Consider the following 439,048-nt stretch of genomic DNA (forward strand, 5'->3'; position numbering starts at 1 on the left):
CCTCTGTCTCTGTTCAGTAAAGACCTAAGTCAATGCCCCTTCCTTCCCGGTAAAAGATAACAACCAGCTGGTTGCTCAACTCTGCCCGAGGCCCCAGGGCCACTGCTGGTCATGGAGCCAGTGCTGCGTTTACTGCCAGCCGAGGACCAGGGCGGGATGACCCTGCCAGGGATGCTGTGTGATGGGGAAGAGGTGGGAGCCCCGGTCCCCAAGGCCAGGAGCAGGCTAGGCAGATGCAAGAGCAGCCCATAGTTGTAGAGGAGCAGCCCCACATCAGATGCTTTTGCTCCCACAGCAGCATGGGACAAGGTGGGGCTTGATAGAAACAAGGGGGCAATGGGGCACCCCCAGACAGGGCCCTTGGGTAGCACAGCATCAGTGTCCCCAAAGCCAAGGCTAGAATGTAGTGAGGCTCTTTTATTATCTCCCTCCCTCATCTCTCAAGGACAAAATAATCTAATGGTTGTAGAAACACATTTTGCACCAAGGGATTCTTCATTAGTGCTTGTTTCCTCTCCCAGCTCATTTCCTGGAAGCAGTTTGTGCTGACAGAGATGGGCAGAAGCCGGCCACAGCGTAGCTGCTGTGGGATGCACGGGCTGTGTGCGTGCATGTGTGTGCACACACATTCCTTCCACACTCAATGGCCTGGGGTTACAGCCACGCTGGGGACACACCGCATTGCTGCTGGCCACTGGTTCTCCATGCCTGGAAATCCCCAGTGATGGATCTTTGTTGGAACAAGACTTTTTTTTATGTTTATCATAAAGTGGAGGCCCAAGCACCTTGCAGACAGGTCCTGGTGTACATAGCCCAGAGCCCACCCAGCGTCAGAGCAGAGTGTGCCCTGGCACGGCATGGATAGCCAGCGGCTCCGGCTATAAAAGCCTTCCTCGCAGGCGTTTATAGGTCAGCTGTAAATATTTGCTCCTGGCTGCAGCTTTCCCAGGCAAGTTTTCAGCCCAAGAGTGATTGCTCACTGAGCTAGTTCTTCCCTGGTTGTTTACTTTTAGAGTTCCCCAGAGTTAAACACAGCTTTATTCGTAGAGCGACTGGAATGGCGATATCTATTATAACCAATTATTATAATAAACCAATTATGGATCTTGTGGCAACCAAATAACAAAAAATTACCCTGTAACTGGTGTCACTGACAGCCTAAGAGAGCTGAGGTCCTGCCCTCCTCTGTATGGCCTGAGGCTGTACACTCGGACAAGGGCTTCAGGGAGCATTTAGCTGCCTTCTGAATACCTTGCACGGAGTCTGGGCTTTGAGGTTTGTGGGTGCAAAGCAAAGCTCAGGTCTCCCAGGTTGGGAAGGCTGCAAAAACTGTCTGTACAGTTTGGTTTTGACTGACTTCAGGGTATTTGTGCAAATGCCTGTGAGCCCAAAGCAGATGCACACTGCACAGGACACACTGAATTAAATTATCCTCCTAAGAAACTCTTACTGAAAGTACTGCAGTTTGCATCTTTTGAAACCCTATCTGTGCGCTGAGTTAGCTGCCACCCAGCCAAGCCCAAGAGCGAATGTCCCTCACATCCACTAAAGTAACCCAAGTCCAGATGACCCAGGTGCAGACACAGGGCCCGGAGAAAGGCTGATGGAGGTGGTGGAAGCCCTACACCCTATGGGTGTAGGAGGGAGGACTCATATCACCCTGCACATCGCTTCCAGAATCAGCTCATGGACCTGTCCTTTCCCTGAGCAGAGCCCACCATTGGTTTTTGCCCCTCTGGGTTAAGCGAGGATGTCCCTGCATCCCCCCTCTGCCTTCAGTGGCAGCCAGCCTGCCCCAGCAAGGGAGTGAGCTGGCAGCAAGAGGAAAAGGATATGGTGCTTCTGGGAGCTGCGGCCGTTTGAAGGCTGCGAAGGGAAACAGGCCAGAGGGTTATCCAATCTCTCCGAGCAGACATTTCCGCCTGGCACGCCCCAGCGGCACAGTCACTCCGCTTCATTAATAAATCACTAATCCCGCCTGCTGCGGCTGCCTTGGGGAGGAAACTGGAGCCGGTGTGAGCGGGGCCGGGAGCGGGGCACGTGTGCGTGTGCCTGCGGTTGTGTGCACATGGGGAGGGGTACAGGTCACAACCAGGAGCCCCACAAAGGTCCCCCTGGGCAGGCACAGCTCTTTCTCGGCTTGCCTGGATCTGGCTGCATGCAAAGGATGCTAAGCCGGCACCTTGGCCATGGCTCCCTGTGGTCCAGATGACCCATGACCACAAGCATGTGTGACACAACCTGGAGATGAGCAGGAACCTTCCTTCTACCAGCTGTCACAAGCTCTATTCCCCCTTTCCAACTGCCTCTTTATATTTATAGAAAGCCAGAGCTTTCCAAGGACTCTGAGGCTCTCCAGGACACTATTTCGGCACTAAACAATGTCAGCAGCATTGCTTCCCCAAGAACACAAATACAGTTTATACAAGGGCTGCTTGGTAGTTTGGTGGATTATCAGCAGGCAGAGGCAGGGCTTTCCGGGCCTTGGGGCGGTGGCTGCCCAGCATCCCCAGAAAGGCCACAGCCCCTCTGTGTGAGCAGCGGGGCCAGTGCTGGGGTCCAGGGGGCTGCTTGGGCCCAGGCAGTTCCCTGAGTAGGCACTGCTCTCCCCGATGCAGTTTGACTGCTCTCCCCGAGCAGCCACAGGACAAGCTGACGCATCCACAGGTAGCAATTCAGAGCTGGGAACCAGAAATCCAGCCCTGGCACTGCCCACCACAGCAGCCTGGCAGCAGTGGGGATTTTAAGTGCCTGCCATGCAGGGAGGCATCCTGGAGCAAACCCCACGGCTGCCACGGCATGTCCTTACAAACTGAACACTGATGTAATGGCAAAGTACAGATAGTTGAACACAGATAACACAGGGCGTCCCACTGGACCCAGCCATGTGCTGCTCCCCATCACAGCACTGAGGCCACTGCCCATATGAATGGTCCCTGGCCCTTTCTCCTTTAGTACACACTGCAGGGAGCCACTCTGCACTGCATGGGGTGTCTGGACTAGCAAAGGTCTGGTTTGCAACCCCTCATCCCTGTGATGAGCTGGGGCATCCAGTGCTCCCCAGGCAGATGGGAGGCACAGCGTGGGGCAAGGGCTCACATTGTGCACCTACCCTGGAGCCAGCAGCAGCAGGACACATTCATATTGGAGCTGGAGGAGCAGCATGTGCAATGGGCATTGCTCTTTGCTTGGATACATCCTAACCCCTTCCCTGGTGGCATCCACAGAGCCCCGACCCCAGTGGACTTGGGGGGGCACGTACATCAGGGGTGATGGCAGACCCTGTGGCACCCAGTCCTACTTGGGATGCGATGACTGCCCACAAAGACACCTTACCTAGCGAAGGAGGGAGGACAAGGGCTACCTGGTGCGTAGCTGCTTGAGACCCAGCCTCCAGCAGCATGATGCAACGAGCCACACGTCCCCAGGACGTGAAACGCTAAACGAAAAAAATTCCTGCCACCAGCACTTGTTTCCTGTTTTCCTGCTAAAACAGATCATGCTTCCCTGCAGTCCTTGACCCGGGGGACCATGCTAGAAAGGATGCGACAAACTGCGCCCCCAGCCAGAGGCACGCAGGGCTGGCCTAGGGGCTGCCCCGTGCACCCCAAGCCTGTGGCCTGTTTGTTTGTCCATCTGTGCAGACACAATAGCCACACGATGCCTCCAGAGCGGGTGCAGCTGCCAGCATCCTCTGGGGAGAGGATCTGATAGCCGAGGGGGGAAAGCAGAGCCACAGAACAAAGCAAAGCCCAGCACAGGAAAGCAAAGCCGAGCCTTTGATTCAAACCCTTTTTTTCCCTCTCCAAGCAAGACAACAGGATTCTCTTCTCACTTGCACTTCCCCATGCTTGCAGCTAGATCTCCTGCTTGTCTCTAGCAGACAGAGCCAGGTCAACCAAAGCTCAGGGCTTGTTGCTTTCCCTGCACCTGGCTCCAAACTCCCTTTCTGGCATATATTTCCCCATTACACAGGCAAGGACACTTGGCTTCCCAAAATGCTGAGCAAAGGAAGGTGGGATTTCTGTGACAGCAGAGGAAAGTAGGTCTCCCCAGACTCCCGCCCCAGGCTCTGCAGACCTTCACAGACACACATGTTTAAGGAAACGTCTCAGCCAGGGCAGGTTGCTGCCTTTCACCTCCTTCAGAGAGGCACCACCTCCTGTCCCTGCTAGGAAATGATGCTATTGTAACTTTTCAGGATTTTAAAGTGTAAAGTAAATGTGAATCAACCCAGAATGATGGGTGTTTCACTCATTTTTTTATTGGGTTGACATGACATTTCAGCTCTGGTTTTGTTTCATTTTCCATCTGTTATGGGAGTGTCAGAAGTCACAAATCCCTCCACAGACAATTCAAACCCAGGTCTCCCCCAGATGGCTTCACAACAGGAAACTCCATACACATACATCACTGCAGTGAGGACAAGCCAGAGAGCAAGAAACATGATCAGGACTCTGGAGAGGGGGGAAACACAAGAGCAGTGGGTACCAGTCTTCAACCAGTATCGAGCAAACCCAACGCTTGTGACCATTCGTGCAAGGGGCACTGTGGCAACCATTTATTTCAGGGCTGAAGGCAGCTTTGCAAGCACAGATCTCCTTTTCACCCAACAGTGCTCAGCCAGACCACCCGGCAGCTCCAGGCTGTCCTTCAGAGGCATCATCAAAAGCTCTGCGAAAGGGCTCAGCTCCCACAAAGTAGACCTGAGGACACACTGCCCCACAAATGCTCCGGCCACGGAGACATCCTCTGACCACACATGGCTGAGCGCTTTGCAAAGCACAGGTTGGCAGAGCTCACCCCTGCTCCCACTTTGCAATCACAGCCAGATAAAAGTCTCCCCCTCCCATCGCGCCGGGCTCACGGCTCCTGTTACAACACACTTAATCCTTGAGCCAGTTTGACATTGCAGCTTCAGGCTGATTGCATGACCCAGTTGTGAGACAGCGAGGCCCCACTGAGCTCAGAAATGTTAAATACATTGTAATTGGACCCCCGGTGCCTCTACTTTTCTTTAGATGAAGAGGCCCTGGTAAGTGAATTTTCCAGAGCGTTCCTGTGCCAGCGTGACAGCCATGGCCCTGGAGTGCAGCTGATTCTCAAACTATCCCGCACGGAAGATTTGGAGGCTTTTCCCCATCTGCCTGTGGCAGCAGTGTGGCAGGGAGGTCTGGGTTGGCCACATCAATTGGATCAAAAGGAGACAAAATCCACCCATTCCTGGTTTATCCCAAAAGGAAACGGGAGTGGGGCTAGGTAAGGAGTGAACTCCCTGGGAAAGGGAGGGGAGAGCTGTGCACTCCCTGTTCCTACTTTTGCTCTTTACTTTTCTGTACCTTTAATATCAAATCTTCCGCGCAATGCTGCCAGTGTGCAGACCCCAGTGAGGGCATGCTGCACCACAGCCCAGGGAGCCTCCACCGGTAGCTAACTCTGCCTTCATGCAGTTTCAAGTGACTTGCCAATACACATCAACCAGCTGCTGTTGAATGTTACCATAAGCCACTTCTTGTTCATCTGGGGAATCAAGGAGAGCAGTTAAGTTGGTGAAACGTCGGCCCTGATGTGCAAGAGGCTGCATGAAGAGGCAACAAGGACACTTGTCCCTGCTGCACGCCTCTGTCTCTCAGGGTGAGCCATGACCTGCCTTTGCCTGGGAAGACTGGAGGCTCCTTGAGGCAAGGCTGTCTCCATGGCCATGGGCAACCCTCCCAGGTGCTATTTTGGTGTAAAGAGTAGCTCTTTCCCCAGCTCTGAAACCCTTTCGTTCTTTGCCAATGCACATGAATGCTCCTCTTGCAGCTGCCATCCTCTCCAGAGAGGCTTTGAAGGACATCATCACAACATCAGCAAACTGGAGCAAGAGACTGAAAGATACACAGGCACAGGAAACATGCAAAGGGAGCCCTGAAACGGCCTTATTTTGCTACCAAACATTGTGAGGACAAACCCAGTAGGAGTGTGAAACATCTCAGCCTCTTGGGGGCTTTAAAAAAAGCCAGTTTGTTCTCCTGAAGTTTCCAGACTTGTATGTCACAGCCAGTGGGTTGAGCTCTTTGGAAAAAGTGAGTCAGAAGCTGCTTGCTGGCATGGGGCTGCGTCTTGCTGGCTGTGCTAGGGCAGAGCTGGGGGGACAGCAGGTCCAGTGGGTGATGGGGAGCACCTGTGCAGGAAGCAGACAAGCTCCAGGCATGTTTCCAACATGGCTGTTGTGGGCTAGACCTCAGAATCAGTAGCCATCTGCACAGAAACAGTTTTGATGCTTCTGAAAATCCTGGAACTTCTTCCCTGGGCTGTAAGCCATGCGGGGCCCGAGCCAGCCACCACCCCACCCCCCTCCCCATCAACGCAAGAGCTCGTGGCTCCACTGTGGCTGTTTGTCTCTGGCCATGGGAGAGTAGGACGTGTCCCAGACCTGGGGTCAGCAGAGAAGGGCTGCCTTGACACGCTATGCAGAAGCACTTCAGGGAGGGAGATGCTCTCGTTGTTTGCCGTCCTTTGAAGTAAAATCCCTTGAAAAGGGAGGAACACCAGAGCCTTCTCCAAACGCACTTAATTAATTCAACTTGTCACATTAACAACATCAAAACAGGGCAACGGCAGCATAGTCTGGGCCTCATCTCACACCCACTGAGCCAAGAGCGATCCGCAGAGCTTCCCCGAGCTGGGTCGATTGCCTGCAGTGCAAAAACTTGGGCAGGATGCAAAGGATTCAAGGCGCAAGTTGTGCCTCAATGGCATTTGTACAGCATTGCGGACAATGGGGCCAGGTGCCCACTGAACCTGCTCGAAGTTCACTGGCAACATGGACTGCTCAGAGAACCTGCATTTTCTTTGCTGCCCTCCTTCCTCCAGCTGTTTCTGTATCCATGAATTTGTGTGTGCCCTTTCCCAGGTGGCTGTTGGGGAGCAATGTAAAGATGTCTGTTACGGTAACTGTACCCCAAGGTCACGCTGTTGTCTTGCTGTGCATCATTGCAGGCAGCAGCCAGGTTAGAGGGGTGGCTTTTGCTGAGTGGGGCTGAGCCCCTGCACTCAGCACACACAGCCGCCCTGGCGCCCCAGGCCCCCCAGCCTCCCATCACCTTCCCCCCAGCAGCTGACCCCAGCTGATAACCTTGGGAAGTTCCCTGTGACCCTGAGGAGCTGGGAGGGGGAAAGAGGTTGACTTTTAACTCCCTGCTGTGCTACATCCTCTCCTAAATGTGCTGAACTCTCCCTTGCTGCCTCCTCTCTACACCAAACCCATCCATCTCCCTGGTGCTGGAGCCGGAGGCCTTCAGGTCCTCCCACGAGCCCATCTTACAATGAGGATGAAAGAGCTTTGCTTACAGCCTTGCTGAACCCACAGTTCGCTCATCACCCTGGCCCGTCACCACAGGGCAATGGGACCCCAGCAGCAGGTCCCTGGCTGTCTGCCTGGTGAGGCTTGGTCACTCAAGGGGACCTGGGGGGCAGAGCAGTTACGACAGGGCTGCAGGCAGTGCTGCTCAGTGGTTAAACCACAGACTTCGGCCACATCACCCAGCGAGACAGACCCTGACCCCTTCTCCTCACAGTCTGTCTGAAAGGAGCTGGGGAGCAGCCCCACACCCAGCCAGGACCTGGCAATAAACACAGGGCTTTGATGTGGAGAGGAAAGGATGCTGTCCAGTGCAACCACTTATCTTGCTTTTCTTCTATCCCCGGTGTGAATGAGTGGTGTGGGAAAATGCACTTTCCAAAAGGCATTCCTGGAATGGATGGGTTGGATTACCCCAGGAGCCACGGGACAAGGGAGTAAGGGGTTGCAGCCCAAGCACACTGTAAGCCATGCATGGAGATACACTACATGACAGCTGAGAGCTGCTCGTCTGTCACGCCAGGCCAGCCACGTCCCCAGGGTCACTCAGGAGCTCAGACACAAAGCTGGGGGACACAGGCTGATCACAGGAGACACCAAGCAACTCAGCCAGGCCCTGATCCCCTTGCCTCCTTCTGCTCTCCTCCAGTGTCTGTGGTTTTTTTTTTTTTTTTTTTCCTTGGATCCTTCTCATCGGCTGTGCTGGCTAAACCCTGCTTGTTCATGTGGAAGCAGACCTTTAACGAAGCCCCCAGCATGGTAGGGATAATTATCGTGTGCTCCAGGAACTGCCCTCATTATTTGTTATTAATACTGGATGGGGTGTTCCCAGTCCAAAGAATTACCATAAGCAATCCCAGCCCTGATCCTGCCAGGCACACCACAGGAGTCATGCAAAGGGGTTTGCAGTGTCTGGGACTAAATATAGACTATGATGTGATGAGGAGGAGGAAGCAAGACCAAGAGTTGGGAAGAGGAGTGACACACGTGCAGTTCCTTGGGCGGAGTGAGGGTTGGCTGTGCATGCTGCCTGTGTATGCCTGTACTGCGCTCCCGCAGCAGGCTTAGGAAGGAAAAGCACACCCCACCGTGGCTGTTTGTGCACTCGTTAGGGCCGTTTGCATCGAAGATTTCCCTGATGGAAGAGCACCCAACTCAACCCTTGATGCCATCCACCAAGGGATGACTTTCCAGCAGGCAAACCCCAGAGTGAGGGAGCGTCGGGGCTGGGAGCAGCCCTTCACACACCACCACTCTCCTGGCAGGGAGGAAAGGAGATAGCTGCTAGCAGGAGGTTTTTCCTCCTTCAGCTGTCTGCTCAAGAGGGGCAAAAGACTCTGGAAATGGGGTGTTCTTTTGTGCAGAAAAATCAGTGTGTCCCCTTGCTCCTCTGGACAGTGTAGGCAGGAGATGGCTCTCCAGGGAATGGCCTGAGCTGCTGCAGGGCTGCTGGGCTCCTGCTGCCACTGCACAACTGAGTCCCCATCTCGGCATCGCACACCACAGCATCTGGTCTGCAAAAGGCAGCAAGAAGAGTGCTGGGGGTCCGGGGGCTTTTCTTAACATTGTTTTAAACCTCAGAAACACATTTCAGGAAACTTGAGGACAAAATATATAAAGCAAGGAGGAGCAGCATCTCCAGGCGACAGGAAGGTGGAGTGGGAGAGCCACACTAAGCAGGAGCTGAACAGTTCCAGAGCAGAGGTTTCTTTGGTTTTACAAATAAGAGATTTAAAGTTTGGAAATGAGTGAAGCTGTCTGCTTGCGTGGGTCACATTGAGAGAGCAGCTTCACAGAGAAAGGAGAAGGAGGATGGGTGCAATAAAAAGATTGAAGTACTTTGCACCACGGCTTGCCAATAAAAAGTTTAATTCTGGAGTTGCTAAATGTTTTGTTTCATCATTTTCAGATACGAAACGTGATTTTGGGCAGCAGCATTTTCCCTAAGAAATTGTTCCCAGCCTAAAAAGAAAGAGAAAAAGCCTTTAAAGGATATTAAATAGCCTCCAAGAAAGAAAGGAAGGTTTCAATTTAATGTGGAACACAACATTTGCACAATGAACCAGAAAAAGAAACATGGCAGAAACTCTCTTTTTGGGTCTGAGCCTGGCGCTGATTTTGTCCTTGCAGTTTTTGGTTCAGATACAGAGCAAAAACATCTGTTGGTTCCCCCCCCCCCGCCCCATTTCTTCCCCTGAGCCCTCAAATGCAGCCCTGCTGCAGGCATGGGCATGGGACCTCACAGCCTGGCAGTGCTGCTTGGAGTTGCAGTCGGGTGAGATTAATTCACTTTAGGTGTTGCTGGTCAAGAGCCTTCCACAAGCCCCAGATCTCAGCTGCAGCTGAGGTTATTGCTCTTCCGGGCTCAGCCATGTGTTTCTGTTTATTTGCTCTGTGTGCCAGCAGAGCCCCCGCATCCAGATACATTATGTTTGCATATAAGCTGCGAATTTGAGTTTGATTTGGTGGGCTGGAGCCTTGGGGGCCTCTTGGCTGCCTTTGAAATAGGCGCTGGGTCTGAAAGGTCTCTAAATGTCTGGAGCTGTGTGGTCCAGGAGAGGTGCTGGGAGGGTGAGTGGGGAGAAGACCAGGAGGAAAGGGAAAGGGAAAGGAAAAAGAGAGGAGAAGTATGCGGATAATAAAGGAGAAAATCCAGACTGGAGAAGGAGAAGCAGAGCCAGGCTCCTTGGGGCTGCACCCAGCACAGTGCGCTGTGGAGCCCATCTTATGGTGAGGACACGGGACCCTGCCTGTCCCACAGCGGCACAGCCAGTGCCCCGGTCACAGCAGACACAGCCAGACCCCATCTTTCCACTTGCTTTGCCAAGGAATGTACACAGAGCTCATCTGTGCATCCCCACCCCAACAGTGAAACTCCCTTCCTCAAAGCAGCAGAGACAGAGCAGGCTCTGGCCACCCCAGCAAGGCAGCAACCTCCTTGTCTCACCCTCCAGTGCAATCTGATGGTGGCTGTCGCAGAGCCCAGCAGCTCCCATCCCCGTCCCCCTGCTCTCCCCCCAAGCCCACAGGACCGCCATGCCCTCACATCCTCCAGCACACCCGTCTGAAACACCCAGCGGGAGGCTGGGAACGTTTGGCTGCTCTCCCAAGGAGATTTTCCTTCATAAAACACAAGGCAGGCGGGGGCTTTTCACATGCAGTGGGCACGGATGAATCCCTTTTCTTGGCAGCCAGCGGGAGAAAAATGGAGGGGGGACAAGAGACAGGCCAGCCCGCACCCCCTCCTACAGCCAGCGGGATGGCCAGTGCCTTTGTTCAATTTTCAGAGCCAGAAAGAGGATGTTATGGGGGGTTTAAAGATACAGTGATGGTCCTGAATGTAGTGAAGGAGCAGCATGGGGTGGGAAGGCTTTGGGCTGCCAAGGCTGGGGCCAGGAGAGGTTTGGTTGTCAGTGCCGGTGGCTCTGGGCAGGCTGGGCACATGGACAGGGATGAGCCTCTCTCTTTGGGCATCTGTCCCCATCTTTGGGGTCTTCTTCTGGGCTTGTCCTGTTGTGTTCACGGGTGGTATTCAGGGGGCAGAAAATGTTCCCGGCCGGGTCCCCACACATGGGACACAGGGAGACACCCTGGCCAGCCCTGGGGAGAGCAGTGGTCCTGCAGCTGGTTTCTGCAGCCAACCCCTTGGACAGGGGTGGGTTTCCCTGAGGAAAAGAGCTTTTAAAAACAAACCAACCAAACAACCAAACAAATAAACCAACACTGTTTTGTGCTTCGGTGTTTCTGCACTGCCTCACCCCAAAGGGCACTTGGCATGGAGGGGAGCCCACCATGCTCCCGCACCCAGCTCTGCTTTGCCACCTCCAGCCCCTAGTTTCCCCCTGAGGAGCTGGGGTGGTGGTGGTGACAGTGACAGGGACAGCGACAGGGACAGGGCCATGACCCACTGTGGGAACCCACCAGGAGCACGGGGCCAGCCTGGCTGCCATGTCACTAGATGGCGGCGCCACCTCAGAAATGGCCGCTGGGGCCTGGTGGGGGCCAGCCTGGGGGTCCCCTGTCCTCACAGGGTGGCCCGGGGGACCCCCAGTTGCACAGGGCTGCTGGAAGGGCCCAGTGCAGCCCCCGTGCCCCCCTGGCACCCCATGTCCCCACAGACACCAGTGGAGGCCGCCATGGATCCAGGCCGTGGAGCCAGCTCCCTCTCCCGCCATGGGGGAAGAATCCTGTGGTAAAACAGCCGGCATGAGGCCAGGACACGCATCCTGCAGAGACCACAGGCACCCTGAGGAGGAGGAGAACGCAGGGGGCCATCCTGCCCACCCAGCCCCTGATTCCCGGTGCGGCTTGGGTGCCCAAGTGGCACCAGAGAAGGAGGCCTTCGCAGGAGGCCATGGCGGGAGGCACCAGGCCAGCAGCACCGTGGCAGGCGGCAGCATGGAGGAGCCTGCTTCTCCTCGCCAGATCAAAGGACAAAGCCAGGAGCGAGGGGGTCTCGCTGGCACTGTCTTGCCAGGGAGACACAGGGGTGGCTGTGGCTGGGCTGAGGCCTCACTGCTGCCATTGTCCTCACTGGGAAGGGCTGGGGCAGGCTGAGCTGGCACGGGTCCCGTGGCCCCCACAGCCCCCGGCAGATGAAGTGGGGTGCTCGTGGGAGCCGGTGGTCTGGCATGGCTCATCTGCCACTGCGAGACCCCACCCGTGGGTATTTACCCAGGTACGGGGTGTTACTGCCATCGCCCAGGGCAGCAGATGGCAGGCAGGGATGGGGAAGAGGGGCCCATGTTGCAATCACCCATGAGTAAACAGAGACATGATAAATCTCACCTAGTAAATTGAAGGTTTTTCTTTTTCTGCTCACTGCAGCCTCACCTTACGGGACCGTTCCTGCTGGTCCTCAGCAGCCACTTTGTCTCCAGGACAGCTCCAGCACACTCCTCACATGCACGCAGTCACCTTACCTCCTGTAAGCTTTGCTTTCTGCCTCTTTTTTTTACCCTTGAATATGACTCTATTGCAGCCTGAAGGGCTACTTCTGCTCCCAGGTAAGAAGCAGCGCGAATTTATTAAATGAATCCCGGGGAATTTCTCTAATCTGACTTACCATCACAGGCCATGCTCACCTGCCAGCCGCTGAGTTGCCCATGACATACATTAAAGTTGCAAGCAAAATATACTCAGCTAGAGAGACACAGGAAGACAGGCTTTGAGTTAGAAGGCACAAGAAAGATTTTCCAGAGGGAGCCCTAAAGCAGAAAGCCGGTATCTTCTGGGTCATGAGCAGACTCACATTGCAAGATAAAATACCTCCCTCCCATTGCCAGACTGGTATTTTTTAATTCACTAAAGTTTAAACAAGCAAAATGTGGTGGAAAGTGAAGTCAGCCTGCCTCAGGAAGCCAGTGGGTATATAATATAACCCTAAAGAGTGGTATGGGGTTGTCCCACAGCTGCCAAGCTGATCCCAAATGAGTCAGGGCTAAACTGGTCTCTCCCTTGAGGTCTCCTTCCCCTTTTACCAGGTGTTGAGTCAATTCCTGTCCTCAGGCTTTCACACCCCCTTAAACAGGTCACTTTGGCACGTTTCTGACCTCTGCTGCTCTGGGTTCACAGGTCGAGACATTCCCTCCTGCATTAATTCCTGATGAGAGCAGGCTCCACATCACTTAACCAGGATCATGTCTTCCATGCATTTCCCTCTGCACCTTCCGCTCCTTCTGGAAGCCTTTCTGAGCTGCCTGATGCAATGCAGCAGCGACAGTGAGACAGCTCACACCCTCCTGGGAGTGGGGTGGGCATGGAAGCCTGCCAGCAGGATGTTCGGCATGTGTCCTATGGCCATCAGCCCCTCAAAGCCCATCCAGGAATCCTTCTGCACCCAGGAATGACCTTCTGCATCCAGGAATGACCTTCCTGCAGGGCTGCTCTTGAGCCACGGCTGAGAGCAGACAGGAGGTCAGAGAACTGCATCCCTCTTTTTCCCCCCCAAGGAAACCCAGATGGAGAAATGGAAAAGATCTCATTTCATGCCTAAACCACCCTGAGGCTGAAGGGTGTGAACCTCCCACTGTGGTCTCAAATACCCTGTGGCACAAGAGAGGAAAGCCCTTCACAGTGCTGAACCCCCAAACCCGGGCAGATGCAGGCGGGGAGTGTGGATGTGCACCCCACCAGGGCAGGGTCCAGAGTCCCCATCCACCCCAAAATCATCAGTCATCCCCTAGGAGGTACAGAAGCATCAAAAATGGAAAGCAAACACCTCTCAGCAGCACACATCTCCAGTATGGCCCGTGCCGAACTCCTGTGCTGCTCCACGGTCAGACCCATGCTGTGGTGTTCACGTTCCCGGTATGGCCCGTTCCCTCCAGCACTGTGGCCTGTTACTGGACAGATCTGCAGCTTTAAGGCACGGCCAGGCCGTGGAGCAGGTTGCTCTTCCCAGCCTCCAGTGACCTGCCAGAGTCAACTTAGCTGAGAGTAATTAGTGTGGTTATCAAGGGAAGAGGTGGATTAATGTGGGAAAGTCATTGATGAAGGCAGAGAAGGGCAGATGCTTTCCTGGAGTCCCCAATCAATACAGACCTTGGAGGATGAATGAGGGCTTCAAAGAAAAGCATCAGTGAACAATTGAATGCTTTTAGCTCCCGGATGGCTGCTCTGCCTGAAGCAATGAGTGAAATATGGCACAAGGCACCCTGCACACTCTAGCAATTATCCCTCGCTTGTGCCTCTGAAGGAGCCTCTGCCCACCAGGCACCCATGCAAAGGAGGAGGATGTTGGCGGGGTGGGATGAAGAAGGGCACCAAGGATGCGGAGGTCGCTGTGAATTTGTGAGTTGGAGGGGCTGAGAGCTCCCTGCAAACTCCTGTCCTCTCTCAGCCCTTCAGCTCTGCCTCACATCTTCCTTTCCTGGGAGGGTGAGTGGACACCGGCAATGTGAGTGGGGCTGTCAGTGACCACTGGTGTGCAGGGCTCTCTGGGGCAGCCACAGCCTCGAACGTGGCCCACAGAGGGCAGCCCCAGGTCCTCTCTCGGAGCCTGAGCAGCATCCAGCACTACCCATTTTCCTGCCCCATGGCCATGCCCTGCTCCATGCCAGGCAGCAGCTGCTGGAGGGCTGTGCTGCCAGTCACCACACTATGTGCCGGTGGCCTTGCCAGTGTCCCCTCTCCCTGCTCCCATTTGCTTTTGCTCTAATTGTGCAATGTAGAGATATAGACAGAGTCAGGAAGAGCTGGGAGGAGCTGCTGGGAGGGGAGGGAGGGTGCTGCAAGGTCCCAGGCTGTGCTGCAGCCCCTCAGCAGCACCTGCAGAGGACATGCTCCCTGGACAGCAGTGATGCCAGGTTGGTAGCCACCATGGCTCCTGCGTGCCAGCACTCCTGCTTGCACTGCCCTGTGGTGGACATGGGACGTAGAGGGACACGTCCCTGTGCCCAAAGCTGACTCTTTCCAAGGCAAAGCCTTGTTGGTCTCCAAGGTGCAGAGATGTGGATTTTTCATTGCACGGAAGGAGAAGCTGAGGCACAGAGCAGGGAAACAGCTTGCCCAAAGCTTTGGTAGGAGCTGAACATGCTAGTGCTGCCTCACCTGCTGATGGATGGGTGCTGAGCCACGTGGGTGGCTCCAGGCACATGGGTGATTTGCCATGGCCCTTAGCGTCGTCTGGTTAGCTGTTGGTGCCAGAAGAGTATGGCCACATGCAGTTGGTGGAGCCAAGTGGATCCTGGTCACAGTGAGCCCGGTTGAGGCGTGGGAGGGGAAGGCAAAGCTGCCCGTGACCCCCGTGCTGGCAGGTCCCCACCAGCAGCAGGGCAGCGCCGTGCCCAGCCAGGGCTCATTGCATCCCAGCTCCTTGCTGTGCCACCCGCTTGCAGCACCCAGCAGCTTTACTCGAAAGCCAAGCAGGGTGTGACAGCTCTGCAGAGAGGGAGAAAAACCAAAACAAATCGGAGCATGTTTTTTTTGCACTCCCAGCCCAGCTGCCGGCCCCTCCTCTGTCATCCCTGCTGGAATGTGCCTCCGAATTCCTCGCTGGCTCGCTGCGTGCTGCTGCCGGCTTTGCCTCTGATTGTTTGCAGCGATTGTGCTTTTCCCACACTCCAGATCATGGCTAGGAATCACCCGTGGCTCCATGCCGGCTCCATATCACCCCCAGCACAATGTGCAAGCGCAGACTTAGGCAAAGCGGCAATTGAAGAGAGCTGGCGGGGTGAAGTGGGTGCTGCGTGACTTGGCCCTGAGTCACGCTGCGCCAGCTCAGCCTCCCCTCTGATCCCGGTTCAACACCTGCGCCCAGCACAAGGCAGGCGGGCAGCTGCCTCCTACCCCTTCGCCCCCACGTCGGACACCGCTGCAGGGCTCACGGGGGCTTGACCAAGAGGGATCTGGCCAGATGCTGGATGAGCAGGGCAGAAGGCAGAGATGTTAGTGCTGCCCTTTCACATCTTCCTCATCACTTTGGCCTCAGTGTCTGTTTCAGAGTCCTGACACAACTCTAGAAGCACGGTCACAATTTTAGGTCATCTTCCCTGGTGCAGAGGTTGCAAACACTGGGATTTCTTCACTTGCCAGCAAAGCTCTGGGGATACTTTTCCATCTGAATGTCTGCACTTCTGCTCTCTGCAGCCCTTGAAGAGGGAGGTGGGTGGCTGCAGGGATATATTTGCCTCCTGCACTTTGTTTTTTCTGGCTGGGGCCACATCCCCCTGCCTGATGCTGCTTCCCTGCTCCACATACAAAGAGCAGCTGCCATTTCCATCATTCTGGACACACTAAGGAGATACCCATGCTCCAGTGCTGGGACATCACTAGCAGCAGGATGGCCCAAAAATGGCTGAGACCAGCTGTGGTCACACAGATCCCATGTCTATCCCCACTTTGAGCATCTGACGCCTCTAAGCTTGAATCCACCTACTCTCACCATTGTATGAGCAGAGCACCTGGCAGTCATTTCTCCTGCCAGCACCCCAAAAAGACCTTATCTGCATCACAAAGTTGGGAAGAAGTCCTAGGGAGAAGTGTTATCACCTGTGGACATACAGGAGGTCAGGAACCATCTGCAAGTGAGTGGTCCGGATTGACAGGCTGAATCCAGGCTTCCCAAAGCCAAGGCAGCCTCTATTCACTGCCATTAATAGACTACACGGTGACTCCATAAAGTAGTTAATCCTTATCTGCAATTTATAAAAGGATAAACTGGACATGATTAAGACTGTACTGTGCAAGGCACCCAGCTCCAATAAAACAGCTTTGCATCCCTGCAGCCCTTCTGTGGTCAGCTCCCCTGAGGAACCAGCACCCCAATCCCAGGTCACTCAAGCCCTCCAGGACCAGACAGCAGGACTTTCCAGAGGTCACCCACATCCCTGAGCACCCTCCAGCCTCCTATCTCCCAGCCCACCTCTAATCTCAGGGCTCAGAGCTCTGAGTCTAAATAAACTCACCTGTTATTTGCAAACAATTCACCCAGAAGTACTCAACAAACAAAAGCCTGTAATTAAGCAAATAACACGAACCCTCTCCCCTATTATACAGTGCTGTAGACTGACTTCTGGGTGAATTGTTTTATTGCAAAGAGTTTTAAATCACTCTTTTTATTTGAGATGAGGTAAATGCTAAACATAGGGAAAAAAAATCAGGGAAAGAAGGTCTGGATGGGCGGCTGCCAGGGTTTAGCTCTATCGCTGCTTTTCTCATAGGAAACCCCCATAAAACCGCTGAGAACAGGACACCCACAGCATCGCCTTCTGTTCTGCTCCTATCACAAACCAAACATAGTGGAAGGTGAATGTAAACAGTTTCTTTAGCCCGATCAAATCACCAGATGTCAAATTAGCACACTCAGTTAAGCCTCAGCCCTAATTGTGCCGTTTGTCATGCTGGAGCAGGCGGTGGCACAGCATGCCGTTCCCCCCAGCCCTCGGAGGAGGGGGGGGGGGGGCAAGGACTCCCACCCTCCCTGCTCCCCCAGGGCTCTGAGCAAGTTCTGCTCCGCCCCAGCCAGCACTGCACCCTGTGGACCAGAGATGGGGCAGGGTCCCATGTGAAAGAAGCCCCCAGGGGGTGATTTCCCACCCTGTCCTGCCCGAGCACCCGCAGTCTGGGAACAGAGAAGAGACTGCAGACTTCTCTGGGAGCAGCTCCCCAAAGCAGCATCTTCCCCCCAGCTCTCCGGTTCTGACTCCTCCAGAGATGTCTGTTTTCTTTGGGTACCACATCTGCTTCTTGGGGCACTAGCCAGTCGGGAGCCCTTCTCCTCCAGCCCCTCTCCCTGCCATAGTCCTGCTGGCTCCAGCGCTGCCATCCCCAGCCACCCGCTGCCACAGCACCCGGAACTCGACGCTCTCCTGCTGCTGAGCACGGGCAAGCTCACTGCACGCGCTGGCACGCGCGGCTCGAAGCCGGTGTCGGTGTCAGCCCCAGGCGCTGCTGGCAATCCTTATCACGTTTTCTCAGTAGTTCCCTCCTTCCCCACACAATGAAGGTCAGGGTGCAGAGGGACATTTGATTTCTTGCCATCAAAACAGCCCGGTTTGGTGGTTGTTTTTTTCCTTCTTCCTGCCCATTAAATCCCAGCTACCTGTATCCAGCAGCCTCAAGGCAAAGTGGCCGACATGCCATGTGGATGCTGGGTTGGGGCAGCCCTGAGCCAGTGCCACCAGCCACCGCTTCACAGCAGAGCCCTGCGATCCGCCCTGTGCGGAAAGGATGCTGCTCACACAGACTTCCACTCGGGTGAGCCAGGAAATGACCAAAACTGGAAATTAATGTAGTCAACAAGCATTTGCAGCTTTGCCTATTTTTTTACCATTTAGAGGGGGTTTTTTTGAAAGGGTTCGGTTGTTTCCAAGGATGGGAAAGCCTGCCCCAAAGCTAACCCGCTGGGACATCCAGGCCTGGGGGAGCAAGAAGATTCTGGTGATTTTGAAATGAAACTATTCTTTCTGTTAGAAAAACAAGTACTTGGCTGACCAAAATCAAATATTCTGAGTGTTTGCTCTTAACGCTTTCAGCACCAGTCATCTGTGGCTTTTCATTTAACAAGACTCTCACTTTGCAACACTCCTTAAACACGGGGTTGCTAGTTTTTTAAATTAACTTGAAATCAAACCAAAAATAGTTTTGTTGGTCTCAAAAGAACACATTTTAATGTTTGGCTTTACAAAAAGCAGCTTTCTCAGGCTGTGTGGGTTTTGCACAAGCCAAACAAGCCTCCTTTTGCCCTACCAGCTTATGGGCACAGCCCCTTCTGCCACGCCACCAGCCCTTGAGCTGCCCCCGCCTCATGCCCAGTGCAGCTCCATCTGGGCCAGAGCACACACAGCCAAATCCAGCCTCTTCTGACCCAGGAGTAACAATCTCAAAGCTGTTTGCTGCCAGCAAGTTTCATGCATGTAGGCAGTGGAATAAGATGTCAAAGAGGTGCTATTGGTGTCACTGCTAGTGTCACCTTGCAGAAAGACACTGCATGGGGAGCTCAGCCTTCTTATTAGACAGCAGAGCACCCACACACAAGAAACCGCCTGAGTGATAAGTGTGTAGGAAACCAGGCTGGTTTCCTGTCTCAACTTTGCTGCTCCTGGCACTGCTTCACGCTGTGAGCCCCAAGCAAGCCCAAGCTCCATCCATGGCAGCTCCCATGCAGCATGGCACAGCTCTACCCTGCTGGGGTAGCACCAGCAGCCACCCCTGCCACGGTGCCCGTGGCTGTGCAGCTCCATCAGGAATTGTCACGGTATCACACAATGCTTTGCTGAACTCTTGCTTCCCACTAATGCTCTTGGCCAGTGCCCAGCGCCAGGTTTTCTGTGGAAAGGGGGATCCATCTGGCAGGCACCCCTTGCCATGAAGCTACCAGGCTCTGGATCCCAGGATGGAGGTACAAGATTCCCTGGGAACTAAGAGATGGGACATCTCCTTGCCTTGGGCATAGCAAGAGGTGGGAAGGAACAGATTCATGCGACTTGTGGTGCTGTTGGCAGCAAGCATCATGCTGTGATCTCCCTAGTGGCCATATGGCCCAGGCAGGGAACAAGCTCTGGGCACCGAATGCCTCAGACTGGTCTGTGCTGGCAAAGGCAAGCCCCAAGTGACCCCTGCCCTGGGGCTGCATTGCCCTTTCCCACACCAGAAGCTGGGTGGTGCCATGCCACGCCACGCCATGCTAAGCCATGCCACATCAAGCAGTACCATGCTGTGCTGTGCCACGCAGCCAGCCAAGCCACGCCATGCCACGCTGGCCAAGCCATGGTGCTGGTGAGGAGCCCAGAGGAGACGAAGTGCCGGGGTTCTGCAGGCCAGCGCTCGCCAGGGCTCGGAGGAGGAATCTCAGCTGTTTGTGTTCAAAGCCATCAGCGACTGGGGCCGGGAGCGCTGCAGCAGCAGGAGGGTGCGGAGCAGGCTGGCTGAGTGTTCAAACCCATTGGTTCATGGAGGAGCCAGCAAGGGAGGGGCAAGGGAGCAGCCTGCCTTGTAATTGCGTTAATTAACCAGGCTTGCTCCGAGCAGGATCCCACACTGAGCACACCATGTTAAGGGCTGTGCCGTCCACACCGAGGCAGGTGCTTCACCATCCCCTACCTGGGCAGCTGTGGCCCAGCACTGTCACCATCCCCTCCTGTTCCCACTGTCCCAGTGGGAGCATCCAGCAGGCCTGGGCCAAGTTCTACTCTGAAGGTGGCTCCAACCAGCTTCCCTGTCCACGTCTGCCAGCAAGGGTCCCATCTGGGATCACGCTGGGTGTGCAGCCCTTGGACATGATGACTTTTGGGAGAGGCACAGAGCAGTCACACACTGGTTTCTTGCAGGCTGTTGGGAAGGGAGTGCAAGGGAGGGTTCCCAGTGATGCTCATCAGGGTCCCCGTGTCCTGTCAATCAACGGGGTAGCACTGGGCTGCCAGGACACTGCTGTGCTTTGCAGGACCAGGCAAGGTGGTGTGTGTGGGATCTGGCCCTCGGGCGTTTGCTCAGCCCGTGTCAAAGTGACGCAATGGAAAGCGGCAAGCAGGAGCGTGCCTTGCCCTACTTGCAGCTCTTCCAGCTCTAGGGCTTGATGGTGGAGATAAACGGCCTTGATGGGACGGCAGGACAAGTTCCAACACCACTTCCCAGCGCATGCTGCCAGCTTTGGAGCGTGAGAAAATACCAGGCAGGGAGGGAAGGATCAGCATTGCACGGATGTTTAGAGATGATTGATATTTTTATGGTGAAGTTGGGATTTTTGGGTTCCTCCATCCCTCCACGTGGCAGGTTCCTAGGCTTGGGCTTGTATGCACATGTTCAGCACAGTGCCGCCCACAGGTGCTCAGCGACATGCCACAGGCTGATCTACACCCCAGCTTCTCTACTGCGTACTCACAGTTGGGTGCAGGTGCCCGCTGAGGCCACGCACAGCTCCACACATGGCTTCGCAGCCCTGGCCCCTTCCCCACACAGCACCAGCATCCATGGGGGAGCCCGCAGACTGGTTAGGATAGACCCTCAGAACTAGCAAGTTTGAAAGTAAACCAAGCAAAGCGCCAAAAGCACAAGTCACCCATGGGTCTCTATCCATCTCCATGGCCAGGGATGCCCAGCCCAAGTGCCTGCAGGGAGCAGGGAGCTGCCACCTCCCTGCCCACGGTGCAGCCAGCTCGGGACTGGTCACAGGAGAGGGCTCTGGGTAAAGAAGCAGCAGAGACGACTTGTGGCTTCTTAAACAGGCAGTGAAATAACCTTTCCACTCAGGTCTGGGTAATGATGCCATAGGGATCAGAGCGTCCCAGGGCAGCCCCACTCCCCCTCTTCACTTTCGCTGTCTGTGTTTACAGCAGCTCTAGCAGTGGCTGAGAGATTGAATCCCCAGGGACAGTGTCTCCCGGCTGGCTGGGGAGAACCAGACTTTTCTTGAGATGCTCTGGGACATGGCATTCGGCTCCTTTCACCAACACTCCCTTCGTACCGCTAAGAAGACAGAAACCAGCCGAGGGAGCACAGCCCTCATCTCCTAGCAGGTTGTGGGACATGTCCGGGCATAAGCCAGCTCCCCGCTGCAGATGATGAGCCACCGCATGCTCCAGGGATGCTGCCTTCTTGCAGGGGATTTGGGGTGGGCAGGAGCTCCACGACAGGTCCCCAGCAGGTCCCTATGCCCTTCCAGCTCCCTCGGGAGAGGGAAAAACACAAAAAGCAAGCTCTCTCTCTGGGAAATCCCCAGCCTGCTATTCAGTGCTGCATCCTTCAAGGTTGTCTAGAGGAATTCAGCCTGATTATCATTAGAATAAAGGCCAAAGGAGCCCAGCTCTCTCTCTTCCATCTTGTCTGCTCTCAGCTTCCCCTGGTGTCCCCCCACCAGGTCTGGCTTTCCTCCCCCCTGCTGTGTCCTGCTCTGGGCTGCTGCTGGGAGCTCTGCCCGATGCAGGAGCACGCTGCAGGGCAGGCAGCGCTGCAGTGAGAGGTCCTTGGCTGGTGTGAAATGGCTCATCCTGTCTGCAGGAGAAGGGCCATGCTTCCAGCAATCATGTGTTGACACTCCCCAGTGAGCACACAGTTATCAGGTCTCAGACTAGCCAAAACCAGCTGCTCTTCTGCTCTCTGTTACCAGCCTGCCTGATCATCACCACCCAAAATTCAGGAAGGGAGAAACGTTAAAAGGCATGTGCTCCAGAAGGATACAGGCTTGTTCCAAAGGCTAGACCTCCTGGAGCATCTTGTCAGTGCTTCCACTGGGACATGGGTCAGGAGCAGCTGTAGCTGACTGGAGCAGGGTCCCCTCCTTCCCAGACCTACGTGCCTTCACCAGGTGAGGCTGCAATGGCAAAAAGGGCGTTTTTCTTAAAGGAAGGTGAGGCCGAGCCACAGACAGCAGGAATCGAACTAAAAAGGGACATCCTGCTTCAGAACCAATGTCCTTGCAGAGCAGCTCCTTGGGGCAAGGAGAGCCTTCAGGCAGGCAGTCCCAACCCCAGCAGCACCTCTGGCAGTCCTTCCGCACCACACGCGGATGCTCCAGAAAAGAAGGAGGTAAATCTACCTGAGTAATTGAGTGCTCTATCAATTAATTGGGAACCTGCACATGGTTATTTACATGTGAGTGTGCAAAAGCAACAACCACGCATCTTGGAAGCAGGGCACACGCTTTTTGCCTCTAGCTCTCCCAGCGTGTTTCCGCTTGGGTCCCAAAGGTTTGCTCTTGCCTCCTTATCAGAGCCAGGACACGTGTGGTTTTTTGATGGGGAATTGTGCCCCCAGGTGCTCCACCTGCCAGCTCCCCTCCACCGCTCCCTGTGGAGGAGGAGGCTTTGCACCGTGGGATTTCTCATCCTTCAGAGCAGTGGCGCGGGGAAGCTGCCGTGCCCGGGCATGTCGCTGCAGCAGGCAGTGCTCAGCTCCCCCAGGCACTGGGGACGCACACCTCCGTGGCCGTCAGCTCACCCCAGCCACTGATCCCAGCTCAGTCCTTTCCTCTCGTCTTCCTCAAGCCGGGACCCTGAGGGGTGGGGGCTGTCTGTGTGGCAGTGGTGGAGGGGAGCCCAAAGAGTTGGGTTCTGCCCGGAGTTGAGGCTCAGAGCACAGGCAAGGCAGGCCAGTCCCTTATGCTGCCCTCAAACACCCGCACAGCCACAGTTTAGCCATGCTCTGGTCCTTCTCCAGTCCTTGGGCTGTTTTCTTGCAGGTCCAAAAGCTGTCCTACAGGGATATAACCCTGCAGAGACCCACAACAGGGCTGGAGCAGAGAAAAAATTTATACCCAATCTTTAAACCACCTGATTTTCAGAGAACTGCTCTGCAGGTACATGGGTGCAACAGCCTGTCCACATCCGCCTTGCGAGTGAGCGATGCCGGCAGCGCCCGGCCCTGCAGCTGGAGGGCTTGGCAGGTCCCTTCTGTCCCTGCCACCGCTGTGCTGGCCCAGGGCGAGGGTGCCCATCAGGCAGCACCTGACACATGAGTTCACCTGGAAAGCCCCAGCCAGCTGTGCCAGGACGAGCTGAGGGGACACTGAGAGCTGGCCTTGCGCACTAGCAGCCCACAGAGCCCCTGCCCGCCCCTGCCCTGCCCTGCTGAAAAGGGCTTGATGCTGCCCCGGCTGAAAGGGGGAGCAGTGTGGGGCTGATGTACCTGAGCCTGGGCGATGCTTTGGAACAAAAGGTTGGGAGTTTAATATTACACCAGGAAAACAACTCACTGGAAAGTTGCCACTGTTCATAAACAAATAGGGGACGAGCCCTGACAAGTCCGGCTCATAGCTCTGGTGACACATCTGCTCTCTCTTCTCTGTGCCCTTTAAAAAGCCCTGTAAGTGCAGACAGAGAGCATCCTCCCTCTTGGGCTCTCCACAGCCAGGGACTGCGCCTGGCAGGCAGCTGCTGCACTGGCCAGGAATGGAAGCCTTATCCCGGGGACTGGCCACTGCTCATCCCAGCAAAACCACAACACTTGTGGCCCAACACCCCAGCATGGCCACTTTGCCCATCCTGCTTCCCCCCCATGCTGGGCACTGAGCCCGTTGCTGCAAGTTGGGGAGCAGTACCCAGGAATGGTACGGAGTGACCCCTTCCCAGGGAATACCCTTACTAAAGCCACCAGAGAAGCTCAGGACAGGGAGAAGTCCAGTCTCCAGAACACACTCAGCCCCTACAAGTGGTGACTGGCAGCTGCCAATCAACAGATGACACAAAGGGGGCTGGGAATGGCGGTTTGGCTGCATCTGGCCTCGGATGGGGGCCCGGGCCAAACATCTGCCTGCCAGCCTACTGATAAAAAATGGTGTTTTCATAAAACTGAGATTTGGGAGGAGGGTGCGTGGGGGGTGACATTTCCAACAAAACTCTTCTCTAGTGCCGGAACAGCAATCATTTTTATCACTTTTTGGCAGCCAACCAGATTTACAATGGCCTTTCACTGAAGAAACAGAGCTTCTGTTTGTTTTCGGGGCATCCACATTCCCAGGGTTTGACAGAAATGACTATTTTCCCCCCTTTTCTTCCAAATGTTGACACAGGAGTGAAACACTGTCTTTGCTGCCAGGTCGACAGCCAAGCTGAGGAAGGGAAATGTGCTGCTTTGCCGGAGGAGAGGCCGGGACGTGCCTGGGTTTGCCTGTGCCCCTGGGATGCTCCACCCGGCCAGGACTGCTCCAAGCTGGGAGCGGCTGCTACGGCCCCGATGCACCAGCACCACGTCCTGCATGGTCCCAGGGGGCTGCTGCAGCCTGGGCACCATCATGGGGAAGAACAAACCCAGCAGGAGCAGCACTGTCATGCTCTCTCACACCACCATGTTGAGCAAGGTCATGGCTCTGTAAGGATCCTTACGGTCGTCACAGATTTGGAAGGACCCCCAAGGCAGTCACAGCTTTGCAGAGACCCCTGTAGCCATCTCAGTCCCCATGTCTGGTGGTACCACCAGTGCCCAGCATGGTACAGGTCACACATCCCTCTGCAAAGGTGGTTTCACTGCAGGACAGGGGATGAGGAAGGCATGGCCCAGGGCACCTGGTGTTTGAGGAGCCCAAGCCCTGAGCCATGCCCAGACCCATTTCTGCAGGGTGCCAGTCTGCAGACAACCTCAGCAAGATCCCAGGTGAAAGGCTCAGCTCTGGGGTTTAATGTACCCACTTTAGGCAGGGAACTCCATTTTATTCTCCAGTCTCTGTTCGTCCCTCCAGCTCTGCAGCAGCCTCTTTGCAGGGAGCCTTTGGGGCTGCTCATGGCCCTGACACACTGTCCCAGCCCAGCCTACCCTCCCAACCACGAGCTCATCCCTCACCGGCAGCAGCCCAGCCAGGGGGCCACGCTGGGTGGTGGGAAAGCAGAGGGGCATGCACCTGCCTGTGGCCCCGGGAAGGTGAGCGGCTGCATGGGGGGAAGGCAGGGGTGGGATGGGGGAGCAGCATCCTCTGGCTGGGAGGGAGGAGGCTGGAGCAAGGACAAGCTGGGTCCTTGGGCCAGGGCATGGGGAGGATGGGCCATTGTGAACCCCTCTGACACTGTCCCTGCACTGAGGCTGAATCCTACTGCGAGACAGGTGCCGGCGGGAGGCCCTGGGTTGCCCCGGCGTGCCCCTGCACGCCTGCCTGCATCGGTGTCTCCTTCTGCAAAAAATTGGGAGCTGCACCAGCCTCCCCATCTCCTGCCCGCTGCTGCCAGCACTGGGTGCTTGCATCCCCCGGGGATGGATGAAGCACATGTCCCACTGCCCACTGGCTGCCCACGGGCAGCAGTTTGCTCCTGCATTCCTGCCAGTGCCGTGTGTGGAGGTGCCTGATCCATGCAAGGATAAGCGTGCAGGGCTGCCAGCTGGCCCCAGCGAGGCTGTGGACTTGCACCTCGACTCTTGGGAGCTGATGGTTTGCTCTCAGCAGGTGCAGCAAACCCAGGCCTGAGCACTGGGGTGCTCCCAGCTCTCTGCCCTCCATGGCAAAGCCCCAGTGCTTGGGAAGCTGGAAGCACCCTTCCTCTGGGTAACACCAGTGCCAGATTCCCAGGGAACTTGAAACAAAGCAAATCCAGTCCAAGACACGGATCTCCAAGCTCTGTAGCTGGAGGGCACCAGGGGGAGCTCGGGGGGGGGGGGGGGGGGAAAGATGAGGGGAATCAAAACCTTTTTTTGCAGCCAAGTGTGCATTTTCCCAAATGCTTTGCAGCTCTTGCATCAGAGGCTGTAATTACCAAGACTTGCCCTCTCTGCACGATGCTGCCATGCTGGATGCTGCCCTGATACTTTGAAGTCGCTCTTTGCAGCAGGGTAAAAGTTCATTAGTTCTTTTGGGGTGAGCAAGGCAACCTCCATCGTCTCCTCGCTCCTGAGCAGGAAGAGCACTTGCAGCACTGTGGTCAGATCTTGGCCTCCACTGCCGCAGCCACAACTTGACACGCTGCACGTTGGTGCCATCCGCCTGGCTCTCCCGCTGCCGTGCCTCAGCAGAGCCGTTCCGCTGGCCGAAGTGACATCAACCCAGCGAGGGCGGCATCTGGCATCCCGCGCCTCGGCCATTTGCAGATGGTGACCAGCAGCATGGCAGGGTCCAAGGCTGCGTGCCCATACGTGTCAGCAGATGGCAATGTTTCTGTGCTCTGCATATCCCTGCAGATGTCTCCTTTTCATCCCACAGCCCACTACAAAACCCTGGCAGCATCAGCAGGACCCCCTTGTGGGGTCCAACCAGGATGAAAACCAGAAGGTCCAGAGCATCAAGGTCCAATGATGCTAACATGACCAAACATCTCCAGCACCCTGCTAGCAACATTCCCCAGTGTTTCTGCTCCATCCATGCCCAGGACATGGCTGTCTCATCCTCTCCATTGTGGCATTACTGTTTCTGATCTCAGTCCTGGCCAGGAAGGGCAGCGGCAACGACAAAAATAGCCAACAAACTCTTCAGTGAAGCCTTTTCAGACACTTGGGTGTGGTGTGACTCTTGGGCAAGAGATCAGGGGCTAGCTTTTTCCATCCGGTAAAATGGCTTGGCTTGGCTTGGCTCAGCTCGGCTTGGCTGCACCAGGGAGTTTGGGAGCATTGAGGCAAGCAGGCAGAGGCCGGGAACGGAGGAGGAGGTGGAAGAAGACTGTTCCGGCAGCAGACTTAGTAAAATGTCAGCCAAAACATCCCTGTGGGGAGCTCTGAAATGCCAGGTCTGAACTGCAGCACGTCAGGGTTCAGCACTTTCCATCCTTCTCACCCTCCTCCAGCAAAAGCAGTCCCTGCACGCGGCGCTGCGAGTGCCTGGCCGCAGCTCATCCCGCCTCCCTTGCAGGAGATTTCTGTTTCCCAGACTTCCTCTTTCGGGTGAGATTTATGAAGGTCTGATCATGGCAATTAGGAACTGGGAATGACCCAGTGAGTCTGCCCCAGGGTATAAAAATAGCCCCGGCTAGTGACTCAATGGCTTGTGGTGTACAGAGCCCCGAGGCTGTGGATGTACTCCAGGCTGGTGATGTTGCCACAGCTCTGTGTCACCCTTGCTGCATGGTCCTGTCCTGCAGACGTGTCAGGAACCTGCTCCATCCCACCGATTAGCCGTGTGGGAAGGTGCTGGGGGCAATAAGCTGTGCCGAGCTGGGGCAATTTGCATGACAGGGTGCTGTCACAGCCAGATGACTCTCTTGAGCTGATGCCCCATTGCAGGTTTCCACTTGCCTTGCAGGAGCTGGAGCGGGTGCTCAGCCCTAAGCATGGCCACTTCGCTGCATTTGGCTTTTGGCAGCTCCCGGCAGCCAGCAGAACCTGTGCAGGGGCACCCGTGGGATGGGGGCTGCTTCCCATGGAGTATCACACCCTGCTGGGGGAAGGCCCCATGGCACCAAGTGCCTGGGAGAAGCCAGGTGGGATGTTGGGAATGTTTACGTTTTACCTCCCAGTGTAAAAGCCAGCACCCCAGCAGCCCTGTCCCTCCCTGCCTGCAGGCTGGGACTGGAGAGGGGCCAGACCCTCCTGCCGGTGGAGCACCACAGCACATCCCTGCCATGTCCGGGTGCCATTCCCTTTCTCTCTCTAATCCCATCAGGTAACGACCTTCGCTGATGCGAAGCCCAGAGCAGGCAGACACACTTGACTAAGTTGTGTGTCAACTTTGCTGAGCAGGAGTGTCTGTTGAGGGTGGGTGGTTACCGAAGGGTAACATGTGCTTCCTCTGTGCAAGCTAAATATAGATGGCAGAGCACAAAGAAACAAGGTGCTGGGTGCACCTCTGCAGGCACAGGGCATGGGGGGAAGAGGATCTCAGCCCAGCTTCTGGGTAGATGTTGCAAGGACAGCTTAATTCCATGCAACATGTGCTCCAGTTTCAGGACTCCTTTTTGTTTTCACAGGAGATTTGCACTTGAAAAGCCGCTGTCAAATTTGCATGCACAAACATGTACGTAGTCAGTCCAGAAACAGAAATGATGCCCTCTGGTTTCCAGAGTAATCCTGGCTTCCTACTGCATACCTGGCTTGCACACCCACGGAGCAGCACCGGACAGGTCTCCCAAGCTGTCCCAGAGCGCTCAATGAAAGCAGTGTGGCAGATCCACTGTCAGCACGTGTGCTAACCCCATACCTCATCATGGAGCAGACAGCTCTGCCCTGCCTGGTGATTAATGACCCTCTGCTGAGTTTTCCCAGAAAAAGGCAAGTGTCTTTTCCAATGCAAGGAGCTCGTTTCTAATGGCGCGACCTTGACATCTCATGCCATCCATTGCAAAAGGGGCTTTGACCATGAACTCCTACTCTGGAGGCTGAGTTTGCATTCTTCCTTTGGGAAAAGCAGCGATTCCCCTGCGAGCCAGTTCCTCCAGCTCCTGGTCCTGGCCCGGGCCAGGCAAAGGAGCACAGTCCTGTAAACAGGAGCAGCTCAGTACGCATCACCCCAGAGCGCAGCAGAGCTGATCCCCAGCGCAGTCTTTTGCTCCTTTGATAACACCAGCCCTCCCGCACAGCAAGCTGTTCCCTCGCGTGGCTACACATCCCCAGCCGAGCCACCGAGCACACGCAGCAGCAGCAGCGCCGGTGCCAACTTGTATTTAAAGCCGAATCCTCGGCGGCTTAAGGGACCTGTGTGGTCTGAGCATCACTTCTATCCGCCCCCGCGGGGGCTCGCTCCCAGCACACTCAGCTGAGATGCTGCATAGGGTGAGCGGTGCCGTGCCAGAGCCCGTGGGGAGCGTTGCTGGCCGGGCTGGAGGTACAGAGAGGAACCAGCTTTAAAGCCCTCTGCCTGGCCAAGGGTCTCCCTCATGCAGGCACAGGGAAGAGCAAGGCCAGCTGCCCATCATCCCAGCACCATGCCAGAGGGGGAACAGGGGAAACCACAACCCTGGCTGGCCATGAAACATCCTGCTGCCCCCCGCTGGGCCAGCCACATCCAGCCTCATGCACAGGGAGCATTTGCTCCTTGGCCTTTTGGTCAAAGTGAGCACAGAAAGCTGGCCAAAGCCAGAGAGGATTCGTGCCAAGAGCTGCTCCTCTCCCAGTCACTGCTGGAAGGGTTATCAGCACAGGAGTGAAATCTGGAGCAGGGCCGAGGTGGGAGAGGTGTGGGAACGCAGACAAGGCAGGGTTATTTCCCCTGCACTGCAGAGAAGCAAGGCAGGAAAGACACACAAATAGACATAATTGAGGCTAAATGTCTTAGGTTTTTGAATCAACATGCACCACTGAGAGCACAATCAAAGGCTCTTTAGTAATTTATTGACTTACTCTGAAGGAAAATTATCTGCTCGTATTTATCACACCCACACCCACACCCACCCCTTCCTATTAGGTAACTGAGTCCTTCCAGACCACAGTGCCACGCGCTGGCGGGAGCATGGGACATGGGACAGGGAGCTCTGCACGAGAGCCAGCCTTGTGCTAGTGAGGTGCACGTCAATACCTATGAGGGTGCACGTTTGCTGCCTCCCCACCACTGCAGGTCAGCAGACATCACCAGATCCTGCTGGTCTGAAATTCAGATCAGACCCAAACACACCTCGAGAGGCATCCCCAGGGGGGTCGGTGGTTCTGCAAGAGCTGTGGCCATAGGGGATGGGAGATTCCCAGCTCCAGCTGCAAGCCAGAGAGGCTTGGATGGATCAGCAGCACCATCCATCACATCCATTATACCCTCCTGCCCAGTCCAGGAGCACAAAGAGCTCCCGCAGAGTGAGGGGAGACCATATAAAGCACTGGGGGTTTGCATTCACCACCCCATGACATCCCAGCTCCCTGTCATGCTGTTCCCAGGTGGGTGTGTTTCCCCTTCCCTCCTGAGCTCAGCTGAGCCCAAGCAAACTCATGGCAGGGGTGGTCTTTCCTACAACCAGGCCAGCCCGAGTGACACTTCAGCCTCAGCTTTCCAGGCGGAAAGGGGAAGGCAGCTGTGAGAGGCACAGTTACCAGGCCCCGAGGTCAGGCTTTGTTTCAAAAGGCACATGCAGGTTTTCTGTGCTTGCAAAACTTCCCCCTCCTTCCTCTTACAAAAAACCCTCAGCGAGCAAAATTGTGAGGGTTTTGGAACAGGCAAAAAAACCCCAAAACAATCTGTAAAGAAAAAAACCCACTTAGGGTATTAGGCTTGCAACCAGGGTGAACACCAGACTCTGATTCTGCACTATGCCAGCAGAGAGGACAGCCCGTGCCTCAGTTTCCCCTGCTGAGGAGCAGGGCAGGCACTGGGGGAGCAGCCAGAGCTGTGAGGCTCCCCCCCAGCAGGTTCCCGGCCGGCCACACTCCTGCTCCCATGCTGGCACCTGGCCCTCCCTCCCCATGCCACACTGCAGATTGAAAATGCTTATTTTTATTACTGACAAATGAGGCAGCGGGTCGGAGGAGGCCAGTCCTGACCCTGCATCTTTGGAAAGCACCAGTTGCCACTGCAGACACCTGGGAGCATCCTCAGCTCCCTTGGGATGCACGTGAGCCCATCGCCCCAGCTCAGCTCAGGGAGTCCGTCCCAACCTGCTGCAGGTGGGCAAACACCCCTTTCCCTGGCACAGCCACAGTCCTGCTCCTTGAGGATCCCCAAAAATATAGGAAAATCCTTGTGGTGGTCCCTGGGAGCCCAACTTACCACAGCAGGGAAGGTGAGGGGCTGCCCAGCCTGGAGAGAGCCTGCAGCACCCAACTCCGTGCTGCAGCCTTGGGGAGCTGGGAGAACCCTGCTTATAATTAGCTGCCGGCGAGAGCCCGGAGAGGAAACGCGTTTGTTTGTGCAATCCCGTGCACAGCAGACAGGGGAAAAAAGCTCCTACGCAAAGCCTTGCCCACGCTTCCTGGAGGACGCGGCTCAGCCGTGGCCGTCCCACGCAGGAGAGCTGCCATGGCTCGGCTGGGAATGGGGGTGCTGTGCCGGCACTGGGAGCACACGTCTATCCCCTGCTCAGTCACCTCTCCACATGCCAGGGACAGCCCAGGCTGCCCCGGCCCAGTGCCAGAAACAGACCTGGACTCTTCTGTTGCCGCTAAGGATGAGTTGCCACCATGGGGAATGGAAAATAATTGGGAGACACCAGCGCTGGGTGTCTCGGCTGCTCATCCAACTCATCTTCTGAAATAAACACCCTCCTGGTGCCTGCGAGGGGAAGGGAGCTTCTGCCACCACAGAAAACACACAGAGAACCCAAGCCACAACCCAACAGGAACACACAATATCAAAACGGGTCCGGATCCCACAGGAGGGAAGATGAATCATTGGGAGATGAATCTTCTCCAGTGGGAGACCCTGGGGCCGGGCACAGCCCTCCCATGGAGCATCATCGCACCCCAGGACGCTTATGGTGGGACACGAGCCAACACAAGAGGGCAGAAAGAGTTTTACAGCCCAAGGACTCATCCATGGGCACCCAGGACAAAATGTGGGCCAGAGCTGAGCCAGAGATATGCCCCAAAGGGAGCACAGAGGCCATGCAGCCCCCAGATGCTTCTAAGCACAGGGAGAGGTGCAGGATCCAGCCTGACACACAAGTGCAGGGGGCACCATGCACACACAGAGACCCCAGGCTGGGAAATGGGGTATTTTCCCCCTGGCTTGCTCCAGCCCTACTGCACAGAGCCAGCTGCTCTGCGCATTGGAAACTGTGAGCGCAAGAGAGAGATAGTGGACAAGGGGAGATATCACCCTCGCTTCCTGCGGGCAGCACACAGCCCTCCACCCTGCGCCAGCGAGGGAAAGCTGTGGTTCCCTGGCCCCAGAGCCCCTCTGGCGCACAGCTCATCTCCTTGCCTGGCACCAATTAGCCTGATTAGCACCAGGACTTTGCACAGCCATAGATCAAGAGAGCCCCAGCCTGCTGGAGCAAAGCCCGGTCACGGACAGGATGAGCCAATGCTTCTCCCCAGCTGGCGTTAGCCCCTATGGAAGAGGAGCGCTGGTGGCCCCAGCTCATTTCAGTTGCAGGTAGCCCTCAAGGCCAGCCCAGGATGGAGGGTGCCCATGAGCCAGCGCCATGGCACAGCTGGGCGTCAGGGCAGCCTTAGGGCTTCCCTTAAAACCCTGTTTAGATGTGCCCATAATCATGCTTCTCACGTGCACTGCAAAGCCAAACAATTCAGGAGCCAGCGAAGCCCAGCCAGAATTGTGCAGGTGCCTTGAGTCCCGATGGGAAGAGTTTGGCCCCAAAGTCACAAAAAACCCTCACAGTGCTGAGCACAGCGGTGACTGAATGCCCCCTGCTGCTGCCCAAGCCAGGAAGAGAGAAAATCAGCGTTGTGGGTGCACGTGTACAGGTGCGGAGGGTGTGCAAGAACAGGTGTGTGTGCACACCTTGGGACACGGCTCGCAGCAGGCAGGGGGTCAGTGCCTGGGTCGAGCCCTGTCTTGTGCAGGCTGTGAAGTCCAGAGGCCGGGAAGGGGCAGGGGACGGATGCTGGCGTTGTCCCCAGTGACAAACCCAGCCCTGGGAACAATCACCAGCAGCTCAGGTTGGGCTGCTGTGAATTACGGACATCTCCCCACGGCTGACGCGGCTGGTCCCCGTGGCAGAAGGCATTGCTTGGGTTCAGCCCCCACATCTGCCTCCCCGGGGCTCCTTGGGGACAGCCAGCCCTGGGAACTGGCACTTGGCAGGGGGGAGCGCAGCCATCCCAGGATGGGACCCGCATCCTCTGCTCTGCCGTGGCAGCCCCACTTTCACCTCTGCAGTGAAGCATGGTGGCTGTGCTGTGCTACAGAGCTGTCCCGGAGCTGCTCGTGCTCCCACTGGAGCCCGCGGGTGTCCTGCAGCTGGGAAAGGGCAATCCACCCTGTAAATCCATCAGCCTTTCCCTTTTTACTGGGAAAATGTCTGGGAAGGAGATGTCATTATTAAAAGTCACCCGAGTGCTGAGCTCAGCTGGGGGGAGGTGTGGGGTGAGATGAAAACAGAGCTTCATGAGGGCTCCCAAAACACCGACAGCAGAAGGGCACAGCCCCATCCCTGCACGCAGGATTCATCCCCATCGTCCAGGATTCAGCCCTATTGCAGTGCCAGGTTGGCCCATCGAGGTTTTCCTTGCTTGGTCCCGCAGGTCTGACCATGAATGTTCCTGTGCTGGATCCTTACAGCAGGATAAATCCTTGCCATCCCCAAGGATTGGCCTGGAGCCAGTGGAGAGCCCGGCTCGAGCCAGCTGGGGACAATCCCTGGACGAGGAAGATGTGTGGGGGCAGGAAAACACAAGGCAGGGAAATGTGGCAGCACTGGGAAAAAGTCTGCTTTTTTTTTTTTTTCTCTTTTATTATTGTTGGGGTTTTTTGTTCTGGGTTTTTTTTTTTGTTTTTTTTTTTTTTTTCTTTTTTTTTTTTTCAGAAGGTGCCTGGGAAAGGAAGCGATTGTTTGGAGCAGATCTTGATGGCTCCAGGCCCCTCGTTGGGGAGATAACCAGGCGCAGCCCCTCTGCGGCAGCGAGCCCCAGCCCAGCTCTGGTGGGAAATGTCCCGCTGCAGCCGGGCAGCTGGGGCGGGGGGGGCGGGGCAAGGGGCTTCGGCACTGAAACCCACCACCCCACCGCTCTCGGAGCTGGTGTGCCTTGGGGAGGGGGTGATTGAGGGTTTGGGGTGCCCTAGCAATGCCACCACAGTGTCCCCCGGCATTGCCACCCCAAGGGCTGCTGCCCCTGGGGCAGCTCCAGGCCACATCCCCACCTCAGCTGTGTCTGCTTGGGGCTATTTTGCGGGTAAGCAGGAATTAGGCAGCTTTAGCTCCTTTCTGATGCTGTTGCCAAAAATCTTGGCTAAGCATATGTAATTAGGGACTCCGTCATCTTTGGAGCCGTTACCCCCCTAACCTGGCGCTGATTTGCAATATCCACATCTTAAATACCACTGTCCTGGACCTTCCCTCCACCTCCCACCATCTCTCACGGCTTGAGCTGGAGATTAGGGAACCAGAGGGGGTTTGGGGCCTCTCTGTCAGTCGGGAGATAGGGCCGGGTTTGCTCTGAGGAGGGAATTATTCTGGGTATGAATTATGTCATTTTCCTTTCCGGAAACAGCGCATGCTCCCGGGTGTCACAGCTGGCGGGGCGGAGGGGGAAGCTCCCTCCCCAGCACGTCCCAGCTCCCCGACCTCTCCAGGTCTCCAGACCATGAGGAGAACAACAGGAGCAGCCAGAGGGAGAAAGAAAATGAGCAATGGCTCTTGCCCCTCTCCCCTCCACCCCAGCTGCTTGCTGCCCGGGAAGGATGCGGCCACAGTTGTGCCGTGGCCATGTCAGCACCCGCAGGCTCAGCTGTGCATGGGGCGCAGGCGAGCCGGGGTTGTAATCCAGGCTGGCAACCTGGGGGAGATGTGGGGTGGATCAAAGGCCTGCAAGCCCCTCTCCCAGCCCCCCCAGGGAGCGCCCGCCAGCATCCGGGCTCTGTGGCACGTGGAGCATCCCAAGAATCAGAGCAAATGGCGGGGGGCTGCGTCCCCCTGCCCTTGGCGGGGTGGTTAAAGATAGTAACGGGGAGAAAGAGCTCTTGGAGGGGATGGGAGCATCTGCCCTGAGATGGGCTCAGCAGTCGGTCAGCAGCAGAGCCAAGCTGGGGTGCAACACCCCGCACCCTCACCAGCACCCTGCAAAGCCCACCGTGGGGTACTCAGGAGCGCTGTGCGGCGAGCAGCCCTCAGCCCTGTGCCTCGTCCTGGCCCTTGGCAGATGCCGTGAAAGGGAGCATTTAGGGCCGTGCTGGCACCCTCGGCAGGCGTCGGGGCGGGCGGCCGGGCCAGCTGCTGCTGCTGGCGCCAGAGCCGGCGGCGCGGGCTGCAGGGCAGGTGGACAGCTGGCTCGGCCGCCTCGCTCCCCACAAAGGCACCCCTTTCTCCGGGGCAGAATCAGATCTGAATGGATCCAACTGATTTATTTGGCGTCGTTTCCTCAAATGGCTTGCCCTGTGAATGTGTCCATGCCGCCTCTCCCCTTCCCGCCACCGGCACAGCCCGGGTGCCCATGGAGCGGCAGCGCGTGAGGCTGCCTCCGGAGCAGTGCGCTCAGCTCTGCAGGATCCCCCCTGCACGTGCCTGGGGAAGGGGGCACCTGAGCATTTTTGGGTAGAGGCCCAGTGCAAGGGCAAATGGTTTGCCAGTGCCCAGAGAAGATGCTGGACACGGTGTATGTGCAAGGAGCAAACTGCTGCTGGGACCTGCTCCGGAGGCTCACGTTTACCCCTAAATACTTAAAAAATGTGCTGTGCAAACCTCCCCACATCCTCCCCTTATGCAATGCCAGGAGGGAGAAGCATGGCAAAGCCTGGCTCCACCCCTGCAGGGAGCAGGATCACACCCTGCCTGCCCCAGCACCCCCACCCTGGCAGCACCTGAAAGCCAGGTTCCCCCCAGGACCCAGGGCTCTGCAGGAGAGCTGGGGCCCAGACATGAAGCAGCCTCTACAGTTTTCCTTCCTCGTGTTATCCAAGCACAATATCAATTAAAAACCGCTCTGTTTAAAAATGCAAATGATCCCTGGCATGCCGATGCAGACAGAGGGAGTCGCCCCGTCTCTGTCAGTGAGAGCCCAGGTCTGTTCATTTCACTATCTCGCTCTGTCGGAAATCTTAATTAAATTCTCCCTTTGATTTGGGCATGCTCTCGCACCCCACACGGCTCCTGCTGGGGCGTGCAAGCCTCCCCAAGCACCCAGCTCCCTCCTCCTGCTCGGGGGAGCACCCACACCCGCAGACCTCGGGGGTGGCAGTAGGAGAAACCCCACTGAGGCGGTGGGTCCCTGTGCCTGTGCAAAACGTCGGGACAGGGCACAGTGCGTGGAGCAGGTGTGAGCCATGCCACGTCTGCTCACGTGTGGCAAAGCGGGGACCTGTGATGGGAAAATCTTTGTCTTCTTGGCTCTTGAGGGCTGGTGACTGGGAGGCTGGTTGGTGGTGCCTTTTCCTTCTGGGGTTTTCCACCTGGGTTGGCATCTACCTGGCCAGCCGTGCGCTTGGCTGCATGTCCGTGCCTCTGCTTAAAAAGGAAAAAAAAAAGAGAAGTATGAGTCCCAAGAAGACACCTTGGCTCGTTGCGGGCTATTTGCACGCTCTTATGACAGCTGAAAGGCCATCCACGCTTACCCGAGATGCCTTCCCTGAGCATCCCCGCAGACTGGCTGCCTTCTCCTGCGCGGAGCTCCCCCAGGGCAGCCCCCTCACTGCGACACGCAGCCTAGGGGGGGTTCCAGCCCCTCTGGAAAAGCAGCCGGAGGGCGAAGCCTGACAGCTCACAGATGGGGCAGAGCAGCAAAGTAGGACAGCTTGGGGAGGCAGCTCTGCCTCTCCGGCCCCATTGTCCCCTTGTCTTCGCCCAGCCCCAGCGCAGAGGACGCGCGGTGCTCAGCATCACGCCGGCGGGTTACCATGGCATTTCCCTGCCAACCCCCGCCAGCAGCTGCCCCGCTGCTCGGCCCCTCCGTGCCTGCTGCTGCCTGAGCACCGCTCGGCACAGCCAAGCTCCTGCCCACGCCGGGGGCTGCTTCCCTCCCCTCCTGCCTTTCTTCTGAGCTGGTGGACCAGCAGCCGTTGGGGAAGGAAGCGGCAGGGAGGAATACATTGACCTGGTGTCAGCCGTGCTGGCACCAGGTCAGCTGCTCCAAAAATGCATTTCACCTGCCCAGTGCAACGTTAAAGTGGGACTTTCCTACCCGGGTAACTTGGACCAAGCACAGAATCACCTCGTTTGCTGCTAATTTGCTATTTTGTTCCTGCTGCTATGGCAAATATTTGTGTGTGGTATATGTGGAGAAGTTCCTCCTTTGTTCCGCAACCTCTCCCTTTGCCAGTCCCTGCAGCAAAAGCAGTCTGGGCTGACTGTTGATGCAGAGTGGTTTGGCAAGAGAGATCCTGTCTCTCCCCAAAATCTCCATCAGTGATGGGCTCAGGACAGCACAAGGCTCCGCTTCCCACCTCTCCCCCTCCGCATGAGCCAAGGGAAGAGGGATTGAGCAGGGAAGCGAAAAGTCTGTTCCGTAGGAATTCACAGCCAAGTTTGCAAAAGATTTCAGGCATGCATTTCTGCAGACTTGTCTGTGGCAGATCCAGAGGAGCTCCTGCCTCCCAAGGCATGGAAGCAGATGGATCAAAGGCTGTGTGCTGGAAGCCTTGGTGACCTGAGAAACCTCTGAGTCCCAGGTCAGGGCACTTGGGCTTGCTGGAGACAATGCCCTGTCCTGAGGACCTGTCCCTCCTGAAGCCAGCACACTGGGAACAAAGACCTCATGGAAAATCAGGGGCTTTTGGTGGGTGCTGAGCAACCCTGCAGCCCTGCACAGCCTGACAGGGCTCACCTCCAGCCGCAGGCAGTGCCTGCTGTGGGGCAGGGAGGTGTCAGAGGGATGGCAGGGATGGATGGGAGTGTTTGCATACCCTGGTTCACCCCGTGCTCCTCATAGAGCTCCGAAACGAGGGCAAACATGATGCCAAATCCAACCCTGAAGATAGAAACTGAAATTCATTTGCTTTGTTAATTACCTAATTACACTGGAGATAAACAACGGAAAGCGTCTCTAGGGCCCTTTTGGTCTGTTGGATGTCAGATGCCAGATACTTCCAGACTCTGAGCCCAGTCGTACTGCAGCAGATTGATTTCGGGGTGCCTCGTGCAAGGGCTGCCTCCTGCTCCAGCCACTGCTGCTGAGCTGGGCTGCCCCTCGGCCCAACTCCCACCCAGCTCCCACCTGCCAGGGCCAAGAAAGGAATTTGGCCTCCAGGGCCGTGTTAATTACAATTGCTCCTCGCAGCAGCCAGATTCCCCTCATGGAGCAGCAGCTGTACACCCCCCTCCCCAGCATGGGGCCATGGGGACTGGGACATGCTGCCCCAGTGCCACAGGTGCTCCTGCATCCACCTGCCGCCACGTCCCGCAGCGCCGAGACATGGCACGGCAACGGGTGGCTGGGGAACGGTCCTTCTTCCCCACACCCTCCCACTGCGGGGATGTGCCCGGGCATATTCCCCATTGCTAAAATGCAGCCACCCAAAACTCGCTTGCCTGGAGTTCAAATGTGCAGAGGTGTCCCAGGGCGCACAGAGAGGGGACTGTGCTGCCTGTGCGGACACGTCACCCATGCAAGGGGTCCTTGCCCTTCCCTCGGGAGCACTAGGAATCCTCTTGAGCGGGAAAGGAAGGATCTTAGCTGGGCTAATCCCAGCCAGCCCCCCAGCACAGCCAGGCCTCCCCATCCTGCCAAAACCATCCCGCGCGTGGGCAGGGGGCGGGTCGGTGCCAGAGGCCCCTGAGCCGGGCTGACCACCGTGTTTCCGCGGACAGGCTGGTTGCATGATGTGGGCAGGTTTCCAGCTGGGGCCCAGCCAAAACCAACCCATTCGTTACAGTCCGGGTCTCGGACTGGGCTTTACAGCGACCGCCGTCCCCGGGCAGTGGGGAGAGTTGCCCAAGCCTGGCTGACCCACAGCTCCTGCCCTCCCCAGCCACCTACCACCCGTGTCCCACTGGTGCTGGCCAACGCCGCTCTGGTGGGAGAGCCCAGTGGGCACGGCCAGATGGACCCTGCTCAGCAAAGCACCAGCATCAGCAGTTTTGGGGCTACCAAGGCCCTCCCTTCCCAGATAGCACTCCTCACCCCATGGGACCTGCTCTCCCCAGGGGAATGTGTCTCTGGGGCATCCAGGCGACTGTGGTTCTGGCCCTGGGGTGATTTTGCTGGCACAGTCTTGGGCATGGTGGTGAATGGTTTAGCTGGTCTCTGCCATGCCTGCATGGCTGGCTGGGGTTGCATGGATTTAACCACGTGAGATGTTTCCCTGCTCCCAGGAAAGCTTCGTGGTGGAGGCACGGTGGGAATTCCTGTTCCCCTGGACACCCTAAGGAGCCAAACCCCAGCCAGGCATGGTGGCGGCAGGGAGAGATCAGAAAAGGTTCAGGCTGGAACTGGTGGTGTGAGCAGTAGGGAAAGACATCCCAAACCCTCCCTCCACTGGGATCCCTCTGGTTAAAACTGATCATCTTTGGCAGAGACATGCTGGTTGCTCAAGCAACTCCCCAGCTGTGAGGAGGCTCAGGGGGAGGCCAGCGGCAAGCTGTGGGTGTGCAGGAAACTGGCTTAAATTACCCCAATGGCCTCTCCATAGCCAAGACTTTGGAAAGACTCTCCAGAGCCCAGGAAAGGTCTCTGTTGAGCTTGACCTCAAGTCAGTGATGCTTTGAAGCACCGACATTCTCTATTTGGGGTTCCTGCAGAAGCACCGCTGCAGCCATCCCGGTGCAGGGTGAGGACATGGTGATGGGGGGCAGCAGAAGTGGCAGCAGCCGCACTGGCATGAGCGGTGCCCGGCTTGGTGCCCCAGTGCTGGGCTGGCTCCAGCTGGAGCGCGAGCGGCTCTACACCCCATCGCCACGCAGGCGTGCAGGCAGCCGGCCCCCACCAAGGGCAGTGCGCTCGGGCTGGGGGGTGCATGCAGCACAGCAGGGTGCAGCATCAGGGCTGGGGATGGAGGCACCAGCACCCCAGCCTCCATCCCACAACCTGTCCACAGAGTAAGGCTGCAGGGACAGCTCGCCTTCCCCCCCCTTTTCCTTACCGCAATTTTGGATTTTGTGCACGGAGAGGAAAGAAGCGGCCCCCAAAAGTTTAATTTCCTCCGCCCCGCTCCCCGACTCACAGCAGCACGAGTTGAATTTAATGTTGTTAGTCAGGCAGTGCCTGGCTGGCTGTGCTGCTCTGCAAGCTGATGGGGAAACCAATTGAGGGCAAAATTGCTGCAAACAATTGTCCTTTTGTCCCTTTCCCTGGGGTCTGTCTGCCAAGGTTAGCGGAGCTGAATAAAACTCACTTGAGCTGCAACTCACACAACATACCGAGGGCTCCTTTCGGGGCTCGGCGGGGTGGGAGGAGGGGGAGTGCAGAGGAAGGGAGAATGGGGAGCAGGAGGGGACAGCGAGGGGAGGATGCTCCAGCGTATGCCCAGCACCCACCCATCAGGCACTGGGATGCAGAGGTGGGCTGAGGAGCATCCCCCCAGCCCCGGCTCGGACCCGGTGGTCCATGGCCAAGCACCAGCAGTGATCAAGCCACAGGGAAATGGGGCTGCACCAGGGCTGGGCAGTGGCTTGGCTCCCCCCCTCAGCACCCCAAAACAGGTAGTGCTGCCTGCCCGGGGAGCCCAGTGGGGCCATGGCTCCTCTCCCGTGCACCCCCTGCCCAGTGCCAACCTAAGAGCAGTCTGGCCAGTCCCTCCTCGTGTGCTAAGCGGCTTCAGCAGGAACCGTCCCTCCATGCCCATGGGCTGCCCAGGCAAACCCCTGTAAAACACACGGAAATCGATGCCTCCTCCAAATAAATAATAGCACGCTTGTTTGATTTCCTGAGCACAATAATTAAAAGCCTGGGGGCATGAGGCATTGTCTGAACACCCCTGGGACCCAGCTCCCTCAGCTGACTCTTTACATTCCCCCAGTTATTCTCTGCATCCTTTTTTTAGCTTCTCCATTGGCGAATGAAAAATAAAAGCACTTTTTTTCCATCAATCTGGCTTTGTTACTGGAAGCTGATGCCTGAAAAGAACTTCTGTGGGTTTTTTTTCATGAGTAATGAGCACTTCTGTTCTCGCTGCCTGAACATGTATGTGTTTTCCCATGGGGATGCCCCTTGCTTCCTCTCTCCCCACTCCCCCAGGTTTGTCCCAGGAGATTTCTTCCCTTATCTGTGCAATGTGTCAGGGCATGGCTGGAGCCACTTCTCCCTTTCCCTGCTGTGTTGCTTGTCTTTAAGTATTTCCTTGCCTGGCAGGTGGTGCAGCACTGCCCTGGTGGGATGGGACCAGCAGGCTTGAGGCCCAGGTGATGGGCTGCTAAGCTTCTGGGCTAGTAGATCTGCCCCAGCCTTGCAGGATGCAGCCAGGCAGGAGGCAGCATCTCTGGGAGGGCAGGAGCAGAGGCTCAGCCTCGCTGGCACCAGACACATCTCTTCAGTGCTCCTCTGCAACAGGGAGCCCTGGTATGGAGATCCTTCTCTCTGCTCCTGCTCAGCGGTCAGAGGGGCTGTGGGTGATGCAGCCCCTCCAGCAGCCGCTGGGCTGTGGTGGAAAGCTGCAATGTGCAAGAAAAATAAAGCAAAAGGACACCAAAGCGGGGCTGGCTGCTTCACTGTTATTCCTGGATTTGTTTGCAAAGCTGCACTGGGCAAAATCCAATTTCTGGGACCTTCTGGGAGCTGGTTTTCTAGGAACCCAAGCAGCTGTGGGAAGGGCAAGGGACAGGCAGACTGGTGGCAGCTCTGCCACCCTGACAGGGAGTGTTTCCCTGCATTATGGGGTTTCCATAGTTTTAGTTCCTGCCTGAGGATGGCTGCTCCCAGCAGAGCAGGGCTGTTCCTGTTCCCTGGGCTGGGGTCCCGCGGCATGCAGAGGCTGGGCAGAGGAGTGGGGGGCAGGCAGGAGAGGGCAGCAGGGCTGCTCCAGCTCCTGGGATGAATGTTCCAAGAGGTGACACTCCTCCGGGTATTTTTATTCGCCCCCCTGGAGGCCCCACTTTGCCGATGGGTGTGAAACTTCTCGCCTGTCTGTGAAGAGCAGCTGGGACGGCTGCCCCTCCACTTTGTCCCCTGGGTGCCCTGGCACAGGCGGCGGTGCTGGCACAGCCCATGTGGACAACAGCTCTGGCCCCACCACCTCAGGGACACCCTGTCGGTGCTGAGACATGAGCAAGAGGAGACCAAGGCCCCGCACTAGGACTGTGCTCAGAGCTGCACCTCTGTCACCCCCCAAAAGCCTGCAGCATCCTCAGGGCAATTCTTCCCTGTGAGGGTGCTGAGGTGCTGGCACAGGCTGCCCAAAGCAGCTGGGGATGCCCCATCCCTGGAAGTGCTCCAGGCCAGGCTGGACGGGGCTGGGAGCAACCTGGGATAGTGGCAGGTGACCCTGCCCGTGGCAGGGGGTTTGAACTGGATGATCTTTAAGGTCCCTTCTGACCCAAACCATTCTACGATGACAAGCCACCAAGGAGGACCAGCAGTGAGTGGCAGGAGGGCATCAGGGCAGTACTGGGAAAGGTCAGGGTGTCCCATCACCTGGCCACCACTAGGAGACAATTTGCCTTTCCATTTTTAGCTTTGCTGATGAGGAAAACCAACAAACATCCCCAAAGGAGCTGTGGGGAGGGGGAAATGCCTGAAAATGAATCAACCAAACCCAGACACAGCAGCTTGTAGCTGGTAGTGCTGGTTAAGACCACAGTGAGCATTGCACTGCCAGCTCCAATATGGCAATTAGCTGCATCTGCAAAGCAAATCCCCCTGAAATGCCAGCTGAGTGCTGGTTAACCAGGCCCAAGGCTTGGCACTTGAGTTAGTGAGTTGAAAACCGGAGGGGCTTGTGGCAGCTGGCAGCAGAGAGGTGCCCGAGCAGGGGTCTGCCAGCATTGCCCTGCTTGGCTGGCTGCAGGCTCGGCTGGAGAGTCATGCTCCCGTCAGCTGAGATGTGATTCTGACCCAAAGTGGTTTTAGTTTACAATTGCCAAAGGCAAAAAAAAAAAAACAACAACCCAAACCCCAAACCCAAACCATTTTTTTTATCCCCTTTTTGGCAAGTCTTGCTCTGAGAAACCTCTGAGTGTCATAGTATTGTTGTCTTTTTCCAACCCGGAGGCTGCCTAGTGATTCGAACCATCAATGAAAGCTGCTGCCCCGGCCACAGCAAAATGAGGCGCTTTCAGCAGCCTGAACGTGTCATTGGGAGGTTGCCATCAAACGCTGGTTAAAAAAAACACAGCAGAAAAAAAACCAAAACAAAGGCAAGAGTACAAACAGACAAGGCTTGGGATCAGACTGAAGAAAAAAAAAAAAGAAATTATGAACTATATTTACTCTGCCCAAGATACTTCACTGCCTTCGCTTCTGTGTGTGGTTATTTACTTACCAAGGGCCAAATCACAGGAAACGCTCGCAGCGTGCAGCTCCCGGCGAGTCACCAGAGCCGCTGCAGCTGCTGCTGCAACCCTGCCCCCGTGCCCACCGCCAGCCCCGGTGATGCTGCCCCAGGGACCTTCTCCCGGCACGACCTGATGGCCACAGCAAGAGACTGGCAAGCGCCGTGCGAACGGGTCCCCACGGTCGTTCCCCCACCCTGGCGAGACACTGCGTTACCTCCAGGTGACAGTTTCCAGCTTTTCTAGATGCTTATTGACACCCCCAGCACAAAACCAGCATGGGCATCACAAGCTGCCACCGCCATCGGCATTTCAGCAGAGCAGGCTGGGGTTTAGTTAAGTGGGAGCGGCTCCCCCATGGTACCATGAGCCCAAATTTCACGTGCCCGATCAGAGGAGCTAGGGAGGGGCTGGCTGGGCACCCAAACCCACCCCAGATCCTGCCAGAGCTGAGCAAGGTGCATGGTCCTCGGCAGCTGGGGCAGGGGGCTGGGGCAGGACCCACAGCATGCAGAGCTGCCCTGTGCCCCCGAGGGAGCTGCAGAGTCAAGGTCACCCAACAGCACCCAACAGCAGGAGCTGGTTGCTAGTCCATGCTGTGATTTACCAGTGGGGTAAGGGATGTGTTAAAGATGTACATCTTGGAGAGACCACAAGGCCACCAGCGTATGGACTGTCAAAGCTCACTGGCCAATGACGTAATAAAAGTGGAAGAAGCTCTTCAAGCAGGTTTACTTTCCCAGCAGGAAGGAAAGGTGATGCTGGTTACCAACACCAGCTGTGGCAAGGACAGACATCACCAGGAGACCTCCAGGACACCCCTCCTCAAGCGTCACACCTTTCTGCCAGCCCCAAATCACACCCTGCACCCCAGAGCCAGCTGCCGAGCGGGCTGAGCCCTGAGTCGAGCTCACTTGAGTTTTGCAAGGCAAGAGGAGAGGAGCTCAGACCCACCACACCAACCCCAGATCTCTGCCCAACCAGCACGGCCAGGCTGCTCCCAAAAGCAAGATGAGAGCAAAGGCTGATGGCTGCCCCCAGGTTTTAGGGCTTTTTCTTTTTTTTTAATTTTTATTTTTCTGCTGAAATGCCTCCTACCCAGGCATGGGGGTTTCTTAGGGAGCCCCAGGCAGGTCCCTGGCAGTGCTCTCACCCCGCTTCAGGGGCAGAAGGTGGGCAATGACTTGAAATGCAAAATCTCCCTTGCTTTCAGATGCTCTTCACACATCAATCAGGCCGGCAGTGGAAGTGTGCTGCAGTCCTGCTGAGCACTTCACACCAAGGTGTGCAGCTCACCGCTACCACCTCCAGCACCACCAGCATCACCAGCAGCCTCGCAAAACCCTGCGGGTCTCTCCAGCCCAGGGCAGGGCAGCGGGGCCGGCCGGTGACTGCAGGAAGGTTTCCCTTCGACTTCTGCTGCTTTCCAGGAGCAGCAGCGTCAGCGAGGGGTTTCTGCCGGCTGGCAGCCCCGTGGCCGTCAGGGCTCAGCACTCCCACGTGCCTCCACGCAGGGTTATTTTTCTAGCATTTATTTTTGTTCTACTCATCCGGTACGGCTGTTGTGACACTGCAGTCAGCAAATATCATTAAACAGTAGGAAACGTGAGGTTTTACTGCTTCAGTGAGATTCAGATGATAAAAAGAGGAAGATAGAAACTCTCTGAGAGGGTACAAAGCCCTCACCTGCTGCCCCAGACCTCCCCACACCCCTCGACTGCTCGGACCCCCAGATCTGGGTCCGGCCCACAGCTGCAGACCCTCCTAGGATGGGGGGACTCGCTGGGTGCTGGGGGTCACCCACAAACCTGCTGGGGCATCACTGCCTGCCCCAGCCCTGGGGTGGAAGGCAGGGTATGACGCCCTCACCGCCTGCTGTCACAGGGTGCCTGCAGGACCCAGCCTGGGGTCTGTGCCCAGGACCCCCAAAGCCTGGTTACAACCCATGGGCTTGCTGTCGCCGGCGTTACTGGCCATGCAATACTCATCGCCAGCACAGCCCAAGGAGCCAATTTCAGCTCCTTTATCTGATGGGACATTTTGAGGGAACAATGTCCCCCACAGCAGAGCTGGGGCGAACAATGAGCGCGGGGCGGCAGGCGGCTCGGTGGCCGGGCTGCGGGACCCCGGGCGCCCTGGCCCGCAGGAAATCCTTTTATTTTTCACTTGTGAACTGAAACAAACACAAGCTCCTGTTTATTTCCTGGTCGATTGTATTTTGGAGGATGGAGGTGGCTTCCCCACTCCGAACAGCTTAACTCCTCCTGCGCTGGCTGTGACTGTCCCCCTTCCTGCGGTGAGATTGCTCCTCATGCGATGGTCACCATGCGGCAAGACCCCTGCTCCCCCACCCCCCACCTCCGCTAAGTTATGTTTAATTTGAAAACCTGGGGGTCATAAATAACACATGTTGGCGTGGGAAGTCTGGGGAGCGGGAAGCCGGCTCGTCCCCTCCCATGGCTGAGGCTGCAGAGTCCAGTGTGGTGGCTGGAGGGTTTAGGGCTGGAGCTGCTGCTGGAGGAGCGGTGCAGCATCCCTGGGGATGCTCCACACCAACAACCCAAAGCAGCCACCGTCACCGCCCCGTGGGATGCCCTGCTTAGAAGCAGGAGAGAAACAGGACCCCAGTGCAGTGCTGGCTCAGCACAGAGCTGCTGGGCAGGATTCATCCCACCTCTCCCCATCCCTCTGCATCTCTCCCTGCCATTCCTCAGCCCAGACTGCCACCATTCCAGGGCTGGCATCACCCCATGTCTCTCCTGCGAGGGAGAGCGGCTCCCATGGTGAGGCCGAAGGTTTGCCGACCTCAGGCTTTTCTCACAGCTTCCCCGTCACATCCTTTCTGGCTCCCACGTCTGCCGTTCACAGGCGCTGCTCTCTTGGCTCCCGGCCCCGGGGCCTGTGCCTGGGTGGAAACAGCATCCAGATGGAGCTATTTTTTCACATTTTTGGGGGGGAGGGGAGGAAGGTTTGGGAAAAATCCGCTGGGACCAGGAAAGCAGAGGGAAGGAGTGGATTTGCAAAGGAGGCTGGTTAGCACGGCCCCATTTCTGTGGGGTGCTCCTGGGAACAGGGGGGCTCAGCAGAGAAACTGAGGCACGGAGCATCCCACCCAGGGCAGTGTCCCGGCTGGCAGTGAAGTCTTTAATTCCTGCCCTGTCCCTGCATGGGTGCGATCAGGGGGGCAGCACAGCCCAGATCCCACCTCCATCAGTGGGGAGCAGCTGCCTGGACAGGGCATTTGGTGGCGCAGGCAGAGCCTGAGCTCATCTCTCACTCATCCAGAGGCTGATCCAGAGGGGGAGGAAAAGCCCCTCCACCCCTTCAACCTTAAATCGCTTCCATAGAAAACTTTTGAAACCCCACCATTGTGTTAGAGGATAAACATTTATTGAATATTTCCTGTTTGGCACAAATACTCTTTGACTCCTCTATGGTCTTTTTCTTCTCGTGTCTTTAAATGAGAATTATTTGAGCTGAATGTAAAGGAAAAGTATCCCCAGTGCGCGGAGCCCCTGGGAGCGTGGAGCGAAGGAAAGCCCACGTGTGTGCCATGCCTGCTTGCTGTTAGCTATTAATTTCTGTCTCCCGAGGTCTGACATGAGCAATGCATTATGCAAAGGTTGTGGGAATATTTCAGACGCTGCATCCCGGGAGAACTACAATTTCAGTTTTACAGGGTTTAGGGTATTTTTTTCTCCCCCTTTCTTTCAAATGTGTTATTTCACTGAGATTTAACAGCAGTTGCAACTTACACAGCACAGAGAAGGACGAGCTGGGTCTGGCTGGGGTGGTCAAAGGCTCACTGTCCCTGGGCACCCACGGTTCAGCCTGGCCCCTTGAGCCCCCAGAGTGCTCCGAGGTGGGCACCCATCAATGGAAGAGCAGCAGTCAGACCCCCGTTGCATGCTTGGGTGCAGGCAAACCCCATGGAGCTGGATGGGGGCCGAAAGTGGGGCTGTGAGCCGCTGGGCAGCCAGGGCTGGGGGCTTGTGGTGTGGCAGGGGAGGCAGCGCTGGGGGACACGCTAGGTTTTGGGTCAACACCTGGCATACTGCGGGCTGGGGAAAGCCTTGCAAAACACAAGTTTTTCCAGCAGTAAGTCTTGCCACAGACACTTTCCCACTCACCACTGCTCCTTGGCACGCGCCACCGCAGCACCTCTGGGGATGGAGCCAGGGAAGGTGCGGGGGGACACGGGGCAACCCTGTCCCACGCCACTGGGAACCCAGAGGGAGAGAGAGGGCTCATGCTGGGATGAGGCTGAGGGGTTTGGTCCAGAGCCGGTCTAATTCTGGCCCAGGCACAATCAGAAGGGATTTATTTTTAGGCTCTGGGCTATCGCTGCTTTGGGGAACTGAATGGAAAATGTATATTTAGCCTCTTTGGTGATTTGCTTAGAAAAATAATCTGCTGTCATTGCTGCGGGTGGTGATTTGTGCCAGCCCTGCCCTCACCAGTGCTGCTGGGCCCCCGGGCAGCCGAGCAAAGCCAGCAGGCATCGCCAAGCTGCATGGCTGGTGGCCGTGGCCCCAACTTGAGCAGTGCTGAGCCAGGAGCTGGCTTGCAGGCTCGCTTCTGTTTTGTTTCTCGAAAGGATCTTGCTGTCCCACAGACTTTGCCTTTGCTGTGCAAACACAGGTGTTGGAGGGCAGCGCTGAGCACCTCCCACACGCACTGCAACCACGGGGCATCCCACCCGGGACCAGCACCGTCCCTGTGCCTGGTGGCCAGTGCAGAGGGATGCGGTCACGCAGGTCCCACTGCAGGGACCCGATTTATGTAAAGCCTGTGGGAAGTGCCGAGGCCTCTCCGGTGTGAAAGACGCACACGAACGCAGGGGAGGGACACGGTATTTCCTCTCTGAAATGCAGGTGAAAGCCAGAAGGGCAGAGCCTTACAGAGCCATTCACACTATAAATACATGAGATACACAGGAACCCGGGGCCCGTAGCTATTTTTGCCTGCAGGAAGCTGGGATGAGAAGGAGAGCGTCCGTCCCTCCCTCCCCAGCACGTTGCTGGCAGTGGGACGTGCCCTGGGCCAGGGCTGCTGGGCTGGGCACGTCCTGCCCCACGCCGGGCTCCCAGTGCTTCGCTCACACATCACCAGCACCACCAGCAAAGGCAAGAATGGGTGCAGGGCCAGCGCTGCCCCATCACCTTCACCCTCACAGGGCAAAGAGCAGTTGCCAAAAAGCTGCCATCCCTCAGCTGGGGGTCTGAAAGAGGGTGCATGGCCCCTCTGCCAGGCTGCTGCGAGCATCTGGTCTCAGGGTGATGGAAGTGGCCCCGACAGGAGCCTGTGTCCTGGGTAACCCCGGAGCTGCTGGACCCTGCAGCGGCTCATGCTCCCCAGTGCCGGCTGGCCGGGCGGCTAAAGGAAAAGACGTGTCACCTTCTCCAGGACTGATATCAGCCCTGCATCCCACAGAGATCTTTACTGATTGATGATCTGCTTCCCTTGCACATGGGAAAGTGCATCAGCTACACTGGCGCTGGATCAGGCCCGTGAAGCGTGCACAGCCAGCATGGGAGTCAGCAAGGGCTGCTGCTGCGCTCCTCGCTGGCTGAGCTGAAGATGATTCCTGAGCAGCTTCAGCTCCTGAGCTGTTTCCTTACCCTTCTGGGTTTCTGGCAAGCAGATGTGCTGCACTGTCACGGAGTCACCAGGACTCCAGCGTGTCTGTGAAGTGGCACCGGTGAGACAAAATGCAGACTGCATGGAGGGGATTAAAAGCATTTGGCCCCGAGAGGGGAAGAGCTAAAACAGGACCAAGCTTGGGGCTGCCTCCTGCTCTGATTAGGTCTCAGACAGCACTCTCATCCACACTTATCTGTCCCGATTTCCTCGATGCGTGGCTATCTCTTGGCTGGCATCTCTTCTTTGGAAGAAGCCAAAGGCAATAATTGCACAAAACCAGCGATGGCAAATCACCAGCAGCAGCATCACTAATTGCACAGATGTTATCACCACCCTCAACAGTGCCTGTCTGTCCCTGCATCCTCTTCCCTCTAGAAAATGGAACCCAGCAACATTTCTTGCTCAAAAAAAACTTAAGGAAGAGTCCTGTCTCTCATGGATACTTGCTTGGTGTCTACATGCATTGTTTGTGTGTGTGTTGCATGTGTGCCTGCGGGTCTGAGTGTGTGTATTTGCTTGAGTGTGTGCACTTGTAGGGAAAGCATATTTTGCAACAGACAAAGGGGAATAAAATATTTCAAGAATGTCTCTTAAGTAAAGTAATCTTGGGGAATTTGACAGCCAAGGTCACTTCTACTTGTTTGCTCAGTGCAGAGCTGAGTCTGGGCTTCATGGGCAGGTCCCACAGATGAAGAAGGTGGCTGGTCCCCTGCTGTGTGTTCTGTGTGTTTGTTTTGGGTTCTAGCTCCAAGAGCAGCAATAGTTTCAGGCTGTGGGACTCGGAGCTCCCCCCTCACCCCCGCAGAAGGAACCCTGCCTGGGGAGCATCTCTCCTCTGAGTCCTGGCGTGACCTGCCAGGGCACGCTCCGTCTCCGGCATTCACCAAAAGAAAAGAAGCAGGAAGAAAAAAAAGTCAGCTCCTCGTGATGTAGCCTCATAATTACCTGTTATTCTCATATCGAGGTAATTAACAATTAGGCAGCTGTCTGAATCACATGCAGAGGAACAATTATTTCGTTATTAATGGAGCCTATTTAACAGGTCCTATTTTCCCAGATGTTTTTTTTTTTTTTTTTACCTTGTGCTCTCGTGAATTACCCTAGCAATTAAACTTGCACCAGAAAGAGGGAGGAGTAGTCCTAATATTTACTGAACCTTGCAAAGCATCACATTTCTCAGCTTATGAACCTGTCACAAGTCATCGGGGGGCTCTGGCAGTGATGGGGAGCCCGTAACCCAACACCCTCTGCTGTCACCTGCGCGGATCCGCTGGCGCTGCCGGGGAGCTTGTTCATTTCACGGGTACCGCTGCAGATAAAAGCTATTATTTACAGTCAGTTACATATTTCCGTTGGCAAACCTCCTCCCTTGAGTGCAGGTTTGAAAACATCCCGCTCAGCAAACCAAAGCCGCGCAGGCTAAAGCCAACCTGCTTTCGCGCGGGTGCCGTTCCCCCCCCCGTGCCCACCCCAATGCCCCAGTGGTGCTGTGCTGGGTGTCACCCCATGGTGCTGCAGTTTGGAGTGCAGGAACAGCCCCCCTGGACCCCTCACCTTCCCGTTCTCTAAAGGCACTTTGCAGGGGGCACCCCCAGCTCTCCCCAGGGCTGCTGCTGGCTGACCCTGGGGGTGCTGCGGGGTGGGGATGCGCTCCCCTTCCCCGGGCACCACGCTTTGCTCCCACACCCCCCTACCTGGGCAGACGCATTAATGACCCCAGAACACTTAGAGCCCGGCAGCTGGGACAGCCCGGGTCCGACGCTTTGAGTCAGCCCCCATGGGTGCAGAGGTGGCTTTGGCCGTGCAGGGATGGGGGGACCTGCTGGGCTGCGCTGGGCACCCGGGGTGGGCACCCGCGCTGGTGCATCAGGCAGCAGCGATGCCAGGGGGAGGGCAACAGGCACGTGGGGGCTAATCCCTGTGGAGGGAAACTTTTGTTTTGATTTTCCCACCTTTTGAGTTTGGCTCATGCTCTAAAGCAGGAGGGTTTGACTCCCTCCAAAACCCTTGAGTTTGGGAATTTTTTTTTTTTGGGGGGGGGGTTGTTTTGAGTTTGCTTTCCTTTGGTTTGTGAGTATGGACTGGTCCTGCTCTGGAGTTTGTGTTTTCAACAGCCAGCCAGGGCTGAGCCCTCACAGCCGCCCTGCACAGGGCCAGGCACCTGCTCCGGTCCCATTTGTTTTTTCCAGGCAGAGAGTTGGGGATTTCACTGGAAAACAGGAACTTTGCTGGACAGCAGCTGCTCCGAGGCAGTGAATCAGCTCGTCCCGCTGACGCCCAGCAGAACTGTGCCAGCACTGCACAGCACTCCCATGCCCAGTGCCCTGCACGCTCAGGGATCCCGGTGTGGCAGCACGTGCCACTGGCCCAGCGGGCAGCCCCTGCAGCATGGGGACCTGGCTGGTGGCTGTGACCACCCGCGTGGCAGCAGCAAGGGGTCTGCGGCTGGTGCCCCATCCCCACCACCTGCACAGAGGTCAGGGGGCCACGACCAGGCGCGGACGGCTAATGCCTTTTGTCCCAGCCTGACTTTTCCCCTCCCGGTGGGATTAGGATGGGATGACCGGGCAAGAGGCCCCTAATCCTATTACCAGACCCTGCCGCAGCCCCATCGGGCAGCCCTGGGAACCCGCCTCCCTGCAAGGCACCGGGAAGGCAGCGGGTGAGGAAGCAGCCTGCAACTCAGCCTTGTCTCCTCCAGTTTTCCCAAAACCACTTTGTTCCACGCTTGTGGAGCACTGAGCACGATGCCCCAGTATGTGTGGGTACCAGGAGACACACAGGCACCCCCGACCCCTGCAGCCCCCACCAGTGGGGCTCAGCCCCCTGCAGCCATGCACCTGGCAGCATTTGGAGTAGGTAGTCCCAAGCCCTTTTGGCTCATTTGGCTCATTTGGCTCATTTGCCACATTTCTCAGCAAACTTTCTCCCGCCTGGAGAGTGAGTTGTTTTTCTCCCCCGACAGTTGCAAGGAGCTGTGTTTGTCTTTCTCTCCCTTCCTGTTTACTCGTTGCCATCAGGACACGCTTTGATGTGTTTTTGCTGCTGGACATTCGTGGGAGCATCATCTGGTGGGTGCCCGCAGCTCCCTGCACGGTGCAGCAGAGACCGTGGCTCTGCCCACAGCAGCTCCAACTGCGCTGGGACCCCGACAGAGCCTACGTGCCACAGGGGCACGGCTTGGCAAGGTGCTGGAGCAGGAGGGAGCGAGCATGCCACTGCGCCTGGGCTGCTGCACAGCTCCTATGCTCCAAAGTCCAGGCAGCAGCAAGAGCCCTGCCCGGCTATGCCTGGGGCAGATGCTGCTCTGGCAGGCTGCGGGCTCCTGCCACGAGTGGGGAGCTGGCCATGGCATGGGGGTCCCACCAGGCAGCATCACCTTGTCCCCGCTTGCTGGGGCAGGGGGGGCAGGTCCATCCCTCCACTGGGCTCAGGGATGCACGGGTCCCCTCTTGCACTCCCTTTCCTCCCCAGCTGTGACTCTCACTGCCCCATGCAAGAGCTGCTGCATTTGAAAGGTCACCGGGCTTTGAAGTCGGCACCTTATAGAGGGGCAGGGGAGGGCTCACACTTTGCTGGCATCTCTTTGCTGGCCGCTTCCCAGCCTACCACCGGCCCGTGCCGTGGGGAGGGGTGCTGCCGGTGGGTGGTACGGCACCTGGGTGCTGCCAGTGGGTGGTAACGGCACCTGGGTGCTGCCGGTGGGTGTTATGGCACTTGACCTGGCCCATGCCACCAACCCTGTGCCTGCACCATGGCATGGGAGTAGTGGGACCATCCCTGTATGTGGAGATAGGGGGAAGCTCTATGGGCCAGCCAGGACCCCAAGGAGGCACCACTCAAGGGAGACCCCCATGCCACTGAGGGGGGCTGTGGGCAGCAGCCCTCACCAAGCAGGAGTGATCCCTCCCTGTGGGAGGGAACCCCACAGAGGGATGCAGGGTTATGGCATCACGGGGGGGGGGGTTGTTAATGTACTTTTCGGCCTGATTCTAAAGAAAATCCACAATGATTTTCCAGGAAATAAATCGCTCACCTACAGCTGCCAGCGGGCAGAGGTCAGAGGATGGGTTCTGGGGCTTCTCCAAACCATTTGGCACCAGCTGTGGCACCATGAAAGCCCCTGAGTGCAGCCAGCCCCATGGGAGCCACAGTGGCACAGGGCAGGGGACCCCCAGTGCCCTGGCACAAGGGATGCACAGGGCATGACGGGGGTTTTCCTGGGGCTCCTGGGTGCACCCAAGCATGGTTGGGGGGGGTCCTCCCTCCCTCCCTCCCTCCTTCCCAGGCATGGAGTCCGCTGTGATGGGGCACCCCACAATAAAGCAGGCGGCTCCGGGGAGGCAGCCAGTGCCCCGCAGCCCCTCCTCTCTAAGTGGAAACGGCATCTTTAGGCTGATTTCTCCTGGTTCCCGTCTTCGTGTGCCTGGCTTTGATTCGCGGCTGAGCCCTGTGATAATGTGGCTGCCTGGGAAGGAAGGGAGTAGAAGGAACTGGCTATTATGCTTGGCCCCTCTCCAGGAGGTGTTTTTGCTGGGAGGCACCAAGGTCAGAGCTGGGTGGGAAGCGTTCCCCAACAGCAGCCCTTGCACATGCATCCAGCCATGGTGAGTGGCAATGCAGGAGCCCCCACACCACCTCGGCAGAGGGGCTGCCATCCCGGCTGCCCAGAGCCCAAAATGCCCTTAATGGGCACAGAAGATGCTCGGTCCCCTCTGCATGTGTTTCAAGGGGGAAAGAGCTGCTTTGCAGCCGCTCTGCAAAATGAAACATCTCCAAATCTTCCTGTTTCCACACGGAAGGAAAGAGGGGGCGGTGGGTGGGAGTGCCCGCAAAAGGAGCAGGCAGCAAGGGCTGGGGTGTGGAAAGCACTTTTGCACCCTCTTTTTGTAATCGCTTAAGAATTTCAGCTGGCTTCAGCCTGGCACAGGAGCTCTCGAGTCCCGAATCCCATTGCTGTGAGAACAGAGCTGGCACTGAACTGCCCCCGAAACTACCTGCTGGCATCGGTGGCATCTCAGGACCCTGCAACCTGGTCCCCCCGAGGCCAGCCCAGCGAGAAGGGACATGCCCAGGTTTCTGGGAGCAACGTTTCCCAGAAAACCTGCCCGAAAACCTGCACGGAGCAAGTGTCCACACGGCATGACGTCTTTTTGAGTGCTTGCCCTGGGAGAGGCAAATCTCAACAGTACGGAGCTGGGTGAAACTATGGGGATGCCAGTGTAACTCAGATCTGCTTGGCATTGTGCGGCGGTCCAGAAATCCAGTATCAGGTTCATGCCTGGGCTTGTGCACAGAGAATCACGCTTGGGTTTTCACTGCTGCAAGCGATGGTTTTCAATTATTTAATGTAAATATCAGAAGAGGTCTGATCCTGGCCCCTCCATACACTCTGGTGAGCAATTTCTTTGCTGAGATGATGAAAAGTCCCACGTACCTCAGCAGGAAAAGGAGGAATGGAAGAAAAAGCACAGAAACAGATGGTTTTGAAAGAAGATGCACATGAAACACAGGGTGCAAACATGTCCCGCACGGTCCCAGGGCTGGGGGTAAGGCTGGGCTGGGGTCTGTGCTTCGAGAGAGCCAGGGTCACTGCCTGTGTGGGTGAGAACTGGTGGGTTCAGAGCCACCCCACCCCCCCTCCCACCCTGAGCTGGGTGATGTGACACCCCCAGGAATCACCCCAGTGAGGGAGAGGAGGGGACAGTGACAGCAGGGTCTGCAGCACCAGGGCGTGAGCAAGGACAAGAACGAGCGAGGGGGGACAGGGACACACACTGAGGGACAGGGGGCACCTGCATCTCGAGCCAGCCCATGCAGGTGGGTGCACCCACGCCCCAGCACCCACAAGGGATCGCCATGGGGATGGGACGAGCCTGGGGCTGGGCACATCATCACCCACAGCTCCATACCCCCCCCCTGGCCTCTGTTTACACACCAGTGAATGTTTCGGTTGTTTTATGGAGGCGGATAAGAGCAGCACAGGGGCCGGCGAGGCCGAGGCCAGGCTGAGAGGCTCCTGCCCAACACCTGCTCTCCCTTCACAGCTCATAAAGGCATTTTATTTTAAACGTGACACAGATTTTATAGTGCAATAGTGCAGCGGCACCTTTCACCCAGGTACAAACAGTGCAGGGAAATCGGCTCCTCCGGGACATCACCCCGCCTGTCCCTAATCCCGTGGGTGAGAGTTACTAAGCTGACTTTACACACCGAGAAATGATGGCCAGAAGCAACCCTGCAATTAAAACCAGTCTCAGCAGCCCACGAGGAGGAAAACCCCATGTGTGCCAAGCTCGGGCACAGCAGCCATGCCGGGGCAGGGACACACATGGCACCAACCCCTGTCCCTGGCAGTGAAGGCTGGCTGTCCTCTGTCCCATCCTGAGCCTGGACACGCAGGTGGGACCAATCCCCACAGCACTGCCAGGAGGAACGCCATCCTCCATAGGCACATGCTGCCAGAGGCACTGCCATCACTGCCAGGCCAGAGGGATGGCACGATCGGTGCGATTTATCCTATGGCAGTCCATTCACAATCCTCCACACAGCTATTAAAAAAAAAAAAAAAAGAAGAAAAATCAGGATTTAGACCATTCTTTCAAATCCAGCCTCATTTCTCCAGTGCCCCAGGGAATCACAGCTTAATCCCATTATGGGGCAGCTTTGCCTGGGATAGTTTTACATTGCAGACTCCATGACCGGCTGTATTTTTATCTGCTCAGACTTTCCAGGATGCTCTACCCACTTTGATTCACGCTTAATTGCTAAAAATTGCCTTTTTTGAGAGTGTGAGCGAGGGTGCGGGTGCATGTACCAGCGCGAGGAGGGCTAACCCTGTGCGCCGCTCTGAAAACCAGCTGGGCAGAGGAATGCCGAACCAAGCAGGGCAGGGAAAGCAGGAGACATCGAGTTTGATGTCTGCCTTATCGGTCCTATTTTTATTACACTGAATGTATAAGAGCAAAATATTGATTGTGATGATAAAGAGATGAAAGTGTCAAGAAGGAATAGGCACACTAGTTACTCAGGCGATTGGAAGCCGCGTTGGTTGTATTTAACAGGCATTTGCCATTAAAAAAACGCCTGTTTTTATTTAAATAGCCTAGGGCAAATTTCTCACTAAACCAACTTTCCCACGCCAGCCCAGTGCTCTAACTCTGGGTTTTGGCAAATTTTTTCCTGAGCTGTCAAGGCAAAATATATATAAGAATGCTGGTCTCACTTAGGTTTTTTTCCAGCCCCTGGAGACATGAAAATAATTTACAGATGTGCATTACCTGTTTATATTTGTATTAAGTTTTGCTTAACGGACATAATTTTCTTAGCTTGCAGTAACAAAAAAATATTCCCAGAGTTTCACTCATTTAATTTTAACTTATTAAAACTTTTAAACATGTGTGGAGGTTTTATGTTTTTAAATCACTAATCATATGGACAGTTGCCAAGGTTTCTATTAAAGCCTTTTATGAACGCTATTTTTAAAAGTACCTAAAATCCCATTATTTTTAACCCCTGAAGACCACTCAAAATAAAAAGTTTCTTTGGATTTATGTCATATTCACCTCTTATTGCAAAAAGATTTATGCTGAACGCTGACTTTTGCCTTCCTCTCTTTTTTTCTTTTCCTCGTAGGAGTCTCTGGAGGAGGCGTTTGGGAGAAGGAAACTCGAGGAGGTTCCCTGCAAGGATCTTGCACCAGATCCTCTCAGTACCAGGGGAAGGATGGCACCAGATTAAAGCGGGGCGCCTCGCAGCAGCACCCGGCTGGAGGGGTCATCCTCATGCCGAGACACTTGTGCCCCCGTCCTGCCCGTGAGAAACCACAGAGAAGCCTTTTACCTCCCCCACGGCAAAGCCTTCCCCGGTGCAGAGCCACCCCACCGCCGCGGGGTCACAGCAGCCCCTGGGTGATGGCAATAAATAGATGTATTTGACCTTTTGTGCTCAGGGGGGTGAGGCGGCACGGCTGCGCAGCTGCACGCATGGCTGTGTTTGCCTGTATCCACCGCCTTGCCCCCCGGCCGCCACCGGCAGACCCTCCCCAGCGCAGAGGAAAGCCGGGGCCAGGGCTGGCACATGGCTTCCCACATGCTCTTTCAGCCCCAGGCTCGTGGGTTTCCAGCACCCCGAGAGCAGGCGGTGCCAGTTATCCGCAGCGGCAGCGCCGGGGCAGCAGGCAGAGCTGGGTGATTCCACCACCTGGTTCTGCCACCGCATCCCCCACGCCGAGCGGCAGCCAACATCACCACCCCTCCATCCCCAGGTGACGTGGGCACCCCAACAGTACATGATGACCTGGCGGGGCTGGGGGGCTCTCTGCAGTTCCAGGGAGCAAGCCCCCAGTGCAGCTAAGCTAAACACATGGTGCTTTCGGCACGTGGAGAACAAGCCCGGGCAAAGTTACAGCCGGTATTTCCACCAGGTAGAGCCGAGATGCTGCCTGGGCTCTGATGGGGAGGGAGAACGGGAGGAGATGGAGAAAGAGAGCGGAATTCTCCATCTCCAAGGAAGCCCGAGCGGTGGAAGCCTCAGGCTGCCCTCGCAACTGCCTTCTGCCCGGCTGAGGCTGACGGTGGTGATGGTCACAGCGGTGCAGGGATGTTGCTCAGCCAGGGCAGCAGCAGGGGCCACATCCTGCTACTGCCACCCCCCTGGTGTTTGCAGGGAGGGCACAAGAGGGGGGGTGCCTGCTTCCCGGCCAGAATGGCGGTGCAGAGGCATTACAGCTGCGTGTCCTTTGGCATCTGTTATTTGCTCTTGAAACGTGTCAGTGGCCCAGCCTTGCCCCTACTCTGCTGTGACAGAGTGGGCCAAGCGGCATCTCCCCGGGACGCTTTAAGGTTTCATAGGGGACTGGAGTCCCCTGAAGCGTGAGCAGCACCCTGCTCCGCTCAGAGCCCCAGCTCCCCAGCTGGGGTCAGGGCACCATGTTAGAGCCCAAAGTGATGAACACTGGAGGTGCAGGGAAGGAGGGGAGAGCGGGGGAGCGAGGTACCGCTGCAGGGCTCCCTCCTTTGATCTGATGAGCAGACTCTGCCCTTCGGTTTGTTTAATTGTTTCACACTTGCTCTGGAAATAGTTTACAACAGGAAGCAGTGGGATAACACCCGGCTGGGCCTGGCATGGGATGGGATGAACCCAGGGCTGAAAGGTGCCCTGTGATGAGAGACACAGATGACAGCGGTGTCGCCTCCTTCCCATTAACCCATTGCAGACCCTCGCTCCTCTTCCTCTTTTCCGAGCTTTCAGCCAAAGGTCGGCAGCTGGCCCCGCACGTCCCCATCTTTGAGAGCTGTAGAAGAGCCGCCTGATGGCCTCCCACAGCCACAGCTCAGAGGGCCTCGGGGAGACCCTGGAGCCTGATGGGATTTAGGTGCCCCCATCCCCAGGGCAGTTAGCACCCCAAATTCGCTGTGCTCTGAGCTTTTGCCCCCCTCTCCCTTTACAGGCTCCACAGGCTTGCTGAGCAGGATTGACCCCCACAGCCCTGTGAGGAAGCATCCCTCATTAGCATCCTCACACGGCTGGTTCCATGCTCTGGGGGCGCAGCCGCTGAGCACCCCCCTGCAGGCACACCTGTTGGGTGACACCAGCAAACTCGAGTTTAAGTGCTTGGGCTTGGGCTCTGGCTGGGTGTCAGGTGGGACTTCCCCGTGCCCCCATCCCAAGGCTCCATGCAGCTCGGCGTGCTGGGCGTGCTGGGCTCGCCTGCAGCACAGAATGGCTGCAGGCTGGAGCGGGGCGCCGGGAACGCGGGTATGGGGGTGCGGGGACCCACAGGCAGAGCTGCACGCCTGGGAAGCCTGCGCACATCTGGGGGTTGTGGGGCTGCCTCCCGGGTTTGGCTTCCCCGCTTCCGCTAATTTATTTGTTTATTTGTTGATGTGGCGCATCGGGCTGGCCAGGGCTCTGCCTGCGAGTTCATCAGTTCACAGCACAAAACAAACACCACCGACCCCAGCTCCCGGGGCAGCCGCCTGCGCGGGCGGGGAAGGCGCTGGGAGATGGCTCCACGTACCTGCGCGCACCTGCGCCATGGTGCTGGTCACAGGGTGAATCCCACCACCCCCCCGAGCCCCCCCCCCCCAACACCCTGCACCCAGTGCTCCGGTGACCTCCTGGGATGCTCAGCCCTGGTCCACCGGTGCAACCAGCCATTTCCAGCTGCCCCTGTGCAGGGGCTGTGCAGGGGCTGGGGGGCTGCACTAGGGGGGCTGCGCAGGGGCTGTACTCAGGTTGCTTAAGGGGGCTGCACTGGGGTTGCACTGGGACTATGGGGGGAACCACACTGGGGTTATGCAGCATGTGTATGGGGGAGCCACAGCAAGGCTGGGGTAGGGGGCCGGCCCGGAGGTGTTTGGGGTTGCACTGGGGCTATGCAGGGGCTGCTTGGGGGGCTGCCTGGGAGGGTCCGGGGCTGTGCTGGGGCCCTGTGGTGGCTGCGTGGGATGGATGTGCTGGAGCTGCACTGGGGATGGGGGGGCTGCACTGCAGGGTTGTGGGGACTGCATGGGGGGTTGCTCCAGGGGTGCCTGGTGGCTGCATGGAGGGGCTGCACCGAGGGTGTCCGGGGGCTGCATGGGGGGGCTGCACCGGAGGTGTGCGGTGGCTGCATGAGGGGGGGATGCACCAGGGTGTCTGGTGGCTGTGTCGGGGTCCTGGGCTGCACCGGGGGTGTCTGGTGGCTGTGTCGGGGGGCTGCACCGGGGGTGTGCGCTGGCTGCATTAGGGGGGGATGCACCCGGGGTGTCTGGTGGCTGTGTTGGGGTCCTGGGCTGCACCGGGGGTGTCTGGTGGCTGCACCGGAGGTGTGCGGCGGCTGCATGACGGGGGGCTGCACCGGAGGTGTGCGGTGGCTGTGTGAGGGGGGGCTGCACCGGGGATGTCTGGTGGCTGGGGGGGGGGGGGGGGGGGGGGCTGCAGCGGGGGTGTCCGGTGGCCGCACGGGGGGCCCCACTGCCATCTCACGCAGGGTCCCTCCGTGGCGGGAAGGGGCTTCCCACCCGCGGCCCCCCGGGCTGGGCAGGGAGGAGCGTCCCGTCCCGTGCTGTGCCGCCCCATCCCGTGCCGTGCCGCGCCGTCCCGCCCCGCGCCGTCCCGCCCCCCCGCCCTCCCGCCCGGCCCGGCCCGGCCCGCCGGGGCTGAGCAGCCGCGGGAGGCGCCGGCGCTCGGAGTCGCTGCGCTCGGCGTGGGGCGCGCTGTGTCTGGGGCTCCCGGCGGGGCAGCGCCTACCGGCACCGGTACCGGCTCGGCTCGGCCGAGGCCCCGCGGATCTATGCGGCTGTGAGCGGCGGGAGCAGAGCGGGATGGAGCGGCTCCTGGCGCCCGGCCTCCTGGTGCTCCTGCTGCCCGCCCTGACGCGAGGTGAGGGCCGCCGCGACGGGTCCCGCACCGGCCGCCCCGGCCCGGCAGGAAGTTTGCCGAGAGCGGGGCCGGGCGCGGCGGGGGGCCCGAGTCCGGCTGGGCACGGTGGGTGCCGGAGCGCGGCGCCGTCGGGGCGGGGGGGTCCGTGGGAACCGGACTCGGTGCCTGGGGACGGAGCGCAGCTCCTCGGGGGGGACTGGAACTCGGCGCCGCCGCAGGGGGGACACCGGGTCTGGAGCCGTGGTGCGGAGCGGGGCTCAGCACGGCGGAGGGGCCGGGACTCGCTGCCCCGGAGGTGGCGGGGGAGCGGCGCTCGGGGCCGGCGGGAACCGGAGCTCGGTACCGGGGGGTGCCGCGGGGAGCTGCGCTCGCTGCCGACGGGCGGACCGGAGCTGGGGACGGGGGGGCGAGGGGCGCCGGAGCTCGGGACGGCGGGCGGGTGGGGGGCGTCGGAGCTGGGACCGGCGGGCGGCCGGAGTCGGGCACGGCGGGGAGCCGGGGGAGCCGGAGCTCGGGGCAGGCTCGGCCCCGCGGAGGGGCACGCAGGGCGGCCGCGCTCCTGCCTGTTGTTCCACGACAGCTTTTAACCGTTTTGCAAATGTTTCTCGGTTTCCTGTTTCTTGAAAGTCACCAGGGTCCCCCCGGCTCTACCCCCCAGCCCCCGCCGGCGCCGGCCCTGGGGCGGGCCCGGGCGCTTCGCCGCGCCGCGCTGCGCTCCCGTCGGGGGCGGCCGGTCGGGGCCGGGGCAAAGAGCCCTGAAAGTGGCCGGAGGTGCGGGGCGGAGCGGGGAGCAGCCCGCCCGCGGGGGGCCGGGGCCCTGCCATGCCCCCCCCCAGCCCCGGCCCCGAGCGAGCAACCATCCCTACAGCAGGAGTGTCCTGGGAGGGTTTTGGGAAGGGAAGGCAGCAGGGTTGCCGTCGGCCCGCTCCGTGCCGGGACCGCCCGGGCTAAGAGCCGTGCCTGGCGCCCAGCCCTCGCAGGCGAAGTTTGCAGAAAGTTGTGGCCGGCTGGAGCGGTCCCCAGCCCCCCTGCTCCATCCCCTGTGGGATGTGCTGGGGGGGGGGGGGGCGGGGCGCGGCCAGAGCCCCGAGGGTGTCCCTGGGGTGCGGGGGGCTCGGCAGCCGCCTGGCAGAGAAGTTTGGTTCTGGTCGTGGTGGTGCCAAGTTGTTCGATGTGAAACCACTCTGGCTGCACACGCGTGGCACGGAGCCGGTTACCGTGAAGAGCGAGTGGGGCAGAGAAGGGGAAGAGTGAGCCGGGGTGGAAATCGGAAGCGATTCTGGTACTTTCAGCAAGTTGCTGTGGTAACTGTGCAGAATTTGGCTCTGAGGGCCAGACAATGAAAACTTTACTCATAGCAAGTTGTGACGGGCAACTCATTTCGTTACCGAGTTAATGGTAACTCATGGGCCCTCGGGCGGATGGTTTTTCCCAAATGGCATTTGTCACTCAAGGGCCTGATCTGGGGTTTCTCTCTGTCAGCCCTCCCACTGGAGGAGAAGGCAGAGCCTGCCCTCGAGCCCACCCTGAGTTTATTTTTAGGTGAGCCTTTCGGCGCTGGGGCCATGTGGTCCCTGCCCGCCTCCATCACCCTGCGACTGGGGGCCACCGGGTGCCACAGCCCCCATCTCACCAGGCTGCGCAGGGGGTCTCGGCGAGCCTGTCCCCAGTCTGGGTGACTCTAGGGGATGCAGCCACTGCCACTGCCACCTAGAACCTGCACCATGGCTAACGCTCTCCTTCTGTTGCAGGTTTACGGTGCACACAGCTTGCCGAATCCTGCCTCAACGGGGGCAAGTGTGAAACTTTTCTCAACGGGACAGAGGTGTGCCAGTAAGTATGGAGGAGCCAGAGGATTTTCATCTCTCCTGACCAAAGTATTGACATGCATGTTGACTTTGCTTTGAAGGCTCTGGATTTAATAGGGCAAGATGCGTTCTCTTTCCTTGAGTGGCAAGAATAACCTGCTTGTGTAGGAGTCGCTGCGAGTTTGGCAGGATTGGGCTTTGTTCGTAGCTGGGTGGAAAAACATGGGCAAAGGGCCATGTTTTGCTGGTGTTAACCTATGCAGACTGCCCTGCTGATGGAGCAGGAGGTAGGGCCAGCCCGCGGCACTCGTTGGACCGTCAGGCAGGGAGGGAGGCTGTCTGTCTCTCTGTCTGTCTTCCAGCTACTCCCTCCTGGCCCCGAAGCGTTGCCTTTCACTCCCTTGCACCCTGGCAGTTCGTGGTGCGGTGCCCCAGTATATCTCCAATAAACGTTCAAGAGAGGTTTCATGGTGTGGCTCTGGCCTCTGGAGCTGCCCCGTTGATGTCCGTGGGTCTGCAGGGCATCGCCCAGGGCGGGCAGGGGAGCAGGGCCACCTCCTCCCGCAGTCCTGCCAGCGCCGGTGCCAAGCTGTGGTCCAGCCCGGCGTTCCTGGCAGGACCTGGCACCCGGGCCGGAGCTTTCTCCAAGCCGATTGTGGGGAAACGGATGTGTAAAGCGTTGGGACTCTTTGAAGGACCAACCGACCCACCGCAGCGATGGCCGATTCACTCCAGGCTCCCAGGGAACAATAATCAAGAGAAATGAATAAGACTCCAGCTCCCTTTTAAAAACGATTCCATAAAAGAAATGTGAATGGGCAAGACTCTGTTTTCCGGCCAGATTTCCCCTCTGCCTGTTGAACGTGGCCTGAGCCGAGAGCGGGCGGGGAGACGTTCCCACCCACCCCAAATTTCCAAATAGGAAGTCCTCGGCGGAGGAACCTGAAGGCATTTCCAATCCCAACCTGTTGAATGGCAGTTTCCCTTGACAATGTGTGTTGCTTTTTTGCAAATCTGCCTGGGTGCCGTTACTCTGCCCAGTAGCCAGGCACCTCCCGCCCCCTTCTCCAAGCTGAGCCCCCCAACCCTTTGGTGCAAATAAATCAGCAAATCAATCAGGCACATGAGCAATTTAATGGACAAAGGCTGGGTCTCTTTGTGAGCCACTAATGAATGCACGCCACTTTTTTTTGCACAGAAGCCCTTACCAACGCTTGACGCTCTAAATCTTGTTTTCTTTCATTCAAAGAGCGACAGCTGGGATTCGGTCGAAATTCGGCAGCTATTGTTAAGGGAGGCAGATTAATGCTGTGTGACTAATCATGTATGGCTTCCCAGAATGCCCAACCCTCCACCCCCTCCCCAACCTTACACCCCTCCTTTTCCTTGTGGTCATTCTTCCCTTTTTTTCTTAAGTCTCTGCAACTCCTGATTTACTTTTCATGTGCAGATGGTGATGGAATCTAATTAGATCTGATGTGTGCGAGCTCTATATGGAGGAGAAGCCTCCAAAGTAGGCTTGGGATGGGCTTTTTTTAAGAGAAAAAGTTTAAAGAACTTGTTCTTTAAACTTGCTAGCTGTGAATAACCACTCTCGCTTGGCGGCAGATGCTGGGATGGATTCACGAGTGTGTGCGAGTTATTTTTGCAGGAAACCAAAGTGTGTGTTCTCAGTGTGTTAAAGCGCTTGTCCCGCGCAGGGTACGCTCCGTGGGCGATCGGGGCAGATATCAGAGGTACTGCCAGACTGGAGGAGGTGCAGCTTTCTGAGGTATCTGAGAGCAGCTTGCAAAATCCTGGTTTTTTACTTGTTTGAATATCTCTTTACGAGGAGTTTTGCTTCCAAGCTTCTTAAACAAAGCAGAGCCAAGAACACAGATACCAGACGCAGAAAAGCTTGGCACTGCCCTTTGGCGCCTGCGTGAAATGCACCATTTTGGCTGCTGGCCACATCTCTGCTCGGCCTGGCACTTAACAAAGTTTGGCCATAAAGCCCCATTGTGCTGCCCCCACAAATCCAATTAGAAAGTGGAGTGAAATAAATAGCGTACGAGGGAGACGCTACTCCAGCGGACAAGCGTCCTGGCGTTTGTGGCAGGAGAGAGCTCGTTGGGTTACGTGAAGACGACTCTGATAACTCCGAAACCGAGTTATCGGCCCTGTTACGGAAAGGGAATCGCCGGTGCGAGGCGATGAGATTTCTCTGCCTTTATTATTTTACAGGGATAGTTTGTAAAACTCCAGGTGTCTTATCTTGTTTGTCCCTTTGCCAGGCAGTTCGGGGCACGCAGGGCTTTAATTGAATGGAGAGGACTGAGCATTTGATCGGCTGGAGGGCTCGCGACAGAAGCGGCCTAATTAAGCCGCCTTTGGAGCTGCTTTCCATCTTGGCAGGGGTAGCTGGGTCTTTCAGTGCTGGAGGAGCAGCCGCAGAGTTTGGCGCATCTTGCCCGGACCCCAGCTGGAGGCGCGGGGTGTTTCTGTCCCACGCACAGCGCTCGGACCAGATCCGGAGCTTTAGACGGTCCTGCCTGCAGACGATGGCTGCTGCGGTGCTTGACGTGTGGTTTCGTGGTGCTGGATAGCTGTGGCTTTCCAGAAAAAGCACTTGCCTTTGACTAAGGCATTTTCCCAGACAAAATGAGAAGGTTTTCCAAAAAGATCGTTTTGACTTCTAGTGATAGCTCCTAATTAGACTGTTGGACAACCGTAGTTTTGACTGGCATCCCTGCAAAGGAGTAGGGCTGATTTTAGGTTGCTGCGCCATGTGATGTTTATTCCCAGGACCTCCCTTGCTCTGCTAGTTAAAAGCAGATGGCATGAAAGAAGGCTGCGTTTCAAACGCCACTCCACCAGCCTCGTGCCATTCAAGTCAGAGGAGCTGCGCCTGGGTTGTCATACCCTCGCCCAGAGAAGCAGAAGAGATGGCAGAGGAAAAGAATAAGTTAAATTAATCTCTAGGCTTGCGCTGAAAAGGGGGAAAAGTCAGTTTGCTAAAGTACTTCCTCTGTTTATGAATCAGCGTGGCGTTGTAGTTCAGCTGGGGCGATGGCTCCGGAGCCGGTGCCTGTTGCCACCACCAGCTTCTACGGGCAGTGGGCCAGAAACATTGGAAGAAACGTTCAGAGGGGGGACTGTAGTGGGAAGAGATGGTTATTTTAACTCCAGACTCTTCCAGGAGACAACCAGGAAGACGAGAGGAGTGATCTGAGCCCTGCAGCTCTCTGTGCCCTTCAAGTTATTCAACTGCTCAGTCATTGTTATCTCATTGTAAAGGGCGGAAGTTTCCTTCTGGTTTGGTTTTTCTCATGTGCTTTAACCCAACGTTATTTCCATGAAATAATAACAAAGAAAAAATGCAGTCTCCATGCTGGAGAGGAAGAGGGTGGAGTGTTGAACAATCAACCAGAGGAAGCTCTTAAAGCAGTAGACGAGCGGTGATTCAGCCATGTTGAGAACTCTTGATGGCTCTTTCGAGTCTGATCTCATTCTCGGAAAGAACAAGGTGGAAATGGGTAAAAGGGTAGATTAAAAATACAAAAGCGTCACCTGTTGCAGATTCCAGCTGAAGAGAAACTTAGCTGAGAAGCCCAGCTGGTGAGGTCACTGGGACAGCAGCGGAATTTTTTAGCTCTTTTCTAGAAGAATCTCTGTTTACATCTCTCCTCTCTGCCAGGTGTCTTGATGGTTATCAGTTGTCTCAGGTGGTCCCACGGACTCCTGCTTACTTGCCTTGGGATTTTATTGATTGGGCTGAGGGGTTTTGCTTGCTTTTTCTCATGGCTCGGATACTTGTGACGTCCAAAGGGTTGTACTGCATTTGGACAGGGGCAAGTGTGGGTCATGTTCAAGAAGAAATATCTCAGTAGGTCCCTCAGCAGTACGTGTGGCACAGAGATGAGCAGGAGGGATGGCGTGGTGCGTGCCGAGATGAATTTGCTCAGAGGCTCCCCAGGATGCAGAGGGGATGGGGTGTTCACAGCGGCCATCATCACCCGAGACCAGAGGGGCTATTCCTCGCCAGGTATTTGCAGCTGTTAAATGTGTGGTGATGCGGTGCATGGGGCTCCGTGGGCAGCTTCTGGAGGTCACTCGCTTTGACCTGTGGGGTACCTTTTACTCCACCAAAATCTCTTCCATCTCAACAAACTGACTCGCTGTCTTCCCACCTGCTGGAAGCCACGATATGTCAGTTTGTTCCAGCTAATACTGCATACCCTGCTCTCACCTCCAAGGCTGTTCCAGTTTATTGTGTGTAGGGCGAGGGAGACACGTATAAGTCACTGCAAGACCAAGCTATTCACCAATTAAGGGCTTGGTTAACATAATCAGGGGGCAGTTAGCAAGTTTTAAAATAACATTGTTTGGAAATTAACCTGCTCTTTCCAGGCCTGGAGGTGTAGTGACCCTCGTTTTGCTCATGTTGGTAGGCGTCCCAGATGGTAACGGCATGTGTACATGAGTGGAATGTGAAATTTATAGAGCATCAGTGTGTTTAACGAGGGGGTAGCCTCGGGGTGCACTTACTGAGAGCTGGTAAGCTCTGTATCTGAATGGAGACTCTGGTTAACATGTCGCCAAACTCCAGGTGAAGGTTTTAGACCATGTATTGAGGCTGTGGAGTGGAAGAGCTTCTGGGATACAACTTAAACCCTCCTGGGAAAGCAGACCAGCAGCGGGGTCTCGGTTGAGTCCAGCCTCCTTCCCAGGGGCCAAAAAGGTGTTCAGGGTCTTGTCTGCTCTGCTCAGGGATGCAGGTGTGTGTGGTTTCATGTCCAGCCATCCCTGAGGACTGCCTGGCTCCTGCTGCCGCCTGGGATGGGGCAGCACCGCGGGGCACTTGGGCTGCTCACTCACTGCTCCCCGAGCTGGCCTTGGGCTGACCTCCCGCAGCTCTTTGCTTGGGGGCCCAAGGTTAAAAAGACCATCAGGCCAGAGGTGTGATGGTTTGGGGTGATTCCAGATGCTTTCCAAATAGTGTTTTCATCTCATTACGTGCCTTGGCACATGGCGCTGAGCCCCAGTGCCTGGAAGGATGGTGCTTCAGCCACCCAGCCTCGCAGCTGTGCCAAAATCCTGCCAGTCCCTGATGCTGCCTTGCTGCATGGTACCTTTGTGAGCCGGATTTGTTGCGGGGAGGACACATCCCAGCTTTCCCAGTCCATCTGTTCACAGAAGGGCTCCATCCTGTGGTGCTGGGCTCCTTCAGGTTGGCCTTGAGAGCTATCAGCAGCAGCAGGTTTGTGTTACCCCTGCTATCATGAGCACTGCTGGCCATGGGTGTTGTGCTGGGTGCTCACCAGCCCAGGGCTGTGCTCGCGCTTTGGTCTGGGGTAAAACTGCAGCTACTCACATCAGCCAGAGATCTGGAATAAGCATAGAAACGTTACTCTGGTGCTGAGTGGGGTGCTGCGCTTTTGCTTCTTGGGTATCTGAATGTGGAGGCATCCAGGAGCAGGAGTGGTGACATGTGAGGGGCAGGGCCCTGCTTTGGCACTGCTGGCATCGGCAGGGTCTGACCAGGGCTGCAGCGCCAGGGCTCGGGGGGCTGAGGAAGCACCCTCTGGACATATTAGCACAACTCTCTTTGCACGTGTGGTGTTGGAAAGTCTTTGCAGCACTCCGCTAGATCTTGCTGACAGCAGGCTATGGCAGCTCCCATCCGCCTGCTTGGAGACCCCAGGACAGTTAGAGATGCCCACCTGGGGACACCCCAGTCTTTACTTTTGACACCTGGATCTTGCTGGTGGAGCAGCTCAGGGTGCTTCCCGATGGTGTGACGGTGCCCATTCAGGCTTGCACACCTTTGGCTGGACTCTGCCTTCCTCGGTGCGCGGCAGCACCAAGACCCGTTGCAGTGCCCCAGTTTACAGCTCTAGTGCATGTCCAGCAGGTCAAGTCCCCCCCGTCACCTCCCCGTGTTGGCAGGTGCCCCATGGGCAGGGGTCTGCAGTACGGGATGATGTTGAGGTTTCCACATATGTCAAGTGAGGTCTGCTGAGTGCCTCAGTTCCCCTTCTGTCTGCTGCTGTATCTGAACATCAAAACCTGTCTTGGTGCGAGAGGGAGGACACAGCCTGCTGGGCGCATCCTGGCTCGTGGTGACGGAGGTGCCCGTTGGTAAATGCGGTGCTCAGTGCTCGGGGTGCAGGATCAGGACCACAACTAAAGCCCACGTGATGGATTGGGGAGGGGGGAAGACATTGAACTGGGCCATGTGGGGACCTCTGCCTCAGAACAGAATATAATATTTTTAGTTCACGGCCGCTGATGCCCACGTCTGTGTCTGCCAAGGGCTGTTGGGAGCACGATGCCGGTGAGATGCGAGTGGTGCGCGCTCTGGTTGTGCTTCCCTCGCGCAGCAGTAATTAATGTCTGCTTTAAGCTTGCACCCGTCACGTCCTCCCCTTCCCCCATGGCAGTCTGGAGTTAATATTGGAAAAGTCAGTTAAACGGTTAATGTTTAGGCCCTGGTTGTTAGGCTCTTGCACATTTCCAGCAAAGGGAGCGAAGTTGCATTTTAATGGGAAACTTTCACGCTCAGTCAAGTTGCAAAAATTTATTTGCGCAGTAGTCATTTTCTTTTAACAACTTTTCACCCTAATTCCCTTCCCCAAAATCTGAATTTAATGGTATTTATATGGGAAATGGATTTATTAAGTTTTAATGATGCTATAACGTTGCCCTTATTTATATAGAAGGGACACCCTGCAGGCAAGCAGCCTTGTGGTGGTGGGCTGGGTGCCGGGGGGAGCACCGCCGGGCTGGGAGCCTGTTGCTTTGGGCTCCATCTGAAGTTGGCGTAGCTGAGAGTGGTGGTGCCAGGCTGTGCAGGTTCAGTCCCAGGGCTGTGCAGGATCAGTCCCAGGCCGCTGCAAGGGCTGATGCTGTAGGGCTGAGCTTCCTGTCCTGCTGCTGATTCCTCCTCATCCTCCTTTATGGCTCTTTGGAGCGATGTGACACTACCTGTGTCCACCACAACTGTCCCCAAGAGGAGCAAGGAAAGGAGCCTTTGGCCCTGGGGGTCTTCACTTTGCCAGCTGCTCTGTCCCGTGTCCCCTGGCTGAGAGAGCTGGCGCTGGTGGGGCGATGGGGACCCCAAGTACCATGTGCTCCCTGCTGGCATCGCTGCCTGGGGGGTGAGTGTGAGTGTGCCGTGGTTTATTTTAAGATGGAAATTACCCGCTGTCTATGAGCAGCCATGGAGGAGAGCATGTTCCCAGTGCTCCTGCCCCACCAGCGCGTCCTTGGGGGGGGGGGGGGGATCAGAAGAAGACCCTCCCGAAGGCTCTCGCGGCCAGGTAACCCATCGAGTAGCTCCTCTTGGAGCAGGTGGAGGAATGTGGCTGTCGAGGGCAGGATGTGCAGTGCCACCAGCACCCACAGCCCATCGGCGGCCGGAGCCCCGTGCGCCGGCTTCGGGGTGGGCTGGGAGAGTGACCCCGCTGGGGAGCAGCCTGGGACAAGGCGGGGGGGGGGGCTCTCCCCAGCCCCCAGCCCCTATTAAAATGTTAGACACAGATCCTCCAAGTCAAAAGGCAGGGCGACAGACGGCCCTTTCACAGGGCCTGCTGCTCCCCACAAAAGGGGGGTTTCCAGGGGAGGGGGGCAGGAATGCGGGCTGCGGCCGGAGGGCAGAGCCGCCACCATTGTCCCCGCTCCCTCAGCGAGGGCGTCATGTTGACACAGGGATTTCTGCCGGCAAAAGGTGTCGGAGGCAGAACCTTCCCTCCCTCCCTTGCCGTTTCCTTGGATAAACTCAGCAGCAACAGAAATCCCGGGATGCAGATCCCAGGAGCAGATAGATACCCGTCTGCTTGGAGGTGCTTTACGTCCCTCAGGCCATAGTATCCAAGGAGGCGAGGTTTTTGTTGCTGATAACTGTTTTGGGGAGCTTTGCTTGCGAAGAGAAACCAGCAGCTTCATGGCTGTGGCTGGGGGGAACTGGATCCATCACTGGCCATCTGTGCCCTCCCATCCTTTCACCAAAAAAGCCTCGGAGCAAATTGCTCTGGCTTTAGGGTTTGTGCTGCAGGGGCACCCATGTGCTCTGCAACCCCCCCCCCCTCCTGTTTATAAATATCGGAGCTAAATATAGCTTGTTTAAACTCTTGGTGGCTGTTCAGATCCTAATCTCAGGTTTTATGTTCAGGATTAGAAGAGGGGATGGTGGGGTCATGCGTGTCCCGGGTGGGAGTTTTCCATATTTGGCTCTCAGGCAGCACGGTGTGTAGCCAAAACTTCGTTTAAGGGGATAAGGAAAAAAAAATAAGAGTTCATCATCGCTTAGGGAGGTGGTGACACCGGCACTGTGTGCGTGCCAGAGCAAGGCAGCGTGGATTTGCCCTGCACAGGCAGCAGGTGTGGGCAGCACTGTGTCCAGAGCGGGTGGAAATGGGCATGTACCCCGAAAGGGACGGGGAAGGGAGGGTGGCCTCAGGAGGAGGAAATTCCACATCTCCCCCCAATTCCAACTTTTCTTTCAGCTGGCTTAAAGGATAGAATGTTTTTAAAGGGAAAATGTTTACATCTGAAAAATCAAAGCAGGGAGCAGTTGCAGTGGGTGCTCTCGAACGCCACAGCACTGCGGAGGGAGAGGAGAGCTGGGTAACAGCGGTTGGGCACCCCGGTCACCCTGGTCACCCGTGTGGGCACTTCTTGAGGACCTGCCTCAGGATGCTCGCCCCTGCCCGGCAAGGGGACAGTGGATCGCTCACCGGCCTCAGCCCAGGCCGTGTTCCCTAGGGAAGCACATCCTTCATGGTGGCCCCATAAATGGGCTCCTCCAAGAGAAGGTTGAGCAGGGACTGGGATGAGCAGAGAGGGCAGCGCTCAGCTCAGGGCAGCCCACTCCCATGAACAATAGGGCTGTGCAGATTCATGCCGGCAGAGGATATAAAAAACATCAACTGGGGAAAAAAAATCCATAGCAGCCATTGTTGAGGGTGGGAATGAGGCGAGTTTTGTCTTGGTCTCTTCCTTCGACATCTTTCATGTTTATTGTGAATGAAGCTCCATTGAAGGGCTGCTCCTTCCCAGGTAGCCGGTTACCACCCGGTGAATAGCCTGGCCACTTTGCTTAGTAATGGGATTATATTGTTTTTCATTACAATGGGAACTTTGATTCCCAAAATGTCCTGACTAATGTCTACTTAAGAAACAAAGCCATTTTTTTTCCCTCTCCCCATCGAACTGGTAGGAGGAAGAGGGCTCTAGCACGTTTTTCCCCACTCCTGTCCATGAGTACATACAGCTTTGGGAATTCCTTTAGTTTCTCTCCAGATGAAAGTCTGGATCTTAAAATCTCAATTAGATGGCTTGGGCTAGGTCAAAAATGAAATGGAACGAAGAAAAAAAAAAAAACAAAAAACACATCAAAGACTTTGGAATTGCAGTTTGCTTTTTTTAATTAAACAAGACTGGAGATCTGCTCTTGCTTTATTAACCTGATGTCACTCGGAGTAACCTGCTGCTTTGCCAACCGCCCTCCCTGTGTGAAACTCTCTTTTTTTCCCAGGCTGGTGTCCCAGAGTGTTTAATAAAGCAGGTCCTGGATGGGACTTCATAAAAAAAACCACCGGTTTGGTTTAGCACTGGGTTTTGGTGCTGGGAGCCGTGTTGCGGCTGCTGGAGGTGTTTGTGGGGCTGTGCTGGCGCCGGGGGAGCGCAGCAGGGCCGGTGGGAGCTCTGGGGTGCATCGCCCAGCCGGGGTGCCCCATGTGGGTGAGGGGGGAGCTGGGCAGCTCTGCCTCTTCTGCCTTGGCTCTCCTGGGAGCCGTGGCAAAGCCTTTGGTTTCTTAACGGACGGCTGTGCCAGAAACCACAGAGCAAAGCTGCAGGTGAGGCGCGGTGAGCCTGGCTGTGCCCGCGGCTGGGAGGGGGCTCAAGCGGCCCCCACCAGCCTCAGGCGGGCAGGGCAGGAGGGAGCAGCCACAGCCCCACATACCCCAGGGAGCTCAGGGCAGCGTCCAAAATTGTTTCTCATCTCCCTGCACCCATCTCTCTTCTGCTGGCTCAAGGGGTGCCCTGCCACCCTGGGCAGGGTGGCAATGCCGGGGCAGGAGCTGAGCAGGACATGGGCTTAGACGCAGGGTGCTGAGTTCTGCTTTCCCAGCGGACCATTTCCCAGGCCTGTCTGCTTTCCCCTGGCTCCGGAGTGTTCTCCTGTGCTCATGGGGTACTTCTGGGGCAGGCTGATGCTGCGGGGAAGCCATCCTGTAGACAGTTGTGTGCACCTGCAGTCCCTGATGATGCTCCATGCAGGAGCACAGGAGGGGCTGGTGGGAAGGCAATGGATAAGGATGAATGGAATTAAGGTGGAATGGAAGATGGAGTAAGAAGCAAATCTCTCAGTGACATGGAGACGTATCCCTGAGCACCACCCCTTTCTCTGGTTGGATTGGAGCTGGGGGAGACCAGGATCCTCCGGGCTGGCACTGAGCAAGTGTGTCTTAGGGGGAAGGGTGTAACTCCAGGGGAAAGCTGGGGTGTTGCTTCCAGGCTGTGCCAGGCAGGAAGCCACTGGCACAACTGGAAAAGTGACTCTTGTGCATGAATGCCTGATGGAAAGCGAGCTTAACGCCCGGGGTCTGCAGCTGCTGGGGTGGCACAGGTGGAGGTGTGAAGGCAGGCAGCTGTGGCTCCAAGGACGGCGGTTACCCCAGGGGCGTGGGGGTGTGTGTGTGTGCGGTGGGGTAGGGCCCTGTCTCCACTCTGTGGCTGGCAGCAGTGGCAGTGGTCACTTAGTGCAGCTGAGGGGGACTCTCCTGCTGGTTATTTCTTCTTCCCTCAGCTGTTGCCAGCAAACACGTGAAATCCGAGCGTCCTGCTCACGTTTGGCCACTTGCTTCGCTCCGCAGGGTCCGCACTGGTGCAGGCATCCGCTCGGTCCTGCAGTGTTTGCTGGTGCAGAGGGCTGTGTGGGTGTGGTGGTCTGTCGGTGGAGACCCTCTGCGTCACGCAGGGTCACGGTTGTGGTTGCTGAACCGCCTCTGTGCTGGGGTGGCTCTGCCGGGGGCTCTGGGGCACAGAGAGGATGGCTTGTCTGGGATGGCTGCTCCAGGCCATGGGTACCGGGGGGCAGAAAGCAGCTTTGCCACCAGCCCAGCCTGCACCTGGGGGTGGGTAGCGGGATGGGGGCAGCTCCCTGTGGCGGGGGAGACCCCACACCTGGTGCCTAGGTTCACTGCTGCCCTAGAGACAACAGGGACTCTCCTGGCTCCGTTAGTCTCAAGACCCCCAAAATGGGGCTTGAGTAAAGACCTGAGCCTCCCCTCCTCAGCTTTCCCACGGTGCTCATACCTTGGGGAAAACAACCGTGGCCATTTATGCTTCCAGCAGATGAGGGTGAGGAAGAGGTTATGATAGCAGTGCAGATAAGAGGCAGCCTGGACACGGGGCCAGCGGTGGGGATGGGGCTCACTGCCAGCCCCCCCATCCCCTCCTGTGGCGTGGGTCTGCCCCCTGCCCTGCCATGTCTGGTGGCTGTGCTCCAGCTTACACTTGGTTTTCATTTTGCTTGTGGTTTATTTTGTGCGTTTTAAGCTTTTGTTTGTGGTCTATTTTGTGCGTTTTAAGCCCGGGGTGGGTTTTACCTCCAGCCCTGCCAAGGTCTCAGCCCTTGGGAGGATGCGCTGGCGCTGGGCAGGAGAGCAATGGGTGTCGTAAGTGTGGCTGTTCTCAGCTGTGGGGTGGTGCAGGCGCAGCCTCTGCTGAGCCCCCCAACATCCAGGGGATCCCCCATGCACCCAGCACCTCTGAAACACCCGCTGGCCCCTGGGCTGTGCTTGGGCAGAGCTGACACATCCCAAATTTGAACAAAGCCCCCATGCCGCCATGCGGGAGCCGTGCCGGGGTGGGCTGTGGGAGCTCCTGGGTGTCATCTGTGCCGGCCGTGGCAGATGGCAGCTTAGCACAGAAAGGAAAACATTAGTCTTGGGTCAGAGGTCACAGAAACATCTGCCTCGGGATGCTTTCAGTGCCCACATTGCTGCGGAGGGACAAAACCTGTTGCTGGTGGGTTGGAGGGAAGGCCTTGCGCACCGCAAGCAGGGAGGGAGCGAACAAAGGGCCGGCAGCGGGTGCAGAGCCGCACGCACAGAGCACCCAGTGCGGGACCTGAGGGCTGCTGGGGGCTGGGATGGGCACCCCAACTCTGCCGGCGCTGCTCCATGCCGCGGCGCCCGGCCAAGCACGTGCGTAATGCAAAGCTGGGGCGGCGGCAGCAGCAGAGTTTGTTGGCACACTGATGTTCCTACGGCTCATTCATGCTTTTGATTATATGATCAGCCGAGCTTTTCTGGATCCTTGCTGAAATAACTGCAGTGCTGGGCCGTTGTTTGTAACTCGTTAAGGATGTGCAGCAGACACAACAAATGCACGTGCCCACGCTGAGCAGATCCAGATTTGGCCCGGGCTCAGCGCTGGGAACGGGGTGGGAATTCAGGGCCACTGTTCCCATTCCCAGGCTGTCCCCCGGGACTCACAGTCTGACCTTGGACAAGGCCTTCTCCGTCACCCTTCACATCGCCCATGAATCGTGCTGGAGATTTATGGGTTGGGAGCGCGGTGCATTATTAATTGTGCCTCCCCCCTCACAGCAGTTTGTGCTCCAGGCGTGGGTGCTCGCTTGGGGCCAGCGTGGGGGGTGGGGGGGGAAGATGCGTTGCAGCCTGATGTGGGAATCCAGCCCCCAGCCTCTGCCTGACCCCCCCAGAACAAAAAGCCACTGGGATGGATGGCAGCCCCAGACGCTCAGGGGATGTAAATCAGCGTGTTCGCACCTGCGAGGAGCACATGCAGCATCCCCGTCCGCAGGGATGGGGACCAGCTGCTGCATCGCTGTCCCCTGTCCTGCCTGGTGCTTTGGTGACAGCCCCGGTCCCTTGGTTAGGTCACGTAAAAAATATCCTGGAAGTGAGGAGTTGTGAGACTGTCTGCCCAGGCTTGCTCCTTGCATTGGCATGGTGCTGGGAGAGGGAGCATCGTGCATTGGAGCAGGGCTCGGCCATCACCGGGGTTGGGATGTCGTCACCCTCTGTCACCATTTGAAACGGTGGGGTGGGTCGTGGCTGGAGTGTTTGCTGCCTCTTCAGCAGCTTAATGAGTTGACGGAAACGGTTCTCAGCTGCATGCTCCGGGGAGGGAGAGGCACCGGTATTTTTAGCCATTCCTGCCTGGGTCGGGAATGGAGTGTACATCGTTGCGTGGGGCTGGGAGCGTGGCCATGCTGGCCTCTCTGGAGATTTCTTGGAGGCTCCTCAGGACCCCAGGGAGCTCAGCTGCCTTTCACTGCCTCAAAGTTGCTTTCTAATGGCCCTTCTGAGCTGTTCTGATCCTGGAGCACCCGCCCTGTCCTCTGCCAACACATATATCTATAATTAAAGCGTAGCTTTAATGTCTCTTATGCTAATTTCCATAAGCTGCTTGGGGTTTGGTTTGGGTAGTCCTTGCTTGGGAAATGCCAAAGGAAAAACCACAGGGTGATCTTCACCCTGCTGAGCCTGCGGGGACATCGCATCCTCCGTGTCTGCTCACCTGGGAGCTGTGACACCACCACCCGCCGGTATGTTTTTACAGAAAATAAAGCTTAGCTCCCTGGGCTGAACTTTGGGAGAGCTTTTTAGCCCCTGGAGAAGTAGGTGGATGCATGATGAAGCTGCAGCACAGCTGGGAGCTGAACTTGGTTCTGCTGAATCCAGCCTTTCCAGACCTGGGAGAGCTGAAAAATAACTACATCTTGGGCTGGCCTTATTCTTCACCTGGTTTTTGATCTCTTGCTTTGCATGCAAGGCTTGTCTCCAGGCTTTCCTCTGCAGCCAGGGCTATAAAGCTGTTGCGGTTGTTGGGCTTTTAAATGCGGCTCCAGAGTCTCCGGCTGCGAGTGAGCCGTGGGACCCACACGGGGAGGTAACAGCAGGATTCATCCCCTGGCTTTGGTCCGCCGCCACGCTCTCCCCTGCCCTGTCTCAGACTTGTTGTTGCAAACCTGGTCAGAAATAGCATCGTTTCTGTGCAGAAGCATCTACAGATGATGAAGCTGCTGGGTGCAAGGCAGCCCATAGGCATGTCCCAGGTGCTGCTGTGTGCAAGTGGAGGAGCATCCAGTGTCCTCATTCCATGCTCTCGCTGAGCGACGATATCACTATTGTGACAGTGATATCTGGGCCATCAGAGACCTTTTGTTCTGAAACCTTGATAAGAAACTGAAATGGCTTAGAAAACTGTGGAAGGATTTGAGAGGGCTCCCTGCACTGGGAGTTGGTGCTGTGTGTGCCATGGGTATGCCAGGGCTGGACTGGGTATGCCGGGGCTGGACTGGGTATGCCAGCGCTGTCCCCATCCCTGCCACAGTTGTGGTTGTGGTTCAGGAGTTGCCAGACCTCCACCGTGGGTCTGTGTTGCACAGCCCCAGTCTGTGCGATGCAAACTCTTCCGTGGGTTACAGTAGTGGCTACTGGATTTTAAGGGTGCCTGTGTTGTATTGCTTTTTTTCTGGAAAATTGCGTCACTAGCACTTCTCTGTGGCTGGAAATACCCACCTTGCAGGGAGGGGAAATGTGATGCATGAGCGTACCCTGGTCGTATCCTGGTCCCACCTGCCGTGTGTGTCCATCACTCGGCTCAGCCCCTTCTGGCCTGGGCAGACCTGTGCCAAGCCCTTTCCCGTGTCTGCCGCACCCTCCTCTCTTCTCGAGCTGATTGCATCCATAAACCAGCTCTTAAAACAAACAAATAGAAAGCCATTTAAAACAAATCTGCAAACTCCATGAAACTTGAGGGATTTCCTGAAGCAAAAGCCTGGAAAGCACCAGGGCAGAGCGGCTGGGCATAGGGCAGCCCCCAGCCCAGGCACTGCCAATGGCCCCAGCCCCTCTGCGCCTTCGGGCAGGGGCTCAGGGGAGTTTCTCCAATCACTAATTAACCTCCTGGCTAATAACCATGCCCAGGCTCAGGCTGAGCTTCCCATCCGTGAGCTCAAACCGCCACTTGCCTGCACTGAAATTGGAAACGGTCCGAAAACTTAATTGGGTGGGAGGGCTTTCGGCTCTGCGCCCCTCGCACTGGCCTCATTTAAGCTCTGCGGTGCAGGACCCCCAATCCCAGCAGCAGCTGCACCGCCTGCCCGGCTCGGCCAGGGATGCAGAGCATCGCCTCCAGGTCCCGGCTGCCCACGGTGGCACCGCCGCAAGCCAAAGCCAGTGCCGTGCTGGTTCCCACGTGCTCAGCGATTCCCGCGCATTCTCCGGGGCTCTTTGTCCAGCATCATTTTTTTTTTTAATTATTATTCTTATTCCTTTTTTTTTTTTTTCTCCCCTTGGAGAACCTCGTGACGCTTCCCTGTCCGCCAGCCGCCGCGAGGGCCTGGCGGATTGTTTTAAGAAAAAAAGCGTGTGTGGTGCGGCGAGGCGGGGGAGAGCGGTGCTTTTACCAGATGACTGCACACTTGAGCGGTTCGCCGGCGGCGTGCCTGTGCCGGCCGCCTGGCCCCGCACAATGGCCCCTCTCAGGCGGCCGCGGCCCCAGCCCTTGCATTGCCCGCGCGGCCGTGGCGCAGCCACCCAGAAGCGCCGTTGCCCCGTGGCCATGGCGCCCTGGGCTCGGAGCCACCGTCGAGCCAGGCATCGCATCGGCCGCCGGCAGCTGCTCTGCCTCATTAGGATGCACACCTGCTCCCCGCCGCCCTTTGTGTGCCGAGCAGATGCCCTGATTTATTATTATACACATTTTCTTTTTCATTTGGCCTGGATAATGCCGTCTCATTAACTCAAAATGTCTCTGAATCCTGGCAAATTCTCACACAATCCCCAACAATGAAATCAGAATTGGGTTAAAAAAAAAAAAAAAAAAAAAAAGTAGGGGAAAAAGAGAGGGGGAGCAGGGCCAGAACGCGGTCCTGCCGCCAGCGTGGCGCGGCAAAGCGCGGCAGCTCCGGGTTGGGGCTGGCTGAGGGCGGGGGGTTGCTGGCTGTGCTTCCCTGGAGGAGCCCCACGTTCTTATTTTGGGGTTTGCAGGTGAGTGCTCTGCTCTACAGCCTTGGGGCTGCAGCGTTCCCTGGCCCGGCGCACCCCAGGGGTCTGCCTGCCATGGGAGCCTTGGATGCCACGCACGAGGCTTGGGGACGCAAGGTCCTGCTAGCTTGGGTGGCGATGGGTGTGGGCACGTGGGTACCCTGAGCTCTCTGACCTGCCAAAGCACAGCGGGCACCACAGTCCCCCTGTGCCCAGGTCCATCACCTCCAGCAGTGACTGCCTTATCCCAAGCTCACGGCAACACGTGCAGCCGCCCCCAGGTTTATTTCTGCTCTCAGGGTCTCTGATAGCAGCCAGCAGCCCGGCAGCAGCTGAGTGTGGCATGTCCTGCTCTGCTGCGGTGGCATTGCCATCGCGGTGTGGGACAGCAGCGTGCTGGTGGCGTCTCACTCCTCCCGTGCCCTTCTCGCGACGGCCGCTCGGCACAGCGCGGCCAGGGTGGTGGCCTTTGGAGGTGGTGTAATGTGAGCAGAGCTGCTAGGGGACAAGACGCGTGGCACCTCGTGTTACAGACATGCTAAAAGAGAAGCCGTGCAGGAGGGTTTGCGCTGGGGAGATGCTGAAGGGCCTCATCCCTGGGATATTCTCTTGATGTCAGGTGCCCTTGGTCTCTCTGTGCACAGCTTTGCTCTGTCCTCCCTTTCCTGGGGGGCGTCTCCCCAGTCCGTGGGGTCCTTTGCCGGCCCTGCATCCTGCCCAGCCTCGCCGGGATGACTGGTGGGATTTGCCCTTGGGGCATGTCCCCATCACCTGCCCTGTTCCTGCAGCAGGCAGTTGTTCCAGCCCTGTTGGCCAACGGTGACAGATGGTTGAGCTGGTGGCCGCATCGGGGAGCCTTTTCTCAGGGCCCCCCCACAGAGGGACGCGGCAGCCGGGGCTGCTCAGCCCTCCTTGTGCAGGGTTTGGCTTTGGGGAAGATCTCAGCTGGCTGCGGGGAGCAGGAATGTGTCCCACCTGCTACCAGCCAACACCGAGCCCATGTTTGAGTGATTTCTGAGGATGGAGGAGGGTTAGAAGTTGCCCTGGTGGAGAAGGGAATCCAGCGCCGGGAGGGATGGGCAGGAGCACAGGGCTGTCCCCGTGCTGCTTGGCCCTGGGGTTTCTGTTCCCTTGGGGTCTGTAGGTGCCCTGGGTTGGGTGCAGGTTTGGGGGTGCTCCTGGCTCCTTGTGCCTTGGTTTCCTTTCCAGCGACGGGGAGGGTGGGCCCGCAAAAAGCACATTGCGATGAGAAGCAGGAGCAGGACGCCAGCGCTGGAGGCTGCGGTTTTGCAAGTCAGTGCAGGCCCCTCGATGGGGGACGCCTTTGTTCCCGGCACCTCTTTCATCTTCCTCTTCTCAGCCCAGAGCGGCCAGGGCAGAGCCTTGCAATTGTCAAACCTGACATGCCGAGATGCGGTGTGGGGCTGGGCCTGGGGAGGTGTTCCTGGAGCCGGTCCCTGGGGCGTCCGGGTGTCCCCGCGGGGCTGATCCCACTGACGGCGTGTCTCGCCCCTGCCAGGTGTAGCAATGCCTACATGGGCGAGCGGTGCCAGCTGCCCAACCCCTGCCTGAGCTCCCCCTGCAAGAACGCCGGCACCTGCACCGCGGTGGTGCACGGCAGCACTGTGGACTACACCTGCGCCTGCCGCCTGGGCTTCACCGACGAGCTCTGCCTGACGCCCCGTGACAACGTCTGCCTCAGCAACCCCTGCCGCAACGGGGGGACCTGCGACCTGCTGACGCTTAGCGAGTACAAGTGCCGCTGCCCACCGGGGTGGTCAGGTGAGCTGGTGCCGCTGCACAGTGTGGGGACGCGGTGACCTGGCCGGGGGGCATATGCTCCTGGAAAACCCCTGTGGATGGAGAAGGGTGCTGCCTGTGATTGCAGCTTCTTCCGGTGCTGGGGGAGCGATGGGGTCTGCAAACCCATGTTGGGGCTTGGGGGGGGGTCCCTGGCTGGGTGAGCTGCGAACCTCCTGCATGCGTGAGGATTTTCGGGGGGCAGAGGTGGGGGGAGTTAGTTGTGATCGCTGTGAACACAGTCCCAGAGCTGGGTCTGCACCCCAGCGCAAGGATCGCTCCCACCAAGAGCCTGAGCGGCAGTTCGCATCCTCATCCTCCCTCCCTGCCCTCCCCAGGCAAAACCTGCCAGCAGGCCGACCCCTGTGCCTCCAACCCCTGCGCCAACGGGGGCCAGTGTGTCCCCTTCGAAGCCCACTACATCTGCCGGTGCACCGCCGGCTTCCACGGGGCCAACTGCAAGCAGGACATCAACGAGTGCAACATCTCGCCGCCCGTCTGCAAGAACGGTGGGAGCTGCACCAATGAGGTGGGCACCTACCAGTGCTCCTGCAAGCCAGCATACACTGGGCAGAACTGCGAGCATCTCTACGTACCCTGCAACCCCTCGCCCTGCCAGAACGGGGGGACGTGCCGCCAGATCGGAGACACCACCTATGACTGCACATGCCTGCCAGGTAGAGGCTGCCTCCGAGGGGGGGACAGGGCCAGGGGACCCTCTTGCAGCCTCTTTGCCCTCTGTAAACAAGGAGTGCTCTATCTTTCCTTGGGTGATGGCTCTGGGGGGGGGGGGACAAAATCGAGGGGCTGTGGGCTCACTGTGCCACGGGCATTTAGGAAGACGCTGGGCAGCAATGCCCGAAGATGAGAAGGTCATCTGGGGGCTTTTTATACTCGGTGATTCACCAAAATAGCTCTTCCAAAACAACTGTTTCAGCAGAGGCCCCTGTGCGGATGCTCATATTCCAGAATAAGAGTGCCTTTTTCCGCTTTAGCTTAATCCACTTCCAGAATGGAATAATTAGCCCGGAATAGCTGTTTTGGAAAGTTTCCGAGTGTGAATGGAGTTGGGGAAGGGAGACCCTCTCCATGCTCGCTGCTGCTCCCTCCGGCAAGCGCTGGAGCAGCCCAGCCAAAGCCCAGCGGCTGGAATGAAGGGTTCTTGCAGGAGGGGGCCCGGTGGGGGCTGTCCCAGGAGCTCAGCACCTTGCAAGGGAGCTTGCACCCTGCATGCCGCAGGAAAGAAAAGCAGCTGCGAAAGGGGCCCCTGACCCCGGCAAGCCCTTTCGGTTCTGCCTGGGGCAGCAGTCTGCAGTGCGGTCGGGGCAGGGAGCGGAAGGGGCTGCGTGTTCCCCCCCCCCGGCCCCGTGACAGCTGGAGAAATGAAATAGTGGAATTTTCTGCCGGCGGGTGGCACAGCCCAGAGCCCCAGTGCAGCCCCATGGTCAGACCAGGCTGTGCTTGCCAGGGGGCAAGTGCCATTGCTCACCCGGGCCAGCTACGCCGGCCGGCTGCGGCAGACGCGGGGGGGCGAATCCACCCTCTGCCTTGGAAGGAAGCTGTGGGCAGGGCTGAGCTGCCTGAGAAGTCTCTTGTGGGGCTGCTTTGGTCTCCTCTGGTTGCCTATAGCCCCGCTGGGGCAATACAAGGGGTAGGCGGCTTCTCTGCTGTGTGCCCTGGGCAGTGCTGGGCATTACTGCGGGGAGCCCCCGCCTCCCTCCGCGGCAGCTCCTGCCCCACCGCCACTGGGGATGTGGCATTGGGGTGGGAATGGGGTCTCTCAGGTGGCACAGATGTACCCGCATCCTGCTGGCAGCCCTGCCCGGTGCTGGGGGAAGAGGCGTGATCCCCACAGGGCAGCACGAGGGATCTCGTCTTGATCTCTGACACAGGCTCAGAGGTTTGATCCCCTTCCCAAAGCTTTTGGCTGCAGTGACTCAGGAGACTCGTTAACCATCCAAAATACATAGGGCCCTGCAGGATCTCCTGCTTCCCCTCCACGCCTGCTCACCCAGGCTGGAGCAAAGCTCCTGTCTTTAGGGGCAGCAAGGCGTTGGGGCTGACCAGGCGAGCAGTGCCGGGGAAGGAAGCCGTTCCTTCTGGGATGAGCCAGTGCCGCCGGGAGCTCCCAGGGGCGATGCTCTGCGGGAGCAGCTCCAAGCCCTGGCCCAGCAGAGCAGCGTTGCCACAGGGATGGGCAGGTGGAGGGGGCAGGAGGAGCGGCGCTGGCCCTGCCCTGCCGTTCTGCTGACGAGGCACTTTCTCCGGAGCAGCCCAGGCGTCGGGCATGTCGGGGTGAGGCATGGCCCTCGGGGAGCATCCCTGCTGCAGCGGGGATCGCTACTTTTCACGCCCAGCTGCAGCTTCGTGGGCCGCTTCTAGATTTGCATGCTGCACGAGCTGGTTTGCCTCCTGTGGGGTGGTGCAGCACAGCCCCTGCTCTGGAGGGGACAGGGGGCTTGCTCGGCACCTCTGCCATCCCACGTGGCTTGGTGCAGGAGCTGCATTGGCTTGGGTGGAGGCCGGAGGGACTGGAGGCTGTTTCTCATGATAAGAGGGTGATTGATACGCTGGTATGCAGCACAGCAAACCTGAAACAATGTCCCCTTTTCATTCCCGGAGAGGCCTGGCCATACCGGGTTTCTTCAAGTTAAACTAATCTGGGCTGTTTTATCATGCCATCGCTGTAGAATGTAACCCTGAGTTTAAAGTAATTGCAGTACTAATTACTCATTCCTCATTCGGATGGTTCAAAAGGAGTTAATCCTGGTGTCTAGGACATTGCCAGTTATTGCTGTTCAGTTTCAGCCCAGCTGCTTAAAACCGAGGTGCAAATCAACATTATCTGCTTTGGACTCCTACCAGGAATCGCAAATAACTGTTGCAGCTCCTCGTGCAATGGGGCTGAGGCTGTGGGGGAGAGGAAAACACGGCCCTTCGGAGAGAGCTGCCTCATTAGGAAAACCCCCAGCTGGGACAGGGTCTGGGGTCCCACAGGGGCTGAGCCTGGGCACACGGTCCCTTCCCCGTGGAGGCGGAGGTGATGCACTGAGCTGCCCGCACAGGGGAGCAGCCCGGTTTGGGCGTGCAGGACGCCTTGGGGAGTTTGGGGAGCTGCAGGGGCACGCCGGCACCGCGGGGAGCTGCCACGGGCTGGCATTGCTGTCCCGACCCTGTGTGTCTGGGCGGGCTGGGAATCCTGACGACGGCTGGTTGGGGCTTTGGGGGTCTTCGGTAAATGCAGCACTTAACCCAAGTGGCAGCTGGAGGGGGACGGGACAGCTTGGCAGATGCTCTGAGAGGGGCCTGGGTGTTTCATTTCTGCTGCAGAGGCCGCGGGGAGAGGCCCGGGGGCAGCGTGGTTTCCGTGTGTGCCATGCTGTCGGGTGGAGGTGATAACATAAACCCCGGCAGCCGGGCTCACCGCGAGAGAGGTGGGCTGGGATTAGCGCCGCGTGGGCGGTGGTTCACCCTGCCAGGGACATGGATCCCCCTCCGGGCCAAGCGCTGCTGCTGAGGCTCTTTAGATGTGAAATTAAAAGCCGGTGATTCAGCACCGGGTGCCGCAAGCCTTCGTGGGAGCAGCCCCAGTTCATCCCAGCTTTCCGTGGAGCCGGATCCTCCACCGCCCGAGGCAAGCGTCTCCGGAGCCGGGGGCTTTGGCAGGCAAGCCCTGTGCTGGGGACGCCCCGTCTGCCCTGTGCGGAGGAAGCTGCTGCTGCTTGCCAGGCTCCGGTGATGGTGTCCTGGCAGGGAAACCTGCATGGCAGAACCAAGCCCCAGCAGACGCGGGACGGGGCTGGGGATGAAACCAGGCGGCTGGCTTCAAAGCTGGGCTGGGAGCACCTGGTGCACGCTCGGCAGCCAGTAACGAGTAACCTGCCATCGGCGGGGGGCGAGGGGCTGAGGGAGTGGCATGGCCGATCGGTGGGCTGGCATCACGGCAGATGTCTCCTCTGCACAGGGTTCACGGGCCAGAACTGTGAGGAGAACATCAATGACTGTCCAGGCAACAACTGCAAGAATGGGGGCACCTGCGTGGACGGTGTCAACACCTACAACTGCCAGTGCCCACCCGAGTGGACAGGTAACACTGCTGCTGGCGGTGAGGGTGGCACGGGACTGGGCTGGAAGGACAAATCCTGCCCCAGGGAACACTGGGGACCAGATGGGGAGAGCTGTCCTGCTTCACAGCAATGCTCGTGGAGCCTGTGGGAGCTGGGCAGCGCCAGACTCATGCGTGTGCCCTGTCCCCTGGCAGGTCAGTACTGCACCGAGGATGTGGATGAGTGCCAGCTGATGCCCAATGCCTGCCAGAATGGGGGCACCTGCCATAACAACCACGGCGGCTACAACTGCGTCTGCGTCAATGGCTGGACAGGGGAGGACTGCAGCGAGAACATCGATGACTGTGCCATGGCTGCCTGCTTCCACGGGGCCACCTGCCACGACCGGGTAGCCTCCTTCTACTGCGAGTGTCCCCACGGCCGCACAGGTGAGGCCCCATCCCATCTTGCCCCCTGCTCGCGGTGCAGGGTGGCAGCTCCCCGCATGTCCCCTGGCTCCTAGCTTAGGTCTTGGTGCGCGATGACTTGTGCGCCCATCACCCTTGACATACGCCTGCCTTTTGCCGCCCAGGTTTGCTGTGCCACCTCGATGACGCCTGCATCAGCAACCCCTGCAACGAGGGCTCCAACTGCGACACCAACCCTGTCAACGGCAAAGCCATCTGCACGTGTCCTTCGGGGTACATGGGGCCAGCCTGCAACCAGGACGTGGACGAGTGCTCGCTGGGTGAGCACCGGGGCTGAGCTGTGCGGGCAGCAGAGGAGAAGCTGGGAAGAGTGCCGGTGCCACCGGGAGCTCACATACAGCTGGGAGCATGTCCTGTGAGCCATGCTTATGTGTTGCAGGAGCCAACCCTTGTGAGCACGCGGGGAAATGCATCAACACCCAGGGGTCCTTCCAGTGTCAGTGCCTGCAGGGCTACTCAGGCCCTCGCTGTGAGATCGATGTCAATGAGTGCCTCTCCAACCCCTGCCAGAATGATGCCACCTGCCTGGATCAGATTGGGGAGTTCCAGTGCATCTGCATGCCTGGTGGGTGGGCAGGGCAGCCTTGCGGACCCCTGCCCCGGTGCTGGGTGCGGGTGGTGGGAGGGACCTGGGTGCCCCTGAGCTTCAGCTCAGTGTTGGTTTGGGTGAGGAGCTGCGGGAGGCACGTGTTCGTGGAGACAGCACCAAAAAGAAAGAGCTCGGTAGAGGTGGCGCAGTCTCCCGCAGCAGTGTGGGGACAGGAGGTGAGAGTTGGGGACCATCAGCACTGCTCTGGGCTCCTCCTTTTGCTGAACTTGCTGGCTTGGATCAAGCCAAGGCCAGGGGGATCTGGAGTGGACAATCATGGAGCAGGTTGTGCATCAAGTCCCACCACCTGTAGCACAGCTCCTGAGCTGCCTTTGTAAAGACGGGGAGACCAAAGGTGCCCTGATGTAACCTGCCCATCCTGCGCGTTGTGCCGTCCCCGTGCCATGGTGTTGATGGTGTGCCGGGTCTCCCCGCAGGTTACGAGGGGGTTTACTGTGAGATCAACACAGATGAGTGTGCCAGCAGCCCCTGCCTGCACAACGGCAACTGCCTTGACAAGATCAACGAGTTCCACTGCGAGTGCCCCACTGGTACGTGGCATCCATCCCGCTGCCATCACGGCGGAGTCAAAGCCGTGGTGCAGCGCAGCTCGAGCTGGGAAGGAGCCGAAAATAGGATCCTTGAATTTAGAGCCTCTTGAAAGGGGGAGAGGGAGCTGAGCACTTCTTGGGAATTTTGATGGGGGGGTTCCCCCATGGCGGTGAGGGGCTGAGCCCCTTGCCGTGCAGGCGATGCTGCTCCAGGTCCGGCCCATGGGAGAGGGGAAGGAGGATTAAACCCCATGGCTTTGCACTTGAAAAGGCCCCTCTTTGGGAAGGAGGACTGGGGGCCGGGGGGGGCCGCACCAGCAGCTTTGAATGTGGTGTCAAAGTCACGGGGTGGAGCGGAGAATGGGGAGACGGTTAATCTGTGAAAGGAGGTTTTGAAGTTCAGAGACTTTGCTCCTCTAGAGATGTAAATAAGATGCTCTCAATGGTGGGTCGCAGCCCCGCATTCAGGGCCCCCAGCAGCCGTCCCCATGGAAACCCGGCGCCCCGGCCGGGACATGGGGGGCCGGCGGGATCTGCCTGGCGGCGGGGGGAGGCTGGCGGGTCCGGCCACTGCACGGGGAGGTGACCTCTCCCTCCATTCCAGGCTTCAACGGGCACCTCTGCCAGTTCGACATCGATGAGTGCGCCAGCACCCCCTGCAAGAACGGTGCCAAGTGCGTGGATGGCCCCAACACCTACAGCTGCGAGTGCACCGAAGGTGAGGGGTCCCGGTGTCCCTGGGGGGCTCCAGGGGTCCCGCGCTGCTGGGCAGGAACAAGCCACCTTCTACCCGGTGATGTGCCGTAAAACCCCGTTGCCAAATTATGAAGTGCCCACCTCCCCAAGCACCTGCCATGGCGGGTGTCCCCAAACCCCCCTGGCAGTGGGGTCAGTCCCCACTAGTGGGACTCCGTGGGGCAGGACTGTCCCTTTCCCTGGTGTCACCCTGCTGCCCGCTGGAGCCCCGTGCTCCCGAGGTGTGGCCCTGCAGCAGCCGTCCCGCCGTGCTCCCCGCCTCGGCGGCGGGCGGCAGCAAGGGGTAAGGCAGGAAGGAAGGAATAAAGCTGCCTCTATGAGGGCGCAAGGTGCAGGGCTGCGGGGGCTCGCCGACCGAAACCCAAGGAGCAGTTGCACAAAATGATGACTTGAGCCCTGGTGGCAAACAGTGGCTCTTTTGTGGAGCAGCTCCCGCCAGAAATCTTCCAGCTGAATGGCCTCTAATTAGTGTCTTGCTAATGCCAAGCCCCGATGAAAAGCTGCTATGTGGGCTTGGCGGGGTCTAGTCAAAGCTGTACTTTGTCCTCGGCTCTCCACCCCCAAACCCGGCGGGGAGGGAGCCGGCCAGGAGAATAGGATCTGCCGGGGGGGTTATTATTCGGGGGTGCCTGCGGCTGGCCCCCCCACGCGCTCCGGGACAAGCCGCAGGCAAACGCGGGGCCCCACTCCTGAGCTGAGGCGGCTTAATGCCGGTCATTGTGCGCCCCGGGACAAAGCCGTGAGCCGGGGTCTGACCAGCTCTGCTGCTGCACGCCAGGGTGCTCCCCCCCGCCTGCGCCCCGCTCCTGGGGGTCCTGGGTCGTGCGGCAGGGCAGGTGGGCACGTCGAGCCACCCCGGTGTGCTGCCTCATACCTGGCCAGGGTGGGAAGGAGCGTCCTCCACCCTGACCCTGCATACCCCGTCCTGACCCCGTGCCCCCCATCCTGACCCCGTGTCTCTCCCGCTGGTGGCAGGTTTCTCGGGTGCTCATTGCGAGATCGATATCGATGAGTGCAACCCAGACCCATGCCACTACGGGACCTGCAAGGACAGCATCGCCACCTTCACCTGCCTCTGCCAGCCCGGCTACACGGGCCATCGCTGCGACATCAACATCAATGAGTGCCAGAGCCAGCCCTGCAAAAATGGGGGGACCTGCCAGGACAGGAACAATGCCTACAACTGCCTCTGCCTCAAAGGGACCACAGGTGAGTGGGAGAGACCCTCCAGGGGCTCCGTGCAGGTTGGCCATGCCGACACAGCACCCCGCTCCCAGCCCCATCCCGGGGCGAGTTGGCCCTGGGCCGCCACCAGCAGCAGCACCCTCGGCTTAGGGTGAGTTGTCCCAGTTTGGTGCCTGGCTCTCATGGGAGCCATGCCCCAGCCAGGAGCCAGGGAGCTGCTTGTAGCAGCAGTTGGTGCCGGCGGGCTTCATTTTGCCTTGTCACCGGGGTTGGGGACCCCCTAATGGCACCACTCTCCTCACCAGGGCCCAACTGCGAGATCAACCTGGATGACTGCGCCAGCAGCCCCTGCGACTATGGCAAGTGCATCGACAAGATCAACGGCTATGAGTGCACCTGCGAGCCGGGGTACACAGGTGAGAGCAGGGCATGACAGCCACTGTGGCACCCTGGGGACATGATCTGGATCCAGCCTTGTGCCATGGAGCCCTGGGATGTCCCCTGTGCCAGTGCTGGGATGCCTGCAGCTTGTGGTACCCCACGCAGCCAGGGCGAAGGTGCAGCCAGGAGGGGAGGTGCTGCCGTCCCACTTGCCGGAGGTTTTGCACCCTCCAGCAGTCCTGCTTGTTCAGGAGGGTGACCCTGGCTCAGGCCGAAATCAAAGGGGTGTCTGGTGCCGCGAATTTGACTCCTGCTGCGCCCACTCCCATGGGTATCAGGTTGCTGCCTTTCCAACTGGTTTGTTTGATTGCTGCTGGAAACGGCAGAGGGCTTTGATGGGAGCAGCCCCTGCCTCTCCCCACTCACATGGCCCCCCGTCCTCCTGCCTGCCGGGAGCTGCAATAAAGCCTGGCTTTGTCAGCCGCGGCAGGTAGGGTTACAGGCTGAAACCTGCTCCCTTCGTTATTCCCTCCTGGACCAAACGAGCCCAGGACATGGCCTCTTCCCAGTCGTGTTTAATTAAGCCAGGTGGGCGATGCAGGGGTGTGAAGTCACCCTACCTGGAGGGCAGCCCGCTCCTGCATGGCTGGCACACGTGTGCCTGGAGATTAGAGCCTCGGGCATCCATTCCCCAGGTGGCTGGAGGGGGACCTGCCCTGTGGGTGCCCCCCAGGAAGCGGTGCGCACCCACCGTGCCATGCATCCTATGGGATAACGTTACCTCACACACCCCTTTCCCAGGGCGCATGTGCAACATCAACATTGACGAATGCTCCAGCAACCCCTGCCACAACGGGGGCACATGCAAGGATGGCATCAACGGATTCACCTGCCTCTGCCCCGAGGGCTTCCATGACCCCAAGTGCCTGTCAGAAGTGAATGAGTGCAACAGCAACCCCTGCATCCATGGGAAATGCCACGATGGGCTGAACGGGTAGGCTGGACAGTGTGGGTGCTGCTGTGGGGCTGCTGGGACCAGAGGGCTACCCAGCAGAGTTGGGGTTAGAGGCAAGGGCGAGCAGCAGTCCCCTGTGCCAGTACTTGTCCGTGCTCTGTGCTAGTGCCGGGGATGTTTCCCTGCAGGGGTACAATTAAGAGCTGGGGTTTGCTGGGTAGATGATGGCTGGTATAGCCAGGAGGGCCAGGTCAGAACAGATCCTGGGCTTTATGCCCCAATTTTTCCCCAAAGCTACAGGTGCGACTGTGACCCAGGCTGGAGTGGGACAAACTGCGACATTAACAATAACGAGTGCGAATCCAATCCCTGCATGAACGGTGGCACCTGCAAGGACATGACCAGTGGCTACATCTGCACCTGCAGAGAGGGCTTCAGTGGTAAGGGTGCAGCCAGGGCCACTGCCCCGTCCGCCCCACGCTGGGGCCTGGGTGGGAGCTGTGGGTGGGCGTCCCCATGACATTAGATGGGCTGGAGGCTTCGTTGCGAGGATGCTGGAGACTCCAGATCCGGTTGGGAGATGTGGCAGTGCAGCCAGCCTGGGGACCTTCAGCAGGGGTTTGGGCACCCATGGCTGGAGCTGAGAGCAAGAGGCTCTTCCAGGGCGATGGGTGGGCCATTGCCATTTGGCCAGTGCCAAAGACAACCACATCCCCACTGTACCCTCATCTCCCTGCCACCAGCACAGCTCCATCACAGCCACTTTTATCTATTTTTCTTAACACAGGACCCAACTGCCAGACCAATATCAACGAATGTGCTTCCAACCCCTGCCTGAACCAGGGCACATGCATCGATGACGTTGCCGGCTACACCTGCAACTGCCTCCTGCCCTACACAGGTGAGGGGGAGCTCCCTGTGCCCCCCAGGCCCTCACCGGGGCTCTGCAGGGCTGCTGCTTTGAGTGTGGCAGCAAATCGGTCCCTCTGTACGTGAGAGGAGCTGGCACCAAGCACGGAGGCTTCCCTCGCGCTGCCCTGCCATGGGGCTGCCCATGGCCGCGGCTCCACCTCCCCATGCCGCCGCGCAGCTGGAGGAAATTCAGAGGAGCTTTCGGAAGCAGCCAGCTAGAGCTTCCTCCCTCCTCCTCCTCCTCCTGGAGGGCACTGCGGTGGTGGCTTGGCCACAGCCTGCACCCAGGGCAGCAGCACCAGGTGGCCGCCCCATTCACACCCCACCGCCCTGGGGGGTCAGTGCTGCCGGTGGCCCAGTTCTCCTGCCATGATGCTCACGCTGGAAAAAGGGAGCCGAGGCCGAGGGGCTGGGGGATTCTGCTGAGACAATTCCTGTTTGCCGGCCTCCCTCTTCCGCTCTTGCAGAGCGGCAGCGGGTGCACAATTGCAGGAAGCCGTGAGCTGTTTCCTGCCCTCGGCAGTGGCCATAGAAACCCCTGGGGGGACCAGGACAGGGCAGGCGGGGAGGGGAAGGCTCTGGAAAATAGCAAAGGGGCCAGTTCGGGAGATACTGGCTGACAGAGAAGATAAGGGTTCGGAGGTAACATGTGCCTTGGCTGGATGTAAACAGGAAAAACGGCTGAGGGGGTTGGTGAGGGGGAGCACAAGGGGGGGAAGGACACCCCGAGCAGCGCTTCCCTGCCAAAGGAAGTGTGCAGCACTTTAACGCAGCCCAGATTGCCAGGGTATAAAGGATTCATGGGGGGCCTGGGGGTCACAGGGGACCAGGGATGGAAAAGATGAGACAGCCTCAGCTGCACTGCCCTGGGCTGGTGGGGAAGCCTAGAGCCTGTCCCAGGGCTGGCAGTGGCCCAAGGCAGGGGATGGGGTAGCGGGGTCTTGGGCCACCCATCATTTCGGGGCAGGTGTCAGTGGGTGCTTGTGCCTCTGCAGGAGCCACCTGTGAGGATGTGCTCGCCCCCTGCGCTGGCGCCCCCTGCAAGAATGGTGGCGAGTGCCGGGAGTCAGAAGACTACAAAAGCTTCTCCTGCAGTTGCCCCTCGGGCTGGCAAGGTAGGGACATGGCCCATCTGGAGGTTCAGCACACCCTGCTCTCCTCAGCTGCTCAGGGGGTGAGAGAGGGGAGGGATCATGGCCAGGGAGCAGTGGGCAGGTGGCTGCCTGCGTGCCCTGCCAAACAGGAGCAGCCCTGCACGGTGCCCAGCCTCGAGGGGGGTCCTGACCTGCCCCACGGCTCAGCTAGGTGGATGGGAGCAGCCATCACCTGTACCCCTTGGTGAGGGTGGTTTGCTCCAAGGGCTCCCACCCTGGTACAAGCAGTGCCCAAGGCATCATCGTCATCCTTGGGGCTTTTGCCAGCACCTGCAGCCCACGTGGTCTCTGTCCCACAGGTCAGACCTGCGAGATCGACATCAATGAGTGTGTGAAGAGCCCCTGCCGCAATGGGGCCACGTGCCAGAACACCAATGGGAGCTACCGCTGCGCCTGCAGAACCGGCTTCACTGGCCGCAACTGTGACACTGACATCGATGACTGCAAGCCCAGTAAGAGCAGGGGCTGCCCCGGCCACCGCCTGCACTCAGCCTGGCCCCTAGCAGTCAGCTTCACTGCCCTTCCTGGGGCTGGAACCCTCCTCCCCGTGCACGGGCGAGCCCCAGCCACTGCTTTGGCCGGGGCCATGCTGCCAGCCCTGCTCGGGCTTTTGGGCCACTTCAAACACATCCCGGTAGAGCTGCGTCAGTCCAAAGCCAGATGGGAGCTGGCAGGAAGGAGGCTGGAGGGGGGAGAGTGACGTGCAGGCAGTGAGCAAGTGTGTCCCTTGTGTCCAATGCTCTGGTGGGGCTGGCCCGGCTCCTGCCTGGTCCGTGGGCTCTGTCCTATCCCTCTGCGTGGCCAGGGGACATGTGGAGGGGCAGTGCTGTGGGACAGGTCCCAGGCAGGGCTGCTGCACCCGTTGCATCTTCACATGCACGTCCCTCCTCTCCAGATCCATGCCACAATGGTGGCTCCTGCTCCGATGGAGTTGGCACTTTCTTCTGTGAGTGCCTGGCTGGTTTTCGTGGGCCCAAGTGTGAGGAGGACATCAACGAGTGTGCCAGCAACCCCTGCAAGAACGGTGCCAACTGCACCGACTGTGTCAATAGCTACACCTGCACCTGCCCCTCCGGCTTCAGCGGCATCCACTGCGAGAACAACACGCCTGACTGCACGGAGAGGTACAGCCCAGTGCAGCTCCTGCCATGGGCATAACCTGCGTTGGGGCTGGAGCAAGGCGCTGCGGACCCCACGCTGCCCCATAGCTCTGGGCTCGTTTGTGGGGGCTTTGGCGTGGTGCATGACCAGTGGTGACTCACTGGGATGTGACCTCTTGTGTTCCCAGCTCCTGTTTCAACGGTGGGACCTGTGTGGATGGCATCAACACCTTCACCTGTGTCTGTCTGCCTGGCTTCACGGGCAGCTACTGCGAGCATGACATCAACGAGTGTGACTCCAAGCCATGCCTGAACGGGGGCACGTGTCAGGACAGCTACGGGACATACAAGTGCACTTGTCCCCAGGGATACACTGGGCTCAACTGCCAGGTAGAGAAGCCTTGGGCTGTCAGCCACGTGCCCCAGTCTGTGCATGCTGGCTGTGGAGATTTGGGGGGTCACTCCAATTTCCACTCCTGCAGAAGCCCTGCTGGGTCCCGACCCCCATCTCTTGCTCTGCTCTCCCCAGAACCTGGTGCGCTGGTGTGAGTCCTCTCCCTGCAAAAACGGAGGCAAGTGCTGGCAGACCAACAACCTGTACCGCTGCGAGTGCAACAGCGGATGGACAGGGGTCTACTGCGATGTCCCCAGTGTCTCCTGCGAGGTGGCTGCTAAGCAGCAAGGTAAGTCCCCGCCATGTGTATGGCCCTGCAGGGCCAGGGTGGGGTCCGCACATGCCCCCTGTGCTGGGCTCTGAGCAGGGTCATGCTGAGTTCTCTTGGTGGGGATCTTTGGCATAACCAGCACAATCTCAAGGATTGCTGTGATGTGCACCCCCCGAGGCTGCGGTCCCAGCTGTGATCCCCAGTGGGACGTGCGGCAGCCGGGACATGGCCCTGCGGCGCGTGGATGTCACCAAGGTCCCCGTGTCTCACTGTGCTCTCCCTGGCAGGTATCGATGTAGCACATCTCTGCAGGAATTCAGGGCTCTGTGTGGACACTGGCAACACTCACTTCTGTCGCTGCCAGGCCGGCTACACTGGCAGCTACTGCGAGGAGCAGGTGGACGAGTGCTCCCCCAACCCCTGTCAGAACGGAGCCACCTGCACAGACTACCTGGGAGGCTATTCCTGTGAGGTGGGTGCTGCGGAGGGCAGGGATGCACAGTTACTGCCTTCCTGCTGCCAGGGAGCTGCCCCAGCTGCAGGCTGGCTCAGTGCTCCTTGCCTGAGTTGAAGGCTGGGGTGCTGGCTGTGCTTCTGCAGCCACATGGGAATTGAGTGAACCTCTCTGACAGTTCCCCTCTTCCCTTTTTTTAGTGTGTGGCTGGTTATCATGGAGTTAACTGCTCAGAGGAGATCAATGAGTGCTTGTCCCACCCATGCCAGAATGGAGGAACCTGCATTGATCTCATCAATACCTACAAATGCTCCTGCCCCAGAGGAACTCAAGGTAAATTAATTCCCCAGGCTGGGGCATTAGCGGGCTGAGTGCAGATATCCTCGCTATCTGCTCATTAGCTGCTTGGGCTAGCAGAAGCAAATGCAAGGGTAGAGGTTTGTGTTTGCTTGCGAGCTTAGCCATCAAGGCCATGCAACCTTGGATGCGAGCTGCGTGGTGCTGCGCAGTGCTGCACGGTGCTGCGTGCCTCCTGCCAGAGCGGCGGCTCAGACTGCCATTGAATTGGTCAGGCTCAGCCCCTTCGCAGGGAAGGTTCACACAAGGGACCACCAAGCACCCCGATACTGTTTGATGAGCTGTGTGGGTTGTTCCCCCGTTTCTCTAGGGGTGCACTGTGAGATCAATGTGGATGACTGCAGCCCTTTCTTTGATCCTGTCACCCTGGGGCCCAAGTGCTTTAACAATGGCAAGTGCACGGATCGGGTAGGTGGCTACAGCTGCATCTGCCCCCCTGGCTTTGTAGGGGAGCGCTGCGAGGGAGACGTCAACGAGTGCCTGTCCAACCCCTGCGACGCCCGCGGCACCCAGAACTGCGTGCAGCGGGTCAATGACTACAAATGCGAGTGCCGACCTGGCTATGCAGGTGAGCGCTGCACCCCCTGCCACTCTCAGCACGCAGCCCTGCACCCCCCAGCCACCCCAAGTATCTCGCACGCCTTCCTCTGCTCCTCACGCGCTCCTCTTCCTCGGCAGGCCGTCGCTGTGACACCGTGGTGGATGGATGTAAAGGCAAACCCTGCAGAAACGGTGGAACGTGCGCAGTTGCCAGCAACACTGGCCGTGGCTTCATCTGCAAATGCCCCCCGGTAGGTACCTGCTCCTCTCCTGCTCTGAACGTGGGATGTTGCACATCAGCCCCTTGCGCAGAGGTGCAGTCAAGGGGCCCGTTTCGCCCCTGAGGCTGCCCTGGCTGGGATAGCTGGGGGTAAGTGCAGAGGGGAAGATGCTTTGCTGTGGGTGTTCACCGGAGGGAGGTGTATCCATCTATGCATACCCTCCTCACTTGCGAGGAGGCGGGGTTAGGGTCAGGGAGAAGGAGGTGGCGCAGCCAGTATGATACATGGCTCTGTAGGACAGACTCTTGTCGGGCTGACCATTATTTGCGCCACATAAAGGTGGAGCCAGGCAGCTATGGAGAACAGCTCACTTCAATTTTAGGGAGACGCTCTAAAGGGGTTTACATTCTAGATGATTCTTGCCCATCACTAGTTTCAGAGGACGTGCCAGAGCCATTGCCTGATTGATTCACTGGGTCTGTGCCGCGTTTCCCAGAACACACACGTGTGTTAGGCTGCTCGTAGGACAGCGTCAGTGATTTCTGACTCCCTCCTTGCTGTCACCTCCCCAGGGATTCGTGGGTGCCACCTGTGAGAACGACTCCCGCACCTGTGGGAACCTGCACTGCCTGAATGGTGGCACCTGCATCTCCATCCACAAGAGCTCCAAGTGCATGTGCATGCCAGCCTTCACGGGTCCCGAGTGCCAGTACCCGGCCAGCAGCCCCTGCACATCCAACCCCTGCTACAATGGGGGCACCTGCGAGTTCTTCAGTGATGCCTCCCCCTACTACCGGTGCAACTGCCCTGCCAACTTCAACGGCCTCAACTGCCACATCCTGGACTTCGATTTCCAAGGTGGGATTGGGCAGGATATCATCCCACCCAAAATTGAGGAGAAGTGCGAGATTGCAGTTTGCGCAGGGTATGCTGGCAACAAGATCTGCGATGGGAAATGCAACAACCATGCCTGCGGCTGGGACGGGGGCGACTGCTCCCTCAATTTTAACGACCCCTGGAAGAACTGCTCCCAGTCTCTGCAGTGCTGGAAGTACTTCAACGATGGCAAGTGCGACTCTCAGTGCAATAACGCTGGCTGCCTGTACGATGGATTTGACTGCCAGAAATACGAAGGGCAGTGCAAGTAAGTGACTTGCTCATTGACACTCTTGTTTTAAAGCCATGAGCTCTGTGCTGATCGTTGGGGTGTTTCCTGGTTGCATCTGCTAAAGCTCCTAGGTGCAGACCTGTTGTTCACTCTCTACATTCTGTTCTGCTGCCTATGGGGCTGCAGCTCAAGCAACCCCACTTCCCAGTGGTCTTACTGAATTTATAAACATTTGAGAGCTTTCTGGGTTTGGTTCATTCCAGATGTCTTCCCTGTCCTTGCCCGTATCATGCCACAGAAGTGAATTCTCCAATTCCCAGTAGTAAAACAGTGAGTTTCAGCATAGGGAAACCCCAGATGGAAGAGCAGCCAGAAAACATGATGATGTTAACATCCAGGCATTTACCGAACATTGCCTTTGGCAACAGCAGCAACTTGAATCCCAGATTCCTGGACCAGCTCTCAGTAATTATTCTGTGTCCCCATGTCTTCTCTGAGTCACAGTAATTTGTCCCTTTTCCTGGCATCTGTATTCCAACTTATAATTTAACAGTGCCTATCTTTCACCTGCAGAGGTGAATGCTTCAACAGCGCTGTGTGAAACAGTTGCCTTCTGTGTAAACTGGCTTAATGTCTATCAGGATGAAGAATATTTATACAAAAGAGAGGTCCTTGTGGACCACCACTTATTTTCTCAGCAGACAGGTAATGCACACAGTACTTAGTCTAATTCTTTCCTCTGCCTTTCTTTGCCTTCTGCCCAGCCCTCTGTATGATCAGTACTGCAAAGATCACTTCTCAGATGGTCACTGTGACCAGGGCTGCAATAACTTTGAGTGCGAATGGGATGGGCTGGACTGCGCAAACAACATGCCAGAGAAGCTTGCAGATGGCACGCTGGTGGTGGTGGTCCTGATCACTCCTGAGAACCTGAAGAACAACTCTTTCAACTTCCTGCGGGAGCTGAGCCGCGTGCTGCACACCAACGTGGTCTTCAAGAAGAACCCTAAGGGAGAGTATATGATCTTTCCATACTATGGCAATGAGGAGGAGCTGAAGAAGCACTACATCAAGAGGTCAACAGAGGACTGGTCAGATATGTCTAGTGCCATCATCAACAAAGTAAAGAGCAGCATCTACTCCAGGGCTGGCAGAAGGCAGAAGAGAGAGCTCGATCAGATGGACATCAGAGGGTAAGAGGGACCGATGGGTTCCTTTTTTACTGAGCAGCATTTGTTTTCTGTGTTGATAATAGTAACACGCAATAAAGGGAAGGATGTAGGCCAGATAATTGTATTTAGATGTTGCTTTCTGTGTGAATAGAAACCGGATTTTGCTCTCATGTGGGAAAGTCGAGTGATCGCTCAGGAATCCCTGATACAATGCTGCACCGACTCTCACGATTGAAGGAGTCCTGTGTATTGTTGGGAGCCAGGGCTGGGCTGGGTGGGACCTGGAAGCAGAGGTTGGCCTGACTGACTGTCTGACTTCAGGAAGTCATTAAGTTAAGCCTCAGTTTCTCCCTGGGAAATGCTTTCTAGAGCTTTGTTGTAAAACTCAATTACTGCAAACTGTGCGTGGAGATCTTTGATATAAACATACAGATCTAACCTTCTCCCTCTCTGTGGGCTCAATCAAAAGCCACCAAAAGGAAAGGAGTTAGAGCAGCAAAACTGATGTGAAAAGATCTGAAGGCTCCCAAACAGCATTATTTAAGATACTGTAGAGTTTGGGTGATTTTAAAACATTGTGAAGGAGAGACTCCCTTCCATTCCTGTAGATGGGGAGTTAGATTTCACAGCATTCATCGAGGCAAATCCAATAGACCATGAGGGTGAGCTGCAGGGCTTGGGCCACAGGGAAGCGAGGAGATGGGTTCCCCACTTTCTAATTCCCACTGATGGGGGGCTTAAAGAGGGAAGGGAGACAGGGCTCGACTGTCTTCGTGGTGTGGTCATTGGTCCACACAGATCCATCGTCTCATTGACTCTTCTCTCGCACAGATCCATCGTCTACTTGGAAATTGATAACCGCCAGTGCATCCAGTCGTCTTCACAGTGCTTCCAGAGTGCAACTGATGTGGCGGCGTTCCTGGGTGCCTTGGCCTCCCTTGGCAACCTGAACATACCCTACAAAATAGAAGCCGTTAAAAGTAAGTATGGTTGGTCAGCTGGGGAGGAGACAGCCAAAACTTCTCAGCTTTATCCATGTTTAGTTATCTGTCAGCTGGCTGCATTTGAGCACAGTCTGTTTTTTATAACCTTGCATCTTTTTTTGGTTCTTTAAGTCTGTTCTTAAAAAAAAAAACAACAAAAAGCAAAACAGTTTTATTATTTTTGCTTATTTCAGTTTTATTTCAAAATCATTATCACTATAAAAGTTATTAAAAAAAAAAAAAAAGAAAAGAAAAAGAAAACCCAACCAGCTCCAATCAATCAGTGACATGCAAGGAGTTGAAGTTTGTATCTTCAAAATCCCCCCTAAATCCTTTTGTCTTAACAGCTCAATGCAAGCGCAATGATTTGAAGTTTGTTAATCCTTTTCCTTAAAGGAGAAAAAAGTGAAGCTGTCTCCTGATGCAGGCTGGCTTGTGCAGCCGAGAATTTGCCGATAGTTTGCAATTCTGATTAATAGCGTATAAAATGACCTTATTTTGGGGGGGCTGATTTAGATCAGACTTAGGTACCTCTATTAACTAATTTTGCTTCATTTCCACTCTGTCACTGGTTTGCTATGCAGCTTAATGTCTCAGCATCTCTTTGTGCCCCACTGTTTTGTAGGTGAAACAGCTGAGCCCACGAAGAACTCCCAGCTGTATCCTATGTACGTGGTGGTGGCTGCGCTGGTCTTGCTTGCTTTCATTGGATTGGGAGTACTGGTGTCTCGTAAGCGGCGCAGGGAGCATGGGCAGCTTTGGTTCCCAGAAGGCTTCAAAGTGACAGAGTCGAGCAAGAAGAAGCGACGAGAACCACTTGGGGAGGATTCTGTTGGACTGAAGTGAGTAATTTGCTTGCTAACCCATTAAACACAGTGCAGCAGGGCTGCTCGGGGCTCTTCTGCAAGAGCCCATCGGAGTTCTGTTCTCCAGTGCATCGTACTGGTGTAGTGGGGAGGAGAAAAATGAGGTTTCTTAAAGTTCTGCATGGGGAAAACAGTGTTCCCATCTGGAGGAGGTTTTTAAATGCTTCGTGATCCGTTTGCATTTGGTAAAAAATGAAAGGCAACCTGAGGGGAACCTCCTGGAAATTTCCTGGTTGATTCTTCTTTCAGTTTGTGCGTGTAGATAAACACAGTCCATCACAGACTAGTTCCTGCAGAGGAGCTGATTTTTTGCTTTGTTTTTAAAGACCCCTCAAAAATGCTTCAGACGGTACGCTGATGGATGACAACCAAAATGAGTGGGGTGATGAGGAGACCTTGGACACCAAGAAGTTCAGGGTAAGCTCACTGCCGCATTCTCTTTCTGTGCTGCAAGTCCTCACTCGCTGGGTTTTGTCACAGAAGGAGCTGAGCGCTGTCGAAGGCAGCAGAGCAGCAGAGGGACCCTCGGAGGCCCGGTCTGCGCTACACATTGCTGCTGCTGCTGGCTCCTTTGCAAACCTGCGTGTGACAAACACACCTTTGAGACTTGCAGAGCTTTCCACGCTAGAGTTCACCCCCTCCTCCCACCCTGGTTTGTGCGCTTTGCTCAGTGCTCATTTCCCACCGTCATTCCTCAGTTCGAGGAGCAGGCGATGCTGCCTGACACGGACGATCAGACGGATCACAGGCAGTGGACCCAGCAGCACCTGGATGCTGCTGACCTGCGCATATCCTCCATGGCGCCTACTCCACCACAAGGTGAAATCGATGCAGACTGTATGGATGTCAACGTCAGAGGTCCTGGTAAGGTGGACTCCTTTCAATTCTGTGCTGCCTGTCAGCTAATCTGAAATCCTCCCTTATCCCCTGCAGATGAGCAGTCCCAGGCAGCCCTACCTGCCTCTATCGCTAGTATGGACTTGCTGCTAGATGTTCTGCATCGCATGGTTGCTGTTGTGTGTGATTTAGAGATGCACCCCACCACATTTTGCTTTCCATAGGATCTCTTTTGTTTAATCACTGAGATGAAAATGAGAGAATACAGAAACGGTGCCTATTAAATCATCCGATTTATCTCTCTTCCACTTCTAGATTCCTCTCCCCCTACCAAACAGCATGTTTCACAATCTCCTTTTCAGGTTTTTAACTAGTATTAATAGTTAATAGGCTTTTAAATTATTACAAACATTTGGTCTTCCCCATGACTGTGAAACTGTTCTCTGAAATAATGAAAATACTTAAGGCTGCACTGTACCATACTCAAGTTTGCTTTGAGCAACGTTCTTTATAAATTGCACCTTATATGTTACAGTGTGCACGCTAGCAGATGAAATAGGAAAAGCAGTGAGTGGTGAGATACCACTAAGGAATTTCAGATCCATATCAGAGGAAGGATATTCATGTTTGATGTTTAGAACCAGTCAGGAACTCAGTCTTGATGCACCCATGAGAATAAGCATCTAACGCAGACAGGGCATCTTGCTGAGCCGCCTGCATTACAGAAGAGTAAAAAGCCTTTTTTCACCGAGTTCCCCTGTGCTTTCCAGATGGCTTCACTCCCCTCATGATCGCCTCGTGCAGTGGAGGAGGGCTGGAGACCGGCAATAGTGAAGAGGAAGACGATGCTCCCGCCGTCATTTCAGATTTCATTTACCAAGGCGCCAGCTTACACAACCAGACTGACCGCACCGGCGAGACGGCGCTTCACCTGGCTGCCAGGTACTCCCGTTCAGACGCTGCCAAGCGCCTGCTGGAAGCTAGTGCTGATGCAAACATCCAAGATAACATGGGCAGGACGCCCCTCCATGCCGCCGTCTCTGCCGATGCCCAAGGCGTCTTCCAGGTAATTGATCCTTTTGCCACCAGTCTTGGGGTTTTCTGGGGGAAATACTGGTGCTGCGTGCAGAGTCAGCCACACAGCTGAGCTGATCGCAGGGTCTCCAGCTTGCCCTGGTGAGGTATGGGGTGGAAGTCTTGAAAACTGAAGTCCCTGTTGTCTCAGGGCAGGGCACAGCAAAGCAGCAACCCCATAGCCGCCCTCAGATGTGCACCCCCAGACTGGGAGCAGGGACTGGAGGGACCAGCCTCTGGAAAGGGGGTTGTAGGGCCTGAGACCTGGAGTGTCTGCTGTCTGTCCCTCCTAATGTTTGTGATTCTTGCACTTTGACCCTTGCTGTGGCAGATCCTGATTAGGAACAGGGCAACAGATCTTGATGCCCGAATGCATGACGGGACCACTCCTCTGATCTTGGCCGCTCGCTTGGCTGTGGAGGGCATGCTGGATGATCTCATCAACTGCCACGCAGACGTCAATGCCGTGGATGATCTAGGTACTGCAGGCAACTAAAATACAGGCTTCCTGAGAAGTGGAAGGGAAGGACTGCCTGCTGTTACTGTTACCACTCACTAACGTGTGTTGTATTTCACATTCTTCCTCTGTAGGCAAGTCGGCACTGCACTGGGCAGCTGCTGTGAATAATGTTGAAGCCGCAGTAGTTCTCCTGAAGAATGGTGCCAATAAGGATATGCAGAACAATAAGGTAAGAGTCTCCCGGGATGATGCAGGCAAAGAAAGAACCATTTGGGGAGTCTGTTAAAAGAGTAATTTTTGCTTAAAAAATAACAGTTTGGCATTGAGACTCCGTTCTGCTCTGAATGAAGCTGTTTGATTTAGCTCAAAGAAGCATTGTGGGATTTGGTCCTATGGGTGATACTGAGGGGATGTGCAGTGCTTGGTGAGCAGTATGATGCAGTGTTTGTGTGGCTATCACCTTGCATTGTTCTGGGTCACTCATAAGGTTCCTGATTTGATATCAGTACAAGGATGTCACTTAGCAGTGTAGGAAAAAGCAGCAGCAAAACCTCACCAAAGGAGAGACAGTTACTGTCTCTGCCACCCATCTGCATGGTGCTGGGTGTAGACCTCAGGATAGCGTTAGCCAGGAGAATCTGTGAACTCAAACCTAACCATCTTTGCTGGGTTTCCAGGAGGAGACCCCACTGTTCCTCGCAGCCAGAGAAGGGAGCTACGAAACCGCCAAGGTCCTGCTGGACCATTTTGCCAACCGTGACATCACGGACCACATGGACCGGCTCCCACGGGACATCGCCCAGGAGCGCATGCACCATGACATCGTGAGGCTGTTGGATGAGTACAACCTGGTGCGGAGCCCACCACTGCACAACGGCCCTTTGGGGGCACCTACGCTGTCCCCACCGCTCTGCTCTCCCAACAGCTACATTGGCAACCTGAAACCTGCCGTCCAGGGCAAGAAGGCCAGGAAGCCGAGTACCAAGGGCTTGAGCTGCAACGGCAAGGATGCCAAAGACCTCAAAGCCCGGAGGAAAAAGTCACAAGATGGAAAAGGATGTCTGCTGGACAATTCCAGTGTGTTGTCTCCAGTGGACTCCCTGGAGTCACCCCATGGGTACCTGTCAGATGTCGCCTCTCCTCCACTGATGACCTCTCCGTTTCAGCAGTCACCTTCCATGCCTCTGAATCATCTGCCAGGCATGCCTGATGCCCACATGAGCATCAACCACCTCAACATGGCGGGAAAGCAGGATATGGCCATGGGAAACTCCAGCAGGATGGCCTTCGATTCGGTGCCGCCGCGTCTCTCTCACCTCCCCGTCTCCAGCCCCAGCACAGTGATGAGCAATGCCCCGATGAATTTCTCTGTCGGCGGAGCGGCCGGTCTGAACGGGCAGTGTGACTGGCTCACCAGGCTGCAGAACGGCATGGTCCAGAATCAGTACAACCCCATGAGAGGCAACATGCAACCAGGGGCCCATCAGCAGACGCAAAACCTTCAACATGGTATGATGACCTCCCTGCACAATGGCTTGCCCCCCACAAGCTTGTCGCAGATGATGAGCTACCAGGCCATGCCCAACACTCGGCTGGCTTCCCAGCCTCACCTGATGCAGAGCCAGCAGCTACAGCAGATGCAGCAGCAACAGCTGCAGCAGCAAAACATGCAGCCGCAGCAGCAGCCACAGCAACCCCAGCAGCAACCACAGCAGCAGCAACCACAGCAGCATCACAACCCCAGTTCCAGTGCGAGCGGTCACATTGGCCAGAATTTCCTCGGTACCGAGCTGAGCCAGCCCGACATGCAGCCGGTGAGCAGCAGTACCATGGCAGTCCACACGATCCTGCCTCAAGATTCCCAGATGCTGCCCACGTCTCTGCCATCCTCCCTTGCCCAGCCCATGACCACCACGCAGTTTCTAACTCCACCTTCCCAGCACAGTTATTCCTCCCCCTTGGACAACACCCCCAGCCACCAGCTCCAGGTGCCCGACCACCCTTTCCTAACGCCATCTCCGGAGTCACCGGACCAGTGGTCCAGCTCATCTCCTCACTCCAACGTGTCCGACTGGTCCGAGGGCATCTCCAGCCCTCCCACGAGTATGCAGTCACAGATGGGACACATCCCTGAAGCCTTCAAGTAAAAGACAGTGTTTCATAGACACTGATGCTCAGTGGGAGTTAGAAGCTCGAGGAAATCTTTTTTAAAAGGACACTGGATGCTTTCATTAAAGGATCCTTTTTAAATATGTTTTTATAAAAAAATAAAAAGACAAATTAATTCCTTTTTTTTAGTATTTATTTATGTACTTTTTATTTTACATGAAAACACTGCCTTTTTATTTATATGTTCTATTGTTAAGAACTCGATGTGGGATACCAGTTGTGTTTCAAGAAATCAAAAAATTAGGTTTTTATAGGACATTCTTTTTTGTTTGGGGGGGTTCATTGTGTTTGATTTGAGAGGAAATGTTTATGTAAAGCTATAAGCAGTGATTTGTGATTCTGAAATGCCATTAATTTATTTTTTTATTCTTTCAACTCAGAAAGAGAGGTGAGAAAGAAAAGGGGAAGGAAAAATTGACTAAAAATACCACTCCTTAGGGGGAAAAAAATTAAGTGTGAACAGATTTTTGAAATGTACTTTAAAATGTTTCCTTTGTTATTATAACTGAGAGGACATTTTATGGTACCAGTCATGAATCTTTGTTTAAATTTCAGTATTATATAGTTGTACATTTGCCTTGATAATAAGAAGTTTTGTTCTCTCTTGGGTTTATATATATAAAAAAATATATATTTAAATGATTTTTATGATCTTAAAAAAAAGTAATCAGGATTATAGACCTGTAAGAACAGGATCTAAGCTAAAAAAGAACAAACAAACCTACAAAACATGAATACCGTCCCCCACCAAAAAGAAGTCTATTTGCCAAACTTTGAAGAGGGCAAGCCCATAACTATGGAGTATATACCAAACGCATAACTATACACAACGGAGACTTAATTTTACTTTGAATATCTTTACTGTTTTTTGTTTTTGTGTTTGCATTTGAGTAACTGTTTAAGAAATAAATGCCAATATAAACTTGTAAACCACATCCTTATTTTAAGGATGGCCTGCCTATTTTAAAGAAGGCGTGTCTATTAATGCAGACAACCTGAGTGAGATTACAAAGCATTATAACACTGCCACCACGAAGTACTCGCCCGTCTCCAGCTCCTCTGGCAGCGCAGTTGCTGGGTGCTCAGTGGAAAGTGCTGCCAGTTTTGGTTGGATGCTGAACTGGGTAAACAGGAGGGCGAAGGACAGCACAGTCGAGTCTGTGCTGTGAAACGTTAACATTTTGTTCTTGTTAGTCTGGAGTGATCATCTTTTTTTATATTGATGTACACTCTTTCTGTGTATCATGTAAAATATAGTATAAGCCTGTGGCAGATTTAATGTTTGTAAATATGTTTTTTTTAAGAAAAGGTGGATTTTGTTTCAAAAATCTAAATGAGCAAGTCTTAAATATAAATATATCACCTTATAGAGGTGTTGGAATATCACTCACTCGGGTGCAAAGGCAAGCAGACACGCTAAGTCTAGATATGTGTATGGGGCAGGCAAATAGCATTTAATCAGGAAAACCTGAAAAAAGGTTTCCTTTTCCTCATTCCTTTTTATTAGAACACCAAATAAAATGGATATTTCTCAAGGCACAGTGCCTTGCTGAGCACTCGTCTTAGTTAACATTTCAGACCATTGTTATTGTGACATGCCTGAGTGATAAAAACATCACGTGGTGTTGAATCTTCCTATGTTTTATAAACTAGAGTGTAGTTTAAGAAAAGATATCTTCTGTAATAAAGTTATCTACATGCAAAGTTGTAGTTTGCAAAAATGATGTATTTTTTTTGGTTAACTGATTTGCAATAAATGATGCTTCTGGGCATCTAGATTTTACTAAAACTGGAACTTCAGTGTTTTTGTTACAGAATGGTTGAAATCTGGGCTTGATACCTGCTGTCTCAGTACTGCAGGGCTGCCTCGACACTTCCCTAACATCTTGTTCTCTGTGTTAAAGCTCAGAGCAGAGCTTTGGACAGTGAAACTTTCTCCTTAACTTGTGCAAAACTCTCACCAAATTGAGACATCTGGATTGAGCAAGGTAGGAGGGGCTCTGCGAGGCTTTCGGCCAGGGTGGCCTTTGCCCAGGTAGCCCTTTACCTGTGCTGTGGATGCTCTGATGTCTTCTCGGGCCTCTGCCGTTCAGTCAGGACCTAAAAGGGGAAAAGTTTTTTAAAGAGTGTCACTCACGCATGTTCAAAGTACTGTATTCTGTCACTTTAAAACTTTGCTTTCTGATGGTTTTTTTAGGAGCGTTCTCTGCCTGATGAGACGGCCAAGGGTAAAAAAAGGCCATGTGCTTTTAATTCCATGGTGCCTATGGAAACAGCCCTCTACAAGTAGTGTTTTTACGAGTTATGTATGGAGCTTCCTACTTCACACGCAGCGCTGAGCATATGGCTGGGCTCTCAGATGTGGTGGCTTGCGCGGATAGGAACTGGGGAGCCATCTGACTACACCACCAAAGGGCAGCAGCACCCAAGGGAAGTTTCACTAATGCCACTCCAGGCACAGACACTGTACAGAAATGTGTGCTGTCTTTGCTGCGCTCAAGATTTTGAAAGGTAATTGAATTTAATTCTTTCTTCCCCACAGGGACTCTATAGTCCAAATGCAGCTGCAAAGTCCCCAAATAACTGGATATAAATAGCCAAGCTGTGGACCTCCTCCCAAATCAGATAAGCCTGGTAACTCATGGAATGCTGGTATTTTCCACTCTGTAGCTAGGGAGGGAGTGGGCATGTGCGTACATGTACCCAGTATCCAGCCCCAGACGGATTCGGGGCTGCCAGACAGGCTGTACAGCTGGCCAGAAGCTGGTGCTGCAGCAGTTGCATTTTACACGCCACCCAGCAGCAGTGAAATGCAGCACCTTCAGAGGTTAGGGAGCCGATGTGCCAGTGTGCACTCCCTGCAGACTCTGCAGAAAGGTGTATTTTAGCTGAGGACAAATCCCTCTTTCCCCTGCAAAATGCGATTCACCAGCGAGGATCTCGTTACCCCAAGGGACACCCTGGAGATGGGCTTCCTGAGACGTGCTCTTCCCCCCAAGTTGTGTCTTGCTGCATCCCATCTGGGATACGCTAGATGAAGTGTGTCTGCCTTCACCGCGATTCGCACATGTGCTGTCCATGAATCACGTCTGGGAACATCCAGCCATGTTCCCACGCAGCCCATCCTCCCAGGTGTCTCCCACACGTACACATCCCAGCACCCGTGCCCATGGCTGGCTGCAAGCACCGCATGGCCCCATGCTGCCAGTGAGACCGGGAGATGCTCATGCCAATGGGAGGCATTAGTAAGGTTCTCACACCTGGTCTAGTGTGCAACACTCCAGTCCCTCATGGTCAAACCAGGAATTTGGCCTGGAATGGATTAAGAAAAGGAAGTTATAAGGATGTGCAAAACAACACAACATTGCAAGAGGCAACAAAATACACGCAGCTCATTTAAAAAGTGAGGGGCTGCAAGGCACGTAATTTCCCATAAGGATGGGTCAGAGCCAGAATGAGGAAAGAGGGGACTAAATACCAGAGAAAGGTAAAACAAGGTCAGCATTGGCACATGAATAGATACTAATAAACTGGCCAAAAGGTGATTCAAACTACAAGTCAGAAAAGGTTTCCTAAGCAGCAGAGGAGCAAGGCCACACAGTTTAGTTTTTAAGCGTTTAGCCCCCAATGTCTCTTACATTTATGAAGACATCTGGTGACGCATGAACTCCTGCCAGTCCCTCACTCCTGCTTTCCTGGGCAAGTACACGAGATGATCATAGGGTCACAGATGCGCAGCTGGGATTGAGGCAAAGTTAAATGAGAAACAAGACATGGCCCCAGTTTCGCACCCTCCTTCTGCACTTGGGCTTTCCCACCAACTCTCTGAAGGATCTGCCTTCCCCCAGTCCCCTCCAGCCAACCTGCATGGCCCAACCACAAGCTCATCTTTACCTCGGGTTGGTAAAGGTGCTGGCAGCTGGATTTCAAGCTCTAGTGTCAACAGAAGATGCTGAGGAACCAACGGGTCATGGTAAGCGTGGTTGTTTTAGCACTCCAGGTGAAAAAGGCTGAGAAGCACTTAAATTACTTCCCACACCAAGGGAAGGGTTCAGAAATGTTTGCTTAAGACAAGATTAGCACCCAGCTATTCTGATGGCAAGTATGTTGATGCTATGAGGAATTGGTGCACCTGAACTATTTGTTTACATGCTGGAGGGCTTGGTTTTTTTTCTTCTTTGTTTTCATTATTCCTGCTCAATTAGATGGGACGTTTAGAAACTGCTACTCTGTATTGCTTTTACCTCCAGGCTGTTGGTGTTTGCTCAGAAAGTTGCTAACAGCTGCTGGAACCCTGATTGCCGAATTCTTGCTGCAGCTCCAATCACCCCCTTAAGAATGTACAAAAGAAGCCGAATTCATCTAAGGTGTAGCCTATCTCCAATTACACATGGGTTAATGTGGCTGGGATAGTTTGACTAATCACAGCAACTAAATGAGTAAATAAATAAAGCTCAGCTTGTTCGAGTTGGTTAGCCTGATACAGAATACCAATACTCATACTCTCCTTTAGCCATTTTCCTTGTTTCTAAACTCAGAGAATGATCCCTTTAATAGCGAGCTCCTAGGACAGGGATGTGTTTATGGTTGCCTGCAACCTGAAGGCTGAAGAAATTATCAGAATTTAATGGGAAAAGATCAGTATCATGTGTTGTACACCATGTAAGCTGATGAAGCAGGGGAGAAAGACACATGCTGTCCTCATCCTGCCAGCTTTTTTATTTGTAACTGGTCACTCTCAAGTCCAGAACTGGCTGCACTTGCTGAGTATGGCAAATCTGTTAGAAAGCTTCAGGGTAAAAAGGAATTTAATATTTTAATGTAGCAATTCTTTATAATCACATACTTATCAGAACAGCAAAGGTGAGATTCCATCATCAATGTTTATGTTGTGTATGTATGTATATAGGTGTATAAGAGGGTTAGATATGTAATATAAATATATAGCTATACAGATGTAAGCTGTTGATGATATTTACAGAATACATGCATATTTTTTAAAAGTCAATCAAGCTAATTAAAGTCATGTTTCCTCAGATTACACCTGTTGGGGGAAATACCAAGGGAGGACCAGGGCTTATATCTGCAATTCATGCCAGTGTAGGGAAATTGTATTTGACAAGCTGATTTATAAGAATGTTCCTACAAAAGAGGGAGATGAAAGGCACTGTAAAAATCACAGCGCTGCCTCTGGTTCCCACACCAGCATCAAAGTGCTGCTTCCCCTGCTTGGACTGGCCTTTGAGGATATCGCCCTGCTTTAATGATCCAGTTTGCAGAAACAGCTCTTGTGCTGATAATAACCCTTGATTAAGACATTTGGTAGGTCATTTGTATTTTCCTCTCCAAGGTTTGTTGTTAGGTGCAGAGTATGACAATATTGGCACAGTGGCCACCACCTGTAAAGGAGACATCGTTCTTTGGTTTGAACAGCGACTCACCCCTTAAAAGCTCCGTGTTTGTGTGAAATAGCCCCAACACACAGCAGAGTGGAGTAAAATCTTTAGACTAGCACATAACTATTTGAAATCATGCTATGATCTCGTCTTAAAAAAAAAAAACAACAAACACAACAGACCACCAAACATATGCTTCTCTGAAGTGCGTTTATAGGGCCTCTAAGTTAATGCATCCCAGGGACAGCTGTGTGCAGCAGGGATGAACCGAGCCGTCTGCCATGCTGCAGCTTTTGGATGCTTGTATGCCAGCCTTCCGAGCGCTCACGTGGTTCTTGTTCCCTCACACAGCTAACAGCCCCTCACACAGTTCATGTCCCCTGACACGGCTAACAGCCCCTCGCGTGGCTGATGGCCCCTGACATGGGTAACAGCCTCCTATGCGGTTCATGGTCCCCTCGCACGGTTCTTGTCCCCTCACATGGCTAACAGCCCCTCACACAGTTCGTGTCGCCTCACATGGCTGATGGCCCCTGACATGGCTGACAGCCCCCCAAGCAGTTCATGTCCCCTCTCACAGCTAACGGCCACTGACACGGTTCTTGTCCCCTGACATGGCGAACAGCCCCCCATGCAGTTCATGTCCCCTCACACGATTCTTGTCCCCTGACATGGATAACAGTCCCCCATGCGGTTCATGTCCCCTCACACGGTTCTTGTCCCCTGACATGGCTGACAGCCCCCCAGTACAGTTCGTGTCCCCTCACACGGTCCACAGCCTCTCACAAATTAAGCCCCCATGGACCTGCGAGACAGAGATCTCGCTTTGCAACTACTAACAGTTTCTTTAATTTTGCCTCTTCCTTCAAAAAAACCCGGTTTTCCTCGTTCTCAGGCTGAGCGGCCCGGAGCAGCGCGCTGACCCAGCTCCCCGCCGTCCCCCCGCCCGCAGCTCCCCCGTGACAGGCCGGGGCCGGCGCCGGCGCCGCAGCCAGTGCCCGGGCCGTGCCCCGCGGAGCTCTGTCCCGCCCTGGCGGCCTCCTGCGTCACTGCACCCGCCCCGGGAAACCCTGGCGCTCGGAAACGGGTGCCCGGGACTCCCACGGCGCCGCGCTCCGCCAAACCCCGACCGGCCAGGAGCGAGGCCTGCGGCGGACAGAGGCTTGGCAGCACAGCCCCACCCGCCACGCCGAGCGGACAACCGGGACCGCAGCGCCCAACGCGGGAGGCACGAAGACCGGCCGCCCCCGCAGCCACCCTAGCCGGGCCTCGAACCCGTGACACCCAGAGCGTGTCGCCACGGGGCGGGCACTATCGAGGCCGCTCCCGCCCTTAGGACTGCCTGTTGCTGGTTTGGGTGGGTTTTTTTGTTGTTGTTTGTTTTCCCCCCCCCCCCTCCGACACTCCTGCCGCCCCCTTTTCCCTTTAAGGAACGCGGGAGGGCGGGCGGAGCCGGCCGGAGAGAAACACAAACAAGCGCGCGGCGCCGGGCCCCGCGCGCTCTGTGGCGTCATCGCGCGACGCGGCATGACACGTCGGCGGCGGCGGAACTGAGGCGGATGTTCCAAGATGGCGGCGGAGGGGGCTGGTGCTGCGGCCGTGAAGGGGGGCGGCGCCGCCCGCTGCTGAGGGGTCTCCGTCGGCGGGGAGCTGCCAGGTACTACGGGGCAGGACCGGGCGCCGCCGCAGCGTGAGGGGCGGCTGAGGGAAGGGGCCGGCGGCAGCCCGGAGGGCTGGGAATCCCGGGCGGGCTGCGTGAGGAGCGCAGGGCCTGAGGTGCGGGCCCCGGGGGCTGGCGGCGGCCGGCGCTCCCCTCGGTGCGGCGGGGGCTGCCCTGTGCCGCCGTACTTCAGTGCGGGTGGGTCTCCGGGCGGCGGCTCCCGGGGCCGCCTGCCGCAGCGCAGGGAGGCGGCGGGTCGCTGGCGGCCCCGGGGCTCGGCCCCTGGCCCCGGTTGGGGCAGGTGGTAGTGCCGCAAGGAGGGGCGCGGCGGTGAGGGGCTGCGGCAGGCACCGGGCACTGCTGCCCAGGCGGCTTTCCCTGCAGGATTCGGGCAGGGTTTGGGATTTGGGTCGTTCTGGGTCGCCTCGGGTGCCACGGTGGGACAGGTGCACGAATAATATTTCATGGGGTGGGGGAAAGGGGGATCCTACAGTTATCATTATTACCTGGCACTCGTTATCGTGTATTTCTTCTGACAAGACACAATACTTGTCACAACTCAGGTTTTTTTCGAGTTGACAAGTGTCATAGGTCTGTGCTTTACTGGAGTAGCAACTGCTGCTGACTCAGTAGTGCAATTGCCTGGAAGTGTTGGGACCTGCTGGTGTAATGGACTGGTAGGCAGTCTCCTTTACAAAACAAATGGAAATGTTTTGTGCTGCTTCTGTCTGTGAATCATGTTAAGCTCTGTGCTTTTGATTTCCTAAAGAGCTCTTTTCATAGAGCCATAGAATCATGGAACTGTTTGGGTCAGAAGGGGCATTAAAGATCATCCAGTTCCACCCCCCTGCCACGGGCAGGGTCACCTGCCACTAGACCAGGTTGCTCCCAGCCCCGTCCAGCCTGGCCTGGAGCACTTCCAGGGATGGGGCATCCCCAGCTGCTCTGGGCAGCCTGTGCCAGCACCTCAGCACCCTCATGGTGGAGAATTTTGTCCTGATATCTAATCTAAATCTACCCTCTTTCAGTTTAAAGTCATTCCCCCTTGTCCTACAACTGTATTTTTACTGAATAACATTTGTAACTGTGGTTGCCATTTATGAGAAGGCCAGTAGGAAGCTATCAAGAGTACTAAAAATGTAGAATGTGTTCAACCTGAGTGTCATCCACATGTGTGCAGGTGTGCAACTGTCGACATAAAAAAAATCTGAAAAACTGGTGTCCCAGATACTGATTTATTTTTTTTTCCAAAGCTGCAAATCTCATTTGCTAGCTATTCTTGTCTTTGGGATTGCAGCAGGTTTTTTTTTATTCACTTTGTTCTCATTGTTCAGAATCTGTGTATGTGAACATGTTGTTTATTCTTCGGTATGCGCACATGTGTGTGCCAACGTGTGTGTATATATAGGCATACATGAGAATTAACATTAGTACTCTGTAACCTGCTTTGTGGGCATACTTTTTCTTGTTTAAGCGTAATTTATATAGTTTATGTCCCTTGGAGATAGGATTAAATTATTTTCCCCAAAATAAATTATTCCTTCGTGCAGATAAATTTTCACAGGGGAGTTTAAAACTAATCATGGCTGTAGAGCTCATCAGGTGAAATTTATTGATGCCTTTGTCTAGAGGGTACTTTTAATCTTTTCTTTCCCTCTTTGGTAACATTTTCTTGGCATGTCTGGAAACACCTTCTGCAATTGTTATTTCTGGTGACTAATGTTTAGCAGGCTGCTCTGCATTATCTGTTAATAAACCTGTTGAAAGTTAAGAATTTCTAGGCTAGATAAGTAGGGATGGATTGCTGTTAACTTACATAGTTATTTATCATTTATAAATTCCTTAAAATCAGCATTTCTGTTAATACTGGACTGGGGGCAGGGAGGGTTGGTATCACACAGTTGATATCTTCTGTTTAAATGACCTGATATGGGCATGTTCATTTTATTTGTACTTACTTTTTCAAATCGTGCATGCTTTTACTACTGTGTCCAGTCTGTTAATATTAACTTTCCTTCTGTAAGGGATCTGATACCCTCCTATTGAACTCCTGTAGTGCAACATTAGAGATCCTGCTATGGGAATGGCAAGCCAGTGCTTCGGAGTACAACTCTATGCTTATTTTAATTAGCTAATTACTTGTAGTTACAAAAATGTGTTAAAAGTCCTGGGATTTTTTTCTCTGCGTACATCTGATAAGACACTGTAAGGCGTGAAGGCCACATTAGAAATTTGGAAGTGCGTATTTAAGTTGTGAAAAGAGTTGGCTTTTGTACTCAACTGTATTTCAGAAACAGCTTTTCTATTAAGAACAGAACTATTGGGTAGGTATCAACACTTTCCAGGAGGTAACTGTCTTGGCAGACTTTTTAATTAGCATCTTTTCCTCCTCACTTAGCAGTATGTTGCCTAAACCTACTAGTTTATTTGGAAGGGAGAGAGGGGTTTTTACAGTTAGGTTAATACAGTAAAGAACATGATGAACAGTAAATGGGGAGGTCCAGAACAGCCTGAGATTTCCTAAGCATGTTGGAACTGAGGTGGGTGTTTTAGGCAGGGTTTCCTGGTGACATGGCTGGCAGTAAGCATGGCTGGCTAGAAAACTTTCACCTCTGTGTTGTAGTAGGAGAAAAGATTATGAAGCACTGAAACCTTTTTGTAAGCATTCCTTGATAGAAGTTCAACAGCAACTTGAGTTTTAAAAAGAATGTCGAAGACAAACGCAAGTAATGCATGAAACTAAGGAGGCTTTCTATTTAATGCTGTTCTATTGAATTCAGTTTCTGGTTTTCTTTCACATTTTAACAAAACACAAATTTTAACAAATTTACAAAGCCTTAGCTTAAGATATGGCTGTGAAATAAATGAATATGGGGGAGAAATTGAGAGGCGGTGTCTCTGTTGGCTGGTACCTCAGGCCCTCTAAACGTAGGACTGTTGAGTTCTGCAGTGATGAGTAGACAGGATTTTTCCCTAGGGTAAGTTGTACTGATGTCTGATAAAGTCTGTGTAGTTCATGCTGTCATACCAGTCAATTGGAATTTTTTAGTTCTAAATCTTTATGAAGTACATGTAGTCACACAGTGTTCACTCAATATGTATTTTTGCTAACCAGAAACCAGAAGTGTTTCTCATTTGAATTTCTGTATAGCTATTAAAATTTTGGCTTGATTACAAACATCTGAAACTTCTGGCTTCCCATTTTGTTACTCTTACTGACAAGATGCTGAATCTTGAAAAAAAAACCCAACCTACACAAAACACAACAAAAAAAACACCTTACAAATTGCTCAGCTTTTGTCTGTCTTTTATAAACAGAATTACATCTGGTATGAAACAATTTCTGTGGGTATTTAACTTTGCATTATATAAATGATATTTGTTGTGTATTATTAGAAACCAAGACTATCACGTTGTTGGTAAAGCTTCACTGAGCTGAACTGGGCAAGTACTGAAGAACTCCAGTTTTGCCAGCTTCCCTTCTCCCCAGATTGTTAAGGGGTGATAAAATTGAAAAAATAAGTGTTCCTGATTAATTTGCTGAACTTCGTGTGTATTCCTGTGTTTGGAGTTCTTGCTGGCAGAGTTGGAATACTTCTGTGCCTGTCATTTCCACCCTGAAATACAGCTATAACTCTGATATTGTGCCAAAGTCCCACTAGTGTTAAAGTGAGGAAAATGATTAATTGAAAGATAGGGTCAGTTGATTATCTTTTATATTCTCAAATGCAGTTTTACTATTGTGCAGCATTCATCTAGAGGAGAGAAAATTTGTGATGAAAACCCAGTTGCCTTTCTCAAAACAAATAACACTAATGTCCTACACAATGTTTTCTTTATTAAAACAAAAATGGACTGTGTTCTGTTCAGGGGAATAAGATCTCATGAATTCTTTTTTGAGGTGCTTCTCATCTTACCTGTAAAAAGGTCCATTCACACTGAGCAGCAGCGCAACAGAACTGAAGATCTTCTCTAGTAGAATTAGTTACGTAGTAATTTCTCAACTCCTTACAATTAGATTGAACTTGCCATAGTGTTTGCAGGTTCTGTTGCGGGCTGACTGCTGCTGTGCCTTGTCTATGATGCATGCTTCTGCTTAAAACAATTTTGGGGAAATATATCAGTATAATTCCGTCAGTGCTTTAATGGTCTGAGATTTTAACATTTGTGCAGGACTGAACTGGGTTTAATTACTCAGAGCTATTTGTTAATACGGTTGTTAAATAATGTGCATTGTTACCACACAGCATTAAGCTTCATTAATACTGGATTTGGATTTAGAAATACAATGTTATGTATAAGTTTTTTATACATTCTGGAGAAAAGAGATTTTCCACTTCAAATTCTTCGAGTAATTTTGTTTCTAAACTAAAAATTAAGTGCTGCATGTATTGTGAGAAAGGAAACTGACTTGTCATCTGTTTTGCCTTAACAGGTTGGGAGAAGGAATCTGTCTACTGCATCCACTACTAGTTTGTCGACTAGCATCTGACCCTGCTAGAAGGCCATCATGCAGCAGCCTCCACAGACTGTTCCAGCAGGAGCTGCAGCTCCACCTCCTGCAGGCATTGCTCGGAACATGTACTGGAGAAACAGCTCACTCAGTAAACGAGCAAATGCAACAGCTGCTCCAGTGCAGCCTGTGACAGACCCTTTTGCATTTGGCAGACAAACTCCACAGGGTTCCCCTTTAGATAATCCATCCAAGGGCAATGCATTGGTTATGCAAAGTTCTTCCCCAGCAGTGTTTCCGCAGCCAGCCATTATCCATACTTCACCATCACATGCAGGGGACAATCCTCATGGACCGCATACGTCTTTATCAGCTCCTGTATCTCAACCAGGAATAAATACCAGTACGTTTTCTAATGTTCCAATTCCTTCACTGTCCCCAGGATATATTATAAATAGTACCACAGAAGCGCATCCAAATGCAGATCTTGGACTCTGTGGGCCTGCAGTACCATTACATTATAATACAGGAGCAGCAGTTGAAAATTCTTTCAGTGTGCATCCTGGAATGGTGTCTGCGTCAAACAAACCTGGAGGTAGACAAGATGTTGGTAGAGATCCAAATGATGTTCCTTCAGGACCCAATGCAACAGCACTCTTCCCTCCACCTCCTCAGCAGCCTATGTCTCAGTGGAGGCCTGTTCAAAGTAACCTGCAGTCTCCAGTTCGAAATTTTGTGCCCTACCCTGAGCCGTCTTCTCAGATTGACGTTCATAACGTTTCTCAGTCCTCTGTTAGTACTTCTCATCCTCCTCTACAGGCAAATTTACAACAAGTTCCTGTACACCAAGGTATTCCACAAAATACCACGCAAGCGCCTTTATCCATTGGTTGTGAAAAGAATGGGAAAAATGGCTCTGCAAATAGCAGTCATCACATGAATAGCATCCAGCCTGGAAATGTGTTTAGGCAGAATACAGAAATGACTAACACTTGGTTAAGTCAACCATACCAGGAACAATTTTGCCCACAGCCACCATTGCAAGATTCCAGTTTTGTCATTCCCACAGCTCAGGAAAATAACCCCCAAAACCAGTCTCCAGATATGCCTGAAACATCGAATAGACCTGTTCCCGCAGATCGAGATTCAGGAACTCTTTCCATGTTTTTCAAAGGGGATGAGGCAGAAAATGAAGAAATACTTTCATCTGAAAAAAATTACGTAGTTGAGAAAACGGAGTTTGATGCTTGTCAGCCAAATTCGGCATCCTTGTATCACCAGCCAATGCATCCTCAGCGGGTTGCAACTAATGTTCTCTCTCAGGCGCAGATTGGTACAGGTTCAGCCAGTGAGATGGTGCAAAAAGGAATGGATGCCCAGTACTTTTCTAAAATTGTAAGTCAGCAGGAGACGCAGGCCGCTAAGCACTCTATGTTTGTTAGTGATGACAAGGCACGTATAGGTGACCCGTCTGGGAATGGTGGCTCACAGTATGAAAATGTTGAGAACCTGGAGTGCATTCAGAATCAAGAAGTGCTGCCAAGTGAACCACAAAATGCTTCATCCCCTGCTGCTGGTCCTGATCTGTACAGATATGGTTCCTTTCCAGGTCAGATGCTTCCAAAGAATGCTGTTGTGAGCCATGCTGAAGGAGGACCAAATTTGGAGGCACCCGATTCGTTACCTCATCCTGTCCGACCAGATAGTGTATCTTCAAACTATAGCAACATTAGCCATAGGAGCGCTTCAAGCTCAGCAAGACCTCAAGAGCAAGTCGGTACGTTTATTCAGCAAGAAAGTGGGAAGCCTGATGAAGAATCTTCTGCTGGCTTCTTTAAACAGATTGACTCTTCTCCGTTGGGAGGTGATTCAAGTGAGCTAAACCTGGGCAAGAGCTACCATGGTAATCTATCCCAGCCTCCAACTCCAAGTCCTCCTAAGCCCACAGGAGTATTTCAGACAAGTGCAAATAGTTCTTTTGAACCCGTGAGGTCCCATGGAGTTGGTATAAAACCTGCGGAGATCGACCAAGCAAAGATGGTGGTTGAATTAAGAGAGAACCACTCAAACCAAAAGAATATCAAGAAGAATACAGCTGTGCCGGCTGCATCCCCAGGCAATCTTGAACAGCCACCAGATAACCTGGAAACTATTTTCATGCCTCAGGTACACCCACTGCCACTTGCAGTCACTGGTGAAGCTGGAAATATGTTGCACTCGGGACCTGTTATGGAAAACATACAATCAATATCCGAGAGAAGGTCCTCAACAAGAGCTCAGGGAGCAGTTAAAAAGTGTGATAGCCCAGCAACAACTTTGTGGGCTCATAATGAGTTACCTAATTTTGGGGGAAATGTTCTTCTAGCTCCTGCTGCTCCTGCAGTGTATGTACCTGCCAAACAAACTGTAGAAGTCATTCAGCCACCAGAAGAAGGCCTGTCTAATCAGCAGCCAAGTAAACCAGGGACTATTGCTGTTCAGCTTTCCCAAGATAGACATATACCTTCTGAGAATCTTGAGAATCCTCCCAAAATGGGAGAAGAGGAGGCACTTCAGTCTCAGGCAAGTTCTGGTTATGCAAGTTTGTTGTCTTCTCCACCTACAGAGTCTTTGCAGAATCAACCTATCCTGATTGCTCAGCCTAATCAAAGCTATAACTTGGCTCAGCCAATTAATTTTTCTATTTCTCTGTCTAATCAGCTAAGCAGCAATGAAAACAATCAGCCAATGAAGGACTCTGGGGTTGGGGACAAGCCTGCGATGGGTCCTCAGACTTCACATGCTGGTGGGATCATTTCTGGGGAAAACGTGCCATTACCTGTCATGCAAGTTGGATCTCTGTTAGTTAATGCACTTCCAAATACTAATCTGTTAAAACATAATGTATTACAAAGCCCTGTTAATTCCTCTGATACTGCTTCTAATCAGCCAGCAAATTTGCTTATGAAAACTCCACTTAATTTGGCTCCAGAAGGGCAAAAGAATGTTAATATGGAAGGGTTTATTCCTGAATTTGCTAGCAAGCCGGCGTCTAGCTCATCCATTTCACCTGGGACAAGTATTGCTGGTGCAAGTCCACTAGTCCCCCCTGTTAATTCTGTAATACAGGCTAATAATTCTGCAAATCATTCAAATAGCAAAGAAGAAGTTGCTGGAGTGCTCGACTTCACAGTGTCACGGACGTTGGAGAAAAGCAGTGCAAGTAATTCTGTGCAGGTGCATAATCAGTCGCTTTCTGGCGGTCCAGTATATCCTCAACAGTCAGCTGGTAGTAGTGCTGGTCAGATGCATCCTGAGATGCATGACAAACAACATTTCTATCAACAGGTGACAAAAGATGTACAGCATCAAGCTGTATCAGACAGAGCTGTACAGGGAGCATTGCCATCTCAACCACAAATGCAAGCAGCTCAGATGCAGCAACCAGCATCTTCTGGGCAGTCCTCAGTTCCTTCAAACTACCAGGTGGCTGCAGGGACTAAAGCAGTGCAGGCATCACAGCAGCGTGAGAACCAGGTGCTGAGTAACCATCCCCAACCTGTGGGTCCCCAAGAGGCAGATTCAGTGCAGCTGACAACAAGATATGATCAGACAAGTCCTGATAAGCAGCCAGCATCTGGACAGCTGTCGGGTGCTCCAGCTTCCACAGACCCTTCTACCACCGTCAGTCAGTCAGTCATGCCAAATGTGCAACAAGACCTGCAGCGTCCATCCCTGCCTCAGACTCCTCAGGATGCCTTTGGTCCACCCCAGAACCCTTACTACTACTACAGACATCCTTACGACGCTTATCAGCCTCCATATCCGCCACCTTATCCTCCTGCAGACCCCAGAACAGCAGCTCATCTTTATTACATGGTAAATTTTTTTCTCCCTTCCTCCCCCCTCAGTATGTATTAGGAATTTTCATCTTTGAATTAAGAATGTAAACCATTGTGCCAGGATCACTTAGTATAGCGTTCACATTAAGTATTTAATTGTCAGGAAAATCCAGATAGGAATAACAAAACTTACATTACAAAGTTTATAAAAAGTTAAAGTAGTTGCTAATACCGATTCCAGTTGGCAAAGATATCAACTGACAGCAATTTATTTGGTTCTTTGGAAAAAGTTGGCAGTTATAACTGTCTTAGCTGCCCAGATGTTCAAATTTGATTCCCATCTGTTGCCTGAATTACTGACAGCATGGTTGCAGAGCGGTCAAACTGCTTTTAGTGCAGGCATAATTTTTTTTTTCTTAAGTTTAGGATATTAATAGACTTGAATATAACTTGTCACAACAGGTATCAAAAGCTATACTGTAGTCCATTGATCTGCATCTCTTCAGGTGTCACAGTTGCGTGTATGGTGATTTCTTTGTTTTTAAAGGTTTATTCCTGCAGGTGGGAAACCTCTTATCTTACATGCTAATCTCTTTTTCTAGGAGGATAGCTATGGACAGTATGACCCACGGTACAGCACTGGTTATATGGAACCTGGGAGCTACCGCTATTCTGAGCCTGAACGTCCTAGTTCCAGAGCCAGTCACTGCTCTGACAGGCCACCTTCTAGGTATGTAATTCTTAAATTGAGTAAAGATCTGGTACATCCTGAAGCAGTGAGTATAATGATGCCTGTTGCAGTTTTATAGCATAAGCTGCAGTGAGGAAGTTCAAAAACTCAGTGTGCTGCCATAGGAATGGACCATATCAAATGCCATGTCTAAAAGGATATGATTCCACAGTCTTTTCTGTTGCTAAGCCTTATTACCCCTTTCATTCAGATCTCTGGGTGGTTGTTGGCATTTCTGCCAGGCAGGAAGTCATCGCAATGGACTTGGTGCTGAGATTAGCTCTTTTTTATGTGTGCTGTGAAAGAGCAGTGTAGGCCATGGGTTTGTTAATACATGTTTAGTTTATGGCTAGCACTTAAAACAGTGGCCCTAGTTTGGTTAATAAATGGCACGTTGGTCTGTGATTTGCCTTGCAAGCCTAGCAGTACGAGTGGCCTGCTGATGTATGTTATGTGTATATATGATGTATATACGGTGTTTCAGGTGTTCAGAAGAGAGCGCTGGTGAATCAGGTGAAAACATCCTGGTGCTGTGTCAGATTATTTTGTCTGATGATTATTTCAGATGTGTGGATAAGCTTTCTCACAAAACTCCCAAACTGTGGTCCATGTAGCAGAGGTGCTGTGTGGGCATGTTTTGCCCGCTGACTTCACTACAGGTTTTGATGCAGGTGGCATGTGAATTAGGAAAACTTAAAAGCCCTGGTCTGGCTGGTTATATGAAATAATAAATTTGAGAGGAGAACAATACATTCAGATGCTACTTGCAAATGCTAAATAAAAAGCAGAAATGGAATCTCTAGTATTTCTCAAGCAAGAAGCAGCAAATTACCTTCCAGGGATTACTACTTTCTGATGATTATTGCATAACCGTTTTGTATGAACTCCAAATTAATGACAGAATGTTAATGTTGCATTATCTAGTGGGTGGGTTTTTGCAGGTTTCTGGGAGACAACTTTTCTGGAAATGAAGAAATCCTTTGTAGCATTTGTCTGGTTTTGTTGGTATCTTCAAATCTTTTGATTTCAAATCTTCAAATATTTTGATTACCACCTCCAGAAGATTATAGGTGTGTATTGGCCTTGGAGTGCACATGCAGCTACAGCCATTGTTTTGATAACTTTTATCATCATCTTAAGTAAATCTGTGCACTGTGAGATCTTGTAATGAGATAACAGCCTTTACTAGCACTTCCCCTGGTGTGTACTCTTCTTACGTACTATTTTTATAAGAGGCTGAAATTCCAGTAGGTGGTATTGGGCAGATCAAAGCCTGTTAGAAGTAGCTCTGTCAGTGTTTGTGTGCCATGACAGTGCAGTCAGATGTGGACTGTGGTATGGTATTGCAGGGCAACGGAGCCAAAGAGTGGCAAAGTCAGCGTGATAACGTGTCTGAAACTTGCCCTTAATGTACTAGTGTTGATGCTGCAGCTTTGTAAACTCTGTTTGGGGAGGGGAAGGGAACATCTTTCTGAAGGAGGCTGAGAAGACTGGTTGGGTGGATAAACCTGATGTGATAAGATCACATCTCTGCAGAGGTAGTTGCTGTGTTAACGAACTTCCCACAGGTTCCAGGGTGGAGCATCACTTGACTTGCTTGGCTACTTTGGAGTTTGCACTATCAGTTGTATGATCAGTTGTAGAGGAGCGTGAAGGTTCCCAGCATTCCACACTGGCATTAAACATCTTTATCTCCTGTAGGTGTATGTGTATATCTATGTGTGTTTGTGAGTGTATACACGTGTGTAGGTATAAATGTACATGTATATACATATATGCGTACATATGTATATGTAGACACGTACATTTTTCACCTAACATTCGTCTTCTGCCTTTTTTCAGAAATTGTGGGATGGTGTCCTAAAAATGGCATATAATAAAGGCTCATGACTTTTCAAGTGACGGCCACATCTTTCTTTTTCCATCAGACGTACTCTAAATATCTTTTGTATCTGCACTGACTCTTACTTTGATGTGTTGGTTTTAGTCAGGTTCTTGCACTTGTTCTGTTCATTTGGAGAATTGGTATTCTAATATGGGCTCTGTAAATTAGTATTTTCTTCTATTCAGTCCTCTCTATTTGCTCAAATAAAAAGCAAGGCTTTCCTACACGCTACTGTCTGTCCAAGCCTATTGAGAAGGCTAATAACCCAGAAGATGCCTGGAATTAGTTGTGTAGTGATGTGCTGTGTTACAATTACATCTCAATGCTCTCATTTATTTGTCAAAGTATTAAATGTATGGATGTGCTAACGCTACAAAACGTTGCTGAATCTACTGAAAAGCAAGATTGAGAAACAGACTGAGTGCAGAATGAAAATAAAACATTGGGATTATGGTAGTGCTAGCCATCATGTTAGTATTCTGTGTGCTTGCCAGCCACAGATTTGCATCAGCTCCAAGTCAAACAAGGTGGTGCGATACTGAGTTCTTTGGCCAGGTCGCCAAAGGAAAGTGTAGTCCATTTTGGTTCTGTTTCTTTTCCAACTGTATTTAATGCTGGTGACAGATGCCACAATGGCAGCCCTGGAGACTGAAACTTTCTGTTCAGAATTATCTGTGAGGGTGCTAGTTCATGTCCTGACCCATTTTCATGACCTCTTCTCCAGACTGTAGTCCTCTTTTCGTCACTGTAAGATGTATAGCAAAGCACCATTAAAGTTGAAGGAGCAATTATTTCATTACTTGCTAAGTTACTGACTTCTCTGTTGAGACAGTTCAAAGGATGCTAATTATAGCAGCGATTTTTGTGATTGTCTGTAAGTAATTAAAAAATTAAAAAAGCTGACAGCTTTTTATGGCCCACAACAATTTAGTGATATATTGGTTTTTGAAGTCTTTATGATTCCTTGATTTCCTGTAAATGCGTTATTTTAAATATGAAACTCTACCTAATCAGTTATGGCTTACAATTCTTCCTATCTCCTGTTGACTTTAGAAGAGATTGAAGGATGAATAATAACTTTTACCTGTGCGCTTTCTTTCAGACAAGGCTATACTGAAGATTATTATGCAAAAAGTGGATGGAGTGATTATTATCCAGGCTATTACTCAAACTCGTATGATTATGGAGGTAAGGTGTCAAAATGAACTCTGAATTTTTCTATAGAAAATTGCAGATTTAAACAAAAATTTATGGGGAGGGGAGACTTTAAGATAAGAGAATTATTACGTTTTTTCATATTAATAAAACTTTTATCCTTTCCACAACCAGCAAGAATAAAATTGCACTTGCTGAAAATTGATCTTTGGGCCTATTTCAGTTCATAATACCATTCTTGTATGTTTTTTATTTAGTAGCAGTAGTAAGTAGAAAATAGATTATTTTTTTTTCCTCACTACCAGCCTTCATTTTGCCTTTCCATTGTGAAAGCACACCATTGAAGTCTACAGAATAGTTTTCTTCAATGTGCTGCAAGCCTGTCACTCACTGGGGTGCATCCTTGGTGTGTAACTTGCAGGCAGACCTCTAAAGCAAATTTTAGGTGGATGTAAACAGAAATTGACTGATGAGTAGAGTGGTTTTGTCCATAATTATCTGAGTGCTCACAGAGACATACTGGTGTTTGTAATCTGAAGAAAATTGCTTGTATAGTGCCTGGGAGGATTTTAAGCAACATCTGTCCACATCCTGAGACATGACGCTCTGAAGACTGATCACAAAGATTCTGTTAATGTTTTTTGAGTTATTACCATGTTATGATCAAGTTTTAAAGTTGTTAGAAAAGATCTATCTGTCTGATGGTAAATACTGTCTCTTCAAGTGTATCTAGCTAGCTATAATAATGTTTCTCTGAAAAGTGTGAAATCTGTTTTTAGGGGCGGGTGTTTGTTTTGGTGTGTTTTTTTTTTAACTAAAAATGAGTGGACATATTTATGTAGCTTTAGGTACATTATTTTGGTTTTGCTATGTGCTTCAGGACCAAATCAGCATGTAGTTAAAGAGAAAGGAGTAGAAAAAGGTTATAGGCAACGGCTTCCAACACCTAAACCATTTCTTTCTGTTCTCCAAAGATCCAAGTCGCTGGGAACGTTACTCATCGGCTTATGACCCCAGATACAGAGATCCTAGAAGTTATGGTCAGAGGTATTGGTATGATGCTGAACACAACCCTTACCAGAAGAGAGAAGCATATCCGTATGGCAACAGGTTTGTCCATTCCATCCATATTCTCTCAGTGCCCATTCTAGACCTAGGGTAGCACACAGCCTAGGCACTGACGACAGTCAGAGAACTAGTGTGTATGTCTGAGTCAAGGTGGAGAATCTGGTATTCATTTCTTCAGGGCTGAGTCCCTCGTAGTTAAATGTGTCATCAGAAAATTAAGTTATGGCAGTAAGTGTGAAGGCAAAGGCTGAGGCTTTGCTTGTGCCCTAATAGAAATGCTCTATATTTGCTGAAGATCTGCCCCAAAGCCTTCAAAATATATGAACTGTTGTGACAGTTATATCAAGCATCAGAATTCCAGGGTATCACTCAGCTTTGTAAGTAAAATCCTCTCAATACTCTCTAGGAATGTAGGTGCATCCTGTAACAGACTACTGAAATGCAGTATTACACGTATTTCACAGATACATGTTGCTAGTCCTTTCTGTAGCTTTAATGTAGGTCATTGAGGAAAAATGGATAAACTGTCATGTCACTCGTAAGAAAAGGATTTAAGGTAGTAGGACTTGTTTTCAGAAGAGGTGAACATTCTGTGGGTTTTCCCAGAACAGTCTCTTGAGTATGATGTTGGTCTTGATCTTGAATATTCTGGATAAACTTCTTAGAGAAACATCAGTTTGTTTTCTGTAATGAAAATCTCAGTCTAGGGAATAATCTAAAAGCCCTTCTGAAGTTAGGTACAACTCTCTTCTTGACTGATAAGCAGTGAAGTCACTTTCCTCAGGGATATGGGTGGCTATGTTCATTTTTTCTTTGTATGTTTCTTTGTTCAGACATGACCAATATGAAGATAACTGGAGATATGATCCTCGTTTTACTGGAAGTTTTGATGATGAATCTGAGCCCCATAGAGACCCCTATGGTGATGAATTTGACAGGCGCAGTGTCCACAGTGAGCATTCTGGTCATAGTCTCCGTAGCTCCCGCAGTGTTCACAGTCACCAGAGTAGTTTCAGCTCTCGCTCTCAACAAGTGAGTTTCAAATGGTCACATCAAGTACTCTTTCAGTTGAGTTGGGTCTTTCTCGATTTTGGGGGGTGGGTGAAGCATTAGAAATACAGAAATATTTCTGGGTTTAGATTGAAAAACTTTTATTCTGTAAGTTAAGGCTGTTTTGTAATATAGTTTTGAACTTAATATTTATCACAGTTGTCAAGAGAACTTTAACCAAAATCAGCACTCAGCTGTGCAAGTTGCCACACACAGAGAAATGGAAAATTTCCTCTACTGAATCCATTTACTGTTTGTGAGAACTTTGCCCTTACTGTGCTTGGCTGTAGTTGATAATGTGTCTGGCTTTGTGTTATGTTGTTTTTCTCATCACACGCATGAATGCTATGACTGAACTTGGGATCTGTTAAAAGACTAACTCCATATTTGTATGATGCTATTTTGACTTTAAAAGCAAAACCCAAACCTAACTGATCACTCATCTATTTATGCCATAAGTACAAATACCCGAAGAATACAGAGAATATTTGAGCTATTTTTGAGGCACAGTCTTTGCTAGTGGAATGTGTCATTTTAGCTGTAGTGTCATGTGTTGGTTCATCATGTTACTTGGAAGTTTAGGTGTTTTTTCAGCCTGAATTCAGATTCATTTAGTAATATTGAAAGTAGTACTGGAGATTATTTAGGTATCCATCATTTTAATCAGTTGAGATTTTCTGTCAAAGTGTTACAGCAGAGGTGAATGTTGGTTCTGATCCATAGTTGCTGATACAGAACCTGCAGCGCATTCTGTGATGTTATTCTTCACACAGGCACGTAGACATTCTGTTGTGAGAGAACTGAACATACATGGATGTGAACAGGTCAAATGGTAGTAAAAACGCTAAGTGAGAATGCTGAGATACTAATTATCTTCTGTAGCCCATTGCTGCAGGTATCTTGCAGGGTAGCTTTTTCAAATGCAGTGGTGTAGTAAGCCTGGTTTACGAATGGTGTAAAGGATTTCAGCTGGGTGGGGGAATGCTTACGGTCTTGAGTCATGCTTGCAGTATTGCTTGCTTTGTGTAACTTCATGCTCTCTGCTAACAATTACTAATATGATCTATTTAGAGCCAGCTGTATAGAAGTAATCATGATCTAATGGCTAATACATATGAAACTACTGCGCAGGGAGTGTTGCTCCACACAGATTACCCATATGGCGGATATGCTGCTAACTTTGATGGACAACAGCCTTTTACAGGTTATGGCTACCCGACTGAAACTGGATGGTCAGCTGTAGAACAAGGTATTGGCACCCTTGGGGAAGGAGGAGGGAAGGCACTGTGCTTGTGAGGTTGTCCGCCAGTAGTAGTTTGCACTTATGTTAATATTTGTAGTGTATGAGTTGCCTTTCTTGTATTCATTGAGCATGTTAACAGGAAAAAAATGCTGGTTTACAGTGTGTGTGCACGTGAACAAAGTCTTGTTTCCTTTTCAATTAAGGATAACTTGCTTGCTGAAACCTGGGTATATCACAAAACAGTAGCAGCTAGACAGTGTTTGCTATGAAGTACTGCATTACTTCTATTTGTAAATGTCTTTTTAGGTAGATTTTTAACTGTGCTGCTTGTGCTTCAGGGGGAATGATTAAAGCTTAACTTAAACTTCAGATTTTTCCATAGTTTTTTTTTCTTGTCCTTGTTTCTCTGGAAAAAGTTTTTTCCGGAGTATGTTGAAGTAGATTAGCTCTTTGAAGATGTGCCATATATCTGTACAGAGATCACAGAAATGTGTCTTGATATGAGCAATCGAGGCCCCTGCATAGAAAAAATAAGTGGATTTTGAAGTTTTATAGTCTAGTTTTGTTCTTATCATTGCAAATCTTCAGAAAATCTTTGGGACTATAATGGAGCAGATCAATTGTAGCTTATAAAGTTTAGCTAAATTGAATGGCAGGGTTTTTTCTACTAGTACTTCAGGATTACTGAATTGGATAAATAACATCAGCAAGTTTACTTAGTTGCAAGACAGGGTACTTTTCTTACTTTAGCTTTTCTTCCCATTTCAGCACCTTTAAGGCCCTCAACACCTGAGAAATTTTCAGTGCCTCATATCTGCGCAAGGTTTGGTCCTGGGGGCTTCCTAATAAAAGTGCTGCCAAACCTGCCTTCAGAAGGACAGCCAGCTCTGGTTGAAATACACAGTATGGAGGTAAAGTTTAAAAGAAAAAAGGGAGGTGGTGGTGGAATACAGGTCTGCCTTTTGGAAAGGGAGTGGGGAACTTGGGTCTATAGCTTCCTGACTTTTTTTAGTATGTGAACACGTAGTTCTTTTATCTGTTTGGGCTGTAACCGTAAGAAAAACAGTAACTTGAAAAATTATTTTCCTCTGAGAGATGAAGTAATCATGATCAGATCATCCAGCTCCTTATTTGTTCAGGTAAAATCCTTACATCCTAGAAGAGCTGGGAGTTGTGCTGGTTTATTTCTCTGTATTGTGGGTCATAGGGACAACATTGTCCTCATACATTCTCTGCAGGGCTGAGGATTGTGTGTCATCTAGATGGACTGGGGATTAAATATCATGGGTATATTTTCATTCTTCTTGTGCAAAGAAATGCAATACTCAGTTAATGTAAAATATATGGAAGGATGGGTTTACATGATGAGGGTAGAATTCATTGTTAAAGTATCACTATAAGGGAGTAGAGTTGTACGAAAGTACTAGAACAGCATCATGAAAATTATTGGACTTGGCAGTGTTAGGTTTATGGTTGGACTCAATGTTCTTTAACGTCTTTTCCAGCCTAAGTGATTCTATGATTTGATTCTATGATTAAAGAGATATGAAGAAGATCTTTGTATTTTGCTACGGAATGACTTCCATGTAAAGGAGATTTCATAATTTATTATCCTTGTGCAAACTGCAAGTTACCATATGTATTTTAAGAGCAATAGGCTTGATTACACTATGGGTTATGTTCAGGTCTGGGGTTTTATTGTTAAAAAGAAAAATTCATAGTTATAAGAATTTCTTATGGATTCTATTTGTTTTTTAGACTATGTTACAACATTCCCCAGAGCAAGAAGAGATGAGAGCATTTCCCGGTCCTCTTGCTAAGTATGTTCTTACAGATTTCAGAAATAACTTCAATGCATTCAGAATCCATTTCATCATTGTCTGCAAATCACAGGATTTAAACTAATTGAAAATATTTGTGACTTTTCACATGCTTAAATAATACATAAGCTTTAAATTTGTTCATCATAGTAATCACAATAACGATCTGAATGTTAACATTTGTCTCATTAAAAACTTTCTTTTTTTTTTTTTTTTTCAGGGATGACACCCATAAAGTAGATGTTATTAATTTTGCACAAAATAAAGCTTCACAGTGCTTTAAGAATGATAATCTAATTGACAAAGAGTCTGCAAGTCTGCTTTGGGACTTTATTGTACTGTTGTGCAGGCAGAATGGGGTATGTCTCACTGCTTGAATGTTTATCTATCCTAAAATATTTTAGAGGCAAAGTGGTATTTATGTAAAAGACAGTAATAAAGTTACTTACCTTGGAACAGTGCACAGATTGATGGAACAGGTAAACTGGTCATTTGTCCTGAGGTGCTGAGAGGTGCTGATACTCACATGTTGTTGTTGAGGTGATAAATAAAATGAAGGAAATGTTGAAGTAAGAGTAATTTTTTTTCTTTTTTCTCTACGTGTGTAGACGGTTGTGGGAACAGACCTGGCTGAACTTTTACTCCGAGATCATAAAACAGTGTGGCTTCCTGGAAAGTCACCAAATGAAGCAAATTTGATTGATTTCACTAATGAAGCTTTGGAACAAGTGGAAGAGGAATCTGGTGAAGCCCAGCTCTCATTTCTCACCGATAGTCTTATAACCACAATTGACAGTCTTGAGAAAGAGACAGAGAGATTTAGGGAGTTACTGCTTTATGGCCGCAAGAAGGTGAGTGCTTATACTGTTGTTCCAAATACTGCATGCATCTTATTTTGTTTACTTACTTTTCACAAATCTTAAAGCTCTAGGTATCAGTTAAAATAATTTTTGCAGCTTGCAGTGCATATGATGTTTCATGGCACTGCCCTACAATGATATGGAAGAACGTTATGCCCTACAGTTTACAATATAAAACAAAATTATATTCATGTGTTAGCATTTGATCTAAACAAATACTTTTTCATTCAGTCACAAAGTACTACTGTAAAACAATCATTGTTGATCTGAATAGTATTTTAAGCTATTTCCAAGAAACTAATTTTTATATTAATTAGGATGCTTTGGAGTCTGCGATGAAGCATGGTTTATGGGGTCATGCTCTGCTACTTGCCAGCAAAATGGACAGCAGAACACATGCAAGAGTTATGACCAGGTACTGTTTTCCTTGTTGATTAGTACAATATGACTACCTATTCTGCTAGAGGTAGAGATTTGGTGCTCAGAAATCTTAATGTCAAAAGCCTGAGTTACCCTTAGTAGCTCATGCAAGAATTATGCTTTCATTTTACCTGTATATTCAGTTGTTCTCTGTTACTTTTTATTCTGGGGCCTTCTGGCCATAAATCTGAGAAGTTATTCTATGCCACTCATTCTGTTTAAGGGGTGTTTGAACAGTGTCATATGTGGCCTTGCTTGACAGGTGCTGTTAGTCAGGCTTTTAAAAAACTGTGCAAAAAACCAGCTGCCAACTTTGTTAAAGCCAGGTAGCTCTGTCGTACCCTTCATTCTCCTTGCCTTGAAGAAGTAGATGTGTTTGTGCACGCTTTGTCTGCAGACAGAAAAACTTTCAGCTTCCTGAGCTTGTGAAATCACGTACCAAGTCTACTTGGCTGGCTTGGGAAGAACCCTGAGATTTTTCCTGGCTTGGACTACCTTGTGTCAGAGTGGCAGATCCAGTTAACTAGTAACATTTTGCTTTTGAACATTATCCACTGGGCAATTGCTTAATTCAGTGTAGTATTTGCAAACAGCACTTCCTTCCCTTAAACTAAGCTAGATTAACTGCCACTGAGTGTTTGAGTACATCTTATCTGCTTACCCCATGTTTTTGCTTTGTTTTTCTGTATAATGTCTCCGTAGATTTGCCAACAGTCTCCCAATTAATGACCCTCTGCAGACTGTTTACCAGCTCATGTCTGGAAGGATGCCAGCTGCATCCACGGTAAGATGCGAGTGTGAGCTGCAGTTGAGACTAAAGAGGTACTGCAGTTGAGTAGTGTAGTTCACAACAGTAATATTTCCATGTGCTTTTCCTAGAATGTCAGATAAGTTGTTTTGGTCCTTTTTAGGTTGAAACACCCATGCAGAGCTCCAGTCACTGATTTGACTAAGTAATTCTTCTAATTTTAGTGCTGTGGAGATGAGAAATGGGGAGACTGGAGGCCTCATCTAGCAATGGTGTTATCCAACTTGACCAATAATGTGGACTTGGAATCCAGGACCATTGCTACCATGGGAGACACTCTTGGTAACTCTTGGGGAATGAACAGGGTGATGATGACTGAAGGAAAAGCTTTCTGAAAGTTTTAGTTACTCAGCCTTTTTTTTTTTTTTTTTTTTTTTTCTTCCAAACAAGCTATTGCTGTGTGAAATATAAAACTGTTCCACTTTACATGGCTGTGTCTCTATTGTGAAGGTGTTTGAATGCAAAGCCAAAACAATACGGGACACTGAATTACAGTGTGCACCCAAGAGGAAATATCCTGAGTTCTGTCACATATTTCTCTACAGCTTCTAAAGGCCTGCTGGATGCTGCTCACTTTTGTTACCTTATGGCCCAAGTTGGTTTTGGAGTTTACACAAGGAAGACAACAAAGCTTGTCCTAATTGGATCAAATCATAGGTTTGCCTCTTTTTTTTTTTTTTTTTTTTTAACACAACTTTTTAGATGAAAAAATGAAAGCTTAATGGCTTGACAGACTGTTGCACTGCTGCCCTTATCATCACTAGCCATAGCTGGTTTTGAGATAAATATTTGATGCCCTGTCCTTGTTTGAGGAGAAGTTACTGAGTGTCTTAAGAGTGATGTTTCTGAATTCATTTCTGATTGATGGATCTGTATTTATTGTCAGCATATATAATCTCAATGTTAAATAATTTTTTTCCTCTCCCGTTTCTGAATAGTTTGCCATTTTTTAAGTTTGCCACTAATGAAGCCATTCAAAGAACAGAAGCTTATGAATATGCACAGTCGCTAGGAAGTCAGCCTGGCTGTTTGCCCAATTTCCAGGTGAAGAGCTGTTTGTTTCAGGTTTGGGGGGGGGGGGGTTGGCAAGTTTTATGTGAGGCTTTCATCTCTCATGTTCTGTATTCAGCATAGCAAATATTTTATCCATTGTAACATGAAATATTAATGGATAATGTAGTGCAAGATAGCTTTTTTCCTCTTGTCAGTTAAATCTACTTTTCACATTTTTCATAGATGTATTCTAAACTTCTGAATTTTAAGTTTTGTTGTCATTGTAACTCTATATTCCTAAAGAAAAATCCAGGAGAATTTGCTGGTACTGGCTGTTAGACAAATAGATAACTTCCGTTGGATACACTGGGTGGAAGAGCAGAACTGAATGCTTTTTCCCTATTTTTCTTTTCCTGCCTGGTATAGATGTGATAATGGGATATCTGAGCTTTCAGCTGAAATGAGAGATTGCCTTTCATTTGATACTTCTACAAATGTTCTGATCACTTAGTTTATTTCACCTCCTTGCATTCCTTAGGTTTTCAAATTCATCTATGCTTGCCGACTAGCTGAAATGGGACTTGCTGCTCAGGCTTTCCATTATTGTGAAGTCATTTCTAGAACTGTCCTTAAAGATCCACATTACTATTCACCTGTACTTATTGGCCAGCTAATCCAGGTAACATAAGGAAGAGTGAAGTATTTGTGTCTTCATATTGTAAGTGATAACCTGTGGTTAAAGTTGCATTTTGTTGTCTGGTTAACCTAAACTTTACAATGATTCGTTTTTCTAGATGTCATCACAACTACGCCTGTTTGACCCACAGATAAAAGAAAAACCAGAACAGGAATCTTTTATTGAACCTTCATGGTTAATAACGCTTCGACATGTGGATGGACAGATCAAGGTACAGAATGTACTATTCAACATGAAATATTCTCTTTTAAGGATTAGTGTAAATCCAATTTTTTAAATGGTTTTGCTTATACTGCTAATCACAGAAACATATTAAGTGACCTTATGGATGTATTCATGTTGTGAAGTGCGAGTGTTATGATTTAAACCAAGTGGATTTACCACACTTTAGTGCCCTAAGATTTAATACCAAATAGTTAAAGGGTAGTGTACGTTATATGAGACAGGCGTTTCTTAGTACCATAATGCAAGGGGAATTGAAAGGCTTATTGGGTTGTAATAACTCCTGCTGTAAGCAGATGTTCTGCTTGCCAGGAAAAAAAACGTTGTGTTTGAATTAGTCTAACTAGTTCATAACAGAGTGGAAATAATTGCCATTTATTTAGAGATCTGTTAGAAATTTGAACCTTGAGCTAATTAACTAAGCTTCCATTTGAAAAACATCCAAACAAAACTTCCCAAGAAGACTTCAAATGATTTGTTGAACTTGGCCTGCAAATGGCTGATGGCTCCATTTTTTTTGACTAAACGCTAAAAAAACCCCTGTGTGCTGTTTTCACTCTTTAAGTTTTCCTTTGCTGTATGTTCCCTTGGTTATGAACTGAATGTCTGGTACAGTTAATAAGATCTTGCTTTTTTGTGCAGGAGGGTGCAATAGCTTATAACACAGACAGATCCACCCCACCACCATATGCATGTAGTACACCAAGCTCTGAATTAGACCATGCTAGTCAATGTGATGGAGCAGGAGTTGGCCGTGACATGGGTCCAGGTGCTGAAAATGCATTGTTAGCATCCTTATTACCCAATATGGCTCAACAGATGCAAAGTGTGCAGCTGATGCCTTCAGGTTAGTGTTTCATATCCTTCTTCATGACAGAGAGAAAATAAACTTTCCAGGTTTCTGGTATAAGAAGCTACTTAAGAGGGTGGTAGAAACAGTGAGATTTCACTTCTGCATTATATCATTTTATTTGTAGGGTAAAAGGTTCATATACTAGAACTTCTTTTTAGTTATAACTTCTAATTTATTTTTTTTTTTGTGCGCTGCAGTACCTCAGGCTGCCCTTGATGGGTCAGCTGCTATGATTCCTCCTGGTGACCAGGAAGCTGTCCGAAGTGTCCCTTTCTATTCAGTGGCTTCTCAGCCTATTGGTCCAGGACCTGGCTTTGCACCTCCAGGATTTTCAAATCCATATGGAAATGAACCATCACCCCTGTATTTAGGGTCAGCACTACCACCAGGAGGACCACCACAAGAAATTGAACCACGGTCAGAAGAGCAGATAAACCCAGAAACAGGTCTGGGATCTTAAACAGCTTTCCTTCCTTATAAGGGGAAAGAAGTATTTTGAGGGAAAATGCAAAATATCTCAATATTTAGCAAATAGTAAGTCAAGTCTTGGGTAATGAAATTTAAACCATGTAATGGCACAGAAACATCTGTGCAAAATTACAGTGTTTATCCTGCTTATTTGGCTTTAAATTAAAAGAGAGGTCAGACTTGGCAGTTCATGGTTTCGACCCTAACAGGTAATCGCTGAGTGCACAGGGGCTGGCAGTTCTGTTTGCAGGGTCTGTGATTGGAGCCTCTGAGCATCAGTGTCTGGGACGCAGTAAGTTCTGATTCTGTGACAGGAGAACCTAACACATGAGACAGCAGGCATACACAAGTTTGGCAGAGCTCTGTTAGAGATGTGAAGAACCTTTTAGTGCTCCATACAGATGGTTGCATCTCGCAGCCTGCTCTAACCTGTGTTTAGAACTAATGTAATACCCATGCAGAAGGGAAAAAAAGAATCCTAGAAACTGCAGTTCATGTTCTTTAAAAGACCAGGTTCTTTCTGTCACAAAACTCCTAACTAGTGAAAGCTCTTGTGTTGTGTTGTTGTGGGATTTGGGGACGCTTTGGTTTTGGTGGGTTTTTTTCATTGTTGTTGTGTGTCTGTCTCATCCCCTCCTCCTCACTAACATAATCTAATTTGTTTTTTAAGGAACACAGAGAATTGCCCGGGAGTCTCCTTCACAAAGCTCTTTCCCTGAACAGAGGGAAGAGGATTTCTATGGCAGAATGGCTAGCATGGTATCTTTATTTCATACATGTTTTGAGCAAGTGTCAGCTGCATGACAGACCTTTGCAAAGAGAGTATATTGGGGCTTTGCTCTTCAGAAAGACTTGAGGATTAGTTTTTCTTTCCCACTGATCTTCCTCTTCAGTAGAATAAATAATGAAGAGCTAGTAGAACAATTTTAGCCCTAATTTTATTCTCTTAAAAACAATTATTATTTTTTTTAAAAAGGGGGGAGGGGGGATATCAAGCTGTTGTCTGAAGAGTTTTTATCTCTGCCCTGCCTTCTTCTCCCACCTCCCAGAATGATTCTCTATACCCAGAAGAACTTGTAGCATACATCAGCAAGTGAGGCAAGCAGGGCCCAGTGAACAGTTCTGTGACTGAGTTTTAAAAGCCCAGCGTTAACTGCCACTTGATCATGACTGGAAATGTAGAAGGTGTTTATCAAAATCCCAACCCCCTTTTTAAAAATACGTTGTATTTTCACTGTTTAAGTATCACTGAAGTTGGCCTCTCCCTGAAAGTTAGTCTCCTGAAGTGACAATTGTTTGAAAGAATTAATATAAACATTTTTAATAGGGATACATTTGGCAACTGATTAAAGGATGAGGAGAGTTTTTAATTAGAAATTAACCATACTTCTAGAAGAAACAGTGAAATTTTTTTATGCTTGAGTTGCTGTACAAAATTTAGAAGAACAACCAAATGTTGGAGGGAGGAAAAAAATGCAGCGACCATTCCCTGGTGCAGCGTTTTTATCTTTCCTCTTGTTAGCTGGTTAGCCTGCATAGCAGTGCCCTGATTTAACACTTTTAGTTACATGATTGTGCGATTGCTTGGCCAGACTTCAGCTCTTTTTCTGTACCTCGTATATGTCAGAGGAAATAAAGTACCCAAATAACCAGCTTGAATATCTTTAATTGTGTGGGAATTCTTGATAAAAAGTGAATATTGTGTCAGATATTTAGCTGCTTGCTTATTATGCATGTCCTGGCTTTATATCTAACCAGGCACCAGGACGAAGATCCAGATCTGCATCTCAGTCTTCAGCACATATGGTATGCCATGAGCAGGCTGTTTCTTTCACTAAATCTTTGTTCTCATTTATGTTTATTTTTTACGTGCTTTTGTATCTCTTCCTCTTACTAACTTTTCAAAGAAGGAATTTGTTTAGCAAGATGAAACGTAATCCATCAGTCCAGCAGCAACAGCTTTGTACTTATGCATTTGTAATATAGGGCTATGGGCGAAGATCCCGAACAACTTCAGAGTCCTCTGCTCATTCTGTGGGACGAGAGAGATCCAGCTCTGCAGCAAAACAGCCCTCTCCTCCTCCCTCTGTTCCTGTAGGGAAAGAGAATAAAAAAGAAATAAAAAAGGAACCAGCACCTAGAAAGGTAAGCTTTCTAAGAAAAGTAGCTAGAGCTGGAGGAGATTTGTTAGTATATGTGGTAGCTCCTGGTCTGGCATACTGATTTAAGAGGTCCTGACTAAACTGTTTCTTTTTGTTAGGGGTGGCTCTGGACTCAGAGTTCAAGTCCCTAACAGAAAATGAATTGTTGCATGAATGTTTTTTTTTAATCTGCCTGTAAAGGCAGTGTTGAGAGAATTAATGCGATAGACTAATTTATTTTGTAGACTGGTGGAACCTGGTTTCGCTGGCTGATGGGAAAAGGAAAGAATGAAGCTCACCTGCCAGATGACAAGAACAAATCAGTAAGGCCCCTAAATCGAAAAAAACTTTATACATTTTCCTTCATTCAGAATGTTTGCCTAGATGGCAGAGAACATTGTTTTGACAAGTAAACGTGTGTAAAACTTTGAGATTATGCTTATTCCAAGACTGGCTTTTTAAAAAAAGTGTTACAAGTTTTGGTTTGGTTTGGTTTTTTTGGCTTAACAGCTTTGTTTGAACTCCTAATCTTTGACTGTGATTTTCTTGTAGATTGTTTGGGATGAACAGAAACAACGCTGGGTTAATCTGGATGAACCAGAAGAAGAGGTAAAAATATGAGTACTCATTATTTCTCCAAGTGGAAAACTAAAATCTGTACTGGCACACAGTTTTCTTTAATCTGTTATGGGCTCTTAAGAGCTGCCTTTTACTGAATTTGGATTAAAATGCACCAAATCTTGAAACTAATAAACAGGTTATATCTATTTATGGTCTACATCCTTATGGTACCAATTGTATCTTCAGTTGCTGGTGTGGATCCGGTAACTGCAATTGAATTTACAAGGGAATTTGCTCTAAACTTAGTCTGGTGTATCTCTTCATAGAGATTGGCAGCCTAGACAGTTGCTTGTTATTTTGCTGCAAACAGAATATAGGGGAAAAAAGGTAGGAGGAGTCTATAGTTTTGAAAATGTAATGCATCATATAGACATCCTGTCCATCCTTGTCATTCAAGGATCTGTCTCAAAACACAAATGATAACAACCATCATTGTAAATGCTTCCTTTTAGAGTGAATGTAGGTGGATTGCAGAAATGCCTTTACATTAGTTATTAGATGGAAGATGGGAAATACTGGTCTGCACTACAAGATGTATGCCTGTATACCCATTTTTATGTGCTCTGGAATAAGTAAGGAAAAAAAGTCAGAGGGATACTTGGTTTAAAACTCTCAGTCAACAATGTGGTTGGATTTTTTTTTTCTCCCTGCAGAGTAAGCCTCCACCGCCACCTCCGACAGGATTTCCTAAAGTTCCTCAGACTGTTCCACCTGGACCTGGAGGCCCACCTAGTGCCCCTGTCAACATGTTTTCCAGAAGAGCAGGTAACAGGCAACATTGATGCTTGAAGTATGGAAGATCTAAAGTTTTTTTTTGTCTTGCATAAAATGTGAAGGCAGAAGTCTTGGCTTTGCTGGAGCTGTTAGGGGAATGGTTGGCAACTTAGTGATATCATGGAGCTGCAACTATTGCTGGCTTAGCTCGTGCCTAGCTTCTGCACTGAGATTGCTGTCCCAACTGTACTTGAGTATTACTGTTTGTATCCCTGAAGTGTTATTTTCTGGTTTGGAAAGATGGCTTAACCAGCAAACAGTTTGAAATAGACGTGGGGATGACTAACACAAGGCTTATTTCTGTGATTTCTGGATTTTTCTGTTTTAGCTGGAAGCAGAGCCCGTTATGTTGATGTCCTGAATCCAGGTGGAACCAAGTCAAGCGGTGCTGTTCCTGCACCATCAGACCTATTTGCCCCCTTGGCACCAATGCCAATTCCTGCAAATGTGTTTGTTCCAAACTCAGGTGTGTCATGAGTGGATGAAATTGTAAGGAGGTTGTATGTCTAAGTCACTTTTGGCTGTGTGTGTATTATGTAGCCTTTAACGAACATTTAAGAATGTTCCATCTTATTAACTCCAATTTGTTCTAGAAGTAGAATCAGTCTGAGAACTGCAGTAAAACAAATGGGTTAGTAAAGCCCAGCTCTGCATGCTGCAAATAAAGGGGTTCTCTTTTTTTGCCCTCCCCCTGTCCTATTGCAGAATGGCTAGGCCATCCAAATAGCAAAATTTGAATGGTGTAGTATTCCTGTGTTGCTCAGTATCTTGTGCTCACTTCTGACACCAGTTCTTAGTTCCAAGACTTCTATTTGGCAGAAGAATGGGAGAGGTCTTGCCTGCACACCTGCTTACCATCTTTTTTTTATTTTCCTGCTTTCACTACGTGCTGTGGTGCACCGAGGTTATCTGTATGAACTGTATGCGTCTCCTGCTTGAACACTTGTAACAAGATTGGGGCATCTAGAGACACTGACACTGCCCTTTTTAAATTTCATTTTTCCTGCAAGAAGATTGGTGTTGCAGACATTCAGTTCTGCTGATGTCCCTCCTTCTCATTCCATGAAATCAAATGCCCTGATGTGGTGTGTTTGGCTGAATTCTGGTTTCTTTGTAGTTCCAGGGGAACCCCAGCCAATGGAAGGGAGTGGTGCAGCAGAGCACGCACCAGCTGCAAGTCAAACCAATGCAGATCCTGCTGCAGCTGTTGAGCCAGAGGTGGGTTAGAAAGAATGTCTTGTATATATAATTTAAACTTCTGATTAGAAAACCGTCATGATTCTGAACAATACTCTCATTGCCACAGTACATACAAAGTATGTTGTTGTAGGGATTATGTTTATAACATTTTAGTTAAAGAACTGGAGAAGGGAAACTGAAGTAGGAAGCCCCTGAGAAGATGTATTTGCTCATCTGGCAGAGCTGCAGGTTTTAGTGGGTGCAGTATGTGTCAGGAAAGGGACAAAGAACATAGGAAGAGCCACACACTGCATATTTCACCTGGCTTGATGTATTGTAACATTTTGCTTCAGTGGCATCAATATAGCAGAAATGTGAAATAGCATCATAGTAACAAAGATAAATAAAAGTGCGTTGTTTTTCTTCAGTATTTAAACCCTGCAATCCTTCCTCCTGGATCTGGACTTCCTGTTTCTAACCCTGATGGCTCCCAATCAGGCGAGGTAAGGCTTGATTCAAAGTAGTTAGCTAATGACTTTTGCAGCATATTTCAACCATGAATTTGTAGTGGACTTAACATGGGCCATCTAAAACAACAAGTAACTGATTGAGTTGCCGATGACTAGCCAAGATGGAAGCATGTGTCTGCCTCCAAAATTGTACTGAAAAGACCTCTAAGCCCATACACGAAGTTCCGTCTCCTACATTCTGTGGTGTGATCTCCTTTTTCTATCTAAGTAGACTTTTACAAGCCTTTTTCAGAATAAAATGTCCATAGCAGGGTGAAGATCTCTTTTCGCCTCCATGCATGCATATAATTTCACTAATATTAAGTGCAAGACACAACAAGGAGAATAGATTGCTATGTGCAGGCAGAGTAACATCGCCTTTGTTCCTACTAAATGTTTTCTATATCTACATAATTTTGTGCTTTAAGAAGTCCTTTTGATTTAAACTAACTTCTGGCTTTACATTTTTTTTAACTTGAAGTTGGTTTAACCTTTGGCAGTGAGACTTTTAAAGTTAAATAAAACAACTGAAAGCTTGGGGCAGTGACATGCATGACGACTTTTTTATTTGTGTTTTTTTGTATTTGTGTGTTCTTGCTGTTTTGTAGCTTTCGCGCTCTAGTTCAATGAGTTCATTATCACGTGAAGTAAGCCAGCATTTTAATCAGGTACATGTGGCTGGCCATTTTCATTTATGTTAACTTATTTTCCCCCCCTCTTCATTTTGCATTTGCTTAAATACTTACTAATGCTACTTTTAGTCATTTTCCCCACTTCTCATTTCACAGAAATAACATTAAAAGTAACTAATGATGTAGTGTTCCTTTTAACACTCAAACAGGGTCTTCAATTTTTTTGTATTCATAAGAATGCATGTAATCCAGGCATGCTTTTTGTTTATGTTCATGTTCCTGAGAGATTCACTTAATAATTTTGGTCAGCTCTTCCCTGCGACACCAGAGTAGTCAGTTGATTTTAAACAAACAAAAACAAACCAACCAACAAAACTCCTAAAAAAAATCATACAAGTAAAACCTTGTCATTCTATTGCTGCCTGTCTCAAATTGGTAATAATACCATAGCCTTTTTCATCTGCAAAAGTCCCTGTAGGAATTAAAGGAATGCTTCATCTCTGCTGTAAGTTCCAGTACTGTGGGGTCACCATAAAGGGGTGATACAAATTCTTTCTGATATTTCTTAGTAAAGCAAAGCTTGATGTAGAATGTTTATTTTGGGGCAAGTCCTAAGGTCTACTAACAAAAGCAGAAGGTACTAATTCAGTGAAGTCGCACCGGTGTCTTGTTTTGGTTTTGCATGCTTTGGATTTTCAGAGCTATTTACAGTTTATGCATGTGACATTGTTTTGCCAATTCCTACATTAAGCGAGTAATATTAAAGATATGGATGCAAACTGTACCGGCACTTCTGGCAGTTGTTACAATATGCTGCTCTGTCCATATTGTTGGCATTATTACTGTGAATATTTGCTCTGTATGACTAAGCAAACCACATTTGAGAGGCACTGAAGCTCTGCGGTTCTGTAACTGGAGGATTATCTACTTTCTAGCCTGCCACTGTACCACCTTCAGGGGGGCCTGCAGCAGGAACAGTACCGTTCTACAATCCTTCTCAATTTGCACAAGTGAGTAAAAGCCTCATCCTTACTTAGAACAAAACTATTGAACAAACCCATGATTTAATGTTTCACTAGCTTAATTGAGACTGTTGCATGTAGAGTGTTAGGCGTGCATATAGAGAAGTCTAGCACCGGTTTAAATGAACAGGTTTGCATTCAAAACTTTATTGGCAACTTTTTTTATCTTTGTCTCCAGTATGACACTTCCACAGAATGTTTTTTTTATTCCTGTTCTCCTTTTTCAGTCTCCTGCAGTCACTGGAAGTTCAAGACTGGGAAGAATTGGACAGAGGAAGTATCCGACATTGAAGTAGAATACAATGGCTTTGTATTTGGAATTCTCACTTGTGTTCTGAGTATGCGAAGAACTATTCAATCTTATGGCACATGGCATCAGTACTAGCTGCAGTTGACATGATGGAAATTTGATGACGGGTGATTTTTATCATGGGTCTCCCTGCTTGCACCTCATCTACGCAAATCATTACCAAACATGAAATATATGTAACTTTTTCCTTTTAAGAAACCTGGCTAGAAATAGCTTTGCTGTGATAAAGAATAGACACAAGGGAGGAAATAGTTGCTGTCTGTTACAAAAACTATTTGTAAATTGCATAGGCAATTTATTCCTTAAGTTTATTTTAAACCCACTAGTGTGACCTTCAAAGACATAGTTTCAGGGATTCCTTAATTTCTGAAGGATGCCCCCCTCCCAGCGGGGGAAAAACATGTCCACATTGTAACATAACACTCTGTGGCCTTAAGAGGACCATGCACAATTGTAATGCTTATCAAACAGGACTTGGTTTGTTGGTGTGTGAAATTGGAGATGTTCATCTGGGAAATGCCTCACACTGGTTTGTTTTTTGAAGGAGGGAGGGGGCCACAGCTCATCCAAATAAATTGACCTATATTGAACGAAAACTGTGACTGTAATCTAATACTAATTTGATTTGGATCTTACCTAGTATGTATGTAGTTTGTGGTTTAGACTACTTGTAAAGCAAATTGTATAGTCTGAAAGAAGCTCTCTGTATAATAGCCAATGCTGTACTATTTGACGAGTGAGTGTTCTTTTAAGTGCAATACGGTTACTTGCTTTCTCTCAAACCGCTGGCACTGTACAATTAAGGTGGTAACAGCTTGAAAGTTGTCTACATTTTTTCCTGTTGAGTGCCAGAATCAGCATAATACTCTGTTCTTGAATTTCCATTACTAAAATAACCAAGGTCTTAAATAGCTAACAGCTGAATTTCAAACATACTAAAAAGATTAGACCTCTGCCGATGGACTTTAAAATCTTTAGGTTTTAATATAGGAAATCTTGAAAACCATGATATGCAACATTCATATTCACTGAAGAATCTGAATTATCTGCAAAGAGAGAAATAAACTTTAAATATTTATTAAATCATTAGGCCATATTTTATTTAGAACTTGCCACCAAAATATTTGATTTTACTTGAATTTCTGCCCATGAGTAGAAATAATGTGAATGTGAAATTGCCAGTGTTGGTCCCCAATTGTTTTTGGTTTTGGTTTTTGTTTGTTTGTTTTCCTGAATAACTCCACCTTTCTGAGATCTCGATAGCCTTACGTATGTCCTAAAAGGTTTGTATGTAGCAGAAGTAAAACGCTGTTTGGGGGGATTAGAAACCTTTGCATAATGGTCCATGCTCAATTGCAGACGTGGTCAGCAGCAGTGTTGTTTACTTTTCTATAACTGAAACCTAGTCAGACACTTGGTTTTCCTCTAGTTCAGCCAGGCTGCTGCTGATTTTTCTCCTTTCAGTAGAGACTGCCAAACAACTGAATTCAAGAAGGCTTCCTTTGAGCTGGGAGCGGCTATCTTTCCTAAGTGTAAGATTTGACACTGTAAATTCTTAAATAAAATATTTTGCGCTCTGGAGCACTTTCACATTTTACTACTACTTGTGATTATTGCTTTAGCAGGCTGGGTGAGGGAACCTCTCCTCTATCTTTGGAAAGAATCTGGGGCCGTTTTGTGCTGTAACTGGCTTAAGAGTTTGTGCCTGTGCATCGGGCTCTTCACTGAAATGTTCCAAATTGAAGCTGTAGATTTCATATAAACAGCTGTTAATTTTAAGTGTAAAATGCTTTGCTTTAGGCTGCTTATTTAAATACTGCTTTAATCTAGGGTGGATCGTGACAGCCGTGGGCTGTGAGGTTGATTGATTGACGGCTCGCCCCCCGCAGGGAGGGGACGGAGGCGCGGTCCTCCGGCCGCCAGGGGGCGCTGCCGCTGCCCGGGCCCGTGCCCAGCGCCGCCGCCGTTGCTACGGGGCTGAGGCGGCCTCTCCCGCCGCCCGCTCGGCCTGCCCGCCCCCGGGCCGGGGCTGCCGCCCGCCCTGCCGCCGCCGGCCCCTGGGGGAGAGAAGGGCGGCTGGAGCCGGCGGGGCCCGGGCCGCGGCGGGTGAAGTGGAGCCGGCCTCTGCCGCGGCGGCGGCAGCGGGCCTCGAGGTCAGTGGTCTGCGAGCGGGGCCGCTCTCCCGGTGACCGGGGGTGGGGGGGCTCGTCCGGGGCTGGGGTCCCTGAGGGGGCAGGGGCTGGGGTGCTGTCCCGCCTGCCCGGGGGGGAGCGGCCCTGGGTGCGGGAGCAGCGTGCCGCCGCGGGCGGGCACCGCGGTTGACGGGAACCGCGCAATAACGGGGTGTCCCCCCAGGCCCGAGTGGGCCTCGTCCCCCCTTCCCTGTCCCGCAGCCCCCCCGTTCCCATCCCATGGCCCCCCGGGTGCTCTCCCGGTCCCAGCGGCGGCGCCCGGGTTTGGCGCAGAGCGAGGAGGCGGCAGCGACCTCCCCGCTGGGAGATCCCGGTGGGAGCTGAGGTGGCTGGAAAATTCCTGGCCTGTGGCCCCGGTGCTGCGGGCAGCCCAGGGCGGGTTGTGCCGGGGCCACCCCACAGCGAGCGGAGCCAGCAGTGGCTGAGGCGCAGGTTTCATTTCCTTCTGCACTCACAGGATACACAACCTTCTTTTGAAGCAGACCACGTGCAGCCGTGATGCCCGCAGCAGCGAGGGAGCCGCTTCACTGCTCTGCTCTGGAAAAAAACCAGAAAATAACATTCATTTTCTAACAAGGTCACGTTAAGTTTTGTATTGTTCCTGAAGGGAGGTCCTGTGAGGAGCTTGCTTTCTGATTAAGGAGCGGAGTTCGCAGCTCGTAACTTTTCATTCTTATGTGTTTCCCTTGGGGAAATCGGGTATCCCGCCTCGTGAAATTCGGCAGACAATGCATTTGCCTGCAAGAATACTTGCCCTTCATCTTCAACTAAAAATTGAGCTGTCTTTGATGTCCGTGTCTTTCTGGCTTAAAGCCCTGTCAACCAGCGGGGGTAAGCAAGGGAAGGAAACTATGCTCTGAGGAACTTTTCTTAAGGAGCAGCATCCATAGCCGGTTCCTGGGGGAGAATGAGTACTCCAAATGGATTTCCACAGCACTCGGGGGCATGTGTTACTCCGAGCACAGAAGGTGGAGCAGTACAGGACCTGCATGCGAAAAAAGCTGGCAAAGCAGCAAAGAAGGAGGCTGGTGGCAATGGGGTGCTTCCCTTTGAAGATCATTCAAGTGTAGGCAGCTCTTTAAATGAAAAGCTTCTAGCAGGTGAACTCAAAGCTAATGTGAAAATTAAATCGGTCACTCCAAGGCCTCCTCGGAAACCCCGGCTGGAGCGTGCTGCATCCCTGGATGAGAAAAGCTGGAGGAGGTGGAGGCGGTTTAGAACAAGTCAGGAAAGTCTGACTGATCCCAATGAGACAAGTTCCTCAAATGGTTCTCTGCAGGAACCATCCCTCAGCCCTCCCGTCAGGGGTAGGGCAAGCCCCTGCCATCAGTGCTGCCAGCAGAATTCCTTGCACAGTTCACCAAATGCCTCGGAAGCCAGTCCTGTGGGGAAGAGCAGAGGAGGCACCTCTGACCTGGGGAAACGAGCCTCTGAGATCTCCAGTGCCTTTGGTGGGCTTCTGCGGGGGAAGGCGTTTGCAGGCGGCAAACCCCGGCTGTCCCAAATAATGCCGGCTCGACCTCTGCCACCCATGGAGTTCAATGTGGCCTCTCACACACTGAGGACAGCTAATAGGATTGACTCAGATTGTCTGGATTATCGACATTATTCTCAGCCCAAGTTTGGGAGGGTAAGCAGCAGCTTGAGCGATACCAGGCTGCATGGCAATGGGACGGTCTATGATAATTGCTCTACAGACTCCATGAAATCTACGTTCAGCCTGCTCACTCCCATTCGCTCCAAGGATGTTCGAAGCAGGTATGTCCCCCAGCTTCTCGTGGCAAAGTTTGCGGTATGCCAGAAGGGAGGTGGCTGCCCTGCAGAATCCTGCTGGGCAGAGGCAGAGAACTTCCCACTGACTGGAAAGCACAGAAGTTGTTATGGGTGGTGGTTTAACCTGCTGTGGAGACTGGAAACAGTTTGAAGATGAAACAAGTAGTACAAATGCTCTCTATTTGCTCCTTTTAGCTGGGTATTTGTTTTCATAAATACAAGTTTGATTTGCTGTCCACTTGCTTGTACTATTTAAGTAATCTGTTTTGAAGATTAAGAAACAGTGGCTGTGCATGCTAACAGTTGGGGTTTTTTTCAAATCTAAAAGTACATGGGGCTTGAACTGAAATGTTAAATGGCAGGGAAACCCCCCAAATATTTTAGCTTGAAACTATTGTGCAGCACATGCAGTGCTGTCACAATCCTGTAGGATGCTGAGGGCCCTCTGCAGATGTTGAGCTTTTTTGGCTTCTGGCGGGATCAAATCATGTACTGTGAACTGCTTCAGTGTCCCACAGGAGCTCATCTGCTCCAGTTTTCCCAGAAATCTCTTGAGGAAGAGTGTGACTGCACTCGGATCTCAGCACTTTCTCCTAGTGGGGCCCTGATCTCTTGCTCTGGTTGCTCATTTGTCTTCATTCTTAGTTAAGTTTAGGTTGATGATTGGAGGGAACCAAGATGGGTGTATTAACCTGCTTGGTAGTGTATCGAATCCTTGTCTTCTGTTGGCTGCAGACCCTCTATTTGTGAAGACCTGCCAGCACACAAACACTGCAACTGGTATTATTGGTAATACTGCAGGTCAGGAAACATGTTAAAAGGTCAAGGATACCAAGTACTCAGCTAAGGGTACATGTTACAGACATACGACAGTCTGCAAGGCCTTAGAGGGATAAATCTGATCATTGATCCAAAGAGTGGGAGTTGGTGGTGCAGAGGAAAGTAATTCTGAGATAAAAAGGGTGATTTTTTCAAATCTAAAAGTACATGGGGCTTGAACTGAAATGTTAAATGGCAGGGAAAAAACCCAAATATTTTACCTTCTGGTAAAGAAGCCCCGAAGATAGGTTGTGACTTGTTTGCCATGAGGGGTTTTCTTTCACTTCCTTCTGCAAAGCTGTTAGAGTCAGGTCAGCAGCTGGGTAGACCAGTGGGTTGTACAGCATTCTCTGACATCATGCTGTCATGATTATTTGCAGAGCTTAAGCAAGATTAAAAATGCTTATTCGACTTGGAGCCCTTTTGCCAATACCCCTTGCTTTTGTAACCAGTGTGTTTGGAGAGGCAGGTGACGCAGGGCAGATCTACCCTCTTTAAATGTGATACTCTTTTAGACCTCAGACTCAATAACTCATTTACTTGAAAGCTAATTTGATGAGCTGAATTGAAGGAAGAATGTCAGTTTGAGTCCTTGATTAGGAGCAACTTAGTGCCAGAGCACTGGGAATGGTGGAGCTATTTTTCATGTTTCAAGTAAACTGGGCTGCTTCAAGATACTCAGAAATCAAACCAATCTCTTCGTTTTGTGTCTGTGGTAAGTACTAGAGGGATTTGAGGACTTTGGATGGCTTCAGTCTTCTCAGCACAGAACCTGTGCAGCATCAGTCTCACGTCATACTCTTGTCCTGATGTTGAAAATGCCAGTTTATGACAGTAGTTTTGTTTTCTTGCATGTGATCCATGAACTGTATAAGGGTTGGAACTTTATAAGGAACTTTAGGCAAGCAAATAATACAAATAATACTAAATGCCATTTTCTTGAATTAAAGGTATGTTCTTAATTAACTCAGGATTGAATCTTTACAACTCATTATTCCAACTGCCATGCCATTTCCTTAGATGCTTTTTTATGGGTCTTCTGTTGATAGAAGCTATTTGGAAGGCAGCCTTCTGGCAAATGGTGCCTTACTGGGAGCAGAAGAACTTAGCAGATATTTCCCTGATCGGAATATTGGAATTTTTGTGGCCACCTGGAACATGCAGGGCCAGAAGGTATGTGCATGTAAGTCTCCACAGGTCTTGGTGGCAGTGGTAAGGTTACCCCATCTTTACTGCAAGGACTGGTGCAATGGTTTTTTTTCTGTTTGTGACTATGTTCCTCATCAACCTGAGTTTGTCTTTATCAAATTACAAGGCCCTCTCGTGCATGTTCATCTTAGTGAGAGAGTCATTGTAAGGGGGTTCCTCAGACACTAGGTATGGAAACAGTGACCTCGCTAAGTGTCACTCTGGCTTTTTGTGGCAGCTCCTTCACGCTCTGTTGCAATTATAGAGCGTGAAGGGTCATTATAGAATTAAGGGTCATATGAAGTTGACAGTTCAGTGCTTGTGATGAGAACATGTCCGATAAAGAACACAGCCTCCTGCCTACATCTTTAGGTAGCCAAGGAATTCAAGATTGATTCTACCAGGTGACTGAGAAGCTGTGCTTGGAAGAGCACAAGCAACCCCTGGGCTGTTCAGTAAATAGCCTATGCGCTTCATAAAAAGTAAGCATTAGAGGAAATTAGAAACATCACATTGCTGGCCCACATGGCTGAACTGTGGAATCTTGGTGGCTGCTGGAGTGACAGCAGTTGAAGTGTGCCTTTGGGAAGGAGAATTTTTAATATTATCACTTAACCTGTTTTTTGAAGCCTGGATTGTTTGTGTATGTTGTGGAACTTGTAGCTTAGGCTGCACCTTTCTAGTGCTTTTCTAGCACATCCTTGCATAACTAATACTGCTGGTTTATCTCTTTTCTTTTCTTTTGGTTTTAATAATAGGAACTTCCAGTGAATCTGGATGACTTCTTATTACCAACAGATCCTGACTATGCCCAGGACATGTATGTCATTGGGGTTCAAGAAGGCTGTCCAGACAGGTAGCAAAAACAATGTAATGAACCATCCTTTTTTATTTTTAACTAATTACTTTGGTTTTAATTAGTCTGGAAAGAGTTTCCATCATATTCTTAATAGTTTCAGTAAACCCCCCATTTAATAAGACTCTTGAATTCCATTGCATGAGCACCAAGGGAAATGGGTTTTAGAGGAAAATGTCACAAAACTCTGTAAATATGGAACTTGGCCCTGTTGTTGGGACCGCTGAGAGCAAAACTGTCTGATTTCTGTGGGCATCTTACAGTAGATCTGGGCTGGCTGTGAGCTTGCCCATGGGTGGGCTGTTAGTGTTAGCAGCCACGTGCTCAGTAGCAGGACATTGCTGCAAATTTCTAGCCTGCCTGGGATTGACTGACCCTAGAAGAGCAGGTTGAAGCCTCATGTAGGACTCTGCTTTTTTAGGGTATCTTCCCAGTGGGACTCTGTTTTCCTCAGATTTGCAAGCTGCTCGGTGCAGTAGCTGTGGTACTCTCTCACCAACACGCAGAGCCTGCTGCATGGCATGTGTGGAGTTGCATGTTAGACTGACGAGCCTTCACTGCAGCATCGCTGTGGCCGTGGAAGTTTTGCCTATGCTTACTTGACATTCTTTATCAGAAGGATTTCTCTGTTTTCGCAGTGCTGATTTTCTTTCCTGGTTATTGTCTCTTGTACTGTCCTTGTGATCCAGCTGTTGTTCTTTCCTGCAGAAGAGAGTGGGAGATCCGCCTGCAAGAGACGCTGGGCCCCCACTACGTCATGCTCTACTCTGCAGCACATGGGGTGCTGTACATGTCGATCTTCATTCGGAGGGACCTGATCTGGTTCTGCTCAGGTGTGTGGTCCAGTAAGAGCTGGAGAGCAGGGAGGTGAAAGAACTGCTGCCATCCTCTTCCCAGGGCTGTCCCTCACCTAGCTTTCCTGTTCACTGCCTCTAGAGGCTTTTCAGTAAAAGCAGCTTCTCTTTCTCCTTCCAGAAGTGGAGTATGCCACAGTGACAACACGAATCGTATCTCAGATCAAAACCAAGGGAGCTCTGGGAATCAGCTTCACATTTTTTGGGACCTCCTTTCTCTTCATCACCTCCCACTTCACATGTGAGACATTTACAATCTTCTTAGAAGTGTCCTGATTGAGGGAAGAGGGGGGTTGCTTTACACAGGTAAAAAAGCTGCAGAGGACACAGGAGTAGGACAGACTGAAGTCAAAGCTCAGGATTGCTGAGCTGAAAACAATAAGGGGGGAGGATTTTTTGGTAGCAAACTTAGAAAAGAACTGTGTTTAGTAAACCAGAAATTAATTCTGCACAATTGTATCCCTTTTTCCACACCTTCTGTCATTATTTTTCAGAGTGTGTGCTCCCTGGGCCAGTGTGTTACATTTTACATGTGGAAAATGTCCAGTGTCCTTTGGAAGCTCCTGTTGTAACCAGAAATGGTAATTGAATGAAAATGATGCATTGTTGGCAGTAATGGGGTTTCTGTCTTTCAGCTGGGGACAGTAAGGTGAATGAGAGGAAACTGGACTACAATAAAACCATTCAAGCCCTTACACTTCCCAAGAATGTTCCGGACACAAATCCGTATCGATCCAGTTCCAGTAAGTGTAAAACCATTGTGGTATGGGAACCCAAATGGACAGTTTGTGCACTGTCTTTCAGTCTACACTAAGGAAGAGAGAATGAGAGTGCTAATTTCAGACAGTATAAAAAGAGACCATGGGATCTTTTGACTGAGGATGTTTGTTAGTCATTTTTTTTTTAGGTGGGGTATAATTTTGGAGGAAATTTCAGAGAAAAAGTTTAAATGGAGAGGGAGAGAGAAAGCTCAAAAGGAATTTTCATTGGTTTTTTCTCAGAACAGCAGTAAGATAATTTTGGTGTAATTTTTATCAGTGTTATGGATGTTCCACTTCCCAAGTGTTTTCTAGAACAAGTAGAAATTAGTTTATTTCAAAACTTAAGAGAAGGACTGTTGTTTCAGTTTGCATATACACAGGTCAGCACATTGTTTGCCTAATTCCCTTACCATTTCTTAATACTGTGCTGTTAACATGAAGTTTACATATATAGCTAAGCCCTTTTTCTAGAAAGATGAATTTACTCTTTATCTGCAGTGTAGCATTAGGTTTTTGTGTTCATACTGGTTTTAGGTCCTACAGATATTTTGGTCTCTTTTCATCTTTTTGTATGATTTTTTATATTTCTGTTCTATTTTCTACTGGTTGTTGATTACCACATTCTGTGGTGGTCACAGGCAGAAAACATGCTCGAGTGTTAAATCTCCTGGTAGTGAAAAAGAATTTTTGCCTTATGTTCTTTGAACTTACCTAGCAGCACTCTCAGTAAGCTATGCATCACACAGCTCTCACTTCAAAAGAATTAAGTGAGTTTTGTTTTAATGAGCATGTAGTATATCTTATACTTTAATATTCCTCAAAAGTCAAAAGGAGATTCAGGGAAGAAAAGTTTCGGAACTTTTCAGGATGTTTACCTTTATACTGGCACTTCTGGCTTGAATTTGCAGGTGATGTCACCACTCGGTTTGATGAAGTATTCTGGTTTGGTGACTTCAACTTCCGACTAAATAAGGACCGTGAGACTGTGGATTCCATCTTGAACCAAAACCTGGAAACAGACGTGTCCAAGCTACTGGCATATGACCAGCTCACTAGTGAAATGAGTAGGGGTGAGGGACAGCTGTTTTTCACCCTAGTCTCCAGGAACAAAGATATCTACACACAGAAATTATTACAGCCAAATCCCTATTTCCTAGCCAAATCCCTATTTCCTAGAGACCTTTCCTGCTTTCGCTTGTTAAGTTCCCTAAAAAAGAAAGTTAGTAGTTGTCAAATACAGTGGCAGCCTGTACAAGGGACTTTTTGCTATAGCACTTTGCTATATAGAGTGTAATCTCCCAAGCCATTTACTGTTTCATCTGACTCCTCTATAAATGGGACATCATTCTGTCACAGCATCTAGGGTGTTTAGATACGAACAGCTAGCATTTGCAAAGCATCATGAGCTTTCAGTGGAAGGAGAAGTGTGTGCACCAAGTGTTCTTTGTTTAAATAGCCACTGGCTGAGTAGCCACTGGCTATTTCTTAACCTCACTATGTAAGAAATTGAGCATGCTCCCTTTCTGGAGCCCAAGCCCTGTTTTTTCTAGTCACGCATGTACATGGCTGCTGTGTCTAGCCAGCATAGTTAAGCAGTGTTGAATAAATGCAGAAATGCATCAGGTTCTTAGGAAGGAGAAATCTGTTGTCCATGCTGTTCTCTCCTTCTCTTACAGGGTCTATTTTCAAAGGATTCCAAGAGGCTGACATTCATTTCCGTCCTTCGTACAAGTTTGACATAGGAAGGGACAGCTATGACACCACTTCCAAACAAAGGACTCCTTCCTACACGGTAAGGGATGATTTCAGAGCAGCATGCTTGGAAGGGCTGCTCAACCTCACATCTGCCTCCAAAAGGAATTCTCACCTGCAAGAAAAAGCTGCCTTCTGCAGTTGGTATGCATGAGATATGATTGTGCTGAGATTTGTTGCTTAAGGGCAACAGGGCAGGTGGAACTGGTTTGGAAGAAAGGATTATTGAATCTCTGCATACAGGGAGAGTTTGGCACAAGCTGCTAATTTTGTTTTCCCTGCCTTACATCCTGTTTGAGTGCATTCTCCCCTGCACTCCGAGCTGGGCACAGAACCGCTGTTGGGATCAGACACTCATTCTTCATGAATGTATCCCTGTCCGAGACACTGAGTGTGATAAGTGAATGGATTTGTCTCTTGTGTACTAGTGCTTCTTTCCAGGGTGGATGTGCAAAGGGAGTTACCATCAGTTTCCCCTCTCTCTCTGCCTCCCAGGATCGAGTTGTATACCGCAGTCGGTACAGAGATGACATCCATGCTGTCAAGTACTCATCTTGTCCTGTGATCAAAACTTCAGACCATCGGCCTGTATTTGCCTTGTTTCGTGTGAAAGTGAGGCCTGGCAGAGACAAGTTAGTACCTTCTTATGCCACTCTGTATGATTGCATGTGATTCCAGTGATCCTAAGGATATGCTCCTCTTCGGAGTTTGTCCTGCCAGGACAGTTCCTGGAATAGAGTTTATCCCATGTAGCGCTTTGCAACCTGTTTGTTTTTTGCGCAATGTAAGCAGTGGTCAGAGCAGTCAGAGCGCTTAAACCTTGCACTGACATTTGACATCCCTGCTGCCCGGGTGCCTTAATCCTCCTGAAGGAGATAAATGGAGTCTATTGCAATTGACTATAAATCTGTTTTATCTGAGATGCAGCTCTCTCTTTTTTCTGTCAGCATGGACAGGTTTCCTCATCTGTTCCTCTTTCCCTCTTTGGGATCAATGCTGTTTTCCCTCCCCAAAGGTGGCTGCATTTACACGTTTGTCAGTGGAGTATTTTGTGATCCTCTAAGTCCCTAATGTCCCACCATGGGCTGTTGCTAGTAGAACTCCTTATAAAATTTGGCTGAGTCACTGAAATGTAGTTAGTGTCTTTTCTGTGAGTAGCATGGTCAGGGATTTCAAGACCCAGGTATCTAGAAGATGGGGCTTTCTCAAAGCACTTTATCAGCAGTGCAATTAGAATTGGGATTTTTTTTATTTACGGGTATTAAATATCCACTAAACAGAAGTAGAGCAGAGTCTATGATGCTGGAGTTTCCTTCTGGTCTCTCTAGAGCAGACCAAGGTAAGAACTGTTGTGCATGAACCATACCAGCAGATACACCAAGTTAACAGTAAGAGAGTTTAGCTTTTCAAATGAGTGAGTTTTTTGGGTTAGGGTTATAAAGGATGTCCTCCATGTATGCCCTTTATGAATACAGGCATATTCATGCTTAAATTGAAAGTACATTTGCCTTTTTACAACTAGTATTTTCTTCATTCAAATGCATTGTGAAAAACCTTAACTTGTTGCTGTGGAAGAACAACTTTGTTTTACCCATTTTCTCCCACAGCAGCAGCTGAATGCCTTAAAGGAAAAACCAGGTTTCTGGCCTTTGTTGTGTGAACCAGTTGGGAAATGTTGGGCAAACAAGAAGAGTGTATTTGTGCCCTGATCTAATTGCTTGTGTTTATATTGTAGCATTCCACTTGCAGCAGGGCAGTTTGACAGAGAACTCTACTTAATCGGTATAAAGAGACGGATTACAAGGGAACTTCAGAAACGGCAAGAGCAAAAGGACCAAAAATCCAGCAGCATATGTAGCATTTCCTGAGCTGAAAACTCCGCAGTGCTTCTGTTAGAGGTGCCCAGAAAGAGGATTTCAGGCTACAGCAAACTGCAGGGAATTGTCTGCTTAAGCACCTCTGGTAGCTGCTGCGGATTGTGAAGAATGTCTTAAACCTCATCCTGGATTCATTTGCATGAGCTAATCCATGTAGCTCAAGTGCTTTCGCTGAAGAAAATGGAGTCAGTTATTTAGGACATCCATCCCAACAGATGTAACTGATTTATTTTTAACCACACTATCTATGGAAGTAACCAGGTGCAGTCTCTTGGTTCTAAGATGACTCCACGCAGCAGGCACAGCTTCTGGAATTGGCATCACCAAGGGCAGGGGACCCAAGAAAAGCCTGCAGAAAGGTGAACTTTTTTGTTTGTCGGTTTGATTTGATCTGGTTAGCTTACATATGTTGTGGGGTTGCTTTTTTTCTCCTCATCTGTAGCCAATCGTACGGTATTCTGTAAAATGTGTAACAGGGACCAGTTAGGGGACTTGGGCAGTTTTGTGTACGGATGGTGCTCCTGTGTTTGGCTTAGGCTTTTTTGGTCCTCTGCAGCAAGATCTGTGTGAATGTACTACTGTACATCTGAAGTGTAGAAACATTGCCTTTCAATATTTATTTTATAAGCCTTCTGTTACTAAGGGGGTAAATATCAATCTCACACCATAGATCTGGCTGTTGAGACTGCTTGAAACAATCCCTTCCTTAACTCACTTGCCCTCCTCAGGGGTGATAAAATATTACCTGCCTTCAGCAGCAGGATGCTTGAGTTGAAAATAATGGTCTAAGTACAGCTAATGTGTAATGCTTCACCAAAGTGATTATAACATCAAGTGAGTATACTAAGGAAGTACACAGAGGAACTGCAGCAAGTCAGATCAGCGCAGTTCCATTACCTCTGATTACAGTTAATTCCATTTGTTTTTATTTTTCCGATTCAGTGAACTGTGAATAACTCGCTATTTTTGAAGTAGTGTTAAGGCTAAACATACTACATGGACCAGTACAGCACTAGTGAAATGTTAAATACAGCTAATACTTAAAAACTTCATGGGCACAGATCAGCTGGATCATTAATCACCTTAGTACATAAAACACCCCGCAAACGACTTGAGGAAGTGCTGCTAACTATGCAACCTGTCCAAGACAGAGCTTCTGTTCTGCGGTACAAACATTTATGGCACTGACCTGTCTGTAGCCATCAGGTATTTGGATTTCCTTTCTTTTTAAAGGAATAAAAATAAATTAATGCAATACCTTAAATGAGAACCAGCTCTTATTGCAGGGTTGTCAGAACTAGAGTTCTTTGACTGTGTGTTGTTCGGGTGATCTGAGCCATTTGCCTTCAGCTGGAAGAGCAGGACAGATTTCTTCAGAATCATTTGCATTGAACAAAGCACATTTCACCTGCCAGTTCAAGAAACCCAGCCATTAGCTGATGAATTTCAGAACTCGTGACATTTAGAGATCTCTTTATTTTCTTACAAACATACACAACTGAATAGGACTTCCATACTGTGGGTTCCACAAGAAGCAAACAATGTTTTCTAGTTGTATGAGGACAGGTATAGGGATAAAGCTGGTAATAGCTGCCTCAGTGTTCTGCTCCCAGTTTGACTGCTCCTTACAATACACATCTAGCAAGTGAAGTGCTGCTGTGCAGCCATCTACATTTTTAAGCCACATATGTTAGGGGATTATGTAAATCGAATGTTTTATTCCTCTTTTTTGTGTCTCCATTTCTTTAGCGTGTCAAATGCATGGCACTTAGCTTCACATCATTCAGTAACATGGTATCACTTTCAAGATTGTAAGGTTTCTAAATATTGTCATTTTGTTGATCTTGACTGCTAGCTAAGTGACAATCTCTGCTGCGAGACCTACAATTATGTCTTCTTTTTGCAAGGCCTTAAGTTCATCTGAGTGACAATGAAGAAAGTAGGTATGAGTCTAAGGTGCAGCAACTCCTTTAATAACTTTGTTTGTATACCGACTCTGGAGTAAAAGAACTTTTATTCTTCAGTTCACTTGCAAGTGAAAAAAAAACTGAATAGGGTTGCTTTCATTCTAGAGTAAGTGTCCATGTAGCGTTATGCGTGGTATCTCTGCAGATGAACTCCACAGAAACTTAGCTATGCCGTAAGTCTACTCTCCTCTGAGCTCTAGCAAAATTATAAGTTATTTCCAGACATGTGACTTCTAGTATTACTACAGATGCTAAATTACACCCATGAAATGGATCGATGATGCTTGTAACTAAACCTGGGCAGCAAGAAACTTGTTGCCGAACTTTACATGGATAATAACTAGTATTTTCCTAATTCATTTTGACAAAGTCTTTGTTTACCTTGGTAACAGTTATAACTATTCTTTGAATTCAGATAGGTAAGTGGAGCTCTTTAACATGCCACCACATTCCTCAAAAGAAGGCCATGCACCAGGACCTCCAGTCCGACAGCCCCACTTCTACTGCTGATGTGATTAAGTGGTAACACGCAGCAGTGACTTACTTCTCAGATACATGCTTTCAGTTGTAGTGATGTATATTTTGGATTGCTGTGTTCTCCTCAGCACCAAGAGAAGGCTGCAGACATCCGTCTTCTCTTGTAACCTACTCAAAGGGTCAAAGTACTCATATCCAGAGCCAGGGTGGGCAGCCTTTAAGCCCAATGTAACGAGCAATTCACAGCTCAGTGTTCTGAAGCAGCTTTGTTCAGCTGTACTGTAGCTCCATGTTTGCACAGTATGTCTGGAAAGATTGGGGGTGGCGGTGCAACAATATTATAATCTCAAAAACATATTAAAAAAGAAGCAAGTCTGTCTGACATCCACAGAACACACTGCTTTATCGGAAGAGCCGGTACATCCGAGGGAGTCGCCCATCCTTACTGGAAAGTGCTGCCTGGATGTGTTCGTAAGTGGGCAAATCTGTTAAGTCACCCAGTGCAGCCACAGCTGGTTTTTTATGAAGCATCTTAGTAACCACTCTCTTAATATCTGTAGATTTCACCTGACCTGTGGAGAAAAACAAGCAAACAAAAAAAGCCAGAGCTGTGACAACTACATAGTAAATAGCATGCAGCAGCTTTACTATTGTGCCGAGTCAGACCCTGTGCTCAGAAATCGATCACCAAGACCTTCTCTACCATGCTTCTGTTTTGTCCTTCCTTCTGACAAAAATAAGCACTGTGCTAGCCTGCAAGCAATTGAGAAGATCGGTTTGAAATGCCTATCTGTCATGTTTATACCCCTAGGCTTTCTAAGACAATTCATCCGCGCTACCAGAATATGTTGTAAGTTGCCCTGCCCTGCCTGTACCTACAATTAATTCAAGGCAAGGAAAAGCACTGTGTACTCACTGATCAGGGCACAGAGCTCGTGAGGTAGCTTCCTTGTGTTTGTTGCCAACACCTGCCTTCCCACATCTTCAAAGATAACTGGCCGAGACTCAAGATTCATCATGAGCATGGACTTCAGCTGCGTCTTCGCTCGCTCAAGTTCTACCTGTAAATAAGCAGCAAGCACAAATAGATGTTCCAAGTTGTCTGGCCACTGCTCTCTTAATACACAATACCACATAGGAGTTCTGCAAACTCCTTCCTCTTTGTGAGGGTGTTGCTAAAGTTACTATATTCTTTTACAGAAATACATAACATATCTACAAAAATACATTCCAGCAAGGCTAGTCAGACCATCTGTGTAGTCTGGAAGTGAAGCTGCTGACCTCTCCTACTGCTCCTGCCATTAGAATGAATTCTCTTGTGATGATTTCCACCATTTCTCGAACCTAGGAAGAACCGATAATTGAAAGAAGATTAAAACAATGCTTATTCTGTTAACATTACTGTCTAGTAATAAGCAATGTAATTACTTTTTAAGGACACCTGTCTTTGAATACAGGGCTATATACCTGTTTTGGATCTGCACTGGCATGTATACACAGGAGACCTGTATCCTCGTAACTGTGGTGGTAAGAGGTTGCATTATACATCCAGTGGTGCCTGTGAGTATACAAATAGTATTGAGAAATTTAAAAACCAGAGTTTAAATGTAAAAATTAAACAAGCGTTGACAGTGAGTCCCCTCTTACTGCATTTTCAGGATTCTCAACAGTGTCAATGAGAACTGGCCTCTGACAGTTTCTGCGTGTGCCATCTACTTCCTTCTCTCCACTTGCACCCTTTGAGACCAAACCCAGAACAATACAGAGCACTATTACTGGTACCTACTGCCAATTCCGTTAATTAAAGCATGGATTGGACTAAGGCAGGAAGACAGGATTCCTGGTCACTTCTGCCTTTTACTTTCACCCTCTTAAAATGCCAACCCAACTGACAAATCAGTCCTGCATATTTCAAGTGGAATAACCTGATGTAAAACCTGGGGGTGTTGACTTTAGGCAGATGAAGCCTTCCATGTGAACCTGCTAGAGGAGACTGTTTCTGCTATCCCTTAAAGGGAAACAAACCTGTTGAGCACATTAAGATACAGTCGGGTGAACATGCCCTTGCCAGGCCCTCCAGCTGAAAAAGAGCCGCCACCTCCCATCATCATGTTTAACACCGCAAAGGGAATGAAATCTTCTTCCTGAAATGCAACAAGAAATTCAGTCAGCTAACAGCAGAGCTCTCAAGGGACTGGCATGAGTGAAGAGGCAGAAGAAGAGTCAGAAAGAAACATGGCACAAGAACAGCGTAAAGGTCAGTGCCTTCATCAAAATGTCCGTGAAAAAGCTGCTTGTCTGTACACAGCAGCAAGAGTGCCAACGTTTACATAATGAGATAGTATTCTGGGATTCTTCAAGTAGAGGGCACCCAAAACAAAGTATTTTAGGTTAATACTTACTAAAAATGAACAGCTTTCTAACCCAATCATGATGTGGGTAAGCTCTGGGATGGGAGTAGGGCCCAGACTCACATCGGACATATCTTTTTCAACCTGTGGGAAGGGCAGACAAATTATTAGGACAGATTTTCACCTCTGTTCTATCCAGCTTTATATATTCCCAGTAATTAACATGTCACCCAAATAATAGCTGTCATGGCCAGTTTTGGCTCATATTCATTAGCAGTGTGGAATTCTGTCGGGGGCTGGACTAGATGATCTCAGAAGGTCCCTTCCAACCCAAACCATTGTGTAATTTTAGAAAAGCAAAGAAAGAAATTTTAGAAAAGCCTATAAAGAAATCGGCTCAAATCCAAATCTGCACCTCCAACAGACAAGAAGAGGCTTGATGCCACCTCCACCTTCCTTTTACCTTGACAATGCCTCCTGTGTACTGAGCCACAGATCTGTCCACATCCTTGGTCTGCCCACTGCACCACACTGGCTCCACTCCAAGCAGATACTTCTTTGCGCACTCCACTAACTGCTCGTGCTCGATTCCCACCCCAGCCAGCACCATCCTGTCTGGTGTATAGTAGTTGCGCAGGTACGAATGCAGGACTTCTCGATCAATTTTGGCAGTATTTTCTGCTGGGCAGTACCTGTTCAATCCAACTGTATTGTCTCTGTAGGCTGCCTGAAAGGGAACAGGTAAGTTAAAGTACTTACCGCCCTTCATCCAAACCTTCTCTTTCTGTTTTAGAATTACACCTACCTGTTTGAGACATGTAAGAGAGGAAAAGCTGAGCATTATTTCACTAATGTCAGCATAACTCAACAACGTGTTGTCCCCCATGTCAACAAAGATAAGTTCTAGATATTTTAGTTAGGTTAACATCTTTCACGTGTGTAGAATGTCAGATTTAAATTAGAGAGACAGCAAAATTGTCCTTCCCACCACTGAAATATAATTGAGTAACAGAAAAATCTGTTTTCAGGAGGAAAAGAATGCAGCATGTCTCATCCAGGGGACTGCATACAAGATAGACTTTTCAGCGTTTTACCGCATGGATCATTTCTGTGAGGACAGGCTCTGGATCAGGTCTCATATTCAAGTCTTCAAGCTCAAACCGTATAGCTGTCCGAGTCATCTCAATTTCTTCATCTGTAATAAAAAAAGCAAGAGATCACCACCACCACACAAAATACCAAACTGCTACATAATAACTTCTTGATGAGCACAATCAAATGAAGAATTCTGAAATCTAATAACAAGTCTTGTATTGGAATTATTTTTTTTCAAGGCAGAGACTTAAGTTTCCAGACCTGATAACCTGGGCTGTAGCACCACATCAGCCAGCAAGTTGACCACTGTGTCCAGGCCTCTGGCATCAGCAGAAACAGCGTACATTATGGTGTCCCTGCAACATAAGCAGACAGGTTCTGCATCGAGAAGTCACTTCTATGATTGTTCCATAAAAGTGCATCAGGAAATCACAGATAAAGCTGCTTGATTACTCATTAAATGCTTTTGAAAGGAAACGACACATTTTCATAACCCTTTCAGGTTCATTTCTGTAGCTTCTTAGAAGTTGCCACAAATGGATTTCTGCTGCTTAGAAATAAAAAGCAGCTTTTACTGCCACATGCTAGAAAAAGCAACTCAAACTACTGTCAGCATTACAACCACTTAGGTGGCACAGCACAAAGAGCATCATACCTCGATGCCTGGCAGTCACAAATGCCCCCGTGCTTTTCTAAGGTGAGCAGAATTTCATCTTTACTGCCAAACTGAGCTGTGGACTAAGAAAGAAGATACCAGCATTATTAGTTAGTGAAGTAACTGTTTATAATCCTTCGTCGTAGCCCAGAACAGGCACCACCTTCTACATTATTTAAGTCAAAAGGTTTCCTAAATACTCACTGACCTTGGAGCTGAAAGCACAACAGACTTTCAAAATAGTTAACTAGGAATACTATCACTGTTTTAAATAGATCAAACCCACCGCATGGGCCCTGCCCTCGGCTGCTCTCTTCCAATCACTCACTGCTGTGCCCATTTACTACGCGGTTTGGCACTGACTCCAAGACCTGGCTATGATAAGCGTGCTACTCACGGAGAAGGCCAGCTTTTCCAAGAAGTGAGAGATGCCACTGAGGTATTTCGCTTCATGTCTCGATCCCGAATTTATAAGAACTAGCATTAAGAAAAGAAAACGTCAGCACGACATTTAACCTCCGCCAGCCCCGGTCCTTCCAGTCAGGGCAGGCAGCCGGCTCTTGGGGGAGGTGAGGCCCGTCCCGCGGCGGCCCGGTTCCCCTCCAGCCCCCCGCCGGGCGCCGGTACTCACGGCCCACGGTGCAGAACTGCCCGAACTTCTGTTGGGAGGCGACGCGCAGCCCGTTCTCCAGCACCGTCACCCGCGTCTCGAAACGCTCCCGTCCCTCGGCCGCCGCGAAGACCGCTTTGGGCACACCGGGCAGCGGGCAGCTCAGCGACACGCTGGGGTAGGCGCCGCCGCCGCTGTAGCTCCGGCCGGCCGCCAGCCCGCACCTGCGGCACAGCGGGAGCCACCGTCAGCGAGGCCGCCCGCCCGCCCCTGCCCCGCTACCGGGCACTGAACCTCCCGCGTCCCGCCGTACCCCCTCCCCTCCCCCGCGGGTGAGGGAGGGAGCGCTCACCGCCGGGCCGGGCCCCAGGCGCCCCGCCGCAGCCACGCCATGGCGACCGCCATCTTGCCGCCCACCGGAAGCCTCGCTGCCCCCGGCGCGGGGTCACGCGCGTGGGGGTCAGGCGGCGCTGCGCAGGCGCGCTGGCCCCGGGGAAAGGGCGGGGCTGGGCCGCTCAGGGAGGCGGGACTCGGGTGAGGCCGCCATTGAGCGAGGTTGCGGCGGCCGCCCGCTCATTGGTCTGTCTCAAAGGGAGGTGGGGCTCGCTCTGAGGCGAGGCCCCGCCCCGCGGTCGGGGGCTGCCCGGGGAGCGGGAAGGGGGCATGGCGGCGGGGGGGCTGCCGGCGGCGGGCCCGGCCGAGCCTAACCCTTTCTCCTTCCGCGAGTTCGTTCGCAGCAAGGCCCGGAGCGGCGAGACGGCGGGCGGCGCCCGCCAGGTAAGGCCTGGCTGGGGGCGCGGCTGGGCCCCGCCGCTCCCAGGCGCCTGCCTCAGCACCGCTCTCCCCTCCGCAGGCGGCGCGGCCCGGCCCCAGCCTCGGCCCCCTCTTGTTCCCGGATCTGGCGCCGCCCGGAGAGGCGGAAGACGAGGAGGAGGAATGGGACGGGAGCTACCAGCCCTCGGCGGTGGAGCAGGCCCACCTCGCCGCCACGGGCCCCGCCTCGGCCTCCGCCAGCTCTTTCTGCGAGGGCGCGGGGCTGGCGGGCAGCGAGGAGCCGAACGGGGCTTCCCTGGGCGCGCCCCCGGGGCCGTGCTGCCACTCGCCACGGCAGCCCAGCTACGCGGAGGTAAGCACGGCGGCCGGGCTCCCGGGGCGGACACGCACGCCCCGCCCGCTGGCAGGCCAGCTCCGGGCTGTGTGGCAGGTTGCTACAGGCGCAGGGGTGTCAGACCGTGCTGCCACCTAGGGCTACCGCGGTGTGTGGCAGCGCATTGGAGCGGCTTGAGGAAGAGAAATAGGTCTGAAAAACAGCTCTGCAGTATGAGGCAGATCCAGGACCTTGTCTGTCCTACTGCTTTTGGCATGACCCAGGTGTCTTCCTCGTGCTTTTGCCCCTTGAGGTCATGCTAATTTATAATTAACATTGTTTGATTAGCCCCATCTGCGCTGATTGTTTGGTGCTGCGTTTCTGTGCCCCACAGGGTTAGTGCTCTTAGATGGTTTCCAGATGGGAAAATAAGGTACAAAAGTAATCTTGAATGTAATGTAAAGTGCAGAACTTTCCATCACTAGAGTTAAAGCTCAACATTTTTTCTGGTACTGGTCTTGGAGCATTAGTAGCGTTATGAAACTATACCCTTGTTTCTAATGAGAATTTTAATTTTTTTTTTTAGCTAAAAGAAGAGAATGCCAGTTTGAGAAGCAAGATCAATAAGCTTCAGATTTTCTCTGAAAGTCAAGCAGACAAGTGCGTAAGCCACAGTATGGGGGAAAGTAACCACGTAAGCATGGAGTTGTCTTAGAAGAGGTGCTCACTGGAAACAGTCAACGTCTTTAAAGAAGAAAAATGTAGTTGAAATCTATGCTATTTACTAAAAAGCTGTAACAAACCTGGTTTTCTTATTGAAAAAGTCTTGGAAAGTAAGTAGAAAGATGACATTTCATGAGTGTGTTTGTGTGGCTTATGCTTCAATGCAGTTTAGGTGGTTAGTGAAAATGAGGGTAGGGCTTGCCAGGATGATTTCATAAAGCTTCAGATTAACAAAATAAGGAGTCTTAATCTCTTTCCTTTGAAGCAAGAAAAACGTTTTTATTTTTGCTGGTGAGCAACTTGATATTGGAAGACTTAAATTTTCTGAGGTTAAACAATCTGGTGACTGATCTAGTGTGGCAATTTCTTAAGTTCCCATGTGAAGCCTCTGCTCCTCACAGTGAGGCAGCTGGTATTTCCACGGTGATGGGGTAACCATTTGTTTCAGAATTAACCTTATCTAGGCTGATTGTGAATGGCAGTGTTTCCTCTGCAGCCTTTCTGCATTCTGCCATATAGTTTCCATTAATGCTATTGGATGTTGAATAAATAAATCCCCTCAGCCACAGCCTAGAAGTGTAGTTCTGTGGGAAGACATTTTTTTTCTTAAAACATGAAAGAATTAGTTTCTTGATCCTTCCATAGAATTTTCTTCCTTAAGTATTTAATGTTGCAGGCACTTACTGTACATTGTCTCTTGTTTATTAAGGATGAGGAAGCTTGAAAAAAAGCTTGAGGAAAACAAAATTAAAGAAGAAAAAGAAGCGCAGGATTTGGAAGCAATGGTGCAGCACGTGGAACAGAATCTCCAGCTGATGACTGTAAGTGTTGGCATTTGCCGTAGTATTAGAAGCTTGTTCGCAGTTGGAACTGAGTAGTTTCATTCCTTTTCCTTCCTCCTCTAGGAGAGTGAGGGAAGCTGAACCCATGTGAGCACTGAATGGCTCTGACATGGGTTCAGACTTTTCCCTTATAACAGGACTGCATCCCGCTCTAGAACTCCTTTCGTTACCTAGAATAAGGGAGGTCTTTGCATTAATACCATTTCTGGGTTCATCAATAACTTCAGCTGCTTTTTTGCAGCCTTCTGAAAACACCTATATGAGCTAAGAGCGGTTTTCTCTGCTTGCTTGTTTATACTGAGTAAGTTTTCCTCTTGTCCAAGAAAAAAAAAATAATGCCCAAAAGTGATTGATGGCACTTGAAGATACCAGAAATGAAGAATGAGGAGGGGAGGAGACAGCTTATCAGACGTAACTGGGGGCACTATCCCCGTCTTGTAAAGCATTCAGAAAATGAGGATTGTAACACAAACTGTATCACTTCCAAGTTAATGTGCTGGAATCATGTATTCCTGTGTAGCTCAAGCTGCCTGCTGTATCCTGAGCGCTGCTATGGTATAAATAATCTTCATTCCATTTCAGAAACGGGCTGTTAAAGCAGAAAACAGTGCTACAAAACTGAAACAGGAAAATGCACTACTTCAGGTATGAAGCAGCATTCTTAAGGTCTTGCTGAATGTACTGCAACTGAAAGCATACATCTTGAAATTGAGGCTGTAGAAAGGATATTGGAAAACTACGCCTCGCTTTTCCCAGTGAATGCTATAGAGGATGTTCTAGACTGGAACACTTCAGCTGTACGCAGACTGTTAATTTTGTCTCTGGGATGTGTGGTACTTCACTGATGATTTTGCTGAAGTTTCATGCGGTGCTCAGATGCCGTTTGATACTGGGGACCTGTGAATGCTGTAACACAACAGGGCAGATGGGTGTTTAGCTGCAGGAGGGTGCCTGACAGGAGGGAGAGAAGCTCGAGAGAGATTACAGGTAGCTCAGCAGAGCCTGTGTGCAGTTGGTCACAGGTTGGCATCAGGTAGCAGCGTCCATTGCCACCATTGGAATTGGAATGTGCCACTCGGCACTGGGTTGGTTCTGTGAAGCGAGCAGACCTGAGGGCTGCTGGCTGGCAGGCCATCGGGAAATGCTGCGTGCTGTTTTCAGTGTCAGGGAAGGCTTCCAAGTTGTTCTGTCAGACTGCTCTTTATTCATTAGTTGTACCTAATTAATTGCTGTGTGCATGTATTTGTTAATTGCTTTAGTTGTAAAGTATCTGTGGGAGTTTTGTGGTTGTCTTTCACATCAAGCTTTTGTTCCCTTCCTCCCTAGGTTCAGCTGAAGAATTACAAGATGGAGAATGAAGCCTTGAGGTTGGGCCAGTCAGCAAGTCTGGCCGTGGTGAAACAAAATGCAGATGTTGCCTTACAGAACCTTCTCACGGTCATAACCAACTCCCGGTCATCAATCAAGTGAGTTGTTCTAAGACAACTCTCCTAATGCTATCCCAGATCCTTGTCTAAATCCTGACATCACAGCTAAGCGTGGGGTTTTTTAGGATTGAAACTCAGGTTCTTGTATCCCGTATGCCAGATCAGCTAGTCCATATTCTTAGTTACATGCAATGTATTTTTCTCTAAGTTCAAGTAATAAAAATAACTAGTATCTGTAAGTCTTTTTACTTAATGTACGACTGTGATACTTCGTAAGTCTCTTGTACTTCACTTCTCTAAGACCCTTACACTTCTTGGAAGTGAAGTCTTCGTACAAACTGCTTCTTAGACAAATAACGCGGCATGGGTGGACACCACCAAAGCAGTGTCCAGCTACTTCATCCTCTCCCCTCAGCCTCATGCCGTGTCTCTCCCGTTGCAGGCAGCTGGTCTCTGGCGCAGAATCCCTGCAGCTCGTCGCTGATCTCCTTAAATCGATAGACAGAATTTCTGAAGTGTCAGAAGATGGACAGTGACTCAAACAGAACGTCACTTTCATGTGGAAACTGTGACTTCAAAGTTAATTTCTGATGTTCAGCCTCATCATGGTGAAGCTGTTCACGCTGCTGCAGAACCCCGGCTTTTCCACCGCTACCCTGTGCAGCCGCTGGATCACAAAACCCGGAACGGACAAAAGTATGCCCCTTCTGCTAGGCTGGGACCACGGCCCCGTTCCCGAGCACCCCAGGCTGCGGCCGGGTCCCCCCTTGCTCTCCCCCTTAGGACGTTCCTTGCCAGGGAGGGAAAAGGGCTTGTGGGGACTTCGCGCAGCGCGGCGGGGCTGGGCCTTCAGAGGCGGTTTCGGGCCCTCGCCCCGGCCTCCGTGTCACGGTTTTGCGAAGCCATTAAAGCGGCGGAGGCGGCGCAGCAGGTGTGCGGTCGGTCGCTGCGGCAGCCGCGGGGCGGGAGCGGGGACCCGGGAGCGCCCTCCCGCCTGCCGCGTGCGCTGGACCCGCCCAGCAACCCGCGGCGCGCTCGATTGGCTGGGTAGCGTCACATGCGGGGGTCAGCTGATAGGGTGCCCAGTAGTGATTGGGCGGAGGGGAGGGGGCGGGGCCAGCGGCCAGGCTGCGCGGCTGGGCCCGGGAGCCTGCGGCGTCGCCATGTCCCGCGGGCTGGGCCCGGCCGGGGCCTGCCGGCCCCCCGGCGTGGGGGTTGCGCTGTCCCCTGCGGCCCTTGACCTGGACGCGGAGCGGGAGAAGATCCGGCGGGAGATCGAGGAGCTGGAGCGGAGCCTGGAGCCCGGCGGGGCCAGCGCAGAAGTGACCGTGTCCGACTGCAGCCTCAGCTCTGGTACGGCGGGGCGCGGGCTCGCCTCTCTTCAGGCCCCCCCGGTGCTTCTGCTCCTGCCTCAGGTTGCTGCTCTGGCGCTTGAGATGCATGCCTGGCGTGACTGGAGACGAGCTGGCGTCGGTTTTGTGTTAACCCCACCATTTCTGCCAGGCGCTGCGCACAGACGGTGCTGGGGACGAATTTTGGAGGACTCGAGGCGAAACGCCTCCTCAGGGCTTGGCTTAGTAGGCCTGCTTGCGGGAGAAGCCTCGTACATCGTTGGGTTGCGTATTTTCATGATGAAACCCAGGGCAAGCTGGCAGAGGAGGTTGAGAGAGCCTTCACGCCTCCTGATGGAGGTTTCTAGTCACGGCAGGTGATAACCAGCTGACTCATGAAACCTTACAGCTCACCAGATATTGTCAATAGTTAAATCACAGCCATTTCCATGCCGTCAGAACAGACAACATAAACTCTGTTGTGTGAGCCACTCCATGTTGCAGCCTGTCACTCCAAAAATTCATTTTTCAAAGCAGGAAGAGGGTGATGATATTCGGGTATCTGTACCTATAGTGGTTGTCACAGTCACTTCATCCACCTGTGTTTTGATCATGCAAGTCTGAATAACGTATGTCAAAAGTCTGTAGCCACACTGAATACAAAACCAAATAATGCTGGAGTGTGGGAGGGCTGTGGGGTGCTCACAAAGTTTATGGGTCCTGTTGGGTTGGAATGTTCACTTGACTGCATGCTCTGGAGCCTGTAATTTCCCATGATGTTTAGGACCAAGGCGCAGCTTGATTGTTGCTGTAGTTATTAAGAGCTGCTCTTTTTTTTCTTACTCTAGAACAAAAAAAGTGCATACATGGAGTATAACTAAACGTCACTTTTACTTGACATTGTTGTTAGTATCCCAAAACTATAGTGGTCACATCTGAGGTACCACGCGGTGCTTTATTCTGTGTGCTTTAATTGAAAAGTCTTTGGTTTTGAAGCTTTCCTTTTTTTACCCCACTACAGTCAGCATTTTGATGTTTTTGTTGTCTAACAGATGATGGCGAAGATGACTCAGATTCTCATGCTGAAATGGTAACCATTTTCTCTGTAAGCATATTTGTCTATTGAAGGAAGCAAGAGTAAGGGAGATTTCACTCTGTTCTGAGGGAATCTAGGCAGCTGACTTAGCTCTGTTGCTCAGGAAGGATTAATAGATCTTGAGCTTTAGTTATTCCTGCCCAGGACTTTGTTGTTCAAATGTAATAGACTTCTTCGTGTGAAAACAAATGAGGGATCGGAGGCCTCACTGCTCTAGTGTTTGCTGATCTCTGTCACTGGAAACACACCCGCTTCTGGGGAGGTGACAGAGCAAGTGCATGTGAGAGAAATCCGCAGCTTGTGATCAAGAAATCTCTTACTGCTTTGTACCTGAAGAGTCCTGGGTTCGTACACGAGGGGATAATGACTTCTAAGGCATTTTACAGATCTGATTAGTTTTGATGTAATTTTAAACATAATATTTTCTCAGACTTCGTATAAAAACATTTAGCAGAGAAACATCTTAACACCTGTACAACACAGGAAAAGGAGAAGCTAGTTTGTGAAGATCAATCTGCACCTGAAATGGTCAGCCGTGCTTTGTGTCCAAAGTGTGTGGTAATAAATCATGTAAGGGAAGAATTGCCTCAGTAGAAGCACAAGTTAGGAGGAAGTTTAAAGGGGTGGTTCTGAGATTTAACAGGTAAAAAAGCTCCAGTGTAAAGTACTACTGTTTTGCAGTTTATTTACAGTTTTGCAGGTGATGGTACAAGACCAGCTGTTGGCAAGATTTGGAGTTGGGCATTGGTTCAAGCAGCAGGCTGAACTAGTGAACAGGGCGAAAGGGAGCTAGGTGAGGCTGGGAACTGCCTTCTGGGAATATTCAGGACAACTGCCAGGGACAGACAGTTATTTGCTTCCAACAGTTTTGTAACATAATAGATGAGTTACAAAATTATGTTCCATACCTGCTTTTAAAGCAAGTATTTCTCCCCTCCCTCCCTCCCCCATTTGCTTCAAGGAAATAGAAAGAGAAGATGACAGCGACGATGATATTGAAGGTAGTCTGCCACAGGATCCGGAAACATGTCTGCAGATGAACCGTGTGTATCAGGAAGTTATCCAGGAAAAGATCGAAGAAGTTGAGCGTCTCATCGCACAAAACAAAGAACAGCAGGTGAGCTAACAGGAATAAAATGTTAATTCTATGTGCTTTTCTGGGTTGTCATTTGCCAGCCTTCCCCTGCCCCTAAAGCCCAATAAAACTTCCCAGGATGTTCCTAATCCATCACAGGTACCAGTGGAATCGGCTGCAGCAATCATAGTCCCTTATTCATGTGCTGGTGCAGTGCTCCGCTTGCTTGGCCACAAACTAGGTTCATTTTCTTTGTCGCAATTCAAATCAATTTCATTTGAGTGGCCTTTCAGTTGGCTTATATGACTGATACTTCCATGATTTCTTACCACCAAAAATGCTACCACTAGGATATATTATATCTTATATTTTAGCTTCTTGTAGCAAGTTAGTATTTATTTTATTTAATCATCTGCAGTGTGCTATACAAACTTAGAAAGTTCCAGATCCTGTCTTCAACATGTACACTGATTCAGAGTCTGGTGCTTCCAATTTGAGCCCTGCCTGGGATGTTTGTGATGGCTTAGCCACTGCTCTCTGAAATTAGGAATTTGAAGGAAACACTGATACTGTTTAATTCTTGTGTTGCAGAAGGAAATTATGTGCGAGGTTGGTGGTCCAAAAGTAGCAAAGGCAGGAGATGGTAGAAGTCTACCAGCAAATATATTTTTGGGTCATTTTCTGAAGCCATATTTCAAGGATAAAACAACAGGAATTGTAAGTAAATATAACTAGGTTACGCACTGATATATCTTTCAATGATAGACTTAAATTGTAACAGCGTTAAAAATGTTATGTGTCAACTGTATAACTGTGGATGTCACTCCTCATTCTGAAACTTTTTTCACACTTGTTGCTTCTTTACCCTCTTTTGGAAACGTTTGTTCAACCTGTATTTGGCTGTGACATCTGAAAGTGAGTTCTGAGGAGTGGCATTCCAGCCATGGGGCACTTGAACATTCTTGTTTTCAATTGTTTGCCTTCATCTCCCCAATCCAATTCCATGCTGTTGTTTAAAGTACTACTTGAAATCTGATTGTTTTTGAAACTGAGTTTTCTGAGGGAAATGTCACTACTTTTTTCATTTTTTTTTTAAAGGGTCGCTAGCAAAAGGAGATCTTGCAGTTTTGTTGTAGCTAAGATGTCAACTGTCACCGTACATAGGTTAATAAAATGTTCAAGCAATAACTGGTGATTTTTATATTAAATCCTACCCAAGGTGATAGTGCATTCTTAAGTAGGTACAAACAGGTGTATTACATGTCTCCATGTTCAAAATGCTTCTTTAACCAACCGTCAGCTGATGCGAGCAGGCCTGGCTCTGAGCTGAGGATGTGCTGTGTAACCGTGGACAAACTTTTTAGCAGTATCTATTTGTATTTGTTTTCTTGTGTCTTCTGGTGTATCTGTGAGCTAGTGCTAATAGAGGTAACTTAGCCATTTGAATGTGACAGTTTGCACAAGTTTGAGTTACCAGTCTTTTTTGTAGCAGTTCATGCTAGAGTTCTGAGGAGAAAGGGTAATTTTTCTCTGTACCTCACTCTTACAATTCATTAGGGCCCTCCTCCCAATGAAGATGCCAAGGAAAGGGCAGCTCAGGGCATAAAATCCTTTGAACAACTGACTTCAACAAAATGTAAGTAACTCTATGTGCTGTTCAGTGTTCTATAAGAGCTATAAAAAATGTATATATTGATATTGTTAGTAGTGTCATCCCCCCTCTCGCCATTTGCAGTTAAACATCAACACTTCTGATATTTCATACTTCACAAAAAAAGTAATACTTAAAAGTAAATGGGATACTTTATAAATTGTTTCAGTGAGTGATTAGTGACTGTCGTCTTTCATTTGCATTTGTTTTGCTCCATCAACTCGTGTGAGTGCTCCAAAACCAAGTGAGGTTGTGCAAGGGTACTGCTCAGGTGAGAGGAGTTCAAGGGACACTTACAGCTCTGGATGGTTACAGACACCAGGGTGATGATCTGTACTGAGGTCTCCTTTCAGACATGACATTAGCAATTTAGGTGGGGAACTCTTTTTGAAGAGCTGGGGGATAATTTAACAGAGGCATTGAAAGCAGTGGATCTCTGTTTTTCTTGGCAGTGGTTTTGCACTAACGTCTGAATGTTCAATTACCTTGTTTGGTTTAGGGAAAAGCAGAGAGAAGACATTGTTGCAGAAATCAGTAGTAAGTGACAGCTTGCAGCGCCTGCTTCAGCCAAAGTTACTGAAGTAAGTACTGTGCAAATGTCATCTTTCTCCTGATGACAACGTTATATATGAAGATAGGAGAGTATATACGTGGAGATTCCACCTTCCTTCAGCAAGTTCTTGTATTAACTGCTTGCAGTTCAGTAAGGTTACAAAACACAGGAGAGACTTTGGGTATCGCTGTTAGGCCTGGGACAGCCACTGTGTGATTTACAGCAGTGGTCCTCAAACTCCTCTGTCCTGTGGGCACCAGTGCAGAGGAAAACACTGTTGTAGATAGCAGCATCTTTCCTTCTTTGTTAACATCTATATTACCTGGGTGTGCATGTGGTCCAAAGGGTCTTGGACTGCAGTGTTCTGACCGTAAGCAAGAGGTTACAGTGTGTGGGTTGGGTTCTAAATGCTTGGTGGTTGTTTTGCAGGTTATCTGGCAGGTGGAGAGGTTTTGGTTTGTATTGTGGCATTTTATAGCCATCTGTTTCTTTCCATTACACAGTGGTATAATATAAAATAGTCTACGGGGCTTGAAGCTGACATTATGATATGTAGCAAGTTATAATGATGCGTCCAGTGAGAGATTTCTGTGCCTGGAGCTTGTGGTCTTTGTTGCTGTTGCAGCAACCATTGGTTCTCTCTGTAAATACCAAAATCATTAATTTGAGAACTGTTCTGGTTCAGTGATTTGCATTGAAGGGGCAAAAATAGGACGAGTGTGCCATGTGGGAAAACCTAGAACAATGGTTTTGTGTAGTGTGGAAATAAACTTGAGGGAAAGAATTATACTGATGAGGAAATCATCTTTGCCGTATGTCTTCTGTTGCCATTGACCTCATTCCTATCTAGTCGTATTAAATAATGATAAAAATGTCTTTGAACAGGGTGAGTTACTGGAATCAGAAACTGGAGAAAGTCAAGACTGAAATGGAGAAACAGATCTTGGAAAAGCAAATCAAAGAAGTGGAGCGAGAAATAGAAGCAATTAAGTGAGAAGCATTCTTTTTATATTCTTGGTGAAAACAAAAGTCTGTTCTTGGAGTTCACCTCTTAAAAGTTTCCTCCTTCCCCGAACACTTCTAGATGTGACATTTGGAGAAACCTTTATTTGTGTTGGCTTGCAAAAGATTAAGTGCTGTTCAAACTCCGCAGAGCTGTCATCTCTACTAAGAATTGTGTTTTGGGTCTTGATACACAAACGTAGTATCTATACCCAATATAGAGGCACTGCTTTAAATAGTTCTTGACTTGGCAACAAAGAAGCAGAGAGTTCTGACATTTTTAGTAGTTCTGAGTTTTTGCTTCTTAGTATATCTAAAGCCATGTATTTTCATACTGCATTAATTGTTCCTCCTGCTAAACCAACATCTGTAGGGAACTCTTTCAAGAAGAAAAATTGTTTTGGGCAAAGTTACTATGTTAAAGAGCCTGATGCTTTTAGATAGTAAATGTTCAGTTCCTGTGGAAATCAGTAACAGGTGGAATATTTCCAGCAGTCAGGAACAGGAGGAATAAGGTGAAGTGAGATCAGGAAGACAAACTGTTAAATTAACCATTTAATGTGGTTCTTTCTTTCTCTTTGTATCTTCTGCTTTAGCCAACTCCCAGAAGGTGACTTGATAGGAAACAGATTCGATGAGCATGACTGGGAGAAAATTTCAAACATCCATGTAAGTTGGGAGTTTTATTATGTCTGATGTCTGTGTCCCTTCTCTTTGAGAATTACCTGACCTGGTCTAGTTTGCATCTGCTGTTCCTAACATGTATTGCTCAAAGCTGGCTGTTACGTGATCTCAACTTCTTAAATTTGATGATTTAATTCTGGAAAACTTAGCAATAAGATGTACCTGGAATGCAAAATATATTCCTGTCTGCCCAGGTGTTTCAGACTCCAGCTACAAGACAAAAGAGTCTTTTTTCTTTTTTTTTTTCCTTTTTTCCATTTCTTTTAGTTTGATGGACAACGTAGTTCTGAAGAACTGAAGAAGTTTTGGCAGAATTGGGAGCATCCAAGCATCAACAAAAAGGAATGGACTGAGGAGGAAATAGAGAGGCTAAAGAAGACAGCTGCTAAACATGGTTATCTGGACTGGCAGACTATAGCCCAGGAGTTGGGGGTAAGTTCTTCTGAGCTCAGAAACAAGAGGTGACAAGTTGGTTAATTCTGACTTAACTGTGCCTCATGTCAATTTTCAGAAAACATGTTAATGTTAATTCATTGCTTCTCAAAAAAACATTAATTAACATTCAAGAACAGTACCAAAAAAGTTCGGTACTTTAGCCTTTACCTCCTGCTTTTTGTCTTCATAAATAATCAGTTATCTGCATACCTGTTTTCTTTGTATTAAGACAAATAGGACACCTTTCCAGTGCTTGCAGAAGTATCAAATCTACAACAAAGATTTGAAAAGGAAAGAATGGACCAGACGTGAAGATCAGATGCTTTTAGAGCTTGTTCAGGAGATGAGAGTAGGAAATCATATCCCATACAAGAAAAGTAAGTGATGTACAAGTGAAAATGCCTTCCATTCACCTGAGGGGATTTTGTATGGTTTTTAATTTTTTTTCATCCTCTCATGCTTATGTCTGTTAATGTCTTTGAGAGTACCCAGCCTGCTCTGATTCAGGAAATTAATGAATGAATTTTATTTCCTATGAATGTTTCCATTGCCAGGATAGTCATAGTTCTGTGTTTTCGCCTTACTGTTGTAGACTGTGATGTAGGTGAGGCACAACAGTGCTTGTGGCTCATCTGAAACCACGGATGTACTGATTTCTAAAAGCCTTTACTGGTGAGATGAATGAAAGAGGATGAGTGCATTTTCCCTCTCTTTCCTTGGTGGGAGCAGTGTTACATGCCTTTCTTGTACCTACCTGGAATTTTCTTTGTATCAGCAAGAACTGTCTCTTGGAACCTTTATCCGTCTTTTGGTTGCAATTGGCTGAGAGTTGTTAACAAGTACTGCTGGTTGTGTGAACTCTTGTTTTTGTAGCAAAATCATCAGAGTTCTCCCCTAGAAAGCCAGTATTCATTTAGGGCCAGCTGTTTTGGCAGTTTTCAGTGCTGTGCCCAGAAGCCTTTTCTTAGGGGGTCGCTACTGCGCCTTTGCTCCTCAGGAGTGTTGAGAGGCAGTGTGGCTAGTGAGGAGTAGAGTTAAGAGTAGTAACCAAGTTGCTCTTTCAATTCTTGCTATGTAACATGTTTAAGTATTGAAGCTGAGATTAATATGCTGCTTCTGGCAAGCCACTGCTTGAAAATACTACAGTTACAATGTGAGTAAAGGAAGAAATGTTGTTTGCAACAGGCTTTAAAATACACCTTTGCATTTCTAGTTGCTTATTACATGGAAGGAAGAGATTCTGCTCAGCTGATTTACCGGTGGACAAAAAGCGTGGACCCCAGTTTGAGGAAAGGACCCTGGACACCAGAGGAAGATGCTGTAAGCTCTGTTCTCTGATGCCTAGAATTGCAGGGTACAAAAAGTGGGAAGGTTAGACTGTTGTAATGGTGCGTGGCTATATACATCTGAGCTTTAACAGTGGCGCAAAGGAATGTAAAACAGAGCAAGGCAGGCAGTTTACCAAGTCAAGAGGGCTTAGAAGCTCCTAAATGCTTCTGTTCAGAGATTTAGAATACAGTGGAAATGAGTACAACTGCTTCTGTCTCAGGCCTGTTTAAGGTTATTACTGATGAGGATTTCAGCTCTTTCTTTGTTTGATTACCATAGTTGCTGTTGGCTGCAGTTAAGAAGTATGGAGAGCGTGACTGGTATAAAATTCGGACAGAAGTGCCAGGGAGGAGCGATGCTCAGTGCAGAGATCGGTAAGTATGCTACATATAGTGGCTGTGCTTTCAAGTTTGTTACACAGAGCCAAGGTGCAACTTAGTTTACAAATACGTTTGCTTTGCTTAAAACAGTATCACCTTAAGGGCTGTTTTGCTGAAGGAGTTATGGTCTAAATATAGTCTCTAATATTGTCTCCACATATCTCCTGCATCTGTAGTTACATAAGTCAAAAAGTTGAAATTGAGTTTACCAGAGAGAACAGTACATTGTTGACTGTGGCACGCCACTCCCTCAGCCTGTGGATTAGCAGAAGTTGGGGAGGATGTTGTTCAAAATGAAGCAAAGGGGTCATCAGATGTGAATGAGGGCATGTAGGGATGAAAGGTGTCATCCATATATTGATCATTTTCACAGATACACAGACTAGGCAGTGACTTCCAGTAACTGAACAGCAATAATGAGGTGCTGAGCAATTTTCAGCCTTGGACTCAACTTCAGGAAACTCAGAGTACAGTATGTCCTAATTTCAGTGACCCGTTTTACAGCTGCTTGTTGTAATCCTTAATCATGTGGCCTGATATTTTTGAGAACAAAGAGATTGTAGCTGTGCTGTATTGAGGGAGTAGGGCTAGGCTCCCTTAGAAAAACGAAAGATCTGGTAAGGAATGCTGGTTTTGTTCAGCCTCGGAGTAGGCAGTGACGATCAGAACTACAAGCAGGATTGAACGTTCCTCACTTTAATGTTTTCATTTTGAAGGTACTTAAAAGCTTTGCACTGTGATGTAAAGAAAGGCAAGTGGAGTTTAGAGGAAGAGGAACAGCTAATTGAACTGGTTCAAAAGCATGGCCTGGGTAAGTGTTTCTGTGGCTTAACCTTCAGAAGTTCAGAGAAATGAATAGTAAAAAGGAATTTATCATTTAAGTTTTCTCCTCTTATTTTAAGCACCGTAGCTCATGCTAGCAGGCTCTGCTTCATACTCATGATTGAGTATCCCTTACATTGTGCAGTTACTGAGGGATTGTGTAGTAAAGAGTTCTGTTAGCAGTGTCAGCACTGTGTCAGAGCTAGGACAATTTGGAAGGGCGAGTTCCCTTCGAAACAGCCTGCGAAAGAGTGCACTTATTTTCTCTAAGACAACTTTTCTTAGCAAATGGAAGTTTTTTAGCATTCTGTTTAAGCTTTCTTCTAAGCAGTCCTTTACTGCTCCAAGGGAGTGTGGAGTTCTGCTGGAGTTTTCATTTTTGATTCATTTTTCTAGTAGTGTCTAACTTAAGCTGAGTGTATCATAGTGCAGAGTCTGATCGAAGACCACAAATGGGTATTAAGGTTTTGAGATCCATTTCTATAGTAACTTGTGTCTCTTATACAAGGAAATGTAGAATATGTGTATAATATTCTGCACTGAAAAGGCCTGTCGCTCAGTTTGTTGCATTAATAGGTATGTTCTACTCGGCATCATTTATAGGTCACTGGAGTAAAATAGCTTCTGAATTGCCACATCGGACTGGCTCCCAATGTCTGAGCAAGTGGAAACTTATGATTGGGTCTAAGGTATTGTGCAAAAATGCTGCTGTCATGGTTCCATCTCTTTAATTAGGATTCTCTAAACTAAAAGTGAGTTCCTGTGAAATCAATACAAAAATTGACACTGATTTCACAGAAGGTTTTTGTCATGGATGTTCGTGGTCTAATTTTTTGATGTGTTAAAGCAGCCTTTGTTCTGAAGGTCTGAAGTGAATTTGCTATATATTTGTAAATTATCCAGGATTTCTTTACTGCCTTGAAGTGCCTGTAAGGATGGGATGTACCTTCACGAATTGCCAGTTTTGGTACCAGGGACTCGGAGAAATTCTGGCTGCTTAAGACCGTGTTAAAGATAGTCTTGTTTCCATGGCAAAGCACCTGCTCAAGGGCAGGGTTCATGGAAACCCGAATGTGTCGAGATGAGGCACTGTACTTAGTTTGTACTTTCATGTCTACCACTTCTTAACACAAACTTATCTCTATCTGTAGCCTCTGTTTTTGCATACGGAATCTAAACCAGTAAAAATCTGTGTCCAAAGGCAATTGTCAGTTGTACTGCATTTAGTTAATCGTAGCAGAAGTAAAGCAGAACTATCCATTTGGAAGCCACACCTTACTTGATAGGAGACTGCCCCATAAAACTTCTTAACTTAATAATTTGAGAGATTTGCAAGTCAAGGGTGAACACTAGCTAAAACTTGTCTGTGCTTTTTTTCACTGAGAAGAAAAGATTTAGATCAAGAAAGCGCCGGCATGTGGAAGACAGTTCCAGCTCTTCAGAGAGTAGCAGTGAAGACATAGAACTGGACTTAGCAGACAGTTCAGAGGAGGAGGAGGCACCAAGCAAGGAGGAGTGTGCATTTCCCAGCATTGATTTGTGGATACCGACACGGACAAATACACAGGAATCGAACCAGGGAAGATACCAAGCCCTATCCCTTTTCTCTGCTGTGAGTGCTGGTGCAAAGACCAGTTGCAGTGAAGTTCCAAGCACAACACGTGATGGAGACAAGGACAGGGTTGCCGATGAACCGTCAGAGTTGAACACCCTCCTGAGGGGCATTGCACGTCCACATTCAACGGATGTCATTGTGAAGAATCCAGTAGAAGTAATGAACAAGGTGAGAATCCTGGGATTCTCAGTCTGTTCTTGGTAGGACTGGAGCTTAGATCAGAAGCAACTGGAAGGTGCAGTTGCTGCAGTAAAGGGATTATGTGATAAGTACATGGCAAATACCTTTTTTGCGCATCTGTTGGCTGTTTTCTCGCTGTGCCATTGGGGGGTGCTGTTGGAAACTGCACTGTGGGATTAAACAGAAATTTCTAGCACTGTTTCCCCATGCATTACCTAGAAAACAGCTGTATTCTTTCCACTTGGAATGTCACAGAAACAAAACTATTTTTAGATCTTCATAAAGCAGAATTGTACAGTGAACTGTGATGTCTCTGTGCTCTTGTGGCTAGGGTGTATTGGCTTACAGTTTGGAAGAGTTAAGTTGCTTATACATCTGTATCTGATTATGAGCTGGGTTTTCACCCCAGATCAGGTACTGAAACAGTACAAACCCTCCCAGCACATATTTGCAAAAAGATACTCCTTAGCAAAATATTGTAAGTCTAAATTGCTAGTTAAGTTCCTGTAAGCAAAATCGTTCTGTCTTTTGCATTAAGAATTGCCTGTGTGCCTTAGACTCCAGGACCGATTGCACCTATGGCAAGTTTGTTGGTAACAGAAGTGGTGTGTTCTGGGGGTTATGGTATGCAAGGGTTGTAAGTGCTTATCTGGTCTAATCAGTCTTTAATTTTGATTACAGGTAGAGCATTGTTTTACTAGTAGAAGTTGAGGGAAGAGTCAGTGGCTTTTCCAAACTGCCTCTTTTCCTTCCCTTGTACTATTAAGCCAAAAAGTGCAGAGAATCATCCAATAAATTATGACCTTCAGTGCAGGTTTTTCTAGATACTTCACCGAAAAGCTTTTATGAAATAAACATTTGGTATTGTGGTAATGCACAAGGGCTAAAAGATAAATGTGTGCATATCAGGGCTGATTTCCTTCAATAAGATGCTTTGAACAGCAGGACTGTTGAAAACTTTTGTACCTTCTGTGTATAATCAGTGAAAGTTCTGTGAGATACTTTCTCTTTTATCTTTTCTTGTATGCTTTTATGTTAAGGCTTCTAGATGTGGAAAGCAAGTGCTACGGGTTACCCTGGACAATGTGAGAAGAGTGTTAAGACATAACACATGCTTTCAGAGGAAGCTTGTAAGTGCCTCTTCTGTCTTGTCTGCTCTTGTGATGTAAGCACTTCCAGGCTGTATTTAGGAAATGTTATTTGATAGAATAGCGTATCTTCTTGCACTGTAGTCCCAAGAGGAAAAGCTCATAATTTTTTTTTCATAACTGCCCCACAAGTAGTCTTTTTCTGGGGCTAATTATGGTAGAGCCTTCCTAACTGGAACTTTTAATTACGTATTTGTTTGTGCACAGCAGTTGAAGTTTCTAAAACCTTCTGCCACTGCTTTAACAAAAATATCTGGAGTTAGTACATCTGTTGGCCAGAAGCTTGAGGGGCTGCAGAACATCACAGAGAAAACTTATCGTCAAGAGAGAGAGCGTTTGAGAAGAATGAACCTTGACAGAAAGCTTCTCATGGCAGTGACACCTTGGGTGGGCAATGTGCTACTGCCTTGCACCTTGCAAACTGGGAAGATGGCTTTTCATCAGACAAAAGGTAGTGGTGATCCATCAGGGATAGTACTGTCCTACCTTTTTTCCCTACCTCCTGACACCTTGTAAGTAAATCCCCAGCTGATTTTGATGTTGGACTTTTTTCTAGCTGATTCCATTAAAGAAAAGATTAAGTCAATCAGTCTCACGAGCACTCCCCTGTTCACGCTTTTCATTCAGGTAGGTTTTACTGTCTTAATAGCATTATCTGCTTTCAAACAGTGGTAATTTTTATTTCTGTATTTGATGCTTAAATAGATGGCTTATCTTTCTTTCTTTAAATAATCTAATTACTGAATTAATCTGACCTCATGGCTTGTATGATATTTTTCAAATAAATCCTTTTTCTGTAAGTGTGAAAACATCCCCAGAATCATGCATATGAAGCCTCTCCCATCCATCTTGTCATCAATCAAATTTTAATGAAATTCTCCTCTTGCAGCTCTTCCAGATTGATACCAATGGCTGTATGAAGATTATTCGTGAGAAGAGGCTAAGGCAGTCAGAGCTTCTTAGGGCTAATGCAGGAAGGCCTCAGCAGGTATTTTGCATGATCTGTTTCTAAGCTTTTCCTCCTGAAGGCTTGACTAAAGTAGAGATTCTTAATTTTGTGGCCACTGGTGTGCTGTTTGTACGTGTGTGTCACCAGTTTGTTTTGATTCAGAAGCATGATAAAATGCTGGCTGTGTGGCCACTTGTATGGGATGTTGGCAGATGTGGGTTTGATTCACATTTGCACTGTTCTGATTTTTTAATTTTTTAATTTTCAGATATCTCAGAAGTATAATTTAATATAATTTTTTTGGCAGGCTTCCCAAAATACGGAGACTTCTTCAGGTACCTACCAGAACATTAATTTTTATGATGTGCAAGATCTTTCACTTAATTCAACACTATTACATTAATGACCAATTTAACTGAAGGAGAACTTTTGGAACAAAACTACATTGTCATGCTCATTTTTGCTAGCTCTTGGATCGTTCAGTTATTGCCTAAATACGTTACCCTTTGGTAAGGACTGGAAAAAGTACTGAAGGGCTTGGGGACCAGTGGCACTGGGCCACCAGTTCTGTAGTCTGTCGGTGTTAATGCTCTTCTACAGCTATAGGTTGTAGTGAATGTGCTGGCACTGACCAAAACCCCAGTTCGTTGTTGTCGTCCTGGCTGGTGTGACATCCCCGTGTGGTACTGACCAGTACTGTTCCTCCTGTGCGGGTTAAGGTGCTTTCTTAGCCCATCTGTGATTTCCTGGGGGAAAATTATGTGATTACTGAGCAAGTAGTAAGCTTGCTACATCAGTTACCTGCAGGATGTCAGGATGGGGCTTGATTAAACCATGACTATGGTGTTGTAGGAACTCTTACAAACAAGCATTTTGCTACTTCCTGTGTGCAGGGTACTTGGTGCTTAATAGCTAAAGAATGACTTTTGAAAATACTGCTTGATCTTTTAATTTTTTCCTTTTTATTTTATTTCCCCTCCTCTATAGGCAATTCATCACAATCTTGTACTCAGAGGAACTCGCGAAGGGGCATACCAAGGAATGCTGTCAGCAGACCTGTAGCCTTAAAAGCAAGGGAGACTTCCACCGTTGCCTTTGAGAGCAGCACCCCTGCCACACAGGGAGCTCTCCCAGCCCAAGTGCAAAGGCAGAAGCCTAAAACCGTCTCAGAATTACTCAGAGAGAAGCGGCTAAGAGAATCTCGGGCTAAGAAAGCTATGCAGAGGACAGTATTTGTTGCCCCACAGATGCTGGTTTCAGGGCCTCTCATAATCCAGCACTCACCACAGCAAATCATTCCTTCTGTGCAAGCAGGGAGCAATCCTGCAGCGGTCGGTTGTACAAATAACCAAGTACAGTGTGCACCAGCTCCATTGTCAGCATTTACTTCTGTTGCAGGTTCAACTTCTACCGCTATTGTGCTTGAAAACCATTCCTCATCAGTGCCAGAAACTGGGGAAAGTCCTGGTTCCTCACAAGGGACAGAACTACAATCCAATAAGGAACTAAAAGAGCAAGCTTTGGAAAGTAGCCCTGAAGGAGGGTTTTCTCCAGGCCTGACTCCAGCTGCAGCAGAGAAGGCCCCAAATCAGGGAGCCTGCAACAGTCAGGTCCTAGCTGGCAGCTCAGCTTCAGTAGTGTTGCAACCCCAAACTTTTACGCCACATCAGATTACAGTGGTGCCTGTTGGCATTGAGTCTGGCTCCAACAAATTGTCTCTTTCCACACCAGTTACCTGTGAGCTGAATACCAGTGTGCCACAGCAGAGGCCAGTCAATCTATTGTCTGCTCTTGTAACTCCACAAACTGGTTCACATGTGATTCCCAACGGCATACTGCCTTTCACATGGGTCGTAACACCACAGGCTTTGCTCCCCACTGCTGTACAAACTGTGGTGGGTGTTCCCCGAGGACTGCCAGCTGCTGCTGTGAGAAATCAGTGTCAGACAACTGTGACTTCCAATGGCAACATCTCTAATTCAGGAGTGCCTCCTGTGCCAGCCGGAGCAAATCTGCCTCACCCCAGCAGTGCAGAGACAAAAGCACCAAGTGCCCAGTTAACAGAAGGAGTACCTTTGGGACGGACAGCTAACCATTCCACAATTCTCTTACCTGTCACCTCAGCAAATCCTGGTTGCACCACATCCAGCGTTTCTTCTGCAACACCTACGTGTTCAGATGGCTTCTCCAGGGCTTCTGACGACTCTGCCTCTCAGACTGCTCCTCCAGCTGATGGACCAACCCTGCATGGATTGCTCCTGCCCCAGACACTGCTACCTTCAAGCACTCAAGGGTCTGATTCCCAGAGTGTGTTGAGTCTCCCTACCTTGGGAAAGAGTCATGACTCCATCACAACAAACAAATCGTCTTCCAATCCAAGCATCACGAAAGAGGTTGCGCCCCAGCTGGGAGATCCAGTTCCTCGTAACAATGTCCCAGGGACCTCTGACTGCTTTGCTGCACAAGCATTGAAAAATAGACCTATTGCCTCGAAACCACTGGCTGCACAGCCTGCTGAAAGTCCACCCCAGCCAACCACTTCCAGTGCAGAAAAGAATCTACTTGACTTTAGCCTGATTTCCCTTGAAGATGAGGGGCTAGTGAAGGAGTGGCTGAATGGGAAAAAAGGTGTCCAGGTACCATTGCTCCAAACCAGATTGCCTTATTTGCCACCTTTTTTGTGCAACTTAAAAACCCTCTCGAAGCTACTTCTGCAGAAAGCAGCTCTAGAAGAGCAAGCGGCATGTCTTCTGCCTTCTGATGCCAGTCAGGGTGAGGGCACTGGGGTTGATTTGCGTGCTATTGGAGAACTGGTGCAGCAGAAACTCGGCAATAACCCTGCTTACCTCCTACTGAAAGCTAGATTCCTAGCAGCCTTTACACTCCCAGCTCTTCTAGCAACTCTGCCTCCTCCAAAAGTGACGACGACTCTGTCAGCCAGCAGGAAGCAATATGATGAGAGTGATGAAGAGGAGTGGCAGAGTGAGAAGGAAGTGTCTGAGGAAGAGAGTTGTGGGCATGAATTAACAGGGGTACCGTTGGATCAGGTGGTTGGTGATCAGCCTGGAGATAAAGATGCTGATTTACTAATTCAGGTAAAACAGAGGTGCTGAGAGCTAAAAGGAGGTTACTGCCAGCTAAATGTTGCGCTGGAATCCAGGGTGAAAACCACCACTGCTCTTAAGTGTAGCAGAAATTTGGTCCTTTGAATAAGCATAGTTTTGCAGCTGATAAAAGGAAAAGCTTTCTTGCTGAGCTGGGAGCCTTTATCCCCTCACAAGGGTGAAAGTGCGTATCGTGGAGCACATTGAACTTGACATGATACCTGCTTCTGGGCACTATCAAAGCTTCCTTCCTCTTAAAGTTTATAATCTGCTACACTGACTTTTGTATTTTTTTAAATTGGGTCCTTTTTTTTCATTGTGCATGCTTCCTTTAAACCCCATTAATATCAGGGGAATTGTGTATGTTGCCATTTGAGGTCTTCGTCTCAAATTTTTTTATGACTACAGGTTCTTAGAGTATGTAGATCGATGTAAGCCATAATGTCAACCTAAAATCAGGCTCTGATTTTTAAGCTAAATTCTTCACTGCCCAGCACTGTTTCTTACAGAACATGCTGGGAGTTGTGTAGCTCAAACTTGCATTTCAGTTCACGGTGGCTCCAAAATAAACAAAACACTAATGAAGATGAGTAAACAAGGTAAAGAGCTGTTTCTACAGAAATATGGCAAATCTGCCTAAAACTCAGAGCTTTCCCATAGTAAAAGCCAGCAATTATCTTCCTGTTCTGGCTCTGACTTTTGGGTCTGGGCCAAGTTCAGTGTAGTTTGAACTGTGAGCAGTCCAAAAGTCACCAGCAATTCTTCACTGCCTGATAGCCTTGCTGACAGCCTCTGTCCTGTGTCATCTTCCACCACACTCCTTCCTGTTATTTTTATTAACATTATAACCAGGTGGTTTGCCTGGTGTTTTTAATGAAAAGTTTATGGTAGGGGTATGTCTTACAAGGAATGAAAAGTTTGTGTTGATTATGTTGTTTGGGGCACTGTCTGGCTCCAGGAGAAAGCTAAAGCATCACTTGTGGCGGGTGTACAACCCTCTCTTAACAAATGTGCGTACAACCTCTGCAATGAACAGTTTTGCCCAGACACAAACTACAGCAGGAGTCGCTCGAGTTTGGTAGTGGTAGCAGAAGCAGAAAGAAATGCCAGTGTTGGCTGAAGGTTTTGCTCTGAAAATTTTGGGATGTTTTGTGCTTGTTGTGACATTGGTAATAGAATGTTGCTGTCCCATGCTTAGTTTTGAAGGTACATGGAAGACTATTTTGGAAATCTTGCTGAGCTCCCTGAAATACAAAGGTGACTGAAGGGCTTCTTTTGCAATTATGCTAGCTCTCATGGTACTGATGGTCTCTTCTGGTTATGTTGTAGGACATGGGATCTGAGGAGAATGCTGCACAATCTGTCTTGGACTCCTGCAGTGCTGCGGCTGATGCCAGTGCTCCTCAAATCAGGAGAAGTACCCGCTTCAGGAAAAGGAGGAGAATGTGAGGAGGAAATGTGTTAGTGGCTACTCAGTGAATCTTGTTATTTCTTGCCTGAGAAGAGAACCTGAGATGCATTTGTCTGTGGTACAGCTTAGACAATGAATTGTGACCCTAGGAAAGGACTGATATTATCTCTACTTTTGTTTCCTTAAGGCACTGAGTTCTACAATCACCCATTAATCATAGACTAAGGGGGAGGGAAAGTTGATGTCTCCATGATAAACTTATGTAAAAAAGTCATAAAGTTCAAACATCTGGCAGCCTTTTAGTCCATGCTACTGCCTGCTAGCATTATACCTAGTTGGTAGAATTTACGAGTTCTTGGCTTGGCTACTAAAATGAGACTAGTAGAGGGTCATAATTTGTGGGACAGGAAAGCCTGGGCAGCTACTGCTGAAGAGAGGGTTTGTGTGGGGGAATGTTAAACACGCAGCAGAAGCTGAAGTAAATCCTTGCTGCAGGTTCCAGCAAGCTGGTGGTAAGATGTCCTTGCTCGGAGTTGTCAGGCAATCCTCTAGATCCCGAGCAGGTAGTAGTGTAGTGTAGTCTTTGTGTAGTCCCCTCTGTAGCCTGGCTTGTGAGTCTTGAAGTCAAGAATAGTGTTAAAAGCTGGTGGGAAGCTGGGGCTTAAGACCAGCGGCTACTTCACTGGAGTTTGTCTTTAAGGCTACATCTTGGTATGATGTCTTAATACCTGTTGAGGCTTTTGATGAAATGGACTAAATGAACGTGAATGGGGTTTGATTTGTGTGGTTGTCAGATGAGACTGTTTGGGTTTTTCTTTAAAATTGTTTTTAGAAACTCCAGAAGGGCAGCTTTCCTATAAAAATGCTGTGACTAATAGGAGTTATTTGTGCTTTGTTACAGGAGTCACTAATGAGATCTGCCCTCCTACGCGGCAGTAGGAGATGCTCTTTGCACTATTCACTTTTAATACTTCCAACAAACTGATAGATGGACCTGGGGAAGAGAGGAAAATGGCTGAACTGGTTTTCCCATTGCCTGACAAAGTCTGCATCTTGAGACAAGGTGCAAGAACATAAAACAAAATGGCTGGAGGAAAGTCCTTCAGGCATAGACCAATTCTGTTCTCTTTCAAACTAGCACCTGCCATAGATGCTGAGGGGAAAGATTGCTGGAAGTCTGGGGAAACGAGCAACGATGGTTATTTATTTCCTTTTTACGTTAGCCCCTATTTATGTGAATGTTTATCCATGTTCAGAATATGTTGTTCATTGGGTGTTTTTTTAGTGCTGTGACAGTGGTTTTGCTTGATAGCTAACTGACTGAATACTGCTGAATAAGCAGCAGACCAATTTTGTATCAAAATGAGTCTTGACTATTTGTTGAAATACAGATGTTTTATTTTTCTCACTTAAAAATTACTGATGTATTCTGTGTGGTTTTTTTCTGGTAAATAGTGCTTTTAATAATGTGTGTATGAATGTGATTGCTAATGAGAAAAATGAAGTTTGCAAGCTGCATGAAAACCAGGGAGAATGTGGCAAATGAATATGCATGTGGCTAAAACTGCAGGAGTGAATTAGGCTTGGAGTCTTTCTTGATTCTTCCACAGCCTGCCCCATAGAGACGTTGGGAAATCACTTAACAAAAACTTGTTTCTTCATTCATAAAACAGCAATTTCTGTCTTAGAGAGGTGCAAGGCTAGCTGAGTCAAAGCTGATAAAATCTAGTGGGAAAGTGCTGCAGGAAGCTTCACTCCACTGCACTGGCTAAGCTTCCCGAGTGTAGCGGTGAGTTAAGAGCGCTGTGAGTTGCAGGTCTTCTGTGAGGGCAAGAAGAGTTCTTGTTAGGCAGAGCTGGGGTCAGGGAGATAGTGGGTACCAATGTTACTGTAATTCGGTGTCAAGACATTACGGAGCAAAGGGAATGATTTTGAAGTGGCTTTCCTCTTTCAGTGTACTCTGTTTTCCATAAGCCAGCATAGATAACATTTTTCCAAGAAATCCAGGTGTGGCAGAAGCTGTGCCATACAGTTCTGTGTGTGATTCACCACAAGGCTGTTACTGTGAGGCATTGGTAGTAAACGTGATCTGTGCTCTGAATGATTATTGTCCTTTGCAAGTGCTGCTCAAGAGATGCCCCTGTAATCTTACTGCTTGTGGAAAAACTTTGTATAGCTGTCTTTGTTCTTTTTCAGGATTAAACTGATCTTTTACCATAGAACAAAAACCCCTGAGGCTAGATTGGTCAATTAGCAGACATTCTGATTACCTTTAGCAAGGGCATAGCTAATAGAGGTACTGCATCTTTTTTTAGTGTAAAGCTAATTTAATGCCTAACAAGAAGCACAGGCTTAAAGAATCTCTGAGCATCTTTGCCCCACTCCTAATGATAACATGAAGAAACTCTCCAAAACTTAGAAAGCAGAACAAAGAGTAGAGTGGGAAGCTAATAGGAAAATGTGTCATGCTGCCATGGTATCAGAGCGTGTATGTTCTCAAGACTTTTAAAACAGACTGTTAGTGAGTTCTTGTTGCAGCTACAGTTCTAGGACTGTGGGAAGGTGGGGAGGCAGTCAAAGGTATGATGTTGATGCTTAACATCATTACAATGCTGCTTGCTGTGCTGCTTCTTTAATTACTGTTAGAGCCACAGCCTGTAATTTGAGAATCGTGGGTTATGTTCCTTGCCTTGCCAAGACTTGACTCCTTTTCCTTCAAAATACTGAATTGTCATAATCATGCTTGAAGCTTAAGGACATCCAAAATTAGAGGCATCGTTATAGAAATCATCCTTTTCAGCTGAACTCTAAACCAATAGAGTTCTTGCTGCCACCTGCTTTCTTGTGTAAAGATGTTAATGGCTGAAAGGCCATTTGAAGAGCCTTTTTCTTCTGTGTGGCTTTTGTCCCCTGAAATCAGTTGGACATACCTATGCCTCTGACCTTCACTCTTCTTAGTCTTTCTGACCACTACACAAAGAAACTTTCTGAACCCTAGCTGGTACTTCAGTGGTACAAAGTGAAAAACAAATCACTATATGTAATGCTACTGGCTGGCAATGTGACTCGTGTTTGTCTCATCCCCCATCACTTATTCTGGCTTCCCCTTTTATTTTTTTAATCCTTTCTGGGTTTTCTTCCCTTCCCTTTCCTGTCTCAGAGTATAGCTGAGTAGTTTCCCCTTTTTTCTTTTCTCAAAACCAGTTTTGCTCCTGGAATCATCATTGCTCTAGTCAGAATATAAAGGGAGGCTGCATCCAAGACAAGTCTTCTCAGAGACGGGACACAGATGAGTTTTGCTAGACCAGGAGAGGAAACAAGGAGGCTTTTGACTGCACAGGCTCAGGTTGGTCCATGTAATGCAGAATGCTTTATATTAATGGGAAAAAAGAAGTATTTTGCAGCTCTGAGATAAGGTGTGGTGTTTATCAACAGGGGAATGCATTTCTTGTAAGCTGCTGGGGCTGGTTTGATGTCAGGCAGAGTATTTTCTCTATGATAAGTAATGATTACTTTTATGTCAGTCCGGCTTATTAAAGGTTAACTGACAATGTAATGTGTAACACGTATGTGCTGAGGATGTTTGGAATCTTTCTCTGTGCTGGAGCAGAAAAACAGTGAAGGTTTGAGATGACCTGGGAGAGAAACACAGCAAGACATGTGTGAAATCCCAGCCCCTGTGTAGCTGCTGATGGTCAGAACTCTGTTCCCACTCTCCCTGCCCCTAAACAGGATGGCTAAAAATGTGAATTCTGAGGTTTCTGGCAGCCTTCCTGAGCCACTGGAAATGATAGTGGCTACTGCAGTCAACTCATATGTGTGATAGAAGGATGGGAATTAATGACTGGGATTTCAGAAGGTACTCATTATGGAACAGTCTGACCACGAAGGGGCAAAGAAATAAAAATAATGCCACTTTCGTATTCAAAAGGCAAAGAAGCCTGGGTATAGAAGCATTTGGGTTTTCTGCATCTGTTTACCTGCACGCTTCCAGGCTGAAAAGTAGTTTTTCTGACCCAGCGGTTAATAGCAGGCCCTTGTTGGGAAGCAAGTAACTAACAACCTCAGAGTATAGCTGCTGTAGGGGAGCACTGCAGCAGGCTCCCACCGAACACCCAGAAACACTTTGTCAATGGGAATGCTTCCACAGGCTCTTGGTGCGTCTGTGTGTTAGCCACACAGGTGGGGTTGTGAGCCTGAACTGCTGAAGCAGTGCAGGTGGGATCTGTGAGATCGTGAGAGGATCTGTGAGAGGCAGGTGGGATCTGTGAGGGGCGGCTGATCTTGTGGTTTCCTGGTGCATGATTTGTGCCTCTGTTTTCACAGTGAAAAACCTATACAGCTTTGTGTGCCCCTTTGCACATGGCTGAAGTACAGCACGCTGAAAAACAGCTTTTGTGATTACAGCTGAACACAGGTAAGGCTGTTGCCATTGGGAGTTTTGACAGAGCCTTTTGTGGGTGTTGGATTTAGTGACTGTGTAGTGAGACAGGAACACAGGGATCTCTGAAATGTTGGGAGGTGGAAAAGTGTGAGCTGTTCGTAAAGCAGAGGCAACAGGCAATTAGGAGAGTTGTAAACAAATTTTCACTTCTTCAGAGGGTGGTTAGCTTCAAATTGGAAAGTTGCAGTTTGCCATCAGCTTATCCTGCTTTGTGTTCCACTGTTTTTGTATAGTTAGTGGGGATTAAAGACTTAATTCTAAGCATAGCTGAGCATCTGGAGAACCCTTGGTGAAGTCAGTGAGATTTGACAGCATGTTCTTGGGGTATGTTGTTGGGAATATCGAGTTAGCTGATTTTCATCTGTTTGTGGGGCTCTTGATGACTTGTCTCTTGCCAATAGACCTGTTGCTAAATAGTTTCACTTTCTTCTTGCAGCGAGTTCTGGGAGATGTTCATCTGCTTGGAGGGAGATGATCAAGCTTTGGTGACTTTGGTTTTCTCAGAATTTCACACTAGCTCTCCTTCGTGTATGTGTCAGCAGCATTGGTGCTAGGCTCGCAGCTGCTGACATCTCCAGTCTGGGACTGCCCTGTTCTTTCAGGTATGACTGTAGTGTGTCACCGTGTTCTGCAGGTGATTTGCAAGCAGTGAGTTAAAGACCACATGGGAAATGTGTTCCTGTATCTAAGATGCTTTTCCACTACTCTAGAAGGCTTAAAGTCTGCTTGTTTGTTTTCTATTTTTGTTTTTCAAGACAGGGCAACACAGCTCACTGATACTTCTCGCTCACCAGCATGTTGGAAGAAGATAATGATGAGACGTGTTGGAATAACCTGGAGAACTTCCGAGTGAAGCTGATCTCTGTGATAGATCCTTCCCGTATAACACCCTACCTCCGCCAGTGCAAAGTGATCAGCCATGACGATGAGGAACAAGTTCTTAACGACCCGAGCCTGGTCATGCGCAAGCGGAAGGCAGGTGGGTGAAGTGCAGCCTTTGGCCCCGCAGATGCTCCCATGTTCTGTCGGCTCTTGGGAGCAAATTGGAACGGAGTGCTAATGACTGGGCCTGAAAACACGTTGCTTCTAGGTTACCATCTGCCTGTGCTTAGACACAAGTGTTGTAGGCAGTGCTGTGCAGCCCCTTCGCCATCCCCAGCACGTCATTGTGGGGAGAGGAGGAATGGAGGTAGCTCTATCGATGCGTTCCTGAGCTGGGGGAGGGTGATGGGAGCACAGAGGGTGCGCAGCCTTATGGCGCCTGGATCTCTAGATTAGCGTAAGGGAGGGAGTTGCTTGGGTTTGACCCACAAGGCTATTCTTGTGTAACAATTTTGCAGAGGGAGATTTCCAAGATTAATTCAGCATGTATTGTCCCTCGTTCCTATCTTCTAATGTTTGAGGAAACGCTGGCTACACATTAAGTAAATTCTTCGTGACTGTTCTATACTGTCTTGGTCTTGTTCCAACCAGAGAGAATGACATAATTCATTATGCTATTAGTCTATCTTTTGAATTGGATTAACTTTTATTAATAAATTACTGAGGGTCACTGAAAAAAAAATTATTTTCCCTGTTTTCCAGATTGGGGAACTGTAGAACACAGACAAGAAGTACCTTGGGCTTGATTTGGTATGGCATACTTCTAGACAAAGTAGGGAACTGAGCTCAAAGTGTTTCTAGTCCAGGGTTTCCTAGGCTTGTCCCTGCGACCTCTCTAGTTATGTGCAGCATTCTTATGCCAGTCATCCTTTTTTCCCATATTTGCCTCTGGTGTTCAGAAGCGAAGCCTTGAGCTGCGGAAACTCTTATGGTGCTTTAACTTACCTTTTCTGTAATTATCAGCAGGATAAGACAAAGTGCTCTTCTGAGATCTGCTTTTTGCACTCTACTATAGTAGGAGTGAGGTATAACGTTTAAATTTTAACTGTTCTTTCACAGTTTAAATACTTATATATAGTTACTGGGGAATTGGCTTAGGATTGACTGGGGGATTTGATCCCAGGGGCTGTAATCTGCATGTGGAGAAAGCGGAGCAATTTTTTCTTTTGTTAGAAATAGGTAGAGAGATAAATGAATAGAATATCCTGTTTCTATTATTTCAGGTGTTCTTCTGGACATTCTTCAGCGAACAGGACACAAGGGCTTTGAGGCATTTCTGGAGAGTCTTGAGCTTTATTATCCACAACTGTATAAGAAGATAACTGGCAAGGAGCCCAGCAGGGTTTTCTCTATGATTATAGGTAACGTTTGTGTTCTGAAAAACAGCTCTTCATTTGGTGTTGCGGTGCAAATTAAGCGGGGATTCACCTGCACTTTTGCCTCTCCCCAACTTTGCTGAGCAGTCAGGGGCCTTCCCTGGCTTGCTCTGTGTGCTTCGGAAGGGTTCTGGCAAGAATGGCTCTGCTGTCTGGTGTCACAGGCTGGATCTGGGAGGGTGGAGGAGGAAGCAGAAGGATCAGTTCTTCTGCCTGTTCTGTCAGTGACTCTGTGGTGTAGACTGGCACAGAACAGGGGGGAAACTGCGGAGATAATTTGGTCACACATGCCTGCAGGGTTTGCATGCTTGTTGGTGGCATGTGATGATCCCAGGCTGAAGGGATAGGTGGGAACCTGTGCTCTGTGTGTGCCTGGGGAACAGGCAGGGCAGCCGTGGCTGACGCCTGCCCACCACACAGACAGTGCTGGGGAATCTGGCCTGAGCCAGCTGCTGATGAACGAGATCATGAAGCTGCAGAGCACCGTGCAGGAGGAGCGGCGGAAGGCCCAGGAGCTCACCATGTGGCTGCACGCCAAAGAGAACACGATCAGGGAGATGTGGGTGAGGGACAGCCTGCTCCGCAAGCATCAAGAGCGGGCACAGAAGATGAAGGAGGAGAGGGACAGCCTGAGCAAGGAGCTGCGGAAGTGCAAGGATGAGAACTACAACCTGGCAATGTGCTATGCCAAACAGAGCGAGGAGAAGAGCGCTGCCCTCATGAAGAACCGGGACTTGATCCTAGAGGTCGGTCACCCTTTTCTCAAGGGTCACCTCTTTTTTTTCCCCATCTGAACTGATCCCTGGAAGGCTGTGCTGTGCACCAGACCTATCCTTCCTCAGGATGGTCTGGACCAGTCCAGCATAAAGTACTGTGCATATTCTCTAGCAGGTGGCATGCCTTGGTGGTCCCTAGCTCAGCCCTGTAGGTCCATGTATGACAACTTTTGCTGTGAAGAATTAGGTCTTTCCCTCATTCAAGACTGTCCTCTCTCACCCAGGCAGTACAGGAACATCATGTTGTATCTGTTAGCGCACAGTGGGACTGTGGTCCCTGGAGCACCAAACTTCCCGAGGGAAACAGCTAGGGAGAAGCTTGCCTCGTGTTTTTCTGGGGAATGGAGTGAGAACTGGTTTTGCAAGTCAGTTTTCTCCTTGTTACTGATGAGCTCTGAACCTTCTTGTAGATCGATCACCTGAAGCACAGCCTCATGAAGGCTGAGGATGACTGCAAACTGGAGCGTAAGCACACGATGAAACTGAAGCACGCCATAGAGCAGCGTCCAAGCCATGAGGTGATGTGGGAGATCCAGCAGGAGAAGGAGTTGCTTTTGGCCAAGAATCAGGAGCTGGAGAACACTCTCCAGGTTGGCAGGGGTTGTTGAATATGGACTCCCAAGAAGGGATTATTTGTAGCAGCCAGGGCAGTGATGGAGCTGCGCTGAAGATTGCGTGGGTTGGCTGTGGCCTTGTTCTGCCAAGTCAGAGTACTTAGGATCGTAGGGAGAGAGTTAATATGAAGTTAGATGGTTGCTGTATCTCAGTTTGTTTGTTTGTCCAGCAGGTTGCCAGGGAACAGAATCTGGAGAACAGCCTCTCCAAGGATGCTCTGGAGAATGACTGTAGCCAGATACTAGAAGAACGCCGGGAGCTGATGAACACCATTTACAGCCTTCGCAAGGAGCTGCGGCGAGCTGAGGTGCTCCAAGACAAAGTGCGTGATGCAGTACAGATTACTGCTGAGGGTCAGCGGGTAAGACAGGCAGACGAAGCACCTGCAGTGTCTTGCCTGTGAAGCAGAGGGGCTGCTCAGCAGCAATCCTCACTGGCCCTACTCTAGTATAACTGTGTTAGAGTGCCTTTTTTCAACAGACTATAGTATTTCAGCATTCTGTGTCTGTGGCATTAACTGTTACCTGTTAATGCCTTTGTTAATTAACAGTTCCTGCCTCAGCCTGGAGGGTGATGGGAGCTTTTTTCATGATTGGCAGTTCAGATACATGTAAATCCATCATGTTAGCAGTCCTCCTAGTCATGTTGACCAACCTTCTGGTTGGCCTGGCTCCAGCTGGACAGTCTGGCAGAACTTTGACGTTCCATGGAGGTCTGGCCATAGCAATCTGTGGCACAGAGCAGAAGTGGTGAGAGTCTAGCTCAGATTCTGCCCACAAGCAGGGTGGTTTTGACCTTGTCTCAACAGTATGCAGAGGAAAAAGAGATGCTTGAACTACAGTGTGTGTCTCTGAGGAAGGACTCCCAGATGTATAAAAAACGGATTGAAGCTGTCTTGCAGCAAATGGAGGAAGTGGCTTCAGAAAGAGACCAGGTGATAAAACATTCCTCTTGGAGCTGCTGCTAATCCTTGCTTTGCTGCTTGAAGTGGGCAGATACTGTAACACTGAATGTATTGTTGTGTGACATGCTGTGGCACGTGTTATCCCTTACACCAGGCACTCCTGACTCGAGAACAGTTCTATATGCAGTACTCCAAGAACCTGGTCGAGAGGGACGCTTACCGCAAGCAGGTTCGGGAGCTGGGGGAGCGATGTGATGAAATGCAACTGCAGCTTTTCCAAAAGGAGAGTCAGTTACTGGCTACTGAAGCCAAGCTGAAAAGGTTGCAGCTGGAGCTACCCACACCGGTATGCCTGTGGGGTTGTCATCTGTCTGATGGGTTGGGAAGCTGAGCGTGGGGCCAGAGTGTGGCTGTTTAAATTCAGCAGGCAGTGGCCAACTGCATGGATAACCATTTCCATGCAAGTTCTGAGTTGAGAGAAATGGAAGATGACAGTCCCTATTACCGCACCCTAGTTCCAGGCAGGGATAAGCTGGACTGATGCAAGCTGAGGCCTTCTGTTCGTGTTTGGAGCACATCCAAAGGTGATGAGGAGATCCTCAGCTGCCAGAGAGCGAACTCTTATTTAGAGACTGTGTAAGAGCCATTTGGATGAAATTAGGAGCGTAGGGGTGCTAAAGTTTCTGGAAGTAAATTAGGTATAAAGGGGTTTTTAATTAGTGTGGCATCTTGTGTACTTTCTCCAAGTGGTTAGACAGCAGTGTCAGAGGGAGGAATTCCACACTTCTATGTTTTCTGGAGCTTTTAGTGTCCGGTGTACTCCCTTACTGCCAATTCCTTGCTTATGAGAAATGACTAATTTATACTGATTTCATTTCAGACCTCTGACCTGGATGATACCTCCTCCAGAGATTCCCAGGAAGTGAGTAGGGTGCCTTGTTTACCTTTTACTTTCTTCTGGGATGGTTTCAGATTCCTCACTTGTGCTCAGTTCCCCAAGTAACAGCAGTTTTCAGTCCATGGCTCAGGCTCATTTCAGTGATAATCAGAAAGTCCAGAGGCAGCAAAACAGACCAGTGACAGAATCTGCTTGTGTCTTGAGATTTCTAAGTGTAGGACCCAGTTATGGCATTAGTCAGCGAGATTTGTTGAGTCTAAGCATATCAGGGGAATTGAATTATTTTGAGTTGCTTCTAATTGTCTCTCTTGTGGGAGAACAGGCAAAAATAAATCTTACTCAGGGGATGTTGGTAGTAAAGAGTTTTCACTTCTGTCATGGCTTAACCCCAGCCTGTAATTTAAGTACCACATAGCCACTCACTCACTCCCCCCGCCCCACAAAGGGATGGGGAGGAGAATCGGGAAGGAATATCAAACTTGAGGGTCGAGATAAGAACAATTCAATAATTGAAACAAAATGAAAGTAGCAATAATTATAACAATTATAATTAAAAGGAGGGAGAAGGGGAGAAGAACAAATCCAAAGGGAAGGGAGAAAAGAAAGTAAGTGATGCGCAGTACAGTTGCTCACCACCTGCTGACTGATGGCCAGCCAGTCGCCCAGCAGTGATCAGCAGGGCCTGGCCAACCCCCCCTATTTTCTATACTGAGCTTGACGTCCTATGGTATGGAATACCTCTTTGGCCAGTTCAGGTCAGCTGCCTTGGCCGCGTTGCCTCCCAATTTCTTGTGCCTTTCCACCCTTCTGACTGGCAGGGCCTGAGACAGTGAGAAGTCCTTGACTTCCTATAAACATTACCTAGCAATAACTAAAAACGTCAGTGTGTTATTAACATTGTTCTCACATCAAATCCAAAATGTAGCGCTGCACCAGCTACTAAGAAGAAAATTAATTCTATCCCAGCTGAAACCAGGACAACTTGGTTTATAACTTTAGTGTGGAAGCGATTGTCACATTGTCTAGAAGCAAAAAGTATAAATGAGGCCAAAGGAGCTGGATCTGTTAATGGAGGATAAATCCATCAGATCTGTAACTTCTGGTTCAGTCTGCTGTTTTGCTGACAGCAAGGTGAACTAGGGAAAGGTCGGTTCTACATGTCCTGTTCCTTACATTCCTCCATCTGTGCCTAGCTACTGTGTGAGACAGGATAAGGGATGGTTCTCATGTTCTTGCTTTGTTTCTGTCCCATAGCTTACTCTTCATGGTCATCTAGATGAAGATACACAGCCGACTAAAAGTAAGGCTTTTCCTGGGAAAACAGAGTAGAGTTCTTGAGAGCATGGTCCAGTGTTTCAAAGAGGCAGGAAAATACATTCCTGGGTTTTGTTTTTAGAGAATAATAGGTAGTCTGACTGGGGACTCAGTTTGTGAGAGGTGCTTCTCGGTGGGGTGTGCTTGGTGCTCTGAGTAAGACCTCTTTGGGGTGACCCAGAACAGGTACCCATACATCAAGGCATTCTGCCATACCACCACCTTCATTACCTATAAAAAGGAAAACGTGTCCCCACATGCTGGGAACAGTGAATGCTTGAAAGCCCTTTTGAGGTAAAAAGCTCCACAGACTGGTTTTTTTTACTGCATGGTCTCTGAAAGGGTCTTTCATATGGCTGAATGACCTGGGAAAAGTGATGTCGTTAGACCATCCTAGGACCTTGAGTAGTTTGGATTTTTTTTGTTTGTTTGGGGTTTTTTGGTTGGGTTTTTTTTTTTTTTTTGAGGTAATCTTGTCTACTGAATTTGTACAGGAAAAGTCACCTGGTACATTTGAGAAATAGCTCCTGGGTGCCTTTTTTCCTCCAACTCCTCTTGCATTTGTGGCAGAGCTGAGAACAGGAAAAAACATCCTTCCACTTCAGCTAGACCATGTGGCTTTCTCCAGGGATTTTTCCCTCCCCTCTTCCCTTTTATGTTGCAGGCTGTTTTCACCAAAGCAGAACCATGTAGTTAATGCTGTCACTGGTTCTGTTTCTGTGGCATCCCCAGTGGAAATGACTCAGCAGTGTGGAAAGGAATTGATAGGCTCCTCCAAGAACTTGAAATTCTCTTTCAAAACATGTTGAGAAAGGAAGTAAACCAGCACAGTAGAAAAAAAAAAAAATCTGTTTTGATCTCCTGGAAGATCCAAATGATCTTTTTGTTCTTTGAGATGGGAGATTTTTCACAAAAACTGAACAACACTGATCCAAAAAGCCTGTCATTATTCTACCTCAGTCAGTTCAAAACCGTGTGTCACATTACCTGATCACTACATATGGATTTTTACTAAAATGTGTGAAGTGCCTTGGTACGCACAGCTTAGTTGCTGGGGAACAGGGATGAATTGTGGTTAAAATAATGATAAACGTGATTTCTTGTGGTGAACTCTTAACATGATTATTTTTTAAAATGACGCTAAGCAGAGGTGCTACTTTGCAAAGGTTCATTTTGCTCCTGCATAAGCAGAAACTGGAAAGCTGCTGTCTCTTTCTGATGAGGAACTCTGTCATCATAAGCAAGATACAGGGTTCAAGTAAAATGAGAAGTAACTCTTGCATTGATCACAGGACTGAATCCTGAACATTTTGAGGCTTGGTTTCAGTTCTGCTGTTAACTCTGTGTAGTGCTGGGCAGCTGTTACGTTACAGCTATTGCTGTTTGATGAACTGGTGGAGGGAGAAGTTACTTCGCAATGGCATCTATGACTAAAGCAGTGATTTTTTCCTTCTTTTAGAAGATTTCCCTGAAGGACAAGACCAGCAATTTAGCACTCGAGAGAGCAGTCTGCCTCCAAAGTCACCAAGTGTAAGAGAATCTTTGTGAGCTCTTCTTTACTATGGCTGGGTTTGTGATCTTTAATGTTCTTCTTAATGATGGATTTACCAGGTTTGAGAAGCATGTAACCAGCTACTGCTTTTCCAAAATCTGAGCACTTTGTGCAAAATTCACCCTCCAAAAAGGGTGAGCTCTGAACAGCAGAACACTTACAGTGATTATTTCTCCATCTGTGCCTAGAAACTTCTAATTACTTTCTAGCCTTAATCTCTGGGTATGGATGGTCTCCAGTTTAATTGTCTGCAGTATTACTGTTGGTACAGGAAACAATCCCAGATTTACAAATGGGAGGGAATAAAGATGGTAAGAATATGCGAAACAGTATGTGTTACCATCCTGCACACACGATATTGGGCAGCCCAGAAATGAACTTGCTTTTTTCAGTCTGTAGGCCCAAGCAGATGTAGGAAGCCAGCTCTGTGCAGTAGACTGCTTTCCTGGAGGAGGGTTTTGGTAGTGAACAGCTGTTCTTGGTTATCTGAAAGCATAGGCTGCCATTCTTTTTTTCTCTTTCACGTAAATGTAAAATGATTCATTGCGCAAACAAGTCAGAGAGGAGAAGTGACCAAGCTTCGCTGGGTAGGGTGCAGTATCTTACTATGCAGAGGCTAGATGCAGTACATCAGCCCCCAAACTGGCCACCTTTGCAAACAGGTTTCACTACCTGGTGCTAATATTTGTTTGATTTTTTTTGCAGTTCAAGGAGTGTGGCTTAGCCAACGAGGAACTGGCAGAAAAGGAGCGGAGGAGGATGAAGGACTGCTTTGAGCGTTACCGAAGGTCTGGACTTCAGTAAGCAGGACTAATTCAGAGATACCCATGTAATCTAACTGATTAGCTTGTTGTATGTATTTCCTCTTTTCTGTCCATCCCCAGCCCCCAGGTTTGATTCATGGAGAGCACAAATTCATTACAGATCTTCTCTTCAGAGTCTCATGCTGAACTGGTTGAGACTCCTCTTTTAGTGCTAGAGGTAGCCAAGATAGCAATGATTGCATTTGCTCCGGACCTTGCACTCCCTTCCACAGCAGGGAGTGCAGGGCACTCCAAAGATCTGCTAGTTTAATAGGTTTGATAGATTTCTCCCCTGTGAGTGAAATCTGACATTCACTGCCTGTCTGCCACACTGCTGATATTCAAGATCAGGCTCCCACAACTGTGAATGGGAGCTGATTTCCACCCTTGATACTTGTTTGAAGGCCTCTCCTAATGCCTGGTGTCTTCACAGATAAGCACCTTTGTGGAGCCTGAAGCTAATGAAACCCTTGCGAAATAGGGACCTTAGTTCTAGAATTGGGTAGAAGTGCTCCTAATGGCGCAGTAAACTACTCTTTTAGACTGTTGACAATGTTTTTGTTAAAGAAAGGACTTTGGGTAGGATTTCTTGGCTTCTTCAACTGAACATCAACACACCACACTTCAGGGAATGTAAGAATATCTACATCAGTCTGGGGCAATTCTCTTTACCTTGTGCTTGCTGGTACTCACAGTGGTGTTGGGTGTGTGGGCAAACTGTCATGTTAATTAAACACTAAACGGGTTGATACGCACTAAACCTCCCCCCGTGAGCTCCCCAATGCCACTTGTTTGCAGAAAACACCTTCTAAAACTGAAACGTCTAGTCTTGTTTTCAGAAAGAGAGCAATGCGGAGGGTCCCGAAGGACCGACACCACGAGGCGGACTGGGAGAACACCACCGGCAGCGACAACACTGACACCGAGGGCTCCTGAGGGTTGGGAGCCCAGCTCCCTCGGCATGGCTCTCTCAAGGGCCTCTTTCATTTGAAAGCATCTAAACAACCAGTTATGATAGTCAGCGTTTGTAATGGGATGATATTTTTCAGCTCTGCTGTTCCCGCGTCTGTCGCTCTCTGAGAAAAGCAGTGAGGCTGGAGATGCATAAATAAAATAAACGGGATTAAATATTCGCTCCCTGCCCGCGGGTGGGCTGCTCGTTGCTTCAAGGCGGGTCCCCTTGGGCCCGGGGGCAGCCGTGCTCCAGCGGGGGGCTGGCGGGGCCCGGGGCCGCCCTCGAATTGGTGGCTGCCCGCCCCCGGCATGGCGGCCGCCGCCTCAGTGCCCGCCCCCGGCATGGCGGCCGCCGCTTCAGTGCCCGCCCCCGGCATGGCGGCCGCCGCTTCAGTGCCCGCCCCCGGCATGGCGGCCGCCGCTTCAGTGCCCGCCCCCGGCATGGCGGCCGCCGCTTCAGTGCCCGCCCCCGGCATGGCGGCCGCCGCTTCAGTGTCCGTCCCTGTCGCGCCTGCGCCAGCGCCATGCAGCGGGCGGCGCGGGCGGTGGTAGGGGCCCTGCTCCGCGCCCCGCTCCGCGCCCCGCCGCCATGGCGGCCCCACCGCCCCCCGGCCGCCCCGCTGCCCCGCCGCCTGGCCTGCAGCTCCGCCGGGGCGGGGCGGCCGCGGGCCGCGCAGTACTGCCTGGTGTACACCTGCAAGGTGGGCGGGGGGGCCGGGCTGAGGTAAAGGGCCCTCCCGGAGAGGGGGCCTGGCCGGGGGCGGCGGCCCGGCTGCCCGGGCCCGAGGCTGCCGTGGCGCGACCTGGGTGCTAGTTCCAGGCGGGATGTTGGGAGAAGCTCCCTCAGGGAACGGGCGGGCAGACGCTGGCCCCGGCTGCCGGCGCGGAGGAGTGTCACCCCCGCCGGGGCGGCGCGGAGGGGGCGGCCTGGGCCGGGGTTGACGGGGTCTGAGGCCTTTTCCAACCGAAACGCTTCCCTGACCCTACGATCCAGCCCCCTTGTAATAACTAGAGATGAGGGAGGGGGAAAGACACCTTTTCATCAGGTAAATAAAATGTTTTTTTGTCTCAAAAAGTCAAGAAGCTGCGGTTCCTGTGGTCACGAAGCCCATTTTGTTTGTTTTGTAGGTCTGCCAGACCCGGTCAGCAAAGACGATTTCCAAGCTGGCCTACCATAACGGGGTGGTGATCGTGAAGTGTCCCGGCTGCGGGAACCACCACGTCATAGCGGATAACCTGGGATGGTTCTCCGACCTGGAAGGAAAGAGGTAGGTGTGCCAGCCACACTCTCCTCCAGCCAGGGAAAGGGCTGCTCAGCTGGTACATTCTTTTTTTTAATGCTTTCAAAGCATGGTTCAGAGAAGACCAAAGTTTTTGTTGAGTATCGTTCTGTTTCATCCACTTTCTTAAATCACGCAAAGTGAGTTTTTTAATCTGTAATTTGACTGTTGCTACCTACGGCTGAAATAAATGGTGCAAAGCTGCAGCAGCAGCTGTGTGATACACAGGTATCCATGTTGGTGCCAGCAGGTGAATTGCTGTGTGTGGTTCTTCTCTTCTTCCTCAGGCTTTATCAGGCCACTGCCAGGTTTCCCTCAGCATTTCAAACGTGTAGGCTCATTGCTGCTGAATTTCAATTATTTCTAGCTCCCTGACATACCTTTAAACATTATTGTTTAGCCATAATTGCTAAAGTTATTGATCCTAATGGATGAAAGTACTCCCATAAGTTTTGGGTGGTTTTATCTGCTTTCCAAACTATGCAGAAATACTGCGGTGATGCTCGTGCGTGATTCACTGTGTGGTGTTAATCCTGAGAGCAAAGTGTGGAAGAGCGAGCCTGTGCTTGACTTTCATGTTCAGCCTTTGCTGTGGTGACACTGTTGGTTTTTGAATTGCTGTTAAGGAATATCGAGGAAATCCTGGCAGCCAAAGGGGAGAAGGTGAGACGTGTGGTTGGCAAGGAAGCCTTGGAACTGCTTCTGGAAAACTCAGCAGATACTGGGTCTCAGGGGCAGCCCACAGAGGGAGAAAGCGGGGAAGCTCCCCCAGAGACTGGCAGCAAGGGACAGACCTGACAAATAGGATTTGTGTCGATCTGCTGATGACAAGAGAGACTCTTTAACTTTTGTTCCCTTATTTCAGCTGTCTGTGTTTTAAAATAAACTTGGGCATTGGTCTTTCTCTGTTGTGTGTCGTTGTCTTGTGTAGTTTTGCCTTTGGTCAAGCTAATGTAGAGATGGAATGTAGATATTTTTCCTGATGCTTGTTTTGCTGACTTCGCTGAAGCACCAAGACTTGCCTTAGTGTCAGGAGCCCTGCTTTGTTCTCTGCTGAGGAGGCAGCCAGTAATTCTTTGTCCGTGTGTTCTGGCCTAGGGAGGTACAGCTGTAGCTGGAGTTTTAACGATGTCTGGCCTTGCCCAGGTGTTGCGTGGTAGCTGTTTGCAGAGCTGGTGGAGATGCATCCCACGGCAGAGCAGCTGAGCAGAAGGAGACAACTGATACGACCTGAGGAGATGGGGCCCTGACCCCATGTGAGTTTACAAAGCCAAAATGACCCTGCAGAAGGGTCAGATCACTAGCTCTTAGTGCGGTCATGTGTTGCTTTTTTTCTTTCCTTTGCCATTTTCCAGAGTTTTGCTTCTGTGCCCCTCATGCCAGGGCTGAAAGTCTCCTGGATTTGTGGGTTACAGAGTGAGCTGCCCTGTGGGAATCCCACTCGGGGTGGTGAGTCGGTGAGTGGCTTCCCAGCATTGGGGTTATGCAACTTGTTGGTGAGGGGGAGGATGGGCGTGAAGGCAAAATTAGTATTTGTGAAGCATGTTGGAGATAAGTAGAGCGCCTAGAAAAGTTGTCTTATAGTTACTTGACAGATATTGAGGTGCTCATTAATGCTACTGCTGCATGTTAAGAGCAGTTAGAAGAAAAAATAATAATTTAATAAGTGAAAAATGTAGGTGTTTACCAGCATATAACACTCGCGTAGTGATGAATCAGGCAGTGAGGTGATCGTACTGTGCTTTGTTAGGGCTTACTTCTGCCTGCATGAACATTTAACTTCTCTCGAGGTCTGTTAGCTTGAAGTACAGTGAAGTGTCAGCTTTCTTACAGTTTTAAACTCACAATCAAAGAATAATTCAGGTTGGAAGAGACCTTTGGAGGTTTCTAGTCCGGCTCCCTTGTTCAGAGGAGGATGCTCGGGGTCTTGTCTTGAGTATCTTTGAGGATGGAGATCCTACAACCTCTTTGGACCCCTGTTCTGGTCTTTGACTGATCCCATAGTAAGAAAACCCATCACCTAAGTGAGTGAAATTTCCTGTGTTTGAACTTGCACCCGTTACCTTCTTTTCAAATGCTGTGCACTTCTGAGGAGAGCCTGTCTCTGTTCTCTATGTCCCCTCATTAGCAAGCTATACAGAAAGCAGTAAAATGCCTCTTAGCCTTTGTGTCTCCAGGCTGAACAAACCCAGTTCTTTTAGCCAAACATGTCCAGGTGCTCGTTCGTGGGCCTTATCCAGCCAAGAATTCAGTGAGGGCATTGCTGTACTAATGAGGATTAATGAGTTTGATTAATCTGAAGCGTTCGTAGTGATTTTATGTGTGTTGCATTATAAGCATGGATCAGAGCAACAGGAAAGTAGTCATGTTTTCCTGTTGGTATATAAATTCAAAGTGATGAAACAGCATTGAGGGGCAGGAACTTCATCTGTCAGCCAGCTTGTGTGTGTTCAGATCCCAGTGAAATAACAGCTCCATCTGAAACAACTACATTCTGGAGCGATCCACGTGTTAGGAAACGGGGGTCTTGCATCTTCAACCACTGCTGTGTGCTCGCCCTGTTGTGAGTTGCTGGTGCATATTAGCACTCTGCTGGAAGAGTGGTTATTTTATTACCTTTTTACCTGACAATCAGTATTCTGCTTCCATTGTGCTCATACCTTTGATGGGGTGGAACAGAGCAGCTGTTGCAGGATCCACGTTGCCTTGGGAACAGTTCATTTACAACCTGACTCTTTTAATGCTGTTTTCCTTACCTTTCTTACCTGTTTCTGTGCCCTAGCTACAGAAAGGTGGTGCTAGTTTTTGCTGTGTTACAGTAAAAACTGTAGCAAAGTCTGTCCATGTTGGCTGTTAACTAGATTTTAGTGTTTCCTCGGCTCAGTGTCTGCTGGCCTTAGGTGCTTTCTGGAGGCAGGACAGAGCGCTGGTCCCTGTGCCTCGAGGCTTGGCACTGGTGCACCAGGCTGGCCTGCTGCTGCCTTCTGCAGCACCCAGAACTGAGGGTGGAGGGTGATGTATTTTTCCTGCTGCTCTGAAGGTTCAGGCCAACATCATGGACACAGTCTCGAGTTGCCCCAGGGGAGATTCAGGTTGGATATTAGGAAAAAGTTTCTTTACGGAAAGGGTGGTCAAGCACTGGAATGAACAGGCTGTCCAGGGAAGTGGTTGAGCCCAGTCTAAGTGATCCTATGAAAACAGGAGGCAGCAGATGACAGAGTGGGTGAGGTGCTGGCGTGGAGTGCAGGGAGCTCGCTGCTCACTGTTGCCTGTCAGAGGTCTGCAGCAGGCAGGGTGTGCAGGGAGTGCAGCCCCCAGGGGCACCAAGCACTGAGCCTGCAGTACGCAGCTGTGCAGGGGAGAATTTGTGCTTCTCATGACAAAACCTTACGGGGCTTTCAGCTGGAAGGGGAGAGGGTTGCAGCTGTGTGAGGCAATTTGCATATAATACAGAAAGATTTGCTGCTAATAGATCGCAGGGAAAAAAGGAATTTTCTGCTCCCTTTTGAAGTGGGTTTTTCTGAAAAATGTTGTGTCATGGGAAGTGTGTGTTCTTCTTTAAAGGGGACACAAGTGACCACGCTTTGTTTAAGGGGAGCCCACCAGACCTTGTTTTAGCCAAAGATGAGGGAGCAGGGAGAAGAGAAGGAGCCTTCCTCCTGAACTGGAGGTATGTCAAGATGGGGAAAAAGTGATGTGAAGGTCTGGTGCAGTGGAGCAGAGGAGGGTGACTGAAGGTGCAGGGTGAGTCTTTGCTGCACAGAGGAGAAGTAGTGATTTCAGGGGGGGTAAAGTAGCATTCGCAGGATGGGCTGCACACATGAAGCTGCTTGTACATTCCTTGAAGCATGCCACTGTGGCTGTTAAGGGATGGATCCAGTTCCCGAACCCTGTCCCACAAGGGCTTTTCTGCAAAATGGCAAATACTTTGCCTCTTTGTTTTCTGTGTCCGAGCAAATCCTTATGTAGTGCAGGGTTAATCTGGTCAGTGTGGGACTGAGGGGTTGCATCTGTCAGCTGCAGGGGTTACTGGTGTTCTGGCCCGTGCTCAGGAGACAGGCAGTGGTGTTGGTGAAGGTGAGATGGGTGCCCTGTGGGGCTGGGAAGTGAGCAGTGATGGGACTTGCTGAAGGAAGGCCTTTGCAGGCCTGAACAAGAGGGAGGCTGCAGTGCAGAAGCTCATTTGCTGGGGCTACCTGCCATGACCCCCTGATGCTTTTTGCTACTGGTGTGTGTGAACATGTGTGTGCTGCGTGGGACTCTGCTGCCTTACAGAGATGGTGATTCTAGACCCTGCCACGCTTGGGTGTGCTGTGGAAGGCTGAGCGGTACCAAGGAGCCACTTGGGAGCCCCTCTGGGGGAGATTTGCCTGCTTTGCTGAAGTGGTATTTGGGCAGGTATATTTCTTTTCCTGTAGCAGCAGTGCAGGTGGTGAGGAACGGCTGTGAAATGAATTGCTGCTGATTTGTGCTGCTTGCATAGGGCCTAACATAGGTGGGTTCTGGCCCTACTTAATGTAGGCAGAGAGGCACAGCGAGGGCGAGTCCTCTACTCAAACCCTGTGTGCCTGCGTCTGCGCCGTGTCCCCGGGCTGGGCTGTGCAGCACAGGGATGGCCCTGCCTTACTGCAAAGCTGCGCAGGAATTAACTGAGCCCACGGCTGTGTCCTGGCCTAGCGGGGTCCCAGGGGATTGCTAGGAGAGCTGCCGAAAGCTGTCCAACTCCAGACTGAAATTTACAGTGCTGGGTGCTCTGGGCCAGCGTAGCCCTTCCTGCAGGCTGAGAGCCTTTCCAGCCAAATGGAGATCAATGATGGCTGGAGCAGGAACAGCGTGAGGCTCTGGGGAGGGCTGAGGTAAGTGCAGAGACTCAGCCCTGACATGAGTTGGCAGATGAGCAATACAAAAATCCCCACAGGCCTGTGACATCAGCCCTGTCTTGCAAGCGCCTCTCAGGGCACGTGCACAGCTGAGTAGGAGAGATTAGTATCTTGCATTGCTGCTGGGTTTTTTTAGAGTTCCTCTTCACCCTCCAGACCTGCACCGGGGTCAGCACCCTGCTCTGTGGGGACTCGAGCTTTGCAGCTGTAGCAGCAGTGTTTTGCGAGACGGGGCCGCGTTAGCACGGCACGGGCCACGGCAATCCCGGCTCTATCCGGCGGGTGTCAGCAGCGGAGGGCTCTTCCCTGTGTGGGACCAAGCTCTGCGAGCCTGGGCTCCTTGGTGGCACGGGCGAGGGGAGGGCTGGCGTTCGGACGCTGGCACGCTGCTGTCTGCTGCTGCAAGGGGTTGCAGGCTGTGAGCTGCTCCGGAGATTCAGCTGTAGCCATTGCCTCCTGCTCTGGGGCAGGGAGCCTGAAAGAGAGAACGTTTACTGGAGAGCATGTGCTTCCTTCCCCAGCTGCTACGGACACAGACAGCAGGTGAGACCCCATCACTCACTCACAGGGATTTAATCTTTTCCTGGGAATCTAAGCCTCTGTCCTTTGCGTACCTGGGGGCATGGTTCTGTCCCCCAGTCTCACACAGAGACTTCTAGCACAGAGCTTCTTGTGTCCAGGCACCCAGAGGCGTGAGAATGCCCGATGAGAACAAGCTGGTGGCGCTTCATTAATCTTTGATCAGGACTGGCAGTGGCCAGCACAAGTTAGTGGGGCGTGGGAAGACCAGCTGTGACTTGGCTTTATCCTCACAGGGCTCAGGATCCAAAGTCAGCTGCTCTTAGGTCTACTTTCTAGCGAAGTCCTAATGGCTTGCTCATGCCTGCTGTGTTGGAATGAGCCAGCGCTGCTGCTTGCTGCTTTGTGAGTATCTTCACTCAGGGCTGGTGCCAGGGCTCTGCACAGCACTTGCTGCCCTTTTCCTCTAGTAGCTGCTGCTGGGCACACAAGATGCAGCTTTTGGGCCAGGCGCCGAGACAGGGCTGAGCTGGAGCCCCCAGGAGGGCCTGAAAGGAAGGGCTCGGCCACGGTCCTGGAGGAGAGCTTAAGCTGACAGAAAAGCAGTTTTTTTCCTGGCCACTGCAGGGCTGCTTTGTCTGCCCTGTTGTCCTGGTAACTTCTGGGCCTGGGTGGTTGCTCTGGGCAGGGAATGCCTAGGGCTCGGTGTGTTCCCTCTGCAGCCCATGGTCAGAGCGATGCTGTGCGTTGAAGGCAGGCAGAGCTGAGGACGGTGGTTGCTGCCTCAGAGCCCTATGTGCTTTTAATGTAAAGGGAGGTGTAGGTGGGTGCATACACCCTTCTAACACTTAAACCTGGTGGTCTCTGCCACAAGAGAGCACCACCCGCGCCCAACCCCCTTCCAAAGGGCCAGCGTCAGCCTTGCTGTTGGCAAAGCAGGCAGGCTGGCCAAGAAGTAACGGGAATGAATGAAATGAATTTCTGTCACTGAAGCTTAGACACAAATATTTATTAAGCACAACCCCCCTCCCCTTCCCCTTGAGCTGTATTCATTTCTAATATATTAATTCATTTGGCAGATTATTTTTGTTTTTAGAAAAAAAAAGTACCTGTGGGTCAGAAATTCCCCATTAAAATGACATTAGCAAATGCACATGTAAAAAATAAATAAGCTCATACATTCAAGTATATGGCAAATAATTAACACCTCAGAAAGCTTAATGGTCAGATTCCAGTTCACCACTTGGCTGAGAGCTGCACAAGCCCGAGCCTGCAGCTGGTCAAGTCACCTTCACCTTCAGTGTTTTCCTCCTCTTTCCAAATGCAAGCCAGGTCGGTATGCAGGTGGCTGGGCAGGTCCTGCCCCTTCTCCAGAGCTCTGACCAGCCCCAGGGAGGAGGCCGAGCCTCGGCCAAGCAGTCCATGCAGCAGCGTGGCAGGTGAGTGCTCCCTGGTAGCAGGTAAAATGCAGCTAACTCTCCACACGGTCAGTGCAGGCAGGTTAAATGCCCGATGAGCAGCATCACTGGTCTAAAAATCTTACTGCTGGTTGGAAATGTTTCCATCGAATGCATTTCAAAGAGAAAGTGCTGATTTGTTCTCTATAAGAACATATCTGCTTTGGCAGAACTCATTACTGGAGCTTCTGAAGTCCAAGATAGCCTAGCTGGTCAAGCAAATGAAAAATACTCCACCTCCTGAAGTTAGATCCCTGCTTCCCTCCTCTCTGGGCTGATTTTTCCAGCTGTTCCAAGAGGGGAAGGAACAAAAGTAAATGTAGACTCTTGCGCTTGTGTGGGGGGTGGAACTGACTTCCAGCCAGCACCCCGGTCTGGGGCTCTCGTGAGGCTCCATTCTTGGAGACAGATTGGGCAAAACCAGAGTGCCTTGCCGGGAGCAGCTGGGCCGGGGCCTGCAGGGACTGGGAAAAGCTCAGCACTGGTTTGGGAGGAAACAAGGGGAGGGAGAGGCTATTATTCCCAACTGCTGCTGGACACAAAAGGGAGGAGAGCAACTCCTGACAAGCTGTGGCCAGAAACCTCCTGGCTTTCAGAGCAGGTCATTGCCGAATGCAGGCCTGCCCACAGGACAATCCTGCAGGAGACTTCTGGCTCAGCAGCACCAGGAGCCACCAGCTGCCCACATGTGCCGAACAGGGACCTCCTTCCCCCTGTCCTGGGTCTGCAGATCGGGGCACACAGCTGGCGGTTACTGGTCAGGCTCCGTCCCAGGCTGGAGCTGGGCTTTGCTGCACGGCTGCCCTCTAGAGGTGAGCAGATCCCACTAAAGCTGACGGCGAGCAGGGCTTTGCTCCTGCTTAGGAGGTCCCGGTACAGGACTGGGGCTGGGGAGCCGGTGGGGGTGTCCTAGGGCTCACTGCTGAGTCCTCAGCAAACCTAAAATAAGGTGTGTGGGACCATGACCACAGCTGAGGCAGGGGTGGGGGTGAAAAGGACCGGTGTGGCCTCTGACTTGGGCTCATTTCCTCCTGTAGAAGGAACAAAGCTGAGCAAGACGTTCCAGGGAAGGAGCCAGAGCAATCTGTGTCACCTCACGATGCAGGCGAAACAGGACAACTTCAAAATGGAAAAGGTGCTCTTCCCTTCCCCCATGAAATTAAAACTGTTGTGGAAATAAAAGACATCAAGGCTGGAGTTAAATACCCACTCTGGGCTCCTCCTTTGGCTGACAGCACAAGTTCCTGGATTTTTAGGTGATAAGCAAAGGGGCTGCTAAAGTAGTCTTCCCTCGTGTTGTGCCTGGTGTTACAGCAGCCACAGGTCCTAAAAATACCCCTTGTTTAAAAACTGTCCCCTCCTCCAGCGGGCCTTCCTGTAACACTGCCTGCGCCGAGCGAGGAGGTACGGCTCCCCATGTCCCCGGGGCAGCTCCCTGGAGAAGTCTGTGGTGTAGCGCAGGAGTGCTGGGGTTTGTAACCACCTACGCTTTTTTCTTTTTTAAAAAAAACAAAACAAAATGAAACCGAAACCACCACCCCCCCAAACCAAACCCCTGTTCTTAGCTGGAACCAGGCCTCTGCGGCTCCTCTGCTGCCTCTTCCTGAGCGGAGGCCAAGTCTACCCGCTGCTCGTCCATGCGTTTGGCCTGGACACGCTGGATGAGGCTGAAAAAGTCTTCGTCTGGCATAGTGGGGCCACGGGGGATGGAGTCTGGTGGTGCACAGCGCTGGTCATCTATCCTGGAGGACTGCACGGGGAGGAGAGTGGGCGTTAGGACTGAGTCCTGACACAACAGTCCTGTCATGGAAGTAAAGGGCTGGGACCAGTGCCCAGAGCAGATGCTTCCTGTCCGGGGCGCAGGGCAGCAGGACCAGGCTAAGGGAGGAGCCGAGACCCAGCCCAGGGCTGCAGGCACTGCCTGGAGGGTGGGCTCTCAGCCACCGGCTTGTAGAGCGGTGACAAAGCACAGCCCTCAGTACAGGGTGAAAAAAAGGACCTGGAGGCAAAAAAAGAGTAGCTGCCTGGCTGCCCAGGGCTGTGGGTGGGCAACTGCTGGCCGCAGCCCCTCCCAGCAGGCCAGGTGGGGTCACAGGATGGCATTTGTCTGTGTGGGAGATACTAGTGTCCCCCCTGCAGCTTGGCAGCCCACCCAGTCCCATGCCGGTAGTACCTGACACTTCATGAGCATGTTGAAGAACTCGTCCCCAGGCTCCTGGGCATCCCCCTCCACACGCAGGTGCCCCAGGTTGTTGTGTGTTATCCGGAGGCCTGGCAGGTTGCCCACGTTGGCACGTTGGTCATCCAGTCGTCTGCTCTGGGAGCTGGCGATGAGATCGAAGAACTCCTCCGTCTGCGGAGACGCCATCAGGGAGGACTGTGCTGTGAGCGGGGAGAGGAGCACACAGCAGGGTCACAGCTCTGCCTGCCTGTGCCCGAGCTGCAGCTCTGCTCTGCGGGGCGCCCCAGCCCCCCACACGCCTTACGGCGAGGGCCAGGGGCTCGCTGTACAGCCAGGCCCCCTGCGGCTGAGCCGGCTGCTTGTGCCACCACCGACATCTTCCAGCCTGCGTGGGGTAGCGGGAACGATCCCCGTGCCAGCAATGCAAGCGAGCAAAAACCTACCATCAAAGCAACAAGTGTTATGGGGAGCAACACCCCCTGCCCCATGTCACAGCTGCTGAAGGCCGGTGCTACAGCACAGCCCTTGGTACCCACCTCGCCAAAACGCCCTGGGCTGCAGCCCCGGAGATGCACGAAGGGTGAGCAGGGCCGGCTGCGGGGAGCCTGCCTGCGCGCGGCTCCTGGCCCAGCCGCGGGACCCTCTGCCCTGCCTACCCTCTGGGAAGCAGAGAAGCTCCCAGCTGAGCAAAGCGGCGGTTTCCCCGTCCAGCTGGAGCGCAGCCCCCACAAGGGCCATGCACGCCGCCTCCAGCACGCTCCCTGGACAACAAGCCTTAACGAAGCCAGTGTGTGGGGCTGGGCAGAGCGTGCCTCCCGCACTAGCCTGCTGCGCACACAACCTGTTGGGCAGCAAAGGGGGAAAGCAGGTGCCCTGACAGGGTGGAGAGCAGAACCTCTCGTACACATCTGCTGCACCTCCCACGACAGGCTCCCTGCTATTTATTTATTGCTTCGGCCAGCTCCTGGAGGACACCAAAGATGCCACCTCGGCCCAGAAAGTCCAGTGTCCCGACGCAAAGTGCTGCCTGCGAGTGATCACTGTTGTTTCCAGCACAACACCTGGCAGCTTCTGCGGCTGCTTCCCCTCTGGTTTCCACCTGGAGCCAAGAGGCTGCGCCAGGGCCAGCCCGCACGGCGCTCGGGGCACGCTGGGCTGACACCAGCAATCGCAGGCGAACGCAGAGCTCTGCAGCGCTTGTGTGGCTCAGTGACGGGCACACTACACGGTCCCGAGGGCCGGGTATAATTACAGGCAGGTAATTGGCAAAGTGCAGGCCTGGCTAAGCCACACATCTGGTGGCACAACCTCCCCAGGCCCCCAAAGCTTGGCCTTTTTAGTCCAGCTCAAGTAGAGGCGCTGCCGGTGTGAGCCCAGCAGATGCTCCGGCTGCCATGAGCTGCAGCACCTGTACGGGAAACACTGATGGGGCCAGGCTCTTCCCATCACGAGTGGAGCAAAGCCACCCTGGGCTCTGCCTGCTGGGAGGGGGCTGGCACCAGGGGTCCCAGTCCAGGACCTATACATACAACCTATACTCCATAAACCCCGGGGGGGAGTATCCCACACAGCCCCCCGACATTGCCGGTGGTTTCCAGCCATCGGGGTGCAGCGCTGGAGGAGCCTTCGGGCCCTGCGCAGCTGGAACACGGCTGTGCCCCCCAGCTTTGGCACGCCTGCTCTGGGCAGCATCCCGTGGGCAGCACCGAGGGGCTTGCGTGGGCCAGGGAAACAACGGGACAAAGGAAGGATTTCCAAACAGCACACGAGCAGTACCAGGACCTTGGCAAAGTGAGTGAGTCAGCCCCCAGCCCAGGGAGCACCTCCTGGGTAGCACTGGATGGAAAGAGCCCGTTGGCTGCTGGCAGCTGCTCCCAAACAACAGACACTGCGCCCGGGACAGGGACAAGCAAAAGAAAACCGTAAGAAACCCAGCCCTGATGGTGTCACTGTCCCAGTGAGCACAAAGCACCCGAGCAGAGGGTGCCCCAAGCCTCCTGACACGATGTGCTTTCTTTTTAAAGCCCCAGCTTGTGGAGTTGCAGAAACACATAAAAAATCTCAGCATTGACACAAAGATGAATTTCTTCCCCTTCAGCTCGCAAAGAAACCTTGAAAATAACAAGTCCAAAAGGCTCAGATACCAAACGAGAGCCGAACAGAACACGTGCCTACTTGCACAGTCTTTATAACGCTTCATATTTTAAACTGTCTCCTAAATTACACAGCTGTTACAGCCAAATGCACTTCTGTATCAGAAATGCCTATCTTGAAAAAGTGATGCTCATTTCCACCCTATTTTTAGAAGATAAAAAACCTTCTCACCTCACAGCCAACCTGCCCTCCTGCTGCAGCCTGACCTTCTCTGCACTGCCCTGCTCTCGCTGCCGCTTCAGCCCCTGCCCCTGGTAACTCCTTCTCCGAGCAGCCTCGTGCTGCGGCTCTTGCCATTCCTGAAGGGATGTCAGGGGTCTCCTCCTCTCCTGTTTGTACTTTGTGTTCGTTTGGAAACTGATAAATCCATCAGTTCAAATGAAGTGTTTTGAGCCCTTTGTGATGGTGATTAAGCACACAAGTGCGACCTGCACACATTAGTCCTTCTCTCCAGCTTGGTTTAAACAAAAGCCCTCAACACCGTATCACAAAAAAAGGACACAAAACCGAAGTGCAAACACAGACCTGTCCTGCCTCTCCTGTCCCATCTATTTGTCAGATGGCTTCCTCAGTTTATCCCTGTTCTTCCTACGGGTGAGCTAGCTGTCTGCCTGCTGGAGCTTCCTCCTGTTTATCCATCCTTCTAGCTTCTCAGTTCTTACACAGCACCTATCACCACAGCATCCAAGAACTGTACAAAATCCAGAAGTTTTTCCTCCACGGCAACACTCTGAGAAAAACTGGCAATACTTTAACTTGCCTGTGAAAGCCCACCCCAGCCCTCTGCGTGCCCCAACCCTCCAGGCTCTTACACGGCTCCCTCAGTAATGACCATCAGCATCTTCCTCCCAGAGGTGCTGGCAGAGGCAGATGTCCTTGCATCAACCCCACTGTTCAGAAGGCGAGACATTCTAAAGATCCATACTGAAAAAACCCAAGTATATTTTTGCATTTCTCTTCCTGGTTTACTCTCCCAGCCTTAGTCCACATTCTCTGGCTTTTCCCTCAGCAACCATTAACATAAGAATGTTTCTTCCTTAAAATAACATCGGAGATTGCCAAAGAACTGCTAGGTTCAGAGAGCCGAGGCTTGGGGAAAACATCACAAGATTCACAGTAAAACCACAACGGCTCACCACACCATGGGAGTAGCATCACTCCCATAGTAATAGAGACTTAGAAACGCATCGGTGCTTACATATCCGTTCTCCCAGGGCAGGGACCGGTGTGGCAGCTGCCTCTGCCGCCTCCGATGGGCATTCTTCCAACGGGCAGCGCTGATCATCCATCCGGTTGCTCTGGAACTTGCTCAGCAGGTCAAAGAAGCATTCCTCATCCGAAGGGGTCCGGTTGATTTTCTGGAATGACAGTAACATACAGAAGAGAGTCAGAACACCCCAAACAACTTCCCCGTGTCCAACCGGTCTGCCTGACGTGGCTTGGCAACACGCCATGCCCTCTCCTGGGCCGTTCAGAGGCTGGCTACTGGCCGTGCCTGCAGCTTGCCAAGCCCCGCAGCCTGGAGCCTGCCGGGGGTCACTGCTACTTGTTCCCTCCGTTCTCCTGGCTCCGAAATAACCTCTCCCTGTTTCTCTTGCCACCCTTCAGCGTGGACAAACTAACACCATCCTCTCAGAGGAGACCACAGAACATCACAAAGTCCCCTCTCCTGCAGGGACCCCCGAGCAAGGGGCAGAGCTCCTCTGCGACGCGTGCTCTGCAGGATGGGCAGTTGTGGAGAGCAGCAGCCCCTCCAACAGGTCACCCGCACTGTGCCTCACCCCAGAGGCTCTGGGCACCTGTGCCACCCAAACCAGCGCCCAGCTCCTACCTGCAGAGCAGCCTCCATTGCTGCGGAGCATCTTGAGCGCTCAGAACAAACTGAAGGCTGAAAGGGAAAGAGGGGAGGAAAAGGGGACAGCATTCGTCCTGGCGCTGCTCCGCTGGGAAGAGGAGCTTCTGAGCTGGCAAAGGCGTGGGCTCAGAGAGGGACCACGGTCGGGAGGACGAGGGATGAGGGGGAGCTGTGTGGACACCCTGGCTGAAGTGCTGTGTGCCCAGCTAAGGCTCAGCTCGAGCTCAGGCATCCCAGCACTCAGCCGTCCTTTTTACTCAGCTAAATTTAACCTCTGCAGGCCACTGCCCCTCGCACCCCCAGCGCTTCCTTCCAGTGCTCCTGTGTCCTCAGTACACCGCCTGCTCCAACAGTCACCGAGCTGCCAATGCCACAAAATTATAGTTTTTCAGGAAAACAGTTCTTGCACGAAAATAAGCGTGCTCATAAAATCAGCCCCAAATAAGCACCTTACACTAGACAGCGATATATTTAAGTCATGCTGCAGAAGGGTTCACATTCAAGGCAGCCTCTCAAAAGCGCTGTGTTGTGTCTAGTTCCAGCACAGAGATGAGCCCCGTGTTGGGAGAGCGAACCCAGAGTCCTGCCCACCCTGGGGCGGCCAGTGCAGTCGGAGCAGCGGATCCTTCCAAGGAGCCACTCACAACGGAATATAAAATTAGACAGTGATAAGAAGGGCATCTGCCAGGCTCGGGAAGGGTCCCTGCATGCTGAGCTGGTGCCAACAGATGCTGGAAGAAATACCACAACAGAAACCAACCAGAAACTCTTACAACTGGGTTTGCCGGTGCTGAGCTATTTTCCAGAACGGGGCTGGGGAAGGCCACTCTGAGGGGGAGTTTTGGGTCCCCCCTGGAGAGCAGCACGCCCTGCCAGAGCAATGGAGAGGGCACAGAGAGAACTGGCCCAGAGCACCAGAGCTTTCAAGTGCAGAAAGGGATCTCCTTGGCTGTTCACAAAGCAAAGCCCCTCTCCTAGCTCTGCTGGTGGCCATTCTGGGCAGTTCAGGAGCCCTCCCTCTCCTACCAGCAGAGAGCTCTTCACCAGGGCAGAGGCACGCAAAGCCTTTCAAGGGAGATCTGCAATGAGGAGAGACTTGTGCTGACAGGGTTAAAGCTGCAAGTTGGATTCAGTAAATGAAGGAAAACAATTTTCCTGTATGCTAAGTGAAGCAGATGAGATGCACTCAGCTTCTATTTAGGGCAGCATCAAAATTAGCAGCGGGCCAGAGAGGAACATTAGCAATGTGGGAGCTGATCAGGGAGGGGAAAAACCCCTCTCACCTCCTTCCACGTGCCAATCTGCTAATGAAACAGCGGCTCAGGCGGACCCTCTGAACCGCTGGCAGTTGCACCTTGGAAATCAAAGCTTGCTTGGGCTTGAACTGAGGATGAACTACGCCTGTCCCAGCTCTGCTATGTTGGTTTGCGTGACCCAAATTTCAGGCTAGAGGAGGAAGCCGGCTCATTCACACCAAGCCTCCTGCTCGCTTCCCTGCGACTGCACAGAGTAAATCAGAGCAGCCGCAGGTCCGCAGGAGCAGTTTTGCCTTGCAGGGAGCAGCCTGTCGGTCAGAATCCCCGGCTCAGGGCTTCCCTGTCACAGAGACGAGATTCCCCTGGGTGCATCCTGCCAGGGATCCTGCAATTTTGTGTGTCGGGATCTCTGCTCAAAACGTGCCTGGGAGAGGAAAGGATGCTCTGAATCAGTAGGAAGAGCAGCCAGTGCATGCAAAGTGTGGGACGGGGCTGGCTGCGTGCCTGGGTACCTCCCAGTACGGTGGCACCCGGAGGGGCAGGAGGCCGGTGCCCACGGGCCAGTATTAGGGCTCGCACGTGCTGCGGCAGCCCGGGACGTGGGTGCCGCAGGGCCCCCGTCAGCACCTGCTGATGCCAGGCTCCCCCCAGCGCTGCCCCAGCCAACCCGCGCCCCAGGCCTGCGCCTCCCTAATTAAAATGCCCAGATATGACAAGGCACGGCGTGCTTGGCTCCCGCCGCTCAGGAGGCTGTTCCTAGCCCCGAGGAAGGAGCTGTGAGGGCAGATGGATGCGCAATCACACCCTGGGGCCCACCATCTGCTACCGAGCTGTGCTTGCCCAGGGCTTGGCACAGCCAGGGTGGTCAGGAGGCTTCCTGAGAGCCAGGGCATCCCCTAACAGGGCTGAGCAGCAGTCCTGCGATAGCAGACATACAAAAACCAGGCACCACAGGCCCAAGACCCAGACCCCTAAATGGTTCCCAGGCAGCTGCCTTGGCTTCCAGCCCTGAGACCACTTCTCGCCCCGTGGCTGGCATTCCTGCCTGCCCTTATCCCCCATCCTCTGCCTCTACACCACAACTGCCCCAATCCTGCCAACTGTTATTTTCCACTGGTCAGCCAGCCTCCATCATGGGCAAAGAGGCAAACCAGCCCCATTTGCACTGGGCAGAGGGACCATGGGCTTTTGCTGCACTCACAGCCTGGGGGCTGCTGATTGCGCCCAGGGCAGCTTTGGCTGCAAACACGCTTGCCCTTGGCACGGGCACAGAGATACACATGCCTCTCTCCACGCAGGGACAAGGACAGGCATGGAGCCTCTGCTCCTGTTCCTTGACTTCAGGCGAGACAGGGATGGCCACTGTCCCAGGCAGGCGGAGGTCTCGTACGTGGGGGTCAGAGCTTTGTCCCTGTTTTCTGTGAGTGGTATTTCCACCTGGACACTGCCAGCTCAGAGAGCTGAGCAACCTGCCCAAGGACAGCCTGAGAGCAGGACTCGCTCACCTGGATCAGGTCTCCCTCACTGGAAGGCATCCGGGCTTTTACATATATTTATTTGCTGGTGGATAAGCAGGCTGTTTAACCTGCCAGGCTGGATGTGGAATGTGTAAAACACAGCCGAGGTGTTGGAAAGACAGTGAAGAGCAGCTGTGGGGAGTGAGGGGGTGCCTGCTGCCGCTCACCCCTCTCCCTGCAGTGGTGTTGCCCCAGGGAGTCCCTCTGCTCGGCTGAAACTGGTGGCTCTTCAGGAGGGGTCAGGGGAGCCTGGTGCTGGGGCTGCCCAAAGCCCCTGCCCTGCAGAGCACAAATGCAACATATTTCCTCTCCAAAAACTCATGCTAAATAAAACCTTACACAGTCTCTGGCCGAGAAGGTCCTGGGCGACCCAGCTCTGCCCCCTGGGCACAGGAGTGCAGGGCACAGACCAGCATCTCGTGGGGAAATCCCTCAGACTGGCTGCTCCAGCTGCGCGGGTGAGACCAAGGCTGAAGTGATCCCCCAGGCAAAGCGAAACAAAGCCAGAACACACTCCTGCGCCCTTGGCCCTTTGGCCATTTTCACTCCGATTCAGGAAAGTCACTAAGCAAATGCAGAAGGGCTAACGGCAAGAACTAAACCACTTTCCAGTTCCCAACACCCGAAGCCACAGCACACAAATGCCCAGCAGGTTGCCTCTTGGAGGCCACTGCCCACCGGGGTCTCTGCAGAGAAGAGCCTTTCCCCGACACTCCTGCTCCCGAGCCACATCCCAGGATTGGCTGAAGATGCGTTAATTATCTCTGTGCTAGTTTCACATGGCATTCCCATGCCTGACGTCCACGAGGAGCAGGACACAGTGTGTTCTAGCAGGTAGATGAGGGGGATCCTCATGTCTGGGCCAGAAGCAGTAAGTCTTTGGTCACAGCAAGGCAGTGTCACTGCCCTCGTGGCTCAGGCTTTCTGCTACACAATGCTGCACCAGTTCCTGGGCAGCACCCCATCCCCAGTCTGGCTTTGGCATCCGAGCAGCCCACTCCCACTGCCGGCCCGGGCTGTGCTGTCCCACCACACACGGGCACCTGCTGTTACAAATACCCTCGACTGAACGGCTCTGGCCACAGTGGCTTCTCCCACAGCCTCCTGTGCCCCCACAGGGCTTGAAGCCAGCTGGGGCAGAGCCGGGGGGCTCCCTGGGAAGCAGCGGCAGCCAGGGTGGGACGCAGCTCTCTCCACATTTGCTGCCCAGCCCCACCAAAAGCCTGTCCGATCACAGCCATGCGACAGCACACTCCCAGATTGCTCCGAGAGGGCTCCAGGGGCCCCCAGGGACTACGGCAGATGATTTCTGCACTGGCAGAGCCACAGCACGTCCCCCAGTGATTCCTGCCGCTGCCATGTGCCAAAAGCACCTGCTGTACCATGGGTGAAACATCCCCTTTGAAGGGAGCTTCGCCCACCAAACTACAGATGCTCTCGTGAGCTACCCAAAGGGCCAAACCTTGTTCCTCCGTCAGGTCAGCATCTCCTCTCGCAGCTGGCGTTCCCACAGGGCACTGGCCTGCCTCTCCCCTGCTCCAGCCTCAACTTCTTGCAGAGCTGCCCTGATGCAGCAAGGACCCGCCAAGCTCAAAGTCCTCTCACTCCAGCTTCATCCAGCTCCCCGAGGGGATGGCACTGCCCTACCTGCGGGCAGGACCCGCTGCCCAGCGGCAGATGGACCCTGGTCGGTCTGGCACAGTGGATACAGCTCTGGACCTGCTGCTCACAGGCAGACTGGCTCTGGTATGTGGGCCAGGTCAGGGACGAGGTGTGGGCAGCAGCAAGTTCAGGGATAAAGCAGCAGTTTTCACCGTTGCTCCCTCAGAGAGCACTGCCTTGGCATTCAAATGTGTCCACCGCGATTCCTCCTCCTCACCTTATTTCAGGGAGGAAACAACCTGGAGATGAAGTGACTTGACCAAGTGACACAGCGGCAGAGCTGGGACAGGATCCAGCAATCTGTCCCCAGGGCCAAGCTCTCGACTGCAGATAGTTCTTGGAAAAATTGTGCCCCTTGTTCTAGCAGGCACTTATCTGCCCAGGGCCTGGCAGGTACTCGTTCCAACACATCGATGCCCGTGTGCCATGCCTTATCTGCCTCTCCCTCTATAAACCAGACACATCACAACTATTTTACCTCCTCTCTTTTCTTGGCAGTTGACCTCAAAATCACCAGGCAGGAGTGGGGCTGCCAGTGCTGGGAGTGCTTTATCCCACGCTACCCTACTACCTGCCAGTCCTCTGTATGTGGTTTTTCTTTATCCCCGTATCACCCTAACACCTCGCCCCAGAGGAACCCACCACGGGGGCCAGCACCACTGGCACAGCCATGACGCCAAACCCCCTCACCTCACGGGTACATCAGGCACTTTAATTTCCCCATCTCATTGCTTCACCTGGTGAAAGGCACCTGAGGGAGGTTTGTAGAGAGCCTCCTGGGGGGCACAGGGGGTGCTGGAGAAGGGGCATGGAAGCAAACCCCTGCCCAAAGGTGCAGCCTGCTTTACTGGGAGGTGACATGTCTGGGGCATTATCTCCAGGGTTGGGAGCAGGGCTCTCCCAGTCCCCAGCCACCAACACGGCTGGAGTCTCCACTCCTTGATGAGACTGTCATCTTCAGAGTCAGAAAAGCTGTTAAACTTGTCCCATCTTTGCTGAGAACAGCACTTCCCTTTCAATGCCAATCCTCAAGCACTGCCGCCACGCTCCCTCCAAAAGGCAGGGCTGGCAGACACCCCATCCTCCCCCAGCGAGTGTGGCCAGGCACAGAGAACCACCAACCACACTTGCCGCCCTCTGCTACGAGACATGGGCAGACACCCCAGCAGCCTGTGCACTGCTCGCATCCGTTTCCCAGAAAGTTGCAAAAATATTAATAATAAAAAGTTCAAGCTGAAGCTACCTGATAACTTAAAAAAAATAAGCATACATGGGCAATATGCAAGCCCTGGCCTGAGTAAATCTCTCTTCTGTATCTCTGTATCTACCTCCTCCTCTTATTCCCGATCTAGCCTCTCATTTCAGAGGACAGAAGGAAAACACAAACAAAAACCGAGTTTTACTTACTGACCTCAGCAGCCAGCTCTTCCCCAGGCTCCAGCTTTTACATGTCCACGAGTAAAAACGCCCTCACCTCGCAGGGCAGAGGCTGCTGATGCGGGGCTGCTGCTTCGATGCTCTTTAGCTACAGCTAGCAGCCGAGAGAACTCTCCCCAGCTCCGAGAGCTCTCCCCAGCTCCGCTCCGGCTGCCGGAGCAGAGATTTATGCAGAGCGCGCAGCCATGTGAAGAACGTCGCCAGCACCGATGACCCGCTGGGTGCGAGATGCAGCTTAAAGCGACAGCCCTGCTCGCCACACTCCTCCCGAGTCACTCCTGTGCCCTTGCACGAGGGGGTGGGCTCCAGCAAAGCGCTTCTCTCTCCCTCACCTCGCTGCCACAATCCTAGTGTTATTAGATGATGCTCTTAAACACACAGTGGAGCTACGTGAATATTTAGCTTTCCTTCCACCTCCTCACCTCCTACCCACCACACACACTTTACCTTAAAAATAGATTGGGATCAATTTTCCTAAACTACATCTGCAAACACACTCAGCTCTACAGGCACACACACCATGACGGCGAATGCAATGCGCACATACAGACACAAAATGATCACACAGATTTAAAGCACCAAAATATTGAAGGACCATTTTTAGCTCCTGATAGTCCTTCTGCTCCTCATATTATTAGATATGTGATTTTTTTTGTCTTATCGCAAGAGCCAAAGATGCTCAGCCATAAGTATCTCTTAATTTAGATGTACCACTGTTTAATAGAGGGAAATTTCTAATTGCAACAAGGTTTTAAACATGGAAAGATGAAAATGCTACGCAACAACCGAAGAGCTGTTCTTACCTCCCATTTGTGAAATGTGAATGCAAAATGTGGATTTCTGACAGTGAAATGGGTCACTGGGAAGAGAAGCAGCTTGTCAAAGGCCACCTGGCAGGGCAGTAGCAAAACAGGGACAGAGCCCCGTTGGCACTTCCAGCTCACTGTCCACACTGTCCTCTTACACTTCATTCTCATTTTTCATTGCAAAAGTAGGAAATTTCTTTATCCTGAACAAATGCAGCTTTTGGGGACTGCCCGTGCCTTTCCATACCAGTAAATTTACTTCCAGGAGTCACTCATAATAGAAACACGGGAACTGTGGAGCCTGAGGATCAGGACTCCTGGCTCGGTGCCTGGCCCTGGCCCCTGCCAGGCAGCACGCAGGGCACAGCAGCTCTCAGCCCTCAGCCCCCTTACATCCCCAAGAGGGGCTGTGAAGCCTCACTGAGCTTTGTAACGATCCTGGACCCAAGGGCAAGGCATCACGGATGCATAACGCATCTCCAGCAGGACAGCGGCAGAGCCGGGGCTGCCACCCTCCGGAACTGTGGATCCATCAGTGCCCACGAGGCTGATCTGGCTGATGGGAGGCGACCAGGCTGCGCTCGGGGCAGACACCAGCTCTGAAGCAACAAGTGGTAAGATGCCCCGTGCTGATGAGACACGGGCAGAACTGTCACGGTGGGGATGCTTCAGGCATGCAAGATGGATCCCCCCCGGGGCACCAGTGATGCTGGCCAGGATCTGTCCTGTGGTGGAGCCCCATCTGTCATGTGCCAGAAAAGGCCAACTTTCCGTCACACAGGTCCTTGCAAAATCCTGCTATCAGGACAAAGCAGGCAAAAAGGCAATTACTCTGCACCTATTTTGTTCTGGTGCCACAGGCTATGGAAGGCAAGAGACAACTGGGAATTGGCCTCAAACTGAGCTGCTGCCTGGGGAGCTCACATACTAAACTCCAATTGAGTTTGTGATTTAATTTTTAAAAATGCTACAGCAACTGAGCAGGGGAAGAAGGGGCAAGGAATGGCAAGGAGCAGGGCACAGCCGACCTGCCTGCTGTCACACTGAGCGCGGGGGCACAGACGCTGCAGGTACTGTCACCCTGCTGCTGCATTGCTGGGGGGCTGCGTTAAGGGGATACTTTGGTGGAGAGGGGGAAGAGGGGAGTGAACCAGAACTGAGACTCTGCCCCTTATCTGAATTGCCGAGTCGACTTGGGACAGTTATGAAAGGGGGCATCTGAAGCCGCTATTGAGGGCAAAATGCAGAAGATGGGTGTAACACAGAGCAGAGCCCACACACCAGAGGTCGGTGCTTGGAGCAGCAAAAGGAAACAACTTTTCGCATCTGGGTTTAGGATGCAGCAAAGAAGAGTGAGTGAGACGTCCGTGATCTGCAGACATCACCCGCAACTTCAGGTTCCAGTTCTCACGTCAGGGCGCTGCGAGTGTGTACCCGAGCGTGCCCTCAGCACACGTGTGCCCTTCGGTGTGCTTTGCAAACTGCACAGCCACAGCCCCTGCTGCAGACCATACACACACTGCTCAAACACAGGACGTGCACACCGCGCTTCCTTTGTAGGATGAAATTATAACCCTTACTTGGACTGTTTTCAAAGATTTTTTTTCCTTTAAACAACTCGCCCACTCATCCCTATAAAAGCCGGTGCTAAAAGCTGGTTCTGTTGTTAAGATCTCAAATAACTTGGGTTTTATTGTTTCAAACAAAACCAAAACAACACCCACGCTCCCTCTTTCCTTAATCGAGTAACTGCTGACCTGTTGGGAGCATGCCCTACTGCCACATGCAGCTTAAATCCACACCTTCGGATCAATAGCAGGTGACAGTATTGGTTTTGGTTTTATTTTGAGACAGAACGTGGCGTGCCTGAGTGGGTGTCTGGCTGAAGTGTTACTGAAACCTCTGCTACTTGCAGTGCCAATCTGACTGCCTGAAAGCCAGTGCCACTGTGCTCCGATTTTGGCCACCTTGTGCAACAACCTTATCCATACTGGATTTACACTCTTTCACCAGCTGGACAGTAATCTACGCTGAAATCGCAGGCCAGGTAACTAGCCCTCACTGGTGAGACCAGTGCACCCATGGCATGGGAATGACTTCTGGTTTCTCTTTAGGAAGCAATATATTAGTCAGCATATTCAAACATACTCTAACAGTTACAGCCATACTCTGTCGTTAATGTAGCAACTTTTCCACATAGGTTTTGACAGGATTTACCATGCCAGGCTGGGTTTCCCTGTCACCGTTTAACAGAAACACACAAGCCTAGATTTAGCACCTGAAGCTTAAATTACTAACCAAGGAGACAAGTTAGCAGCATTATCATTCCAGGACGGTCCCTCCAGTCTATGAAAGAAGATGGGCAGCTACAGAGGTCAATTTGGCCCATCAGAAACCTGGAGGATCCCTTCAACACCAAAACTGGGAGTGAACTGAACCCCTCGCTCAGAACAATTCAGGTTATAGGTAGATGCTGGCCAGCAGTAAATTCTTGGAGTGTAACTGATGCTCACCCTCACACAGAGCTGTGGTACCTGCCATGCACCCGAGCAGCAAAGCACAACGTTTCAGCTGAAACTAGTTGCAGCGATTTACTTTGCAGTTGGAGGGGGGTGGAACTAGGACCACGCTCAGCTGTTGAGTCTCAGCTGAGCAGCAGTAATTTGCAAAACCGAAATAACTCCATTGCTTTAAAGGATATAACCCATATTCTTGATTAATTAGCACAGAAGCCAAGGTTAATATAGAGTGCTCAACTCCCAGTCACCTACTCTATCCACTAGACCGCACCGCCACCTCCCCACTTCCAGCCCTACTGAGGAGTAGGAGGTGATGGAGGAGACAGGTGCCTATAAGCCCGCTGCCAGTGAAGGACACGCTCCTTTTCAGCGATGGAAATGATCCAAGGCTCCCCCAGCAGCAGATATGCCCTCCTCCCCACAATATACCGCGCTCGGTGCAGCTGAAATTGGAACCTGCTGACAATTTGCTTTGAAAATGCTTTGCAAAAAAAAGCCTGCTTGTCTCTGGATTGCCAAAACTGTGCTGCTTTCTTGAAACACACTTTTATTTAGACACCTACTTGCTCTTAGCGCAGCACTGTTTCAAAAAGCAGCTGAACAGATGCAGCACCTTTACCAGGGGTGGAAACGATCTGGTGAAGTTAGTCGGTGGAGCTGCACACACCCGTCTACATTAGGACCCATAACGCACACCTAACCTTCCTATAAACACCCTTCACTGCAAACGCCCGAATCTTAATTACTATTTACTCATATTCCAGTAATGCCTGAAGGCTGCACTCAAGATCAAGGCCTTGTTATGCAAGGCACCCTGCAAAACACGAAATCCTGGCTGTGCTGGGGGTGGGGAGGACCCTGGGGCCGGTACCTGTGGGTTTGCCATTTCAGCGATGGTCAGACACAGCCCTTCTCAGGAGAGCTTAAACAGGTAAGACATAAATCACATGTGAACACAGAAACAGCTTTTCCTATCAGCAAAAAGCAGCTCTTACTCTGGTACACGCTGTTGTAAAGGGCAAGATGAAACTATGCCCCATTTGGGAAAGGCAAAGACAGGGAGGCTGATTTGCTCTACGTGACAGGGCCCAGAGAATACTAGGATGCAAACGGCTTTAGATACAGGCAAAAAATCCTCCAGGGACTTTTTTGCACACCCCTGGGGAGCGGCACCTCCTGCACCCAAGCATATTCAGTGGTCTCACTGTTTGCTGGCTCTCAAAGGAGGACCGTACCTCTCTGGTTCCCCCTCTCCTCCAGCACAATGAGCACTGCAGGGAACTGCAACTCTCTCCGTGGCTCAGGTACCATGATCCAGGATAGAAAAGTGGATCCATGGGATTGTTCCGGGCCCTTTTCTGATTGCACACCTCCTCAAGCAGCTTCCCCAGCAGTCCCTGCACATGAAGCGCTTACCTGGGTTCAGCCCTCTGCCAGGTTCAGGCTGGAGTCTTCTGGGGCTGTATGGAGAACAGGAAAGAGCCGGGGGCTCTAAAAACCCATTATTTAGTCTTTTTTAGATTAATTGGTGTTAATTGCCTTGGGAGGCTCAAAAATAGCACTGCTAATGGGAAACACGGGTGCAGGCTGAAGGTGGTGTGAGCAGCAGCTCGTGGTTGCCACATCAACCCTGGATGCAGGTTGTGCCCAGCCCAGCGGGCAGCCAGCAACGACTGCCAAAAGCAGGGAGACCTTCTCCTGCCCAGCTGGGACATGCCTGCACCTCTAACCCTGACATCCCCCCTCAACAGCTGTGTTCACTGTCACACTCATACAGGGGCAGAGGGAGCTTTCCTGCTGCCCCAACTGTTTTTTTTTATCATCAGTTCCAAGAAACAGCACTTGAACCTTCCTCATTTCCTTTGATTTATGGATTCACATCCTTCTCTTTACTCCTGCAACCACAGAGGATGCCCAGCCAGCTCGCAGGGACCTCAGTTTCCTGCACTGAGTCCAAACACAGAAGCAAGGACAGCCCAGAGAAAGCCTGAAACCCTCACTCACCCCAAGACCATCCTAAATCCAAAAAAAGATGGCTGGTACTGGATGGGACCGCATCTTCCCCGTAAGCAGTGGGTTAGAGACCAACCTACTGCCAAAGGAGGTTACTGTCCCTCACCGAGGTCACTGAAATCTGCCTGACTGCAAACGAACGCTGGGGACAGAGCTGCCCTGGTGATGAACCAAGGCAGCGGGGTGACCAAGTGACCACACAGGACAAGCTGCTCACAGGCTGTGATCCAGCCTCCCCAAAGCTGGGCAATAACAGACAAAAGCCAAACTTGCCCCAAGGTCGTGCGTGTTTGCATCTTCTGGGAGAGCCTCCAGCGCCATAGCCCTGCCCAGCAGCTGGTAACAGCTGCTATCAAAGATAAGGTGCAGACAAAACTGCTCTGATTATATAGGCTCCCGCACCGCTGCAGGTCTGTCAAACGAAACCCAAACCCCGTATTAGTAGGGTGCATTTCCCTGGTTTTTAAATAGAGTTCCTAGAAAGAGAAACACAAGTTACTGGTACAGAAGCTATTGTCTATATAGACCCAGCAAGCAAGAGAAAAGCAGACAGCACGGCTCCAGCAAGCACAGCCAGACTACGCTCCCTCCCCAGCCTCAGTCCACACACACAGACCGGCTGGATCCTCAGGTGCTCCCTGACATGCCAGACCCCACCAGCCAGGGCTGGGAGCTCAGCCCCCGGTGCTGGCATGGACACAGGTGGCTGCTGGCACCCTGGTGAAACACAGGCACAGCCACGCTCTCGCACTCGTGTTTGACTGAGCAAGAGAGAGTCCTGCAAGAAAAGCAAACAAAATCCCCGGTCACCAGAGGCCCCCGTGTCATCTGGTGTCAGCATAGCTCCAGTGATTTAAGCAGAGTTATGCTGATTTACATCCAAAGAGAACCTAGACTATGATTTTCTTTTTTAAGCTCTTCTGGCATGTGCAGTTTATTAAATGAGAGAGGCCGGAACTGTGGGTGTACAGCGTGCCCCAGGCACAGCAGAGACCCTAGAAATGAATGAAGAGTTCCAGATTTTGAGAAAAGACAAACATTTAGTTTTATTGCTCTGGGTCTGGCTTTGATTCATCCCTCTTTTTAGTATTGTTCTCTTTAAAGTGACAGTTTCTAGGAAATGGTGATTGTAACATCTCTTTTACTGTCTCATACCACTTGATGGCTGACAATCTGCCAGGAGGAGAGGCTGTGCAAGGAGGAAAGCAGACCTCAATTATGGCTTCAAAGTGCCAATAACTGAAAATTCAGTTACAATGAGTCAAAGGAAGAAGAATGCATTTCAGTAGCTTGGCTGGTCAGCTCCAGCCTGGACCACTGGACTAGCTGCTCTGCAGACCTGTCGTAATCGCCAGCTGAGGTCTGCTGGGGGACCCTGGACACCACTTCAGTTTTCACCTCCTTCCCAGAGCAGTTTCCTCTGGTAAGAGGCTTGCTTTTACAGGTTTCTAGCTCCAAACCTGGCCTCCACACTTAGTCAGTTATGAAAGGAATATGGGGTCTCAGATGTGTTTTCATACATTCCCCTGATCCTCAGCCCAAGGGGTCTGAGAAGCACCCAGTCCCTGTGGATCCCTGGTGTAACTCCTGCAAAGCCGAGGGCTTGACAGCCATCCTGTACACCGGGCACCCTGAACGTTCTTTTTTCTGTATGTGGTTGATGCACAAGTACAGGCTTGCGTTAAATCCTGCCTCCTATCTCCTCTGCGCAGCGCAGCTTTGATTCAAAACAAACAAACAAGAACAAGGAAGAACAAGGGAAAGGGACAGGTGTAGTGGGAAAAAGCAGAAAGAGAGTGTCCAAGCAACAAGAATATCCTGTAGACAGGAAGATAAGGAATTCAGCCTTATCTCTTGGACCTTAAGTACTGAAGCCTCTCATCTAGGACAAGGCGTAGGGGCTGACACACAGGCACAGAGGCAGCAATACCTCTGCCTTGCTTGTGTTCAGAGCAAAATGCGGGCAGGATGCTGCAAGGGCAGCTCTAGGACCAGCCCTCAGAAAGCAGTCCGCAAGCCATCGCTGCCCTGGATAAAGGATACTGATCACCCTGCAGCTGGTACAGATACAATCCGCCCTGCCACACAGAGCGCGTGGGAGTTACCTGCCTCTTACAGGTGACAGGTTCTCTTTTTCTTCTCTGCTTTAGTCCTCTATATTGTCTGCAGGACAAAGAGGAGAGATTAGTTAACACTTGTCCTGTGCTGCACAGTGCACCTTGTAAGGTGCTGCTTCAGCACCCAAAAGTGTCAAATATTTGCAGGTGACCTGGAGGTTACTGTCTGGCTTTTTTTTGGCTGAAATGAAGAAATGACAAAACCATTCACAGCACCTTCAGGGGCTCCATAGCAGAGCAGTCACCTTCCCAAAAATGAAACTAGCATCAATTGAGTCTCCTGGGTACTGAAAAGCCGATTGCTGTGAGCAGACACCCCTGGAACTTGGCTGCAAAGGGTGGTTTAAGCATCCAGTGCCCATAACCTTCACATAAGCAAAAGCTGTGGGTAAAAGAGATGATCACTGCTTCTCCAACCAAGCCAGGCAGCAGTCTACATTGCACCCAAGGCACAGCAGATGGAGTCTCTGGACTCCCATTTTGGACTCTGCAGGGGCAATTTAAAGGAAGCTTCCTCTGGCCACCCAGGTTAGCAAGGCAGAGGATGCAAAGGCAAAGCCCTGGACTGGCACAACACGGACTGTTACTCAGCAGCGCAGCGCAGGGAGCTGTGCACAGCTCTTTGAAGACATCTGGTCTCTCACAAAACCAAACCTCACGTCACAGAGTTGTCTGAAACGTAGGTGCCATCCACAGTGAGGAGGGGGGTGCCCAGAGAGAAGCAAGCACAGCATTTGGCCCCAGGGCTCTGGAGGACCAGGACAACTCCTGCCTCACCTCTCCCTGCCAGGGATGCTGCTCCCTCCTCACTCACCCTCCCAAGCACACCTCATCAGGACCACCTTCACCTCCATGGGATGCAGAGGAGCCTGGCAGGAAATTCTGGCTTTTACTCCAACTGTCTATGCTAGCCTACCTTCCAAACCCACCCCTCTGCATGAGAAAAAAATAACTTAATGAAGGATCATAAAACCGTAAGCCTCACGTGGCTGCTTGTGCAGCCCCAGCCCCGCACGCTGGAGCTGCCCATGGGAAATGGTCGTGCCTGGGTTTGGTCCCTCAGGCACGACACTTGCCTGCAGCAGAGCCTGCAAGGCCCAGCTCTGCCATGCCTCCCTCTCACTCACACACTCTCATTGGATAATTACAGAGAAAACCAAGACAAATCCCAATTTTAGTGCCATTATAAAACAGAGAGGGGGAATTCATTACCTGGCAGCTGTTAATATTTAAGGAAGAAACTGATAATTTACCTTTGAGGCACTGAATGCAGCGGAGGCAGCACAAGCCAGAAAACGCTATTGCCTCCCCCCACCATCTCTGTGCAGTTGCTTTGCAGAGATTTTCTATCTAGCCATTTATTTCCCTGCCCCCCATGCTAGCACCGAAGTCCCTGTGAGGAGCAGTGTATGTCAGGGCTTTGCACTGCAAAACTCATGAGGATCTTGGCCCTGGCTTTGCTGTCTCCATTGCACTTCTAGATTTGGGAGAACATTTTTTAAATCTCTCCTGGCTCATGCAGCAACTGCGCAACCAGCCCACCTGAGTCAACGAAGAGCTAAAGAAAAGAAGACCCCTAGAGCTTAATAGAAAGACTCGTACAGACACATGGAAAGAAAGGTCAGACAATTTAAGATGGCTCTGCGGAAGCATCGAGATCACTGGCTGCTTCTCTAAACAGCCCAAATCCCTGGACAAGCCTCCCAGTACATGTCAAACTTGAGCCCTCCAGAAAGTCTTCTGGTGCATCCTGCCTCCAGCTAGGAAGCATCTCAGTGTAGCCCCTCTCCCAGGTCTGCCCCTGCCCAAAGCACTACAGAAAGTCCCACAAACTGAACAGGAGAATAAAGCATTACAAGAACGAGCCGTGGTTCAGTGTTTACCTGCTGAGTTCCAACAGGACTGACACCAGCACAGCACCCTCCAGGTATCATAGGAACAGTCTTAAATTTAGCAGCAGCTGTCTTCCTTCTCCCTGACTCTGTCTTCTCTCTTCCTCTCCATCCCCCTTGCTCTCAGATTCTCAGAGCACGTTTACACCAGAAAGTCTGACCAACAATAATGGCATAATTATACCCATGCAGTTAAGCAAAACATAAAGGCTGTGGGATAAAGGAGGGTGTGCATTTGCACTGCCTTTGCATTGCAGTAGTTTACACATCAATGAGACAAAGAGGCTACCCTCATCTTAAAATTGAGAGGGAAGATGCACTGACAGCCACCATCGAGCAGCAAAGGCTGCCTGGTGCAACCCCTCCATGTTCTAGCTCCTGAGGGACTGCAAGGAAGTATCAGTTTAATCTTCTCTCAAATAATATAAGAGAACCAGGGAAAAGATGCTTTGGGGCCACAGCGAAAGTGTCCAGGAGGAAACCCCTGAGGCTGTATTTATCCTTGCACCTCAGCATGCATCTGGCCAGTTCTGCACTCCACAGCGCAGTCACAGGGGATGGCCGGGGGCTCTGATCCTAGCACTGCCTGGACAACGTGCAATTCAGCAGGGACAGGCAGCACCCCCCTGCCTGGCTCTGCCACGGATGCCACACTGCCCTCCAGCTCTGTTCCCTGCCCAGTGACACCAGAAACTGAACTCTTGTACTTGCAGGCCAGGCAGAGGTTCAACCACAAGCATCTGCTCTGTACATAGCTCCTGCAACCTGACAATCCCCTAGTAAATCATGAGGAAACTATCAAAAGAGCTCTGGCAACCTGCTTTTGGGGTGGGAAGATTTTCCCTACAAAATTTTCCCTTCTTTTATGGTTGCTTCTCACTGTAATCATAAAAAAGGTCTTATAAAAACATCTGTCCTAGGGAATGTTTGGCGATGCAGCGTGCTTGCGAATTGTTCAGTGTCTAAATACATCAGCAACTCATCTCTGCAAGTCGTCACTGTAATCAAACATGGCTCCTCTTTCTCTTGACTATAAACGGTCTTTGCTGAGGACAGGGTGGGGGACGGGTCTGAAGGGTGAGGAAGCGCTCCCTCGAGCTGATGCGCTCCCCTGGGAAGAGGAGGGTCCAGAAGAAAGGACCATTTCTAGAGCACGGATCCCCAAGGAGGTGAGAGGGCTGGGTTTGATCCTTACCCCTTCCCATGGCTCTTGCTTCAACTGTCAGACCTCGACCCAATAAAGTGCTTTAGCACTTTATTGAACTCTGGCACGTGCACAGTCCCGTTGACCTCAGAGACTTGTGCTGACCTTCAACACAAGGCCCAGAACTGGGGCAGGTCCTCAGCCCCTCCTCCCCAGGCAGTCTTTTCAGGAATACACAGGCCCTTTCTTCCATGGACCCTCTCCTTTTTCCACAGCGGTTGCTCTCTCAGAAGGGGGGGATGAGGGACGCACAACCTCTGATATTTTCAAAGTCTTAGAAAGATCACATCCTACTAACCCTATAAATACAGCTGTTACCCAGGCAATCAAAAGCCAAAGCGTTATGACCTCCTCCACAGAGGAGCAGAGGGGTTAAATTTATGAGCAAGTCTTTGATGTCTGCAAGCTTCATGTGGTACAAAACCTTCTGCTTTGATGTTACTTTTAAAAGAGAGGAAACTCAGGTGTACGGTGCACGAGTTCCAGGGAGCTCGGATCTGGCTGCCTGCAACTGCAGGCACAGGGACCGAGCTCTAACGCGGCTACTTTTGCTGATGGCTCTGCTGCACCAGAGAGGAAATGTGACCAAGTATGTCTCACCCTCACCAGCTTCTCCCAGGCCAAACCCGCCTTTGCTCTGCCTGTGGAGAACCAGACGCTCACAGCACTGAGTATTCCCATGGGAGCTCCAGACCCAACCTCCAAGGTGAAAAGGACCCTGTCCTTGCCCATCCCTCAGAGCCTGGCAGTGCCAGTCCCTCTCCTCCCAGTGACCACCGGCCATGGCTGGCAAATTCCCCCATTCCACAGGGCCATGGGAGGGGTAAGGAAGCCCACCTCTGCCCCGCCAGCAAGGTGACCCTCCTGTGCGAGCTCTCCATCGCGTGCACCACCAGCATCTCGCACAGCACTGGCAGGAAGGTCTCGGCTGCAGGGAGGGACCTGCCGCAGCCCTGGCACGCTCTCCTACCTTATGCAGCGCCTGGGCCATGGCTTCTCCTATCCATCCCAGCATCCCCACGCTTTGCCAACAGGCTGAGCCCTTCTCCCACGGCCTGACAGAGCAGCCAGCAGGGACAGGCTCTTCTCCATCCCCAAGCTCACTTTGCCTCCCTTCACTTTTCCCTGCCTCCCCTCCCCTCTCCCGCCTCCTCCCATGGGGAGTTTCCCAGCAGCTCAGTAATTAGCATCATCATCACCAAAGTTAGTAACACCACCACAAGCTCCTGCCATCCGAAGCTCAAACAACTTTACAGCCATCATCACGCCTCTGTAACCTCCCGAGGGTAGGCAGGGAAGCAGCATTACCCCATCGCACAGAGGGAGAGATGGGCAGGGACCCAGCACCCAGCAAGCTCTGATTCAGGCACTGCACCCTGTCCCTGGGACCTGCCCACTGCAGCACGGCCCCTTTGGAAGGAGGTCAGTGGCTGTGTTGACAGTAGGGCTTATCCCGAGATTACACCACTCGGTTTGGGGCTTGGCAGTCCCGGGATGAGTTTTTTTTCCTGGGCATCCCTGCACACAGCCTCGGTTTCCCTCTGCAAAATGACCGTGGGAGAGCAGCACACAGGACCACGTGCACCGTCTGAACTCAAGCCTCCTGATGGGACAGCAGGTATTGTGGCATCCCATAAAAGCACCTTAGATCAACCATTAGAGCTCCCCTCTACTTAAGGACTTGCTGTTGACTGATGGATTAAAGAGGATTTTTGCTTTGAGTATTCACAAAATGAGGCATCTCAAGGGATTCTTGCCTAAACAGCCTGACCAGGGAAAGCTTCTCTTCCATCTTGGGTGGGGTTTGCTACATTTGATTAAAAAGGCTCCCATGGATAGAAATTACAGCTTTTCAGAAAAGCCCACCCACGCTCCCCTACACAGACTGACGCAGCCCCGGTAGCCTCCTGACAGACGGGGACAAAAGCAGAACACAAGGCAATGGGTTGCTTTGCTTTTGGCAACTACTTGCAAGATGACACTGACTTTAAATGTTCTGAGGTCTGGCCTATGCTACAAAGTCAGGCTAGCAGAACTGTCAGCTGGGAGCACCGACAGAAAACAAAATTCACCTGAAGTGACCCAGCCTTGTCCACCAGAACATGCTGCAGAGCCGTTCTCCTGGCAAAACAACCCTTTCTGAAGGGTCTCTCGTGTGGCCGGGCATGGTCTGATGACAACCAGCTGGCGTAAGCCATGTGCCGGCAGGGCTCTGTTGCCTGCAATAGGGGTGACAGACCATTGATTCCTGTGCCCGGACAAACGGCACGCACATGGCACCGCCAGGCACTGCAGGGATCAGGGCACCATTTCAAATGTCTCCTGAGCCTCTCCAGCTCTGGCTTCTGAAGAGCTCCTGGATTTCGGAGGGTGTTTCAGAAAAATTTTGGAAAGGGGATATAAAGTACACCTGCCTTCACTTTGTGGGTGCACCGGCAGCGGCAAAACCTAGTTGGGTGCTCTGGCCTTCCTGGCATGGAAGGATGGCAGGATGCCCTGCCAAGCGCGATGCTGGGAGGCTTCGGCATCCCACCTGCGTTTTGCTAAGCAAACTCCCCTCTGCCATTCAGAGCACCCGCCTGCCAAGACTGCAAGCTGATTGTGCTACGTAACTCTGTATAGCTACTGGCCTGAAGAAAAATCCAATAAAACACTTGTCATTGTCATTTTTATGGGATATGGACTATGGTCCATTAGATAACAAATAAGGGGCATTCTTTAAAACGTAAGACAGGTAGTCACTCTTCTCCTCCAGCCATGAGCACCGAAGAGTGCATTGATCTATTCTTTCAGGATAGAACGGGACATGTTCAGTGTCTGCAAGGAGGAAGATTTTTTTTCCCCCCACATCGCTGCCCTGCATGTCCTGTTGAATTCACTGTATGCTGTTCCACTACCACGTGCACCAGACGTGCCTGGGAACTGAACTCTGAACGGACTCTGGAGGCTCAGCTCGCAAATCTAGAGCAAGTGGGGAGCTAACACACAGGCTGCAAAGCCAGGGCACACAGGGAACTGGCCCTGGAAGAACAGCTGACACAAGAAGACCACTGCAGTAACCAAGCAGAGCCTCAGCCACCACTCTGCAAGTGCAAACCCTTTTGCATCCCTGCTGCATGGTCACCCAGCCCCTGAAGGATGGATGGGAGGAGCAGCGTGTCCCTCGCCTGCTCACACACTTCCGTCAGTCAGGAACAGCACAAAACAAAACCAGGTGTCTGAGAGCCACCTCCTGCAACTGGGGTATGCATGTCCATGTCTTCACTCGCTCTTTCACGGACATTCACCAAAACCCCATGTGTGCTGTCAAGAGGTCACCGGTGGTTGGCCAGTGTCCCATGGGGCCTTTTCTTAGACACAGCCTATGTACTCACAGCTACACTCCCGAGGAATGCTTTTGGCCTTGCTCTTGATGGAGCATGGCTTTGTTTGGTTTCTGGCTGAACGTCTGAGTTAAAAATACAAGGCTACTTTTAGCAGAAGCGTGTTTTTTTCTGCCTTTGTATTGCCTTGGATGCCCCCATGCTCCTGTCTCCTTTCTGGCTCAGAAGAGCTTTGTTTTCCTTCTCAATGATCGTGTTTGCACCGGTGAGCAGTAGGAAATGCTTTTCCTATTAGACCATTTCCATCAGCACTGTTGGGAGTGAAGAATGAGCTCAGAGAAGTCTAAAAAAAACCCAGTTGGTGCAAAGTTCCTGTCTCCAGTGGTCACAGAACTGGAAATTAGGAATGCCTGTGGTCAAAAAGGGATGTGTACATAGGCACACACACACAGGTACAGCAGGGTATGTTCTCCCCGTGATCCGCAGACCAGGAACAAAGGATTCAGTGCTAGAAACACTCTCAAGCACCCCCACTCTACAGACAGGCTTCATCCCAAGCTCTGCAGCTCAGACCCTTTCTTACCCAGCATGAAAATATTTTAATTTGCTTTTCTTAAATGCCAAGAAAAAATAGGCCTATCTTTCCTGGCTTGGATTTATTCCATCTGGAATCACTGCATGATCACAGGACTGTGATAGCATGTTACAGTCTCAATATAAAGCAAGAGCCCAAATACTTTCAAGCACCCGTGCAATCATTAAATCTTTGCTGTTATACTCCCTATCTCCTGGCAACAAAAAGCTGAGGACTTGGGGCTTCTCACTCGAGATTACTGAGTCCAAGTATCTCCAAGCCCCCTCCCAACAATGATCCAGAAAAATGCCATGGTTTGTGGGTGTGATCCCTGCCTCCAGGGCTGCGAGCAAAACCAACACAGCTGCAGGAAACCTCCCCAGTACACTGGATTTGCCATGTGTCACAACATCAACATCAACACAACCGGAAAACAACGGCCTAACAAACAGCTGAATTGTTCCAGGGTATGGATCTCCACCACCTACTGGGGAAGCAAGCACAGACTGAGGCAGAGCTCTTCAACCCTAACACAGGACCAGCTGCATGCCAGTAACCCATAAAGCACTGACATCAGGGCCAGCTCCTCTGGCCAGCTTCTGCTCTTTAGGAAATATGTTCCACCTAACCTGCTTCCAAAGAGAAGCTCTTAGACCATGATTTTTTATCTCTGCCTAACGGTTGAGGAATTCAAAGAGACCACCCTCTGCACATTGCCACTCTGAGGGCCACCAATGTGACCAGGAGGTAAGAGTGAACAATATCTAAGTTCCCAGGTTTGGCAAAAGCAACCAGCATTCCTGATTGTTCATCAAAAACCTGAAAGGGGCTCTGTTTCTTGAAGACAACAAGTCTACTCCTCATGAATCCCAGGAGACTGAGCAAGTAGGCTCCACAAAGCAAGGAGTCCAAATCGCTGTGCTCTTCTGGAATTCAAGGCATCACATTCTGACAGTCCCAAACTCGGGAAAGTTCAGGTCCAGACTCCCATCCCTCAAGAGGTTACAAATACCACCACTAAATACCAAGCTCTTAAAAACCAGTTCACGATGGCGGCTGGTACAATTCATCATTTAAACACACAGTTATGCTGAGGCTCAAAAAGACAAAATGATTTGACTTCAGCTGCCCAAACAGTCAACAGCAGAGCCAGATGCAGGCTCTGTTTTCCAGCCAAAAGACCACACTGTCATCCCCATACCAGGTTAGAAAAGAGGTAAGAACAGACATGCTATAAGAAACTCCTAGATCAGTATTTGAGGAAAAAAAAAATCATCTTCCTACCGACTGTGACACCTGGACTCGGACTTCACTGGTATCCAGTGGCGAGGTACTTGACCCCTGAGACTTTCTCTCTGAACTGGATTGATGCTCCCGGTATTTCTTTGACCTCGCAGGTAATGACAAGAACTCTTTTCCTGAGATCTTCAGGTCTCCCATGTGATGGCTGTCCCCATTCTGGTCCTTGGGAAAGCAAGAAACAGTCATTGCACAAATTGCCTCTCTCTGGTTTACATGGAGATCTGTTGGCAAGTAGCCACAGAACAGGAGACACACAGAAGCAAGAAGTTAATGTGGAGTTTAGATTGTGTGAGTTGCCACTTGTCATGTGCAGAGCTGAATGAGGACATGTTGGCCATCTCTGCCGTGTGTGATTTTAATGAGTGGAGAGGAAGCATCACCCAAACAACACACAGTCGTCAACTTCTCCACAGGGAGAAGTAGCATCCTCTTAAAAAAAAAAAAAAAGGGATGCAGGTAGAAGCATGGCTGGTTTATTTATAGGCATAAGGAATGATGGATGAAAGGTCCAGAAGAAGAAGAAATCTGCTGCTAGCGATTTCTGGCAACTACGCTCATAAAAAACCTCTTCCATCTTTCCCAGGATACAAACTCTTGGCCCCAGTCCCTCCACTTGCTGTTCCTCACTTCTCCCCAGCGCCAGCTGTGCAGCAGCCCACACTGCACCATGGATAACCCAACCATGCCCCAGGGGACATGGCTATGCTAGATGCTCCACAGCACTTCCCACCTCTAGGATCCAGCTCCCAGCACAAACATTGCATGGCCTGACACAGTGTCTCCCACTGTCTTCAGCAAGAAGGGCCCTTATCCAGCCGTTTCCTAATGAATGGTTGGGGTCCCATTCAGCTCTTCTGCCAACCCTCACGCCAGCAGAGCACATGGGGACCGCAGGGTGACGTGGCTAACTACAGCAGACGATCACAAGCAGCCCCCTGTCCTCTCACTGCTGTTCTCCTTTGCTCTCTTAAATGCTTGTGCTCCGTGCTCCCACAGATGTATAAAATACAGGATTATCATCCCTGTGTAAAGCACGGGGAAACTGAAGCGACAGTTTACATGTCTCAAAGTTTTTACCCTGCCCCGTGCCTGGCTCCCCCCTTGTCATCTCCATCCCTTACGACGCACGCAGCTCTATCCCTTCTCTGTCAGAAGACTGGAATTGAGCTAATGGCCCTGCCTGTATTATCATAACAGCCTCATTACTGCTGTCACACAGATGAGGCTCTCGTACAGAGGTACCAGAGGAGTATTCAGCATTTGGCTCCAAAGTCACTTATTAAAGGCACCAGGCACTTTATGTGTAACCTGTGGGAACCGAGTGCTTAAACCTGCTTGAAGCTTTGGGCTTCAGTGCTTCGGGGCTGCAAACCACCTCTTCATCATACATAAAGCGCTGAGGGGACTCCCCAGGGTATCCTCACTGCAGCAATTGCAATTACTTGCAGGTGAAAGAATCTCAAGTACAGCTCAGGAGATGACCCAAGGCTGGGATTTAAGGGCACACAGACTGAAAAGCCAAGGATACTGAACAGGATCCAAAGTCACTGCACAACAACAGCACAGTGGGATGCTGTAGCCAAAATGACTTTTCTACTCCTTGCAATACAAACAGGAACAGTGAGAACAAGTACAGAGAGATTCATTTCCCTAGATGCTATTGATGGGACCAACTGCAGCGAGGCTGGTGCCCACATTTTGAAAAGCAGCCACAAAAGTGGATTTCAGAACCGGAAAGAAACTGCCTTACAATGCCTTACTGCCTTAGTTAGAGCCCTCAAACTGTTTAGTTCATGACAAAAAGAATAGATGACTCAATTACAGCACGCAAGCACCTTCAGGCTAAAAAACAGCATGTGATGAAGAGATTTTTAGCCTGGTAGAGAGAGGAATAAACAAGAACCAATGGCTGGGAGCTAAAACCAGAGAAGCTCAGAACAAGGAGTAAGGCACAGGTTGGAGAGGGCAGTAAGATCAGGGAAGCACTGTTCACGCTGTATGCTAGGACATTCAGAACCGAGGAGGGTGCTTCTTGGAAGATACACTCTACCCAGACACATGACTCCATGCAGAGGCATTGGACAAGAGCTCCTGGCCTGTGCAGTGACAGAGGTCCCTGCTGACTTTGAAGGCTATCTCTAGCAGAGATGATGGGCAGAGAGGGTGAGACAATAACAGGAGGGTGCTGGAGAGATCACAGTTCAGTCCAGTGATGTATTTTTTATAATTTTATCACCCTCACCACAGCAAGCTTGAAGCAAACAACCCTCTCCCATGACTGTAATCATGGGAGCAGCAGCAAAGAGAAAGGGGAATTACATCCAAAACAGTCTTGCAAGGAGAGGTGAACTCACACACACCCCGCAGGACCATGGCAGGGAGAATGGGACTACTCATGCCTGACTCCACAGTTACAAACTACCCACAGCTCCTGTTTACTCCATCCGCCCTGTGAAATCCCACAACCCTGCCTGAACTATTGAATGAGGTTCAGTTTGTACAGCAAAGAGTAGGAAACAAACAGCATTAGCAGCACATCACACATCAAAACTCTCCCTGCCGACCCTCTGGGCTGTGGGTTGTGTATCCAATGAGGATACACAATCAAACGTCTCCCTGACGTCAGGCATCGCTGTCCCTGCTATCAACACCCCAGAGATGGAGTTGCACTGGTTAAAGCAGGCAGGAACCAAAATGGCCAACGGGCAGTTGAAAGAATTAATACAAGTATGTAAGTGTGTTTGGCATTTAACTCCCAGAGTTAATTCAGGGAGGAGCTTTTGTCTGAGCCCCCAGTGGTTACTGGGGTGTTTAGGCAAAGGCAGAGCACGGCTGCCCGCCTGGCCACCTCTTCTGCCAACAGACATGACCGAGCCTCATGGCAGCACCAGTGCCTGCTGCTGGGCACATCCAGCGATCCGGTGCAGGATTTTCTGAGAAACTTAGATGATCCTTGTAGGCAGAAAGGCTCAGTGCCTTCCCAGCTGACTAGAAACAGCCTTTGCCCTGGGGAGACTGAGAAAATACTGATCTGCTTGGATCTGACACTTCCAGCAGTGAAGCGGAGCAGAGGCAACCCTTAGAGCCACTTGGAACAAAACCTCTGCCTCCTGCCACGCACCATCTCCTGCTTCTGACCTCCCCTTCCCGACCTGTGCTGAACACAGCACTCTGCTGGGCTAATAAGGCACTGAGACTGGCCACCAGCCACCACAGAGGCTAAAATGCTAACGATTATCCTCTCAATACAGGTTTGCTGTTTGTGGCTTTGGTTTTTTGGTTTGGTGTTGTTTGGTTGTTTTTTTTTTTTTTTTTTTTAAAAAAAAAAGCATAAAGTGGATTTTTCAGCTTTCAGTTGTTAAGTGCCTTTTCAGTTAGACCAGCTGTTCCCCTCCTCCAAGCTCTCTAGAAGCCCTCTCTGGTTAATCCCATTGACTCCAACATATCTGCTAATTGCATACTTCCCTGCAAACGAAGCCAGTCAACAAGCCATTACAGATTCCTACTGATACTTAATCTTCGAGGCCAGACATGGTTGCTTACCTTTTCAGAAGGGAACTTCAGGAGGTCTAAGCTGTCCATGCTGTTCCTTTGGAGTCTCTTTGGCCTGGCTCCTGCAAAACAACGCACTCTTGCATCAGGAGCATGTCACTCACTGACAGCGCTAATGTCACACAGATAAAATTCAAACCATGGCAGATCCTCCGCTCCTGTTAACTACAAAGTCAAAAGGACGGGATGTTGCAGCTGTGCTGTCCTTGAGATTCCAATGTGGACTGGTTTTTTTTCCCTCTATTGTTTTGGGTCTTTTTCAAAACACTATCACAGCAGGGTCAGCAACAGCTAGGGCTGCATGAGGCTTTTGCTATCAAACCAGTAGCCGGGTCACACTATGACCCTGATTCTCAAATGGGATCTCTGGAATTCAGGAGTTACAAACCCCACACTAAACCACAAAGGTCATGGGACTGGCATTGAGAAAAATCATAACAAAAATACAGTTTAATACATCTGTGAATTTGTTACTTTATCTTCGTGTTTTTAAAGAATGTATCTGGGATGCAGCTTTGAGTTTTCTCTACAGTCACAAGGACGAAAAAACAAAGTGAAGGAGCAAATGTTTTCTAACTGCCATAGGCCCAGCCTTAAGGGGAGCAAAACCTCGCCCTGAACCTGACTGAGAAATCAAAATTTAGCAGAGTTTGTGGTATTCATATGAGATTTCATAAAATTCATTTCAATGTACTATTTCAGCAATAACGGTGGGTGAAACGTAGTTCAGCTCCGACTCCTCTTTCCAAATTCTCTTTACCTCCATTCTCCCTCCAGCCTGTTTCCAGCTGCTATTGCCTTGCTCACTAATAGCCAGGATTTGCAAAATGGCCCTGGGATGGCTTCCTCACACATCTGGGAAAACTTCTGCCCTCCTGCTCCTCCTTTCCTGAAGATTCAGTTTTGCTGAGCACCACATGACATCCCACACCAGCACCACCAAACAGGGCAGAAATGAAAGCTCTTGACTCGAGGTCCCATGACAGCTTCCAAGCTTCAGGGGAAATCCTGGGGGAGGGCGAATGAATGCATGTGAATTGCAACCCATCCCTGTGCTGAGCCCTGAGAACGGAAACGGCTGAGCTTTCTGTGGCTCTTGCAACAGCAAACCCACCAAACCTAAAGATTCCCCAGTTTCCCACCACCACCTAACAGCACCGTTGCTTACGTTACAGCAGCCCCCGTGGACCCTGTTTGAACCCAGGGTGCCACTGAGCTGCTCACTAGAGAAACTTCATGACAGAGAAGGCACAAAATTCATAAACCCATTCAAGACTAACTGTAAGCAGGACATGGGGATTAAATGGACAAAGCCAGCAGGTAGCAGGGATTCCTGCACTAACACACATCCAGCTCAGCCAGGGCTCCAGGTGTGACCATAGTTATATCTAAACTGCAGCAACTCCAAAGACACCACTGCTTTGAAAAGTTCAACCCCGCTCAGCTTCATGAGATGCAAAACAAGCTCAGACCAGCTGGGACTTCATTAAGGATCCTAGTGATAAGTCTGCCTATTAGTGGTAAGTGACCTGAAGGTAATTTCACTGCCCCTCGCTATCCTGAAGTGATTTACTTCTTGCGGCCATAAAGCCTCAAATCAACCAAGTATTTCTGCATGTTTCTGCCTCTCTACTCCCAAAAGCACATTAGCACCAGCTTCATTTTAAGGTGACTTCAGTACTGACTAGGCTTTGAGTTCAGCAGGGATTGACATCAGGGTTGGTGAATAGGTGCAGAACAGATATCGATGCGAATACGCAGAGAGCAAGGAAAACATGTCACAAGCAGCTGTCATTTCTACCAAACTCTGCCCCCTTCCACCTTGTAAAGGCAGTTAACTCACTCGGCAGCAGCTCAGTAACAACAGGATTTGATCCCGGAACGTCAGCAATTGCGGCTGGCACTGGCAACTGTTCAGACATGGGGTTGCCATCCCTTTGGAGCAGGCAGGAAAAAAGGACCCTGCTGCCCTCAACAAAGCAGGCAGAACTCTTGGTTTTACCATTTTTATTTCAGTCTGTGCTTATGTTTATTAAGATATATTATCCAAGGCACCTTACATTTACTAACATATCTTAAAACACCTCCTGTGAGCAGGCTCACAAAGGCTCGTGCTGTTGGATACCAACGGAATGATACGGTTATTTGGTAGCTGAACACAGGGATTACCACAAGCTGGATGGACACTCAGCCTGAAGACAGCAGAAATGACCAAGCCTGAGCCCTCTCCCACCATAAAACGGTGAGAGCGGCACCGCTCCCCGAGGGCAGGCACAACCCACCACTTCACCCCATGCAGGACTCCCACACACTAAATGCCACCCAACCTCACGCTCCCCCAGGGTAGTAGTGATACCAGCTGTCCGCTGACAGGACCCCGAGCTCTTAACCAAAGCCAAAGTCCCCGCACCACCTTAGTGGGAGACACAAGGCACCCCCTACCCAGCTCCCATGGCTCTGCCACGCTCCCACCAACAGCCTGTGGGCACCAGCACAGATGAGGTGGCTGTGGAGCAGCGGGGTGGCTGGTGCTGGCCCCAGGGCTCCCCCCATGCTGCCAAACAAGTGAAGGGCTTTTAGCTGCTGCCACTGTGTCAGGCAGGAGCTCAGCGAAGTACAGGCAGCGGTGGGTTGTGGCCAGTGGCTCCCCGTTGTGCAGGAGGACGTTCTGGATGTTGCTAGAGCTGCTCATGGCTCTCAGCTTCCCTCAGAATAACCTACAGTCTTATGTACGGAGCAGCAAAGTGGGTCTGGAATAAAAGCCACCTACAAACACTTAATGAGATAGTATATTTGGGTTTCAAAGCAATGCCCAAGAGGCGAGGCCAGCATCTGGAAGTGAGCGTGCGTCACAGCGGCTTTTAACGGCCACTTCCAGGAAAGCAAGAAAGAACCGAAGTGCGTCTGATTAGATAAACACACATCATTTCCAACAGTCTAAAGAGTCGTTAATTATACACCTCCATCCTCAGGTGCTTTTGTACATTTGCAGTAGCATTAAACCGCTGGCCAGAAACCATTTATCTCTGATCTGAGAAAACCTGCCTTCCTCTTTGTTAATTTAATATACGTAGTCAGCTGAGTCTAGCCCAGCATTGGGGCATGCAGAACAACTTGTCTTTTCCAGTTGTTTTGATGCTGGTGTTCAGCTGTTACCACGTGGATTTCGCATTCAGTTGAGCAGTTAGGAATTACAGTGAGGAAGCAGTTAGGAGTTACAAACTCAACTTCAGAGCCATCCAACTCAGCTGTTTTTTTTTCCAGAAGAAAACACAACCAGTGCCGGGGCCAAGCACTGGCCTCGTGAAAGCCTATGGTTCTGCCACCCCACTCACCACGAGCTGTCCCGCGGGTGGAACAAACAGCACCATTAAAACAAGCAGCTAGAAAAATTAAGAGGCTACTTATCAATCAAGGCTGTCGTAAACCAGATCGACACAGGCAGGTTTTTTCCTGCAAGCGCAGGAGCGTCTCCCCTTTGCTCCACAGCAGATGGGCGCGGGAGCCTGTGTATACTCATTTTCCAGGAAAGCAGAAAGATTTCCATACTCACAAGCAACCCAGGACAGGAGGAGTCCCATTAACTTTCCACCTCTGACCAGGACATTCCCTCAGATGGCTCCAGAAGTAACTTTCAGCCTCCTTCAAGTTATTTCTCCCAGAAATACCTGCAACACTGCCTAACACCCAGCAAAAGTTCAACTCTGCCTGTTTCTCCAGTGCCGATCAACAAAGTCAGCAGCAGCTGTGGATGCAAAAGATTGAGCAGCTGAAAACCTGAGTCTGTTCCTCTGGAAGGTTTTTTCCTCTCTCTCCAGTATTTATTGGCATGTTTACCAAGCTTACTGCAGAGTAACGGAAAACCTCAGGGGCATTTCTAAATGCTCTCTCTGTCTTTAAGGTTTACTGAGATCTCTAATAGAGCAAGTTGAAACCTTCTTGTGAACATCAGCTGAGCAACGGTACTGACTGGCTGCATTCATGCCTTGTTTTCCTGGAGCTCCTCGGATGCTGTTCTTTTCACTGCTCAGGCCCAGGGTGGTTGTTTCTTTTTAAAATATTTTTTTTCAAAATCTCTCCCTGCCCCTCACCCCAGCCTATGATCTCAACACCACCATGAAGCAAGGGGATTGTTTTTACTTTTTGCTTCTGCAATTTTGTTCCTGAGGTGAGTTTAACGGTTTTCACATTCTTGTATTTCAAAACTCGATGAAGCAGTCACCTCCCTCCTTCCTTGGAAGGCAGCAATGGACTCTGGGGAGGGGGCAGTTCACCGCAACAGAGCAGAGGGTGATGCCTCTGTGCTTGCCTGCATGCATACGAGACATCCTCGCTTCCCCCAGCTCCCTCACACACCCCACATCTCACAAGGACTCCCTATTCTTCTGCCTTTGGTTCACCAACCCAACGTATCCATGCCAGATACCCACTCAGACCCATCTTTTTTCTGCCTCACACACCTACCCTGCAGAAATGGGGGTGGGTCCCTCTGCACATCCTTGTGCCACCTGCAACAACATGGGTACAGGTACATTTATCTACAAACCTCACAGCCAGAAGCATGGTAGTGCACGCTCCCTGCTTTTCTTGGGCTTTTTAAGCTCATCATTGTAGATCTACATTGGCCCCTGCGCATCTGATGGAGAGGCTATGCCCCTGTCACCAGCTCCATGACACCTGGAAAGGCAGGACCAGTATGGTCTCCAGAGGGAAGGACATTCTTCCTTGCCACAGGCAGGTACTCCAACAGGCAAGTCCCCAGCTTTCAGGGTGCAGTTTTGAGGAGAAATGCTCACGCAGCAAAAATTCTCTAGCAGTACCTTGCTACAGTGAGATGCTGCTACAGAAAACACAAGGAAGTGTTTTATCATAGGATGGTGATGGGATCATCCCATGTAAATTTGCAGTAGGGCAAACCTGGGCAGACAGTGTGAGCAGAGTTCTGTTCCTCTATGGACAGTCTCCATATCCAACTGGTGCTCCTGAGATTTCAGAGTTGACAAGATTGAGCAGAACATGTGTAGCAGCAACGCAGGGAGTCCTGCCAGGAGCTCTCATCAAGTTGACATGTGCTTTGATAACTCCTAGGCTCTCCCCCATCTCCAGCAGCTTGGAGAGCTGCCTACTCCATCCCGCTTTGAGAGGAAGCAAACCCCCCCACCCCCCTGCGATGCAGATCGAGCGACAGTTCTATTTGCAGGCCGGGAACACGCTGTATCCCTCTGGGGTGGCTGTACCAGAGGAAACAGAATTAAACCTGACAGTGGACTCCACAGAAGACCAAGAGGGAAAGGTTGTATGGCCAACATCATCCCCCCCGCCTCCAGTGCCCCTGGCTGAGCAGCGCATACAGCTCGGTGGCAGCAGCTACCCCACAGAGCACAAGCTTTGCACCCCAAAGAACACGACAAATCTTGGCATAACCACTTGCCGTATTCTCATGAAAAGGTCATTTCTCTCTGTACCTCTGTTAACTGAGATACTGACTTGTCTTTTGGGTGAGGTCTTCCAGCCCAGGACAACATCTCCTCACATTTGTACAGACCAAAGCATTTCATAACCTTTATTTTGGCAGACAACTCTAAATATTGTTCAATATGATTAAATTAGACCAGCCAGCCAGTTGTTTGGGGTAGAAAACTGGTCTGTAAACCCTTCCAAGCTCAGAAGTGACAGTGGAGATACAGTCCAGCAATCCACATGCTCACAGAGCATCTCAAATCATAGGCTACTGACATCTAATCAGGAAAGCTCTGTCAAGCTAGTGCTTCGTTATTACAGCAAGCTCTCTAAAGAGGAAAAGGGGTGGGGTGGGGTGTGGAAAATCAAGCGGATCAGCGAGAAAAGCAGTGGGGGGACAACACAGGGGACAGGGAAGCATTACATTTAAAGCTTTAATTAGTCTTCAAACACATAATGGGTTCTGGCACTATAAATCCACTTGACCTCTATTATTGCCAGCACTTGCATGATAAATGCTGGCATTTGTTTTCCCAGTTGTTACCAGCATAGAACAATACTTTTCTCTAAATAAAGCAAGCAAATAGTACCAGTTATTTATGGCTGTGCCATAAAATTCTGGCACCAAGCTGTTGTGTGTCAGTCCATGGAAAGGACCATCTGCTTACCCCCCAAATCCTTTAGACAGGAAAGGACTCGGGGAATCCTGACAGCTCTGAACCCTTCTGTGTCTGAGGATAGGGCTAAATGGGCAAAACAACGTTTTTCTGCCTATCAGTTATTTGAGGGGTTTTCTGGCTGCAGGGTCTAGACAAAAGCCAAAAGTGGGCATGGCTGGTAACAGAAAGGATAGTACACATGAAAATAATGAAGTCAATCCATAACTAAGGGCTGGGGAAAGCTGTCAGGAGGTTGTTTTTCAATGTGGTGTCACATCAGACTTGCTCAGGAACGTTTTGGTCCCATGCAAGGCCCTCCATCCTCAGGTCTCCATTATCAGAACTGGGAGCCAAAAGGACAGGAGCAATGCCTCTTCTGCTGGGAAGATCAGGCTCCAGCATGTTTGCTCTGATGTGCTGTATTCATTGGCACACAGAGAGCACACAGCTGAGCAAATATCAGCCTTCCAGACAGATCCTGAGCACTACAAAAACCTTCTCTGGAATAACAATTTTGCAGGTTTTTTCTCCGTGGCAAAACTCTTCCTTTAAAAAAGAGAAGTATATACAATATGCAGTTAATAAAGAGAAATTACTTTGGAATCAAGATGCTCGTCTGCCTGATTTGGCAGAAGATGCTTTGTGTACATGTCACCAGAGTTTCACATCCTCCAGAATCCAGTCTGACAGCTGAACAACTGGCTGAAAGTAACAGCAGCACTGCACATCTATATGGCACCCAGGAGCCTCCTGACGTCTGGCTGCATCCAGGGTGAACAGCTAGCACAGGCTTCTCAGGCGGGGAGAAGAAATAGACACTCCAGACCCCACACCAGAACAGCCTTCACATACACATGGAAGAGGTAAGACTTTAAGCAGAAGTCCTCCTTGAAGATAGAGATGGGACAAGGCAGCAAAACCACATAGCTCAGGAAAGCTGCAGTCTTTGAGTACAAGTTGATTTTACATCTTGTAGCCTTACAACTACTATTAATTGCCATGAGGTTGGGCGCATCTTTGATTTCAGTATTCCCATACACATGCAATGGGCATTAGCTTTTCTCTAATTGAGCAAGGCTGGAATAATGCTTATTTGCAAATCAAGTGTTAGCAATCCAGGTCAAAGAACGAAGTATTTTGGCGTATTTGCAGCATCTAGAAAATGCAGAGTACCCAATCATGCAATACCTAACAGATACTAAATACAAGCCTTGGAGCTTGTGGGAAGCTTGGAGATGTATTAGAGGCAGCCTACTGTAACCGTAACCTCCCCCAGGCAATGGTCTGCTTACTAGATTAACAGTTGTGGGGACAGGAGGATTTTCTGGGCAATAAACTGAACTGGGTGGAGCAGGCTGGGAGGAGGCATGTAACCTCAGGGCTAATTCAAGAACAGCATGAAAGGCTTGGCAGGAACACCTGGGTTCCTCCTAAGAGCAAGATCTTCTCTGCCAGTATATAGCAGAGTCTCATGACCTCCCATCTTCCTTTATCAGCTTATGTTGAACAAGCAGAGATCAAAAAGAAACCGAGTTTGAACTAGAAAGTGACACACGGTAATTAACACAGGCAACACCTCCAGCAGCTAGACAAGCCCAGCTACGGCAGCAGAGTCCTACAGACTGACTCAGGGAGGGCAAAAGAGAGAGCACCACACGTCAGAGCTTTGCAGTGATCAAACACTCCCAGTAAAATCCTCTAAAGAGGGTCAATGTTCTTGATCCCTCCTCCTGGATGCTGTTGTGAATCAGTCAGCAGCTTGCAGCAGCCAGACACTTCCCAGCTACTGGAACATGGCTGGCCACACTGGACTCTGAATTTGTGAGCTCCGTCTCTAGAAGCTGCCAGGTCTCTGCTAAGCAAAGGTCTGTTGTCTGAGCGCTCGTCCCTGCCAGGCTAGGGGCCAGCCTTGCTGCTGAGTGAAGGAGTACGGTTCCTGAGGTCAGTCAAGAGATAACGGTGACTCATGCTGAGGGTCTGGCCTTGCCTTGCTCAGTCAAGCGCCAAAGCAGACCATGGTCATCCGTGTAAGAAGTTTCAGAGATAAAAATTAATTCTAGCTGGGTGAGCTCAGTCCCTTTCTTGCTCTTGTGCTGCAAGAAAATACAATCAGCAGAGGCATCTTGTTCCTCACAGTAATACTGTACCGTCAGACAGAAGATCATCATAAGCACAGGCGTTCCCTACTTGTTGGCTACCAAAGGAAACTGTCTGTGTAAAGCGCGTTTGGGAAGCAGACAGCACACACCAGAGCTGGGATGGCTGCAGGAGCCTGGAACAGCAGCCAAAGGGAACTTCAGGCTTCCCAGCTCAGAGCAGGAGCTTGTGCAAGGAACCGGCAATTTCCAAAAAGTTAGCTCTCCCCACAAGAGCCCCTTGATTTAATGGACAGCTTTGCCAAAAGCCACGTTGTACTTTCTCTGCCCCAGGCTTCAGGAACTGGCCTCTCATTCATCCTCCGTTCTAGCACTTGCAGTCTTCCCTGGCATCAAGATAAAACAAGCACCTGAGTTTCATTAGCTAATTATCTTCTCCTCCAGTCCTGGAGCATTTCCTCTGCTGTGAGCTGAGAAGTTTTGATGTACTTTACATCGATGCTGGGAAGGAGGCTCATGGATAGGGCAAGATGATAGAAGAAGATTTAATACTTCTTAACGCTTTGAGAAGAATATTTTAAAACTTCATAAAGCCAATACTGGGGCAGTCTGAACCGAGTGCTAAATTACTCGTTTTAAATCCAAATGACTCAGAGGTTCATCCCCCCCATCAGCACTGCTGGAATGATTTAACAGCTATAACAGCAGAGGTTACTCAGATTTAGAAGAAACTCATTACAAAGATAATGAAGAGGCATCCCTTAGAAATCCTTAATCTTCACCCAAGCAGCACTCCTGTCCTTCCCACCCTGCTCCCTTAAGCATCACAGTAAGGACCACCACAGATGCAGGTCTCTTTGGACACCTTCCTGCAGGTGCCTTACTGGGAGGCACACAGGATCATTTGCACTAGCACTCCACTGAGCATCTGTTAGAGCACAATAAAGCAACCAGACCACCTTGCATTTTGCCTTCCACTTGGCCAAAAGCTACTCCGCTTCATTCAACAACCTCATCCATCAAAACCCTGCATAAGCAGGTACAATTAACCAGCACGGCCTCAGGCTTTCATTTTCAGAATGAAAAAAGGCTGAGCTGCAGCCCATCAGCTCTCGGGGAAAATCAAATATAGCTGAGAATACTTAATATAAAGCCATTTTACTCGCTATGCTTACTCAGTCTGACCAGCAAGGACAGGGCAGGTTCCATGCTGAAGCTGTTAGTGGTGTGACTCTTGTACTCAAGTGCCAAGGAAGGCAAATGCTACCTGGACAGTGAAATCACAGCTCAGCGAGCAGGGCTGTCCCCCTGGTCTCAGAGGGTCACATCTCTCTGCTGTCACCCAGCAGAGTCTTTTGCGAGAGGGCTGGGCAAGCCACAGAGAAGGAACATCCCTATCCCTGGGCAGCATCCCAGCCCAAGGCATGGTCTGGCATGGGTTAGCAGCTCTGCCGCCTCTCTGCTTTGCGTCAATAGAGGGCTGGTCAAGCTAGCATATTTCAGCAGCCCTAAACACTTCTTAGATACTTCAAAGATATTTAAAGCAAGCAAACAAACAAAAACAAACAGACTGGGAAACATAAAAGCAGATTTCTTCTACTCCTGTCTAATTGATCCAAGGGTTCAAAGATTCCTGTGAAGAATGCAAGCTCAAAACTGCATTGAGGACGCAAAGACCCACATTCAAAGCCACAAAGAGCTTTGAATCACTGCTGACGATCACTAATCAGGAAGGACTGGGATTTCATGCCCACCCAGGCTCAGCTGCCCACTTCACCATTTGAGGAGACAACCTGAAGCATGGCTGCCTCTCACACAGGGATGTGCAGTACCCAGCGCAGAGGCTCCTGAACACCAAACAAGTGGAGCAGCCCTGTGCCTACCCCTTTTTCAGCAGAAGATGTGCAGAGAGCAGGGGAAGTCAGGCTCACAGCCGAGTCCTTTCCTGCCCTTAGAGCCTGTCGAGCGCAGCTGGGCAGCAGTGTCTGTGTACTGCAAACAGCACAGAAACCTTGCCAGGAACCAGCTGACAGTGCTCTGAAAGCTTCTAACATGCCAATGCCTTCTGGAACACCTGCATTCCGCCCCACCTACACCCAACTGCCAGGAGAAGTGTTGCTCAGTGTCTCCCATCACTACTGCTTCCATCAGAAATGATGACTGAGGCTGATGCACTGCTGAGAGTGGAAAAGCAGCCCAGAGTCAGTTTTCACTTTGGAGAAGCACTGAGGCTGGCCCGAGCTGATCTCTGCCCTCCATCCAGCACGCCCACCCCTTTGGTGGTGGACGAGCCCCTTCTCTGTGCTCCCCTCCCAGCTCATAAGCTGCCCTGGCCAGTGCCAGGCTCCAGTGGGGAGAGCTGGCCAAGAGGAACTGAAAAGGGGAAATGTGCAAGGCAGCACTGTTTCATACACACTGGAGACCCGAGTTACCCACCCAGGGACAGCCCAGGCAGGCGCTGCCACCAGGCTGGGTCCAGGAAGGGCTCAGCTCAGTGCTCCCAGCTCACAGTTACCTGCAGAGCGCTGGGCACAGCTGGCTCCTGGCTTGGCAGATGCAGAAACCTCAGCCCAAACCAAGTGATCTGGAAGAGGGCAGCTAGCGAGGGTAGCACAGGCAGTCAGTGCTCCCACCCCACGTTCAGCAGCGATGCCCAGGGCAGAGCTGGCTGCACCCTGGGACACCTCCCAGCACCAGGCAGCGCTTATTCATGGCTGCCTTCACCCCTGCAACTCCTTTATAACCTCAGCAAGTTCCCTTTCTTCTCCCCAAAAGCAAAAACCTACCAGTACTCAATTCCTACTTATCATGTGTGAAAGAGGGTACAACCGTTTTTCAGGGCCACATTTTTGGTTGTCTGAAGAAACAGACACAACCTCTGTTTATTTGCTTATGTTTTATCTACTTTCTATTTTTCAGTTTGTTGCCTTAAGCTATCTGTGTTTGCATCTCTTGACAAGGTCATTGCTTTCACAAGTCTTTTGCAGCACTGCCCCACTTCCCTGGCCTCCAGCTTTGTCTTCTGACATCCAGTTGCTCTCAGAATATTAATTAAAATCACAAAGAGCTCGGCAAGATGAGCCAAAACAGCAGAGGAAAACATCAGACACTCCTTCCACCCCCCAGGCCCTCGGCAGAGGGCAATGCCCAAGACTTAGAAGCAAAAGTAACCTGTGAAGGACATCACAGTCTGATGGTCTGGTTCAGGGTTTCTCAGCCAACGGTACAGATTTTCCTAGAACACAAGCTTGCTATGAAACTTTATTCTACCTGCTTGATGAAATGAATGTGGTTTATAACATCCCTGCCTTCTCAGATGACTTTAGCATCCTTATGAATATGCAGCCATTTTATAACCTTAAGCAGGGAAACAAATCCGAAAGGAAAAAAAATAATTGAAAGCTCTCCTCCCCACAAGATTTGTTGACATCAAAAGGCACGGCTGGTTCAGAAGTCAACTTGCATTTCAACTCTCTCACCTGCTTCCTATTACAGAAACAGATGTTCCTCTTGCTGTAAATTGCTGCTATTAATAATACAAATAATTATGTTTTTCTAATCATTTAATATGTGCACAGGAGGGTACCAACATTCCTAGAAGCCATTAAATACACCTCCCTTCTCAAGGGCTCAGAGGCACATTGGGGGCCTCTCTTAATCCTCCACTGAAGTTCAGAGTAAGAGAGCTGAAGCTAGAATAATCATTAAAGAGAAATCCAGGGAACCAGGGTCCTCTCCATGGGCTGTCCTGAAGACCCATCCTCTCTCCAAATCTCTTTGCAACAAAGACAGCACTTTTCCCACCAGAGATGCATGTGTAAAAGCACGCACATGGCTAAGCACTGCAACACTCACACTCCCTTCCTCCAGCAAGATGCTGCTGCACAGCCCTAGCCCACAAAACACAGGGGGCAACTGATTTTTACCTCCCCAGCAGGTTCCCAGGACCCGGTGAGGGGCAGCATCACCCATGTCCTGCCAGCTGGGGAAGCCCTACTCTGCAAGGGAACCTGCCCCAGGCCCTGAGGTCCTCTCCCTCTCCCACACTGCAAGCCCCAGTCATTCACTGGTTTTCCTCCAGAGAACACTTTGTCCTGTTGACAACAGCCCCAGCCTTGGAAACGTGAATAACAGCACCACACGTTAACAAGGTCACTGCAACCTCCAGTGGCTGCGAACACTGTCTCTGACTACAGCCCTTCTTCCCACTCTCCAGTATCTTACACACAGACTGGCATGGCTCTGGCTGTGTCACATGAGAGAAAAATCACTACTGGCTCCAAGACATTAACACATCACAGGTACATCTGGATCACTGAAGGGCAGGGAGCAGCCCACAGGCTGGCTCTGCCTTGCCCTGCCTCACCTTCCAAGTTCAGCTCAGTGACGGATCCGGCTTGCCACGTGCCTTGAGCAGAAATCCCGACCCTTTGGTGCCACGTCCCCTCCGAGTCTCATGCTGTGAGATGCAGTCAGTGGGGCCACATCATCAGCCGTGCGGGGGATACCGCCATGCACCAGGCTCAGCTCTCCCCAAGAAGGGCTCTGCTCAGACCAAGACATCCCTGACCCCCAAGGGACACTGCCTGCCTGCAGCAGGACACCAGACAAGTCCATAGCAGGCTGCATTCAAGCCCAGATTCAACAGGGAGCATGTTATGAGAGCAGAGCTCCCCGTGCTCTATTTTTCCAATTATTTCCAGCTAAGACAAGGCTGTGTGCTCCTGGCTATGCAATATGGTCAGAGCTGCAGAGCCCTTCTTCTAGATAAATCTGGCCCAACCCCTTCCATGGCAGCTCTTTTACGCAACATGCTCACACATCAGTCAAACGTGTCTCAGCATGCAATGCTCTCGTGCCCGTGCAGTCCTTGGCACTGCCCTCCTCCTGCACCCCCCATTCCCCAGCCTGAGGGACCTGGCACCCCATCAGCTCATTTCCTCCACGCTTCACACCGTCCCAGGAGCAGCAGCGACATCAAGGTTAATTTCCTGTTCTCCTTTCAGAGCAAAATCATTTGCCAGAAGGAAGCCCCTAACGAGATGCCAGGAATGAGCGCAAGGCCCTAGCTAAGTGGTTTCCCAGCAGTTACCAAGTGGAGATGATGTGCAGGAGGAGGCTGGGGCACCTGCTGTGGCCCACACGACCTTTGAGGAAAGAACTCAGCTCCTGATGGGGCATGGCAGGGCACACTGGCTCCCTTGCCCACAGCTCGATTTCTCAGGAAAAGCTTTAGCAGGCTACGCCTTCAAGATCAATACAGAGAGCAAACACGCACAGCCAGCCTTTCTCCCTCCCAGAACACTGCGCCTCAACCCAAGCATCATCTTCTCTGCGTCAGTTCTACCAACAGGAAAGAGAACATACTGCCTAAGAAATGTGTCTGCACTAACAAGGTCATTTTTAATCAGCCGACACCTCCCGGGATGCAGTTTCGTGTGTGTGAATTATTAAGTCTGTCCACAGCAACAGAGCAACCGGCTGGAAGTGCCCCATGCCAGGCACCCACACAAGTGCCTGCAGCGGGCAGTTCCAGGACAGGCAGACGGTCCCTGAGCTGGGGACACACGTCAGGCTGGCAGGCTGACAGCACCATGTGGCGAGGACTCGGACTCGGCTGTGCTCTCCTGCTCCCTGGGGAGCAGAGGGAGAACAACCCAGGGCCCAATGCGGTGAGTAAAGCCATTTTGTCTGCTGTAACCAAGTCTTGCCATGCGTTCATGTCCAAGCTGGGCATCATTGCAGCTGTTCTGGGGGTGAGACAGCACCCAGCGTGCTGATGCTCACAGCCTGCCTTCAACCCATGCTGCAGGCTTGTTCCTTGGGTGCTAATCAGAATGAGAGCAGCCAAAAATCCCTGCCAGTCACCTTTTGAAAGCTTGCTTTATCAGTCAAATCAGTTTTAAAAGGGCCCTGCAGAGCTTTAAGAGAGACAAAAGCAGATTTGCTGCTTGGAATTCCATGTCCAACAAAGATTAATTCCATTAACTCATTCTGTGCCCTTTTGGGGGCTTATCCTTCCCTGTCCTTGCAGCTTATGGGAAAACACAGAGCAAACAGACCACAGTCTTCTTTCTGGTAAAGGCACTTGATAGCCTCATCTTGCTCTGGCATTCATATTTCCTCCCATGTTGCCCACTTGCAAACAGCTCCCCCTCCCCACGCACCATATCACATCTTTCGTGAGACCTGTCAGTGTCAGCAAAAGCCCAGAAACTCACCTTGTGCTTCATAGCCAGAATAGTGATGAGCTGTACCCACGTCCTCATCCCCAGGGCCCAAGCCAAGGGCTGACTTGAGCTGGGCCATGTTCACCTGTGCTGTCAGCTCCCCATTCCGGTCCCCGATCTACAGGGTTGAAAACCAACAGGGCAGCTGGTTAAAAGGCAACGTGCTCTAAGCAAACAGCCCCTAGCAAAGGGTTTGTCAGTCCCATATCAAAGCAAACACACAGACATCGAAAAAAAGAGCTTGGAGACACCCTGAGAGACCATACAGCCCATCTTTCAACACTAAAGCAACTCTCCAAATCAGTTCCTTGGTGATAATTTGGGAGAGGGTCCATAGGTGCTGTGCACTGGGCTACACCTTGAAGCGCAATTGTATGGAGCTTGGTACAATGAACTGCGGGGGCACAGCTCGCCCACTGCTATAGAACTGGGACAGAGCTAAACGTGCACGTCTGGTCCGTCCTGCAACCACGTATGGCTTTGGCAGAGAGCCCTGAAGCGCTCAGCCCCCTTCCTCAAGTATTTCCATAGTTACTGAGCACCAGACAGCCACACTACTATCAGCCACGTGGGTGGTGTCACACTCCGGGCTCGGATGCTCCAAAAGCCCTTATCTCCTGGCTCAGATCCATACAGCTTTGAGTTGTTCCTAGTGATCTACCCACGCAAGACTCCAAAAATCTTTGGGAGTCCAGATTTTTCCACATTCCCATCTCTCACCAGCCTGAGGGCAAGGTAGCCAATGTTACATGTTCAGGAAGAGATCTGTCCAATGGCTTCTGCTACTTAAAATGGGGAGTCATAGGACACGCTGCTCGGCCCTCCTCAAAGTTTAACCAAACAAGAAAATTGCCGTGCTGCACATCACCAGCAAACACAGAGAGGGCACTCAGAAACAGCTCTAATCTGCAGAGGAACAGCAGCCTCTGTTACAGAAGACGACCTTGGCTGTTCCCTTGGAGAGGGCTGACTCCCTATTAAATGCCTTCCAGCAGCTCTTTTGTGGTCCTTCGAGATAGACTGCAGTGTGAGCCATCCTAGAACAAAATCATAAATCCTCACATTATTTATGACAAAGCCCCAAACACTAGTAAAGGGAGGCAGATCAAACAGCTTATTATCAGGCATAAATACCCTGCCAATTACAAGAGATTGGCTGCTGACATCATTTCCAGAGAAACTACTATGTCCTGCTTAGGTCTCACAGTCCTTGATGCTCTGTTAAATGCTTCTCTGACTTCCACTCATTCCAGATCATCTCCAAGGCCCTATTAACATCAGAGGAACACACTGGCAGGACAACGATGCTGGGCAGGACCTACAACACATACCCTAGCAGAGCCCTGTTTTCTGCCCTCAGCTCACATGTCTCAGTTCCCCAGGAGCCCTCTGCTGCATGCAGAAGTCAAAAAGGTACTCGGAGCAGCATCTGAGAGCTAGGGCAGCTTCCAAGGTTTTCAGGTACACACCCTTTATTCCAGCTGTCACTGAAAAATTTCCTCTGAAACCTCTGATCACCTTACAGCAGCTTCCAGTGTGGTTCCTCTGAACAGGCTTCATTTGGATTCAAATTTCACCATCAGCATTTTGTTGGGGGAGAAGGGGGAAAGGGTAATGGGAAACGAGCTGCAAACATCAGTGTGCAAAGGTCTAAAATCACTGGGTTTCTGCTAGGCAAAATGCTGGTGCTTGCCACAACAGCACAAGCCGTTCACTTGGCTCCCAAGGCTAAAATAAAACATGAGCTTTATAACAGAATCACTAGCTGCTAGAAGCTAATGCAGGCTCTCCTCAGAAATGGACAGTCTCTGCACTGCTCCATAATTAATGATGTAGGGGAGTTTATTAGCCATCTGCCATGAGTAACCTACTCCTCGTAACCTCCTGTAATCACAGCCATCACCCCAGAATGAGAACACTGTGAACCTCCACCCCAAACGGGTTTCCCCTCCACCCTCAGAAGTCACCAGGACCACTGCTGCTCCTGGCCTCCTGTCACCCCTCCTCTGCACTGCGACGAGCTGCCATCTGGCCCCGAGTAATCAGCCCCACGCTGCAACACAGCCCTAGCGGGCTATAGCTGCAGAAGTTACTTTGTCCTAAAGCGTACAGGGCCAAAGAACAGTATTTCTTCTGCATGTCTGATAAGCATAACTAAATACATAATTAGGCTGGTATGTCAACCCTACCCTAAGATTTAGCCAACCCAATAGACTGGCAGGAGAACACACAAAGCATTTACACATGGTGATTTCAATTAGTGCTTCATCTGGGGAAGACTAAAGAGGACACAGCTGAATGCCACACAACATACTGGAAAGAGCAAACCATGGGATTCTTGCTTTCCATACTTCTAAGCCACCTAAAAATGCTGTAGGTTCTTGTACCAGGAAAGCTGCAGCTAGCTGGGCAAGCATGGCTGTGAAAACGAGAGTAGCTGCATGCACGAAAGCCCGGACAGCACAGCAGCAGTACGGGGCCAGCTGCAGGCTGCGCTCGTCCAGCATCAGCAATCGATGGCACGAGGACAATGCTAGAGTTCACCCCCTCGCAGCTGGGACACCCTGCCAGCTCCACTGAGAAGAAATGACTTGTCAGACGTACACCCGCACCCTGTGCTGTCGCACAAAATACGGTAAGTTTAGAGCACCCAGCCACCAGGGAGAAACTAGCCTTTTTTTTCCTGCAGGTACTTAACTTGCCAGCAAATTGAGCCAGACCACAGCTAGAATCACCAGGTCCATCTCGGTCAGAATCTCACAAGCCTTGTGTTCAGGAAAGGGGGGGGTTGTACTACCAGACTGGACACCAAGTGGTATCAGTTCCTTCACACCAGCTGGGTGCACAACACCTTGGTCAGCAGACCAGACAGTGAGTCCCCAGATCCCTTCCCACCCAGGAACATCAGTTAAGAGCAATGTACAGCAAATTTATTAGCTGTAATTAAAAGGAAGGCTGGGAGCCTTCTATAAAAGGAGCATCTTCCAGCCAAGCTCTGCAGTTCCTAAAGACACCACTGAAACAGCACATACACAAGGGCTTCCCAGAGCAGTCATTGCAAGAGGGATACAGCTTACTGGCACAAAATAAAACCTTCCTCTCAACAGGGTGGACTGATTCCCTCCGATCTGAACCAGCTTTTCTTACCTCTTGGGAGATTTCAAGATGTTTCCTTGCAAAGTGCAAAGCTTGTTCATGGCTCCCCAGGGAGACATAGGCATTTCCTAGACTCCAGCAGGCTCTTCCTTCTCCCACCCTGCAAAACAGGAAACCGTCAACCACAGAAATGCTGGGCAAAACCCAGCAGCACGGCATCCCCTTCGGCGCCTCCTTCCCCAGAGCACTGGCAGCCAGGCCTCCCCAGCCACGTTTTCACCTACAGAAAGGTTCTACAAAGGAAAACGAAATGCACTGTGCACCTTAAACTCTTCTGGTGTCATCAGTAAGATCAGGGAACGAGCAATAGCCTCAGAAGTGGACCTCCACCCACAGCAGCAAAAAGCTAAGCAGCGCAGCAAAGACCCAGAACGGTTTGGCTTCTTTTGTGAGAGTCAGCCCAAAAGCACAAGCCAGAGCTCCTGTCCAGCTTCTGCCTCACACAGCAAGGATTCATCTCCAGAGGTGCACAATGCATCAAAAGGGCACATAACACCCAGGGATTTTGTTCAACAACAGCCCGGGATTAAACTAGCAAGAATATGGCAAGGAGAGACTGTTGCAGACACGCAACATTCTCCTGCTTAAATACCATCACTGTGTCACCCAAGATGCATGCAGTTTTAGTCTGTGCATGCAACAGTTGAGCAAATATTGACCTATTTCCACAAGGCTTTCAGGGCATTGCTTCTTGTTTTCAGAAGCCAGGGAGTGCAGGCAGGTGTGGAACAGGCAGCCCTCACCCCCAGCCCGAGCCAGACACCCAGGTGTCCCTGGAGCAGGTTTCAGCACCTGTTTGCACAAGCAGGCAGAGACCTACAGCTGATCAGAGCCTGCTCAGCTCTGCAAGCGAGCAGATGTGGGGGGTGACGGGATAAAAAAAGCATATGGGGGCGCAGGGGGAGGTTCAGCATGACTGCAACTCCCTTTTCAGAGGTTTGGGCGGGTTGATCAGCATTTAAACATTTTTCTTGTCACCCTGTTCAATACCTTCTGCTCATAGGGTGTGTTCCCAGAAATGCAGGAACCCACAGGCCTGCACCCCCACAGCATGATTCACCCTTGGGTGGGATCATACCTTCTCTGAGCAGATAGTGCCCGAAGTGCCACGGATCTCCCATTCTAATGTCTCTGCTCCATCTAGTGGAGGACACCCAGACTCCCAAGAGCCATCAGCAGCAACACCGAACGCGGTGGCTGCAGAGTCACTTCGGCTGCAAGGTGGCTCCAAGATCACAGAGAGAGTATCCAGGAGAAAGGAACCCACCTCTCAAAAAATGTATATATTAAAAAAAAAAAAAAAAAGCACCAGGCCTCCCAAAGAAGGCATGACAAGAAGCAAAATTTATCATCTCCATGTGCTCTATGTAACACTTGTTTCTACATGGAACTTTCCAGTACTATCGCAGAGCAACAAGACAAAGTGGCACATATGCATGCCCTAGCCACACAGTTTCTAGGAAGGAAGACACAATATTTTTGAACTTGGGGGAGCTTTAGAGGGGCCCTTCTGGGATAAAACAGCAGTAGATGCATGGCAAAGTGCTGAATACAATGCATTTTCTTGAAGTACTTATTAGAAATCTCACGCTGCCCACGCAGACGTAGCACTAAGGGCACAATCTCCAGGTTTGAGTGACATGATAAAGATGTCAATCACGTTATGTTTTTGCTGGCTGACTGGACTAAGACCTAGGTTCTATGAGATTTCTAACGACTTTCAAGAATACGCATCACTGCTGTTTAACCCCAGCAGTAGAGAACAGCAAGTCAACAGGGAAGGGTCAGTGCTCTGAACCCACCAGATCAGAGACACCACCTCCTGAGGCAGCCCTTTACCTGTCTCCCAGCTCCTGTGCTATCACCAGGTGTTTTAGATGGTACTCGATTGCTCTTTCATAGTCTTGAAGCAGTGTGTATGTGTTTCCAAGACTGTAGCAAGCCTGGGCTTCCACTGCTTGGTCTTTGAGTTGTCTGGAGAGCTGGAGTGTTTTCCTGCAGTGGAACAGATGGGAACAAAGAGACCTGGTCACTGCAGGGCACTCTGCAAGGTGACAGAAAAGTCACCACTCGGGTGTGCACTGTGTCGCAGTTGACGCCTGTAACACGGTGCAGGCTGTCAGGTGGCTGTATTACTCGCCGCTATTGAGCGCCACACATGCAACTGGCCTCCAGGTCTCCTGTGACATCCCTCTGAGCCTATGAATTCACTGCAGTAGGTCACAACTTCCAGGGAACAGGTACTCCGAGTCTGCTTTAACCCCTGGCACTTACTTGTAGTATTCGGCAGAGATGTCAAACCTCCCAAGGAAGATGTGTGCATTGCCCAGGTTGCTGTACGCCCTCCGCTCGGCTGCCTTGTCCCCAAACTCCTTCGCAATAGCAAGGCGCTGCAGCAAACACAGATTAGTGAGTACAGGCTGGCTGTTGCCAGGTTTCTGTTACACAGAAACTTTTCTGGGAGGTTAACTTCTTGGTTTGCAAAGCTCCTACCCAGCAAGGTAGTGGTGCACATGCCTAGCAGGGCTGGATGCAGCAGGAAATCTCTCCCTCTGTGCAATTCAGCATCAGGAAGGGCCTTTGTAACACTGGGAATAATGCTGCATCCTTCGCCAGCTCCTACTCCAGCCCTGTCAGTACACATGCCTCTAGCTAAAGTGCGAAATGAGTTACATATTCTCCTGAATAAAACAGGAGAACGGAGAGCTGTAGGTCAGGCTGTGAAGAGATGTGGTTGATCAGCAGACTGAAGTGCAGGAACAAGGCTGTCACTTTGCGCAGTGCTGTGGCACAGAACAAACATGCACGTGGGTGTACTCCATCTCACTGTGTTGCAGCTGTTCCCCATAACCTCTGCCCCTGCCTGCACCTCGGTCCTCCTCCTCCTCCTCTTACGTCCCCTCGCTCCCCCACCTCTCACTCTCACTTTGCAGTATCTGCTCCTGGTCCCAAACACTGCACAGCGTTTTTCTACCCCTTTTCAAGCCCCTTTTCCCAAAGCACTGCTGGCTGCTCTCCCCCAGCATTTAAAAGTCAGAAGAGCTGTGACAGAGCTGACTTTCCAAGGTGCTGAGCACCTTGCGCTGCAAGGAAACTGTTATATACTCTGAAATAGATGCTAGCTTGCATTCAAACTGGAGCAGGGAGTGTGTCACCTCAACCCTCTGTAAAGATTTACAGAGAGTTACTATGCTCTACAAGCAACACTTATTCCTGATCAACAGCTCTTTCAGCAGCTTAATTAAATTCATGGCTTGCATTTATTAAAATCTAGACCAACACAAATTAAGAGCAGAAAAGCCTTGCTAGCCCAGCTGCAATTTGCCCTTAGCAATCTCCTTTGGTTTCCAAGCCAGCAGCACCTTTCCCTCAAGCTGTTCATTAGGTTCTGATGGGGACTGCAGTAAGATGTTGCTCAGCATGAGTTAGTACAACAGGGCCAGACCCTGAGGGTACTCGCAGGAGGGAGAAAAACACAGCTGAGGGAAAACATCTCCCTGTACTTCCTGGGCTGTGGCGAGAAGAAAGGCTGCTCTCCAACAACCAGTCTCAGCCCCTGACCCCAGTAGAAGGTGCAGCGGTTTCCTACCTCCTTGTGGAAGGCTATAGCTTCACTGAAATTGCCAAGTAAGTAGTGGGTGTTGCCAAGGTTGCCATATGCACGGCCCTGTGCAGCTCTGTCCCCCAGCTCCTTCACCAGGGACAGGTTCCTCCTGAAAGAAATCAGAGTAGTACATCTGGTGAGACACAGCCCACACTCTGCAGGAGACACAGTGAAGAAACTTGCACCATAAAGAAAGGAGAGCTAATCCTGGAGAAGGATTTGCCCCTTCCCAACCGCCCATCCTGCAGGCGGTCACCCCTCGGCAGGTGGAAGTCTGGTGATCAATGCTAGCTGCAGCTCTGGGAGCCTGTGCAGATCCAGTGGTGTAAGTCCCTGTTGCTCTCTCAACCTCAAGGAATCTGTAGCCGTGTACAAGAACTGCACAAGTGCTCACACAACAATGGATCACACTGACAGGATCCCACATTAAACAAGAAATGGGCACCTTACTGTACAGGGGAGAATCAGGAGCATAGGAGAAAGGAGATTACCTGCCACAGGACAGGCACAAACCTAGGGAGAGGGGCAAGATCCACAGTCCCATGCCAAGACTCTGCTTATGGAGCTTCCCAGCACTTACCTTGGTTTTTCCCCTCTTTACATACACAGCACACATAAGGAAGCATAGAGCCCCCAGCTGGCACAAATTTACCCACTGGCTATGCTACATGCACCGTTCTCTGGAAAAAAGGGTGGTGAGCTACATATAGGCACTATCACATCCTCAGATATGAGATCTTGTCACTCTCTTCATTTAAAAAGGCTACTTAAAACCCTTGCATTACTGAAGCAAAACTTTGAAGCACAAGAGGAAAAGCATTAGCCCAAAAGTCCGGTGACAACCTTCCTGCGTGGGACATCAGAGTGATCTTTGAAACTATTTAGGAAAGGGGAGGACATTACAAGCAAGATAAACTACAGATCCACAAGAAGGACAAGCAGGACTTCCAAGTGAAAGTCTCTTCTCTGCGTGAAGGAGAGTCTCTTTCATGGCCCCAGTGATGGAGACACACAGGGATCCATTCTTAACAAGGCCAGCAGAGAGCAGCAGGGGCTGCAGGAGCTTCCAAATACAGCTCTGAGAAGGAGCAGACTACTGAACTTAACTGCATATTCATACTTTAAACCACAGTGAGTTTTACCAAGGCAATGCCAGGATGAATTTTAGCTCCAATTTTATAAAAGCTTGCAGTCCCTCTCTCACCTGCCTTGAGATTAATTTGCCATCGTAACTTGGCATCTCAGGAGAATATTCCTAATTCATTACAACATGCAAAAACTCACCCAGTGGCCAGATTTTCAAGAGCTCTGAGCTCACAGTCCCATTCTTTGTAACAAACGTCTTCCAGAGCTCCCACATCCTCAGTGGCCCAGGAAACAAACCCCCGCTATGAGAAATGCTTCCAACAGGACTCGGGAAAATCTGTCACTTTGCATCCCATGCAGTTGTCATTAGCCTAACAGTTACCAGAGCTCAGCTAACCTGCAGACCCTGAAAGCTGCCAGCAGACCAGAAACATCAAAAATGTAGATTACGATCTGAGCAGGACAAGCTCAAAGGCAAACCTGTGTGCATACTAGCAGTCACTGATGCCCCACGAGCCCCGATCCCTGCAGGGTTGGCCAAGCTTGAATACTTACTCGTAATATTCTGAAGCTTTCTGTAACGTCTCCTTGACTTCTTGAGGCACGTAGCCTGGGTCTTGAGCCATGTTCCAGGATAAGTGCTTTCCCTTTGCATGGTAAACGTTTCCTATATTATAGAGTGCTCTGGCTTCACCTACCTAAAGGGAGGAAGAACCAAGGTTTTACACTTCACATCCCGATACGGACCTTTTCATTGCTGGGCAGACACGGTCGAAGCCAGGAGGCCCACATTTTCCCTTCCCACCTTCACTATCGTGGCAGCTGTTACTGTCAGCAGCGTGGACCTGTGATGGCAGCCAGAAGGGAGAGCTTTACACGCCACCTCCTTCCAAAGCCTACCTTCACTACACCATATCACATTTACTGACTTGCAGACAGACTATTTGTAAAGTTAGGAAATACTTCCTGTTAGATGCCATGAACCAATTACCTTGTCTCCCTGCTCCTGAGAGATGTCCAAGTGTCTCTGGCAACAAACAACAGCTTCGTCAAACTGCCCAAGTATTTTCAATGTATTCCCGAGGTTGCCGCTTGCCTTGGCTTCTCCAATGCGGTCCCCGATGGTTCTACAAGATGACCAGAGGAAGGATGAGAGGTGTTAAAGAGCTCCCATGCTTTTATTCACCATCTGTTGGTGGCAGAATTCAAGCTGCAGCAAGTGCTGCATGGTATGTACAGCACATCCAGCAGCTCCCAGCACATCCAGCAGCTCCCAGCACACATGCCAAGCTCAAATGCTTCATACAAGCTCTCTCAATTTTGAAGACAGATCCTTGTTCCCTGTTTTGCTGTCTTGGGTGAACTGCTCTGATGACTTTGGGTGTACTTACAAGTACCTGGGGACAAGAGAACAGGATGCTGCCCTGCTCTTGCTACAAGCACTCTCCTCACATCCATATTCCTTTCTCCACCTCCCTGCTCTGAATGTGGCTGACCCATTCTTGTTGCCCCCAGAGTTCTCCAAAGCACACTCAACCCATGCCCCAGGGCTAGTTTTGGATGCTTATTTCTAGGGCAGATTCCCTCAGGCTGCTGCGTTCAGACCCCACAGAACTTGCCTTTGCTCAAGCCCTGAAAAGCTGAATCTGATCAGGATGAAGCACTGCTGACATGCTTACCTGGCCAGGGTAAGGTCATGTTTATGGTACTCCAGGGCCTTGGAGTACTCCTTTAGGTAGAAATAGGCGTTGCCCAGCTGACTGTAGATGGCACTGAGAGTCTTCAGATCCTCTGTCCCCACCTGCACCGCCGCTTCAAAGAAGGCTGCCCCAGCTTTAAAGTCCCCAGCCTTGCACAAGCGCTCTCCTTCCAGGGCCAGTTCCAGGCAGGATGCCTCCATTCTGCAAAAAGCAAGACAGTAATTTCTAGAGGAGTTAGACCACAGTGCATCCATGCTGCTATGCAATGGTTAAAAAGTTCACTTCATCACATATCTTTAATTACTCACAGCACCAGGAAAAAAAAATTCTATAAAAACACTCTGGAGGGAGCCACCTTCCAGGCAGCAGCTCCTTCTCTGCATTCAGCGCCAAGCACCAAGGCACCAGCCTCAGGTCAAACACTGTCTGGGCGATAATAACCTGGGGACACACAGCTAGCACACCTCAGCTGTGTGGACACCAGCTTCCAGTACACATGGTGGGCACTTAGCCCCTCCAGGAAACCAGCCTCCTAGGCATGAGACACAGGAGCATCCAGATGTACAGACCGCATCTGCAAGTGGCCAAAGGCACCCCTGGGTTCCCAGTAGGAATCTGAACAAGAAACTCGGGGCTCCTGGCTCTCAAGATGCACACTTATACCACAAGATTAACATGGCTTGTGTTTTTCTTCCAGGTGGTGCACATGACAGAAGCCACCTACCCAGACTATTCATGCCTGCACTCCTCTCCTTGGGGTAACAGAGAGGGTAGCCAAATTGTAACACATCTTCATTGCGTATCGGAGAAAGCCCTGGACTGTGCAGAAATTCTTGGCTGAGCAGCTTCCAGTGCTTGGTGTCTGCTTTTCATTAACTCCTCCACTGTCACTTTTTCCACAGGCGCTCTGCACATTAGCCTCCAGGCTAGCTCTCCTCCCTTGCATTTCTTGACACCTTTGGCAATGGCACACGCTATGCTGTCAGTGAGAGCACTCCGGGAGCCAGCAGAGAGGAGCAAGACCAGTGGTACTGCTTCAAGAGAAAGGAAACTTACTCCTTTGAGTGCTCTGCCAAATCCTTGCTAAAGTACAGCCATCCCTGTCAGGCTGTGTGTATCCAGAGTTCTCAGAAGGGACAGAGCACGCGTTTGAAAGCTTACATTTGGAAACATCTTGCCTGCTGCAAAGTCAGCCGCTTCATGAGGTGGACAGACACTGCATGTTCCTGCTCCTCTGTCAGATGCTTCTCTTCGGCTTTTTCGTTTCTGCTCAATGTATTTTTAAAAGTCAAAACTAACTAGGTCAAAGGTAGACATCCGCGCAGAAAAAAACATAGCTCACTTGTCCAGAGTCAGAAAAGCAAGGGTCAGACAAAAGACAATAAATGTTCAAAGCCAGTTTCTAGTCTGTTTTCAGGCAAAGAGCACTTGCAGGAAGTTTGATTGTAGCACCAAGACCAAAAGAACAACTTGCTCATCATCGCTGTGACAGCACCCACCCAGCTGACATCTCCTGTAGCAGCCTCCCGCTGAGCCCTGAACATGCTTCCCCCAAAGCCACCCTTACAACCCAAGGGCCAGGGTCTCTGCAGACCCAGGCTGAGGTGTGCTGGCCAAGCCGGGGCACTGTGCTGCTCTGCCTTCTCTCCCTGAGGGCACAACCCACCGCCCTGCACCCATGCTCCCACCACACTGACTTCAGGGCACAGTTCCTCCTGCTCCAGTACCTTCTGCCCACGCCTGCACCCAGCACTTGCCTCCCACTGCTGCGGAGGGGCACGGGGAGACGCACGTACAAAATACCAATCCTGATCTATTTTCCCTACAAACAGGCAGAATGGCGTTTTCTCAGCTGTCAGGAAACAAAGCCAGCTCCTCTATAAGCGGTGCATAAACTCTCCAAAATCCAGCCCTATTTGCCTGGCAATCTCCCTGCTGAGTCGGCTCCATATGGCTCCAAACACCCAACGTTTGGCAGCCCAACGGTATCTTCCAAAGCAGGACAACCCACAAGGGCTGTCCAAACAAACAGGAAAAAAACAACCACCAAAGAGCAAAAGACCTGGTTTCAGACTCTCCCTTCAAACACACTTGTGATCCTTCCTGTCTCATGGTTCATTTGTTCCCAAAACCACCAAGTAACAAGAGGGAGAACAGGATTGTGAAGCAGCTCATTTGAGCTTTCAAACTCCCACACAAATATTAGATTTCAAGCTCACTGCAAAGCCCACATTTCAGTGGCTATTTTACTTGTGCAAGAAGCCTGCTTACGGTGCCAATGCAGCATCAGTCCCTGCCTCAACTTATTTGATAGGGGGAAAAAAATAATAAGTGTTAATATTGAAAATATTTAAATTCTCTCTATGGATCCCCTTGCTAGACCACATGAAAGTTAGTAAGAATGAGCTTTTGCTACTGCACGTTGCATTAGAGGGACCCATTTGGGGATCATACCAAACCTCCATCAGTCCCAAGGCACATTCATGGTCTGTAGATCACCAGAGTGGTTATCTAGCATCAGGCTATTGACAAGTCTGCTGATACATCCCAAACAGTTGAAAGAAGGCTTGGGACTGAAGACAGACAAGAACACCTTATACTCAAGTCAGCAAGATTAAATTCAGGCAGCTTAGCAGAGATGAACCTTGAGAGGGCTTGAAATGCAGGAATGAGCCACTATCACAAGAATTAATGTTGGATTCCAGTTAGAAGACTGCAAAGACCGAGGCAAACCTCAAAATAATGTCACTTCAAGTTTCAGCACAAACAAAACTCTTCCCAATATCCAGGTTCTCTTTAAGAAACTGAGTTCACCAACTATAAACAGACTAGAAACTGAGCTGGAAATCAGTTGCCCTAATTCACAGCGTTGTAGTCTGGCTCAGACCAAACTTGTGTGATTTGAATAGCTTGAAGCGAGGGTTCCCACCCCTGCAACATGGAAAACCCTACAGCAACAAAACCCAACTACACACTCCCAAGGGCGGCATCTCACTCAGACCATATTTGCCAGTGGAAACATAACCAGAAGTGAAATTTGCACCTCAAGACCTGTGTTCTCGTAGTCACACACACACTCACACTTTCTGGGTGCTTTCCTGGTGTTCCCATAGTAACTGTTCAGGCACAATGCAGTGACATGACCTTCCAGTGCACACAGCCTTTAATTAAAATCTGTTTGTCCTTGAACAGGCTGTTTTGCAGAGTATCTGACTTATCTAATTAACATCACTGTTCAGTTTGGGACCTAAGCAAACGAGGGGAAGGGAGTGAAGGCTTTTTCTCTGCATCGCACTCTGCCAAGCTTTTGTTGCCACTTAAAAGGACAAGAGTCAAGGATAACAATTATTAATAGAAACACAACCCACTTCTAAAACCCACCTGCCCTTCCCACACCCTCCAGGATCCCCCGGACAGAGCTAGTTTTGGGAAGCAACTTTGCATGCAGTTCAGTCACTGCAGCCTTAAAAGCACTCAAACACGATGCCAAGGGCAGAGGAACCAACTAAAGGTCAATGAACAAACTCCAGCACACAAACACTCCACATACAACAGCTTCCAAAGGCCACAGCTCAACTGTCCATAAGAAAAACACAGAAGGGCAATTTTGGTAGGAGATGGGAATCTGCTGTTCAAGTGAGCCAACTTGAACAGCCTTGACAGACCGGCAAAGGTAAAACAGTCAACAACAACAGACTCATCACAGCCCCAGTTCCTCCCACAGCACATGCCCGAGACCTCCCCTACCTTCTCTTCTGCAGGTTGCGCATTGTCTCAACATAAAACCAGAGCTCCAAGCCCACCGGCAGAAGGGAGCAGCGGGGCTGAGGTCTACTTGGAACCATTTTGCAGAGAGGTCTCTCTATTAAGTTCATATGCAGGAACCGGGGGTTTTGAAGGTGCTGATGGCATCTTCATGTCCGTACAACATGCACTGCTCTCCAGCTCTTACTCCATCTGCATGGGCAGCATTACCATTCAGTTACTGAAATCTCAAACTGTGTTATTTGGGACACTTCTTTTTTTTTCTCCGTATGGTGCTCTTGAAAGGGAAGGGGAAAGGAGCATTGCTTTTGTTTCCAGAGACCTAAAGAAAGTCTTCTTTCCTCTAAGAAATACAACGTCCTTCACCCACTGTTGGTTTCAGGGAGCAGACAGGTGAGTTCAGAGCTGAAACCCAGGAACAAAACAGCATCTTGGTTCACTCGTATTTTCAGCGCTGCCCAAAGACAAAGGGCCCTAGAACATCCCACAGATGGTCAAAGGCAAGCAGCTTCCTCCTTTCTGAATCGGTCTCTTCCCACAGCACTTTGCCTCTGTGGTTGCATCAGCTACTCCTGTCGGTGCCTCTTTGCTGCAAGAGCAGAAGAACTGCTGCTGCTACAAACCTGTCCTTGTCAGGTAAGGAGCTCAGGGTTCCTCCAAAAAAGGGGTCACCTTTGGGCAGAACCACTCATTAGTCTGACAGGTTCCAAAGACACCTCATCCATCGGCCACCCAGAAAGCTTTGGAAGTTCCAGAAATGATATGAGCAGTTCTCAGACTGGGAAAAAGTAGGAGAAAGGGGATCCCATAGAGCGCATCCCTGCCCATTTAAATGGGCTCCAAACCATCACCCGAAAAGGCAGAGCCTTCTACCCCCCAGCCCCCAGGTATTAAGTTTCTCCTCTGCTGACACGCAGACAACATGCCTGGGCCTGTACCACCTTGGCAAGCACCTGCTATTCACGTCATAATACCAGAAAAGAAGATTCAGGCCCTCCTAAGCCAGCAAATCACTGCTGACAAACTGAAGGTGCTGGACTCGGCCATATGGTGTGGTTCAGAAGACAGACACACTGCAGAACATGAGCTGCTTTTCTACAGCTAAGGCGCTGGGGCTCGTTAATGCCATTCTCCCACCTTGCTCAACCTTCTAGCTAACAGCACAGTGCATCCCTGACTGTGGGCTGGAACAAAGACATAGGGAGGGGGCAGAAGCTCACTTGAAGCAGTCCTTGTTCGTAAGCCTTGCCTGAATCAGCACAAAGCACTCAGAGATTTGCATGTTCCTCCAGATAGGCAGGATTTCCAAGGAGTCACAGAAGTCACATCCCGGATTCCAGGCCCACCACAAGCAGCCAGGAAGGTCCAAAAACCTCCCCTGATCAGGTCCCAGACCAAAACAAAGACTACACCATGTACAGCAAGCCGTCTTCGTCTGAATGCATGGAGATGACAGACTATGTCAAGCCTGGCCAGATAATGAACCAAGTTTTGAAGGCACCAGTTGTAACCTAGAAATCAGAACAGTGCTGGTGTGTACAGCAACGAGTCCCAGCATCAGCTCCCAACTGGAGCACTAAGCAAGTCCTTCGGCTCCTCCTCACCTCTGCTTACATACCCATCTGTACAATGGCAATGGAGGTGGCTCCCAGAGCACTTTAAGATCCTCTGGTGAAACATACTTCAAAAAGGGCAATATATGCACTTAAGAAACAACAACAAAAAGAACAATTTCTTTAAAAGCAGTAAGAGGCCAAATATAAACCCAATGTTTGGCCACAAATGAATTAGGCAATCTGCACAGCATTCTGCCAGAGGAACGAATGAGTGGCATAACGCTGGCAGATCACTTGGCCCCCATCAATGTGACAGTTGTGAATTTCAAACCCAGGAATGGATGATGCTTCTGACACTCATAGGAGGAAGAATAAGGTGACCTTCCAGCATGCGGTGACAGAGATAAGGAAGTCTTTTTTCCAATCCAACAGAGGGCAGGGCCTCTCTCCCTCCTCCTTAACTTCTTCTTCAAAGAATAGCTGTTCTGAAGGCAGAAAGAGCAGTGAAGAGCAGGAAGAGCAGATATTGCCTTTAACAACAAGATTTCCCAGGGTCATTCATCCCTGTCAGATAGCAGCTAATGATGATGTTACATTGCCTTTTGGCTGGCTGGCAAGCCAGCTGAAACAATTAGAGTGAAAATGTTCCTTTACAAAAGGTGCACAGGCAAAACGCAAGGACTCTTACATATCAAATGTTTTCAAGCAACACAGCAATATGGAGAAGGCAGGGAGGGTCCTGGGAGCACTGGGGATGCTGAGAACACTGCCAAGTAAGAAACAATGCAACCAGCACAAGGTGTTATCAGTGCCGTCAACAATGATCATTACGACTGTTATCAAAACAGCACTATAATTAGGACTTGTGTGATGACAGAGGTCCCCAGAGGGGGAACACTACACATCACCCTGCTCTCCCCCAAATCTTGCGTCTCCCTTGCCAAATATTCCAAGAAAATAACACTGCATGGACAACATCACACTTGTCCTGCCCCCGCTGGGCTGGAAAACAACAGTACAGACTGCCTTTAGCCACAAGCTGTTTTGCAGATCAAGGGCTATGCGCTGACCCCAAGCTCTGGGCTGCCGCAGCTCCTACAGCCCAAGAGATAACAGCCGCAGAAGCCAGAGCAGAACACAGTGAAATCCCAGCTCTCAGGTCTGCACCTCAGCCCCATGGCCGCTCCAGGCAGGCGGAGAGGAGACCACAGTGTCCAGAAATTAGATGTGTCCCACCCCAGCCCTCCCTTTTACAAATCCAGGGCTGCCTTGTCTGGACTGTCTTGCTCACAGCACTTACCCTGCTGACAACAAATCCATCAAGCCACAAGACAGAGCTAGGAGGCAGTTGTCTGCTGCCTTAAATATTTTAAATCTCACAGGGCAAGAGAAGCTCTGCTACCTGCAAGGTGAAACTGCGTTTGAAGGGGGAAAAGAAATTAAAAAGGTATTTGATTCATATTAGTGGGGGTGATTGGAAAACTCATTCCCAGCCAGAGCTGCCGTAGTTCTAAAGTCAGGAGTAAAAACCCCAAACTTTTAGACACAAGGTAAGACAGAAAAAAAACCTCACCAGAAACACCAACAACAGTAAAACCTACTGTTGATTTTAGCATCTTACTTGCAAACTAATCGAATTTTATACAAAAAATAAATGTAACTTCAGAGCACTGATGACAGGGCTAATTAAACATTTTTCCCCAATCAAAAAAGGACCACATTTATCAGGTGCTTAGTGTAAATGTGTATTCACTGGTTTAACTAACTAAATATGCATTTAAATAATTGAATGGCAGCACATCCTTAAAGAAAGTCATCAAGCTGGGAAGTACTCACCTTTAATAATTTCCTTTCCCAGCCTTAGCACAGCTCCGGGACACAGAAAGCACCGTCCCGATGACTCCAAACCAGCAGGTAACACAGCCAGGTAGGAGCTGCTCCGAGTGCCCAGGGATGGTTCCTCTCCACTGCACAGGGACATGATGGAGGGAGCTCACATCCCACATGAACAAGCTCAATGAACTTCACCAGTGTGAAAGCCCATGCTGTGCTTCACAGAGTCTGACCATTTTCATGGGCTTCCCTACATGAGGAAAGCTATCCCAGATCCTCCTGACGCACAGCCCAGATTGATTTGTGGTGAATTTATACCTGTTTAGCCTTGGGCCAGCACTGCCAGCTGCCAGACTAGACTGCTGCTCTCTGCCTGGGACACTCACAACATGTTTCAGGCAGTTGCTCTCTGGCCACTCTGCCCCAGGCAACATCCTCACTCCTCATCAAGCAACTTTCCTCAAAACGAGCTGGGGCTCACATCATCATATCACCAGCACATGCACAGCTGCCTCTCTCTCTCTCTCACTTGCTCCCAAATGATGAGCTCCCACCACTGAGAAAAAAATATTACTAGCTCCTAAGTGCACGTGCTTGCAACTTCATACCATTAAAGATCATCACATTGCCATGACACCAGACCTATCAATCATTCAGTTCCTCCTATTCAAGGCTCATCCTCCTCTGTACTGCTCATACCTCCCTAACATCAACATGCTCATTAGCAACCTGCTCTGTTTTGCATGGAGGGCACTGATGAAAATACTCAATTAGATCACTTCTAAGACCAATTCTTGTGCAACATGGCCAGCAATGCCTCTCCACCCTGGCAACAGCTCTCCCTGCAGCACAACCCCTCGCTTCCCACTCACGTCACAACCCAAGCACTAATCCCCTCCTGACAAGCAGTTTCCTCACAAGGCACCATATCAAACACAGGCTGGCAGGGAAGGGTGACAAACAAATCAAGATATACGTGAAATTAGCCCGACTCAAACTACTTTTGGTGGTTTGAAACTCGCACGCAGAAGCTGGTTTCCCCCCAGTCAATGGAGGGCAGAACTTCTGGGGCACTGTGACCTACATGTCACCTTATTAGTAAGGGGAAGAAAACAAAACCTCTCGTTTTGTTTGGAGAGGAAAGGCCAACGATGAAACAATAAATGCTGCACCCAGGTTCTGAATTCTTTCCAAGCATCTGGTCCAGTTTCCTTCACGTCGCCTGAGGCATGCGAAGTGCTGCAGAGGCACCAACACACCTGGAGGGGAGAAGTTTTCTACTCCACACAGTTGCTTCACTGGCAACAGTATTGCAGTGAGTCCTTCCAGTGACCCCCAAACTTAAAATGCTAAGATTATATATATACACACACACACATATATATACACACGCACACACACACACACACTGCTGCTTGAGAAGTGTTTGTTCAAGCTGGAGCTCCAGGGAGTACCAAGATGAAGCGATTTTCACTGCAGGCTTTTTTTGATAAGGGCATGAAACAGAGAATCCAAAGGGGAAAACTACAGGGAGTTCTGGAAACTGCTGGGTCTGCGTGCTGGCTCCGTGTGCTGGCTCCAGATTTCCTCTTCCACGCACTGATGGTAGCATCAGTGCCCAACAGTAGTCATTTCAGTTAATTGCTATCCACCATTAGCTGCAGAGTACTTACAAGGGATTCAATTCCACCGCATATTTGCTAATAAATACCAAATGACAGTGAGGAAGACAGCTGTATTTAGTTGCATTTACCCTCTTATTAGCAGAGCTGAATAAGACCCCATTTCAATTCATAATGGTTCCAACAAGCTGTGTCATTGTCAGAAATTCAAATTCAAACTCCCCACTGCCTGCTTGAAAGCAAAAGTCATCCAGCACTCTCCTGCTTATACAACTACCCTGTGGCTGCATACAACTCTCCATGTGACCAAAGGCGATGCAGATTGACTACCTCTGTGGCTCTGATCCATCGGGACAGCGAGAACTAAAGGCAAACAGGAGTTATTTGCTGGTTTAGTAGCATTTTGCAAAGAAACTTATGATGCTGAACTGGTATGTGTAGAAACTTTTCAACCTAAGGACCACAAAATATTTTGCAAAGATACGAGGGTAGCTATGACCCCATTTTGCAAAAAGGAAGCTAAGACACTGTGGGCAAGTTATGCCTCGCTGTGCATCAGCTGTAGAGAATGGAAGGGAATCCAGGAGCCCTGGCTCCCAGCACCTCTGCCAGGTCCTTCTTTCCAAGCACCAAGTGAACCACTCAGACTAGAGCTGCTCTGTTAGGGATGAGGTGCAGCATTTTCCACCCAGGCAAGGGTGCTCACACAGCTCGTGCCATCAGCTTAACATAATGCCAAACAATCACTGAAGAGCTAACCCTGCCCAAAGAGATGTCCTCAATTCCAGGAGCTTAAGATACTCACAACCTCCAGAAACCTGCTCTACACCTGGAAGGATTAGGCTCTCAATAAATTATACACTGGTAATAATTATCTTGAATCCATGCTCCAAATCCTTCCCACAAATACAGCTTAACCCATAGCAAGAACAGAGAACACAATGAAATTTTTATGTGTCATCTGAGCAGTGAAACCTCTAAAAAGCAATGAGCACAAACTTAAGCCTTTATGCTCCAAAACTACTCAGATACCAAAGGATCATGATGGGATGTAATTACCCTGCAACACTTGAGAACGCTCAGGTGGGATTAAGGTGCAAATGTGAATTTCATCTCATCCTGTTCTCACTTGATGCCCAGTTTCAGAGCACTTAAATTATAAGATGCAAATACTTTCCAGAGTCTAAGGAAATTATCATTAAGGAGACACCAATTTGAAAATTAATTCATTAAAACATGTTCCGACTCCCAAATACTAATAATAAATCCACCAAACATAGGAACTGATTAAGATGGCTCTGAAGCGGGACTGTGCAGCAGAACTCACTTTCAAGAAGTGTGAGAATGAAACCTTCCAAGGAGCCTGGAACATAATCACTTCGCCTGGCTCAGCAGCAGCATATAAACCCCACCACCACTCGCTGTTTGAGCTAAAGGAAAATAAGCGTAGAGGCCAGCAGCACTAGCCTGCCAAATGCTCGTGAACTAATGATGCTTTGATCTGAGGATGCTCTTTCCTTCCTAGGAGGCACAAAGGAGGATGCTCGATCTGTGCTGTCACTAATTTGTCTCTCCCCTCTCACCTGCAGACCACGAAGGTAACAACTCTAACATCTGGAATCTGCCATACAGAGTACCAAGCCAGCCAGCACCTCCAACAGGATGGATTTTTACGCATTCTTATTTTATCACTGAGGGTGCTTGAAATGAACTCAGCACAATGAGGGAAACTTCCCGAGTTTTCCAAGAGCATTTTGCTTTCTTGTACGGTGCTAGTGCCTTCAATGAAATTAATCCATCACACTGCAATGAAACAACACTCCTGGGATGATTTCACCAGAAGTGAAGGGCTGTTTCCTTCAGTTACTTCCAGAAACCAGAGGGCAAGAGAGGACATGCAGTCTGAATGGTTTTTCATTATAACATTACTTCGGCAATTAGGTCAACACATCCTCTGACTAAAATATATGCTGTGATTTAAATCAGTATACTGCTCCTGCTACAAAATACACTGAGTTACAATGTATACATTATTTAAAGTATAATGATAGACATTAGAAAAGCAAATAGCTTATCAACAGCTATACAATGAAAACAGCTGATTTATTTATTACCCATTTTATTTATGCTATTCAACTTTCATTACCCCCCCAATATACAGGGATTCATTCATGCTAAAATTGTTACTGAAAATGGCTGGATACTGGTTTGGGGGATTATCTTTCCAAATTGAGAAGCACTGTAAATGAGAGATGTCCAGACTCAAGACACCTCTTCTCTACAACGGCCTGGCACCTGCCTCCCACAGACACACAGCAGCACTCAGCAGCCAGCCCCCATGGGGCCAGCCTGGACCCCAGCACCACTGCTCTCTTGGGAGGGGAGAGGAGAGGGGACACTTTGGCCCCTTCTGTCTTCTTCATCAGAGCCAGGGACAAGTCCTCATGGACCCTAACGGAGCTACAGCACAATGATGCCAGCTCAGGTTGGACAAAGCAAGCATGCAGCTCAGGACTCAAGCTATGAGACAGCTTTGACTGCAAGGTGTCACAGCCTCCCCCAACTCCTGCCACCCCTCCAGCTGCCAGCAGGGTCAAGCTCAGCTCCACAAGTGTAGCCCGGCACAATTGTTCCAGTTGTGCTGTGGAACTGCACAGGCTGAGGGGCCTCCTGAGACTTCCCTTCCTGCACACCCAGGCTGCTTTTCCGAAGCCAAGTGAAAGCAAGTCTTGTTTTCCCAGAAATGCGGAGGCCACAGGCCCAAGTCTTTTCTCAGTTCAAGCTGCCTGGAAATCCCTCCAACTACAGCCCCCACTTCTCCTTCCTCTCTCAACCTGCCAATTGCTCCTGCCTTGGAGCACAGACTCACAGCAGGAAAACAACTGCATATTGAGAAGATGCTGCCAAGTCCCAGCAACACCAGGGACTGTCTAATGGCTAAGCCCCACCAGACAAAGGAACCCACCGCTGCCTGTCCCAGGCACCCAGCCCCTTGCCCCCTCCACATCCCAACCCTCCCCAGCATCTGCCCAGCACCAGCAGTCGGCGGCTGCGCACGCCCCCCACACGCTGCCTCTTTCTTACCCACACACCCATGCAAACCACTGACCCGTGCTCAGTGCACTGCACGTGGACTGCTGTCACCATGCAGGGTAAAAGGCAACGACGGCAAAGTTCGCACCATAGTTTTTCCACTGGCTCCTCAGCAACCTACAGCCCATTTGGTTTTGTTCCCTTCCTGTCTCATCTGCTTCCCTTCAGCCCCAAGCCAAGTATTTTAGTCCAAGAGAGAGAGGCCTTTGGGATCTATCTGGAATCACACACCCTGATCCTGGGCCATCCAGGCTTTGAGCCAGGGAGATGCTGAACAATCACAACTCACCAAGAAACTGCTCAAGATGCTCTGCAACCCTCTAGCACCAACACTCACACTTGAAAGGGGTTTGGATATGACCTCAGCGACAGTAACAGCGCGAACCTGGCCCTCTTACCTTCTGCAGAACTCGCCGAAAAGCTTAGTTAGCAGAAACCAAGCAATCAAGTCCAGTGAAGCCAAACAACTCCTTTTTTCAGCCACTTGGTAAAGCCAGTGAAGAGGGTGACATCAAGCCAGAGCACGGCAGTGAGAGTGTGTGACAGTGCCTCGGTGATGACAGCCCTCTGTGCCCAAACCAGAAAGCCCCAAAGGTGGTTCTCTCAGGTCACAGAAGGCGGGTGGGCAGAGCTTGCGGCTGCGCTGGAAGCGATGCCAGACACTAGGACAGATTCTCTTTGGCAAAGCTGTTGCAGAGCAGATTGCACCGATTCGACATTGTTTTCCTGCAGCTGTCTCATGCTCTGAGGGCTGTTAAAAGCATTGTCGTGCTCTCCCAGAAGATTTCAGGGGTGCTAAAAGTCGGAAATCAGCCCAGACACACTCGTGCATTTAAAAGGCTGCCTTGGCAAACAGTGAGAGAGCTCAGGCGTGGGACACTGCCAATCTCTGTGGCTGTTGCACAGCCACAGGGCATCCCTCTGGATTTTGTAAAGATAATATTCCACACCTGTCTGAAAAACCAGGAAGCAGAGGCTCCCCAAAAGCCCAGATATCAGCAAGGGGTCCCCTGCAGCCAGCATCTCTAGACACAGTTTCTACAGCTCCTCTGTGCAAGCCCAGCAGAGCAACAGCAAAAGTGCTTTTGGGTTCTTCACGGCATTACAGAAAAATTTGTACATGCCATCAAGAGTCATCTGCAAGCCTCTACATCAGGGTGTGGCAGGATTCCCAGAAGGCCAGGCCATCACCCCACCGCAACACAGTCCGTATGGGAGGTGAGAATCATGCTCTGCTTTGCTAATCCGAGGAGAACAGACCCCACCGTCTAGCACTGCGCTGCACAGTCTGTGGTGGGTGTCTGCTGCCTCTGCGAGGAACCCTGGAGCTCCAGCATCTTGCAAGCTGGTTTCACTTCTTCTTTGGATCGCGTGGCTTAGTCCTCCACCGCATTTTCCCAAGTTTTTAGCACTTCTGTCCTAGTATAGCTCCATGGATAACATCTACCCTGGAAACGCTTGGCACCGCTGCGTGGAACGTCTGTATGAATCAAGTGCCCGCGCCTCCCTGACACGGCACCACATCAGGTTTTGCTCCAACACTGTGATATTAGTGTGATTCAATTACGTGTGTAAATAGCAGGCAAGCATATATCACTATATGAGTTTGCCACATAGATCAAAGCATGGTATGTCTTTACATGTGTGAAATAGGGTTTGGTCCTGTTCTTCCACAGGAGGAATTTAGATAAACATCACATTTCTTGGAAAGTCCTCCTGGATACAGCAAGAACACTACTCTCCCTAATAATTTTCTCATTCCTATCACAAAATCATGACTTAGTTTATATAATGAATTGTTTTTTAAGTGAACTGCAAAACTCACTACAAATAAAAAAAAATAAAATCATGCTCTTGTATATGTTTCTTGGAATTGAGCCTTTGGTAAGGGGAACAAAAGGATGAAGCATTAGATTATTAAGCTTTCATATGCCAAAAAACCTCCACTTTCCTCACAAAGTGGGGTAAAGGCCTGTAGCACATTCAACTCCAGCAAAATATCCTAGACCCTCTATAAACCTCATCACTTCTCTCCCCAGTCTTGACAAAACACAACTGTTACGCCACAGCAGACACTCCCCCATCCCTAGGACACCAGGGGAGGCTTCTAGTCCAGCTGCAAGCAGGAGCAGATCCTCAGCCTACGGGGATGTTCTGCCTTCACTGTGCACGGCAGCAACCAGCCACACGTGCTGGCTTAGAGGCAGAGCCCAATACCCTTTGGAAAGGGGAAACCCTTCCCAAATGAAGCTTCCTAAGGCCATGTCTTTCATGGCTTCAACTTCTGATTCCTCCCTCCCATCCTCCATATTTCTTTCTCACCCTCACCTTCCCTGTTGCTGCACAGTACCCCTTGGCGTGGCAAGTATTTGTTACTGTGCACATACAAAGAACGAAGCCAAGAGTTTAACGTTATATTATGTATTACCCGTGTGATGGAAACAGAGAGTTAAGGAGACAGAATGAGCAGGAATGGTTAGCAGAGACTGCTCCACAGGCCTATTTTAGGTTTAGGTTAGCTCCTTGCAACCTCACAGGTATTGCAATGGCTTTACACAGAACACAGGCTGCTCTGTAGCACTGAAATAATTCACTGCTCCCTTCCTCCCTTGCACTGGTGAAAAGGGAGGATATAGCATCAGACTTAACACACGTGCCCAAATCCAGGGAGTTCATTTATCCTGACTACTGAATAATGCATGTCTTCAGAAGAAAAAAAAAAAAGTCTCTGCTCCTGCATAAAGACATTGTCATCTAGCAGCGAAAGAAAGATAAGGCACAACAGCAGCCTGCATGGAGAAACGCACTTCAGGAGCGCAAGCGGCAGCGACACGGAGGATGAGACAGGTGAAAAGATAGCTCCTTACCTTAACCTGTGAAGGCGGTGGGCTGGGGAAGCTGCTGACATGCAGGAATGACACTGCTTCTACACAGATTTTGTGTGCTGGAGAAGCCTGCCTGTTTTAATCCAGGGCATTATGGAGAGGCTGCATTTGTGCTGTACAAACAGCCTCTGTAAGCCTTTCAGGAGCAGTTACATCCTCCAACACCATGGTTTTAATTGGGAATTCTTTTAATTTTAATTCCAGTCACGTGTTTTGAGCTGTTACTTTTCTCTCCTCTGTGTGTGCATATAGATATATTTTTTACGTCGCCTGTCTGTGTGCCATGTTAGCCTCAGGCAACCAGCTCTGAGCACGAGCTGTCAGCCTTGACAAATGACTCAGTTCTCATTTGGAGCCAGGTCTGCAAAGCATCTCCTTCCTTCCCTTCCTAAGGCTGCTGTTAGCACAGCCACCCTGGCCCTGGGCAGGTGAGCTCTAACCTCTGCACATGGGCTTGGAGCTTCACCGAGCCCAGTGGACGTCTGAGCCTGCCTCAGCAAAGCCGAAAGGACTCCCTGAAGTCACGCTGCTCAGACCCTCACCCCAGATCCTTCACAGAGAGATTCCCACCACAACAGAATGTCGTTTCATTCATCAGGGAGAACCAAGGGCAGGACAGGCACACAACAGTTTTCCCTGCTCACTCCTCACCCTTGTGTCACTGCCTATTTGGCTTTAAAATAGGGACAGGGAGAATCCTGGATGCTGTGGCAAGGACTGGTCCAGCCACTCGCTGGTGAGCTGATGTGCTGAGCAGCCACAGGGCAGGACAGTCACAGCATGTGGCCCTGGCACTCCTTCCTGCAGACATATGGCACAGCAGGACACCTCTGTCAGAGGCCAGCGTCTCAGACACCCATGCAGCTTTCACAGGCTTTCTTTTTCTGCTGCTGATCTCTCAACACAACTTTCTGCAAAATGGGCACTCAGTGGCATGACTGATGACAACTTTCTGCCAAAAACACTGATGCCAAAGAATAGCTTTATTGAAAGAAATGTAGACGTTGCAGAGTGAGTTTTCATTTTCTTCCAGAACAGCAGAGGAAAAAGTGAGCTTTTTCAGCCATTTCATTATTAACTCCTTAGACACCCGAACAGGTTGTCAAAGCTCCCTGTCAAATACAATGTCCTCACAGAGCCTGTGGTATTTGCTTGCACACTTTTACTGTTTCCCCTGCCAGCAGTACACATGAAAGGGATGAATGCAAATACCATGACAGCCTCCCCTTCTCCAGTCGCTTCACCCAGGAAAGCGCCAAACCACAGACTTCAGTCAATCAACTAATTCATGCTTGCAGGTTCTTGGATTATAGCCCTGATGGAAGCAATTGATACAAGTGCTGGCCAAGGGCTGCAGCCTTAGAATTCTGGGAACATTGTGGTGAACTCATATGTTTTTATATTATTTAGACCCATGTAGGAGCTCAGACACTCTGCTGAACTCAGAGGCCAGGAAATGCCTTGAGGCACATGTGGAGTCTCACAATTCCAGGACATTCATCTGCATTTATGTATGCAAGTCCCTGTTCACTCACCATGAGATGCTGGCCAATGGGTTTCCCAAGCAAGCTACTCCTCACTTAAATCAGAAGGGCTTATTTGTCAGAAAGGAAAGAGAAACACACATTGCTCATGATACTAGGTATTTTCATTTGTTTAGTCACTGGTGGTTTATACATCTGCTTTCATGCTGCAGAAAGCTTGGCCAGTAAACAAGTCAGATCTGATGGCCTCTGTGTTTTGCAGCAAGATACAATCCATAGTGCCATTTTCTCAATACAAATCTCCGCAGACAGTTGCTAAAAAAGGGGTTGATTTCTGATGCAGATTCAGCTGTGGTATGGTAACTTCACAAGAGCATAGCTGGAGCACAGCAACAACAGGACCCTCCTCAAAGCACCAGCAGCCACTGAACATCCCATAAAGCTTCCTGCCTAACTGTTAACAATAGAGATGTGTTTTTCTCTCTCCATCTTTCACCACACCCCAAAGACAACCACCTCTCAAGGCAGGCCATCCAGGAACTCTACTCAGTTCTTAAGTGATTTAACTTACAGGCAATTTTCTGCTAAGGAACAATTTTTCTCCTCATCCTTCTCTTCCTTTTTACATTAACTGCTCTCTTCTCAAAGCCTAGGAGACAGATAACTACATAGAGTCACAAATGCCTGAGCACTCCAACAACTCAAGGCTGTTCTTTCTTCAAGCCAGTACCTGGTGTTGGGTTCTTCGCAGTGCCTAGACCCCACGGCCACCCAGGCTGCCCTCTTCCTCCCCCCTGGGGCCTGTGGTTTGCAGTGTTCCTACCACATTTGCAAGGCACACTTTGTGAACAGGCAGAGCCTAATATCTAATTCACCAGCTGCTAACTTCCTTCTAAACAACCTTTTGCTCCCTCCCATATTAAGCAGAACAGCAGAACCATTGTAGTATCGTGCAGCGCTGCTGTGTTGGTTCAGTAAGAGACAAAGCCAAGGTCTCCTCTTCAATTCACAATTAACCTCACTGTGACATGGGTAAGGAAGTGCTGAAAGGAAGGAGTGGGAAGTCAGGACATTCAGCTCCCAGCTTTGCCACCATTATCTTCTTTCATCCTGAAGACTATACAATTTTTCACCCTTGAAAACAGGAACAATATTTCCCAGAAAGGCTGCAATAAAATACTGATGTTTACCAAGCACTTTAAAACCCTGGAACGGATATAACCTTTCCAGGATCCACTCAGACTAGCGCAGCAGCACGGGACACTAGGCAGTACCATAATACAAACCATGAATAACAGTAATTAACAAATAGCTCCAGAGAGATTAATATTAATCAGCCCTTTCTAGCTCTCCTCAGGCATGAATGGATACTCCACAGATGGAGCACACAAAAACAACCTCAAGTCTGCAGCATGGATCACTGGAGAAGCTTGCTCCACAGCTAATTTGCACTCAACCTGCTCCAAGCCAGAGTGTGTGAAATTGTAGCAATTTACACCAAAGTGCCCATGGAGGCACCGCCAGCCAAGCCCCCGCACAGGGCACACAGAAAAGGCACCTGCCGTGATAGCCACTAAAGAGCACGTATAGCTCAGCGGTCTGCAAAATCACAGGAGCATCAAGCAAGTCATGGAAACGCACAACCTGGCAAAGTCATTTGGTACAGCAAACCCAGCCACTCTACCTGCAAATCCACACAGCTGTGCTGCTTTTTAAAATCAAGGCACAGAGAAACTCCACCACACACACACACACCCCATTTGCCTGTCCCAGCAGTGGGCTGGGCCATCCCCTCAGGAACTCAACACAACTATAAATTACGTGTGTTGCCACAACACTTGCAAGCCCCACGGCAAAGCTGGTCTCCCCACGCTAAGCCTGCTGCAATCCCACAGCAAAAGTCATTCCTCCACTGGCTTGACGGGGCAGGCAAGCACGAGCAAGGCTGCAAATCGAGTAACTTGCCCCAGGTCTTACGATGGATCAGCAGCCAGACCCCGGCCCACAGCAAGCTCTACAGAGCATCCAGAAAGGGGCTTAGAGGGGCAGCGCTTTGCTTTCGCACAAGCCATGTCGGTCTGCTCCCCGGCAGCCAGAGCGTGGGAGGGAAACGGAGCTGGGTCCCCAGGGCAGGAAAGGAGCCCGATCATGCAGTGCATGTTCAAAGCTGCTTCCCAGGAGCATAACAGCCATCATTTTCTGCAGCTCAGAGAGCAAACTGCATATATCAACTGACAGCACTAAGTTTTATTCATACATTTTTTAAAAGCTGCTTCCAAGACAAAACATCTGCTCTCAGGTGGAGCCAGGGCTCAACATGAAATGGCTTCTACACCAAGTTATGTTATACTAACAATATAGGTCTTTTCCCCATTTTAAATCCATTTTCTTAATCTTTCTCCTGCAGCATCTGAAGGAAAGATGCATTAGCACCAAACTCACAGAGAAAAGCCCCTCTGACTGCTCCAAAGGGTGCAAATGCAAAGTGTAACACACAAGCATGAGGGGGCACTAGACAATCCAATATTCTTCCTTCAGAATTTCTTCAGGTTTAACAGCTGCACAGAGCTACTGACTTACAGCGGAAGATGAAGCTTCTTCAGCTACATCATTTCTAATCTCAAAGAGTCAGAAAGGAAAGGCATGTTGTTCTGGTGCCTGTCATCACAGAATGGTTTGGGTTGGAAGGGACTTTCAAGACCATCTAGGTCCAACCCCTCTGCCATGGGCAGGGACACCTTTCACTACGCCAGGCTGCTCAAAGCTCCATCCAATCTGGACATCCTTGGGCAAAATCTTCTTGCTGAAAGAAAACTGGCAACAGCAAAAGATTTTTAAGATATTTATTTCTAGCCCAAAGGTAGCGATCAGAGTGTAGCACTGCCTTCCAAGTAATTCATTCAGAGTTTGCATGGTTGCTCCAATGTCTAAGGCCTTGCAAAGGGGTCTTTTTATTACTTCCCCTGAAATAAGGAAGAACAATCAGATATCAATGAGATGCTTCAGCACATGCCTGCTCCCCCTTTCCCAGGCTTCACTGGGACAGGGACCAGTCATACACTTGCAGCATCACGCTGGTTTGGCTGCCCACTTTGAAGGATCACCACTGCCTCAGATTAACTTCTAAAAAAGAGCCTGCATTTTCTCCACTCCTGGTGGAGAGGCCACTGCTATTGCCCTTACCAGCCCTGTCATTTTATCCCAGAAGAAGTTAGTTAAGTACAGGGGGTTGTGCCGCAAATTACTCATTTAATATTGCCCTTGAAACTGCACTGTAATGATAAATTTTCACTTCCTTCCCTAGGTAGTTGCATAACGTCACTGGGCATTGTTTAGAGTGCTGCTGTGCTCCAAGCCAGGGGCAGCTGGCGTCCCCTTTCCCCTTCTCCTCACCAAGCACTGGCAGGACCGTTACCTTTCTGGTTGTGGATTTTGTTTCACGGTTTTACACTCTGTTGGCTTACTACATTTAACAACAGATAGATGTGACTCTGAATGCAAGTAGCCTTCCAACAAGATTATTTCTATTTTCTTCAGCTTTCAATGGGGGGAAAAATAAAAAATTCCATTTGTACCAGTTAAATTAAGCCAGTTAGGAAGTCAGATCTGTGAAATAACATTTAATTGAAAGTATCTTTCGGAAGGGAGCAGCTCAGTCAATGGAAAGCTTTCCCACTGACAATATAAATAGCCCAGGCCCAGAATTCAACAGCCCCACTTTGTGGTCAGGCTATGTAGTCTGCCTGCCCAAAGGCAGAAGGAATTTTTGTTTCATGGCTTTGGTTGGCATCTTTTTTTATAACAGGGAAATGGTTTTGAATTCTGAAAGCTGGGCTGGCTGATCAAAGTGATACACAGGGCAGGACTGGAAGCGGAGGAAACTAGGTATACTTGAGCAGCAATTTGGAGATAAAATTGCTCTTAAAGCAGAGAGGTATCAAGGGTTAAATAAGATGCATCCCTCCACATCAAGAAACTTGCTGCTGGTGGCTTCTTGCAGCATAAGACCTGACAGTTCAAACCTGTTCTTCAAGCAAGGCTGAATGCAACTCTGGACATCACCTAAAATGCAAAAATACAAGAGAGCAAAAAAGCAACCACAGCAGCACAAAAAAAGATAGTTTATATTCTCTGCTGACAGAAAGCCTGATCTGTTAGAGAGGCAGCAAGACAGCACAGAGTAGAAAGCAGGGCTGGAACACCAGAGTATGGGGAGATGAAGCTTGAGACATACCAGTATTTGCTGTAGGGAAAGCGCAAACTGCATGTGATTATGGTGCAGTAACAAAGTTGTGCCCTGGGGACACGTGAAAGCAGCATGGCTGCAGGAAACATAGGACAAGCCAGGAAGTCACCAGCTGAGCAGGGGACCCAGGACACAAGCCAGGGTCACCCCAGATCCACCTCAGGACAGAATGAGGAGGGCTGGGCAGGTGGCAGCAGGGTGGTCCTGCAGAGCTGCAAGGGAAGGTCTGCCCTGCCCCAGGACTGCCATCTCCCCACTGGCTTTCCTCTGTCCTTGCTCAAGCTTCAAGTGCACCTCCAGCTGAAAGCACCAGCAATGTCCCAAGCACAGCAGCCAGCTTGGCTCAGGGAAGAAGGAGGGGGATGTCACCCCTCAGGGCAGTCCATCCTTCAGGGCTGGAGACCTCTTCTTGCTCTAATGGGAACATACACACACACTCTATTGGTTTGAATCCAGACAGGATCTTCCATCCTGATGAACTTCATCTAAAAAACATAATTCTATTAGCCATAGTCCATTAAAAAAATCCCTTCCTAACTGCACAGCATACTGCAGATATTTCGCTACAAATCTGCAGACCTCGTGTAGTGGGGAAAGAAACAGATGTTCCAGCCTTTTACCAACATATCTAATTCTAAGCCTTCCTGCTGCTGGCTGTGATTTTGCTCATCCTCAAGGCGCACACCAAGGTAAGGCTTTCCCCTGTTGTTTACGTAATGGATCAGGAATAAATCCAATGTCTGGGAAACACTCACTACTGAGCGGGAGGAGGGGAATGCCAACTGAGCTATGCAGCCTGCTCCAGTCTCCTTTGCCCAGGTATTTCTAGTCTCCCATCACCTCTCAAGTCTCTGCTATCGTCACCAGAGCAGTCACGGTTCCGCGGCATTTGACTGAAGAGAGAAATGACCACAAAGGAATTTTAAAATCACTCTTCTGTGACAAATCAATTTCTCAGCCTTAATAAGGAGTTTTCATCCTTTGGTGTAATAGGCACTGCTCCCCTGACTTTGAAAATAAAAGGCAGCAGATCCACCAGGAAAACAGAAGTTAATTACACACAAGATTTTCACATGGCATATAGAAGTCATGCTGCAGACACCAGCCAAAGCTCCAATAAGATCTGGATCCAGAATGGGACCCATTATCCATGGAGGCAACTAACCTGCAACACCTGGTCACCATGATCCAACCACAACCCAGTGGCAAGAGGTCCTTGTTACCAACCACAGACCCCAAGGACATTCTCTGCCCTTCAGACTGCCCCAGCAGCCACCCCCACCCCCCCAATCTCCTGATTATAGGAACCCTTTCCAGACAGTGTCCTTTCTCCCTTGTTAGCCACAAGCTCTTTCAGATACTTTCCCAGGAGAGATGCATTTAATGACTAATGGAACAGTTAGGAGAAGGCACCTCAGTAGCTAGCGATGGAGCACCAGATAGTGCGGCTCGCTCATGCTTCACGGACAACATCCCAGCCAGGAAGGGCTAAAGGCTGCCTCACTTCCAGACTCACTCCTCTGCTCAGCTAGGCCCCAGGGTGACCAAACAGAGCATTAACCGTACCTCTCGCAGGGAGCTAGCTTCAAGGGGTGCCCTCGGGCCATACACACGAGTCACATAAGCTTCTTTGACTTCAGCTGACACAGTAGCAAACACGGCATAACCCACAAGCATGTGGCCAACGCACAAAGTTCTCTTTCTAGTCTGCTTGGCACAAATGCCTTCTACAATGCGAAGTATTTTGGGATAAAGAATCCAGATGGACAGCTCTCAACCCAGGAGCATAAGGCACAACAAGCAGGAGGCCTGGCATGACTTGAGTGAAGTGCAAGTCAGTACACAGGAAAAAGCTGTGTATCATCTCAACTTGATTCACACGTGCTCATACAAGTCAAATTAATGCCCTGAAGACAACAATTGTTTGTATTGCAGCAGCACCTAGAGGTCAGAAGTAAGATGAAGATCATGCTGTGCTAGGCACTGCACAGGTACAAGGCACATCCCCAACCCAATTAACATCAGACCAAAGGGAGAAGGGAAAGAGAGCTTCTCTCCCCACATCCCACAAGGAGAAACACAGAAGAATCAAAAGTGATGCCCAAGGTCCTGGGGAAACTGGCAACAAAGCCAGACACGGATTCCCAGTCAAGGTCTGGCCAGCAAGGGTCCCTCTCCCTGCTGTGGTGGAGACTAAATGTTCTGCTTGGCTCCGCATTGGGATGACCACATTACTCGCAAATGCTGAAACTACGAGCGAGTTGTTCAACATGTCCCAAAACAGATGTCAACAAAACCAACACTGCACGCTAAGCTATCATATAATTTTTGCTCAGGCCGCCTATTATGCAGCACAGCTATTTTAGAAATGCTTGTCCCGTTTTTCCCATCCTTCTGACTAATGGAGACTGACTGCACAGGCCTACAAAAGAAAAATTGTAATCTTTTAGAAACTTCTAAGACAGCATTCTCAAATGTAATAAGCAATTTCAAGTTAGATCTATGGAGTAAATACAAAAAAAGGGTCATTTCCACATTCCCAGCTTTCTGGCAGTGGAGAACACCACATTTTCACTGTGATGCCAACTAGCCCCCCCCCCCCCTTCGCAAACCTGCCCACCCAGGACAGACTACTTTCAGTCACAGCATGCACAACACTCATTTCCAGCAGGAAAATCCTTACCTGGAGACAAGAGGACAGCTGTGACAATTTGGAACATCAGAATAGGGAGACAGGGGAAATCTGCCAGGAAGTCAAACACAGACAGCATGTAAAAGTATCCTGCAAGCTCAAACAGTTTAAAATCATGTCAACATTGTATTTTCTGCATAGGTCCTGGTTACACAACAGATGTCAACTGCACCAACTTCCAAGTATTTCTTCAGGCAAAGACTTACAAGTAATTACTTCTCATCCATCCTACCTACCACGAGCTACCCCAGGCATCAGTGCCCCAGCCAGACCTGCGAGTACCTCGCTCACAGTGCCACCCACTCAGCCCGGCTGCTCAGTGCCAGGCGAAGCGCTGCTGGCTCGGATACCTGCACAGCCAGACCAACTGCAGAGTGGCCTCTGGGCTACTTTGAGTGTGGCAGCAGTGGCCAGGCTCCCCAGCAGCCAAGCATTCACCTGGCTGCTCAGGTGAGGTGTATTCTCTCTCCTGAACTCCGCCACTGCCTCAGCTATTGCCAGGGTCTGCAATAGCTGCTACTGCAGTAGTTCAGCAGTATCTTTAGCAAGTGCAAAGGGAATCCTTCACCTGAGCCCCTTCCCAGTACCACAGAGCAAGCCCATCACCGTCTTCCTCTGCCAACCTCCTGTGAGCCAACAGCTCTCCAACCTTCAGGCTCAGAGGATTTGCAACGAGGCAGAGCGCTCTTTGTCACCACACTGCTGCTCAGATCCAGCCCAGGTTAACACAGAGCCAGGAGTATCACCAGAAGGCTTACTCACTTGAGTATTCAGTGATATTCCAAATGAACACCAAAACTGGCATGGCTGGTGGTACCAGTTCTCACCTCTGAGGCAGATGCTAATAAATACCAGAAAGAGAATAAATGTATCTTAAAAGCAAGCAATATATAACTTTTTTCTTTTCCTTTTGAATGAACAAATGGCAACAGTGCTTTTAGTGTTATATGAAGTCCAGATTTACAAATTTTTGAAAGTTTACAAGTAGTAGCAGCAGGAAAACGATCGTAATATTTCATAGCATCGTGATCCCTTGGATAAGCGCAAAATGAACAGGAACCATTCCAGAGGGAGGCCCACCCCAACAGTGGACTTCCTTCCCAATGAGCTTTGCAAACACCAGTTTATCCTGCCTTCACCACCACCCCGAGTTATAGCCTCTCTTACTGCCTTCCATGTCAGAAGGCCAATGATTCTTCCATCTCAGTTTTCCCACCAGAACAGGAGAAAGTTGCTATCTCTAGAAAGATCCGTGGTGCTCACAGAGCACTCTAATTGCCCAACGTGCATTCAGGTCAGGTACCCCCTGTACTGATGTTAATGAGCGAGATGGAGACTGTTTATGACACAATCAAGAAAAGCTAGTAAACATTACAAAAGCCAACAGCTCTATTGAAAATACATAGCACTGCAAGAGAATGCAGAACAAGGGGAAGGGAAAGGGACACCCAGAAGGAAGGAACAAAGCACACTTATCTGAGTTTTCATTCCAGTTTTATACATTTCTGCTCCAATTGCAGCATTATTTAATGTTCTTTCTGTGTGGGATCAATAATGTCTCAGTGATGTCACTGCAGGACAGCAGTGGTTTCCCTAGAACATGCCCATGCCTCATTCCCAGACTCTAAAATCTCCAGAGTGACCTTTTAAAAACAATGGGTCAAATCCAGTGCAGGTCTCTGGACACTGGTCCCTAACATGACCTTGACACTCTCAGGAGCCATGGTCCAGGGGCATCATTTGATGGGTTTGGTGCTTCCTATGCATTCAAGGTCAGGTAGGCAGCACAAGGTCAGGTAGTGAGACTATCTGCGGCAGCAGCAAAGAGCAGAAAACCTGCTGCAAGCAGGTATTTCACCGCTCCTGCAGCCCAGATTCTGTCCGACAGAAGTCCTCAGAGGTTACATGCTGCTGAACTGGATACACTTAAATTAGTACCAGATCAAAACCCCATGGAAAATAAAGCATTAACTCAGGCTCATAATACTTGCTCAGCTCAAGTTTGTGAAGCATGATCACAGAGCTCAACATTTCCAACAAGCCCCACCAAAGATTCTACATCCAATACCAGGAGCTGGCCACCACAGACACGCCAGCCCTGCTCAACTTCTTCCAAAGCCCTGTACTTCCACCAAGTCTTCCTCAAGACTATCAGTTCCACTGTAGCAACAGGAATTAATTAAATGGCATCAGAAAAGTTAGCTAGAACAGACAAAGTGCTACACAGGACCTCTTCTGCAAAATTGCATATGGTGTATTACTGCTATAGCAGAGATGCTCCCAACTTTGGTTGCTGTAAATAGAAGAGTTTGGCTGAGTCAGCATACAGATTGTCTGCTGTGAGCACAACAAAACAGATGCCTTTGTTTAGGAGGGGCTGAATTTAGGGAAATACCAAGGGATGTAGTAAAATGAATGCTTTCATCTCTTTGTGGCATGCTTCCTTCCACCCCATCCCTCTTCCTAGAAGGAATACACCTTCCACCATCCCCCAGATAAGCAGGAGTGCCTGTCTGCACAGGCACCTTCTGCAGTTCTTACACCTGAATTACTGCTCCCAGGCAAAAAAAAAAAAAAAAAAAAAAAATCACTAAAACTTTGACATCAGTCATTCTGGCTTTACCACCTGAACAGTCCCCCGAGGTTCCACCCATCACCACAGGTATGCCTACCAGCTGGACTTCAGAGTCATTTACTTCAAGCTAGAAGCTTCTACACTATGATACAGTGAAGTTAAGGAAAAACCTCTTAAGTTACAGCTCCATTAACAGTGCAGCAGACAGAGAGGTTGCAGCAACATGTACTTTGAAGGCCTGCAGTGCAAGCCTGAAGACAGTTTTAACACCACACACCCTGCCAGAGCCACCCTGACCAAGCCACAGGAGAGGTGCTTCCCATTTCTCTTCTCTCATCGCTAACAGGTGGTAGCAGTGTGGACCACGCTGAACAGGCACATGTTAGTGGTACGCAGCCAACAACCAGGATTTCCTTCCCAAAAAGGGCCAAAGCCTATTCCTCAAAAAGTTTTCAAGAAAAACAAAAGAAAAAGAAAGAAAAAAAAATCCAGTCTGATGAAAAGCCAGTGTTTTTCTGCAGCTCCACCAGGTAGGCAGACCAATGGTTGTAACTCTGCATTCTCTTTTCATTTTCTCAACCAAAACAAGAAACACCTGCTGTCCTAATGAACCAATACACATAAAACCAGACAACCCACTTGCTGCCATGCTAATTATTACAAAGCATGCAAAGAGAATTGATGAAAAGCTACTATATTGCACGTACTTCGGGGTTTTTTTGTTTCACCCTCTAGTCCAGATACTGCATTATCTCCGCTTCTGACTGCTAGAGGAGAAATAAAACCACAGTGAGGGTAAACAGCATAAACACCGACGCTCTAAGCAATGCTGTAAGGCCTCGCATTGACTCTCGTTTAGACTTTTTTATTTTTGGTCTAAGTGGAAAGAATGGGCAAGATGGGCTATTTTAACGAACGACAGACAGCCTGAAGCTATTTTTTGCCAGCCTTGTGTGAATTTCTGTAGCGCCCAGTTTTCAAGCTGAGACTTAAAAGTCTCTGCAGTGCGATCAGGAGCCTCCCATGGAAATGCCCAGCGCAGACCAGGCTCCGGCATCAGCCTCCTCGGCGGGGGCAGCCGCTCGCCCCGGGCTAGCGCCAAGGAAAGCCACAGCTTGCCCCGCGGCAACCTCGGCGCCCGCAGAGGAAGCCGGAGCTGCCCCACGTAGCGACCCTCACCTCCCTGCCCTCCATCTCCTCGCACTCCGCTCCCGCCGGGTCCCCGGGCGCGCAACAGCTCCTCGCCCCCCGCGGACGCGCTCCCGCTCCGGGAAGCCGCCGCCGCCCCCCGCCCCGCTCCCCCCGCCGAGGGGCCCGGGCGCTGCAGGGCGCGCTGCCCACGGCGGCGGGCGCAGCTCCGGGGCCAGCGGGCGGCTCCGGGTCCCCCGCGGCCGAGCGCCCGGCCCCGCTCACCTCGAGTAGAGCCGGCGGGCGGCGGAGCCCGGGCTGTCGGCACCGGGCGGGCACGCCATGGGCGCCGGCCCCGCCGAGCCGCCCGCCGCGGCGGAGGCAGGCGCGGCTGCAGCCCGGCACCGGGCAGCGGAGTATGGCAGCGGCGGGAAGTGATGCGCCGAGCAAAGAAACTCGCGGGCAGGCCCCTCCTCCGGCTGATGTCAGCCCCGCGGCGGGCAGCGGCCCTTCCTCCTCCTCCGCCCGGCGCCGCCGCCCGCCCCGGGGCCGCGGCTCCGGGGGCAGCGGGGCCGGGCGGGACCCTCCGCTGCGGGGCTGCGCCCACCCGGCCCCCCGGCACGAGGCGCGGTGCAGCGGCGCGGCAGCCTCGGGAGGTCACGCCTGTCCCCGCTCCCCCCTCCGTTTAACATCCCACCGCGGGGCCTCGGCACTCACCCCCGGGCAGCCGCGCTGAGCCGCCCCAGCCCCCTGCTCGCCCAGCGAGGTGCGGGCACCACACCTGCACGGTCCTGGAAAAGGGGGATGGCACAGCATTACTGATGGCTCACCCCCACCATACGTCGCCACTTCATTCCGTGATAAGAAGCCTCCAGTTCTGCTTAGCCTAAGCCCTTTTGTCCTCGAAAGTTGGTGTCTACACCTGGAGCAGCAGGGAGCAGGACCTGGCACAGCTGTGCCTGCCTTCCATGAGTCGGGGGGTGGGCTATGCCAGAAGCAGACTTCACCACAAAGCAAGGTCTGGCTGCTGCCTTTGGTAGTGAGGAATCCACCAGGCATGGGGGTGTTTCCCTTCCTCTCTGTAGGTTAGTGCCACTTACCCAGCAACACCAAGTTACACATCATGATCATCACAGTACACTCCAAAGAAGGGCATGTATAAATGGTGGCTTTCAGTGGGTTCTAGTAGCTTGCTCTGCAGACACGAGGACCCTGGGGTCAGAGGAAACCCAGAGCCATGCCCTTACTGGGCTGTTTTACCCTGGGAACCTGCACAAAAGCCCCTCTTGAGCAAGCAGAGATCCTGCTCAGGAAAAAAACCATCATCAATAACATCCCCCTAGCAAACCACAAAAGCCTCTTTCCCAAGAGCTAATTGATTGGGCATTTAAATTCAAAACAAAAGCCCATAAACAAACCTGTATCCCTGTCTTAGCTTAGGAGTAGTCTCAATTCTGTAGATAAACCTCAGCAGAGAATGCTGAAACCATAGCGCTGAGAGCTGCCTCCTCGCCCAGGGAGATGCGATGGTGCCCTGGGTATGAACCATACCACCCCAAAAAGAAAGGAACCCCTCTGCAACCAGCCACAGAAGCCTCACTGGCAGGACCACAGGCAAACCCATGGGCCAGGCTGGGATACTGTGCCTCACACCAACTCATTTTCACCCAGGTTTGTGGTTTCACTGACAGCAGCAGGCATCCTGGCACGAGCAGCTGTTCGCAGCACATGGAAACAAGGAACTGTTCACCTCTAAGAGATTTCGGTATTTCCAGGGGGGGCTGTTTGTCCATGCCTTCCCCCCTCCCCAAGCCAAGAATACTAGTGCAAAAGATGAAAACCAGCTGCTGTTGCTGCTGGCTACAGCCCGTGCTCAACCGCAGGCGACAGAGGCTGCTTTGCTGCACCAGGCCCACAGCACTAGGTTGGCATTTAATGAATGTGGGCAGATAGAGTAATTGCCCTTTAGAGAAACAATGCTGGAAAGGGGAGCAAAAGAAAGGAGGGTGGAGGCCAGCTTCCAGTTTGGGCTCCAGCCAGATATATGGTGTTCCACAGAGCTCTGGGCAAAGGGGTCACCCACATGTTAATGACACAGGAATCACTGGGTCAGATTCCGCAGCCTGGGTGGCGCAGGAGGTCAGACTAAGATGAGCATAATGGCCCCCTTTGGCCTTAAAATTCATGAATTTGCAATGGATAATTTATCATCTGACAAACTCTGCTTCTTTTTCTTCTTGTATAGTGGCAAACAGGTCACAATAGATTTGAATTCATTAGATGAAATAATTCAATTACTTTGCTGTGGGTTGGGTTTGGTTAACCCTACATATTCATGCCAAGAAGCTCCCTGCAAGTACTTGGACCTAAGCCACAGCTCAGATCCATCGCTCAGCTACAGTGAAACAGGCAAATTACAAGAGTACAGAGAGGAAAAAAACCCCAATTCTTTAGAAATGCCACTAATTCATTTGGTGAATTGCGTCCACATTGTGTCACATGTTGGGAAGGACATGGCACAATTAGAGACTCCAGGTAAGTGTGACCGATGAGAAAAAGAAAAGAAATTGATTTGTTCAGTGCAGATAAGATCAAGAAGAAGTGGAGTAGTAATAATCTTTAAACCTGAAAAGGGCCACTGCAAAGAGCAGCAAAAAGGAAGAATGAATCATGAAAAAGAGGATAAGATACAAAACACCTGGGCTAGAATTCAAAGGCAATGCAGAGTTCATTTTAGTTAGACATCACATACCTCTGCACCTCCAACAGCCCTTTGTTTCTGCAGTCTTAAGGCACTTATTATCCTAGTTGTTCCAACTAGTTACTGAACATCTCTACATCTTCACTTACAAACACAGGCAGAATCACAACAATAGAATCGCGGGATCCTTAAAACTTCTTGAGCAGTTTTTAATATGTCTCTTAAAAATTGATACCCAAAGCTATCACAACACAATATGAAAGAGCTCTAACTAGTGTCTCATTTCCCACCACTTGGAAGAGAGAACCATGAAAGCAACAAGGCACAGAAAGCTGAAAGGAAGACAGCAATACAGAACTGTGATACAGTAGTCAACCAGCAAATTTTGCCAGTTATTTAAGGGTTGCTAGGACATAGGAACATGCCTCCACTGCCTCTGTACCTTCATCATCCAGACAAGCCAAGGAGTCAGGCATTCCCTCCAGAACACAAAGATTTCTCTTAATTAGCACAGAAGCCTTCCTGCAGCTCATGAAATGGATTGCTGGTGGCCTCTGCTGGGGTTTATGTGCAAAAAGAGCACTGCAATTCAGATTCCTGAAGCTGACAAACCCCAGCTGAAATCAATATAGAACTGGCCCTGTAATTGTCAACCCTTTACTGGCAACAGCTGTAATGAAACACCATACCTTGCACTCTTTTTTTCAAACTAGCAGGTTCTGAAAGCCCCTTGCTATTATGCAGCATACTGGAAAGAGTCTGCCGTGCTCTAAATTCCCTTAAAGGTAGCCTGCAAGGAAAAGCAGGCTATGGTCTCTGTTTCTGTGGATGTAGAACTGAATATTTTTTTCTTGTCCTCTTTTTGATGTGACAGAAGGCACAGTTCATCCTTGTCTATGGGCAGGTGCATCTGATTTCTGCCACTTCCCAACTGACAGTCATTTAACTCCCAACTCTCAGGGGTTTGAAAACAGAGGGTCTCTATGAAAATATTAAGATGAAGAGACCTATTATTTCCCACCCGAGAGAAGTGGGCAATGATAACTCCAATGTTATTATGTGCCTGAAGATGTGAGTAGGTAGGTAGCAGAACAGGGCTTGTTTTAGAGTTCACACTCAATCAAAAGCCCCATGACAAAAGACAAATCCATAGGAAAGTGGGCTTGCAGCGGCAGGACTTGCAAAAAGATCATGAAACTATTAGCCAAGTTGGCCACTGTCAGATTGGAGAAGGACAGAGAGGCTATAAATGATCTGCTATCAGTCAGACAAAGTAGACGGTGTGGTGGGGATGGTAATATTTTCCCTACCTTCACATTTTAGGCAGCTCAATGATCTTAGTCTGGAGGCAGAATAGTATTAGTTTAAACCAGCCTAGAAAGATTCACACAACAGAACTGGGGAAACTTTGTCTTGGCTTATATCAGATGATTTTACAGCTGTGAATTGAGATGGACATAAATATATCTTTGAGGAAGTTTGCGCCTTTTTAATGTCCAAGTACCCCAGTGGATGCAACTTCCTTTTGTGTGCAGGCTTCTAAATGCTAGTTCAAGTAGCCGGAAGCATAGAGAGGAGGGATAGATACAAACTTATAATTAGCAGAATTCCTTTAAAACCAGCAATAGTAGTTTACAGTGACTAGAGGTAAACAAGCAACAATAACTATCAAAAGCAGTTATATGGTAAAGGTGAAAACTGAAGAGACAAAAACTTCTGGAGACAGGATAAATCAGGCTAGTGCATGCGCTCTTTCTTTCCAGACAAACTCTAATATGCATGTGTTGTGTTGTTTATATTTTAACTTTTAATATAGAGTAAAAAATCCATAAATATCAAAAGACCTTGACATAACGAACAAATTAGTTTTCTTGTTCAAACACGGATTTATACCTACATCACCTCTGCTGTTGGTCACAGAGCAAGGCTGTACCACCAGGTAGGTAATTTAACCTTTCAAATGTTGCTTAGTAAAAGCCAGTGAAGCTTCCTCTGCTTTTCCTAGCCTGTCTCTGTGGTTCCCAAGCACTGGTCCAGTACAATTGTTCTCGTGGCCGCACACTGAACTGAATCAGAGGACTAATCCAAGTGAAAAGTGACCCAACGAATGCTCTGTACATGCATATGCAGTGGGTACTGGAAGGTAGATCTATTTCTTCCCCATTTTGTTGAGCAAGTGTCCGAACAGATGCAGGCACCAGATGAAGAATACAGGACTGGAAGTGAGGGGATGATCAGTAGCATAGCCTTGTAGCCTTGGCCAGGACTGCTTTCTCGTGAAACATCACAGTTGGTGCCTGCATATGCCAGTTCGTAACGTCAAGGTAAGAAAATAACTTCTACCTATCCCTCCTGGGGAAGGAATAAGAATTAATGTCTGAAGATCTTTAAAGTATTACTGAGCTGTGAGCAAAGTAGTTTGAATAAGCCTGAAACCAGTGTGAAGATGGGTAAGAGAGGAATTAGCCTTGTTAAAGAAAGAGGGAATAAAATAAATGCCCCTGGAGGATGCAAAGGCTGGTGTGCAAATCAAGGCCACACACAGCCTGTCTAAACCAGGAACATTTGCTTTGGCTTTGGGATTTTCATAAAACATAATTACATGAGTTGCAACAACAGTCTCCTCAGAACAGCGAAGAGCCATGCAGGAAACTCACGAGGGGACAGAGACGGGTTCCAGCAGGAGCGCTTAGCCACTCCTGTTATTTAAAACAACATATTAAGAACAAGGTTCAGTGTATTTCTTTGGGGAACAGAGCCCTGCATGCATCTGGAAGATTTAACAGGTCTAAATAAAACTGCTGTGCTGCACAGCTTTTTTTTCAGGGCCTGGAAAGGAATTACAGTTTTCAAGGGCTTTTGCAATCCTTCTTTCTGCTGAATCTGGTCCTAAGGCAACAAAACTCCTCTGTTCAGCGGGTGGGACTCAGGGAGGAACCATTATTTCCTCTTGCAAGTAAAAGCACAAAAGGTTATTACAGTCTCCAGATAACCTGTAATAGAGACTCACAGCCAGGAATATTATTCATTCCTGAAATAAGGAGGATCATCTGAGAGTGAAGAGTTGCTTTTCTGACTGTGGTTGTCTCTTTTAAAACCTCCTGGAGCACAGAGACCCAGGAAAAGCTCCAAGTAATGAACTTCTCTGAATAATTTGTGTGCATGCACACCTGCAACAGCCATAACTGCTGAGCGAAGAGACCCCTATCTGGCACTCACGTTCACACCAGAGCTCCACTGCCCAGGTGAGCCAGTAGTGTGGTGAGCAACATGCCTGTCGGGCAGTAAAGCTGGGTGCAAACCCCTTCCCAGGGTAGTAATACAGCTAGCATGCTCTTAACTTTCTTTCCCCATCCTAGGGTAAGGCCCTCACGCCCACCTCTCTCTTCTCCTGTTACAGCATGAAAACACATCAAGACCTTAATAGTTTTCACAAGTTACATTCCTTTACGTTCTGGTGCACGCAGCAGTTGAGGATTTGGCTTTTCCAGCTTTGTGCATATTGATACATCCTATGTCTTTAATGTCCCTGAATTTCCTTTTCATTAATAGTCTTTTCAGCCTCGGAAGAAGCAAACGAAAAGGCAGAACTCATCCGCTTCCTTTAGCTTTCAAGCTTGACTGAAAATGCTTCATTAAATGAATAGCAAGAGAACCTTAAAATTCCCTTCTCTCAACCTCATGGTTTGTGCGATGAAATGAAACCCTATGGCCTGGCATTGGCCTGCTTGGTAGATGGGGATTTGTTAGGCAGGGCCAGAGGGAACTGTCCTGACTTCTTTGTGCTAATGCCATGTGTGCCTTGTATCCAAAAAGCCAGCACATCCTCTTCAGCTGAAATGTTACTCTTTACCTCAGAGCAGAATGACTGTACGGAGTGCCTGGGAAAGCTTTTGAACTCAGCAAGTTTCAAGCACAAGCAAGTCATGCATGTTGTAACAGTGTTCCTCCTCCTGCCAGCCTCCTCCTCTGCCCTGGCCTTGCTCCCTCTGGATGCAGCTTGCCCAGGGGAGGCTGGCCCAGCTTGGCCTGGCACTGTGGCCCCAGCGCTGCTCTTGCCCCAGGCAGGATGCTCAGGGTCTCTGCAGACACACTCATCCTCCTCCTTTCCTGGAATCAAAACTGGCTGCTGGTGTGGTCGGCATTTCAGCCAGGCTTTGCCACAGCCATGATTCCCTGCGACCTGGGCTGACCCACGGGCTGCAAGGAAAGCTGGAGCTGACTGCAATATCCAGGGTTGATGGTGTTTGATAACCAGCTGGGGGGGATGTGAGCAGCCTTGGTGTTATTAATTGCCTCTCACATGTACCCGCAGGCAGCTCAGTGATGTTTGCAGCAAGCTGGACATGCTCAAGCAACACACGGATTGCTGCTGCCTTTTCATCTCTTGGTAAATTCCCATCGCTTCTGGCTGCCTGGGGGCACTGCTCTCACTGCTCCTGCAGGAGAGCACAACAGCCTGCAAGGTGCCAGTTTCAAGAGATCTTCTTGGGACGTCAACCAACACCCCAAGAGGGGGATGTGAGTCTCTCTTGTGGTTCATCACAAACACGCTGTCTTTTTTATGGGCTTGGAAGGCTTGTAACAGTAACAGGGAGCTTTTCTTGGAGGCACTTTATTAAAGCTTTGTTGCTCGGGCAAATACCCCAGAGCTCCGAGTCATGATCAGCTTGTATTTACAGTGATGGCAATGGGTTTGTTTAACCAACTCCAGTTTCCAATAGTCAACAGACAATACCCCAGCTTCTCCTGTTGGAAGTCTGGGAAAACCTCTTATTAGCGTTAACTGAAATAAAAAGTAGTCTTTTGTTATACTTGAAAGCCAAGGGGGAAAATACGCATTTTCACCTTTGAAGGGGGCTTTATTTCCTTTTTAAATTGTAACTGCTGGTAATGACATGAATTACAAGCAAGCGTGTTTGGCTTTGTTTTTAAAACAGATTGCCAATATTTACACTTTAATTGCATTGTTTAGTCAAGCTTCTGCAAGTGCTTTCCAAACACTCGCCGTGTAACTGACAGGGTTTATTTCTATTTAACTAGCCAACAGCTCAGAGAATCAGAGGCAGAAGGAGGTGGTGAAGTGGCTCATGTCACCAACCACACCGCAAGGTCACGGAGGCTCCTGCAGTCGCACCGGGGTGCACAGCCCCTCGCAGTCCCCACACCGGCTCTTTGTGACAGGAAGCCCGTTCTGGTTATAACCAAGGCTGCAGTCTAACCGCACAGGCTGGGGTTGAAAGCCATCGATTTCTTAATCAGCAATGAAAGCCAATGCAAAAATACCACCATTTACAGCCCAACTCTGCTAAGTGTTTATGGCAGGATATACAACTTTTTTTTTCTACATTTCTTCCACTTGAAGATAAGACTGTTCTGTCTTTCTAAATGAACATTAGGGCAATATCTTAGCAACATTAAGCAGCATTTTCTAAAAGCTATAATTCTCATTTTAGGACTGATAACTGACACACAGCACACTCTGCACCACCAATGCTAAATTTTGAGCAAGTAACGGAACACAAGGGAAGTTTCAAAGGCCTGAAAAGAGACTAATAGTGAAAGGAAATATCTTAGAAAAGTAACTGGATGACCCAAGTAACTTTAGCCTCGTTATCCCAATATCGATGCTGTGCTAATATGGAACACAGTCAAAAGGGCCATGGAATGTCAATCCATTGCTCCAGAAAACTGCTCATCAAACAAGCAGCCTTTCTTCAGTGGAGATTATAAATTCAGTTCATAAAGGTAATTCTGCTGACATAATAGACTTAGACTTTTGCAAAGCAGTTGACTTAATCTTGCATGACATTCTGTTAAAAATAGTATACAGCAAAATCAATGTGGCTTATATTAAATGAATGGAAAATTTGGTAACATGCATCTAAATGTAATTATCTGATGGAGGAGTTTCTAGAGTGTCCAAAGGATTTACTCTTGATACAGTGCTATCTAATGTTTTGATCAATGATCTAGAGAATAAGTACAAAGACATTACTGGTAAAGTTTGTGTTAAAAGATCAAATTTAGATGAATGGTAGCAATTAATGGGAGAGATGGGATTGGTTTGTTTGGTAGGGTGGGACATGCATTTGGAGTATGCATTCCAAACAGCCAAACATCACAAACAAGATGAAAATGCATATGCTGAAATGAAGGGGCTATGAAAAGACTACTGGGGTCCTGGGAGCTAACGAACCAAGTATAAGACCACAAAGCAACACTGAAGCAAAGACCATAAATATCAGTTACAGGCGTGATGCAAAATTAGCAAGTCAACTGATTTAGCTTGCTTAAGTAAATGTTAAAGTGTGAATCTTAGGTGACAGTTAACTTTATAGATAAGAAAATTTCTGAGAATAGAGAACTTTTTAGTCTAGTAGGGAGTGTCACATCCAGAACTTGCAGCTAGGCAAATTCAGACTGGAAATAAGATGTGACGTGTAAATGTAGGTAATTAAACAGTGGAACAACTAACTTCTTAGGAACAGAGTGCACCCTGCATTAGCTGATACCTGGAAGAATGGTGTTTAAGTATGCTGCAGCTGAAACACAAGTTCTGGGTCTGATGCAGCATTCACTGAGTGAGAGTGTTTATGTTATGTCAGAACTCTAATTAGTCAATCTGTTCTGTTATCCATAAAACCACTCTTCTTGTTTATCTATTGATCAGTTTTATCTACTGATATTTGATATTTTTCCTGGGCTAGCAAATCTCAACATTATGGTTGACATGACAGTCGTGTTTTCAGTGTAACATGTACTGTGGTATCGATCACACTATGTGATTAACAGGCTGTATTGCCTAAGGGATGAAATGAATATTAACGTTTGCTCAAGTTGTCTATTGAGATCAAATATTTGTGTCCTCTGTTGATTGCAGCCTGAAGGCTGTGTTGGCCTCTTGGAAAAGAACAGCATCCTGATTCTGAGCAGAAGGTTTGGGAGTGGCAAAATACAATGTTAATCTACATTTACAATCCTGTCCCCTGGCTTTTCTTTGGAAAAGCAAAGGGAATGAAGGTAGTGGCTTTGCCCTCAGAACAGTGTGTCTACCTGCTGGCTGCTGCTTTGGACTTTCACTCATGAGCTGCTAAATTATGTTGTCAGAGAAACCCAAAAAGGGCATCTGGGAATCCTTCCAGTCCAGGCTACGCACAGGACAGCACATTTCACTCACATGTATCTAGGTCTAGGTCTCTACAAACTTAATACCTTTCTACCAGGCAGCTCAATTAAGTAAGTCCACATTTTTCCTACCAAATTCTTGCATAGTGGTGACACTTCTTGCTCACAGTGGCTCAGCCCCTAAATAACCATAATTTCCAGGTGTCCAGGATCTGTTCTTTCTCTCGGTGAAGTAACACACCCACCAACTTTACTGCAAGCAGACAGAAGTTCCTCAGGGTCAGCTTCGCTACTTACATAAGCTGGGATAGCTCTATTTGCTGGCACAGGGCTGCACCATTTTACATCAGCAGAGAATTTAGCCTTCAAACATATGCTATATTTATTTTCTATTGGAGATGGGTATGCAGCTAGTATCTATTTTCCTTTGCACTTAACTCCACATAGATTAATTTTGTCAATAATAAGGCAATATTTTTGCTGGCTTACATTATTATTCAAAGACATAGGGGAAAAAAAAAAAGGGCCCATACAAACAAATTCCAGTCACAGTCATAAATGATCTCGGGTTAAATGACTGTGCTGTCTAGCATCCCAGGGGATAACAGCAATGAAACCCTGGCAAATCTGAGTGCAACCTGCCTTGACAGAGCATAACAAGGCAGAAGACAGTCTGTTGTGTTATCTTACCCTGCTGCTTCTCCATTGACAATATTTTGGATTGGCACTTAGTGGTAAAACAAATATAATCAAGAGAAATAAGGTGAATTAATGAGCAGAGGGTCAACGGCCCCAGGGACTGTTCTTAGTAAATGGGATATATAAAGCTCTTCTGCTCTCATAACCTCTCGTAGCTGCCCACACTGGTGTCCCAACCGGGACTGAGCTGATCAGCTCTGATGCAAGACAGATGTTATGCATCAAAGATGAGTTGTCACGGTGCATCTGTACACGCCACAATATACTAGCCTGCCCAAGAGCTTCTACCTAGGTAATTAGATAAGCTTCTCACTATGCCACTTGAAAATGATGCAGATCTGAGATTAAGGGCCTGCAAATTGCTGAGCAGATGTAAAGAACTGAAAGGTGACAGGAGGGATTTTGAAAGCCACTGAAAGTCCATGGAAAGTATTGCAGAGAGGAAAACATGCAAAAGGGAAGTGGAACTCTGGCTGGCAGCATCTGCTGCGTGGGCAGGACTCGATGGCAAAGAAACAGGCAGCAGCACAGGTAGGACAGGAGGACCCAATTCCCAGATTCTGGTTGGACTACTTGGATTTTAAGCGTATAACTCTTCTTGAAGAGACCAAAACCTTGCCATTCTTGGTAGCTGCTTGATGGTTTGTTGAAAGGTTGAAACAGAATGAAGTAACGTTTGAAGAAAAAGCTATGGAGCGCAGTAAAACATGCTTACAGAGTGCACAGAGCCTTGAGTCTTTGCTACCAAGGACTCTGTACTCTCCAGCTCAAAAGGAATTTTCCTTCTTATATTTAATGTCACAAATATACCCAGGTGTGTACTAAACTGCATATTTAAATCACTCACACTAAGTCCAGGACACACGGTGAGTCAAGAGATTAGGCAAGGTACTTAAATGCATGCAGTTCTGTAGGAGCTAATGACCATGCTGGCCCCGTGATGGTTCCATGAAAGTTGGATTTAACTGTTGCCCTTAGCTGGGAGTAGGATTGGACAGATGTGCAGTGTCTGATCCAGGAGAAGATTATGGGTCACTGTTACTCAAGTCTTGGTAATGTATGGTGATGAAGGCAGTACCGCAAAAATAATGTTCTTGCTGTTTCATAACACTCCATATATCACTGTGCTTTAATGTCAATAAATGGGACAATCTTGAAACAGTAGATCATTCCCCACTCACCTGATCCCTTGTTACAGAAGCATTGTTTGTGGCTTATAGCACACTTTGTCTCACTTAAAGGTGTAACGAGATGTTTTGGAGGCCTTTACCAGGTGGACTCTTCCCCAGCTCCAAACCAAGATAATTCCTGAGCTGCGGGGTCTACCACCTGCAGGGCTGTGCAAGGAGGGAATAGATTCTGCTTCTCCACTCTCTGAGTTTACTGGGCACAGGTATGGTGCATCCTTGTGCCTCTTTTGGTGCACAGGGAGCATATGCCCATTCATTGCATGCCTGGTCTGCCCCCTCCCAAAAGCCATAAGAATCTTTGCATCAGCTTCTGCAGGTTTTAGGTCAGGCTTTAAGACTCCTCATAACTTTGTACAACCGTAATTCTCCCCAGCCACCTACCTTTCCCTTTTCATTTTACAGGGCATGGAGACAATGTGCAAGGAAATGTGCCATTTTACCTGTAGATTGTTGATTTAAATTGCCTAGTCCCAGCCTGGCACTATAAATCTTATCATGCAGCTGGAAAGCCCCGTTTACTATAGCGGGTTTCCATGGCAATCCTGCGCTCTCCCACGTTCAGCTGCGCAGTGCAGGCAGCACCCCCTCCACTTCTTCACTTCAGATTCCATTCACATAGTCCTCTATTGATAGGAAAAAAACCCAAATGAGCCATGGATAGCTATTTCCTATCTTAACACACTTTCCCCAATAACTGGATGATATCTATGTATTTTAGCACGTAAAGAGAACGCTTGCCCGTTTCCAGACATCATTTGGCATGCAGCAAAACATCCAGACATTCTGAAGGTCTAGTTCTTTCCTGACACATATACTCTTGTTATTTTAGGACATCAGTAGGAAAACACAAGCTTAATAGTTCCTTGTGTTTCTGGCTGTAATCACTGCAAAGTGTATCTACTCCAGTGAATCCCTCCCCAGGCTTGGGGCAGCCTCATGGTAGCCTCCCACCTGCATCTGAGCTGTGTTTGTACAGCACTCAGTGCAACTCAGTAACTGTGTGTGACACAGACCAGGCAATATTATCTGCTTATTTCTTACAACAAGGGAAACAGTAGGAGCTGCTAGGATAAAAAAAAAAAAAAAGGAAAAAAACCCCACCCTGATTAATAATGGTACCAACAAAGATTCTGCAGCCAGGGTCAGACTCTTCCCTCTGTATCTCTGAGGCTTTTACATGAATATTTCTATTTTACATTACCTGTGGAGGAAGGAATTTGTGTCCTATCTCAGAAACTGTGACAAGGCATCGTTAATGGGGCAGCCCATTTAGCTCAGTCTTATTATGCTGCTGATTTGAGAGACAAGAAGTACCCTTAAGAATCACTTCAATATGTAGTGGTCAACCATAAGCTTTTGCAGGTTCAAATCAAATCCCAAATTAGTAAGTGTCTTTATCTTTGTCCCTTTTAACTTAAGTTTGTGTTTTGTCACAAATTTCAGCTGCTGCAGGACTGGGCCCTTGGCATCAGACCTCAGAGCAGTACACTTTTTTTTATCAGCTGCCTCTTCCCACTACACACTTACTACAAAATTCATCTCACATCCAGCTTGCAATCAAAGTCTAGATTTGTGCTTTGATTGTTTGCTAACTGAGAAATGCTGTGAAAAGTGGTTTACAATGTAAATTGCTTAGTCAGGCACTGTAAAAAAAAAAACAACAAACAAGCAACATTTCCTTTCCTTTTAGCTGGACATAGCTCCCAAACCTGAGAGAAGCCTCCACACTCTCACAAAGCTAGGCAGACAGAGCAAATGAGCCAGAGAAAGAGAGGAGTTCTTTCTGTGTCTTCCAGAGCTGCTAATCAGTAAGATCCTGGGAGTTTTATCTGGTGGGCGCAAAAGCATAGCTGCATGATATGCGTCTGTGTCAGAACACGGAGACTTAGGAGGAATTTCTGGTTTTGGTTCACATACATAAGCACTTCCTGCATTTTGCTAGGCCTTGTGGGTTATGGGTTTAAATATTTCCTAAACAGTGACAGTGCACAACAGCGGAAACTGAAGCCTCTGGGAGGTGTCAAACCAACCTCCAGACTCCAAACAGTCTTGTACACCATTAAGCCATTAGCAAGCCCACTTGCCTTTGCCTTGCAAAAACACCAGAAAACCACGCTGAAGCTCCGAGTGCCACAGTGTGGCAGAGCCGGGCACATCTCATCCCATTTCATCACTGTGCATGCACAACAGTAGTGGAAACTGCTGGCTGGAAAAAAGCAGAGACTCGTACCTGGGCAATATCCTCTCCATGGGATAATCCCATGCAATGGGTTAGCCACATTTCTCTTGGCAGATTTTTAGCTGCAAGGAACTTTGTAATATCCTTTCCAGAAAAAGCATAAAATGGCTTTTGTAAAACCTCCACTGGATATGCAATAGCCTGTATGCAGATTTGCTAAAATGAGTAGGTGGTAGTCTGAGTACCTCTGTAGGGGAAATTCAGTGTTTGAGGGCTGATGCATCATAAATGTCACATGAATGAAAACATGGGGCCTGATTCTGTCTTAGTTCCATGTGACAGGAGCTGTGGAGTCAGCAGGCCAGAACCACAATGACTGGCTCGTTTTGCTCGTACAGATCTAAAATACAAATGGATTGAATATCTGGATATGAATCCAAATGGATTTTCTCCTGTCTGCCTCGGCTCACACTTGGCTCCCTGACTTGGGAGTTTCACACACTGCAGAAGTGGGATTTGGCCGAATAATAGGTTTTACTTCATCTCTCAGCAGATTTGTGGTCTAACACTCCAAGATGTGCAGCATAACATGCTGGCAATCTGTCACTCTCCTGGCTCTCGTCAGCTCCAACAGCTTGCTGAGAAAAAACGGTGCCAAAAGAGATGCCAGTCCGACCTGAGGGACTTGAAAAGCGTCGCCTGCGTGCAGCCGAAAGCTCTGCCTGTCGCAGCACATGCATTCCTGCTCCACTTGGCTCCTCCATCAACCCAGCAGGCTGGGACCAGCGCTGGGCTTTCCTGGTTACTGTCACAGCTTCCCATCTTATCAAATACTCACTGCAAGTTGCCCTCCCACTGCTGAGGTTTCACATTAGCGTTCCCTCCTCTCCCTTCGGTGGGCCAGTTCACTTGGCACAGGGGCTGCCTGTGAACCCTGAGAGTGCAATTAGGGCTCCTATCACTTGTGTACCCTGAATAGCTGTGGCTCCCCTCTTGGACCAGCTTTGCATTCCTAGCACTGAAACCTCTCATCAGGCCAAAATGTTGGCTTGGAACAGCTTGAAATGGGAACTTCATGACTCCAGTCTGCAGCTCAGGAATTCCTTGTTTGGTTAGACTTGAAAAGCTGAAAAGCTGGAGATATCTGAGCACAGACTGCAGTGACGTTTATTAGATTAGCAGTCTGAGTCTGTTTCTTCAAGAGAACTTCTCTAGAGACCACAGGGATCCATGCACATGAAAGGATGCCGTGTTGGTATCTTGCCTCACCATCTGAGTACTTTCCAGTAATAACGAACACTTAAAATACTGATGTTGCTGCTTAAAGCGAATCTGTACAATTTTAAAGCATGAACAAGTAATTGAGGACATAAACCAGAAAAAAGAGGCAGATTCAATATAAACCAAAATGCTGATGAAACAGGACATCGGTCTCCTCTGCTCTGCAGTGAGGTGGGACCCTGAGGACGCAGAGCTGCTTCTCAGGGTCCTTACTGAAATTCAACCCATGACAGCAGTAAGTGTAAGTAATTAAGTACACTGCTGTAGGGTAATGAGACATGTGTTTTATTCCTATTTGTTTGTCTTTCTTGTGTTCACATGCCTTACATGAATATCTGAGCCAATGGCATATATAGCATTGGGACTTGCAGGACTTCAGCATATATGATAGGATATTTGTAGGAAGCAGATTTACAATTCAGAAATGGAAAAATTTCACAGGAAACCAATGTCTAAGGACCATCTAACCAAGGAAGAGAAGCAGCACTGAATGATCAGCCTAGTCTTGGCCATTATGTGTTGATTGTAGTAATTTTGGTTGTAACCACAGATCCAGGAATTAGCTGTGAGTAACTCTGGGACAAAGAACTGCAGAAACCAAGTCTCCCAAAGCAATGCATGGGCAGCATACAAACAGAAGGCAAATTCACCGAGATAAACTTTAAGGGATGCTTAACTACCTGCAGCCATAATCTTGGGAGGGTTTAAAAAAATGCCCTGGCAGGCATCAGCCCATTGAAGCCCACCAGAAAGATGCTTCTGTGAAAAGGATGAAAACGAAGAGGAAACTGAATCACTGCTATAGCAAGGGTTTTTCTGCTGCTACCCATTTCATGCTGTCTTTGGCCAAGGCGGCGACAGCCATTCATTCTCCTGAGTTGTCCTGGCAGAAACTGGGGCCCGGAGCCTCCCAGCACCGCAATACCTCACCTCTGTGAGCTGAGTTTGCCCTCTGCTGTTTGCTGAATACAGTGTTCCCACTGGTTGATCCAAATGGAGAGGATAACAACAGCAAGACCTGAAGAACCAGAAAGGTCACACCCAGATTTCAAATACTTAGACTTAAAAACTGTGACATTTTAAAAAGTGACACCCACAAAGGGGGAAAATCCTTATCTGAGACATTAGCATACAATTACTTTATATTGTAAAGTCTTTCTTTATAATCACAGATCAGAAACCCTTTTTTTCATTTCCCCTAAATAAAAAGCAATATTCAGAATTAAGTCTCCTGCTCTCTTGAGCCCAGGGATTCAGGTGTGACAGAGTGCTGCTGAGAGCAGGATCAAAGGCTGATGAGCCTACAGAGGAAGGTATGAGGAGAGGTGTCCTGCAATGACAAGAAGTGCTCTGCAATGAGGAAAGGGTGCCCTGCGATGAGGACTCAGATGGGTCTAGTTTATTCTGCTCTGGCACCATATTCTCTCTCCATTCCAGAACTACAGAGCTGCTTCCACCTGGGCCCCAGGTTGGTCACCCAGGTCCTCTGCTGCACTGCCCTCTCCGCTGCAGCCATCCCAACCCTAGCAGCAGTCATTGCCAGGATGCCATACGCCCTGGAAAGGACGCAAGGACTTGTCAAGAAAGCTGCTGGCATCTCGCCACATGTTTGCAAGGTGAGATCAGCATTCAGGCTCCTCTTGTTGCTGTTTTGTTTTCTCCTCTGTTCCTAACAGGCTCTCCCTGCGCTGTCGCTACTGTCGCCCTGCACAGAGGGGCTCAAACAAAGGTGTGCCGATGGCTGATGGCCAGCTAGGCTGGTGGGACTCCTCTGGACGTCCTCCCGTGCCTCCCAGTGCTCATGGGCAGGGCAGGGACCGACCTGGCACTTGTCTCAGAGGAACTTCTGTATTTATTCCCAGCCGGTGCCAGGGAGCTGGTACCTGGGGATGGCTCAACCCAGGGAAGGAGCAGCAAATGGGATGTTCAGTGCTGAGATCTTTCTCACATCTCTCTTTGAAAGTGGTTTCTGGGATTAACCACCGTAGAAAGACTGCAGCCCTCCCACAGATCATCTCTAAAGTGCTTCTCTACGTGCTTTTGCACAGCTCCTAAGTGGAGACTTTGTTCCATGCATGGATGAGACTTCAAAAGGTAAGTGTTGACAAGGCAGTAACAGGGGGACATAGGATGGAGCTGACTTTCTTGACTCTCTGATCATACAGGCATCACCTCAAGCGAGTGTGTTAGACTTCTGAGCTCCCAGGGCAGTTCTTCAGTGTATTCACCCAAAGCAAGACATATACCAACTGTTTCATAACCCTGTCTCTCCCCGAGACTCCCTCATAAGGCTGAGAAAATTGATAGTAACAGGTAACATTTGCAAACACCACAGAAATTTAAATGATGAGGGTCTTTATGGGCAGTCAGCAATTATAGATAAGAAAGTATATATAGGCATAAAAATGACCTAAACTGTTCCCAAAGGGCAGCAACGACTAGTCCTTTTGCATGGTTGTTTCAGACTTGGATATCAAGTAAGCAGAGCTCTAGCACAGCTGAAAGCTGGATAACAGTTTTGCATTTGGAGAATCAGATCCTTTAGCTGGTACAAGAGTAATGAGCTTCCATTTTTCTCTGTATGGCCATAGCAGAGACCTGGATAATTTTATTTTAAACCAAGGATTTGTTGCTTATTGAAAGACTTCAGTGCTTAGTTTAATCTGGATTGCATGACTTCAGACACAATGAAGCAAATATCTTGAAGTTTGGAGAGTGTTAGACAGTTTTGTAACTGTGCTTGTAGCTCTTACAGCAACACCAGAACTCTCCATTTCATGCTGCTTTCTAATAGAAACCTGCTGTATGAATCTCCTTCAGCCTGCAGTCATCCAGACTCAATTACTATTGAATGTATGCAGTAATTCATGCTAGGAGCTTCGCTGTATCTGATGTGTTGCTTTGTATTTTCTGTAAAAAGTCATGAGCCATTCTTACTCTCACAAGTAATCCTGTACAGTTTTGGTTTTTTTCTTTTTCTGAGATACTACCAAATAGGACTCAATTGGGAAACTCAGCTCAGTCTTTCTTAAATACATGCAAAACTATCATCTAATGTCAGTGAAGATTTTTGTTGAATAAGTACTAACACAGCTCAAAGAGCATTAGCTCTGACAGAACTAAGCACACATTGAAAACAAGCTGTATATAAGAGCACTCCAGCCAAAATTTTCCAGGAACAGTTCTGTGTTTCAGCCACCACCTCTATAATCTCTTCTGGTTTGGGCATGAGGGGAAATTGTCTATAGCGAAGACACATGTGAAGAGATGCTAAAACATGTCTTTCATCTCTTCCTTCCACAGATGTGGCTTTGGCTTGGAAGAGTCTTCAGAAAGCCAAAGCAGTGGTACGTGTGGTTCAGGGAACACTTGCTGTCACATACCTTTAGCGCTGTCTGTCAGCTACCTGTGCATCATCTCCACAGAGTTTTCTTTCATGGAAATAATGTAAATGAAAGCGATGTAAACATGCCATTTTGTTTGTTCTTTTGCAATGAGCATATAACCTCCTTAATCATTTGCTAAATGACAAAAGGAGGTAAGGAGAAAAGCAAGGAATCTTACCAAATTTCACAACACTCTTCAGAATTAATGACAAGAGTAGATAAGCGTTTGTCTTGCTTGTGGTTGAACCCTTGAGCAGAACAATAGCTGACACTCGCGGAGCCAGGACATCCTCTGAATTCTCCCTGTCTTATTGTCCTCTTAGTAGGAAACACAATAATGTTTATATCAGGCACAGCAGCTGCAATCATTAACAGTGAACTTACTTGGATGAATGCACAGTATTATCCAAATGCATGCAGTGTTGCTTGTGTGGTGAAGGCCTGACACTAGCATCACACTTTTGAAGTTGCTATTGGCTGAGGTTACTGCCAGCTTATGCTGTTTTTAAAAACATCATAGCAGCTCTGGTAAAAATCTGAGGCACACATACATGCAAAGTGTAAATAATGGAGAGAGGTGATTTCATCTCTTATCTTCCCAGTCAAGTGCATTCTTTCCAACTGTAGGAAATACCACATGGAACATGCTCAGACATGCCAGTATTTACAGAGTAACTAGGAGCTGCAAAATTAATCAGAGAAGCAGTGTATGCCAGCAAAAGGCTACCACAGAAAAAAACCCCACATATGTCTCCCTTCAAAAGTAAAATCTGCCTTTTCACAGCTACAAAGGATTGAAAACAAATTTTATCATCAAACGTGGAGTTGTGCCAAATCACAGGCAGCCAGAAGAAAGCTTTGGCATGAAAAAAGCTTTGGTGAGTTCTGAGTTACTGGGAAACTGCTGAGACTGGGGGACTGCTTTGGTGCTGGAGGGAAGGGAAGGTGACAAGAGATAGTGAAAGGCCCTCTTTGTTGAGGAAAATGTATATTTTCAATAGCTTTCTACTAATGTTCCCAGAAGAATATCACAACGCATGAGGAATCACACCTTGCTGGAGAGAGCTTGGGCAAAAGATGCAGCATTAATACCCACAGCTACAGCAAAGTAAAAGCTATTTGTTCTTCTCCTCTGAGGTTTTTTCCCTAGAGATGGCTGAAGTGATGTAAATACAGCATTTTTCTTGTTTACTTTTGCAGGAAATACATAATGTGTTTAAAATCATCTCTAAAAGACAAAGTGGGATAAGAAAAAAGCAGGAAATCTAACCAAATTCCAAAAGACTCTTAAAAACTAATGACAAGAACAGACTTCACTTATTATTTTCACATCTGCTGGATATTTTTTTTTTTAGATGGCTTATTGGCTGGGAACAGTTTAAGCTGCCGGCCTTTAATATTTATGGAAGCTATTTCCTCCCTAAGCAGTAGGGCTTTGTACCATGCTCATGGAGATGGCTCACTGCCTGGACTCCCGTCTTTGTAACAAGGGTAGCAAGAGAGGTGTGTTGAGTTGGTCTGTTAGAAGCTTTGCTGGAGCTTGTGGTTTTGCATGTGAATCTTTTTTCTTGCTCCCAAGTCATTTGAACAAGGGAAGGAAAGATGAGATGAAAGTTTGTCACTGGGTTTAACTGACAGGGTCACGATGTGACCTGGTGGAGCACTTTAAGGCCATATACTATTCAAGTAGCTAGGACACAGAGTACTAAAGGTAGCATGGGTTTCTGTGCAAGCAAGTAATCAAATACTCAGTCTGCCCAGCAGACGTGGATGGCATGGATACAGCGTACACAGAGTTTTTTACATCCAAGGACAAACTCTCACTCTTCTGTCCCAGAACTGTGATGCTGGCAGGCTCTTTACCAAGTATGAATGAAATTGTACCCAGGTGTCCAATGGACCAGATTTGGTTGGGGAACAGTCCCCAGTAAAAGGAACTGGTTTAATTTAATGGTGAAGGAACATTTTTGACATTTTGACATTGATGTAATTTTTCTATGCTGTAGATGGCAAGAGGAACAAAGATGAAACAGCTTTGAATAAGAAAAAAAGCAATGAGATTCCTCCAGCCTGCAGGTAAATAATCACCTTAATGTACAGCACTTGGTGGATGAAGAGGCAAAGGCACACATAAGCGGGTTTAAAATTCTGGGATGCAGGATTTCAGAGAAAGTGTAAGACCTTACTATTTATTAGAAGAATAGAAAAGGTTGCCAGACAATTTCACAACAAAAAATTGGAAATGCTGACCATCAAGCCAGTGAACAAGTCAGTGTTCTGACACCAGTTCTCTGTGTTAGTCTATCTGCTCATACTTGTAATAAATCTTATCAGACCATGGTTTGCTTTGCACTTTCCCAATATTACCTTAATTTTCCAAACTGCTGGTAATTGGCAGAATGCTGATCCTGTGCAGACACTGGGATCACCATCAGAGCATGTCGTAGAAACTCAACTGTTATTCGTATTAGCAGTCTATTGAGCAATTTAATAATACACCCTACATATTCAGTCTTGTTTTTCTTTTTCTTAAGAAAGGGAAACCGTGCTGCTCTCTCCCCTGCTTGGTCACAGACCTGTTGCTTTGAAAGCCCATCCAGAATGATCCCTCTGTCCCCCAAGGGACACTCACGCTCAGCACCTTGCAGCCCTGCCCGAAAGGAGGCTGCAGATGGCAAAGACACAGCTGGAACATGGTCTCCTGCAAAGAGCCTGTACATACCAAGATGGGACGGTTTCAGGGAGCCCACAGATTCAAGGAATCACACAACAGAAAAAGAAAAATCTCCCTGCTCTCTGCATCACCCACCTTACTCCCTTGCAGGGAGCCGTCCATTCTCAGCTGTCCCATGCGGCAGTCCGAGCAACACTCCTGTGCCCACAGCTGTCCTGCTTCCTACATACCACCTTCCATTGGCCAGCAAGCCCAGTGATCAGAAGCTGGAAGAGTTGTGGAAAAAATCACCCCAAAAGAAGTTAGAGCAACTCAAGAAGAGAATCCAGGAGCAGAAGCAAAAGCAGCAAGCAGCATCCCAGGAGCAGAAGTGCCTGATTTCCGCTTATGCTAAAGAGCCACTGCAAAACAGATCCCTGAAGAGAAAGGTGTGCAAAGTGGCATCTGTTCCTCCTGCTCCAGTTTACAGAGGTCAGTAGTAGGCTGGCATCTATGGAGAACGGCTAAACCCATGTATTACCTAGTAGTGCTTTGGCACAGCTGAATAACTAACCACACAGCTTCCACCCCACACTTTGGTGTAAGTTGGGCAGCAATCATGTTCGTGTGATAAATTCATTTACTTCTGCAGCCCTTGGGGGAGCTATAAACCTCCCTGTGCTATACGTATCAGCCTGCTTTCTGAGTTCACTTCTCCACTGGATTTATTCCCCAACATGCAAAAATTTATAAATGTCTTTCCACAAAACAGTGAAGAATTTCCTGCAAATATATTCTTCCTCCCCTTCCTCCCACATCCTTTTTGCCACACATAAAGCATGACATGGGAAAGAGCAGCCCTGCAGTGCAGAGAAGCATCACAGGTATTTAGAGCAGGAATTGTATATTTCAGAGGCATTACAGGGGATTTAACAGTTCATCCAGTAGAACTAGTGTGGATCTGAGAGCAAATATTATTAGACTTCCTCATCCTGCTTTGCTGCTAAATTTGGGCCTGAAGAAGAATCCATCTACAGCTGTCACTTTAGTTTAACATGATTTAAGATCTCAGATTGCTGTAATGCATGGACTCGAGAGCAAGGACTGCCCACAGCTAGCTTGGTTAGCCTGCCCGCTTGGCAATCTTTTCAGCCAAAGGGGGATTAATGGGGGTATATTAGACTAGAGAAGACAAGCTGAAAAGCTGTACATAATAATCTTATTGCTATAATAGCATTAGTGTTAATTCATTGGGCACTATGATCCCTGTCACACACCACCATCTTCCACAGGCATTTCCCTTAGATTTGTTCTAAATCACCTTTTACAATGATGTATGGAAGTATCTTACGGTGCTTACATTGGTCTGTGGGAGCACACGGCTGTGCTGCTGTCTTCCCCTTCCAGCTGAACCAGGCAGCGCTTTCTGTCATCGGTGGGCAAAGTTACCCTTCCTAATACCCAGAAGCCAAAGCCACAATCCTCTGCTGAGCCTCTTTTGAACATTCTCAGGGGGAAGGCTAGTTTAGTTTGTTTTTAACCCAGATCATTTTACATAACTGAGTTAGGGAACTACCAGGCAAGCTATTCAACTTGCAGAACAGAGGCAGCCTCTGAGGCTGAAGATTAACGACCCCAGACACTTGGCTCAGGTGCAACTTGCTCAGTTTGTCTGACTGTACTCTAGCACTGAAAAAACTGTGTCACAGCTGCTTTGCCAGATATTACCTCTGTCAGGTACCTGCAGCCTGGCCTAGGAAGCATGCTTCTGCTTTTCACACGCATGATAGCTCAGTGCTATCAGATACCAGCATTTGCACTGTTCCTTATACCCTAACAGGTTTCAAATATCTGTCTGTTTAGGTTTTAGTGCTGTGAACCTGAGGTCTGCTCTCTCCTTGCCTGATGAAGAGCACAAAATACCAAGCAGAGAAGATTTTACCATCCCTGGACAGGGGAGGGATTATAAAAAAGTCTCCCAAATCCCAGGTTATCAGTGCTGTACTATAACAGTTCATCACAGGCAACTTGCCCAAGCACGCAGTGTTTGTGTACTCTGCAGAGAAAGGTTAGCCCAGATCTCAAGAGAGACACCAAGGGAAGGGTGTCCCATTATGCCCACTGGATGTGCCAGTCAGGCCAGGCTGTTTGCATGGTATGCTGTTGTACAGGTAGATGGGGTTGTGGGTGTAACCTCAGGGATCCAGGCCAATTCTTGCTTTGCTGGAACATCTCCAGTACCACACATAAAAGAAGTCCTGCTTGTTCGGTGACCAGTGTCATTAAAAAGACTCCCACTTTCGTGTTCCAAGCAAATAGGACTGGGTTTGGTTTGTTGGTGACAGCAGTCATGTCTAGAGTTTGATTTTAGCTGCACACTAATTCTTTTCTGTGTTTTTTCCCCTACTGATTAAAGACCGAAGAGAAAGAAGCTCAGCACCGAGAATTCAAATGCAAAGTCAGAGGCAGCCTTCACCCAAGTCCTCTGTTCTAGAGAAAGCAGCGACAGGTAAAGGTAAGGATGAAAATCATGAGAAGTTACCTGGACTGATGGACAAAAGTACTGCAGGCCAGTGGCATCTGGGCACAAGCCTCCCAAAATCTTTAGCTGGTTATTAAAATAATACCAAATCCTGGGATCCACAGTCAAGGATCAGAGCTTAATTATACCAAGCAGGTAACAAAGAAAAGCACTGAGGGAACAGACAAAAATCAGCATTTGTTCAAGGAGGTGGAAGATGACCATTGGCAGCACAAGGATGCAAGGCTTTGTTTCTGGGTTAGCTGCTGGTGAATCGTGCTGAGGCCCCCAGGCTGGGGATGAGACTGGCCACCTGATACCACTTTCTGTCACCGAATTTCTGGGTAAAATTTGGCAAGTCACCTACACACACACACACCACCCCCCAGGCACTCCATGGGCAAGGATTTGCCACATGCTTCACGCCTGTGTCCACAGGCATTACCCAAGAACCAGCCTTCCTTACCTTTGACAATTTGTCATGCCATTGCCTACAGCAATTGAATTCCAGAGCTGCCAGGATTAAAAATCATCAGAAATGAAAAATAAGCCATACGTCCTAGGCGGGAAGAGCTGTCTGTCACCTATTCAGTTCTGTGTTCCCTAATGAATTAAGAGTGCCACCAAAAGGTAGGGATTTCCTGGCCTGCAAAATAGAGACTAAATCAAAGTAGTGAAAAGTCAGATGAATTATCAGCCTTACTACAAAATCAACGGCAGGAACTGGAGTCCTGATCAGTAGCTCTTAGCTTTCTTTGACCAGTACTTCTAAGTGCAGATTTGAACTACTGAGTCATTTTACCCATTTAATGCTATTACTTTGCATAGGTTGCATTCAGACTTGCTGGGGAACAACACAAATAGCAGAACTGCTATGGGTGCTGTTCACTCAAGGTGGTTGTATTTTACACTAGCCGAGTACTAGGTATGTAACTTGTGTGAAACAGAAAGAAACAAATCCAAGCTATCTAATACCATGCTGATGAAATTATGAGCATATTGGCACTGTATGCTCTACTACCTAAGTACGATTTAAAATGCATGAAATATGTAATAATTTCCTTCTCCCTCTTTTTTTTTTTTTTTTTTGTTTTAATGGATAGTTTGAAAAATGGCTTGATCTTCCTCTGAGAGTGGGTCATAATAAGACCATGCCACATGAAGCATTCATCATTGTAACTGCCAGTGTCATGGTGTCTTTATTGGCTATTAGTTTCTGTCAGTGAAAGAGCCAAGGCAGGGCTACGAAGAGATGAATGAGGGGCAGAGGTCAGAGCCAGAGTACTCAGGAATTTGATGAATTATAAATTTGCTGTAGTTAACAAAAAATTAAGTCACAAAAGCTATAAAATATTCATCTGTTCATAGGCAGAAAAAACGAGGAGACTATTTAAATCAAAAGATTTTCTTCTAGGAACTGTTTTCATCAGAAATGGAGGCGCTGCTCTTGAACTTTAGCATAATAGTTTCTGTAGTTAATAAACACTGTGTAGAAAAAAAAAGATTTAATTGAAATCAGACAACACGGTAAAGTGAAGATTGTTAGATATACGTATTAATTTGTCAGTTGCATTCAGAGAAACTAAGGCAGCATACAAAATAAATGTATCCTGCATTTCTAATACTGCTAAACTAGAAAACAAAGTAATACAGTAAGGTATTTCATTAAAGACACTGATGGATCTCAGCCCTCTTGAGCCCAACAGATTCTGGCAATTCCATCTGCAGTTCCTGCTGTCAGACACCGAACTACATAGGTTTAGTGAGTAATTCCTCTGAAGGCTTCCCAAGTAAATCCACGTGATTATAGGAAGTGACTTCAACCCCCCCGAGACTGAAGCTCTTCCTTGTCTGAAAAACATCATTCTCCTTGTGACACGACCTAAAGTGCATGATGAAGATGAGCTCCCAGAGCACCTCAGGCTCTGCTGCAAGTTCAGTGCATGTCAGTGGCTGTGACTCCACCGGTGGCCATGGTACAGTCAGGGCTGTAGCTGGGGTGTTGCCTTACAGCTGTTGCTCACAAAGCAAAGGGGAATCTCAGGACAATCCCGTTAACCAGCCAGTCTCCAAAAGTGCTTCTCAGAAGTGCTGCACACAGTCACCTCAGCACAGGGACAGTTTATGAACAGGAGCTGGAAAAGCCTGACTCACTCAGTTGACTGAGGAATGAACCACATCTTTGAACTGAGGCTGATACTGACTTAAGAGTAAAATCTTTTCTATATAAAAAAAAAGCTTGACTATTTTCATTGGGGGAGAATTTGGTTGGGAGGATTCCCATGCAAAAGCCAAGTAAGTACCTGTTCAGTCACCTTCTGCTGGAGAAGTGTCTGCAACAAATACATAATTATGCCAGTGCAAGTATTGGCGTTCTGTGAATGCAGTCTGAAATTATGAAGTAAAACAGTGATAAATGTTGTCTATTTTTACATCACCTATTAAGCAAGAACAATTTGTTTGTGCTGCATGCTGCATCATTTATTTTTGCATTATACATTGTCCATCGTCCTGTACTCTTCATTGATTCTTACATGCTGCATCCTGCTGATTCTCACCAGTTTAAAAATGAATTAGTTTACTCTGGTGAGTTTGAAGTAATCACAAGGAAAATAATATTTTCATTATCCCACTCCCTTCAGTTCTCAAATCTGCTGGTTCCCAGTAAGTACCAGCTGTCTGCAGCTGCCATCAAAGAAGAGTGCTCTCAGACACTCTCAGGTCAACGTCCTGACCTCTTCTAAGTGTTCTTGAGGACTCTGGGAGTCAATGGCTTCTAAGTAAAAATTGTAAGAACTGTGTGAACATGCTAAAAGTGTTAAATGATATAAATGCTAATGGTAAAGCCTTAGGAAATCACTGAACCTTCATGTGTTGCCCTCACCTGATTCATGAACCAGCTTTCTGTCAGTTGGTGAATAGACCCTAGCAGACTGACAGCCTCCAAAGTTTGAGTGCTTTAATAATTTTTTTTGTCATCAAAGTAGCATCAGCTTTATTTTTAAAGCTGCTCTGACTGAAACTTCTTTGATCTCCCCACACCTTGAGTGTTACTCCTGGAAATAGCTATTAAAAATATTTATAATAGAGTTACTGTTTTCTTTCAAAGAACGTGTGAGAATTTAATAATTAAATACAAATCTTCTGTTTCAGATGTGAAGCTACCTGGTGCTTCTGCATGGAGAGAAGGTCAGAAGTTAGCTAGAAAGTTGCTTGGTCCACCCCCTACATTTCCAAATCTGAGGAGCACAGCTGAAGAGCAGAGCACAGCTGAAGAGCAGAGCACAGCAAATACCTTTGGTACAGTTGCCTCTCTACAACACTAGTTGTTTTGGCACACAAACAAAAAAGTGGTTTAGTAAAACTAGTTGAAACAAAAGGCTTCAAGGCCCTTCTGCACACCTATCTTTAATGACTTTTGCAATGACTCACTTGTCAGGTTAGCAACCACCCAGAACAATTACTAAAGCTGTCGTCCATGGTCAGCTGGCACATTGAATCTGTTGTGGTTTTGAAGGGATAATGCAAATGCACTGTGTCCTTAAAGTAAGACTTGACTGGATCATGACACAGGTTATAGCTCCCCAGCAGAGATACAGCATCAGCTCCATGTCCTGCACATAGTAGCATAACCTGCTTTTTAGCTGGAATGGTTTGCCAGACACAGCTGTAGAGCTTCTCTGGGTCTACCAATAGCCAAGGGTGGCCACCAAGATCTCATTGTGCTACACTGAGAAGTATAAGAGGTTTATGAGATAAAGGGTTTCACTGTCCAGGTATATTAAATTATATTTATACTGAAGGGGCACAAACTACACATATTTTGTAACATCATTTGGCCACTGTAACTTCAAATTTCACCCTTACAGGTTTATATTCTCCCTAGAACATTGCAGATTTTGCAACAGCTGTACAAGTCTGGGCTACACATGCAGTCCAGCTATAGTAAGAAGCCAGTTTTGAGACACACATGATAGATACAGGAATTGATACATCCCTGAAGTAGTGACACCACTGTTGTCTCCAAATGCTCTCCACAGGACCTGGGAGAGGATTTGTAGTGATGCCAGTGATGGAAAACAGCTCCACAGAAAAGGGAAATGAACCTGTGGGGAAAAGCCCTGAACTCAGAAGCTGTGTGGTTCCCCCCAGCAAGCCTATTGAAAGGGGCAGCAATGCACCAACCAAGGATATAAAACAGATACTCAGGAACCTACACTTGCAAAGCCAGTGTCATGATGAACACAGACATGCCAGGCTCCCAAAAGATACCGTGAAAGGAAAGGTAGAAGTTCTGCAGCGATACCTAGGGATCCATTCTCCCTCACCTGGACCTCAGGGCATACCTCCCTCTGCTTTCAATGGGGAAAAGATACATTCCTCATTAATGAAAGCTGGAGCAGCACCCAGCAGCTCAAGAAACTGCAGCAGAGGGAAAAGTGCATCTCCTCAGAGACAGAAAGGCTCAAGCAGGCCTGCACAGAAAGTGTCTGAGAAAGAAAACCTTAAGCATCCTTCAAAGAGGAGGACGAACATTAAAAAACCTCACCCCTACAACACTGAAATTGTTCGGGAATTTATGTATCGAAAGAATGAAGAAAGAAAGAAAAAAAGCCTAGAAGAGAAAAAGTCTTTGGTGCAGGCCATGGAGATAAGAAATAAGAGACTGCAAGAAGTGTACAAGAAACAGAAAGAAGCTATGGGAAAGAAAATGTGTTCTGACCAGATGCACAAGCTCATCAGGGAAACAGCTTCTGCGAAAGAAAGTCCTCGGTGTAAACTTCAGCAAGTAAGTCATAAAGGAGTGGCAAACTGAAAACTCTCCAACCTTGATCAGTACAGCACCACGCAGGAGACGAAACACTTCATACAAATGCTTTGAAGTGTCAGGGAGAAAGTTTTAGCTGGGAAAATAGAGCAATTAACTTCTAATTATGGCAAGAATTGCTGGTCTCATTAGTAAGGCTGGAAACCCTTACTCCAGGGCCGAAAGCCTGGAAATCTCCATTGCTTGAGCTAAAAGAACAGGTTTGTTGTTTGGTGCATGCAGTTTTCTAGTTACATGAAACAATTCTTAAGTGGAACAAAAGCTAAATATTGCCCTTACGTTGCTTAGCTATTTAGTGCTTACACTAATGGTCACCTCTGTTTCAGGAGCAAACCAGTGGTGGAATCCTGGAGAGGAGTTTCATGGCCCGAGTGGATAAAACATCCTGTACTCTATCAAGTAAAGATCACAGAGGCAGGTACTCAGACATAAAAAGCATCCTAGAAAGCCTCCTCAGCACACACTGCAGACTTTTCACAGTATTCTGTTGTAACCTATAGAAAAATAGAGCAATGGACTAATGTACTGTCATATCTCACCTTAAAATCAGCCTCACTGCACCCTGGTCCAGAGGGGTTACAGAACCTGGGAGCATTTGGGAGTGCTTTTGAGCACAGCAGGACACCAGTGCTCTGGCTCTCCAGGTTGAGCCAAACTTTCCAGCTTACTTTTATGCTTTGTATTTTAAAATAATAATTATTCCTTGCCAGCCCTCGGCTGTTTCTTCTCTGCATCTGTCAGTAGTTCATACTCCATCCTGAATCTATCATTTGACAAATGTACCTATAGACAGGGAAACCTGTCTTTTGCAAAGTGCTTTAGCTGATACTGGTCTGTGCAGAAAACTGCTGTCACTTTGTCTTTATAATGTGGTATTTCTCCTTTTTGTTTAAACAGGAATCAACTTCTAGAAACAGTTCAATCACCTAATAAAAGAGAGGCATTAGCTTCTCCAGCATCACTGGAATCTGAATGCTGGCTTCTCAGTCCTCTGAAACGCGAAGATTTGAGGGACTGCTCTCCCCCAGCTCTGCATACGCCTCCTCTGAGCTTTTCCCTTCCTCAGAAAGATGCAAAATCTTACTCCGATGATTCGACTTCTGGTCTTTCGCCATACAGAAGTAAACAGGATCAAGTGAAAGCCATACACAGTCTATCCAAGGAACTTGCAGAAAAGATTGAGATGGCAACTATAAGACTGAATGCAGCAAGCTGGGTTAAAGACTTTGCTGACAAAACATTGACAGAGACAGCTCTGGACCTTTACAATGAGCCTTCTGACCCACAACTGGAGACATCCAAGGACGAGCAAGACAGGACAATGACTATACAAATGCTTCTGGGCGCCCCAGATCCTGAAGTGTTATGTGAGTCATCAGATAGGGAATTTCATGGTCTGGGCAGGATTAGCCTTGTGGGTGGCACTGAGGGAACAACAGCCCTGGACAGACAGAAGGACGCACCCACTCCTCTGCCTGGTGGGAGTGCTGCAAGCAAAGAGTTACCATGGATCACTCACAGTGCTGGACAGAAACGTCTCAATGCTGGGGAAGACCTGAGCAACACATTGCAAGGTAGATCATATTGACACGATGCAACAGCGAGGCTCAGATGCCATAGCCCAAGTCTTTCAAAGCTACAAAGCAGTGTTTAAGCCTCATCTCCTCTTGGCTATTGGAAGTGGTGTGTCTTGGAAAATCCCTGAGCAGTGGGTCTTCCAGGCTGTATCTGTACTGCTCAGAGTGAGCAGTCACCAGAGCCTTGAGTGTTCACAGACTTGTTCTCTGTGCAGCTCACAAATCTAAGACCAAGAAGAGTCACAGGTGCCCTCAGCAAGCAGCACAGGCAGCCCTAGGGACCCTCTGGCGGCAGCGAGTGCCACTCCATATGCTGTTCAGTATGTTTAGCTCAGTAGGGCAGAACCATGAAATTCCAGCAAGTCTCCTCAGATCAGAAGGCTGCCAGAATGTTAGCAGTAATTGACTTTTTTATATGTCTGTTTGGTTAGCACTGAAAAGTTTGTCAGTCCCCCTGTGAGAAGAGAGATAGAACTGAGGCAGAGGCTATCACATTAAGAAGTCATGATCTAACTTGGGTAATAATCTAATTACTTTCTTCTCCTCTCATTGCGTCTGTGAAGCTACATCTCTTCATTTTATCTGTGGCTTTGCTACTGATTTTGGACACATCAGCTTCTGGTGCCTAGGCTTTCCCAGATGTAAGAAAGGAATTATAAGCCTAACCCCATGTACTTAGAAATCTGTGGATAAGAAAAGCTATATGGAAGTGAAGCACTCACACATAAGTAGGCAGAGAATAGATGCCGATGCTTGGGCCATTTCATTTCTACAAAGAACATATTTATTAAATGCCTTCATTTGTCTTTCTAAAAGGTTTCCCTGTGAATAAGGGCTCCGAGCTGGACAGAAGCCTATTGCATGAAAAGCCCATCACCAGCCCAGCCTCTCCATCTCACAGATTCCTCGCTAGAAGGTAAACAAATTTGGATGTATTATTCTCTGCTAAATGCGCCACACACACACGTAGTTAAAATAAATAGCATCAATTCAGCATGAGGCCAGCCTGCTCTTTACTCCTTACTCAGAGAATTGCCAGGTAGGCAGATTTTGACACAAGATTTACTGAAAGAGGGAACCACCTATTTGTAGAGAGCTGGGAGATCCGTAGGAGAGGGTCAGCTGGGGTGTTTTGGAGGGATGGCGCCCCCCTGGAGGAGCTTTGCCCTAGGTGCCGCTTTCCAGCGGCGACAGAAGACCGGGAGCTGGGGGGAGATGCATTTTCATTTTCCGCCCCTGTCTGGAGCCGGGGCCCCCCCGGGAGACGCCGGGCCCCCCGAGCTGGGGCGGGCTGGGGGCTGCGGCCGCGGCGGTGCCGGGGCTGCCCGCCAGGGGGCGCCACCAGCCGCGCTCCCCGCCGCGCCGCCGTGCCCCGCGCCCCCGGGGCTGGGAGCTGCCGAGCCCCGCGCCGGAGCCGGGCAGAGCTCCGTGTCTGCAGAGTGACCCCCAGCCCCTGCCTGCCTCCCCAGCCCCGCAAAACGACCCCCTCCATATTTTAACATGTGCCATTGACAGCAGAATAGATCGTCTGTGTGAGCACCCAGTTAAACCTCCACTGATCTCCTTTTCGCAGGGGATTAAAGAGTGATTTAATCGACCGAATACTATAAATTCATTTTTAGTAATTGTTTTCACTCCCTTGGTGCCAAAAGCAGGTGAAAAATTCTGATTACTGGAGCTCCACAGGTTGGGTGCCTGTGGAGCAACACCTGCTCACAAACATTAAGTTTCCTTGAACAGGACACGTGTCGGAGCGTGGTAATTATTATGGAAAATAGGTTTTGAAGCAGGAAGTTTAGCAAGAAGGATTACATTAACGCAGGTTGTTTTCAGTCAACCTACGTTAATTAAATGTTTAATGTAGATGACAGTCGATAGAAAACCCTCTGCATCTAGCCTGTACCTTGGAGAGCAAAGATGTTTTCCTGTACCGGGGGCAGGCAGGTGCTCTCGGGGGACAGGGAGGGCCAGGAAGGGACCCGGTGGCTCAGACGCAATGGCTAACTGCAGGTCAGCCCCGTCGGAGAAGGGCAAAGCCAGAGGCCCCTGGGGGCCGCATGTCCCTGCAGAGAATAAACCCACTGAGACCCAGAAGACGACATATGGCTTGGACAGGCATCACCAAAGAAAGGGCACACATGCGACAAACTGGCCTCTGTGTCCCCAACTTCCCCTTCAGAGACAAGGATGAGGTGCTGGTTCTGTGGGATCTCTGCCCACGTGGGGATGGGGATGGTGCTGAGGGATCCCTGCCCAGGCAGGGATGGTGCTGAGGCTGCAGAATCCCTGCCCAGGCGGGGATGGCATGATGCTGCAGGATCCCTGCCCAGGTGGGGATGAGGATGGTGCTGAGGGGTCCCTGGCCGGGCAGGGATGGTGTCGCTCTGCTTACAGGGCAGTTCACTAGTGCCTGGGGCAGAGCCGGCTGGGCCAACCTACTTGCAGTTAAACTGCAGAAAGCTCTAGTGGGAAGAAGAGAGTTGTTTTTTTAACTGAAGGCAGGATGTAAGGCACAGCATTCTTTTTAAGAAGATTGTTTACAGCTTTACAGTGCAAAGTAAACAAGACAAAAATCAAAATTGGAGAGATAAGTCCAGGCAGCTCAGCTTACCAAAGTTATGAAGAGTAATTACTGGAATTACTGAGAGTTAAAACCCTGTTCTTTGTGCACAACTACCACATTCACAAAGGTTGGGCTGATTTCTGCTTCAAGAGATCAGTTGCAAGGATTATGGAGCTGTTCTGTCACAGAAAATGGCAAATGTATAAAACATGAGCAGTCGGCACTCAGAGAGTGCAGTGAAGAGAGCGAGAGCTGCGTGTGCCCTGCACCTTTGAGAGCACAGCCCACCAGCCCGAAGGAGATGGTGGGGTCCATTACTCTTGTCTTGATGCACGTGTGTTTATATGCAACTCTAATTCACGGTAATGGAAGGTAGGTGCAGAACCCCCGTGGGCCCCAACAGGAACAGTCCCTCAGCTGTAACGGACAAACATCAGACAAAATAGAAATAAGACAGATTGCACTGATCTCCTGAACAATGCAATTACTGAGAAAGCAAAGCTCCTGTGTGTTTGAGCAGCAGAGTCAAAGAAAGTCCTCAGAGCATCACAGAAAAAAACACACCAGTAAAACCTCTCAAACAATAAATCACAACCCTATTGCAAGTGCTGTTTCAAAAGATGAGGAGAGCTATGTGCACATAAAAAGTTGCTGTATTTAGAGATTAGAAGTGGAAAGTGTTGCTATAATATGGATGACTCCAGACTCATCTCCTGTGGGTTGAGGGCTCCCTCTGATGCAGCAGTAGTGACAGTAACAGGGTGATATAAAGGAAAGACCACTCCATGTCGCACTTTTTCTTAGCTACTGGTAAAGTATGTAATACAAAGATTCAGGGTAAAAGCCTGTCTTTGAATTGGCCTTGGCTTTTATTTGCAAATGATATTTGCAATTATCTAGATTCAAATTTTGCCCCTAGTCCTGAAGCCTGTACCACTCACTCACAGGAAGCAAAAGTGGATGAGAGTTCTTCCATACACACCAGCAGGCAGCACACACTGGTAAAGACAACATGAGGCTCCCATGATCGAGCTGTTCCTGAAGTTGCTCAACTGATTCACAGCCCTGCTGAGGACACACATCTATGATCTGATCAGACAGAAGTCCACATGGTAGGGGAGTATGAGTGTGTCAAGGAGGTGACTGAGGAACACACGTTCCAGGGTCATAATTTTTCCTGCTCCAGACACATTTGCACCATGAGTGCATGAACTCCATATGGAGGAGTGTTGGTAGGGAGTGAAGGAAGCCTGCCTCTTGACTAGCACACAGAACTTTACAAGGCTGTGCTAACAGGTGGGGATAATGCTGTGTTCTGAGCCAGTGGTAAACCTGTGCCTGTATAGCTCATCACCAGTGTAGCTAGAGATAGGTAGAAAATGTGATAGTAAAAGCAGCTGATTTGGGTCTGTGCTCTGTCTTACACCGTTGCTACCAGTGATAACGAGTTGAGTCCACAGTTGGCTACAACAGACATTCTCTTCAAGGGTTCATCTAAACAAAGCCACCTGTTAAAAACTGACTGTTTGCCGGCCACATTCACAAATACAAAACATCCAGTGTTACAAAATCAGGGCTCTTGAACATGACATCCACAGCCAGTTTCGACAGCACAGTTTGTGTTTACATGTTTAATTATAGCTGTGAAAACAGTGACTCATGTTCATGCAAGAAATCCCGCAGGTGCCTCTTTCCATAAGAAATGTACCCATTTCATGCACGGCTGCTCTGCAGTCTGCAGGGGTGGCTGATGGAGATTTGTTGCTAATGCAAATGACTCACTGATGGGAATTCTCCAAACTGCCAGAAAATGTGTATGCAATTTCATCCTTATTTTGATTCAGCTACCTACGTAGGTGGCTTTTGGCTACATTCTTGAGAGTCAAAAAAGATCGTAAGTATCAAAAGGTCTACTATAAGTTCAGTTTTGAAAGTGCAGCCTTATGGGCTAGGGCAGAGCAAGCAGTGGCCAGGCAGAAGCCTCCTGTCCTGAGGCAGCTGGCTGTTAGATCACAGCTCTGCTTGCTGCTGCGGACCCAATAATGCTTTCTCTTTAGCTGGTGCAAATCTGAAGATCCTCGTCTGGGAATTGTGGTGGTTTATGCCTGCTGCAGGGCTGGTTGTGTCTGGAGGATAGGGGTTGCTGGCCACTCCTCTGTAATCCCAGTGTCTTCTGTAGTATCTGCATTGGCTTCCACTAACACTGGCAGTAGACTTCCCAGGAAACAGGCAGGATTTGGATTTGGACCTTGGCATCAGTCTCTCCAAATAGAAGCAGGCATTTCTCAAGAGCCAAAAGAAACAGTAGCATTGACAAAAAACCTATCACAACACAAATGTGGAGATAGTACTCAGCGTGTTTGCCCAGTAAATATTAGATCTGCTTTTCAAGAAATCCCTATTACCTCCTTCTCTCTCATCCACCTTTGCTCCCACTTTCCGAAGACTACATCCAAGATGTGTTAGTGGAAGCTGTTCTAATCGCTTTAGCAGTTTCTGGGTCATGAAAAACAATGAAAAGCTTATTAACAAGAAAAAAATAAATAAGATTTCCCTAAGCTGATTGCCAATAAAAAAATTTTCCATGTTCATTTTTCTGTATGAAAAAGAAAACATCTGTCACTATTTCAATGTGTCCCTGCATGTGTATCAGCTGAGACTTGGTCAGTAAATGCCCATGTTCACACTTTCCTAATCTTTTTAGTTAAGCTTAGATAGTTACTGTTAAAAACAAAGTAAGACCAGCTAGGTGAGATTTTCATCAAGACTGCAGGACGTGGTGCTGACATTGTTTGAAATATTAAAGTATATATATCATTAGAAAATCTTAGCTGGGCCACAACCATGTTCAGCACAAGTCCCAGGAACTCTGGAACAGGGATCAGTACTTTGTGTTTCTAAAAAGATTTCAGATAACTTTGCCAAGGTTCAGAGCTAGATTGTGCAACCAAGTCCTAACAATGGCACAGATTGTACAGTGCAGCCCTCATAAATTAAGCTTCAGAACTGCAAGGTGGTTGTTTCTATTTGCCACCAGGTTGAAAAACACCCAGCTCTTTCAGAGAAGTAGAGTAGGTGAAGACAAGTCTTGTTAGATTTCCTGACAACATAAAGGTACAAGAAGGGGTTTTGTACATCAGCAGGTATGACTTTTCAGTGAGTCTTTTGTTTCTGTTTTAACAAAATGTAATAAATGATAGATTTGTTAAAATTAAATAAGCATTTTTTAATTCAAAATATTGCTTATACACATGAACAATCGCAAAAGCTCTCTGAGTAATTGTTATTGTTACCTTGACACAGTTTGCCGGGAGAACTCACAGCTCAGAGGAATCACTACCAGTGTGAGACTGTTTTGAAAGTTCAGAATCAAGAGGAAACTTCCAACCAGTCTCCCAGAGAGAGCCTGAGAACACCGGACAACCTCAGATTACAGCCCTCCTCTGCTGCTCTGAGCACTGGGGCTGAGACTCACGACGGCTTTGAGCTGGACTTTGGTAAAGTGGCATTTCCCAAAGTGTCAGAGCGTGGTGGTTACTCAGTGCAAGGTAATTCTTATGCTATGGCAAAAGAATGAATAGTCCTTCATTGCAGGAGAATTTGTGCTAGCCTTTCTGACTAGGACTGAAAAATCTTCTGGGGTGAGGAGGAATTTCAAATAGCTGGTTCGCATTCCAGATTTTGAAAGTGAAGAATGAGCATATGAAAAAATGTCCCCTCAACTTTCAGGTCCAATTTAACATATATACCCCACTGAAAAATGGAATAGAAATGCTTTGCCTTTTCCATGCAATGCTGTGCTGTCTCAGGTGTGAATCTAGCACAGCATCACCTCCACAGGTCGCTCCTGTTCCGAGTTACAGAGCGACAGCTACGGACAACCCTCGATGGAACAAGCCCCATCTAGATCAGAGACATTTTCAGCACCTTGCAGTTTCATCTGAAGGTCGCAAGGAGCCTTACAATTAATTCTTCATAATTACTACATCAGATAAGTGTGGGATATTATCTTACTTTTACATCAAGAGACATCAAGGCACAGAACATTTACAGGGGTTAACAAAGGATGTGGGCTGAGTGGAGGGATCTGCTGAAGGACGGGGCAGGGCTGGCCAAGGCAAGGGCAGGGGGCAGGGCATCACCACTTCTGCTCAGAACAAATGTTTGCATAGAAACAAAGGAAAGTTTGCGGCCGAAAGGGTTAAATGGCAAACAGTAGCATGCAGGCTGCTCTGTCTGAAGAGATCTCTGCTTGCTTCCACCAAACAGTAGCAGATGGTGCATTGTTTTAAGGGCTTTTCTGAGACAAAAGAACAAGATCAGATAACCTTTCCTCAAAGAGGGTACTTACAAAAAGCCTTTGCTCTTATTAAGGATTCTTCATTGTTTTCCTCACAAAATTTTATATCTAATATTGGATTTTGAGGTTGTGGAGAAGCCAGCATTGTTTACTACGCTTCTCCCCACCCCCCAGGGACTAGGAGGGCATCTTACATGATTGGACAGTAAGTCTGTTGTCTGAAGTGTTTACCATAAGCAAAAGACATTGTATTTATTTAATATTAATAACTAAGGGCCCCAATTCTGGAAGCTAGCTGGCAAAAAGACCCTGCCATCCGCTATTCACTTTACAAACAACAGAAACGGCTGCCTCGTGTCTATGCCAGGAGAAACCTTTACCTTCTCCGAGCATTTGCAGGAGCTGACAGCTTTTGAGTGAGCTCAAGCCTAAGGTTTGACCGTAAGCCAGCAGCTCCACTATGGCCCATGTTGCTGCAGACGAGGCACAGAACTGTCATTCTGAAGACAATGTGGTTTTGAAATATGGGTCACAAGTGGATCTGTTCACCACTTTTCAGGAAAAGGGCATTCAGACGCAAGGCTGTATTGTCTGCTATAATGCATCACACCAGCAGTTGATTCTGTTCTCTTTCACAGAACACAGAAGTCACCATGCACAAGCAGCGTAATGATGTGCAATTATACAATTGCTGCAAAATACAAGTATTTACCTTTAAAAGATACATGTATCACCTAACTGCTAATTGCTATGCCAAAGACAGGAAAAATTATCTGTAGTAAACATACTTGGCAAAATAATAAATTTCATTTTCAAATACAATAAAGCGAAGTAGAAGAAGCAGATCTTCACAGAATGCTTGTAACTATTTACTGGCTGGAGTAAGACAGTGAACCTGTCCTGCACTGTTGCATTTTCTTTGTAAAATCCAGAATTGCAAATGCTTAAAGCACATGCTGTGATGAACACAGTCTCCACGGGCATCCCCGGAAAGTATTTCACATAGCTCTTATATGCATCTCTAATCAGTTTAGGCACAAAACTTGATATAACCAAGTGAGCTGATGAGGAAGTGGTTTGCACATTCTGCTTATCACACCACCACCATCTTTCCATCATTCCTGCCAGACCAGCAGGTCTCTTCCACAGGGAGCTGAGGAGGTGAGCTGTACTTTAATTGATAGTGCAGCACATCCTCTGAATACAGCCCACAGTACCCAAGTTTCTGCATTGCTATTAATTAAGGGAACTAGGTGATTTAAAAAAAACATTTTGCCTGTGTCCCTTCCTACAGCCTCATGATTGGACTATGAGACAGATTGGACTAAATGAGTCAGAAAGCTCATTTCATGGGGCCAGACTTCTGTTTCCTTTTTTGTGTTTGAGAGATTACAAGGTTCAGGCTGAAATTAATTGTTAAAAAAGTATTTTCTAAATGTTGAAGTTTAAGCACGGCTGCTGGTTTAAAATTTGCATTAGGAAAGCAAATGGAATGCTCTCCATTATTCTTAAAATGCAGAATTTTAACCTGGATTGCGAAGAAAATGTATTTATACGCAACATCTTTCCCCTTAACTGCTGATTGACATGTTTTCTCGTATCACTAGAGGGAGCTGCCTTCTTGCTTCTAGCAGAGGGAGGAATGATTAAATTAGTGGAATCAGCCAAGAAGTGTTAACAGCACGGTTTCAGCTAATTGTCCTCTGATTGATAGTTTTGAGATAAGACAGCCCTTCGGTTTTGCTTCAAAATCCTACACTGTCTTTTGTATTTTACAAAGCTTCTGCCTGGTGAAGCTTCAGTGAGCTCCATCATCAGCCTTCAAACATCTATAAAGTAGTCTGCAATGATGACAGCATTGAAGCATAGCATATTCTTGACTCTGTGACAGACAAAATGAGAATTGCTCTTGAGAACTGCTCTCGCTTTCTTTGACACCAGTTTTCTCCCTCTGAACTAGTTTCTTTCTACCCAGAGACTGTATTTGCACTGCTTATTAGCTGGCTGATAAATTATCCTATAGCCCACGTGTGCACAAGAAGTCAAGACTTTGTCCCTCTCTGTGCTACTACCCCATAGTGTGCTGTTACTTGTAAAATACCACTGTAAAGCATATGGATGCATATGTGCATTTCTTGCGATGTGCCGTCTGGTGCTTCTTTGCCATACAGGTTGGGGCTTTGGTATCCTATGGCAAGTGTATAGGGTTGAGGGAATTTTGTATAATTGATGAGCAATAGAAATTCAGGAAATGCAGGGTTCTGGTTAAGTCCAGATTCAGGGCCAGCTCTCTCTTACTAGCCTGCAGCAAGAGCTGCTCTGCTGCTCTGTATGTAACATGCCACACGTGGAAGAGGCAGCAGCAGGGTGAGGTATTGCCATGTGCTGCAACATCTGGCTGGAAGCTGAACTCTAGCCAACCCTCTGCACTAGAGGATTTAGATAAAAACACAAAATATGTGGAGGACAGGAGCAGCACAGGCCATATTAATCCCCTTGTTTAGCAAGCAGCTACTCTTCAATGGCAAGTGGGATACCAGACATATTTATAGAGGAGAGAAGAAACTGATTCAGCAGGCGTGGATATACAGATTTTCCAAGGTACTCAAGAATGCAGATCAGCCCTTTGATTTTTCTTGAATAAACAAGTATAGCCTTCAAGTATAGAGTCTGTTGCTTAGGGATTGCTCTTGGTTCACTGGTCTTGCTGAAGAAGGGCCAAACAGCCATCCTGTTTGCTTGTGCTGCATATCTCAGCTGTAACTAGGAGTTAGCAAACCTCTTTTCTGTATCTCCATTTACCTGTCATCACTATAGCTCAGTTCTTGCATGCTAACAAAGTACTGAAATGCCTGGGTGGTATTTCACCCATCCCTTCCCTTACCTAAAGAGTAACCTAAAATACATAAAGCAATTGAGCTAGCACAGTAATTTTGGAGAGGGGAAGTGCCTTGACCTGGGGTATTATCAAATGCTACCAAATTCTTTCTGGAGTCCACAGCAGCTTTTTAGGACTCTTACCATCTTCATACACCTCCAGGCAATAATCTAGTCAAAGTTGTGCTTACACCTAAAGTTGCAAGTGTGTAACTTAGTAATAACAGGTTTGGACTGATTGCTGACATGGGCAAAAAGAAAAAGCTGTCCTTGAGTAAAGCAGCAGTAAGTGCTTCTGCCTAGCTTCAAGTGATTAGAAAAATGAGACTTTTAGCCTGGCTTTTTTAATTATATGTCACAGAGATTCTACAGGGCTTTACTGAGATTCTGCCAGTGCAGCGGAAAGTGATTTAACAAATAGCTTTTTTTAAAAAAGACTGAGCGTATGTACATTGAAGCTATCTGGGTATGCAGTAAAATGCCATTCATCATAACATAAGAGGACGTGAAGTTTAGCCAGATGGTATTTTCTTTAACGCAGGATGTTGCAACACAAGAAATGCATCTGGAACTGGCCACAATTAGGAAAATTATGATCAAAAGGAGTGAAAACAGGTCAGAACAAATGTTGTATTCATTTTGAGATCAATACCATTGTTCAGGCTTTGAGCAGAACAACAATAACATTGTTCAGTTTGAGACACAAATTGAAAATACTTGCCAGTTTAAAACAATATCCTAATAGATTATCATACTTCAAAATGGCCCAGATATTAGTATTAAAAGCTTCTCAGATAAATTCACATCAATAGATATATATAGATTATAAAATGACCTTATTATTGTTGAAGGAGGCATCCTCATCTGGCTTTTGAAAGTGATGAGCTCTTTGTATACCCACTAAAGAACTGTTCACTTGTCTTTTTTCTGTTATATTGCATAAAACCAGTAGTTAAACTTTCCTGCAGAAACAACAGCTCTTTCACCCACAGAATTTTCCTAAATACCATTTCACAAAATCATCAGTGCATTAAAGCATCTGAATCAGTCATCAAAATTAGAAAGACTGGGGTAAAACCAAAAATCTTTTTAAAAGGATGAACTCTATTGGGCATGTGATTTCTAGGTAATTCAGTATGATTTTGCCTTTTCAAACAATGCTCCAGAACCAGGAGATACTCATTACTGAAGTAAAAGATGAGATTTTCATCCAGTCTCTTGATTCTGAAAAGTAGGGAGTTACAAAAAGCCTCCTATAGCAACACCGTAAGTGGTAAGTGAAATTTGCAATCAAGCTGTTTATAAAAACACAGCATCATTCTAATAGAAAATCTGCATCAGGCTTGAAACATAATATTTTGTTTCACTCACATCCATGTAAATAGGAAAAGCATCCTGGCATGCCAAGAAGCTCAGGTCTCTGCTCCTTCCATGTTAAAAGATTCTTCAGTATTTAAAGCAAAAACAAACTTTGAGCGGGCTTATCTTGAGGCACAGAGTAATTTGGATTCAGACAATGTGGATAGGGATACAGATTTTATCTCAAGTTTCCAAGTCAAACCTATTTCTATTTATGACTCACACTTCAGTTCATTTATGATTCTGGTTGCTGTGACAGTGGCACAGCACAGAGTAAACACACAACCTGTTTACATAAGCTTAGCAATTCATCTGAGAAGCTCAAAGCAGCCAAGAACATACCACTGGTAAACATTACATCACCTATACTGTAAAAGACAGACAAAAGAGTTACAATAAGGAAGTAGCAGTAGCACCTGGAGCAAGAGTTGTTTTCCCCACTTAAAAGCAAAAGGTTTTTTTCAGGGGTTTGTGTCCCTCTGTGACAAAAGACAGAAATCAAGCCTGCAGCCCTGCACAGGGAGAAGCTGCAAGATGGAAGGGGCACACATGATGTTACTAGAGTTCCCAAAGATGTGACCAGGTTGGGAAGCTTTTCTTCTTCTGTAACTAGTGGGTCTGACCCTGTTGGTGCAGTGAAGGAGCAGCAGGAACAAGAATGGCAATAATGGATGCTCTGAGCTTCAGGCTTAGAATAGGGATTGCTCCCCAGTCCTTTTCTTCCCTGGCATAGGCCCTCTTGAGTCCTACCTCTTCCCCTCTCCCTAATACCTGCAGGACTTAATGCTAATGGATTTCTTGACAGCATGTAGGTAGTGACATTTTCCTTCTTCTGATATGGTAGAAGAAGTAAATGTATGCAGAGAAGTTATTCCAGGAATAAAGACAGATGTTGGATTTGGGAGGCTTCCAAAAATAGACCCAGGGAGAATTCAAAAGGAAAATGCAGTTAGGAACAATGTACACATCACCCCTTCCTCTTCTGGTGGTCCCTTGTTTGAGTCTGTGTATTGGGACTTAGGCATGTTTTGAGAAGTACAGTCAGGTCTGATATGCAGCAAATAACGCTGAGAAGCAGATGTTATGGGACCCCATTGAAAATACCATACAGTTAGACTGTTTACAAGGTATACTGGCCTCAAAGTGACCCAGCAAGTTAGCTCTGCTGGCAAAACACTTAGCAAATACTTAAATCCCGAAGGACTTTGACAGTGTGAGAACGCATTTGCAGGGCAGTAACTGGAATCTGAAGGAATCTACTTCTACTGCCTCCCTCTGGTTAACTCTGATACTTTCTTCAGCTGGCACCTATTAAATGGAGCAGAGATTTTTTTGAATTAAGAAATGGTGACTGTTACCATCTATTTCCTAAGCTTCTGCTGGTGAGGGAGACCCTAGCTGCACAGAACTGGAAGAGAAACACAGGAGCCACCTGGAAAATTTGAGGCAAACCTCCCTGCTACTGGCTCACAAACTGAAGGTACAGTGAGCAACCTATGCAACAAAGAGTAATTCAAGTTCTGCTATCCCAGGTAAAAAGGTGCTAGATGTCCCTGGATTCAGGTGTGTTTAGGCTTTAATCAGCTGGCATCAGCTGACTGTGCATCAGGTTTCTAAACTCCATGTAGCTATAAAGGAGAGGTGCCAGCCTTAATTTGCTGTTTGGAGATCCTAGTCTAGCACTGGGGGTAAGACTGCATTGCTTTGCTGCAGCCAAAGCAAGCATTTGTACTGCATTCCAAAAGCAGCAGGATGTGGCAGGAGTCAGCTGTGCAATACCTGTGCTGCCTTCCCTTGGAGTTTGCTGCTCTTTGCCCCCCAGCTCGGAGGAGTCATGTGGCTTGGTTAAAAATATAATTTATAGCATGTTATTTCCTAACACAGGTCCATCAACTCCAGCAGAAACAGAAGCTTACAGAGCTGAAGGAGAAAGCAAAGCTAGAGGTTCAAGAAAGCCAGAGGTTTTTGAGTGATCTGCTTCAGTGCAATTCAGAGGTCAGTAATCATTTCAGATCCTGTGCTACCACTTCTGGATCCAGCGAAATGTTCTTCCAGTCCCCACTGGTTTTTTACCTCATGTAGAGTCCCTTAATCAAAAGAGGGTTTTTTTTTAACTGATTAGAAACTGTAGATCACAGTAACTTTTTGAAAGGGTCTCTCATGTAACCGAGTCCCTTAGGCTGTCATTTGGACTGTTGGGCTGAAACCACTCGGGTACTGCAGTTTTTGATGTCTACAGCTGGTTTTGCTGTAAAATCAAGAGAAGGGCATTTAAGTCCTCAAGAGCTGGTTACTGTGATACTTGCTCAGGCAGAGAGCCTTGTGAGATGCTGATCTTGACAAAAAAATCTTTTTTAAAATGAGCAAACAAAAATCCCCAAAACTTTAGCATGCTGTTTATTTCTTGTTTACCTTCCAGCCTCAGATTCTGAAGTCAGCTAGGAACTGATGGAATTCAGTGCCTATTAGAATAAGAATTTAGCCCCATATGCATAAACACAAGGTCAGACTTCATGTGCAGTTTCAAGCTCTCATTGTTGCGAGTATTTGCTTTGGAGGATACTTTAGCGAAGTTAATGTCTCTCAATATGTTTGAACAGCTCAGACAGAAGCGACCTCTGTATGTTGGTTTTTTGGTTTTTTTAAAGCCCTTAGTATGAACATAGTACCCTGACTCCCATGAAGGCAGCTCTAAATACACAATAGTTTCTGAGCTGCTATACTGCCTTACTTCCATATGCCCACACAGTTTTTACACTGTGAGTAGTATCCAGCTCATTAGTTAATCCAACTCTTTAGCAATTATTTGCATAAGAAAAGCATTACCTACAACGAAGGGCTTTCCTAAGAAGATGAGGGAAGAAAGCTTGAAAGTTCTGCCTTTAGGCAATAGAAACTGGCCATAGACATGAATGCTCTGTGTTTGCAGGAGAGTGGTAGCTCCAGTGGCAGTTATTCTTCTGGGCCAAGACTGAACCATGCAGAGCAAACCTTGAGAGGACACCAATCAGAAGGTGACAACACGGCTGGCAGGTACAGGAGGCTGTACACAACGAGGCACTTTGGTTTAGCCTGTGGTTTGACTACATGAATGACTTGGGGCACTAAAGCATTTGCACAGTGTTTCTAAAATGGATGTTCAAATCATTTAAGAGCAGCTTACATGGCTGTCACATTAATGTTAAGACTATGGCCTAACAATTTTATTAATTCAGATATCTGCTGTGAACTATCCATCTTTGTGATACAGTATTTCTACTCATATTTATGCACAAACCATAGTATAAATGTGTTTCCAATGTTGTGAGAGATCTTGCATTTTTTAAAAGGTAGAAGCCCCTTTGAAACCCATAGGAAACCACAAATGTCCTTACTTTGCTTTGCCATCATATACCTTGGTGTGAATGAGAATATCGTATGTGCACATTTTAATGTTCATTTAAGGTGGCATAGATCAAAGACTTGAGAATTGCTTCTAGCGTCTTATGGATACGATTACCAGAAAGGCACCTTTGCACATGTCAAACTTCTAATACTGCATAAAAATGAGCACCATGCTGCTTTGAAAAAGATTCAGCCTCCACAGAGGATAGCTATGAAAGCTAGGAACTGAAAGAGTATTTTTGATTGCAATAAGAAAATATTTCCTTTCTTACCTTCAGTTATCAAGAGATGCATTCACTGAAACAATCTGCATTGGAGATGGAAAGAGATTGCAGTCCAGTGGATCCCAAAATAGTGGGAGAAAGAAAACCTCTGGGAGAAAGGGGGCCATATTGCTCAGTGCTTCAAGAAGGTGAACACTAAGTTAAAGGATTTGGTGGTACTGGGCAAACAACAACACTTTATAGCGTGGCATGAGAAACAGCGCAGCATTGAGGCACTGGAACACACACAAAGTTTGCTGATTTGCTAACTGATTTTGAAATTTTTGACCTAAATACTTATGTTCATTATGCATACTTAAACTACAGCGATCTCCCTTTGTAATCTTGCCCCTTCTACAGAAAACAATCTTGGAAGTTATTTACTTTTTCTTTTTAGCTGTTTGCCATGATTTCACTTGAAAGCAAGGTTAGCATTTGTAGCTTGCTCCTGTGAGTGAGCAGCTGCAGGATGATTGTTCCCAGGCTCCTGCCAAGGGCAGCACACAGACCTGGCTGCCAAGTCTTTGAAAAGGCACCTTGAATTCAGGAACGGGTGCTAACTCATGTACTGTAGGAACTGTTTTCTTGGGTCTTTTTTTCCTTCTGTTGCAGTGAAAAATTTTATTTACAATGACTTAAAATTTTTTCCTTAGGATCCCTGCCAGAAGAGTATGGGAAGCCACTGCATGATGATCAAACCTTGAATCTGTTGTCACCTCCAGTGGATCTGCCCCCCAGGGAGACCTGTGCAGGGGACGACACTGCGGAGAGCAGCGAACAGCCCAGCTCCAACAGCCAGGTAACACCAGCTCTTGTAGCAGTGTGTGGGGTGTTTTGTTTTGGGTTTTTCTTTTTTTCTGGCTTTTAGTCCCTACGTCAAACTCGTCACCTGTGCAGCGCTTCTTGAATATGCAGGATGCTCTGTTCTGTCCCCAGTGGAGCAAAGTCAGCCGGCACTACGGAGGCTCCAGCACCTTCTGCCATTTCAGCTTGGCCATGATGGAACAGTGTCTCAGGGGAGAAGAGCTGCGAGCTCGACACCAGGCTGCCCTCCTCACGCTCCGCAAAAAAGCTCTCCGGGAGAAAGCCAGGGCCGAGCTGGCCTGGCTGGGCCACCAGAGACGGTGAGGAGAGATGTTGCAGGCCTGCCCTGACAGGGACAGGTCCCTCTGCAGAAGGTGGAGGTGCAGCTGCCTGCTTAGTCAGGACACTTTTTTTCTTCCTTTCAAGGGGAAAAGAGTTTATATAAAATCCTTCTGCTTTACCTGCACTTTTCCTGTAAGAGGAGGGGAGTCTGCACAGTTTCATTCTCTCCAGAGCACAGTTGAGCTCCCTACTGCAGCGTCCTTGAGGTGTGGTGTGAGCCCCTGCTCAGCACTGGCTGGGCTAGGACACTTGGGGATGGTGAGAGGTGTCCCTCAGCGCTGGCTGGGCTGGGACACCACGAGGTACAGTTTGAGCCCCCCCAGTGCATGGTGTCCCTCACCACTCAGTGCTGTGTACAGAGTGCTAAGGGAAGTCTGGCTGCCTCAGGAGATGTCTGAGCAATACAGCCCCAGGGTGGTGAGATGTCCTCCAAGTCCAGCAAAACTTCCTGCAGGGAGCCTTCCATAGCTACTGCTGCACTTAGAGTTGCTTGGAGAGGGGCTTTGCTCCTATCCCTGGCATTGTTTTCTGAAGAGCATTAAATTCATGGCATGTAGTTGTCTGATTGTGATCCCCATCCTTCTCTGGTCTCCAGCTGCCTGGAAAAACGGCAAGATAGTAAAGGAGCCTCTGCCGTGGCCACAAAGCAGCGCAAAATCCTAACTGAGCTGAAACAGGAGCAGGTAATACTGCAGCAAGAGGAGCTGAATTTCAACTTACCAACAGTGGGAGAATGCAACGTGGGGAGGTGCCTGGAGCTGTCGGAGCAAGTGGGGTTTGTTTTTCAAAAAGTCAGTGGTGTCATTTCACATGCATTACTCTGCTTTGCTTCCTATATTCGGTAAGGTGGGGTTTTTGTGCCAAAGTCAGCAGTCTGTAAATCTTAGAGAAAAGAAAACACCTTTTTCTTTTTTTTTTTTTTTCCCTGCTACTCCACTGTTATTGTGGATATTTCTATTTGTGCCATAATAAACAGGTCATATAATGTAGGTTTCCACTGATTTATGCAAATTTATGCTTCTGATGTTGAAATATATTAAATTAACCTGACAGCTAATTTTATAGTCTCAGTTCTCCCACTACTGAGAGGAATGCTGGGATCATAATTACACTTGGTAGTCAGAAAATTTGTCCTACTCTGATGTAGTACAAGCCTTTCCTTTACTTCAAGGAATTACTATGCAGAGTGCAAACCACAAGCAACCTGTAGTTTTGTATGACCTGAAAATAATTAATTTCCAAAGGTCTCACCTCTCATACACGGCATCACTCAGGCAATGAAATATCCCCTTACCTGCCATTAGTTTTTACAGGTAACCCCCAGTCAGCATTAGTGAAAAATAAAACTGCAAAAAAAAAATCACAAAAAAGGAATAAAACCTGCATATTGAATTTACAGGGTATTTTGTGAGTAGTATTGCCTTATGTTAAGAAATACTATACATATCTTTAAGTAGGTCTCTTTTCTCTGTTATCTTAGTTCTCTTGCACTCCTTTCTTTTTCTGCTTTGTGTAGGCAGAAATCCAGCACCTGCAAAACATCTACAGGGCAGCCCATCAAGAAAGAAAGCTTTTATTAAAGCAGCAAAGAGAAATCTTAATGATGCGGCACTCAACGGCACAACTCCAGGAAAAGCTGCATAATTTGGCTAAGAAGCAAGAGGTTATTAAACCACATTCGCTAGATGTCTTGGTTGGTTTTTTGAGCAGATAGTAGCTGAAGTCAGAGCTGACACTGCAGCTAAGGACCCCAGGTGAAACCTTATGTATTACCTTTTCCTTTTAGCTTACAAGGAGCCCAGCAACTGAAGAAGCAATAAAGCTGAAGACCACGAAACTTATTTCCAGCCCAAAGTTATACTCCTCTTCAGCAGAGTCCACAGCCAACCTAGAATGGCCTGATCTGTCAGGGAGTAAAGAGGCTTGTGTCCAGCTAGAGAATAAACAAAGCAAGGAACATGAGGGGTAAGTAAAACCCTTTCCACAGTGGTGGCTGAAGATAAGAGCCAATCTAGTAGATAAAATGGAAGCAGTTATGTCCTAGATAATTGTGTGAGCTTCAAATGCTGCCAAGAGGGAGTTTTATAATGACAAGGTTTGAAAACTTCTGCATTCAAGCAGTTGATGCATCAAGGTCACTGCTTATCATTTTGACCATTTTGCTTCATTGTTTGCCTCCTCCATGTGTCCAAAATGGTAAGCTGCTCAGGACAGGGACCAGCTTATTGCAAGGTATGTAAACAGCATCAAGTAAATGAAGGTGTCTGGACCTGTAGCTGGAGATCCTTTCCATACCACTTATTAAATTATTCAGGTAGAATACAATCATCACTTCAATACAGCAATAAGAAACAGTATATTTATTTCAGATTTTTCCATTCTTTAAAAAGTATCCTCCTGTGCAGGGGGAAAAATGTTTTTAGTGAAGTCTTGAATGTTAAGAGACAGTTGTTTGAGTCAGTATACTGATTGTACTGTTTTTCAGGGACACTACTGATAAATAAAAATACTCCTGGTGGTAGCCAGGGAGTTACATTGTGATCTCAGTACTTCTGTGTCACAAATATTAACTCCTTCACTACAGCAAGCTTTAATCTGAGCCTTAATCCTAAAATCTAGAGTTTTCTGTATATGTATATATCTGTGTCTATATATATAGTACATATATATATGTACTATATATACATATAGTACTGTTATTTGGATTTATTATTAGAAGTTGGACAAGTTTGTTTCATGCTGGGAAAAAAGGCATGTTTGGCTGCCATCACAAAGTTATTGCACACGGAAGGGGTGCACAATAAACTATTTACTCCACCTTTTGCACACAGGATTAACATTTGTTCCCCAGGCAGTTGTGCTTTCATTAGAATGGTTCCATGCTCTTGCATTCAGTGTCACAGTCCTCTGTGCTTTAAGAAAGCCAGTCTTTGAATGCTTTACGTATCAATTTAAAACTCTGCATTTTTTGTACAAGCAGATAAACATATTTCACTATGATCATCTGCACTGTAAAATATTAAGTAGTATTACCTAAGTCTGTGGGACTGGGGCCTGTCACTGCAATGTTAGGAACAAATGTAGCTTTGACATCGGGCCTAAGCAAGTTAATTTACATAGCATTAATAACCAGGTTTTTTTTTTAATGATGCCACACAACTGCTAATGATAGTTCACATTTTCATGGTGGCTTTTAACTACAAATTCAAACCACTTTGCAACTATATATTAATTAGATTTCAAAATACCCATACAGAATGAGTAGAAAATTATTGATTTAATTGGTGAAATTCACTCCTTTGTCATCCTCTGGCTTTAAGCCTATGTATCACTTAACCCCTCAGAGCAGGTTTGTGTTTCACTTAGGATTTAACCACAGAAGACTTTTGTACTATGGGCTTAATTTTATGCTTAAACTGAAGCATCAAAGGCATCAGGTAAAATGCCCACGGGTGGAGGTAATTCAGGAGTTGGGTCAGACTGTTGTGAGAAAGCACCAGCCTCCTGTTCCCCAGGTGCTGTATCCCCAGCATCCCCGTTTGCTTCCCACTGAGCTCAAGGCACTGAGCAGTGCAGATGAGGACCCAGCAGTAACTACACTGCTCAGAACACTAGCCTTCCAAAGTAGGCTCAGATGAACAAAAATCTAGTTTGCTTCAGGAAAAAAAAAAAGGCAGTTAAAGACAAATATATATCTATATGAATTAAAAAAAAACACAACACCCTTTCATTTAGTGTTACCCAGACCTTTAGCAGACTGGTGAGTCAGGTTTGTGCATTTTACTTAAGTCCCCATGGGGAAAGGCTTTCAAATAAATCCCTGCATGAAACTGATCTATAATTCATGGTGTTATTGATTACAAGTCACAGAAATCTTTAAAAGGTTTCTTGGCTGTGCTTTCACTTATTACTGACAAGCCTGCTCATAGGAGAACAGTGAATATTAGCATCAGTCTAGAGCAGACAGTCTGGTGGAACTCACAGTGCACCCAAACTCTGGCTGCTGGGTGATTGTCTATAGATCTCTTTCCTAGGTAAGAGTGCTGAGTGGTAATTACGCTATCTATCCACCAGTGTGGGTATGTTCACATTTTATACTGATCAGGAAGACAGTTAATAAGCAGGACTGTATGGAGATGGAAAGGGTTGGGAAATAATTTTTAAAATTAAAGCAAACTGAAATAATAAATGACCAAAAGCTGCTGGCTTGGGGCTTTGTTAATGGACGTTAAATACTAGAAACAAGGAATAGAGAAACTTCTATTTCTTGTGTTATAAGTGGATGTTATATTAACTTCTATTATAAATGGACAAGCTTTTAAATAAGAATTGGGAATATATCTTCTGAATCGGGATAGTTATTTTGAAATCCTTAAACATTAGTGATGTTTAATATATATATAGGCCTGCTTTCTTCACATTAAAAAAAAAATAGGGATTTAGGTCCTAGACACTGTCATATTGTTAATTTTATTCTATTCAAGAACATATTTAAATTTTAAAATTGTTATTGTAATAAAAAATAAATTAAAAAAAACAACAAAACCAAAAAATCCACATGCAGATAATTTTTTTTCTGGACAGAGTAACTTCCTCAGCTGGGCATTCTAGAACTTGTACCACTAATGGAAAAAGCAATGAATTGTGCTGCCTTGTGCTTTTGCAGTAAAGAGACTGTTTAGAAAGTTCAAAGTCACCATCACAATCAGTATCTGATGTCTCAAATGCTCATAAAGTTGTGATGCAATACTTAAAGTGGAAAATGTAGTGAGATCTGTTGGAATGTGATACAGTATCATTGACTGGAAATGGAGGAGGCATACAGGTTCAGAGTTTGACCCTGGTTTTGTCTTTCTGCGGCTGATGATTTCTTCAGTCTCCTCCTGTTCTTGTCTATGAAGATTAGAAACCTGACTACATAAATTTCTGTATAAAGTGAGAGTGAGGGTAATGGAGAAATAAATGCACCGTTCAGAGTGTTTCTGGCTTTACTGATTTGCTGGTTTAAAAACATATGGGCGTGTGAGCACTCTACAGGTACTATCAAGCATGACCAGAAGCATTTAATTCATACCTATATTGACTTCATATAGATTTGTCATGATTAACTCGGAAACACAAAAACCCTCCCAACCATTAATTCCTTGTCTAACTGTTTACAGCTTTTCTACTGAGAACAAGAAAACACTGCTACTATACCAGAAATGGGCAGAGGAGTCCCCAGGTTTGGAGCAGTCCCTTGGTGTGCAAGGTCCCAGTGCATCTGAAATGGTGGCCAAGAAAGTGTGTGGTGCTACTAGTCAAGCCACAGGCTCAGTCTTTATGATTAAAGATTGCAAAAACACAGGTACCCGATAAAGAAGACTTCTGTAGCAAACCATGTTTGACCACTTACTCAAAGTGAATGACTTAGGTCAAAAGTTGAAGTCTTATCTGTTCTTTGGGCAGTTTCAAATGATCTTTCAGAAGAGAACCATCGAGCTAATTAGCCCATGAGAGAGAGCTTGTGATGTTGATCTGTTCCTTGGTTACCTCCAGCATGGGGTTTGGTTCTGTTCAGGATTCGCAAGAAGAAGGTGTAACAAAGGTGTAAGTTGTTTTGTTGAGGTAGCAGCTATGCATAGAGGAAGAAAGAGACAGAATCTAGACATTTCTGGAAGTGGGCTTTACAATTGCTGCTGTGTCACTGAATGATTCCTAAGGTAGATTGGGTAGATAAGATCATTGGTCATTTCAGCTTCTGTTGGTGTGACAAGGAATATGTAGGGCAAAACTATGTTACTCAACTATAAATTTCTTTAAATAAGCCTTTTTTGACTGAGCTAAAGAAAAAGCTGTAATCAAGTGATTATCATAAAAAAAAATGCAGCACTGGAAACATTGTAACTTAGTGTTTTACCTTTCAGAGCTCAATGCTCAGGATCATGTTTTATTACCACTGGAACATGCAAATTCAGCTAGAATGGATGAACCTATATCCACACCTGTTACAAAAGAAAGCAAGAAGCATGTGTTTCTGGTAAGGATCACCTCTGGAATTCCATTTCTGCCTAAAGAAATGGTGCCCCAGGTTATATTTGCTTTAAGTTAGGACCATCACAAGACTTGGCAGTTTTGAACATCAAGTAAAAGTCAGCCTTGTGTTCATTATTTGCACTTCAGCTAAAGGCTGAATTTTGACACAGGCTGGTTTACCACAATTTTCTTTCCCTTCCATTTTCTCTGCTAACTGGTGACAATGTGTTTAAGCCATCTCCCATGGATAAGTGCTGTGCTGCTCAGGGAGAAACTAAACCTGTACCCTGGAGCAGTAAACTATTATTTGCCCACAGCAGCTGCAGAGACTTGTCCCCTTCCTATTTCCTACATCAGTGACACAGCCACAACATCAGTATATCTGCACAGGAGTCCACATGAGTTTGTATATCTTAGTTTGAACACGTAGATTTAATCTCTGATCTCTTAACTATTCTTTCTGTCAGCAAAGTCCTCTTCCCTGAAGACATGAACCTTGTCTCTTAAATATTTACATTCTAGGAATCTGTGCTGGAGGAAAAGGCACTTATTTCAAACTCAAAGATAGATCCTAAAGACAATGAAGATATTAATCCCTGTGACAGCAAGTTCACAGTGAAAGGCTTGGGGATGCTTTCTGCTTTGTGTAACTTATGCCTGGTTCAGGCAGAAAATACTCTTCAAGGAACTGGTAAATCATATTTAATGCTATTATGTCCAATCTGTTTCAACCACTTCAATCAAACTTCAATCCAGACAGAAAGAGAGACAATCTTCCTATTTATTACCTAAGTGTCTTGCTCACTATACCAAATATATAAATCACCGCTAGGCAAGATGGTGAAGATGTCTCAAAGGTTTATTATGAGATATGATTATACTGCTTCCTCAAAACAAAATCATAACTTATTCTGATTGTGTCATTAACAATTTACTCTCTTTTGAGGCATTTTTTCAGTAATTTAAGGGTGTCCTTTTTAACAGAACATAGATCAGTTGAAGATAGACTTCGACAGGACATGCTGGAGTTATTTTTGTTTCCAGGTTTTATCCTCAGTTCATATTTCTTGCTCTCAGCAGGACATGTAAAAAATAAAATTGACTGTTTATATATGAGCCAGTTATATCATTTGCATAGTTCTGGGTATGCATAATCTCTGTATTATAAAAATTTACATATTGTAGCAATATTTTGTATTTGTGTTATTTTTCTAATGAACTGTCTTTCTGCATTTGCTCCTAGATACCATGTGAGGGAGGCTATAGATCTGAGTAATTAAGACTCAAAAACAGTGGTCTTGGTCACAGAAGTTTGGCACAGGCTGCACCTTAACTAGTTTCTCAAGCCTAGCTTTGAGCAGATGGATGTCAAATTGTCTGAAATAAATCCTGTCCCTTAAGAAAAAAGAAAAATTTCCATGAAATTCAGTGGACCACAATTTCACCATTAGTGTTTTGACTTCATTTTTATATTTGGCAAGGAGTCTTGTGCCGTTTCATAACCTAGAGTGTCAGTGCGTAGCTACTGCCATAAACGCTAGCAGCAAGACTTAGATCCTTGTAGTCATGGCTGCTTTGTGTGACTGAGATAAAATTGCCTCCTGATCTGAATAATTTGTGTATTTCAGGTGATGCTATATCATCCTTAGAAGATCTAGACAAAGAATCTCTGATAGTGGAGAAAGTACACAAGGAGCAGAGAAGTCATAAAACTCTAAGAGAAGAGCAGGATCCCTGCAGTCCATTGCAGGCATGTGGCAAGCTTATAATTCATCTTAACTGGGTTTTTCTCACACAAGTTTTCAACAGAAGAAATCCTCAGTATTGACTGTCACGAAGATACTGTGTTTGGAACTCAGCTTGCAGGCCGAGAAGCTGATGTATTGAGGCTTTGTTGTACCATGTTAAAATACTGCCCTTAAGTCTGAGGGAAGTCCAGTAGCAATTCACTGGTATTCTTCAGGTTTCCTATCTATTCAGTGATTCTTGTTCACACTCTGCAGGCTGGGAAAAGGAAGGAGGATCTTTCTTCCAATGATGAAAATAAGGAAAGAAGATCAATGCTGATTTCAAATGAAGCTACATTAGTGAAAAACCAGTTAAGAAAAAGGTCATCAGAAGAAGAGAGGTACTGTATCTGCCAAAGCTGAAATCTTCAATCTTACTTTCCAATGCTTACATGTCAAACTTGCCTTACTTGTTTTATGCCCATGGTTGTGGTCCTCTTGTGGAAAGAGAAGGCAGACCTGAGTGATATTAGCCTAGGATTTTTTTTCCTCTTGTATACCTTAAAAAAACCCCAAACCACCAAAAAACCAAACCACCACTGAAGAACAAAAAAACTACCCCCAAACGCCACCCCTCCAAAAACTCCTTTTATAAAAGTTTGACATAATACTTGTCACACTCATCAAACATTGTCTGCCAAGTTTTCTTAAAAGTGATCTAATTCTTTGCAGTTCAGTTGAAGGGGTGCCAAAATCAGGAGGGAGGTAAATTGTCTTCAGAAGGCTTTGGGCTAGACAGAAAGCATCTGAAATAACAATTCAAACAGTTTGCATTATGCTGTCTGTAGGTAGCTAATATACCCAAATAAATCTAATGTTCTACTCAATGTTTTTGAATGACAATGCACACCATACAGTTCATAATTTCAGTTTAATCCAACTATACTGTTGTATTTTCAGATTTAGCACAGACTCCGACAGAAAACTGGAAATCACACATGTAGATGAAAAAGCAGCTTCTGAAATCCCTTTGTTAGAAGGTAAGAAACACCTTTTCCCAATAGGGTTTCTGTAGTTATTTAACGTACAGTCTGAGTAACACTTCTTAGTGGAGTTTGTCCATTGAGGATAATAACCTACTACTTGTACCAGGTAGCAAAGCTACATATTGGGCCAAAATAATAGGGATCTTAATGAAAATCTTGCATTCAAACTTTTCTGATCAGCTACATTGGACACTATTGTATTGGCTTCTTTGCTTACTGAGTTCCTCATCTTTATTTGATAAGTCTAGTATTTTTTTTACAATAATATTAAAAATAGTCCAAATCTTGGCTGTATATTTAATACTACTGTCTTCTGAATGCAATTTACAGCTGAAGATTACTGGATTTGAATCCAGTTACCTGTCAGCAACCTCTTCTATAAAATAGTATTTTCTGAAATGCTGGTTTATTTTTTTTTTAAATTTCTTTTAAACGTTCCAGTTAAAGAAGTGGAAGTGCCTGTCCCTTATGAGATCCATCAGATGGATGGTAGTCAGTGTTTGAAGCATTTAGACCATGTCTCTCATGAAGCTTCTGATGAAGAACTAAATTTAAAAGCATTTTCTGAAGGATTAGCTTCCACTGAATCATCATCCAAGTCAAACTACTTCTCTCTGAGACCTGAAAGTGCCAAGTCAGACTCTTCTCTCCGAGAATTTCAGAAAGTGTCTGCAGTTTGGATTGACATCTCAGAAAGCTCCATTTCAGACTCTGAATTAGAGCTGGAAAATGGAAAGGACACAGATGTCTGTATCCCAGAAGAGTTTGTCTATGACAATGGTGATGTGTTTCCTAATGTTTCAAAAGAGATGCTAATAGCAATAAGTAATGGAAAGGAAACATTACCTAGTGATAAACATGATGAAGTGCCTGAAGATAACAGCACTGAGACTTTATCACAAACCCAGAAATACTCTGAAGATATTTCAGGTCATGGCTGCACTGATAATTTGCTTTCTTTCATTCCATCAGACAAAGCCAATGACTCCAAAACAAACTCAGCAGATTCCTCCCGATCTGATAATGCTGCTGAGGGAATGGACCAACCACATCTGGATGCCTCAGAAAACTACAGTAGAAACAAAACTTGTTTTCAGGAGATCACAGAACAGGGTAAAGATGCAGTTGCCAGCTCTTCATGCAGGGATGGCATTTACTCACCTAAGTTCTATGAACAGCAGAAACAGAGTTCTACAACTAGTAGTGTGAGAAAGGATGGCGGAACCAACAGTTTATTTGTGGATCAAAATAGAGACCTAACGGGGTTTCTGCTGACAGGTTCTTCAAAACATCTAGATTTAGTTACTGACCAACTTAGGAATGCTGACTTTTTTTCACCTGACAAAGATATTGCAAATAACAAATTAATGGCACATCTATCTTCAAGAAACTTGTCAGTTTCAGGAGGTGAAAATAATCATGCACAGCCTTTGAGCAAGAGACTTGCATCCAGCAAACTCAATAAGATTATATCTCTGCCCATGTCCATGCCAGGGATTTCTCAGGAAGTCCATACAGAAAACAACTCATTTGAGTCTTTGCAAAGGGTGGCCACAGGAAATCAAAAAAACTCAACAAATGAAACACAAGCTATAAAGGAAGCAAGGAGGGGACTGTTTTCTTCTGTCCCCTCAAAAAAGCAGTTGTTTCAAGCCGAGAGCTGCTCTTCCAAAGGTGAAGATGATACAACTTTTATTAGTGATGAGTGTCTCCCTCCAGCTGATGAGGATACCTTGTCAGAAATACTGTCTCCTGTTGATGAAGTATTGTCCTATGGAAGTGCTGACTTGCCATCCTCTAATAAAAAGGATTTGTCACTTCCAAGTGAAGATCTTCCTCCTCCCCCTTTAGGTGCAGATGCAATGAAAAATGATGATCCTAGCTTCAGTGTGGATGATTTCCCATCTCCACCAGAACAAATGACAGTCTCAGAGACTAGACAGTGTATGGATGAAGATATATCACTGAAAATGGATGTGTTACCCCCATTACCTGATAACATCGTGCCTGAAGAATTTCCTCTGTTCAATCGAGAGACAACTGATGCTTTTTCAACTCAGGATGGTAGCCTCTCAGAACAATCTTTATCTAAAGCTATTTACAGTGCAAATAAGGGCTTATTAGAATACCAACATGGAGACCATGAGACATCTTTGCAACATTTGGAATTTCTGCCTGTGTCAAACACTGTTTCTTCTGGTCAGGATGGTAAAAGTCCTGACATCGTGATGAAACAATGCAAAACATACTTAACACTGCCCAAAGCTGAGGAGGACAGCGATGACCCATTACTATCATTTGAAATTGGGGACAGAGTGTTAGTAAAGCAGACCCAACCTGGAACTCTAATGTTCAAAGGACGGACTTACTTTGATAGTGGCCATTGGGCTGGTGTTGCACTTGACAAAGCTGAAGGTGATAATGCTGGAACTTACAAAGGAGTGAAGTATTTTGAGTGTGCTCAGGACTGTGGTATCTTTGTCAGACCTGACGAGATTTCACACCTCTTGAGGGCTAATGAAAATGGTTCCAGTTACACTGGGGATGAAGACTCTGACTCCTTCTGTGATGATGAATCCTTCAAAGGAGACTGCAAATATTCTGAAGATGATAAGCAGAGAGCAGGATTTACAGAGGAGAAAGCAGAGGAATCAAAAAGTGCAGGAGGATCACAAGTGAAAGAAAACCAGTGTAGGTTACACATTGCCTTGCTGTCTGGAAAAGGGCAAAATTTTCCACATTCTGACCAGTGCAAGTGTGATGAATTTCTCTGTCAAAATAACTTGACGTGCTTGGGATCAGATAAAGAAAAATCAGAACTGACACAAATAAAACAAAGTATTCTTGCAGATGTGCTTCCAATGAAAAGCAGGACCAGTAATGCAGAAGAGGTAAACACAAGCAAAAATATTTGTTGCTTGGTAGAGGATCAGAAAAGAAATAAACTTGCTGATGATATTGCAGGTGAACTCAGTAAAAAACTTCTGTTTGATGCTTTAATTGCCTTTTCTGAAACAGCTCATCACAAATATAAAAGTGCCTTTGAAAACTACCTGACGAATTATGGCAAAGGCCTAAAACAAGACAACAATCAGAAACTGTTTCTCCTCAAAGAAAATCCAGTTGCTACTTCATCTGAACAATCAGCAAAGGTTTCTGAGGTTTTACTGTGTGATTTTGATATGCTTAGTGCTCATGGTTGTCACACAGTATCAGAAAGAATTGTAACTAAATTTATAGATGATGCAGTTAAAGAATATAAGAAAATTAAAAGAAAACACGGATCAAAAGCAGACAAGATGTTTCATTTATCTTCAGAGACATCTCCATCCACTTTGCCAGTAAGTACAGTGAGAAAGTTTTTGTTTAAAGTGTTGGACCTAAAACTGGATCTACATAGGCAAGCATTTATGTTGCCCAGTCTTTCATCATCTTTTCATCATCCATAAAAATTACATCACTCCAACATTTGGAACCAGACTGCTCACTTATTCTGACCAATTCCTCATTTAAGGAATTATCCTGCAGCCAGTGGATAGATAGCGTGTGTATGGAGGACAAGGATAAGCTGAGCATGAGGATAGTGGCTATAGCTAGTCGAAACAAAGCAAATGAAGCTCTTTTGTTGGAATTTGTCTGTTAGTCAAAACTGATAACTCTGCACAAACTTTAATGTCTATTAATTTCAGAGCAAGCCTAGATACCTCTCAGCTCATCTGCCTCACTCCTTTGCAGCTTCTGGCTCTGAGACCTTCAGCTTTCTATTCTGTATTAGCTCCACAGCAGCTTCTAGCAAAGTCAAGAGTCAGACCTGCCAGGCTCTTACTTTTTTTTTTCAGCCCCCTGGCAGACTAAAACTCCAAATGAAGTGGAAGCTTTTGATGCCTGCTGCTTCCAATCCCACAGTGTTTAATTTTTACTTCTTAAATAGTCCATCAGGAAGTACTACCAGATAAGTTTGTTTGTTTGTTTTAAAAAAAATTTTGCTTTGAGGTGGTGGGGAGAGTAGTCCCGATTTAGAACAAAAATCTTTCAAAGTGTCAAAAATTTTCATAGAACTCCAGATTTGGAATTCATTCTAATTCTGACACCTGCCAAATACGGTTAAAATGGGTATTTATTTTTTTTTTTATGACTCATCAGTCAGCATTTCCTTGAGTCCACGAGTAAGAAGCTGGTTTTAAGCGTAACCTTAATCAGTTGCTAATCTTCTCGATACCTCTAAAAATTGTGGGGAAATATGGAATATGTCACCTGGCTTTTCTTTTTCTCTCTACTGAAGTTCCTTATAAAAATCCTTGATGCTGGTGTTTTTGGAAGCTCTGAAGATTTTGATCAGCCTAATTCTGACCAACACATGCTGGTGAGACAAATACAAAAGCAATACTGGTACAAATTAGATCAGTGGCACTCAGCTCCTTGGAAGAAAACTGTGGAAGCTCCTCTTGTGATACCACATTACAGTTCATACGTTAAGAAATTGTCTGCATATGCTATTGAAGAATTATGGACCCCAGAAAACATATATTCAAATTTCAGGAGAATCAGTGCGCCAAAGTATTTTGAATGTAACGATCTCCCAGGAAATGATTTGGAAACGGAAAGCAAGAGGATGTATAATCAGGTATTTTTAAAGCACTAACTGTTATTAAACTTTTCTAGTGTTCTGTAGGCTGACTCATATTAGCTAGTACTTAATATTATTCTAGCTGCTAACACTAAACATAGCTAAAGGAACACTGAAAGAGGTATTACAGAATACTGCTTCTGGTAATCTACTGCAAAATAACTCTGCTAGAATAGATGTCCTTGCCGTGATACAAGCCTTTTGCTAGAGCTCTTCAATCATGAGATCCTGAACACCTAGCCTAGTGACTGGTTTGAGCCCGTTCAGAAAAAAAAACAAGCTCCCTGCAAAGCTGCAGACTAAAGAGTCCAAGTCTCCTGCCTTGGATGTCCTGCTGAGTTTGGACAGATCATAATGTTCCTCAGCATCCTAAAACTACTGAGTTTTGTGGACCTCTGTCTGCCTGAGGAGATTAAAGGGTCCCCTCAGGGCCTCTTGTATAAGCCATCCATACTTAGTGAATGTTCACACATTACTGCCCAGTTACCTTCTGCTGTACCAGGTTTACATGCTCTTCAGACAACGGTTGTCATGACATCAGCTGTAGGACCACCAGCAATGCAGGTGACGTTAGGAAATTTTGCACTGAGATGCAAATCTGTGCTGTCACTAGCCTACCATTCTTCAGAAGTGCTGAGCAAACTTACGGAAGGGCATCAGTGAGAGATTCACTTGGTTGAATTAACAGTATGTTGATCCTGTGGTTTTGTTGTTACAGGTTATATTTGATTTGACCCATGAGTTGCTATGTGCAAAATATCAAGTGACTGCAAATGCAAATACATACCCATGGATGAAAGACAATTTGGGATCTCACTGTTCCAGGCATCTTTGCAGAAGAACAGATGTCAACGATGTCAAGGTATGTTCTGTGAATGTAAAGTGTACAATAACAAGAGTTAGTGAAGAGAGCAGATATTGCAATGGCAAAAAGACAAAACCATGAAATTTGGGAGAATTATGGCAGTGTAACTGAGGTTATTAGAGAAGAGAACAGCATTGCTCTGAAATGCTTGAATAAATACAGACTGAGCTGATTAGTCTAAATATTCCTAGTGGATGGAGTTCTGTGGAGGAATGGGAACTGGGCTTCTAAATCTCCCTGGTGATGACTATTTTGGGCATAATCTCTGAAGTAATCTGATGTTTAAAATGTGTTGGTTGGCCAGTATTGATCAGCTACTTCTAGATCAGTTCCCTGAACTTTGGGACGTTTCTAGATTTAGAGCTGGACCTTCACACTGGTACCTGTTACTCATCTGCAAACTTCACAGTGACAGAATTACTATAAGAAGAATTCTTTTCAGCTTTTTTTATTTTGTAGACATTTGTTCAGGGTGAAATTATTAAAATAATGAACCTGGAAAAGAATGACTTACAAATGAAAAGAAAATTCCTTAATATGACCAAGTACAGAAACTGTAAGAGAGACAGAGTGGACCTTATTCTGGTAAGCAGGCTTCCAAATGGAGATTTGTTTACTTTCTCTAGGTCTAAACTAGAAATTCTCATGCTTTTGTGAGAATTGTGTTTACTTAAAATAACTTCAGAACTTCAAGCTATTGTCTTCCTTTTCAGTACATTTGCAATATTAATCCAGCATTTTGAGTTCATATGAGTGGTTTAAATTAAATAAATGAACAATGCATATATAAAGTTGTTGGATAAGGTACAGTGTCTTGGTACCTTTCAGAATGGATCATGCTCTTACTCTCAAAGTAAACATTCATATTCATGTTATATTTTAGATTCAGGAGCTCCGCAAAGAAGAATCTCAGTGGACTTACTATGATGATGACGAATTAACTGTGAAGATGAGAATGACTGAAGAAATATTTGATAGCTTGATCCTTGATACAATCAGAGTTCTTAATGAGATTTACCTGAGAAAAGCCTGTCATTAGAAGTCTTCCCTAAAAGGCCCTAATGGAGGAATTTTAGTCTCTGATATTTTAATTTTTTTTAGGCAAGAAAGGCATGATTTGAGAATTTTAATTCAGATGTTGTACCAAATACCAGTGTGGCCTTGGCCTAATTTGCCTGTTCATGTTTACAAAGAAGAGATGCAAGCAGAGATTAGGCAGACAGAAAAATATTACACAAAATATTATCCTTGTGTTTTGTGCTTTGGGAATTCTCATTGAGATCAGTGGTCATCTCAGGTAAGTGTCACACAGTATCTGAAGGCTGGAAATTTTATTCTTGTCTGGTTGGGTTTTTTTGTCAAGATAGCATTTTATTTGCTTACGGATTTTAAGAGCACAACGTGTTTTCAAATTGTATAGAAGTCTCTATAAACAGGGTTCAAATCCAATTTATGTGTAAATTATCTTACTCTGTTATCATGTTCAGGTGGTGAATGATGATAGGTAAGTGAATAATCTTTTGAAAATAATGTTCAGAAAATTGTAGGTGACTGTCTTAAGAACATAAATGTGCAGATAGAATTAAATCTCCTAATAACTGAATTGCTGCAGACCTCTGTAGTCTGAATAAACTCTTCTAACTGCAACAAGTATAAAACTGCTCCTGATGGGTACAGCAGAGTTGAAGGTGACTGTGCACCATATTTTTCATACACTGCGGAACTGCTTATAAGTAGCCAGAGTTGGCTTCAGAGATGTGGCACATGGAATGGTCTTGCCCTGGCAGGATCTAGAGCCAGACGTTCAGTTTTGAGGTCTACAACTTTATGTAAATGAGACAAATACCAATGTAATGCACTTTAAATGGGATACTTTTCTATCAGTAACTCAAATTTCTGAAAATGAAGTATGTGCATGTGATTAGGTTATTTATCATGCAATTCACATGAGCCCTTTGAATTCTTACAACATCTAAATACAGGGTGCTGAGGAGGATGTACTTTGTCCTCTGTTTTGCTAGTTAATAATCCTATTCTTTTGTATTGCCAAAATTGGAAAGATCAAGATTTTAATAAAACCAAAAAAAAAGCATTCCCTCATCATTGTAATTGTTCACTATGTATGTTGCTGTGGTCCCACCTATTTTGCATTGAGAACACCAATACTAAATTTTTGTTACTTTTTTAAAAAAATAAATATTGTGCAAATATTTCTTACAGTTAATTTTTGAAAAATTGAATATAAGTAGATCTGATTTATTCATTAATTCAGGGTGTCTTTCAAACAAAATTAAAAGCAGGACAATTAAACATAAGCTATATATAAACTTCCATTTAAAATCACAATATTTACAGTTAGTTTTAGTGGGGAAAATAGAAATACATTTTCTCTTTCTATTTTAAAATACTGATGGCTTAACTGTTTTCATATTGAATTGTTTGCTTTCTGAATAAACAAAATAAAGCCTATCTCATTTTTATGTATTTTTACTGAAAACAATTAGAATTGCAGATTAAATTGTATACACTGCTATTCTCATTCGTTAACGGGAGTAGTTTTGTTGTTTTGCAGACAGCTCCTGGGGCCGTTAAAAAGCCCTCTCCTGCTAGTTGCCATATGAACAGAAATAAAAAGGCAGCTTCTGCCCCAAGCGCATTAACTGTTGATCTTATCCAATAAACTATTTTCATGTCCCTAGTGGTACATTTTCTTAAGTCTCTGACTTTTATCCTCATTGATTAATTAATCCAGATAAGTTATTTGTCCTAAGATTAATGTTTTCTTGTTGTCAGTTTATAGCAGAATTTAACTCTATTTTTTTTTTCTCCTGGACTTATGGACAAATTGTTGGATACAATGACAAATCTATATATTGAAGCACTACAGTTTTTCAGTTTGTCACTATGGTTTTGCAGCAGCAGCAGGATCCTTGTTGTGTTTGGAATGAAAGCTATTTAAAATATCACTTATATATGTGAATGAATAGTTGAAGGACTCATTTTATTTCAGAGTGGTGCCTTATGTTATGCTATATGTTACACTTGAGGAAGATAACCATTATATTTGCAATTAGGTTTGTGAGTGAAGCCTGAACCTTTGCAAGATGCTATATACAGAAGGACACAGCTATAAAGTAACTACTGCTGATGAGAATAAAAAAGTGTATACACAGAACATGTCAGACATATTTAATATCACCCACCATTCTGTGTTCAAAACCTTAGATTCTGGCACCCAGATATATTGACCTGTTCAGTCAGTGGCAAGACTTCAATATCAAGATTACTCTCCTTCAAGGTCTAATATTTTGCTTGCCTTGGTTTTGATCAATAATAACCTCCTGGGTCAATAAATCTTGATACTAGCCTCAAGAGGAGTCATTATCTTTCATAGAAAATGATTATTTCTCAGTTAAACCCTACATTTAATTTTCCTGTCATCCATCTCTTTCATCTTCATACATTTAACAATTATTTTGAATAAAGTGCACCCTAAAGTATCTTTGGCACTGCACATTTTCAAAATCCTAATTAGCAGCTTCCACAAGATTTTTCAATCTTTGAAGCAGCTGGACTCCACTATTGTAACCATCTCATTTTGTGGCTTACAGTACCCAGGAAAAACAGAGACAGAAAACTCCTCAGCTGGGACATGATGCAAGCAAGCATGTAACTTAGAGCTGTGGATATGGATGCAAAAGATATGTGACTGAACCACTCCAGATGCTAATAGTTGAGAAAAAAGAAAGGATCAGGAAAAGGCAAAGGTGGCAGAATCTGTTACTCAGTTCTCAGAGCAGAGGATTTTTACTGTCTATAAGATTACCACCTTTGTACTGTCTGTGGATTACTGGCCAGAAACAATGATAACTAGATTCTAACCTCTGAATTCACACTGGTGGGCCTTGAGTAAGAATCTGGACCCATTTGTTTCCTACTTGTTCTTGAAGGATTAAAGGAAGTGTTTGTGAGTAACAGAATTATCTTTTCAGGGACCACAGTCTGTCATTATCTGAGTTTTAAACTCCTCTGAAGTTGCCCTCTAGGGATATGTTCTCTGTTAGTTTTCTGCCTCTGTTAATGTAATGAAAATTCTTTGTATTTACAAAGAAAAGGAGACTTTCATACTGTGGCTATAGCTATAAAAGATGCTAAAATCCATGACTAGTGCACAACCAACCTGAATTTACTACAAGGGCAAGGTTTCTAACATCCTCTCTATTGCTCACAGCATCCTACGTGCAGTCTTTTATTGCACCTCCAGTTTTGAGGAGAAATGGCTCTTTCCCGTGGAGTGACGTGCTTTGGGATGGCTGTGCTGTTCAAATCTCTTCCCAGTGAGAAGCTTCATGACGTTGAAATTTCGGTTTCTATAATACACTGCACCATGAAACTGTCCACCAAGCCATCTCCGTTGTTTCAACCTCGTTGCTTTTACTTTTTGCCTCAGATCCCCCGAGGGAAACACGGCTCTAAATGCTGTGGCGAGGGGGTTATTCGGTGTGTCCCTGTCACCGGGTTTGGCAACACACTTGGGCACCAAGAAGGAGCAAGGGATTCTGCCCGGGCGAGGCCGTGGCACCGGGTCAGCGGTTTAATTTTATCCAACCCAATTTGCTGGCTTTATCCAACCTAAACGATTCCATGACCGCGCGCCGCGGCGGGGCGGCTGCCGACAGGCGCGTTCCCCCCCCGAGGGATGGCCGCGCCGGCCTCCGTGCCCGCTGCGGCCCTGGGGGTACCGGGCGGCGCCGCCCCGCTCTCTTCGGACACGGACCCCCGCTCGCCTCAGCGGGAAGCGGGCCCGGGCCTGCGGCCCCCTCGGGCCGCCGAGCGGGGACGGCTCAGCGCGGCGGCCGCCCGGGCACTAGGCCGCGTCGCCAGGGCCGACGCGTTGCTATGGCGCGGCCCGCCCCGCCCCTCGCCGCGCGCCGCTGGCGTCCCAACATGGCGGCGGCGGGCGGCAGCGGGCGGCTGGCGCTGCTGGCCCTGCTGCTGGCGGCGGCGGTGGCGCGGCTCTACCGGGCGGGGGAGGACCCGCTGACCGTGCTGGCGGCCGGCTCGGTGCGGCAGGCGCTGCTCAACTCCTCGGCCGCCTGGGTGGTGCAGTTCTACAGCTCGTCCTGCGGCCACTGCATCGCCTTCGCCCCCAGCTGGCGGGCCCTGGCGGGGGACGTCAAAGGTGAGGCGCCGCCGCCGCCCCCCCCGCGGCGGGCTCAGGCCGGTCCCTGGTCCCCGGGGAGCGCTCACCGCCGCCGCCCGGCTCTCCACAGCAGCCCTCCGGCGTGGGGCCGGGCTGCCGCGGGCCTGGCCCTCCGCCCCCGCGGCCTCCCCTGGTCCACCGGGCCGCGGCCGTCGGGCTCAGCGTCACTGCCGGAACCGGAGCTTCGTCGTGCCTCGGCGCACGTGCTTGGTCACCCGCAGGGTGCTCGGCAGCATCAGAACCCCGGCACCCGTGGGTGGAGGTGGCGACAGGGCCTCGGCTGGCCCCGGCGCCCGTGGATGGCACTGGGGCCTCGGCTGGCCCCGGCGCCCATGGGTGATGGTGAGGCCTCGGCTGGCCCCGGCACCCATGGGTGACAGTGGGGCCTCAGCTGGCCCCGGTGCCCATGGGCGGTGGTGGCGGGGCCTCGGCTCGCCCCGGCTCCCGTGGGTGGCACTGGGGCCTCGGCTCGTCCCCGCGCCCGTGGGTGGCACTGGGGCCTCGGCTCGCCCCGGCGCCTGTGGGTGACGGCGGGCCCTTGGCTCGCCCTGGCACCCATGAGCACTGTGGTACTGTGCCACGTGTGGCCATGCTGTGCCTGGGCTGCAGTGGATGAGCATCATCCCTCTTCTCACTTCTCTGGTGCCAGTGCGGCCCACAGGGCGCCACGAAGCGTGGGTGATAGTAGCTGGTCCCCAAATTAAAGGTTTCATAGGAATGCAGGGATAAACCATCACTGCCTCGCACGTGCAGCGATCCAGCTGCGGATTTACGCACGGGAGTCTCTGCTTGCAGCGGGAGTGGATGTGCTGAGAGAGGTATGTTTAGACTAAACTCTTTGAGGTGAGATCTTTATCTCCAGAATGTTTTGTAAAGAAACTAGCCTGTTCTAGAAGCTAAATGAAAAATAAATACTGCAGTACTGGAGAGGCCGGTGCATGTTTTTGATTTATATCTTGCAAATTCAGTGTAGTGTGAATGGACTAGAAGAGCAAAAAGGATCACCAGGAGAGAATACAAAAATCAAGCGAAGTGAGAGTCAGATTTTCAGGTTTATCAAATAGTGACAAAAAGAAATGATGACCTCCACTGTTTATGCTGAGGGAGACCTGCCTTGCTGTGACAGCCTGCGCCGTTTTCTTCGCGGGTGCTGAAGTGTTTTACTCTTGTTTGTAGATCTAAGGTAAGGAAGTAAACAGGCCCCTCAGGTGTCAGGCAAATTCAATACCTGTGGTGGGGAGAAGAGCTGAGGTCAAATTTGTAGGAAATGTTTTGCTTAATATAGTGGTGTAAAAGCTTTTAAACTACTCTAAATTGAGCATTTCACCCAAGAGACATTTCTAGGATGGAGACAGCAGTTCTAATACATTCACATGGTTTCAGTTTGAGAGGGAGTGAGGAGCTCTGGCTTTTCTCTGGCAGCCTTTTATGTGAAAAGTATTAATGAATAACATGAAATGCAGGTGCAGCATTAGGTGTACGTGGGTTTAGATAAACGGAAATGGAGACCTACCCAAAAATAGGTCCCGATGAACTTGTCACACGCTGAGGGTTGCTGACTGACGAGCAGAAACTCAGAACTGAGAAACACAGAGCAGTAATGGTTTCAGAGTGTTTCAAAGGCCTCTTACTTGCATCGGGTTTTTTGTTTATAAAAGCAGTAGCTTTTTTCTGTTTTCTTTGCGTAACATTTTCACCTTCTGATTTGATTTGCTTGTGGCCAAAGTAGTATTAGATTTTCTTCTTTCTTGAAGAAAAGTAAGAAACAAGTAGGTGTTTGAACGCTGCAGTGAAGATCATGAAGAGTCTGAACTGTCTAGAGCTTTTGTCAAAATAAGACAGGGACATGTTTATATATAACTACAGCAGCGTGATACCTTTGTAGGCAGTATTTTTTTGTAACTTGTAATGACTTCTTCAAATATGTATTTTCTTTCTCATCTGCAGTCATGGTAACTGCAAATGATGTTACGCACTTGTATTACTATAATTAGCTAAAGGCCTATTCTTTAATCCATTGAGTCTTTATGAAGACTTTCCTTTAAAAAGTGGATTTTTATGTTTGTGAACATTGGCACTACCAGCAAATGCAATTGTCTTCTGGTGTTATTTGTCAGCAAAATGTTTTTATTTAAAAGTTGGAATTAATGGATTTTAGTAGGAGACTGAGAACAGTCACACTTTTTGTTGGTAGCTTCATCTAAAAAAAAAAAAAACACCCCTAAACTGTTTGAACCACTTAAACTGTCTCAGCATTTATTTTCCAAAAACATGTATTCATCTACTGGGATATTACAGCTGTCTTTGAGGATGCAGACTCATCTACATTAGAGGGCTCCTAAATCACTGTGTTGTATTTGCTAATTTGATACGTAGTCCAGTTAAATCAGTACAACTACTTTGTCCATGAAAGGTCTGTTCTAATATACTTAATTTTTATTTCATTTTTCATTTGTTAATTCTTGGCAATATTGTCATTGCAAACTTCATAGCAGAACATAATCCTCCTGAAAAATAGGAGTGGTGCTTGCTTTTGTGTAATGTATGTTTTGAGTTTGGTACTCTCTCTCCTTTCAGAACAGGCTTTAAGCTTGGAGTCATTGCTGCTGCATTCCTAATCACACATTTAGTCTTATTACAGTGGTGTCCAGAGTGGCCATTATAGTTAATTATACTTTTTCTGTCTTAAAAGATGATTGAATCTATCCACCTAAGTGCCTGTAGGTGTGCATTATGTGTAGTAATTTTCTGTGTGGAAGTAACAAACCCTTGGAAATCCCATATACAACAAACACTGAATTATATGCAGAAGCAATCCGCTCCTCTGGATGTTCCAAATCTAGCAGTAATGATTTCCTTCTAGAAATTGTTCTGTCTTTGGTGGGGAACTGCAGAAACCTTGTCATTGTTCAGGAAGCAGCGTGTAACTCAAGTAATGCACAGGGAGAGGTTCCTTGTATGCATCTCTCATCTCCCTGACTGAAACTTCATAATGGGAAATAACACATGGCATTGCATCTACCTGCTGGAGGGAATACACGAGGTTTATCAAAGAAAGTATCTTCCTTGAAATACGCTGTGACTGCTATGTTGGTATTCTTTAGCATTTCCTAAGTGGGAGGTTTGACCAACCTGCTGGATTTCCAGTTTGTCGGATACATTCATGTCACTCATTGGAACTTGTTTAACATAAACAGGAAATAGTGTTGGTTAATACGGTATTACTCATCTACCCCTTTCGTATAGTTTGTGGGTTAGTATTTAAAAAATACTAATGCTCATTTAAAATTCATCAGCATTTAAAAAACAATCCAGGCTACAGTGCCACTGTAAACTTACGCATTCTAGGCTGTGTGCTCCGGCAACTTTCACATCCTTTAGAAAGGAAAAACTCCTTTTTAAGCAGAAGCAAATGCTAAGCAGCACACATCCCAGCTGGTGCTCTTTAACCCAAGTATTTAGCTAGAGATGGGTTTGCATTGTTGTGAGTAGGCTATTTGCATTAGGTTCATAGTGCTTCTATTCATTGTATGGAGGAGGATCAAGACAGGTGGAAAAAAAGAGGAGGAGTGGTGAAAGTTGAATGAGATAGATACCCAGAAGCCAAACTTTTTTTTTTTTTCTATTTTGCATTTTATTTGATGAAATAGACTGTTGGATCTTTTGTGCTCCTGTGAATACGTGCCCATCTGCTCTAGCATGCTTGTAGTTACTCCTGGTGCCTGTTCAGCTGTTGGCATGTTCAGCGCAACTGAAATTCTCCATGAGCGCCCCATCCTCCTCCAAAGACAAATAAAGGTCAAGCTAAATTTCAAAAACAGCTAGGCATGCAACTGTCAATCAGATCTTGAACTTGATGAAGCTTTCATGCTCTTTGCTATAAAAGCAAGTTTAATTTTAGTGCTTTTTACATTTTATTGATACTTGGGAATTGTGGTATACCTTCAAATTCTGCCCACAGCTGTTTTGATTTAGCTTAGCTTTAAAAAGTAACTGTCTAAGGAGTCTTTTGGAGCGGTTCTTCCTTAAAGTGATTGCTGCAGTGGAGCATGGCTCAAAAAGATAAGTTCCTAGCAAAATGAGAAGGAAAAAGCTATAAATGAGGTGAAAGCTTTTACTGAAGTTATATAAGCATATTTATAGAAATACTTGAACTCTTGTGGTTATTGCTAAGAAACATTTATAAAGGAAACTTACAGTGATGTTCAAACCCAACTATTTAGCACTCTGGTTAAAACTCAGATATTTTTTTGAGGTATATCTAATGTATTCCTGAACAGTACTAAAAGATAAAGACAGCTTTCAGTAGACAATATGTTAGTCTTGGGTTATGTGCAATTCTGGAGACCTCTGAGAAAATTATAAGTTCAGTAAATAGTGAGTCCTTGTTAGAACAGCTATAATACGAGATGATGCATCAAATTTATGGGTTTGTAATTGACAACCATGTGGATGAGTAACTGTTAGATTAATTTTATTCAGTTATATATATTCTGCATGCTTTATTTTATGAGCTTAGCTAATGGGAAAAGCTAGGGAATACAGTCCGGTAAGTTGTAAGCGTTGGGTTGGCTCCTCTTTCATCTTCCTGGAGTCAATAAAATGTCTTCAGCTCTGGAACTGCTACATGGTATGTTGGGTTGCTTCTTATTTAGGTATATTGAAAAGACTGATGCAGCTAAAGAAAACAGGGAGGTTTTAGTTATTTTAAAAATCAGTAGACTGTATTACACTCGAGGGTAGAAATGAATAGCAAATGAGGATCGACCGAGGTCTTGATTTTTATGCCATTGGAATCTAACGGAGTTCAGCTGTTGATTTCCATGGGAAGCAGGGTAATCCATCAGCTGGGATCCATGATCTGCTGAAAATTGAAAGATATCTTTGTTTTCAGACTGGGAATCTGCAATTAGAGTTGGTGTGCTGGATTGTGGGGAAGAGGAGAACTATGAGACGTGCAAAGAATATGGTATTCACTATTACCCAACTTTTAGGGTAAGTGGCATATTATATTGCCTTAGGTAAATGATGTATGCTTTATAGTAATTAAAGCCGTACGTAAGATGCTTGCACCATGTTACATGTGACTAGCTGTTCTTTAGCTGGACTACTACTTGGCTTTTGCTGAGAAAACTGCAGACTTGATAAAAGATTAATTTGAGTTCTTGATGAATGCAGTAGCTGATGCAGTTATTTATAGCAGTAATTTAGTCCTCAGTTCTGAATCTGAAAAAATTCTTATTGAAAGAAGATACCATTCTAGAAAGTACTATGTTGTTACATTTATGTAACACTTAGTTTTAATGTATTCATTAGATAATAACAATTTGTATAAATGTTTTTCAAATTCAGGTGTTCATGATTATTAGTTGGTCTGTGGAAGTAAAGGTAATGCACTGAAATTGTGTCATGCAATCAGTTGATTTCATGACCAATTAAAAATTTACCTTTGACTCCACTATTTTTCTAATTAATGTCGTACTTTGTTTAAACTGGCTTTTAAAAAAGGGATCTTGTGTTTGTTGAAAGTATCTATCATTGCTCATTTTCAGGTCTTAAGTGCAATTTTTAACTTCTCTGTCTTTGTCAATCTGTATAATCACGTTATTAGCCATAATATGAGCTGAATGTGATGGATGGAGAGGATTGAGGAAACTTTTCAGTGTAGAATTTTTGATGTTCTACCCTGATAGAAAGAACAGGGTTTTTTTATATCTCTAAAGTTTTGGGTGTAAATTGGAGTGCACTGTTTATTAGACATTGAATCTTTATTTTATTGTTTATAGCAGAAGGCAGTCAAGCTCCATAATATATCCTGTTTAACCACTGGAGGGAGTTAAGAAAATGTGAATAGCGTTCTAAGTATAATCGCAGTCGGTAGTACTGGTTTGATAATCAGGTAATTTGTGTTTGGGTTAATGTTTGCAGTGGTGGATCGATATACACTATTGAATTATGCATTATGGTACTTTTCCTCTAAAAGTTGGCTTTATTGTACCACTCAAAACTCTTCATATATATATACATGTGAGCTACCATCATGTAGTTGAGAAGCAGGTGTTTGGAACTCATAGGCTAAGAGAGAGACCTGTCTTCTGAACAGGTAGATAAAAATGTTTTGTAATTAGAAATTGAAAGCCATTTTTGTTCCTAAACGGAGCTTTTGTCTGATACAGTGAGTTATTTTCAAAGCAATAATTCTTTTTTTTTTCTCCCACATAGTACTTCAAAGCATTTACAAAGCAGTTTACTACTGGAGAAAATTACAAAGGTAAGAATATCCTACTGTAAGAAATCCTCAAAGCAGTTATTCTATCAGCCAGGAATGTGTCACACAATAAGCACAATCCCTTTGCTTGTCAATTAGTTTAGACAGCTAGAGAGGAGATGGACACTAAATGGCTCTTTAAGATACGGTATTACAAGTACTGTATGAAAATGCAATGTCAGGCAGAATTGTAGACAGGCAAAACATTTGTTCAAGAACTTAGGACTTACATTCCTCATCTTTTTGAAATGTAGTTCTTAACTTTCACAAATGGCTAGATAATTTTTTTTAAATTGCCTTTTTCTACCACACATCTCATCAGCGTGAGATCCAATTTGCTCAATCCTGACTCTGGTGCTTTTTGATCTGTCAGCCACTTTCCAGGCATCCTGAATCTCACTGGGAGAACCCCTATTCAGATGCTGACTAACTGAAAACAGGCTTATCCTGTGTGTCTGACAGGATCACATCTTGAGGTGGTTTGTCTGGGGACAAAAGTAATGTTGTCTTTTTCAATGGATTAACATTTAAAAGGCCAGAGGTCAGAAGAGAGACCACCTGCACCATTAACCCTTAATGTAGAAGTAGACTGCAGTTGTACCTGCTACTTTTTGGCATGTGAGAGTTGCTGCTTTTTAATTTACTTCTTTTAAAGTAAGTAAAATATTCCCACACTTCATTTATTTCCTCATATTGTTAACCTGGTTTTGTAACCTCAGCTAGCAGGTTTGGTAACAATGGTACACCTCTGCAGTTTTTAATGTATGATTAATATCTTTATTGCAAAAAAGCTACTGAAATTGCCCACACCAACTACTGTGAAAATGAGCACATATCTCTAATGAAGCATTTTTTGAAGGGAAAATCAGCAAGGCAGGCAGATGGTTAGATTTGGAAAAGTCTTGAGGTTTTATTAATTTTGGGGTGGACTGACAGCTTTTACATATGATCTCATCTCCATGTTAAAATGAAATTCTACTACTAAATCTTTAGTCCCTGCTCTTCAGCCAAGTAGTAGCCTGGTTTTTACATCAAAACTTAAAACAAAAACCTGACACAGAAAAGCATGACAGTGTATGAAAACCTGTACGTGAGGCATTTTTTTCCCAGTTTTCTGAAGTGTTCTAATTTTTTGTAACCTGTACTCAGCAGGAGCAGATCGAGAGCTGCAAACAGTTCGTCAGATGATGATTGACTTCTTACAGAACCATTCCCAAGAGTTGAGACCGCCTGCTTGCCCACCATTGGATCCAGTTTCGTATGTTCCTTGTTTAAAATACAGCTGCTCTATGCTTATTATGTTAAATAAAATGTAGAAGGTCCTATTAAAGACAAAGTAAGCGTTTTTTCTTATCAGTTTTGCTATGAGATTGTAAAAGGAAATTCCATCGATAACAGTGGGTGTATTGCATTCTACCTATGCTAAATAGCTTTTCTTTTCTTAAAAGGTCCAGTGATATTACTTCTCTTTTTGACAAGAACAGCCATCATTATACTGCCATTGTGTTTGAAAGTAATAACTCTTACGTTGGACGAGAGGTAATGTATGACCTATGAATGAATGTTGTTGTAACAGAGCTAAATTTTGTTACTTAGCCAAACAACAAATTTTCTGATTATAGGACTGAATTAAGGGGTCATAAAGGGCAGGTCGTGCATATTTGAGATATCACAAAGTCAAGAGATTATACGAGGCTGTTGTATGTAGACACACAGAGCAACTTGCTTACAAATGAATGTGATGTCATGTTATCTTTTTCCATTCACATTTTAATAGAAGATTAATTCATCAATTTCATTGTTGCCACAATTCTTTTTTCTCTCAAGATTTGGAAGATTACAACAAAAAATGCTGTCAGATTATGTTAATGTTTTGTTACTGCTAGAGAACAGTTCATAACATTCATTTTTCTGGGCAGCTTTTGTGATTTCAACTGTTTATAATAATTACATGCTCTGGTTCTCTTTCTTCACATATAGGTTTTAGGAAATCAGATTCTAAACTAAGGTGATAGCATAACATTACTTTCATAGCTCTGAGGCACTGAGGAAGTGGAAGTCTTTGGTTTTTTGCTTCCCCCACCCCCCCAATAAAATATTTGATTTGGCATCATTTCACCACCTAATGAGCCTGCTGTTAGCTTAGACAACTGTTACTTTTCTCTTCCTGCCAAGATCTAGGATAAGTAAAGAAAATAAATTGCATAATTATCTAGGCATAATCTGTGTAGAAACATCCAATGTCTGTGAAATGTTTCCAATTAGATTTGATGCTGAGATGGCCCAGTTGCATAAGTGGAGGTGAGTGTGCTGCCAAAAGTGAGAATCACTTTGAGAAGCAGGCTGCTTCCAAACATTTGTTTTCTGGAAGCTGCTGTGTCGATACAAGTGGGCATTACTGAAGAGAAGAAATGTGATGATTATAAAGTTCCTCAGCTTTTTATCACACTTGCTTTAATTTTATTCCCTGCTGTTTTAGGGAAAGACCGAGTGTCATCTGACTAACAGAAAGTGGAGTCTGCTTTCCGAAAAAATAATATTTAGTGAAATAGAAAATAACATTGTTTTCAAGTTTACAGTATAAGACAATATGAACAAAGCTAATGGAAGTCACAATGGCTGAAGAAAGGAAGGCCATGAGTTTATCACTAATGAAAGGAAGATTGTCTTAACTTACAAGTTTGAAAGTGAGGGAAAACGTAGCAAAGATAATATTCACCTGAAAGGGAAAGGTATAGTGGAAACTGAAAACTAACAGCAGGAAAAAGATAGAGAAGAGGCAGGGAGGGGTAAAAGAATGAGAAGTAGAAATGTAGGAAGAGGTGGAAGCATGGAAGGCTTTGTAGGTAAGAATAAAACATTTGAAATGGTAGTGTAAGAGCATAGGCTAATGGGAGGATGTGAGGACTGTGGCTGTTAGAGTGGCAAAAGAGGATGCCTTTAACAGTGGGATCTTGAATGATTTAAGAAGGGAAGAAAGGAGTGTTTAAGCTTTTTTTTTTAAAGGGCAAATTTTCATTATTTTTATCTGAGTCATCATATTTTTAGGTGCAGCTTTGGCTGTAGCTGGCAAAGAACTTTGGTAGTTGAGTCCTTGGCAGATCTTTGAGACGTCCTGATATTAGCACTCTTCTGCCTCCTCCACCCTTTGCTGGATGTTACACTTTGCAAAGAAATCAGTGCCCACTCTTAGCCGCTCTAGTGTGAAAGCCTAGCATCGTGTTTAAACAGCTGATGAAGATTGGTTTGAGCTCAGATGCTGGACTGTGAACTGAAACTCTTGAGATATAGGCACCTATGCTTGTATGGAGTCTCTGCTCTGGGGTTGGTAAACAAAAACAGCTGAACAGACAGCTGGGTGCTGTGACACTGCAGACTACACAGCTTGATTTGGCAGGGCTTGCCAGGCAAAACCTTAGCTCCTGTGGAGCCCTTAATTGTTTTCTAAGTCATTGACCTCTAGGACTTCGACATCAGAATACCATAAAGTGGTGGGACCAATGTTTCTTCACTACCTGAAAATTTGCCTTTGGACTCTTAGATATATAACATGAAGCATAAACCGGTTGGTGCCTGTGGAATATCCTCTGGGCTATTTTGAGCTTTATGAGGACATTTTATCATTCATTCTCATGTTTTCTTCAGATGTTAAACTTCAAAAAGGCAAAGATCCAGATAGACCAAGGGAAAAATGGAAGATAGGAGTAATAATTTCCAGGGAAGAATAAATCATCTTTAACTGAAATTGTTAGTGTCCACAGAATACTCATAGATGTACTTCCTTGGTGAGCAGCTTAATGATACCCTTAAAGGATGATGCACCTCACCTATTTATGTGTCTTGTCCTACAGGATTGGATATTCCTCGAACAATGCATAATTCATGTCATCTTTTCATTACCCAGGTTATCTTAGACTTGATCCAGTATGAAAACATCATTGTAAAGAGAGCATTGAATTTTGATAAGCCTTTTCTTGAGAAACTTGGTATTAGCTCAGTCCCTTCATGCTATCTGATGCATCCAAATGGGTCCCATGGATTAATTAACATGTAAGTAGTTATGTGTCTGAGGAAAAAGAGGAGGTTCACTTAAGCTATAAAAACAGTTTCCATAGCTTCCTTTCATAGAAAGCAATTTACTCTGTCACCTTCTTTTACATATATATATAATGATATGGCATGTAATCAATACATTGTACTGGCTGAAGTTGTGCATTACTTGTATTAATAATGAGGCCTAATACTGCTTTTGCTTACAACTGTTCCCTGTTTATGGCTTTAACCTATTACTGTGATACTTCTGAAAGGAAAACACTTTAGAAGTGGAAAAAAAATTAAGGAAGCATCAAAGTTCTTAAAACCCCCTTGCTTCTAAGTTAAAATTCTTGTTCCATGTGAACATTGCCTGTGTAAGGCAAACTGAGATTTTTGATGAACGTGTTGTGTTCTTATTTTGAATGGAATTTTAAGCCACTAATCCAAATGATTGTTATTACTATTCCTAAACTGAACATTATGTCATTTCCCTTTGTATCAAAACATAACATGCTTCACTAGAACTATAAAACATAAACCAAAGTGAATATCTTATTTTACAAATATACTAATTTACTTTGGTTATTCACTTAATCTGAGATTAAAAGTAATCTTTACTTTGTCCATTTATATGCAGTTTGAAGCCTCTACGGTCTTTCTTTTCTTCGTATTTAAAGTCACTGCCAGGTGTAAGAAAAAAACTTCTTTTGCCGCTTCAGCTACCCGCTCAAGAAAACAAAGAGGAGAGTACAGAAGTCAAGGTGTGGAAGGAGTTCGATAAGTGAGTGATAACCTTGATTTTCAGATCAATTCTTGGTTGTTAAAATTTGCTTGCAGTTTTTTCTTGCCGCATGGGAAGCTGTGCTGTCATTTATTACCAAATTCTAGTGCAGTTCAAAATTTTACTTCGTTCCATCCCAGATGATGCACCTTGAGTTGAATTAGGCTGATCACTACTGAATCTGCATTCTTCCGCTGAGTAAAATTTAAGGCTTTTGTGCTTAATACTGGAGAAATTATGGCATCAAAGTTGAGAGCAAAGCTTTCAGCTGTTGCTTCAACTTCATCCATTTTTCGGTATAGTCAAGTAACACCTGTAAATTAGTTCAGTTCCAGCATCAAGATTACAACTTCTTTACAACTATGAGCTGTGTTTCAGACAATTCAGAGGTGAAATTATCAAGGGCTGCCAGTATTTTGTTTTTAACAGCAACCATCGGCACTGCTATGGAAGGAATGTTTTTCTCCAAAAGTACTGTTAAATATGCAATTGAATTAAAAATACCAAGGACTTATTACCCATTACCTGAAGTATCTAGATCACCAATTTGAATTGTTGGAAAACTTCAGCAAGTAATCACTGTCCCTGAAAAAATAAATGGTAAAATAACAAGCTCTAACACTTACGCAGAAAATGAGAATTCCCTGTATGTGTAATACTGAAGCAGTGCCCACTAAAAAGTGCTTGTCAAATGCAAGTATAATAGAAAATACTAAAGTCACTGTAAAAGATGTTTATCATACCAAATCCAGTAAGGTTTATCTTCACCCTCTTTCCCTCTTTGTCTGTTTGAGAAAAGGATGCAAAGGCTTTGCAGAGAGCTAATCCCTCAGCATCTTTAGATGGAAAAGATGCAGGACTGAGTGCTTTCATTTTGTGCTTATTTGCCTTTCATAGACACTATTAGTGTCATCTTCTTTCAATTACTATTATAAAATACTTTATATGAAACATTCTGTTATCAAAACAACTTTAGTTAAATTGAGCTGCTTTCCAGCAAGACAAAATCTTGTTGATATGAATCTCCAGTCCAAGTATCTTCCAAATAGGATCCTTTGGGAGAACCTCATGCATTCATATGGATGTCTCTTTATTTAAGAAACTTGAAGCAGAATTTTGCTGGTTTTTAGAATTTAAGTGAGTACATTAATAATTAAGGAGATAAAATTCAGAATAAGTCTGCAGTTTGAGTTAAGAATATAGATTATTCTGTACTTTAATATGTTATTTCCTGCATGTTATTTAGGAGATGGGGGCAGCCAGTTTCTTGAATGATTTTTTTAAATTGTTTTTGGAAATAATAGTGTTGCTGAAGTCTTAGGGGAAGCGTTAACTCTACTATGTGAACTTCTGTTTGTTCAGTTACATTGCTGTGTCATACTGTCTGAAGTCTGTACTCTAAAAGCATTGAAAGTAGAGTGATTTACTTGATGCATTTGTACTTGTGTTTTGTTGTTGTATAGGTGTTCAGTGGTGAGGAGGAATTCTTAAAATCATTTGTTTTACATGTTATACTTGTACCTGTCATAAGGTACCTAATTCTGTTTTAAGAGCTGGTGTGATTAAAATTGACTGCTAAACTTGTATGCAAAGAACCTACAGTAAAACTGCTGCATTCGGGATGCCTATTAGCACGCCTAATTCAATCACAGATATTGAATGTCTGAGTAGAGGTTGGTTTTTATGATTTCTAGATACAGTTCTTTCCAACATGGACATTTTTCAGTCTTGCTTGCACTCCTGCTCTGTGTATAATGTGCTGTTGTTCAAGGAAAGTCTCCCTTTTTTCATAGCATGTAATTTTTCTGTTTGTGGTCAGTCCTGAGGAGAAGCTATAATTTCTTTACACTGGCTATTTCCTTGCTGACAATGTCAGGGCTATAATTTCGTTACAAGGTAAAGCTGGCTGGCAAGAAAAAAGTTTAGTCAAATATAAAAAAATCCTGTATGTGTGGTTATGCTTCATTTGTCTAAACTCTGAACAAAATGACATAAAATTACTCTTTTAAAAGAGTATGGTGAAACTCATTAAACTTGACATTCACCATACTGAGTACCTGAAGTAACTGCTGTGTCTTCCCATACTGGTGTAGGATATACTGCAATCATTGTAGAGTGGCAAATGTTGAGGTTTTAATGACACCTACTATATATCAATTTTACCTTTATGACTGGTGAGAAAATGAGCGAAAGAAACCTGCCACTTGATAACATTATATATGTGTGTTTCAGATCTAAGCTGTACATGGCTGACCTTGAATCGGGATTGCATTACCTGCTCAGGGTAGAGCTTGCTACGCACAAGACACTTGAGGGAGCTGAGCTAAAGACCTTCAAGGATTTTGTTACTGTCTCTGCCAAGGTATACACTTCTAGTCTTTGATTATTTGTAAGAATAAAGTGGTTCTAACATAAAATTTATTATGTGACATAAGTCTCTCAAAATGTCTTTCACAATGTTTAAATATATGCTTCCTCGCTAGCTTAAAAAATAGTTTTGTGGGTTTCTTTAAATGTTATTTTTGAGTTATTTATCCCATTCTGACATACCTGTAGGGCTGAGATGCATTTTAATTTAATCTTAGAGGGCTCGAAATTAAATAAAGCTTAAGTAGTCTGCAGCATATTGAACAAACCCTGTAAATATAGTCCATTTATCAGATTTTCAGGGTAAGTAGCTATTGTAACTGAGTGGGATTAAAAAACCCTTTGTTTTTCATTCTTGACTTTCGAATTTTGTTAATGCATACTTGATAAATGGTGTTCTATTTAGAGATATTTGTAACTTCTGTCTAAACTTTGAATATAATTGAGGTATTGAGTTTAACTGAGTATTTCAAAATAATTGAGGTAATGAATATAATTGAGTATTTAAATAAAGATGTTTACACATTACATTTGAGTGAAAGGACAATATATGTAATATAATGTGATTTGACTTCAACAAATTGGAATAATATAACTTTGTCAACCTACTGAAATGACCAATGTCTGTTTATATTTACTTACTGAGCAGCTAACACATTGTTTTATTTTAAAGAAAGTGAATCAATAGCTATTTAAGGGAATAATAAGGCCTATATGAACATTTCCAGATATCTGGGTTTATCTGAAAATCAGACAGACAGTTTCTTGCCCCCGCCACAGCCATCAGAGGTCAGAAATCTCTAGCTGGCCTCATTTCTTTAAGAAAGTGTAGTGGTAATCTTTCCATCATATTATCCCTAAAACATCCTCTGTTCTTGCTGATGGCTCGTGGCCAGCTGATGTCATTTGCTTCCCTGGCTATTAGTGCATAAATGGGGAATGCTCTCTTTTAGTTGCATGCTCATCTCCAGACTGCCATTACCCAAGTGGGGACTGCTGTCCATTTTCTTGTCACGTAACACTTTCCTCATAGTTCTCATTCATGATTCTCGGCTGCTTCTGTTAGGAAACTTTTTATACTACCCTCCTGTTTAACAGCATTTATAGTGATGATAAATCCAAAGTCACAGAGGTCTCTGGTTCCCTGCTTGGCAAATTTTCCTTGTTGTAGAATTAGTTTAAAAAAACCTAAAAATCAAAAACTGGCGATCAATACAGAAGTCCATTGTTTTTTGAATCCTCAATGAGTCCAATGCCCACCTGAGATACTGTGCAACTGTGGCCTTTTAGATAGTAATGTGTGATATTCTGGGGGTCCTAGAGCAGTAAATGTAATTATAGTATGCAGTCAGTAGTTCAGAGAAGTGCTGTTTTTTTGCAGACTGTTTAAGAGTTGTCTTCGAACTCAAACAATGCCCAGGGCCCCTGGCGTTAGCTGCTGTACAATTAGCAAAAGGCAATTCCTACCTGTTACATTTGCATGGTATCAATTAAGCAGTCTAGAGTTAGAGATACTATCAATAGTTGGACAAAGGCTGCAGAATGACTAGCATATGTATAGCATGTTATGTCATAAATTGCTTTATGTATTTAATGTAACAGATACAGGGACTTTATTTCCCCATCTGTTGAAATGCTGCTCCCTCTGGAAGAGTACTTAGAGGATGGTATGCATACTCTACTTAATTCTACAGTAATTAGAACCATCGTTAAAGCAAAATACTACATCTACTTAAGGAAGTCACTATTTCCAAATCACTTTGGAAATCACTATTACACATATGAAAAGGAAAATGCTCTTCTAGATGACCAACTTCTAGATTTACAGAAATCTGAACAAAAGTTTTATAAGAACTAATTTTTGTGATCAGTCTTTGAAGAGTGAGAATGATTTCAGCCTTAAGTCTTATGCTTCGTTCTGAACAGAATTACCTTAACGTGAAATTCTGTGTAATCTGTCAAAAGTTCTTCTGTAGCATTTCTGCCTTCTATTGAGTAGCTTCATTTTACTGGTTAACATTTTGTGTGTGCAATTTATTAAATTTTGTAGCAAAAGTTAGTGTGAGCTGGCTTTTTATTGAAAGCAGAACAAGTAATTAATTTGCTCATAATAAAAGAATCTGAAGAAAAGACAGGAAAAGCACATCTAGATAAAAAATAAGTGTCTTGCTGATGATGAGACCTGTGCTTTAAAATATGGGTATTTCTTCTACTTCCCAATTTTGTGTTTTTTTCCTCCCCTCAGCTTTTTCCTGGCCGTCAGCCTGTGGTAAAGTTGTTAGAGACCTTGCAAGAGTGGCTGGTGAGCCTTCCATTAGACAAAATCCCTTATGATGCTATCCTAGATCTGGTCAACAACAAAATGCGGGTAAGCTGTTACTAGTTCCCAGCATAAAATACAGCATTAGTAAAGGATAAGATTCTATATAAATCTAAGACATCACTTACTGATGGTCCCTCCAGTCATAATGGAGTTATAAGAAGGTTAAAATGAAAATAAAGTGAAATCATTACCAGAAAAAAAATCCACATGAAGGAATTGAGGGAATTGAAATAACAATCCTGTTTCAGTTTTATAATGAGCAAGCAATTGCAAACATACACGTGTTCCCTAACATCAGCTTCAAACTATGCAAGATTCCCAGCAGATATTTTTTGAGTTGCTGTGCCTGCTGTCAGCAGGATTCTTTTGAAGGTCAGAGTTGAAGTGATGGGAAATCTACTCACTGAAATGGGCAGTATTCCTGAAGAGTTTCCCCAAATACTCTTCAATTTCCTGGCATAGTAAAGGAATCCCATCTCACTTTGGTGATGCGAAGCACCATGATAGGACCACCTGTGTACAGAAGTTAGTATGGATCCTTCTTCCCGTGAAATGGGATTGCTATCTGAGAAGTGGAAACCTCCTGTGTGTTTTAGGAAGCAGAGAGAGAAGTCTCAGAAATGAAAATCTTGCACTGGATTTTAAATACAATGAACAAGTAGTGGCCTTGGTTTAAGAAGAAATAATAATGAATTCTACATCTTAGCCTGTTAAGACTTTACTGCTGTAAGTCATGTAAATCTTGCTGAGTAATATGGAATTTTTAATGTGCACAGGGAAACTGTAGCTCTGTCAGAGTTTACGGTAGTATTTGTGTGTGTGTGTGTTGTGTACATACTGTGCTTAAAAAAACCTGTACAAGTTAAGCTACTTAATGTATTCTGTCAGGCTAATGAAACATGTGATGTGCATTTTAGTAGGTTTGACATCAGTTGTACGTTGTATATCATGTGATGTGTTTGCAAGAGGGATGAGTTTTACAATGGTGCATCAGAGTATCCCAGACTTAAGGATTGTTGTAAGTTTAATGAATTCATTAGCAACAAGTGCCTCTATAGAGTAAGTGACTCTATAGAATCATTTGCTATAGCCTTGGTTCATCTCAGTTTCAAGGTAGGATCAACTGTGACTGCTGATATGTTCAGTATTGCATTTAGGTCCCAAACCTGCATATATCTTAACTATTTTTACTTTTTTTTCCCCCAGATTTCTGGGATATTCCTCACTAAGAAAGTTCAGTGGGTCGGATGTCAGGGTACAAGACCAGAGCTGAGAGGTTATACCTGTTCCCTTTGGAAGCTGTTTCATACCCTAACTGTTCAAGCTGCACTGCAACCAAAAGCTTTGATAAATACAGGTAAGCAGCAAAGTGAGGCACTTGACGGACGAGGCAAATACTTGCAGCAGTTCCGCTGTGCCATAGGAAAATGGCAAAAAGATGAGAGCAGGGTTTTTGTGTGTGTGTGTGTGTGTAAGTATTTCAACGAATAAATTGGTGGATAGTGGCTTTCGAGGCTCAGCTTTCAGGCTAGTGCCAGCAGGGGTCAGAGCATAGCTGTACTGCAGCCGCAAGGCTTTCAAAGCAAGCTGTCCATTTGTCCTTGTTCAGAAATGTGGTAAATAAAGTATGTGGCCCTAAAGACGTGCTCAGTAAAGCAGAAAAAGGAGAGAGTTTCAAACAAAGAAATTCTGAACTGCGTGAAAAGGGATGAAGGTAATTCGGATTACCTGAGGTTGCGCTGCTAATTTAATTTGAGAAGAATGAGGTTTACCCATACAGTTTACTGGCTATAAAAGATGTGCAACCATTAGCCAATCCTCCTGTAACGTTATTTCTTAAATGCTATGACTTAAATGTTATGACTGTTTGGGGTGTTTATTTCAGCCGAATGTAACTAGTGTTCATTAATCTCTGCAGTGATATACTACTTGGCAAGCACTCTGTAAAATTGCTTATTTTTAGACTTGCAGCATTTTGTGAAGCAGAGTGTTAATATTCTGGTGATGGTTCCTATTTAAGGAACGTGCTGGATATATAATCTATTTTCCTCGCACAATGGAAATAGAATTACTGATGCTAAAATACTGGCCTTTGTATGGGTTTATTCTTGCCCGGACAGTGCTTTGTTTGGTTATAGTTCTATTTAATTTTCATTTAAAGCCTTTTTAATGTCTTTTCCAAGGAATTTAAGAATTCCAGATGGACTGTTACTAGATGATAAAACTCAGAAATTTGCATTTCGACAGTTGCTGAGTATATAAAAAATTAATTTATTTTATTATTTCAAATTATGGATACATATATTTGTTCAGCATTACTTGCAATCACAGCAAAAATCTCTCAGTTCTCTAATATTGAATCTCCTGCAGAACAGGGATTTTTTTGGATGGCTAATAATCCTCTTGGATTTTTGTTTCTCTCTTTTTTTGAGTCTTGTTTTGTTTGTTACTCATGGGACAGTAGGTTGAATCCCTTTAATTTAGTACTGTTCTCTGCCTGGTGAATTTGAGGGGGTTTTGCACTGAATGATATCTTAGCTGTTCACCAGGATCATGCATAAGTTAAATTTGCCCTTTTGTCCCAGTTGCCAAAAGTGTACTAATTAAATGTAAAAATGTTCTTAATGTTTAACTCTACAGAATTACATCTTAAATTGTTCCCATGTTTCAAGCATGAGGTCTAGTCAGTCTGAAGTTAAAAATACATTGTAAAACCTGAAAACTCTTTGGCACACTTAACCATCGATTTAAATCGGGACAGATATGTGATGATCACTTCTTATGGCGAAAGAATTGGGTCAGTCTGAGACCGTCGGATTATGTCTTGGGAGGTTTTCCTCTCCTTATTGCTTGTTTAAATCCCATCTACTAAAAAGCATGATGTACTCCCTAATCCTTCCCACCACAGGTAGGGTTTTATGGTTCTTGTCCACTTTAAAGATTAGGGTTACCCTGAATTGCAGTAGTTTGGGAGGAAAGAGAAAAGGGGGATTACACGATGATACATGGCAGATGTTAATAGAAGATTCATCTCTGAGCTGATAAAAGAAAAACAAAATGAGCCATTTTGCAATTGTTTTCTTTTTAAAGCAGCTGTATTTTTCTTGATAGTTTCCTTTGCTGGCGGAGTCTGGCAGCCAGCGTGAACTTGCTATAGCTTTCTTGATACAGTGGTTTTATTGGTTTCTATTTGACACGTTTTAATGTTGAATGGTGTAATTTGAACCTGCAGTGGGATCAGCATGAGGGAATCCAAAGGAACTCTGAACAGAACTGCTCACTTCCAAGGATATATAAAATCATTGGAGAAATCTAGTCCCGAGCATGCTTAATTATATGAAATGTGGTTTTAGGTAATAGGATCTATTGGCATGAATAAGACAGGCTTGTGCATTTGCTGAATTTGAAAGACCTCCCCAGAAAATGAATTTTCAAGAGTGTAACCTTACACAGGAGAAGAGATACAATTAAATTTGTGTATGAATCTCTCATGCTCTCTGAAGAGGTTATTTGCTAGTAGGTAGTTCTGTTGTGTATGTTGTTTGGGTTTTTTCTAAATATATATTTTAGTATATGTGGTAAAACTGTTTTGCCCGAATTCATTTCAACTTTCCAAAATTATTTTTCAGCCTTTCTTTTAATACTGTAATTTAATCTGCTTTAATCTCATATCTTTCATTTATACATGCCTATTCAATCACAGATATTGAATGTCTGGCTAGAGATTGATTGCTTTTTATAATTTCTTTTTGGCTTTAAAGGCTTCCTTTTTGCTGCCATATTTAAGAATATCATGTTGTTCTAAATTAAAGGTGTTTATGACAGTCTTCATGCATTTCTTGTATACATGACTTAGAAGTACCGTGATGGTTTTGAATAGGTTTTCTTGAGGATTTTTTCCCCCGAAAAACAATGCATATATAGAGGGCGTATGTGCTACCAAACAGTTTGTTACTACTAGAACAGGACAGCAAGCAAAGTACTGTAACCCTTTACCACAGAACCTACAAAACCTGCATTGTAAATAACTCGTGGTAGAGGTGTTCAACTGCAGGAGTCAGTAATTTAATCAATCTGCATCATAAAATGTGTGTTGTTTGACAAGTGCGTGTTTGTGGTGACGTATAGTACATTTGTAAATACGTTTTGGCATAATTTACTAGGTCAATTAAGCATGAATCAGAAGACCTGTGAGACGGAGATGAAATGATTTGATTTCAACACATTATATCAGGTTTTCAAGCCACTTGCAGATGTAGGGACTACCTGCAGCCACAGTAAAGGCCCAGGACAGAGTTCTCAGTCCATGAAGACCTTAACTTACTTCTGAATAAAATTACTCTTTTGCATTATCTTTAGTATAAAAGTGTGAATGTTAGAGACAGAATAACGTGTTTGTGTTTATTTTAGGAGGAATTCCTGAGTTTCTCTTCAAAGTTCAAATATTGCTAAGTAGCTATTATGTGTTTGCATTCAGTGCCTGCCAAAAAAGCCATAGAACTAAAAACTGTAATGAGATTCTGGTAGTCTGTAATACCTCAGAGTTATGGAGTGACAAACAGGTATCACAGGCACCTTGTGAAATACTTATCAGAGGCATTTTGACTCTGGGTTTTTCAGTAGTGAGGTCACTATAACTTTAGTGCCTGTGGATAAACGGTGAATGCATAACAGAAATACTCATTTAGTTATTGGGCAAGATGTAGGAGAAAGTCTCTACTTCCAGAAGAACTGTATGAAGTATAGACAGTGTAGACTTGGCATGTTTTAACAATTTCAAAATGTTCTCTTGATAATGGGCTTTTGGAAAAAAAAAATAATCAATGTCTGATTTTCATTTAGCTAAGTTTGTTCCCCCCTCAGATTGTAAGATATTCTTTGAAAGGAGAAATTTTACTGTAAGGAACACTTGACCTTTAACTCTTTATCTTAACATGTTGTTCAGGGTAACTTTGAACACAGTTGTATAGGCTGGATGTGTTGGTATGTATCGGTATAAATAGCTACTTCGCATTTTTAATAACCCTGTTGCTCACCTAGCATTTTTTGAGCTTCATTGCGTTTGAAATAATTCCCCTGTAGGTGTGCCTGATATCCCAGACAACCTTTCAAAAGACTTTGTTTTGAAACGTACTGTTGGATATCACTTTAAACTCTACATTATTTATTGACAAGTAATTTGGTTTCTAAATGTCTCACCTCAACTACTTTGTGACAATATTATGTATGTATTTTGTTGGGGAGGGGTATTTCTTCGAAGAACTGTGTGAAGTTTTCAATCCCTCTCTTTGTGGCTTACTGAGATCTAGGTTCTGTATGATGGCACATGTGCTATGGATATCTTTGAATTAGAAAAGTGGCTACTTTCTTATCTCTAAGGTGGAGGTGTAAATTTGCGTGGAACCAGAAGGTACCACCATTTCCTTTTTCCTACAGTTCACTTTTATATATGTTAAAGTGTATGTTGAAGCTGTTTGTCTAGATGGTGCTAAATGCATCTACCTTCTGTCTTCCTAGGTCTTGAAGACAGTCCCCAAACAGTACTTCAGATCATGCGAAGATACATTCAGCACTTTTTTGGGTGCAGGGCTTGTGCTCAGCATTTTGAAGAAATGGCTAAAGAGTCCATGGATTCCATTAAAACCTTGGACGAGGCTGTTCTCTGGCTCTGGGAGAAACACAACGTAGTCAACAACAGGCTCGCAGGTATGGAAGCCCATGCTTGGGAAAACCCACCAAAGGTAGCTGTGTCTGAAAAAGAAGGCTACAGCGTTTTATACAACGTGGTTTATATTTGAAGAGGGAGATGCAAACAAGGCTCCATAACATGAATTTAGAACAACCGTCTAAAGCAACTGTTGTTCCTGCTTTTGACATTTTTTTTTTATGAAATACTGACTTCAAAAGGCTGACTCCGTATTTACATCAGCGTACAAGAAAAGATACTACTTGTGTATAGAGCAAAATCTGGAGCATCCCAATCAGCTATAACTAAAGACTATCATGTTAACTTTGAGCGAGAAACACACACTTCCGATATAACTGCGTTACTAGAGGATAGTGTCTTTTAGGAGATATAACGAAAAAACTTGTTCATTCTCAAAGATACTGTTTCTTCTGAGATTTCCCCTGTTTCTTGATGGGAGTGTCTTTCTGCTGTACAAATCAAAGCCTTTTCAAAAACTAGCAATAAAGTTCAGCTACTTATCAGTGGATAACAATAATTAAACATCTTTCTGTAGCAGTTTAAATAGATGTGAAATCCTGTCTTCATTTTGTTCTGGAGCTATGCTGTATAGAAAATAATGATAATTGAACCAAAGATTTTCTCAGGATAAAAGAGCGTAAACTATTAGCAGATCAGCAGCTGTATAAAATAAAATTACTGAATGAAGAAAATCTGTTCCCCTGCTAGATTGCTATGTTTTCAGTTAGACTAAAAGTACCGTTAGAATACTGGTTGTTTTTAATCCGTTCTGTTATGGGGATATCAAGTAACTAAAGCACTAAAGAAAATTGGTTTCTCTTTGCACTAAATCCCTGTCTGCTGTTATGGATCTGTGTAATGTAGCATTAGTTACAATTTAAATATGCTATATTGTGTTTATATTATTGTTATGCTGAATTCCCAAATTTTATGAAGTATTAAATACTGTTGCGAGTATAAACAGTTTTTCCCTTTTCTCCAAGCAGAAAAATAGTAAATTCTGAGATATTTAATAAAAACATCCCCTAATGGTTGTTACTATTGCCAGGTTGAACACAGGAAAAGGTAGTCCTGTTGACTCGAACTTGCTAAGTAGTGGAGCAATATACTTATTTAGAACATTAAGTTATTGGAAAACTCACATGGATATTGATTTAGATGATGCAACAGCCAGCTAAAATACCCTTTTAGTAAGAAGTATAAACGTACTGGAATAAATAATAATGTTAAATTATGCTTTTTAAGTTTGCTAAAATTTCTCTTTGGGACAGTGATAGATTTTAAACCTTAAAAGCTGCATCTGTGTTTCTGGTAATATGTATAGCTTTCAATGAGAAATGATCTTTGACTGGTCAATGAAAACACCTTGGCACAGCCTTCAAGTGTGGGTCACGAGATTGTTCTATATGGTTCTGCCCTATTTAATTCTTTCCTGTTGCTGTAGAATGTACAGAATTTATAGCGTTCTTCTCTTTGGCAGGAAAGCATGAAGTACAGTAAGCTTTCTGTCTGTAATCTTACCATAAGATGTTTTGTTTCTGCTTTCTCTACTGAAACAAATTGATTACTGAGTATTTAAGATATCTGAAATGCAAATTGCTCTCTTACTTCTGAATATCAAGGAGACAAATATTTTCAAGGATCCTCTGCACCCCTAAACGTGATTTTGCTCAAAATCATGGGGAAGTTTTCTGCCTTTAAAAAGGATAATAAAAAATAATAAAATAAAAATCTATTTCTGAAATATTTTAAGCATTAGTGTACTAATAAAAATCAGCTAAATAAACTAGTTTTGTGAGTTTTTTTACCAGGTAGAGATTTTTGTTGTAAAAATAATCTTTGTCCACATTTTAAAATGTTGAGGTTTAGAGCAAAGTGCAACAGTAGCTGTAGCATTCGGTTCTTTGCCATCAAGACAGAAAGGTGGCCAGAGCTATGGGCAGCTGAAATGTTAAAATTGGATCTAGTTCAAGACAACATTATATATCTATATAAAAATACATAAAATGCTAACAAGCAAGCTGAAAAACAAATCTTAAATACGGTAATGGTTTTAAAGGACTGAAAATAGTTTTCTATAGTAACAGTGCAAGCTGTGAAAAAGCAAGCTTAGAATAGAATGGTTCATAATACAGAAACACTAAAAAAATCTGCAACTCTTTGGCCTTGAAGCTTCTTGCTGCAAACCAGGCTTCAGGATTAAAAGAGTACTGAGTGCAAAAGAGCAGTTTGTTTTGAACCATAATTCAAATTAACCCCTGAAAGGCCCAGATGGTGAGGTTTTCGTGCCTTCTAAAACCATAGCAATTGCAGTATCTTGTATTAGAATTCGAACACTACAGCTTTTACTGAGAGAAAAGGAAAATAATTACGATTTAGCATGTGTGTTTTGAAAGAGGAAGTGATACTTTGGAACGTAATTGATGCATCCATAAGGAAATTTAAGAGTTTCCAAATTTGTTCATGATTGTCTTCAGTTTAATAAAAACATTATTGCGTTGTGGGCTTTTTTTGCCAGTCTCACTATTTATAAGTGGAAAGTACTCTCTGTGGTTTCCAGTGAAGTGTCTGATGGTTCAGCTTTCCTAGTTCATTCGCTTCTGATATTTTTATTTTTTTTCTCCTCCCAATTAGGTGATTTGACTGAAGATCCAAAATTTCCCAAAGTTCAGTGGCCAACTCCAGATATTTGTCCTGCATGTCATGAAGAAATTAAAGGATTACACAGCTGGAATGAAGCCCAAGTTTTACAGTTCATGAAGTATCACTATAAAAGTGAAAATATTCTGTATAAATACACTGAAAGCCAGACTGACTCCAGTGAAACTGAACAGGGAGATACAAGAGACGTGAAAGACAAAAGCCTGCTGAAGAAACCGAGTGGAAACAGAGAGAATAAGGTCCAGGATAAAGAAAACATACTAGATTCAGAATCTAAGGTGTTAAATAAGCTAATAGCAAATCACGGACCTGTCAAAGATAGCGGCAAAGGTGCAGGTGGATCAGCTAACATTAAAGAGGCGAAGCAAGCTGTGTCTTTCTTGGGGATTGGATTTTCAAACATAGACATGAGTCTGTGTGTCATCCTGTATGTAGCATCATCCTTATTTTTAATGATAATGTACTTTTTCTTCCGAATGAGATCTAAACGGTGGAAAGTGAAGTATTACCGTCCATCTGTATAGAAGTTTAAATTGGAAACAAAGTTTTCATTGTACATGGCTGTTCAGTACCAGATACAGCTTTAATATTTATGATCAGGGATTTTATATACAGTATTCCTTGTTTCAAAACCCAAGTAATTTCACAAGTGTTCTAGCTTAATGTATGGAGCTCACTGTAAGTACCCTAATCTTTAACTGAGGCACACAGTGCTATCATAAAATGTCCACTGAAGGAAGCATTGCATTTTTCAGTTAAGATTTTTCCGTGACTTACCACCTACATCCTTTACTCATTTTCAGAGTAAACATTGCATTATGCAATCAACTGTGCCTGCTTTAGAAGGAAATTGGATATTGTTTTGTGTACTTCAAGTCAGGGTCTTGGGTTTTATTTTAATTTATCCGGAGCTGATTTTACCTGCCACAGTACTGAACGGTTATGCTGTTACCTTGGCTGCTTCATTTGGGGAAGCAAGAATTCTGATATTTTTTTCAGGAAACAAGAGTTCTATTCTGATTAAATCAATTCTAAACCTATGTGACTTTCTAAAACATTATTTACACTGCATATTTGAAGTAGAAAGCACTACATGTTCAAGTAAGTCTTGCATTCCATTGTGTGTTCCAGCCTAGGATGTGTATGTCTCTCTTAGGATGAGAGTTTTGGGGCAGTTTGTATCTCAACAAGCAGCCTGATTCTGATTGCTAACACTGTTGTCTAACTAATGGAGTTTAGATGTAAGCAAGGACAGACTTGGACCTGGTGCTTTACTTGCTCCTGTATTGGATGTGTTAATGGAGTGTTAGATAACTCGCCTTACGCATTTGTGACCCAGAAAAGTAGCCGAGTAATTAATTGTGTTATCCAGGTGGAAGCCAATTCTGGTGAACTCTAGTAAAGCAAAACAGTGCTTTTAGTGGACAGTGAGATGTGCAGCAGCATGCCAGACACATTTACAGATCTGGAAAATACTAAGTTTCTTACGATGTTGGATAACTCCATTACAATATATCTTCTTGTAAGGTGGGCTAAACGCTTCACTTGGTATTTCCAGTTCTGAGCTCACCTGGAGTATCCCGTGCTAGCTGTAAGGTTGTCTGTACAGTACTCAGGAGAAGAGCCCATTTCTCTTGCCCTTCTGCTGGAGTGCTCCTCTGTTTGGGTCCAGAAGGGTTTAAGTAATGCTTGAGTCCGAGTGCCACTCCGTTCTGGGATGCGGCAGCAGTTAGTTGCCTTCACAGGGCTGGCTGAGGTCCTGGCTGGCAGCAACTGGAAGAAACCATGAAAAGTTATAAAATTACCATTCAGAGTAGGAGTTCCTTTGTGATCCTAGCTGTGGGGGATAACTCACGTCCTGGATAGTGAAGTTTATAATCCTATCCAATGTAATTGAGCATGTTCTAGTTATCCATTACCTAATCTTTAGTTAATCCTAATAGGTTTTGGCCTCAATGTTTTCTTGTGGCAGTGAGTTCTACAGATTACTTATGTTATATAAAAAGGCTTTTCCTTTCAATTCTACATTTGCAACTTTTAATTTAATTGAGCGTTTGCTAGCTCTTGTATTACATGAGAAGGAATAAATAGTCCCTGGCCAATTCATTGTATTTGTACTGTTAGTGTGCCCTGCTCTTATTTCCATGATAAACCCTAGCATAACAAGTTTAAAGCCTAGCGACAAGAGTGGTCTAAAAGCACAAAAACTCAAGAGGGATATTTTTTCATAATAAAGTTTTGTTTGTTCACAAAACTGAGTGTTTCTGACATGAGTTTCTTCCGCTTCCAATTGGAATAACAAAATAGAGCTCCAAAGATTTGTTGTCCCTCATTCCTTATTTTATCAAAATAACATACACATAAAAGTAATAGCCTTCTGCAGTTATTGTAAACATGTGTCAGAGGGGAAAAAAAATAAATCTCCATTCACATGATACTGTTAGTCTGACGTACATGAAGAGGCGCATTATCTGGGGTTTTCTTGAGCCGCCTTCGCTGTTTATTGTGTGCAGCCGATGCCGCTTGCTCCAACGTGAGAAACTTGACTCCGCGCTCTCTCCATGAAGCTGGAGCTCCGAGAGCTGCTGGGAGCACCTGCGGACAGCTGCTCCTGCCTGTGGTCTGACACAAAAATGTCTGCCTTTAATTTTGGTATGAAGTCGGTGGCATTAAGTCAGTCCGTGCTTTGTAAGGACCCTCGCTGTTCAAGAGTTCTGGCACAAGGAGCGATTGTGGGGCTGTTTTCTTTAGAAGAGTCCCTATAATTATTTTTGTAGCACCTGGGCATGAATATTAAAACAACTTGTAAACAACTAGAAAGGTAGTGAGCTCGTGGTGGAAGGTGGCCCAGGCTGGCTCATCAGTGCCACTTGCTTTGTGCTAGAATCCAGTGAGAGGTCCCAGAAGGAGGCTTGTTCAGAGGAAAGCCCAGAGTTCCCACATTTAGTTTTAGAAATCAGGCAACTTTTAAGTGACTACTCTGGGGAGATGTTGATATCAGCCAACAAGCAAGGACATCGAACGCAGAAAACCCCAACAAACACCGAAAAACCAAACCCATAGCATAGCAAATACTGGATCTGGAAGATTTGGCCGGTTTCTGTGGGACTTGAGTTTCCCGCTGTCAGTATTGTTGCACAATTCCAAGCTGGTTGTTGCTTCTGCAGTTTACCATGTTTATAGACCCGAGTTTGTTAGCTTTGATTTGTTCTGAAGGCTTTGAAGGTTTGTAGTGATAATTTTGCCATTAGAACACCAGCAAATGTGGGTTTGGATTGAAGGTTTGGCTTGGTTTGCTATACATTGTTAACTTTCATGTTGCTGGGACCCTCCTGGAAACATGATAAAACAAACGGATACTCAAACTTGGAGTGTTTTTTCTTAGGAGTGTAAAAGTGTGAAATAAGGATGTGGATTATCCATGTTGGTGCTCTTAATTCTGTTGCCAGTTAACTGGCCAAGTCTCTCACTTTAATGCCGGTAGTGACCTCATCTGGAAAAGTTTTGTTGACTTTGAATTTGGTTCTGTAAATCTTGGTTTACTTGTTCTTATTTTCTATCTTTATGATGACAAATTATATCCTTTTACGTACTCTGACCGTAAAGATACTTCATGTCTGCTGGGGAATGTGTGATGCTGCTTTGCTGTGGTGTGTTATTGGTTGGGTGAGTTACAAGAAAGTGTTTCCTTTTTCAAAATTGCCTCAAACCACCATCTCCTCAGTCCTGGAGGTTTTATTTGTGCTGTGTTGTACCACAGAAGCTTCTGTGATTCCACTGTCATTTGTGGCTTGTACCGTATTGGTGGCAGTTGTTTCCAAGAAGGATTTTTTTGCCCTCCGTAATTCATGGAGCCTTCTTTGCTCTTCGGATATTTTTAAAGGGGAATTATTAAACCTTCACAGAAAATAAAAGGAGTGCTGTGGAATATGCCAGCAGAGAAAGAAAAGCTGCAAGTGCTAAAGAAACCTAATGAAGTTCTTCCTGAGAACTCTTCCATTTTTAGCTATTTCGGCTCAGAACTGCACGGGAACTACCATCTTAAGAGAAGGTCCAAGGTGTATTGTGTAGGTCTGTGCATTGCATATGAGGTGTTGAAAATAGTGAATATACCATTTCAGTAATTTAAATGTTTTATTTATTTTAATTCAATAACTTGACATTTTCAAGTTTGTTTTGCTTTGTTTTGTTTAGTTTTGGGGTTTTTTTTACTCAGTCTGGTACCTCTCTAGGAAGGAAAAGTGAGTGTTTTGTACTAAATTGTAAACTAATGTGCTTGTTTAAAATAAATTGCAAACATTTGGGCAAAGTGGTGTGTATTGGCTTTTTACCTGTATTTTCAAGTTACTTTTAGGTAAAAACTGTATCGCAAGGATAGCTTGTATCCTTTTCATCCATTCATCCATTTCAAACCGTTATCAGTCATTTTATGTAGGTACTTAATTCTGAAACGTACCAGGTAAACTTTGCTCCATTTCTTTCACTGTTATCCCATAACTTCATAAAATGTTGGTGAGTGTTTGCAGGAGTGATGGGAAAATGGGTGATTTCTGAGCCTTCCCCTTGAACTTGAACATCTCTTCTGTGGCCAGGCTGGTGCCAGCTCCACTGAATGCTCCTGAATCCTTCCGCTGTCACCCGCAGTGCCACTGAGGTGGTGGGATGGGTGACTTGTTAAAAATACCCTCCCTGCAGAAGTACTCCAAGATCTCTTTAGAAACCTGCAGGATTTCTAAACCTGTAGATACGGTTCTTTGAAGTTGGGCGCTGCAGCTCGCTTCTCCAGGGAAACGTGCGTTTCCCAGCTGCCCTGCGATCTTGCCTGGAAAACGGTGATGTTCCCTGAGGGAACGTGAAGAATGGGCTCCTCACCTGAGATGTCTCAAGCTGGAATGTGACATGGTCCCTGCTGGGGCAGGGGTAGGCGTGCCCTGACCATCCCACCCAAACCTGATCCATCTGCTGCCTCCTTTTATAGAGGTGCTCCGGGTCCTGGGAACTCACTGCAGGGTCTGATGCTCCGCTGTCGCGGCGGTGGGGACAAGGGCTGTCATAGCAAACCTGGCGCAGGTTCCTCAGAAGGAGGGATGGTGCAGCCCCTGGGTCTGTCTGCAGAACTGACAGAAGGGAAAGGGGAGAGGAGTGTGTTTAAGTTCAGACTTCTCGGGGGCTGGTAAGCAATCTTCTGAACCAGGGAAGAGAGACAAAAAAAGTAACAAAGATACGTTTTGGTTGGTTTGGTGGTGGTTTTTTTTAATGGTGGCAGAAGCAGTGAGGAAGCCTGTGGGCAGGGCCTGATGCCTGCCACAACCCGAGCAGGAGGGCACCCGAAGGGGCTTTTGTGGAAACCTGCCGCGATGGTGCCGGTGTGTGACCCTGGGGCTGAAAACACAAGGCTGCACAGGGCTGGCAGGTGCCATTGGTGGCCCTGAGCGGGTCCCCGCTGCCCTGCGTCCTGCGGAGCCGCAGCCCTGGCAGGGCAGGCACCAGCACACACACACACGCTTTCTTAAACTGCTTCCTTAGAGGATCAGACTAAAAATCCACTTATAAAACTGAGCTTAAAAGAGACTCTGTGGGTCATCACCTGCTCCCCCCAGAAGCTGTTCATGGCCCTAGGGAGGGTGGAGGTGCCCCAGCACAGCCAGTGCTGGCAGTACCCAGCAGGACTTGCCGTGGTACCCGGTGTTACTGGGGCACGGTACCAGTCACGCCGTTCCAGCGCTCTGCCCGTACCCAGCTGTGCTCCAGCCTGACATTTCGAGGTACTTTATTTGGGGACCCCAGATCCTGCTCCCCATAATGTCTCCCTGTGTTATTTTCCAACTGTAGGGGTCTGAGCTGGCCCCCAGGCTGGGACCTGTCCCTGGCCAGGTGAACCATCAGAGGGGACAGTCCTGACCCAGCCACTGGCCCCCGCAGGACCCGGGGGAGGTGAGCAGGCAGGAGCACAGCCTGGCACCCAGGGGTGCTCAGTAGTGGTGCTGGGCCAGTGCAGGTGGCATGAAGTTGGGGCCCTCGGGAGCTCGGTGCTGGGCTCCCCGACTGCCCCCACGGGCGGGCGAAAGTCCCTGTGCTGCCGCCCGGCAGGAGCATATGTGTGTTTGGAGGCTCCCGCCCCTAAGCTGCTTTTATTAATTTGTAATCTCCTGCGAGCAGGAGGTAAAGGGATTCGGGGGATTAACGGGCTCACAGTAACAACCACAATTATCAGCTCCGGCTGCCTGGGGCAAGCGGTGTGCACACGCACGGGGCTTCCACCCTGGTGCACACACACACACAAGCGCACGGAAATGTGCCCACACGTCCCTGCACACACAAACACGCAAGCACCCATGGAACAGAGCGCAAGCTCACAGGCACAGACATAGGCACACACACCTGCGGGTGCACACACACACACACAAACCTGCACACCCCTCCCTGAACACCCGCATGGGCACACTGGCTGGTACACACACCCCTTGCACGCACAAATGCACGCACAGACTGCGTATGAATAAGTGCACAGCCCTGCGTATGCATGTCCCTGCACCCCTATACGCACACATGTGCTTCTGCAATCACCCACATGCACCTGTAAATACACACATGAACACACGCATGAACATGCAAATACACACATGCACACCCACATGCACCTGCAAATACACACATGCACACCTGTATGCACCCGCATGTGCATGCAAAAACACACACCCAACCCCCATCCCATGTCCGCCCAATCCTCAATTAGTGCAATTAACCTCTGCCAGCCGCAGGGCACTGATTGCCATGGGTCAGACACGAGTCCTCACCAGTTACCTCTCCGCTCTCATTAACTAATTACTGGAAGGGAAGCGGCCCCCCCCACCCCGCTCCCCGCGGCCGCCGTCGACGGAGACCCGCGCCGCGGGGGCAAACGAAATCCGGGAGCGGGGGCGGCCGGGGGGCGGCCGGGCCCGGGAGGAGGCTCCCACCGACGGCGGCTCCCCTGACTCCCACCGTGCCGCCGCTCGGGGCGTTGCGGGGGCCCCGGGGCCGCTTTACACGCGAGGGCGGCGGCTGCAGCCTGAGCCCAGGCGTGGGGCGCGGCGGCCCTGGCCACGCGTGGGCCGTGGGGGACGACGCTCCCCCCCGCCGCTTTCGCGATGCTGAAGGGCCCCGCGGTGAAGCGCGGCCCAGCTGCGGCCCGGCCCGACGGCGCGGTGCCGCCCCCGGCCCGCCCCCCCGCGCCGGCCCCGCTCCGCCCCGGGAGGCGGCCGCCCCCGCGCCGCTCCCTGCGCTCCCCTCCGCGCCGCTCCGCCACTCCTCCGCAGCCACCCGCGCACCTCGGACGGCGCCCGGCGCGCCCGCGGGGGCCGCGATGCTGCTGGAGCGGGTCCGCGCCGGCTCGGAGAAGGCAGCGGAGCTCTGCCCCTTCCCGCGGAGCCCAGGTGAGGGGGGTGGGTGCGCGCAAACCTCCGCGTCCCCCCGCGGAGGCGCCAGTGGCGGCTCTGGGAGCCCCGGCGGGAGCCTCAGCCTGTGCCCGTTCCGCGCTCCCCGGGACGCCGTCGGGGCCGCGGTCGGGGCGGGCTGCAGGGGAGCGCGGGCAGCACGACGGCACCGGGGGGTCCGTCCCGGTCCGTCCCGCCCGCCCCGCGCTGTTCCCTGCCTTGTCCTCGCATCACAGCCTGCCCCGCCGGCCCCGCGCCTGCTACGGGCGCCCCTTCGGGGCCCGTCGGGTCTAGACTGGGGCTCTCCGCCTGCTTCCGGAGGAAAGGCGGCGGCTGCTCTGGGCTCGCCCCGCTGCCCGGCCCCGGCGGCGGCTTTGCCCGGCGCTGCGGAGCGGCGGCTCCTGCCCCGGGGTCCCGCCGCTCCCAGTGCAACAAGGGCAGGGACGGAACGGGGAATTTCTGCCCGCCGGTTCCCCCACGACGGCGGGCATACCCTGCGCCACCCCGCCCCGCTCCGCCCCGGCTTTTTCCCCGCTTTGGAAAAACTCCCGTTAATTCCTCTCTTAAATGCGTTCGGTTTTTTTCCTTCCCGTTTAACGAACGGAGGCAGCACTGCCGGGACGAGGAGAACCGGCCCGCGCTGCCCTGGCGTGTCCGGAGCTCCGGGGGTCTCCCCGGGGCTGGCAGAGCCGGGGCCGGGGCAGGGGGACGGATCCGGTGCGGGGCCGTCCCGGTTCTCGTCAGCATCGACCGCGACCGACGGCGGCTTAAAAACAAAACAACGAGGATCCGGGGCGGGGGCCTCGCCGGGGCGCGGGGGCCGAGGGGACACTGGGACCGGGACCGACTCCGCGGGTCGGGCAGCCCCGCAGCCCCCCCGCGCCGTCGGGCTGGTGTCCCCGGGCTTAGCGCCCGGTTTGTCTCTCCGGGCTCTCCGCGGTGCGGGCATCGCAGCCGCGATAGCTGCGCGTTTGACCGGGCAGTCGGGAGATGCTCTGCGGGGGGAGGAGGCGACACCGCCGAAAGCGACCCCCCGGTACGGGAGCGGCGCGACAACGCCGTTTTCCCGCAGGACGCGACGCTCCTTCACGGCCCCGCGGTCTCCGGCCGGGCTCCGTCGGGGCCCGCGGAGGCAGCGGGAAAGGAGCAGCGGGGCTCACCGCGGCAGGGGGCGGCAGGACCAGGCCCGGCGGGGGTGTTCGTACCGGCGAGGGGTCGAGGCGCGCGGTGCTTTCCCCGGCCCGGGGGCAAATCCCGGGGTCTGCGACTCGCAACGAGCTCGGGGCAGCGGTCGGCGCTGCCCCCCCGCCGCCTCCGGCTGAGCCCCCCGCCCGCCGCCGGGCCCGTCGAGGGGCGGCCCCGCCCGGGTTTCGTTTCCGGGCGCCCCGGAGCCGGCGCCCTCCCGCCGTAGCCGGCCGGGGTGGGGGGGGGATGTGCCGCCGGCCCCGGGGGGGGGGTGTTAAATACAGCGCGCGGCGATGCCCTGCCCGGCGCTTCAGAGCGCACCGGCGGGGCGGGGCGGCTGCTAAAAATAACCCGTTTCAGCCAGCGACATCCCCGGCGCCGCGGGGGTGGCAGCGACCGGGGTTCAGCTGCCGCCGTGATTTGGGGGGGCCGGGGAGGGGATCGCAGCAGTTCCGCACCCCCGGCCCGGCCCCGGCAGCGACGGGGCGGGGGGCGGTGGCCCCGCGGAAGATGCGCCAGTGCCTGCGGCCCGCCTGAGGGAGCGGCGCTGCCGCGGCCCGCGGAGCCGCCATGCAGCGTAAGAGCCGCGGGCCGTGCTGTGTCGGGCCGTGCCGTGCCGTGCCCTGTCCTTTCCAGGCAGCCCGGGGCCTGGGCCGCTGCCTTTAGCGCTGCCGTTATTTGGGTTATTTGTTTGGACGCGATGAATTGTTGAGAGGACGATTAATACGTATAACGATATCATCTCCATCTCTACCCCTACGCACGGCTATGCATCTCTATATATCTTTCTATAGTTATCTTTACATATAGATACCCTTATGTCTTCATCTATCTATATCTATACAGCCCTGTCTGTAGATGTCTCTTCTGTATCCATCCCGATGTATCTATATTTATGTACCTCTATATCTACGTTTTTACCTGCCTGTCAATAGCTAAACCTATATGCCGATTTCTCTATATTTATGTCTATATATCTGTACATTTCGTTTTCTATCTACTGTATCTGTTTATTTTTATATTTCTATTTCTCTGTATCTGTGTCCTTGTATCATCTCTTTCTGTTTTATCTCTGTGGATATCTGCAGGGCGATGGGACAAGCCTACTGCGCTTTTATTTTCAGTGCAATTCTCGTAATTTTTGGTAGCCTCTTTCCTCACCCCGCCCGGGCTACCCCGCCGTTATTTGCAGGTGAATTTTGAAAGAGTAGGAAAAGGAAAAAGAGCCTGGAATAATTCATTGCAACTTTGCCGGCGGCTCGGCCCGGGGGTTAATTCTGTTCCCATCCCTTCCCTGCCTGTTTTCCCCGCTGCTCCCGGGCGCTTCCCCCGGTGTGCGCGGCCCGGGGGTTCGCTGCTCTCTGCGGCGCGGGGAGAGGCTCCCCCGGCGCCGCGCCAACGAATTTGAACGAATACTCATTTTTTCGGGCCGTTCCCCGGGCCACCCCCGGATCGGCCGTCGGGCGGCAGCAAACCCCGGGGGCGGAGGGCCGGGCCGGTCTCGGGAGGCGGTGGGGCCGTCGGGGCGGTGGCTGACGGGGGCTGCCTCCCCGCAGAGATCCCGCTGTGCGCCGGCTGCAACCAGCACATCGTGGACAGGTTCATCCTTAAGGTCCTGGACCGGCACTGGCACAGCAAGTGCCTGAAATGCTCCGACTGCCAGACGCAGCTGGCCGAGAAGTGCTTCAGCCGCGGGGACGGCGTGTACTGCAAGGAGGACTTCTTCAAGTGCGTGGGGCCGGGCCGGGGGCGGCCGGGGAGAAGCCGGGGGGTGCCGGGGCGGGTGGGTGTCAGGGGCACGCGTGGGGTTCAGCACCGCGGGCAGCGGCGGCCGGGCTCAGCACCGCGGGCCGGGTTCAGCACCGCGGACAGCGGCGGGCCGGGTTCTGCACCGCGGGCCGGGTTCAGCACCGCGGACAGCGGCGGGCCGGGTTCTGCACCGCGGGCCGATTTCAGCACCGCGGACAGCGGCGGGCCGGGCCGGCAGCCCCCCCTGCCGCGCTCAGCGGCCGCCGCTTGTCCCCCCCCCCCCCGCTCAGGCGCTTCGGGACGAAGTGTGCCGCCTGCCAGCAGGGCATCCCCCCGACCCAGGTGGTGCGCCGGGCCCAGGACTTCGTTTACCACCTGCACTGCTTCGCCTGCATCGTCTGCAAACGGCAGCTGGCCACCGGCGACGAGTTCTACCTCATGGAGGACAGCAGGCTGGTCTGCAAGGCAGACTACGAGACGGCCAAGCAGAGAGGTACCCCTTGCGCCTTCCCTCGCATCCCCTGAGGGCAGGAGGGATGCGGCCTGGGGCTCTCCTGCCCTCCGGGACACGCTCATGGGCCGGGCGGAAGGGGGGCCGGAAGTATCTGCCGTCGGGGGGTGGCTGGAGGGGGGGACGAGGGTCCCATGTCCCTGGGGCCGCTCCGTGGTAACTTCACCTTTAACTCCGACCGTGTCGGCAGAGGCTGAGTCCACGGCCAAAAGACCCCGCACCACCATCACGGCCAAGCAGCTGGAGACCCTCAAAAACGCTTATAACAACTCGCCCAAACCGGCGCGGCACGTCCGGGAACAGCTTTCATCGGAGACGGGGCTGGACATGCGGGTGGTGCAGGTGAGACGGGGCGGCCCTCGCCCCCCACCGGCTCTGCGGGGGCTGCGGGGCGGGGGGCGGCGGGCAGGGAGCCGGCCCCGCGGAGAGAGAGCTCCCCGGCCTGCCCTGCTTGCAGGTCTGGTTCCAGAACCGCAGGGCCAAGGAGAAAAGGCTGAAGAAGGACGCGGGGAGGCAGCGGTGGGGTCAGTACTTCAGGAACATGAAGCGATCCCGGGGGACCTCCAAGTCCGACAAGGACAGCATCCAGGAGGAGGGGCCCGACAGCGATGCCGAGGTCTCCTTCACAGGTCGGTCCCCGGCGCCCCGGTGCCAGACAGGGCTTTGCCAAGCGCGGTCCGTGCCCCCCGGCCGAGCTGCGGTCCGTGCCGTGGCTGCTTTCACACACACCCCGGGCCACGTTAATAATTTTCAGCCGTAACGGAATGACTGACAACAAGTGTCCGGGGCGGGAGAAGCGCGGAGCCCCGGGATTTACCGCGGGGTAAACCCTGGCAGGGCTGCGGGGGCAGCCGGGGCTGAGGAAATTCTGCTTTTCCCCCGGCGGGGGGGGGGCTGTGCCAGGTCCGGAAAGGTGCGGGGAGAGCAGGGAGAGCTCCCCGGGCAGGCACGGCGGGTGTTAGAGCCGCTGCTCATACACAGCCTTGTCCAGGGGCTCTTGGAAATAAGAAAACCAGAGAATCCACAATCACTGAACGTTTCTGTGGGGAAAAGTATAACATTTTTTTTCCCATCCTATTTAGGGGTGGTTTTATTTGCATAGTTACTAGTTAAGACGCCCCGGTTCTGTGGGAGCTGTTACTTCCCCACCGTGCTGTGAGAGGGAGGTTGCTGCGTGGTGGGAGGTTTCTGAACCCGAGGGTCTCATTTTTGGAGCAGAGATTTTTGTTGCCAAACCCAGGGAGACACCTCCACTAGCTCTTATCCTGCACTCTCCAGCCCCACGGCAGCCGCTGCAGGAGCAGAATACGGCCCTGTGGCGGGGGTGGGGTGGGGGGGGTGGGAGGTCAGTGCCTGCAGCGCTGCTCGGGGGCACATTCTGCACGGCCCCAACTGCCCCAGGGCTAAGGGGGCTGGTCTGTGCTAGTGCGGAGCCTAAATGTGCGTGCCCATGTGTGTGTGCATGTATCGGTTTTAAGAATACAGGAGAAAAGCTGAAATGCAAAACTCCGTGTACATATTTAGACAGACACAGGTCTATAAATGCACGTATGTTTATACACACACACAGCTTTGCATCTTAGCTTCTCTCCCGTGTTCCTAAAAACTATTTGATTTTCAAGTCTGTTTATACACACTGTGCATCAGCATCATTAAATATGAATATACTATAAATAATAACTAAAAAATGTTGAACAATTATTGATAGCTTGATGCCACAAACAGGTTTGTATCCTAGGCAACAGAGCGGCTCTCACTGTCCACAGAGCCCCTAACGAATGCAAACAATTTTTGCTCATAGCTTGAAAAATATTGCTCATTTTTCAGAAGTGTTTTAAAGTCACACAAATACATTTCATTAGCCTGCTCCTGAGCAGACAAATACTGCTGAGATATAATATATTTTTTTCTGAGCGATGGAGAGTTTTTCTTGCTTCAGTGAGTGTTTAGGTGGCTCCTAAAAATTATATAAAAATTCAAGATAAACCTCAAAGCCAAACAGAAATGAAGAATAAAAGGTAAAAAGACATTGAACTTGCATTCCCCTGTAAAGGATTATTTTTGAATCCCAGTCTTATATTTTAATATGTAATTTTCATGCACATTTTTAAAATACAAAATGTATTAGATGTTTGTACTCAGAAAAAATAATAATCCCGTGGCCTTCTATGAAGAGCCGTCAACAAGGATGGGAGTAATAAGGAATTACAAGTGGCCAGTGTGTGGCTGCTTAGCTCCCATCCATCTAATCTATTTATACCCAGAGCCTGCAGGCGTTCCCATGCAACCGCTGCCAGCCGTGACCATTGCCCTCCCAGTAAAACCAGTCCATTTCCCTTTCAGATGAGCCCTCTATGTCTGAAATGAGCCATTCCAATGGGATTTACAGCAATCTCAATGAAGCGTCCCCTGCTCTGGGGAGACAGCCTGGGACCAACGGGAGCTTTGCTCTGGATCACAGTGGCATCCCAGCTCAGGACCAGTACCACGACCTGCGATCCAACAGCCCCTATGGGATACCCCAGTCACCAGCTTCCTTGCAAGCACTGCCAGGCCACCAGCCTTTAATCTCCAGCTTGGTTTACCCAGACAACGGCTTGGGCATCATGGGACAAAGCGGACAAGGTGTGCCCCAGTCCATGAGGGTCCTGGCTGGGAACGGACCCAGCTCTGACCTCTCCACCGGCAGCAGCGGGGGATACCCGGATTTCCCTGCCAGCCCAGCCTCTTGGCTGGATGAAGTCGACCACGCTCAGTTTTGATACAGGTTCCATCACCACGCAGTGGGAAGGGAAAGGACTCGGTGCTGTTAAATGTCTACTCTTGGGAATGAAGGATGGACAGACTGGGACAGCTGAGTGGGGCAGGAAAGCGTGACGACACGGAGAGAGTGGGCATGCTTTCCAAGGTTGACCGAAGACGGTGGGCAAAGGCAGTCACACCACAGTGATTAGTATACGGAGCATCTAAACGAAACTGATTATTGTGTCTTTACTAAACACCAAGACTTGTGCTTTACAGATTTGATATAAGGTATTTTGCTTTCTGTTGTCAGTACATTCTTCAAAGCAAGGACTTGCTTCATCACCCATCCACACTGAAACCTTTTTAAGAGAAAATAAAGTCCTCATCCACGGTAAAAGGTGTGACAATGTCTATATTTCTATAGGAGAAATGTTAATAGTGAATCACTTCAGAAATCCATGGTAGAAAATTTCTCTGTTCTTCCAGCAGATTTTTAAAAAAGCGCACAGATGTAGTATGTTTTTGTTTTATTTTGAATTTACATTAACTTTTCTAAAATGAAATGGTCTTTAATATGCCAATCATTTATCAACAACACTTTTCCTTTGTAAAATGAAAATCATACGTTAAATCTGCTTCTCATCTTTTTAATTTGTAGATTGCTAGTTTTATTCTTCCATATAAGCATTAAACCGTGAATAGATGTATTTATTACCAAATAACTACACATTTATCACAAGGTCAAGAGGTGATTTTTCTTGACCTAGGAAGACTAGCAGCTCTGGGTTGTGAATCTTATGCTTTTCTTTCAAATTCCTTTGCAAATGTTTTACTGCAAAGTGTCTCAGAAATCACCCTGATGTCTTGTTGCCAAATCCCTTCCTGGGGCGTCTCTCAGCAGAGAGTTTCGGCTGGTTTAGTTTGAGCCATTCTCCAGGCACTGCTGGGAGCGTGTCAGAGCGAGCACATGCTTTCCTGGTGACACTTCTCTGTTCCAGGCATTTGTGTATTTCCACAGATATAGTGCGAGCTGATTGTGAGGAAAGGCAAGACAATATGTATATTGTTCTCTGTAAAAATTATTGAATTTACTGTAGATTATGTGAATGTCCAGTGTCTTTTATTTATATTCTCGCTTTCTCTCTGATGATCAAATACTTCAAGATTACAAATAAATTTGTCAGCTAAACTTTACATAGTCTTTTGCTAAATTCACATCAAAAGCATCCATGTAGGTAAATACAATACCTGAGACTCGGGAAAAGCCCTCAAAACTCAACACTGTGATTCAACACTTGTCCCTTTCAGTGGAGGAGCAATCCCACCGATGTAAAGATGCTTTGATAAAAAAACCTGACAGTTTTGGAGGCTCGCAGTCCTTGAGAGAGCCAAACAGTGTTGCTTTACGCATGCACAGGCTTTGATCACGGTCAGGTTATTTTTGATGGGTCATGGTTATTTTTCAGCGTTCATCACGAAGCAGATGAACAGCAGCAAGCAGGAATCTGTGCTGATAAAGCAACAGAAAATAAAGTCTGATACTGTCTGTGAACAGAAAGCTGTGCACGTGAAACTCTAGAAGTCAGATATTGGACCATTTCAAAGAGAAATCAGAAAGAAACGAAAAAAACCTCCTAAGGAATTAAGATTGGCTGAACATATGCATCCTGTGTGTGTGCACACACGAGAAGTGCACGCACATGCATATCTTCATATACAAATGTCTGTGGTCACGCTCCTGAGAGCAGGGTGAGGCACTTTGCTGAAGTCTCTGATATAAGAATCGGGTGGGAGACGCTTTTTAAAGCACATGGGCTTCCAGATTCTCACTCCCCTGGGAGGTTGGGGAATATTTGTGCCAGGTTCTTCCACACATCAAGCATCTTTGAGAGCGTGTGGATTTGAGAGCAGCAGCACCCTTTGGCAGGGAGGCAGCGTGGCGGGTGGAGGTGCAGCTGGCTCTGTGCCCAGTGCCACGGGTGATGCGGTGGCACACACCAGCCCACGCTTCGCAGGGGACCCCAGGGGAAGAGCTGTGGTGTCCCTGGGAGCTGCCAGGGCCCCGGCACGGTGCCTTGCCTGGGGGACTTACCAGATGTCAGGCGGCGACACCGGGGAAGTCCAGGCTTTTATTTCTTACCTCTTCTAAAGGACATCTCACCACTGCTGGAACCGGGGCCAGGGCTGGAGCCGGGGGCTGTGCTGTTGTCTCCGGTCCCTTGAAATAACCTACCTGGTTGTTGTGCAGCTGGGGGGGATGTCTGCTTGCCATGACACGTGGCCGTCGCTTGCTGCCTCCTGGGCCTTTGCTCAGCGAGGGTTGGATACCAATGTCTCCAGAAGTGAGGAGGTATTGACAATATTTGCAAGAAGATTTAAATTTGCAAAATGCTCATTAACCATCAGTACTGTGCAAGCACCTGGACAGCTTTGCCCCCTCCTGTTACACATGCATTGCACCCTGCGAGAGGGGACATGCCCAGCTCTTGCCCTTGGTGAGCTGGCAGAAGGCTGCCCAGAGCAAAATGGGTGCATGCACACTGCCTCAGTGCTGCAACATCCACTCACCAGTGAAACTCACTCTTTTTTTTTTTTTTCTTTTTTTTTTTTTTTTTTTTTCCTAGAAGATCCAGTCCAAGAGCTACAGCAGGGAAGGGAGAAACCCCACTGTGTGACACCATGGGGCTTTTGGGGTAAAACCACACACCAGCTCGGACCTGGGGGTGATGCTTGCACATTTGCTGGTGTGTCTGCTCCTAGGGGGGATTGTTCAGGCAGGTGAAGCTGGGTCTGCTGCAGCCAAGGCAGAAATTTGCCTCATTCGCATCCAAGCTCCTGAGTAAGCCCAGAGCTGGGCTCGGCAGCAAGAGTCTGGAGCTGCTTTTTCTTCCTTCTCCAGAACTGAATAATAAAGGGACAACTGTTGCTGCTAGCCCATAGGTACAGTGCAAGGACAGTCCTTATTGAAATTTATGGAGTAATTAGAAAATTATGGGATATTTAAAAAGCAGATTATGGAACTTTACCCAAAGAGAAAACAAGAGTTTGTGTTCTCAGAAATTCTATGTTTTCTAATCTCTTGCTTATATTCTAGAAAAAACTCACCAAACCGGGGTGTATTGCATCAAAACATTTTGGCAGTTAATGTATAGATAATCTTTTCCGATAAAAGACTAAAAAAAGACTCTAAAAGACTAGTATTTCCTAAGAAAGAAAGAAAGAACAACAGAAAGACAGAAATGTAGTTGATTTTAGAATAATGCTGCTGTTATAAAACCAGTGTCTAGAAACTGTAGTAATTGAACACATATTTTATAGATCTTGTTTTCATCGTTTCCCTCCCAACAAATAACCAGCACTGTTGTTCCTCTCACCCTGGGAATTCCCAGCGGATGGCTGAATTTAAGAAAGGACGAAATGGAAATTTCCCCCTCCGCCTTTGTGCTTTGCTCTGAAAGGCAGAACGGGCTGAAAGTTGCCGGCACTTGTGCTCATCTGAACGTGGAGAAGAGCTCCGCGAACGTCCTGATATAAAATTCAGAGATTACATTTCAGCCTCTCCTTTCAGGGCTGAAGCTCAGGGATTCCATTAATATAAATGCTTTCTTCCCGTTAAAAAGAAAAGCAATTTGAAAGAAGCAAATAAAACTAACACGATCCAACTGACTGACAGCTTGTAAAACCCAAACAGAATTAGGAAGAGGGGTTTTGCATGGCTCAATTTGCAGGTGAGCTTTACAGCCTCTGCTGATTTGCGTGAGTGCATGACATGGGAGGCAGGAAATTTTTTGTGTTCTCAGTGAGGGAAATCAAATGGAGGAATCTTTTTTTCCAAATAGCATATTCATTCTTTTGAAAACAGTTGTGCCGAAACTTGCATTCCCTACAGACACGGGAAATTATTAGATTTTGTGTCAAACAGTAGAAGTAACTTTTTTTTTTCTTATTCTGTTTTCCTCTATCAGGCGAAGCCCTCATGCTAGGAGGGACAGACACCACCTTGCTGCTAAATATTTTTTGCGGCTTCTGTGGGGGTGTCAAGCTCTGTGACGGAACCTGTTTCTTGCAGCGGCCGAGGCAGTAACCCACCGCCTGTGGACCCGACTGGGAGCAGTGAGGCCAGTGGGAGCCATGTGCCGGGAGGGCGGCTAATCCACCTGGCTCCACTCGCACTGCTTCTACCAGAGCTACAACTGGAGCTGGTGTGAACGGAGCCAAACAGGGCCAGGACATGAGGATTTTATCCAGCCTGATCCAGGGGAATGAGGTGGTGAAAGGGGGGGGGTCACTGGCTGGGGTGCTACGGCTGGACTGGGGGCAGCCTGCTTCCCTGGGGCAAGGGGCTTGGGGACCTTAGTGCTGCTTTGGGGACACTACTGCCCCTTTGGGGACATGGGCCAGGTGAAACTGCTCGCCCATGGGGAGCAGGGAAGGTGGCTGGGGCCGGGTCACCCTCAGGCTCCTCTCTGGTGGCTTCTCCCAGGTGTGTCAGAGCATCTGAGCCAAGGTGCCCTCACCGCCCCGTATATCCCACCATGCCTCTCCCTGCCTGCATCAAGGTCCATGGGAACAAGGCAGGAAAGCAGAGACCTGCACAATTTATACACCGAGATAACATTTAAAGGCAGCGAATGACTTTGTTAAAACCTGACAAGAAAACCAAGCTAGCAAAGATATGTTGGGGGAAAAGCAAAGGTTTTTAAATTAGGGTTTTTTTTACTTCTTTCTGACATCTTTATTGTGTGTCTAGGTGTGAGTGCATTTTGCACTAAACCACACCTGCAGGTGTGTTTGTTGGCATACAGGTGTGGTGGATAAGGAACAGAGCCCGGGGAAAACGTTGATTTAGAATGCAAAAGCACTGTTTTTGTGCTTAGCATTTTGCAATCTGGGGATGAAAAATAATTTAATAGCCAAATATCCACAGCTTCTGGGTTTAAACAACCTGTCCCTGTCAGAATGCAGTCAGTTTTTGCACGTTATTTCTCTTGCAGAATAAACACATGCATATATATATATGTGTGTGTGTGTGTGTGTGTGAGGACTGTCAGAGATGTACTGCCTGTAGAAACCACAGACCGTGATCCCCTGATGGACAATGCTATCAAAATGGTGTTTTCTGGTTTATAAGCAATAAAACTGCATTTTTGCTATCAGGATATTTTGTATTCTTTACAGGTAATTTCTAACATGAATAAAGGAGACCTGGTGTAGCTCTGGGGGCTCTGGGGCCAGGCGGTGATGCTGCTGGGACCAGCACTGGCCAACACCCCCTCACTGCTGTTTTGGGGCTCTGGTAACAGCGATGTTCCCAAGGGATGAGTATCCAAACGGAGGGGACCTGGGTCCCTTCCCCTTCTTCTGACCGATTTGCTGTGTGTGAAGCACTGAGGTCCTTGCTCTGAACCCAGGGAAAACAGAGGAAAGCCAACAACTGACTCAGTCCTGACTCACCAGAGATGTTTTTTGACACTTATATATATGACCCAGAGCCTCCTCCGGCAGCACAGACAGAACTGCCTGGTAGGATGGAGAGATCCCAGAGATTTGGACTCAGTAAATATTCCAGCAAAGATGCTGCATTTCAACGGGGAACTTTGGTGACCAGCAGCCCACAGTTCAGACAAAACCAAGCTCCGCACCTTTTTTTTTAGCTCCCCGGTTATTTTTCCACTGCGGTCTGAAGAGCGTCTCTGTCTCTCTGGGGAGGGCAGAGCCACTTGCTGCCAGTATCTGGCTGCACACACGTCCTGCGTCCCACTCCCACCCGGGCATTGGCCTCTTCCAGCTCCTATGCAGGAGCCTGTAAAAAGTCTCCGAGTCAGCTGGAGGCGAGTAAATCATTCCTGACAGCTACATCTCTACAGGGCAGTTAGAATTAATGTAACAATTTGGCGTTTAATGAAGCAACAACATGCTGGGCTGCGGAGAATAGCTGGGACCTGCTGCAGTCATATTATAATCCCTGAGGGACCCAAACGGCAGAGACTTCATCAGATGCTGACTTGTTAGGCTGAGCAAACTGCCATGTGGGAGGAAAGCGGAGCGGCCGGGAGCTGCAGCCCCCTCCAGCTGGGAGGCAGCCAGCGTCGGCCAGCTGAGCGCAGCTTGCAGGGACCAACCTGCGGCTCTGAACCCACAACCATGTGGCCTGATGCTCCGGGGATGGGCATTGGTCTAAACAGAAGGAGCAGCCCAGGGGATGCGAGGGCACGTTGGTCCCGTGCTGCCTGTGCTGCTCTGCTGGGAGTTGCGTGTTGAGGGAGTGCTGAGGCAGGTCAGAGAGATGCTGGATCAATGTTGTTTGTGTAAAAAAAAAAATAAAAAAAATCTTCTGAAGCTTGTTGGAAGGGTAGAGAAAATAAAAGCTTGTTGGAAGAGTAGAGAAAATAAACCAGTGCTGGAGGTGCTGGGGGGGACGGGGACCGGCAGAACAATATGTTTTGTAATTGAAAACCAGCTTGACCAGGTGCTCTGCACCCAAAAGTCTCTGATTTCCGCAGAAGTTGCAGGTATTCCAGTTGTCTCCAGGATAAGGCCTTTTAAAAACACTCTCTGCATGAAGGAGGGAGGGAGGGGAACGAATGCAAATGACTTTGGAGACAATCTCCTGTTTCCCATGTATATACATATGCTCTCAAAGCATTGCAGCTTGCAGCAGCTTGGATGCTTTAAAATAAATCATGCAGTACATGTTTTTTTTTCTCTCCTTGTTTTTAAATGAAACCGTAGCACAAAACAACATCCCCTTGCTTCCAAAACCATCCGTGCTGGTTCTCCTCTCCGGGGCTGGCTGGTGTGTGTGTGGCCATAAACCTCAACACGTTTTGTTGTGAAGCCTCATGGTCACTGGCTTTAAGGGCTTGACAGGTTTATAAAGTGCTGAGTGTCCCAGAGGGACGGCGGCACTGTTTGCAGAGAAGATGAAGCGTGCCATATCCAGCTGGTCTAACAAGGCAGCGGGAAATCTAAATTAATTCAGGAATCACTTCTGTTTTTCCAATGGAGGATGTTGTTCTCCATCTATGGAAATAGCACATCAGAATGCTTATTAACGGTGGGCACAGGGGGTGCAAGGCCAGGCTCCCCTCTCTTTTCATGGTGTAAATCAGGGGGCATTCAAACGCCCAGGGGTGTGAGGCAGCAGAGCAAAACAGGGGCCCTTGGGGCTGTGTCCCCCGCTGGTGGGGGCTCCCTCCCACACAGACACCCCATGCAGGGCTGGGCAGGGTTTGGGGTGGAAGGTTTATTTCCACTTCAAACAGCTGATTTACTCAAACCTGCCTGTAAAGAGGGATCAGCCTCAATGAGTCCCACCTGGGCTCTGCAGGGGAGGCCCCAGGGGAATTATTTAATGACTCCTGGCTGCTCCTTTCTTAGTGCTGTGTCTTTGCTGATCTCTGGCTACCCTTAAACATTATGGGGTTGCTCTGTATTGACCACTTGGGACCTGGGATTGAGCTTTCCCTCTGTGCTGAAGGTCAGTTGCGTGGGCAGTGGGGCTGGGTTTGGGAGAGGCTGTTGTGAATTCATGGGATGCAGGGTTGATCTTGTCTCCAGACTGTGATGCTTGGTGTTTCCCCAGGATCTGTCCTGGCATTTGTGGGGGTCACAGGCTAAGCAGTATGTGTTTCTTTATATCCATAGGGAGGTTGGTTCCTAAGATGTGATTCTTTTCTCAACTAAAAAAAAAAACAAAACAAGCCTCAGATGATATCATCCTGATGTACAAGCCTTTACTTAACCCAGCCTGGGTTTGAGGGGTTGGAGTTATTTGCTGGTTCCTTTTTGTGAGGCTACATGATGCTGAGCTGTGGCTGTTTTTCCTTCTGTGTGCCCCAAGTTGGACTAGGATTTTTTTGGATTGGGTTTGTTTTCTCAAATACGAATTCTGATTTGAAAGGTGGAACAACTGGATGCTGAGGTTCCCGTTTGCCTGCTCCTGGAGGCAGTTCTGCCCTGCGTCTGCTGCAGCCTTGTCTCTGAGGGAGTCGCTGTGTGCTGGGGATGGGAGGCTCCTGACAAATAAGAGGGACCAACCAAACTCTGTCTGTGTGTGTGGAAGAGGAGGGATGGTGGCTACCTTCTGGCTAAGGAAGGCCTCAACACTGGGAATCACGCCGCAACCCTTGCTTTCTTGGGTACGGTGGGATGGTGCCTGCTGGGCTCATCTCTGAACGGTGGAGCAAAGCAAGGTGGTGTGTGCTGGGCAGCCCCAGGCTGGCAGAAGGTGGCAGGGGTGTGGTGGTAGCAGTATTAAAAAGGTATTTATTGTAACTATGCTTTTTGGAAAGTTAAGGGAAATATCCAGTGCAGTCCTCTGTACTCTGCTCGTGCTGGTCAGCCTGCAGCCCTTCGGGCGCACCTCCAGCAGCAACTGCTCTGATGGCTCCGACCAGCCTTAATTGAGAGCCGTGGGGAGCCTTTAGCTAAATGAGGGAGGATTTGGACAGCAGACCCCCATGTTTGGGAACTGGGCTCCAGTTGTTGAGTTTATCACGTTGAATTGGCTTCATATTAAATGGGTTTTTTATGTGAGCGATTGAGAAGGAGCAGAGCCAGGTCCTGCTTCTGTTCCTTGCCACCAGCAGTGCTTAACACAGCCTTTTCATTTTCATTTTCTGAACATACCCTCCTCGCTGTGGCCTGTTTCTGACAGGAGGCTGCCATGAACTTCAAAATTAATTTTCCTGGACTATCCTAATCATTCTTGTTGAAACAACCCCTTGTTATGCCTTCATTGGGACTTGGCTCTGGGGGATAAGGGTGTTTTGATGAACCTGCCTGATGTGGCAAAATTAAAACTTATTCTGGTTTTAATTTGTACTAATCATACACTTGGAAATACAGAATTGGTCCCCTAAGTGTTTTTCTGGACTAGAGGAGCAGGCCTGCTTATTTTAATACGCTGCATGTTAATTGTGGGATGCTGATATTAGCTGTGCTGCAGCAACAAGGGCAGTGTAACCACACGAGTCTGTCTGGAGACAGAGTTGTAGCCCAGATTCACTGCTATACAGATTTGTGCAGCTTTTTATCACAAGACTTGCCAACAGGAAAATCATCATTTTCAGAAATTAATTCCCTTGTGTTAGTTGAAGCATCTCATTAACGTAGAAGAATACTAATTGGACATGCTTTGATCAGGTGGCATGTATCATTCCTACTTCAATATAAAGGACAGTGGGTTATGTTCAATGTGCAAGTTTAACTGTTCAGACCAAGCGCAGCATGATGCAGTGGGCTCCTGAGCAACCCCACAATAAGCAGCGTTTGCAGGAGCTGTCACTGAAATAACAAAGTGCTCAGCTCTGATTTTTTTGCTTGGCTGCAGGGTGCAGTTTTAAGACATGTCCTCGTGCCCTAATGTCTTTCCTGGGGGCAGGAAGCCTCTCCATGCCTGGTGGACAGATGCAGAGCTGGGTGAGGTCCCCCTGCTCCACCTGAGCTGTCTGCTCCTTTCCTCACAGCACCAGCACTCCTGGTGCTGTGGAGAGCCAGGGGCAGGGCTGCGGGTGCAAGGAGCTTCTGCACTCCTGTGTGTTTGCAGGGGTTTTGGGCCCTTGGCATGGCCCTGGAGTTGAGGTGAGTCTGTGTTTGTCCTTCAGGCGTAGCCCAGCTGGAATATGATCACTTCTATGGCTCTGTGGCTTGACACATTACTTGTCATTAATATTATATAGCCAAGCAGAGATCAGGTTGCGGTGCATGGAGCCTTGATACAGTTGTGCTTTCCCTGCTGTGCTCAATGGGACACCTGTGGTGAGCCTGGCTGCAGGGATGTCGTGGAAGTCTGTTGAAGGTTCATGAGGCAGGACTGTGCCTGGCCCCCTCACCCCTGGCTTCCTGTGTCTGTGGGAACAGGAGTCACTCAGGAGTCTCCTCCTGTTTCCAGCAAGGCAGATGCTTTACTCTCTGCTAGTCTTGGCCGAAAGACCCAAATCCTCAGCAGAGGCTGGAGGAAGGGAAAACCAGAGTTGTCTTTATTTAAGGCCATCCTTGCTCCTGCTGTGAGTGAGTGCAGGGAAGGTGTCGAACTCCAGCCTGCCCCAGGGAATGGCTTCGCAAAGTAACGGCTCTCCTCTTGCACCAGTGCTTCCTAGGGCAGAGCCACAGTTACCATGTGCTGCTTCAGACCCTGTGCACGTGTTGGGTGTTACGTGTGTCCCATCACACTTGTGTGCAAGTGTCTTTGAAAGATTTTTCTTCCTTGAGCTCTATCAGCTGTATACCTAGAGCTCCATACGTGCTTACAAGTGCATCATATATAACACATACACTGTGTATGCTCGGTACCATGGGTTGTGTGTGTGCTACAACGCTGCCTCTCACCAGCGAGCTGGCAGCAGGTGGATGCTCCGCTTCGGCTGGAAAAGTAAAGCCAGGACTTACCTTGGATGTTTTTCAGCTGTCACAGACCAGCCTGCAGCTTGATGGCAATTACAAGCCTGCCAGAGAAATTCCTCTTTGAGCAGCGGGGTTGAAGGTGCACGTGCTCAAGGCAGAAGGGTGCTGGCGGTTTAAAACCACCGCAGGTTGCATTAGCTGTGTTTTGGGGAGCCCTGTCACTTCCCACAGATCAGCCAGTCGTGCTAATGAGAAGGTTCACTCTGAAGTCACCTCTCCTCCATTAATTAAAGCTGTTTGGTGTGAAGCAGTGAAGAGGAATTGAGGAAGGGCTCTTGATGCAGTTACGCTTTCCATAGATGTTGCTGAGTAGCCATTATGGCCTGTGAAAGCCTTGTCAACATTTTTCCAAGGAAGAATGAAAATGTAAATAACTTTAAAATGATTCAATGTCACCGTGGTATGGGAAAAGGTCATGCTGCTAAAGACCATTTATCTTTTTGCCGATTTAAAAAGCTTTTTTCCTATTACATTTTTTGAAATTAATGTTTTTAAACATTACCCAAAGTAATGTTAACAATCATGGGGTTTATGGGATTGATCGTTATGCAGGCTGGGCCTTAAATTGAAAAAGATTTGTTTTAGGTAGTTGTTGCTGGGAGGGTTTAACAGATGTTTTGATTTATTGCTTATACAAATGTTTGTATGATTTAATGAAAAGACAAAACCACATCCTGAATTCCTACACAAATACGAGGGTAGAATATTCTTTGGGAGTGAGTTTGAGATTATGGAAGCAGAGCTTGTATGTGCGTGTAAATTGTTAAAGTATATAAACCAGAGGTCAGCCTGAAGGGACAGGGTCCTTATTTTGTAGATCAGGGCTTGGAGGCAAGATAGATTGTAGACTTAGTTTCCCCTTAGCCACCTCTAGTGCTGCTCCTCGCTGCTGTGAGGGCATCTGGATCTTTGTGCTTTGCGAACCTGGCAGTGTGGCAGAAAGTCTGTACCTGCTAATGCTCTCTGCAAAGACCCAGGCCAAAGGAGCCATGCAAAGCTGGGGTTCAGATGTCTGTCTGGGGTCCCGGTTGACTAGGATGCGAATGGTCTGCTGCAGGGTTTTGGCACCTATTACCTGCCAGGTGTCAATACAAGTACAAAATGCTGCATGGACACAGAAGATGAAGTCCCTTGATCTGAGGAGCGTGGGCCAGCAGGGACCTTGGAAATAAGGGCTGGATGTTAAAAATTAAGGTTCAGGCTTGTCAGTGTGGCTTAAAGAAAAATGCTTGGAAAGAAGGGTGTAAAAATGCTCTTTGCACCTGATGAGGGAAAGCCCCACGTCTGTTCCACAAAGGGCAATAGTGCCAGCGGTGACAGGCTGTCAGGGAAGATGGGATGTGGTTACCTGCCTCCTCCAGTGCTGGAGCACAGCCCCTGTGACGAGGTGGGCCAAGACCTTCTTGTTAGCTTGTCTGCTCCAGCTGTCCTGCAGCAAGGCTGAATTGAAGCTAATTGCCCCTCGAGTCATTTCTGACTGAAAACAGGTGACCGTTGTGAAAGGCTTTCTGCTCTTCCACATAAGAAGAATTTCAACAGTACTGAACCCTGCTTTGGGGAAGGGGGTAAAAATAGCTGTGCTCTTAATAGAAATGCTTGGCCTGCTGAGATGTACTTGCATTTTTCACCTCTGTTGCCCCTGCTACATCAAGTGTGAGGGAGCAGGGGATGCCACAGCTGGTGCTTTGCATGTAATTTTCACCCTCTTGTTAATGACCTTGCAGGGATTAGCATGGCCTTCTCCATATGCCAGTAGATTATGTCTGTTGGCAGCTGCTACTACTGGAGCAAAATGGGATAGTTTTCATTAGGAGTGCTTGACACTAGGTTGCCCTGGGTGTCGTCAATCCTAAACTGTCAGTGCCTTTGAATAAAGCAGTGTACAGATGTGATTTATTAGATGTGCTGCTGCTTTGCGGAAAACGTGGCATTTTCAAGTCGGCGAGGTCTTGCAGAAGTGTGAAAGGACCTTCTTGCTCTCCCTGACTCACTTACCCTTCCACCCCGCAGGCTCTGGGGGGCTGTCCAGCAGTGTTGGATGGAAAATCTGCCACAAAATGACTGAGTGGCATTGGGGACTTGGATGAAATAACCCCCCTATGCTGTTCAGTGTAGCTACTCACTAGTAAATACATGTGTGCTTGTGTTTACTGTGGGGAAACTGTATTTTTCAACAGCTTTAACTTGCAAGTATGTTCTGAATGAGCATTTCTAGCAAACTTGAACGGTGGGTAGGAGGAGCAAAGACTCTATTCCTCAGTGTTGAAACATGGTTTGACCTTGAAATGATTTTATTTCCATTAAGAAAAAATTCTGATTTACTACACAGACCTCTCCCTGCCTCATTCAAGCAGTGCAGAGGAAAGTCAAGCTTCAGTCTTGCCTTATTCCTATAACTGAATCAGGAGCTTACCCTGAGCCTGCAGAATGGTTTTTCAGGCTGAGGGGGACACATCATGCTTCTGGGAACACAATTTCTAGGGTGCAGGGCAGGGGCAGGAGGTGGATGAGGTCTTTACCCAGCTGCCAGGGAGGGATGCTGCAGAGGATTCCATGTTCCCTTTGCCCTGGGAGGAACCAGACTCTGTGTTCTGCAAGGTTATTAATTCTCTGTTTATCCTGTTTTAAAATAAGCAGTTTAAAGGCGGCTGTCAAAGATGATAGGCCACAAATCCATGTCATTCTTTTGATTTGCAACAGCAAAGCTAAACCCTCATGTGTCCCTCCCTCATTAAGAGAATGAGGGCTTGTGCTCCCCAGGATGCTGCAGCAATAACCCAACATACCCCAGCAGGAGGAGACCTGTTCCTTGGTCAGGACAGCTCATTTGAAAAGGCTGGAGACTATCCTGATGACACGGGGAGTATCCAGACAGCTAGTCTACAGAATTCAGTGGTGTTATTTAGGGTTTGTGTCCACCTGACAGACCCATCCATCATGGATGTGATGCGGCTTTATTGAACGGTGGACTTGGGTAAGGCACCAGCTGCTGTGGGAGAGTGCTGGAGCTCTTTGCTCTGCTGACTTTGGGTCTGCTCCCAAGAAAGGGCCCACTGGTCCTTCAAAGTGATGCTGAGCAGAACAGCTTCACTGCAGTCTAACTACTTAATGACTCTTTTTGCAAGTTCAGTAAGCACCAATTAACTATTTAAGGCATGCCAGAGGAGGATTAACAGCTGTGTAATATATTGGGTATGATTCATCTTCAATAAATGTCTCTTATAATCAATGGGTAATTATTTCATCAGCTGGGCACTGGGGCAGCTGTTTCATGCCCAGGTTCCCCAGGGACAGCTGGGGTGGGGGCTGCAGGTGCCTGGGGAGCAACTTGCTCTGAGCCCCTGAGCAATTTCCTAGTCAGGAGAAGACACTGAGGAGTGGTGAAAGGGTGTGGGCAGGGGATGATAAATGAGGGAGGAGGAAAAAAAGAAGCAAGAATGGAGAATGTGAAAAGAAGTGCTTGAACTCTGACTGCAGTAGCATTATACCGCAGATGGGTTTGACTTCTGTATTCAGCAGTAGGAATAAAACATCGCCCGTGACAATTAAGAGGCAGGATCAGCACAGCTAGTTCTCGGGGGAGAAAAAGATAACATGTTAACAGTGATAGTTCTAAAAACCCCACAAAGTAATTAGAACAGTCTTTCTCGTGTAAAAACAACTCCAATGCCAAATAAACACAGAATAAAAAGTAATAATCACAGCTATTTTCTTGTCTCATATTAGAGCACCAAGTACATGAATCCTATCAGCATGTGACTACCCAGTAATGATGCTGAGGATTACATGAATGAGACTGCAGCTGGGATCCTCGCTGGCTCTGGAGTTTCTCAGATTTGTGGCTTTTGCTGTTTTATGTCTCTGTGCCCAGGCCAGGGAGAGCTCCAATCTGGTGTGGGGTGACAGACCCACCCCCCATCACCACCAGCTGGTGTCTGCCAGCTGGGCCATGCCCAGGGTGTGATCCCCAAATTAAAAAACTGCTCCTTTTCCCTGGCTTTCCCCTTGCTGGAAGTCCCACAGAGGTGTTAAGGTCCAAGTAAAACCACCTGCTGTTCTCATGCCTGGAAATTTCCTTTTGCAAGCCATGTTAAAGTGCTGTGGAAATAGCCTGGAAGAGGAGTGTTTTACTGTCCATGCACATGGTTGCAGGGGCTTCTTCCTCACCAGGGGTCTGCCTGACATCTCAGCTGCACCCAAAGCTCCCCCTGAACAGTGTTGCAGATGTTTTACCCCAATTCCAAATTCCCTGAGAGAAGGTCATTTCATGTGTAGAGCTGAGGACCCTGATTGCTATGCTGCCCCATGTTCCCACGAGCATCTTGGCAATACAGAGAGAATGACAAATTTTTACCTGCCTTGTGGTCCTGCAGGCTGTGGCTCAGATACGTGTGTGGCTTTTGCACCAAGTAGATTGGAGTCTGAAGAAAATGTGGGAATAAAACTGTAACGCTGCTCTTTGGCAGCTGGGTACCTCTGCACCCTTCAGGCAGGTAAAGGTTTCCGCTTTCTCCTCCAAAGAGCGAGGAGATGAAAACTGCTGTAGGAATGTGAGGAGTGGCAAGCTTGTTTTCTTAGAAACGTGGATGTAAAATTCTTGTTTAATTTTTACAATAGGATTTTGGGGATTTCCAGCAAAAGGTGACACATACTGACAGCATCTGGGGGTTTAGAATTTAATGAGGTATCTTTCATTATTCAAATTCCTTTTTTCATTGAACTAAGTAGTCTATTAGTTAAAATAAGGAGATATTTGAATATACTGGTATTTGCAATAGGAAAATTAATAGTCATGGTGGGAAAAAGCAATAAGACTTTCCTCACTTTGATTCTGTTCTCATTAGAGAAAAGCTTGTTCCAAAGTTTAGTTAATTATTTAGACTACCGATGTAAACCTTGCTGAAAACATTCTCTTGACATCGTAAGTCTAAATTAGAAAGAGAATTGACATGAAAACAGCTTTAACACATTGGTTGTCAACAGCTATTAAATATATGATATGATTTTGGCATAGATGATGTTCTTGATACCGAGATTGCAATCTCATGCAATATGACATCAGCCCAGAAAAAGATGTTAGTGATGGGAGTCCTTGTAGCCTGGAAATCCCACTTTAAAACTCTAAAGTGCAACTGGTTTCCACAGCCTGGCTCAGAAGCTGGCAGGCCTCCCCCGGTGTCAGACCAAGGCATGGAGGAGAGCAGCAGGGATTGAACAGGGCAGGATGACTTCTCCTGCTGCAGCCACCCTCTGTGCTCCCCTGGCACCAGCTTCCTGCACCTGCCCTTCCTAACCCCATCCTGGCAGCTCAGCACCATGGTGGACTCAGGCTGATATGGGTTTACTTTGTGGTGCCCACTTTAGCTGTTGGGTTTTGGGGTTTGTTGTTTGTGTTTTTTTTTTTTTTTTTTTCCTAGGTGAGGGCATCTGGCACTCTATTCTCTGTCCTTTGCAAAACCCATGGCTGAGTTGGGGTATGTCAGGAGAGTGACTGGCTTCTCCCTCTACATCCCAGAGAGTGAGTTTTGTGTTGATGTGGAAGCAGCCTCCTTGCTACTGTGTTCAGGGATGATGCTTCAAACATTTTCTTTCCCAGAATTGAGCACACAACATTCACACATTATAATTTCAAAGACACACAGTTTCTGCAGCTAGGTTTATCAGGAATGAAAACTGTTTGGTAGAATATGAGGGTGGGGAAAAATCACAGCTCCCAAATACTGGAGATCCTCCCTGGGGCACTGCCAGGTTAAAGCCTACCCCCAGGTCTCCTGACAGTGTGAAGGTCTGGCCTGCATGGGCCTGTTCCAAGGTCCCGCAGGGAGTGATACCTTGTTTAGTATGTGCAGAGGTCCAAGTTTCAGGGACTAATTAACTGGAATGTCTGGATTAAGATCAGTTACAAACGTGCTGAAGAGTTGATATCTCTGGATAGGAGCAGAACCAGAGGGTTGGAAAAGCTACTTTCAAAAACACCAGGGACCATGAAGTTAGTCAGGATGCTCTTGATTCTTGACTAGATTTTTTAATGAGGTGCAAGTCTGTAACCAGAAGACACTAAAAAGCAATTGCATTAAATCAAGAACTACACTTGACTTTATGGATTGTTTATGGGATCTTTCTTTTATTAATTCTTTATCCTTTAATATTATAAAGGATTTGTGTCTACAATAAATAATGTAAAGTTACATTACATCCTCTTTGGCTTAAAATTTTAATATTCCTATTGCCCATGTCCATAAAGAAATTGTATTTGAGGTCATTGCATATGTACAGCTGCAGTCATAACCCTAATGGAATTACTATTCAAGCACAGGCAAGATTAGTATGAATGCCAAGAAACTACCCGTCTGTCAGGGGAAAAGGTAAAAGTTCAGAGTTCAGCTTGCATCCAAATTATTTATCTCCCTAATAACTTAATAGATTGGATATATTACTTGTCAGTGACCTTGATGTACAACAATAAAGACCCCTTGGTTGTGTCAGAAAATATATGAGACTATAATAAGTAGTACTTATGTAGTGGAATAAAAACATATTCTTTATGATAATGAAGTCTCTTCCTACAAGGACACCACAAGGACATGAAGCCATGTAAACATAAACACCAGCTTGCATTCGACTGTAGCTAGACAGTGGCTTCTCTCCTAAAGTCAGTTGAGGAGGTGCTGGTGTAGGAGGCTGCACCCTGTGCATGCCCCAGAGGTGCGGTGGGTCCCTCCTGACACGTGGCGAGGCATGGCTTGTGCCCTTTGCTTGTCCAGGCACCTTTACACCCTACTTCAACACCTCTTACAACCACTTTATGCGGAGAGTTAGTCCGTCGCTTTTTCAAAGACTCATGTTGACTTCATGTCACTTCTAATTATTTCCACTCTGGATCTCCTAAGCATTTAAAAGAATCATTTAAATTAGAGTTTAGGATCAAAGGTAATGCTGCAAATAGGCATGTTGTAAACATGCCTAAAAATAGGAAGGTAATTTCCCCGAGTGCCATGGTCTCTGTAGCAATGCAACACAATGTCTCTATTTCTTTCTGTTTCTATGTCTATTTTTCAAAGCTTCACACTATCTAAAGGGGAAAACAAACAGCCCTCGAAGGATATTGTTCTTTAATAAGGCTTGTGATTATGGACTTTTTTCCTTCCTCAGCCAGCACGGAATCACTATTAATATACTCAAATGGAATGAGTCTCTCCTCTTTAATAGGTCATTTTAATAAATGTACTTAAAGTTTTACTTGGAGATGGAGGAGGAGGATGAGAGGGAAGACAGAAAAAGAGGAACTTATTTTCATTAGTTTCATGTTTTCAAGTTAATCCTCATGGTGTGCCTAAGCCAAGCGGAGTGCAGTGGTGGCTGTGCAGCTGGCCCTGATCCATGCCAGGAGGATGGCATTCCTCCTCACCTCCTGGGATACCCTGGGTGCAGGCTGCGTGGGAACTTGAAGGATTCCCAAGCTGAAGCATGAACAACAGTCTTGGAAAACAGTGTGGCATCCTGCCTCTGAGGTCCCTGAGGTTACAAAAACCCCTTTCCTCCTCCTCCATCGGTGGTGCTGTGTGCTGAGCTGAGCCTCCAGCCCCCTCCCCAGAAGTGCAGAACCTAGTGCTGTACTGAGGAAACACTCGCAGGCTTGTCCCTGCTCCCGGAAAGCCCACTGGAGCTGGCACGTGTGCGGTTGTGCTCTCATTCCCCAGCCACTTATCCCAGCAGCCTCACATTTTTGATTGTATTTATGGCCACTTAATCTGTGCTAGCAGCCAGGATCAAATATATCTCCAAGTATTGATCAGCTTTAGGCTGATAGAAGTTCAAGCTCATGAGGTCTCGGTCTTTGACCCTCAAATAGGATATGAATCTCAATCCAATAGACTGATATTCACATGCAGTTGCTGCCCAGGGTTGCAGGCTGCAAGGGAAAAATCAATGAAGAGTGCTAATGATTCACAATTTATAGAGCAGCTGCCATTTTAATATTAGAATAAATGTTATATTGCAAAGGGATGGGAACATAGGTGGTGGCATGGAAAATATTTCTTTGGAGCCTTTTCTGCGAGAAAATGATGTGCACAGGATTTTATGAAGTATAATTTATTGGCCTCATTTAGACTTATAATTTAAAACTCCTTATGAAAAAGGTATTTAACTAGAGTGGATTGGGTAAGGAAATGGCAAGGGCAAAGCAGGCTGTCTTAGAATGCTTCATGCACATGCTGGTGGGGAAAAGGAAGCAATATCCTAATACATGAGATTGGATGTAAGAACTCCACTTCTGCTTAAATGTCTCTGCAGCATCTGGCAACAAAGAGGCTCCATTCTCTGCCCTGGCTCTTCTGAGCACATGTGTAAATGAAAAAAAAAAAAAAAAAAAAAAAGAAAAAATATTGAACATGCTGATGACTTAAATGGAGCATATTAAGAATAAATAACAGATCATGTCAGAGTGGAGTGGTAGGGCAGAAAACTCTGCTGAACTGGTGTGTGAGGGTTAGAGAGAATTACTAAAGCCAAAGAGAAGGGGCAGGCTGGAGGACAGGTTTCAAACCATGGGCACATAAGAGCTCTCTGTCTGGATTACACAGGTTTTATTGTATTCTCAAATAACTCATGTCTATTTGCAATGAATTACAGTTTCCTTTGCTGAGGTTTCTTTACAATAGCTCATGGGGACAGGTAATCTCCAGACTATGGCAGAGAGGCAGGGATGACGGGGGAGCTTGTCAGGAAAAAATGGAAGGTAAACTCTGCCCTTTTGCCTTTTCCTTGGCTGTGGTACACTGGGGACAGGAGCTGTGAGTCTTTCTGGAGAGAGCAAGGGGGAGGGAGTGAAAGGTTTCCAGCTGCTGCAGTTCCCTGGATGACCCAGCAGCTTGGGCTGGGCTGGCACTGGTGGTCTGGAGCCCTTCCCTGGGCTACACATCAGGGGCCAGAAGTGTCCTGGGAAGTAGTATTGCTCCTGATTTTCCATTGCAATGTCCTGGCGGATGGCTGCCAGAGTTCTTTGGTAGAAGACAGTGCTTTTTACTTTGCTGTAGAGAGCAGCACACCCATGTTGGGTCGCAAGCCACCCTTCCTGAACAAGAGAGGGCTTCAACCTGGGAAGACTCCAGATTCCAGCCAGAACTGCAACCTTTTGCTTCTCAGTTTTTAAGCGTAGTAAGTCTTCACCTCTAAGTCTGTTCATGGGGCACTATTTCAGTGTATAATAATGTCTTTCCCTGCATGGATGCAAATGGTAGGAGGATTTTCAGTACAAAGACCCCAGGCTTTTTAGAACAGGCAAGAAAATGGAAATCCTACATCAAAAACACAATTTATGGCATCTGTTTTGGCCATCTCTCTATTTATTTTGTATAGAAGTGAAAAGAACTTAAATAATTCATCTGCCTGAGAGCTCATAACTCTCTGGTCTGTGTAGAATATCTTTCATATATCTCATAACCCAGAGCCTATTGACAAACTGTATGAAAAATAACAACCCTTTCACTTGCAAAAGCAAAATCCAATTTATTGATTGTGATAGTGTAAATAATGACATTTCTATTGACCAAAAGGTATTGCCCGAACAGGTTAGAGTTTACTTAACTCAGGGTGTGAAATGTCCCATGCATACCATCATAAACCCAAAATTTACCTGATGCTTTTCCTTCCTTGGTTACACTGCCACTGTGACCAAACTGTTTTACAAAAACACTTGTGACAGGTGCTTAATGAAATTAAACACAAAATCTTTGGCAGGAGGTGGGGGAGTGGGGAACAGACTTAGTGCATGAATACATTTATTTGCAAGAACATGTTTGTTTTTTTTAATCTGACAAGAAACAGCAAAAGCTTATCCATAGTATATGCATACAGCTGCTGTAGTAACCACGTGGTGTTCTGAATTCACAGGGGTCTGCCTGTGACTACTAGGTGCCACCACTGGTCTCAGGGGATCCCATAGACAGGGTGCAGGTTGAGTGGAGATAGCTGGGTGTGCCTGATGGTGTCCTTAAGCTTCCTCTGGAAAGGGCCGTGGAAAAGCTCACATGCTGACTTTCCACAATGATGAATTTGTACCATCTGCTCATCTGTGGATCCGGGGAGAGGGATCAGAGGGAGAGCAAAGGCTGGGGAGGTTTGCAGCCACAGTTTAGTATTTGCTCTGTGTTCACTGCTGCATGGTGTCTGAGCTCACCCAGTCTCTGCGCTTCATCAGTGGACTCTTCCTTGGTTTTCAGCTCTGTGGTGCTGCCTCATTTATTAGTGGTTGACCAGGGCTCTACTGCCTGCCCTGAGCCTTTGGTGCCATGCTAATATCTGAGTTCCGTGAAAGCAAGAACCTGCTCTCCTGTTGCCACTGGGGTGGGGTGACAGATGCAAGTCTTGAAGCCTGCACCCAGATCTGACCCTAGAGCTATCCAAAGTTGGGGGGTGGGGGGTTGTTCCAGGGTCCTGAATTTGCATGAAGTTTTGCTTTCTCCACATCTTGACAGATTTCTGCTTTCCTTTGTTTTTTAACACATTCTGTGTCAGATTTGTCTCCTAATTGGGCAGCAAAGAGATTATTACAGCCTCATAAAATACTGAAAACCCTTCCCCATCAATTCTGCCTGTTGGAAAATGTTGTTCTCCAATCCCAGTCTTGCATACATTCTATTATTTAATTCATAAATGTTTAAATAGGGGCCTAAGAGATCCCAACTGTGTCTTTTTACATAATGAAATTACAAGGAGTCATATGTTACTACCATCCATAAACTTATTGTGCACTTTACATAAAATTCAGATCAGGTGGCTCTGCATGCATGCATATTTTAAATTTTCAACTTTATTAAAGAAATGAATAGAGTGCTGGAAATGCTGCTTTGCTGTGTGGTCAATTCAGATCCTGGGGGCCATAAATCTGAAAGCCTATGATTTGTTGTTCTTTGCCCACAATAAATTAAGCCTTTCTTGATGGAAAGGTTGGCTACATTTGTTGCAGTTTAGGTCACAGTATCTGGACAAAGATTCTGCATGTGCTGGGAAGGGACTTTGTGCTGGGTCTGATGAGGCAGGGAGAATATCTTAATTTTTATCAAGTTGCTGGAGCCCCCAGCTGATTCTGTGGCACAGGGTTTGAATCGGGGTAACAGTGAGGTGATTTTCAGCTGAGGGCTGTTTGCATTTTAAAGGCTTTTGATGTATGATGTATTCTTTGGATTTGGTTGTTTGAGGGTTTTCCCCACCCCCTGGATGAAGTGGTGGCTTAATCACAAGGGAGGAAGCCAGGGCTGGATGCTGGTGTGATTGGGGTGGGACAGCCAGCAGCTTTGCCCCATCGCCTGACCAGAAAGATGCCACCAGCACGGTTCTCAGGAACAAGAAAAAGGAAGGGCAGTGCTGTCTCTGGGGTAAAGCCAGTCCTGCGTAGTACACATGACCTGGCATGGCAGAGGCACGTGGGCATTACACAAATAAAATCTTGTAACTTTATCACCATCGCTAGTAATAAGTGTCCCTAATTGCTACTTAATGTTGTCTCTGCTGGGTAAGGAATAGGTTGATACACAGGGTCTGGTGAAGCAAAAAGTATTATCGTTTCAACCATGAAATCATAATATCATTTAAAAACAAATCATTTCCAAGTGCTTAAGTCTGTCATGTCTAGCATGAAGGATGATTTAGTTGATAGTTGCTTATACTTTTCCATTAAGAAAAAATAATCACTGTTCCTAGCTTTTTTCATCCTCATCTAGATTTAAACCTTCTTTTAGCCAGAAAGGAAAAATATTCTTGCTATTGAACAAGACAAAGGGCTGTTCCATTGAAATAGTAGCCAATTTAGAAATAATCTCAAAGCAGTGCTGAAATAACCAGCTGTTCTGCAAAGACTAACCCCAGAATAACTAGCCTCCCCTGCCACAGACATGGGTTAGCTCACTGGAGTATGCTCTTTTCCAAGCACCACATTTTTGAATCAGTGAGATGAGCTGCAAAAATGCAAAGGAAATGGTACAATTACCAAAGTGGCAAGTTTTGTGTTTAAAGGGGGGAGGGGGGGTTAATAATCTGAGTGACTTTTTTTTTTCTCAGCTGGGAGATGATCAACATTGGAAAAGGTAACACTGATAAATACAACATTCCCAGTTTATTGGTCTCAAAACCAACCAAACACAAGAAAATCAGATATAACTGCTGATAAATTGGTGTTTAACTTTTTTCCTGGAGATGTGTTGGTTGGAAACAGAATTATGCCAGTATCTGCATACTAGATGAGGATACATGTATGAGAACTTAGAGCTGTTTAAGAATTCACTAAACAGTTCAGGGATATTGGCATTAATTTTACCATACTAAACCATAAAGGAGTTTAATCTTTTCTGTCATGCTACTGTAACAAAAGATTGGTAGGTGCGGGTGGTGTGTTCCAAATCCGCTCTGAATAAATACTGGGTGAAGAAGATAATTTTGTTCAAGTAACAAACATATTTCAAGTTTACTGTTAAAGTGGCCAGGTTATGAGTATTCTCCAGCCTGAAATTCACCCTCCCAGAAAGGCAGTACTGTCAATTGGATGTTAATCTGTATTAGATCTCATATCTGCCCCTTATCAGCATGTATAATTCTCCTGAATTAAAGTTTAGCCTTGACCCATTGAAGCAATGCTCATGCTGAAGAGGTTTGGCCATCCTGTGTCTGCTTAGTGTGTTCAGTGCGGGTGAGTGATTCCTGCAAAGGCTTGCAGGGCTCTCCTGCTGTCTTCTCCAGGTCATGCTTCACACCACTGCTCTAATTCTGGTGCTTTAGCTGAATGCTGCCCAACGGTGGCTGAGACACTGGCTGGCAAACCTGCTCTGCATTTCAGTTCTGGCCAAAGACTTTACCCATTAATTGTCTGGCAGGTGCTGGTTAAGGGAGCTGGTGTTACTGTTAAAGCCGCAGAAAGAATGGTTGGATTAACAAAAAAAAGAAACAAAAAACAAAACAAAAAAAACCAGAAGAGGGGAAAAATGGGAAACCTGAGCTGGTACTGATGAAATGCTTGTGAACTTAGTGTGTCCCCAGTGCCGAGGGAAAGCTGCTCTGACCTCTCCAAGCTGCATACCTCCAGTGCTAGCACAAAGCACCTGACAAACTCTTCCAAACACCAGCCTCAACTTGAGAGGAATTGCTTTTGCTGAACAGTGATTATAATTCCTGCTGTATATCCAGATTTTGACAAGTAAATCTCATATTTTAAACACAGGATTAAAAATTTTTATTACTACAGTGGGGATTAAGTAGTAAAGCCTCAGAATGTAAGTCTACAAAGTAGGAAACACAGGAAAATAAAGTGAAATCTATTGTTCAAAATAACTCGGGCTTAACTCTTTGTCACCTGGTGCAGACCCAGATTGCAATCAGTACAGCCCTGTAATAATTATCCTTGGGTCTCTTGTAACATTTCACAGGACAGGGAGGGGATATGGAATTTCTTCCTGTTGTTTTTCAAATCCCTCCATTTCCAGACTTGGCTGCACCATCACGCTCAGAAATAACAGTGGCATTGAATAGCATCCGAATGAGAAATTCAAGCCAGCCGGTCTCATTTGCTGCACTGACTTGTCTGATTACAGAGTGGTTTATTTCCGTTCCTTCTTGTTTGTTTTTAGAGGAAAGGCTCTTCATAAAGAGCTCCATTGTAAAAGTGCAGTAAATATAATAACTTAACAGCTGACAAGTTTTTCAAGCCTTTGGGTGAAACCCTCACCCCACAGGAGCCAGCAGATGTTCTGAGCCTTGTTTTCAGTGAGCCTGGGATTTTACCCAAAATGTCTAATTCTGAACCTGCTCCCCAGAAGAGGGACCTTGGGATGAATCAGAGGACAGGGAGATGGAAAGTGTGGGTTCTGTTTCCTAGCTGTGCACTGCCTCAAAACCTCCCTTTTCTAAAATGATGGATAATAATATTTCTGTACCTGCCAGGTGGAAGTTTAATTCGTCTGTGGCTAGTAGGTGATTTGAAATCCTTGGCTGGAAGCTGCTATGGAAATGGAAATAATAATTCTTCCAGGATGATCTGAATGCACAAATTTAGAGGCTGCCACTTTGCACCTGCAACTTCAGAAACTGAACTCGCAAAAAGCACTGTTGTTGCTCTGCACAAATTTACCCCCAAATACTCCCATCCAGAACAATGAAATGCTCTCTACAAACAGTGAACTTTACTGCAGGGAAAACTGTAGCTGAAATAGGTAGCAGTAGTAACCACCTAATGGGGGGAAAAAAATCACCACAACATTCCATTTTTGGATGAATAAAGATACTGCTTGATGTTTACTATGTCTTGTCTTTTCTCCCTGAGCTCACACATACTTGCTAAGTTGCATTTTCCACAGAAATGCTGGGTATCAGCAGCTGCTGGGCTCAGGACCGCTGTAGAATTTGGAACTTGATGTTGTGGTATATTATGCAAAACTCTATCAAACCCACAGCTCCTGCTGTTCCTAGCATTCAGCTATTTTCTACCAATATTGCCTTTCGGAACAGCTAATGAACACCTAATATCCAATTAGCTGTCTGTTTCCTCAGATACAGCTTAGGAATCTGATACAACCACAGGCACAATCCTAAATCTTATGAATCTGAAATCCTTACTCTTGGTTCTTCTGGACAGTAAGAATTCTGACAATTTTTTTAAAAATTACTTTCCAAATGAACATTTATGTGTCTCCAGCAAGGCCATATGAGCTTTTGACTTGTTTTTAGGATTAGCAGTGAGACTGTTGATAAATGTAAGCCTTCAGAGATTCCCCTGCTTTGCTAAGGGAGGTAAATCTATCTAATCATAGGTTAATTACCAGCTATTTTCACACTACCAAAACATACTTAAAAAACAAATCAATGTCTAATAAATGATTTGTGTGTGTCCAATAATTAAAACCCTAATGCTCAGCACTTTCCAACTTTTACTATGCTGAAACTGTCAAAAGATGCTATTTTATTCTAGTGATACCAGCAGCACTATCCTTTTACATAACCCACTGATTCTTGCATAAGGAAATAAAATTATCGTACATATGATTATTTAAACCCTCTCCATTCTAAGGAGCTATAACAGTTGCTGGCATAATAAATGAATACGGAGTTACTTTGCTTACTGGCACTATCGGCTACATTCCTATTTCTCCAGGCAAGGAACACAAAGAGATTTGGCTGTACTGAATACAAAAGTGAGCTGCAGACAGGAGTAGGGGTCATTCTGGGGCCAGAGAAATTTTAAGGTGGGTTTTTTTTTTTTTCTTTCTATGTAATTTTAGCCTTCTTTTGATATGGTTCTTAATTAACTAGTAAACTTGTCTTTTCATTTCCGATTAAATGTATTGATGGTGCATTCTGACTTGGCTTGTAATCTGCTGTTTTCCCTTTGATGTAATCAATACAGAGTTGCCACAAAACTACAGGTGACATTAAAAAGAACTTTTCTTTATCCCACATAATTAATTGCGCCTCTCTCTCCATTCAATTATATAACCAGTGTAATAAAGTAGCTTAGAAGGCTGCTTTGCAGGGAAGGTGGGCCTAATTTTTCAGTAGTAGTGGGTATCCTTGGTTGAAGCAGAGCTTGAAGACAAGTCCTGCAGTTTGGAAAACCAGAGCTTATTGTTTTGTATTTGAGATGGACTTTTAGGAGAAACACACAAGAATCTGGGAAGCCTTCATCTCTCCTCACCCTACAATTTTTGTGCTAGCAAAATGTCCCTTCAGTGCTTCAAAATAAATGCAAAGCATGTGGCCGGTGGCTAGTACCCTGGCTGGTTTCAAAGCCAAGATGCGCAGTAAAGGAGAAAGCGGGAGGGAAAGCAGTAACAACAGTGCTGTCCCAAAGATCGAACCTGAAGCTGGTGAGCAGCCCAGGTTTGCAAGTTAGGCATGCGGCAGGTAGATCTAAATTAAACTCGCTGCCCTCAATCAGAGCCTTACCGCTGCCTCATTTCTGTGTGCTCCGCAAAGTCCAATTGTGCCCTGGAGGAAGGACAATTCCAGCGTCGGAGCCCATTGCCAGGGGGATGCATGCTGCAGTCTGTGTAACTGGTTTCAGAGCTTCCATTACCCAGAGGAGCGCTGTGGCTGCAGGGAGAGGGGCTCTGTGCATGCACGCATGGTTATGGGAATGCAGCATCCACCCGGCTCTATCAGGTTTTTGGCTCATCAGGTCCTGCGTTTGTTTCAGAAGCTTAAACTCACTGCAGAGTTTATGCCAGCTTCTGCAGGGATGAGATGAGGCTGGGGTAAGCAGGAAGAGAAGGTGTGAAACCCACAGTAAGTCTTCAAGGTGAATGATTTAGCTTAGTTTGCAACTGATTTTGCCAGACTTGGCAGCTGTGGTTGTAACCTAGAGACTGGAATCCAGAGGTGGTTCTGGGTGCTGGTGCTGGAGCTGAAGCCCAGGTTAGTTGGGATTGAAAAGCTATTGGAAAAAAATCAAATTCAGACCTCTTTTATGTTTAAGAGGTGGCTGGGTCATGCTCACTGTAGGGGTACAGCTGCAGGGTTACACAGCCCTTCAGAAAACTCATACACACAAGATGGGGCTGAATCAAGTTGTTCAACAGGTTGACTTCACGCTGCTTCTCTTGTCAACTCTAAAAGTACTTGGTGATAAATAATAGATAAGTACTGGAGGATAATGTTGCTCTGCTGTCGTGAATTGCACGGTGCTTTTATTGTCTCCTGACACAGACTATGTGGTGGGACTATTGTGCCAAATCCCAGAGCTTTTACCTGACAGAAGGAAAGCACAAAAGATGACGGAAAAGGCAAATGGAGGTTATAGTTTTTGTTAATTAACTTCCTTCTTGGCCTTTACTTTCACTACCACCAGCAATCCAATTCCCTGCTTTGTCTGTAAAACCCTCCAGCCACAGGTGACTGATCCTGGGGGGAGTTTATGTTACATTTCGGATAAACATAAGGCTGCAGGTAAGCCATAGGTAATGAGTTTGGAAGCACTCCCTGGAGCAGCTGGGCAAGGGGAGCTCCACCAGCCAGCCTGGCGGGGCAGGATCACCCAGCAAGGCAGGCAGCATGCAAAATGGGGCTGGCTGAAGAGTTGGGGCATGGAGAGCAGAGGGGACAGGCAGTGCAGGAGGAAGATGGAGGCCAGGAGAGCTCGGGGACCCGGTGGAGCAGATGAACGCAGTGTGGAAATGGAGGGTTCAGGCCCGGGGGCTTTCTCTCCCTCTGGTACAAGCGTGGCACAATCCTGGCAGGAATCACTGTGCTGAAGGCCTGTCCCCCGTGGCTGCAGAGGTGACGGTGGCTGGCAGGGTGTGACAACAGGGAGCAGGCAGGCTGCCTGCTGCTCTGCCCCCCGCAATTCCCTCAAAAATCCCTCAGGAAGCACCCGGCCAGCCACCCCGCCATTCCTCCTGAGGCAGAGGCCCTGCACTCCCCGCGATAGGGCTGGGGCTGAGGGGCAGCGCCGTGCCCTGAGGGGGGAATAAAATGGAGAGCGAACGTTGTGTGGCGGGGGTCTCGCCGCCCGCCTGAGGGGGGAATAAAACGGCGAGAGAACAACGTGTGGCGGGGCTCTCGGCGCCCGCCTGAGGGGCTGCCAGCCCAGCGCCTCAGGGACGCGCGTTACCGGCTTTCCCGGCGCCGCGGGCGCGGTGGCGCAGGCTCTGCTGCCCCCTGTCGGCCCGGCCCCGCCGTGCGCCCAGCCCGGGCCAGGCCCCATCGATCCGCCCGTATATTACCCCGGCGCGCTGGCTGGCGGGGCCAAACCGCGGGGTTTTAGAACAGGTTCACCAAATTGTCAATTAAGTGCAAATCAATCCTGAGCCATTTATCACTGTGTTAATCCGTCCACGCAGGCCGAGGCGAAAAAATCGATCGGTTCCTGTCACCGGGGACCAATCGAGGAGAGCTGGAAGACCAACATCTGCTGTATCAGGGCAACAGCTGAAATTTGTAATCTCGGAGAAAAATTGCCGCTTGCCAAGAGGCCCATTAGGAAGTTGGGGAAGTTGAGCGTGCACGGGGGGAAGGGGCCGTGGCAGAAGGTCTGTGTGGGGAGCCATGGCGCCGGAGGGTCTTGGCAGGCCCACCGGAAGCCTGCGGCCTGAGGAGCCGCTGATTTATCCAAGAGAGATAAATAAAGATTATTGTTAACTCAAGATCAATGAGTTAATACGTGTGGCTTGGAGGCTTCCAGGGCATAGCGCAGCTCAGTGAGGGGCTCTGCAGGACCCCCCGCTGGGGAAGGGGGCAACAGACCTCTGGGCCCACAGCTGCACGCCAGCAGGCATTTGCCTCCCCAGAATAAATCCCTTTCAATCATATTTTCTATTCTCAAACATATTTGTAATGACTGAGGTGGCCTTGACATGAAGCATGTAGGTAACGTCTATCACACCGGAGTAATCATGGTCATTAATGCAGCAACATGCGTTCTATGGGCTGTGCTCAAACGGACACAATGGGGTGAATGCTCCTCCAGCACGGCTTTGGCCACCGGCATTCCCGCTGTGGAGCTGCAGCCTGCAGGGTAGCTCTCCGGCTTCTTTGGGACCACCACACATGGCAGGGGGATGCCCAGGGAAGGGCTGGGGCAGGCGGGTCACTGCAGCGCTGGGTGCGTGCTGAGCAGCGTCGCTTGGGTCAGGGCCAGGGTCTGGGCTGCTGCTGGTGGACAAGGGAACTTCTGGGCTCTTTTCATCACGGAATGATTGAATGATTTCTGTGCAGTTAGACCAGCTCCCAAGTTTTGCCTGAAAAATCTGTGCTGTCACTTACCGCTGGTGACATGGCCAGGGAGACCTGGCCGTGCCTGCGCAGCCAGCATGCCTCTCCCGTGCCACCTTGCTGCGCTGCACAAACCACTGCATTTAACACAGACATCTCAAGGGCTCTCCAGAGCCAGCTGCTTTTAACACAGAGTGGTGTTAGGAGCATCATCATGGTTACTTTTTAAAACGCCCGCAAAACAAACAGGGTATTTTTTATTTATATTTTTTTTTGTGAGGGGAAAGAAAACATCTCCATTGTTCTTATGTGGAGCTACCAGGATTGCTAGAGAGGGTGTCAAAATGCCTTCCCTGGAGGCTTGCCAAAGGTTAACGTGGGCAGAGCCTCTTCTGGAAGGGTTCACCAAGAGAAGTGACTGTATTGGGGAGCTCATTTCTTGAGCTTCCTTTAGGGTCTTACTGAATGCAAAGCTTGAAATCATAAGCACAAGCCAAGAGCTGGGGAATTAAAATGGGGAAGTGATTATTAGCTTAAAGAAGTGAACACACAATTATTTCCCCCGAAAAGGATGACTGTGGGCTGTGACTCTAGAGATGCGGGGCCCTGGGCTGGCTGTCACAGGACTTGGGGGCTGCGATTTCTCATTTCGCAGCGGAGGCTGAAACAGCTTCTCTGGCTGCTTTGGGGAGCTGGCATTGCTTCTCACGAGGAGCACAGAGCAGCAGCGTAACTGTGCTCTCATGTCAGCTGGGCTTCCCTTGGTGCAATGCCGAGAATAAGAGAGACAAACTCCGCTCGTAAAGGAAAATTGAACCAGACAAGAAAAAGTGTAGTCAAAACCCTTGTGGTTTTTACTCCTTTAGTCTGAGTGAAAAATATTATCTTTTTTTTTTTTTTTTTTTTTGGTCTATAGCTGCGTGAAGGTCAAGAAGTTTGATTCGAGACCCAGATAAACAATTACAAAACCAAATTTTGTTCTAAATTTTTATATCGGCAATTTTCACAGCTGTAATCACACTGTGTTTCAATATGAACCTAATTGAAAACTGCTGTTATGTTTCTTAGTTTGTTCCTTGCCAGAATCATAATTGGTTAGGTACGGTTTTCTTGCAGAAAGGAAATCTATGTTCAATCAGGATTTGTGTTTTTTGGCGATCATTATAACATTATAACATATATATATAACATATAACATTATAACAATCTGGTTATAGATCAAAAAACCAGCTGCTGAATATATTATTGAACTGTTTAGAAACTGCTGTATTTCAACTAAAGAAAAAAGGTACTTGCTAGCTTCTCCTGCCATTCTCATGCTCTTTATCCATAATACTGTTTAGTTATTGGACTTAATGGGAGGAATGGAGAGTTATGTGTGGATCTGCTTACATCCAGCAACTTTCACTGGAATGAAAAAAAAATATTGAAAAGAAATCAAGCCCTGTTAGGTGTGTGTGTACATTACATTTTTCTTGTAAAATCTGGTAAAATATCACTCAGAATCAGGTTGGTTGGTCTTGGTTCCCAGATTAAGGAATTAAAGATCGACTAAACTCTTCTCAAGTATTTAAGAAATGAACCATCTGTATAAGAATCTAGGACAGATTACACTTAACCTTATTCTGAAGCAAGAGATTAAGATGAGAACAGCTACTGTAATTAAGATTCTGCAGATGCTGTTCACTAAATATTTAGCAAAGGAGATTCTAGACCCTTGTACTGCAAGAGAGTGAAAAATAACACAGCATCTTTTCTAAAAGAGCCTTGATATTTTGTGAAAACAGTCTCACTCCAATAATTCTTGACTGAACCTGTTACATTTTCTCATGCAGTGCTGTGCTAGTGATTCAGCACGGGGCTCACATCCCGTGGATGTTTACCACTGAAGTCTCAGAAACAAGGGCAGGTGCCTGTCAGAAGGTTGTTCTCTTGCCCAATTTCTGCAAACGCTTCTGGAAAAGGGCTTTAGTCCCTTTGTGGGAAGTCAAAGGAAAAGGGTAGGCTGTGCCAGCCCACCTGTACAGCTTATTTTGGGATTCCTAGCTACAACAGATCCTTCTCTCACCTTTTTCTAGGCAAAATTTGCAATTTATAACAAGGGCTATTACTCAGGAGCAAGGAGCTCTTGAAATTAAGATAGGAAGAGGGTTGGTTCTTTGGGTTTTTTTAGTTTTCAGTTTGTAAAGGTTAATGCAATACAAGAGTTGTCATGAAACCTTTTTTGAAAGTCAAGTAAATAAGTGACAGTATGAAATTCTGTATGTCGTGTGTAGAATCTGTCTATCTTGTATTTTGCTGGACAAAAGGACTCCTTGCCGATGTCTGCAAGAAGTCCAGGCTCCTCCTAACTGCAGTGAGCTACATGAAGCATGTCAGACCCCATGGGAGTACATGGGTATTGCTGATTTAGGGATTTTTCATGGCTGCACATGAAAGTCATTTTCTCTGTGACCTTTTCTGTCTGGTAGTTAAGGAAAGATTTTTTTGGCTACTATGACTCTTGGGCATAAGGTGAAATACCAGAGCATCAGTCTAACCGGCCTTGAGAAAACCACAAGCAGTAATCTGCTTCGCATTGGGAAGCCCAGTCCTGGAAGTGAGCAGAGTATTTCCCAGCGCTAGTCTGTAAATCATCTCATAATGCATCAGTTTAATGGTTAATGAAGTGGTTATTATACAGCAATTTTCCAAGTTGTACTAGTAAGAACTAAATCCTTAGAAGTCTTCCAGCACCTTGGGCTCCTAAATAAAGCAGAAAGTAGAAATAAAACCAGGAGTGTTTTTTTTAAACTTGTTTACCAGCTTTGGTACGGAGATCTAACTATAAGCAGCAAGAATTTTCTTTCACTTCCCAAGTGGGAGGTTTTCATTAAAAAAAGAGAAAAGACACTGAAGTGTTCCCTGAAGGAACTAAAGTTATTTATCATCATCTGAGTGGAATTCAGAGGCATTCATTGTGCACTAGTGAAATCAACCTGGGAGAATGACCATGGGCTTGCGCTCAGGTGAAATTGTCTGGGATGCTCACATTTATCAAGTGAAGTTATCTAGTTAAGCATCACTTTTCCTGCTAGCAGGAGAGCCTTTCCTCATTAATAGACTTGGTCTACATGAATATTGTCAGGGAGCAAATATTTTCCTAATCCTTTCCCAGTTCAACAGCAACCATTGCCCTTCAGGTCAAACGGGCTTCGTGGAAGAGAGACGGTGCATTCCCTCAGCTGCTTTTAGAAGGGTCTGCTGTGACATGCTGTGTTTGTGCTGAGCTTTTCATGCGTTGCTGGTTCCAGAAATGCTAGTCACTGGCAAAACCACAGTGGCTTCTTGACTGGGGTGGGGTAGCTGCTATACCAGCACCAGGAAATAATTCTCCCTGTTGCTTTATGTCAAATACGGAGCTTGTGCAGTCCTGCCTGTGCTTCATGGACATTGCCCACCCAGGCCACCGTACCAGGCAGACCCATGTTCTTATGCTTTGTTATTCCAAAAGCCTCACCTGGAAGGAGGGGGGAACATCTTCAGAATATTATCTGTGCTTAATAGAAAGCAACACATTTGAAACTGCTCCAGAAATGAGTTGTGCATTATTTAAAAAGGGAAGAGTATTACTACCTTCCTTGGATCTCACTCTTCTTGCCTATCAGATTATTTTATTTTTTTTCCCTGGGATGGCAGGGAGTTGCTTAAAATGAAAAATTGATCACAGTGAACAGCTGAAAACTGGTTTGCATAAGTCACAGTTATTATTCAGATATTACAATGCAAGGCAGTGAGACCCATGAATACTTGCATGGAAGCATTTAAATGTAAAAGCTTAGTACTTCCAACCCCAAACAATCCCTGCAGCCTGCCAACAAACGAGAATCTTACTGGAATACACATAAATCATCTTGTTTCTGACAAATCCTGAAGAAGCAGGGGGAGGGGAAACAGAATCCCTTGCTAATTCCCCCAAGCTGCTGTTTATTGAAATTAGGCAGCAAGGATAAACTATAGCTGGATCAATAATTATCTGTCTAATATAATCAAGTGCCTCCTATGAGAGTCTGCCGTTAAGCACAACTTCCTGCCAAACCCTTGGACAATGTTTCATGCCATGAACTATCAGGTGATTCAAATGACGGGAATGCAAACTAGGACGTGTCCTGCTGGGTCGCTGCATTTCTGGAGAGAGGAGCTCCCTTACGCCGTGGACCTCTTGCTTTGTGCTGCTGCTCCTGCAGCTATTACTCACTGCTTGCTTGGTGACAGCATGGTGCTAGGTACCATACAAACGTATGGGAAGAGACAGGCAAAGTTTGATGAACTCACAGGCTACGAATTACCTTGATCCTGCAACAGGCTTGCAGCTGAAGCCAGGCAGGAGTGGACAATCCCTTCGCGTAACACACAAAAGGCTCATTTTTTAGCATGTTTTTCATGTTCCAAGCCTTTCGTTCAGTCTGTTCCTGCTCAAAGTCTGTGATTCTCCTGCCACCAACTTGCGGGCTTGCTCAGAGGGGTAGATTTGAGGGCCTGCATCTGTACCCGTGAATGACGGGGTGCTCTGACGGAGCGCAACATCTTCTGTAGAGATAAGGATAGAAACAGAGAGCGCGGCTGTGAATCCCAAAGTGCGCTTAACCAGCACTCCTATTGAAGCAAATGAACTGTGGAATAGAAAGAAGCAAGAAACATTTCCTCGAGTGACAAAATGAGGGGCAGAATCCATTTTGCCATATTCTGCCCACAAAGCCCTGTCGCTTGAAACCACTATATTTGCTATTCAGATAATGGAGTTGCTAAGACTGCAGAAAAGCCTGTGATTAGATAGCTGTACAGACAGCACTAATTGAAACTCTCTGTGATGAGGATGAAAGCGGAAAGGTATTTTGCTGTTTTTCTCCTTCTCTAAAATGCTTTTAACATTCATCAAGAAGTTCCTTGCATTTTTCTGATTTTTAGGCTTCCTACTTGAAGTTTCACATCTGAGAGTTATTTTGACAGACAACCCAGTTAAACTGTGAATTAGGCATTTACAAGCAACTTTCTTCTGTTTCCACAGTTCAGCTGCAGAATATTAAAGGCTTGTAGGTGTTACTGATAGTCGTATATTGCAGCAATAATGTGTCCTACTGCTATGAACGTCACTGCAGAATTCATCAATTCCATGAAAAATAGTTCCACGTGCACGAGTGTGTAAGTTCACTGCAGCGCTTGTGCCTGGACTGAGCCGATGCTGCTGACGGCAATAGACATAGATCACTTCATGACACTGCTGACTGCTTCCCCACATACATATGAAAATGTCTCTCTGAAATGGAATTCACAATTTTGGACCCTCCCCAACACCCCCACAGGTACATATGTTCTTGGAGCAAGGTAATGTATGTTCTTCTAATAGGCACAGCCTTATCTTTAATATCTTTGTTTAAGATAATCCTGCCTGCTTGCTTGTTCTCAGCTTGGATCAGTGTGGTGCAGGGATGGGTGTCAAATCTCCAGAAGTTCTGGGTTAATATAGAGATTCTTATTTCTTTTGGAAATTTGTGTTTCTTATAAATGAAAAATAATGAAGTAATGAATGTGAAATCAAAATAAATACACCAGCAAGTATACACTTGCTCAGTACTCTGGTTAGTGTCATCTGCAGATGTAGCTGCTTGCTAGATCCAGTCAGAACAAAGACTATGTATTTTATAAATAATATCATAAACTACAAACAATCTCTCCTGTTGAAGAAGGCCACTTCTAATGCAGATGTCCTTTCTCTAGAGAGTTTGCATTAGGCATTTAGACTTTACTAAAGCAATAAGCTAATATATCTCTATAACATGTCCTATTTGGTATTTGCTTTTCAGTTGGCCATACAAATCTGAGCAGACACAACAACATTCAGATGCAAAGTCATTTCCTAGCTAGCTAGCAGAAGTCCTAATTAATTCTGTACAAAGTGGTTTATGAGACCAGCTTACTAAACCTCTTCCTACCAAGCAGAACCATGCTGCCTGCTGGGCAGAGGAGCTCTCTTCACAGCCCACAGCTGTGCAAATGCCTCCAGGTGAATCCTATCCACCACCTCCCAGCCAGCCTTCTGCTGGAGCTGGGAAAAGCCTGTTGAGACCAGCAGGCAAAAGAAAGGGTAGCCTTTTCTTTCCTTTCTGAATAGATAATGAATAAACCAAATATTGTCTGTCTCAGTGGAGCTGCAAGGGCTGGTTCTGCTGGAAGGTACAATCTTAGAATGGTTTGGGTTGGAAGGGACCTTAAAGATCACCCAGTTCCACCCCCCTGCCACGGGCAGGGTCACCTGCCACTAGACCAGGTTGCTCCCAGCCCTGTCCAACCTGGCCTGAAACACTTCCAGGGATGGGGCATCCCCAGCTGCTCTGGGCAGCCTGTGCCAGTGTCCCACCACCCTCACAGTGAAGAATTTCTTCCTTATATCTAATCTAGATCTACCTTCTTCAGCTTAAAGCCATTGCTCCTTGTCTATCACTACATGCCCTTGTAAAATGCCCCTCTGCAGCTTTCAGGTACTGGAAGGCTGCTCTAATGACTCCCCCCAAGACTTCTCCAACTGTCTCAGCCTGTCTTCATAGGAGAATTTCAGATTTTCAGAAGGATTTCAGGAATGATATTTATTTTAAAGGAGCACAAATGGGTACCCTAGATATTGTTGGCAGGTATAAGTTATGTCAGTTTACAGAAATACCCTATAGAAGCCCTGACCTATGGGGATCTGAGTAGATTGAGCTCGTTTGCTCTAAAGGAAGAATTACTACTAAATAAAACCTTGTCTTCAGAAAAAGGCTCCTTAAACTCTCTCAAGAATAGGAGACTAATACTGAGCAGATAAAATCAGCTACCAGCTTGTGAAATCTGGCCTCTCAGAAATTGCCTACCAAATGAGTGCGAGAAGCATTTTAAATTCTGATGCTCTGGGGCTACTTTCTGATCTAATTTTACACTTAGGTGAATAAGTTGAGCCGCTTTGAATTTAGCCAAGTGTAATTTAGATAATCAATTTTGCTCCCTCCCCTTCTGTAAAGGTGTTGGGCAAAATGTAAGACTGTTGCTGAGACACTAACCTGTGAGGGGCAGGACAGCTCCAGCTGTGGTCAGAATTAATTCATTTGGGGTGCGTGGATGCCACCTGTGCTTTTGCAAGCTTTTCTTTATCATTTAGCTTTAGCTTGTAGAAGCTCTAGCAATAAAGAGCTAATGAACTTTTGATAGGTATCTACAATTAAATAGAAATGTAAATCCTCTTGACTCTAGAGGGAGAAAAAGAAATTGGGATCTCTCCGATGAAACAGCAGTTTGGCTGTATAGGTACATGGAAGGAGCCTCAAAACTGATTGTAGTACTTAGACCTGGTGATTTCTGATTCTGCTGTTCTGAGAGCTCTTATGCTCAAAGGGTTTTACATAGCCAGAGGTCAGTTCTGGCTGACTTCTGAGAATATAAGTCAGCAGCAGTAATATGTAAACTGAGAAATATTTGACCTCTGGACTGTATTTACTGATAGGCAGAGGGCATCTTTGGCTGTACCTCAAAGTAAGAACGTGCAAATAATAAGATACGTTAAATTTAAGCCTGATAGTCTTTCACTACTGGACGTCTGTACTGGCTTATACTGAAAACCCTCTGCAAACAGAAGTCCCGTTAACAATGAAATAACTGAGCTCAGTAGGGACACGTGTAAAGTCAAACATGCAGATGTATACTTAGAGGGCTGAAGCCCTCCACAAACACCCCACTCAGTGAATGCAGTGCTTGAAGCCATGAATAAAAGATCTCCATTTGGCTCAGTGGTCTCTTCAGGCTAGGTTCATTTCTACTTATGGATTATTACTCACCAAATGTGTAGTCTATGGAAATCTAACTAATTTGTTGTTGTTTTCTGGTAGCTGCACTCTGCCAAGTTATGGATTGCCTGGACTCAAGGTATGCATGTTATTGTAATAGGCTCCTGAGCTGCTAGCACACCATTGATTCAACGTTTCTCTGGAGCAAAAGCCTACTGCCAAGGAATTTCCAGGCACTAGGAGGCTGTAACTATTTCTCTATAAATTTTATTCTCAGCACTTTGAACTCAGAGAGAACTCTTCTAGTTGCTGCCAGAACATTTCTCATTATTAGCAGCAGGAGCAGGAAAGTGATTAAAAAATGAGAGTAAGAGAATCTCCTCTTCTGAAGGGAAGCTTCTAAACGTGTTTTACTGACTGACCCTATGTTCTCTGCCTCACCCAGCCCCTATGCCAGGGAGGCAGGACACCTCCATGACTAGAGTCCAGAAGCAGTAAATAAAAGCCTCAGTTTTGACCCCAGCTCTAATTTTAGCTGCCTCTATGACCCCAGAGTCAGTCCCGCTCAAGCTCTTGAGATCCGAGGTTACTCGTTATTCTTCCAAGCCTCAGTTTCCTGATTTTCTAACCAGAATCTTGATTCTGTGATTCCCTGTCCACAAATGACCGTGGTGCTGTAGCTCAGGAGCTCTGCACCATGACTGTTTCACAGTCATTAAGCACGTTGAGTTGAAGGGGGCTAAAAAAAGGCAGTTTGCTCTGTGTTTTGCCCTGTGCTTCTGTAATTGTGGAAAGGAGCCAGAGGTCTACAGTGGCACTGCTCAGCAGGTGCCCCCCAGCACCCCCCCAGCTGATGGGATTCTCTCCCTGCGTGGCTGTTGCTACCGGTGCTCCCCAAAAGTGTTACTCCCATTTCACAGTATAACCTGCAGAGGTTTCCTCGCTGAGCAAGGACTGAGTAAAGAGACAGAACAATCCTTGTGCACTATCTTCATCGTTAGTGAAATACAGAGGTAATCAGGAAACATTTAGGAAATGACCATGTGTGTGTTACAATTGCAGGCGTCAGTTGATCGCAAGGCTCTGCAGGGTCACGGCTGGAGATTCTCTAACTTCTCACATACACACTCATGTCCAACTGTGTGCTTGACTTTTCTTATTTCGGTTGGCAGAGTACTTCTTGCAGGAGATGTAACATCTCTCATGGAATAAGTGACAATGGGTGGGGTGAGGGCTTTATAGTCGTAAGTAAGGATCAGCTCGTATTTGCCGGCGTGGTTAATCCCTCGCCTATTTCATCACTGATTCTCCCAGCTGAGCAACAAAGCCTGCAAGGAACCAACTTAAAAAAAAAAAAAAAAAAAAAAGCAACCTGCATGAAACTAAAGGAAATCAAAAGCAAATTATTTTCCAGATTATAGCCCTCCAGAGCTGCTGAGATATTGCCCATTTTTCACAGCAGACAAAAACATTTTCCTGGGGATCAATTTAGCTTCCAGAAGTCGGCTCCTTTCAACCCATAATCCATCATATTTCCCCATTTGCAATCTCTCTGTGTCTGAGTGTTTTAAGTTTCCTATGAATTATTTTATAAAGAGTATAAAGAGGCCTTTTTTCCTGCTGAAATGAGGGAGTTGCCTTTCTGCCCTATCAGGTCAGATACCATTAGACTGTTGTACAAGGGGGCCCTGCCATCCATACCTCCATATTGGCAACTACCTTAGTAGGCTCATCTGTCAAAGAGATCTAGTAATCAATCACTGCAGTGATCAATATGCAGCTTATGCATTCATCATTCCTTTGAGGAGACTATTAGGATGAAGTTGTCAGTGGAACAGGAACAAAGGGAGAAATATACCGAGATGGCTGAGGGGTGTGAATGTGTGTTGGGGTAAGAAAGAGGAGCTTAAAAAGAGGAAATACAGCTCTACTGAATTAGGGAAAGAATTCTGCACCTTGAGGGAAGGAGAAGTGTGTGACAGATTTATCTGGATGCCCAGGAACATGGTGCAGAAGGTGACTCATCTTTCAAGAGGCAGAGTGGTGTAAAAATTTCCAGATCTCTTGATTGGTGTGTCACTATGATTTGTGGGCTGCTCTGCCAAGGTAAAATGGGTACCACGAGGAGCTGGGCACAAGCAAGCCAAGGAGGAAGATGCAGGAAAGCTTGCGAATGAATCCATGAGAAACACATTGAGGCAGGGAGAGGACTATTTATTTATTGCTCTGAACTTGTGCCTTTATTCCATTTAATCTGAGCCCAGGAATTATTGCAAACATTGATGATCACTTCTGCCTTGAAAAACACACCAGGGTCTCTCCAGGTCTCAGCACAGACACTTGGAGGCATTTCTGATGAGCATAAGCTCCCTGCCTGGGGCACTCTGTCCACAGGCCCCCGAAAGCACGTATTAAATCTGCCTCCGAGACAGGACTACATTTCCATCTTTGCCTTGCCAGGTGATGCTCTGTACCTACCCTGAGCTCCATGTCCACAGGGGCAGGACATATTTGCACACTGGAGGGAGACAGGTGTGTGAATTGGTGGTGCCAGGGTCTGTACCTTCTGGCTGTGCTTCACTGGGAGGTGGGTGCCCAGCTCGGGCTGGTTCTGTGCCTTGGAGAGTGGGAAATACAGGACGTATCCCTGTGCTCCTGAGCATGGCCCCCTCAGTCAGGTGAAATGCTGGCCTCTCTGGGCAGGTACCCCAGCACAAGCGTATTTGTCTTCTTCCACTGCTTCATCCACATCCTTCCCTGATGCAGTGAACATCCAGTCACTCTTCTGACCTTGCTATTGAGTTAAGCTGTAGCAGTTTGAGATGTTGCCTTCCTCAGTGTCTGCCATTGAGGCAGCGGGGCATCTCAAGAGGTGCAGGGAGAAAGGTGTTTCTTAACTGGTGCCTAGAAGGACAGGTGCTGTGTCTGTCAGCAGGCAGCTGCAGTTACTGTGACTGCTCTGCTGTTGCTCAGACCTTCGTGGATGGTGGTAAGAGCATTGGATCAGGCAGACTCAGCTCCTGCAGTCAGAGGAGGAGGGCTGGCACCCAGCTCTCACCCCAGGTCCAGTGGCGTCAGGGGAAAGGGTTAATTCAGTTGGACCTTGGGAAGTTGCAGGCTCGCTTATGATTATTTCCTTATCTGATGGCAGAGACATTATTTAGTCACTGCAATAACTTACATTAATTGGATGTAATTCATAACAAATTTATGAGACTGGGGCTAGGCTCAGCTTTTGCACAAAACTCATCAATGTGATGTGCTGACCAAGCACAACAGGCTCAGATCTGCCAGTCAAAGGAGAAGTGCTGCTGGCCCACGTTGCCTGGGGACAGAAGGGAGACATGGTTGGCCTTGGGCCGGTGTGCAAACGTCTCTCCATAGCAAGGCCATGCAGATATGTAAGGCCATCCCAGCGAAAACACAGGCAAGGAAATCCAGCCTTTGCATACATTTGGATGTGGCTAAAAACCCTTCAGCTGAGGTTGCTGTGGGTCTCTGATCACCACTATCAGTTATGGGTATGTCTCTTCTGCAAGCAGGAGCAGTAGGTGAGAGCCCGTAATAAAACAAATGCAACAAATAAGTGAGAGTGTATTCCCATTGCCTGCCAGCCACCAGCCTAATGCCCATGGAAGGCCCTTGCTGGTCCCTGAGGCTCTGCTGTCCTGGGTAGGTGACCAGCATCTGCCCCATCAGATGGCAGCGTGGGGCAGAGTGGCCCATCTGGTGTCCTCACAAGGGAGTAAGCACAGCCAGAAAAACCACAAGGCGATGTGCTGTAACACCGACGTCCTAGTTTCTCGATCTCTAAACGTTCAACACAATCCTTTAGTGTCAACTCCATACAGGTCATTTTTGAATGTAAGTGTGTATCAGGACTGCCACGAGGAAACAGCATGCCACACCGAAACTGGTTTGAGGGGATCTGATTTCCTTCCTAGCTCTCCAGATCTCTTTCTCCTGCTGTTGTGCTGAGCTGCAGGCACAGCTCGCACCATTTGGAGGGAGGGATGCAGTTGTGTTTGCCATAGGCTGTCTCCTGGCTGGTGGCAAGTTCAACTGCAAGAGGAAGAAACCTGGAGGTTTGTTCAGCTGCATGTCTGAGCTAAGCCAGGGGTCTGTCAGCCAGCGAACTGCAGGCAAGTGGTGACTGGGAGGCTCTGATCGGGGGTCAGAGAGGACCTGGAAACAAAGAGGAAAGGGAAAAGCCGGTGATGTGATCCCTGGTGCTAATTAGCTTGACCCCAGTGATTGTGTCTTAAAGTAACACTGATGACCTCTGACCGCGAGGTTCTTCAACTGTGATCCAATAAAAGTTGCAGGAATGAATTTTGCTTTGCATGTGGCCCCAGGGTATTTGTCTCTTAACTAATTTGTAAGAAACCTGGGAAAACATAGAATCCTTCCATTAACCTTCATATCCTTACTTTACAAGACATAGTTTCCTTCTCAGACCTAATGACCATTCATAAAAACATCAGTCACCTCTAACCTCACAGCTCAGCAGCAAGACACGTGCACAGGCATGGGCTGCTCTGCTGTGTGAGGGACATGTGGCTGTGACAGATGCTCCAGCATGCCCACCCAGATAAAAGCTCTGCAGTCGGTTCTCTCTGGAGGTTCTGTAGCTGTCAGCATCACCGTACTTGCACACAGAGTTTACCTTCCTGTAGTTTTCCTCGGGCACCTTAAGGAGCCAAGTGATTATTTTGCATTAAACTTCATGCTTGACCTTCTCTGACCTTGGTGCGCTGTTTTCACGGGCTTTTTCTGTACCTTGCATTGCTCCTCTGAAGCAGACCCTGAATGAACAACACCCTGTTTAGCAGCAACAGTCCAGATCTTAAAAACTGGTCCAGACAAAACTCTCATGCGTGAAACAGATTAGGGTGCCAGCCAGAAAACAGCAAGCAAAACCTCCAGGTCAAGTGGTGCAGGTTATCCATCTTTTAGGGCCACTTTTGCGCTGAGATAAAGAAATGTCATCCTGGCATTTCTCTAGGCAGGATCCCTGGAAAGTAATGGAGAAACTGTCTTGGCTTTCTCCGAAGTGTGGAGCAGAACTGCCGTTCGCAAAGAAAGTAACGGCCCCTGCAGAGGCACTGTCCTGAGTGCAAAGCACCACAGAGAACAAGGAAAGGATCTGGCATCCCTTCTGCCCTGTGATGGTCCAACCAGCGTCCAAGAGTCTGAAGTCTTTCTCTCTTGACAGTCTCTTCTAGGGTGCAATGTATCTTAGTCATTTGTACTAATAATTTATTACAGAATTAAGTGTATTGCATAGGAAGTATGCCAGTAATGCTTTGCCAGTATATGTACAACACTTTGTTAATTAAAAGTATTAGGCAATATAGACTCCATTGTTATGAGTTAATCAGTTTAATTATGAAGAGGATTAAGTATCAGAGTTAAAATAATAACTTTTGTCATACACCAAGGTGAATGCTTTGCATGTGATACATATTTTTTTCCTCTAAATAGTAAATCATTTCCCATGTTCATGTTTTCCTTTGCTGCTGCACTGTGGGGTCACCAAGCTGCTACCAAGGTGGAGCACAGGGGGAGCAAAAGGGAATGTGCTCCTGTTTCCCCCTGTCTTTAGCCCACCCAAACCCTCCTTGAGGTTGCTTTTCAAAGGATGAGATCCACTTGTCCTCTTTTCTTAGTGCAGGCTGCAAGCTCCAAGTTTTCTGGGTGTGTTGCCTGTTCCAGTGAGGTGGCTGTAAGTCTGGGCCCAGGGGGGAAGAGGGTCATGGACAAAACCCCTCACCTGCACCGTAGTGCTGCTCTTTCCCTGGCCCTTTCTCTTTTGTCCACCCTTCTCCTAACCCTGTAATCATGGCCATAGACCTTTTTTTTTATTTGGGATAGTGGGATCTTTTTCACTCTAAGAGGAAAAGATCAATTTGCTCTCTTCATTTTAAAAATGATTTATTCTCCTTTTATTTTCTTCTCGTAAATCAACCCTGGCCCAGGCTCCAGGAGGACAGGCTCTAGAAAGAATAAAATGCTGAAGCTTGGGGTTGTAAATAAAAACTGAATCTCAAACAGATTCCAGGCATCCTCTGGAGCCAAAGATTCATCTCAAAGAAAAATAACAGGATGGCATGGGTGCAGGGCAGTGACGACCTCCCGAGCTGTGATGTCGCATCACTTGCACAAGCAGGCTGCAGCTGCAGCAGCTCTGCACTGATCCTGCTACCAGTCACTCTGGAGTGACCCCGCTGTCCCCAGCCAGCAGGTATGAGAGAGACAGAAAATGACTCTTGGTGTGAGAGAGTAGCACTGCGGATCCCACTGCACCCCAGACTGCAGCTGCTCTGCAGACACCGCTCTGCCGAGCCAGGGCAAGCCTGGCTTCACCTAGGGAGGTCCATTTGCTTGGGCAGCTCTGCATGCAGAATTCACAGGCACCAGCTGCGCAACAGAAGTCCCAGGACTTGCTGATTTGGTAATTGCTGCATGTGCCTGAGATGCAGGGAAGTGTGGGAATGGGGAGCAATCCCTGGGCTGGTACGAAACCAGAGGCTGCCACAGCTGGGATGGACAAGTGCCACATGCGGTGCAGAGCTGTCACTCCTCCTGCTCTCTCTTCAGACCTGCTGGTATTCGGGCAGAGGGCCGGGAGCCCATGTGACAATCTCACAGGGCTGCTGGAGGTATTGAAATCTATTTTTCCTTATTTATTTAGGGGATTACTCTTTTCTCTCGGGTAGGAGTGGAGTGCAGGGGGGTTGGAGGAGGTTTAATCCCCGAGACAAGAGGAAACCTTCAAAAAGGTTAATTGCTGGGCTTTGCATTTTGTGTAGTGTGGCTGCTCACGTTACAGCAGCGATGCCATCTGCTGAGCATGGCCGGCTGCCCTGCATAATTCACCAGCTTCGCATGTCGTGTTCGGATGAGCACTCGTGGGCTATTCATGAGGAAGTTACCTTTAGGCAGAGCTCAGGTAACCGGTTACCTGACACCCCAGACTGACTTCTGCTCTCTTGTCCTTTTGCCCTTATTGTTCCTGGCCCCAGGTTGTGGGAGTTAATAGCCAGGGAGGAGGCGGTGGAGAGGGGCTGGCTGGGTGGTCTGCCCCCAGCCGCCTCCTGCAAAGGCACAGGGCACTGTGGGGTCCCCAGCCGGTGCCGCTCCCCACCCCGCCTTCCTCCAGCATCGCAGGCTACAGCCCTTGAGTCCCTCGTTTGGACTGGAATAGCAGCTTTGATGCTATTCCCTATCCAACCCATCTCCTTGCCCTGTGTGTGTGGGCATGGACACGTGCCATGCAAGGACATTTCATTTTTCTTTCCCCGTTAAAAGCTCAGCCCATTTGGAAATTCCCTCTTGCTTCTTTAATGGCCACAAGCTCACGCAGGACTCCACCGGCTGCCAGAGGCGTGCTTTAGGGCTCCAGGCTGCCCAATACACCACTTTACTGATGACATTCAGGTAATAAATGCGCTTTGGCAGCACAATGTGATTGGGATTTTCTCCTCCCTCTCCATGCCCAGGCCTTACGTGGGGTAAGTCATTTCCACGAGGGTTTTTAACTTGATATTGAGTCAGTCTCCTCTCCCAGTGCACCCTTCTCATCTCCGCTGTGTAACCTGAGTTCTCGCCCCTAGTTTAATAGCTACCTCTCCATGAATATTTAACCAAGGATCTTAGCAGATGAGCTCCAGCTAACATGTGGCAAACTGATTTCCAGTACAATAGGGCCTACTAAAATGATGATGCATAAAAGAAACCCTGGAAGGAAAGGGAAGGTTCACGTTCTGGAAAGGGAAACACAGTTTGTCCACAGCGAGCTCCAACTGGCTGCTCCAATTAGCTGAGCAAGAGAGAAGGGAGCACTGGGGGCTCTGACGGAGCGTGCAAGGAGTGCAGCGGTGAGAGACGGAGAAACAGCTCCAGCAAATAAACTGGGGATCTTTTGGCTGGCCTAAAGCCTTATCTACATGAGCTCGGAGTGGTTTAACTGATACCCCTGTAATATGGCCCTGAGGTCCCCCAGGTGCAGGAGCCATTCAAACGAGGCAGCAGCAAATGCGTTGGGGAAGAGTTTGGAAGAAGGACCATCCTTCTGCAGTTTGTTGCTGCCCCTTCAGCAACCCACTTCTAGAGACCTCCTGGGTTGAAAACAGTAGATGGACATATAAAGCACAAATTCAGTCTTCTTCTAGCTCCTTCATAGTGACAACTGACACAACATCCCCCAGCAGTGAGTTCCACAGTTCATTAATGCTCTAGGGGAAAAAAAAATCAGCCTACTGTCTGATAAATTTACTGTGTGCCACTTAATTCTTCTACAGAGAGAAACCCAGAATAAGTATTTTTTACTCCTTTTCTTGGATAGTCTTGATTACAGACATCTACTGTATACAGTTTCTCAATACACTCTACCCAGGTAGGTCTGAGGTTCTGAGGTTCATTAATCATGAAATTAAGGATTAATTTCAGATCTAATGACAGATTAATTTGGCAATTTCCCTTCACCAATGAGGTGAAAACCAGCAGTGCTGTCAATAGCAAAAGGTCTTTCTGCTGTATTGAACAGCCTGAATATTAACAATAATCTCTGCTGCTCTCTTCAGCCAAAAAAGAGATGCTCTGACCCCCACTCCCCAAGGACTCATTAATGATAAAGGACCCAGATTACCAAATGAAATGGAATTACTTTGACCCAAGTAAGGGCAACAGGTTAATTTTTGCATAAACCATGGCCATGCTTGTGCCTGAATTGCTCTCCAGTCCCATGCCCGGGTGTGGGGCTCAGAGGACACTGAGAGGTGAAGGTCTCCAGAAGTCTGTGCACTGCTGAAATATTGGTTATTTCACTAGGTTTCCCTCGTGAGAAGGATGAGCAAGATTTACAAGGCAGGGCTGATCTGAACTCAGCCATTTGCACAGAATAATTTCCTTTTCAAGCCCTAAATTCAGACTTTATGGCTTCCCCTGCTCCTTTTGGTCTGCCGGGTGTTCTCCCTCTGTTCCCACTTGCCATTCACGTAGCTCGAAGCTGGAGGCTGGCCTGCCAGGGCCATGGAGAGGTGGGAGTAGCCTGCACTCACAGCCTGGCAAATGTCAATTGGGACACTCGTTCCAGTTTGTAATCCCTGTATGTCATTGTATTTTAAGAGAAAATACACCATGAAGGGCAGGCAGTGAGAGCAGGGCTGTGCTGGATCCATCTGCAGGGCTTGAAGCTTTTAACAGAGATGGACTTTGGGTCTGAGAATCGAGACACGGCTTCTGGGGAGAGGAATCCAACCACTGATGAGATGAAGGCTTGGCCACCTCTCTGCAGGTCCAGCCAGGAAATCTGGCATAAAGCCTGTGTGAACTTCCACACTTCTGGGACCAACAAGACTCTCCCTCCTAATACACACTTAGGATTTAAAACAAATCTGTTATGAAATGGAGTCAAGAAATCCCTCAGGAAAACACGTGAGGCTTTGATAAAGGAGCCTCAGTAGTTAGGGCTCTCGCTTCAAAATAAGAAGCAGGGTCTGCCCAGTCCAGCCTTCTCCTACCCACCTCCTCTCCCAGGTCCTCCTTGCTCCTTCCCAGCTGCTTGGATTCCCCAGGGCGAGGGGTCCTCCAGGGCAAACCAGGGTCCTCTGCGCTGCAGAGCCTGGGGTGCTGCTGGAGGTGGCCCCAAGGCAAGCGGGGTGCAGGCTGCTCCATGAGCAACTTCTCCCTTTGTGCTAAGCTCCGCAATTTATTGGTGTTAGTCAGGTTAATGTACTATTACTTTGCATATTAATAATATCTTATTACATTTGTTCTTAAGAGTGGTATCATGTTGAGGCAATGAGGATTAATGGCACCTCGGTAATATTTACATATTTACATTATTAAAAAGCAATATATCTTTTAGACAGCCCTGTGCATGGTCTAGAATTGCAGATGCTCTTCCTAAGCCCACCGCAGCCTTCAACCCATGAGACCTGTCCAGCTCACAGCCATCCACCCCGGGTGTTCAGCAGGTTTAGCCAGAGATGGGCACCTGCTGGGAGAGCCTGTGGCTCCCGACACCCACCTCCTGCTAAGCCCACCCATCTGCTTGGCCATGCCCCTCGTGTCTCCCTCCTGCTCCATCGTCCCAGGGAAGACCTCAGCTCTCCCAAATGTCTGAGCAAAGGGTGCCCAAACCACCCATACCCTCAGCAGCAGGGAGAGGGCTGGGGGACACAGTAGGATGGTGGTTCCCTCCCTGGCATAGCTAAGGATGATGGACAAGGGGGCAAAGGTTTCTCCCTCACCAGCAGCCCACGTTGCTCCCCCAGGGAAAGGCTCTGCAACTCAGCTGGAGGCTCCCAGTCACCTCTACAGTCCTAAACTTAATTAAAGCTGCCAGCTTCTAATTAAACCACTTAATTAAGTGCCACATTGTCAGTAGGTAAAGATGGAATAGACTTAATTATTTAACACAATGACATAGAAGAAAAAACCCACTTTAAAAGCGTGACACCGCCTAGGTGGGCAGAAGCCCACATAGCCTTGCCGTGTGCCACCCCACAGTGCCAGCAGCCCAGTCAGCGTGCCCAGCTGCAGCCTGGTGTGAGCAAAGCCTTTTGGAGTTATTTTGAGTTTCTTCAGAAAGGAGACATCTAAAATTTTCAACAACTGCACCATACCAGTCCTGCCTGGGACGCTCCGAGCGGGGTCAGCATCCATCTTCTCACCAGCTCTCTGCTCTCCCAAGTTGCTCCTAGATGTGGATCATTAACCCCGGGATGTGGGGGTGGCACCCTGACCCACTGAATGGATGAGCAGAACCCAGGGGCCTCCCCAAGGCCAGGTCTTTGCCTTCACAAACTTACAGAGGCTGCTCGGTGGACACTCTCCCTGACCCAGGGCCTCGCAGAGCAGCACTCTGCTTCACCCACCAGCTACTTTGTCTTATTTCAATCTTCCTTTTAAAACTTCTCTGGCTAAATGCTCCTGTCTGAAGGGGTGATGTAACCTAAGTAACTCCCAGGCTGGCATTCTGCGGGTAAGATTAATGGCAATGTCCTGTCAATAAATCCATGAAGACCCCAGACCGGGTGATGAACGTGCAGAAGGTAAAGGCAATGGTTAATATCTTCAAAATAGGCCCCAGAGCCTTTGAGTGCAGGGAAAGAGGAAAGCACCAGTGACCCTTGTTAATCTTTTTATTGGCTCCAGCATCTATTGGCACCTTTCGTTGGCCAGAAATTTGCAAGTCTTTGGGGAGCAATGATTTCACAGTCTGGGTCTCTTTGAGAGAGAAAAAAAATTCCCTTTGCTCCTAAAATGGGACCATTCTTCCAAATGAAAATTGACATTTTGGTTTGAACTTTGTGACCTCCAGTAATCACACTAATGGTCTTAGCTGGCTGGCTGGGATGGAGCTGGCTGTGGCCAGGACTGATGGGACCTGTATGGATCGCTGGAAATGGGCTGGGAGATGAGGACGGGAGAGGCTGCTAACAGTGGGCTCTAACTAGCCGAGGCACTGCAGGTTATTTCTGAGCTGCTCTAGAGACTTTCAGCTGCATCAGGTTTGACCATGGGTATTGGCAAAGACATTGGGAAGGCAGTGACTGAGTGCTCTCAGCCAGCCATCCACACACCCATGCGTCCATCCATCCATGCTGAGCTGTTCCAGCTAATGAGCACCCACAGAGCTGTCTGATTAGCCGCAACGGTGTCAGGAGCAGGGCTAGCTGGGGGCAGCTCCTGATCCGCACTCACTGGAGAGCAGACCATGGCTCCCAGCCTTTCTTGGCTGCTGCTGGTGCTCCTCAAAGACCAGCAGCCCTGGGTGAGGCTGGAGAGGGGCTCCCTGCCAGCCCCCTCGGTGCCAGGGTCCCAGCCCGGCTGTGCATGGTGGTGGCTGGGAGCAGTATGAGGATGCCGGTTCCCACTGCCATGGTATTACAGGGGCAGCCTCTGCCAGGGTGAAGCTGGAGGCAGGTTCCCCTTCCACCCTTCTATAGACACATGGTGAGCAAAGGTACCCCCTTCTCCTCCTCGCTGACTTCTTTAAGCAAATGCACTTTTCATGAACTCTTAACGGAAGGACAAATTGTTTAGTCAAAAGAGTTGCTCCCTGCAGTAATCTGTAAAAATGAAGGGGGAAGAAACACAATACACCAGAGTCAAGACCATAAACCTGACTGACCAAGCCCTGAGCAGCCCCAGCCGGGTCACGTTAACTTCCAGGCTGAACAAGTTGAATTTATATCTTTCAGCACTTAGCAATTCCCTCCCTGCAAGGGCCTGCAGGCATTTTTTCTAGGTTATTTTCAGACTTCCAGTGTATTTTCACTGGGAACATGGGAGGGTTTTGTCTTCTCCCTGCTATGTTTTTCTTTCATTGCTGATTTTAGAAAACTCGTGTAAACATCTCTCTCATAGACACACAGAGAAAACTCCAGTGCAAGCCTCA

The 439,048-nt window shown here is 48.3% G+C and overlaps 12 protein-coding genes and 1 long non-coding RNA gene across 40 annotated transcripts; 11 read left to right on the top strand and 2 right to left on the bottom strand.

Annotated features, from left to right (window-relative positions):
- The first annotated feature begins 38,672 nt into the window (after positions 1-38,672).
- On the top strand, positions 38,673-45,277 carry LOC308069112. Its single transcript, XR_013930290.1, has 2 exons — positions 38,673-43,303; positions 43,827-45,277. It is a non-coding gene; the product is annotated as an uncharacterized lncRNA (long non-coding RNA).
- Positions 45,278-59,767: 14,490 nt separating this feature from the next.
- Positions 59,768-102,847, top strand: NOTCH1 (notch receptor 1). 4 transcript variants are annotated; one of them, XM_080401939.1, is made up of 34 exons: positions 59,768-60,195; positions 61,842-61,923; positions 79,428-79,690; positions 80,047-80,385; positions 83,673-83,795; positions 83,970-84,203; positions 84,347-84,502; positions 84,622-84,807; positions 85,269-85,382; positions 85,987-86,100; positions 87,114-87,347; positions 87,629-87,739; positions 88,506-88,698; positions 88,954-89,099; positions 89,447-89,560; positions 90,567-90,686; positions 91,025-91,177; positions 91,621-91,849; positions 92,014-92,215; positions 92,355-92,508; positions 92,778-92,962; positions 93,145-93,277; positions 93,612-93,869; positions 93,980-94,092; positions 94,635-95,206; positions 95,935-96,363; positions 97,174-97,322; positions 97,951-98,167; positions 98,518-98,608; positions 98,890-99,055; positions 99,799-100,094; positions 100,434-100,581; positions 100,694-100,791; positions 101,240-102,847. In XM_080401939.1, exons 1-34 carry the CDS (start codon positions 60,033-60,035, stop codon positions 102,707-102,709), a joined length of 7,755 nt encoding a protein of 2,584 aa, XP_080258065.1. In that variant the 5' UTR covers positions 59,768-60,032; the 3' UTR covers positions 102,710-102,847. The 4 variants fall into 4 exon arrangements, with proteins under 4 accessions (XP_080258065.1, XP_080258067.1, XP_080258066.1 ...); XM_080401941.1 differs by having other exon boundaries at positions 93,750-93,869; XM_080401940.1 differs by having other exon boundaries at positions 59,769-60,090.
- A 6,337-nt stretch (positions 102,848-109,184) lies between these two features.
- SEC16A (SEC16 homolog A, endoplasmic reticulum export factor) lies at positions 109,185-141,111 on the top strand. 6 transcript variants are annotated; one of them, XM_080401948.1, is made up of 33 exons: positions 109,189-109,784; positions 114,223-116,802; positions 117,568-118,098; positions 118,664-118,791; positions 121,779-121,864; positions 122,806-122,941; positions 123,733-123,931; positions 125,021-125,198; positions 125,961-126,103; positions 126,951-127,012; positions 127,233-127,371; positions 127,621-127,863; positions 128,190-128,287; positions 128,995-129,076; positions 129,265-129,382; positions 129,646-129,757; positions 130,039-130,144; positions 130,632-130,772; positions 130,888-131,001; positions 131,655-131,859; positions 132,063-132,311; positions 133,004-133,092; positions 134,092-134,139; positions 134,320-134,478; positions 134,720-134,797; positions 135,027-135,083; positions 135,749-135,860; positions 136,198-136,335; positions 136,987-137,087; positions 137,477-137,551; positions 138,166-138,225; positions 139,125-139,199; positions 139,439-141,111. In XM_080401948.1, the coding sequence occupies exons 2-33, from the start codon at positions 114,298-114,300 to the stop codon at positions 139,505-139,507; spliced, it is 6,636 nt and encodes a 2,211-aa protein (XP_080258074.1). In that variant the 5' UTR covers positions 109,189-109,784; positions 114,223-114,297; the 3' UTR covers positions 139,508-141,111. The 6 variants fall into 6 exon arrangements, with proteins under 6 accessions (XP_080258069.1, XP_080258072.1, XP_080258073.1 ...); XM_080401943.1 differs by having other exon boundaries at positions 109,185-109,784; positions 114,223-118,098; XM_080401946.1 differs by having other exon boundaries at positions 109,185-109,784; positions 114,223-118,098; positions 125,081-125,198.
- A 147-nt stretch (positions 141,112-141,258) lies between these two features.
- Positions 141,259-152,857, top strand: INPP5E (inositol polyphosphate-5-phosphatase E). 2 transcript variants are annotated; one of them, XM_080401962.1, is made up of 11 exons: positions 141,259-141,674; positions 142,171-143,471; positions 145,355-145,478; positions 146,252-146,349; positions 147,058-147,182; positions 147,325-147,444; positions 147,839-147,946; positions 148,873-149,034; positions 149,641-149,756; positions 150,212-150,348; positions 151,452-152,857. In XM_080401962.1, exons 2-11 carry the CDS (start codon positions 142,621-142,623, stop codon positions 151,582-151,584), a joined length of 1,974 nt encoding a protein of 657 aa, XP_080258088.1. In that variant the 5' UTR covers positions 141,259-141,674; positions 142,171-142,620; the 3' UTR covers positions 151,585-152,857. The 2 variants fall into 2 exon arrangements, with proteins under 2 accessions (XP_080258088.1, XP_080258089.1); XM_080401963.1 differs by lacking the exon at positions 141,259-141,674 and having other exon boundaries at positions 141,703-143,471.
- Positions 152,858-153,049: 192 nt separating this feature from the next.
- On the bottom strand, positions 153,050-159,237 carry PMPCA (peptidase, mitochondrial processing subunit alpha). The gene is made up of 13 exons (XM_080401971.1): positions 159,101-159,237; positions 158,770-158,972; positions 158,536-158,615; positions 158,139-158,221; positions 157,745-157,839; positions 157,483-157,583; positions 156,852-157,115; positions 156,440-156,532; positions 156,063-156,181; positions 155,505-155,595; positions 155,319-155,381; positions 154,954-155,098; positions 153,050-154,609 (listed from the first exon to the last, which is right to left on the bottom strand). The coding sequence occupies exons 1-13, from the start codon at positions 159,151-159,153 to the stop codon at positions 154,440-154,442; spliced, it is 1,560 nt and encodes a 519-aa protein (XP_080258097.1). The 5' UTR covers positions 159,154-159,237; the 3' UTR covers positions 153,050-154,439.
- Positions 159,238-159,286: 49 nt separating this feature from the next.
- Positions 159,287-163,426, top strand: ENTR1 (endosome associated trafficking regulator 1). The gene is made up of 7 exons (XM_080401974.1): positions 159,287-159,525; positions 159,602-159,874; positions 160,422-160,495; positions 161,268-161,379; positions 161,983-162,045; positions 162,727-162,866; positions 163,270-163,426. Exons 1-7 carry the CDS (start codon positions 159,412-159,414, stop codon positions 163,361-163,363), a joined length of 870 nt encoding a protein of 289 aa, XP_080258100.1. The 5' UTR covers positions 159,287-159,411; the 3' UTR covers positions 163,364-163,426.
- SNAPC4 (small nuclear RNA activating complex polypeptide 4) lies at positions 163,418-183,011 on the top strand (the record flags this gene model as incomplete). 3 transcript variants are annotated; one of them, XM_080401952.1, is made up of 23 exons in its annotated part: positions 163,418-164,180; positions 165,211-165,248; positions 166,216-166,371; positions 166,921-167,046; positions 167,887-167,965; positions 168,480-168,561; positions 169,419-169,523; positions 170,132-170,204; positions 170,487-170,651; positions 170,884-171,031; positions 171,868-171,974; positions 172,263-172,357; positions 173,080-173,174; positions 173,789-173,874; positions 174,573-174,968; positions 176,021-176,110; positions 176,336-176,579; positions 176,685-176,755; positions 177,018-177,116; positions 177,385-177,412; positions 178,065-180,172; positions 181,511-181,626; positions 182,494-183,011. In XM_080401952.1, 23 exons carry the CDS (start codon positions 163,418-163,420, stop codon positions 182,501-182,503), a joined length of 5,280 nt encoding a protein of 1,759 aa, XP_080258078.1. In that variant the 3' UTR covers positions 182,504-183,011. The 3 variants fall into 3 exon arrangements, with proteins under 3 accessions (XP_080258078.1, XP_080258079.1, XP_080258080.1); XM_080401953.1 differs by having other exon boundaries at positions 176,339-176,579; XM_080401954.1 differs by lacking the exon at positions 163,418-164,180 and adding an exon at positions 164,542-164,787.
- A 121-nt stretch (positions 183,012-183,132) lies between these two features.
- CARD9 (caspase recruitment domain family member 9) lies at positions 183,133-196,288 on the top strand. 9 transcript variants are annotated; one of them, XM_080401964.1, is made up of 14 exons: positions 183,133-184,938; positions 186,473-186,638; positions 186,792-187,015; positions 188,142-188,279; positions 188,715-189,040; positions 189,481-189,660; positions 189,855-190,007; positions 190,494-190,619; positions 190,744-190,935; positions 191,470-191,511; positions 192,742-192,787; positions 194,261-194,331; positions 195,059-195,153; positions 195,984-196,288. In XM_080401964.1, the coding sequence occupies exons 3-14, from the start codon at positions 186,832-186,834 to the stop codon at positions 196,090-196,092; spliced, it is 1,662 nt and encodes a 553-aa protein (XP_080258090.1). In that variant the 5' UTR covers positions 183,133-184,938; positions 186,473-186,638; positions 186,792-186,831; the 3' UTR covers positions 196,093-196,288. The 9 variants fall into 9 exon arrangements, 7 of the variants coding, with proteins under 7 accessions (XP_080258090.1, XP_080258092.1, XP_080258094.1 ...); XM_080401966.1 differs by having other exon boundaries at positions 195,996-196,288; XM_080401968.1 differs by having other exon boundaries at positions 195,059-195,141; positions 195,996-196,288.
- Positions 196,289-196,424: 136 nt separating this feature from the next.
- On the top strand, positions 196,425-205,765 carry DNLZ (DNL-type zinc finger). 3 transcript variants are annotated; one of them, XR_013930454.1, is made up of 4 exons: positions 196,425-196,811; positions 197,239-197,378; positions 203,086-203,194; positions 204,122-204,228. XR_013930454.1 is itself a non-coding variant. In XM_080401975.1 (4 exons), exons 1-4 carry the CDS (start codon positions 196,635-196,637, stop codon positions 205,424-205,426), a joined length of 567 nt encoding a protein of 188 aa, XP_080258101.1. In that variant the 5' UTR covers positions 196,425-196,634; the 3' UTR covers positions 205,427-205,765. The 3 variants fall into 3 exon arrangements, 2 of the variants coding, with proteins under 2 accessions (XP_080258101.1, XP_080258102.1); XM_080401975.1 differs by lacking the exon at positions 203,086-203,194 and adding an exon at positions 205,284-205,765; XM_080401976.1 differs by lacking the exons at positions 203,086-203,194; positions 204,122-204,228 and adding an exon at positions 198,017-198,294 and having other exon boundaries at positions 196,548-196,811.
- Positions 205,766-205,798: 33 nt separating this feature from the next.
- Positions 205,799-286,898, bottom strand: GPSM1 (G protein signaling modulator 1). Of its 6 annotated transcripts, XM_080401960.1 has the most exons (15): positions 286,767-286,889; positions 286,061-286,120; positions 259,582-259,803; positions 258,894-259,029; positions 258,458-258,600; positions 256,802-256,925; positions 255,487-255,602; positions 255,052-255,207; positions 253,204-253,312; positions 250,048-250,174; positions 235,603-235,673; positions 232,042-232,221; positions 209,781-209,940; positions 206,420-206,628; positions 205,799-205,996 (listed from the first exon to the last, which is right to left on the bottom strand). In XM_080401960.1, the coding sequence occupies exons 3-15, from the start codon at positions 259,800-259,802 to the stop codon at positions 205,808-205,810; spliced, it is 1,941 nt and encodes a 646-aa protein (XP_080258086.1). In that variant the 5' UTR covers position 259,803; positions 286,061-286,120; positions 286,767-286,889; the 3' UTR covers positions 205,799-205,807. The 6 variants fall into 6 exon arrangements, with proteins under 6 accessions (XP_080258086.1, XP_080258083.1, XP_080258085.1 ...); XM_080401957.1 differs by lacking the exon at positions 286,061-286,120 and having other exon boundaries at positions 286,767-286,898; XM_080401959.1 differs by lacking the exons at positions 286,061-286,120; positions 286,767-286,889 and adding an exon at positions 282,770-283,098.
- A 263-nt stretch (positions 286,899-287,161) lies between these two features.
- On the top strand, positions 287,162-351,227 carry CCDC187 (coiled-coil domain containing 187). Its single transcript, XM_080401977.1, has 31 exons — positions 287,162-305,923; positions 307,052-307,121; positions 307,580-308,197; positions 309,569-309,687; positions 310,115-310,213; positions 313,373-313,519; positions 314,260-315,008; positions 315,374-315,465; positions 315,945-316,621; positions 317,441-317,540; positions 322,491-322,735; positions 329,097-329,203; positions 329,608-329,718; positions 330,653-330,756; positions 331,386-331,519; positions 332,024-332,169; positions 332,307-332,494; positions 333,112-333,199; positions 334,033-334,209; positions 334,303-334,481; positions 337,679-337,863; positions 338,423-338,535; positions 339,054-339,222; positions 340,160-340,281; positions 340,535-340,659; positions 341,219-341,298; positions 341,752-344,645; positions 345,587-345,928; positions 346,650-346,793; positions 347,256-347,381; positions 347,680-351,227. Exons 1-31 carry the CDS (start codon positions 305,755-305,757, stop codon positions 347,833-347,835), a joined length of 8,775 nt encoding a protein of 2,924 aa, XP_080258103.1. The 5' UTR covers positions 287,162-305,754; the 3' UTR covers positions 347,836-351,227.
- A 162-nt stretch (positions 351,228-351,389) lies between these two features.
- QSOX2 (quiescin sulfhydryl oxidase 2) lies at positions 351,390-377,181 on the top strand. The gene is given in 13 exon segments (XM_080401955.1): positions 351,390-351,706; positions 351,709-351,978; positions 356,894-356,994; positions 358,222-358,270; positions 359,417-359,525; positions 359,716-359,806; positions 362,172-362,317; positions 362,940-363,083; positions 365,316-365,445; positions 367,696-367,818; positions 368,980-369,130; positions 373,291-373,479; positions 376,115-377,181. Coding segments are annotated over 13 exon segments (2,265 nt in total). The 5' UTR covers positions 351,390-351,495; the 3' UTR covers positions 376,666-377,181.
- Positions 377,182-378,739: 1,558 nt separating this feature from the next.
- LHX3 (LIM homeobox 3) lies at positions 378,740-414,379 on the top strand. Of its 2 annotated transcripts, none has more exons than XM_080401972.1 (6): positions 378,740-383,556; positions 386,298-386,469; positions 386,781-386,983; positions 387,192-387,343; positions 387,459-387,630; positions 389,345-414,379. In XM_080401972.1, exons 1-6 carry the CDS (start codon positions 383,487-383,489, stop codon positions 389,761-389,763), a joined length of 1,188 nt encoding a protein of 395 aa, XP_080258098.1. In that variant the 5' UTR covers positions 378,740-383,486; the 3' UTR covers positions 389,764-414,379. The 2 variants fall into 2 exon arrangements, with proteins under 2 accessions (XP_080258098.1, XP_080258099.1); XM_080401973.1 differs by lacking the exon at positions 378,740-383,556 and adding an exon at positions 385,170-385,318.
- The last annotated feature ends 24,669 nt before the right edge of the window (positions 414,380-439,048 follow it).

This window comes from Falco punctatus (assembly GCF_963210335.1).
Source record: "Falco punctatus genome assembly, chromosome: 9".
Lineage (NCBI taxonomy): Eukaryota > Metazoa > Chordata > Aves > Falconiformes > Falconidae > Falco > Falco punctatus.

What these genes read in the sequence shown, in the direction of transcription:
- NOTCH1 (XM_080401939.1), top strand. Translation starts at nt 60,033, where the DNA reads ATGGAGCGGCTCCTGGCGCCCGGCCTCCTGGTGCTCCTGCTGCCCGCC. An exon ending in GTGCCCACCCGAGTGGACAG is followed by an intron (nt 83,796 to 83,969) that starts GTAACACTGCTG and finishes GTCCCCTGGCAG; the next exon opens with GTCAGTACTGCACCGAGGAT. An exon ending in CAATGCCGTGGATGATCTAG is followed by an intron (nt 100,582 to 100,693) that starts GTACTGCAGGCA and finishes CTTCCTCTGTAG; the next exon opens with GCAAGTCGGCACTGCACTGG.
- INPP5E (XM_080401962.1), top strand. Translation starts at nt 142,621, where the DNA reads ATGAGTACTCCAAATGGATTTCCACAGCACTCGGGGGCATGTGTTACT. An exon ending in TCCAAGGATGTTCGAAGCAG is followed by an intron (nt 143,472 to 145,354) that starts GTATGTCCCCCA and finishes TTCTGTTGATAG; the next exon opens with AAGCTATTTGGAAGGCAGCC. An exon ending in GGAACATGCAGGGCCAGAAG is followed by an intron (nt 145,479 to 146,251) that starts GTATGTGCATGT and finishes TTTTAATAATAG; the next exon opens with GAACTTCCAGTGAATCTGGA.
- CCDC187 (XM_080401977.1), top strand. Translation starts at nt 305,755, where the DNA reads ATGCCAGCAAAAGGCTACCACAGAAAAAAACCCCACATATGTCTCCCT. An exon ending in TGAAATCCCTTTGTTAGAAG is followed by an intron (nt 341,299 to 341,751) that starts GTAAGAAACACC and finishes TTCCAGTTAAAG; the next exon opens with AAGTGGAAGTGCCTGTCCCT. An exon ending in GCAAGAGGATGTATAATCAG is followed by an intron (nt 345,929 to 346,649) that starts GTATTTTTAAAG and finishes TTGTTGTTACAG; the next exon opens with GTTATATTTGATTTGACCCA.
- SEC16A (XM_080401943.1), top strand. Translation starts at nt 114,298, where the DNA reads ATGCAGCAGCCTCCACAGACTGTTCCAGCAGGAGCTGCAGCTCCACCT. An exon ending in TACCATGGGAGACACTCTTG is followed by an intron (nt 129,383 to 129,645) that starts GTAACTCTTGGG and finishes ATTTCTCTACAG; the next exon opens with CTTCTAAAGGCCTGCTGGAT. An exon ending in ATCCTTCTCAATTTGCACAA is followed by an intron (nt 139,200 to 139,438) that starts GTGAGTAAAAGC and finishes CTCCTTTTTCAG; the next exon opens with TCTCCTGCAGTCACTGGAAG.
- DNLZ (XM_080401975.1), top strand. Translation starts at nt 196,635, where the DNA reads ATGCAGCGGGCGGCGCGGGCGGTGGTAGGGGCCCTGCTCCGCGCCCCG. An exon ending in GCCTGGTGTACACCTGCAAG is followed by an intron (nt 196,812 to 197,238) that starts GTGGGCGGGGGG and finishes TTTGTTTTGTAG; the next exon opens with GTCTGCCAGACCCGGTCAGC. An exon ending in TCCATGCAGCAGCGTGGCAG is followed by an intron (nt 204,229 to 205,283) that starts GTGAGTGCTCCC and finishes TTCCTCCTGTAG; the next exon opens with AAGGAACAAAGCTGAGCAAG.
- GPSM1 (XM_080401956.1), bottom strand. Translation starts at nt 263,477, where the DNA reads ATGAACTTAATAGAGAGACCTCTCTGCAAAATGGTTCCAAGTAGACCT. An exon ending in CTCAGGAGCAGGGAGACAAG is followed by an intron (nt 258,601 to 258,893) that starts GTAATTGGTTCA and finishes TCCTCCCTTTAG; the next exon opens with GTAGGTGAAGCCAGAGCACT. An exon ending in CTATAGCCTTCCACAAGGAG is followed by an intron (nt 255,603 to 256,801) that starts GTAGGAAACCGC and finishes TGTTTGCTGCAG; the next exon opens with CGCCTTGCTATTGCGAAGGA.
- CARD9 (XM_080401964.1), top strand. Translation starts at nt 186,832, where the DNA reads ATGTTGGAAGAAGATAATGATGAGACGTGTTGGAATAACCTGGAGAAC. An exon ending in CATGCGCAAGCGGAAGGCAG is followed by an intron (nt 187,016 to 188,141) that starts GTGGGTGAAGTG and finishes CTATTATTTCAG; the next exon opens with GTGTTCTTCTGGACATTCTT. An exon ending in GGTTTTCTCTATGATTATAG is followed by an intron (nt 188,280 to 188,714) that starts GTAACGTTTGTG and finishes CCCACCACACAG; the next exon opens with ACAGTGCTGGGGAATCTGGC.
- PMPCA (XM_080401971.1), bottom strand. Translation starts at nt 159,153, where the DNA reads ATGGCGGTCGCCATGGCGTGGCTGCGGCGGGGCGCCTGGGGCCCGGCC. An exon ending in GCTACAGCCCAGGTTATCAG is followed by an intron (nt 157,584 to 157,744) that starts GTCTGGAAACTT and finishes TTTTTATTACAG; the next exon opens with ATGAAGAAATTGAGATGACT. An exon ending in TCACAGAAATGATCCATGCG is followed by an intron (nt 157,116 to 157,482) that starts GTAAAACGCTGA and finishes GTTCCCTTTCAG; the next exon opens with GCAGCCTACAGAGACAATAC.
- ENTR1 (XM_080401974.1), top strand. Translation starts at nt 159,412, where the DNA reads ATGGCGGCGGGGGGGCTGCCGGCGGCGGGCCCGGCCGAGCCTAACCCT. An exon ending in CGGCGGGCGGCGCCCGCCAG is followed by an intron (nt 159,526 to 159,601) that starts GTAAGGCCTGGC and finishes TCCCCTCCGCAG; the next exon opens with GCGGCGCGGCCCGGCCCCAG. An exon ending in TCTGAAAGTCAAGCAGACAA is followed by an intron (nt 160,496 to 161,267) that starts GTGCGTAAGCCA and finishes TTGTTTATTAAG; the next exon opens with GATGAGGAAGCTTGAAAAAA.
- LHX3 (XM_080401972.1), top strand. Translation starts at nt 383,487, where the DNA reads ATGCTGCTGGAGCGGGTCCGCGCCGGCTCGGAGAAGGCAGCGGAGCTC. An exon ending in TGGACATGCGGGTGGTGCAG is followed by an intron (nt 387,344 to 387,458) that starts GTGAGACGGGGC and finishes CCCTGCTTGCAG; the next exon opens with GTCTGGTTCCAGAACCGCAG. An exon ending in TGCCGAGGTCTCCTTCACAG is followed by an intron (nt 387,631 to 389,344) that starts GTCGGTCCCCGG and finishes TTTCCCTTTCAG; the next exon opens with ATGAGCCCTCTATGTCTGAA.